Genomic DNA, 487,587 nt, shown 5'->3' on the forward strand with positions numbered 1-487,587 from the left:
GCGCAGGCAATGGAAGGAGCGTGCGGCAAACCAGCCCCACCCACCCTTTCCTTCAATGACTGTCTGTCCCACCTGTGACAGAGACTGTAATTCCCCCATTGGACTGTTCAGTCACCTGAGAACTCACTTTTAGACTGGAAGCAAGTCTTCCTCGAATTCGAAGGTCTGCCTATGATGATGATGGTAATTTTAAATTATTTATCCATCGATAAAAATGTCTATTTCATATCCGTATATATCCACATTTAAGAAATGTTTCTGTGGTAGTTTGAAATGTTTTTTTTGAGTTTCAAAGAGTTAATTCCCCATCCATTTACCCATTAAGTCTATCCAACTTATCTATAAAATAACCAGAAAATTCTGGAAGTAAATAGCAAGTCAGTCAGCATCTGTAAAGGGAAAAAAAGACAGATTATTGTCATTCTGTGTGTAACCCATTATCAATTCTAATGAGTAGTTACCACACATTTCTTGATCCTGCACTGATATATTTGGGGGCGAAATTGCCCCGCCGCTGAATTGCCCTGACCACCCCTCAAAGGAAGTAGAGCGCAATCTCCCATGCTCCACTTCCTTTAGGGGCGGTTCCCGGGGCGCTACTGGAGCGGGGACTGAAGCGCTACCCGGATGCGCTTCAACACCCCTCCCCTTCACTTAAAGGGGAGGGCCGCTGCGCACTCTGCAAGGCCTCTATTAGCCTCCACTAGGCCACCAGGGCATGATGGGCAGCCCGGAATCCAAAATGGAGTGTGAGCTGCACGATGGCAGCTCGGACCGTGCTAGGGCCACTATACTGGAGCAGACCCGAGAGTTGGCAAACCAGTAAAGCTGGTGGCGCGGCAGCCCGGCGCTCCCGAAGGTGCTAATGTGCCTCTAAAAAAGAGCAATTTCATCCCCTTAGAGTTCCCCAGAATCTATCCTTGGCCTGCTCCTGTTTCTCATCGACATGTTGCCCCTCAGCAACATCATCTGAAGACATGACGTCGGGTCTATATTGGCTCTCAGTCCACTAAAGCCTCAATTTTCAAATTCTATTCTTTGTGTTCAAATTCCTCCATGGCCTTGTTAAGCCTCTCTGAGTCCATCTCTCTCTCTTCCTTTAAAACCCTCCTTAAAAACTTACCTCTTTGACCTGGCATTCATCCTAATATCTCCTTCTTTGGCACGGTGTCAATTTTTGTCTGATTATGTTCCTGTGAAGTGACTTGGGATGTTATACTGCATTAAAGGTGCCATATAAATACAAGTTGTTGTTGCACATTCCTGAAACATCAACGTTTCTCCAGCCAGGTGCTGACTGACCTGCATATTTCCAAACATTTTCTTTCAGATTTATAGTGTAAACAGTTTTTCTGTTTATTTATAGCCCTGATCTGTCTGTTGGTAATATTATATTATATCCAGGGCCTTCATTTCTCCCTAGCCATTGTTGTCCTTCCTTGCTACCATTTCCCATCTAATCGTCCCACCTGGGCCAAGAGAAAACTCAGTTGAGGTATTACTGTAAACAATTAAGTAACAAACTCTTCTAAAATGTTTACCATAAACAAAGCTACCAGATTAGCATCGTTTTATGAAATATTTTAAACAATAAATATTTTAGGATTATGAACCCTGATCAGACATGCTGCAGAATCTATACTCTCATGACAAAGAATTCAGTTGCGCTTGCCATAGAATGTGATCTTAATCTGCGTCAGAAATGTAGGGGCCCTAATATCTGTGTCCATTCAGCTTCCTCACATAAGAAGAACTTGCATTTACACATGCCTATCATGACCTCAAGATGACCCAAAGTGCTTTACAGCCAATGAAGTCACTGTTTTAATGTAGGAAATGTCAAATTCTGCACAGTAAGCTCGCACAACAGCAAAACGATTATCAACAGATAATTTTTTTTTAATGATGTTAGTTGAAGGATAAATATTGAGCAGGAACCAGGGAGAACACTCTTGCTCTTCTTCAAAGTAGTGCTATGGGATCTTTTACATTCACCTGAGAGGGCAAATGGGCCCTTGGATTAACATATTTTACAAAAGACAGCACCTCCCACAGTATAGTGCTCCCTCGATATTGCACTGGAGTGTCAGCCTGGATTATGTGCTCAAATCCTGAGTGGGTCTATGAACCCACAACCTTCTGGCACAGAGGCAGCAGTGCTACCGGTGAGTCACGGCTGACACTGAGGGTTAAATACATTGTTAAAACTCCTTGACAGTAGACTTTAGAAGGAATGCACTCATTGAGCATAAACACCCTTCCCTCATTCTATATTTTCTCTGTTCCTATAATTCTTTAAAAAGAACATTTCAGTCGAGGATATTTCTTTTGCTAAAGGTTTTGCTTTTTTTCCCCTTCTTTCCTGAAAGTGTTAACTCAATTCGAGGATTTAATTGCATGGATACCAGCTACTCTCTTATACTTCACCTAAGTAGCCATTTTTCAAGTATGAATCTGGATAATGAGCATCGTCAGGCTATTTGATGGTGGAGGCTATTACAGATGAGTTTGATTCTGTCCTCACCTAAAGTCCACACATGGGAGGTAATTTTGACTTTGGAAGATATCGGATCAGCCATCCATTCTACATCTCTCCCAATTTTACTTTCAATTGAAGTCAATAGATTATAAAGGTCCGAAGAGTTGTCTAACGGGAGGCTGAATCAATATCGCCCATTTTACACGATCACCCAAAATCAAAATGAACCCCAAATACTTTTCAGCAGTAGTCAATGGATCGTAATTAAGAGCGGGAACCCTGACTGCTTTATCCCCTATCAATATTGTGTCTTTGTACATGAAAACCACACACATAATCCTGTATTCTAACAAAACACAACTGTTTTATATTTGGTAGCTTCACAATATTGTACTCGATAACTACCATTTTTGTCATTTATCATTTATCTTACATTTCACACCTGTCCCTGTTGCTTTCTTATACTTGCATTCCCCTCACCAGATAAACTGCACATGCTGACACAAATCATCATTATCTTCGTATCAGTGGGTATCTTAATAAAAAACAATTATGTTAATGTATCCAATAACTCCAAATATAATACAATCTAATGATCTCAAAGATTTAGACTGAGCACCAAAGATATTTGTAAGCATTAAAAAGGCCAAATTCCATTTATTGAAAAAAGCACTTTCAATACTGACACAGGATTGATTATTTTATGCACTCTGCTGACATCCAGATACTATTTTTAAACAGACAAAACAACCACACTGTACTTGGCATTTAGTAATAGAAATTTAAGGAACTACAATGCTAGAGTAGGAATTACCGCAAAATATGGTGTAATTTAATCTGACACCGCAACCTTCAGACCTGAAATTTCACATTTAGTAAAGGCACGGATGTCCTTTTAGCTCAGTGAGTAGCTCATCTGGAAGACCAGAGATTGGTATTTGTACAGCAGTCAGTGTTATATCTTTAGATGCTCTGATAATGACTCCACGAGGCAATGTGTTGTACTTGAACTGTACTGACCTTAGTCCTTTATTGATAACTCCAGAGTGAGGGTCACACATGGTGGCCTGCCTTTTATACTAGGCCAGGCACACCTGTACAGGTAACCTACAAGTCTCCCACTGCAGTGCCCTCTGGTGGTACATCATATGTCATGGTACCAGCAGTAAACATGTAGGAGACATGACATTTCTCTCCTCCAAGACCTTCGTGCAAATCGCCTTCCTGTATTGACTGTGCTCCGGGCTTAGCTCTATCTAGTTGACCCTTGGAGGATCGTTTCCATCTTGGGTGAGTGGGTGGTGTTTCGTTGGCAGTAGAGGTGCTGGTGGTTTCTGTTTATGCGTCCATGGCCACTCCATTCTCTCCCCACTGCACCTACAGATGTGTCGGTGGCTCATTACATTCATCTACATTCAAGTGCTAAGAGGAAAGAATTGCATTTGCAGCCTCACATTCGTGGTGCCATTGTGAGGCAAGTACCTTAGACTGATGAGGTACATATTTGATACATACTTGGAGTCAGAGCTGGGGTCAGCACTGGTGCATGAGGACAAACTAGTCCCAGAACTGCTGGATGGTGTCCAGGTAGTCTGGTGGTGGCGCGGTGCCCAGTGCTGGCAGTGGAAACCTGTTTGGCTCAAGTTGCCTGCTCTCGGGGCTTTTGCCGTTGCTCCTAGCATCGGGCAGGTTCACAGATGCCTGTGACCTACCTGTCTGCTCTTTGCGCCCCGGGTCGCTGCTGCTCCCTGAGGAGCAATCGTTTAGCAGTGCACAGGGAACTGCTGACTCACTTGCCTGGGCGTTATTTGGTTTGGGATTCTGGCTGGTCCCGGTCCCATTTGGGAGAACCTTTGAAGGTGACCCTTTGTTCCTGGGTATGACCTTGGTGGCGATAGGGTCTGGAGGCTGCATCATAGCACAGTTTGCTCTTTGAGACTCGTGGCGGCTGGTGCCATCGGATGCCTGAGAGGTGGAGCCGATCAGGGGCAGGGTATCGATACCGGTGCCATTGCCCTCCTGAGATCACTTGCTCTACGGCTTGTATGTATTGGTTGCTTGTGGCCACACTCCATGGTACATAACTCTGGTCCCAGGGACGAGGCATGTAGTGAAGTCAAGGTCACTCTGGACCTGCACCTTTATTTCACAACTCTGGAATGCTGCACTTGCCTGAGACCTGTGCTTATATACCTGTCTCTTGCAAGTGCACCCCTGGAGGTAAGGTATGCTGGTGGTTACAGGTCATATCTTATTACAATCATGTATAGCATGTTAGGATACAGTTATATATAACAATGTAAGATACATGACAGCTACTACATTGGGTAACTTGCTGGACCTGTGTGCTCCCGATGGGTGTCTGCCCGCTGCCTTGACTGAATGCATTTGAAATCCTTCATCGCACAATGTTTCATTATTCATAGTAAATAACATGATCGCGCGACTTTTCTTTGCTTATTGCATGTACACAATTATGATCACTAATTACACATTTTACATCTAACTCACAGTTGCTATTACATTGATTGAGAGTGTGGAACTGTCCTTTAAGTGTGGTGGGTTGCAGGCCTCCTTTAAGATAGCCTTGGTATCTTTACCCCAATCCTCTTCTCCGTTTGGTGCCACGTGTTGCTCCATCAGCGCTGCACCTCGTGGTCTGGCCGCCGCCATCTTTTTCTTCAGCGCCTCATCTCGTGGTTTGGGTGCCATCTTTCCTCCATCCACTATGTCGACTGCGGTGATCCTCTTCTCCCCAGTTCTGCTACCGAAGCTGGGAAGTCGCCTTTGGATCTGATTTTCCTCCTCCGGAGTCCTGCCATTAGAGCCTGGAAGGTGCATTCGGGTCGTCTCAGCTGGATCATCTCCATGCAGTCGTGCTGAGTGGTCTGTGCCTCGGGTTCTATGCTGGTCTGCTCTCTGGTGCCGGATCCACCCTCAGATGAGGGCCTGCTTTGCCTCTGAGCGCAAAGGGCGTCGATCGCTGGAGGGGTGAAGCCTTCCCACTTCCAATGGATCTTCTCCATCTACCTTCTTCCGAGTAGCATTGGTCCATCACCTGCAACAATCCACAGAGGTAACTTGTGCACCGCGCCATCATGGAGTACCTATACATCCGCACTACCAACGACTGGGATAAATTCATTGGTGTAGAAAGTGGCTTTGCCTGAACTGGAACCAACTTGGGCCATTCAGTTTGATTGTCCCATAGCCTCTCAAAGGCTTCTTGATTCATTACTGACTGGCTTGCCCCCATGTCCGCTTCCATGAAGACTGGAACGCCATTTATCTTGACTTCCATCCTCAATGGGGAACACATGGTGGGGCAGGTACACATGCCATACACCTCATCGTGGGGCTGAGCTGCCTCTCTGACTATCATTTCATAATCCGCGCTGGATTCATGGCCATCTGCAGATTCTTCATCAACACAGTGAGTCATATTTCATTTACACATTCGCTGGAGGTGGCTCTTTATGCTGCAGCCTTTACACACATATTCTTTAAAGCGGCACTGGTGAGCCCTGTGATTCCCTCTGCAACGCCAGCATGGAGCTACTCGGTTAGCCCCCCTTGGGGGATTCTGGGTTAAAGAACTCGGGGGCCTGTTCTCTATTCCCTGAGAAGATTCACGTTCAGCCTCTAAAAGGCGCCACTCTGTGCACAGTACGTGCTGGGTTTGAGTCCTGAGGATGAGTCATCTGCCTAGAGCTACAGGTCGAGGTCATGAATGCCTGGCTCACGGAGATGGCCTTCTGTATTGTGACTGTGGTATCTGCAGACAGTAGCTTATGGCCGATTCCAATAACAAAGATATCCGGCAGCGCTTCGGTGAGGTGGTCGCCGAAATCACATGGTGCCGCCACCCTCCTGAGGTTTGCAGCATATTTTGCGATTTAGAAACATAGAAATATAGAAAATAGGTGCAGTAGCAGGCCATTCAGCCCTTCGAGCCTGCACTGCCATTCAATATGATCATAGCTGATCATGCAACTTCAGTACCCCATTCCCGCCTTCTCTTCATACCCCCTGATCCACTTAGCTGTAAGGGCCACATCTAACTCCCTCTTGAATATATCCAACGAACTCGACTCAACAATTTTCTGTGGTAGAGAATCTCACAGGTTCACCACACTTTGGGTGCAAAAGTTTCTCCTCATCTCAGTCCTATATGGCTTACCCCTTATCCTTATACTGTGACCCCTGGTTCTGGACTTCCCCAACATCGGGAACATTCTTCCTGCATCTAACCTGTCCAGTCCCGTCTTAATTTTATATGTTTCTATGAGATCCCTTATCATTCTTCTAAATTCCAGTGAGTATAAGCCTAGCCGATCCAGTCTTTTTTCATATGTCAGTCCCGCCATCCCGGGAATTAGTCTGGTGAACCTTCGCTGCACTCCCTCAATAGCAAGCACGTCCTTCTTCAGATTAGGAGACCAAAACTGCACACAGTACTCAAGGTGCGGTCTCACCAAGGCCCTGTACAACTGCAGTAAGACCTCCCTGTTCCTATACTTAAATCCTCTCGCTATGAAGGCCAGCATGCCATTTGCTTTCTTTACTGCCTGCTGTACCGGCATGCCTACCTTCAGTGACTGATGTACCATGACACCCAGGTCTCATTGCACCTCCCCTTTTCTTAACCTGTCACCATTCAGATAAAATTCTGCCTTCCTGTTTTTGCAACGTGGATAACCTCACATTTAGTCACATTATACTGCATCTTCCATGCATTTTCCCATTCACCTAACCTGTCCAATTCACCCTGCAGCCTCTTAGCATCCTCCTCACAGCTCACACTGCCACCCAGCTTAGTGTCATCTGCAAACTTGGAAATATTACATTCAATTCCTTCGTCTAAATCATTAATGTATATTGTAAATAGCTGGGTCCCAGCACTGAAACCCACTAGTCACTGCCTGCCATTCTGAAAAGGACCCGTTTATTCCCACTCTTTGCTTCCTGTCTGCCAACCAGTTCTCAATCCACGTTAATACATTACCCCCAATATCATGTGCCTTAATTTTGCACACTAATCTCTTGTGTGGGACCTTGTCAAAAGCCTTTTGAAAGTCCAAATACACCACATCCACTGGTTCTCTCTTATCCAATCTACTAGTTACATCCTCAAAAAACTCTAGAAGGTTTGTCAAGCATGATTTCCCTTTCATAAATCTATGCTGACTTGGACCGATCCTGTCACTGCTTTCTAAATGTGCTGCTATTACATGTTTAATAATTGATTCCAGCATTTTCCCCACTACCGATGTCAGGCTAACCGGTCTATAATTCCCTGTTTTCTCTCTCCCTCCTATTTTAAAAAGTACATCAGCTATGCTCTAATCCATAGGAACTGATCCCGAGTCCATGGAATTTTGGGAAATGACCACCAATGCATCTACTATTTCTAGGGCCACTTCCTTAAATACCCTGGGATGCAGACTATCAGGCCCTGTTGATTTATTGGCCTTCAGTCCCATCAGTTTCCCTAACACCATTTCCTGACTATTAAGGATTTCCCTCAGTTCCTCCTTCTTGCTAGATCCTCGGTCCCCTAGTATTTTCGGGAGGTTATTTGTGTCTTCCTTTGTGAAGACAGAACCAAAGTATTTGTTCCTGGCCTTCGGGCCGTCAGTCTGTATAAAACTAGTGTCTGGCTGTGAGAATGCTCTCTTTGGACTTGAGTTGCTCGTGAATCAGCGTTACAAGCTCCTCATACATCTTGGTCGTTGTCTTCGCTGGTGCCAGCAAGTCCCTGACGAGGCCATAGGCAGTAGGCCCACAACTGGTTAGCAGGATAGCCCTGCGCTTATCAGCTAGTGTGGCCGGATTGTCGCCTGTAGGTCGCTTGCTGTGAAGAAATGGTCGAGCCCCTCCACAAAGGCGTCCCAATCATCACCATCAGCGAACTGCTGCAACGTACCAAGGGTAGCCATTTTCGCGTGAAAGTCCGTAATCTCGTCGCCAATTGTTATATCTTTAGATGCTCTGATAATGACTCCCCGAGGCAATGTGCTGTACTTGAACTGTAGTGACCTTAGTCCTTTATTGATAACTCCAGAGTGAGGATCACACATGGTGGCCTGTCTTTTATACTAAGCCAGGCACACCTGTACAGGTAACTTACAAGTCTCCCACTGCAGTGCCCTCTGATGGTACATCATATGTCATGGTACCAGCAGTAAACATGTGGGATAAAATGACAATCAGCATAGGGTTAGAGAATGCTCCGAATCGGCATCCAGCAACTACAGGAACAATCTCCCTTCTTTCAGAGGCCATGGACTCCACTCATTGTTGATATCAGTTGAACAGCTATCTGCGCTTCCACCTGATATGTTGTGTCTTTGTGGGAATTTCAGTGCTGGACTAAAGACATTTTCCTTAACAGTTCAGAGATTATTTAATCTATGTTGGTAGGATCACAGGGGAAATATCTTGTTTTCAGAATATTTTATCAGGAGCTCTAAAGATGGCTGAGTGCATAACTCATAATTTTACAGCATTGAATATTATTTCATTAAGGGATACATTCAAATATTTTAAGGTGCTTCTCATTGATAATTAAGATTGATTACTTTGATCATCCAGTTTTGAAAATCAACCGAATAGATGATCCATGCTTAATGAAATTACTCTGCACTACTCTGAAATACATTATATTAACCAAGTGCTAGCTCTCCCTTGTGGCAGGCGTAGTCTTAAATATTGATCTTTAAAATGTGGAAATAGAAATCATGATTTATATTTTCATACAAAGAAGTACAATTTCCTTTCTTTCAGAATGTAATTTATACCGAAGTGGAAAATGATGTCGTCTGGCCTTAAACTAAACTCCTGCTCCACTTGTGCAGGAAAGTGTTTGAATCCTGTACAGCCTGCACACCAGCCGTGACAAACCCGACTGCAGGTTTTAGCCTGCATTACAGGCCCTGTTCACACGGAATCTTTTTTTCCAGCCACTGCACAACTATCTCCTGGTGTTTTCCTTCAATTCCAAGCTTAGAATTTATCCTCTTCTCTTGTTCTTCACCTTCAAATCCTTTGACCATCCCATTAAGCTACAGAAACGAAGACTGGATCCTGTAGAAATGGAAACATCGCACTGTTGCAGTACAGTTAGGGGTGAGAAATGACATTAAATTGACTTGTCCCTTTTAGCCAATTATTACTCAGAGATTTTATGTAACATTTTTACTTCTATTTTTTAAACATTTTCACTGAATACTTTAGGCGCTAAAGAGGTCAAAAGGTGGCCAAGGTGGGGTCTTAAGCTGAGACGCCAGCATAGACGGAGTTGAAGCCAGTGCAAGGAATACTTGTTAAACAACTGATTGCCACTTAAAATGCCTGATAGTACTCATTAAAGAGACTGCACGGAGCTGTGAGAAGGACTTCTGAAACACATCAGGAGACTTTCTGGGACATTTTGTCAAGACTTCACCAACACCCGAGCAACAATTATTCTGGAAATTCTCTGAGGACTTCACCTAAAAAGAGTAAGTGCTGTGCTACTCCACCTTACAGGAGTCACCAGGAGAAATGGAGTGCTTGGTTATGGGCATATTGCTTGGGGCCACCCCGGTCTGGACAAGGGATGGGAGGCGGACATGAGGCCAGGCAGAGCAGCACCAGCTGTTGCAGGAGAGAGAGACAGGAGGGCGAGGAGGGCAAGGTGACATCCTTCCCCACTGCGGGTTCACGACATCCCTCCTCCTCTGGACCTCCTCCTTGAGGACCCACAGTGCTGCATCTGAGAACCTGTGCACCCTCTCTTTAAATCCCTGAGCAAACGTGAAACCTGCCACTGTGTGCCAGCCAGAACAATCCACACCTTCAGTGGACAAGGGTGCAAGGAGCACACATATACTGCCCAAGAAAATTGCATCTAATCAGCACTGGAGTGCTAAACCTGCAGGTTTCTGGTTAGCTCCTGCAGCCACAATCAAATCACGATAGTCATCTATTAGCCCTTGGTTTAAACATTTAAGTACACCATTATTTTGTGGCCAAAATTTATAACCATCCATAAAGCTTCTGTCTGGAGCATCATGCTTACTTGTGGGCCCTAACAATTACCAATATCTTATCCCCAATGTAGTCATTCTGGTTGGTGTGAGGCAAAACAAATCGGACATATGGTAGGTAGTATTTCTTATTTGTTGTAATGCAATACATTCCTCTCTCCGAATAAACAACGTCCTTTCCAAATTCAATAGCAGAGCTAGGGATTCTTTATCCAGCGTGAAACCATTAGCTAACGATGATCTACAGCACATAACCAGGCACTGCCTTTTCTGGAACTGTGCATGAAGTGTCTGGTGCAGTCCAGAACCTTTCTTTTTCTCTCACTAATATCTTCAGATAACTCACAAATTGCTTGTGTATATCATCCTCCAACAAGCATACTGATTCCATTTTAAATACTCCATCACTTCATCATCAGCAGGTAGCAATACTGAGAAACAATATCACTTTGCTCGCAAAGCTTCCTAGCATAACACACCAATCCGAATCTTCTCTCTTTATATCAAACCATATTCCCATTTGATTTAAAAATTCTCATTTGTTTGTGTAATATAAAATGTTGGTTCTAATTATGTATAATACCATTTAACCCCTTTTGGAATCTGATTTAAGTAAAAACCCTCCATACATAATCACCATTGAGATCAGTTGTCATGAATGATAACCTGTCCTAATCTTCCTGCCATTTCTTTTATTAAAACCAGGAACGCTCTTTGTTTTGATATAACACGCCTTGTCTACTTATTCATGAATCCCACTAATTGCTTGTGCATTGTTTTATCATGTTTCCATTGCCTCGGTGTGAGTTCACCTAAATATCTTCTAGAATTTTGTTTAATAAAAGTGTGCAACATCTCTAAGCATTGTGTGATAAAACTGTACATATCTTCAATTACTTAATTCAGACAACAAAAAATACAGAAACAAAAATCTTACAGCATAGGAATCATTTCTAATGCAAATCATTAGAAAAAGCTTCATGTCTTCGCGTCACTAGGTTCATTCACGGGTCCTTCATAAACACGGTTTGCATCCTTATCCAGCGCCTCCCAGTTCAAAGTATTAATTGCACTGGTGTCAATTTTTAGATCAACTTCACACCGTCTGCCCTCAGGCATGCATTCAGGGAAACATCCATCATGTCCTCATGTCTGTGCAGAAAAATTCAAAATTTCAATAGTTCTTACACCGCATTGTTCCTTAAGCGTATCCTCATACAGAATCCTCACTTTGCCAATGTTCTGCCCTCCAGGGTGTCAATAGTACAGGTTCCATTTTACAGCCTTTCTTACAGAATGCCATGTCCAGATCTGCATGGTGGTCTTGCCCAGAGATAACACAGACAGGGACCAATTGGTCTCCACCAGTTACAACATAAACAATGCTCAAGACCTCCTCATTCTTAATGTGTGTAGATGCCTGCCACTTCTGGCCCCAGCCTGCACCCACCACTCGGTTTAGAAGCATCACACCAGACACCTGTGAAAACAGAACAGGACTATCCATGGTTCTCGGAAGCCCTGGTGAGTTTCGTCAAGAGTACCTTTAAATGCAGTCAATCACATAGGGATGTTTATCAGTGCGCGACTTGTCATTGTCAAATAATATCATGGACTGTCTGAATTAGTTCACAACGCAGGACTGCAGGAACTGCAAAAATCAGAGGGCCATCATATTGTTATTAAGGGGCAATGGAACTGTTTGTACAGTGATGCTCTTTCCACTCAAAAACAGACTGAAGTGCTGGAAGCTCAAAGTGAGACCAAATTTTTAGAAAAACTAGTACGGCAAGTAATTAACTCCAGCAATGCAATTTTGGCAACCAGAAGTAATGGTTAATTAGTTCTGACAAAAGATCTGAAATGTTAACTCTGTGTCTCTCTCCACAGATGCTGCCTGACCTGCTGAGTGTTTGCAGCATTTTCTGTTTTTATTTCAGATTTACAGCAGTCACAGTATTTTGCTTTTGTTTTTAATTACTTCTTGCTTGTGAAAACAGTACTGCGCCGGGGTGGAGTCAATCACATAACAGCAATTTCCAGATTCTCTTGAAAAAGCTGTTTTTTTACTTTATTTTTTAAAATAACTCTGTGCAGGGCTGGAAATTCATCTCCTTACCGACACTCCGTAGCGCCATGAAATGGCAATAAAATGGCGGCCACTGCTCTTTCGCCAGCCAATGGCGGGTAGTGCGGCTGCCACCATATTGCTGTCCTCCTTTACACTGCTGGTAACTGGCAGCACCATGGAAATAAAATGGGGGTGTGATGACGTCAATGGGCGTGCAATGTGACTTAACGTCATCAATGTGAACTTAGACTCTAGTGCTGAATTCAAGCTGACAGTGGCGATGTCTGCAGCTCTTAAGGGACGCACACATCATTCAGATAAGTTTGAATTTAAGGGTTTGGACTGGGTTTTTATAATTTTATTGAAACAGTGGCTTGCTGCATTAGATGTGTATGTTTTTTAAGTGTGTAGGGAGTGCTGCTGTACTCTTGCAAGGGCTCGGATGGTAAATTAAGGCCTTTGAGAAGACAGAACATGCTGCGAATACTCAGCAGGTCAGGCAAAATCTGTGGAGAGGAAAACAGAGTTCACGTCTCAGGTCGAGATGGTTCCTGAGTAATTGAGTATTTACATAATTTTATGCTGTCATTTCACATTTACAGCATCCGCTTGCAGAGGGAAGTGAAAGATGCAGAAGAGGAAGTTGCAGACGAGGAGGAGCTGAAGAGAAGGATTCAGATGGAAGGATGCATCCCAGACAGCCTCTTTGTGGCCGGGATATTCAGGATGGAATCATCCACCTGTGTGTCCCACTGGCTGGGCAGACTGCCTTTTCTTCGTCACCCACTGGATGGGCAGGCTGCATTTCTTGGGTGTGTGAAATAAGGAAGGCACAAGGGTAGAGTTGTGGTGATGGGAGGATGGGAAAGCATGAGGCGCATGTGAGGAGGAGGATAATGTACAAGGATACCAACATCTTGTATCCTTTCAGCTCCACCACTGGCCCCTCAACCATGCTCCTGCCGAGAATGGCCAGCAGCATCTCCTCCAAAGGGGTGAGGCTAGGAATGAGAGATGTGCCTTGCCATTGGTGCAGATTGTTGGTAGGTGAGTGATTGGAGGTCGTGCATTGAGCAGTGTGTGAGGCTAGTGGTGCAATTGGTAGGAGACGGCTTTTGAAGATGCATTCACTGACCTTGACCAGTGGTCTGAGGTCTTGAAGCTTCTTTGAACACTGGAGCCTGGTGGTGGGGGCAAGACTGCTGACAGTGGCAGTCTTAATCATGTACTCGCACATTGTTCTTTCTGGAAGGTCCCCTGGCCCCTGCCTCATTGTCCTGAAGCATTGTATAGGCGCTCTAGGCTATATCTTTCATTACTGCAGTGTGTTCTAGGACTGGTGAACCTCTTTCCCTGAAGGTATTGACTCAATGCTGCTTTATGGTTATCCTGGAGGTGTTGACTCCTTATATGATTCCAGGGCTGATGACCTTCTTCTCCTTGCTGGTTTATGGGGCTAGATTTTACACTTTTGTGCAGATCACCCAAAAATGGGCATTATTTCCGGCGTGGGCGGTAAAAATGGGTTTTCAGATCGCCGGCTTGTCGTCCATTCTCAAAGCCCCTAGTCTCCATTTTTGAAATTGGGCGTTACCACAAGCGATATGAAATGGGCGGCAGCGTTAAATCTCTCTGACTTCTGCCGTAAAGTGTCGCCATCCTTAGCAACGACATGCCACGCTTGATTCCCGCGATTCAGAAGGTCAAGGGTCATCATGATATGCTGAGAAGAGGAGTCAGAGAGAGGGGGAGCTCAGAGGGACTGAAGGCGTGTGTGGGTGTGATGTGGCTGCTTTGGGAGGAAGGAGGGAGAATTTAGAGCTTCAGAGCAAATAGGGAAACAAAAATTAGCTGTTACCAGCCAGATATTTGCCTGAATTTGGCCTATAATGGAGGGAGAGCAGAAGGCGTCACAGCAGGCTGTGGAGACTGACGCTGGAGAGAGCAGTGAGCTGGGAGAGGAGCACATTGGAGGGCGCAAAAAAGCGAGGAGGTTCTCGGATGAGGCAAATGCCTCCCTCCTGCAGGAGGTCGAGTCACGCGAGGTGATTTGACCCAGGGAAGGCGTGGGAAGCCCACCCCAGAAGATATGGGCCGAGATAGCAAAGGTGATCTCGTCGGCGACCAACGAGGTGCGTGAGGGCAACCAATGCAGCAAACGATGGAGCGACCTTGTGGGATCCGCAAGAGTAAGTATTAGATTTATTTACATGTACTTATGTATTTATATAATTTGATTTGTAACGGTCATGAGTGACTATCATCAGATGTGAGTTCTCTGTGACAGTACCTAGCAATGATATCACGCAATGATCTCATGCTATGCCGTCCTGTCACCTTTTACAGAAGAAACTATCGACGATGAGGTCCGTGCAGAGGCGAACAGGTGGGGGGTCCCCAATCCCCAGCGAAATCACTGAGTCGGAGGAGCAGGTGCTCGCACTCGTGGGGAAGCACACCCGGACTGCCATGCAAGGAGCTGCAGACCCTGAAGTGATGCGACATTGCGTGATGTAAAGTCAATAGATGCCACACCCACTCATATTCGAACAATCATATATGATAGATGATTTCTAAAATTGTCCTAGAAATAATGCTGGCCTAACGAAAATCATTGCGATGCAGAATGTGTTGATGGTCATGAAATGTGATGTCTGTGATGATCTTGATAGTGGTGGTGCTTTTGTCGTGCATATGCTGTGTGTAGCGCAGGAATCATCTTGTGACGGTAGCAGCCCCCTTCTCCTCTAATAACCTCATTTGTGTTTTGCAGCTCAGCCAGCAGCGCGGCCCCAGGCAAGACCACAGAGGCCAGAAGGTGGGGGTCCGCGGCCAGATTCGGCGGACGATCCTACATCTGCTGAGGAGGTCCAATTCTCTGGGTCTGTTCTCTACAGATGAGAGCGCGGACTTCGAGGAACCTGTACCTCCACGCTCCAGAAGCTATTCCACCCCTAGTGCTCCTTCGGTCATTCCTGCCTCCACTCTGGAGGTACCGGCCCCAACCACCTTACCACAGGGCACCCCAGTTGTCCCCAGGACGGCGCCGACCCCGCGGAGGTTTCGTGGATGCGGCAGGTCTGGTCCACGAGCGCGACATGAGAACGGAGAGATGGTAGACTTGAATGGACGGTAGACATTGGTGACCAGCTCCTCGATGCATTGGGGGGCATATCCCGACAGCTGGCCACCATGACTGAGTATGTTCCGCGGATGGCGGAGGCCCTGGAAGCAATAGCCAGGAACACTGCTGGCACAGGCCTCCCGGTGGTTCCGGAGCGTGGCACTCCACCCCTAGGTTCCGCACCACCACTGCAAACAATAGGTGAGAGGCAGGACCAAGATCCTGCTTCTGGATCAGAGAATGTGCCCCCTCGCGCCGCCGCCCCCCCCCCAACCGCCCCGCTCCCGTATCTGTGTAACTACCACCTCTGCCTTCATCCCCCGCCAATGAGGCACCACCTGAGGAGCTCTTCGGCCAGGCGGCGTGGAGTGAGGAGGGGAAGGGGTAGAGGTGGGGAGAAGGGGGAATGAAAGTGAGGTGCATGTCCGTAGGTGATGGCTGTGTTATATCTCCACCTGGGTGTATGCAATTTGTTGTAAATGTATGGGGAGGAGGGGGCCACCCTTCTGCTTTGCCTTTGTATTCTGTGTTGCTGGACATGATTGATGTCAATGGTGGAAAAAGTGGGGTGTGGGCGGGGATAGGGTGTTTTTGCCCATGATACTTATGATTTCAGTCCAATGTTGGTATAAAAAATGTTTTATTGAACATAACCTTGTTGCGCATTGTCTCAGATAGCTGGACTGTTACATACTGGTGATTCCTCAACATGAAAGGGTTAAATAAAACTTAACTTCAATCAATGTAAACTTTAACTGGCACCAAGATGATGGCCACCATTGATGTCTGAGCTGCACGCAAACAGCAGTGTGTCAGCGTTGTCACTCACAGCAACGTTCTTTCAGACAAATCATTCAGATATCAGCTCCTCATGTAAGAGTCTTACAGCTATGTAGCCACCACGGGCCCTTTCCTGCCATCTGGAGGGGGGGTGTAAGCATGGTTGCATAGCCAGCCTGATTGTCTGGCTCTAGCTCAGCATGCAGCCCCTCGTCCTCCTCTTCCTCTCTCTCCTGAGGTGGAGCATCAGTCCCTTCTGGCAATTCTTGGCCCCTCCTGATAGCCAGGTTGTGCAGCATTGAGCACACTACCACAAATTTAGCTATTTGTTCAGGGTTATATTGTAGCATCCCTCCTGAGTGCTCCAGGCATCTGAAGCACTGCTTAAGCTCAGTTATTGTTTTCCGGACCACATTGCATGTGTCTCTATGGCTCTGGTTGTATCGCTTCTCGGCCTCGGTGTGTCATCAGCCAGGTGGCTAGGCCATATCGGTTATCACCGAGCATCTAGCTAACTCTTAAACATGTCTGAGACAGCACTCTCATGCAGGATGTGAGCCTCATCGAAGCTGCCCCGACATTTGGCATTCACTGCCATTAAGATCTGGTTCTGATCGACAACTAGTTGGACCTTCAGGGAGTGAAATCCTTTTCTGTTACGAAAAAGCTCTGGGTCCTGAGATGGTGCCCGGATGGCGATGTGAGTGCACTGTATTGCTCCCTGCACCCTGGGGAACTTAGCAATGTAGTAGAATGCTCCAGCCCTGTCAGTCTGAGCCGCCGTGGTCATGGGGAAGCTGATAAAATCCATCCTTCACGCGTACAGGGCCTCCATGACCTGTCTAATGCAACGATGGGTGGCATAGTGAGACAGAGGGAAAATCTCAACCTCGGAGGCCCGAGAGGAACTGGATGCTTAGAAAGATAGTGTCGCGGTGACCTTGACCTCACCCGACTCTGATGTCCTGATGGCAGGTTGCATATGTGGCCTGATGAGCTCACATATTTTATTGATCACCACCTTGTGGAAGCGCAGTCTCCGAGAGCAGATGTGCTCGGACACGTTGAGGTAAGACCTCCTTTCCCTGTAAGTGCTGGGTGTGTATGGTCTGGACCTCCTCCTCATTCTTGCATGTCTTAAATTGGGCACATAATGATGTGCATCACACATTGAGCCATTTGCACTCTGCAGCATCTGCGTATTAATTGATGCAGGCTGAGAAATGGCTAGCCCCATTGCAATGAAATTATAATAGCGATTGATCAGAAGTAATAACTTCCTCACTAAAATACATCTACAGTAAACCCCCCAATAGTCCAGAGTCTGAAAATATGTCTGTTGAGATGGTCACTTCACCTGAGAAGAACTCCAGAGTCAATCCAAACTCCCCCAAAGTTGAAGCAGCCTCTTGAATGAAGCGACCTGCAATTTAAAAAATGGCACCCACACCGCTGTGATTCATTCAGAACAGTTCCACTTTTTCTGAGCGGTGTTTTGGGCGAGCAATATTGTGTGCAATATACTTGCGAGATGGTGAAAGTGACACTGGGCGATCTGGGTGTTAGTTTCGGCAAATGTGATCTTTATGACAAAAAAAAGTGGGCGGGCGGCATTAATTACCTGCGGAAACTAACGCTGAGCGATATTATGGGCGTTGATTTCGCAATTCTGATGATGCCACCCAAAAAAGGTGGGCGGGCGGTATTATTTTTTTCCTGGCGTTACGCACATGGGGAAAGTAACACTTGGCGATAAGTGTCCGAAAAATGCCTGTCAGTTTCCATTTTGTGGCTAAGTGAGCGATATCTGGGCGTTATACGTCATTTCAGCGATAAAATGGGCGTTAAGTGGGCGTTATGCTTGCAAAAAAACAAGGAAACTCTAACCCAAGGATCCAGCTGTTAACTGAGTAGCACTGACATCCCTTACATTAATGAAACAAAACAAAATGTTTAACCTTCCTTGTAGTTTAAAACCTGGATGATTCTTTCACAACGTTTGTTCTTGTGAAGTATAATTTAGTTTGTGTCAGTGAGTTACATGAATGGGCCAATTGTCACTACAAGCTTGATATCTCTCATTTTAGCTGGAAAACTGAAAGTGACAGGAGGAATTGTACTGCACTTTGGGATACTTGCACCCATTGGTTTCATTTTTTCACATTAGAGTGGATAGCAGCAATGTTTTGGAAAGCTACAGTTTTGTTTTGAAGTAGCAGAAATCACAGGAACGATCAATAAGCTGTTGGAAGCATTATAATTCTCAGAAGAGGGGGAAATTACATTTGAACTCGTTGCTCATTCTGAAAGTGCCTTTCAAGTTGCAATGTTAATCTCCCCTGGAACTGAAACCTGCAATTAAGTATATGGCCACAGCCTTAGTTTTTTAATTGCCTTAATGTTTCACATCCAAGAACACATTTCTAAATGTCCTGCTAGATATAAGGTCCTCCATTGTCCTTCATATTTTAATATGCACTGATGACTCTGCTAGGTGGTGTATTGCTTGAATTTTAAATCCTAACATAATGGGAGCATGAATCAGAGACTCAGGGGAGCTGCTCCCATTCAGTGAGGAACAGAGCTGCACAAAATGTATCTTTAAAATGTTTTTAAAATGGAGAAACTTAAAAACTATTAAACTTAAAATGATAAACATTGTGGCCCTGAAATTGTACACGACTTCTCCCAGTCTTTTTCCATGACTCGGGAAATGGAGGAAACAAACACCCTAAAAAACTCCAACAACAAAACAAAGTTCAACTTGCTCGTCTCATTTGAAATTTGCTAAATTTCTGGCATGTCCTCTACTTCTGTGATTACAATAGTAACAACAATTTACATTTATATAACACCTATACCATAGTAAAACAACCAAAGGCGCTTCCCACGAGACTTATCAAACAACATTTGACACCGAGCCACATAAGGAGATATTCGGACAGGTGAGGGTCACAGAGGTAGGTTTTAAGGAGTGACTTAAAGAAGGGTAGAGAGGCGGAGAAGTTTAGGGAGGGAATTCCAGAGCTTAGGGCTTAGTCAGCTGAAGGTACTGACACCAATGGTGGAGCGATTAAAATCGGGGATGTGTAAGAGGCAAGAGGACCACAGATGTCTCTGAGGGATGTAGGGCTGGAGGAGGTTACAGAGGTAGGAAGGGGTGAGGACATGGAGAAATTTGAGAACCAAGATGAGAATTTTAAAATTGAGGCATTGCTCAACGTCAAGCCAATGTAGGTCAGAGAGCACAGGGGTGATGGGTGAACAGGACTTCGAGCGAGTTAGGATTTGGTTAGCAGAGTTTTAGATGAGCTCAAGTTTATGAAGGGTGGAAGATGGGAGACCAGCCAGGAATGTTTTGGTATAGTCAAGTCTAGGGGTAATAATGGCATGGTAAATTAAGTTTCATCTTATATTTTAGAAACATAGAAAATAGGTGCATTTGGCCCTTCGAGCCTGCACCGCCATTCAATGAGTTCATGGCTGAACATCTTGTTGATACTCTTATCATTTTGATGACACAGATAAATTCTTCTCTCAGTCTTCAGATGTCTCATAAGAATATAATAGAATTAGAGTTCCCCAGGTGCATGGAAGAGAAAAATGGAGGTCCAACCCATTACTTAAGTCTCCGTCTGCCTGCGTCATGATTCCCAGGGGCCTTTCCAGGATACCTAATTGGGCCTGAATCTCCAGTCAGCACAGGCCGAGCATTACAAGGTTATTGAGGCAGACAGGACCACTCACACATCTTGCTACGCTCATATGCATGGGGGTGGGGGTGGTACCTGAAGAATGCTGGTATTTCAGCTTGTGCCCAGACTGACTGGTCTGTTGGGATCTTCCATGGGGGTTCTGAGGGGTGCCCAAAGAGCAAAGATGAGTGCTAGCAAGGTACTGCTCCCCTATTAGGCTGTTTTCAGGCCCTGAAGTCAGCAGCCAAGAACACACCCGCTGGCCTGTCCTAGTTTGACTGCTTGCACAAATTCCTCAGTGGACAGACCTGCTCCTGCCATTCCTCTAGGCCATGCAAGAAACAAGGGCAGCTGTTCCTGTCAGGCACAGCCTACCTGAGGTATGTTACGCCTGTCAGATGCCCAACAGGTGTCCAGAGACAAAAATCTACTTTAGTGTACAGTTATCATCAGACTCCCAATGCATCAATTTCAAGTTAATTCTAGACTACCTAGCTGCACAAACAATAATCCAAACATGGTCTTACCGATGAGTTATGAATTAGATCAGATTATAATAAACAATTTTCTGTCCCCTAGTTACCACGAAGTTAGATAGTAGTTGCTAGCTATTGCTCTATTTCTCTTATTACTAATTTCAGATTCAAATCTTTCTGCCATCTCACCTTCTACTGATGGTTCCACCTTTTCAATAGCTGCCATGTCCTTTCTTACCATTAGAGCTACTCCCTGCATTGCCCACTAAACCTATTTTAATGAATTATTCCATACGTCCTTCCCTCTTTTGTCTACCAGCTATTTACAAACCAGGCATCTGTAATTTCAACAATATCAACTCAGTTTGTTTGTCTTATAAACTGTTTACCAATCTAGTGGCTACTGAGCCACCAACTTAGCTCAGTGTAGCTCCCCAAACAAAGTCTTGTTACATGCACAGCCATCCTTCCCATGCATGTTTCATCTGCCCCCAAATAGCCGAGTTATCTAAAATAAGCCAGTTCCTTTTTGTATACACCATTCATTCAGGGAAATGCTTTGTATGAGCATCGTGTGAAAATGTACTTTGATGTTCCAAATGTTTTACCCTGACCTTCCTGAGGTTGATAACCTGCACGTATTGCTCTTATAAGTGGAGATGCTGTTACCAATATAAAGTAAAAAAAACTATTCTAGAAAATTACCTGTTTCATCCTGTACAGCTACACTCTCTATGGCATCAATCTAAATGTAAAATAATATAAAGCCACTGTTGCTTGAACTAACTCCCACAGCCATTTCCCCACGAAAAGCCGATAGCATGAGGGAATACTACACCTTTTTCACCTCAGAGGATTTGCCAGAATGCAAATCATTATTGATGACATGTACATAGTTTTACTGGCCTCAAACTTACAGACTTCATAAACAGAAATGGCTTCCTTCATGAAGATGCCACTGGTCTGTTGCCATAGTGAGGGGCCTGGACATAGTGGATAATAAGGATCTATTTCCATTGGTGGAGGGGTCTATTATGAGGTGGCATAGTTTTAAGGTAGTTGGTGGAAGATTTAGAGGGGATTTGAGGAAGGGCTTCTTTACGCAGAGGGTTGTGGGGATCTGGAATTCGTTGCCTCGAAGAGTGATGGATGCAGAAACCTTTACCACTTTTAAGAAATGGTTGGATGGGTATTTAAAGTGCAGTAACCTGCAGGATTACGGACCGAGAGCTGGTAATTGGGATTAGACTGGATGACCTTTTGTTGGACGGAGCAGATATAATGGCAAGTACTGCAGGAAATAGAATACGGCCAGGGTGATCTCCTGAACTAGTTTTGATCGCCTGGATGGGCCGGAGAAGAATTTTCCCAGATTTTTTTCTCACTAAATTGGCCTGGGTTTTTATCTGGTTTTTGCCTCACCCAGGAGATCACATGACTCCGGTTGGGGTGGAGTGTAGAATGTTTTAGTATAAGGGATGCCGCAGTTATGTGAGGCGGACTGGTTGGGCTGGGTGCTCTTTGCCTTTCCGTCATTGTTCACAGGTTTATATGTAATCTTTAGGGCTGCCAACCAAGGGCCGTGTGGCTCTTTGTCAGCCGGCGCGGACACGATGGGTCGGTATGGCCTCCTTCTGAGCTGTATGTTTCTATGTTTCTATAGGCACAAAATGATGCACGTGATTGTCCACTATCCTGGTGGCGCTCATGACTCCTTTGTTATGGGGCAAGCTATCGTGCCACCATTATTTGAATGGGAAAGAAATCTAGAGTTATGTTCTCATATGACCCTCTCTCCGAGGCCACACCCCACACCACTACCGCACCCCACACCACTACAAACCACAGACTCCCATAAACAAGAGTTTTGGAGAGGTATAATGAGATCACCAAGATCCTGCTTGAACAGTCAATTGGAATGTTGAAAATGTAATCGGGCTCCCCCTAGTGGACTACTGATCCACCTAGTGGACTACTGATGTACTGCAACTACTGATGTAAATAATAAAGGATCATGTGGCAAGGTCACATGATGACAGTTTTCCTGTTAAGAGCCATCTTGTATGTGTGTGTATGCTTCTTGGTGATGTCATAAAGATATTACAGAAACAAAGGTTCAGATGGAAGGAGGTGTGGCAGTATAGCCCCACAAAGGTGTTAAATATGAATGTAATCTGTTTCTTATTCCACAACTTTGGCATACAAAGAGGCATTGCCATAGAACATGCAGAAGAAGAGGTCCAAGTGCAGCCTTTTGGCAGAGGAGGACATGTAGATTGCAAATAGCAAAAATCTTAAGCAGGTTCCAATCAATAGGACATTCACTTAACGGTCTGCTCTGCCAAATGCACAATTATCGATGTACACATGGATCCAATAAAGTGGACCAATACATTAATCCTACAATTTCTGTCTGCCTTACATCAATTACTATGGATACCAGTCCATTCCTCTTCTATCTTATTCAGCTCCATCCTGAGTGAACTCAGGACAGAGGACACATATCTTTCTGATATTGTGCAGTGTATTTATGCTTATTGTACCATACCTCAGTGTTTCCCCTTTGTGTCAGTGTCTGGTATATGCCTTCTGCTATCTTCCCTAATGCTCCTACTTAGTGATTACCCAGTGTGAAGAGGAAATGTGTTGGGTATTGATTGTCAGTACATACCTCTTGGGATGGAGGTGGTCCAGTGCTTCTTGTGCTGGCTCACAGTTGTTGCCTAGTCCTGCATTTTGTCTGGCACAAGGAGATTATTTGAGCAGGGCAGCTAAGTGAGACGGATGAGGTGTCACCTTGAAAAACTGTTCCATCATCCTATCATTTCCCTGCTGTTGGGCATTCCCTTAGCATGTCTAGCGATACGATGAGGGAACAAATTACTGGGCAGCAACAAAGTCATTGGAGACCAGCATAATGGCTCCATCAAACTGACCTTGCGCTACATTGAAAACTGCCATGTGTAGAACTTAAAGGTTCGTGGACAAGTCACTAATTAGGCAGCAGTCAGTATATTCAAGCAATAGATCAAGATTTATTAAGCTTATACCGTAATGTACTTAACAACAGCCGAGGTTTAATGAGTTGCTCTCACAGTCTTAGTTCTTGGAACTCCTCGGACACAAGGAAATGTTATCTTTGGTTTGTTTGTTGTTCTTTCCACAGTCCCTGTGTAAAGCTTTTCTTGAATATCGAGGTTTTGACCTATTTCTCATCAAAGGTTTGCTTGGCCAGTGTCCATATATGGATTTCAACAAAATCACCCTTTTTAATTGGTTCCAATGGTCAAAAAACCATTGTCACTCACACTAAAAGTATCACCCTGGCCACGCCCAACCCCAGCACATTGGAATTTGTCTTATCTCTCTTGTTCCTAGTTCCAAGCTGTACCAAGGGGCCTCTTTCAAGCTGTCTCATTTTACTGCTTCTTTATATTAACTATCACTCACAGCATTTGCCTGTTTGTCTGCCTGAGTTCAGTCAAAAGCAGTTTTGACTGCCTTTGAACAGTCTCCACCATTCCCATGTCTGCAGAGAATCATGGATAAGATTAGCTGGTCAATGACTACCATTGAATCTATACATATGTGATTCCTATCTACTACGAATCTCTAATTCTCAAATACTAGTCCTTGAGATTCACATATTCACATGAGAATCTGCTGTATATTGGAGCCTAAGGTGTCTATAGCCCCAGTCAGAGAATTCATTGGAAAAACTGTGCTGGGCTTAGGACCTCTGTTATTGGTGGTTTGCTGCAGATAGCCCTGATGTATCATTCTTTCCACAGTGCTAAGCAATTTGTATTGGTTGTCAAACTTAATTGCACGGATATATGTAATGGGCTCCTTCATACACACTTCCAGGATTTGCAGGATACTTGGTACACTCTCAAATGACTGCAAAAAATGTTGGTGCTCAGATATACTTGAAAAAGATCAATTTGTAGGGCTATGGGAGAAGAGCAGGTGAGCCGATCTACTTGGATAGTGTGGAGGTCGAGCCCAGCAAGGGGCTGAGATTCGGGCCCAGCAGGTGCAGCGTCCGAGCCCAGCGAGGGTTTGAGATCCGGGCCCAGTGGGAGAGGCGTTCGAGCCCAGCGAGGGGGGGGAGGCGAGAGAGGTGTTCGAGTGCAGTGAGGGGAGGCGTCCGAGTGCAGTGAGGGAGGGGAGGCGAGAGAGGTGTTCGAGCCCAGCGAGAGAGGCGTCCGAGTGCAGTGAGGGGAGGCGTCCGAGTGCAGTGAGGGGGGGGAGGCGAGAGAGGTGTTCGAGCCCAGCGAGAGGGGCGTCCGAGCCCAGCGAGAGAGGCGTCCGGGTGCAGTGAGGGGAGGCGTCCGAGCCCAGCGAGAGGGGCGTCCGAGCCCAGCGAGAGAGGCGTCCGAGCCCAGCGAGAGGGGCGTCCGAGCCAAGCGAGAGAGGCGTCCGAGCGCAGCGAGGGGAGGCGTCCGAGCCCAGCGAGAGAGGCGTCCGAGCGCAGCGAGAGAGGCGTCCGCGCGCAGCGAGGGGAGGCGTCCGGGCCCAGCGAGAGAGGCGTCCAAGCCCAGAGAGAGGGGCGTCCGAGCCCAGCGAGAGAGGCGTCCGAGCGCAGCGAGGGGAGGCGTCCGAGCCCAGCGAGAGAGGCGTCCGAGCGCAGCGAGGGGAGGCGTCCGAGCGCAGCGAGGGGAGGCGTCCGGGCCCAGCGAGAGGGGCGTCCAAGCCCAGCGAGAGGGGCGTCCGAGCCCAGCGAGAGGAGCGTCCGAGCCCAGCGAGAGAGGCGTCCGAGCCCAGCGAGAGGGGCGTCCGAGCCCAGCGAGAGGAGCATCCGAGCCCAGCGAGAGAGGCGTCCGAGCGCAGCGAGGGGAGGCGTCCGGGCCCAGCGAGAGGGGTGTCCGAGCCCAGCGAGAGAGGCGTCCGAGCGCAGCGAGGGGAGGCGTCCGGGCCCAGTGAGAGGAGCGTCCGAGCCCAGCGAGGTGAGGCGTCCGAGCCCAGCGAGAGGGGCATCCGAGCCCAGCGAGAGGAGCGTCCGAGCCCAGCGAGAGAGGCATCCGAGCGCAGCGAGAGGGGTGTCCGAGCCCAGCGAGAGAGGCGTCCGAGCGCAGCGAGAGAGGCGTCCGAGCGCAGCGAGGGGAGGCGTCCGGGCCCAGTGAGAGAGGCGTCCGAGCCCAGCGAGAGGGGCGTCCGAGCCCAGCGAGAGAGGCGTCCGAGCGCAGCGAGGGGAGGCGTCCGGGCCCAGCGAGAGGCATCCGGGCACAGCGGGGGCGGCGAGAGAGGTGTTCGAGCCCATCGAGAGAGGCGTCCGAGCCCATCGAGGGGCAGTGCCCAAACCCAGCGAGGGGAGGCGTGCGAGCCCAACGGGGGATGTGTTCGAGCCTAGCAAAAGAGGCATTCGAGGTCAGCGAGAGAGGCATTCGAGGTCAGCGAAGGACGGAGGTCGAGCCTAGCGAGGGATGGAGGTCAAGCCCATGAGGGGCAGCACAGCATATAACAGCAGCAGGGCCCAGGAGCAGCACAGCAGAGCTTGGTCTCCAGTCGTCTTTGTTAATCCTCACCACTGAACCAACACCTAGTTCTGTCAAGCCTGTGTGGTGGCTGGTGTGCAATGGTCACAACACGTTAAAAAAATCCATGCACAGGCATCTTCCACCCTTTAAGATGTAACTCATTGTAACACCTGTGAGCTCATCTTTTTTCGGTGTGAAGAGCGTCATCCTCGTCAGGAGGGACTGCCTAGTAGTAGTATTCAGAATGGGGGCTCTGGAATTGAATTTTACAACAAAATATTTGAGATGAGATGATGTCCGTGGTTGGAACCCGTGCACTGCAAAAGAAAACATAATTTATTACCAGGAGCAACAAAAATAGCTAGCTTCCATTAGTTTCTTACATTGTCAAGGGAGGTGACTGTTACAGGGATTTACCAGCAGTTTGAATGTGGCACAGAAAGCTACAGAATCAATAACTATTGCAGTCAACCGAATAAAGTTTCTGCCATCAGATTCTCTGCATCTATTGAAATTCATAACTGTTTACGATAATTCTGTAGTATAATTCATTGGCAAGTTATAATAGAAGATTGCCTGTAATGTTAATGTTCATAATGTGATCATTTAATTTATATTATGAGAGGCGTACAATTCATGCAGCACATGCATAATTAGTGAAGTTAGCCAGCGCTTGCAGAAGCAGGGATATTGGAGCAATCAGCTGTGCATCATGCACCTAGGATATGTTTTATGCTTTAATGTATGAAGGCTGTGACAGATGTGAACGTGGCAAGACTTTCAATTGTACATTGCACCATGATTGACTCCAGCTGCAGTACGGGTATGCAGGGGATGTAGTGACAGAGCACTCTGGTATGAAATTGCTCATGGTTGTGGTGTTTTGAGGGCATGAGAGCTTTGGTCCCAAAGTCTCCACACACATACAGCATTTAAATAAACTCTGCTGCAGTTTCTAAATGTCCAAGAGACTCGACAGACTCCCTGAGGTCCAACTTATATTAAGCATGACACCTGTTAAACCCAGGGAGTGTACAGCAGCCTGAACCTCACACCATTCTCCTTTGGTGTAGGGTAGAAATTTGATTCTTATGTTATACTGTTACTTCTGCATTCTCAGGAAGTAGTAGCAGCTCCACATGGATGCAACAGGGCTAGTAAAACTGCATGTCAAGTCCTTCTATGCTCCTAGCAACTATTAGCCTCAAATTGATGTGTACGTCGACCCTCCTCACAGTTGTTTCCACCTGCAACCTGTTTTGTGCTACCTGATGTACAAAAATAATGACTCTAATTTGGGCTGTTAATATTGCAAGCTGTGAAATCCACTCAGCCATCAACAGAAAGTTTGAGCTAATTCAACCAAGAAGACGTGGCAGAGTTGAAATGTAGCCCTGTGTGTTATTCATTACTAAAATAAGATTTTACACGGATATTTAGGCTCAAACATCCTGCTTTAATAACATTTAAACAGTAGAAATGTAAAATTAGCCACACAATAGTGGTAGACTGTGGTGGCCTCCTGCACCTGCAGCACAAAAAACCGTCAGTAAATATCTCACAATCACCGTCCATTGTGTCACATTTTTAGAACCTGTTGCTAACCATGAAATAACTTCAAACATCAAACAAGATAATTTGCCTACTGTATACGCAGATGTGGATGACTCTACCCTTTTCCTCACTGCAACTCTTCCAGTACTTTTTTCACTTAGATTTCCCCAGGTTGGCTGGAGGTGCCAATTTAAGTGTATCTAAGGGTTAAGTCATGGCAGGAGAGCTCGTTCGGGTGTTATGCTCCTCCTGTACCATGTGGGAACTCAGGGACACTTCCGGTGTCCCTGGCGACTACGTGTGCGGGAAGTGTATCCACCTCGAGCTCCTGACGGTCCGCGTTGCGGAATTGGAGCTGAGGGTGGATTCACTCTGGAGCATCCACGATGCTGAGAATGACGTGAGTAGCATGTGTAGTGAGTTGGTCTTACCGCAGGGAAAGGGTCCACAGCCAGATAGGGAATGGAAGACCAGCAGGAAGAGTAGTGCAAGGAAGGTAGTGCAGGGGTCCCCTGTGGTCATTCCCCTGCAAAACAGATACACCGCTTTGAGTACTGTTGGGGGGATGACTCATCAGGGGAGGGCAGCAGCAGCCAAGTTCATGGCACCGTGGCTGGCTCTGCTGCACAGGAGGGCAAGAAAAAGAGTGGGAGCGCGATAGTGATAGGGGATTCAATGGTGAGGGGAATAGATAGGCATTTCTGTGGCCGCGACCGAGATTCCAGGATGGTATGTTGCCTCCCTGGTGCAAGGGTCAAGGATGTCTTGGAGCGGGTGCAGGACATTCTGAAATTGGAGGGAGAACAGCCAGTTGTCGTGGTGCACATTGGTACCAATGACATAGGTAAAAAAAAGGGATGAGGTCCTACGAAACGAATTTAAGGAGCTAGGAGCTAAATTAAAAAGTAGGACCTCAAAAGTAGTAATCTCGGGATTGCTACCAATGCCACGTGATAGTCAGAGTAGGAATCGCAGGATAGCGCAGATGAATACGTGGCTTGAGCAGTGGTGCAGCAGGGAGGGATTCAAATTCCTGGGGCATTGGGACCGGTTCTGGGGGAGGTGGGACCAGTACAAACCGGACGGTCTGCACCTGGGCAGGACCGGAACCAATGTCCTAGGGGGAGTGTTTGCTAGTGCTGTTGGGGAGGATTTAAACTAATATGGCAGGGGGATGGGAACCAATGCAGGGAGACAGAGGGAAACAAAAAGGAGGCAAAAGCAAAAGACAGAAAGGAGATGAGGAAAAGTGGAGGGCAGAGAAACCCAAGGCAAAGAACAAAAAGGGCCACTGTACAGCAAAATTCTAAAAGGACAAAGGGTGTTAAAAAAACAAGCCTGAAGGCTTTGTGTCTTAATGCAAGGAGTATCCGCAATAAAGTGGATGAATTAACTGTGCAAATAGATGTTAACAAATATGATGTGATTGGGATTACGGAGACGTGGCTCCAGGATGATCAGAGCTGGGAACTCAACATCCAGGGGTATTCAACATTCAGGAAGGATAGAATAAAAGGAAAAGGAGGTGGGGTAGCATTGCTGGTTAAACAGGAGATTAATGCAATAGTTAGGAAAGACATTAGCTTGGATGATGTGGAATCTATATGGGTAGAGCTGCAGAACACCAAAGGGCAAAAAACATTAGTAGGAATTGTGTACAGACCTCCAAACAGTAGTAGGGATGTTGGGGAGGGCATCAAATAGGAAATTATGGGTGCATGCAATAAAGGTGTAGCAGTTATAATGGGTGACTTTAATATGCACATAGATTGGGCTAGCCAAACTGGAAGCAATACGGTGGAGGAGGATTTCCTGGAGTGCATAAGGGATGGTTTTCTAGACCAATATGTCGAGGAACCAACTAGGGGGGAGGCCATCTCAGACTGGGTGTTGTGTAATGAGAGAGGATTAATTAGCAATCTCATTGTGCGAGGCCCCTTGGGGAAGAGTGACCATAATATGGTGGAATTCTGCATTAGGATGAAGAATGAAACAGTTAATTCAGAGACCATGGTCCAGAACTTAAAAAAGGGTAACTTTGAAGGTATGAGGCGTGAATTGGCTAGGATAGATTGGCGAATGATACTTAAGGGGTTAACTGTGGATGGGCAATGGCAGACATTTAGAGATCGCATGGATGAATTACAACAATTGTACATTCCTGTCTGGCGTAAAAATAAAAAAGGGAAGGTGGCTCAACCGTGGCTATCTCGGGAAATCAGGGATAGTATTAAAGCCAAGGAAGTGGCATACAAATTGGCCAGAAATAGCAGCGAACCCGGGGACTGGGAGAAATTTAGAACTCAGCAGAGGAGGACAAAGGGTTTGATTAGGGCAGGGAAAATAGAGTGCGAGAAGAAGCTTGCAGGGAACATTAAGGCGGATTGCAAAAGTTTCTATAGGTATGTAAAGAGAAAAAAGTTAGTAAACACAAACGTAGGTCCCCTGCAGTCAGAATCAGGGGAAGTCATAACGGGGAACAAAGAAATGGCAGACCAATTGAACAAGTACTTTGGTTCGGTATTCACTAAGGAGGATACAAACAACCTTCCGGATATAAAAGGGGTCAGAGGGTCTAGTAAGGAGGGGGAACTGAGGGAAAACTTTATTAGTCGGGAAATTGTGTTGGGGAAATTGATGGGATTGAAGGCTGATAAATCCCCAGGGCCTGATGGACTGCATCCCAGAGTACTTAAGGAGGTGGCCTTGGAAATAGCGGATCCATTGACAGTCATTTTCCAACATTCCATTGACTCTGGATCAGTTCCTATCGAGTGGAGGGTAGCCAATGTAACCCCACTTTTTAAAAAAGGAGGGAGAGAGAAAACAGGGAATTATAGACCGGTCAGCCTGACCTCAGTAGTGGGTAAAATGATGGAATCAATTATTAAGGATGTCATAGCAGTGCATCTGGCAAATGGTGACATGATAGGTCCAAGTCAGCATGGATTTGTGAAAGGGAAATCATGCTTGACAAATCTTCTGGAATTTTTTGAGGATGTTTCCAGTAAAGTGGACAAAGGAGAATGAGTTGATGTGGTATATTTGGACTTTCAGAAGGCTTTCGACAAGGTCCCACACAGGAGATTAATGTGCAAATTTAAAGCACATGGGATTGGGGGTAGTGTGCTGACGTGGATTGAGAACTGGTTGTCAGACAGGAAGCAAAGAGTAGGAGTAAATGGGTACTTTTCAGAATGGCAGGCAGTGACTAGTGGGGGTGCCGCAAGGTTCTGTGCTGGGGCCCCAGCTGTTTACATTGTACATTAATGATTTAGATGAGGGGATTAAATGCAGTATCTCCAAATTTGCGGATGACACTAAGTTGGGTGGCAGTGTGAGCTGCGAGGAGGATGCTATGAGGCTGCAGAGTGACTTGGATAGGTTAGGTGAGTGGGCAAATGCATGGCAGATGAAGTATAATGCGGATAAATGTGAGGTTATCCACTTTGGTGGTAAAAACAGAGAGACAGACTATTATCTGAATGGTGACAGATTAGGAAAAGGGAAGGTGCAACGAGACCTGGGTGTCATGGTATATCAGTCATTGAAGGTTGGCATGCAGGTACAGCAGGCGGTTAAGAAAGCAAATGGCATGTTGGCCTTCATAGCGAGGGGATTTGAGTACAGGGGCAGGGAGGTGTTGCTACAGTTGTACAGGACCTTGGTGAGGCCACACCTGGAGTATTGTGTACAGTTTTGGTCTCCTAACTTGAGGAAGGACATTCTTGCTATTGAGGGAGTGCAGCGAAGATTCACCAGACTGATTCCCGGGATGGTGGGACTGACCTATCAAGAAAGACTGGATCAACTGGGCTTGTATTCACTGGAGTTCAGAAGAATGAGAGGGGACCTCATGGAAACGTTTAAAATTCTGACGGGTTTAGACAGGTTAGATGCAGGAAGAATGTTCCCAATGTTGGGGAAGTCCAGAACCAGGGGTCACAGTCTGAGGATAAGGGGTAAGCCATTTAGGACCGAGATGAGGAGAAACTTCTTCACCCAGAAAGTGGTGAACCTGTGGAATTCTCTACCACAGAAAGTTGTTGAGGCCAATTCACTAAATATATTCAAAAGGGAGTTAGATGAAGTCCTTACTACTCGGGGGATCAAGGGTTATGGCGAGAAAGCAGGAAGGGGATACTAAAGTTTCATGTTCAGCCATGAACTCATTGAATGGCGGTGCAGGCTAGAAGGGCTGAATGGCCTGCTCCTGCACCTATTTTCTATGTTTCTATGTTTCCATGTTTCTATGTTTCTATGTTTCTATCTGCTTTCTGCCATAATGGAAAATGACCACCCACAACTCCTTTATCTGCAAGCCGGAAATCAGGAAGGCTGCCCAGACCAGGGTACCAGTGGCTATCTAGTGGCCAACTTTAGTAATTGCATTATACTTAGAGAAAGACATCACTAGTTGGCCATCGAAGCAAACAAAAAATTATCCAGTTTCTTCAATTATTTTTCATTTCTAAAAACATTCAGACAGTGTTCACCAAAGATGGGGTTGCCTGGAGCAAAAACAGCCTGATGAATTAAATAAAAACTTGAGTACATTCAGCAATCAGTTCAAGAAGGCAGCTCACCACCACCTTCTCAAGAGAAATTAGGGATGAGCAATAAATGCTGGCTTTCCCAGCGACACTCCCGACCTGTGAATAACAATAAATCTTCTAATGCCTGACATGCATCAAAATCCAACACCATGTTTGAGTCAAGCTACACTGACCTATGGGTCAGGAATGTTAAGTTCCTGTTCCTGCCCTTGTTTGAGCCAGGTCTCTGTTATTGCCAATACAGCATAACCCCATGTGGCAAATTGTGCCTGCAGCTCACCAAGATCCTCATTAAACAACTTCGGGCACCGGTCAGAGAGAGATGTTATTCAGTCCCAGTGCTACTTCCCTCCACGTGGCTCTGGTGCGTATCATTGGTGTTATCCTTCCCTGCAAACACAGTGGGTGGTCTCTTCACTGGTGAATCTCATGCAGGAGAATCTGCAATATTCTGGGCGTGCCACCCACCTCCAGAGCTCATCCTTGTGTTCTATCAGTGTGTGATGTGGAAGCCACGAAGAAGTCTTCAGAAAGCCTAAAGGAATGCTCTGGTAAGAAATCACTACAGAACAATATTCTTGTCAAGTACATTCTGGAGGAGAAAACATACCACATATCTGCTATCGCCCATGAAGCTGCTGCAAGCTTACGTTGCTGCGGGTTTTAAAATGCTGCAGCAAAACGTTTCCTCTCTGTAATGTATTTGCTTCATGGGTTCTTTGCTTAAGAATTCATAGCAACACATTGTTATTAAGAACTAGTTGGTTTATTAGCAAAGGTTTAACAATCACACTACACACTAGCAGTTCATCCACCAGGCTCACAACCACCTGCGTCATCATGGATCCCCTGAGCCCAATTGGCTGGGGTTTTATTGAGTCTTGTAAACATCACGTGACTGGCAAAATCACTCACAATTCAACTGCTCTACAAACTTGTGAGCATACTCAGGTGCATACATTACACTCCCCATCTAGCCATTTACTCCACTGTTACATGGGACAGTTTTATTTTTAGTTAGAGTCCAGCTGCTGCATTGGTTTGAACTGCACGTTGGTCAACAATTCAGGCTTAGCCATTTCTAAAGGAATCTGCCAAAAGATTTGTACAAAAGGAATGAATCGCACTCATGGATGAATCAAATGTAATATCCCTTCAATCTGGTTTTCGCCCCTGCCACAGTACCGAAACGGCACTCATCAAAGTCACAAATAACATCCTTTGTGAATGTGACAAAGGTAAACTATCCCTCCTCGTCTTTCTGGACCTGTCTGCTGCCTTTGACACAGTTGACCACTCCATCCTCCTCCAATGCCTCTCCACCAATGTCCAGTTAGGTGGGACTGCACTCGCTTGGCTCCATTCTTATCTATCTAATCGTAGCCAGAAAATCTCCAATGGATTCTCTTCCCACTCCCGCATCATTACCTCTGGTGTCCCCCAAGAATCTATCCTTGGCTCCCTCTTTTTTCTCATCTCTATGCTGCCCCTTGGCGATATCATCCAAAAACACGGAGTCAGTTTCCACATGTACACTGACGACATACAGCTCTACCTCTCCACCACTTCTTGCGACCCCTGCTTGGTATCTAAATTGTCAGATTGCTTGTCCAGTACTGAGCAGAAATTACATATTGGAAAGACCAAAGCCATTATCTTTGGTCCCCGTCACAAACTGCGTTCCCTAACCACTGATTCCATCCCTCTTCCTGGCATCAATCGGAGGATGAACAAGACTGTTCGCAACCTAGACATCATATTTGACCCTGAAATGAGTTTCCAGCCACATATCCACAGCATAACTATAACCGCCTCTTTCCACCTCCATTACATCGCCCACCTCCGCCCCTACCTAAGCTCTTCTGCTGCAGAAACCCTCATTCATTCCTTTGTTACCTCTAGACTTGGCTACTCCAACTCACTCCTGGCCGGCCTCCCACAGTCTATACTACATAAACTTGAGGTCATCCAAAACTCAGCAGCCCGTGTCCTAACTCGTACCAATTCACAATCATCCCTGTGCTTTCTGACCGACATTGGCTCCCGGTTAAACAACGCCTCGATTTCAAAATTTTCATCCTTGTTTACAAATCACTCCATGGACTTACCGCTCACTATCTCTAATCTTTTTCAGCCTCACAATCCCACAAGATGTCTGCGCTCCTCAAATTCTGACCTCTTGAACATCCCTCAATATAACTGCTCAACCATTGGTGGCCGTGCCTTCATCTGTTGGGCCCTAAGCTCTGGAACTCCCTCCCAGCCTCTGTTTCCTCATTTAAGACACTCCTTAAAACCTACCTCTTTAAACAAGCTTTTGGTTATCTGCCTTAATTTCTTCTTTTGTGGCTTAGTGTCAAATTTATCTGTTTTGTCTTGTAACACCATTGTGAAGCACCTTGGGATGTTCTACTACGTTAAAGGTGCTATATAAATAAAAGTTATTATTATTATTTATCCATTCACCTGCCTCTGCAGTTTCCTTTCCTTCCTCTTTCCCGCCAGGCCAAGCCTCCCCCTGCCCTAGCCCTGAAGCTGTATAATCATTCTTGTTTCTCTCCTATCTCCCTTCATGCCCTCTCCAAGCTTATCTCATTCATGAGATCCACCTCCTGCTCTCTTGAGCCCATTCCCATTAAAAGGCTGTCTGTAAAGTCCTTACTCTACAGTATGAAACCACACGAGGCACTTTCTGGGGACAAGGTCACTCTGTGACCTGAACTCTTTATTCACAGGATTCCAAAGACAGTGACCCTGCGTGGGACCTTCCTTTTTATACCTGAGTGATCAGGTAAGGCGTGTCTCCCACAAGTTCACCCCTTGTGGTCAAGGTGTGCATCTAGGTTGAGTGTATACAGTAATACAGTGGTGTTACATTGTGGTTACATATATGACATCACCTCCCCCCACAAAGTCTTATTGGAATCATAGGTTTAGTCTTTCAGGTAGTCTACGCTCCCTCGTGGAGCGCCGCAGTTGGGGCTCTGGTTGTTGGACACTGAGGTGACTGTCTGTCACCTGTGGTGATTCCGGCCTGTCCAGGCTGACCGCAGGGACTGTGCATTCTTCTGATTGCTCTTGTTGCTCGTTCACTGGCGGTGTGGTGAGTTCCATCTCATGGTCTTCTTCAGGTACCTCTGTGTCGATACTGAAGCTTTTTTATTTACTTGGTCCAGATGCTTACGGCATATCTGACCACTGTTGAGTTTTACCACGATGACCCTATTCCCCTCTTTGTCAATTACAGTGCCCTCAAGCCATCTGGGCCTCATTGCGTGATTGAGGGCGATTACAGGATAATTTATTTCTATACATCTCCCCCTCACATTACGGTCATGGTACTCGTTTTGTGACTTGCGCTTGCCCTCAACTATGTCGGTCAGGACTGGGTGAATGAGGGAAACCGAGTTTAGAGTGTCCATTTCATTAATAGCTCTGCGGGCGGGACCCCCGTGAGCGAGTGCGGTCGGGATCTATAGGCCAGCAGGGGACGCGTTAGGCGGCACTGTAGAGAGGGCCCTTGAATCCTGAGCATATCTTGCTTGATGATTTGGACCGCACGTTCCGCCTGGCCATTGGAGGCCGGCTTGAATGGCGCAGTTCTGACGTCGTTGATGCCATTGACCGACATAAACTCTCGGAATTCATAGCTTGTGAAACATGGGCCATTATCACTAACCAGGATGTCCACCAAGCCATGGGTTGCAAAGATCGCATGCAGGCTTTCCACGGTGGTGGATGACGTGCATGAATTCAGAATGATGCACTCGATCCATTTCGAGTATTCATCTACCACAATAAGGAACATATTATCCATGCACAGGCCTGCGTAGTCAACATGAATGCGTGACCATGGCCTGGTGGGCCAGGGCCACGGGCTGAGCGGGGCCTCCCTGGGGGCATTACCCAGCTGAGCACACGTCGTGCACCTGCGAACACAGTGTTCCAGGTCTGAATCAATTCCAGGCCACTAAACGTGTGACCGGGCAATGGTCTTCATCAGCACAATGCCTGGGTGCTCGCTGTGGAGTTCCCTGATGAAGGCCTCCCTGCCCTTCTGGGGCATAACTACCCGGCTACCCCATAGTAGGCAGTCGGCTTGGATGGAGAGCTCATCCATCCATCTGTGGAACGGTCTGACCACCTCAGGGCATGCTCCGTGTGCGGGCGCCCAATCCTCAGTCAGGACACATTTCTTAATCAGGGATAGGAGAGGATCTCTGTTTGTCTAGATTTTGATCTGGTGGGCTGTGATGGGGGAGCCTGCGCTGTCAAAGGCATTGACAGCCATGACCATCTCGGCACTTTGCTCTGCTGCCCCCTCAGTAGTGGCCAGTGGAAGCCTGCTGAGCGCGTCAGCGCAATTTTCAGTGCCGGGCCGGTGCCGGATGGAGTAGTCATAAGCAGCCAGCGTGAGAGCCCATTGCTGTATGCGAGCTAATGCATTGGCATTGATAGCCTTGCTGTCTGACAACAGGGATGTTAATGGCTTGTGGTCCGTCTCTAATTCAAACTTCCTACCAAATAGGTACTGATGCATTTTTTTTACACCGTAGACACATGCAAGCGCTTCTTTCTCGACCATCCCATATCCCCGTTCTGCTTGAGAGAGTAACCTGGAGGCATAAGCCACAGGTTGTAATTGACCCTCAGCATTGCTCTGCTGCAACACGCACCCAACCCCATAGGACGATGCATCACATGTCAGAACCAAGTTTTTACAGGGATCGTACAGGGTCAACAACTTGTTTGAACAAAGTAGGTTTCGCGCCCGATCAAAAGCCCGTTCCTGACAGTACCCCAAAACCAATCACAACCCTTATGCAAGAGCACGTGTAGTGGCTCCAACAACGTGCTCAAGTTCGGCAGAAAGTTCCCGAAATAGTTCAACAGTCCCAGGAATGAACGCAACTCCGATGTGTTGCAGGGCCTGGGTGCTCGTTGAATCGCCTCTGTTTTGGATTCGCCGAATCCCATCTGCAGCAATCCTACTGCCCAGAAACTCAACCTCAGGAGCTAAGAACAAACATTTAGACTTTTTGAGTCGCAGGCCTACCCAGTCCAGTCGGCGTAGCACCTCCTCCAGGTTATGGAGGTGTTCCTCGGTGTCTCGACCCGTGATGAGGATGTCGTCCTGGAATACGATCGTTCCAGGAATGGATTTAAGCAGGCTTTCCATGTTTCGTTGAAAAATCGCAGCCACTGATCGAATGCTAAACGGGCACCTGTTATAAACGAACAGTCCCTTGTGCGTGGTGATGGTGGTCAGTAGTTTAGATTTGTCGACTAGTTCCTGGGTCATATAGGCTGAAGTGAGGTCCAACTTGGTGAACAGCTTGCCGCCTGCCAACGTGACGAAAAGGTCCTCCGCTCTCGGGAGCAGGTATTGATCTTGTAGGGACATCCGATTGATGGTGGCCTTGTCGTCGCCACAGATCCTGACAAAGCCATCCGCTTTTCGTACGGCAACAATGGGACTCGCCCAGTCGCTGAATTCGACAGGCGAGATGATGCCATCTCTCAACAGCCGGTCCAGCTCGCTCTCGATCTTTTCCCGCATCACATACGGCACCGCTCTGGCTTTGTGGTCACTGGTCTGGCATCCGGGGTGATGTGTATCATTACTTTAGTGCCTTTGAAAGTCCCGACGCCAGGTTGCAATAGTGAATCAAATTGTTGTAGGACTTGTGAGCATGAACTTCGCTCCACAGATGACATTGCGTGAATATCCCCCCATTTCCAGTTCATCTCGGCTAACCAGCTCCTCCCCAACAGTGCGGGACCATTGCCAGGAACAATCCAAAGCGGCAGCCGATTCACTAACCCATTGTGTGTGACAGCCAACATTGCACTGCCTAGCACTGGAATGATTTCTTTAGTGTAAGTCCGTAATTGTGTGTCAACACGTGCTAATTTGGGTCTACTGGCTTTAAGTGGCAATAACTTCTCAAATTGCTGAACGCCCATGAGTGACTGGCTGGCCCCAGTGTCCAGCTCCATGCATACAGGGATACCGTTTAATAAAACCCTCATCATTATTGGTGGCATTTTGGTGTATGATCTGTGAATATTCGCCACATGGACACGCTGCACCTTGGCAACCATCGACTTGCCCCAAAGGTTATCCTGCCTCAAAGAAACCTCTTCTGGTCCATCCACCTCATATATTAGTCTGGTTGCAGGCTTCCTGCACATTTGAGCTAATTGGCCACTGAGATTTCAGTTCCTGCAGACAAAATGTTGAAATCTGCAAGATCTAGCTGAGTGTTTTCCCTCACACCTCCAGCATGAGTTAAAGTTTCCATTGTTGGCCAGGCATTCCGTGCTGACTGTCCCTTTGACTGCTCTTAAGTACCCTATTAGTGGGTGTCAATGGCCCCATCCCGGGCCGCATTGTCCACTGTGATGGCGTGAATGTCCATTCAGCCTGCCATTGTCTCTGTTGAAGTCCTGCTCTGGGCTCTATTGCTTCGAACTGCCCCTGCCTGCCTGCGGGGCTCTGAGTCGCATTGATGATGTTGACTCCCTGATCCATCGCCGCGTTAGAGGCAGAATTGCTCACGTATGTTATTTTCGTCTCTTCCTCCCCCGCCATGAAAGTTTGAGCCATCAACGCCGCCGTTTCCAAGGTCAAATCCTTGGTCTCAATTAATTTGCGGAAAATTCCCGCATGACTGATGCCCTCGATAAAGAAGTCCCTTAGCATCTCCCCCCCTGCAGGCGTCTGTGAACTTACAGAGGTTGGCCAAACGCCGGAGGTCCGCTACGAAGTCCGGTATGCTCTGTCCTTCGGTGGGTGTAGAATCTGTGTCGGGCCATATGTATGCTACTCGCCGGTTTGAGGTGCTCCCCGATCAATTTGCTAAGTTCTTCAAAGGTTTTGTCAGCCAGATTTTCAGGTGCCAGTAAGTCCTTCATGAGCGGGTAAGTCTTTGGTCCGCAGCTGGTCAAGAGATGAGCCCTTCGCTTGTCAGCCGCTGTATCCCCCAGCCAATCTTTCGTAACGAAGCTTTGCTGAAGCCTCTCAACAAAATTGTCCCAGTCTTCCCCAACACAGCACCGTTCCTCTGTGCTACCGGTGGCCATTCTCGTGGGTTGTGAATTCCCGTTTCTCGTCGCCAATGTAAATTCCTTAATCTACAGTATGAAACCACACGAGGCACCTTCTGGGGACAAGGTCACTCTGTGACCTGAACTCTTTATTCACAGGACTCCAAAGACAATGACCCTGCGTGGGACCTCCCTTTTTATACATGAGTGATCAGGTAAGGAGTGTCTCCCACAAGTTCACCCCTTGTGGTCAAGGTGTGCATATAGGTTGAGTGTATACATTAATACAGTGGTGTTACATTGTGGTTACATACATGACACTGTCCACTCAACTTTCTTTCCTGACACTCATGCTAACTGACTGTAGATGGTTCCTTGTTCTTAGGTACTGTTCCCTCTCTTTCAAAACTCCATCATCAACCCCTCCTCAAACCACCAAACCCCTTCCCTCACCGACCCCTTTCTCCTTGCAAACTACTACCTATTTTCTATCTCCCTTTCCTCTATAAATTTTTAGAATGTGTTATTACCTCCCAAACCCACGTCCAAATTTCCCACAACTCAATGTTTGAATTTCTCTAATCAGGCTTCTGCTCAACCACAGCACCAAAATGACTCTAACCAAAATCACAAATGGCATCTTCTGAGACTGTTACTATGGTGCATTATCGTTCCTCGTCCTCCTCAACCTTTCTCCAGCCTTTAAACATACCATCCTTCTGCAACATCTGTCCTCCATTTTCCAGCTCAATGGGAGTGCCCTGACTTGGTTTGCTTCCGACCCTGCACCACCATCTCTGGAGTTCCCCAAGGACCTTTTCTTGGCCCCCTCCTCTTCCTCATCTTGGCAACATCAACCTCAGACAAAGGGACAGCTTCTAAACGTACACTGTCGACAATTTCATCACGAGAAGTATAGACTATAAAAGCAATGAAGCACTACTACAGACATACAGCTTGTATGTCAGACCTCATTTGGAGTATGGTGATCAGTTTTGAAAGAAAATACTGGAGATTGCATTCCACATTCTTACAAGCCTTGGTGTGCAGAAATTATTTATCAAGATTTGCTTCTAACTTACTGAATTCTAATTTAACATTATTTGGTCTTGTTCTAGATTTCTACTGGAGGGAAGAATCATTCCCCATCTATAGAAAGGATGTATTGATGTCGGAGAAAGTCAAGGAATAAGTCATGAAGAATTTGCTATGATGATTGATTGTGTAAAATTGGATTATATTCTCTGGGAATTATGAGGTTAAGTAGTGATCTGATTGAAATGTTTGAGCTATTGAAGGGCATTGACAGGGTAGATGTGGAATGGTTAGTTTCTCCAGTATGGGGATCCAGAACAAGGGAATCATAATAGAAAATTAGAACTGAACTAGCAAAAAGCAAATCTGGAAAAAAATTCTGCATGAGGTTGTGAGTTTGTGGAATGCTGTCCTCGGAGGTCAGGGGTTAGAAATTGGTATGCGTTGTGCTTGTTTTCTGGGCGTAAACCAGGTGCAAAGCATATCAATTTAACAGTGTGACGGCTGGCACCCAATGCGGGTAGGCGTTGGTCCCACTGCCAAATTCATTTGGCCCATTTTTTAGTCACTCTGGGTGGACACCTTAAACAGGTGGTAGGCCTTTTGAAAATGTTAATTTGGGGCCTAACGTCTATTGAAGGACCCCTTGCTGAAAATAGTCAACGAGGTGGGCCTGCTCTACTCAGGATTTGTTGGAGGCCCCTTCGGGCACCAAAAAAAGCTAAGTTTCAGAATTAGTATTTAAAAATTCTTCCTGTGGAGCCAGAAAAAGCAGGAATGTTCGCCTGACTCCACAGGCATCGCGATCGCCATCCCCTCCCTCCCCCTACCTAGCCTGCAACAGTCCCCCTTCTGGGACTTACCTGAGGACCTCTGCCAATGAGGCAGGCAGACCAAAATTGAGGTCTTCACTCGGGTAAACTGCTTGTGGAGATGCACCCAGTGCCGATAGCTCGTCCTGAGTATGTTGACGAGGCTCGAGGACCAGTTTCCATCGTTCCTCAGGCCTCTTGGTTCAAGCACGCACTGCTTGCGTGGCCAGGGTTTCCAAACCAACCAGATTGACCATAAGCCTCCCGGAATGGAAGTGAGTACTTGGGCACTGCAGCTAGCAGCCCATGGTAGAAAAGTACTTTGTATTCGTGGTTTGATTGTACTGTGCAATGAATATTTTCTTCAAGAATTTACGATTTCACATGATCAAATGCCACGTGAAGACATAGAATATATAGCAGCGAAACAGGCCATTCATCCAACCAGTCCATGTCGGCGTTTATGCTCCAATCAAGTCTCCTCCCATCCTTGCATATCTAACTCTTTCAGTATAACCCTCTATTCCTGTCTCCCTCTTATGCTTAATTAGCTTCCCCTTAAATGCAATTATACTATTCACCTCAATTACTCCCTGCGGTAGCAAATTCCACATTCTCACCACACTCTGGCTAAAGAAGTATCTTCTGAATTCCCTATCTGGTCAAAAGCCCCAGATCAAACCTGCAGGAATAACTCCAACCAGAGTTGGCAATCTGCACGCAGTGCGAAGTCTGGGGCTGAATACGGGATGAATGTTTACCACGTAGATGCTGAATCAACTTAAGTGTTTAAAAGGAAGACAGAAACCTATTTGAGCAATAAGGATATTAAGTGACAGGCTCAATGAGCCAAGTGGCCTACTCCTGTTCATTAGCAGATAATTGTGTCCCTGAGAGAATCGTTGATTTTGATAGATCAGCATATTACCCAAGGGAGAATTCAATGAAATCAGCACCTCCACAAGAATACACAGAGTAACTACCCGATGACCAGGATAACCTGAGACTGGCATGCTGCTCAATGTTTGTAATCATGAAAACTTCATACAGATTCAATGTGCCTTTCTGCCCTTTCTTGACTGCTCAATTATTATTTCTGCCAGAGGTGTGTTTGATCATAAACTTCCTAGGTAAAACTTTGTCGTGGGTGATCTGTAAAGCTAATTGAACAATTCAGTCTTTGATGTCAATTTTTTAAAATAGTATTGTATGTTTGCAGCCTTCAGTAGACAACTTCCCCTGTCTTTTTATAGTTACAGGAGGCTTTTTGACCATTTCCTTTTCCGACAACTGACTTTATAACATTAACTCTTCATTAAACATCTGTCTTGTCTTTGTGGTTCTGAATTTCTTTTGATAATGCTTCTGTGAAGCACCTTGCATTTCTACATTACAGGCGCTATATAAATGCAAGTTGTTGTTAATTATTATCGACAACAAACTGTTAAAAGGAAACATTTAAATTTCAGATGAACCGCCTGGTTTTGGACACTGGAGGACATTGGTGTATAGGAATCTACTAGAACAGATGGGACCATTGTGATCCATCAGACCAGTCACAAAATTCCAACATGCCTCACACCCTCTCTTATATTTCTTAATCCCTTTCTCTGCAAAATATATATTCTTGACTTTGCGAAAACAATCCATTCCCCCACTCCCACGGCAGTCTGTTCTATATTTTGACCAACGTCTAAGCTATCTGTTCATCTTCTCTTTCTCAGCTTCACTCTCTGCCTTAGTTGTAAAGTTCAGGTTTAAAAGGCAGACAGCTTATTAGGATGGAAGTCTGCTTGGCAGAAGATCAAATATGTTCAAACATAACACTTGTTTGTGTAAAAAGTCTTGAGTATTCACAATGATCAATTTTTATTCACATTGCCTTTTATACAGAATGAACAATTACACCCACTTCTCTGATTATATAGATATTACTTCCAAATACTAATGTTCAGTCCTTTCTGTGTGAAGACTAATGCTGTCATTGACAAGTAAGATTCCAATCTGTTTCAGCTCATTTTATTTTCCTTCTTGTTCTTTCCTCTCCCAAACACAATATTTTTAGTTGTCTTTGTTGGTCAAGAAAGCAGAATGGTCCAAACTGCAGGCAGCTTCATGAAAGCCACTGTAAAGTCCTTACTCTACAGTATGAAACCACACAAGGCACATTCTGGTCATTATTCACAGGACTCCAAAGACGATGACCCTGTGTGGGACCTCCCTTTTTATACCTGTGTGATCAGGTAAGAAGTGTCTCCCACAAGTTCACCCCTTGTGGTCAAGGTGTGCATCTAGGTTGAGTGTATACAGTAATACAGTGGCATTACATTGTGGTTACATATGTCACATCATCTCCACCCCCCAAAGTCTTATTGGGATCATAGGTTTAGTCTTTCAGATGGTCTACGCTCCCTCGTGGAGCGCCGCAGTTGGGGCTCTGGTTGTTGGACACTGACGTGAGTGTCTGTCACCTATGGTGATTCCGGCCTGTCCAGGCTGACCGCAGGGACTGTGCATTCTTCTGATTGCTCTTGTTGCTTGTTCACTGGCGGTGTTGTGAGCTCTATCAAATGCTCTTCTTCAGGTTCCTCCGTGTCGATGCTGAAGCTTTTTTATACTTGATCCAGATGCTTACGGCATATCTGACCATTGTGGAGTTTTACCACCATGACCCTATTCTCCCCTTTGTCAATTACAGTGCCCTCAAGCTATTTGGGCCCCATGGCGTGATTAAGGACGAATACAGGATCATTTATTTCTATACATCTCCCCCTCGAATTATGGTCATGGTGCTCGTTTTGTGACTTGTGCTTGCCCTCAACTATGTCGATCAGGACTGGGTGAATGAGGGACAACCGAGTTTTAAGTGTCCGTTTCATTCATAGCTCTGCGGGGGGGATCCCCGTGAGCGAGTGCGGTCGGGATCTATAAGCCAGCAGGAGACGCGATAGGCGGCATTGTAGAGAGGGTCCTTGAATCCTGAGCATACCTTGCTTAATGATTTGTACCGCACGTTCCGCCTGGCCATTGGAGGCCGGCTTAAACGGCGCAATCCTGACATGGTTGATGCCATTACCCGACATAAACTCTCGGAATTCGTAGCTTGTGAAACATGGGCCATTATCAGTAACCAGGATGTCCGGCAAGCCATGTGTTGCAAAGATCACACGTAGGCTTTCCACGGTGGTAGATGACGTGCATGAATTCAGAATGATGCATTCGATCCATTTCGAGTATTCATCTACCACAATAAGGAACATCTTACCCATGAATGGGCCCGCGTAGTCAACATGAATGCGTGACCATGGCCTGGTGGGCCAGGGCCACGGGCTGAGCGGGGCCTCCCTGGGGGCATTACCCAGCTGGGCACCTGCGAACACAGTGTTTCAGGTCTGAATCAATTCCAGGCCACCAAACATGTGACCGGGCAATGGCCTTCATCAGCACAATGCCTGGGTGCTCGCTGTGGAGTTCCCTGATGAATGCCTCCCTGCCCTTCTGAGGCATAACTACCCGGCTGCCCCATAGTAGGCAGTCAGCTTAGATGGAGAGCTCATCCATCCATCTGTGGAACGGTCTGACCGCCTCAGGGCATGCTCCGTGTGCGGGCGCCCAATCCCCAGTCAGGATACATTTCTTAATCAGGGATAGGAGGGGATCTCTGTTAGTCCAGATTTTGATCTAGCGGGCTGTGATGGGGGAGCCTGCGCTGTCAAAGGCATCAACAGCCATGACCACCTCGGCGCTTTGCTCCGCTGCCCCCTCAGTGGTGGCCAGTGGAAGCCTGCTGAGCGCGTCAGTGCAATTTTCAGTGCCGGGCCAGTGCGGGATGGAGTAGTCATAAGCAGCCAGCGTGAGAGCCCACCGCTGTATGCGAGCTGATGCGTTGGCATTGATAGCCTTACGGTCTGACAACAAGGATGTTAATGGCTTGTGGTTTGTCTCTAATTCAAATTTTCTACCAAACAGGTACTGATGCATTTTTTTTACACCATAGACACATGAAAACGCTTTCTTCTCGATCATCCCATTTCCTCGTTCTGCTTGAGAGAGCGACCTGGAGGCATAAGGCACAGGTTGTAGTTAACCCTCAGCATTGCCCTGCTGCAACACGCACCCAACCCCATAGGACGATGCATCACATGTCAGAACCAATTTTTTACAGGGGTCGTACAGGATCAACAACTTGTTTGAACAAAGGAGGTTACGCACCCGATCAAAAGCTCGTTCCTGCCAGTCCCCCCAAAACCAATCGCAACCCTTATGCAGGAGCGCATGCAGCGGCTCCAACGACGAGCACCCAGGAATGAACGCAACTCCGATGTGTTACAGGGCCTGGGTGCTCGTCGAATCGCATCTGTTTTGGATTCGGTGGGCCGAATCCCATCTGCAGCAACCCTCCTGCCCAGAAACTCAACCTCATGAGCTAAAAACACACATTTAGACTTCTTGAGTTGCAGTCCTACCCGTCCAGTCGGTGTAGCACCTCCTCCAGGTTGTGGAGGTGTTCCTCGGTGTCTCGACCCGTGATGGATGTCGTCCTGGAATACGATCGGTCCAGGAATGGATTTAAGCAGGCTTTCCATGCTTCGTTGAAAAATTGCGGCCACTGATCGAATGCCAAACGGGCACCTGTTATAAACGAACAGTCCCTTGTGCGTGGTGATGGTGGTCAGTAGTTTAGATTCGTCGGCCAGTTCCTGGATCACGTAGGCTGAAGTGAGGTCCAACTTGGTGAACAGCTTGCCACCTGCCAGCGTGGCGAAGAGGTCCTCCGCTCTTGGGAGCGGGTACTGATCTTGTAGGGACACCCGATTGATGGTGGCCTTGTAGTTGCCACAGATCCTGACAGAGCCATCCGCTTTTAGTACGGCAACAATGGGGCTCGCCCAGTCGCTGAATTCGACAGGCGAGATGATGCCATCTCTCAACAGCCGGTCCAGCTCGCTCTCGATCTTTTCCCGCATCACATACGGCACCACTCTGGCTTTGTGGTCACTGGCCTGGCGTCCGGGGTGATGTGTATCATTATTTTAGTGCCTTTGAAAGTCCCGACGCCAGGTTGGAATAGTGAATCAAATTGTTGTAGGACTTGTGAGCACGAACTTCGCTCCACAGATGACATCCCCCCATTTCCAGTTCATCTCGGCTAACCAGCTCCTCCCCAAAAGTGCGGGACCATTGTCCGGGACAATCCAGAGTGGCAGTCGATTCACTAACCCATTGTGTGTGACAGCCAACATTGCACTGCCTAGCACCGGAATGATTTCTTTAGTGTAAGTCCGTAACTGTGTCTCAATACGTGCTAATTTGGGTCTACTGGCTTTAAGTGGCCATAGCTTCTCAAATTGCTTATTGCCCATGAGTGACTGGCTGGCCCTAGTGTCCAGCTCCATGCGTACAGGGATACAGTTTAATAAAACCCTCATCATCATTGGTGGCGTTTTGGTGTATGAACTGTGAGTATTCGCCACATGGACCCGTTGAACCTCGGCGTCCATCAATTCGTCCTAAAAGTCATCCTGCCTCAAAGAACCTACTTCTGGTCCATCCGCCTCATATATTAGTCTGGTTGCAAACTTCCTGCACATTCCAGCTAGGTGGCCACTGAGATTTCAGTTCCTGCAGACAAACTGTTGAAATCTGCAAGATCCAGCTGAGTGTTTCCCCCCATACCTCCAGCATGTTAAAGTTTCCATTGTTGGGAACAAAGGGACTATGGCCAGGCATTCCGTGCTGACTGTCCCTTTCACTGCTCTTAAGTACCCTATTGGTGGGTGTCAATGGCCCCATCCCAGGCTGCATTGTCCCTTGTGATGGTGTGAATGTCCGTTCAGCCTGCCATTGTCTCTGTTGAAGTCCTACTCTGGGGTCTATTGCTGCCTGGGGAGTGTCGGACTGCCCCTGCCTGCCTGTGGGGCTCTGAGTCGCATTGATGGTGTTGACTCCCTGATCCTTCGCCGCGTTAGAGGCAGAATTGCGCGCGTATATTATTTTCATTTCTTCCTCCCCCGCCATGAAAGTTTGAGCCATCAACGCCGCCGCTTCCAAGGTCAAATCCTTGGTCTCAATTAATTTGCAGAAAATTCCCGCATGACCAATGCCCTCGATAAAGAAGTCCCTTAGCCTCTCCCCCCTGCAGGCGTCTGTGAACTTACAGAGGCTAGCCAAACGCCGGAGGTCCGCTACGAAGTCCGGTATGCTCTGTCCTTCATGGCGTTGGTGGGTGTAGAATCTGTGTCGGGCCATATGTATGCTACTCGCTGGTTTGAGGTGCTCCCCGATCAATTTGCTAAGTTCTTCAAAGGTTTTGTCTGCCGGCTTTTCGGGTGCTAGTAAGTCCTTCATGAGCGGGTAAGTCTTTGGCCCGCAGCTGGTCAAAAGATGAGCCCTTCACTTGTCGGCTGCTGCATCCCCCAGCCAATCTTTCGTAACGAAGCTTTGCTGAAGCCTCTCAACAAAATCGTCCCAGTCTTCCCAACACAGTACCATTCCTCTGTGCTACCGGTGGCCATTCTCGTGGTTCGTGAATTCCTGTTTCTCGTCGCCAATGTAAAGTCCTTACTCTACAGTATGAAACCACACGAGGCACATTCTGGGGACAAGGTCACTCTGTGACCTTAACTCTTTATTCACAGGACTCCAAAGACGATGACCCTGCGTGGGACCTCCCTTTTTATACCTGTGTGATCAGGTAAGGAGTATCTCCCACAAGTTCACCCCTTGTGGCCAAGGTGTGCATCTAAGTTGAGTGTATACAGTAATACAGTGGTGTTACATTGTAGTTACATACATGACAGTCACCAATCACACTTCTTGGTCAACTAGCTGAGAGGGTGGCCTGCTGGAATAAGAAACTCTATTAATGCAAATAAATCTGGGATTTAAACGTGCAACTACCGCTCAAAAATCAAAAGCTACTGTTTGTGGGTCTATTCTGACAGACCATTCAATGGGCTTGATTTTTCCTACTGAAGCAGGAGAGAGGCGGGCAACGTCCGAGGCAGGTTACGACCCTGCTCCTGGCTTCATGTCAGCTCTCCCCATGACTTTCCTTAGATTGGGCTTCTTAAGTCCGCCCTGCGAGGTTTCTGGCCAATTAAAAGGAAGCGGGTCTGTTGACATCATCTGATGATGCAGCATCAGCCGGTTTTCTTAAAGGGACCATGCCCACATATATTTTGACAGTTGTGCTGTCAGTGTTCTGCAGCATTGAGGTGCTGCAAACACTGACAAGCACTGCATAAAGGTGCACGGCTGCACCCAGGCACTCCCATGCTTATGGATGGAGTCACAATTCCCTAGGAGATTCTCTTCCCTTTCCATGAGTGGAAGAGACCTCCCCAGGACACCAACGCAGTCTGGTTGCACATTGTACAGGGGGGCACAAGCAGGGATGTCATCAAGAGGACCTGGCTGCAGTGGCGCAAACCTTTCAATGATCTCAATAGATCACGAAACATAACAGCAAAGCCACATCCAACCTCGTCGTGCTGTGAAACTCATTACATCTCCATCTCTCTGCCTTCCCTACCCTACTCCTGCATATCCTTACTCACACCATCTTACCTTACATCTCCACCCAGCCCTTTGTCTCTATCTACATTATCACATCCCCATCTCACTAGCTACCCCTTACACGCATCCTCATCCTGGTCCAATCATACCAACTAACAACACACAAGGGTAACACATTTGGTGTTATCACCAATGCTGATGTAAAGTTTCTGTTGTACTGTCAATTGAAATCTTTATTTTCAACACTTTGCCCTCTCAGACATATCCGTATGCACCTTTGGAAGTGGCTTAGTGAGTTGCAGTGATTGGTGAGACATAGCAGTAACCCCACCCCCCAACCCTCCAATGGTGATGAGTTTGAAAGGAATGGCTTGGGCATTGTAGGGATGCTTTATGGTGTTGTTGTGGGGTGATGCCAACCTGCTGCATCATGTGGCAGCCAGGGTTGACAGCATCAAGTGAAGTAAATGTGCCATGGTGAGGCCATCCCTGGCATCGTGGGCAGCACTATGGTCGGGAGCTGATGCCCTGCTTCCTGTTTAGCATCAGGTGATTGCGGAGAAGGTTGGTATTGTTGTTGGTGATGATGGTGTGCCTTGTGATGTTGGTGTTGGGGCTGATCGTGGTGGGATCCTGAGGACCAAGGTGAGATTTTTTCAAGGTCACCGATGCTGATGGAATAAATGACAACTGAAGTTGAGATGACAGAAGCGATCTGTCAATGGTGAGATAGGTTGCTCCAAGGAGGTGACACTGGATGGAGAGTTCACTGCAAGCACTTCAAACCTCCATATAGCTGAAAAGTGTATTCCAAATCCTACAGGCTCCAGCTTCTAAGATTGGAAATTGAACAGCTGTGAAATGGTAGCTTTTATACCACTTTTGTAGTGATTAACTAGTCAAACCAATCCAGAGTTGTTGAGTACCCCAAACACTTTCCTAACATGTTCCCCGAGGGAACCGCTTAAAAAACTTGGTCAAATGATTAGGACCTCGAAAAATGCTGCTTAAATAGCTTTAAGCAGTTTCTTAACTATCTCAGTTGCCTGACACGCCACTTAAAGCCTTGTCTGCAATTTGCAGGCAGAGCCGGCACTTGAGAAATTCACAAGGAGGCGGGTTCAGAGCGAACTTCCGTCCCACTATCAATCACGGCCATCACTTAACTTTACTTGGTCAATCACTGTGTCATCCAAATGTGGTGAGGATGAGTTAATAAGAAATCATCATGTAATTAATAATGCATTGGGTCCATTGAGCAAGCTCCTTCTGACTGATCATGTACAATTTTCACTAGTCTGGGCTCTGGACATAATGAAAAACTGAAGTTATCAAGTTAACATAATGTCAGTCTTAAATGATTGAATTCCATAGATGAAAATTCAATGGTCGAAAAAGAATTAGAACCAAATCATCCACAGCGTACTCAACCTTTAAAAAGTATTTAACATTGTCGCTTTGGGATTATTTTTCAAACAAAAAGGTATAAATTATTCACCTAGACCATTTTTCCTTTGAGCTCTCTCATGATTATGACTGTGGCCCCCCCAGCAAATGATGTACTGTGACATAAAATAACAACACTTATCCTATAATCTTTATTCCTTTTCAAATCTAGATATTCGCCCAGCTTCTTTCCAAATGAGTTAATCAACACAACAACAACTTATAGCACCTTTAATATAGTAAAATGTCTCAAGGTGCTTCAAGGACTACATTTAACACGAGGCACATAAGGAGATATTAGGGTAGGTGACCAAAAGCTTGGTTGAAGAGGTTGGTTTTAAGGAGCATCTTAACGTCTTAAAGGAGGAAAGAGAAGTAGAGAGGTGGAGAGGTTGAGGGAGGGAATTCCATAGCTTGGCGCCTCGGCAGCTGAAAGCACGGCCACCATTGGTGGAACGATTAAAATCATGAATGTTATGTATGTAAACATTGTAACTGTGTAAGCCCTGCCACCAGAGGGTGTAACTGTTGGAGGCCCAAGGGTCACCTGCACACCTCGTGGAAGGGAATATAAAAGGTTGTCTGCCATGCTGCTTAGGCATTCTGGAGTTGTATTAAAAGGACTAAGGTCACATCAGTTTTAGCTCACACTACTCAGTCTTGTGGAGTTCTTCCATACTTAACAATTGGCGATGAGTAACAGATTACAAACTTTCACACGGTCATGGCTGCCATTGGTATTTTAGAGATATTTGTAGAGGGTGATGATTGGGAAGCCTTTGTTGAGCGTCTCGACCAGTACTTCATGGCCAATGAGCTGGATGGGGATGATAAAGTGTTCAAGCGCAGGGTGATTCTCCTCACCGTGTGTGGGTCCACATTATACGGCCTCATCAAGAATCTGCTAGCACCGGAGAAACCAGCGGCGAAGACAGAGTTGTGTACGCTGGTTCGGAACCACCTCAAGCTGAAGGAGAGCATCTTAATGGCCAGGTATCGCTTCTACACGCACCAGCGCTCCGAGGGCCAGGTCTTGGTGAGTTATGTTGCCGACCTGAGACGCCTTGCGGGAACTTGCGAATTTGCTGGATTTTTGGGGGAAATGCTGCAGGACTTTTTTGTGCTTGACATCAGCCACAAGGTCATTCTTCGCAAGCTGCTGTCCGCCGAATCCCTAGACCTGAGCAAGGCCATCACGATAGCCCAGGCATTCATATCCATGAGCGATAATACCAGACAGATATCTTCCCAGCATCGAAGCTCACCGGCAAGTACTGTGCATAAAATGACATTGCTAGCAGACAGAACTGCCTATGCCAGGGCCTACATGTCTGCAGCTGCAAGACCTAGGATAACTCAGAGTCCGCCATCGGGCGTGAATGCAAATCCATTAGCACCATGTTGGCGCTGCGGGGATAATCATCGAGCCCACCAATGTTGATTCAAGCACTACGTGTGCAAAAGCTGCGAAACAATGGGGTACCTCCAGCAAATGTGCAAGAGTGCTGCGACTCACCACGTGGCAGAGTCGGCAGAGGATGATCGATCCGGCACGGATCATGCAGAACAAACAAGAGAGGCAACTCAACCCGAGGAAGAAGTGTATGGGTACACACCTTCACCACCAAGAGTCCTCCTATCATGCTAAAAGTCAAATTGAACGGTATTCCGATATCAATGAAGTTGGACACGGGGGCGAGTCAGTCAATTATGAGCCAGAAGGCATTTGAGAAACTGTGGGGCAACAAGGCACAAAGTCCCAAACTGAGCCCGATTCAGACAAAACTGCAAACCTACACCAAAGGGCTCATACCAGTCATTGGCAGTGCGGCAGTTAAGGTATCGTACGATGGAGCTGTGCATGATTTTATCACTGTGGATTGTACCAGGCGATGGCCCAACGCTATTTGGCAGAAGCTGGGACGACATCAAAGCACTATCTTCAGTGGATGATGCCTCGTGTGCGCAATTGCTGAGCAAGTTTCCGTCGCTATTTGAACCAGGCATCCTCAACTTCACAGGTGCCAAGATGCAGATCCATCTAGTCCCCGATGTAATGCCTGTTCATCATAAGGCCCGAGCGATTTCATATATAATGAGGAGGAAAGTCGAGATCGAACTGGACAAATTTCAACGAGAGGGAATCATATCACCAGTCGAGTTCAACGAGTGGGCCAGTCCGATTGTTCCGGTGTTTAAAAAGCGATGGCATGGTCAGAATCTGCGGAGACTACAAGGTAACGATCAACTGAGTCTCGTTACCAGTACCCGCTACCCAAGGCGGATGACCTGTTCGCAACGTTAGCGGGGGTGGGGGAAGTCGTTCACCAAGTTTGACCTAACTTCCTCCTACATGACACAGGAGCTGGCTGAATCTTCGAAAAGATTGACGTGCATTAACATGCACAAAGGACTGTTTATATACCACAGGTGCCCTTTTGGGATTCGCATGGCTGCTGCCATCTTCCTAAGGAACATGGAGAGTCTGCTGAAATCGGTTCCGCACACCGTTGTGTTTCAAGATAACATCCTCATCACCGGTCATGACACCACCGAACACCTGTTCTAAGTCGACTAGACAGAGTGGGATTCAGGCTGAAATCCTCCAAGTGTGTTTTCCTGGCGCCAGAGGTCAAATTTTTGGGGAGAAAGATTGCGGCAGATGACACCAGACCCATGGACTCAAAAACAGAGGCCATCAAGAATGCACCCAGACCACAGAATGTGATGGAGTTGCGTTCGTTCCTGGGACTCCTTAACTATTTTGGTAACTTTCTACCCGGGTTAAGCACTTTGCTGGAACCGTTGCACATGTTGCTATGCAAGGGTGACGACTGGGTTTGGGGTAAATCTCGAGACAGCCTTTGAGAAGGCCAGAAACCTATTTTGTTCTAATAAGTTTATTGTACTGTATGACCCCTGTAAACGATTAGTACTAGCTGGTGATGCATCTTCATATGGGGTCGGCTGTGTGTTACAGCAAACCAATGTATCGGGCAAACTTCAACCGGTTGCATACACATCTAGAAGTCTGTCTAAGTCTGAAAGAGCCTACAGTATGGTCGAGAAAGAGGCGTTAAGACATGTGTATATGGGGTTAAGAAATTGCTCCAATACCTATTTGAACTTCGGTTTGAGCTTGAAACCAACCACAAACCATTCATTTGGCTGTTTTTAGAAAGCAAAGGTAGAAACACCAATGCTTCGTCCCGTATCCAAAGATGGGCACTAACATTGTCCATCTATGACAATGTTATCCGCCACAGACTAGGCACGGAGAACTGTGCTAATGCCCTCAGTCGGCTACCATTGCCCACTACCAGGATGGAAATGGCACAGCCCGCAGAAAGATGCTTCTGGTCATGGTTGCTTTTGAGAGCGAGGGTCACCCGTGAACCAGCCAGGATCCTGTGCTATCACTTGTAAAAAGTTGCGTCCTCAATGGGAGCTGGTCGGCCATTCCAGGGGAAATGCAAGATGAAATTAAGCCGTTTCACCGACGCAAAGATGAAATGTCCATCCAGTCGGATCGTCTCTTATGGGGTAATCGCGTGATTTTGCCAAAAAAAGGTAGGGAAACCTTTATACACGACCTACACAATACTTACCCAGGCATTGGCATGATGAAGGCTATAGCCAGGTCGCATGTTTGGTGGCCCGGCATTGACTCGGACTTAGAATCATGCGTACACCAGTGCAACATGAGCAATGCACCAAGGGAGGCTCCGTTGAGTCTGTGGTCATGGCCCTCCAAACCGTGATCCAGGATCCATGTAGATTTTGCTGGCCCCTTTCTCGGAAAGATGTTTTATTTGTAGTGGACGCTTATTCTAAATGGATTGAATGCGTAATCATGTCATTCAGCACATCCACTGCCACCGTTGATAGCCTCCGGGCTATGTTCCTCACCCATGGCTTGCCCGACATCCTTGTCAGTGACAATGGACCATGTTTCACCAGCTCGGAATTCAATGAGTTTATGACCCGCAATGGCATCAAGCATGTCAGGTCTGCCCCGTTTAAGCCCACACCCAACGGTCGAGCAAAACTTTGGAACGCGTGACGGAAGGCTCCTTGCAGACCCGCTTATCTCGGGTTCTGCTCAGCTACCAGATGCGACCCCACTCGCTCACTGGGGTTCCCCCTGCAGAATTGTTAATGAAGCGAGCACTCAAAACCAGGTTCTCCCTAGTCCTCCCGGATCTAAATGATCATGTGGAAACCCGGTGTCACCAGCAAAACATGTACCACGATCGCGCGGCTGTATCGTGTGACATTGATGTTAACGACCCTGTGTTTGTCCTTTATTACGGTCACGGTCCTAAATGGGTCGCTGGCACTGTCTTGGCCAAGGAGGGGAATAGAGTGTTTATAGTCAAACTATTGAATAGACAAACGTGCAGAAAGCATTTGGATCAGACGAAACTGTGGTTCACTGACAACCAGGAACAACTTGAAGAGGACATCACCATCATCGATCCACCAACATACACTCAACCAGTAATTGACCTCGCTGTCAATCAAGAGGATGAACCCACCATTCCCAACAGTTCTGTCAGACCAGCCGCGCCGCAGTGCAGCAATGGTCCGTCCAACTCACCCATGCCAGAGTTTGAACTCAGACGATCAACCAGGAAGTGTAGGGCCCTAGATCGTCTCAACTTGTAAATAATTTGGATCAAAGACTTTGGGAGGGAGTGATGTTATGCATGTAAACATTGTAACTGTGTAAGACTTGCCACCAGAGGGCGCAACTGTTGGAGGCCCAAGGGTCACCTGTTCACCTCGTGCTAGGGAACAAAAAAGGTTGTCTGCCATTCTGCTTAGGCACCCTGAAGTTGTATTAAAGAGACTAAGGTCACATCAGTTTTAGCTCACAGTACTTAGTCTTGTGGAGTTCTTCCATACTTAACAGTGAATGCTCAAGATGCCAGAATTGGAGGAGCGCAGAAATCTTGGAGGGTTGTAGGGCTGGAGGAGATTACAGAGATAGGGAAGGGTGAGGCCTGAAGGGATTTGATAACAAGGATGAGAATGTTTAAATTGAGACATTAATTACTTTAGGTGGATGTCCATTAGACAAAGTCTTGTTTGAGGTTTAATTATTCTGCTGGTGAAATTGCATTTGGATGAAATTCCTCTATAAACAATTTTAATGGAGCCATTAATTCAGAGTTTAACACCTTAAAACAGCAAAGGAAGTTCCTACAAACATGTTACCATGTCGGTTATTATTATCGCACAGCTTAATGGCCCTCCCTCCCCTTATATTCCCAGCTTCTGTTTTTACATGCACAATTTAGTTAACTTATTTGGATCCACATTGAGTCCAGGAACCTTGCTCTACATTGAGCCCTCTCTGATGCATCAATGTCCTTTTCACAATAATTGTAGTGTTTGAGAGTATATTATGTAATCACATATGTATTCAACAGAGCTTTGGTGAGCCATTCCAAATTCTACCAAAAAAAAGGTTGTGGGCCATTTTTGAAGTGGCTTCCAGCGATCCCTTTATCCTCCACATATTTGTACTTGAAAATTACAAATGGTGTCCTAGATTTGCATTTGTAAGCATGTTTCAGGTAGTCATGCTGCGTACCCTCTTAAGTGCTCGCCTGAAAATTAGAACAGTCTGGCCTTGGGCCTGCAAGGGGTAGCCGTTCAATCCCTGCATTTTCATCTGTCAGACACCTCGTAAATGGAGTGGCTGGCAGATAAACATTGCCCCCAGTGTGTTCAGAAAAGGAGAGGCAATGAAATCTATAATGATCCAATATTTCACAGGTTAACAATGTCAAATAAAATCATCAGATACAATTTTTAAAACCACATGAGTTTGGTAGAACGTAATTTTTTCTAGTGCTGCCCTACTGCCTCTCTCTCTTTGAGAGCGCTGTTACTGAGATGTTTCTTCCCCTATAGATTCCATAGTTTCATTATTTTCTCCACCACCCATTCCCTCACCTCTATTTCAGAGAAACATAGGAACATAGGAACACAAGTAGGCCATTTAGCCCCTCGAGCCTGTTCCACCGTTCAATGAGATCATGGCTGATCTGCGACCTAACTCCATATTATTGGCCCATATCCCTTAATACCTTTGGTCAACAAAAATCTATCAATCTCAGAGTTTAAATTAACAATTGATCCAGCATCAATTGCTGTTTGCAGAAGCGAATTCCAAACTTCTACCACCCTTTGTGTGTAAAAGTGTTTCCTAATTTCACTCCTGAAAAGTCTGGTTTTAATTTATAGACTATGCCCCCTAGTACTAGACTCCCCGAGATACTATGCCCCCTAGTACTAGACTCCCTAGAGATATAGCTTCTCTATATCTACCCTATCTGTTCACCTTAATATCTTGAAAACTTCATTCAAATCACTCCTTAATCTTCTAAAGTCCAGGGAATCCAACCCTAGTTTGTGTAATCTCTCCTCGTAATTTAACACTTGACATCCAGGTATCATTCTGGTAAACCTACGCTGCACTCCCTCCAAGGCCAATATATCCTTCCTAAGGTGTGGTGCCCAGAACTGCTTATAGTACTCCAGATGTGGTCTAACCAGGGCTTTGTATAGCTGTAGCATAACTTCTACCCCCTTGTATTCTAGTCCTCTAGATATAAAAGCCAGCATTCCATTAGCCTTTTTAATTAGGTTATCTATGAGGATCCAATTATATCCTCCAAAATCAACCAGCCATGTCTCCAAGTTCCGCTTCCAATGGACTCTAATATTTTCCATGTTGTTAAAAATGTTTCTGTATACCCTGAGCAGGCATTTCCGCTCGGTTGTGCTGGTTTTTTCAGTGCAATTCTCCAAAATCGACCATACCAACACAAAAGATCATCGAAGTTTAAGCACAAATTACAACCAGCGCAAGTCGTGTTTGCGCGATCTTTTACGCTAGTTGAAACTGACCCACCAAACTGGCCCGCCCCCAGATTGAATAAATCAACATTGCAAGTTCCTGCTAATTGTGTCGATTTGCGGGCCTTCGAGGAGGCTCTTAAAATTAAGCTGTTTTATGGCCTCAGAATGTCCCAATATACTTTCATATTCATTGTTGTAATGTAGGAACTGTGTCTGTCAAATTGCACACATCAAGGTTCCACAAACAGAAATGAGATATGCATGAGACAATCTGTTTTAGAAACATAGAAACATAGAAAATAGGTGCAGGAGTAGGCCATTCGGTCCTTCGAGCCTGCACTGCCATTCAATAAGATCATGGCTGATCATTCCCTCAGTGCCTCTTTCCTGCTTTCTCTCCATACCCCTTGATCCCCTTAGCCGTAAGGGCCATATCTAACTCCCTCTTGAATATATCCAATGAACTGGCATCAATAACTCTCTGCGGCAGGGAATTCCATAGGTTAACAACTCTCTGAGTGAAGAAGTTTCTCCTCATCTCAGTCCTAAATGGCCTACCCCTTATCCTAAGACTATGTCCTCTGGTTCTGGACTTCCCCAACATCGGGAACATTCTAATAATGTTAGTTGAGGTATAAATATTGACCAGTGCACAGGGGAGGACTCCTCTGCTCTTCTTCAAAATAGTGCCATGGGATCATTTACGTCCAACTGTGAGGGCAGACAGGGCATCAGTTTATCGTCTCATCTGAAAGATGGCACCTCCGACAGTGCAGCACTTCCTCAGTACTGCACTGGAGTGTCAGCCTGGCTTATGTCTCTGAATAACCTATCACATAACATTCTGACAAGTCCTATTATTCTCTGAAAAATGTTGTACAGATTTCAAAGACCGACAGGATTGCTTCATCACAGCAGAGCCTCCTTCAGCAATAACTGTGGAGGTATAAAATGTTTTCTTGGTAATTGTGCCATCTATTGTCTTATTGATAAGTATATCCTGCAACAAATAAAGTGATGTGTGGTTAGAGAACTTGGCACAGCCTTCTGTCACTATTGCACAAAATATACATTATACAGAAAATGAATACCTCAGCAACACTTGGAAGTGTAATATCATTGAGGCATTCAGATGAAATAGTAATTTCAGCACAGGAAACACTATATTAAAGCTAACTGCTCTGATCTCATTCATGATATGAACCATCATAAGTTTACAAGTAATGTTACTGCTCCACACAAATTATGTACACTGTCTAGTCGCAGTTCATTTTTTTAGTGCCTGTACTGTTTTCTTAGAAGGTGATTATAATAGAAAAGGCTTCATCTGTTCGGTAGTGGCCAGTGGAGTTTTTGGTCCCTACTGTTCGCATTATTCTTGAATGACAGAGAAAAGTATCTGTTAGTAATATTAGAACATTTGCTGATTAGCCTAAACCATGTGACCAGTTGATGATTAAATGCTAAACTGAATGGCCATGTTAGTCTGATCTTGAAAGCTAAGCAGAGTCAGCCCTGGATAGTACATGGATGGGAAGACCACTTGGGAATACCAGGTGCAGTCGGCTTTATTAATCTACTTGTTCTCTTTGCACATTAACCTTATAAATAACATACAAATGCATTCACCCCAATTATATACTGATTCACAATTAATTTGGGTGAACTTATTTGTATGTTTCTTTTTCAATATGTAATTGATGCCCTGCTTGGCATTAAATCAAATTTTGTTCTTGCAAATAAAAAGGTAAATCGATAGCAATAAAAAAGATATGGACCAATTAAATAGATGGGTTAAGCATGGCATTTAATTTGGATACATATAAGGTGATGCATATTGGAGTATAAAACAACTACGTTATGAAGGGGTATTCATTAGCAAAGGTGAAAAAGGATTAGTAAATTACAAAAGTGTGATTAATTTTTCGGGAAATGGGATTGTAGCAGATAGCTCCATGAAGGATTAGCAAAAGCAACTGCATAATGAGCCAACTGACCTCCACTTGTGCTGTCACCTCTATGATTCATGATTTCCAAATAATGTGAATCCATTGCCAGCAATGTTAATCAGGCACTTGGATACAACTTGCATGAATTTGATTAAAAAAACACACAAGTTATTCCAGCTTTTATATACATGATTGATGAGGCAATCGTTTTACAATCTATATTAACGACTTGGAAGAAGGGACTGAGTGCCAAGTTTGCTGACGATACAAAGATGGAAGGAAAAGCAATGTGTGAGGAAGACACAAAAAATCTGCAAAAGGACATAGACAGGCTAAGTGAGTGGCCAAAAATTTGGCAGATGGAGTATAATGTTGGAAAGTGTGAAGTTATGCACTTTGGTAGAAAAAATCAAAGAGCAAGTTATTATTTCAATGGAGAAAGATTGCAAAGTGCTGCAGTACAGTGGGACCTGGGGGTACTTGTGCATGAAACACAAAAGGTTAGTATGCAGGTACAGCAAATGATCAGGAAGGCCAATGGAATATTGGCCTTTATTGCAAAGGGGATGGAGTATAAAAGCAGGGAAGTCTTGCTACAACTATACAGGGTATTGGTGAGGCCACACCTGGAATACCGCGTACAGTTTTGGTTTCCATATTTACGAAAGGATATACTTGCTTTGGAGGCAGTTCAGAGAAGGTTCACTCGGTTGATTCCGGAGATGAGGGGGTTGACTTATGAGGAAAGGTTGGGCCTCTACTCATTGGAATTCAGAAGAATGAGAGGTGATCTTATCGAAACATATAAGATTATGAGAGGGCTTGACAATGTGGATGCAGAGAGGATGTTTCCACTGATGGGAGAGACTAGAATTAGGGGGCATAATCTTAGAATAAGGGGCCACCTATTTAAAACTGAGATGAGAAGGAATTTCTTCTCTCAGTGGGTTGTAAATCTGTGGAATTCGCTGCCTCAGAGTGCTATGGAAGCTGGGTCATTGAATAAGTTTAAGTCAGAGATAGACAGTTTCTTAACCGATAAGGGGTTATGGGGAGCAAGCAGGGAAGTGGACCTGAGTCCATGATTGTAACAGCCATGATCGTATTAAATGGCGGAGCAGGCTTGAGGTTCTGTATGGCCTCCTCCTGCTCCTATTTCTTATGTTCTTTATAGTTGGAAGATTTTGTGTAATTTTAGTGATCTGACCTTCACAGGGCCAGTAATAGATTGTAGAGATGTGGATAAGAGCACGAAAGGTAATTCCAGAAGTTCGGACACTTTAATTGGAAAAAAAAATAAGGAGGTACATGATCTCGGTCAATAAAATTACAAGCTGATCTACTATGACATTGCTGAGAATTCAACTGGAGTATGTTTGTGATCTTTATCAGCTAAGGTAGGCCACTGTTTTCCTACTCCCTGCAGCAAATTGGTTTAAATAAGCAATCTTGAAGACAGTTAGAGACTGGTTGCTATTGGGCGGTTTCTACTGATTGGCAGCCATTTGTAAATTCCGAGCTGCTCACCTGAGGGAGAGAGGCTAGGTTATCAAGGTCAGAAGAAACCAACAACAAATTACTCGCATTCTTGGTTTAAAAAAAAATCCTAGTTGATCTGCCATAGCATTGCAAGCAGGCAGTCAGGACCAAAGGCCTCTCTCCTCCCTTTCTCCAAAAACTGATCGATCCCTCATCTTCCTCCGAACACATCAGCTCAGAGACATCCTGGTGCAAAAACCCTCTGCCACCAATAAAGGGAGCTCGGGGCACAAAATAAATAAATACCACAACTGGCACAAAGGCTTGTCTCACAAAGAAACAAATTACAGAAAAGTGCTTTAATAAATGCACTTACTTTTAAAGGGCTCAATTTTCCCCAAGCCCATTTTCGGGCATTTTGCCAGAGTTACGCCCGTTTTTCTAGGCCAGAAATGCGCCAGAAATAATTTGCCAAAGTTTCCCCAATGTATAATTCGATTTTGGCGCCACGCAGCATGTCAAGTCACCTCGGGGAGGGGGTGGAGCCTGCTGTCTGCACCGAAAAACGAAGCCGTATCTTCTGCGCATGCGCGGGGGAAAAAAGTTACGTTTTTGACGTCGTTCCAATGGACGTGCATGCGCAGTACAGCTTGGATTTGGCAATCGGCCATTTTTAAAGAGCCAGTTGTGTGTGTGAGAAGGAGTGCTATGTGAAAGCATTGTGAAAAGTGCAGTTGGAGCAATACAAGATGCAATGCAGTGCAAGGACCAAGAATTTCCTTTTCAAGCCCCCTCATAATCTTATATGTGGAGGCACTAATTACTGTGATTGAGAACAGATGGCAGGAGCTGGACCCCAGAAGAGGTCACATAAAAGTTCCACCCAAAGAAATGAAGAAATGCTGGAACCAAGTTGCAGAAAATTACTGCGCAATGGTGATCACCACGAGATCTGGAGGCCAGTGTAAAAAGTGGCAGGACCTTGGTCAAGTAGTTAGTGTAAATAATATTTTCATTTATTCATTGGATTTGCAATTGTAAATGTGACCATCAATATGTTCCAATCAGCAGAAAGACATCCTCTCTAAAAAGTTGCATTTTCATCTTTGCAGAAGAAGGCGGCACATAATAAAAGGGAAAGAACCCAAACAGGAGGAGGCCCGGCAAATTTGCACCCATTGACACCCTTGGAAGAGATGGTTGCTGCTTTGGTGGGTCCTGCCTGGAGAAAAGCAATCAGTACTGCACAAGCTGGGCCTACACTCGAGGGAGAGGGTAAGTCCTACAAATTCATCGTGGCCCTTCAAATCAACTTGCTGCCTGTGCTGTGTGAGCCTACTCATGCCACCCACCTGCCACCGCCCCCCCCCCCCCAACTTTGCTGCTAACTATTTGACTGTTCTGTTATCTTTTGCAGAACTTGAGGCTAACCCAGACAATACAGAAGAAGATTTAGACGAGGATGAGCCTGAAGAGGAGAATATCTTCCAATCCAACCTCCAGACCAAGAACATGGGGTGAGGGGCAGGGAGAGGGGATGGAGCTGGATGAAGCTCCCACTGTTGTACTGACTTTGGAGGAGCTGCCGCTCATGGAGGTGACAGCCCTTTCCATGACTAGTGGTTTGAGTGTTGGTGGGACATTCCATGGTTTCACACCTTCCAAGGTTGCGGGTCCCAGTGATGGGGTGCAGCGAGGCACACCCAGGACCCCACTGTCCGAGGCTGCGGTTCCTAGTGTTGGGGTGCAGCGAGCCACGCCCGTGAGAAGGAGGGGAGGGAGAGCTCGACTGCGCTCTCCTGAGGTGCAGGATCTAACAGATGTCATTGAGTGCGGGGAGCATTGACCTGACCTGATCACTCCTGGATGCCATCAGTGATGAGGTAGCAGGACTGTCGGGAGAAGTAACAGCAATGACACGAGAAATAGGAATGATATCCGGGACCATCAGTGAGGGAATAGTGGCCATGAGAGAGGGAATGTCAGATGTAGTGCAAACCATGTCACTGACCATGAGGGAGGGAATGTTGCAGGTCGTTCAGACAGTTTTGCTCAACATGAGGGAGGGAATGTTGCAGGTTATTGAGACTGTCAGGGCGCATGAGGGACGGCATGTTGGAGTTAGCTGCTGCAATAAAGGAACACGCCCAGACCCCGTGCTTATTGACAGAATCAACTGCCAGTCCCACTCCAATCCCCACACCAGCCTCTGAAGAGCCCAAAGCCGGGTCCTCCAACTTGCCACCTGGGCCCTCCAACTTGCTGCCTGCCGCCGATGCCCCCCACTCTCAAGAGATGCGCAGTACCCGAGATGTTAGAAAGAATAAGCTTGGTACCAAGCCCAGAAACACTGCGCCACCGCCTGTGGGCAGGGGTGGTGGTGTGTCCAAGACCAAGCGCAGCGGGCGGTCTTAGAATAAGGGGGATGAGAGATCGGTGCAGCCTTTCTTTGCTGCTGCTGTTGTTGTTGTTATCATTGTTGTTACTGTTGTAACTGTTCTCAAATTAAAAGTTTTTTGTTAGTTATGTAAATTTACAAGTTATGTGATCTTAAAGATTTTAAGTGATCTTAAAGAGTGATATTAAAGTAATGTTTGATACAAGAAAATTTTATTAAAGTTAAGTTAAGTACATTGTAAACTTTTGAATAAAATATATTTTATATTAAAACTGAATAATTTCCATTAACACAACACAACATTACGGAACAGCTCCAAACAGTAAACATGATCCATGTGGAATAGTTGTCGCTGAGCCCTCCGGCATCACGGAGTAAAGCGTTCACGGATGAGCTGCTGGCGCAAGGCTCGAGCAATCATTAAATGGGCACAATGGTCCTCCCTCCTCCGCCGTCGTGCTCCGGCCTCAGGCACTTGCATGGCTTCCCCACCCTCATCGTCCTACTCCTCCTGCTCCTTCTCCTACTCGTCACATCATTATCATCAGCCACTCTCACCGCAGGTGGGTCTTCCACTACCAGGTGCTACTGCCTCACGATGGCTAAATTATGCAGCATGCAGCACACAACAGTGAACTGACCGACAATCTCAGGGGAGTACAGTAAGTAGCCTCCGGAATGGTCCAGGCATCGGAAACGCAGTTTCAATATGCCAATGGTCCTCTCTATGATGCTGCGCATCGCAATGTGCAACATGTTATATTCACAGTCAGCTTCCGTCCGGGTTATGCGTAGGGGCGTCGTGAGCCAGGTGGCGCGGCCATACCCTATGTATCCCAGTAGCCAGCTCTGCCCTTCTGGCTGCTGCTGAAACATGGCAGATATAATTCTGTCACGTAGAATGAACGCATCATGGGTGCTGCCAGGGTATCTTGCATCGACTGACATGATACGGTACATGTCGTCACACATGAGCTGCACATTAATGGAGTGGAAGCCTTTTCTGTTCCTGTACATCTCAGAATACTGCAAGGTGCTTGCAAGGCGATGTGGGTACAATCAATGCAGTCCTGTACCTTTGGAAAGCCAGCAATGGTGGAGAAGCCCACAGCCCTGTCCTGGACTGCCTGGGCAGTCATGGGGAACTTGGTGAAGTCATTCCTATGTGCGTACAGTGCAGCCATGACCTGGCGAATGGAGACATGTGTTGCATGTTGAGAGATGGCGCACACATCCCCAGTTGTAGCTTGAAACGATCCGAAGGCATAGAATGAAAGTGCATCTGTAACCTTCACTTCAACTGACAAAGCAGTCCTCCTGATACTTCTAGGTTTCACTTACAGTTCTTTGCGGAAACGCAGCCTTCTGACACAGTCTGCATCACTCAGGTGGAGGTACGAACGCCTGTCTCTATATACTCGAGGTGGGTAAGGTCTCCTGCCCAGCAGCCTATGGACTCTGATGTTCCTGATGCGATGAAGACGAATCAATTGTTTCCTACATAGCACCACGATGCAGAAGGCTTGCACAAGGTCTGGCATTGTCAGTATTGCCCCCATATTTAAATTTAACCTTTGAAAGAAGCTCAAAACGGCAGGAAAACAGGCAGCACAGGTTCGCAGTTATCTCTCTCCAGGTCTGTATGGATGGACCACACACAAAGGTTTTGTGACTTCTTCTTCACTCCCCACTCACCCCCCTTTTAATTGGAGTCTTGTGACTTCTCTCTCTCCCTCCCCCTCCCCGGGCTCCAAGCCTTCCAATCGGCACCTCTCTCTCTCTCTCTGTCTCTCTCCTCTCCCACCACAACCACTTCCCCCCCAAACCCACCTTTACTAATTGGAGTCTTGTGACTTCTCCCTCTCCCTCTCTGGGCTCAAAGCCTTCCGATCGGTACCTCACTCTCGCTCTCTCCTCCGCCCCCACCCCCCCACGGCTTGTTTTGTAGCCGAGCCCCGAGCCCCTGTGTCCGGGCGCGGGGCCGATTCTGCCGGCCAAACCTACGACCCTCCAGCCCTGCTTCAAGACATTTGCTGGTGGCGTGTGAGTGAGTTAAACCAACAAATCCAACAGATTTACACTTCTACGTTGGCAGATTTTTTTAAAGTTGTACTTTATTATTGATTTTGACAGTGTTCTAGACTCCCTCCAAAATGTTCGATATAAAAACAATGGGGTCTTTCAGCGCAAATTTGTGAATGTACGCTGGTTTTCTTAACTCATCAGAAGGTTTTTCGGGAGTTGCCAGATACGCTAACCTAAGAGAAAAAAATGTTGGCCAAACTGCAAACAATTGAAAAAACCTGTGCAGACATGAGGGAATGCCTCCTATGACGTAAAAAAAAAAACTGGCCTATAAAAATCGTAACTAAGTCAGTTACGCCGGCGCAGATCGCAGGGGGAAACATTGAAAAAAATAAATACGGCAAAAAAAATGGCGCCGCCAAAAAACGGCGCAAATGACCGGGGAAAATTGAGCCCAAAATCTGTGGGTCTCTTAAAGGCCTTTGTGCTGGTTCCTCCCTCCAGGTTTTCATGAACGTGCAGGAAACCCAATATCCAGTTCAACGTGTGCCAGAAAATGAGATGACACCCTACCCTGCCCCTTTCACACACACAAATGAAACTTTCACTTCATTTGGGAGATTCAAAGGGGAGGAAATTCGGTCACATCTCGGGCAGAGCGGCATATTTTTCGTCGGCACATGGTTTGCGTCTGCCACTGCAAAATTAATCAGCTGAGCCCGGAGTTTGGAACGGAGCACTAAGGGAGACGTTGCACACCTCGTTTAAGGAGCTAGGCCGGCTGAGCAAGTGAAAATCCTGAACTAAAGAGCCGGCCTCGGAACGCTCTAAGAGAGGCCTCGGGGGTGGAGGGAGGGGGGGGGAAATCTGAAAAAAAAACACCAAAAACATACCCAATAAATAAAAGTCACGCCACCACAACATAAATCTCAATAACAAAAAAATTCAAAACAATCACACTTGCCTCAGGTCGACATTACTTGCCTCACTGCATGCGCTACAGCTTGGAACACCAGTTTCCACAGGCGTTCCCACCAGGGCGCTCTACGGCGTGCTAGTCGGGCATGATCCAAATATCGAGCCAGTGTTGCAACCAGGGACGTTGCTCACCACTTCCAGGCGGTAATGCTCCACGCCCCCTCGAAACCGGCACCAAATGTTACGGCAGACTGTTGGAAACTGGCCGCCCATCTGGAGGTGCTTACCGCCACCATTGCCGGCCCTCCGGGGTGCTAACAAGGGTGGTAGAAGACTGAAAATCCAGCCCCAAAGACTTTCCCTATAACAAAGGTCCTCCTCTACAATATGATATTCAGGATATATTCTTTTTCTCAGCACTATTTATTACAAAGATTATTGAAGTTTTCACAGCAGGAGCAAAATTTAGAAGCAGGTGGTCAGTGCAACCCCACTGTACCCCAGACTTACTGCCAGTCACATTACCGCAACCCATGAGCATACAGCAATGTTCAATGATAAGAATACATAAACTGCATCTTCCTCAGGTTGACTCTTGTGTTAACAAATGATGGCTGTTGGAAGAAAATGATCTATGAATCAGGGGAAGAAAAAAACTTTGTAGAATTACAATTGTAAGGTACTGCAACTTTTGGTTAAATAGTCTAGGGAAAGTTTAGTGAAATGTGATAGTATACAACTTGAACTTGGCAGCAGGTTGTCATGTTTGTCAAAAGGTAAAGTTAACCATTCACAGCCAAAATTAGAACATTACTAAATTGACCATAGTTACTTTGTGATGAAAGAATTTATGAAGTGTTTTATTTGGCAGAACAGATGAAGTGAATGTCCCTGGTGTAAATCCATTCTCCATTCTTTTAACTTGAATTAAAAATACAGCGAATGAGGCGACTCACATTCTTTCATCTCTGGTACCTGAATCCAGCTCAGATTAATGGAATGAATGTGTTTTTCTGCTGGCTCTGATGTGAAATGCATTTGGGTAGTCTCAACTCAGTTACTATTGGGCCGGTGCCCACAGCATAAAAGATTATCCTAATTTGGAAATTTCACTGAGTCCACATGATGGTACACAATGGAAAATCTTACACCAGTACAAAGGAGACTGCACATTTGAAGGCAGGACTAAAATGCAACGGTGAAGCAGAATGGAGAGAGTTTTACTCTGCATTTAATAGTGGTGTACTTGATGCTGACTGTCTACCTGAAATGGAAAAGGGTTCCATTCGCCTACAATATCACCCTTCACGAGATGGGCACAAAGTTCAGCAATGTGTTTAAAATTAGAAAATCAGAGGCACATGTAAATAAATCATGAGAATATTGACCTCCTTGACCAAGGTTTTGGTCACCCATCCTAATATCTCCTTTTTTGGCTTGGTGTTACTTTTTGTCTCACTGTGCCCTTCTGAAGCACATTGAGACGTTTTTCTACGTTAAAAGCGCAACGTAAATAGAAGTTGTTGTTGATGTTGTTGTTAAGGTGGAGTTGAGGTCAAAGATATTGAATTGTGGAGCAGGCTCGAAGGCCCAACTGGCCTCCTCCTGCTCCTATTTCTTATGTTCTTATGAATATTACACATCATTGTGAAAGCTGCATTAATATTCATTTTGATGTATTAGTAACATGTTATATGTATAGTACTCAAATACAGTATATGTTTAGCCAGATTGCAATGCACAATGGGCAGTTCCTTGTACTGATATACTACATACCAGTAAAATGAGAGTCACTTATGTACAGCACTGTAACTCCACTGTTTTACAAATCCAGCAGTTCTAACCGCACATCACATTCCTATTTTGCAACAGTATTTTATGTATCACATACAATGATGGGAACTGCTTAAAAGAAAGTGACTCAATTGTCCAAAGTTGGCACTGCAAACTGCTTTATTTCAAACGTTGCTAGTAATAGAAAATTGATATATATTTATAATGGGAACTATTCTGAAATGAACAAATATGAGTAAATTTGCATAAAACTGTGCCCTGGCAGGACTGAAAATCCCTACAAGCAACTTGAACTTTTGTGACTTAACTAAGAGTGTTATGCAGGGTGGAAGAGATTGAAGCTTAAAAAGAAAGCATAGGTTAAGATATACTTTAAATGATCTAAAGAAAGCAGAAAACAATAACTATGCAAGATAAATCAAAACACAACATTTATTGGAATAGCTTTGTACATTGGAACCAATTTTACACTTTAGTTGGATATTCTTATTCAATTCACCTGTTTCCATTTGAAGAAACAGATGTTTTAAATGGCTTAACCGATACTGCTGCGATTAGAAAAATATTTTTTTACCAACCGGCAAGTAAGGAAAATAATAATATTTTCCGAATTTGCCACAATCGGTCTTAGTCGTTTCTTACCCCTACCATTTTCAGGCTTTTGACCCACAAGCTTGGTGTTACCTAATCACTACTTCCTGATATATCTCCTCTCTACTTATTTCAGTTTTGGTGATGTCCTAGTCCATAGGTCTTGATCCTTCCTAATTAACAAAAGACAGACCGGTTCTCATAGAGATATGACATGTTTCTGTCTAAGAATAATGTATTAATTATGTTAAAGTCTTGGTGTGTTCTGCAATTTTCTTCCAGTATAAATTCAAAAAGGATTCAGTTCTGGAGTCAAACTTAGGAATATAGGGATGTACCACTTTAGTCCGTCTGATAAGCACCTGACCTCAAAAACAGAATACATGGTTCATCTCCTATATCTGTCAGTTGATTTTCAAATACATATTCAACCATGTCTTAAAATCATACGTTATCAGCTTTGATCATCATCCTGGGCAGACTTTTCCAAACATATATTAGTCTTTGTGAAAAATGCGAATAAATGAGATCCATCTATTCACCTTCCCTCTTCTGAGTTTATGTCATCATTCGATATAAACTCACTATGTCATCAATGAGCTTGTTGTTATTCTCAAGGTCATGGTAATTAGTTTCTCAAAGTTCAACTTATCAATAGCATTAAAGAAATTGAGCGCCTCAATGAATACCTCAATAAGGTCCCCTCTCTTCTCTTACGTAAATAAACTCTATAGTTTTTCCTTGCTTCTCGGTTGTTTAATGTCAAGGATCAGACAGGTATCTCTTAGCAATACCTATTCCAGTGCCATGATGTCCTTCCTGTAATATGGCAACCAGAACTGCAGACACTACTCCAGATGGAGATGAACCAGCACCCTGTGGGCAATGTTCCCTCTATTTATTTTTGGTTTTGCGGCCTCTTTAACAGGCTGCGTGGCCCATTCAAATTCTTGTGCATGCGCATTTTTTTCTATTTAAAAATCGGTCAGCAGCCTGCGCGGGACCTCCAGACCGCTGCACGACCGTGTGGCTGTACAGCTTAATGGGAACATTACCTGTGGGTATCACTTACATTGTTAACTCCGCTTGAGACTGCACAGTCACACCAACAGAGAAACTCTCCAGCTGCATTTGTTGTGATGGCAAAATTGCAGAGTTAGCCCCAAGATAAGTGTAGGCCAAGAGTACTGCTTACTTCCAGGCAACAGAAAATGTTCATGTGACGATGAAGTTATGCTGGTTTACTAAATTTGCGACTTGAAATAAAATCAAGGAGAAGAAAAAACAAGTCAAACATATTAGTTTTCCTTTACTACTCTAAATAGGGTAAAGGACAAGACTGGGGACTGTGGAGAAATTATTTCATTATTTCAATAGTCAGTAATGAGATAAAGAATATTGCCATCAAATTACATGTTGAAATCAATTCAACTTTACATATTTTTTTAATGGATTCCGTTCAAGTGTAAACTGTTCAACAATCTTTTTCTTATAAATATAGTTTTCCATTATTTTTAAGATTCCATTGTATTTAAGATGCTGGGTTTAGATAACAAATATCATGGCATAACATTAAAAGCAAACCATTAAAAATTAAGTAGGTTAGTTTGTGACCCAATCATGAATCTTTAGCAACATGCATAAAGCAATAATAATAGTCTCCACAAAATAGCTCTATATTCAAGGTTAAAGATGGAATCTACGTATATGATAATTACAATCAGTGACCACGCCTATAATTTCTTATAATGGTACTTCTCTCTGATCTATATTGTGCTCATTGAAATTCCTGACACCAGTGAAGAACAGCCCTGAGTAATTGCTCGATTCCCCATAGTAAAATGGAATACATGTAAGGTTTGTGTCTATGTAAAGTTTCCGTTAATATTAACCTTAGTCTCGGAAGTTACTTATGTAACTCATCTGTTTTAAGCATCAAGCATTAGGAGTTTAGCTTCACGTTTAAACTGGATGTTATGAAAGTCCAAACTTAGCTCAAATTTCAAGATTAGGCACAATTTCACAATGATAAATACTAAACAAAAGTAACAAACTAACTGGCACATGGATAATTAATGAATTATTATGCAAGTTGACTGAATAAGCAGCAGACATCAGTTTAGGCGACAATGAAGCCTTCACAAGCTTTTTGCCAATGTTGGATCAGTTGCATAAATTCATATGAAGCAGATAATTGATCGGTTTATTTACTCTGATTTCAGAGGACTCGATGTCAGGAAGTAAATAAAGTGATAAAAAAAATGATCTTAAAGATTATACATTAGAAGGAAATATGAAGCTGGTGAAATATGAAAACTGTACTTTCATTCAATGTGTTTCTAACTACTGATCACAGAGGTAATGCAGAAATTCCTGTAGAAAGTGAGTCTTGTGCAATTTGCACATCTTTATGAACAGAGCGTGTCGCTCTAGTGGTCGAACAGTAAATCAATCATAGTATGGTCTCAATCAAATCCTGATCTTCAATTACATGAGGAACAATTCTCAGTGGACATGTTCAAGGTCCTTTGGCTGAGCTAACTGTGTGCCTACTTCATAATGTGGAAGAAGCTAAGTGAACCAAGCTACCACATGGAAGTGTGTCTCCTATTACTTAAATCACAGAATATCAGTGATTACAGTTATGGAGAAATCTATGTCCCACTAAAGTCCTTGCTGAAAGGAGGTGAGACATAAAGGTGTGATAAGGGGATAGGGAACATATGCATAATCTAAACAGAAGTTTCCTGTCTCCTTAAAAGAGCTAACACTGATTTTGCTTTTGTTACATATTGAAACATCTTACACCATTAGACAATTAGAAGAAACAACACTGTTTCATTTTCAGTTGTGCATTTTTCAGAAAAAGGCATCAATAAGTTTGACATACCAGCGAGCGCACTCACTAAAGAATTAATCTGTAAAGAGCTAAAGCATGAATGTACTAATCAATAAATAAAATGTGTAAGTTCCAGTAAACATAATGCAGCAAAACATAATATAGTCCATGTACTGTTGTCTGAGGTACTTTGTGATTAAAATCCCTTTTCCAACATACACATTGAGAAAATGACCATAATTCACCATATAAAAGTTCCCTATATCTTGCAAGGTAATATCAGGCATGGTTCGAATGGTGTTATGCGATAGAACCCGATTGCAAATTTTCTTGATAAGATAGTTGTCCAGTGCATCATATTAAAATATGCAAGTTTTGTCCTCTGAACTATAATCAAACACTGCTGTTAAAATTATTTTCTGTTACTATTTGGCCATTAACGTTATACATAGTAAGACTATCATTTTTACATACAATATATTTATTCCAAATCTGGAGAAATGATACCCTGAATTTCTTTATCCTGAAAGCGTATACCACTGGATTCACAGCTGAATTTGCGTGGGACAGAAATATTCCAATATGGATGGCAGTTTCTGGGACATTGCACTTGGGGCAAAAGTACAAAATGGAGTTAATGGTGGACAAAGGAAGCCAGCAGACAGCAAACAGGAATAAAACTAAAGTCAGGGATTTTGCGACTTTGAGCTCCTTCCCAAAATATCTCCTGGAGTCAGTAGCATTGGTAACTTTCTTGTTTAATTGCTTCCTAATTATGAAATATATTTCAGCATAGAGGCCAAACATGATGGCCAGAGGCAAGAGCACCCACCCAAAGCAATTAAAATACACCATGTAGTCCATTCTGATCACCTTTGTAAAGTTGCATTTGATGTAGTTATAGCTGGAATTCTTCTCCTCCATTTGCACCTCTTTGCTGCTTCTGTTGTGCCAGCCAAACATTGGAGTTAGCCCAATCAAAATAGATCCAAGCCAGCAGATACCAACAGCAATCCAGGCTCTCTTTTGTGTAACAATAATCCTATACCTGTTGAACAACATAAACATTATTTTTTTGATACAGAAACCAGGGTGAGACTGTGATTAATATGACATTTTACGGGGTGAAAAACTATAAATGCTTGTATTTATTTAGCACCTTAAATGCTTTGTTGAAGCCATAATCAGAAAATGAATGCAGAGCCAAAGAAAGAGGTATTGGGATGGGTGACCAAGTGCTTTGCAAGCAAATGGATTTTAAGGAGGGTCTTAAGAGAATTTTAGAATCTGGAGACCAGGCAGCTGAAGACAGCCACCAATAATGAAGTGAAGAGAGGGGAGAGTTGCACAAGAGATCAGAGTCAGGGGAACGGAGTTGGGGAGGGGGGACGGGATTGCAGGGATGGAGAGAGTACAGATATAGGGAGGGGTGAGGCTGTGGATGCTCCTTTTTTGGTCCTACATTGCAATTTTTTTCAACAAACCAACAGGCAGTTTGCAGGTTATTCTATAGCCACTTAATGTAAGTGAGTGAATTGACTTATGAAATAAGTTAGCTCAGCTTTGTGGTTTAGTTCTGTTTACCAGTTCTGTTTCACTGTTACATAACAGTGAAAGTTATATCATTGCCAGGAATATTTCCTGTGCTACAAACATGAAATCACTTAACCCTTTTATCAGATGAGAAGTAAATTTAGATAACTTTAGATTGTATAATCATTTTTTAAAGTTTTCTTATGGGATTTACATTTTCAAACTGTCTAAGCTATGCACTATAATAATTGATGACCATATTTTTCTGCTTCAATTTTGATTTCTCCACGGGAATAAGAACAGAATCCCTGATGTTAGTCCATCCTTTGTTCTCTTTATGAGGTAAATCTGCTTATGATGAACTGAGATGTGATTTTATGATTTTATGTGATGAACACATTTTTTTTAAGTTGAAATTCTAATTGTAGGAACGGATACAGTTTGCATTCCATTTTAATTTACTTTTCAACATGAAAGGCATTGTATAACTTCTCAAACTATAAAATCAAACACTTCAATACCTGCCATGAGTCAGCTGATGTATTATTTCAGTCTGAACATCATATTACAGTTACAGCCAATCCATTTCTGTGCTACTACCGAAAGGATACTATAGTCTTCTATTCACACCAGTGAATTTCCACACTTCACAAATATATAGCTCAAATATATTTTGTTGAAAGTACTTCTGTCTCCCTCAATGGCTCGGTGGATAAATACACCACATGGTACAGAACTATACTGATAAAGAAGGTCACAGGCCAATTCCTGGTCTGTGCAGAATTAGCTCATCACAGTCGAGGGGCACTACAATTGGCCTCAATGGTCCTAGGCTTGAATGGAAGCGATATTCAACCAGAGTTCACATTCTAATCACGATCCATTGACCACTACCCAAAACTGCATCTGTGTGGAGATTGGGTGAAGACGGCATCAGGTTTGACTGTGGCATCCAATACCCTGCCAACACTCATGGGGCTCACACCTGAGGAATACTAGAGGGCTGCTGGTGCCAATGAAACCATGATCCAGCTTATGTCATGACCTTTGAGAAAGAAATGGGAGAACATTGGATGGAAAAAAAACTCTGGTATGCCTTGCCTGTATTATATATCTATAGACTAATACTTCAGAGCAGTACAGTTCAAATTTGTATACATTTTAGAATTCAGTTAACTGCTGTTAACTTACTCGTTTGATTGATGATATCCAAACAGTCTTGTATACTTTCCTAAATATCCACTTAATCTCTGTCAGTTTAATATTTTTATATTATTTTGTTCAAACTAGAAACTGTGCCAGAATGCATCCAATAACAATGTACTTTGATAACACTACAAAAATATAATTTGTTTTGCACATCACCAAACTTCATATTATATTGGAATTTTTATCCATTTGTTTCCTTTTGTTTATTTGTAGCTATTCATCTTTATATTATCCTTTAACAAGGAAAACAAATGACCAACCCAAACAACACCTCTACATTGTGAAAGCCAGAGGTGCTGGCAGATGATGTTCAGGTCCATGTTACTGGTACATGTGTGTGTGTGCATACATATTGGCCAGGATTTTGCACTTGAAATAGTGGTGAGGCCATCAGGGCTCACCTTTATTAAAGTGTAAATCGGAAAATAACTTCCGGTTATTTCCGCACATGCGCAGTTAAACGTGGAAATCAGGAAGTTGCTGTTCAATTGGTAATAACTGAGACCTGGCTCAAAAAAGGGCAGGATTAGGTATTAAATATTCCTGTTATAAAGTGTTCAGGAAAGATAGAGAATGAAAGATAGGAACTAGTGTGTCAGTATTGGTTAAGGAGACTGTTACAGTGCTGGAGAGGGAGGATGTCCTGGCGGGGTCAAGGACAGAATCTATATGGCGAGAGTGAAGAAATAATAGTGGTGCCATTACACTATAGAATGTATTCAGTAGACCACCAAATAGTGGGAAAAATATGGAGGACCAAATGTGCAGAGAAATTACTGAGAAGTACAAGAACTATAGAGTAGCAATAATGGGGGACTTCCACAGGTTAACAACTCTCTGAGTGAAGAAGTTTCTCCTCATCTCAGTCCTAAATGGCTTACCCCTTATCTTACCCTTGGTTCTGGACTTCCCCAACATCAGGAACATTCTACCTGCATCTAATCTTCCCGTCCCGTCAGAATCTTATATGTTTCTATGAGATCCCCTCTCATCCTTCTAAACTCCAAAGTATAAAAGCCCAGTTGATACAGTCTCTCCTCATATGTCACTCCTGCCATTCCGGGAATCAGTCTGGTGAACCTTCACTGCACTCCCTCAATAGCAAGAACATCCTTCCTCAGATTAGGAGACCAAAACTGAACACAATATTCCAGCTGAGACCTCACCGAGGCCCTGTACAACTGCAATAAGACCTCCCTGTTCCTATACTCAAATCCCCTAGTTTTGAAGGCCAACATACCATTTCCCTTCTTCACCGCCTGCTGTACCTGCATGCCAACTTTCAATGGCTGATGAACCATGACACCCAGGTCTCGTTGCACCTCCCCTTTTCCTAATCTGCCGCCATTCAGATAATATTCTGTCTTCGAGTTTTTGCCCCAAAAGTGGATAACCTCACATTTATCCACATTATACTGCATCTGCCATGCATTTGCCCACTCTCCTAATCTGTCCAAGTCACCCTGCAGCCTCTTAACGTCCTCCTCACAGCTCACACTGCCACCCAGTTTAGTGTCATCTGCAAACTTGGAGATATTACACTCAATTCCTTCATCCAAATCATTGATGTATATTGTAAATAGCTGGGGTCCCAGCACTGAGCCCTGCGGCACTCCACTAGTCACTGCCTGCCATTCTGAAAAGGACTCATTTATCCCGACTCTCTGCTTCCTGTCTGCCAACCAGTTCTCCATCCATGTCAGTATATTACCCCAAATACCGTGTGCTTTGATTTTGCCCACCAATCTCTTGTGTGGGACCTTGTCAAAAGCCTTTTGAAAGTCCAAAATCACCACATCCACTGGTTCTCCCTTGTCCACTCTACTAGTTACATCCTCAAAAAATTCCAGAAGATTTCCCCTTCATAAATCCATGCTGACTTGGACCGATCCTGTCACTGCTTTCCAAATGCATTGCTATTTCATCCTTAATAATTGATTCAAACATTTTTCCCACTACTGATGTCAGGCTAACTGGTCTATAATTACCCGCTTTCTCTGTCCCTCCTTTTTTAAAAGTGGTGTTACATTAGCTACCCTCCAGTCTATAGTAACTGATCCAGAGTCGATAGACTGTTGGAAAATGATCACCAATGCATCCACTATTTCTATGGCCACTTCCTTAAGTACTCTGGGATGCAGACTATCAGGCCCCGGGGATTTATCGGCCTTTAATCCCATCAATTTCCAAAACACAATTTCCCGCCTAATAAGGATATCATTCAGTTCCTCCTTCTCACTAGACCCTCGGTCCCCTAGTACTTCCGGAAGGGTTATTTGTGTCTTTCTTCGTGAAGACAGAACCAAAGTATTTGTTCAATTGGTCTGCCATTTCTTTGTTCCCCATTATAAATTCACCTGAATCTGGCTGCAAGGGACCTACATTTGTCTTCACTAATCTTTTTCTCTTCACATATCTATAGAAGCTTTTGCAGTCAGTTTTTATGTTCCTGGCAAGCTTCTTCTCGTACTCTATTTTCCTCCTCTTAATTAAACCCTTTGTCCTCCTCTGCTGAATTCTAAATTTCTCCCAGTCTCAGGTTTGCTGATTTTTCTGGCCAATTTATATGCTTCTTCCTTGGATTTAACACTATCCTTAATTTCCCTTGTTAGCCACGGTTGAGCCACCTTCCCCATTTTATTTTTATTCCAGACAGGGATGTACAATTGCTGAAGTTCATCCATGTGATCTTTAAATGTTTGCCATTGCCTATCCACCGGCAACCCTTTAAGTATCATTTGCCAGTCTATTCTAGCCAATTCATGCCTCAAACCATCGAAGTTACCTTTCCTTAAGTTCAGGACCCTAGTTTCTGAATTAACTGTCACTCTCCATCTTAATTAAGAATTCTACTATGTTATGGTCACTCTTCCCCAAGGGGCCTCGCACAACAAAATTTGCTAATTCGTTCCTTCTCATTCTACATCACCCAGTCTAGGATGGCCAGCTCCCTAGTTGGTTCCTCAACATATTGGTCTAGAAAACCATTCCTAATTCACTCCAGGAAATCCTCCTCCACCGCATTGCTACCAGTTTGGTTAGCCCAATTAACATGTAGATTAAAGTCACCCATGATAACTGCTGTACCTTTATTGCATGCATCCCTAATTTCTTGTTTAATGCTGTCCCCAACCTTACTACTACTGTTTGGTGGTCTGCACACAACTCCTACTAGCGTTTTCTGCCCCTTGGTATTCCGTAGCTCCACCCATACTGATTCCACATCATCCAAGCTAATGTCCTTTCTTACTATTGCATTTGTTTCCTCTTTAACCAGCAATGCCACCCCGCCTCCTTTTCCTTTCTGTCTATCCTTCCTTAATGTTGAATACCCCTGGTTGTTGAGTTCCCAGCCTTGGTTACTGTGGAGCCATGTCTCCATGATGCCAATTACATCATACCCTTTAACTGCTATCTGCGCAGTTAATTCGTTCACCTTATTCCGAATACTCCTCGCATTGAGGCACAGAGCCTTCAGGCTTGTTTTTCTAACACACTTTGCCCCTTTAGAATTTTGCTGTAATGTGGCCCTTTTTGCTTTGTGCCTTAGGTTTCTCTGCCCTCCACTTTTACTTTTCTTCTTTCTATCTTGGCTGTGTGGTTGATAATGAAGAGGAAAGTCATGGACTGCAGGAGGATGTCAATCTACTGGGCAGAGCAGTGGCAAATGGAATTTAATTCAGAGAAGTGTGAGGTGATGCACTTTGGGAGAGCTAATAAGGAAAGTGTATACACATTAACCCGTAGGCCACTTAACAGTGTAGATGAACAAAGGGACCTTGGAGTGCTTGTCCACAGATCCCCTGAAAGTAGTAGGCCAGGTGGATAAGGTGGTTAAGAAGACATACAGAATGCTTGCCTTTATTGGCCGAGACACAGAATATAAGAGCAGAGAGATTATGCTTAAATTGTATAATACTTAGTTAGGCCACAGCTGGAGTACTGCGTGCAGTTCTGGTTGCCGTATTATAGGAATAATGTGATTGCACTAGAGAGGGTGCAGAGGAGATTTACTAGGATGCTGCCTGGAATGAAGAATCTTAGTTATGAGATCAGATTAGATAGGCTGCGTTTGTTCTCATTGGAACAGAGGAAGTTGAGAGGAGACCTCATCGAAGTGTACAAAATATTGAGGGGCCTGGACATAGTGGATAGTAACGGTCTAGTTCCATTGGTGGAGGGGTCTATTATGAGGGGACATAGTTTTAAGATGGTTGGTGGAAGGTCGAGAGAGAATTTGAGAGCGGGCTTCTTTACGCAGAGGATTGTGGGGATCTGGAACTCACTGCCTGGAAGAGTGATGTATGCAGAAACCCTCACCACTTTTAAGAGATGGTTGGATGGGCACTTAAAGTGCAGTAATTGCTGCAGGGTTAGGGACCTAGAGCTGGTAATTAGGATTAGACTGGATAACCTTTTGTTGGACGGCGCAGATATAATGGTAAGTACTGCAGGGAATAGAATACGGCCAAGGTGATCTCCTGGACTAGTGTCGATCGCCTGGATGGGTCGGAGAGGAATTTTCCCAGATTTTTCTCCCTAAATTGGCCTGGGTTTTTATTTGTTTTTTGCCTCTCCCAGGAGATCACATGGTTTCGATTGGGGTGGAGTGTAGATGTTTTCAGTATAAGGGGTGTCGCAGTAGTGTGAGGCGGACGGGTTGGGCTGGGTGCTCTTTGCCTTTCCATCATTGTTCATAGGTTTATATGTAACCTTTCGGGCTGCTGACCAAGGGCCGTGCGGCTCTTTATCGGCCGGCGTGAACACGATGGGCCGAAATGGCCTCCTTCTGCGCTGTAAATTTCTATGTTTCTATGTTCTCCTTGGAGCAGAGAAAATTGAGAGGCGATTTGATAAAAGTGTTCAAAACCATGAGGGGTCTGGACAGAGTCGAAAGAGAGAAACTGTTCCCATTGGTGAAAGGGTTGAGAACCAGAAGGCACAGATTTAAGGTGATTGGCAAAAGAACCAAAAGCAACATAAAAAAAAAATTTTTTTAAACAGCCAGTGGTTAGGATCTGGAATGCACTGCCTGAAAGGATGGTGGAGGCAGACGCAATCAAACGCGAACTGGATAAGTATCTGAAGGGGAAAAAATTTCAGGGCTACAGGGAAATGGCAGGGGAGTGGGACTAGCTGAGAGTCAGCTTTGGTTTGATGGGCCAAATGGCCTTCTTTTGTGCTGCAACCATTCTATGATTTTCCTTGCTGCTCCAAAGCTTCGCTATACCGTGCAGAGACTCGGCATTGAAATATATCGAAGGGGTGAAGTTGCGGTACTTATGTCATACATACCCACTAAACTTACCAGAAAAGTTAGGGCTTGTCCATTCCAGTGTAAGTAATTTTTTAATGCTGCCATGAGTCAGAATTATTTCAGTAATTATTTGGGACCAAAATTAATTTTTACAATTAATTATAATTTAAATATTATACAGCGACTAAATGAATTACAAGTGGAAATAGCTGGTAAGAGTTGTCAGGGTGGATTGTAAGCCTGGATTAATATGTTGCTTGATTACTTTTGAGAATTAGGGGAAATGTCACATCTTCTTGAGGTGGTCGATTAGCTCCCTGGGGAGACTGAGTGAGTTGGTCGGCGTCTATGAAAAGCCAACTTGTATTTGCTCATGGATGGGAACATGGTGGTGGGCCAAATGTTCTTTGTTTTCCCCGGTCCTTTGCAGATTCAACTACTCCTAACTATAACAGGATGCTTGACCAAGTCACTGAGGGAAATATTTTAAACTGATGAGCGTTGAACTATGAAGTTGCGCAACAAGAGGATATGAAGATGTTCTTGTCTGGGATAGTTGGTTTAACCATATACCATTGTTATTTTATTGTCTGAGTATTTGGGCTTTTTTTCTAATTATGCATTGATCTACTGACTGAAAATATCACTTAGCAGGGCAAATGCTGAGGGTGGTAGGGGTGTGGAACCCTCACCACATTTAAAAGTACTTGGATATGCAATTGAAGTGCTGTAACCTACAGGGCTACCGACCAAGAGCTGGAAAATGGGATTAGGCTGGATAGCAATTTGTTGACCGGCGTGGACACGATGGGCTGAAATGGCCTCCTTCCGTGTTGTAACTTTCGATGATTCTATGAAAGATGCAGCGTTACACAGCACATTTTCACCCTGCATTTCACCATTTGTCACACTAAACATTAAACTCTAGTTATCACGGTCCCATTCAGATTGTACATGTTTAACTGGCTTTTGGTTCTCACCAGGATGTCTTTAACAAACTTTAAAAACAATCTCTAATTTTTATATATTGCTGCAAATGTGATTTGCTGACATCAGTGGGTAGAGTTTAGTTTATCCATTAGTATTATAGCAAAAGCCTTGGGGGAATCTGTAAGGATCGATTCTTTAAGATAATCTCCCCCCCCCCCCCCCCCCCCCCGTCCCCTGCAAATAAAAATTATCACTTTCATTGCATTACATTGATATTCACTACAGATTACCTCATCTTAACATTACCCAATTAAACATCCCTACAACCCTTTCATTACCAACAATACTTGCAAGTCCATAAAACGACGTACATTTTGCGCAGAGCATTGCCAAGATTTGCGTCCTTTAGATAAAGGCAAAGTTATGTTCTTTCAACAGGACGGGTTGTTTCAGCTCCAGTTAGAGCCGACTTGGCTGGATTGATATCTCAGCATGTGTCAGTCAGAAGAAAATGTTCGCATTGCTCAGAATGACAGACAGGGCAACTGGAAATATTTACCTGGTTGGGATCCTGACTCGAAGGTAACGATCCACAGCGATGGCCAAAAGTGACAGAATCGAGCTCTGAGTCAGCGTTATCAGGATGCAGGATATGAAGAGGCAGCTGTAGAATTGTGTCTTCAAGCCCAGACTGATGGTGATGGCCAAGGGGATGACCAGCGAGCCCACGGCGATGTCAGCCAGCGCCAGGGAGACGATGAAGCAGAAGGTGGTATCTCGGAGAGCCCGGTTGATCTTGACCGCCCAGCAGACCAGCACGTTGCCCAGGACAGAGGCCACGGCGATCAGCACCTCCACAACAATGTAGCCAACATCCACCTGGTCCCAAGAGTCACCCGAATCTGACATGCTGGCCCTGACTGAGACCGTTGCCTGTGTCACACTGCAATAACAAGGAACACTCGGGTCTACTCGGGCACAGCTCGCGTATTATCAGAAACTCGTGTGCACTTTAGGACCTCATGTCCCGTAATATTCAATCTCTCGTTGGTCAGAGCGCTCTGTTCATTGCGGTCGCCGGAGCTCGTCTCTTCGCTGTATGAATTCCGTCCTCTTTATATTTGGCATTGCAATCCTTCTCGATGAATGTTTCCAGTAATTCCCAGCAGGTCACGGACTCAAGTGAAGTTTCTCAGCTCCCCGATGTGACGCTTTGCTCTGTGTGTCTCACAGTGGCAAATCTATCCTTCATATCCAAGTGGCCCCTGAGCCTGCACACACAACTCGGATTCTTTCCTGTGATTTTATATATGTATATATTAAATGTCATCTGAATTATTTTCTATGGACCTTATTTTCCTCTTCAACCCGGCGATTCACTGCACTGTGCTGCATCTGAGTGAACCCATTACCCACATTACAAATCACTTGTCTTCAGAAGGTCTGCGATACATTCAGTTGAACGAGTTTCCCCTTCGCAGACGCTCTGCCGCACTCGGTGCCGCTGTTCTCATCTGTTCTTACTTTTGCGAGATGTTTGTAGTTAGTGAGCGGTCAGTGCAATGGGAGGGACTTGAGCGCTGTGTGTGTGTGTGTTTTAAAGTTCTAAATCGGTCAAGGTTCTGCGCCACCTCGAGATTTCATTCCTTCAGACGCACAAAGGCATCAGGAGAAACAGAGCGTCTTCAGGAAAACATTTAATGAATTAGCCCGGATGCCTATTCTGGACAATGCAGCACAGCATATAAATAAAGACTTGGATTTACATAGCGCCTTTCACGACCACCTGACGTCTCGAAGCGCTTTACAACCAATGAATTACTTTTTGAAGTGTAGTCACTGTTGTAATGTAGGAAACACGGCAGCCAATTTGCGCACAGCAAGCTCCCACAAACAGCAATGTGATAATGGCCAGATAATCTGTTTTTGTTATGTTGATTGAGGGATAAATATTGATCAGGACACTGGGGATAACTCGGCTGCACTTCTTCAAAATAGTGTCGTGGGATCTTTTACCTCTACCTGAGAGAGCTGACAGTTTAACATCTCATCTGAAAGCCAGCTCCTCCAACAGTGCAGGACTCCCTCAGCACTGCACTGGAGTGTCAGTCTAAATTTATGTGCACAAATCCCTAGAGTGGTACTTGAAATCAGAACCTTCTGACTCAGAGGCGAGTGTGCTATCCACTGAGCGAAAGCTGATACCTAAAGGAGGAGGGTAGGGTGTGTTGTAAGGAACACTGGGGGATCCCAAGGCTATTCCAAGAAATAACATTGAAGCCAAGCTAGTTTTTAATACAATTTTTTAAATTAATTTGCCTTCTGTTAATTTTATCACAACACAGCTCTTCAAATTTTAATTTGTGCTTGTATTACTTATTCAGTTCCAAGGGAATGAAAACATGGTATTAATTCGCAAAAAAAATTGGCTCTGTCATAACATCACTGATGCATGTTAAACTAATTAGAGTTTTGAAAATCTTTCTCACCAAAGTGCTTGCTCAAATTCCCATCAATAAAACCAAGTACATCTTTTTATGGGGTAAGAAATGAACACAATTTTTTTTGAGTTTCCCAATTCAGAGCTCTAATTCCTTGAACTATGCTTGTCACTCTTCTCAGAACCATGTTCAATGCATCTGAGAATGGTTATTTCAGAACCTGTGTTTTTTTAGTCAAAAAAGATGATGTCATGTTTCCCATAATAATGTAAGTGAGTTCTATTAAAAAGCAAGGGTTAGATGATGGTTTCTCGAATAAAGTCAATGGTTGAGGGAAATCATTAAACCCCTGCAATTTTTTAAATGATTCATTCTGGGATGTGGGCATCTCTGGCAAGGCCAGCATTTATTGCCCATCCCTAATTGCCCTTGAGAAGGTAGTTGTGAGCCACTGCCTTGAACCACTGCAGTCCGTGTGGTGAAGGTACTCCCACAGTGCTGTTAGCGAGGGAGTTCCAGGATTTTGACTCAGCGATGATGAAGCAACGGCGAAAAATTTCCAAGTCAGGATGGTGTGTGACTTGGAGGGGAACTTGCAGCTAATGCTGTTCCCATGCACTTGCTTCCCTTGTCCCTCTAGGTGTCGTTGGTTTGGGAGGTGCTGCCGAAGAAGCCTTGGTGAGTTGCTGCAGTGCATCTTGTAGATGGTATACACTGCAGTCAAGGTACGCCAGTGGTGGAGGGAGTGAATGTTTAAGGTGGTGGATGGGGTGCCCAACAAACAGGTTGCTTTGTCCTGGATGGTGTCGAGTGTTGTTGGAGTTGCACTCATCCAGGCAAGTGGAGAGTATTTCATCACACTCCTGACTTGTGCCTTGTAGATGGTGGAAAGGCTATGGGGAGTCAGGAGGTGAGACACATGCCACAGATTAACCAGCCTTTGACCTGCTCTTGTTGCCACAGTATTTATGTGGTTGGTCCAGTTAAGTTTCTGGTCAATGTTAACCCCTGGGATGTTGGTGGTGGGGGATTCGGCAATGGTAATGCCACTGAATGTCAAGGGGAGGAGGTTAGACTCTCGTTTGTTGGAGACAATCATTGCCTGACACTTGTATGGCGCGAATGTTACTTGCCACTTATCAACCATGCCTAAATGTCATCCAGGTCTTGCTGCAAGCAGGTAGGGACTGTTTCATTTTTTGAGAAGTTGTGAATGGAACTAAACACTGTGCAATCATCAGCGAATATCCCCACTTCTGACATGATGGAGGGATGGTCATTGATGAAGCAGCTGGAGATGGTTGGGCCTAGGACAATGACTTGAGAAACTCTCGCAGTGATGTCCTGGGGCTGAGATGATTGACTTCCAACAACCACAACCACCTTCCTTTTAATTTGCCTTTTCTTGTATATATTTTCTGCTAAGATCATGAACTCAAATAGTTATCTTATCAGAAAGAAAATATATTGAAATATGAATGTGTTGATTTGAAATGGGGATGAAATAGTATACACCTGACTAATCCCCAAATCTGGCTTAATACTGGAGGGAGGAAATTCTGGATACCTGTTGTGTTTCATCAACTAAGAGATGAGTGGGTGGGAATTCAAGTAAGTTCATTCAGGGGGTTCCAGGAGAGGTCATTGTGAAGCAACAGGAATCTGAAAGGAACTCCAGGTGAAGCTGCACCCAAAAAGAATATTATTCAGTCATGGGTGCATGGAAGGATGATCAGAGGGGGAACTAAGAGTTTGTTACTGTGGCTGAAAAAGATTGGTTTAATATGTTCATTACAATCTCAAACAACAGCTCAGAAAAAAAACCTTCAGTGGAAGTCGTGAGATCAGATAGCAACAAAATGGAAAGGAGATTGTTTGTCAATACTGTACCATCATATCAGCATAGTCCTGACATGCACTATGAGTCAACCTGCGGTTTTTATTACACTGGCACCAGCTAAACCCATGAGTTAGCATCATGTGTATGATATTTAAACCAGGTTTAAAACATAACTTTAATGTGCCCTTACAATGATACAGTTTTAGCAAAATATTTTTTGAAAAACGATTAAAATAATTATGGAATTGATTGCCTTTTGCATTTGACTCTGCCTTTTGCCACTCTATCATGGTAAAAACTTAGGGCTAGAATTTCCAAACAACCCGTCAGCGCCGCATTGCTGCCCAAGATACTGCTAAGATTCTCAAATTATCGCCGGCAAAAAATTCCATTAAAAAAGAATCCACTCAGCGAAACAAAATGGAGTTTACAACCCGATTCTCAGCAAACAATTGGGATCTTATATGTTACTATGAGATCCCCTCTCATCCTTCTAAACTCCAAAGTATAAAGGCCCAGTTGATACAGTCTCTCCTCATATGTCACTCCTGCCATTCCGGGAATCAGTCTGGTGAACCTTCGCTGCACTCCCTCAATAGCAAGAACGTCCTTCCTCAGATTAGGAGGTACCAAAACTGAACACAATATTCCAGCTGAGGCCTCACCGAGGCCCTGTACAACTGCAATAAGACCTCCCTGCTCCTATACTCAAATCCCCTAGCTATGAAGGCCAACATACCATTGGCCTTCTTCACCGCCTGCTGTACCTGCATGCCAACTTTCAATGACTGATGTACCATGACACCCAGGTCTCGTTGCACCTCCCCTTTTCCTAATCTGCCGCCATTCAGATAATATTCTGCCTTCGTGTTTTTGCCACCAAAGTGGATAACCTCACATTTATCCACATTATACTGTATCTGCCATGCGTTTGCCCACTCACGTAACCTGCCCAAGTCACCCTGAAGCCTCTTAGCGTCCGCCTCACAGCTCACACCGCCACCCAGCTTAGTGTCATCTGTAAACTTGGAGATATTACACTCAATTCCTTCATCTAAATCATTAATGTATATTGTAAAGAGCTGGGGTCCCAGCATTTAGCCCTGCGGCAGCCTACTAGTCACTGCCTGTCATTCTGAAAAGGACCCATTTATCCCGACTCTCTGCTTCCTGTCTGCCAACCAATTCTCTATCCACGTCAGTATATTACCACCAATACCATGTGCTTTGATTTTGCACACCAATCTCTTGTGTGGGACCTTGTCAAAAGCCTTTTGAAAGTCCAAATAAACCACATCCACTGGTTCTCCCTTGTCCACTCTACTAGTTACATCCTCAAAATTTGCCAAGCATGATTTCCCTTTCATAAATCCATGCTGACTTGGACCGATCCTGTCACTGCTTTCCAAATGCACTGCTATTTCATCCTTAATAATTGATTCCAACATTTTCCCCACCACTGATGTCAGGCTAACCAGTCTATAATTACCCTTTTTCTCTCTCCCTCCTTTTTTACAAAGTGCTGTTATATTAGCTACCCTCCAGTCCATAGGAACTGATCCAGAGTCGATAGATGTTAGAAAATGATCACCAATGCATCCACTATTTCTAGGGCCACATCCTTAAGTACGTGGGATGCAGACTATCAGGCCCGGGGGACTTATCGGCCTTCAATCCCATCAATTTCCCGAACACAATTTCCCGTCTAGTAAGGATTTCCTTCAGTTCCTCCTTCTCACTGGACCCTCGGTCCTCTAGTATGTCCGGAAGGTTATTTGTGTCTTCTTTCGTGAAGACAGAACCAAAGTATTTGTTTAACTGGTCCGCCATTTCTTTGTTCCCCATTATAAATTCACCTGAATCTGACTACAAGGGACCTATGTTTGTCTTCACCAATCTTTTTCTCTTCACATATCTATGTGAAGAGAAGCTTTTGCAGTCAGTTTTTATGTTTCCAGCAAACTTCCTCTCATACTCTATTTTCCCCCTCCTAATTCCCCCTCTTTGTCCTCCTCTGCTGAATTATAAAATTCTCGCAGTCTTCAGGTTTGCTGTTTTTTTTGGCCAATTTATATGCCTCTTCCTTAATTTCCCTTGTTAGCCACGTTTTAGCGACCTTCCCCGTTTTATTTTTACTCCAGACGGGGATGTACAATTTTTGAAGTTCACCCATGTGATCTATAAATGTTTGCCATTGCCTATCCACCGTCAACCCTTTAAGTATCACTCGCCAGTCTATTCTAGCCAATTTACATCTCATACGTAGGTCCACTGCAGTCAGAATCAGGGGAAGTCATAAAGGGGAACAAAGAAATGGCAGACCAATTGAATAAGTACTTTGGTTCGGTATTCACTAAGGAGGACACAAACAACCTTCCGGATATAAAAGGGGTCAGAGGGTCGAGTAAGAAGGAGGAACTGAAGGAAATCCTTATTAGTCGGGAAATTGTGTTGGGGAAATTGATGGGATTGAAGGCCGATAAATCCCCAGGGCCTGATGGACTGCATCCCAGAGTACTTAAGGAGGTGGCCTTGGAAATAGCGGATGCATTCACAGTCATTTTCCAACATTCCATAGACTCTCGATCAGTTCCTATGGAGTGGAGGGTAGCCAATGTAACCCCACTTTTTAAAAAAGGAACGAGAGAGAAAACAGGGAATAATAGACCGGTCAGCCTGACATCGGTAGTGGGTAAAATGATGGAATCAATTATTAAGGATGTCATAGCAGCGCATTTGGAAAGAGGTGACATGATAGGTCTAAGTCAGCATGGATTTGTGAAAGGGAAATCATGCTTGACAAATCTTTTGGAATTTTTTGAGGATGTTTCCAGTCGAGTAGACAAGGGGGAACCAGTTGATGTGGTGTATTTGGACTTTCAGAAGGCTTTCGACAAGGTCCCATACAAGAGATTAATGTGCAAAGTTAAAGCACATGTGATTGGGGGTAGTGTGCTGACATGGATTGAGAACTGGTTGGCAGACAGGAAGCAAAGAGTAGGAGTAAATGGGTACTTTTCAGAATGGCAGGCAGTGACTAATGGGGTACCGCAAGGTTCTGTGCTGGGGCCCCAGCTGTTTACATTGTACATTAATGATTTAGACGAGGGGATTAAATGTAGTATCTCCAAATTTGCGGATGACACTAAGTTGGATGGCAGTGTGAGCTGCGAGGAGGATGCTATGAGGCTGCAGAGTGACTTGGATAGGTTAGGTGAGTGGGCAAATGCATGGCAGATGAAGTATAATGTGGATAAATGTGAGGTTATCCACTTTGGTGGTTAAAAACAGAGAGACGGACTATTATCTGAATGGTGACAGATTAGGAAAAGGGGAGGTGCAACGAGACCTGGGTGTCATGGTACATCAGTCATTGAAGGTTGGCATGCAGGTACAGCAGGCGGTTAAGAAAGCAAATGGCATGTTGGCCTTCATAGCGAGGGGATTTGAGTACAGGGGCAGGGAGGTGTTGCTACAGTTGTACAGGGCCTTGGTGAGGCCACACCTGGAGTATTGTGTACAGTTTTGGTCTCCTAACTTGAGGAAGGACATTCTTGCTATTGAGGGAGTGCAGCGAAGGTTCACCAGACTGATTCCCGGGATGGCGGGACTGACATATCAAGAAAGACTGGATCAACTGGGCTTGTATTCACTGGAGTTCAGAAGAATAAGAGGGGATCTCATAGAAACGTTTAAAATTCTGACGGGTTTGGACAGGTTAGATGCAGGAAGAATGTTCCCAATGTTGGGGAAGTCCAGAACCAGGGGTCACAGTCTAAGGATTAGGGGTAAGCCATTTAGGACCGAGATGAGGAGAAACCTCTTCACCCAGTGGGTGGTGAACCTGTGGAATTCTCTACCACAGGAAGTTGTTGAGGCAAATTCACGAAATATATTCTAAAAGGATTTAGATGTACTACTCGGGGGATCAAGGGGTATGGCGAGAAAGCAGGAATGGGGGACTGAAGTTGCATGTTCAGCCATGAACTCATTGAATGGCGGTGCAGGCTCGAAGGGCCGAATGGCCTACTCCTGCACCTATTTTCTATGTTTCTATGTTTCTATACCATCGAAGTTACCTTTCCTTAAGTTCAGGACCCTAGTCTCTGAATCAACTTTGTCACTCTCCATCTTAATAAAGAATTCTACCATATTATGGGCACTCTTCCCCAAGGAACCTCGCACAACAAGATTGCTAATTAGTCCTTTCTCATTACACATCACCCAGTCTAGGATGGCCAGCCGTCTAGTTGGTTCCTCGACATATTGGTCTATAAAACCATCCCTAAAACACTCCAGGAAATTCTCCTCCACCGGATTGCTACTAGTTTGGAATAACTGAAGTTTCATGTTCAGCCATGAACTCATTGAATGGCGGTGCAGGCTCGAAGGGCTGAATGGCCTGCTCCTGCACCTATTTTCTATGTTTCTATGTTTCTATGTAATATGTAGATTAAAGTCGCCCATGATAACTGCTGTACCTTTATTGCACGCATCCCTAATTTCTTGTTTGATGTTGTCCCCAACCTCACTACTACTGTTTGGTGGTCTGTACACAACTCCCACTAGCATTTTCTGCCCTTTGGTATTCCGTAGCTCCACCCGTACTGATTCCACATCATCCAAGCTAATGTCCTTCCTTACTATTGAATTAATTTCCTCTTTAAGCAGCAATGCCACCCCACCTCCTTTTCCTTGCTGTCTTTCCTTCCTGAATGTTGAATACCCCTCGATGTTGAGTTCCCAGGAGCCATGGCACAACATGGGAGAGAGCGTGTACCAAGATTTTTTGACCCTGTACTGGAGGCGCTGGTGGAGAATGTGGAAAGGAGGACAGAAGTGCTGTATCCACAATGGGCCAGGAAAGCCCTCCAGACAAATGCTCAGAAGGCAGTAGGAGCAGATAGCCTTGGCGGTCAATGCCAGGACTCAAGCCCCGAGGACTTGGATGCAGTGCCGCATGAAGTTCAATGTGCTCACACTGGTGGTCACGGCCAGTGAATGCATCTTCAAATGCCATATCCCATCAATTGCACCACTCACCTCAACCACTGCTCAATGCACCTCACACCCATCACTCACCTACCAGCAAACTCTAGCAAGTAGGCGTTATACCTAACATTCATAGCTTCACCTCACCCTCACACACTTAGCACGGCTGCAAGCCTTACACCCTCATCTCACAGCTGGCACTCACTGCCAGCTATTCAACCATGACAGCCACAGCATCCAAACAGATTGCACAACACTCACTGACACTCTTCCCTCTCGCAGGACAAGATGGTACACAACCGGAGGTGGCAGGAGCTAACCAGCAGGGGACAGGCGTATCCTTATATTTTTGCACTGTGGCCAAGCAGATACTGTGATGGTCAGTGACAGAGAGAAGGAAAGGTGTGGGGCTGTTGGTGAATGGGGAATTTGGGTTGCGTTTAGTGGTATTGCACTCGGATGTGTTCTTCACAACTAGCCTTGCCAGAAAGGGGTTGGTTAGGTTGCCTCCTCTTCTACCTGCTCCTCAGCTGCTTGTCATATAGCTGGTGGCAAGAGCTGTGTCCTCCTGATGGCGTGGTTTTGCAGCAGGCCGTAGATCACCATGAATCTTGACACCCACTCTGCCGAATACTGCAGGCTCCTCCAGAGCCATGAGCCATGTTGTGTACCAGAGTCATGAGCCATGTTGTCAGCGGATAGCCTTTGTTACCCAGTAGCCACCCTTTATTTTGCCAAATGCAGATGGCACAGCAAACTGCCACAGAATGAATGTATCATGACTGCTGTCAGTTTTCCGGGCATTGACCTGCATGATTCGCTGCCTATGGTCGCACGCCAGTTGGACACTGAGGAAGTGCAATCCCTTTCGGTTCCGGTATATGGCAGAGTCGACATACGGCACCCGCAAATCGATGTTTATGCAGTTACTGGTACCCTGCACCATGGGGAAGGCTGCACTTCTAGTGAAGTCCTGTTCTTGCTCTGCCTGCTGCTCCCTGGCAAGTGAGAATGAAACGTAGCCAGCACTCTTTGAATAAAGTGCCTTAGTGACCTCCCTTTCACAACAGTGGATAGGAAACTGCGAGATGTTACAAATATCTCCAGCTCCAGCCTGGAAGGGGTCCAACGCGTAAAAGTTCATCACCACAGTCACCTTCACAGCCACGAGCAATACGCTCCTTGCCCTCCTCTAAGGTTGCAGTTGTGGATGAAGCAGGTGGCAGATTTGAGTGACGACGTCCACATCGCACACATTGTTGCTCGCTGAGGTTCAGGTAGGAGAATTGCTCCCTGAGCACCATGGACAGGTATAGCCTTCTGCTGAGGGCCCTTCTCCCCACCTCCTCCTCTCTCTTCCAGCAGTGCGTCCTGCTCTGCATGCCCTCTGTTCATTTTTCAAGCCATGCTGTGTCCCAAGCAAAATTCTTACTATTGCACCCATGTCCGGGAGCAACTGGTTTGTGCAGAAGCCTTAAAGTTAGGAAAAATTCCTTCAGAACCTGCCACATCACTCCCTGTCGACTTTTGCAACTTGAAACAACTATAGAAAGCACCAAATACTTGTGGAATCATACCAATAACCTGAAGAAATCAACCAGCAACTAACCCATAAGTAGTTGATGATCCCTTTAAATAGCACTGATGGGGGGGTCCTTCCTGCTGCTGAATACGTGTTCAGCTGTGCGAGTTTAATAGAGGGTGTTAGCTGGAGCATTGAGCTCCTAAATGGCAGTGCTGGCACATTGATTGACGTCATGATCTGCCAGCTCTGCACACTTCCGGTGGACACTCACTGCGTGTGTTAACTCACTCATCAATATGGCATCAGGTACAATTCGCCCCACAAGTGTATGCGTGCCGTGGATGCCATTTTGGGTCTCTAAGGGCACTCGTACCACCCAAAAATGGGCACTACTGATCCAAATTTGGAGTCCCCTTACTCTTATACTCTAATTCTCTTGCAATAAAGTCTAACATACCATTTGCCTTCATAATTAATTGCTGTTAACTTTCTGTGATTCATAGTGACAGGCATAAACTGTCGTGACAAGCATAATAGTGAGTCTGTCACAGCTGATATTGTACCATATACTCTTTGGAAAATTGCCTAAAGGTGAGTTAGGCAGGAATTCACAGCTATTTTCCCCACCCCTAGGTTACAAGAATTTTATTTGACAGATTTTTGGTCAATAAAATGCAATATTAATGATTTACCAATGCTAAAATACCACATAAAGCTATTTAAAATACTTCAATTACTTTAAAATCTCTTTACCCTCCTTCAGAATTTGTTTTGTGTGTTTGCCAAAAGAATATCAGTGACATAAAATAAAATTAGTTCATAAAACAACCACCATTGAATGTATTCAAATCACAGATAGATAGATTTTTAACCAATAAGGGAATTAAGGGTTACGGGGAGCGGGCGGGTAAGTGGAGCTGAGTCCACGGCCAGATCAGCCATGATCTTGTTGAATGGCGGAGCAGGCTCGAGGGGCTAGATGGCCTACTCCTGTTCCTAATTCTTATGTTCTTATGTTCTTATAACAAAATCATCAACTGTCGAAATAATCAATTTTTCTTTTGAAAAAAAGGATTAACAGTAAAAAAAATGATGGAACACATTTTCAGTTATGGTACCTGCGAATCCTAGATGGCTGATGATTGAGTCATTAACAAATTCTTGCAGAAAACTCCCTCTTAAACAGGACTAAGTGAGCATTTTCAATGGCAGAAGTAATAGTCAATAAACCAGTTAAGGTGGAAGGCATACATTGTACAAAATTCATAAACTAGCCAATGATGTTAGAGCTGTGAATAACTAATGGATCTGGCTCTCTGGCTTTCTGTCTTGATTAACAATTCAGGACAGCTATATGTGTTTTTTCATAGGTTCAAGTGCATCACTACCAGAGCAAGCCACTTAGACATGAAACTAAGCCAGAGAATTAAAGCTCATAGAGTATTGGAAGGATTTCTCACTAATCAAATTAGAGATCTTTTCTATGCAATTGTCAGCTGTAAGTAAGAATTCTGCACATCCATTAGTCATAGCCATTCTTCGAGCAACCCAATTCTTGAGTCATCATAAAGTAAACTATCTTAAAATGCCTACCTCGGTAATTAAGACTTAACACGCCGGTAAAAGTTCACTTACACTGGAATGGGCAAGCCCTAATGTTTTCTGGTGAATTTAGTGGGTATCTATTATGTAAATGAGACACCTTCCATGTGTTTAAATGCCGAGACTCTTGGCGAGATACCAGTATAGCGAAGCAGGACAACTCAGACAGCAACTTACTGATTTCCGATTTCCACGTTTAACTGCGCATGTGCAGCTGTCGGAAGTTGCTGTCCGATTTACACTTTAGTAACGCTTAGCACTGATAGCTTCACCGTTATTTTTACCACAAAATCCAGGCCATTGAGTACTAATGATATAATTAAAGGAAACTGCCTTGGAGGACTTTCTGATCTAAGTGGGTGGGAATAAACATGCGTGACTGAAGCTCAAATATTCCAGGCTGTCCATTGATATTTATGCAACTCCTTCTTACTATTGAGCTTGGTGACCCTTAAAGCCCATTCAGATGTTGTCATTGGATCTCACTGTTCAATCAAAAATGCAAAAAGTATCTACAGAAAGAGGAAAAAAATGCTTAAATTATAATTTTCATAACTTGGATTTTTAAAAGAAGCTTTGGCAAGAAGGCCGTTAAAAGTGGTTAAAACGGGCATTGTTGTTCCAAAGCTTTTAAGCACAGAAACAACTATAATATCCAGTGAAAGGATACAGCAGCATTGCCCTTCACTTTTCATCAGAAGAGTGATTCATAAATTACTCGTAAATCAATTTGTAACTTTTTATGCAAAATAATGCATCGAAAGAGTTGTCATCTGTGAAGCAAAAGGATGTGCTGCTACTCAGAACATCCTGACCACTGAAATACATCCTTTGCATCCAAAAGATACTTTGCAACAGAGTAGAAAAAGGTTTGAGTGTTGTGTTTTCCAGTGTAGAGCATATCTCCAGGAGTAAAAGCTTTGAATACCCCTGTTGAATAATTCATTGACTGGCAACTCTGTTTATGAAAAATATTCGCAATATGGTGCACATTTCACCAGAAAACAAAAACAAATGATGTTCCATGGGACAATTCTTAAAAGTCAATTCCTAATGTACTATGGGTCTTTCGATTCCACGTTGGTTTGTGTTTTTGCACCATTTGTATTCCCTACATTCAGACTTTAATAGATGTTTGCAAAAACACCCATTTCTACAAAGGGAATCAATTTTACAACTTACATCAAACGCAGAGGAAAGGAGCAAGAAAAAACACAAAATTCACCAAATGTTTGAAAGGAAACAAGACTTTTTACTACCTGAATTAAATATATTGGCCTGGATTTTGCGGTCAGCAGTGAAGGGACTGCGCTCACCGCTGATCTCAAAGAAAGCTGCCCACAAAGATCTAGCGTACTCTGTAGCATGGATTTCACCTTCCTGATGTTCATTTGAATCTAGGGACAGCAACAGTGATTTCATCAAGCTGGCTAAGCATCCAATCACATTGAAGAATTCTCATATACAGCAAACCAGGAAGTAAAAACACAGATTTTTTAACTTACTTTTTGGTAATTTTACAGAGAGTGAAATAAATATTGGAACATACACATGGGATTAAGGTATTAGCTGAAATATCATACACTAACGTTAAAAAAAACCTTTTTATTATCATATTAAAAACCATGTATTTTCAACATAATTGGAAAAATTTGATATTCCACAAATATAACATTTGTTTTTCAGGTCCAGAACGGTTGTTCAGCAGTAATATAGAAACATAGAAACGTAGAAAATAGGTGCAGGAGTAGACCATTCGGCTCTTCGAGCCTGCACCACCATTCGATAAGATCATGGCTGATCATTCCCTCAGTACCCCTTTCCTGCTTTCTCTCCATATCGCTTGATCCCCTTAGCCGTAAGGGCCATATCTAACTCCCTCTTGAATATATCCAATGAACTGGCATCAACAACTCTCTGCGGCCGGGAATCCCACAGGTTAACAACTCTCTGAGTGAAGAAGTTTCTCCTCATCTCAGTCCAAAATGGCTTACCCCTAATCCTAAGACTATGTCCCCTGGTTCTGGACTTCCCCAAAATCGGGAACAATCTACCCCATCTAATCAGAATCTTGAATGTTTCTATGAGATCCCCTCTTATCCTTCTAAACTCCAATGTATAAAGGCCCAGTTGATCCAGTCTCTCCTCATATGTCAGTCCAGCCATCCCGGGAATCAGTCTGGTGAACCTTCGCTGCACTCCCTCAATAGCAAGAACGTCCTTCCTCAGATTAGGAGACCAAAACTGAACACAATATTCCAGCTGAGGCCTCACCAAGGCCCTGTACAACTGCAGTAAGACCTCCCTGCTCCTATACTCAAATCCCCTAGCTATGAAGGCCAACATACCATTTTTCTTCTTTACCGCCTGCTGTACCTGTATGCCAACTTTCAATGACTGATGAACCATGACACCCAGGTCTCGTTGCACGTTCCCTTTTCCTAATCTGCCACCATTCAGATAATATTCTGTCTTCGAGTTTTTGCCCCCAAAGTGGATAACCTCACACTTATCCACATTATACTGCATATGCCATGCATTTGCCCACTCACCTAACCTGTCCAAGTCACCCTGCAGCCTCTTAGCATCCCCCTCACAGCTCACACCGCCACCCAGCTTAGTGTCATCTGCAAACTTGGAGATATTACACTCAATTCCTTCATCCAAATCATTGATGTATATTGTAAAGAGCTGGGGTCCCATCACTGAGCCCTGTGGCACCCCACTAGTCACTGCCTGCCATTCTGAAAAGGACCCGTTTATCCCGACTCTCTGCTTCCTGTCTGCCAACCAGTTCTCTATCCACGTCAGTATATTACCCCCAATAACGTGTGCTTTGATTTTGCACATCAATCTCTTGTGTGGGACCTTATCAAGAGCCTTTTGAAAGTCCAAATACACCACATCCACTGGTTCTCCATTGTCCACTCTACTAGTTACATCCTCAAAAAATTCCAGAAGGTTTATCAAGCATGACTTCTCCTTTATAAATCCATGCTTTCCAAATGTGCCGCTATTTCATCCTTAATAATTGATTCCAATATTTTCCCCACCATTGATGTCTATAATTACCCACTTTCTCTCTCCCTCCCTTTTTTAAAAGTGGTGTTACTTTAGCTACCCACCAGTCCATACGAACTGATCCCGAATCGATAGACTGTTGGAAAATGACCACCAATGTATCCACTATTTCTAGGGCCACTTCCTTAAGTACTCTGGGATGCAGACTATCAGACCCAGGGGATTTATCGGCCTTCAATCCCATCAATTTCCCAAACACAATGTCCCACCTAATATGGGTATGCTTCAATTCCTCCTTCTGACTAGACCCTCGTTCCCCTAGTACTTCCAGAAGGTTATTTGTGACTTCCTTCGTGAAGACAGAACCAAAGTATTTGTTCAGTTGGTCTGCCATTTCTTTGTTCCCCATTATAAATTCACCTGAATCCGACTGCAAGAGACCTACGTTTGTCTTCACTAATCTTTGTTTTCACTAATTATGGCTCAGTAAGCCACTAAAAATCCAGTTATATTCAACAAGGCTTAACTTTATCATTTTTTTATGAGCGATGCCAGGTAATAGGAAAAGTTTTCATCAGTTCAGTGATTTAAATTGATTGCTGGCTCTGGGGAGTTCAACAGCACACCCTGTGGAGGAGTAGGGAATAACAGCAACTTCTGTATTTCCACGTTTAACTGTTCATGTGCTTACTCCAGAAGTTGCTGTCAGGTTCCCAGTTGTAATGACGGCGAACGCTGACAGTTTTGTTGCCATTACAACTGCAGATTGAGAACAAATTTGATTTCAGGTGACTAACCTAACTTTTAGAAACTTGAAAAGCAATCCCTAAATACAAATATAGGTCTCAATTTTGCCCAAGCCTGTTTTCTGGTGTATTGCCAGAGTTATGCCTGTTTTTCTATGCCAGAAATGCGATGGAAAGAATTTGCCAAAGTTTCCCCAATCTATAATTTGAATTTGGCGCCACGTAGCGTGTCCAGGCGCCTTGGGGGGGGGGGGTGGAGCCTGCTGTCTGCGCCGAAAGACAAAGCTGCACCTTCTGCGCATGCGCGGAAAAAAAAAATTACATTTATAACATCGTTGCAATGGACGCGCATGCACAGTACAGCTCCGAGTTGGCCATCAGCCATTTTTAAAGAGGTAGTTGTGTGTGTGAGAAGAGTGCTGTGTGAAAGCATTGGAAAAATCAGAGCTGCAGCAATACAAGATACAATATGATGCAAGGAGCAAGAATGTCTTACAGGATGAAGTGGAGGCACTAGTTACTGTGATTGAGGCCAGATGGCAGGAGCTGGACACCAGCAGAGGTCACATAAAAGTTCCACCCAAAGAAATGAAGAAATGCTAGAACCAAGTTGCAGAAGATTACTGTGCAATGGTGACTACCACGAAATTTGGAGGCCAGTGTAAAAAGAAGTGGCAGAATCTTGGTCAAGTAGTTAGTGTAAATAATATTTTCATTTATTCACTGGAATTGCAATTGTAAATGCTTAAGTCTCTGGCATGGGACTGGAGCCCAGAACCTACTGACTCTTGAGCATTGATTTTTGTTCTCCGTGCATTCTATTTCCATACTCTTGAGGTCTGCCTCCTTTTGTGCTAATTGCTGTTTCAGATTCTTATATTTAGCTCCTCTTTGAGCTGTACCTTTTAAGCTACTTGTTGTTTAAATCCTTACATTCTGTCTCCCTTTTCTGAATTTCTGTTTTCTCCTTTGTAAGTTCTAAGCTTAACATTTGGGTAATGAAACACTTCAACTTGACAAGAGAGAATGTAATAGCTAATTTTGATTGCTTACTCTTTCCGCTTTCATTCTTTTGAAAGTATCATTTTTGTGTTTATAAGTTTTGGGATATCTGGAGGTAATTTTAACATTAAAGAGCATGTAGGTTTAGGTATGGGTGGGGGGGGCTTAAATTTTTGAAAAAATGTCAACGTGTCCATAATCCGACACCAACGCTCTAACTTTTGTGTTTAACTGGGGTGCATTCAAGTGCATTGCATTGGGAGAGGTGGGTTACAGATTTAAATATTTAAATCAGTATATGCCAATGCTATTTTAACTGGTAGTTAAATTACCAGCACATGCATGAGTTTACCGGGCTTCCTGAAACTCACTTTTGAAACCAAGGCGAGAAGATTGGCATATGACATTAATAAATAAATACTCAGTGCTCACAGCTGCTTTCTTACCTACCACTGGGAAAGGATTTGTTCAGAGCACTTGTGTTGAGAGGCTAATTTGTGCACTACAGAGGTATAGAGACTCAAGATTGATGGCACCATGGCTGACCTCGAACCAGGAACAAGATGACCATCAGCAGCAGCAACAGCCTGCTTGCTAGTTTGAGACCTTCAGCTAGTCAGCAGAGAGGGCAGTAGCAGAGAGGAAAGCAACAGAGAAGTCGAACTCGGAGGAGGCACTACCCACATACTCTGACCGCTTCCCTGACCGCTCGGAAGAACAATGCTTCCGGAGGCTCAGATTGTCGGGTGAGGTGGTGGCAGCCATCCGCAGCCTCCAAGAAGACTAGCTTCCTGCAGAACCTGGTGGCCACGCATCAACAGTGGCTGTGAACGTCACCAACCGCATCGACATATTTGCCTCCAGCTCCTTCCAGGGTGCCACCAGAGGCATATCCAGGATCTCCCAGTCTGCAGCACATAATTGCATAAGGCAGGTCACTGATGGACTGTTTGCCAGGGCAGACATATACATCAATGTCGCATGCGATGATGCGAGTCAGAATGAACAGACGCTCGAGTCTGTGTCTCTGGCTGGTATCTTGTTGCATATGTGGAAATCTGTGCATCCCAGATCAACCTCAAAAAACTCCATTAGGTTTGTCAAAACACGATTTCCCTTTCATAAATTGTGTTGACTGCCCAATCATATTATGATTTTCTAAGTGCCCTGTGTTATGGTTCAAAATACCACTCGAGAGTCGATCATCATGTTTAGTTCACTAATGGTGATCATCATGTTTATTTCAATCCTTTATTACAAGCTAGTAGGGGAGACTTATGGCTGTCTGCCACCACCTTCTCAAAGTACATAAATAGTACGTACACAGTGATTGCTGCACTCCTTACTGTGGGTTTGATCAGTGGGATCAGTGCATGGTCGGTCAAAAGGAAAGCAGGCGGGATGAGCGGTCAAGCGCAGGGGGAATATGTTGCGAACGTTAGTTCAGCAGTTAACATCAACCCTGTTACAATCGGTGAGATCTCAGCAGGGACCTAAGAAAATATTCTAAGAAAGCAAAAGGAGAGAGCTACAGAACCACTTGATGAAAACTCCACTTACATCTGCAAGATCAGTCAGTTTACAGTGATCTGATGAGACGTTAACGTTATTGGTGATTCATAGGGCAATGTTGGCTTGTGACTGGCTGCAACAGAAGCGCAACGAACTCAAGACAATGTTGCTGCAAGATACTTCTCTCAACTGTCTCTTAAAGTTAATGCTCTCTGCAACCCCAGCCCCATCCTGAGATTGTCAAGGAGATATCCTCTCTCAACCTCTACTGAGTCATTCCTCATATTTATGATTTCATTCTCCATCTTAAGCCATCTTGCCTTCTCTCCTCTGTTTTCAGTCCCCTTCTGACCTCAATAAACCTCTCGCTAGATGTAAACTCTCTTATTGATATTCATTGTCACCCACAGCGCTGGCCTTGGCAACAATGGTGCTTTGGGCGAACTTGTATTTTGGGGCGCTTTCTTTGAGTTGAAGTATGTATGCGGGTTGTCATTGACAGATTGCAAGTATTTTGCCATCCCGTCTGCATCTTTCTTCATTGCAGGCATTAACTGAGCTTTCTGTTTCCTGTTCTGAACCCCTGGCAGCATCTTTTTAGGTACTTGCGACATTTTGTTTCCTTGCAAGTTTCACGAAATAACAAAAAAATAGAGAACCGCCAAGTAAATTGACCTAAATCAATTTCAAAGGACTGTATCTCCTTACATGGAATTTTCTTTCATATTAGCACTCCTCTTAACCAGTCCTTTGATTTTATAGATAACCACGTTGTCCCAGATGAACATTAACCTTTACCCTTCCCCCAAATTCTAGCTTGCAGATACATTTGTGCCTGAACACTTTTCATCGAATTATTACTTGTTATTTTAATTTTTTTCATTACAAACCTCTTGACCCTGGCGCCTCCCTGACCTACGATCCCTGAGCAGGTGGCCACATCGCCAAACCCCTCAACCTTGCCATGTCCTCTCTATCTCCGTAGTCTCATTCACAGTCTGTGTACTTCCCTGTATCTCTTCCCAACAAAGTCACCTAACCACCTTCCAATTTCATTTCCCTCTGAGTTTTCCTCTGGAAAATATTGCCCCAATCGTTGTAAATGTCACTTTCAAACTGTCGCCTTCAGCCTTTCATTCGATATGGTACATCTACAGCTAACGATGAGGAGCGGTGAGTGATCGTGGCGGATGTGCGGCGAATCTTTGTGGTGGAGGAGCGGTGAGAGATCGTGGCAGAGGTGTGGCAAATGAGGGTACAGGGCCCAGAAGAGCCAAGGGCCCAGGGGCAGCACGAACCAGCCATACTGCGATATGTGTGCGCACGAGGTCCATGCAGCAGAGCAGATCTCCAGTCGTCCTAGTCAACCCTTGCCACCGGATAAAGTCCTAGCTCTGTCAAGCCCATGTGGTGGCTGATATGCAACGGTCACCAAATGTTAAAAAAATCCACACACAGCATCTTCCACCCCTTCAACTGGAATTCCGGACTGGAATATCGGGTCCTTCATTGAAACATCTTGTGGAAGCTCATGTGGAAGCAAGTCATCCTCGTTTGAGGGACCGACTATGATGGTGATGAAAGTACATACAGTTTAGGCATTATCTTGATCGTGTACGTAGATATCCCTCCCGAATCACCCCCTACACCACTACAAACATGGTCATCTTGGTCATCTTCCGAGAGGTGCCGTGAGCGGAATAGTGTTGTGTGCAAAAGCAGAGGGTCTATGTGAAAAACATTCATTGGTATAGCATAAGCAATGGGCGTCCTTGAGACCAGGGGAGCCCATCGGGCCCCAGTCAACTGTTTAGTAGCTGAGTCCGTTCACACAAGGATAGGTGTTATCTTGAGTTATGTCATCCGTTCTCTTATTCTGTGCTCATTATTTCTTAACTAGGTTGGCTTGAGTCTATAGTCAGGATGCAACAATCCCAAGCGGCCAGTCTCCTTATTGTTGAATAAAGATCTTTGAAATTAACTAAAATAATATTTATATAAGTGGATGAACTCTTTATACCCTGGGTTGCCCCTTAACAATCTCTCCTTTTGCCGCTTGTTAGGACCCTCCATCCATACACAAGCTAGCCACAGGATGCTTTACATGTCACCCTTATCCAGCGATCCTCCGGCGAGCTCAGTGCTCCACATCTTTACTAAATTTCGCTGGGCTCTGACAGAGGGGCTGGGTATTGGTTGATACCCGTATCCTCTTGGGCCTTTCCCATTTCTATGGGGCCTTTCAGATTGTCCCTTTTGGGGTGTAACTTAACCCTTGTTGTTACAATATTTGCGAGCAATCCGGCCTTCTATTGCCTGCCCACCGCACCTGTCTTACAATCAACAACTGTACCACCACCAGCACATGCGATATGATTCTAATCCACGGATAAATTTGAATGCTCAAACCCCAGTCCCATAAGTCATCCCACCAAGTCGTTATTTTAATGTCCTCAATTCTGTCTCTGATGTGCTTGTTCCGTTGCTGTAAAATATAATATACCATCTGGGATTGATGACATTTCTCCGAAGTTCCGCTAGTTTTTTTGGTAGTGTGGGTACCTTGCACCTATATTGGTTAACATAGTCCTCCAGATCCTCCTTGATGTCTTCTGACACCTGGATAGACGCCGACCCTCGCTGGTGAATGTCGACCATCTCTTCATGCCCGATCCTCACAGGGACTTCCGGGGTGAAACAAAAGGTGGGTCTAGATATATTGCCGACCTGATCTGCATACTCTAAAGTTTTCTGGTTAGTGGTTACACAATATTCTACTCTATAGACATAAGCGGCCTGCATGAGGTGAGCTGCTATGGCCTTCATAGTACAATTTACTTCATTTGACACTTAAATCCACAGGTTGCAAGTAGGTCAAAACTTATTTTATGGGGGCAAATGGTGACTCTCTGTCGTGTTTCACATCCTTCTAATCTAGCCTCACTATGCTGTCTTCATATGTTACAGCATAGTATAGAGTTCATGATACATAATGTGAACATCCTCTTTAATAATTCCTATGTTCTGGACACTGTACACGTCCCTCGGTTGCGCTTCTGGCGCGATTACAGGTATCACAAGTATCAACTCGAAGAGATGTCCGCCGCTCATTTTACATTCAATCTGGGTGGGGTATACCCACACCATTCCCCTGAGTTGGCACCCTGGCACAAGTCCCTCCGTGACGGGATAAATGAGTCAATTGTTCATTGTTTATCCACAGCAGCACTTCCCTTTCCTTTACCTGGGCCACATTTTCCAGGGTTTGTTCTACTACCCAATTTCCGAATGTACTACACACACTGTTTCTTGTGATTTCTCTAAAAACCCGGTGACCTTCTTTGATAATTTGGTTAACAGCCTGAGCGTGAGCTTCAGAGACCTTTGCTATATCATTGAGCTATCCTTGAGCGGGGAGGGCTTGATTCTCCAATAATTCTGAATCTTGATTCTGATTTTGTTTCATTAAGATTTCTTTTATCCTAGTGCCCAGATCCCGTATTTTATTATCTAGGGTGGCCAAGTCTATGGTTTTCATGACCGAGGTTCCAGTGTTGAATACCGTGGCAATATTATTCAGGACCTCCCTACGATTTCGTTTCTGGTGACGTTGCCCCGGGGTGCATCCGCTTCCCACAATCCCTTGTTCTAATACTTGTCTGGTTAGGCGTTGGTATAACTCCCTGGTATTATTGGGGCACCACTGGGGAAGCCCTATATCTGTCAGGTCTAGTCCCACTGGTTTCAACTCATGGTGTACATTGTCATACAAAGCTTTTCCTGTTGGAGCAAGGACCAACCCATTCTCCGTCCCTAGGGTCTGCTCAGGGCATTCCTGAGGTACCACTACCTCCCGACTCGCAGGAGTTGTGGTGAATTGGGTTGTTTGTTTCCCCTTAAATGTGACAATTAGAATAACTGGTTCAAAGTGACACATTGGTCCTTTCGGCAACATGCACAAAAACGTCGCTCCATCAGGTTCTTCCTTAATGCAGTGCTGCTTTCCCCATTGTTCTATAGGGATTACAAAAATCAATAACCTCTCCTCTTCCTTTCGGCAATCCCTTCCCTCAGGGGCAACGCAGTTATTGGGGAAAAACATCAGGGGCTAATATGTAGCGATTATTTATATCTTTCACTGTTGCTACGCGAAACCTGCCACTGCAGTTTGCTATTACTTTACCCACTGGACACTTGATGCATACCTTCTCTCTTGGTTCTAGGTACAATTGTGTGATATTCTCGTCCTCTATTAGGTGCAATTGTGTGATATTCTCGTCATCCAGCTGGTGAGGCCATTCACTTTCTTTCACACATGGCAACCCTTCTTCTATTATCTGGTAATTCCACATTATCATATGTCATCTTTCATCTGACAGCTCTTTTCCTGCCCCCTGTGTGTAAGTCCATTTCATGGTACTCCATGGTGTCATGGCTACTTGCAGGTCCCTAGTTATACAGGTATCAGCAGTGGTCTTCACAGAACTCTCCTTTTACATAAGAACATCAGAAATAGGAGCAGGAGTAGGCTATTCGGCCCATCGAGCCTGCTTCACCATTCAATAAGATCATGGCTGATCTGATCATGGACTTAGTTCCACTTCCCTGCCCACTCCCCATAACTCCTTATCCCCTTATCGTTTAAGAAACTGTCTATTTCTGTCTTAAATTTATTCAATGTCACAGCTTCCACAGCTCTCTGAGGCAACAAATTCCACAGATTTACAACCCTCTGAGAGAAGAAATTTCTCCTCATCTCAGTTTTAAATGGGCAGACTCTTGTTCTAAGATCATGACCTCTAGTTCTAGTCTCCCCCATCAGTGGAAACATTCTCTCTGCATCCACCTTGTCAAGCCCCCTCATAATCTCATACATTTCAATAAGATCACCTCTCATTCTTCTGAATTCCAATGAGTAGAGGCCCAACCTCCTCAACCTTTCCTCATAAGTCAACCTACTGATCCCCGGAATCAACCTAGTGAACCTTCTCTGAACTGTCTCCAAAGCTAGTATATTCTTTCGTAAATATGGAAACCAAAACTGCATGCAGTATTCCAGATTTGGGCCTCACCCATACCCTGTATAGCTGTAGCAAGACTTCCCTGCTTTTATACTCCATCCCCTTTGCAATAAAGACCAAGATTCCATTGGTCTTCCTGATCACTTGCTGTACCTGCATACTATTCTTTTATGTTTCATGCACAAGTACCCCCAGGTCCCGCTGCACTGCAGCACTTTGCAATCTTTCTCCATTTAAATAATAACTTGTTCTTTGATTTTTTTCTGCCAAAGTGCATAACCTCACACTTTCCAACATTCTACTCCATCTGCCAAATTTTGCCCGCTCACTTAGCCTGTCCATGTCCTTTTGCAGATTTTTTGTGTCCTCCTCACACATTGCTTTTCCTCCCATCTTTGTATCATCAGCAAACCTGGCTACGTTACACTCAGCCCCTTCTTCCAAGTCATTAATATAGATTGTAAATAGCACTGATCCCTGCGGCACCCCACTAGTTACTGATTGCCAACCCGAGAATGAACCATTTATCCCGACTCTCTGTTTTCTGTTAGTTAGCCAATCCTCTATCCATGCTAATATATTACCCCCAACCCTGTGAACTTTTATCTTGTGCAGTAACCTTTTATGTGGCACCTTGTCAAATGCCTTCTGGAAATCCAAATACACCACATCCACTGGTTCCCCTTTATCCATCCTGTTCATTACATCCTCAAAGAATTCCAGCAAATTTGTCAAACATGACTTTCCCTTCATAAATCCATGCTGACTCTGCCTGACCGAATTTTGCTGTTCCAAATATCCTGCTACTGCTTCTTTAATAATGGACTCCAACATTTTCCCAACCACAGATGTTAGGCTAACTGGTCTATAATTTCCTGCTTTTTGTCTGCCTCCTTTTTTAAATAGGGGCGCTACATTTGCAGTTTTCCAATCTGCTGGGACCTCCTCAGAATCCAGCAAATTTTGGTAAATTACAACCAAAGCATCCACAATCCCTGCCGCTACTTCTCTTAAGACCTAACGATTAACACTCGTCTCCCATAATCACAACTCCCTCTGTCCCTCTTACTATCCAGCACCTTTCCTATGCCTCTGTTCCTCTCGCTATCCAGCCCCCTTCCTACACATACTATCCACCACGACCTTCCTTCTTCCATCGTTACACATTCCCTCTGACTTTCTATATTCTGTTTCGTAAATCCTTTTTTAGAACCTCTACACCAGGGCATTCTAGGGCACCCTACACAGATTTGCCCTCCTTTTTTTTCCATAATTCTCTGTACTCTGGCCAGCGAGCCCTTGGGTACGTAGTAAGCTTGTGTTAAATTGGCCTACTCTTTTGATTCTTTGCTCGTTGGTTTGCTGAAGGTTATTCAGGTAACATTTCCATATATTCCAAAGTCCCCTTGGTATTTTCTTTCCCCATTTGCTATACTCCTTTTACCTCACCTATTTCCCCAGGCTATCCTAGCTTTCTTGTTCCAGCCGCTTGTTACCTTGACCCAAAGGGGACCTTCTCTTAGTCGTGGTCTTGTATTGAAGCATTTTGGATGCTTACCTACTTCTAATAATACAATGCACCAGAGTCTGTTCCCTGGTTAAAATCATTACAACAGCGTCTTTGATATACCCATCCCGTCATTATCCAAGGGTGTTTCCCATAATTCGGAGTGGTGAGATCTTGCTCGAGATGACAGCATATACTCTCCCGGTCTACTCCGAACGGGGTCTCATACGCTATAACCATACTGCACATCAGCCCTGATAGGACTATCCGGACGCTCACCTTGTTCCCCTGTAAACAATCAGACGGGTCTCATCAGAGGAAACTTTAACTTGACTCCAATGTTTCCATCTGGACCCTCCCTTTTTCCGCATATCCAGGCATACGCAAGTATCACTGGTCATGAAGACAACATATGGTCTGTGCCATTTAGGAGCTAAACCAGGTTTATCGGGAGCGTCTCTTACAATTACTTTATCCCCAATTGCTGGAATAAGGGGTTGTTTGTCTGAGTACTGAGGGGAGTCTGTGGTATGCTGTTGTGCATAGGTTCCTTTTTAAGAGAACGCAGCTGGTTGCACAGGTTAATAATGTACGTGCGAACTCTATCACGTAAGGGGCCAGTATCCAGACTTTGTCTTTGTCTATGGGGAGACGCATGGCCCTGCCAGTCATTAATTGATACGGGGAGAAGCCCGTGGGATTATTGGGAGTTGCCCTAAGATGCATAAGCATTGAAGGTAGTACATCCACCAGCCTTTTCCAGTCTGCTCAATGAAGTTAAACTTACTCTCTCGAGTTTATACATCAAATTCAATTTTAATTTAAAAAATAAGTGATAGTTTACAATATATTTTAACATACAAGTGCTCACAATTCAAGTGCTTGCAATTTAATTTACAAGGCTACTTCCGTCTCCCCGAAACGGCATTTCTGTCTCTCATAAGAGAAAACGGCCTTTTAAGATTGTTTCCAAACTTTTTCGGTTTTTTTTCTAAACTGTTTAGTATTCTTTTAAAAAGGTTTCGGGGCCCAAGATTTTCCAATACAACCAAAATGTTTATCAAGGAGAATCACCTAAACTATCTCAAAATTCCAATTCAAATATTGCAAATCAAGCAGACGCAACATGGATTCATGAAGGGGAAATCATGTTTAACTAATTGATTGGAATTCTTTGAGGATATAACGAGCATGGTGGATAGAGGTGTACCGATGGATGTAGTGTATTTAGATTTCCAAAAGGCATTCAATAAGGTGCCATACAAAAGGTTACTGCAGAAGATAAAGATACGCGGAGTCAGAGGAAATGTATGGATAGAGAAATGGCTGGCGAACAGAAAGCAGAGAGTCGGGATAAATGGGTCCTTTTCGGGTTGGAAATCGGTGGTTAGTGGTGTGCCACAGGGATCGGTGCTGGGACCACAACTGTTTACAATATACATAGATGACCTGCAAGTGGGGACGGAGTGTAGTGTAACAAAATTTGGAGATGACACAAAGATTAGTGGGAAAGCGGGTTGTGCAGAGGACATAGAGAGGCTGCAAAAAGATTTAGATAGGTTAAGCGAATGGGCTAAGGTTTGGCAGATGGAATTCAATGTCGGAAAATGTGAGGTCATCCACCTTGGAAAAAAAACACAGTAAAAGGGAATATTATTTGAATGGGGAGAAATTACAAAATGCTGCGGTGTAAAGGGACCTGGGGGTCCTTGTGCATGAAACTCTTTTGGAGTTTACCTGTAAAACATAAACATTAATCAGTGCCACCCGACCTGGATGACACACCAGATATTTACAAGGCCCATTTTTTTTCCTTTTTTGTGGTTTTTATTTTGTGTTTTTCTTTTTTTTTTTGGTTTTTTTTTGGGCACTAAAATCAAATTTTTCTTTTCCTCCAGTGCCCCCTATAAAAGGGGAGGGGGACACTAAAAGCACCGGCAATTAAAACAAATTAAACTTTAAAACATAAAATCAAATTAAAATTTGGTTGCCGGGCGTGATGATGCACTCCAGTCCCTCCGGTGCCCACCTCTCGCGGAAGGCCGTGAGCGTACCGGTGGACACCGCGTGCTTCATCTCCAAGGACACCCTGGACCGGATGTAAGAGCGGAAGAGAGGCAGGCAGTCAGGTTGAATGACCCCCCTCGACCGCCCGCTGCCTGGACCGGCTGATGGCACCCTTGGCCGTGCCCAGGAGCAGTCCTACGAGGAGGCCCTCGGACCTACCCGCTCCCCTCCGCCCAAAGATCAGGAGAGTGGGACTGAAGTGCAGCCAGAATTTCAGAAGCAGCCCCTTTAAATAATGAAACAGGGGCTGCAACCTCGTGCACTCAATAAAAACATGGAACACGGACTCCTCCAGACCGCAGAAATTGCAGGCGGCCTGAGAGTCCGTGAACCGGCTTAAAAATTTGTTGCACCACCCTCCAGGCCAAGTCCCCGATGAATAGTGGGAGGACTCCTGCATAGAGTGCCCTCCATCGGGGACCCCCGCCTCCTCCGGACGGCAAGATGGTACGCCATGGCGTGTCCTGACGGCCGGCGAGAATGGCAAAGTTGAGAGTGTGCAGGAGCAGCCCATACAGGAAACCCCTCCGCGCGGAACTGAAAGGCACGGAGGGGATTTCCCCGAGGCGGCTCAAGTTGTGAGGCGCCGGCCCCCGAGGGAGGTTCCGGGGTTTGGCGCCAATGAGGAATTCCGTCCGGACGGGGGTCAGTTCGGACGGGATCTCCCCACGTGCTTGAGCCTCCTCGATGCACCTAACAGAGTCAGGGCCCAAAGCTGTTTTTAGCGACTCGATGGCTTCGGCCGCGCGACAGACGTCTGCTGAATTTAGGCGCCGCGCCAGCGTGCCTGGCGCCATCCAGCCCGCTCCTCCGCCATCGAGCAGGTCCCTGACCCTGGTCACCTCACCAGCCACAGCCCTCTCTTCCGACCGCCACATAAAACCTCGGTCGTGGAGGTACGGATTCCCGAGCAGCGGCTCCTGCAGGACGGCCGCCACTCCAGCCGGCGGAGAGCTGCGCTTGGTGGAGACTTTGTTCCAGACCCTGATGAGTTCCTTGTAAAAGACAGGCAGCTCCTGGAGGGCGGTCGTGACACCCCCCAAGTTCACAAACAGGAGCTGCGTGTCGTAATTGAGGTCGCGCTGCTGGCGGAAGAAATACGTCGCCAGAGCGCACCACCTAGGAGGGGGCTCGACGTAAAGGTATCTCTGCAGGATCTGAAGACGGAAAGTTGCGAGCTGGGCGCTGACGCACACCAACGACTGACCGCACTCCTCAAGCGGGAGACTCAAGAACACGGCAGAAACCCAGTGCTTCCTGTTGTTCCAGAAGAAGTCCACCAGCTTCTTCTGTATCTTGGCGACAAACGCAGGGGGAGGGGTCAAAGTGACAAGCCGGTACCACAACATGGCGGCCACCAGCTGGTTTATGACTAGCGCTCGACCCCTGTAGGACAGCACTCGGAGCAGTCCTGTCCAGAGCCCTAGGCGAGCGGTGACCTTGGCCTCCAGCTCCTGCCAGTTCGCCGGCCAGGCTTCCTCGTCGGGGCTAAGGTAGACTCCCAGATAGAGGAGATGGGTCGTGCTCCAGGCAAAAGGCCTGAGCTCCTCCGGCAGGGAGTCCACCCGCCACTGACCCACCAGGAGTCCGGAACATTTCTCCCAGTTGATTCTGGCGGAGGATGCGGCCGAGTAAATCTCCTGGCACTCACGCATCCTCCGCAGGTCAGCGGGATCCTCTACCGTGAGGAGCACGTCATCGGCGTAAGCCGAGAGGACGACCTCCCCACGCCCGGTCCTTGCAGAGCCAGTCCCGTCAACCTCGTCCGCAGGAGGCGCAGGAAAGGCTCCACGCAGATGGCATATAACTGGCCGGACATGGGGCATCCCTGGCGCACCCCTCTCCTAAAGCGAAGGGGCGCCGTCAAGGACCCGTTAACCTTAATCAGACACTCCGCGGCGGCGTACAAAAGTCGGATTCGGGCGACGAAATGCGTCCCGAACCCGAAAGCGCGTAGAGTTCCGAGCAGATAGTCGTGATCCACCCTGTCGAACGCCTTCTCTTGGTCGAGAGATAGGAAGGCGACCGACAGACCAGCCTCCTGGGAATGATGGATGAGGTCCCGGACCAGATGGATGTTGTCGTTGATTGTCCGGCCCGGGACCATGTAGGACTGGTCGTGGTGGATCATGTGGTCCAGCACGGCACCAAGGCGAGCAGACATCGCCCTGGCGAAGATTTTGTAGTCCGTGCTGAGGAGGGAGACCGGGCGCCAGTTCTTAAGGAGGCGGAGATCGCCCTTCTTAGGCAGCAGGACGATGACTGCCCTGCGCCAAGAGAGGGGCATCTCCCCGGTCGCCAGACTTTCCCCCAGGACCCGCGTGTAGTCGCTCCCCAGGACGTCCCAGAACGCCCTGTGGAACTCCACGGTCAGCCCGTCCAGCCCCGGAGTTTTTCCCCTCGAGAGCCGGTCGAGGGCACCGGTCAGCTCCGCCAGGCTTAGCGGAGCTTCCAAATTTTCACCGCCCTCCGGGCTGACTTTCGGCAGGTCCTCCCACAAAACTCTACGCGCTTCCTCGCTGGACGGATCCGGAGAGAACAGAGCCCCATAATATTCACGGGCCCTGTTGTTGACGCCCTCCGGATCTGAGACGAGAGAGCCGTCGTCGGCCAGCAGCGTCAAGAGCTGCTTACGGACACTCTGTCTTTTTTCCAGCGAGTAGAAGAAGGGGGAGCCGCGGTCCAGATCCCGCAGGAACCGGATCCGCGACCTCGGGACCCGACGAGCTGCAGGTCCTTCAGCGCGGCCTTCTTAGCTTCGTACACCATCCGCAGGGCCGGGTCCCCAACGACTTGACCGAGACGGGACTCCAGGTCGAGCACCTCTTTTTCTACGCGCCCGATCCTGGCCGCCCGCCTCTTGGTTGACCCCCTCGCGTACTCTTGACAGAAGACGCGGACGTGAGCCTTGCCCACGTCCCACCATAGCCTCAAGGAGGGGAAGCCCCCCTGCTTCCTTCTCCAGTCGGCCCAGAATCGACGGAACGAGTCCTGGAACCGCACGTCCTCCAGCAGCCGGTTGTTAAAGTGCCAGTACGTGGACCCCGTCCTCGCGCGGAGCGAAGCGAGCTCCGCCCACACCAGGTGGTGGTCCGAACACGGCACCGGCCGCATGGAAGCCGCCGGGACGCAGGAAACGTACGCCCGAGACACGTAAAGGCGGTCGACTCTGGACCATCCTACTCCAGGCCTCACCCAAGTAAAGGCGCTGGAGTCGGGATGGAGATTTCGCCAGACGTCCACCAAGTCGAAGGACCCGACCAGGTCCCTCAACTTCTCCATTGCCGTCAAGCACTGCGGGGCACCGGAGCGGTCCCTCGCCTCGAGGGTGCAGTTAAAATCCCCCCCGAGGACAATGCAGTCGCCGACGTCGACGGAGCCAAGAAGAGCGGACACCTCTTCGAAGAAGCGCGTTTGCTGCGGGCCGGGCTGAGGGGCGTACACGTTCACGAGATGGAGCGGCACGTCCCCCAGGCGAACCGTTACGTGCAGCAAGCGGCCTGGCACGGGCTCCTCGACCCCCAAGATCTCCGGCTGAAAATGCGGGCCCAGCAAGATGGCCACCCCACTAGAAGTGGCGGTGAGGTGGCTCATGCGGACCTCTCCTTGCCATTCCAGGAGCCACGTGGCTTCGTCTCCCGGAACGGTGTGGGTTTCTTGCAGGAAGCACACCGCATATTTCCCCTCCCGCAGGAGCGAAAAATTGTCAAATCTATGGCGTGCCCCTCTGCCGCCGTTGATGTTGAGGCTGGCTATGGTTATCTTCATGACAAAAGCATAGTGCAACCTCTACCTTAACCTATTGTGGGGGAGGGAGCGGAGTCTTTTGTTGACCTCCACTCCCTCTGCAGCCCAGCGAGGAGTCCCTCGAGCACGCGCTGCTCAAGGTGTTGCGCCTTTGTCAAGGGCCCGCCCGCGGCCAAGGTTTTAGCGGCGGCGCGGATGGACCCCTTGCTCAGCTCTGGCTCGGACCATTTTCCCAGGGCCAGTCGGGCTTGGTTGCAGCGACCCCGGCTCTGGGCCAAAAAGTCCCGGAGTTCCTTTGCAGGAATGAGGAGGGTCTCAGCGGCGGACGCGAGCAGATCCACCGCCTCACTGGCGGTGGTCTCTAGATCTTCTCCCGCGTCCCCCACCGAGTCTCCGTCCTCCCCCGGGAGGTGGCCGCCAGCAGCCGGCCCATCGACCGCACAAGGTACGGCAAACGACCTGGCCACTCCAACCGGCCCTGGTTCTGCCCCGATCCCACCCCCAGGATCGTCGGCAGAGGATTCCCCACTGGGCTCTTTAAAAAGTGGTGCTGGGTCGGGAAACGACAGCAGAAGGGGTTCCCCATCCGCCCCAGGAACCGGGGAACAAGGAGAGACCCGGCCATAGGAAATCCCCAGGCCCTCCAAGTGCTCCAGCTCCAAAGTAGGGGGCGAGGGTGGGTGTACCTCCCCCTCCCCGCTGCCACCCTCCGGACCAGCGTGTACGGTTTCTTCAAAACTAAAATTTAAATTAAAGTTAACGTGTTCATTTTCTGCCGGGTCGGATATTGGCTGGGCGGGCTCAGGTACGGTCTTTCCGCCCCCACCCGCCTCAGTCCCCGGGACGCTCGACCCGGCGGTAACGCATTCCTCCGCCGACCCCACGTCCCCCGCGACAGGCAGTTCTTCCACTCCAACCCCGGGAGGCAGAGGCTGGGCAGCCTCGACTGTCTCACCCTCCCCGGGGACAGACTCCTCTCGCCTTCGGCACGATTTGGGGGCGCTGGTGGGGGACGCGGGACGCGCGGCGGGCACCGACTCCTCTACGGGGGGGTGTTGTTCCCCCTCCTCCTCCTTGGAGCGGCGCCTCCTTTTGTTACTGGGGAAGCGCGGAGGCAGGGAGACCTCCATGTCTGCCGAGGCCTCCCGCTCCACTCCCCCCTTTTCCTTTTCTTGCCCGCGCCCGGGCCCCTCCGCGGTGTTGTTCAAGGGCTCGGGCATGGGCTCAGGGCTCCCCGCGCTTGCCGATGACTGGGTTGGGCCGAGCGCGGTGATCAGGTTGTCTAGCGCACCGAGGGGGCCCGCCTTAAGTTGTTTCGCTTTTCCCCGCGCCTTCTTTCTGGTCGGACGCTCTCCCTCCCCCCCGCCGGAGGCCGTGAAATCAAAGGACTCCGACGATGCCCGCGCACCTACGGCTTCCGGTACGCGGTCGCGACTACGGAGAGGGGTGGCGGCGGCGCCAGCCTTGGCCGCCTTCGGTGGTTTGGCGGCCTTGGAGGTGGGGCAGTTCTTGCGGACGTGCCCCACCTCCCTACACACATGGCACCGCACGCCGTCCGACATCCAAAAGACGCGGTAGGCAGTCCCCTCGTGCGCCACATCAAAGTGGCCCTCTGTTGTCTCCTCCCACTCCAGCCAGACAAAAAACTGGCGGCGGAAGGAGAACACGTGGCGCAGGCGGCTCTCCCTAAGGCCGAGCGGTATGGGGTTGATCCCCGACCTTACCTTCCCCAGTTGTTGTATGTGAGGGAGGAGGAGCTCAGCGGGAACAAAGTTCGGGACGTTCGACAGAACGACCCTCTGCGCGGTGGCCTCGAGAGGATCGACCGGCAGGAACGTTCCGCTCACCTTGAGCCCCTTCTCGATGGCCAGGGACACCGCCCGCTCCGACCCCAGGAAGAACACCGCCTTCCCAGACATCTTGGAGGCCGCGACAATGGCCGAGGGGCCGACTACCCCAGCCATCGCCCGCACGCACTCCTCGATGCTCATTGTGGGGTGAGAGTAGCTCTTGACCCCATGCTTTTTCGTTATTAATCTGAAAGGTGGCAGGGCAGCAGGTAGCGCAGGAGGTGCCGTGGATGTGGATGCCGCCTGCGCATAAGTCCTAGCTGGCCCTGCCACCGGCGTAGATGGGGTCGCCATCACGGGGTCCCTTTAAGGGCTACACCCACCCCAAAGTCACAGGCCTTAATGTTCTTAATTGGCCTCGTTTAATAAGACTGAGCAGAGGAGCTCTTAATGAGGCACACCTCTCCCCTAGTTGGCAATTGGGGAGGGGACTTGCTCCCTCTGCTCAGTTGTTTCAATTGTTTTTAAAAAATTAGGAGGAAGGGCTCTCAGAGAGAGAGGGGAGAGACAGAGAGAGAGAGATAGAGTAAAGGGGGTGTGGGAAAGAGGGAGGCTGCGAGGGCAGGTCTCCTCTCACAGCAATGGGTGGGTGCACTCCCCAGATGGCAAACACAAAAGCACAGTCTTTGGAGTGGTCTTCGGGTGGGGGGAGAAGATGTCTTCACCTCGGGTAGCTGGAGCCACCCAGGCACACACTCCCAACGATGTTTAATTAGGGTACTTAAATATTCTTCAGCCAGGTAGCTCCAGCTATCCCAGGCTAGGCAATGGGGGAGGGGTGCTTCAATTGTGTGTGGGGCCTAGTTGTAAGCAAGGCCCCCACACACACTTCCACACACACACACCCCCCAGCGATGTTCCGGCCCGCGAGTGGTCTTCTTTCCTCCCCCCACCAATACAACAAAGTCTTTTAGGGGGAATGCACCAAAACACACCCACCTCTGGTTGTTGAAGTTTCTCCCTCCTTCCACACTGGATGGTGTTCTTTTTCCTCTCTCTCCAACTCTCTGTAGCAGTAATAAGATGTTGAATTTGCAGCTCTCCTCCTCTCTCTCTAGATGGATTAGAATTGTAGAAAGCCCCTTCCCTCCTTCTCTTCCTGGGCTATTCTCAGGGCTCTCAAGGCCTTCCTAGGCAGGAGCAAAAGTTGATAGCTCCTTCTCTCACTGCTCACTCAGCCAACTGAGCAGGACACGCCTCCACTGCTCCACCATTGGTGCATGAAACTCTTTTAGGGAGTTAACGGAAAAACATTAAACCGTGCCCCCCGATCTGGGGGAAACACCAACATTTACAATGCCTTTTTTTTTTTGGCACCGAATTGAATTTTTCTCCAAGTGCCCCCTATAAAAGGGGAGGGGGACACTAAAAGCACCGGCAATTAAAACAAATTAAACTTTAAAATGTAAAATCAAATTAAAATTTGGTTGCCGGGCGTGATGATGCACTCCAGTCCCTCCGGTGCCCACCTCTCGCGGAAGGCCACGAGCGTACCGGTGGACACCGCGTGCTCCATCTCCAAGGACACCCTGGACTGGATGTAAGAGCGGAAGAGAGGCAGGCAGTCAGGTTGAATGACCTCCTCGACCGCCCGCTGCCTGGACCGGCTGATGGCACCCTTGGCCGTGCCCAGGAGCAGTCCTACGAGGAGGCCCTCGGACCTACCCGCTCCCCTTCGCACAGGTGCCCAAAGATCAGGAGAGTGGGACTGAAGTGCAGCCAGAATTTCAGGAGCAGCCCCTTCAAATAATGGAACAGGGGCTGCAACCTCGTGCACTCAATAAAAACATGGAACACGGACTCCTCCAGACTGCAGAAATTGCAGGCGGCCTGGGAGTCCGTGAACCGGCTTAAAAATTTATTGCACGGCACTGCTCCGTGCACCATCCTCCAGGCCAAGTCCCCGACAAATAGTGGGAGGACCCCTGCGTAGAGTGCCCTCCATCGGGGACCCCCGCCTCCTCCGGACGACAAGATGGTACGCCATGGCGTGTCCGGACGGCAGGCGAGGATGGCAAAGTTGAGAGTGTGCAGGAGCAGCCCGTACAGGAAACCCCTCCGCGTGGAACTGAAAGGCACGGAGGGGATTTCCCCGAGGCGGCTCAAGTTGTGAGGCACCGGCCCCCGAGGGAGGTTCCGGGGTTTGGCGCCGATGAGGAATTCCGTCCGGACGGGGGTCAGTTCGGACAGGATCTCCCCACGTGCTTGAGCCTCCTCGATGCACCTAACGGAGTCGGGGCCCAGAGCTCTTTTTAGCGACTCGATGGCATCGGCCGCGTGGCGGACGTTGGCAGAATTTAGGCGCCACGCCAGCGTGTCTGGAGCCATCCAGCCCGCTCCTCCGCCATCGAGCAGGTTCCTGACCCTGGTCACCTCACCAGCCACAGCCCTCTCGTCCGACCGCCACAAAAAACCTCGGCCGTGGAGGTACGGATTACCGAGCAGCGGCTCCTGCAGGACGGCCGCCACTCCAGCTGGTGGAGAGCTGCGCTTGGTGGAGACTTTGTTCCAGACTCTGATGAGTTCCTTCTAAAAGACAGGCAGCTCCCGGAGGGCGGTCCTGACGCCCCCCACACTCACAAACAGGAGCTGCGTGTCGTAGTTGAGGCCGTGCTGCTGGCGGAAGAAATACGTCGCCAGAGCACGCCACCTAGGAGGGGGCTCGACGTAAAGGTATCTCTGCAGGATCTGAAGATGGAAAGTCGCGAGCTGGGTGCTGATGCACACCAACGACTGACCGCCCTCCCAAGCGGGAGGCTCAAGACCGCCGCAGAGACCCAGTGCTTCCTGTTGTTCCAGAAGAAGTCCACCAGCTCCTTCTGTATCTTGGCGACAAATGCAGGGGGAGGGGTCAAAGTGACCAGCCGGTACCACAACATGGCGGCCACCAGCTGGTTTATGACTAGCGCTCGACTCCTGTAGGACAGCACTCGGAGCAGTCCTGTCCAGCGCCCCAGGCGAGCGGCGACCTTGGCCTCCAGCTCCTGCCAGTTCGCCGGCCAGGCTTCCTCGTCAGGGCTAAGGTAGACTCCCAGACAGAGGAGATGGGTCGTGCTCCAGGCAAAAGGCCTGAGCTCCTCCGGCAGGGAGTCCACCCGCCACTGACCCACCAGGAGTCCGGAACATTTCTCCCAGTTGATCCTGGTGGAGGACGCGGCCGAGTAAATCTCCTGGCACTCACGCATCCTCCGCAGGTCAGCAGGATCCTCTACCGCGAGGAGCACGTCATCGGCGTAAGCCAAGAGGACGACCTCCACGCCCGGCCCTTGCAGAGCCAGTCCCGTCAACCTCGTCCGCAGGAGGCGCAGGAAAGGCTCCACGCAGACGGCGTATAACTGGCCGGACATGGGGCATCCCTGGCGCATCCCTCTCCTAAAGCGAAGGGGCGCCGTCAAGGACCCGTTAACCTTAATCAGACACTCCGCGGCGGCGTACAAAAGTCGGATCCGGGCGACGAAATGCGTCCCGAACCCGAAAGCGCGCAGAGTTCCGAGCAGATAGTCGTGATCCACCCTGTCGAACGCCTTCTCTTGGTCGAGAGATAGGAAGGCGACCGACAGACCAGCCTCCTGGGAATGATGGATGAGGTCCCGGACCAGATGGATGTTGTCGTGGATTGTCCGGCCCGGGACCGTGTAGGACTGGTCGGGGTGGATCATGTGGTCCAGCACGGCACCAAGGCGAGCAGGCATCGCCCTGGCGAAGATTTTGTAGTCCGTGCTGAGGAGGGAGACCGGGCGCCAGTTCTTAAGGAGGCGGAGATCGCCCTTCTTAGGCAGCAGGACGATGACTGCCCTGCGCCAAGAGAGGGGCATCTCCCCGGTCGCCAGACTTTCCCCCAGGACCCGCGCGTAGTCGACCCCCAGGACGTCCCAGAACGCCCTGTGGAACTCCACGGTCAGCCCGTCCAGCCCGGGGGATTTTCCCCTCGAGAGCCGGTCGAGGGCACCGGTCAGCTGCGCCAGGCTTAGCGGAGCTTCCAGATTTTCGGCGCCCCCCGGGCTGACCTTCGGCAGATCCTCCCACAAAACTCTACGCGCTTCCTCGCTGGATGGATCCGGAGAGAACAGAGCCCCATAATATTCACGGGCCCTGTTGTTGACGCCCTCCGGATCCGAGACGAGAGAGCCGTCGTCGGCCAGCAGCATCAAGAGCTGCTTACGGACACTCTGCCTTTTTTCCAGCGAGTAGAAGAAGGGGGATCCGCGGTCCAGATCCTGCAGGAACCGGATCCGCGACCTCACGAACGCGCCTCGGGACCCGACGAGCTGCAGGTCCTTCAGCGCGGCCTTCTTCGCTTCGTACACCGTCCGCAGGGTCGGGTCCCCAACGACTTGACCGAGACGGGACTCCAGGTCGAGCACCTCTTTTTCTATGCGCCCGACCCTGGCCGCCCGCCTCTTGGTCGACCCCCTCGCGTACTCTTGACAGAAGACGCGGACGTGAGCCTTGCCCACGTCCCACCATAGCCTCAAGGAGGGGAAGCCCCCCTGCTTCCTTCTCCAGTCGGCCCAGAAACGACGGAACGAGTCCTGGAACCGCACGTCCTCCAGCAGCCGGTTGTTAAAGTGCCAGTACGCGGACCCCGTCCTCGCGCGGAGCGAAGAGAGCTCTGCCCACACCAGGTGGTGGTCCGAACACGCATGGAGGCCGCCGGGACGCAGGAAACGTACGCCCGAGACACGTAAAGGCGGTCGACTCTGGACCATCCTACTCCAGGCCTCACCCAAGTAAAGGCGTTGGAGTCGGGATGGAGATTTCGCCAGACGTCCACCAAGTCGAAGGACCCGACCAGGTCCCTCAACTTCTCCATCGCCGTCATGCACTGCGGGGCACCGGAGCGGTCCCTCGCCTCGAGGGTGCAGTTAAAATCCCCCCCGAGCACAATGCAGTCGCCGATGTCGACGGAGCCAAGAAGAGCGGACACCTCTTCGAAGAAGCGCGTTTGCTGCGGGCCGGGCTGAGGGGCGTACACGTTCACGAGATGGAGCGGCACGTCCCCCAGGCGAACCGTTACGTGCAGCAAGCGGCCTGGCACGGGCTCCTCGACCCCCAAGATCTCCGGCTGAAAATGCGGGCCCAGCAAGATGGCCACCCCACTAGAAGTGGCGGTGAGGTGGCTCATGCGGACCTCTCCTTGCCATTCCAGGAGCCACGTGGCTTCGTCTCCCGGAACGGTGTGGGTTTCTTGCAGAAAGCACACCGCATATTTCCCCTCCCGCAGGAGCGGAAAATTGTTAAATCTACGGCGTGCCTCTCTGCTGCCGTTGATGTTGAGGCTGGCTATGGTTATATTCATGGCAAAAGCATAGTGCAACCTCTACCTTAACCTATTGTGGGGGAGGGAGTGGAGTCTTTTGTTGACCTCCACTCCTTCAGCAGCCCAGCGAGGAACTTTTTGAGCCAACGCAGCTCAAGGCCTTGCGCCCTTGATAAGGGCCCGCCCGCGGCCATGGTTTTAGCGGCGGCGCGGACGGAAGCGACGAGCAGCCCCGGCTCAGACCATCTTTCCAGGGCCAGATGGGCTTGGTCGCGGCGACCCCGGCACTGGACCAAAAAGTCCCGGAGTTCCTTTGCAGGAATGAGGAGGGTCTCAGCGGCGGACGCGAGCAGATCCACCGCCTCACTGGCGATGGACTCGAGATCTTCACCCGCGTCCTCCACCGAGTCCCTGACCCCCTCCGGGAGGTTGCCACTAGCAGCCGGCCTATCGACCGCACGAGGTACGGCAAACGGCCCGGCCACTCCATCTGGCCCTGGCTCTGCCCCGATCCCACCCCCAGGATCGTCGGCAGAGGAGTCCCCACTGGGCTTTTTTAAAATTGGTGCTGGGTCGGGAAGCGACAGCAGAAGGGGTTCCCCCTCCGCCCCAGGAGCCGGGGAACACAGAGAGACCTGGTTTAGGAAGTTCTCCAGGTCCACCAAGTCCCTCAGCTCCAAAGTAGGGGGCGAGGGTTGTTGTTCTTCCCCCTCCCCGCCGCCACCCCCCGGCCCAGCATGTACAGTGTCATTAAAATTCTGAATTTCAGTTTCTGCCGGGTCGAGCGACTCCCGGGGGACGTTGGGTATTGGCTGGGCGGACTCAGGTTCGGCCTTTTCGGCCCCGCCCGCCTCAGTCCCCGGGACGCTCGACCCGGCGGCTACGCATTCTTCCGTTGGCCCCACGCACCCCCCGACAGGCAGATCTTCCACGCCAGCCCCAGGAGGCAGCGGCTGGGCAGCCTCGACTGCCTCACCCTCCCCGGGGACAGATTCCTCGCGCCTGCAGCGCAATTTGGGGGCACTGGTGGGGGACGCGGGACACGCGGCGGGCACCGCCTCCTCCGCGGAGGGATGTTGTTCCCCCTCCGCCTCATTGGGGCAGTGCCTCCTTTTGTTCCTGGGGGAGCGCGGAGGCAGGGAGACCTCCATGTCTGCCGTGGCCTCCCGCTCCGCCCCCCCATTTTCCTTTTCTTGCCGCGCCCGGGCCCCTCTGCGGTGTTGTTCAAGGGCTCGGGCACGGGCTCAGGGCACCCCGCGCTCGCCGGTGATGGGGTTGGGCCGAGCGCGGTAAACAAGTTGTTTGGCGCACCGAGGGGACCCGCCTCTAGATGTTTCACCTTGTTCCGCGCCTTCTTTCCGGTCGGACGCTCTTCCTCCCCCCCGCCGGAGGCCGTGAAAACAAAGGCCCCTGACGATGCCCGCGCACCTACGTCTCCCGGCACGCGGAGGGGTGGCGGCGGCGCCAGCCTTGGCCGCCCTCGGTGGTTTGGCGGCCCTGGAGGCGGCGCAGTTCTTACGAACATGCCCCACCTCCCTACAGGCATGGCACCGCATGCCGTCCGACGTCCAGAAGACGCGGTAGGCAGTCCCCTCGTGCACCACATTAAACGATCCCTCCGTTGTCTCCTCCCGCGCCAGCCGGACAAGAGCTGGCGGCGGAAGGAGAACACGTGGCGCAGGCTGCTCTCCCTGAGGCCAAGCGGTATGGGGTTGATCCCCGACCTTACCTCCCCCAGTTGGTGTAGGTGAGGGAGGAGGAGCTCAGCGGGAACAAAGGGCGGGACGTTCGATATGATGACCCTCTGCGCGGTGGCCTCGAGAGGGTCCACCGGCAGGAACGTCCCGCCCACCGTGAGCCCCTTTTCGAGGGCCAGGGACACCGCCCGCTCCGACCCCAGGAAGAACACAGCCTTCCCTGACATCTTGGAGGCTGCGACAATGGCCGAGGGGCCGACTACCCCAGCCATCGCCCGCACGCACTCCTCAATGCTCATTGTGGGGTGAGTGTAGCTCTTGACCCCGTGTTTCCTAGTTATGAGTCTGAATGGTGGCAGGGCAGCAGGTGGCGCAGGAGGTGCCGTGGATGTGGACACCGCCTGCGCATATGACTTTGCTGGCCCTGCCACCGGCGTGGATGGGGTCGCCATCACGGGGTCCCTTTAAGGGCCACATCCACCTCAAAGTCACAAGCCTTAATGGTCTTTATTGGCCTCGTTTGTGTTTTGAGCAGAGGGAGCTCTGAAAGAGGCACACCTCTCCCCTAGTTAACGATTGGGGAGGGGCCTTGTTCCCTCTGCTCAGTGTCTTAATTGTTTTGTTTTTTTAAAATTAGGAGGAAGGGCTCTCAGAGAGAGAGGGGAGAGACAGAGAGAGAGAGATAGAGAAAAGGGGGTGTGGGAAAGAGGGAGGCTGCGAGGGCAGGTCTCCCCTCACAGCAATGGGTGGGTGCACTCCCCAGATGGAAAAAAAAAACAAAGCACAGTCTTTGGGATGGTCTTCGGGTGGGGGGGAGAAGATGTCTTCACCTGCGGCAGTTGGAGCCACACAGGCACACACTCCCAACGATGTTCAATAGGGTACTTAAGTATTCTTCAGCCTGGTAGCTCCAGCTATCCCAGGCTAGGCAATGGGGGGAGGGGTGTTTCACTTGTGTGTGGGGCCTAGTTGTAAGCAAGGCCCCCACACACACTTCCACACACACACACCCCCCGCGATGTTCCGGCCCTCAGTGGTCTTCTTTCCTCCCCCCACCGATACAACAAAGTCTATTGGGGAATGCACCAAAACACACCCATCTGTCGAAGATGTGGAAATGACTCTCCCTCCTTCCACACTGGATGGTGTTCCTCAGGTTGTTCTTTCCCCCTCTCACCAACTCTCTGTAGTTGTAATAAATGTTAAATTTTTTCTGTGCTCCTCCTCTCCCTCCGGATGTTGAATGGGTAGCAAGCTAGCCCTTTCCTCCTCTTCCTGGGCTGTTCCCAGGGCTCTCAAGGCCTTCCAAGGCAGGAGCAAAAGTTGATAGCTCCTTCTCTCACTGCTCACTCAGCCAACTGAGCAGGACATGCCTCCACTGCTCCACCATTGGTGCATGAAACTCTTTTAGGGAGTTAACGGAAAAACATTAAACCGTGCCCCCCGATCTGGGGGAAACACCAACATTTACAATGCCTTTTTTTTTGTTGTTGGCACAGAATTGAATTTTTCTCCAAGTGCCCCCTATAAAAGGGGAGGGGGACACTAAAAGCACCGGCAATTAAAACAAATTAAACTTTAAAACGTAAAATCAAATTAAAATTTGTTTGCCGGGCGTGATGATGCACTCCAGTCCCTCCGGTGCCCACCTCTCGCGGAAGGCCGCGAGCGTATCAGTGGACACCGCCATTGGTGCATGAATCCCAAAAAGTTAGTTTGCAGGTGCAGCAGGTAATCAGGAAGGCGAATGGAATGTTGGCCTTCATTGCGAGAGGGATGGAGTACAAAAGCAGGGAGGTCCTGCTGCAACTGTACAGGGTATTGGTGAGGCCGCACCTGGAGTACTGCGTGCAGTTTTGGTCACCTTACTTAAGGAAGGATATACTAGCTTTGGAGGGGGTACAGAGACGATTCACTAGGCTGATTCCGGAGATGAGGGGGTTACCTTATAATGATAGATTGAGTAGACTCGGTCTTTACTCGTTGGAGTTCAGAAGGATGAGGGGTGATCTTACAGAAACATTTAAAATAATGAAAGGGATAGACAAGATAGAGGCAGAGAGGTTGTTTCCACTGGTCGGGGAGACTAGAACTAGGGGGCACAGCCTCAAAATACGGGGGAGCCAATTTAAAACCGAGTTGAGAAGGAATTTCTTCTCCCAGAGGGTTGTGAATCTGTGGAATTCTCTGCCCAGGGAAGCAGTTGAGGCTAGCTCATTGAATGTATTCAAATTACAGATAGATAGATTTTTAACCAATAAGGGAATTAAGGGTTATGGGGATCGGGCGGGTAAGTGGAGCTGAGTCCACGGCCAGATCAGCCATGATCTTGTTGAATGGCGGTGCAGGCTCGAGGGGCTAGATGGCCTACTCCTGTTCCTAATTCTTATGTTCTTAAATCACTTTTACTGAACTAGAAGCTTTCATGTAATTTAAAATAAGATAAAATAATTCAAAATAACACAGTATGTTACGTTACCTTCCACATTCTTCTTTCTTCAGATCTCTTTGCAATTGACTAACAATACTGAATATAACTGGAGAAACATTAGTTTTCTGTATTTAACAAACGTCTTCTACGCAAAGGAAAACAAGGGTGGAGCTTCCCCCAGCCTGAAGCATAGAGAAACCCACACAGGCTTTATTTTTAAAAGGCATTACACTCTCCCTTCTCCTTTCTTTATCTCATTCATAAATTAAATTTATTGTCCCTCAACCCAATGATTAAGTTTTTTTTAACAAGTAATTGGGCATCTCAGCTTGCAATAACCAAATTGAAAAGATAGCATTTTGTTACGATTCTAATTGATTCAAAATGAGATCACGCATTTTTAATTAAATTATATAAGACAACGTCCAAATTCATTATTTTTTTTAAGCAAGCACTATCTCAACTGTAACTTCAAGGCTGAAGTTTACCTTTTGTAAAACAAACTGTCCTTTGTGCATTTCCTAGCTCAGTAACTCACAATCAAAATAAATCCACACCCGTGTTTATAACTTTAAATGTAATTCAATTCTAGGTACACAATGTACATTTTAACACTCAATTCATCCACACTTTCATAATACTTCACACATCCATGACAAAGGGGTTAAAAAAACATTCAGCTCTCTGTCTGAAAATGTGGGCGAAGCTAAAATAAACATACATACAAGTTTTTCTTTTAAAAGACAGGCTTTTAGACAAATTTTTTTTTAAATTTTAACTCCCAAACATTCAGCATCAGGAGAACTTCCACACAAATACACACACTTTCATACAAACTGAAAACTTTTAAACAACATACTTTAAGGTTCCTATCCTCTCAATAAAGCTCATCTTTCTCTTTCTCAGCACAAAAGCTGAAGCTTCTGCGTTGTTTTATTTTCTTTTTTTTTTAATTCATTTTTTATTGCAACTAATTTTCTGGTTCCCTGTTTTTTTTCTTCCTTTGCTGAGTTCTTAGATTTTTCCACTCTATCTCCTTCTCTCTCTCCTGCACTTTATGCTTATCCTGTTTCTCAAGTCTCCATACTTCGCATGGTGGGTTGTTGGTAGCCAGTTTCTAACTGGCTTCTTTAAGTTTTTTTTTCTCATTCACTTCCCAACCAGACACTTGCAATTTCCACCAGATTCATCACATTCCAGGCCGTAATTTAAGTAAGGGTCACCCATTAAGACTCCCCGTGAATCATCTAATCGTCTAGTGAGGCGGTTATTATCTTTTGTTAGGGTGCCGATCTGACACCTCGCTTCGTCAAGATTCTGTTCATACATTTTATCATCCTGGTCGAGGATGACAGCACTATCTCTCTCTGCACAATATATCGCTGCATATGTAATCACACTTATTAGACACTCCACTACTAGTGTCTCTACCAGTGTCTCATCACACTGCTTACCTAACTTTGCTTTATATTCATTTGCATTTCTCCTTTTCCTTTTTCCAAATGCTGTATTTTTAACTCGTTTTGATCATTCCTTGTTGTCAGATCTTTTTGGTTTTCTTTACGTTGTAAATGCACATGGCATAACATTACAATCGCTTTATCTTCCTTATATTGACTTTATTTATCCCACCAATCCCGTTGGCCCTTAGCACTCAGTCCCGAGTGCCACTCCACTTTTTCCATACTCTTTTCTTGCCATACTGCTTTATCAGGTAATCTACTAACGAACCTGTCTGGCTCCCACAGTTTATTTTATTTAGTTCCGAGGTAATTCGGGGAGCAATGCTGATTAAGCCTACCGCTTTCTGGCACAGGGAGCTTTCTGATTGTTGTGGTCATACTCTATTTGTTTGTTACAGGACACTAGACAGGCATTCGGCCCGGCCGAACCAATCACCATAATTGTCGGCACAACCTGGCAGTCGGCCGACAAAAAAAAACATGTCATCGACAGCAGTGCCACCTCCCCTTTAAGGACAGCCGCGCCGCCATTTCACACAGAGTATACCGACAGCAAAATCATGCTGGGGGCACCGACCTGTGGCAGCGCCACTCCGGCGGGGCAATTTCAGGTAGAGCAGCAATTTCGGTAGGGCAATTTCGCGAGGGGGTCCCCACCAGATGGTAAGGGGTCGGCGCGTGCATACCACAGCGGGAAAACGGGCGGAGCTCCTGAGGAAGGGCAATTTATAAAATGACGGCCCCTCCACGAGAGTCGATGGCCATTTTGCACCGCCCCGTGGCTGCCGCTTTCAGGCGGTCAGAGGTCTTATCGCAAGGGGCAATTTCAGGCCCACCCTCTCTATTTTACTACGACCCTCTGAACACTGCAGTAATGCATCTGCACTGTTAATTATTTTTCAAACTGTGCATCCATTATGCTGCCAAGTGAAACATCCACATGGCTTTTTAACTGTAAACGTTATATTTAGAATCCACACAACACAGCAGAAAATGAGTTAACATAAAATTGCACATTACTGGAGCTAAAATAGCTTGTTCCCTAGTTGGTTCCTCAACATTCTGATCAACTATCTCGTATACATTCCATGAATTCGTCCTTTACACTATTACTGCAAATTTGGTTTGCCCAATCTATATGTACTGTATTACCCTTGTTACATGCATTTGTAATTTCCTGATTTATACTCTGCCCTACATTACAACTATTGTTTTGGGGCTTATAAACAACTCCCAACAATGTTTTCTGCCACTTGCTGTTCCTTAGCACCATCCAAACTGATTCTACTTCCTGATTTTCGGAGCTCATACCTTTCTCTCCACTGAGTTTATCCCATCTTTTATTATCAGGGCTACCACTCCTCCTTTTCCATGTTGCCTATCTCTGCTAAAAGTTAAGTATCCTGGAATATTTAATTCCCAATCTTGGCCACTTTGCAACAACGTCTCTGTAATGGCTATTAGATCAATTCTATTCATTTCTATCGGCGCTATTAATTCATCTATTTTGTTTCGAATGCTTTGCACAGTCAGATATAGTGCCTTTAGCTTTGACCTGTTTCTATTTTTCCCTGATGTCATCCTAGTCATTGTTACTCTCTCTTTCCCTTCCTGGCTCAATCTGCTTATTGTTACTCAAAACTCTACTCTGTTCTAGAGCCTTGACATTTTGCTTGCTGCTTTTAACTTTACTCTTTCTTGAATCTTCCCACCCACCCACCCTCCCTTCATTAATTTAAAGGCTGCCTACTGCCCTAGTTATTTGGTTCGCCAGGCCACTGGTTCCAACCCGATTTAAGTGGAGCCCATCCCAACGGAACAGCTCCCTCTTTCCCCAGTACTGGTGCCAGAGTCCAATGAGCTGAAACCCCTTCCTCCCACTCCACTCTTTGAGCCACACATTTAAACCTCTATTCTGTTTGGCCCTATGCCAATTTGCGTGTGGCTCAGGTAACAATCCAGAGATTATTACCTTTGAGGTTTTGCGTTTTCATTTGTATCCTAGCTCCTCAAATTCCCTCAGCAGAACCTCATTCCTGGTTCTACCTATGTCATTGGTCCTATGTGGACCACGACAACTGGATCTTCCCCCTCCTACTTCAAGTTCTTCTCCAGCCACGAGGCGATATCCCTAACCCTGGCACCAGGTAGGCAACACAACCTCCTGGACTCCCTGTCACGGCTGCAGAGAACAGTATCTATCCCCCTGATTATACTGTGACCTAGCACTATCACATTCCTTTTTACTCCCCCTACTTGAATGGCCTCCTGCACCATGGTGCCGTGGTCAGTTTGCCCATCCTCCCTGCAGTCCTTGTTCTCATCCATGCAGGCAGTAAGTACCTCATACTTTTTGGACAATGTCAAGGGCTGGGGCTCCTGCATCACTATATCCTGGGTCCCCATACCTTCCTGACTCACAGTCACACCCGTCTATCCCGGACAATTGACGAACTCTAACGTAGTCTTGCTTAACCTAAGGGTGTGTGACTGCCTCCTGGGACAAAGTGTCCAGGTAACTCTCCCCCTCCCTGATGTATCGCTATGTCTGCAGCTCAGACTCTAGCTCAACAGCTCTGAGATGAAGTTTCTCGAGCTGCAGGCAGTGACTGCCGATGTAGTTGCTTGGGATTTCGTTTTTCTCCGCCAACTCCCACATGCTGCAGTTACGACACACTACCTGCCCTGCCAAACCTATCAACCTTATTTTATTTATGTAATTAGTTACAGTATTTATTCAAATGATTATTTTGACTTTTAATTTGTAGTTTTAATTAGTTAATTTAGTTTAAGTTAATAATTCAATAAAATTATAGTAGTTAATACTCTCCCAGTTCTGAATTTAATCCACTTACCTTACCTAACCAAGTGAACAAAGGAGCTGTAATACTCACCAGCCAATCACTTCTTGCTGTCGTGTGATGTCACTCCTCAAATTTCTTTTTTCTCTCTCTTCGGCTCTTTATTTCCCTGACTCCGCCCTGTCCCCGACCAGGCCCGCTTTCGCCGCTGCTCTTGGTGAATTTTTTTTATTTTCTAGGTAATTTGTAAACTTTCTAATCAAATGTCAAATGCAATCAGGAAATTAATCAGTTTAACAACAGGAAATGAACCATTCACTTCTGCCAATGAGCCAGCGATTATATCCATTTGTGATAACATGCAGAACATGATTAAGATGTAAACCATGATATTTCGAGAATGATTTTGATGATTTAGTAAAACACTTTATTATAAACAAGAGAATTACAAGACCGACAAGCCCTATACCTGCACCAATTGAGAGCTCAGACAAAAAGCACCATAACAATGCAAAGCAGACAGCCTTCTATAAAGAGCTGAGAGGTCAGGGTAAAGAGAGAGCTATGTCACTGAGATATTTTGCCTCCAACAAGGAAAGTGGATATTACTATTCCACCGAATGAGTGACGAGGAGTGCACATTCAGCCAGTCTTACGTCAGAGTTTTAAACATCATTTGTTGTTGTTACGTGGAATTTACAGTTTATAGATATTGGTGATGTTTGCCAGTGCTCATGCCCATATTGTCCAAATCTCTCCAGATATACCTGGACCCTCTTCTGTGTTACCAGTTTGGGATGAAGCACTAGATATGGTTTCTAAATCCTTCCATGGCCTCGCCCTTCCCTATCTCTGCAAACTCTGCCAGCCCTACAACCCTCCGAGATCTCTGCGCTCCTCCAATTCTGGTCTCTTGCGTATCTCCTATATTAATCGCTCCACCATTGGCAGCCGAGCTTTCAGCTGCCTGGGCCTTAAACTTCCTCTCTATCTCTCACTCCTCCTTTGACCAAGCCATCTGTCCTAAAATCTCTTTATGTGCCTCAGGATCAAATTTTGTTTGATAACGTTCCTGTGAAGTGCATTGAGATGTTTCACTACATTAAAGGCACTACATAAATGCAAATTGTTGTTGTAGATTAAAGTAGACTAAAGTAGATTACTAAGCAACAGCAGTCCCTATTTTAACCCTAAACACCCAGCGGGATGGGGCAAGAAAACGGTTAAAATCACAGTTATATATTACTGCCCCATTCCTGCTGGAAACCCCCAATTCAGGAACTGAGGTCATAAACGCATCCACCAGAAACAGGCGGGTGCCTGATGAATATATTTAAATCGGGGTTTGATGATATCATTGACACCCGTTGCTATTTTAATTGGGTGGAGGGGTTGGGGGGACAGGGAGGTCAGTAAGAGCTAATATGATTGGCCTAGGGTTGCCAAACCTCCATTATTGCCCTGAAGTCTCCAGGAATGAAAGATTGATCTCCCAGACACTGCTGCAAACAACCCAGGAGAAAAATCATAGAAGGATTAAAAAGAGTATGTTTTTCATTTTCTTTGAAAACTTTTGTTCATTAGCTATAAAAATATTGAAGATGGGAATAAATGCGGTTTAACTGGGTGGAGTGGTAAGAGACAGGAGATCATGGCCCAGAAATTCCGGCCTCCCGGGTCCGTACGGAGTATGTACAGACCCGGGAAGGCATCGCAAAAGTCGGTTTTCAGCACACAATCTGCACACGCTGAAAACCAGCTTTTCCGATATGTCAAGCTGGAGCTGGAGTTTGACACATCCTCCACATCTCCACATCCAGGTCATTCACATGGACAAGATAGCGGGATTTACCCATATCTTGCCCAGCGGATGTCCTGAAAACTCTTACGCCTGATAAAAGCATGCGCATAGCCTACTTTTACAGGTGTAACAGTTTTAAAATACACAAAAACATAAAAAAATAAAATTTAAAAAACACATTTTATTGTTAAAAATCCTCCCCACTACAGTAAGTTTATTTTAAACCATAATTTAAAAAAACTTTTTTAAAAATCGGAAAAATATATATTTTTTATAATACATAAATAACTTTAAATTAAATTAATAAAAATATTTGGTGTATTTTTTCTATTTTTTATTTGTGTTTTAGGTGTTTGGGGGGGGTTTCTTAATCATAATAATGGGAACTCCAACTTACGGAAAATACTTTACCTGGATTGGCTGCCCAGAGCCATGTGACTGCAGCTCCAGCCCTGCGGACGCCCTGATGTGCTCACGCTGCGACGCGCAGTATGTGGAGGCCTCAGGACCGGGATCCCTTGTGGGCGCAGCAGGTTCAGGTAAGTACGCATCCTTTTTAGCTTTTTTACCCGATCGCCCGCGGGAAGCAGCCGACTGGGATTTCTAGGCCCATGTGAAACTCCAGCAATAAGTTCACCCAGAGTTGGCTACCCTGGATTGGCCTCAGAAACTGACTGATATAAGAACATAAGAACATAAACATAAGAACATAAGAATTAGGAACAGGAGTAGGACATCTAGCCCCTCGAGCCTGCTCCGCCATTCAACAAGATCATGGCTGATCTGGCCGTGGACTCAGCTCCACTTACCCGCCCGCTCCCCGTAACCCTTAATTCCCTTATTGGTATGATTGCATGAATTATTTAAAGAAGCAGAAATGAGGAAGATCTGTGTGCTTTTGTGATTACTGGATTGTCAAGGCATTTCAGAGCTTGGAGATTTGATTTTCTTGCTTTACTCAATACGACTATTTCAGCTGATCATCAGTGCCATTTTTGCTTCTTTATTCTGGATGGACGAACAGTTAGAAAAAGTGCAGCAGCCTCAGCAACCAGGAGTCGCTTCAGCTGGGCCTGTGGAGCACAGAAGGTATGTGTGGTGGGGGAGGGATTGCTACTCATAGACGGCCTTACTCTGCCCATCAGATCTACAGACCAAGAGTCACTTTCCTGGACATCTCAGGAGGCTGCGCTTCACCAGGCCGGCTGTTATAGATTTGGGCAGCTTCCTGCAGCAGGACCTACTGCCAGCTGGACCAGGGAGTTATTCTTTGCCAATGGCTGTGAAAGCAACCACTGCCCTGAACTTTATCACCTCAGACGCCTTCCAGACTGCTACAAGAGACATAATACTCATCTCCCAGTCTGAAATGCACTGCTACATTAAGCAGCTCAATAATGTTCCCTTAACCAGAGCCAATCAGTACACTACTTTCTCAATAGTTGCCAACAGCCAGAATGAGAGAGCTCTGGGATTTATAGCAGTGGCTGGCTTGTTTTGTGTACAGGGCATCATTGACTGCGCACATGTGGCTATCAGGGCAACAGAAGATGACCCAGGAGCTTTTCTCAACAGGCAGGGCTAACATTCCATCATTGTCACCACTGAAGAATCATGCAAGTTTGTGTAAGTTCTGCTGGCAGCTGGCATCCTCATCTATCTCCCCACTATACTACCCATCCAGAAATGTCAGAAGATGACAAGAGATATCCCCTCTATACTGGGCTGATGACACTCCTATGCAACCCACCAAACCTTAGCAGCACAGGTACAATAGCCATGGGGCTACCAGGAACATCATTGAACACACCATTGACATCTTGAAGCACAGTGCCTTAATTGTTCTGGGGCTCTCTGCAATATGCCCCAGACAAAATGGGGCGTATGGAACAAGGATTGGAGTTTGAGGAGGCACAGCAATCCTTGCTACCAGTGACTACTCCTGCTAGGTGCATCACCACATGCAGTCCGCTCTACCTCACTCTAAACCCAGCTGCAGTGCTGGTGCTTGGGATTGATGGAGCGTGTGATGCCTCCGCAGAAGTGTTATATATGTAAACCTGTAAATACCTTGTTTAACCACTCATCCCCTGGAGTCCCAAAGGATCCCACAATCCCTTGGGAAGCCTCACAGGCTGGAGAGGCACTCTGGAACCTGTAATAAAGGACTACAGTCACACATTACTTTAAGCTTGCAGTATCTAGTCAGATTCTATATTCAAGACGTAACAACTGGCGATGAGATACAGATGATGAACCCCACTGCAACAATGCAGAGAACCGTGGGCATCCTGGAGAAATTTTCAGAGAGAGATGATTGGGAAACCTTCGTGGAGCAACTCGACCAATACTTCGTGGCCAACAAGCTGGAAGGAGAAGCAAACGCTGCCAAACGTTTGCAGGGCACCAACGTATGGCCTCATGAAAAATCTGCTCGCTCCAGCGAAACCCACAGAGAAGTCGTACGATGATTTGTGCACACTGGTCTGGGAGCATCTAAACCCGAAGGAAAGCGTTCTGATCATGAGGTATCGGTTCTACACGTACAAGAGGTCCGAAGGCCAGGAAATGGCAAGCTACATCGCCGAGCTAAGTCGCCTTGCAGGACATTGCAAATTTGAAGGACACTTGGAGCACATGCTCAGGGACTTCTTTGTACTTGGCATTGGCCATGAAGTAATACTTTGCAAACTTTTGACTGTAGAGACCCCAACCTTGAGTAAAGCCACAGCGATAGCCCAGACGTTCATCACCACAGTGACAATACCAAACAAATCTCTCAGCACATGAGTGCTGCTGCAAGTACTGTGAACAAAGTAATGTTGTTTTCGAATCGTAACGTACAGAGCAGGACTCACATGCTTGCAGCTGCACATCTGCAGATGTCTCAGAGTCCACCATCAAGGGTGGTGAATGCAAGGCCATCAACACCTTGTTGGCGCTGTGGAGGTGATCATCGTTTCCATTCATGCCACTTCAAAGGGTACGTTTGCAAGGGCTGTGGAACAATGGGACACCTCCAATGTATGTGCAGGCGAGCTGCAAATCCTGCTAATCCTGAAAACCACCATGTTGCAGAGGAGGACAGATCCACGGTGGATCAGGACGAACCAGAGCCTCAGACTGAGGATGCACAGGTATATGGGGTGCACACATTTACCACAAAGTGTCCCCCGATAATGCTGAAGGTTGAATTAAGTGGACTCCCGGTGTCAATGGAGCTGGATACGGGCGCGAGCCAGTCCTTAAGAGCAAAAAGACTTTCCATAAATTGTGGTGCAGCAAGGCGTCAAGGACAGTCCTGACTTCCATTCGTACTAAACTGCGAACGTACACAAAGGAACTGATTCCCGTAATCGGCAGTGCTACCATAAAGGTCTTCTACGATGGAGTGGTGCACAATTTACCACTCTGGGTGGTACTGGCCCCACATTGTTCGGCAGGAGCTGGCTGGGAAAGATACGTTGGAACTGTGACGAAATCCAAGTGTTCTCGTCCGTCGACATCACTTCATGTGCCCAGGTCTTAAACAAGTTTCCCTCGCTGTTCGAACCGGGCATTAGAAAGTTCCAAGGAGCAAAAGTGCAGATCCACTTGATTCCGGGGGCACAACCCATCCAACACAAGGCGAGAGTGGTACTGTACACGATGAGAGAGAGGGTGGAGATCGAGCTGGACCGGCTGCAACGAGAGGGCATCATTTCGCCAATCAAATTCACGAGTGGGCCAGTCCGATTGTTCTAGTCCTCAAGGAAGATGGCACCGTCAGAATCAGTGGTGATTACAAAGTAACTATCAATCGTTTCTCCCTGCAGGATCAATACCCGCTACCAAAGACAGACGACCTATTTGCGACGCTGGCAGGAGGAAAAACATTCATGAAGCTGGACTTGACCTTGGTCTACATGATGCAGGAGCTGGAGGAATCATCGAAGGGCCTCACCTGCATCAACACGCACAAAGGTCACTTCATTTACAACAGATGCCTGTTTGGGATTTGATCAGCCGTGGCGATATTCCAGAGGAACATGGAAAGCTTGCTGAAGTCAGTCCCGCGCACCGTGGTTTTCCAGGACGACATCTTGGTTATAGGTCGGGACACCATCGAGCACCTGCAGAACCTGGAGGAGGTTCTTAGTTGGCTTAATCTTGTGGGGCTCAGGTTAAAATGCTCAAAGTGCATTTTCCTGGTGCCTGAAGTGGAGTTCCTGGGGAGAAGAATCGCGGTGGACGGCATCAGGTCCACCGATTCAAAGACAGAGGCAATCAAGAACGCACCGAGACCACAGAATGTGACGGAGCTGCGGTTGTTTCTAGGACTCCTGAACTATTTTGATAACTTCTTACCGGGTCTTATCACACTGTTAAAACCACTGCACTCTTTACTGCATAAAGGAGATGAATGGGTATGGGGGTAAAAGCCAAGAAAACTCCTTTGCGAAAGCTAGGAAACTGTTATGCTCAAACAAATTGCTTGTGTTGTATGATCCATGTAAGCGTTTGGTACTAGCATGTGATGCATCGTCATATGGTGTCGGGTGTGTATTGCAACAAGCTAATGAATCTGGGAAATTGCAACCGGTTGCTTATGCATTCAGAAGTCTGTCTAAGGCTGAGAGGGCCTACAGCATGATCGAAAAAGAAAAGTTAGCTTTTGTTTATGGGGTAAAGAAAATGCATCAATATCTGTTTGGGCTCAAATTTGAATTGGAAACTGACCATAAGCCACTTATATCCCTCTTTTCTGAAAGTAAGGGGATAAATACGAATGCATCGGCCCGCATCCAGAGATGGGCGCTCATGTTGTCCGCATACAACTACGCCATCCGCCACAGGCCAGGCACAGAAAACTGTGCCGATGCTCTCAGTAGGCTGCCATTGCCCACCACAGGGGTGGAGATGGCACAGTCCACAGATTTAGTTATGGTAATTATGGTAGTTATGGTAGTTATGGACAAGTCAGGACCCTTTACTGTCCTTAGTAAAAAAAACTGTGTGCTCCACGGGAGTTGGTCTAGTGTCCCGTTAGAGATGCAGGAAGAAATAAAGCCGTACCAGCAGCGCAGAGATGAAATGTCCATACAGGCAGACTGCCTCCTATGGGGTAATCAGGTAGTGATGCCAAAAAGGGGCAGGACACTTTCATTAGTGACCTCCACAGTACCCACCCAGGCATTGTAATGATGAAAGCGATAGCCAGATCCCATGTGTGGTGGCCCAGTATCGATGCAGACTTAAGAGTCCTGCGTGCACAAATGTAACACATGTTCACAGTTAAGCAATCCACCAAGGGAGGCGCCACTAAGTTTATGGTCCTGGCCCTCCAAACCGTGGTCCAGGGTCCATGTCGACTATGCAGGCCCATTCTTGGGAAAATTGTTCCTTGTGGTTGTAGATGCATATGGATTGAATGTGAGATAATGTCGGCAAGCACGTCCGCTGCCACCATTGAAAGCCTAGGGCCATGTTTGCCACACACGGCCTGCCTGATGTCCTTGTAAGTGACAATGGGCCGTGCTTACCAGTGCCGAGTTCAAAGAGTTCATGACCCGCAATGGGATCAAACATGTCACATCTGCCCCGTTTAAACCAGCGTCCAATAGTCAGGCAGAGCGAGCAGTGCAAACAATCAAGCAGAGCTTGAAGAGGGTAACTGAAGGCTCACTGCAGACTCGCCTATCCCGAGTCCTGCTTAGTTACTGCACAAGACCCCACTCGCTCACTGGGGTTCCCCCCACTGAACTGCTCATGAAAAGGGCACTTAAGACAAGGTTCTCGTTAATCCACCCTGATCTACACAAACAGGTAGAGAGCAGGCTTCAACAGAATACATATCATGATCACACAAATGTGTCACGCAAAATCGAGATTAATGATCCTGTATTTGTGTTGAACTATGGACAAGGTCCCAAGTGGCTTCCCGGCACTGTCGTGGCAAAGAGAGGAGTAGGGTGTTTCTGTTCAAACTTTCAAATGGACTCACCTGCAGAAAACACTTGGACCAAACCAAACTCAGATTCACGGACTATCCAGAACAACCCACAATAGACTCTACCTTTTTTGACCCCCCAACGCACACACAAGTGGCAACCGACCCAGCAGTTGACCACGAAGCAGAACCCATCACCTGCAGCAGCCCAGCAGGACTCACCACACTCAGCAGCCCTGCAAGGCCAGCTGTGCAACAGCCCAGCGAGGACCCAACAAACGACTCACCAAAACCAGCATTTGCACCAAGATGATCAACCAGGGAAAGGAAGGCCCCAAATCGACTCACATTGTAAATGGTTACACTATTGACTTTGGGGGGGGTAGTGTTGTTATATATGTAAACCTGTAAATGCCATGTTTAACCACCAGAGGGCTCATCCCCTGGAGTCCCACAGAATCCCACAATCCCTTGAGAGCACCTGTACATAAGGAGGCCTCACAGGCTGGAGAGGCACTCTGGAGACCTGTAATAAAGGACTACAGTGACACATTTTATTAAGCTTACAGTATCTGGTCAGATTCTTTATTCAAGACAAAACAAAAAGGATTCTCAATCTCTGAGGTGTTTTCTTTGGGCCTCAGGCTGTTGGAAAGGACCTAGAGGATAGATAAAATGGCATTGGGAGGTTCCACAGTTGCAGAAGACATGCATCGCAATGCAATTTGAGGTCATCAAGTTGGCTGAACGTGCGGTCTTATAGTGCTTAATTGTCAGAGGCCCTGTTCAGTGAAGCCCCCAGGCTCGAAATGGCCGATATACATACCTCTGGCAGTCCTACATATTTCCATGGTGTAATGCATGCACCTGTGAGTATGCTCATAGGTTTGTAGAGCTGTTGGCCAGCGCCTCACAACTTGAGCCTCCTCGGGGAAATCCCCTCCATGCCTTTCAGTTCTGTGCGGAGGGGTTTCCTGTACGGGCTGCTCTTGCACACTCTCCACCTTGCCATCCTCGTCTGCCGTCTGGACACGCCATGGCACACTATCTTGCCATCCGGAGGAGGCGGGGGTCCCCAATTGAATGCACTCTACGTGGGAGCCCTTGCCCTATTTATTGGGGACTTGGCCTGGTGGGTGGTGCATGGAGCAGTCCCGTGCAATAAATTTTTAAGTCGATTCACGGGCTCCCAGGCCGCCTGCAATTTCTGCGGTCTGGGGGAATCTGTGTTCCATGTTTTTATGGAATGTGTGAGATTGCAGCCCCTATTCCAATATCTCAAGGGGCTGCTCCTCAAATTCTAGTTGCACTTCAGTCCCACACTCCTGATCTTTGGGCACCCTGTGTGGAGGGGAGCGGGCAGGTCCGAGGGCCTCCTCATAGGACTGCTCCTGGGCACGGCCAAGGTCCAGGCAGCGGGCGGTCGAGGCGGTCGTTCAGCCTGACTGCCTGCCTCTCTTCCGTGCTTACATCCGGGCCAGGGTGTCCCTAGAGATGGAGTACGCGGTGTCCACCGGTACACTCGCGGCCTTCCACGAGAGGTGGTCGCCGGAGGGACCGGAGAGCATTATCATCCTCGGCAACCAAATTTTAATTTGATCCATTTACTGGTAAAAGTTTAAATTGTTTAATCTGTCGGTTTTAGTGCCCATTTAGTCAAGGGGCACTTGATTATTGTTTCAACAACAAAATAATTGTAGAGCTGTTGAGTTGGAAATAGCTTAGCGAGTCATGAGATGTTCACAAGACTCAATAAAACCCCAGCCAGTTGGATTCAGGGGATGAATTGGTAATGTGTAGTGTGATTGTTAAACCTTTGTGAATAAACCAACTAGTTCTTAATAGTAATGTGTTGCTATGAATTCTTCAGCAAACAACCCATGAAGCAAATACATTACACATGGCTTGCTGCTCCAGCTCACACAGGATCGTGAGGTAAACTGGTCGTTCCTGGATCTTGCTCCTCTCACGATTATTGTGCGCCGTTTTGTGTCCTGCAGAAAGAGAGGGCAAGAGTTAATGAGTGGCTTTCTAATAAAAGGTTATTGACATGAAACGTTAACTCTGTTTCACTCTCCAAAGATGCTGTCTGAGCTGCTGAGTTTTTCCAGCATTTTCTATTTTTATTTATTAAAAAAACACGAGTTGTGGTAAGATGTGGAAATGAGAGTGAATGTGGCTTAACACTATAAGTTTGGGGAATAAAATCCTGTCAACCATAGCGAATATATGAGGAAATGGACAAGTTCCTGCTTTTAAAATAAAGCAATCCCATGATGGCTCAGATACTCAGTGAGTATCTGAGTCATATATATATTTTGTCTAATCAGTAACCTCCCAGGGTTCAAGCCCTAGTCACGCATTGATATGTACGGCTCAGCTACTAACCGGAATAAACTTGCTGTCCTATCGCTCTGCAACTCAGTCATATTTAGAATCATAGAATGGTTACAGCACAGAAGGAGGCCATTCGGCCCGTTGAGACGTGCCAGCTCTCTGTAAGAGCTTTTCAGCTAGTCCCATTCCCCGCCTTTTCCCCGAGCCCTGCAATTGTTTTTCCTTCAGGTACTTATCCGATTCCCTTTTGAAAGCCATGATTGAGTCTGCCTCCACCACCCTTTCAGGCAGTGCATTACAGATCTTAACCACTCGCTGCGTACAGAGATTTCCTCCTGTCACCTTTGGTTCTTTTGCCAATCACTGTAAAGCTGCGTGCTCTGGTTCTCTGGTTCTCGACTCTTCCGCCAATGGGAACAGTTTCTCTCTATCTATTCTGTCGAAACTATGATTTTGAAAACCTCTATCAAATCTTCTCTCAGCCTTCTCTGCTCTAAGGAGAACAACCCCAGCATCTACAATCTATCCATGTAACATAGAAACATAGAAAATAAGTGCAGAAGTAGGCCATTCGGCCCTTCGAGCCTGCAACACCATTCAATAAGATCATGGCTGATCATTCTCTCAGTACCCATTTCCTGCTTTCTCTCCATACCCCTTGATCCCCTTAGCCGTAAGGGCCATATCTAACTCCCTCTTGAATATATCCAATGACCTGGCATCAACAACTCTCTGCGGCAGGGAATTCCATAGGTTAACAACTCTCTGAGTGAAGAAGTTTCTCCTCATCTCAGTCTTAAATGGCCTATCCTTATCCTAAGACTATGTCCCCTGGTTCTGGACTTCCCCAACATCGGGAACATTCTTCCCGCGTCTAACCTGTCCCGTCCCGTCAGAATCTTATACGTTTCTATGAGATCCCCTTTCATCCTTCTAAATTCCAGTGAATAAAGGCCCAGTTGATCCAGTCTCTCCTCATATGACAGTCTAGCCATCCCTGGAATCAGTCTGGTGAACCTTCGCTGCACTCACTCAATAGCAAGAAAGTCCTTCCTCAGATTAGGAGACCAAAACTGAACACAATATTCCATGTGAGGCCTCACTAAGGCCTTGTACAACTGCAGTAAGACCTCCCTGCTCCTATATTCAAATCCCCTAGCTATGAAGGCCAACATACCATTTGCCTTCTTCACTGCCTGCTGTACCTGCATGCCCACTTTCAGTGACTGATGAACCATAACACCCAGGTCTCGTTGCACCTTCCCCTTTTCCTAATCTGCCGCCATTCAGATAATATTCTGCCTTTGTGTTTTTGCCCCCAAAATGAATAACCTCACATTTATCCACATTATACTGCATCTGTCATGCATTTGCCCACTCACCTAACCTGTCCAAGTCACCCTGCAGCCTCTTAGCATCCTCCTCACAGCTCACACCGCCACCCAGTTTAGTGTCATCTGCAAACTTGGAGATATTACACTCAATTCCTTTATCTAAATGTATATTGTAAAGAGCTGGGGTCCCAGCACTGAGCCCTGCGGCACTCCACTAGTCACTGCCTGCCATTCTGAAAAGGATCTGTTTATCCCAACTCTCTGCTTCCTGTCTATCCACGTCGGTACATTACCCCCAATACCATGCGCTTTGATTTTGCACACCAATCTCTTGTGTGGGACCTTGTCAAAAGCCTTTTGAAAGTCCAAATACACCACATCCACTAGTTCTCCCTTGTCCACTCTGCTAGTTACATCTTCAAAAAATTCCAGAAGATTCATCAAGCATGATTTCCCTTTCATAAATCCATGCTGACTTGGACCGATCCTGTCACTGCTTTCCAAATGCGCTGCTATTTCATCTTTAATAATTGATTCCAACATTTTCCCCACTACTGATGTCTGGCTAACCGGTCTATAATTACCCGTTTTCTTTCTCCCTCCTTTTTTAAAAAGTGGTGTTACATTAGCTACCCTCCAGTCCATAGGAACTGATCCAGAGTCGATAGACTGTTGGTAAATGATCACCAATGCATCCACTATTTCTAGGGCCACTTCCTTAAGTACTCTGGGATGCAGAATATCAGGGCCCAGGGATTTATCGGCCTTCAATCCCATCAATTTCCCTAACACAATTTCTCGCCGAATAAGGATATCCTTCAGTTCCTCCTTCTCACTAGACCCACTGTTCCCTAGTACATTCGGAAGATTATTTGTGTCTTCCTTGGTGAAGACAGAACTGAAGTATTTGTTCAATTGGTCTATCATTTCTTTGTTCCCCATTATGTAACAATAACTATTCTTGTAAATCTTTTCAGCACCCCCTCTAAGGCCTTCACATCCTTTCTAAAGTGCGGTGCCCAGAATTGGACACAATACTCCAGTTGAGGCCAAACCAATGTTTTATAAAGGTCCATAACTTCCTTGCTTTTGTACTCTATGCCTCTATTTATGAAGCCCAGTATCCCGTAGGCTTTTTTAACCGCTTTCTCAACCTGCCCTGCCACCTTCAATGATTTGTGCACATATACCCCCAGGTCTCTCTGTTCATGCACCCCCTTTAGGATTGTACCCTTTAGTTTATATTGTCTCTCCTCGTTCTTCCGACCAAAATATATAATTTCACACTTTTCAGTGTTAAATTTCATCTGCTATGTGTCCGCCCATTTCACCAGCCTGTCTATGTCTTCTTGAAGTCTTTCTTCCTCACTTTTCACTATACTTCCAAGTTTGGTGTCATCTGCAAATGTTGAAATTGTGCCGTGTACTCCCAAGTCCAAGTCATCAAGAAAAGCAGTGGTCCTAGTGCCGACCCCTGGGGAACACCACTATATACCTTCCTCCAGACTGAAAAACAACCATTCACCACTACTCTCTGTTTCCGATTACTTAGCCAATTTCGTATCCAGGCTGCCACTGTCCCTTTTATTTAAAAGGCTTCATCTTTGTTGACAAGCCTATTATGTAGCACTTTATCAAACGCCTTTTGGAAGTCCATGTCCACCACATCAACCAGCATTTCCCTCATCAACTCTCTCTGTTTCCTCTAACTTCCTGATTTATACAGTGCGACACTACAACTGCTGTAAGGGGAACTATAAACTACTCCCTCCAGTGTTTTCTGCCCCTTGTTGTTTCTTAGCTCCAACCAAAGTGATTCTGAGCTAAGATCCTTTCTCTCTATTAATCCTTTATTATCAGGGCTAACCCTTTCCATTCTGCCTATCTCTTCCAAAAGTCAAGTACCCAGGAATAATTAGTTCCCAACCTTGGTCACTCTGCAACCACATTTTTGTAATGGCTGTTAGATCAAACCTATTTATTTCTATTTGCGCTTTTAATTCATCTATTTCTTTGCAAACGTTTCACACATTTAGATATAGTGCTGTTAGCTTTAACTTTTTTCTATTTTTCCCTAATGGCACCATTATCACTGATGCCCTATTACCTTTTATAAGCTTTCCCATATTACATCAGTGACTACATCTCAAAAGTACTTCATTGGCTGTAAAACACTTTGAGATGTCCAGTGGTCGTGAAAGGCGCTATAGAAATCTAAGTCTTTATTTTTTTTTCTGTCCCTTCCTGACCCACTCTGCTTATTTTTACCCACATCATTACTCTGCTCTACAGCCTTGACATTTCTCTCATTGTTTTTGAATTGACCATTTCTGAAATTCCTCCCATTTCACCCAAAGTTAGCTCAGAGGCAGGAAACAAAGGATCATGGTCAGTGGGTGTTTTTGTGACTGGAAGACTGTTTCCAGTGAGGTTCTGCAGGGCTCAGTACTAGGTCCCTTGCTTTTTATGGTCTATATCAATGATTTAGACTTGAATATAAAGGGTATGATTAAGAAGTTTGCAGATGATACAAAAATTGGCCATGTGGTTAATAATGAAGAAGAAAGCTGTAGACTGCAGGAAGATATCAATGAACTGATGTGGTGGGCTGAATAGTGGCAAATGGAATTCAATCCAGAGAAGTGTGAAGTAATGCCTTTGGGGAGGACTAACAATGCAAGGGAATACACAATAAATGGCAGGACACTGAGAAGTGTAGAGGAACAGAGGGACCTTGGAGTGCATGTCCACAGATCCCTGAAAGTAGCAGGATAAGGTGGTTAAGAAGGCATACAAAATATTTGCCTTTATTAGCCGAGGCTTAGAATACAAGAGCAGGGAGGTTAAGTTTGAACTGTATAACACACAGCTAGAGTACTGCATGCAGTTCTGGTCACCACATTACAGGAAATGTGTGATTAAACTAGCAAGGTTACAGAGGAGATTTACAAGGATGTTGCCTGTACTGGAGAATTTTAGCTATGAGGAAAGATTGGATAGGCTGGGTTTGTTTTCTTTGGAACAGAGGAGGCTAAGGAGACCTTATTGAAGTGTTTAAAATTATGAGGAGTCTAGATAGAGTGGATTTCCGTTGGCAGAGGGGTCAACAACTAGGGGGCATAGATTTAAAGTAATTGGTAGGAGGTTTAGAGGGGATTTGAGAGGAAACTCTTTCACCTATAGGATAGTGGAGGTCTGGAACTTACTGCCTGAAAGGGTGGTAGAGGCAGAAACCCTCACCACATTTAAAAAGTACTTGGATGTGCACTTGAAGTGCCGTAACCTACAAAATTACGGAGCAAGATCTGGAAAGTGGGATTAGGCTGGATAGCTCTCTGTCGGCCAGCACTAACACGCTGGACCGAATGACCTCCTCCTGTGCTGTAAATGTCTATGATTCAATGATTAGTTTAAAGCCCTATCTACCGCCCTAGTTATTCAATTTACCAGGACACTGATCCCAGCATGGTTTAAGTGGAGCCCGTTCCAACGGAACAACTTCCTCTTTCCCCAGTACTGGTGCCAGTGCCCCATGAATCAAAACCCCTTTCTCCCACACCACTCTTTGAGCCGTGCACTTAACCTTCTAATCTGCTTGTCCCTATGCCAATTTGCACGTGGCTAAGGTAATAATCCAGAGATGTTTCCTGTGAGGTTCTGCCTTTTACAGTGAGTAATAAATTTAACATCAAGATGCTAATCATCTCACTTCTTTTCCATTTTTGCAGCCCTTCTATAACTGTTCTACTTAAACACATGCCATTAAAAGTAAAGTAGCTTACCCTGATTGTCAAAGCATGCCCTGTAAAGCACAAGAACGAATATCATTACTAATTCATCTTTACTGATTGGTTTGTACTTAATTGTAAATAGGTTCAAATTGACTGATTGAGCTCCTCAGGTTTGGATCTACTGTATGCAAATTGCCAAACCTTACAAAAAATCTCATGGATTATAATTGCTCATTAAAATCTTTGACCATCAGTCATTACAAAAGAATCAGTTTTATGCATTTAAGAGGAAGGTAAAAAGGAAAAATGTGACTGCTGGATATCTGAAATAAAAACAAACTGTTGGAACTGCATAGCAGGTCAATCAGTGCCTGAAGGAGAAAGGCAGGTTGCTGTTTTGGTTGTGACATTTCACCCAATGTTATATTTAGTTTGTTGCTTTTTCTAACATAATTACATATGTTAACATTAAGTAAAGGATTGGTTAAGTAAAGGATGCTGTGAGTCATATCCACAAAGCCGCACCTATTTTAAACTTTCCCTGTCAATCAGAATTTTGTATATTTTTTCTTCCAATTTTCTCCTCTGCCTTTCTCTTCTGAAGATGTTAAACACTTGCTTGGAGTGCTATTCCACAGGTACAAGTTGGCCTTCATTACCTCACCTTTATTAATGTGCGACCTTTGACAGTGATCATCGGCAAGTCATTGCTGATTCAATCCTGACCCAACATCCACATCCATTCACTTCCAGTTGAGGTTGCTGGATAGTGATCAGGAGAGGATAGATCAAACCTAAGCCACAGGTCACGGTCTATGGTATTGTAATTCTGCCCACTTCTGAAGACAAGGAAGGGCACATGCGAACGTATGATAAAAATCAGTCAGCCGAAACAAAATGAAGAGAGTTTATAATGCGTGCTCCAAACTTACATTGATACCCTGCCAAGCAAAAGCGCTTCCTAGGACATAGAGTGAAGGTTCATCTGATGGAGTCAAGGCTCATCTGAAGGAGTGTGTTAGAAATAACCAAGTTACAGCTATCTCTGGTCACTTTAAATAATCAGGTTCAAGTGCAAACCAATATGGTAAATATATTGGGGCCAAAATTTGCCCCCACCGGAAACGGGTCGCACCTACCGATCCTGAAGAGTTTTCTCTGCCGCGTCGGATGAGGTCACCCCTTTCGCGAAATTTAGCTCTTTGGCGTTTTTTTTAAAGTGGACCTGAAGTCGGTCATAATGGTGGCGGAAGTGGGACGATAAGCAGCAGATCGCCAACAAGAGGGGCGGAAGTGGAGGCGCGATGGAGTCACCACCGCTGTCAATCATCAACGGAGCGGTGATGACATTATGACGCGTGTGTTTCACCACATCTCTCCCATTAAAGGGGAGAGCCGCTATGAGCTCTGAAATTATTTTAGTTAGGTCCACTGGACCACCAGGGAGGGTTTTGGCCAGGCCAGAGGCCTGGCACCAAAGAGGGGTTGCCAGGCTGCCTGTTGGCGGCCCGGCTGAACCCGGGGGCATAATTGGCCAGCCGATCTGGAAGTTGGTCGGCAAAAAATATAACATGGCGGCCGCGGCAGTGGACCCCCATCTTTAATGGCCGCCGTGCAGCCAAGTCCCACACACAGACAACAAGGTGCACTGACAGAAAAAGCTGTAGTGGGCACCGCTCGGCGGATCGAGAATTTTTGAAGCTGAATTTGGCTGGAGGTGCAGGAGATCAGCAGTGCGCCCTTTGATGATGCACTTAGGATGGGTCGGCAGCAGCGGGGCGGAAGTGGGAACCGCCATAAAATCCACCAAGGTAAATTTTGCTGCCGGTGGCCACTGAACTCTGCCACTTGGCCACTGCTTTCTGATGGTAAGAGGCCTTTTTGGAAGGCTGAATTTAGGCCACATTGCGTTTAATCAGAGTATAAGATGGAATATAACACATTAGTTATATAGCAAAAACGTACGACCATGACAATTAGTTGATACCGATCCGATTGGACAGGCAGTTGACACACGTAAGCAATTCTCTGAGCAGTTTTTCTTTTGTCTAAAGCCTCCTTCTCTTAATCTTCCTCCACCTGTGAGGACAAGCTTTCAGGAGGTCAATTTTAATCTATTTTTATGGATGGGCCTGAAACGGGATATTTACAAAACCTTTGAACCTATAGTGATTCCCCCAAAATTCAATACCGAATGGGGATTTGAGTTCTTTGTCTTGATACTCAAAACAAAGCCAGCCCTAAAAATGTCTCATAATCTTGTTCACATGTTTTTTCTGTTTATAATTATTGAAAGTCCTTCCGTTGAAATTTGTCTTACCTTTCTCATCCGTATCCTCTCGGGTATAATCAGTACAAGGCCTCGTTCTCTACCCTTTCAACTATGAGGCCCAAAGCAGAGCTTTCTCATTTCAATCAGTCATTACCTCCTTATGACCTAGCAAACTGCTTTGTGTTTATGGTAAATTCCCTAACTTCCTTCCATTATCTTCGCAAGCAGTTCTGTTAAGCTTACTTCAAATCCTACTTAAGCATTATACATAAAATACATAAACAAGTTTCAAGTCTTAACTTAAAAACAACAGATAATCGCTTAGCAACAGGGAAATTGTATATAGTACATAAAACTATACCCTCTACAGGAAACCAAATCATTAGCGCAGCTAAGCATCTATCTAGTCTGAGAAGACTTTCTGTCTCTAGTTCAAACATAACCATTTAAATACAGCATTCTTCGCGTCACAGTTTTAGTCGCATAACCATATACATTTTTAGATATGGGCCAAAATCGCCCCTTCCGTTAAGGCCTGTTACCGTTGGAAATCGGCGGCCATGTTGTGGAGTGCAATGACCGCCAATTTATCGTGTAATGGCCACCATTTTGAAAATTCCGCCCCTGCGGTATTGCTATGGTGATCCACTCCCCCCCCATTGCTCTGCTGCTACTGATCCATCCTAAGTGCGTCATAAGAACGCGCACCGCTGATGCTCCCCCCTGATGGTGATATTCCACTAAATAAATCTTGCTGCCACCGCACGGTGTCAAAAGCTGCTTTTTCTGCCGGTGCAGTGAGGTTGTAGTCCTCTAAAATGGCGGTGCAGCTCCCATTAAAGGGGAGGACCTACTGCCGCTGCCATCATGTTTTTTTTGTTGGCCAACTGCCATGTCGGCGCAACAATTAAGCTCCCAGATTTGGCCGGGCCACCAACGAGCAGTCTGGCACCCTCTCTTGGGTGCTAGGCCCTGGTCCAGCCGAAACCCTCCCTGGTGGTCCAGTGGACCGAACTGAAACAATCGCACAGACTCTCCCCTTTAAGTGAAGGGGAGAGCCGTGATGACACAGTGCCGTGATGATATCATCAGCTCTACACTGATAACTGACAGCGGCAGCTACTCTGCACACCCCCAACTTCCACCCTTCTAGGGTGCTCATTACCGCACATGCAGCCCCATTATGACCAACTTCCGGTCCGCTGAGAAAAAAAAAGCCATAGAGCAGAATTTCGCTCAAGAGGTCACTGCATCAACCGCGCCAGTAAAAACAGCAGAAACAGGGTAGGTGCGCTCGTTTCCAGCGGTGGGCAATTTCGGCCCCCTTTAATTTCTAACAGAGTGAAGGCTCACCTGATGGAGCGGAGGTTCACCTGATGGAGCGAAGATTCACCTGATGGAGCGAAGATTCACCTGGTGGAGCGGAGATTCACCTGATGGAGAGAAGGTTCACCTGATGGAGAGAAGGTTCACCTGGTGGAGCAGAGGTTCACCTGATGGAGAGAAGGTTCACCTGATGGAGCGGAGGTTCACCTGGTGGAGAGAAGGTTCACCTGATGGAGCGAAGGTTTACCTGGTGGAGCGGAGGTTCACCTGGTGGAGCGAAGATTCACCTGATGGAGCGGAGGTTCACCAGGTGGAGCGGAGGTTCACCTGATGGAGAGAAGATTCACCTGATGGAGCGAAGGTTCACCTGATGGAGCGGAGGTTCACCTGATGGAGAGAAGGTTCACCTGGTAGAGCGAAGATTCACCTGGTGGAGCGGAGGTTCACCTGGGAGCGGAGGTTCACCTGGTGAAGCGAAGATTCACCTGGTGGAGCGGAGGTTCACCTGGGAGCGGAGGTTCACCTGGTGGAGCGGAGGTTCACCTGATAGAGCGGAGGTTCACCTACAGGAGGCTCACCTACAGGAGTTGATGCTGGAACAACAAAAATACTGAGTATGAAAATCACACAAACTGTAACATTAATGAGTATTTACTGTGTGAAATATTGTAAAATGTGATCTATGTTGCAGTGTTTAAATCCTTTTCTATTTACTTTTAAGATAATTTCAGAGCCTATCTTTGCACCATAAACATTAGTCTGATATAAGATATAAATTCAAAGCAAAAAGCTCTGGGCTCAGACTATATCTGTAGATAATTTAAATTTCATATATTATTAGGGATCAAATCCCCAACTGTACATACTTCACAATCAGTGCAGTGTCTGCTGAATGGACGCTGATTCTGCAGGTCTCTGGCAAGCTGCTGATGCAGCACTTCCCTCAGATTCCTAATGGAATTATGTTTATTATCCTATCAGATAGCATCTGAGATCTCGCTCACTCCTGGGGAAAGCAAGCCTACCTCGCTGTCGATATATTTAGAATTTGGCATTTCTACAAACTAAACAGCATCCAGAAAGTTGCCAATTCCAACTGAAACCCCATCAAAGCAAAGGAAATAGGTCTGATTTATTTTGTACGGGTGTGTCAGTTTTATCTTGTGCTGTTAGGTAGACCAGACATTATATCCTGTAAAAAAGTGCACAATGAAGACAGATCAATTCATTTTTACAATAATAAGCACAAGTTAAAAGCTGGATTTCCTTTTCTAGAATATACTAACATTGTCCTTATTTCCACACTTTTATACAGAGAATGGATAACCATTTCAGACATATTCATTAACATAACTATATTGTACAATTATTTAAGCATCCATCAGTATAAACTTACCTGAGAAATTAAGAAAGACTTGCATTTATATAGTGCCTTTCATGACCTCAGGATGTCCCAAAGCACTTTACAGTCAATGAAATACTTTTGAAGTCCAGTCACTATTAGTAATGTAGGTAAACACATTTTACACAGCCATATGATAATTCCCAAATAATTACTTAAATTTCTGGAGTGAAACTTGAACCTACAACCTTCTGACTCAGAGGTGGGAGTGCTGCCATGGAGCCACAGCTAATACCATGGCCAGAATTTTGCCAGTGCTCAGAGGATGGGATCGGAGGTGGGTCAGCTGTCAAATTTGAAATGATTGACAGCAGGTTGGGACCCCCTGTCAACCCACATACACTCTATTTTACCAGCTGTCGGGTCTGCCAACGTTGAACAGACCTGACACGCAGCAATGGGGGAGGCAATTCAGGTCATTTTGACCTTGTTCATCATCATAGACAGTCCCTCGGAATCGAGGAAGACTTGCTTCCACTCTAAAAGTGAGTTCTCAGGTGACTGTACAGTCCAATGCGTGAATTATAGTCTCTGTCACAGGTGGGACAGACAGTGGTTGAAGGAAGGGGTGGGTGGGGAGTTTGGTTTGCCGCACGCTCCTTCCGCTGTCTGCACTTGATTTCTGCATGCTCTCGGCAACGAGACTCGAGGTGCTCAACACCCTCCCAGATGCTCGTCCTCCACTTAGGGCGGTCTTGGGCCAGGGATTCCCAGGTGCCGGTGGGGATGTTGCACTTTATCAAGGAGGCTTTGAGGGTGTCCTTCAAATGCTGAGACCTTGTTAAGAGGCTAGTAAACACAATTTTGAGGCCAACTTACCATTTTTCCAGATTTTCTACAAGGTTGTCACTGCACAGGGATCATGTCAGGTTAGGACGTCGGAGGTTTTGTCAGCATGAATTAATTTCTTTACCTGACAGCTGCAATTGTGCGATAAGAGCTTACGTCTCACAGCTGTTCACTTTCCAAGATCAGAACCTCTCGCTTACTGCATTTGGAAGGCACATTGATCTTTATTCAGGTTGCAAGTCTTTGCAGCAAACTCTCTATCCAGTGTCACCTCATTAGAATAACCTCTCTCACCATTGACAGATTGCTTCTGTCATCTCTGCTTTACCTGCCATCTATTACATTAGCATCGATGCCCTTGAAACTATCTCACCTTGGTCCACAACGATCAGCCCCAATACCAACCTTCTCCGCAATCACCTGATGCTGCACAGGACACAGGGCATCAGCACCCGACCACATTGCTGTCCAGGACACCAGGGATGGCCTCACCGTGGCCACATTTACTTCATTTAATGCTGTACACATTGGCTGCTACATATCTCCCCAGATACAGCAAAGTAAAAAATTTTGATTGGTCCTTGGAAAATAAATAATTAGTACAGGTTGAACCTCCCTTATCCGGAACCCTCGGGACCTGGCCTGTTCTGGATAAGGGATTTTTCCGGCCAAGGGGTGGTCACGTTAAATTGGATGGTACAGGTACTGAGCAAGGGGATATCGGGACTGGCTGGCTTGGGGCTGGGAGTGCGGCAGAGAGATCATAGGGGTGGGGGGGCGGGTGGGGCAGGGGGCGGTGGATCGCGAAGCCAGGCCAGCGATTGCGGGAGTCGGCAGCGAGGAAGGACTTCAATTTGTTCATGTGCATGCGCCACCCAGTGGCCGAGAATGCTTCTGGACGAGGGGTGGTTCCGGATAAAGGAGTTCTGGATAAGGAAAGTTCAACCTGTATTTTCCTTACTAACTGTGAGTAGAGAAATAAATGTATTCCCTCATATACCACGCTTACATAAAGAGATCTGAATTATAATATGGGAGGACAGCTCTTTTTACTGTTCATGTTTGGGTTTTTAAAGTGGAGGGCAAGAAATATATACATTTTTAGTTTACTCTTTATTATTTGCATCTTTCCTTTTTGTAAACATGCATCTCTGCAATAGTACATAGTGTATTTAAGCAGAACCTTTTGGCAAAACATTCTAAACTCCAGTCTTTTATTCAGAACCTCCCTCCAAATTTCAATAATGGTACAATCCTTCCAGGACTTGCTATCTGTTTAAATGAACAATTGTTATTTTTTTCCGGTTCTTGCTATAACCAAATAAAGGAAAAAGAGCTGCTATAAGCATTAAGAGTATACATAGACCCCTCTTTAAAACTGGCATTGTTTCAAATTTAATATGTGGGATATGTAACATGATGTAAACAATTTCTTGAATATGATCAGCTACAGTATTGTCAGAAAAATTATCTCAAAGAGAGTTGGAGTTTATGGTTTACATTGGGGATGATGATGTAATGACAGGCTCTTAAGATGCTGATCCACATTGGGCACGGGCTCCACATATAATCGAGTATAGTAGGCCCATGCCAATGTTCTCCCTAAGCTGCGAGGAAAATGGGAAAGGTCCCACACAGGCCGCTCGCCAGCTTTTCCATTGTAAGTACCACACATGCACTGAAATTTAAAGGGACCACGTAGTAAAATTAAGAGGCCGCGCAGAACAAAGCGCAGCTTACAGGGAATGTTGCTACATGCCGAATGCATAAAGCACACCACAATGTGATGCTGAAGCAATCTGCGTGCCAGGGGTCTAGCACACAATTAGTGTGGAAGGCTCACTACAGTCCACAAGTTAATGAGGGTTCCTGCTCATAAGATCTTGGTGTTATAGTAAACAATTCCCCACCTCCTGCATTCACCGTCAGACTCTGGAGGAGGGGTGCGGGTGGTGGCGGTGGTGTCATACAGGAGCCCAGTTGCACTGATTTTATCGGCCAATTCTGACACGCCGACTGACAGTTGATACATTTGTGGGGCTGAATTTTCGCCACCATTCTGCGCCGTTTTTTTAGCCTACGCTGTTTTTTGGAGAGCAGACTAAAATCTGCAAGTTTCGCCAAAGTTTCTGCACCATCCTAAACTACTTACGGCCGATTTTTTTAGTTCCCGATTTGTTGACGTCATTGGGGATGCCAGCTACCGGCTGCACCATTTCTGGCGATTTAAGTGAGTTTGGCCAACTAGGATTTCTTCAAAGAAAACACAGTGCACCGTTCTGAAAAACCTTACCTGCAAGTAAGAAAATCGGCGCAGAGAAGACGCCATTGTTTTAGCGGAGCTGAACACACAGCACCAGGGGCAGGGGGCCTTTCGGCCCGGGATAGCAGCGGGACCGCGGGCTCTACAAAAAAGTGGTAAGCTAATGTGCGAGTGTGTGTAGAATGACTTTCATCTTATTAGGCCTGCTTCATCTAAAATTAAAGAAATAAATATTGCAGAGTATCATAGTTTCTCTACAATCTTCCAATAAACAGAAGTGAAGAGATCTTGGCAATGATAATATGTACCTGCATCTGTCTTGCTGCACCTTGTATGTTTTTCACTTTGCAGCTTCAGCCCTTCAGAGCGTCCCTCTTTACCCTGGCAACCTCAGTTTTTCGGCGCAGACCTTATGCCCCACCCACAGAGCTTAAGGACAATCCAAAATGAAAGGTTATGTCGGCGAAACTTGGAACATTTTTTTTGGCCGCAGTCGGCCACTAAAAAATCGGATGTACCTCTACAACTGCGCCAAATATTGGCCATGTGGAAAATTGGCCCCGTAGTCTAGTGCTTTGACATCTCAGTGTGGCTGTGTGTCCGCAGATTTTTCAGCACAAGCTCATTGATTCCTTTTAAATTACTAATCGGGAAACAATTTACAGTGCAACACGTTTAAACTAAATTTGCTGCAAAGCAGTAGGCGTTGAGATTCAGTATTAATATAATTCTTCGTGTTATGTGCAAGAGCAACTTTAATTGCTTCTGCCGCACTGTCGGCATTACTTCTTTGATGCACATAATATCGCTAAACTGACTGCAAATTCCATTGACATGTCACTTTTTTCTCAGCTGGCAGTGCATCAAGCAAACCAATAATCAATAAAAGCAGAAAATGGTGCAAATACTCAACAGAGCAGGCAGCATCTCTGGAGAGAGAAACAAAGGCCAGAATTTTCCGGAGTGGTTGCGGACGCAATTGGAGGCAGGTCGAGTGGGAAAGTTGATATTTTTGTGGAGTGGGTCGGGACCCCGCTGTAATCCCGCCCCCACGCACCTTTTCCTCCGACGCGTGTTTGCCGCTGCAGCAGTGACCCGCGTAGCAGAGGCGGGCGACCTAGTTGAAATCATTATCAACTTGTTGTCAGACAGTTTTGCGCCTTTTTCCCCGCTGCATTTTAAGTTTATCTGGATGGCCACGGGAACTACGCTGCTCGGGAACCACATCTGTCAACCTGAGGCAGGAGTTCAGTGGTCAATGCTCCAGCTGATTAGTTAACAGCATGAAATGTACAGTAAAAGCTCCCGCCCCACAGCGGATCACTTTCCTCAGGCAGAAGCTTCTGTTCATTGCATTCCCAGCACTGATTCTGCACGCTGCAGTATTTCCAGCAAAGTTTCCATCCACTGTCACCTCATTGGAAGAACCTCTCTCACCATTGACAGATTGCTTCTGTCAACTCAACTTCACCTGTCATCTATTCCATCAGCATGGGTGCCGTTTATACTTTCTCACCTTGGTCCTCAGAATCTGACCACAATGAGCCCCAACCCCCGGTAGCACCAACAACAACACCACCAACCTTCTCCACAATCACTGGATCACAAGACACAGGGCATCAGCAATCGACCACATTACTACCCGGGAGGCCAGGGATGAGGGATGGCCTCATCATGGCCAGATTTACTTAACTTGTTGCTGTACACCCTGGCTGCCACATGATGCACCAGGTTGGCACCACCCCACAACAACACTATAAAGCAACCCTTCAATGATGAACCCATTTCTTTCACACTTATCACCATTGCGGGGAGTACTGTTATGTCTCACCATTCACTGCAACTCACTAAGTCACTTCCAAAGATGCACACAAATGTGTCCAAGATGTGAAAGTGGTAAAAATAGAGATTTTTATGTTTGACAGCACATTAATGGAAACTTTACATAAACATTGGATAAAATATCCAAGTGGCTACCCTTATGAATCTACTTGTGTGTCAACTTTCTCTTACGCTTGCTTCTACGAGTGCTACCCCTGTGGCTTCAGCAGAGGTAGAGGCAACCTGCTCACTTCCCTGCTGCCAAGCACCTTGTTGCACAGCAGTGGGGTCATTAGAACCCACATCTACGCTGCCATCATCCCGAAAGAGGAGGTGTATGAGCCTCTACCATCTATTCTCTATACATAACCATTTATCCTCGATAGATAGCCATCTATTCTCCATAGATGTGCTCCTATGAGCTGCTCCATGTAGGTGGTTATCCTTTCCATGGAGGAGCCTGCAGTCATCATCGCCTGTGACACAGTGGCGCTCATGTTGGAGATGGACTCCTCCTTTCTCTGAACATTTGCAGACATCAAGGTTGCAAAACCTGCCAGAGCCTCCTTCACTTCTTCCTGCACCTCCAGGATCGCCTTCTTTCTGGATGGCCCTGAGGCTCAGCATCTGCATGAAGCTGAGCAGAGCTGGGAGCGTCTTGTGCCCTCCGGCGAGGAGTCTCCACTGCTATCCCTGTCTCCACCATCTGCTCTTGCTCACTTATGAGTTGTGAGACACCAGGTGAAAACACTACTCTATCTTGCGTGGCACCCACCGAGGTGTGACTAACTGCGCTGGTGCAGGGTGCGCTTGGGTCTGTGACAGTGCGCCCTCAGAAGCTGGAGGCTGCTCTGAGGAGTTGTCTTCCTCTTCCTCCTGGACAGTGAGTGGGGGGGGGAGGGCAGGGGGCGGCTCTTGATGACCCTGTGCGAGAGTAGAGATGAGTTAGATATGTCATATGAAGATTGGATACAGATACCATTATGCACATGATGACCTGCTGACATCAGTGCCCATATGAGTGCATGCTGTATGCCATGTAACTGTATGCCATGTAGCTGTATGAGATGTGATTCTGTCACCAGGTTGTTGACAGGTCACCCTCTCTCTGTCTCCCACATCCAGCTGCTCGGTGACTCCAGGTATTTCTAAAGCTGCCGCCTCTGCTGCTGTAAGGTTTGCAAATATTGGAGGGCCACCGCCGGTTCGCCCCCTCTCCTTCTTACCTGGGGCTCTCTTTTCCTGCAAAAAGGAAAGAAAAGGTTGAGTGAGAGTGATGGAATAAGTGAAAGGAATGGATGGGTTACATGGACTATGATAGAGTGGGGTGCCAAAGCCAAGTGGCCTCCTTGTGTGTTGTTAGTTGGTATGATTGCACTAGAATGAGGGTGGGTGTGAGGGATAGCGAGTGAGATGGGGAAGTGATAATGTAGATAGAGAGAACAGGATGGGTGGAGGTGCAAGGTAAGTTGGTGTGAGTAAGGGTGTGCAGGGATAGGGTTGGGAAGGCCGAGTGATGGAGATGTGATGAGAGGCACAGCAGGATGAAGGTGAGTTTGGCTTTCTACTCACGTTTCCTGATCTAATGAGATTATTGAAACATTTGCGGCACTGCAGCCAGGTCCTCTTGACCAAATGCTCGCTGGTGAAACTCCTCTGCAATCTCCTGAGGAGGTCTCTTCTACCTATTGGAAGGGAAGAGGATCTCCCTGTGTGCTCTGACTCGCTCCATAATCATTTGAAGGGAGTCATCAGAGAACCTGGGTGCAGCCCTCTGCCTCTGTGCAGTCATTGTCTGTGTTTGCAGTACTCCAATGCTGTAGTGCACTGACAGCACTATGTTACATTGATCCTCAAATGTAATGTGGCCATGGCCCCTTTAAAGATCCTGGCTGAAAACATGTGATGAATGATGCACCATTTCATTGGGTCGGGTAACGCATAGAGCGAGCTTAATAGGCCCTATTAACATAAAGTCACTCTATGGAGCGGGGTGAAGATAGCAACGGGGTCGTGACCTGCCATGGCCACTGCCCACTCCAGACCCACCCAGGTAGGGAAAATTTCAGCTAAAGTTAACTTTTCAGGTTGTTGACCTTCTATCAGCACTGGATAAATTTAGAGATGGAACAGATTTTAAACAAGTACAGAGGCAGGGAAATAGGGGACGAGGAGGTGAGGAAAGAACACAAGCGAAGTGATTGCGTGGAAAGCAGGAGAGATGAAATGACAAAAGGGATGATGGTGCAAGGCAGAAGGGGATAGATGGTAATGGGATGAGTAAAGAAACAGAAGCAAACCAATAATACAGCTGAGTCCAAAATCTTTGCTTAGAGCACCACCTTGTGGTGTAGGTTGGTGTATTGCAGGTAGTTGCAGTGGTAATTGTGCAACGTTTTAATAGAATTTACATTATAGGTCTCTGCTAAGAGATATCTGCAAAATTATGCTTTTGAGCAATTGCTGTTTTATGAAGATTGTGAGTCTGGCTTATTTACTGAATTGTATTCTGTCTCCGACTGCTTTACTTAGCTGTCCATGGTGAAATTTGAAGGGGAATTTCTTATAAGATCTGTGGCACAGATGAGGCAAAGCAGTGTGGACTTTGCACATACGAACCTCGGAAAATGATGGGACAGGAAAAGCGCATCTGGTCCGGTGAGCCTACAGTGGTAATGCCTTAAACCCACAAACCAGCAGCCACGTAATCTCCCGGGAGTGTCAAATAAACAGATTTAAAAAACAAAGCCAAGTTCATAAAAACAAAATCTGGACAATTCCTCTCCGACCTCCCTTGGGTGATCAAAACTAGTACAGGAGACCACATCAACCAGGATTTGTATTACTTAGTATTCCAACTATCCTTTGTATGCTATGATCAAAATCCGCTTGCAGTAGGTTTTCTCACCTCAGTCCTAACACTTTCGCAAATCTTTGTAACAACCAGTCCCCCAACACTGACATCTTGCAATAAAGGACCCTGAATCTTCCAGAGTCAGACCTGTTTGCCTATGTATAGCAAGCTCCTGATATGCATTACCCCTATCAAAAGGGAGCTTCCTGATTGAGGCGAGCAGGATATTCAACTCTGCTTCCAGGATTTATAGGCCTGCAGTGGCTCTTTAAAGGCAAATATGTTTTTGGAGGCAGAAATTTATTTATTATCAGGTGCATTGAGTAGAGGGCCGTGGGCCACCCCGACCTGTGTGAGAACACTACCGCAGGTCGAGGCTATAAATAGAACTGGAGAGCCGGGCCCTGGAACATCGTGGGCTGCCCCAACCTGTGTGAGAACCCCACCACAGGTTGGGGTGATAAATAGAGCTGGAGAGCCAGGCACTGGAACATCGTGGCAGAGGTGCGGCGAATGAGAGTACGGGGTCCAGAAGAGCTGAGAGGGGGCAGCACGGACCTGCCCACACTGCGATATGTGTGCGCACTAGGTCCGTGCAGCACAGCAGGTCTCCAGTCATCCTGGTTCAACCCTTGCCACTGGATAAAGGCCTAGCTCTGACAAGCCCATGTGGTGGCTGATGTGCAACGGTCACCACACGTTAAAAAAATCCACGCACAAGCATCTTTCACCCCGTCAACTGAAGTTCAGGACTGGAACATCAGGTTCTTCATTGAAACATCTGAGAACTCATGTGGAAGCAAGTCATCCTCGTTCGAAGGACCACCTAGACGATGATGAGAAGAACAAAATGGTTCCCTGCTGCTTCTGTAGAGGCTCTGCTAGATCATGAGGAGGGTGTTCACATAGGCAAGTGGATGGGAATCATGCCGTGAATGTGGTCTGAACCATCCAAAGTATGTGGCTGCAAAGTAGGAGGAGGTTCAGATATCTCAAAGGATCGGCAAGGATAAGAAGGCCTTATACTAAGTAGCTGGGGGAAGGCTGCATTCCATTCTGCAGATGGAAACACTTTGTCAGGGCAACTTATACTTGTGATGGTTCCCATTCCCATATTCACATCCTTAAAAGGCATCACCCCAAAATTCCTTATATCTGAATCTTGCTGTCTGATTCATGTGCATATAATCACACCCACAATGGCTGCTGGATATTCACTTGGATCCAACTATATGTGCACCTGAAATTTCTGACTTCTCAAATCTGCTTCTTTACTTATAAATCATACAATCATAGAATAGTTACAGCACAGAAGGGAGCCATTCAGCCCGTTGAGCCCATGCCAGCTCTCTGGAAGAGTTAGTCCCACTCCCCCGCCCTTTCCCCGTAGCTCTGGAAAAAACTTTCTTTCAGGCACTTATCCAACTCCCCTTTGAAAGCTGAAGTCTGCCTCCACCACCCTTTCAAGTCAAGGCAATGTACAATAAAGGAGAGTGGATGCGAATTGGATGAGGCCCACAAAATATCAAGTCAATAAATGCATTTGAAGATGCTGCCTTGTCCATTCAGAATAAGTGTCAAGCAGCTGGGCTATGATGAGGGAGACACTGATGAGGCAGCTGACAGTCAGGTGATGTCACATCCATCCAACCCAGTCAAAACTCCCCAAAGATTCAGGAAGTGCAAAGTAAGAACCAGGGCTAGTCAGCCAGTGTGGGTTTAGAGATGCCAACAGTAGTTGCCAGGCCATCTCAGGACCCAGCACAAGGAGGTACATGGCCACACAAATCCTACGAGGCTCCCATTGAAAAGCAGAAGGCTTCTAAATACTAATATGCAGATAAATATACTTTACAGCATCCTGCTCCCATTGAGGTAGCACCTAGAAAGGGCACTGGATTCGGAGGCAGAAGCACCATACTTTATCACCAAAGGGCAGCACGTGGGAAAGAAATAGTAATAGTATGTACTTTAAATACTAGTAGGGAAGTAAATTGGTTTTACTTAATTTCGACTCAGTTCAAATGCTCCTTTTGAGAAGGTGGATACAAAGATGGAGTCAGAAGGGTTGATGGGTATATATGGTAATTGACTGTAATAGTATAGTTGACTGTAATGTATGGTATTGTGTTCATAGGCCCACTGGACTGTGCTCAGTAGGATAGGGCTGTCCATGGATGGTTGAGTTACAATTCCATGAAAGTCCTGTCTATCAGTGATTGATTTCCATGTCTCCCTGGCTGCATGTCACTTTCAGCCATTTCTTCCTCCCCCTCCTTCAAGGGTTCATGCTGCACTAGCTGATCCTGTGGCTCCATAGCGACCTGCGAGAGACCATCAGCGGTAGGTCGGGGCCATAAAAGGAGCGGCGAGCGGCGGCCATGGGCAGCGTGGCGGCGTAGCATTGCAAGGTACAGCGCGAGCTGGTGCAGGAGGGTGACGGCAGCAAAGAGTGATGTCATCAAGATCCAGGTCAGTGATTGGAGCGTGGGCAGATGCAGCAGGAACGGCGTGGTTGGGGCGAAGGAGCTGTGAGAGACTGTAGAGGGATTTGATCGGGACCCAGGGGAGGCATGAGTTCGGGACCGGGGCCCAGGGGTACCAGCACAGGCCAGCCCACACTGTGACACGTGTGCGCACTAGGTCCGTGCAGCAGAGCTGGTCTCCAGTCGTTTTGGGCAATCCTTGCCACTGGACCAAGACTTATCTCTGTCAAGCCCGTGTGATGGCTGGTGTGCAACGGCCACCCCACGTTAAAAAAATTCACGCACAGGCATCTTCCGCCCTTCAGGATGTAGTTCGGGTCATTCATTGAAACACCTGTGAACTCATCCACTTTTTGGCGTGGAAGCAAGTTATCCTCGTTTCGAGGGACCGCCTATGATGATGATGATGAGATATTTCTCTTTAGATAGCAATACTATGCTATAAGCAGCAAAACAAATGATCTTTGGATGATAGAGCGTGACCAATCCTCCCAATCTATCTGAACAACAGAATCTCTTCTTCAGGATGTCAATGGTACGTTCCATCCCAATTTGGATGGAGGCATGTGCTGTTAATATCTGTGTTCCATGTCTATTCAAGTGTCAGTCAATGGCATCAATAGCCAGGCTTTCAAAGGATATTCATGTTCCCCCAGCAGCCACCATTTCAGTCTGCTTGTTTCTTCAAATTTTGGTGGTATAAAGAACTGTTGCAATATGAAGGAACGTGGCTACTCCCAGGGTATCGCTATTTACTTATCAGTTCTTCTGGCCACGCAGATTAATGGAATGGATTCATTTCCTATTCAAGGAATACATAGGGTTATTGTCAGGGATTGGGAAGGCAATATTTGTGTAACCAATGAAGCCTGCACTTTTGGGAAACCTGCCACCTGGTAAAATTGCTGTGCCCTCGCATGCCACTGTCATATTTCATGGAGAAAGAGATAAATGTGTTTACCCTGGTGTAATGTATGCACCTGTGGGCATGCTCACAGGTTTGTAGAGCTGTTGAGGCCACCTGCAATTTCTGCGATCTGGAAGAATCCGTGTTCCACGTTTTTATAGAATGTGCGAGGTTGCAGCCCCTCTCCCAATATTTAAAGGGGCTGCTCCTCAAATTCTGTTTGCACTTCAGTCCCACACTCCTGATCTTTGGGCACCCTGTGCAGAGGGGAGCGGGTAGGTCCGAGGGCCTCCTCGTAGGACTGCTCCTGGGCACGGCCAAGGGTGCCATCGGCTGGTCCAGGCAGCGGGTGGTCGAGGGGGTCGTTCAGCCCAACTGCTTGCCTCTCTTCCGCGGGTACATCCGAGCCAGGGTGTCCCTGGAGATGGAGCATGCGGCCTTCCACGAGAGGTTGGTGCCGGAGGGACTGGAGTGCATCTTCATCCCCGGCAACCAAATTTTAATTCGATTTTATACGGTTTAAAGTTTAATTTGTTTTTTATTGCCGGTTTTTAGTGTCCCCCGAGTCAGGAGGCACTTATATGGTTTGCCTTTCGGTGCCCTAAAAAAGCCCACAAAAAAAAAAGAAAAAAACAAAAAAAAGGGCACTTGAAAAATGGTTGGAATGTCCTCCCCCTTTAATCAGGGGGACACTTGACTTATTTGTTTAATTTGATTGCAACCAACCAAAAGAGTTGTAGAGCTGTTGAGGCCGCCTGCAATTTCTGCGATCTGGAAGAATCCGTGTTCCACGTTTTTATAGAAGGTGCGAGGTTGCAGCCCCTCTCCCAATATTTAACGGGACTGCTCCTCAAATTCTGGTTGCACTTCAGTCCCACACTCCTGATCTTTGGGCACCCTGTGCGGAGGGGAGCGGGTAGGTCCGAGGGCCTCCTCGTAGGACTGCTCCTGGGCACGGCCAAGGGTGCCATCAGCCAGTCCAGGCAACGGGCGGTCAAGGGGGTCATTCAGCCCCACTGCCTGCCTCTCTTCTGCGCGTACATCCGAACCAGGGTGTCCCTGGAGATGGAGCACGCGATGTCCACCGGTACGCTCGCGGCCTTCTGCGAGAGGTGGGCGCCGGAGGGACTGGCGAGCATCATCACCCCCAGCAACCAAATTTTAATTTGATTTTATATGTTTTAAAGTTTAATTTGTTTTTATTGTCGGGTTTTAGTGTCCCCCTCCCCTTTTATAGGGGGCACTTGTATAATTTGTGGTTTTAGTGCCCAAAAAACCCCACAAAACCCCCCCCCAAAAAAACAAAAAAAGGCATTTGAAAACTGTTTGCAGTGTTCCCCCCCCCCCCCCGCCCCTCCCTTTAATAAGGGGGAATTGATTTAATTGTTTTTCTTGTTTTGCAACAAAATAGTTGTAGAGCTGTTGAGGCCGCCTGCAATTTCTGCGGTCTGGAAGAATCCATGTTCCAATTTTTGTTGAATGTGCGAGGTTGCAGCCCTCTTCCAATATTCGAAGGGACTGCTCCTCAAATTCTGGTTGCAATTCAGTCCCACACTCCTGATCTTTGGGCACCCTGTGTGGAGAGGAATGGGCAAGTTGGAAGGCCTCCTCGTAGGACTGCTCCTAGTCATAGCCAAGGGGGCATCAGCCGGTCCAGGCAGTGGGCAGTCGAGGGGGTCATTCAGCCCGACTGCCTGATTCTCTTCCGTGGTTATATCCCAGCCAGGGTGTCCCTGAAGATGGAGCACGCGGTGTCCACTGGTACGCTCGCGGCCTTCCGCGAGAGGTGGGCGCCGGAGGGACTGGAGTGCATCATCACCCCGGCAACCAAATTTTAATATGGACCACGTCAAAAGTTTAATTTGTTTAAATTTGTCGGTTTTAGTGCCCCCCCTGCCCTCCCCCCTCACCTTTTAGCCAGGGGGCACTTCTATAATTTGTGTTTTTACTGCCCTCAAAAAAAAACAAGGTTGCACTTGTTTGAAAGTGTCTGGAGTGTGCCTCCCTTTAACCAGGGAGCACTTGATTAATGTTGTCTAAAAAAATAGTTACAGAGCTGTTGAGTTGGGCGTGGCTTAGTCAGTCATGTGATGTTCACAAGACTCAATAAACCCCCAACCAGTTGGGTTCAGGGGATCCATGATGAGACATGTGGTTGTGAGCCTCGTGGATGAACTGGTAATGTGTAGTGTGATTGTTAAACCTTTGCTAATAAACCAACTAGTTCTTAAAAGCAATGTGTTGCTATGAATTCTTAAGCAAAGGTCATCATCAGAGGCAGTCCCTCAAAATCAAGGAAGACTTGCTTCCACTCTAAAAGTGAGTTCTCAGGTGACTGAACAGTCCAATATGGGAATTACAGTCTCTGTCACAGATGGGACAGACGTCGTTGAAAGAAAGGGTGGGTAGGACTGGTTTGCCGTACGTTCTTTCCACTGCCTGCGCTTGCTTTCTGCATGCTCTCGGCGATGAGATTCGAGGTGCTCAGCACCTTCCCAGATGCACTTCCTCCACTTAGAGCAGTCTTTGGCCAGGGACTCCCAGGTGTCGATGGGGATGTTGCACTTTATCAAGGAGGCTTTGAGGTTGTCCTTGAAACATTTCCTCTGCTCACCTTGGGCTCGCTTGCCGTGTAGGAGTTCCAAGTAGAGCGCTTGGTTTGGGAGTCTTGTGTCAGGCATGCGAAAAATGTGGCCCGCCCAGCAGAGCTGTTCGAGTGTGGTCAGTGCTTCGATGCTGGGGATGTTGGCCTGATCGAGGACGATAACATTGGTGTGTCTGTCCTCCCAGGGGATTTGCAGGATCTTGTGGAGACATCGTTGGTGGTATTTCTCCAGCGATTTGAGGTGTCTACTGTATATGGTCCACGTCTCTGAGCCAATCAGGAGGGCGGGTGATATGAGGGGCCACATTGCAGCGGAGTTCTGGGGGGGCGGGGAAGTGTGTTGGAGGGGCGGGCCTGGGGGCTCTGTGCCTCGGTGCGGGAAGTGTTCAAACTGGGGTGGATGGGTTGACTGCGCAGATGGCGGTTGGTGGATGTGGTGTGGTTGGCATCGCGGGGGTGTGGCTCCGGGGTGGTCGGGGCTGGGGGCTCAACATCCGGGAGTGCTCGGCATTTAGGAATGATTCTGACGGGACGTGGGGGGGGTTGGGTGTGGGGGGAGTGTTCCCGGTGTTGGGTGGGCCCGGAGCCAGGGGGGGCATGCTGTTGGGATGGGGGGTGGGCTGTTTGGGGCTGGGATTGGGAGAGACTTCTTCACTCGGGGAGTTATTGGCCTGTGGGGATCCCTGCCGCGGGGGGTTGTTGATGCCAGTTCGTTGGATGTGTTCGGGAGGGAGTTGGATGTGGTCCTTGCGGCTGGAGGGGTCGGGGAGCGTGGGGGGGAGGTGCTGGGGTGGGTGATCAGCCATGATCTTGTTGAATGGCGGTGCAGGCTCGAAGGGCTGAATGGCCTACTCCTGCACCTATTTTCTATGTTTCTATGTTTCTATGTATCACTACAGCCCTGTAGACCATGAGTTTGGCGGCAGATTTGAGGGCCTGATCTTCGAACATTCTTTTCCTCAGGTCGCCGAAGGCTGCGCTGGCGCACTGGAGGCGGTGTTGAATTTCGTCGTCGATGTCTACCCTTGCTGATAAAAATCTCCCGAGGTATGGAAAGTGGTCCACGTTGTCCAGGGCCGCACCATGGTGACTAGGGGGCAGTGCTATGTGGCGGGGTCAGGTTGGTATAGGACCTTTGTCTTACAGATGTTTAGTGTAAGGCCCATGATTTCGTACGCCTCAGTGAAGATGTTGACTAAGACTTGGAGTTCAGTCTCTGAATGTGCGCAGACGCAAGCATCGTCCGCGTACTGTAATTCTTAAGCAAAGAACCCATGAAGCAAATACATTACACCTGGAAAACAAAACTTCTGTTACTTATTTGGTGCCTTGGTGCTCTGACGACTGAGTCGGGAGCAACGTCGGAGGTGTGTGGAGAGGCCTACAAAAGGCCGCGAGGTCGGGCGGTGCGTCGCTGAGTCGGGAACAGCGTCGGAGGTGCGTGGAGAGGCCTACAAAGGCCGCGAGGTCGGGCGGTGCGTCGCTGAGTCGGGAACAGCGTCGGAGGTGCGTGGAGAGGCCTACAAAGGCCACGAGGTCGGGCGGTGCGTCGCTGAGTCGGGAGCAGCGTCGGAGGTGCGTGGAGAGGTCTACAAAAGGCGAGCTTGTGCAGCTACAGGGAGAAGGCAAAAAAGAAGCAGAAAGAAATAGAAAGGTGACGTCACAGCCAAGGGGGTAAGTGATTGGCTGGTAATTGGTGAGTAGCTTTTCTTTTTTCTCTTCTATAACAGTGAGTAAACTTTAGCATTGTTGTTGCCAATTTAAGTCTATCTAAGGGTTAAGTCATGGCAGGAGAGCTTGGTCATGTGATATGCTCCTCCTGTACCATGTGGGAACTCAGGGACACTTCCGGTGTCCCTGACGACTACGTGTGCGGGAAGTGTATCCGCCTCCACCTCCTGACGGACCGCGTTGCAGAATTGGAGCTGAGGGTGGATTCACTCTGGAGCATCCACGATGCTGGGAATGACGTGAGTAGCACGTGTAGTGAGTTGGTCTTACCACAGGTGAAGGGTGCACAGCCAGCTAGGGAATGGAAGATCAGCAGGTAGAGCAGTACAAGGAAGGTAGTGCAGGGGTCCCCTGCGGTCATCCCCCTGCAAAACAGATACACCGTTTTGATTACTGTTGAGGGGGATGACTCATCAGGGGAGGGCAGCAGCAGCCAAGTTCATGGCACCGTGGCTGGCTCTGCTGCACAGGAGGGCAGGAAAAAGAGTGGGAGAGCAATAGTGATAGGGGATTCGATTGTGAGGGGAATAGATAGGCGTTTCTGCGGCCGCAACCGAGACTCCAGGATGGTATGTTGCCTCCCTGGTGCAAGGGTCAAGGATGTCTCGGAGCGGGTACAGGACATTCTGAAAAGGGAGGGTGAACAGCCAGTTGTCGTGGTGCACATTGGTACCAACGATATAGGTTCAAAAAAGGGATGAGGTCCTACGACACGAATTTAAGGAGCTAGGAGCTAAATTAAAACGTAGGACCTCAAAAGTAGTAATCTCGGGATTGCTACCAGTGCCACGTGCTAGTCAGAGTAGGAATCGCAGGATAGCTCAGATGAATACGTGGCTTGAGCAGTGGTGCAGCAGGGAAGGATTCAAATTCCTGGGGCATTGGAACCGGTTCTGGGGGAGGCGGGACCAGTACAAACCAGATGGTCTGCACCTAGGCAGGACCGGAACCAATGTCCTAGGCGGAGTGTTTGCTAGTGCTGTTGGGGAGGAGTTAAACTAATATGGCAGGGAGATGGGAACCAATGCACGGAGACAGAGGGAAACAAAAAGGAGACAAACGCAAAAGACAGAAAGGAGATGAGTAAAAGTGGAGGGCAGAGAAACCCAAGGCAAAAAACAAAAAGGGCCACTGAATATAAAGGGGTGAAAACTAAAAATCATGGTTTAAAAACTAGTATTAAAATACTCTACGTAAATGCACGCAGCATTCGAAATAAAGTAAATGAGTTGACGGCACAAATCATTACAAATGGGTATGATTTGGTGGCCATTACAGAAACGTGGTTGCAGGGTGGCCAAGACTGGGAATTAAACATACAGAGGTATCTGACGATTCGGAAAGATAGACAAGAAGGGAAAGGAGGTGGGGTAGCTCTGTTAATAAAGGATGATATCAGGGCAGTTGTGAGAGACGATATTGGCTCTAATGAACAAAATGTTGAATCATTGTGGGTGGAGATTAGAGATAGTAAGGGGGAAAAGTCACTGGTGGGCGTAGTTTATAGGCCCCCAAATAATAACCTCATGGTGGGGCGGGCAATAATCAAGGGAATAATGGAGGCATGTGAAAAAGGAACGGCAGTAATCATGGGGGATTTTAACCTACATATCGATTGGTCAAATCAAATCGCACGGGGTAGCCTGGAGGAGGAATTCATAGAATGCATACGGGATTGTTTCTTAGAACAGTATGTTACAGAACCTACAAGGGAGCAAGCTATCTTAGATCTGGTCCTGTGTAATGAGACAGGAATAATAAACGATCTCCTAGTAAAAGATCCTCTCGGAATGAGTGATCACAGTATGGTTGAATTTGTAATACAGATTGAAGGTGAGGAAGTAGTGTCTCAAACGAGCGTACTATGCTTAAACAAAGGGGACTACAGTGGGATGAGGGCAGAGTTGGCTAAAGTAGACTGGAAACACAGACTAAACGGTGGCACAATTGAGGAACAGTGGAGGCCTTTTAAGGAGCTCTTTCATAGTGCTCAACAAAAATATATTCCAGTGAAAAAGAAAGGCGGTAAGAGAAGGGATAACCAGCCGTGGATAACCAAGGAAATAAAGGAGAGTATCAAATTAAAAACCAATGCGTATAAGGTGGCCAAGGTTAGTGGGAAACAAGAAGATTGGGAAAATTTTAAACAACAGCAAAGAATGACTAAGAAAGCAATAAAGAAAGGAAAGATAGATTACCAAGGTAAACTTGCGCAAAACATAAAAACAGATAGTAAAAGCTTTTACAGATATATAAAACGGAAAAGAGTGACTAAAGTAAATGTTGGTCCCTTCGAAGATGAGAAGGGGGATTTAATAATGGGAAATATGGAAATGGCTGAGACCTTAAACAATTATTTTGCTTCGGTCTTCACAGTGGAAGACACAAAAACCATGCCAAAAATTGCTGGTCACAGGAATGTGGGAAGGGAGGACCTTGAGACAATCACTATCACTAGGGGGGGTAGTGCTGGACAGGCTAATGGGACTCAAGGTAGACAAGTCCCCTGGTCCTGATGAAATGCATCCCAGGGTATTAAAAGAGATGGCGGAAGTTATAGCAGATGCATTCGTTATAATCTACCAAAATTCTTTGGACTCTGGGGAGGTACCAGCGGATTGGAAAGCAGCTAATGTAACGTCTCTGTTTAAAAAAGGGGGCAGACAAAAGGCAGGTAACTATATACCAGTTAGTTTAACATCTGCAGTGGGGAAAATGCTTGAAACTATCATTAAGGAAGAAATAGCAGGACATCTAGATAGGAATAGTGCAATCAAGCAGACGCAGCATGGATTCATGAAGGGGAAATCATGTTGAACTAATTTACTGGAATTCTTTGAGCTTGCAGGGAACATTAAGACGAATTGCAAAAGTTTCTATAGATATGTAAAGAGAAAAAGGTTAGTAAAGACAAACGTAGGTCCCCTGCAGTCAGAATCAGGGGAAGTCATAACGGGGAACAAAGAAATGGCGGACCAATTGAACAAGTACTTTGGTTCGGTATTCACGAAGGAGGACACGAACAACCTTCCGGTTATAAAAGGGGTCGGGGGGTCTAATAAGGAGGAGGAACTGAGGTAAATCCTTATTAGCCGGGAAATTGTGTTGGGGAAATTGATGGGATTGAAGGCCGATAAATCCCCAGGGCCTGATGGACTGCATCCCAGAGTACTTAAGGAGGTGGCCTTGGAAATAGTGGATGCGTTGACAGTCATTTTCCAACATTCCATTGACTCTGGATCAGTTCCTATGGAGTGGAGGGTAGCCAATGTAACCCCACTTTTTAAAAAAGGAGGGAGAGAGAAAACAGGGAATTATAGACCGGTCAGCCTGACATCGGTAGTGGGTAAAATGATGGAATCAACTATTAAGGATGTCATAGCAGTGCATTTGGAAAGAGGTGACATGATAGGTCCAAGTCAGCATGGATTTGTGAAAGGGAAATCATGCTTGACAAATCTTCTGGAATTTTTTGAGGATGTTTCCAGTAGAGTGGATAAGGGAGAACCAGTTGATGTGGTATATTTGGACTTTCAGAAGGCGTTCGACAAGGTCCCACACAAGAGATTGATGTGCAAAGTTAGAGCACATGGGATTGGGGGTAGTGTACTGACATGGATTGAGAACTGGTTGTCAGACAGGAAGCAAAGAGTAGGAGTAAATGGGTACTTTTCAGAATGGCAAGCAGTGACTAGTGGGGTACCGCAAGGTTCTGTGCTGGGGCCCCAGCTGTTTACACTGTACATTAATGATTTAGATGAGGGGATTAAATGTAGTATCTCCAAATTTGCGGATGACACTAAGTTGGGTGGCAGTGTGAGCTGCGAGGAGGATGCTGTGAGGCTGCAGAGCGACTTGGATAGGTTAGGTGAGTGGGCAAATGCATGGCAGATGAAGTATAATGTGGATAAATGTGAGGTTATCCACTTTGGTGGTAAAAACAGAGAGACAGACTATTATCTGAATGGTGACAGATTAGGAAAAGGGGAGGTGCAAAGAGACCTGGGTGTCATGGTACATCAGTCATTGAAGGTTGGCATGCAGGTGCAGCAGGCGGTTAAGAAAGCAAATGGCATGTTGGCCTTCATAGCAAGGGGATTTGAGTACAGGGGCAGGGAGGTGTTGCTACAGTTGTACAGGGCATTGGTGAGGCCACACCTGGAGTATTGTGTACAGTTTTGGTCTCCTAACCTGAGGAAGGACATTCTTGCTATTGAGGGAGTGCAGCGAAGGTTCACCAGACTGATTCCCGGGATGGCGGGACTGACCTATCAAGAAAGACTGGATCAACTGGGCTTGTATTCACTGGTGTTCAGAAGAATGAGAGGGGACCTCATAGAAACATTTAAAATTCTGACGGGGTTAGACAGGTTAGATGCAGGAAGAATGTTCCCAATGTTGGGGAAGTCCAGAACCAGAGGTCACAGTCTAAGGATGAGGGGTAAGCCATTTAGGACCGAGATGCGGAGGAACTTCTTCACCCAGAGAGTGGTGAACCTGTGGAATTCTCTACCACAGAAAGTTGTTGAGGCCAATTCACTAAATATATTCAAAAAGGAGTTAGATGAGGTCCTTACTACTAGGGGGATCAAGGGGTATGGCGAGAAAGCAGGAATGGGGTACTGAAGTTGAATGTTCAGCCATGAACTCATTGAATGGCGGTGCAGGCTAGAAGGGCCGAATGGCCTACTCCTGCACCTATTTTCTATGTTTCTATATAACGAGCATGGTGGATAGAGGTGTACCGATGGATGTGGTGTATTTAGATTTCCAAAAGGCATTCGATAAGGTGCCACACAAAAGGTTACTGCAGAAGATAAAGGTAGTCAGAGGAAATGTATTAGCATGGATCGAGAATTGGCTGGCTAACAGAAAGCAGAGAGTCGGGATAAATGGGTCCTTTTCAGGTTGGAAATTGGTGGTTAGTGGTGTGCCACAGGGATCGGTGCTGGGTGCGCAACTGTTTACAATATACATAGATGACCTGGAAGAGGGGACAGAGTGTAGTGTAACAAAATTTGCAGATGACACAAAGATTAGTGGGAAAGCGGGTTGTGTAGAGGACACAGAGAGGCTGCAAAGAGATTTAGATAGGTTAAGCGAATGGGCTAAGGTTTGGCAGATGGAATACAATGTCGGAAAGTGTGAGGTCATCCACCTTGGGAAAAAAACCAGTAAAAGGGAATATTATTTGAATGGGGAGAAATTACAACATGCTGCGGTGCAGAGGGACCTGGGGGTCCTTGTGCATGAATCCCAAAAAGTTAGTTTGCAGGTGCAGCAGATAATCAGGAAGGCGAATGGATTGTTGGCCTTCATTGCAAGAGGGATGGAATACAAAAGCAGGGAGGTCCTGCTGCAACTGTATAGGGTATTGGTGAGGCTGCACCTGGAGTACTGCGTGCAGTTTTGGTCACCTTAATTAAGGAAGGATATACTAGCTTTGGAGAGGGTACAGAGACGATTCACTAGGTTGATTCCGGTGATGAGGGGGTTACTTTATGATGATAGATTCAGTAGACTGGGTCTTTACTCGTTGGAGTTCAGAAGGATGAGGGGTGATCTTATCGAAACATTTAAAATAATGAAAGGGATAGACAAGATCGAGGCAGTGAAGTTGTTTCCACTGGTCGGGGAGACTAGAACTAGGGGGTACAGCCTCAAAATACGGGGGAGCCAATTTAAAACCGAGTTGGGAAGGAATTTCTTCTCCCAGAGGGTTGTGAATCTGTGGAATTCTCTGCCCAAGGAAGCAGTTGAGGCTAGCTCATTGAATGTATTCAAGTCACAGATAGATAGATTTTTAACCAATAAGGGAATTAAGGGTTACGGGGAGCGGGCGGGTAAGTGGAGCTGAGTCCACGGCCAGATCAGCCATGGTCTTGTTGAATAGCGGAGCAGGTTCGAGGGGTTAGATGGACTACTCCTGCTCCTAATTCTTATGTTCTTATGTTATGTTCTTATGTTCTTATGACTCTCTTTCTCTAATGGTAGCTTGGCAAGATCTGATAGCATAGAAATATAATGCTATGGCTTCAGGCAGAGCTGTCCTATGGTGAAACTTGTGTGAACTTCAAGGAGACAACATAATTCAGCCATCACCTCCATTGTGACTCATAGATAATGAAAGCAGGTCTCTATAGACATACCCAGGTAGGTGTACTCAGGTTTAAAGCTGCAAATGATGCTGACAATGAACAGGCAGTAAATGCCTCAGGTGTAATTGCATCTCCCTTTCTTTCCCTGGCATAAAATGCTTCCTCTTTCAAATCTAGGATTGCCATTGGAATACATACTAAAGAATTATTTGCTGCTGGTGAAATAACAGCTGTCAGTAAAACAGGAGGGAAAACATGGTACAAAAATGGTATTGAAATGCAATAAAAAAGCACCAAATTAAAGCAACAAGAAAGCACCAAGGGCAAAAATGCAAAAAGATCTGAGTTTTTGATTCAATAATAATCAGTCAAACATTCCATTCAAAAGAAAAGTCCTAAAGGCCATGGCAGAACCTCCTAGAAGGATCTATTTAATATGGATGAGCAGTGCAAAAAGAGTGACCATATTAAAAAAAACAATTACTAACTTTGGCATGGAACCAATTGGCATGGACTGCAATAAATTAGGAGGTCCAATGAGGCTGTTGCATGCTCTTTGTAAGTATTCAAAATACTTTGAAAATGTTTCTCTAGTTGAATTCAATGTCATGCAATTCCAGTGCTTGAGCCTAATAGCCAGATTCAGCGAGGTGTGCTCTGGATGGAGCACAGCATTACTGAATCGACCCTTGTTTAATGCAAGTTGCTGTTGTCAAGTATGATGAGGTTTTGTCACTGTAGCCTGCTAGGGACAGAGCTCCGAAGCCTAGCTCGAGTATCTATTTTGAATTCTCAGACATCTGCTGTAAAGGACTTGGACTCTGGTACACTCATAATAAAAGGATGAAGCTGAGTACTGTGTACAATGAGCAAGTGTGACCATGGCTCCTTTAATAAGACTCCAGAGTGCAGGTACCTCGTGGGTGGCCTGCTTATATACTGTGCTCCCAAGGGATGCTGGGATCCCTTGGGACTCCAACAGGTGGGCCCTCTGGTGGTCAGGTGTCATGCAGGTTACAAAGGGTTAAATACATAACATCACTCCCCCGTGAAGTCAACAGTACACTTATTTACAAGGTGAGACGATCTGGGGCTTTAGACTCCCTTGTCGATTGTCTGGTATAAATGCGGGTGTGGATGGGTTGGTCAGTTCTTCACTGGGTTGTTGGGCAGCCGGCCTTGCCGGGCTGCTGGGGTTGATGAGTTTGGCTTCGTGGTCAACCATGATGTCAGTTGCCACGTGTGTGTGTTGGAGGGTCAAAGTTGGTGGTGTCCTCTTCGGGTTGTTCGTAGCTGTTGATGAACCACAATTTGATTTGGTCCAAATGTTTTCTGTGCATTTGTCCATTGGCCAATTTGACCTGAAAGACCCTACTCCCCTCTTTGGCTGTGATCGTGCCAGCGAGCCAGTTGGGTCCATGTCCATAATTGAGCACAAACACGGGATCATTGATCTCAATATCGTATGACAAATTTGCACGGTCATGGTACACACTTTGTTGATGTCGCTTGCTCTCCATGTGATCATGGAGATCAGGGTGGACAAGAGAGAGCCTTGTTTTAAGCGCCCTTCTCATGAGCAGCTCGGCTGGGGGAACCCCGGTGAGTGAGTGGGGTCTGGTGCGGTACCTGAGCAGCACTCGGGACAACCGGATCTGCAGGGAGCCTTCCGACACATGTTTCAAGCTTTGCTTGATGATCTGAACTGCCCGTTCTGCCTGGCTGTTGGATGCGGGCTTGAACGGGGCGGATGTGGCGTGTTTAATCCCATTGCGGTTCATGAATTCCATTAATTCAGCACTGGTGAAGCAAGGCCCATTGTCGCTGACTAGGACATCAGGCAAGCCGTGCGTGGCAAACATGACTCGTAGGCTTTCAATAGTGGCCATGGACGTGCTTGCAGACATTATTGCACATTCAATTCATTTTGAGTAAGCGTCCACGAAAACCAAAAATATTTTGCCTAGCAATGGGCCCGCATAGTCTACGTGGATACTCAACCACGGTTTGGAGGGCCACGACCACAAACTTAGCGGTGCCTCTCTGGGTGCATTGCTCAGCTGAGAGCAAGTGTTGCACCGGCACACGCATGACTCTAAATCTGAGTCGATGCCCGGCCATCACACATGGGATCTGGCTATGGCTTTCATCATTATGATGCCTGGGTGGGTGCTGTGCAGTTCACATATGAATGTATCTCTGCCTTTCTTGGGCAAGACTACGCAATTGCCCCACAATAGACAGTCCGCCTGCAGGGACAACTCGTATTTGCGTCTGTGGAATGGCTTAATTGCCTCCTGTATCTCCACTGGGACACTGGACCAGCTCCCATGGAGGACACAGTTTTTTTTACCAAGGACAGTAAAGGATCCTGGCTGGTCCAGGTCCTGATCTGGTGGGCTGTAACAGGGGATGTCCTGTTCTTGAATGCCTCCATGACCATGAGCAAGTCTGCTGGCTGTGCCATTTCCACCCTGGTGGTGGGCAATAGCAGCCGACTGAGAGCATCTGCGCAGTTCTCTGTGCCCGGTCTGTGGCGGATTACATAGTTGTATGCCGACAGCGTGAGCGCCCATCTTTGGATGCGGGCAGAGGCATTGGTATTAATCCCTTTGCTCTCAGAGAACAGCGATATGAGCAGCTTGTGTTCAGTTTCAAGCTCAAACTTGAGGCCAAATAAGTACTGGTGCATTTTTTTCACCCCGTAGACGCAAGCCAGAGCCTCTTTTCCAATCATGCTGTAGGCCCTTACGGCTTTGGACAAACTCCTGGACACATAAGCGACCGGTTGCAAAATCATCGATTCATTAGCCTGTTGTAACACATACGCGACCCCGTATGACGACGCATCGCAAGCTAACACTAATCGTTTACAAGGGTTATACAGGACAAGCAGTTTGTTTGAACACAACAGATTTCTGGCTTTCATAAAGGCGGCCTTTTGTGAATTCCCCCATACCCAGTCGTCTCCCGTGTGCAGTAGCGCATGTAGGGGTTCTAGCAGGGTGCTTTACCCAGGTAGGAAATTACCGAAATAGTTAAGGAGTCCCAGGAACGACCTCAGCTCCGTCACGTTCTGTGGTCGTGGAGCGTTCTTGATGGCCTCCGTCTTGGCATCGATGGGTCTGATGCCGTCTGCTGTGATTCTTCTTCCCAAGAACTCGACAGGAAAACATACTTCGAGTGTTTTAACCTGAGTCCCACGCGATCCAACCAACTAAGAACCTCTTCCAGATTCTTCAAGTGCTCCATGGTGTCCCGACCTGTAACCAGTATGTCGTCCTGGAAAACCACTGTGCAAGGAACCGACTTTAGCAGGCTCTCCATGTTCCACTGGAAGATAGCTGCAGTTGACCAAATCCCAAATGGGCACCGGTTATAGATAAACAGACCTTTGTGTGTGTTGATGCAGGTGAGGCCTTTCGAAGACTCCTCCAGCTCCTGCGTCATGTAGACCGACGTCAGGTCCAACTTGGTGAACGTCTTCCCTCCAGCCAGGGTCGCAAATAGGTCGTCTGCCTCGGGTAGCAGGTACTGGTCCTGCAGCGAAAAACGGTTAATCGTTACTTTATAATCCCTACAAATTCTAACCGTGCCGTCCTCCTTAAGTACCGGGACAATCGGACTGGCCCAGTCGTTGAATTCTACCGGCGCGATGATGCCTTCACGTTACAGCCTGTCCAGCTCAATTTCCCATTTTTCTCGCATCATGTACGGTACCGGCCGAACCTTGTGGTGGATGGGTCACGTACCAGGAACCAAATGGATCTGCACTTTCGCCCCCGAGAAGCTTCCAATGCCTGGCTCGAACAATGATGGGAACTTGCTCAGAACCTGGGTACATGAGGCGTCGTCAACAAACAAAAATGATCGGATGTCGTCCCAGTTCCAGCGGATTTTTCCCAGCCAGCTTCTGGCAAACAACTTGTGGCCATCTCCTGGCACAATCCACAGTGGGAGTTCATGTACTGCTCCATCATAGGAGACTTTGACTTCTGCACTGCCAATTACAGGGATTAGTTCCTTGGTGTAAGTCCTTAATTTGGTGTGAATGGGGCTGAGCTTGGGCCTGTGTGCCTTTTTGCCCCACAGCCTGTCGAAGGCCTTTTTACTCATTATGGACTGACTTGCCTCCATGGTCCAGTTCCATAGATACTGGAATACCATTGTTCAACTTTCAACATTATTGGTGGACATTTCATAGTGAATGTGTGTATTCCATACACTTCTGCCTCCTCAGTACGAGTCTCCAAATCGATCTTCCTCTGCAACGTGGTGGTTTTCAGGGTTTGCAGCTCGCCTGCACATTCGTTGGAGGTGTCCCATTGTTCTGCAACCATTGCACGCATAGTGCTTAAAACGGCATTGATGGAGCCGATGATCACCTCCACAGCGCCAACAAGGTGTTAACTGCCTTGCATTAATGATTGCTGGCGGACTCTCTGTTAACTGAGGTCGGGCCACAGCAGCCGGCATGTACGTTCTGCCATGTACATTTCTGCTCAAGGTCGACGTTACTTTATGCACAGTACTGGCCGAAACTTCTTTACTCTGCAAAATCTGTTTGGTGTTGTCGCTGGTGGACATAACTGCCTGGGCTATCGTTATGGCCTTACTTAGGTTCAGAGTTTCTACAGTTAGCAGTTTGCAAGGATTGTCTCATGTCCAATGCCCAGTACAAAAAAGTCTCTGAGCATTTGTTCTAGGAATCCCTCAAACTCACAATGTCCTGCGAGGCGCCTTAGTTCGGCGACATAACTCGCCACTTCCTGGCCTTCCGATCGTTGACACATGTAGAACCGATATCTCGCCATCAAAACGCTTTCCTTAGGATTTAGGTGCTCCCGGACCAGCGTACACAATTCTTCGCAGGATTTCTCTATTGGTTTTGCCGGGGCCAGGAGATTCTTCATGAGGCCATAGGTTGTTGCCCCACAGATGGTTAGGAGGATCGCCCTTCGTTTGGTAGCATTCTCGTCCCCTTCCAGCTCGTTGGCCACGAAGTATTGGTCGAGTCTCTCCACGAAGACCTCACAATCGTCCCCTTCTGAGAACTTCTCCAGGATACCGACTGTTCTTTGCATTTTTGCGCGGTTGTTCATTACCTTGTCGCCAATTGATACACTCATAATAAAAGGATAAAGCTGAGTACTGTGTACAATGAGCAAGTGAGACCTTAGCTCCTTTACTAAGACTCCAGAGTGTAGTTACCTCGTGGGTGATCTGCTTATATACTGTGCTCCCAGGGGATGCTGGGATCCCTTGGGACTCCAACAGGTGGGCCCTCTGGTGGTCAGGTGTCATGCAGGTTACAAAGGGTTCAATACATAACAGGCTCCAATGTTCAAGTGGTTGGCTCCAAGCATCTGCAGGTGTGTGATGCCAGCAGTTACATCGGAACGTGCCCACGCAGAACTCTGCTGCTGACTCTGTCAATGTTCATGGAGTCAAGGGAGGAGCCTCCAAGAAGGGCCTTTTGCATCTGTGCGAACACATCTGTGGCATTTGCCCCTGCCAAAGACCTTAGAAATGTAGGAGGCAGCTGGTGAGCTCAGGGCCCTTCTACAAAGGATCGTGGTCAATGTACACATTTTGGAAAAAATTCATTTTTACCCTGGGTTTCAGGCATCTCAGTTCTGACCTGGCCTGGATCCCACCAGTAGCTCTGCTCTTGACAAGAGTCCCGAGAAACAACTGCACAGTGCATCTAGGTCCCGGCCTATTTCCTGGGCCATCCGCTGAACTTGCACTGCTGGAGGTCTGCTTATTTTCTGGTTGGTTGGGTATGGGACATGGTTGGAGTGTGTATGGCTGAGGCGGCTGTAACTATAATATGTCTGACCTCTCCAGATCCTCCCCCTGAAATGACAGACAATATTCCAGAAAGTAGACAGTGCCAAGCATCCACCACAGCAGAAAACATGGCAGAGTTAGTTGCATGGACTTGTCATAATCCAGGATACAGAGGCGGAGGGCCACCTCATTCCCAAAGAGGCTCCATCTCACATTCAACAGCCAGTCATCTCATTAACTCTGGCCATTGAGTGAGCACAAGATTAGGAACTGCGGCGCCCCCAACCTGCATGAAAACACCATCGGAGGCAAGTGGGGTATAAGTATCAGAACTAGCCACTGCAGGGAGCGGCGCGAGCTGATGCAGGAGTGCAACCACTTCTACACGGGCGACTGGACTGATGTCACTGGAGTCCAGGCAGCCCATTGGAATGGAGTCGGAGCCCAGCAGGGGGCTGAGATCTGGGCCCAGCAGGAGCGGAGGTCAAGCCCACTGGGGGAAGCTGAGAACCGGGCCCAGCAGGGGTCTGAGAACTGGGCCCAACGGGGGGGCTGAGATCTGGGCCCAGCAGGAGCGGAGGTCGAGCCCAGCAAGCGGCGACATTTGAGAACAGCGGGGGATGGAGGTCAAGCCTAGTGAGGGGTTGCGCAGCATTTAACAGCAGTGGAGTCGGGATCCAGGGGAGGCGCAACAGAGCTTGGTCTCCAGTCATCTTGGTCAATCCTCGCCACTGGACGGAGACCTAGCTCTGTCAACCCCATATGGTGTCTGGTGTGCAATGGTCACCACACATTAAAAACATTCACGCACAGGCATCTTCCACCCTTTAAGATGTAACTCATTGTAACACCTGTGAGCCCATCTTTTTTTGGTGTGAAGAGCATCATCCTGGTCATGAGGGACTGCCTAGTAATAGTAGTAATAGGAACTGCAAGAAGCACACATTACCTTCAAGGAGAAGCACCGGGTAAAAACATCAAGCACAAACTACTGAAAACGTGGGAGGGAATAAATGTGATTGCATTTTAATTCAACTGATTACAGAATGTTTTTTTGGGATGGTGTATAAAATTTTAGCAAATGAAAAGAATGGGATCTGTGGTAGTTAAGTTAGTGCAGAAAGGGGAAGGTACCTTTGACGACTACATAGTCACATTTGGAGAGGACTGTTAATGCACTGGGGTTCATAGAATCATAGAAATTTACAGCACGCAAGGAGGCCATTTCGGCCCATCGTGTCCGTGCCGGCCGACCAACAACTATCCAGCCTAATCCCACTTTCCAGCTATTGGTCCATAGCCCTGTTGGTTATGGCACTTTAAGTGCACATCCAGGTATTTTTTTAAATGTGGTGAGGGTTTCTGCCTCTATCACCCTTTCGGGCAGTGAATTCCAGACTCCCTTCATATCTCCTCTAAACCTCTATTCAATTACTTTAAATCTAATCTCCCTGGTTGTTGACCCCTCTACCAACGGAACCAGGTCCTTCCTATCCACTCTATCCAGGCCCCTCATAACTTTATAACCTCAATAAGTCTCCCCTCAGTTCCAAAGAAAACAGACCCAGCATCTCCAATCTTTCCTCATAGCCACAATTCTCCAGTCCAGGCAACATTCTTGTAAATCTCCTCTGCACCTTTTCCAATGCAACCACATCTTTCCTGTAATGTGGTGATCAGAACTTCACACAATACGCCAGCTTAACCAATGTTTAATGCATTTCAAGCATAACCTCCTTGCTCTTGTATTCCATGCCTTGACTTATAAAGGCAAGTATTCTATATGCCTTCTTAACCACCTTATCTACCTGGCATGCTACTTTCAGGGATCTGTGGACCTGCACTCCAAGGTCCCTTTGTTCCTCTACACTTTTCAGTGTCGTACCATTTAATGGGTATTCCCTTGCCTTGTTAGACCTCCTCAAATGCATTACCACACACATATCCGGATTGAATTCCATTTGCCGCTGTTCCACCCACCTGACCAGTACATTGATATATTCCTCCAGTTCGCAGCTTTCTTCTTTGTTATCAACCACACAGCCTATTTTAGTGTCATCTGCAAACTTCTTAATCATACCCCCAACATTCAACTCCAAGTCATTGATATATACCACAAAAAGCAAGGGACCCAGGACTGAGCCCTGCGGAACACCACTGGATACAGCCTTCCAGTCACAAAACAGCTATCAACCATTACCCTTTGCTTCCTGCCTCTGAGCCAATATTGGATCCAACTTTCCACTTTGCCCTGGATTCCATGCGCTTTTACTTTTGTGACCAGTCTGCCATGTGGGACCTTATCAAAAGCTTTGCTAAAATCCATATACACCACATCATATGCATTGCCCTCATCAACCCTCCTGGTTACCTCCTCGAAAAATTCAATCAAGTTAGTCAGACATGACCTCCCCTTAACAAATCCATGCTGACTGTCCTTGGTTAATCCATGTCTTTCCAAATGAAGATTTATCCTGTCCCTCAGGAGTTTTTCCAATAATTTTCCCACCAATGAGGTTAGACTGGCCTGTAATTACTTGGTCTTCCTCTTTCTCCCTTTTTAAAAAAAGGTACAACATTAGCAGTCCTCCAGTCCTCTGGCACCACACCTGTAGCCAGAGAAGACTGGAAAATGATGGTCAGAGCCTCTGCTATTTCCTCTTTTGCTTCCCTTAACAGCCTGGGATACATTTCATCTAGGCCTGGGGATTTATCCACTTTCAAAGCTGCTAAACCCCTTAATACTTCTTCTCTCATTATGTTTATTTTGTCTAATATTTCACACTCCTCCCTCATTGCAAAGTCTGCATTGCCCATCTCTTTTGTGAAAACAGATGCAAAGTATTCATTAAGAATCGTACTCACATCTTCTGCCTCCACACACAGATTTCTTTTAGTGTGTGGTTAGGGGTTGGGGAGGTTAAGTGAAGGCACCATCCATGAGATCCTGCCACATGGTTGTAGCTACCTGCAAAAGTGCTTCTGCAGAAACTGTTTCAGTCTCCTCATCTTCATCTTGCTCATCTCTTGGCTGTGAGTGAGTGTCTTCCTCCTCCACCTACTCCATGGTCATGTCTCTTTGGATAGGAATGTTTTGTAGCAAGCAGGACCCAACAATGATCTTGAAGACATTGGCTATATTGTGGGTCTGTCCGTCCAGACATATAGGGCTGGATTTTCCGCTGATTTGCTCCCCATTTAGAGCCTTGCCGGGGCGCAGAATTGATTCTTTGGGCAAAAAATGAGGCACACAACATTTTGCGCCCGGGCGGAACTTTCGCCAATGGTTTTACGACGGCGGTATGATGATGTAAATCATCATGCATCGCTGCGCTAGTGCCCCGGGCAGAACTTTCGAGCATTTTGCCCAATTTAGTGTTCACCCGAGAACCCGCCCAGAAAAAGTAGTCGGACCCAGGGTGCACCAGACGCTAACGGCACCATGTTGAAATCATAGAAACATAGAAACATAGAAACATAGAAAATAAGTGCAGGAGCAGGCCATTCAGCCCTTCTAGCCTGCACCGCCATTCAATGAGTTCATGGCTGAACATGAAACTTCAGTACCCCCTTCCTGCTTTCACGCCATACCCCTTGATCCCCCGAGTAGTAAGGACTTCATCTAACTCCCTTTTGAATATATTTAGTGAATTGGCCTCAACTACTTTCTGTGGTAGAGAATTCCACAGGTTCACCACTCTCTGGGTGAAGAAGTTTCTCCTTATCTCGGTCCTAAATGGCTTACCCCTTATCCTTAGATGTGACCCCTGGTTCTGGACTTCCCCAACATTGGGAACATTCTTCCTGCATCCAACCTGTCCAAACCCGTCAGAATTTTAAACGTTTCTATGAGGTCCCCTCTCACTCTTCTGAACTCCAGTGAATACAAGCCCAGTTGATCCAGTCTTTCTTGATAGGTCAGTCCCACCATCCCGGGAATCAGTCTGGTGAATCTTCGCTGCACTCCCTCAATAGCAAGAATGTCCTTCCTCAAGTTAGGAGACCAAAACTGTACACAATACTCCAGGTATGGCCTCACCAAGGCCCTGTACAACTGTAGCAACACCTCCCTGCCCCTGTACTCAAATCCCCTCGCTATGAAGGCCAACATGCCATTTGCTTTCTTAACCACCTGCTGTACCTGCATGCCAACCTTCAATGACTGATGTACCATGACACCCAGGTCTTGTTGCACCTTCCCTTTTCCTAATCTGTCACCATTCAGATAATAGTCTGTCTCTCTGTTTTTACCACCAAAGTGGATAACCTCACATTTATCCACATTATACTTCATCTGCTACGCATTTGCCCACCTAACCTATCCAAGTCACTCTGCAGCCTCATAGCATCCTCCTCGCAGCTCACACTGCCACCCAACTTAGTGTCATCCGCAAATTTGGAGATACTACATTTAATCCCCTCGTCTAAATCATTAATGTACAATGTAAACAGCTGGGGCCCCAGCACAGAACCCTGCGGTACCCCACTAGTCACTGCCTGCCATTCCGAAAAGTACCCATTTACTCCTACTCTTTGCTTCCTGTCTGACAACCAGTTCTCAATCCACGTCAGCACACTACCCCCAATCCCATGTGCTTTAACTTTGCACATTAATCTCCTGTGTGGGACCTTGTCGAAAGCCTTCTGAAAGTTCAAATATACCACAGCAACTGGTACTCCTTTGTCCACTTTATTGGAAACATCCTCAAAAAATTCCAGAAGATTTGTCAAGCATGATCTCCCTTTCACAAATCCATGCTGACTTGGACCTATCATGTCACCATTTTCCAAATGCGCTGCTATGACATCCTTAATAATTGATTCCATCATTTTACCCACTACTGAGGTCAGGCTGACCGGTCTATAATTCCCTGCTTTCTCTCTCCCTCCTTTTTTAAAAAGTGGAGTTACATTGGCTACCCTCCACTCGATAGGAACTGATCCAGAGTCAATGGAATGTTGGAAAATGACTGTCAATGCATCCGCTATTTCCAAGGCCACCTCCTTAAGTACTCTGGGATGCAGTCCATCAGGCCCTGGGGATTTATCGGCCTTCAACCCCATCAATTTCCCCAACACAATTTCCCGACTAATAAAGATTTCCCTCAGTTCCTCCTCCTTACTAGACCCTCTGACCCCTTTTATATCCGCAAGGTTGTTTGAAACATAGAAACATAGAAAATAGGTGCAGGAGCAGGCCATTCAGCCCTTCTAGCCTGCACCGCCATTCAATGAGTTCATGGCTGAACATGAAACTTCAGTACCCCCTTCCTGCTTTCTCGCCATAACCCTTGATCCCCCGAGTAGTAAGGACTTCATCTAACTCCCTTTTGAATATATTTAGTGAATTGGCCTCAACTACTTTCTGTGGCAGAGAATTCCACAGGTTCACCACTCTCTGGGTGAAGAAGTTTCTCCTCATCTCGGTCCTAAATGGCTTACCCCTTATCCTCAGACTGTGACCCCTGGTTCTGGACTTCCCCAACATTGGGAACATTCTTTCTGCATCTAACCTGTCTAAACCCGTCAGAATTTTAAACGTTTCTATGAGGTCCCCTCTCATTCTTCTGAACTCCAGTGAATACAAGCCCAGTTGATCCAATCTTTCTTGATAGGTCAGTCCCGCCATCCCGGGAATCAGTCTGGTGAACCTTCGCTGCACTCCCTCAATAGCAAGAATGTCCTTCCTCAAGTTAGGAGACCAAAACTGTACACAATACTCCAGGTGTGGCCTCACCAAGGCCCTGTACAACTGTAGCAACACCTCCCTGCCCCTGTACTCAAATCCCCTCGCTATGAAGGCCAACATGCCATTTGCTTTCTTAACCGCCTGCTGTACCTGCATGCCAACCTTCAATGACTGATGTACCATGACACCCAGGTCTCGTTGCACCTTCCCTTTTCCTAATCTGTCACCATTCAGATAATAGTCTGTCTCTCTGTTTTTACCACCAAAGTGGATAACCTCACATTTATCCACATTATACTTCATCTGCCATGCATTTGCCCACTCACCTAACCTATCCAAGTCACTCTGCAGCCTAATAGCATCCTCCTCGCAGCTCACACTGCCACCCAACTTAGTATCATCCGCAAATTTGGAGATACTGCATTTAATCCCCTCGTCTAAATCATTAATGTACAATGTAAACAGCTGGGGCCCCAGCACAGAACCTTGCAGTACCCCACTAGTCACTGCCTGCCATTCTGAAAAGTACCCATTTACTCCTACTCTTTGCTTCCTGTCTGACAACCAGTTCTCAATCCACGTCAGCACACTACCCCCAATCCCATGTGCTTTAACTTTGCACATTAATCTCTTGTGTGGGACCTTGTCGAAAGCCTTCTGAAAGTCCAAATATACCACATCAACTGGTTCTCCTTTGTCCACTTTACTGGAAACATCCTCAAAAAAGTCCAGAAGATTTGTCAAGCATGATTTCCCTTTCACAAATCCATGCTGACTTGGACCTATCATGTCACCATTTTCCAGATGCACTGCTATGACATCCTTAATAATTGATTCCATCATTTTACCCACTACTGAGGTCAGGCTGACCGGTCTATAATTCCCTGTTTTCTCTCTCCCTCCTTTTTTAAAAAGTGGGGTTACATTGGCTACCCTCCACTCCATAGGAACTGATCCAGAGTCAATGTGTCCTCCTTAGTGAATACTGAACCAAAGTACTTGTTCAATTGGTCTGCCATTTCTTTCTTCCCTGTTATGACTTCCCCTGATTCTGACTGCAGGGGACCTACGTTTGTCTTTACTAACCTTTTTCTCTTTACATACCTATAGAAATTTTTGCAATCCGCCTTAATGTTCCCTGCAAGCTTCTTCTCGTACTCCATTTTCCCTGCCCTAATCAAACCCTTTGTCCTCCTCTGCTGAGTTCTAAATTTCTCCCAGGTTCTCCCAGGTTCGCTGCTATTTCTGGCCAATTTGTATGCCATTTCCTTGGCTTTAATACTATCCCTGATTTCCCTAGATAGCCACGGTTGAACCACCTTCCCTTTTTTATTTTTACGCCAGACAGGAATGTACAATTGTTGTAATTCATCCATGCGGTCTCTAAATCGGAGGAGAAAGTTGCAGTTGTGTGTGATTAAAAGGATTGTGAAGTTTATGTGAGTTTCTCGTTTGTTTTATAAAGAATATTTAAGGACATTTTAAAAGATGGGAGCCATGCTAGATCGGGAGCCAGTAATCCTGGCTGCTATATTCATATGGCTTCAAGCTGGAAGAAAGCTTATTGTTGATCATTTGCAACATAATTAAAGAATCACAGATGTATGGGAAGGAGGCCTTACCTCCCAGGAGTTTACAGGGAACATCGCTCATACCTCCAGCTCTCTGACACACAGTGCATTAGAAGGCTATGCTTCAGAAAACAAGTGCTGAGAGATATGCCAGCTCTTAAAGGCAGACCTATAGCCTACCAGCGGCAACAGGATTGCACTGCCCATTGAGGTGAAGGTGACTGTGGCACTTGCCTTCTATGCCTCCGGCTCTTTTCAGGCATCAGCGCGGGACATAGGCTCCATCTCACAGCAAGCTACACATAGCTGCATTCGCCAGGTGACTAATGTACTGTCGCATGCAGGATGGACTTCATAAACTTCCCAATGACCTGGGAGACCCAAAATGAGAGGGCTGTAAGTTTTGGACTATTTTCTGGCTTCCCCAATGTTCAGGGTGCCATTGACTGTACCCATGTCGCCCTGCGAGCACCTTTAGAGAATACAGAGATTTTCAAAATCGAAACGGATGCCACTGCCTGAACGTACAGATCGTCTGCGACCATACTCAGTGCATCATGGCAGTCAATGCCCAATATCCAGGGAGCATCCATGATGCTTTCATCTTGCGTGAGAGCAGTATCTTACACATTTTCCAGCGTCAATTAGAAAGCCAGAGCTGGATGTTGAGGGACAAAGGTCACGGCCTCGCCACCTGGCTCGTGACCCTCTCCGGAACCCTCAGACAGAAGCTGAGCATCGCTATAATGACAGTCATGCAGCCACATGCAACATCATCGAACAGACAATTGGAGTGCTCAAGCAGCGCTTCCGATGCCTGGACCAGTCTGAAGGCTGTCTGAAATACTCCCCTCAGCAGGTCTCTGAGTTCATTGTGGTGTACTGAATGCTACACAACTTAGCCATCATGAGGGGACAGAAATTTCCAATGGGGATTGCAAAACCACCTCAGGAGAAAGGCGGGAGGGGGAGAAGGAGGAGGCAGACAAGGAAGAGGATCCTGGTGAGGAACCCATGCCGCCACCACCACCACTACTACCACAACCACAGGGAAGGCATCGTGGAGATTTTGCCGCTGCTTGAAGAGTGAGTATTGAAGTTTGAGCATTGCCTGGTCACTCTATCCCACCATGTTGACCATTCCCCCTCTTATTCTGGAAATGAGACACTACACAGGAATGGTTATGGTGAACAAAAAAAATTATTAAACATTGTAACATTGTAAACTTTGTAACCTTTATTGTGAGACTTAAATATAATAAAATAAGCTGCATCCAGTAATGTGATCATTCAACAACATTATCAACAACATAATCCAGTGTGAAACTTTAACATAATCTGTAACATAATACTGTAACATAAAACATACGATGCATCTTGTCATGTCTATAACCTTCATGTAACTGTAACCTTCATGTAACAACACTGCATACTGTATACACCTAAGAAATGCACAGGGGGTGAACTTGTGGGAGACACTCCTCACCTGGTCATCTAGGTATATAAAGGGAGGTCCCACGCAGGGTCATCACTTCTTGGTCCTGTGAATAAAGGTTCAGGTCACAGAGTGACCTTGTCTGCAGAATGTGCCTCTTGTGAATTTATAATAGTGTGTAAGTACATTACATTTGGCGACGAGAAACGGGAATCAACGATTCACGAGAATGGCCACCGGTAGCACAGAGGAACTGTACTGTGTTGGTGAAGACTGGGAAGATTTAGTTGAGAGGCTCCAGCAGAGCTTTGTCACGAAGGACTGGCTGGGAGATGCAGCAGCCGACAAGCGAAGGGCGCACCTACGGACCTAAGATGTACGCGCTGATGAAAGACCTGCTCGCACCTGAAAAGCCGGTGGACAAAACCTTTGAAGAGCTCAGCAAACTGATCGGTAAGCACCACAAACCAGCGAGCAGTATACACATGGCCCGACACCGATTCTATACACACCGACGTCAGAAAGGACAGAGCATACCGGACTTCGTTGCGGACCTTCAGCGCTTGGCCAGCCTCTGTAAGATCACAGACGCCTCCAGGGGGGAGATGTTAAGGGATTTCTTTATTGAGGGCATTGGTCATGCCGGGATTTTCATAAAGCTTTTGAGACCAAGGACTTGATCTTGGAAGCGGCGGCATTGATGGCTCAGACCTTCATGGCGGGGGAGGAGGAAACCAAGACAATATACGTGCACAAACTCTGCTTCCAATGGATCAGGGAGTTAACATTGTAAACGCGACTCAGAATCCCGCAGGCAGGCAAGGGCAATTCGACACCACCCAGGCAGCAACAGACTCTAGAGTGGGTCCTCAACAGAGACAATGGCAGGTTGAACGGACATTTACGCCATCACGGTGGACAATGCCTCCCAGGATGGGGCCATTGACACCCACTAACAGAGTGCTCAAGAGTAATCAAAGAGACAATCAGAGAGGAATGCCTGGTAACAGCCCTTTTGTTCACAACAATCTCAGCTCATGGGGGCAGACATGCTGCAAAAACCTATAGGTTTCAACAATTTATCTGTAGAAAATGTAACTTCAGTGGACATTTCGCTAGAATGTGCAGGAAGCCCGCAGCGAGGCTAATTTACGTGGCAGATGAACCAGAAGAGGGGTCTGCAAGGCAGGTTGATGCTTGGGACAAAGCAATGGATGCTGAAGTTCAGCGGTTCATGTGGCAAACATCCACAGCTCATATACCAAAACACCACCTATGATGATGAAAGTCCTATTAAACGGCATCCCAGTACGCATGGAGCTGGACACAGGGGCCAACCAGTCACTTATGAGTGTCCAACAATTCAAGAAACTATGGCCACTAAGAGCTAGCAGACCCAAACTAGAACGCATTGACATGCAACTACGGACATACACCAAAGAGATCATCCCAGTGCTAGGCAGTGCAATATTGGTGGTCACACATAATGATCAGAGAACCGGCTGCCTCTCTGGATTGTCCCGGGAAATGGTCCCGAGCTTTTGGGGAGGAGCTGGCTAGCCGAGATTAACTGGAAATGGAGGGATGTGCATGCCATTTCATCTGTGGAGCGAAGTTCATGCTCATACATCCTACAGAAATTTGAGTCACTATTTCAACCTGGTGTCGGGACTTTCAAGGGTACCAAAGTAGTGATACGTATCACCCCGGATGCCAGACCAGTGCATCACAAAGCCAGAGCTGTGCTGTATGTGATGCGGGAGAAAATTGAGAATGAGTTGGACAGGTTGCTAAGAGAGGGCATAATTTCGCACATTGAATTCAGCGACTGGGCAAACCCCATCGTTCCTGTCCTAAAAACGGATGGCTTGGTCAGGATCTGTGGCAACTACAAGGCCATTATCAACCGAGTGTCACTACAAGACCAATACCCGCTTCCGAGAGCAGAGGATGTTTTTGGCACGCTGGCAGGCGGCAAGCTGTTCACCAAGTTGGACCTCACTTCAGCCTACATGACCCAGGCACTGGCCAAAGAATCCAAGCTACTGACCACCATCACCACGCACAAGGGGCTGTTTGTCTACAACAGGTGTCCGTTTGACATTCGATCAGCGGCCGCTATCTTACAAAAGAACATGGAAAGCCTGCTCAAATCCATCCCTGGAAGAATTGTATTTCAGGACAACATCCTTATCACAGGCCGAGACACCGAGGAATACCTCCATAAACTAGAGGAGGTGCTACACCAACTGGACCGGGTAGGCCTGCGACTAAAGAAGTCCAAGTGTGTGTTTTTGGCCCCAGAGGTCGAGTTTTTGGGCAGGAGGGTTGCTGCAGACGGGATCCGGTCTACCGAATCCAAAACGGAGGCGATTCGTCGTGCGCCCAGGCTCAGCAACACGTCGGAGTTGCGTTCATTTCTGGGACTCTTGAACTATTTCGGGAACTTTCTGCCGAACTTAAGCACATTGTTGGAGCCGCTACACGTGCTCCTGCGTAAGGGTTGCGATTGGTTTTGGGGGGACTGTCAGGAACGGGCTTTCAATCGGGCGCAGAACCTGCTTTGTTCTAATAAGCTGTTGACCCTGTACAACCCCTGTAAGAAATTGTTTTTGACATGTGATGCATCATCCTATGGGGTTGGGTGCATGTTGCAGCGGATTAATGATGAGGGCCAACTCCAATCTGTGGCTTATGCCTCCAGTTCGCTCTCCCAAGCAGAACGGGGATATGGGATGGTTGAAAAGGAAGCACTCGCATGTGTCTACGGGGTGAAAAAGATGCACCAGTACCTTTTTGGCAGAAGGTTCGAGTTAGAAATGGACCACAAGCCGTTAACATCCCTGTTGTCAGACAGCAAAGCTGTCAATGCCAATGCGTCAGCTCGCATACAGCGATGGGCTTTCACACTGGCTGTGTATGACTACACCATACGGCACCGGCCAGGCACCAAAAATTGCGCTGATGCGTTCAGCAGGCTTCCACTGGCCACCACTGAGGGGGCAGCGGAGCAAAGCGCTGAGTTGGTCATGGCTGTTGATGCCTTTGACAGCGCAGGCTCCCCCATCACAGCCCGCCAGATCAAAATCTGGACCAACAGAGATCCCCTCCTATCCTTGATTAAGAAATGTGTCCTGACTGGGGATTGGGCACCTGCACATGGAGCATGCCCCGAGGAGGTCAGACCGTTTCACAGATGGATGGATGAGCTCTCCATCCAAGCTGACTGCCTACTATGGGGCAGCCGGGTAGTCATGCCCCAGAGGGGCAGGGAAGCATTCATCAGGGAACTCCACAGCGAGCACTCAGGCATCGTGCTAATGAAGGTCATTGCCCAGTTACATGTATGGTGGCCGGGAATTGACTCAGACCTGGAACACTGTTCGCAGGTGCATGACGGGTGCCCAGCTGGGCAATGCCCCCAAGGAGGCCCCACTCAGCCCGTGGCCCTGGCCCACCAGGCCATGGTCACGTATTCACGTAGACTACGCGGGCCCGTTCATGGGAAAAATGTTCCTCATTGTTGTTGATACGTACTCGAAATGGATCGAGTGCATCATATTGATTTCGTGCACGACATCCACCACTGTGGAGAGTCTACGTGCGGTCTTTGCGACCCACGGCTTGCCGGATATCCTGGTTAGCGACAACGGCCCGTGTTTCACTAGCTATGAATTACGGGAGTTCATGTCGGGTAATGGCATCAAACATGTCAGGACAGCACCGTTCAAGCCGGCTTCCAATGGCCAGGCGGAACGTGCGGTCCAAGTCATAAAACAGGGCATGCTCCGGATTCAAGGACCCTCCCTTCAGTACCGCCTATCGCCCCTCCTGCTGGCCTATAGGTCCCGCTCGCGGAACTACTCATGAAATGTACACTTAAAACTCGGCTGTCCCTCATTCATCCAGTCCTGTCAGACATTGTTGAGGGCAAGCGCCAGTCCCAAAATGAGTGCCATGAATGTAACTCAAAGGGGAGATGTAAAGAAATCGATGACCCTGTCTTTGTTCTTAATCACGCTTTGGGGCCCAAGTGGCTTGAGGGTACTGTAATTGGCAAAGAGGGGAATAGGGTCATAGTGGTCAGACTTAACAATGGGCAGATATGCCGCAAGCATCTGGACCAAGTAAATAAAAGGTTCAGCATGGACACTGAGGAACTTGAGGAAGATCATGAGATGTTGCCCACACCACCGCCAGTGAACGAGCAACAAGAACATTCAGCAGCATGCACAGTCCCTGCGGCCAGCCCGGACAAGCTGGAATCACCACAGGTGACAGAGACGCATGCCAAGGCTCAACAACCAGAGCCCCAACTGCAGCGCTCCACGAGAGAGCATCGACCGCCTGAAAGACTTAATCTTTGACCCCATAAGGCGTTGGGGGGGGGGAGGTGATGTCATGTATGTAACCTTCATGTAACTGTAACCTTCATATAACAACACTGCATACTGTATACACCTAAGAAATGCTCACCTTGACCACAGGGGGTGAACTTGTGGGAGACACTCCTCACCTGGTCATCCAGGTTTATAAAGGGAGGTCCCACGCAGGGTCATCACTTCTTGGTCCTGGGAATAAAGGTTCAGATCACAGAGTGACCTTGTCTGCAGAATGTGCCTCGTGTGAATTTATAGTGTTGTGTAAGGACATTACACATCCAGCATCAACAGCATAATGCAGCAACATCATATCCTGTCCCACTATTTTTTCCCACCATCTTTTACCCTCTTCCCCTTATCACCCTCCCTTGCCTGATGCTCCTACTCGAAGTATCACCAAGATCACTGCCAGAGTGCTCTGTGTTGGGGGGAGAGACAATGGAGACACTGTCTCGGTAAGCACTGGAATAGCTCGTGGCGTGGAAGGCCAGTCTTCTGACTGGCAAGTCTCTTCATCAGCGTCACCAGTCACAGGTGGTTTGGGTGTGACAGTGGGGAACGCAGAGAGTATGGTGGCGGGTATGGCCTGCATCACCTGCCCAAGCTCAAACAGGGCTTGTGCCTGTGATGCGCCATATTCTGCAAGAGTCCGTGCCACACTCTCCGGGACTCCACTGTCACTGCTGGAGGCCAGCAGCCTCGTGTGGGTACTGATGATGTTGTAGGTATCGCGGCTCGCACTGACAATCTGCGATCCTACCTCTGTATTGGTCCCTTTTGTTATGTATGCAATAAAGGTGCAAACTGAGTACTGTTTAACTGAACAAGGTATAACCTTGGCTTTGCTTTATCCCTGCCCAAAATGCCTGACTCACAAAATGGCTGGCCTTTTATACCAGAGCAGCACTATGTGCGTGCTGCTCAGTGGCCTCCAACAATGACACCATCTGGTGGCTACAAACAGCGTGTACATACATGACAATACCCTCCTCTGAGATCTTATCAGTCTTTCACAGGTTGAAACAGTCCGGTGCTTTATGCACCCGGGTTGACCGTCTCAGTTCGATTCCGGCCTTGGGTGTATGTGCGGAGTCTGTTGTGGCTGGTGGCTGGATGGCTGACTTGTGGGGGTGGCAGTGGCCATGTCAGGAATTGCAAGTCCATTTTTATTGAACAAGTCCGTGATGGAAATTCCGGGTTCACTGATGACCCTTGAGTCCACTGAAGGCTGCTCGTAGGTTGGTTGGTCATCAACGGTTTCTTAGTCCAACTGCTCTGGCTCGTCTGTGTGTCTCAGCTTTGTTTGATTCATGTGTTTCCTGCAAGTTTTCCCATTCTTGAGCTTAATAACAATTACTCTGCTGCCCTCCTTGGCCATGACCGTACAAGCGATCCATTTGGATCCTGACCATAATTCAATACATTTACAGGATAATTAACAGAAATCTCGTGTGACACAGTTGCGTGATCGTGGTAGCCTTGTTGACGCTGTCTTCTGTATTCAACATGATTACTTAAATCAGGGTGTACAAGAGATAACTTGGTCTTTAGATCTCGTTTCATCATGAGTTCAGCAGGTGAGACCCCTGTGAATGTGTGGGGTCTTGTCCTGTAACTCAGCAGTATGCAAGACAAGCAGGTCTGCAGTGACCCTTGGGTTACTCTCCTCATGCTTTGCTTGATAATTTGTACTGCACATTCTGCTTGCCCGTTGGACGCAGGCTTGAACGGTGCTGACCTTACATGTTTTATGCCGTTAAGTTTTACAAACTCCTGAAACTCCTGACTGGTGAAGCACGATCCATTGTCGCTCACCACTATGCCAGGCAGACCATGTGTTGCGAACATGACATTGAGATTCTCTATGGTTGCCGTGGACGTACTGGATGACATGATTATCCACTTCGAATAAACATCCATCACCACTAAAAATATCTTGCCCAGGAAGGGACCTGCAAAATCTACATGGATCATGGACCAAGGTTTGGATGGCCATGACCACAGACTCAGCGGCGATTCTGCTGGTGCTTTGTTGAGCAGCTTGCAGGTTTTGCACTGATGCACCCATGCTTCCAGTTCAGAATCAATTCCTGGCCATCATACGTGGGACCTGGCGATGGCCTTCATCATCACTATACCAGATGTGTGCTGTGTAACTCACGCGCAAACTTCTCTCTCCCTTTTTTAGGCATTACAACTCGATTGTCCCACAGTATGCAAACTGCTTGAATAGACAGTTCGTCCTTGCGACGAATGTACGGTTTGGCCTCCTCGCACATTTGCTTAGGTATGTATGGCAGACCAATCCCCTTTGAGGATGCAACCCTTTACCACCGATAATATCGGGTTCTGGCTGGTCCAGGTCTTAACTTGTTGAGCCGTGACAGTGGTACATTCACTCTCAAAAGCATCCATAATTAACATTAAATCTGCCGGTTGTGGCGTTTCCACCTCCGGTGTGGGCAACGGCAACCGGCTCAAGGCATGGCACAATTCTCTGTGCCAGGTCTGTGGCGAATGACATAATCATAGGCAGATAATGTCAGCAACCACCTTTGGATGCGGGATGAAGCATTGGTATTGATACCTTTGCTCTTGGAAAACAACAAAATGAGCAGCTTGTGATCGGTCTCTAATTCGAACCTCAGACCGAACAGGTATTGATGCATCTTTTTAACACCGTACACATAATAAAGCTTCTTTTTCCACCATACTGTAGGCTCTTTCTGCTTTAGACAAACTTTTGGATGCATACGTGACAGGTTGAAGTTTCCCCGACTCATTGTCTTGTTGTAACACGCAACCAATTCCATATGACGATGCATCACAGGCCAAAACTAAATGTTTACATGGGGTATAATGTACCGGCAGCTTGTTCGAGCAAAGCAGATTGGTGGCTTTCTTGAAAGCTCTGTCTTGCAATGCACCCCACACCCAGTTGTTGCCTTTTCTCAATAGCATGTGCAGTGTTTCAAGTAACATGCTCAATTTAGGTAGGAAGTTACCAAAGTAGTTGAGTTGACCCAGGAACGAATGCAGCTCCGTCACATTCTGGGACTTGGGTGCATTCTTGATGGCTTTGGTTTTCACGTCAGTAGATCTGATGCCATCAGCGGCGATTTTCCTCCCGAGAAATTCGACCTCCGGTGCCATGAAGATGCATTTCGAGCATTTAAGTCTGAGTCCCACTCTGTCCAAATGCAGTAGAACCTCTTCCAGGTTATTCAGATGTTCCTTGGAGTCACGACCGGTGATCAGGATGTCATCTTGGAACCCGACGGTTCTGGGAACGGACTTCAGTAGACTTTCCATAGTCCTCTGGAATATTGCTGCAGCCGAGCGAATTCCAAATGGGGACCTGTGGTATATAAACAGTCCTTTGTGCGTGTTAATGCACGTAAGTCTCTTCGACGTCTCGACCAACTCCTGCGTCATATAGGCCGACGTCAAGTCCAGTTTTGTGAACGAATTCCCTCCGGCTAGCGTCGCAAACAAGTCATCAGCCTTCGGTAACGGATACTGATCTTGTTTCGAAACCCTGTTGATCGTAGCCTTGTAGTCTCCACAGATTCTGACTGTGCCATCATTTTTCAGCACAGGAACAATGGGGCTGGCCCATTCATTACATTCAACCGGTGATATGATCCCTTCACACTGGAGTCTGTCCAGTTCAACTTCGACCTTCTCCCTCATCATATACGGCACTGCCCAAGCTTTATGATGGACGGGTCTTGCATCTGAATCCACGTGAATCAGCAACTTGGCTCTCGTGAAGTTGCCGATACCCGGTTTGAACAGCGAAGGGAACTTGCTCAATACTTGGGCACATGTGTCTTCCTCCGACGACAATGCCTTTATGTCGTTCCAGTCGCATCTGATTTTCTCCAACCAGCTCCTGCCGAGCAGCGTTGGGCCATTGCCTGGAACAATCCACAGCGGTAGCTCGTGAACCGCACCATTATACGATACATTAATTTGTGCACTGCCAATCACCTTTATCAGTTCTTTGGTGTACGTGCGCAGCTTGGTGTTAACAGGGCTCAGCCTGGCCCTCACAGTCTTAGTATCTCACAGCTTATTAAACGCCCTCTCGTTCATGATCGATTGACTCGCCCCTGTGTCCAGTTCCACTGATACCGGTATCCCGTTAAACTTCACATTGATCAAAATTGGTTTACTCTTGCTTATGAAAGAGTACAGTCCATACACTTCCTCCTCTGGCATCTCAGATTGCGTATCCGGATCCGCGCTAGTCTGACTCTCATCCTCCATGTGGTGTGTCACAGCTCGCTTGCTCATCTGCGGACACTTGCGCTGGAGAAGCCCCACTCTCAGACAGCCTTTGTAATTATATTGCTTAAATCGGCACTGCTGGTGCCGATGATTTACCCCACAATGCCAATATGGAGAAGTCGGATATATTCCCTCTGGTGGACTTTGAGCAGCCACAGGTTTCGCGAACGCAGCCGGATAGGCCCTGCCTGTGCTGCTCTGCCGAACGCCGAATCATTCGCATTTATCGCACTTGCCGAGGTTCGGTTCTTCACCGATATTTGCTTTTAACTCCTGTCCATCGTCATACATGATTGAGCGATCTGGATGGCCCTTTTTAAATTCAACTCCTCCACCACCAGAAGTTTGTGCAGGATCACCTCGTGGTTGATACCGATAACGAAGAAGTCCCACAGCATGTCTGCCAACACCGTCCCGAACTTGCACGGTCCCACTAGACGTCTCAGGTCGGCAATGAATTCCGCCGCGCTCTGGCCCTCTGATCGAACGTGTGTATAAAACCTGTATCTCCAGATGATGATTCCATCGTCTGGCTTGAGGTGCTCCTGTACCAATGTACACAGCTCCTCGTACCTTTTCTCTGTTGGATCACTAGGTATGAGTATTTTCTTTGAACCACACAAATGAGGAACACGGCCCGACTCCAATCTGCATCGCCGACCCCCTTCATTTTGTTGGCCACGAAGTACTGGTTCAAACGGCTCACAAAGTCTGCCTAATCTTCTCCCTCCACGATTCGCTCTAAAAATCCAATCGTGCTCATTTTGCAAACAAAGGTTCTTATATTCTCGTCGCCAAATGCTTTTATGCAATAAAGGTCCAAACTGAGTACTGTTTAACTGAACAAAGTACAACCTTGGCTTTGCTTTATTATGGCCCAAAGTGCCTAACTCACAAAATGGCTGGCCTTTTATACCAGAGCAGCACCATGTGCGTGCTGCTCAGTAGCCTCCAACAATGACACCATCTGGTGGCTACAAACAGCATGTACTCACATGACACCTTTCAGACTGTCAATGGTCATGGAAATCCTACCCAAGACACCCAGGAGCTGACGGCTGATCTGGATGCTCTCCCTGGACATTCCTACCATGTCCAGTTCCACATCTGCCTGTCTGTCAGCAGACCGACTTTGCCGGAATTCAACACCAGCACTGTGTTGCTGCATGCCACTGGTCCCAGGAGCCTCACAATCCTCGAACCCCGAGAACGTCACATCGTCCTCAGAGGAGCTGAGTGCCACTGGAGGAAAGGGGTGGAATAATACTGCGTCGGATGCTGCACAGGAGTCAGCTCATCCGTATTCCACGCACAGGCATTTTCCAACCCTCAACTGGAGTTCAGGACTGGAACATCGGGTCCTTCATTGAAACATTTGTGAAGTCTCGTGGAAGCAAGTCATCCTTGTTCGAGGGACAGCCTATGATGAGCCTCCTCCTCCAGATGATTGCCTGATATGGAGTGGTCCCTTGAGGGATGCTGCGCCTGTGGCTGGTCATCTGGAAGTGGAAAGCAACAGACGAGTGATTAGCAGCAGGGGAGGAGGCAGGGTAACATGAAGAAGGTAACATAGCACAGGCTCATTTGAAGGACTGCCGTTACTCCATTATATCTAGTCCAGAGACACTGCAGGACATTGCCCCAATTTAGTGCAGAGATACTGCAGGACATTGCCTCAACCTATCCCAGTGTGTATGAGTTACCATCTGTATCTGAATGGGGGTCAGCGCCTCCAGTCGCAGCTGCCCGACCAGTGACACCGATGAGGCCTGCCACTCTGTCCTGCAAAGATGAAAATGGGAATGGTTACAAGAGGGTCCATCTGCTCTTATACCATACTGTGTGACTGTATGAATAGCCACCAAAGCACTTATACCATATTGTGTGAATGTAATAGAGTCTTCTGTTTAATGGCCTTGGAAATTCACGTGGTTCATCAGGAGAACATTGAAGTGGGGAGCAATCTTATGAGACCTCAGAAAGCAATCTTAATGTGTAAAGATCATTCATGGAAAATAGGGTGCCGAACTAAGCCTACCTATGTGCCATGCATTTTAGGAGCTAGCCCACAGAGTGCTGAGAGGCACCAACAGCATGAGAATAAATAGTGTGTCAGATTTATAATTGAAGTAATGAAGGAGTGCATGAATTAAAATTGTACTCAATCTGACCACCCTTGCCAAATCATTAAATTTCTTTCGGCACTGTGTGCGAGTCTTGACCACAGTGTCTGAGGCAGAGACCGCCTTAGCGATTTCCCACCAAATCCTTTTATGGATAGCAGTGGTCTAGATCCATCCCTGACATGCAGCTAATTCTTCTTTCCACAGCCCCCACTAGAGCTTCATTAGCCTCGTGGCTGAATCACTTGGCACGTTGTCTCAAATCGTCGTCCTCCATCATGATAATCCCAAAGTCAAATGGCTGATTCAGCCCCGGGTGTACTGCGCATGCACGTGGCCATGCCCAGCATTAGCGTTTGCGATTGGACAGCACACCAGAAGCGCGGGAAGAAAAAAACATTTGCGCATGCGCAAAACGGCCGAGGTTTTCAGCTCCGGTGCACAAAGTGTGTGGTGCAACGCCGGAGTTAACGCTAACGCTCCTCGTGCACTTTCATTTGGCAAAAGTTGCGAGCTCTGGCGCTAATGTTAACCCAGCGCTAAATTTTTGACTCCGCCGCGAACTGTGCCCGGAAACAGGCAAAAACGCAAGTAGCCGAAAATCCAGCCCATAAAGTGCTGCTTCAAAATGGCTGTGTTTAATGGTCTGGTAGCTCCACAGGCCTCAATATTTTGCACATTGCGGCTGGTCTTCATTGACTCAGAAGTGTCATGAGTTAAGAGAGTAGTCTTGATCTCTTGTAGGCAACCTGACATTTTTTATGGCTTGAATACATCTAGCACCGTGAACTGCTTTAAAATGAAGATGTAACTTATCTCTTATCTGGGAAATGGGCACTAACTTCCATAATCCTACTTTGGTTATAGTCAATCTGCACATTGATGGAGTAGAAACCTTTGCAGTTCAGAAAGGCAAAAAAATTGTGTTCAGGAACTTGTGGAGCTATGTTATTCTCAGGACTTTGGGGCATCTTGCCATGTGAAAAAAATGTGGTGCTCTTATATTTTAAGAACATAAGAAATAGGAACAGGAGTAGACCATTTGGTCCCTTGAGCCTGCTCCACCATTCAATAAGACCATGGCTGATCTGATCATGGGCTCAGCTCCACTTCCCTGCCCGTTCCTCATAACCCTTTACTCCCTTATCGTTCAAAAATCTGTCTATCTCCACCTTAAATATATTCAATGACCCAGCCTCCACAGTTCTCTGGGGCAGAGGATTCCACAGATTTACAACCCTCTGAGAGAAAAAATTCCTCCTCATCTCAGTTTTAAATGGGCGACCCCCTATTCAGGTATGACCACTTATCCCTCTAAGTGCATCGGGTCTAAGGTCTCCTCCTCCTCAGCAGTGTGCCACCTTTTTCCTTGGGCACATAATGCTCTTCAATATACCTTCTCCCATCTCTAGTCTGCAGCATGAGTAGTCATCAATGCTGGCTGAGAAATTACAGGCCTCATTACTATTACTAAATGCCCTGTTTATATGTATTCAGAATTATTAAATTGTCCTCTAAAACCTCAATAAAAACTGCAACTTCTCCACAATATGATTAGATGGTTGTCAAGAGATTTTAAAACCACCTTAAAAGCACTCACAAATTATTTCAAAGCTCCCATGAACTTTGTTATGTCTTTAGATGCTCTGATAATGACTCCATGAAGCAATGAAGAACTGTCATGACCTTAGTCCATTTAATATAACTCCGAAGTGAGGATCACACATGATGGCCTGCCTTTTATATAGGCCTGGCCTACCTGTACAGGTAACCTACAAGTCTCCCACTGCAGTGCCCTCTGGTGGCACACCTTAGTGACCATACAGCTGGTGTACAAGTTTCCCATTGTAGTGCCCTCTGTTGGCACATCATATGTAATAGTACAGGCAGTAACATGTCGAGATACATGACATCATTCTCCCCCAAGTCCTTAGTGCAAATCGCCTTCATGCATTGAGTGTGCTCTGGGCTTAGCTCTATCTGGTTGACCCTTGGAGGGTCGTTTCCATCTTGGGTGAGTAGGTGGTGTTTCGTTGGCAGTACAGGTGCTGGTGGTTTCTGTTTTTAAGTCCATGACCACTCCATTCTCTCCCCCCACCCACATATAGATTATGCCGGTGGCTAGTTACATTTATATACATTCAAGTCCAGAAAAAAAATATTGCATTTACATCATTACATTTGTGGTACAGTCGTGAGGCAAGTACATTTGACTGGTGAGGTACATTCTTGATACATACTTGGACTCAGTGCTGGTGTCATCACCGGTGCGTGAGGACAAGCTAGTCCCAGAACTGCTGGGTGTTGTCCCGGTAGTCTGGTGGCGGTGCGGTGCCCAGTGCTGGCAGTAGGAACCCAGTTGGCTCAAGTTACCTGCTCTCAGGGCCTTTGCCGTTGCTCCTATGTCAGGTAAGTTCACAGATGCGTGTGACCTCCCTGTCCTTTCCTTGTGCCCCGGGTCGCTGCTGCTACCTGAGGAGCAGTCATCTGGCAGTGCACAGGGAACTGCTGACTCGCTTGCCTGGGCGTTATTTGGGCTGGGATCCTGGCCGGTCCCGGTCCCATTTGGAAGGACCGTTGCGGGTGACCATTCGTTCCCGGGTGTAGTCTTGGTGGCGATAGGAGCTCCTTAGCGCAGTTTGCTCTTTCAGGCTCGTGGCGGTTGGTGCCATCAGGTGCCTGAGAGGTGGAGCCGATCAGGGGCAGGGTATCACTATTGATGCCATTGCCCTCCTGAGATCGCTTGCTCTGCAGCTTGTCTATATTGGCTGCTTGTGACCAACCTCCATGGTGCATCACTCTGGTGCCAGGGATACAGGCTACAGCGTTGGGTAGCCCGCTGGACCTGTGTGCTCCCGATGGGTATTTGCCCGCTACATAATCAGAATACAGTTGAAATCCTACATCGCACAACATTTCATTACTCATTGTAGATAAATTGAAGCTCCGATCACCATCACACTGACTTTTCTTTGCTTATTACATGTATAAAACTCTGATCATCAATTACAAGCTTTACATTTCAATCACAGATGATATTACATTGATTGAGAATGTGGAACTGTCACTTTAAGGGTGGTGGGTTGCAGGCCTCCTTTAAGAGAGCCTTGCCATCTTTACCCCAATCCTCTTCTTCGCTTGGTACCACGTGTTGCTCCATCAGCGCTGCACCTCGTGGTCTGGTAGCTGCCATCTTTTTCTTCAGCATTTCACCTCGTGGTTTGGGCACCATCTTTCTTCCCTCCATGATGTTGACTGCGGTGATCCTCTTCTCCCCGGGTTCTGCCACCGAAGCTGGGAAGTCGCCTCTGGATCCAATTTTCTTCCTCCGGAGTCCTGCCACTGGAGCCTGGAAGGTGCGTTCGGGTCGTATCAGCTGGATCATCTCCACGCAGTTGTGCCGAGCGGTCTGTGCCTCGGGTGCTGTGCTGGTCTGCTCTCTGGTGCCGGATCCAACCTCAGGTGGGGGCTTGCTTTGCCTCTGAGCGTGGGTGACGTCGATCGCTGGAGGGGTGAAATCTTCCCAGCTCCAATGGATCTTCTCCATCCACCTTCTTCCGAGTAATGTTGGTCCATCACCTGCAACAATCCACAGAGGTAACTTGTGCACTGCATCTGCACTACCAATGACTAGGATAAGTTCATTGGTGTAAGTGCGCAGCTTTGCCTGAACCGGGACCAACTTGGGTCGTTCAGCTTGATTGTCCCCTCTCAAAGGATTCTTGATTCATTACTGACTGGCTCGCCCCCGTGTCCACTTTCATGAAGACTGGAACGCTGTTAATCTTGACTTCCATCCTCAACGGGGAACATTCTGTGGTGCAGGTAAACATTCCGTACACCTCATCGTGGGGCTGAGCTGCCTCTCTGACTATCGCTTCATAATCCATGCTGGATTCATGGCCATCTGCAGACACTTCATCAACACAGTGAGTCATATTTCTTTTACACATTCGCTGGAGGTGGCCCCTTGTGCTGCAGCCTTTACACACATAGTCTTTAAAATGGCACTGGTGAGCCCTGTGATTCCCTTCGCAACGCCATTATGGTGCTACTCGGTTAGCCCCCCTCGGCGGACTCTGAGTTAAGAGACTCAGGGGCCTGTTCTCTCTTCCCTGAGGAGATTCACATTCTACAGTCCAGCCTCTAAAAGGCGCCAGTCTGTGTACAGTACTTGCCGGGTTTGAGTCCTGAGGATGACTCATCCACCTAGAGCCACAGGTCGAGGTCATGAATGCCTGGATCATGGTGATGGCCTTCTGCAGTGTGACTGTGGTATCCGCAGATAGTAGCTTGTGAAGAAGGCCCTCGTGGCCGATTCCAATGACAAAGATGTCCCGCAGCACTTCTGTGAGGTGGTCGCCGAAATCACATGGTGCCGCCAGCCTCCTGAGGTCTGCAGCATATTTCGCGATTTCCTGGCCTTCGGGCCGTCGGTGGGTATAGAACAGGTGTCTGGCTTTGCGGATGCTCTCTTTGGGCTTGAGTTGTTCTTGGATCAGCGTTACAAGCTCCTCGTACGTCTTGGTCATTGTCTTCGCTGGTGCCAGCAAGTCCCTGATGAGGCCATAGACGGTGGACCCACAATTGGTTGGCAGGATAGCTCTGCGCTTATCAGCCAGTGGGATCGGGTTGTCGCCTGTAGGTCGTTTGCTGTGAAGAAATGGTCGAGCCTCTCCACAACGGCGTCCCAATCATCACCATCGGCGAACTGCTGCAACGTACCAAGGTTAGCCATTTTCGCGTGAAAGTCCACAATCTCGTCGCCAATTGCTATGACTTTAGATACTCTGATAATGACTCCATGAGGCAATGTTTTCCACTTGACCATACTGCTGGTGTACAAGTTTCCCATTATAGTGCCCTCTGGTGGCACATCATATGTAATAGTACAGGCAGTAACATGTCTAGATACATGACAAACTTAAAGCAGCCTTTTATGAAAAGTCCTCTGAATTACAAAATGGCAGCCATACCGCTGGGTTAAGATCAGGTGAGTACAGCTTTTTTTGAGCGTTTTTTTGGGCGAGCAATTTTTTGGGTGGTATATGGGCAAGATGCCGAAAGTAACACTCGGTGATATTCTGTGCGGTTTCTGGATGTTAGTTTCCATTATAAACAATCTTCTGGGCGGTGCACGATTGCTGACGTCATAATTTTTTTTTAAATATGGGTGGGCGGTTCAGCTAATTCTCGATGTTAACTTTATACCGAAACTTACACCAGCGATAAATGGGTGATAATTGGACGTTAGTTTCCATTTTTATTGCAATATGGGCGTTAGACTAAATCTTAGCAGTTAAATGGACGGTAACTGGGCAGTAGCGGGGCGAACCCAATGGAAACTCTAGCCCTAAGCTGACCACTAGGTTTAGGTAGTACTTCCTTTATCGGAAATGATACAAGGATGGAAACCTTATTCCAGGAAAGATAAATCAATTACATCACTTGGTGAACGTAAAGGAATGCAGAGCTTTTGACTATTTGTTAGACAGGAAATCAATGGGAATGCAGTCATACTGTTAGTAAGTCAATAACATTAAATTGAAAGGTCTTGTAATTTGTTGCCCCATGAACTATTACTTTGCAGATCAGCATTTGCATACCTAAGTGTGGCCCCTTACCTCCATTTTAATGTTTAATTCACCACTGTTTGGCTCAGTCCACTTTAAATTGTGCTCAGGAGACAACTGCAAAATTTTACCCAAAGGTCTGCAATGACGCCTAACAAAGTAGCCCCTTATAGAGACCACAGGATACATTCTCCCACAAACAAATATTGGTGTTTTTTCAACAATGTCATAAATGTAGTACAGATAAAATAAAATGTAAGTTTGAAAAATGGATTTCTTGGTGCTAAAATATTGGGTAGCTTAATACAATATTTTTAATGCATTTACAGGATGATGGCATCTTTGATCCATCCTTTAGTGCTTCATTCTGTAAAAATCTCCCCAAAGAGGTTTTGAGATATTCGTCAAAGGTCTTTTTATCTTCTTTACAAATATAAATGAATAACCATTCATTTCAGAAATGTTCTTGTTTCAGTGTAGCTCGCTCCACACTTCCTCAACACAAGTGATAAGAACAATCTCCATTGGTTATTTTCATTTATATTACCTCAACATTTTTATTGCTAGAATTATTTTTTAAATGTGAAAAGTATATTATTGATAAGCATGATGGTTAGACAATGGTATTCAGCATAAATGATAAATTATATAACCCCCAATTTTATTTTATGGGGTCAAAATTCATCACCTCACCGCCCGCTGCCGCCGATTGTCGTCCATTGCCACGGATATTGTTCTTCTTGATCCGTCCAATGTCACTTTCGAGGTGGCCTGGAGTGGGTGGGAGGGATGAGCCGCCAGGAACCGTCCGCCGACGTCAGCAGACGGCCAAGTGGCACAACTGAGCTCCCGGCTGCTGAGCTCCCAGATTCCTGCAGGCAGGAGTCGGCGGCAGAACGGGGATGGACCGCTGCATTGAGGCTGGTCTGTCCCCAACGGTGAGTACGAAGGCCCTGAAAAAAAGATAAGTGAACATTTTTTTTTATAATTTCACAGCGACTTACCTGCATGGGGTCCCCTGGAGGTCTTCCAATAGTTTTTTTATTTTTTACTGCTGCATTTTTTTTCAGGTCCTCCGTGGGCCCGACTCCATCCTCGGCAGCACTTACGCGGCAGGCACCTCTGCCGCTGAGAATGAGACCTCCAGCCCGCTGCCGCCCAGATTGGCGGTGTATTTCATCCATTTGCCGCCCGCCGACCTTCAAGGGACCTCGGTGATGAATAGCCCGCCGATAGTACCGTCCGGTACCTCGGCGGCCATCGGCGGCACTTTGGGCGGCATTTGGGCGGGCGGAGGCCTTGATGAAAATCGGCCCCTATGGGCTAGACTTTCCACGTTTTTTGCATGCTTAACGCCCGCTTAACGTCCATTTTACTGCTGAAATGACGTATAACACCCATATATGGAAACTGACAGGCATTTTTCGGGAACTTATCGGCAAGCTTTCCCCATGTGTGTAACGCCAGAAAAAAATAATACCACCCGCCCGCCCACTTTTTGGGGGCAGAATCATCAGAATGGGCGAAATCAACGCCCATAATATCGCCCGGCGTTACTTTCTGCAAGAATTAACGCCGAGATTCAATAATATCGCCCGCCCATTTTTTTTTGTCGTAAAGACCACATTTGGCGAAACTAACGCCCAGGAGATTGCCCATCGTCACTTTCACCACCTCGCACACATATCGCCCACAATATCGCTCACCCAAAAAAACGCCCAGAAAAAGTGGAACTGCTCTGAACTAACGCCAGCGGTGTGGTTGCCATTTTTAAAATCGCAGGTCGCTTCATTCAAAAGGCTGCTTCAACTTCGGGGGAGTTTGCATTGACTCTGGAGTTCTTCTTGGGTGAAGTGACCATCTCAACAGATATATTTTCAGACTCTGGACTATTGAGGGTTTACTCTAGGTGTATTTTAGTGAGGAAATTATCGCTTCTGATCAATTGCATTGCAATGGGGCCAGCCATTTCTCAGCCTGCATCAATTTATATGCAGAAGCTGCAGAGTGCAGATGGCTCAATGAGTGATGCATATCATTATGTCCCCAATTTAAGACGTGCAAGAATGAGAAGGAGGGCCAGACCATACACACACCGCATGTACAGGGAAAAGAGGTCTTACCTCGATGTCTCCGAGCACACCTGCCTTCGGAGACTGCACTTGCACAAGGTGGTGAGCAATGAAATATGTGAGCTCATCAGGCCACATATGCAGCCTGCCATCAGGACATCAGTGTCGGTCGAGGTTAAGGTCACCGCGGCACTGTCTTTCTACGCGTTCAGTTCCTTTTGGGTCTCCGAAGTCAACTTTTGCCCTCTGTCTCACCATGCAACCCATCGCTGCATTAGACGGGTCACGGAAGCCCTGTACGCGAGAAGGATGGACATTATCAGCTTCCCCATGACCACGGAGGCTCAGACTGACAGGGCTGAAGCATTCTACCGCATTGCTAAGTTCCCCAGGGTGCAGGGAGCTAGACAGTGCACTCACATCGCCATGCGGTCACCTTCTCAGGACCCGGAGCATTTTCATAACACAAAAGGATTTCACTCCCTGAAGGTCCAACTAATTGTCGACCACAACCAGATCATCATGGCAGTGAATGCCAAATGTCCGGGCACCTTCGATGAGGCTCACATCCTGCGTGAGAGCGCTGTCTCTGACATCTTTAAGAGTCAGCCACAAGGACAATGCTGGATGCTCGGTGTTAACCGATATGGCCTAGCCACCTGGCTGATGACCCCCTGCGTGACACCCACACCGAGGCCGAGAAGCGATACAACCAGAGCCACAGAGACACAAGCAATGTGGTCCAGAAAATAATAACTGTGCTTAAGCAGCACTTGAGATGTCTGGACCACTCAGGAGGGGAGCTACAATACAACCCTGAGCAAGTAACTAAATTCGTGGTCGTGTGCTCCATGCTGCACAATCTGGCTATCAGGAGGGGCCAAGAATTGCCAGAAGGAACTGATGCTCCACCTCAGGAGAGAGAGGAAGAGGAGGACGAGGGGCTGGATGCTGACCTCGGGCCAAACAATCAGGCTGGCTATGCAACCATGCCCACGCCCCACTCCAGACCGCAGGAAAGGGCCCGTGGTGACTACATAGCTGCAAGGCTCTTACATGAGGAGCTGATATCTGAACAATTTGCCTGAAAGAACGTTGCTGTGAGTGACAATGCTGACACACTTCTGTGTGTGCAGCTCATCACCTTGGTGCCAGTTAAAGTTTATGTTGATTGAAGTTAAGTTGTATTTAACCCTTTCCTGTTAAGGAATCACCAGTGTGTAATGGTCCAGCTATCTGAGACAATGTGCAACAAGGTTATGTTCAATAAAACATTTTTTATACCAACATTGGTCTGAAATCATAACTATCACTCACAGGCAATAACACCCAACCCCCGCCCACACCCCATTTTTTCCACCATTGACATCAATCAAATGTTCAACATGTCCAGCAACACAGACTACAAATGCAAAGCAGGAGGGTGGTCCCTTCCCTCCATACATTAAACAAATTGCATACAGCAGATGGAGATATAACACAGCCATCACCTGTGGACATGCATCTCACTTTCCTCCCCCCCCCCCAACCCGTTCTTCTCCCCACCTCTACCATTTCCCCTCCTCGCTCCACGGCGCCTGGCCGAGGAGCTCCTCAGGTGGTGCCTCACTGGGGGGGGGGGATGAAGGCAGAGGCAGTGGTTACATGACTACGGGAGTGGGGGGGTGCCGAGGGGGCAACATTCTCTGATGCAGAAACAGGATCTTGGTCCTTGCTCTCATCTGTCGTTGGCAGTGGTGGTGCGGAATCTAGGGGTGGAGTGCCATCCTCTGGGACCACTGGGAGGCCTGTGCCAGCAGTGTTCCTGGCTATCGCATCCAGGGCCTCCGCCATCCGCAGAATGTACTCAGTCATGGTGGCCAGCTGTCGGGATATGCCCCCCAATGCTTCGATGAGCTGGTCACCAATGTCTACAGTCCTCCTGGACAACTGTACCATCTCTCCATTCTCATATGGCGCTCGTGGACTAGACCTGCCACGTCCACAAGGTTTCCGCGGGGTCAGCGCCGTCCTGGGGACAAATGGGATGCCCTGTGGCGAGGTCTTGGGGCCAGTACCTTCAGAGTGGAAGCGGGAATGACCGGAGGACCACTAGATGGCTTTGGGGTGGAATGGCTTCTGGAGTGTGGCGATGCACGTTCCTTGAAGTCGGCGCTCTCATCCATGGAGAACAGACCCAGCGGATTGACGGGTGAGAATCGGAGCTCCTCAGCACCAGATGTAGGATCGTCTGGAGAGTTGGGCCCCGTGCCTTCACCTTCTGGCCTCTGTGGCCTTGCCTGGGGCCGTGCTGCTGGCTGAGCTGCAAAACACAAATGAGGGTAGTAGAGGAGAAGGGAGTGCTAGGGTCACAAGGTGAGTCCAGCGCTACACACAGCATATGCATGACAAAAGCACCACCACTCTCAAAATCATCACAGACATCACATTTCATGACCATCAACACATTTTCATTGCAATGATTTTCATTAGGCCAGCATTATTTCTAGGACAATTTTAGAAATCATCTATCATTTATGATTGTTCGGATATGAGTGGTATGGCATCTATTGATTTTACATCATGCAATGGTGCAAGCTTTACTCACATGGCATCGCTTCAGGGTCTGCAGATGCTTCCGTGGCTGTCCGGGTGTGCTTCACCACAACTCTGAGCACCCGCTCCTCCATCTCACTGATGTCACTGGGGACTGGTGGCCCCCACCCGTTCGTCTCTGCACGGACCTCATTATCGATAGCTTCTTCTGTAAAAGGTGACAGGATGACATGGCATGAGATCATTGCGTGATATCTTTGCAGAGACTGATACAACACATAACCGACAGATGTAATCATGCTTATTATCATTCTTTACCGTCAAAAGTGGAAGACCTCACATCTGCTGATAGTCACTCATGTCTGTTACAAATCAAGTTATATAAATACATAAGTACATGTGAATAAATGTAATACTTACTCTTGCAGATCCTACAAGGTTGTTTGATCGTTTGCGGCATTGGTTGCCCTCACGCATCTTGTTGGTCGCCAACGAGACCACCTCTGCTATTTCGGTCCATATTGTTAAGTTCAGAGTAACTCCACAAGACTGTGTTGTAAGCTCAAACCATTGTGACCTTGGTCTCTTTAATATAACTCCAAAGTGAGGCAGCAGCATGGTGGACTGCCTTTTATACCTGCTTGCTTCAGGGTACACAGGTGACCCAAAGATCTCCCACAGATGTGCCCCCAAGTGGCAAGTCTTACACATAGGTGAGGTTCACATACATAACATCACTTCCCCCCAAAGTCTTGAGTACAAGTTATTTCAAGGGTGAGGCGATCTGGCGCTCTGTGTTCCCGGGTCGATCGCCTGAGTTGAAGTCTTGGCATGGATGAGTTGATCGGATCTTTGCTGCACGGCAGCATGGCTGATCTGATTGGACTGTCAGGCATGGTGGGTTCATCCTCATGGTTGACAGCGAGGTCAATTGTTGGTTGGGTGTGTGTTGGTGGATCATAGATGGTGAGGTCTTCTTCAAACTGTTCTTGGTTGTCCGTGAATCGCAGTTTGGTCTGATCCAAGTGTTTTCTGCATGTTTGCCCATTCAACAATTTCACAACAAACACTCTATTCCCCTCCTTGGCTAAGACAGTGCCAGCAATCCACTTGGGACCGTGACCGTAATTTAAACTAAACACCGGATCATTAACCTCAATGTCACGTGACACCGCTGCGTGATCGTGGTATACGTTATGCCGGTACCGCCGTGTTTCTACATGATCATTGAGATCCGGGTGGACTAAGGAGAGTTTGATTTCGAGTGCCCTCTTCATTAACAATTCTGCAGGGGGAACCTCGGTGAGTGAGTCGGGGCGGTCTGGTAGCTGAGCAGGACCTTGGATAACTGGGTCTGCAAGGAGCCGTCCGTTACGCATTTCAAGCTCTGCTTGATGGTGTGGACTGCCCGTTCCACTTGGCCATTGGATATGAGCTTAAATGGGGCAGACCTTACATGCTTAATGCTATTGCAGGTCATGAACTCGTTGAATTCCGAGCTGATGAAAGATGGTCCATTGTCACTGACAAGGACATCGGGCAAACCATGGGTGGCGAACATGGCCCTGAGGCTTTCAATGGTGGCAGTGGACGTACATGATGATATTATTATACATTCAATCCATTTAGAGTAAGCGTCCACTGCTACTAAAAACATCTTCCCTAGAAAGGGGCCAGCAAAATCTACGTGGACCCTGAACCACGGTTTGGAGGGCCATGACTACAGGCTCAGAAGGGTCTCCCTGGGTGTGTTGCTCAACTGTGAGCAAGTGTTGTATTGGTGTACGCATGACTCCAATTCAGAGTCAATGCCGGGCCACCAAACGTGCAACCTGGCGAGAGCCTTCATCATGACTATGCCTGGGTGGGTACTGAGTAGGTCGCGTATAAACATTTCCCTGCCTTTTTTGGGCAAAATTACGTGATTCTCCCATAGGAGACAATCCAATTGGATGGACAATTTGTCCTTGCGCCAGTGAAATGGCTTAATTTCATCTTGCACTTCCCTGGGAACCGCCGACCATCTCCCATTGAGGATGTAGCTTTTTACTAGTGATAGCACAGGGTCTTGGCTAGTCCAGGTCCCGATCTGGCGAGCTGTGACAGGTGACCCCTCACTCTCAAAAGCATCCATTACCAGAAACAAGTCTGCGGGTTGCGCCATTTCCACCCCGGTAATGGGCAATGGCAGCCGACTGAGGGCATCAGCACAGTTCTTTGTGCCTGGTCTGTGGCGGATTACATAGTCATGTGCAGACAATGTTAGTGCCTGTTGTAAACGGCTGTCTTGCTTCTTTCGCTTCGTTGTTTTTAAAGTCGAATTACCCGCACACACTCAGTTGTTGTAAAGGCCGGATCTTTATTTAGACATTCAGGCATTCACAAGCAAAGGCAGCTCTTCCAGAAGTTACACACCTTTCGAGATTCCAGTGTCTCTACAGTCTCTAAGAGTCTGTGTGACAAAAGCCAGTTCGATCTTTTATATATCTAAAAAGCCTTTGAATTCTTATTCTTTGCATTTAGCCAATCATGACTAACCGTTTTCTGAATCGTTTAACATACAGACTATTATTTCCACCGTAACAAGGTACTCAAATACTTAACATTGCTTGTTTAACCTACAGATGTCATCAGATAGTAACAAAGTTACGATCAAATACTTAACATACAGACATCATCAAATCGTTTAGTCCTGAATTTCCATTATTCCCACCGTAACAAGGTACTCAAATACTTAACATCCAGACAATGACCAGTCACTCATCTCACTGGCTGAAGGCACCACATTGTCTAACAGTCTCTTTTCGATCCAAACTTCCAATCTTCTTGTTTTTTAATCCAAACTTCAATTTGCCTGTTTTCTTAATCCAAAACTTCAGACCGCGTGCTGAAGCAAAGAGTTCAGAAATGCGGAACTGTGCTCCCACATTCCCCCACTTCTTCTCCTCGCCTCTCTGCAGGTTTTATCTGGGTAACATACATTTGCATGGTCGTTCGAGCTCGTCCAGTTGTAGTTCTTGTTTTCGAACACGACATCCGTAGTAAATCAAACTGACCAGCATGATCAGCTGAAACAGCACCAGCGTAAGGATAGGGTGTTCATCACTCCTGTTGCCATTGGGCTCCATCCGAACAATGACTCCCACCAGTTTACATGTCCAATCTGATCCAAAGTTGTGCAAACGTTCTCAATTTCCGCAGTGTGATGGTTAATGTCCACAACGATTGCTTGATTCAAACTCTGTAGCTGTTGAAGTTTTGTATTCCATTTCCACAGTTCCTTCTTCCAAATAGCAGCACAATTAGGGTCAAAGTAAGGTTGCTGCAGACTCAGATTCTCAAGATGGCATTTTCAAGTCCGTTGGTCTGTGATCACCATATCCATTTTCACTTAAAAGTCAACTTTCAATTTTTAATGTTTTCGACTGAATTCCATGCTGTTTACATTCAGCAATCGGTGTCTTCGACCAAGTCTGTTGCCCTCTGCACAGTTTTTAACAATTTCCTCTGCTTTGTGGGAGAAGTGTAATAACACAGAGTAAAGGATGACTGAAATGCTGACTAGTCAGTTGAGAGACTCAGTCCTTCTCTCAGTTCACCCTTCAGAACTGCTGTAATTTCCTCTCTCGACATTTGCAACGCTCCAACTTCTATTTCACATCCTTTAAGATCATGTTTGTAACTCCACATTTGAGTTTTTCACTGAACATCTCATCAGTTCTGAGACAGCCCGTTCCTACAGAAGCTTTAAATGCTTCTGAACAAGCTTCACCCACTGCTTTCATCTCAGTAACTGCTCCTCATGTATCTGGGGTGTTGGGGTACTGTCTCTGAAGAGGGGAAGCCCTCCCTCCAGGACCACCTCAACCTCCATTTGTCCAGCAGACCCTGTGTCAATTTCCCGCTGCCCTTCCACACATGCCTCAGTAAGGGTATGGCCACCCCTATCCTGAAGTAAGGGTCCTAAAGGAACGACATGTGTGGTTGAGGCGCGGCATCCCTATAGGAATCCTCTCTCACCTGCGGAATCTACCCCCGACCTCACCAACTGAATCGAGGTATCATTCCTGTCTGTGGCTCTAGCTTCTCTTTCCTGATTATTCAACTTTTCTTTTAACTTTTCCAACTCTTTAGCCAGTCTATCCCTGTCCTCTATCAACTGACGGGTCGGGATCCAGGCATCACCTGGTCCTGCTCCTTTTATCTGACTCATCCCAGGATTTATCCACTCAGGCCCTTCTGCCTTCCATCACTGTAACCCCTGTCTCACTTCCATGACTGAAATTCCTGCAGCTTTCTGATACAAGCTTTCTACCCTTGCCAACCATTTATCAAAACTATTGTCCCTGCCCCAGGCATCTACTTCCAGAACTACTGAAGGGGGTAGGAGAGTCAAAATGATCTCTCTATGTGTATCATCCCCGTAATGACTGATAGCAATCCAATTATTTCCCAAACGTTTACATAACTGGAATATACATTCCCCCGCTTCCCTGGGTCCTTCCCCTGGTAATAATGCAAGCCGCTTTATTAACTGTGGCCCTGAGTGATTGCAGTTATTATTCTACCAAGCAGGGACCTGGAAGTTGTATCAAAACCTACTCCCTTTCCCTGGTGATTCCCTAAAGCTTGCAGAATCATGTGAACCCTCAGTTTCTCTGATATGTTCCCTGACTGCCACCATCCCAGAATATTACACTACCATTGGGCAAACTTATTAAGGTCCTGAAGGGGTGCAGGTCCCACTTCACTAAGGATAGCTCTCATGTCCTGTAACTTTACCCCTTCTCGCTCATACCAGGAATCCCCAAAACCACTTAAGGTAGTGTTCCCTTTACGAGCTCCATAGGGAGTAGAGGAATCATCCTGCTTTTGCCTTGTCCGCCCGAACATGCTTCCCCCCTCTCCACATTACTGGAAGGTCATGTGTAATGTTGTGGAGTGTGAAGCGTCTGAGGAACCCGAAGAGGCATCTAACTACACCACCTCCGTACCTAATATTGCCACGCGAACCACACGGGTTCGAGGCTCCGAAGTTGGAGAAGACAAAGGAGCTGCGGAAGGGAATGGTGGGCATTCTCCCTGTCCCTTAATCCCTTTTTCAACTCTCAGGCCTGGGGAATCCTCTGAATACCACCCGGCTTTATCAATTGCTGTCTCCGCTGGGCAACCTAATACCACCATCTGCTGCAGCTTAGATATTCCTTTCTCTGGATCTTGATTATGATTCTGTTTATCAGCAAGATGCTGATCCAGTGTCAGAACAGTCCTGGCTGCCCCGAATGCCTGAAATCGCCAATTCTCTACTTCTTTACTCACTGCTCTGAGTTCTGAGACATCCCTATCTCCAGCCTCAGCCTCTTCTCCTAACCTTTGAATCCCCAGCATTAGACACTGCAACATTAGCGCTTTTCTCTTTTTATCACTTTTTAACCCAAACACTTTAATCTTTTTTAACTGGACACTCTCCACTAAGGACTGCCGTGTCTCTCTCCATCCTCCTGTCATTGTTTCCTGCCTTATCCCATAAGGTCCCCCTTTCGACTCAATCCACTCATTAAGAAATGACCGGACCTCAACTTGAATATTCCCTGAACCTCCCATTCCTAACTGGAGATCGCTTTAAGTCACGACAACTAAAAAAATGCTCACCCCTCGAACTGATGTGTAGGAAACACTTCTTCGAACAATTCAGCCAACAAACTTTTGAAAATCATGTCGGGATCTTCGAACAACTCAGCCAACTTTTTGCTTCACCTCGGCGTCTTCGAATAAGCCAACAAACTTCTGAAAATCACATCGGGGTCACCACAATGTTGTAAACGGCTGTCTTGCTCTTTTCGCTCCGTTGTTTGTAACGTCGAATTACTCGCACACACTCAGTTGTAGTAAATCTTTATTTAGACATTCAGACATTCACAAGCCAACAACACTGCTTGCAAAGGCAGCTCTTCCAGAAGTTACACACCTTTTGAGATTCCAGTGTCTCTACAGTCCATAAGAGTCTGTGTGACAAAAGCCAGTTCCATCTTTTATATCTAAAATGCCTTTGAACTCTTATTTTTTGCATTTAGCCTATCATGACTCATATGTCCTTACTATGCAGTACAAATGCACACGAGGCTCATACTAGAGAGAAGGTCACTCTGTGACCAGTAACCTTTATTTGCCAGCACTGAAGTGGAGAAGATGGGTGGAGCTTCCCCTTTTATACCTGAAAGTCCAGGTTAGGAGTGTCTCCCACAAGTTCACCACCTAGTGGTCAGTGTTCTCACGGTATACAACTTAGGTCAGTTTATACATGGATTACAATGACAGTAGAATACATGTCAATGACTAACTGTTTTCTGAATCGTTTAACATACAGACTATTATTCCCACCGTAACAAGGCACTCAAATACTTAACATTGCTTGTTTAATCTACAGATGTCATTAAATAGTAATAAAGTTACACTCAAATACTTAACATACAGACATCATCAAATCGTTTAGTCATGAATTTCCATTATTCCCACCGTAACAAGGTACTCAAATATTTAACATCCAGACAATGACCAGTCACTCATCTCACTGGCTGGAAGGCACCACATTGTCTAACAGTCTCGTTTCAATTCAAACTTCCAATCTTTTTGTTTTTTAATCCAAACTTCAATCTTCCTGTTTTCTTAATCCAAAACTTCAGACCGCGTGCTGAAGCAAAGAATTCAGAAATGCGGGACTGTGCTCCCACAGTGCCCATCTTTGGATGTGGGACGAAGCATTGGTGTTGACGCCTTTGCTTTCTGAGAGCAATGAAGTAAGCGGTTTATGGTCAGTTTCGAGCTCGAACTGGAGGTCAAATAGATATTGGTGCATTTTCTTAACCCCGTATACACATGCCAATGCTTCTTTTTCAACCAAACTGTAGGCTCTTTCAGTCTTGGATAAACTTCTGGACGCATATGCAACCGGTTGCAGTTTGCCTGACACATTTGCTTGCTGTAACACACAACCGACCCCGTACGACGACGCATCACATGCTAGTACTAAACGTTTACATGGGTCATACAATAAAAGTAACTTGTTAGAGCATAGCAGGTTTCTGACCTTGTTAAAGGCTGTCTCTTGAGATTTACCCCAAACCCAGTCATCACCCTTGCGTAGCAATAAATGCAAGGGTTCCAGCAAAGTGCTCAATCCCAGCAGAAAGTTACCAAAATAGTTGAGGAGTCCCAGGAACGAACGTAGCTCTGTCACATTCTGTGGTCTGGGTGCATTCTTGATGGCCTCCGTCTTGGAGTCCATGAGTCTGATGCTGCCGCAATCTTTCTCCCCAGAAATTCGATCTCTGGCACCAGAAAAATATACTTGGAGCATTTCAGCCTGAGTCCCACTCTGACCAGTCGCTTTTGAACCTCTTCCAGATTGTGCAAGTATTCGGTGATGTTTCGACCAGTGATCAAGATGTCATCTTGGAACACAATGGTGCATGGAACCGATTTCAGCAGACTTTCCATGTTCCTCTGGAAGATGGCTGCAGCCGAGCGAATCCAAAAGGGGCATCTGTGGTACAAGAACAGTCCTTTGTGCATATTGATGCATGTCAATTTATTTGACTGTTCAGCCAGCTCCTGTGTCATGTAAGCAGAGGTTGGGTCTAGCTTGGTGAACGAATTTCCCCCTGCTAGCATTGCGAATAAGGCCTCCGCTTTGGGTAGTGCAAACTGGTCCTGTAACGAGACCCAGTTGATCGTCACCTTGTAGTCCCCACAGATACTAACCGTCCCATCGCTCTTTAGCACCGGCACGATTGGACTGGCCCACTCGTTGAACTCGACCGGTGATATGATTCCCTCTCGTTGAAGTCTGTCCAGCTCGATCTCGACTTCCTCTCGCATCATATATGGGACTGCTCGGGCCTTGTGATGAACGGGCTGTGTCCCAGGAACAAGATGGATCTGCACCTTGGCGCCTGTGAAGTAGCCGATGCCTGGCTCGAATAACGCCGTGAATTTGTTGAGCACCTGGGCGCACGGGGCATCATCCACGGAAGACAGTGCTTTGATGTCATCCCAGTTCATAGAAACCTAGAAAATAGGTGCTGGAGTAGGCCATTCGTCCCTTCAAGCCTGCACCACCATTCGATGAGATCATCACTGATCATTCCCTCAGTACCCCTTTCCTGCTTTCGCTCCATACCCCTTGATCCCCTTAGCCATAAAGGCCATCTCTAACTCCCTTTTGAATATATCAATGAGCTGGCATCAACAACTCACTGCGGCAGGGAATTCCACAGGTTAACAACTCTCTGAGTGAAGAACTTTCTCCTCATCTCAGTCCTAAATGGCCTACCCCTTATCCTAAGATTGTGTCCCCTGGTTCTGGACTTCCCCAACATCGGGAACAATCTACCCGCATCTAACCTGTCCTGTCCCGTCAGAATTTTGTATGTTTTTATGAGATCCCCTCTCATCCTTCGAAACTCCAATGTATAAAGGCCCAGTTGATCCAGTCTCTCCTCATATGTCCGTCCAGCCATCCCAGGAATCAGTCTGATGAACCTTCGCTGCATTCCCTCAATAGCAAGAACGTTCCTCCTCAGATTAGGAGACCAAAACTGCACACAATATTCCAGGTGAGGCCTCACCAAGGCCCTGTACAACTGCAGTAAGACCTCCCTGCTCCTATACTCAAATCCCCTAGCTATGAAGGCCAACATACCAGTTGCCTTCTTTACCACCTGCTGTACCTGTATGCCAACTTTCAATGACTGATGAACCATGACACCCAGGTCTCATTGCACCTCCCTTTTCCTAATCTGCCACCATTCAGATAATATTCTGTCTTCGTGTTTTTGCCCCCAAAGTGGATAACCTCACATTTATCCACATTATACTGCATCTGTCATGCATTTGCCCACTCACCTAACCTGTTCAAGTCCCTGTGCAGCCTCTTAGCGTCCCCCTCACAGCTCACACCGCCACCCAGTTTAGTGTCATCTGCAAACTTGGAGATATTACACTCAATTCCTTCATCCAAATCATTGATGTATAAAGAGCTGGGGTCCCAGCACTGAGCCCTGCGGCACTCCACTAATCACTGCCTGCTATTCTGAAAAGGACCCATTTATCCCGACCTCTGCTTCCTGTCTGCCAACTAGTTCTCTATCCACGTCAGTATATTACCCCCAATACCATGTGCTTTGATTTTGCACACCAATCTCTTGTGTGGGACCTTGTCAAAAGCCTTTTGAAAGTCCAAATACATCACATCCACTGGTTCTCCCTTGACCACTCTACTAGTTATATCCTCAAAAAATTACAGAAGATTTCCCCTTCATAAATCCATGCTGGCTTGGATCGATCCTGTCACTGCTTTCCAAATGCACTTCTATTTTATCCTTAATAATTGATTCCAACATTTTCCCCACCACTGATGTCAGGCTAACCGGTCTATAATTACCTGCTTTCTCGCTCCCTCCATTTTTAAAAAGTGGTCTTACATTAGCGACCCTCCAGTTCATAGGAACTGGTCCCGAGTTGATAGACTGTTGGAACATGATCACCAATGCATCCACTATTTCTAGGGCCACTTCCTTAAGTACTCTGAGATGCATACTATCAGGTCCCGGGGATCAATCCAATCAATTTCCCCAACACAATTTCCTGCCGAATAAGGATATTCTTCAATTCCTCCTTCTCACTAGACCCTCGGTCCTCTAGTACTTCCGGAAGGTTATTTGTGTCTTCCTTCGTGAAGACAGAACCAAAGTATTTGTTCAATTGGTCTGCCATTTCTTTGTTCCCCATTATAAATTCACCTGAATCCGACTGCAAGGGACCTACATTTGTCTTCACTAATCTTTTTCTCTTCACATATCTATAGAAGCTTTTGCAGTCAGTTCTTATGTACCCGGCAAGCTTCTTCTGGTACTCTATTTTCCCCCTCTTAATTAAACCCTTTGTCCTCCTCTGCTGAATTCTAAATTTCTCCCAGTCCTCAGGTTTGCTGCTTTTTCTGGCCAATTTATATGCCTCTTCCTTGGATTTAACACTATCCGTAATTTCCCTTGTTAGCCAAGGTTGAGCCACCTTCCCCATTTTATTTTTACTCTAGACAAGGATGTACAATTGCTGAAGTTCATCCATGTGATCTTTAAATGTTTGCCATAGCCTATCCACCGTCAACCCTTTAAGTATCATTTGCCAGTCTATTCTAACCAATTCACGCCTCAAACCATCGAAGTTACCTTTCCTTAAGTTCAGGACCCTAGTTTCTGAATTAACTGTTTCACTCTCCATCCTAATAAAGAATTCTACCATGTTATGGTCACTCTTCCCTGTAAGGGGGAGATGGGAAGGCTTCCTCTCCCATGAGCGGGCCCACTGATATAGAGGGTCGACGCTCGCCCCAGCTCACGTAGCAATTCTCGAAGTTAGCAGACAGAGACGGATGGCAAAGTATAACGATCTTTATAACGAACGTCCGGGAACACCTCTTATCACAGTCGCCTGTGAGTGGAGATGCTCCCCGAACAGCACAATCATACAACTTTTATACATTTCAAAACCCCTCTGTTCCCGGACAAGACCTCCCTAGATTTCTAATTGAACTACCTTATCAGTGCTACTTCTCTAATTGGACTACCTTATTAGTGCTACTTTGGATTGACAGGCCAAGACCCTCGTGACCGCTTTAGGCCGTGACTAGAATGACTTCATTTGGTCGGAATTTGTTATACATTTCCTTGGTGCCTGTGAGTCGCCTCGAGCCTCTTCGCAAGGTCTTATCAATATCTGTTTAGGTTCTCACATCGTATCCTGTCGGAATATTATTGAATTGATAACTTCTGGAGCCTTGGTACAAGGCCAAAGAGAGGCCTTTTACCTCCTTATGGGCCATTGCAGGAACCAGCACTTTAACCTTTGTCCCGCTGGTACTCCTAATGCCAAATTTCTCTTACATTCCCAAAGGGGTCTCGCACAACAAGATTGCTAATTAGTCCCTTCTCATTACACATCACCCTGTCTAGGATGGCCAACTCCCTGGTTGGTTCCTCAACATATTGGTCTAGAAAACCATACCTAATACACTCCAGGAAATCCTCCTCCACCACATTGCTACCAGTTTGTTTAGCCCAATCAATATGTAGATTAAAGTCATCCATGATAACTGCTGTACCTTTATTGTATGCATCCCTAATTTCTTGTTTGATGCTGTCCCCAACCTTACTACTACTGTTTGGTGGTCTGTACACAACTCCCACAAGCGTTTTCTGCCCCTTGGTATTCCGCAGCTCCACCCATACCAATTCCACATCATCCAAGCTAATGTCCTTTCTTACTATTGCATTAATTTCCTCTTTAACCAGCAATGCCACCCCGCCTCCTTTTCCTTTCTGTCTATCCTTCCTAAATGTTGAATACCCCTGGATGTTGAGTTCCCAGCCTTGATCACCCTGGAGCCATGTCTCCGTGATGCCAATTACATCATATCCGTTAACTGCTATCTGCGCAGTTAATTCGTCCACCTTATTCCGAATACTCCTCATATTGAGGCACAGAGCCTTCAGGCTTGTCTTTCTAACTCACTTTGCCCCTTTAGAATTTTGCTGTAATGTGGCCCTTTTTGCTTTTTGCCTTAGGTTTCTCTGCCCTCCACTTTTACTTTTCTTCTTTCTATCTTTTGCTTCTGCCCCCATTCTACTCCCTCTGTCTCTCTGCATAGGTTCCCATTCCCCTGCCATATTAGTTTAACTCCTCCCCAACAGCACTAGCAAACACTCCCCCTAGGACATTGGTTCCGGTCCTGCCCAGGTGGAGACCGTCCGGTTTGTACTGATCCCACCTCCTCCAGAACCAGTTCCAATATCCCAGGAATTTGAATCCCTCCCTGCTGCACCACTCCTCAAGCCACGTATTCATCTGAGCTATCCTGCGATTCCTACTCTGACTAGCATGTGGCACTGGTAGCAATCCTGAGATTACTACCTTTGAGGTCCTACTTTTTAATTTAGCTCCGAGCTCCCTAAATTCATCTTGTAGGACCTCATCCCTTTTTTTACCTATACCGTTGGTATCTATATGCACCACGACAACTGGCTGTTCACCCTCCCTTTTCAGAATGCCCTGCACCCGCTCTGAGACATCCTTGACCCTTACACCAGGGAGGTAACATACCATCCTGGAGTCTCGGTTGTGGCCGCAGAAATGTCTATCTATTTCCCTTACAATTGAATCCCCTATCACTATAGCTCTCCCACTCTTTTTCCTGCCCTCCTGTGCAGCAGAGCCACCCACAGTGCCATGAACTTGGCTGTTGCTGCCCTCCCCTGGTGAGTCATTCCCCCAACAGTACCCAAAGCGGTGTATCTATTTTGCAGGGGGATGACCACAGGGGAACCTTCCTTGCACTGCTCTTCCTGTTGTTCATCCATTCCATATCTGGCTGTGTTCCCTTTTCCTGCGGTAAGACCAACTCACTAAACGTGCTATTCACGTCATTCTCAGCATCGTGCATGCTCCAAAGTGAATCCTCCCGTAGCTCCAGTGACACAATGTGGTCCGTCAGGAGCTGCAGCCGGATACACTTCCCTCACACGTAGTCGTCAGGGACACCAGAAGCGTCCCTGACTTCCCATATCAGATCTTGCCTAGCCAGCGCCTACCGAACAGCGTTGGGCCATCGCCTGGTACAGTCCATAGTGATAAATCATGCACCATTCCGTCATACGATATTTTCACTGCCGCACTGCCGATGACAGGTATGAGTTCTTTGGTGTAAGTGTGCAGCATTGTGTGAATCGGGCTCAGTTTTGGCCTCAGTGTCTTGTTGCCCCACAGTTTCTCAAAAGGCTTCTGGTTGACTCGCCCCTGTGTCTCATTCCATGGAGATTGGAATGACGTTAAGTTTAACTTTTAACATTATCGGAGGGCTTTTGGTGCTGAAGGTGTGTACCCCATACACTTCCTCTTCATCCTCAGGTTGAGTAACCTCTCCTGCTCATTCAGTGTGATCCGCGATGGTTCGGTCGTCCTCTGCTGACTCTGCCATGTGGTGAGTCACAGGTCGCTTGCACATTCGCTGGAGGTGCACCATTGTTCCACAGCCCTTGCACACATAGTGCTTGAATTGACATTCATGGGCTCTATGACTGCCCCCGCAGCGCCAGCATGGTGTCAATGGATTTGCATTAGCTCTCCACAGTGGCCTCTGAGTCACCCTAGGCCTGGCCTCTGCGGTCGTGTGGGCCCTACCATGTACAGTTCTGCCTGCTGAAGGCATTATTTTATGCACAGTACTTGCCGGTGAGCTACGATGCTGTGAAGATATCTGTTGTGTGTTGTCGCTCGTGGATATGAAGCCTGGGCTATCATGATGACCTTGCTCAGATCCAGGGATTTGGCAGACAGCAATTTCTGAAGAATGGCCTCGTGGATGATTCCAAGCACAAAGAAATCCCGCAACATTTCCCCCAAAGATCCTGCAAATTCACACTGTCCCGCGAGGTGTCTTAGATCGGCGACAAAGCTCGCCACGTTCTGGCCCTCGGAGCGATGGTGCGTGTAAAAGCGATACCTGGCCATTAAGATGCTCTCCTTCAGCTGGAGGTGTTCCCGAGCCAGTGCACACAGCTCTGTGTAAGTCTTATCCGTTGGTTTGTCCGGTGCCAGCAGATTTTTGAGGAGGCCATATATCGAAGACTCACATACGGTGAGGAGAATCGCCCCGCGCTTGATCGCCGTCTCAGCCTTGTCCAATTCGTTGGCCATGAAGTACTGGTCGAGGCACTCACGAAGGCTTCCCAATCATCACCCTCAACAAATCTCTCAAGAATACCAATGGCAGCCATTTCCGCGTGAAAGTTCGTGATCTGTAACTCGTCGCCAGTTGTTAAGTTCAGAGTAATTCCACGAGACTGTATTTTAAGCTCAAACCATTGTGACCTTGGTCTCTTTAATATAACTCCAAAGTAAGGCAGCAGCATGGTGGGCTGCCTTTTATATCTGCTTGCTCCAGGGTACACAGGTGACCCTTAGATCTCCCACAGGTGTGCCCCCTAGTGGCAAGTCTTACACATAGGTGAGGTTCACATACATAACATATATCTTCTGGTAGGCCTTTGGGGTGGGCTTCCCACGCTCTCCCTCTGTCAAATCACCCCAGCATAACTCGACATCCTGCAGGAGGGAGGCATTTGCCTTGTCTGAGAACCTCCTCGCTCTGTTGCGCCCTCCAATGGGCTCCTCTCCCACCTCACTGCTCTCTCTAATGTCAGTATCCACAGCATGCTTTGATGCCTCCTCCTTTCCCTCCATTATAGACCAAATTCAGGCTGGTAACAGCTAATTTTTGTTTCCCTATTTGCTGTGAAGCTCTAAAGTCTCCCTCATTCCTCCCAAAGCAGCCATACCACACCCACACATGCCTTCAGTCCCTCTCAGTGCCCTCCCCCTCTGTCTCCTGTTCTGCGCATGTCATGATGACCCTTGACCTTCTGAATCGCAGGAATCGAGCATTGCCATGCCGTTGCTCAGGACGGCCACACTTTACAGCAGAAGGTCAGCGAGATTTAACGCTACCACCCATTTCATATCGCTCGCGGTAACGCCCAATTTCAAAAATTGAGACTAGGTGCTTTGAGAATGGCCGAGAAGCTGGCGATCTGAAAACCTATTTTTATTGCCCACACCGGAAATAACACCCATTTTTGGGCGATAAGCACAAAAGTGTAAAATCTAGACCCATCTGTTTTCTTTAGCAGTAAATAAAATTCAGATTCCACTGCCTGTTAAATATGTAAAAGTAGTCATGATTATTCCAGTGATAATAGTATTATTGTGTTCCTAACACAGATGAGGCTGCACACAGTGAAGTTAAAGCAACAGTGATCTCAGTCTTTAATAAGACACTCCAGAGTGAGGAACAGGCCTTAGGGGCCAGCTTATATAAGGTGCTCCCAAGGGATGCTGGGATCCCTTGGGACTTCAGGAGATGAGTTCCCTGGTGGCAGAACATGGGACTGCATGCTTTACAGATACACAACATCACTTCCCCCCCAAAGTCAAAGTGAAAGCTATTTACAAGATGAGGCGGTCGGGAGCCTTTCTTTCCCTGGTGGACTGCCTCGGTACAAATGTCTGTTCTGGTGTGTTGGCTGTGCCCTCGCAGGGCTGGCGTGTTGTTGGCCCTGCAGGGCTGCTAGGTGAGCCTGGCCTTGCTGGGCTGTTGGGCGTGATGGGTTCGATTTCCTGGTCCGGCATGGTGTCGTTGAACCTTTGGGTGTGTGTTGTAGACTCGAAAAAGGTGGTGTCTGCTGTGGGTTGTTCAGGGCAGTCTTTGAACCACAGCTTTGTTTGGTCCAGGTGCTTTCTGCAAATTTGTCCATTGTCTAGTTTGACTACAAACACCCTATTCCCTTCTTTAGCTATCACCGTGCCCGTGATCCACTTGGGACCATGTCCATAGTTTAGCACATACACAGGGTCATTCAGATCAATTTCCCGTGACACAGTGGCGTGACCATCGTTTACATTTTGTTGCTGCCGCCTGCTCTCTACCTGATCATGCAGGTTGGGGTGAACCAGCGAGAGTCTGGTTTTAAGTGTCCTTTTCATGAGTAGCTCAGCCTGTGAGCGAGTGGGGTCTCGTGCAGTAGATGAGCAGTACTCGGGACAGACAGTTTGGAGTGAGCCTTCTGTGACTCGTTTAAGGCCCTGTTTGATGGTTTGTACCGCCCGCTTTGCCTGCCCATTGGAGGCTGGTTTAAACGGGGCCGAGGTGATATGTTTGATCCCATTGCGGGTCATGAATTCTTTAAGTTCAGCACTGGTGAAACATGGCCTGCTGTCACTGACCAGTATGTCAGGCAGGCCGTGGGTGGCAAACATGGCCCTCAGGCTTTCAATGGTGGCGGTGGCGGTGTTTTCCGACATTATTTCACATTCAATCCATTTTGTAAAAGCATCCACCACCACCAGGAACATTTTACCGAGAAACGGGCCCACATAGTCGACATGGATCCTCGACCATGGTCTGGAGGGCCAGGACCACAAACTTAGTAGTGCCTCTCTGGGCGCGTTGCTCAACTGAGCACACATGCTGTATTGCTGTTCATAGGACTCTAAGTCAGAGTCGATACCGGGCCACCACACATGGAATCTGGCTATCGCTTTCATCATTACTATACCCGGGTGTGTGCCATGGAGATCCGAGATGAACGTCTCCCTGCCCTTTTTGGGTAGCACTACGCGGTTACCCCACAACAGGCAGTCTGACTGAATGGACAGCTCATCCTTTCGCCGCTGGAACGGCTTGATTAGCTCTTGCATTTCAACAGGGATGCTGGCCCAGCTCCCATGCAGTACACAGTTTTTTACTCGGGACAGCAGAGGATCTTGGCTGGTCCAAGTCCCAATCTGGCAGGCCGTGACAAGCGATTTATCATTTTCAAACGCTTCCATGACCATCAACAAGTCTGTGGGCTGCGCCACCATCAACAAGTTTGCAGGCTGCGCCATTTCCAGCCCCGTGGTGGGCAATGGTAGCCGACTGAGAGCATCCGCACAGTTCTCGGTGCCTGGCCTGTGGCGGATGGTATAATTATATGCTGATAGCGCCAGTGCCCACCTTTGTATGCGGGCTGAGGCATTAATATTTATCCCCTTGTTTTCAGCGAACAGGGATGTGAGGGGCTTGTGATCGGTTTCCAGCTCAAATTTAAGGCCAAACAGGTACTGATGCATTTTCTTTACCCCGAACACACACGCTAATGCCTCTTTCTCAATCATGCTGTAGGCCCTCTCGGCCCTAGACAAGCTCCTGGAAGCATAGGCGACAGGTTGCAACTTCCCCGCAACGTTAGCTTGTTGTAATACACACCCGACTCTGTACAACGACGCGTCACATGCTAGCACAAGTCTTTTTTAGGGTTATACAATACAAGCAGCTTGTTGGAGCATAAAATGTTTCTGGCTTTCTCAAAAGCAATTACTTGTTTTTTTCCCCATACCCAGTTCTCATCTTTGCGCAATAACACACGTAGGGGCTCTAAAAGTGTGCTTAACCCCGGTAGGAAGTTACCAAAATAGTTGAGGAGTCCCAGGGACGACCGCAGCTCCGTGACGTTCTGTGGCCTGGGCGCGTTCCTGATAGCCTCTGTCTTCGCGTCTGTGGGCCAAATGCCGTCCGCCGCGATCTTTCTCCCCAAAAACTCCACTTCTGTTGTCATGAAGAAACATTTCGACCACTTCAGCCTCAGCCCTACGTGATCCGGTCGCTGCAGGACCTCCTCCAGGTTTTGTAGGTGCTCGGCAGTGTCCCAACCCGTGACCAATATGTCGTCCTGAAAGGCCACCGTTGGTGGTACCGACTTGAGTAGGCTCTCCATGTTTCTTTGGAAGATCGCTGCAGCCGACCGAATTCCAAACGAGCATCTGTTGTAGATGAACAGTCCCTTGTGCGTGTTGATGCAGGTGAGGCCCTTCGAAGACTCCTCCAGCTCCTGCATCATGTAGGCCGAAGTCAGGTCGAGCTTAGTGAATGTCTTGCCTCCTGCCAGCGTCGCAAATAGGTCATCTGCCTTCGGTAGTGGGTATTGGTCCTGTAGCGAGAAACGATTAATAGTTACTTTATAATCACCGCAAATCCTGACTGTGCCATCACTTTTGAGTACTGGAACAATCAGGCTGGCCCACTCGCTGGGGAGATGATGCCCTCGCGTTGCAGCCTGTCCAGCTCGATTTCCACTCTCTCCCTCATCATGTGAGGCTCGCGCCTTGTGGTGAATGGGTCATGCCTATGGGACCAAGTGGATCCGCACCTTCGCACTGGAAAAGTTTCCAATGCCTGGCTCAAAGGGGAAAGGAAGTTTGTTAAGAACCCGGGTACATGAGGCCTCATCGGCATGTGATAGCGCTCGAATGTCATCCCAGTTTCAGCGAATTTTGCCCAGCCAGCTCCTTCCAAGCTGTGTGGGACCATCGCCCGGGACAATCCAGAGTGGCAGTTCATGCACTGTGCCCTCGTAGGTGAACTTGACCATGGCACTGCCCAGGACAGTGATAAGCGCTTTGGTGCATGATCTCAGTTTCGTGTGGATGGGGCTCAGAGTTGGTCTGAATGCCTTTTTTGCACCACAGTAAATCTGTGGAATTCGCTGCCTCAGAGAGCTGTGGAAGCTGGGACATTGAATAAATTTAAGACAGAGATACACAATTTCTTAACCGATAAGGGAATAAGTGGTTATGGGGAACCGGCAGGCAAGTGGACCTGAGTCCATGATTGGATCAGCCATGATCATATTAAATGGCGGAGCAGGCTCGAGGGGCCGTATGGCCTACTCCTGCTCCTATTTCTTATGTTCTTATGTTCCTTACCTATAGCATCTTGTTCTGATGTCATCCGTGTTTCTCCTTAAAACCCTGTAGAATGACCTCCTTGATAAAGTGCAACATCCCCACTGGCACCTGGGAATCCCTGGTCCAAGACTGTCCTAAGTGGAGGAAGAGCATCCGGGAGGGCGTTGAGCACCTCGAGTCTCGTCGCCAAGAGCACGCAGAAACCAAACACAGACAGCAGAAGGAGCGTGCGGAAAACAAAATTTTAGAATGTCAACAAGAAACGACAATATTATCCCAACAGTTTCCCCTAATTCAGCACCACAAGCATGCTCAACATAATGGACCCCTTTTGACAACAGAATTGACCAGTCAAATCTTGACTGCAAATCTTGTCGAATATAGAAACGCAACCAGATGACGCTCTTACCGGTATATTACCGTGCACCACTGCACCGAAGCTTAACCTAAATAAACAGCAGCAAAAATGCCATGCTGAGGTTCCGGCATCAGCCACACACACGCTGCATGTAAATAAAATCTCTCATTGGATCAGTGTGGTTGTCAATTTATTGATAAAATACCATTGTATGTGTTCCTGTGGACAAATAACAGGATTGCAACGAATGTCCTAGATTTGCTGATTTCTCCCTATGCCATTGCGCATTTATATTGACTGCAAAAAAAAACACGAGCCGCCGTCAGCACTGGGGACAAGTCAGACTTTTTGTTTACATGGACTGTGAAAAAATCATGTTCTAAAAATAGGAGTTACAGCTCGTTGTGAAAATATTTTATTGCACTGGGTCCGATTTTGCCTTCAGTCTCAGAACACTGCATTTTCGATTCATCTGCAACATGCTCAACCTGACTGACTCCGCTGGGGTCAATAGCCAATATTATTTAGTTTAAAATGTTGTAACTGCTGTTTTTTACGAATATCATAGACTTTGCTCTGGGACAAACGCCGTCCAATCCTGCAACTTTTAAAACCTGTGAAGTATTTGATGCAGAAGTTGTGATTGATTACAGCGGACGAAACACTTGCTAATAATACCTTAAAAAAAACTTCATTCATTCCAAATGAATGTCCTCTGCCGCATTTCATCACATTTCCACAAGATGGCAGGCCAGGGTTCGCCCTGCGTTGTACGATTTACAATAATGGGTTCAGGCAGCATCCTTAACTTCGGCAGAGGTCATGTTCTGAAGCACGGCCCTTACCGTGGGGAAAACCCAGGATACCTGTATCAAATCTGGCGATTCTTCTGGACGAATGGCAACACTCACGCAGTATTCTTTAGGCATTTAAACGTCTATTTGATCTGTTCTGCGCCTGGCGACTGAAAAGTGACTGCTGAGGTTCATTGCGTCCTTGTACAACCAATGTAGCAGGGAGAACATTTACACTCTGGAGCTACAGAGCTCCTTGAGCTTGCTAGATATTGGTGCTTTTGTGTCCTATACTTCTCAACTCTCAAATATAACCCATGTTATGTGACAGTTTATTGTGCTCTATTTGCAGCACCTAACCTTTATACTTCTCAAATGCTACTCATTCCTGACGGAAATTGCACTTCGTCTCCTAGCTACACATAAGCAACTCCCCTATTGTTTATTTTTTTTCAACTCTTTTAACATTGGGGTTTCAGATAATGGTCTCAAAGTTGAATTCTTGATCAGTTTATTTATAATTTTAAAACACATGCTGATTATTATCTCATTCTTTCTGCTGTCAGTTGGTAACGAGCTCCAATATAAAAAGTTAGAAGCTTTATTTGACACATCCTAACTTCAAACTTGAGCATTCTGCTTCATGGTGCTGGGCTCCATACTGGACCTTGAAGAACTGAGCCGCTTGACATCACTTGATGATAAAAATGCATTTGACAACTAGACCTCTTGATATAAATGTTATATTTCATTATGAAAATCCAGATAACAAGTGTGGCTACCAAACTAGCTATCAGTGTGACATGGTCAATGTTAGAGCCATAAAACGATAAATCTGTTAATGAAGACAGCAATTACTCAAGGATCGAAAACTCTCTGAAGGACACTTTCTCTTTTGTAAGTTTGATTTTTTTTTTACACAATTTCAGTACAGCTACAGGCATTAAAGCAAAACAAAGTTCAAAGATAAAAGGGAAGAGTGATTAAAATTCAAAGTATCAAAGCAGCCAGGGTTAGACAGACAACTGCAATATAAACATTAAAAGGCAATTTGGTTTCTTTGTTTCTGCAGTGTTGAGATTATTATATGGATGTTGGAACATATCCTCTTCAATTGCACATATTTAAAAATTGATCAAATGTGTTTGTTTTAAGAATGTGAAGACTGGAGCAGACTGTTGCTTGTCCTGTCACAGTAATGGAACTTAGATCCCTACATGGTAATGAATGTGGTGCAATATGTCATGTGTTTACCATGTGAAGCTTGTTACCAACTTTAGAAATAATCAGGATCCACAAAGAGTTGAATGAGTTCACTTAGGATTATGATCTCCAACGTGAAAAAAAGTCTTCTTGGGAGGGGGCTAATATATTTGTAGAAAAGGCAGACTGATTGCTTATTAGTCCAAAAGGTTGAATGTTACTCCTTCAATTACTGTCTAGGTAGCTATTTGTTTCAATGTGTGTTTATAAATGAACCACCTAAAGGATTTTGTGGCTTTGTTGAAACGATGTTGTATTTCAATATTATAGTATCCCTCCATGGTCTCTGTAATATCCTCCAGCCCCACAACACCTCGAGATGTCTGCACTCCTCTAATTCTACCCTCTTGAGCATCCCTGATTGTAATCGCTTAACCATTGGTGACCATACCTTCTGTTGACTAGGCCCCAAGCTCTGGAACTCCCTACCTAAACCTTTCTGCCTCTCTACCTCTCTTTCCTCCTTCAAGACGCTCCTTAAAACATACCTCTTTCACTTGCGCTAATTTCTACTTATGCGGCTCGTGTCAAATTTTTATCGCATAATACTCCTGTGAAGTGCCTTGGAACGTTTCACTACGTTAAAGGCGCTATATAGATACAAGTTGTTGTTGTAGTATAATCATACTAAAATAATAATTATAACTTTTCCTAAAAAAATAACAAATTTCACAATCACAAGTAAATGATTAGGTCACAATTGAGAAATGTAATTCTGCTGCTACCATAGCTGTGAGTGCTCAATTCCATGATTATATTGCAACTCCTTACTTTCAGATTCCTACTACAGCGTTGAGACATTGGCTGTATAGGTGTAATGCTACATCTTCTGGATGTAATTTATTAAGATGACAGCTGCGGTAAAATAATTTCTTCAACAAAGATTTTGTTACCAGCTGAGAGACTTGAGGGATTATGAAACAAATGTTGGAAGGTCTAGGTTTACTTGAAATTTCTTGGGACGCAAGGTACATTTAGAATTGCATCATGGCCCTAATTCAGAGCTGTCATCCCGAGTAGATGGAAGTCCTTACTGTATGTATTTTTTCTGAAATGTTTTGAGTCACATCATCCTAATTTAGTTTGGGCAATGGTGGTAAATGGGTGAGTCCAAAATTAGTTTTTTTTTTAAAAGGACTATTTATGAAAAAATTTGCACTGTTTCAAAGATGCAGGCATTTTTGTTTACCAGGTCTGCTCCTATAATTTTTATCAAGTTAATGTAAATTGTTAGTGTCTGGGAATTGGAACTGAAAGAAAAAAAAATTGCAGGGCTACGGGGAAAGGGCTCGGGAGTGGGACTAGCTGAAGTACTCTTGCAGATGTGCCGATGGGCTGAAATCACTCCACTCTATGTTAGGTGACTTTTTCTCAACTTCCTCAGAAGGATAAAGGTCATTGGAAAATGATTATTGTTTTAGTCTGTAATTTTATCTCATTTTGGTGAGCAGCGGAAGTCTTGGGAGTTTATTTTAATATTTAAATCTGCTGATGATTACTTTGGTATGACTGATTATTGATAATGTTTAATTAATTTCTCAGTATTTTGCTATTCATCTGTTGTCTATAGTAAAAGCAAAAGAATGTGGAAATACTTCCTGCACTGTTTTGTACGAATATATTATATGCAGAAAATAATTACTAATCTTAAAATAATGATCAGGTGATCATTGCTATACTGTCTGGTAGACTTTGGAAACAGCTTGGTTGCAGAAAATATCAAAAATATTATTTTCTACCTCTACCTCTTTGAACACTATTATAAATAAAATTACATAAATAAACTTTAGCAGGATGAAAATCCCCTTGTGTTTGTACCTGGCTGAAATGGATTCAATGAATGTTTTGTCTGTGTGTACAGAAAATGATTGTGAAACACTGATAGAATTTGCGAAGCAACTAAACAGGCTGAACAGATGGGTTTGTTTGCAACAGCTGACCAGAGCCAGATGTTTGTGGACAGCCAGTCATACAACAGTGGATCTGCATCATGTATCATCTCATGGACAGATATTCACCATTGGAGAATTAACGAGGTTATCAGACGTCAATCCAGCTGCCATTTGTGCATCAATTTCCCATTCTGCCTTGTGGATTTAATTCCTTGGATATTAGCAATTTCCTTTCAAACTGTAAAATTAGTTGGTATGTTCAAATAAGATGAATGTAACTTGAGCAAGTAGAAAACCATGCACAGATGAACTCTTCTTGGAAAACAGCAGCAAATTTTTAAAAAGTGCTACCAGCTTCTGTAAGAGTCAGAGAAGATCATTAATCAGCTGGTTTGTTATATTCTAGAATATTTTGAATTACCTGATTTATTTTTTTCATTGGCAGTAAGCATGCTCACATCAAGGAAATGTATTTTCTGAAGAGGCTATGATTTTCTTCATTGATTCAAATGTTCACTTTTTCATGGATTTAATCTCAGTAATTGACTTTTCTACAATTAAATCTTAAACTAACTTTGCATTTGATTACATTTTTTTTTAAGTTCAAGTTTAAATTTACCTTAAAGTTTTTTTTTAATGCCTTATTGATTTCAATACAGGTCAGTTAGACCAAGTGCATAATCACATTAATTTTCTTAAATTTTGCAGAACCTATTCCCACTCCTTTGTACTTTATTTTCTATATACATGTAGGCAACATGATTGTAAGCTATTTACACTGGCGTAAACAGTTCTAGAATTATAAATTCAAAAATGCCTCTATTTTTCTTATTACATATTATAGAAGCAGGTACATATAACAATCATGGATGCCTGTTAAGGATTATAATTAAACTCAAGTAAAGACTACAGTAACATTGTGAAAAATCAATTCCATCACCAGAAGTTATAGACAGAAGTGCCAGTTCACAAGCGAAAACACTGTAAACTTGTGGTGCATTAGATTAGATTTTTAAGAATTAAAATAAACTGCAGGTGATGGACAAATAGGCAGGTTTGTTTACAGCTGTAGCTGCTGCACACGTGATGGATGAACCTTCCACTGCACACCTGCGCCTCGCCGCCTCGCTCGTCCTCTCACTAGGCGGCGCTGTGGCTGGCGCCGGAGCCTCTCGCGAGCTTTAACCGACGTAAACCGACTCAGCCTAACCTGCTGGCTTGGAAAGGTTTTGTTTTGATCGACGGGGGCGTAGGTCCAATGGGCGACGGGCGAGGGCGGCAGAGCCCGCGGCGGTTGGTTGGGCACGGGAGGCCGCCGTCCAATGAGCGCAGAGCAGGAGGGGGCGAGAGCGCGTGTGGTGTGGAGCTTGTGAGACCGGCGGGCAGGCGCCAGGGGGGAGGGGACTGTTTTCAGGGGGAGCGGGCGCTGAGCGCGAGTGCGGCGGGAAGATGGCGGACGATCGGAAGCGGGCGGACAACGCCAAGCACCGGCGGGGCGAGCAGCTCAAGCGCTGGCTGGGCTCCGAGACCGACCTCGAGCCGCCCGTCTTCAAGAAGAAGAAGACGCGGGTAAAGTTCGACGACGGCGCCGTCTTCCTGGCCGCCTGCTCGAGCGGCGACACCGACGAGGTGAGGCGGCTGCTGGACCGCGGCGCGGACATCAACTACGCCAATGTGGACGGGCTGACGGCGCTGCACCAGGTACTGCGGGGAGGGAGGGGAGAGGCCGGGTCCTGCACCGCACCATCCCCATCCCATCCCATCCCCACCCCACCCACATCGGCTTTCAGCACCTCCAGCGACCCGCTTCATCACCCACCTCCCGTGTCACAGCAGTGGGTGCAACAGGAGCTCCCATTGATCCATTAGTCACACTTCACTTTGTGTGTTCGTTCTGCCATTCCCGGTGCGGCGGGAGGGCGTTTGTTTGCATTGCCAGTGCAGCAGGTACCGCACTCCCTCCCGTGTGCTGTCCTGCCCTGCACTCTGAGTGCATTCTTTGCTGCAGGACTGGGAGGGGAGGTGTGGGGTTGTCATCCCCTTCTCCATCTGTCTTCACTTTAAAAGTACTGGAATTGATGTTTTGTTTCTCCAATGTTTTGGCGCACGAGTTAAATTGACCCACCTATATCTGATTTGCGCTCATTCCCGTCTCCTCCTCCTCTGAGCTGATTGGCAAAAGTAACGTAAGGATAACCCGGTCCTGCAGCAAAAACGCACTCGGGATATGAAGGACATCTGTGGACGGTGGCTACATAGCGCAGTCCCTGGTACACCAGGAAACATCTCTGCCTTATTAGGCTTTGCAATACTTCAAAGTGTTCGAACTGCAGTTAACAGGAGTCCTGTTTTACAGTGCCGTTGTCCATTTAAAAATGATAAATACATGTTGATTTGGATATGAATTCATTTGTGATGTGTTCAGAAAACACATTTTGTGATTGAAAAATGTTCTCCCACCCTCGAGAGAGTGAGCACTTTTGCATTTCTGTGCCAATACAGATACACAGTATAGTATATAGATCTAACAAATGTGATCAAGTTGATTTTCATCGAATTTCAGTTAAAAAGCTTGCACTGTGCAGCAGAAAGAGTTGTTTCCCAACAGAGACAGGGATGACCCACTGTTGCTTTAAAGTTTATTTTGCTTCTTGCTGTATAACTGCAGTTTCTACTGCAGTCAAGGTGCAATAGATTGTTTGATTCAACTGTATCATTTGTTTCACCTTGTTTTCTAGGAGATGCAACAATTTGTTACATATAACCTGTTCTGTGATTATGGGTAGCAGACCTGTAACTGCTGCGGACTACATTTTATCATGTTAGTTTCCCAGGTAGTGGACTTGGCTTAGTAGTACTCTAATGGCTACAGCAGTTTTATAGATCAGTACAGCAGGTCAGGGGAAAAAATGCCATGCTGTTAATTGATGGTATTTCAATCCTGCTGTGACATCACAGCTATCTCTTTGAAAACTTTATCGCATTGCTTGAAGCCAAGCGATAAACTTATCAGCTGTAACGACAGTTGGTGACCTTAAGGGAAAATAGCTTGTGCTAATGGAAGATCGGAGCTCCAACGCCAAAACTATGTAATGCAAAAATCACAGTCTAATTATGTATTGAGGGTGTGTGGGGAGATTCTGGTGATGCACTTCACTGATGACTTATCACCTGATTCTTTTAAATAATACGCAGGTTGGTGTCACTCTCAATTTGTTTTTGTATTTGTGGCATGCAAGTTCTATATTTTTGTTACAAAATTAGTACACATATCAAATCTAGCTTGGTTCTTATCAGCTGTGTATGTAGATGGTGGTATTCTGCTTTTCCTCTGCGTCAAGAGGAAGTTATCATCTGTTACAGTAACTAGCTGCTGTTACAGTTAGTGTGCTGTATACCAGCGCACTGTCTTGGCACTTGAACTTGCAACAATTTACACTGGAAGATTAGATTATGTTTTCAATGACTTTAGTATGGAAATTGACACAAGGTTTGCTCATCACAAAACCAAGTCAAGAAGTTAGGTTGTGGACCAATCAAAAATATTATGAATCCTTCAAGGAGTCAGCTTTTTACATCCAGTATTGCTTGTATTCATGAATGTTGTTAGATTGTCAGTGGATTTGTGCTGAATTCTGATGCAGAATGAGGAAGATGTTATGTGCAAGTCGGTCTTTTTAGGAGTATGCAGGTGAGTAGAGTAAGACCAGCTGATAACTTCGTCTTTGCTCGGGCACCGAGGCAAGGCAGTTGTGCACAAGGCTGATACAATGAGGTAACCTTGTATGTTTCATATTTAGTGTTTTGTGACATTAAATACATGAAAACTGTTTCATGCATTTTGTCTTGGCCCCTGATTATGTAAAATGTACCACACAAGAACATTTTCAGTATATTAACTTTACCATGCTTTGCAAGTCTACCGCTTAAACTCTTAATTGCATATGGAGTTTGTATGCGTATTTGTGTTTTTTAAAAAAAGCTTAATTTCCCAATTGAAATTTCTACTAACATCTAATTAAGTTGCAATAGGCTATGGGACAGCAGCAATCCAGTTAATTGAATTAGTAAAGTTATTCTTTTCCCTGGGTGTCCTTTTCCACGAATCACAAAGTTAACATGCAGGTACAGCAATCAATTTGGAAAACAAATGCTATGTTAACCTTTATTACAAAAGGATTGGAGTAAAAAAGTCTTACTGCACTTATATGGGACCTTGGTGAAACCACACCTGTAGTACTGTATACAGTTTTGGTTTTGGTCTCCTTGCCTTCGAGGGTAGGTCCTTATCTGTCAATGTCTCATCTATCTAATCATAGCCAGACAATCACCTGCAATGGTTTCTCTTCCCGCTCCCACATCGTTATCTCTGGTGTCCTCCAAGGATCTATGCTTGGCCACCTCCTATTTCTCATCTACATGCTGCCCCTTGGCGACATCATCCGAAAACACAGCATCAGTTTCCACATGTACACTGACAGCACTCAGCTCTACATCAGCACCACTCGACCCCTCTTTGGTTTCTAAATTGCCAAGACTGCTTGTCCGACATCCAGTTCTGGATGAGCAGAAATGTTCTCCAATTAACTATTGGGAAGACCAAAGCCATTGTTTTCGGTCCCATCACTGACTCCATCCCTCTCCCTAACATCTGACTAGGGTTGAACCACACTTTTCTCAACCTTGGTGTCATATTTGACCCTGAAATGAGCTTTCGACCACACATCCGAGGCATAACTAAGACTGCCTATTTCCACCTCCCTATCTCTGTTCTTGCCTCAGCTGCTGAAACCCTCATCCATGCCTTTGTTACCTCTAGACTTGACTATTCCAACACACTCCTGGCTGGCCTCCCATGTTCTACTCTATGTAAATTTGAGTTAATCCAAAACTTGGCTGTCTGTATCCTAACTCGCACCATGTCCCGTTCACCCAACATTCCTGTGCCCGCTGACCTACACTGGCTCCCAGTTAAGCAACGCCTCGATTTCAAAATTCTCATCCATGTTTTCAAATCCCTCTATGGCCTCGCCCCTCCCTATCTCTAATCTCCAACCCCACAACCTAGCTGCACTCTTCTAATTCTGCCCTCTTGAGCATCCCTGGTTATATTCACCCAACCATTGGTGGCTGTGCCTTCTGTTGCCTGGGCCCTAAGCTCTGGAATTCTCTGCCTAGGACGCTATTGGTCCTCTGCTCTAATATCATGTGTGGCTCGGTGTCATATTTGTTTCTTATAATATTTTTGTGAAGCGCCTTGGGATGTTTTACTACATTAAAGGCGCTATATAAATACAAGTTGTTGGAATGCAGTGATGGTTCACTCGACTGATTTCTGGGAGCGGGTGGGTGGTGGTGGTGGTGGTGGTGTGGGGGCGGGGTGGGGTATGTGGGATTGTCTTATGAGGAGAGGTTGAAGAGACTGCCTATATTCTCTAGAATTTAGAAGAATGAGAGGAGATCTTATTTAAACATATAACATTTTTAAGGAACTTGACAGGGTAGTAGATGCTGGGAGGATGTTTCCCCTGGTTAGGGAGACTAGAACTCCGGGTCATAGTCTCAGAATAAGGGGTTGGCTAATTAGGACCGAAATGAGGGTTGAGAATCTTTGGAATTCTCTACCCCAGAGGGCTGTGGATACTCTGTCGTTGAGTATATTCAAGACATAGATCGACAGAGTTTTGGTTATGAAGGGAGCCAAGGGATAGGACGGGAAACTGGAGTTGAAGTAGAAGATCAGCCGTGATCTTATTGAATGGCAGAGCTGGCTCGAAGGACCGAATGGCCTACTCCAGCTCCTAATTCTTATGTTATGTTATGAAAGATATCCAGGTACTTTATGTAAACATGACTGAACATTGACTGCAAGTATAATGTGCACTTACGGAATAATCTAAGTATCGGTGATGTGCTTTTGTTCGATATTAAACTACTAGCATTGCTGTATTGGAACCTATGGCCATCTGCTTATTTGTGTAGCTGATCTTACTATATGTTTCAGAAGTATGAAAATGGTTCTTAGATGCTTTTGGAGTGCATCTTTTTTGGAAATGCTTTATAGTTGGGCACTGGGCAGGATTAATTGTATTTCAGGATATATTGAAACTGTTTATAAACTGTTATTATCTTTTATTCTTATTCCATTGAGGATTTTTCTGAATCAACACAGGCTGATTTTATTTAGACTGAAGTGTAAGCAGTTATTTCCCTATTCATTGGCAGTTTTTGGAAAAGATAAGTAGACCATTGGGAGAGTGGTATAATTGTGAGACTACAGATGAAATTGTATTTTATCCAAATCAAGTTGTTATCCAAACAAAATAAGAGTAATTGTGTAGTGAATACACATCCTGCCCTTCCTTCTCTTCGTCCCCCGCCCCGTCCATTTTCTGCTGGTAAAAATGTATTGCATTATTGGGTAATGCTTTTAGTTTGTTTTATTGTAGAAGTGCATTGAATGATCAGTCATATTTATAGCCAAGTTGTTGTCGTAGGTTAAAGCTAGGTTGCTTGTGGTGCTTTAGCTGTAAGATGCAGTTTCGATGAGGAAATTAGGTTTTTATTTGAAAGCTTATACTGTGCTATATATTTAAATCAATTTGCACACACTCCTTCAGTTTCTAATATGGAGCCACTTCACATTTTAATATGATTCTGCCAAGCTATTTCAAGGTTTGGTTTAGTAAAGCAATTGTTTAATAGCTAAAATGAGAAGTAATCATTTGGGAAAGGTTGCCTTTCATTGAGGCAAAGAAATTATTTTCTGAGATTAATAAACTTCTTTGCATAATAATGTTCTAATCGGTAGGCTTGTGTTGTGTATATAGTGACAATACGCTATAGGAATAATCTTTCTTAAGCTTCATTGTGTTTTTATGATACTTCTGCAATGCTCTTAAGTAATCTCTTCAAGCTACCTCAACCGAGTATTCCGGGGCTCAGAATCCTCTCCAGATGTAAACCAAGTTAATAACAATATTGATAATGTAATTGTATTGAGGACTGGGAGAAATTTAGAATTCAGCAGAGGAGGACTAAGGGTTTAATTAGGAGGGGAAAAATAGAGTATGAGAATAAGCTTGCATGGAACATAAAAACTGACTGCAAAAGCTTCTATAGATATGTGAAGAGAAAAAAATTAGTGAAGACTAATATAGGTCCCTTGCAGTCAGAATCAGGTGAATTCATAATGGGGAACAAGGAAATGGCAGACCAATTGAACAAATACTTTGGTTCTGTCTTCACGAAGGAAGACACGAATAACCTCCCGAAAATACTAGGGGGTCGAGGGTCTAGCGAGAAGGAGGAACTGAGGGAAATCCTTATTAGTCAGGAAATGGTGTTGGGGAAACTGATGCGACTGAAGACTGATAAATCCCCAGGGCCTGATGCTCTGCATCCTGGAGTACTTAAGGAAGTGGCCCTAGAAATAGTAGATGCATTGGTGGTCATTTTCCAAAATTCCATGGACTCTGGATCAGTACCCATGGATTGGAGGGTTGCTAATGCAACCCCACTTTTTAAAAAAGGAGGGAGAGAGAAAACATAGAATTATAGACCGGTTAGCCTGACATCGGTGGTGGGGAAAATGCTGGAATCAATTATTAAAGATGAAATGGCAGCGCATTTGGAAAGCAGTGACAGGATTGGTCCAAGTCGGTATGGATTTATGAAAGGGAAATCGTGCTTGACAGATCTTGAGTTTTTTGAGGATGTAACGAGTAGAGTGGATAAGGGAGAACCAGTGGATGTGGTGTATTGGGACTTTCAAAAGGCTTTTGACAAGGTTCCACACAAGAGATTAGTGTCAAAATTAAGGCACATGGTATTGGGGGTAATGTATTGACGTGGATTGAGAACTGGTTGGCAGACAGGAAGCAAAGAGTGGGAATAAACGGGTCCTTTTTAGAATGGCAGGCAGTGACTAGTGGGGTGCCACAAGGTTCAGTGCTGGGACCCCAGCTATTTACAATATACATTAATGATTTAGATGAAGGAATTGAATGTAATATTTCCAAGTTTGCAGATGACACTAAGCTGGGTGGCAGTGTATGCTGTGAGGAGGATACTAAGAAGCTGCAGGGTAACTTAGACAGGTTAGGTGAATGTCCAAATGCATGGCAGATGCATTATAATGTGGGGTTATCCACTTTGGTGGCAAAAACAGGAAGGCAGATTATTATCTGAATGTTGACAGATTAGTAAAAGGGGAGGTGCAGCGAGACCTGGGTGTCATGGTACATCAGTCACTGAAGGTAGGCATGCAGGTACAGCAGGCAGTAAAGAAAGCAAATGGCACGCTGGCCTTCATAGCGAGAGGATTTGAGTATAGGAACAAGGGGGTCTTATGGCAGTTGTACAAGTCCTTGGTGAGACCACATCTTGAGTATTGTGTGCAGTTTTAGTCTCTTAATCTGAGGAAGGACATGCTTGCTATTGAGGGAGTGCAGCGGATGCATTGACAGTCATTTTCCAACATTCCAAAGACTCTGGATCAGTTCCGATGGAGTGGAGGGTAGCCAATGTAACCCCACTTTTTAAAAAAAGGAGGGAGAGAGAAAGCAGGGAATTATAGACCGGTCAGAGTGACATCGGTAGTGGGTAAAATGATGGAATCATTTATTAAGGATGTCACAGCAGCGCATTTGGAAAGAGGTGACATGATAGGTCCAAGTCAGCATGGATTTGTGAAAGGGAAATCATGCTTGACAAATCTTCTGGAATTTTTTGAGGATGCTTCCAGTAGAGTGGACAAGGGGGAACCAGTTGATGTGGTGTATTTGGACTTTCAGAAGGCTTTTGACAAGGTCCCACACGAGATTAATGTATAAAGTTAAAGCACATGGGATTGGGGGTAGTGTGCTGACGTGGATTGAGAACTGGTTGGCAGACAGGAAGCAAAGATTAGGAGTAAATGGGGACTTTTCAGAATGGCAGGCAGTGACTAGTGGGGTACCGCAAGGTTCTGTGCTGGGGCCCCAGCTGTTTACATTGTGCATTAATGATTTAGACGAGGGGATTAAATGTAGTATCTCCAAATTTGTGGATGACACTAAGTTGGGTGGCAGTGTGAGCTGCGAGGAGGATGCTATGAGGCTGCAGAGTGACTTGGATAGGTTAGGTGAGTGGGCAAATGCATGGCAGATGAAGTATAATGTGGATAAATGTGAGGTTATCCACTTTGGTGGTAAAAACAGAGAGACAGACTATTATCTGAATGGTGACAGATTAGGAAAAGGGGAGGTGCAAAGAGACCTGGGTGTCATGGTACATCAGTCATTAAAGGTTGGCATGCAGGTACAACAGGCGGTTAAGAAAGCAAATGGCATGTTGGCCTTCATAGCGAGGGGATTTGAGTACAGGGGCAGGGAGGTGTTACTACAGTTGTACAGGGCCTTGGTGAGGCCACACCTGGAGTATTGTGTACAGTTTTGGTCTCCTAACTTGAGGAAGGACATTCTTGCTGTTGAGGGAGTGCAGCGAAGGTTCACCAGACTGATTCCCTAGATGGTGGGGACTGACATATCAAGAAAGACTGGATCAACTGGGCTTGTATTCACTGGAGTTCAGAAGAATGAGAGGGGATCTCATAGAAAGGTTTAAAATTCTGATGGGTTTAGACAGGTTAGGTGCAGGAAGAATGTTCCCAATGTTGGGGAAGTCCAGAACCAGGGGTCACAGTCTAAGGATAAGGGGTAAGCCATTTAGGACCGAGATGAGGAGAAACTTCTTCACCCAGAGAGTGGTGAACCTGTGGAATTCTCTACCACAGAAAGTTGTTGAGGCCAATTCACTAAATATATTCAAAAAGGAGTTAGATGTAGTCCTTACTACTAGGGGGATCAAGGGGTACTGAAGTTTCATGTTCATCCATGAACTCATTGAATGGCGGTGCAGGCTCGAAGGGCCGAATGGCCTACTCCTGCACCTATTTTCTATGTTTCTATGTTCACCAGACTGATTCCTGGGATGGCAGGACTGATATATGAAGAAAGACTGGATCGGCTAGCCTTGTACTCACTCGAATTTAGAAGAATGAGAGTGGATTTCATAGAAACATATAAAATTATGACAGGACTGGACAGGTTAGATGCAGGAAGAATGTTCCTGATGGGGAAGTCCAGGACCAGGGCTCACAGTCTAAGGATAAAGGGGTATGCCATCTAGGACTGAGATGAGGAGAAACTTCTTCATCCAGAGAGTGGTGAACCTGTGGAATTCTCTACCACAGAAAGTTGTTGAGTCCATTTTGTTGGATATATTCAAGAGGGAGTTAGATATGGCCCTTATGGCTAAGGGAATCAGGGGGTATGGAGAGAAGGCGGGAGTGGAGTACTGAGGTTGAATGATCAGCCATGATCATAGACGGTGCAGGCTCGAAGGGCCGAATGGCCTGTTCCTGCATCTATTTTCTATGTTTCTATGCATTTCACATTTCAAATATACATACAAAAGTTTTTCGCTCTACATGTTGCTAAAATACCATTGACAATTTAGTAATGGGTAAAACTGTCGCCTCAGTCTTCAAGCAGCTTCTACTGCAAAATAGTTTTTGAGCTGATAAAATTTAGTATTTGTCTCATGGACATGTTCAGTAACAACTGGAATAGGTTAGAATATGTTAGCTGCTTCATGATGCACTCCCAGCTTTCAACTTAATCTCTTAATTACATAAAATTTATCTTTTGCATTTGCATGAAACTATTTCTTCAGCTGTATGATCACTTCAGCCAGGTTTATTAACATAATCTATTTTCCAATTTGGGAAGAGGGAGAAAAATAATTCTATGATATATGTCCCTTGAAGTGCTGCCGCCTTCTGATGACTGTCTCGCACCTGATGTCTGCTTTCAGTGTGCTTTTTCCTTTCAATTACATTTTTTTTCTTGCCTCCACTTAGAAATTGCAGCCATATTACATTGACATTTCAATCTGTGGCTCCACAGTGTCTCAGTTTGGTAACTTCTGAGCTCTGCTTTGTAATTTTACATCGGATTTCTCATTTATAGAAACATAAGGTGTAGGAGTAGGCCATTCGGACCTTCGAGCCGGCATCACCATTCAATATGATCATGGCTGACCATGCACTTCAGTACCCCTTTCCTGATTTCTCTCCATACCCCTTGATCCCTTTAGCCATAAGGGCTAAATCTAACTCCCTTTTGAATATCTCCAATGAACTGGCCTCAACAACTTTCTGTGGTAGAGAATTTCACAGGTTCACAATTCTCTGGGTGAAGAAGTGTCTCCTCATCTCAGTCCTAAATGGCTTACCCCTTATCCTTAGACTGTGACCCCTGCTTCTGGACTTCCCCAGCATCGGGAACATTCTTCACGCATCTAACCTGTCCAATCCCGTCAAAATTTTACATGTTTCTATGAGATCCCCTCTCATTCTTCTAAATTCCATTGAATATAAGCCTAGTCGATCCAGTCTTTCTTCATATGTCAGACCTGTCATCCCGGGAATCAGCCTGGTGAACCGTCGCTGCACTCCTTCAACAGCAAGAATGTCCTTCCTCAGATTAGGAGACCAAAACTACACAATATTCAAGGTGTGGTCTCACCAAGACCCTGTACAACTGTAGTAAGACCTCCCTGCTTCGATACTAAATCCCTCTTGCTATGAAGGCCAACATGCCATTTGCTTTCTTCACCACCTGCTGTACCTGTATGCCAACTTTCAATGACTGTACCATGACACCCAGGTCTTGTTGCACCTCCCCTTTTGCTCATCTGTCACCATTCAGATAATCTGCCTTCTTATTTTTACCACCAAAGTGCATAACCTCACATTTATCTACATTATACCGCATCTGCCATGTATTTGCCCACTCACCTAACCTGTCCAAGTCACCCTCCAGCCTCTTAGCATCCTCCTCACAGCTCACACTGCCACTCAGCTTAGTGTCATCTGCAAACTTGGCGATATTACACTGAATTCCTTAGTCTAAATCATTAATGTATATTGTAAATAGCACTGAACTTTGCGGTATCCCACTAGTCACTACCTGCCATTCTGAAAAGGACCCGTTTATTCCTACTCTTTGTTCCCTGTCTGCCAACCAGTTCTCTATCCACGTCAGTGCACTATCCCCAATACCATGTGCTTTAATTTTGCACACTAATCTCTTGTGTGGGACCTTGTCAAAAGCCTTTTAAAATTCTAAATGCACCACATCCACTGGCTCCGCTCCCCCTTGTCCACTCTACTAATTACATCCTCACAAAATTCTAGAAGATTTGTCAAGCATGATTTCCCTTTCATAAATCTGACTTGGACCGATCCTGTCACTGCTTTCCAAATGCGCTGCTTTATCTTTAATAATTGATTCCAACGTTTTCCCCATCACCGATGTCAGGCTGACCAGTCTCTAATTCTCTGTTTTTTCTCTCCTTTTTTAAAAATTGGGTTACGTTAGCTACCCTCCAGTCCATAGGAACTGATCCAGAGTCTATAGAATGTTGGAAAATGACCACCAACGCATCCACTATTTCTAGGGCCACTTCCTTACGTACTCTGGGATGCAGATTATCAGTCCCTGGGGATTTATCAGCCTTCAATCCCATCAATTTTCCTAACACAATTTGCTGACTAGTAAGGATTTCCTTTAGTTCCTCCTTCTCGCTAGACCCTCGGTCCCCCATTATTTGTGCCTTCCTTCGTGAAGACAGAACCAAAGTATTTGTTCAATTGGTCTGCCATTTCTTTATTCCCCATTATAAATTAACCTCATTCTGACTGTAAGGGACCCACATTTGTCTTCACTAATCTTTTTCTCTTTACGTATCTGTAGAAGCTTTTGCAGTCAGTTTTTATATTCCCTGCAAGCTTACTCTCATATTTTATTTTCCCCCTCCTAATTAAACCCTTTGTCGTCTGCTGAATTCTAAATTTCTCTCAGCCCTGTTTGTTGCTTTTTCTGGCCAATTTATATGCCTCTTCCTTGGATTTAACACTATCCCTAATTTCCCTTGTAAGCCACGGTTGAGCCACCTCCCCCGTTTTATTTTTACGCCAAACAGGGATGTACAATTGTTGAAGTTCATCCATGTGATCTTTAAATGTTTGCCATAGCCTATCCACCCTCAACCCTTTAAGTATCATTCGCCAGTCTATCCTAGCCAATTCATGTCTTGTACCGTCGAAGTTACCTTTCTTTAAGTTCAGCACTCTAGTCTCTGAATTAACTGTGCAACTCTTCATCATAATGAAGAATTCTACCATATTATGATCACTCTTCCCCAAGGGGCCTCGCACAACAAGATTACTAATTAATCCTCTCATTACACAACACCCAGTCTAGGATGGCCAGCTCTCTGGTTGGTTCCTCGACATATTGGTCTAGAAAACCATCCCTTATACACTCCAAGATATCCTCCTCCACCGTATTGCTACCAGTTTGTTTAGCCCAATCTGTATGTAGATTAAAGTCGCCCATGATAACTGCTGTACCTTTATTGCATGCATCCCTAATTTCCTGTTTGATGCCATCCCCAACCTCACTATGACTGTTTGTTTGGTGGTCTGTACACAACTCCCACTAGCGTTTTCTGCCCTTTGGAATTCCGCAGCTCTACCCATACAGATTCCACCTCATCCACGCTAATGTCCTTCCTTACTATTGCATTAATCTCCTCTTTAACCAGCAACGCTACCCCACCCCTTTTCCTTTCAGTCTATCTTTCCTGAATATTAACTACCCTTGGATGTTGAGTTCCCAGCCTTGGTCACCCTGGAGCCATGTCTCCGTAATCCCAATTACATCACATCCATTAACAGCTATCTGCGCAGTTAATTCATCCACCTTATTACGAATGCTCCTTGCATTGAGACACAGCCTTCTGACTTGTTTTTTTAACAGTCTTTGTCCTTTTAGAATTATGTTGTAATGTGGTCCTTTTTGATTTTTGCCTTTGATTTTTCTGCCCTCCACTTCCACTTTTCTCCTTTATACTTTTTGCTTCTGTCCCCATTTTACTTTCCTCTGTCTCCCTGCATAGGTTCCCATCCCCATGCCAAGTCTCTAGCTTTATAAGAGACATTTCCTGAAGTTTCCTACAATTTGACAAACCCAAAACACCACATTATTTGACTTGTATTAATAATTCCAAGAAAGGTCTAGGAAATAATCATGTAGTCCTGTTGAAAATTTGATAAAATGGAGAGTGAGTGAAACAGAATTCTCCTTCATGCCTTGAAGGCAGGAAGCATACATACCTGATCCCCAAATTGCAGTAGAAAGTAACTGAAGCATTGGTATTATTTTGGGATGACATTGGCCAGAATTCTTTGTACTAATTGAAATGGTAGATGGGGTATAGAGGTACCGCAACATCTTGATGGAACAACCTATCCATGTCTAGATAGAGCACTGGAAAAATGGCTTCGGTCTGCGTTTGCTTTTAATCTTCAATGTTCATTGGAGTTAAACTTTCTTCTAGTGATAAGTTGCTGTCTATATGACTCAACTGCATGATCAGTGTATTGGTGCCATACTGCAGCCTTTTTGTGTGTAAGGTGATTGATTTCTTGGGGTCACCATTGGTTGTGTGCTTGATACATTATCAGACCACAGCACAGACAGTTTTTTTGGGCCCAAGTTTCCACATGATTCGCGCCTGATTTTTAGGAGCAACTGGTGGAGAACGGACTATTTTAGAAATCGCAATTCTCCACTTTTTTTCTGCAGTTTTAATCAGGTAGAACAGTTCTAGTTTAGAACAGAATTTTTTCTTCAAAAGGAGGCGTGTCCGGCCACTGACACCTGATTTGAAAGTTTCCACAGTGAAAATGTACTCCAAACTAAAGTAGAATGGAGCCAGTGAAGATTTTTGTAGAACTGAAAAAACCTGTTCTACACATTAAAAAATCAGGCGCAGATTACAAATTAGGCGTCCAGAACGAGGTGGGGGGGGGAAGGGAACTCATTAAATTCGACAATAAATCCTTATTTCTACTTCTACAAATATTATACAAATAAATCCAACCTGAATAAACATTTATAAGCCAAGAAAAGATTAAATAAACCATCTTCCTACGTGTGTGAAAGTGCTTCAGCCAGGGAGAATTCTGCAGCCGTTCGTGCTGCTGAGCGGGAGAGAGAGAGAGAGGGGGAGAGAGAGAGAGGGGGAGAGAGAGAGAGGGGGAGAGAGAGAGAGGGGGAGAGAGAGAGAGGGGGAGAGAGGAGGGGGCGTCGGGTCGGGGAACAGGAGCGCGGGTCGAGTCAGTCGGGGGGCGGGGGGCGCGGGTCTCAGGTTGGGGGGGGGGGAGAGCGGGTCAGGGGGAGCGGGTCTCGGGTCGGAGCGGGGGGGTAGGGGGGGTGTGGGTGTCGGGTCTCAGGGTTGGGGGGGGAGGAGCGGGTATTGGGTCGGGTCTGGTCGGTGGGGGGGAGCAAGTGTCGGGTCTGGTCGGGCGGGGAGCAGGAGCTGGCCGTGGGAGGAGCCTCATTCACGCAGCCCCAGTGAGGCCATTGGGCCAGGGCTAGGGACTGCGTGCTTCGGGCCCCTCCCACACAGTTCGGCGCCTGGAGCTACTGCACTTGCGTGCCGACTGTAGCGCGCGTGTGCAGAGGTCCCGGCACTGTTTTCAGCGCCGGGACCTGGCTCCGCCCCCCCACAGCTCGTGCTGGCTGCGCCGAGGGCCAGAGGACCTGTAAGTAGGTGGAGAATACCGAGGATTTTTTTAGGCGCCGTTTTAGGCGTGAAAAACGGGCGCCCAGCTCGGAGGGGCGCCCGTTTTTTTTCTTGTGGGAAGATGGTTGTGCATAATGCTGCTGGGGGGGCAACAACATTGTGCCTATTCTGCGTCAATGCTACTACGTATACGCTTGCTTCAAGGATGTGTGCTATCAAGCAAGCAATAAATAGAGCCTCCAGGACATGTTATAGAGCCAACCCTGTCAAATGCACTACTTCATGCCAATAGACTGAGTTCTTCAGTTCTGTAGCTTCCACTGTGATTCAAAAATAAATCCAGCTGCTTCCCCCAACTACAAGGTTATTTCTAGTGAAGAGCAGGATTAAGTAGGGACAAAAGATCAGACAGCAGCTATATTGGCTCCAAGCACCCCAGCCCCTGAAGCATAAAACTTATAATACAATGAACAGTAAACCTAAACTTGAGCTTCTCGTGTGGAATCTTTGTGGGAATAATTGATGAATAGTATTTTTTTTTGGTGCGTAATTACGGTTTTAATTGTAACCAAACTCTTTTTTAATTGTTTAATTTTTTGAGCCACTACAAATTCAGTTTTGACGAGCCAGTTTTGTTTTATGAAGTCCAATTATATAAGATGGAACAAGCTACTATGAATCCATTCGCCTCAAGACACTGGCAGCAGATTTTTAACTTGGCCATATGCCATCCAAATATCAGGTGATTGGTACAGGTACACCTGTTAGAGATGGCAAATCTACCCATCTGCGGATGGTTGAGAGCTGTTCCCAGGAAAGAGCTGGTTGTTCAGCATCTGTAAAGATTAAAAAGCACATTTGGTTTGTAACCCTTCGATAGAACCTGAAAGATAAAGAGCCATTTAGTAAGATTGGGGAAAATAGAAAAGGGGGAGGGAAGAAACACATGCGATAATTGTAAAGAGGGAGGAAATGAGTTCAGTGACCTGCACATTGCTTAATACAATACTGCTAGATACTATAAAATATCATTAGTGAGGTGATGCAGAGACAAAAGAAGATGTCAATTACAGGGTGCTGAAACACATGAAAGGCCCACACAAACAAAGTATTCAGAACAAGGTGCCCAAGAGTGTTCAGGAATAATATATTTCTGCTAAAGTGTATGATGAGCTTTGTTGGGATAGAGTTGAAGACCAAAGACTGAGAGTGAGAAGGGGTGTTTAAGTGGTGAACCAAAAGGACCTCACAGGAATTCAAAGTAAATTTGGAAAATCCCTCATGGGGCTTTCTTCGGCTTGCCTTCATAGATGATTCAATAGGGTTGTTTCAGAAGATTTTTACCATGTCGCAGATTCACTACAGTATCTTGGAATCATGGATCTTTTTTTATTTTCTGGAGTTTATGTAACATCTCAATAAAACAATGGTCAACCAAATCTTGCATCTCACCTGTTCATGTAGATATTTTAATTTGTGTGGTTGAGGGAGCTGTCAGTATTCTGCCATCTGTCTAATTGTAATAAATATCACCTGCCTTGACATTAATTTCAGTGAAATATTTTGTCTTGTAGAGATACTGTGGGCTATACAAAGATTGGCTGAATTTCGATTCCTTCTGCCCTCTGTAGGGTCAACAAGTTCCTTTGTGGGAAGATAGATTAACTTCAGGCCAGTTAATCCAGCAAAATGCCCTGATCCTTTATAAAGTACTTTAGAAATTGATTATTAATACAGAAGGTTCTTGGTTTCTGCAATAGTCCAATACCAAATTGGGGATAAAAACAGAAAATGTTGGAAATCTCAGCGGGTCAGGCAGCATCTGTAGAGAGAAAAACAGAGTTAACGTTTCAGGTCGATAACCCTTCTTCAGAACTGGCAGTAGTTTGAAATGTAGCCAGATTTTTAAGGACGTGCTGGGGCCCTGAAAAGAGTGGGGGTGGGGGTGGAAAGAACAAAAGGGAAGGTCTGTGATCGGGTAGAAGGGAGAAGAGATTTGAGACAAAGTAGATGATGGGCCAAATTGAGATGGTAATAGCACAAATGAAACAAAAGAGGAGTCTCTATAGAGTGTGAATGGCAGAATAATTACCAGCTGCTATGGGACACAGCTGCAACCTGGTAACATTTGCAACTAGGCCTCATCATTTGGAGATACTTTGAGCAGAGTATGGACTTTGGCAGGTTGGGCAAAATTATCCATGGTGTCTGGAAGGTAATGAAAGGATGCTGGATTGCAATTATTTGAAGGTGTACTCTTTCAGTGAAGGTATTGTTTGCATATTACAAATTGAGCCCATGGGGATGGGTGCAGTTCCTCGCCACCAAGATGATAAGGTACCAAACATGAAGTTCTGTGATGGACTGCAAAGAAATGTTGAATCTTTACTAAGATTGCTTGTTAGCAGGAGGAGAGGAATACCATAGAATTGTAAGCTTATGCTGTTTGAATGTGATCATCTACTTCACATAATTTTCTTTCTTGCTTATAGGGACTGTACAAAGATAACAGCACCTTCAAATCCCCTATTTTTCTCGTACAAGAATTAGAAGCTGCAAGTTCTACTATGCATGCATTAGTACACGAATCAAGCAAGTACTATAGCACAAATAACATTTGTAATAGAGCTAAAAGGAAAATGCTGTAAATACACAGCTTTTAAAAGCAGTTGTGTAGATAATATTTGACATTGTTGGGAGTTAATGCCTAGAATTGCATATATTGATAAAAATTGGTATTGAATTTAGTTGTTTTTTTCAGCTATTGAGGTGTAATTATGTTTTATGCTGGTATCCCATACATTTGTATAAATTTAAAACTGCACGAGGGGCTAATTTGTAGAAAACTTAGGACTGTAATACAATATAGTAAGGAATAAAGTTGTTTCTTGCCCCCAAAATGTTACTCACCAAAGTGGTAATTTACTAATAATTGACTCTTGGGGTTTGGTACCCATGCACAACAGTGTTATAAAAAAAATCAATCTGGTCTCCACTTGTAACTGAACATTTTCTAATAATGTGGAACACAATTTGACGCACCGCACCCACATTAATCACAGTTTTGATTTGCATATATATCAATGAATCACTGGTGTACAGTGAAACCCTGTGCATTCAGACAGCCCTAAAGAAGAGACCTGCAAAAAAAACCTCTCGCTTACTGACAATCCCAAATAAAGCTGTATCTTGAAACTCTGGGCACTTACAAATTGCGAACTACGGATAGCCTTTAATGCACCAAGTCCGTTTACAATTTAAAACACAGGATACACAGGTAAGTGAGCGGGGTGAAAGAAAGTGGCTTTTGTGGAGCCTCTGTAGTGGCATAGAAATTGCTATATCTCTGGGATCGAACGCTTGCATTGCTCTATCCCAGGAATAGAGAAGCTTTTCTGCTGCAGTGATGCTAGGTAAAGAACTCCCATTCCACAAAAGCTGGGAATTGCACTATGCAACATCATATCTCGCTCCACAACTTCCCACAATTGGGGGTTCCTATCCCGAGCACCGTCTCCAGCAGCCCGTGAGGTGAACGATTTAAATTTCTCATTGCTGTGCGCCCATATTCTATGTACAAAGAGAGATCTGAGTGCAGGTTAATGAATTTTGAGTGGATACTTGGCTGTAGTGAGATGTAGAGATGGAAAGAAAGAGGGTCAGGAGGAGCTAGCAGCATGGTTCTGAGATGAAGGAAAGGTGAGCAGGTTGGATCTATACTCATTGGAGTTTAAACGAATGAGGTGTGATCCTATTGAAACGTATAAGATTCTGAAAGGGCTTGACAGGGTAGATGCAGAGAGGATGTTTCCCTTAGTGGAGAAATCTAGAACTAGGGGGCATAGTTTCAGAATAAGGGGTTGCCCATTTAAAATGGAAAACGGGAGGAATTTCTTCTGAGGGTCGTGAATCTTTGGAATTCTCTACCTCGGAGAGCTTGTGGAGACTGGGTCATTGAATGTATTTATGGTGGAGATACATAGAGTTTTGAGCGGAGAGTCAAGGGTTATGGGGAGTGGGCAGTGAAGTGACCAACCTGACCCCACCACACAGCACTGCCCCCCCCCCCCCCCCCCCCCCCCCCGGTCATCAAAATCCACGCGCGGCCTTGGACAACGTGGATCATTTTCCATGCCATATGGGAGCCTCCTATCAGCAATGGCAGACATCGATGACGATGTCCAACACCGCCTCCAGTGTGCCAGCGCAGCCTTCGGTCGACTGAGGAAGAGAGTGTTTGAAGACCAGGACCTCAAATCTGGCACCAAGCTTATGGTCTACAGGGCAGTAGTAATACCCGCTCTCCTATATGGCTGAGATGTGGACAATATACAACAGACATTTCAAAGTGCTGGAGAAGTACCACCAGCACTGCCTCTGCAAAATCCTGCAAATCCGCTGGGAGGATAGATGCACCAATGTCAGTGTTCTTGCTCAGGCCAATATCCCCAGCATCGAAACACTGACCACGCTCGACCAGCTCCATTGGGGCGGGCCACATTGTCTGCATGCTCGACAGGAGACTCCGTAAACAAGTGCTCTACTTGGAGCTCCAACACGGCAAGTGAGCCCCCAGGTGGGCAGAGGAAATGTTTTAAGTAGACCCTCAAAGCCGCCTTGATAAAGTGCAACATCCCCACCGGCATCTGGGAATCTCTGGCCTAAGACCGTCCAAATTGGAGGAAGAGCATCCGGGAGGGCGCTGAGCACCTCTAGTCTCGTCGTCGAGAGCATGCAGAAATCAAGCGGAAGGAGCGTGCGGCAAACCAAGCTTCCCACCCACCCTTTCCTTCAACCACTGTCTGCCCCACCTGTGACAGAGACTGTGATTCCCGCATTGGACTTTACAGCCACCTGAGAACTCACTTTTAGAGTGGAAGCAAGTCTTCCTCAATTTCGAGGGACTGCCTATGATGATGATGGTGGTGCAGTTGAGGCCAGGATCAGATCGGCCATGATCTTATTTCTTATGTTCTTATGGTTCAAGACGAGGTGGCAGTGTAGAGATTCTGAAGGAGGGAGTGCCAGAGGGCTGTGCCATAAATACTTGAAATGTTCTGATAAATGAAGGCAAGAAATACTATGTGCTACATTAGTCAATACTTCCATCTATCTGCTGCTGAAACCCTCATCCATGCCTTTGTTGCCTCCAGAGCAATATCCCTTGTAAGCCGTGCTTCATTCTGCGCAGGCTGTTTCTTTTAATGTGCGGTCCCTAAATTTCTGTGCATGTGTGGTATTTACAATCGAGAAGCTGGTGAGCAGCCTGTGCTGGACCTTGCAGTTTGCTATGCAGCCGTGCAGCTCAGAGGGAACATTTCTCCAGAGCCATCTATTCTAAAGGTCTTGTGGACAGCCTCCCAACATCCACCTTCTGTAAGCATCAGCTCATCCAAAATTCTACTGCCCTTATCCTGTCCCATTCATCCACCACATCTGTCCTCACTCCCAGTCATCCCACTACCTCCAATTTAAAATTCTGGTCATTATGTTCAAACCCCTTCATAGCCTTGTTCCTTCCTATCTCTCTAACCTCCACCTGCCCTATACCTCCCCTCACAAAAAATCTATTCCTTTCACTCTGACTTCTTGTACATACCTCCTTCACTTCAGTCTTGACGACCATGACTTCAGATACCTTGGGCTCACTCTGGCATTTCCTCCCAAACTTCTCTGGCTCTCAACCTCCCTCTCTTTTAAAACCTTCCTTAAAAACCACCTCTTTGATCAGTCTTTTTGTCACCCCCATCTATTAGCTCATTTGGCTTGATGTCTCTTTTTTTGTTAACACCCCTGAAATGCCTTGAGATGTTTTTCTACATTTAGATGTGCTGTATAAATAAAAATTGTTTAGTCTTTTAAAGTATAGGAGGTTTAGGATAAATGAAGTTGTTGAGCCATTCAGTATCTTAATAAATGATCACTTGGAAAATGTGTTTCTGTAATCTACAAGCCGAAGTCGATGAATCCAGACTATCATTTCCGAATGATACTCCCGATTTTTTGAAAAGCAGTCATAATACTTCAACATTTTACATTTTTTTGGCATATTCCGTGTAAAAATTGTCTGTTGTTCAATTGACAATGCTAGTCAATAGTAATGGATTGCATTTTTCTTCTGCTGTCATTTAGTCTTGTAATTTGCATTTTTGTACAAATATTAGCGGGGCTCTCGTAGCATTGGATCACATTCATTTGGATGACACATAGTTTTATCGCAGGAATGTTTTTCAATTAATAATAAACACTGTTCCAATAAGCTCGAGGAACAGCACCTCATCTTTCATTTGGGCATTTTACAGTCTTCTGGACTCGACATCAAGTTCAATAATTTCGGACCATAACCTCTGCCCAATTTTGCTCTTTCTACCTTTTTTTTTAACCCCCCCCCCCCCCCCCCATACACTGATCTTATGTATTTTTTTTCTCTGTTTCGCATGGCAGCTGGCAATTATTCTGCCTATCTAGATTAATGTCTTTCTAACTTCTGCCATTACCATCTCAAGTCAGCTCATCATCCCTTTTGTCTCTCATCTCTCTTTCCCTTCCCTTTTGTTCTTCCCTACCCTCCCCTCCCCCTTTAATGTTCCTTTAAAAATCTGTTCATTTCGAACTATTGCCAGTTCTGACAAAGGCTCATCGACCTGAAACGTTAACTCTGACTCTCTCTCTCCGCAGATGCTGCCTGACCCGCTGAGATTTACTGCATTTTCTGTTTTTATTTCAGATTCCAGCATCTGCAGTATTTTGCTTTTGTATTTGTTTCTATTTAGATCTTTAAGCTGGCCTCTCTTCCTTGAAGGCTGCAATTAAGTACTGTCCAAAGTCATTTGATGATTTCTGTTTCTGGGTCAGAAGTAGACAGCAATTAATGACTGCATTTCTTCCACTATTTTATACTCTTAATATGCACTTGTGACTTTTTATATTGATGTAAATCTGGAAGAACTTGATATAGTAATAAATAGGAGCAGCTTAGTACAAGATACAGCTTCTTTGATCAACAATCTTCTTTGATCTGGCCTGTGAAGCTGCTGCCGCCATCAGCAGCTTTGTCCTAGATCTCTTTAAAATTGGGCTTAGAAGATTGGAAAATGGGAGGGAGGGGTTTGGGGGGGAGAAAGCAAAAGTCAGACCTTATGGTGGTTTGTGATTGGTGCTTTTTATTATACAAGTAGAATCAAAGCACCTCCATTTGAAAATAGCCATGAAAGAAGTAGCACTCTGGTAATATGGTTATGACTTTTAGCAATCAAGTTAAGCGTGCAAGATTGGATAAATGATGGCCTATGGTTAAAAAGGAATTCATAAGCAAGAGCATGCATTTATGTGGCCTAATATTTCTTGATGTCCCAAAGCATTTCAGATGTCATTAGTTACTCTTGAATTGCATCCATCATCATCATAGGCAGTCCCTTGGAATCGAGGAGGACTTGCTTCCACTCCCAAAGTGAGTTCTTTGATGGCTGAACAGTTCGATACGAGAATCACAGACCCTGTTACAGGTGGGACAGACATTCGTCAGGGGAAGGGTTCGGTAGGGCTGGTTTGCTGCGCGCTCCTTTCACTGCCTGCGCCTGGCCTCTTCATGTTCTTTGCGTTGAGACTCGGAAGAGCTCAACGTCCTCCCGGATGGACTTTCTCCACCTCGGGCGGTCTGCGACCAGGATCTCCCAGATGTCAGTGGTGATGTCGCACTTTACCAGTGAGGCTTTGAGGGTGTGCTTATAATGTTTCCGCTGTCCTCCTTTGGCTCATTTACCATGAAGGAGCTCCGCGTAAAGCATTTGCTTAGGGAGTCTCGTATCCACTGTTGCTTTGTAAGTGAACACAGCAACCATATTGCACATAATGTGGTCCCACAAACCCCAATTAAAAAACTGACCAATTTAATCTATTTTTGATGGTGCTTGAGGAAGGAACATTGGCCATGGTAGGTGGCCGCAATTCCTCACACCTTTTTCTTTGAATAATGCCATGGGACCGTTTAACATCCAGCTCTGTTACGTCTCTGTTTATTGTTTCAATTCAAGGGTGTCACATTCAAAAGTGCAACACTGCTTCAGTTCTCTGTTGAATTGCCAGCCTAGTTTCATGGGCACAGGTCCTGGAGTGGGATTTGAACCCTCAATCTTCTGAGAAACAAGGATGCTACCAATTGTGTTCAAAACAGGGGTTTTCAGTGTTGCGGAATTAGTGGGCATTATTTGCAAATAATGAGTGTGTGAAAGGCTTTCTGCATTTGAAATTGAAGAAGTACATGGGGAAACACGAATATCCAGTTCCGATCACAAGGAGATAAAATGTTTACACTCCTGGGACATGCTGTTCTTTTGTTAGAATGGTGAACACTCAAACTGCTCATGGTCGTGTCTTAACACTGTTGTACCTGAGAAAATCTAAAGTAAGGACCCTAAACTTGTAACAAGCTGGGGCAATTGTTATTTTCCTCTTGTCCCTGTCTGTCCCGTATTCCGCCCCCCCACCCACCTCTGTTCTACCTCGGGGACACTGATGATCCAACTGAGATAAATTAATCCAGCACTATCTAGATATTAAATCTAGGACCTTTCTAATTTATATTACTCAGCCACACTGTGCAGTTACCGATATGCCTATCTAACTAAGCCAGTTTTGTGGCGATGTACTCCTTTATTTACCAATCATAGTTTAGTAATACATCAACAGTGCAATTGAGAAGTACACAGTGGCATTTTTGCAAATGCAAAAAGTGACCGATTACAATATTTAATTATTTTGACTATCAAGAAAATATGATTAAACGTATTTTTTGTCTGATTTGCAATGTGATTATCAGTTGTAATCTATATCTAAATTTGAAATCTGTCACAGACCAGCAGAGACAGGTTATTCTTGGTTCCTTGATCATGTGCAGTAATTAGGTCTGTGTAAATGAGCTATTCCGCCATGTAACCTGTTATGAATCTGTAATTGTAAGCTATCCCAATTGAAGTGTATAACCAAAATACTGATGAGAATCCCACAGCATCAAAATGCTTTTTCCGAGTTGTAGTTTTCTGCCTTTTCAGTCATATTCTGACTGCTCTGTTGTGTGTCATCTTCAGTTATCACGAGACATTTATAGCAGTGGGAGTTATAAAAGATTGAGGAGTTACTGAGAAATAATTGGTCTTGTTTGAGCTGTGACTTCTAATAGTTAAAAGTAATATTAACACTAACTTCAACACAGAAAGCATTGTAACTGCCTTTAAATCTTTGCACACACTTCCCATTGTACAGAGGGCAAATGGTGAGCTCTACCATAAAACATGAATATTTTTCTATTGGCCTGTTTAATAAAGGTCTTTTCAAAATATGTTTATAGAAATGAAATTGTATCTACAAAATGATAAATCTAGTTAGTCGGAAGAATATTATGGCATTGTTCATACTGTGAACCAAAGTATATTGGAGGAAATAGTATCACAATTGAGAAGTTGGTATTACGGTACATTCCGGAATCTGTTGGATACAATCTGTAAAGTATAAGACTTGCATCCAAATATATTGGCAGTGTACAGTGTGATGCATTTCACTGGAGAATACAGATGCCAAATTTGGAACTAGTAGAGTTCAGTGTGATTTTATTTATTTTTGTTCATTTAAGGTGAAGAATACAGTCTGAACTAGGTGACATTTCTTGCTACTTGCAGTACAAAATATTCATGTCAAGTACTACCAGGTCAGGTACAGCAGAGTAAGGCTATGCTTTGCTCCAGTAATCCGCCTGAATCTAGGTTAGAAATGCACCTTCTGCTCTATTTTTGCTGAATATAGTCACGCCAACTATCTTCGTGGCCTCTTTGAAATGAGACTGGAAAACTATTGTGGACTTGTGCTCAGTAAAAACCTGCTTAAGAGTGGTTTAATCTATATTACTTTATACCCTTCAAGTATTTCAGAGAAGACACTTAAATTCAAATACACATCTCTTGAGTTGAAAGTGTTCTGACACTACACACCACCTGAAGATGCACCATTTTTGTATATTGCTGTGGAGCCTCGCTAGCTGGTCATTTCTCCTTGCATACAATGGTGAGACAATTATATTTATTGCGCTAGAGCTGGGCATGTGAAGTTTCCATTTGCTAAATTTCTTGAGACTAACTTACGACGGTGTTTATTTTTGGCTGGACTGCATTATTAGTAATCCCTGTAACGTTGAGCTCTAACCTAAGGCTCTTTCAAAGTTTTGAGTTGCATTTCATTTTTAAGAATTTCTTTTTATTTAATTTTAGTCTTACACCGATTGAAGGTTGTTTTGCTTGCTGGATTGTAATTTTTCTAGTATTTGATCATAAGGTATGCCATAAAACTTTATGGTGTGTGCTAAAAGTGCTTTTTGAATCCTTGTAAATCTAATGCTAACCATCATATTTTTAAATCTTAATGTTTAACATAACTTAACAACTTTTAAATGAAAGTTGCATTGAATAAAAGCTGCTTACCATGGTCAGAAGTTTCATTGTATGCCCTGTAGAATCTCCAGTTGCTTTAAAATTTACTGCTTTATTTTTTAAATGGTAAAATGTCCTTTTCAGTTCATGTATCTTTTTTATTTAACATTAACTTTGTTTCTAAAATTGAAAATATCATCAATTTTACATAGCTTTTCTATAATACTTGCGTGAATTATTAACATTTGGATTCCGCTAGTACTGTAGTTGGCAGGTTATGGAAGGAGAGAATAAAAGGAAAAGGAGGTGGGGTAGCATTGCTGGTTAAAGAGGAGATTAATGCAATAGTTCGGAAGGACATTAGCTTGGATGATGTGGAATCTATATGGGTAGAGCTGCAGAACACCAAAGGGCAAAAAACGTTAGTGGGAATTGTGTACAGACCTCCAAACAGTAGTAGTGATGTTGGGGAGGGCATCAAACAGGAAATTAAAGGTGCAGCAGTTATCATGGGTGACTTTAATATGTATATAGATTGGGCTAACCAAACTGGAAGCAATACGATGGAGGAGGATTTCCTGGAGTGCATAAGGGATGGTTTTCTAGACCAATATGTCGAGGAACCAACTAGGGGGGAGGCCATCTTAGACTGGGTGTTGTGTAATGAGAGAGGATTAATTAGCAATCTCGTTGTGCGAGGCCCCTTGGGAAAGAGTGACCATAATATGGTAGAATTCTACATTAGGATGGAGAATGAAACAGTTAATTCAGAGACCATGGTCCAGAACTTAAAGAAGGCTAACTTTGAAGGTATGAGGCGTGAATTGGCTAGGATAGATTGGCAAATGACACTTAAGGGGTTGACTGTGGATGGGCAATGGCAGACATTTAGAGACCGCATGGATGAAAGACAACAATTGTACATCCCTGTCTGGTGTAAAAATAAAAAAGGGAAGGTGGCTCAACCGTGGCTATCTAGGGAAATCAGAGATAGCATTAAAGCCAAGGAAGTGGCATACAAATTGGCCAGAAATAGCAGTGAACCCGGGGACTGGGAGACATTTAGAACTCAGCAGAGGAGGACAAAGGGTTTGATTAGGGCAGGGAAAATAGAGTACGAGAAGAAGCTTGCAGGGAACATTAAGACGGATTGCAAAAGTTTCTATAGATATGTAAAGAGAAAAAGGTTAGTAAAGACAAACGTAGGTCCCCTGCAGTCAGAATCAGGGGAAGTCATAACGGCGAACAAAGAAATGGCAGACCAATTGAACAAGTACTTTGGTTCGGTATTCACTAAGGAGGAGACAAACAACCTTCCGGATATAAAAGGGGTCAGAGGGTCTAGGAAGAAGGAGGAACTGAGGGAAATCCTTATTAGTCGGGAAATTGTGTTGGGGAAATTGATGGGATTGAAGGCCGATAAATCCCCAGGGCCTGATGGACTGCATCCCAGAGTACTTAAGGAGGTGGCCTTGGAAATAGCGGATGCATTGACAGTCATTTTCCAACATTCCATAGATTCTGGATCAGTTCCTATGGAGTGGAGGGTAGCCAATGTAACCCCACTTTTTAAAAAAAGGAGGGAGAGAGAAAACAGGGAATTATCGACCGGTCAGCCTGACATCGGTAGTGGGTAAAATGATGGAATCAATTATTAAGGATGTCATAGCAGCGCATTTGGAAAGAGGTGACATGATAGGTCCAAGTCAGCATGGATTTGTGAAAGGGAAATCATGCTTGACAAATCTTCTGGAATTTTTTGAGGATGTTTCCAGTAGAGTGGACAAGGGAGAACCAGTTGATGTGGTGTATTTGGACTTTCAGAAGGCTTTCGACAAGGTCCCACACGAGATTAAAGCACATGGGATTGGGGGTAGTGTGCTGACGTGGATTGAGAACTAGTTGGCAGGCAGGAAGCAAAGAGTAGAAGTAAATGGGGACTTTTCAGAATGGCAGGCAGTGACTAGTGGGGTACCGCAAGGTTCTGTGCTGGGGCCCCAGCTGTTCACATTGTACATTAATGATTTAGACGAGGGGATTAAATGTAGTATCTCCAAATTTGTGGATGACAAAGTTGGGTGGCAGTGTGAGCTGCGAGGAGGATGCTATGAGGCTGCAGAGTGACTTGGATAGGTTAGGTGAGTGGGCAAATGCATGGCAGATGAAGTATAATGTGGATAAATATGAGGTTATCCACTTTGGTGGTAAAAACAGAGAGACAGACTATTATCTGAATGGTGACAGATTAGGAAAAGGGGAGGTGCAACAAGACCTGGGTGTCATGGTACATCAGTCATTGAAGGTTGGCATGCAGGTACAGCAGGCGGTTAAGAAAGCCTGTTGGCCTTCATAGCGAGGGGATTTGAGTACAGGGGCAGGGAGGTGTTACTACAGTTATACAGGGCCTTGGTGAGGCCACACCTGGAGTATTGTGTACAGTTTTGGTCTCCTAACTTGAGGAAGGACATTCTTGCTATTGAGGGAGTGCAGTGAAGGTTCACCAGACTGATTCCCGGGATGGTGGGACTGACCTATCAAGAAAGACTGGATCAACTGGGCTTGTATTCACTGGAGTTCAGAGGAATGAGAGGGGATCTCATAGAAATGTTTAAAATTCTGATGGGTTTAAGACAGGTTTGATGCAGGAAGAATGTTCCCAATGTTGGGGAAGTCCAGAACCAGGGGTTACAGTCTAAGGATAAGGGGTAAGCCATTTAGGACCGAGATGAGGAGAAACTTCTTCACCCAGAGAGTGGTGAACTTGTGGAATTCTCTACCACAGAAAGTTGTTGAGGCCAATTCACTAAATATATTCAAAAAGGAGTTAGATGTAGTCCTTACTACTAGAGGGATCAAGGGGTATGGCGAGAAAGCAGGAATGGGGTACTGAAGTTGCATGTTCAGCCATGAACTCACTGAATGGCGGTGCAGGCTCGTAGGGCCGAATAATGGCCTACTCCTGCACTTATTTTCTATGTTTCTATATCTATGCTGCTCTACTGCGGCGTCGCACTAATGCGATGCTGAGATTTTTATGCAAAGGTGAAATATAATGAGCCAGAATTTGTTGAAGGAGGACATCGTACTCGGTTAGTTATTCTTTTTCCTGACCCCTTGTGCTCAAAATGTTTTCCCTGCAAGATGATGGAAGTACAAGCTGATAGCAGAGCAGCGAGGGCAATAGGACATCTGGGTCCTTGGTGAATGGTGGGACCAATAGTCTATCTTCTTAACCAATGTGATTTAAGGATTGAGAAATAAACAGAGGAAGGATTGAGAAGGAAGATAAATTAGAGTGGATGAATTTGATGTCAAATCACATACAGAAGAGAAATAAAGCAAAGGAAAGAAAGATTGAATTGAGAGAGAGAAAAAGAAACAAATGAAATGTAAGGGGAAAAAATAAAAAAAACTGATGTGCTTGACTGCTTCAGATGCAAGATTATTGTCGCTAGTTCTGAGCCCAACTTGTATTTTAATCTTATGCAAGACTGACTCTGCAGTATTATTCTAATCTCTGATTGCAAATAAATAATGGGGAAGTTTGTAGAAGTTGTAATTCAGGAGATTGGTAAAGTGTGCATTTGAGTTGTTCTGCCATCTTTCACTATGAGCAAGCAGCATAAGATACAAATTTTTATGCTGTTTGCCATGCAAAGGATGCATGTACTTGACATGGTGATGGTGTATGGCTGTTCATAATTGCCCTTTTCACAAAAACAGAGTACTTGCAAGGAATTGTTGAATAAGAAAAGGTCTTCTGTCAAAATAGCTGTTCCCTGTACAGCTTATGTACAATTTGCCCCATCGTGAATTCGATCTTTTTCTGATAACTAATTTGAAATAAAAGATTCAAGCTCTCAAATCCTTCCCCAAATCCAAGAAGGTAATGGAGTAAACTCGTACTGACGATCTATCCATAGCAATTGCATTCCACAAATGCATTCTACCCAGTAGCACAGGAAACCATGTTTAATGATAACCGTTTGTTAATCTTTATCATTTAGTACTGTTGTTAAATTTTTGTAATTTTTTGAAGGATTTAATTGATCCAACAATACTTTGTGCTGTGAGTCTGCTTCACTTTTCTGTTACTCTGTAGTGAAACTCTTTTCATTTCTGATGTATTATTGGCATTTGCCCTCAAATGCAAGTTTCCCAATTTTTAAAATCCATAAAATCCCAAAGATTGTTTTTCTCTACTGATGTTATATTTGCCAAAGTTGTCTTTAGAGTTGCATTTTTTTCCAATTTATTTGAAGCATTAACCCTTCAGTACTCTTATCAGGAAAATTATTGCAGACGGTCTCAAACTGAAATCAGCATTTTAACTTCACAGTCGACTATATATAAGTTTTTATATTTTGTCTACTGTATGTAAAATACTTAAAATCTGACCTTATCAACCTTGGAACAAGGCCATTCCTTGGTGATAAAATCTCCTTTCTGCGGAGATGCCAAATAAAGGAAAAATTTTTGCTCAAGGGTTGTATTTTTAAATGAAACCCATACTCTTACAAACATGATGTACAGAAGCAATAAGTTGCTGATGGTACAAATACTTCAAGCCATGACATTAAAATACCCTCTTTGGAATAGATTTCTTGCATTACCTGTTGCATTACAATGCGTTTGTTGCTTATAGATAGTGCAAAATAAGACTGAACTGAAGGTATGAGGAAACATTGCTAGTATGTATCTTACTGCAAAGATTTCCATATAAAGAGCCATCGGTCTTGTTCAAAGACTACCTTTTACATTTTTGAGCCCATCCTTTGCTTGTTGAGTGAGCTACTGAATATATCTCATTGTGATGTCACAGTTAGACAAGATGCTGTTGCCTCTAGACTTGACTATTCCAACGCTCTCCAGGCCAGCCTCTCACATTCTACCCTCTGTAAACTTGAGATCATCTAAAACTCTGCTGCCCATGTCCAAACTTACACCAAGTCCCATTCATCCATCACCACTGTGCTTGCCGACCTACTTTGACTCCGTTAAGCAACACCTCTATTTTAAAATTCTCATTCTTGTTTTCAAATCCCTCCATAGCCTCACACCTTCCCTATCTTTGTAATCTCCTCCAGCCTTACAGTCCTCTGTATATCTGAGGTCCTCCAATTCTGGCCTCTTGAGCATCCTTGATTTTAATCGCTCTACCATTGGCAGCTGTGCCTTCAGCTGTCAAGGCCCTAAGCTCTGGAATTCCCTCCCTAAACTTCTCCACCTCTCTCTCTCTTTTCCTCCTTTAAGACGCTTCTTAAAACCTAACTCTTTGACAAAGCTTTTCTGCCCTAATGTCTCCTTGTGTGGCTCGGTGCCAAATTTTGTTTTCTAATGCTCCTGTGAAGCGCCTTGGGACTTTTACTATGTTAAAGGGGATATATAAATACAAGTCCTTTTGTGCTTTATGTAAGATACTATTGGCTGTATATTTAAGATAACCTTGAACTGATATTTATCACAATTGCAGTACACCTATGCTTGCATATTGGGTGGGGGTGTTGGAAGAGAAGTTCACAGATATTCACAAATCCATTTAACTCCATATTCACGTAAAGATCATGCTTTGGTATAAATGATTTCTAAATATTACAAGAAACAGAAATTAATTATAAAATGCACTAATTTAACTTTAAATACTAAAACATGAATCGTGTAAAATTCCAGTTTATGGTTTCATGCCTGTGTAATCATTAGCTGTGCTAATGACATGAGCTTGCCATATTCTCTAGCTTTGTAATATGTTGTATGCTTAACCATACACATTCTTTCTGCCCTCATTTCCAAAGTCATGTTTGGTATGTAATTTTTCTGGACTTGATAATCCTCTTCCATCTAACACTTCTAATGGTTTTATTTGAAGTCTATTAAATTTAATTTCTAAAGTCTTGACAAAGCCAGCTAAGTTTCGGTTATTGACTTGTGTTAAGAATCTGTGTGATGCAATGGTGGCCTTTGAGGTGTTCTAAAATGTCACCGAATGTGTGTTTGTAGTATGTGATTCACCACGTGGTCATTTGTACTGTACATATTTCATTATTCATGCCACTAGTCATGAGTGGGCAAGTTGGCTCTACTGGTTTTTATGTCAGTGGTCCATTTCAGGGGTATGACCCAGCATGGAAGCATATTTCTTCACTCTCGGCTGCAAAATGGTGCAGGAAGAGGGGGAAATAATTCAAACCCTGCAGAGAAATGTGTGTACGATATCATAAGTTCTTAATTATGTTGGTCTTGTATTGTCAAAATCAGTGATGAACAAAAACCAAACTTTTTTTTCTCGATTCAAAGCTGAACCATTTTGTGCTAATTTTAAAAGTATAATTGAGTGCCAATCTCGGAACTGACAGCAAATTGAGGATATCTTGCTCAGATTGGTTCTGTTGTCTGGGTAGGTCCTGATGCTGGATTTGAGCTGCATTTGAATGGTAATTGCAATGTCTGCAAAGACAAACTGATTCTCACTGATGTTGCGGTTGTAGCGTGAATGAACTATTAGATCAGATTATGTTTGCAATTTGGCATCCTCAGATTGTGAGCCTCTTAAAGAAGTATTTTTGGTCTTTTCTAAACTTTAGCTTCTGTGGTTCCTGTGCACTAGTGTTTTGTAGTGTTTGGTTAGTTTCAAATTCTGAACTACTTTCAGCTTATCAATAACTGCTGGAACTGGGAGAGCGAGAAAAAATATCTTGCCATGGGCAGGATCGGCTTCATGTACTTGTTTAGAGTAGTACAACAAATATTGATGCTTACAACATGCTTTGTGGTCTTTTTTAAAGTGAAATTATATTTCATAAGAATGTGTTTATTTAAAAACTACATAATGTTTTGTGTCTTGGAGTAGTTTCAAAAATACTGTGGTACACTTTTACATTGTTAAACATAACTGGAGTAGGTGGCAGAGCCCAAGTCATATCTTGCATCTATTGGAGCAGGATGTGTGTTAGTTTTTAGATTGATTGCAGACTTTTAGATGAGGCATCAAATCTTGGTATGGAATGTGATTGACATGAATTTTAACTCTTTGCATATTTATTCTATGATCATCATTGGAAGTAATATTGAAGAGATCTGTTGCAGTGTGAGCTAATGCTCATGATTATATAATTTCAGTGGTGGTTCTTCCTATAAAATGGCAGCTTTTGAACACATTATTTGAGGAATGAATTTGGAACATGAGCACCAGTAACTGGTTGTATTTTAACTAGCATGTTAGAATTTGAAGTTATATTTTTGCCTCCCCTATCATATTTTACAAAATGATAACATCTTACTTTTTTCGGTGGCTTGCTACTTAAATCACAGTTGGGCTGCAGCCTGTTTCATGGTTACTCTCTGCCTCTGACAATTATATATCTGGATGGCCTAATGTATTTTCTTTGCTTCAAAATTATTTCACTGTTTTTCTTAAACCCTAGCCTTTTACGAAATGAACAGCTCTACTGTTGTGCAGTACTGGTCCACGTTTTTCAATCTGACTCAGAACCACACTATGTGCAGAGGTTGTGGTTAGGGATTCATATTTGAACACTTAACAAACATTAAAGGCTTGCTTAAAATAATGCAAATTTTTCTTTTTTGAAAGATTATTAAGCTGTGGAGGGGAAAAGCTGAAAGTCAACATAGAAGTTAAAAATGAAGTATGTAATACATTGGGTAAACATACAACACTGCAAAAAAAAAAAATGACGTTTGCCAGTTTGAATTTTATAGTGTTCACCAACATAATTGATACTTCTCTGTAGATGAACAGTAACCTAGACATTCTTTAAAGCATCTTGCATTTCAATCCATTGCAACATGAAAAGTGATTGATCTGGCAGTCACATCTCTCTGCAATGTACTGTCACCGTACTAACACGCCAGCATTTTCTCAAAAATAAAAACTGAACACACAGTGCAGGAACATCAGCATCTGACAAGATGGGTAGTATTTCAGATAGAGATTTCCTGCATTTGCAGGTCCTTTTTAATTTAAAAAAAAAATCAGGTCTAAATTTATACATGTGCTAAGCAACTGTTGCAGGTTACAATTAACTCTCTATTCTTGTGGCACAAGTCACAGGGTGAAATGAGACTTGCATTAAACTTGTTTGACACTTGTTACTACAAAATGTTTTCAGTGTGCTATTACAGATTGCATATTCTACTGCACTGGATTATGTGCTGAATCCCCTGCTCTGCTCCACTGAGTACTGAGAGTGCTGCATTGATGGAGGTACAATCTTTTGGATGAAATCTCCCTGTTTAGATGTATAGGTTGTACACCTCCAGTCCGGCACCCTTGGGACCTGACCAATGCTGGACCAGAGAATTTTCTGGGCCATGGGAGATCACGCCTACCCTAGACCTACTAGGTCCTGATGACAGCGCTCGGGCTTCTGAATGCCACCGCCACGCTCTGGCTGCAAAACTCGAGCCTCGCTCCCGCTCCGCACCAACCTGACCCAAGAGGGAACAGCGGGGAGAAGAGGAGCAGATAGCCCAAGGACACAGCACGCTGACCCGACCTAGTAGGGAACACCGGAAGCAGCGGGGAGAAGAGGAGCAGCCTTGCCTCCATTAACAGTGCGGGGCGCCACCCCTGCCGGGAATGATGCCGGACCAGGGATGTTTCTGGACTGAAAAGTCCCGGACTGGAGAGGTACAATCTGTACTATTCTCAGAGGAGCAGGGAGTTCTCTTGGTGTCCTGGTGAACATTCTTCCCTCGCCCAACACTTCCAAAAACAGATTAACTGGTCATTCATCTCATTAACTGTTTGTGGGAAGATCTTGTAGTTTGTCAACATAACATCAATGGCTACACTTCAGAAGTAAGTCATTGTGTTGGTTGTGAAGTGATTTGGGGTGTCATGAGGACATAAGGTGTCATATAAATGAATTCTTTGTACAAGTTCAAAGCCGATCCATTTTATTTTAAGAAACAGTTTTGTTTAACTGCACACTCAGTCACTTGCTCAAAAGTTAATTCCACACAACCATCCTTGAAAGATGCATGCATGATGCCTTCTAAACTACTAGCATAGGCATGTGGAGTGGCTAGATTCTGAAGGTCCCTGAACACGTGGGAAGCTGGTTATCTGTGTCTGCTGCACCACATGCAATACTGGGGAGGAAGAAGCCTAAACAGTTCAAAGTCATGGGGTGAAATATTTTGCTTTGTCTTTATTGCCGAATGATAACATTGAATTTTTGACAATTTATTATCGTATTCCATGCGTGTTTCATCTGTGCTTCAGCTATTTAAAAAAAAATCTTCTCGAGCAATGTAAATGTCAATTACATTTTTCATTTAAATAACTAATTATTGCTTTTGAAGTAACCAATCGGATGGTATTTGAATATCAGCACTATGTGCTGCATCACTACAGTAGAAAGCAAGTTCTTCCCCTCGAACCCTCCATGTCTTAGCAGGAATTGGAAGCTGACCAGGGAAAGTTTGATTTGCAACATGCTGAATTTTTAATGCAAGTTTAAGCATCAGAAGTTGAAGAGCTTGAGTAGTTTATCTGTCAGTCCAGCACTGACCGACATGCAACTGAAGTGATGATATACTCTTCCTTTAAGGGAGTCTGTATCTTGTATTCTAGACTGGGGTGCAGAAAGTAGACCAGTGTTGTAAGTACAGGTACAACGTCCCGAATCCGGAATTGTCCAAAAATCTGACATTTTTGAGGCAGCCAAGATGACGATATTGAGCGGCGAGGGACGAGGAATCCGGTTTAAAAAATCGTGGCGGGGGGGTGGGGTGGTAGCGGTGGTGGGCAGGCGGCGAGGAATGCCAACAGCAAGGTCCGAAATCCGGCACAGATTCGGTCCCGAAATTGCCGCATTTCAGACGTCGTGTCCGTACCATGTTGCGAAAATAGAGGCGTAGCATATGAATTGGAAACTTTTACAATCAGCTACAATGATCAAAATTGTACTGCAAATGCTGTTTTCCCTGTTGAACATTTGTAATTCCACTTCTACCTGTCCCAATAAAGCCAGCACATCTTTAGTGGCTTCCTATCAGCTGCAGTGAAAAGGGACGTCATCAAGGTCCAGGTCGGTGATTAGAGCGTTGGCAGGTACAGCAGGAGCGGCGAGGTCGGGGCGAAGGAGAAGCGAGAGATTGTAGAGGGATGTGGTGGGGGCCCAGGAGAGGCGTGATTTCAGGGCCCAGAAGAGGCGAGGGCCCGGGGGCAGCACAGGCAAGCCCACATTGCGATATGTGTGCGCACTAGGTCCGTGCAGCAGAGCTGGTCTCCAGTCATCTTGGTTAATCCTTGCCACTGGACCAAGACCGAGCTCTGTCAAGATGGTGGCTGGTGTGCAACGGTCGCTACACTTTTAAAAAAAAAAAAAAAAAAAAAAATCCACGCACAGGCATCTTCCACCCTTCAAGATTTAGTTCGAACCTAGAATTTTAGGTCCTTCATTGAAACACCTGTGAACTTTTTGACGTGGAAGTAAGTCGTCATCGATTCGAGGGACTGCCTATGATGATCTTGCTCCATATGACTCATTGGGTGTCTCAAAGTTCTATCTTTGGGTCCTTCTTTTCCTTGTCTACATGCTGCCCTTTTGGCAATATCATTTATGGTTAGCTTTCAGATGTATGCTGACAAAAAAAAAAAGTGTCATCTCTCTGCCCCTATTTTTTGTAGAGTGGAGAGCGGGAAAAGAGAAATTCATTGAAGTTATTAGAAGTGGAGTACGTGTTTGGGTGTGTCTTAAGTGTAGATGGATGATTTTAACTTTGTGTTCGCTGTTGATGTATGATTGCTTTAGGATGTTTTTGATAGGTGGCTTTTAACTAGACTGTTGCAAATTTTGAAATGGTTGGTTGGAAAGAAACATTTTAGTTATTATGGGCCCAAGTTTCCAAACGGTAAAAAACGGGCGCCCCTCCGAGCTGGGTGCCCGTTTTTCGCGCCAAAAACGCGCGATTCTGGAGCGCCCTGCAGCTCCATGTCTGCTTGGCGCGGCGCCCAGGGGGGGCGGAGCCACCACTCGCGCCGATTTTGTAAGTGGGAGGGGGCGGGTACCATTTAAATTAGTTTTTTTCCTGCCGGCAACCCTGCGCGTGCATGTTGGAGCGCACGCGCAGTGTGAAGGAAACATTGGCACTCGGCCATTTTTGTAGTTCTTTGTAGCTGTTTAATTTTTGAACATTTTTTTAATAAAAGCACATTGCCATCAGCACTGAGGCTTCTTGCAGCAGTGAGAAGGCTGCAGGAAGCCTCAAAGTTGAGGCAGCCGTCCCCGTCCCCCCCCCCCCCCCCCCCCCGTGGGAACGAACGGCTGCCTCCTCCCCCCCCCCCCCCGGCGGCAACGAACGGCTGCCTCAACTTGAGGCTTCCTGCAGCATTCTCCCTGACTGAAGGATTTTCACACAGGTAGGAAGATGGTTTATTTAATCTTTGCTTATAAATTTTTATTCAGGTTGGATTTATTTGTATAAGTATAAATAAGGATTTATTATCGAATTTAATGACTTCCCTCTCTTTTCCCCCCCCCCCTCCCCACCTCGTTCTGGACGCCTAATTTGTAACCTGCGCCTGATTTTTTAATGTGCAGATAAGGTTTTTTCAGTTCTACAAAAATCTTCACTTGCTCCATTCTAAGTTAGTTTGGAGTACGTTTTCACTGTGGAAACTTTGAAATCAGGCGTCAGTGGCCGGACACGCCCCCTTTTGAAGAAAAAATTCTGTTCCAAAGTGAAACTGTTCTAACTGACTAGAACTGCAGAAAAAAAAATGTGGAGAATTGCGATTTCTAAGATAGTCCGTTCTCCACCAGTTGCTCCTAAAAATCAGGCGCAGATCATGTGGAAACTTGGGCCCTATGTGTTGAGTAATGATTCGTTTGAAATAGTTCATTTGTTTTCTGATTGCTTTCACAGGTATTTGATGATCCGATTCCAGCTTTTCAATCAAACTTTTCCTCCGCTCTGAATAATCTGTTTTATATTAAATAGTGATTATTCTCTAACCTGATGGTTTTTTCCCCAGTTTTGGTAAAGCTGATTAACGACTAAGAAAATAAGTGAAGCAATTTGAAGATGAGAAAAGTTCAAAGAAGCTCCCATTACTTGGGGCAGGTACAAAAAAGTTTCAGAATACAGCTAATTTATTTGTGGAAAATAGAGTTGAGATGAAATTGCTGATGTACAACATTAAGACTGTTTCTGAATGTTTGATGTTGGGTGGATGGGTACGTGCTGTATTGCCCTGTGCTTTTATAAACATTCCTGTTTTGACCCTGGGTGAAAATGGCTGTTTGGCAGAGTCTTTTGTCAGCTGTTGACACCAGGGAAGAGTGCTTCACTTACACTATGAGCCATTCTGAGAGTTGAATATGAGCATGCTGTTCTAAGATTACTTAACCTTACCATCCCATTGTCTTAGTCTGCATTGCAATTTTCTTTAAAAAAAAAACTATGGCAGTGGTAAGTTGCTGAATGGAAATGATGATTAAAGTTTAAACGCATGTTCATCCACCTCAAGTGGATGGTTATAAATACAAAGCCAGTCATGGGATATTCATGGGGTGGTAGCAACAATAGCCCCTGACCCTTTTGAGAAATTAATAAGTTGAGATTTAAGTTTTGTCTTTCAAAATATCCTGATTTTGAATTCAATCTGACCCCATTGCTTTAATGGTATGAATGGGATCCTGTAATTGGAATCATATAGTCTGCCTTCTAGAATACAAATTTTTAACTGTTCCATAACTCGTCCTACAAACACTTTGCGCACTGCACATGGCTACAATGGGGAAAACTTTCTGGTGTGTGCATCCAATTGTAAATCCTTTTATAAAGTACAGGATTGCGATCTTGTACATAGTGCATAGAGCAAATCTCTTAATTGGAATGATTTATATAAATCTCTCTTTTTCAATGTCTTTGCAGCATCTTTCCATCATTTCAAAGTTGAAACCCAAGTATTTTCTCCTATCCAAGAAAATTATGATCCATAGCTTTCACTGGTAAAAGTTAAAAAGGAACTTTGTAGCTAAGGTTGTTTGAGAATGCTATGGCATGTTATCTGTTTTCTGACAGCCTGCCACCTCCATGGTCAGGCAAATAAATTATGAATCTGAAATCTTGCCTCATTCTGACTTTTGACTCAATCTGTAGATCTGTTGGCAATGTTGCCTTTTTATGCAAGCTTTGCCCAATCCCTAATAGTTCTGTCCAAATTCAAATTTAAGTAATTTTTAATGATGACAAATATGCTGGTCAAAGGAATACAGCAGCTGTAACTAAGGGGACGAGGGTGCAATGTCCTTGTCAGCGGTGCTATTTTTAGTTTATGTATTCCTGATCTAATACAGGCTCAGTTCCGATGCCTGGGAAGATGATGGCAGTTTAACACATTCCAACAGTCACTAAGCCAACTTTGCAGTTCTTGCATTTCAGAGTAGGTAGGTATGCTATCTTAGCTTTTTTTCCCCAATTTAAAATAAAAATGTAGAAAGAAGAGGGTGCGATCCACTCATGACAAATATTGGAAGTTTTGCTTTATTGACTTCTAAGGCAGCTTCTATTGCGTTAAATAAAAGCCTCAACTTTAAGTCACCAGTGAACAAAATAATTTGCATTTGGCATGTTCATAGCACAGTATCTTGACAAATTCATTATGACTGTCAGCTGATAATTACACTGGCTCACATCTCGGCACCTAATTAAAACCACTTCAAGAAATGGTAACAATACAAATGTTAGTCTCACTAATGTAGTTCTGAACTGATTCTTATCATTTGCCTTTTGAAGTTCAACTTAAAAGTAAATGGTGCATGTTTACATTTTTGTAGATTGGTCTAAAACGAGCCAAATTATCTCGCCGGTGAAGCAGTACTTTCTGGATAATCAAGTTTTACTGCTTGTGGCATTTAACAATTTATAAATTATGGGTTGTGCTGACTGTTTGAAATCCACAAACACAAATTCAGCTATTCAAACCTGCAGGAGGTCTGAGCTTTTAGATCTTTTGAAGTTTGTAACTGACTTGCATTACATCCATTTTTTTCCCATATAATTGCTACAGTATCAGCCAGCATTTGGTCGTTTGGGAGGTTTGTGGCCGGTAGGGATCAAAATTATGGTGAACAGGATTAAGATTACAGTTGTTGGGATTAGAATCTTCACTTGACTGGCGGGAGGTGGGGGTGGGAGAGATGAATCCTCAAATAGTACATTGTTAAAACCATATATTAAAATTTGAAAGCTCAAAGTTTTGTTCCAGTATTTCTTCGAATCTACTGTTAATTCAGGGCAAGTTTCCAAAGATTAGAATGCTAAAGTAAATTTATATGCTGGAGTTAATATTGCTGCAAGATGCTTCTGATAAATGGTGCTTTGCTATATAACCTTTAACTTCATAGCTTCCAGTTCCTTTTAATTAGATATTTAACATTTTGTCCTGTTTTATATCTGCAATGATTGGTTAACTCTGCAGCGAGATTCAGACATGTTGTTAGATATACTAAGGCCTGAGTGATGTCTATATTGTTAATTGCTCAAAATTTGCTCTTGAGGGGTCCACCAATAATATGTAGTTTGACCACGTGATAGCGAACACGATGTATATTACATTCGCTGTGTGTTGTGGGCTGCTTCATTACTCTTTGCCTACATTGTATTAGTTCTGTTGCTTTTTTTGTGTAACCTAAAAAGAAAATTTATTTTAAAACTATCTAGTGTTCATATATAGTACGCAGTAACAAAGTTGCCGGTGGAATGGTAAGGCGGCGTTTAATCTATGCTGCAGTTTATCACCGCAAAGCTTTGAATTCATGAATTCTGTAGCTCACAGCCAGCTATTTTTTTCCTTCGAGAACCGTCAGTGGAGTGAGTAGAAAAGACCCAGACTGGCAGCAGCCACTTTCTTGCCCTTTCTATGTGGGAAACTGTCTTTTTTCCAAAGGTAAATTAAGAGAGCTGTTCTATTATCTGTAATTAGAGTTGGTAGCTTTTTCCTTGCACAACAGAATTACTTTGTTTCTTCCATGCAAGTGTGAACATAGTGCCTCAGTAAGACGCAAATCTCTTTAAATGATGCCATTTCATGGAGACGAATCAAATTAAAATTCCAATCTAGAGCAAAACTTGAAAGAAACTTCACAGCAGTCAGAAATGGCTGTGACACGAGTGTCTGTGAGGAGCTACAGTAAGTAGACATTTTCAAATGACATATTTACATTGAAATGTGCTGTGGGAGCAAAAACAAGTTTAATTGCACCGATTGGCTCTAGACACGATAGGTTTCACCCCCACCCACCCTCTTCCCCCCTCCGCCCCCAAAAGGCATTTATTTTCTTGTGACAGCATAGTATTAAATATTTGGATTGGTTTATTGCTAAGCTCTTGAATGACTTTCAAAGTTAAATTGTAGGATTTTTTTTTTACAGCATATGTATTGCTTCGAATTCATGTACTTGAGGAGAGAGCTGAACTTTCATAGTAAAGCTTAAAGATGGAATTGAAGGGAACAACTGCAGAGCCACGAATTTTATGAGCTTGTATGGCAGTGCTTTTTATAAAGTCTGAAAATAGCCTAATTTTAGAGGGGAAAAAGTTAGCTAATGTGCTTATGTAGGATTTACTCTGTCATGACTACTGGCAGTTGCTGTTCTTTTTTGGGGGGGTGGGTGGGGCGGGGGATCTGCAAGGAATGGAGTGACCTGGGAGATGGCTCCTTTTTAATTCTGTCTGTCCTCGTCTTCCAAAGTCACATTGTGCTTATTTAGTTTTAAATGATCTTTATAAAAGGAAAGGTGGTTATTTTCATTAATTTATTAGATTAGATTTGTGTTTTGAATCTCTTGCATATGAAAATAGCTTTTTGATAATTTTATGGTTTTAATAGAGAACCTTCTCTTCCCTACTGAAGGTGAAACCTGAAGTTCTATTCTGGATGCAAATTTAAGAATGTTAATTGCAAAAACCAGGTTCTTCCTTACAAAGTTTTCTTACCCTTTTAAGCTCTTAAGTGTCAGTGATAATTGAGTCTTAGGGTTCAGAAAGATTTCCAGATATCATCCTATTAAAATTAAATTCCAGTCCATCTTCAGGAGGAGGACTGCTTTAATGCTGTGTACTGGTTAACTTTGCCCTTTATTTGAACAATGCAAGCAAAGAACAAGTGGAGAAGTGTGCCAAAAGCTGTACATTTGATGATTTATTAAATCATTCTAGTTGTATTGTCAATGTGATTAAGTATACTGAGTTTGCATTTGACTTTTTTTCTGTTGCAGTTAGTGAATTGTAGATCACAAGAAACTCAGCATTTGTTGTGCATGACAATTTGAGTTTCTGATATTCTGTGTATGATTGAAAGCAGTTCAAGCATATTTCTTAGCAACAGCTCTAAAGATTTAACAAGACTCCACTGTTTTCTCTTCCTGATACGTTGGGTTGTTCACACCACCCTAGACAAGATAATTAACCCTAGTACCCCTTAATATGAGAGCTACTGGTCATGTTCAGCTCAACATTGACAATGCAGTAATGCAAATGAGGCAGCAGTATTGACTGCTGTTAAAAGGTAGTTTTCCACATGCTGTCAGAGGCTTGATGATGCTTAGAAGCTTCTACAGGCCATATTTATTTTGGGTAAGTGTGTTGAACTTTGAAATTAGCTGGCCTTTTTGCACCTTAAAGGTGATATATAAATAAGTTATATTAATACAATTACTAATTGAAGTTACTACGTTGTTTCTCTGTCCCGTTAAGTGCACTGGAATCTACCCTGCCGTGAGAATAAAAGGAGACATTAGACTGCCAATAGTTTGGATTTTGTGGTCAGCTTGCTGTTCATTACACTTGCACTTGCCCACAGACTTTCTGTGGACTTTTGCACTGGAAGTTACAGTTGTTAGAAATCCTCTACAGGGGATCTGGGACCTGTGTGGACAGGGAGCATGCTACGGTGTGCCTCCTTAACCAATCAAATTGAAGAATCCTTACTGAGACATGCATAGTCTAAACCAGGAAGAATAAGTTAGAATAGTTAATTCAATGGCAAATCATGTACAGAAAATGAAATGGAGAGGGAAAGAAAGATGGGATTAAGAGAGAGAGAGAGAGAGAGATCTAAGAGCCAAAAATTATAAAAGAAAATAATTAAAAAAATCTCTAATAATTCAAATATGAGGAATGAGACTCCACACTTATAAAAGTTAATTTTCAGTGTCAGAGGTTATTTGGCAGTAATATTAAGACTTATCACACTGTTTAAAAAATATTCACATGCACTTGACTGGATAACTTTTTCTGGCACGTTTAGTGGGTATCTATCACGCAAATACCCCAATTTCACGCCCTTGCATGTATTTGAATGCTGAGTCTCTTGGCGAGATACTGGTATAGCACAGCTTCCGGAGGAGCAGGGCAACTCTAACAGCAACTTCCTGATTTCCGCATTTAACTGCGCATGTACAGGCACTGGAAGTTTTTGTCTGATTTACTCCATAATAATATTGAGCGCTGATAGCCTCTCCATTATTCCTACTGCAAAATCTGGCCAATATGTCCAGTACCCATCTGTGCTGACTCTCTTCAAATGTAATACATAACTAATCGCATTATCGTGCTGTCTCTTCATAGCCCTTATCATCTATTTCAATTATTTATCCACTTTTCTCTTGAGGGATGCAATGGTTTCGGCTTCAACCATTTCCTGTGTAAAACATTCCATATTCAACAGCCCACTATGTAAATAAATTTCTCCTAATCTTCTGACTCAATGGCAATTTTAAATTGATGATCCCTCATTATTAACTGCCCCATGAGAGTGAGTGGTCTTTCTCTGTTCACTATTAAAATCCTTCATAGTTTGAAGCACCTTTATTAAATCTCTTCTCTGCTATTGTGAAAATAGTCCTAATATCTCCAGTGCCTCCTCAGAACTATCGTTTCCCATCCCCGGCATTGTCCTGATGAATCTAAGCTGTACACTCTCTATTGGCTTTAATGCCTTTTCTATAATGGGCAGTGCACAACTGCTGCAATACTCTGTTGCTTAACCAATGTTTTGTGCAATTTATCATTACTTCTTTACTCTTGCTCTCTCTGTACTTATTTGTAAAACCCAGAATGCTTTTTTTTATGGCTTTATCTACTTGCCCTTGCACTTCATAAATTATGTATTTGAATCCCTCCGCCTTTCTCTTCGTCCACATCCTTAGTATCTTTCCATTTAAGTGCATATTTCTTTTCCTTGTTTTACCTCCCAAATTGTTAACTACACAAGCACATTAAATTGTACCTTCCAACTGTTTGCAATACTCCTTACTATTGGTCCACATGTATATTAGAGAAGGGTGGGAAATGGTGTACCTCAAGATCAGTATATACAAAATACCTAGTCTAGCTTCCTGATTTTTGTCACAATTAGTGTTTTCTATTCTTGCATTGAACCTAACTATGTTGTGGTCCCTATCTTACAATTGTTCTCCTACTGTCACATCAGCTGTCCTTTTTATTCATTCCGGGATGTGGGCATCGCTGGCGAGGCCAGCATTTATTACCCAATCCTAATTGCCCTTAAGAAGGTGGTGGTGAACCGCCTTCTTGAACCACTGCAGTCCTTCTGGTGAAGGTGCTCCCAAAATGCTGTTAGGGAGGGAGTTTTGACCCAGCAACAATGAAGGGACGGCAATATTTCCAAGTCAGGATTGTGTGTAAATTGGAGGGGAACTTGCAGGTGATGGTGCTCCCTTCAAAACTGCATCCATGAGGCGATATGGGCTATCAGCAGCAGTGGAATTGTATTCCACCACAATCTGTAATATCATGGCCTGACATATCCCTCACTCTACCATTACCATAAAGCTAGGGGCCCAATAAGGAGTGTAGAAGTGCATGCTAGGAGCATCACCAGGCATACTTAAAAATGATGCGCCAACCTGGTGAAGCTGCAACACAGGACTACATCCATGCTAAACAGCAGTAGCAGCATGCTATAGACAGGGCTAAGCAATCCCACAATCAACGGATGAAATCAAACCTCTGCAGTCCTGCCACATCCAGTTGTGAATGGTGTGGACCATTAAGCAACTAATGGGAGGATGAGGCTCCATGAATATTCCTGTTCTCAATGATGGCAGAGCCCAGCATGCAAGTACAAAAGACAATGCTGAAGCGTTTTCAACCATCTTCAGCCAGAAATGCCGAGTGGATGATCCATATCGGCCTCCTCCTGAGTTTCCCACCATCACAGAAGCCAGTCTTCAGCCAATTCACTTGATGTCACTTCACTCCACGTGATATCAAGAACTGGCTGAGTGCACTGGATACAGCAAAGGCTATGGACCCCGACAACATCCCAGCTGTCGTGCTGAAGACTTGAACTCCATAACTAGCCACGCCTCTAGCCAAGCTGTTCCAGTACAGCTACAACACTGGCATCAACCCGACAATGTGGAAAACTGCCAAGGTATGTCCTGGCTGCAAAAAGCAGGACAAATCCAATCTGTCCAATTACCGCCCCATCAGGCTACTCTCAATCATCAGCAAAGTGATGGAAGGTGTAGTCGACAGTGCTATCAAGCGGTGCTTGCTCACCATTAACCTACTCACTGATGCTCAGTTTGGGTTCCGCCAGGATCCTTCGGCTCCAAACCTCATTACAGTCTTGGTCCAAACATGGACAATTCCAGAAGTGAGGTGAGAGTGACTGCCCTCGACATCAAAGCAGCATTTGACCAAGTGTGGCACCAAGGAGTCAATGGGAATTGGTGAAAACTCTCCACTGGCTGGAGTCATACCTAGTGCAAAGGAAGGTGGTTGTTGGTCAAGGAGTTCCTCAGGGCAGTATCCTAGGCCCAGCCATCTTCAGTTGCTTCATCAATGACCTTCCCATCATCATAAGGTCTGCACAGTGTTCAATTCCATTCGTATCTCCTCACAATGGAGCAGTCCATGCCTGTGTGCAGCAAGACCTAGATGACATTCAGGCTTGGGCTGATAAGTAACAAGTAACATTCATGCCACACAAGTGCCAGGCAATAACTATCTCCAACAAGCGGGAGTCTATCCATCTCCCACAAGCGGGAGTCTATCCATCTCCCCATGACATTCAACGGCATTACCATCGCCGAATCCCCCATCATTACCATCCTGGGGGTCACCATTGACCAGAAATTAACAGGACCAGCCACATAATTAATGTGGCTGGAAGAATGGGTCAGTGGCTGGGTATTCTGCAGTGAGTGTCTCACCACCTCACTCCCCAAAGCCTTTCCATCACCTGAAAGGCATAAGTCAGAAGTGTGATGCAATACTCCCTCACTTGCCTGGATGAATGCAGTTCCAACAAGACTCAAGAAGCTCGACACCATCCAGGACCAAGCAGCTCGCTGTTTTGGCACCCCATCCACCATTTTAAACAATAGTTGATGGGGAGATAAACTAAATAGGTGCACAATTCTAAACAAACAAATCAAATGCATCAAGGCAAGCATTACCATTGAATAGAATTCTTGGCAAATCGTTTTTAAAAAATTTAAGCAATAGTTTCATTTTTTAAAAATTCGTTCGAGATGTGGACGTTGCTGGCAAGTCTAGCACTTATTGCCCATTCCTAATTGCCCTTGAGAAGGTGGTAGTGAGCCGCGTTCTTGAAGGTGTGGTGAAGGTACTCTTAGTGCTGTTATAGAAACATAGAAACATAGAAAATAAGTGCAGGAGTAGGCCATTCGGCCCTTCGAGCCTGCACTGCCATTCAGTGAGTTCATGGCTGAACATGCAACTTCAGTACCCCATTCCTGCTTTCTCGCCATACCCCTTGATCCCTCTAGTAGTAAGGACTACATCTAGCTCCTTTTTGAATATATTTAGTGAATTGGCCTCAACAACTTTGTGGTAGAGAATTCCACAGGTTCACCACTCTCTGGGTGAAGAAGTTTCTCCTCATCTCGGTCCTAAATGGCTTACCCCTTATCCTTAGACTGTGACCCCTGGTTCTGGACTTTCCCAACATTGGGAACATTCTTCCTGCATCAAACCTGTCTTAAACCCATCAGAATTTTAAACATTTCTATGAGATCCCCTCTCATTCCTCTGAACTCCAGTGAATACAAGCCCAGTTGATCCAGCCTTTCTTGATATGTCAGTCCCGCCATCCCGGGAATCAGTCTGGTGAACCTTCACTGCACTCCCTCAATAGCAAGAATGTCCTTCCTCAAGTTAGGAGACCAAAACTGTACACAATACTCCAGGTGTGGCCTCACCAAGGCCCTGTATAACTGTAGTAACACCTCCCTGCCCCTGTACTCAAATCCCCTCGCTATGAAGGCCAACAGGCTTTCTTAACCGCCTGCTGTACCTGCATGCCAACCTTCAATGACTGATGTACCATGACACCCAGGTCTTGTTGCACCTCCCCTTTTCCTAATCTGTCACCATTCAGATAATAGTCTGTCTCTCTGTTTTTACCACCAAAGTGGATAACCTCATATTTATCCACATTATACTTCATCTGCCATGCATTTGCCCACTCACCTAACCTATCCAAGTCACTCTGCAGCCTCATAGCATCCTCCTCGCAGCTCACACTGCCACCCAACTTTGTCATCCACAAATTTGGAGATACTACATTTAATCCCCTCGTCTAAATCATTAATGTACAATGTGAACAGCTGGGGCCCCAGCACAGAACCTTGCGGTACCCCACTAGTCACTGCCTGCCATTCTGAAAAGTCCCCATTTACTTCTACTCTTTGCTTCCTGCCTGCCAACTAGTTCTCAATCCACGTCAGCACACTACCCCCAATCCCATGTGCTTTAATCTCTTGTGTGGGACCTTGTCGAAAGCCTTCTGAAAGTCCAAATACACCACATCAACTGGTTCTCCCTTGTCCACTCTACTGGAAACATCCTCAAAAAATTCCAGAAGATTTGTCAAGCATGATTTCCCTTTCACAAATCCATGCTGACTTGGACCTATCATGTCACCTCTTTCCAAATGCGCTGCTATGACATCCTTAATAATTGATTCCATCATTTTACCCACTACCGATGTCAGGCTGACTGGTCGATAATTCCCTGTTTTCTCTCTCCCTCCTTTTTTAAAAAGTGGGGTTACATTGGCTACCCTCCACTCCATAGGAACTGATCCAGAATCTATGGAATGTTGGAAAATGACTGTCAATGCATCCGCTATTTCCAAGGCCACCTCCTTAAGTACTCTGGGATGCAGTCCATCAGGCCCTGGGGATTTATCGGCCTTCAATCCCATCAATTATGAAGGAAGTTCCACGATTTTGACCCAGTGACAATGATGGAATGGCACTATACTTCTAAGTCAGGATGATGTGCAACTTGGAGGGGAACTTACAGGTGATGGTGTTCCCATGCACCTGCTGCCCTTGTCCTCCTAGGCAAACGAGCTAAAGGTGGGCAGTGGCACCGTTACAAGGACACCCTCAAAGCATTCCTGGTGAATTGCAACATTACCACTGACACCTGGGGAGTCCCTGGCTGAAGACCGCCTTAGTGGAGAGAGTGCATCCGGGAGGGCGTTGAGCTCTTCGAATCTCAACGCCGCGAGCATGAAGAGGTCAGGCAGCGGAAGGGGCGTGTGGTAAATCAGTCCCACCCCCACCCCTCCCCCGACGAATGTCTGGCACACCTGTGACAGGGTCTATGGCTTCCGTATTTGACTGTTCACCCACCAAAGAGCTCACTTTAGGAGTGGAAGCAAGTCTTCCTTGATTTCAAGTGACTGCCTATGATGATGATGATGAGATGGTAGAGATCATGGGTTTAGGAGGTGCAGTTGAAGAAGCCTTGGCAAGTTGTTGCAGTGCATCTTGTAGATGGTAGACACCAAGCGGTTTGGGCTTAAGGCTTTGTATAAAGTCTAAAGCTTCGTGTGTATATATAAACAACTTGCTCTTCAGATTTCATGTCTGAATTTTTTTGCAACATACAGCAGCTGCGAGGGAGCTCCAAAGTGGCTGATGAGCATGACATTTAAATCCAAGTCACCTCAATGAAGTTAAAGTTCTATTTCACATAGTGATGTTCCTCTTAAATTGATCACAATACAAAATATAAAAGAGTAGCATTCCTGTTTGCAGGAAAAAGAATTGCACTGTTTGAGAATGTCCTCCTTTAAAGCGAAGGAACTTGTGGTTTATAACAGAGCAGAGAATTCTTTTAAATACAATTGATCAGAATTCACATTCTGCATCATTTGGGATCATAAGGAATTGTTTACAATACTTAAAATATAAATATGTCCACTTTTTACGCAAAGTTTTGTTCACTCAGAGATAATGCACTAAATACTTTTTTTTCCTCAAAGTTTTGATACAGCTGAAGTACTGATCAGGTTCTGGCTTGGAGTAGTTACGGACACCTGTATTGTTTGGGAGCCCTATAAACATTGCTGGCCAACTCTATCTCCTGAGCCATATGTGGTTCTTCAGTTGCTGAAGTGCACCTCTTATACACCATTCTTAAAAATAGACCAGCGAGTGAATTCCATTGCAGTTGATATTGCCTTGGTGGCATTCGTACATTTGGCTGGTTTCATGGCAGCTGATGGAGACCAGCTCCGCTCTGTGAACATGCATTCCATTGCCCGAGAGGTGAGCACAAATTGGTTGCAACCGAGCTCAGTGAACAAATTATATCTCATACTACACTGTGGTAGCCAACCAGGCTCACCTAACTTCCGAGTGAATGAATGAACTTTCATACTGTAATGCCTGTAGCTCCACACTGTGGAAGTATTATGTTACTGCAGCAAGAGTGTTTAATAAACAATTCAGGTCACCTGACAAGCAGCTTCCACAGAGTGTTCCAGAAGATCTGCCATCTGTTCGCTCTGTGGATCTATCACAATGGCGACGAATATGGGATATTTCGGATAATATAAAGCTGAAAATTTTGTTGAGGGATTCAGCCAGCTGACAGAGACTTTGAGAGCTTCACTGTTTTGATTACAGCTACAAATTTGAGGTAAATTACGAGCACACTGTTGAACTGCCAGAGTCAAATTGGCTGCACCTGTGGGAATGATGGGGCATTTAGGGGAATATAAACGCGACCGGGAAAGGTTCAAAGCGTATGTGAATCGGCTAGAAATGTATTTCACTGCAAATAACATAATCGAAGTCGCAGAGAATGCAGACCAGAACCGGGTGGTGTTGGAACGAAAGAGCGATTTTCTTAATTGAAGCTGGTCTTGAGTTGCATGAAACACTGATAAATTTACCGGTGCCTGCCGAGCCAAAGGACACAACGCTTAAGGAGATTTTAACGAAGCTGGAACATTACTACAACCCCGTACCCTTGGAAATTGCTGAAAGCTATCATTTCAATATATGAAATCAGGAGGCCGATGAAAATATCTGAGTACATTGTAGCATTAAAAAAGCTATTTGTTCACTAATTTTGGAAACTTTCAAAATCGAGCATTGTGGGACTGTTTTGTTTGTGGGATGAAATATGATGCGATCAGAAGAAAGTTATTGACAACGCCTGACTTTTGATATAGCTTGTCAGACAGCTAGGTCGATGAGCATGGCTAACCAATGTTCATGAGAATTTCATACTATTTTCAGTCGTCAGACAACAGAGGTGAATGGCCTGCAGGTTCAAAGTAAAAGGCAGTAGGGGACAAAAGTCTCAGAAACTGGAAATTGTAACAGCATTGAAGTCCTCCTCTCTGTCTGGGACAACACATTGCTCAAAGTTGTCAATATGTGAAGGCAGAGTGTTTCTTCTGCAGGAAAACTGGACATCTTACAAAGGCATGCCGACTGAAGGGTAAACCAGCTTTCAAAGCTATGAGTCCAGCTTTCAAAGCTATGAGTAGAAATCCCCAGAGACGACATAGAATGGAAGAACAACAACAGGGCGAGGAGATGTTAGTTAAATGTCATCAGGAGCACGAAGTTAACGGACAGCGATTCGAAAAGAGGCAACTCTGGAGAGAACATTCCTGTGGTAGGTCGTATCACCGTACCGGTGAAATACAAGGATCAAGTTCAGAGCTTGCCTCTAATAGTAGTGGCAGGAGACAAGCCTGCCTTACCAGGAAGAAATTGGTTGGGATCACTGAAGCTGGATTGGAGTGAGATTTTTCATGTTGAAACGAGATTTGCTTCAATGGATGATGTCATCAAGAATCATCCGATGGTGTTCTGCGAAATGGACAGTCCGATCCAAGGCTTCAACGCGAGTGTCAGTGTACAGAAGGATACTAGATCGGTTTATTGCAAGCCACGTTCCGTACCATATGCACTTCAGGAGAAAGTTGAGCAAGAACTCAAAAGACTAGAGACTGAACATTATTTCTAAGCTAGATCGATGTAATTGGGCTACACCCATTGTTGTTGTACCTAAGTCTGATAAGGTAAGATTGTGTGGTGATTATAAAGTAACCGTAAACCAGGTTCTAGAGGGCAATATCCCCAATACATTGACAAATGTTGAAGATTTGTTCTCAACACTGAAAGGTGGTTGGATCTGACGAATGCCTACTTACAGCTTGAACGAGATGAGGAGTCCAAGTCATACTTGACTATAAATGCTCATTGAGGCCTATATCAATTTAATAGGCTACCGTTTGGAGTGTCTTCCGTCCCGGCTATATTCCAAGGGGTGATGAACCAGATTTTGCAAGGTATTGAAGAGGTAGTATGTTATTTAGATAACATACTGATTTCAGCACTAAATAGGCAAATTCATCATAACATATTGAATACAGTCCTCAAACGGCAAGAGAAGCACAGAGTATGAATGTCTGCTCGTAAGTGTGAGGTATTTCAAAACTCAGTGGAGTACTTGGGGTACAGAGTAGACAAAGATGGTTTACATCCAACCATGGGAAAGCTGGATGCAATGAGAAATGCACCCACTCCCAAGAATGTCACTGAACTTAGATCATTTTTGTGTCTTTTGAACTATTATGGGAAGTTCCTACCAAATTTGGCTACAGTATTATATCCACTGAATGAACTATTGAAAAAACAGGTCCATTGGAGTTGGTCAAAAGAATGCGATACAGCATTCAAGGAGTGTAAAAGCGAATTGGTAGAGGGCACCATGTTAGTTCACTATGACTTATCTAAGGAGATCAAGCTAGCATGTGATGCCTCTCCATATGGAGTTGGGGCAGTAATCTCTCATGTATCACGGAGGGACCAATTGCTTTTGCTTCACGCACTCAGTACCAGTGAGCGTAATTTGAAAGGGAAGCTTTGGCATTAATTTTTGGGGTCAAGAAGTCCCACAAATGCTTGTGTGGTCATAAGTTTACCATTGTTATGGACCATAAGCCCCTGACAGCAATCCTCCATCCAAAGTCCCCAGTTCCAACATTAGCTGCAGCCCGAATGCAGAGATGGGCATTGATTTTGTCAGTATATACATATGATATTGAATACAGCCGATCAGCTGATCACAGTAATGCTGATGCTATGTCTAGATTGCCTTCTCCATCACAAGTTACACCCAATAGGGAAGAAGTGTTCTATTTTTCATACATTGATGAACTGCCAGTCACAACTGAAGAACTTGGTAGAGCAACCAAACGTGACCCAGTGATGTCACAGGTGTATGATTATATTGCAAATGGATGGCCAAACCAGGTAACAGACAAAGATATTCATCCATTCTTCATTCGTAGGAATGAATTATCAGTCGATAAAGAATGTATCGTGGGGTGCAAGAGTGGTTATACCAAATAAATTCAGGTCCAAATTATTAGGAGACCTTCATGACCAGCACCTGGGAATGTGCTTGACCAAGAGTTTTGTACGTAGTTATTTATGGTGGCCAGGTCTTGATATAAAGATAGAGTACATCGTGAGTCAGTGTACGACATGTCAATCGGTAAGCAAGCAACCACCATCAGTACTATTATAGAAGAAAACATAGAAAAATAGGTGCAGGCATAGGCCATTCGGCCCTTCGAGCCTGCATCACCATTCAATAAGATCATGGCTGATCATTCCTTCAATACCCCTTTCCTGCTTTCTCTCCATACCCCTTGATCCCCTTAGCCGTAAGGGCCATATCTAACTCCCTCTTCAATATATCCAATGAACTGGCATCAACAACTCTCTGCGGCAGGGAATTCCACAGGTTAACAACTCTGAGTGAAGTTTCTCCTCATCTCAGTCCTAATTGGCCTACCCCTTATCCTAAGACTCTGTCCCCTGGTTCTGGACTTCCCCAACATCAGGAACATTCTTCCCACATCTAATCTGTCCAGTCCCGTCAGAATCATATGTTTCTATGAGATCCCCTCTCATCCTTCTAAACTCCAGTGTATAAAGGCCCAGTTGATCCAGTCTCTCCTCATATGTCAGTCCAGCCATCCCGGGAATCAGTCTGGTGAACCTTCGCTGCACTCCCTCAATAGCAGGAACATCCTTCCTCAGATTAGGAGACCAAAACTAAACAAAATGGGCCCAAGTTTCCACACGATAAAAAACGGGCGCCCCTCTGAGCTGGGTGCCCGTTTTTCGAGCCGAAAACAGCGCCGGAAAAAAAAACGCGCGATTCTGGAGCGCCCTGCAACTCCATGTCTGCTTGGCGCGGCGCCCAGGGGGGCGGAGCCACCACTCGCGCCGATTTTGTAAGTGGGAGGGGGCGGGTACCATTTAAATTAGTTTTTTTCCTGCCGGCAACCCTGCGCGTTGGAGCGTTCGCGCACGCGCACTGTGAAGGAAACATTGGCACTCGGCCATTTTTGTAGTTTTTTGTAGCTGTTTAATTTTTGAACATTTTTTAATAAAAGCACATTGCCATCAGCACTGAGGCCTCTTGCAGCAGTGAGAAGGCTGCAGGAAGCCTCAAAGTTGAGGCAGCCGTCCCCCCGCCCGCCGTCGGGAACGGCTTCCTCCTCTCTTTTCCCCCCCCCCCCCCCCCCGGCGGGAACGAACGGTTGCCTCAATTCTCCCTGGCTGAAGCACTTTCACACAGGTAGGAAGATGGTTTATTTAATCTTTTCTTTGCTTATAAATTTTTATTCAGGTTGGATTTATTTGTATAAGTATAAATAAGGATTTATTATAGAATTTAATGACTTCCCTTCCCCCTTTCCCCCCCCCCCCCCACCTCGTTCTGGACGCCTAATTTGTAACCTGTGCCTGATTTTTTTAATGTGCAGATAAGGTTTTTTCAGTTCTACAAAAATCTTCACTTGCTCCATTCTAAGTTAGTTTGGAGTACGTTTTCACTGTGGAAACTTTGAAATCAGGCGTCAGTGGCCGGACACGCCCCCTTTTGAAGAAATAATTCTGTTCCAAAGTGAAACTGTTCTAACTGACTAGAACTGCAGAAAAAAAAATGTGGAGAATTGTGATTTCTAAGATAGTCCATTCTCCACCAGTTGCTCCTAAAAATCAGGCGCAAATCATGTGGAAACTTGGGCCCAATATTCCAGCTGAGGCCTCACCAAGGCCTGTACATCTGCAGTAAGACCTCCCTGCTCCTATACTCAAATCCCCTAGCTATGAAGGCCAATATACCATTTGCCGCCTTAACCTGCTGTATCTGCTTGCCAGCTTTCAATGACTGATGAACCATGACACCCAGGTCTCGTTGCACCTCCCCTTTTCCTAATCTGCCGCCATTCAGATAATCTGCCTTCGTGTTTTTGCCCCCAAAGTGGGTAAGCTCACATTTATTCACATTATACTACATCTGCCATGCATTTGCCCACTCACCTAACCTGTCCAAGTTACTCTGCAGCCTCTTAGCGTTCTCCTCACAGCTCACACCGCCATCCAGTTTACTGTCATCTGCAAACTTGGAGATATTACACTCCATTCCTTCATCTAAATCATTAATGTATATTGTAAAGAGCTGGGGTCCCAGCACTGAGCCCTGCGGTACTCCACTAGTCACTGTCTGCCATTCTTAAAAGAAGAAACTGTTCTAACTGACTAGAACTGCAGGAAAAACTCTCTGCTTCCTGTCTGCCAACCAGTTCTCTATCCACGTCGGTACATTACCCCAAATACCATGTGCTTTGATTTTGCACACCAATCTCTTGTATGGGACCTTGTCAAAAGCCTTTTGAAAGTCCAAATACACCACCATTATAGCCATGGAAATAGGCTCCCAGGGTGTGGCAAAGGCTACATATCGATTTTGCTGAGCTAGAAGGACAACAATGGTTCATTGTGATAGCCATTTGAAGTGGGTCGAGGTGTTTCCAATGTGGAAAATAACAAGTAAAACATTTTGCGAAGTTTATTTTCTTCATTTGGCCTCCCAGAAGAAATTGATTCTGACAATGGACCACAATTCTGTTCAGAAGAATTTGCACAGTTCATAAGCAAAAATGCTGTGAAACATACCAAGGTTCCACTATACCACCCTGCTTCAAATGGTGCAGCAGAGCGCACTGTACAAATTGTAAAATGTGCCCTCATCAAACAGATGTTGGATCCAAATCCAAAGAAATGACAGTTGTCATTGGATCACAATTTGGCTAATTTTCTAATTACGTACCGTAATATTCCTCATATAACTACTGGTAGAATACCAACACCGTTGTTTCTCAAACGACAGCCACGGACCAAGTTCTCATTGTTAAAACCAAACTTGGCACAGTCCGTAGAAGAGACACAATTAAGACAGAAAGAGAATCATGGTAGAGGTAGAGTAAAAGAGAGACGGGTGAAATTTAATCAAGGTGAGAGTGAAGAACCATCACCATAAATGGTTAAAGTGGTTACTAGGAAGAGTGGTGATGATATGTGGTCCTCGTACATATTTGGTCAAGATGTTTGATCGTGGACAGGTTAGGTTTGTTCACATTGATCATATTTCACCTACAGACATGGAAGGAGTTGAAGGTGGGAATGATTCAATTATTTCTGACTCATCAGATAGTTTTGATACACCAGTAGCATATCCTACATCTAATGTACTGGAAACAAATCCAAGAGAAAATCAGAATTTAAGTTTTGAGTCCAAGTCGGGAAAACAAACAGTCTTAAGTTATAGTGAGTTCAAATGGAAATCAAGGGCATCCCTTGGAGGAAAACTTTCCTCAGGATTAGCCTTGATTGAGTTTAAATTTGACACCATGCTTGGAAGTTTCTCTTCGAGAGCGAAGGTATCCTCTTTGAAATAGAAAACAAGTGGTGAAGCTTAATTTGTAAACATGGAAAATAAGTCCATATCCTTTGTTATTTATAACCATGCAAGTTAGGTATGATTGTTATAATAACTTCTTCATTAAGGAGGGAGAAGTGTAATGTCTGTAGCTCTACGCTGTGGACATATTGTGTTACTGCAGCAAGAGTGTTTAATAAACAAGTCGGGTCACTTGACAAGAAGCAGCTTCCAGAGTGTTCCGGAAGATCTGCCATCTTAAGGCTGTGTGTGCTGTGTGCCTCTGGATCTATCACACATACACTGTGTACTGCCTCCATTAGTTGCCAGGAGTTCAGTGGTAGATAATTTCCAGAATATTGCCAGACATAATGGGCTTAATGGCCTCCTGTGTCGCAATTTTCTATGATTCTGTGTTGTGCCTCGCTCCTGAATTCATAATTTGCTTAAAAGTAACATTTGTTTATTTTAATTTCAGTGTTATAATGTGGTATTGATATTAGTCTGTTAGGCTATGGATAAGTTAATAACAGGACTAAAAGTTGTCTAAGTTGTATGCTTAAATGCTTGAGTGCTTAAATGTTGTGTATGGGTTCTCAAGCCTTTGAATAATGAGTTTTAATGGTTTCAAATAGTGTATTGTGACTCACTTTTGTGGCTTTTGTCCTGTATGTGTGTATTAAATTCATTTAATTGATCTCTTTGAACTCTCATGTCATGCTTTGCTCAGGACATCGAAATCCTGCATCTACAATATTTATCTATCAACATACGAGTTGCAGACTACAGTAAACTGGAAGGATACCCATGCATTTGAGGAAATTAGACCATCTTTGCCATGAACAGAAACTTATGGCTTTTTATCAGTACATTATACAATTGTTTTTTCTGGCTCTTAGGATGACAAATTTTGCAAAGCTTGTCATATATGTTTGCTAAAGCATCCCAGGTTAATTACTACATTTTGATGAACCTTAATTCAGCTTGCTCGCACTGCCACAAGCTTTATCTTGACAATATAATCAGCACTCGCTATCCAGTAGTGCTGAAAAAATGGCAGGAACAAATGAAATGAAACCATGTTTTTTTTTCAGTTGATTTTGTAAGTGAATGATGAGAGGAGCTCTTCAATGTATATTTGCCAATGACCTGCAGGTTTTATATAGTAATTTCTGCTGATTAGTTCCTAAATAAAGCTGTTCCTCAGTAGCTCTGTAAAATATTGACATTATTGATTAAAGAGAAAGATGAGTAGCAATGGATAACAATTTGTCATGTCCTTTGTACATTACATATGCTCCACCTGGATGATCTTTGTTCAATGAAAATTGATAATTTTTAATTCCTTGGAAAGTGGTTTTGGAATTATTGGAGTTACTGTTGAAACTTGCACAAATTGTTTTAATTAAATGTTTCTACTTTAATCTTGAAATAAGATAAATTGCATCGTACTAATTTAAAGTAAACATGAAGTTGATTTGTTGTCTTTGGACAGGTTTTCAATAGCGCTTCATTTTTTAGTGTTTGAGAAGTTAGTCCATTTAGGCACAAAGCTTGGGGTTTAATACATATTGCAAAATGATAGCTAAAATTATATTTTAAACTTGATAATTGCTGAAGATCCTAAATTGACACCTGAATTGCTGTTTGTTCATAATTGGCAACTGAAAAATGGGTTGATGCAGTTGCATGCTCCATATTATTTCTCCATTTCTAATAGCACTTGTAACATAATCCAATGATTCTCTCCAATTCTGTTTTAATCAGCAGCTCTGACTGTTGTGTAGCAGGGAACTGCAAGTTCTATTTGGAAGCTTCTGAGACTTCTGGAGCCTTGTGAAGTTTAATGCAGGGCGACCCTCCACTGTAGATCACCAAAATAACTCCATTCTCCCTCACCCATTCAAAAAGAACCTATAGTCACCTATCACAATCACAACATCTAACCGTTCTTTTAATGACTTCAGGTTTTTGTCACCATGACCCTACCATTCCATGTGTTGCTAACTCTTTATACAAAATAAAATCATCTTCACATCAGCCTTTTGTGAGTTTAAATTTCTGCCTCATTGTTCTACAGTTTGGGGTTTACCTTGTAATCGGTACGTACCTTTCTTCTATACCGTTAGGGTCCTATAACCACAAAGGATTTCTCCGTTTCCTTTTTAAGGCTGAAATGCCCCATTTTCTTCATTTTTTTTCAAGTATCAGTGTCATTTGCATTGCCAAGCTGTGTTGTCATTATTTTTGGATCAAGACCATTCTGGAAATAAATATCTTTTCTCATCCTTAGCTAGACAAATCCAAAGCCAGCATAGCTGTAATCATTTGGGGCTGTTCAAAGTGTTGTTCCAGTCACGCCCTTCCTGCGTTTGCTGGCTAATGCCAAGGACTGAATGTGAGGTCCTTTCTGTAATGACGATCATGTCATAAGAATCAAGCCCATTAGCATCATAACCATTCAGTAATCGCAACGTGGTCACGTAGTGATATTTATAAAATTTTCTTCACAAATAATGACTTCAGTCCCTTCTGCACCTCACTAGATTCGTCTGACAGAACACAGTAAATCTAGAACATGTGATCTGTAATTTTAATAAGTTCTGATTTCCCCCCTGATGTTTAGGGGAATAATGTATTATGGGCAGCACAGAAATAGAGATTGTATTCAGTTCAAACCTTAGGAGAATATTAGGCAGAAATCTGAACACTTCAGCATTTTAACCCAATACATATTCAGGAATCCTCAGTTATGTTCTTGTTTCAATAAAAACATGTAATTGTCATGCAGGTTTTAACATTCTTTAGCAAAAATGGCATTCACATTTTTCATTGATGCTGTGTTGCAGATTATTTTAAATAGTGTTTTCAAGCAAATAATTTGTTAGAAGTTACCAAATGATTTTCTAGTCCTTGTAAGGTCACAATATGTTGGTTCAGGGAGGCTGTAATGGAGTGCAATTACCCATGAAGTTAAATCATGTCCTTTCCTTGCTCTTATAATGAGCCATTGGCTCAGCTAATGGAGGTCAGGATTCCTGCAGCTTTTGCGTGGGTGGAATCATATCTTTGTGGCACTGCCACACGCATAGACTTTTTATTGGTTTTATCTATTATCAATAGCCCTTCCTTCGTTACATGTAGGCAGCAGGGTATTTCTCCATTTTCCTCTCTCCCCTCTGCCCATTGTCTTTCTGTCTGTCTCTCTCTCGGTCTCTCTCTCTCGGTCTCTCTCTCTCGGTCTCTCTCGGTCTCTCTCGGTCTCTCTCGGTCTCTCTCGGTCTCTCTCGGTCTCTCTCGGTCTCTCTCGGTCTCTCTCGGTCTCTCTCGGTCTCTCTCGGTCTCTCTCGGTCTCTCTCGGTCTCTCTCTCTCTCTCTCTCTCTCTCTCTCAGTCTCTGTCTGTCCTCGTATGTCTGTCTCTGTCTATCTATACCCTTTTTCTCTCGTATATGTAGAGAATTATGGTTTCCGTTGATTTTAAGCTGATGGAAAAGGTATAGCTTTCTTAGGCTTTAGTTATGCTGCACGATTGGTCTGAGTCTGGTAGTTAATGGTACAAAGAGTAGCCAGGCTTGCCTATGAATCTGTGTGCAAAGTGTCCCTCTTTTGCCAGTCCAGATATATTATGTATGAGTTAAGAGAATGGGCAGGAGCATCTGTTTTCTTGAAATATTGTTTGAAAAACTGCAGTAACTTTATAAAGAACTCGGGTACAGCAGACCCATAGCACTTGTTAAAGCTGACTTCGCAAGCTTGGAGCTGTATTCTACAAGCTGTATAGTAGAGATTTTTGAAGTGGGACTTGTTTTATTGCACTTCATAGTCTGATCAGAAAGTGACTCTTATGCTGTGGTTTTGAACAAATGCAAAGCTAAAACCACTTTGTGTAGATGTAAAAGTGGTAGTATAACTTCGCCCACAGAAACGGTTCAGTGGTTTTGTTTTTATATTAATGCTGTAATAAAATGATTAAGGTTCAGTTTCACATCTCAAAACATATGTGACTTAATTTTTTTCACAGTTTAAATAATTAAAGAAAAAATTCCAGTCATTGCAGAATCAGGGTGATTGAAATCTTTGAGGAGATTTCATCAATCAGAAAATTAAATTTAGTGCAACAGTTCAGTGAAACTTTTGACTGAATAATAATGTTAACTATAAAATACAGGAATTTGTAATTGAAGTGGCATTTAAGTCAAGTGACATTCTTTAGTAATCATAGTGTTGGTGTGCATTATAATGGGTGCTTAGATGTGCTGTAATGGGTACTTGCATACATTATTTTCAGTATATAGAATAAGTGGTTGCCTATTGACACACAGACTTCTATCATAAGGATAACTTATGATTGCAAAATGTATTTGGGATTGTAATTATAGTCCTAGTTTAAGCTGTTTTTAAACAAAAATAATAATTTCACCCTCCTCCTCCTCCTCCTCCAAGGTGCTGAATCTGCTTCTGTAGGTGCCAACAGCTCTCTGACACATGGCTGAAGTGGCCATTTGTCTTGTATAAGCCTAGACAATGATTCAACCATGAACGGTAACGCAACTGACTTCTGTCCTGTTCAGCAACAGAAACAACAACTTTTGTTTATATAGCGCCTTTAATGTATGAAAATATCCAAGGCCACTTCAAGTGTAATCAAACAAAAATTGACTCCAGGGGGACATCATAGCCGAGTCTGATCCTTCCCTTAGTATACATACGTTTTTGGTTCCAGAAATGTCCTTGGATTGCCAGGGATGGGAACATTAACTTACTGTTTTTGTTTCTCTCTTTAACCCTTTGCTAAGTGCAGTTGGAAAATCTCTACTGAAACCTGGCTGAGACAGTTAGCTCGGCACAAACTGTGGATCGAACCTGAATCTTCTAGTCTGAGTGGCTCAACTACTTGGTGAATAAACTGGATTAGCTAACTGCAACTGTTTAAAAAAATATATATCTTGATGCCATTGAAGGGGCTATATGCAATTATGATTAAAACATCCAGTCCAGCTCAACCTGAATGTTTTTATACATTTAAAACATTCCTTTCAAAGTATGTATTTTAATGACACAATGTGACACAAACATCCCCAGAACTGCCATCTTGCAATTGGGACTCCAGGTAACCAGATTATTTTAAAATCTATTTTTAACTTATAAAGTTCCTTGGAACGAAGGATGCATCTTGTTACTTGAAAATGTTGAAACAAGTGTACCAATAGGATTGTTTTAGTTGGAGACTTGCATGATGTTTTTGATGTGATTTTAAATCATTGGGTACAGTTTTGGGTACCACTGTCCAGGATAGGGTTACAAAATAATTGAGCATTGTTGAAAAAAGAAGTTACTGCTGAAACCAGAGAATAAGTGGCTGGCCAGGAGTGCATTTCAATAGTCCCCATCTAGAGGTGCCAGAGGCACACATGAGGGTTTCAGCATCATATGAACTGAAGTATTGGTAGAGGCGAGCGATGTTACAGTGGTGAAAGTAGTCATTCTTTGTGATGGAGAGAATAATGGATCAGAACCTCAGCCCAGATCGAGTAGGTTGCAGAAGTTGTGAAGTGTTGGTTCAGCTTGAGAAAATATTTGAGGTGAGGGGAATGGAATTGGTTTGTGGTGGGAGCTGCAGACTACGGCTTTTGTCTTCCCAAAGGCAGTGGAGAGGGGTTGATAGAGGTGGTGGAGAGATATAACTGAGCATTGTTAGTGTACATGTGGAAGCCTGGCCCCATGCTTCTTAATCTTGCCAAATGGTAGCTTGTAGATGAGGGATGATGGTGAAAATGACATTGTTGGAGGACTCCAGAGCCAACTGCACAAGGGTGGAAACAAGCCATTGCTGGAGGTGCTTTGACTATGAATGAATACGCAAGAATGGAGCCAAGTGAGGACAGTCCCACTGAAATGAATAGCAGAGGATGGTAGTTGACTGCGTCAAAGGCTGAACAAAAGCAAGGACGACAAGGAGGGATAATGAGTCACTGTTACCTCGGATGCCATTTGTGATTTTGGTTAAGGCTGTTTTGATGCTGTAGTGAGATGTGAACGTTGAGGGGTACAAGGAAGTGGTCGGAGATGGCTTTGTCTGTACAAGATACCATGGGAGTAAAGTGGCCACATGAGATGGTAAGGCCAAGGGGTGACTGTGAATATGGGTAGAAGGTTGATATGGAGGGGGAGGTTTAGGGAGGCCAGTGAATTAAGGGGAGCTGAGATGAAAAATGAAATCGCCTGAGGATATGGAGTTGCTCAGTGCAGAGGATTTGGGAGGAAAGGAGGGAGAATATCTTGGTGAGAAACTCTGGGTGGCATTTGGGGATTGCGGTAAACAACGAGGATTTTAAAGGAGGCACTCAAAGATGGAGAAAGTACCGAAGAGGAGAGGCCAAGGTGTGATTTGATGACTACAGGTCTGGGTAAGTGGAAAGTAGAGCTCGTCAGAGAGACTTCAGTAAGAAGCAAGAGGTCAGCACCCATCAGCCAAGTTTCAGTTGAACTAGATGTCAATACAATTTACCACTATTAAGTTCGTGGATGGCAAAGACTTTGTTTGCGAGTGAATGTACGTTCTGGAGGGAAGTGCAGAGAGTGGTGGTGATTGTTGGTCCGCAGAATCCAAGGTGACAGTGGTAGGTGGGGTGAACGGGAAAGGAAAGAGGTTGGTGAATTTAATCCCCAGCAGGTGTGCTAGGTGTGGAGACAATGAGAAAAGGATGGAGTAATTTATGTTGCTTGTATGGAGGGAGTGATGGGTGCCTCAATATGTCCTTTATGAATATCCAGAGAGGCACAGAGAGTAGCTGGACTTATCCAAGATAAATTCAAGCCTGGAATGGCAATAGGAGAGTAGAATGGTAGAAAAGTGTTAATTTGTTGGGGTAAGGATTAGGTAAGACAAAGTACCCAAGAGGGAAGAAATTAAAGAAGGCATGTCTGAGTGACAGGGAAGGGGTGTAGACAGGAGCGAGGATCTGAGGAGGCAAGGGGTGGGGGGAAACAAGAGTTTGAAGAAATGATCAGCAGCTCAAATATGCATGCAAACCCAGGAGCAATGAAGTTGTATGCTGGCTCCAAAGACTTATTTTGTTTCAGTTACGATCCTGTTGCTACAGATGTGTATTGGTGCCAAAAGGAAAAGTTACACCTGAGCCAGTAAACTTTTTGTGTCATGTTACTGTGTTCTACAACTGCTATTTCATATTTCTTGTAGGTATTTGAGAAGTTGTGCAGTAAGAGCTCATTTTTAAATCGGTGAACAAAAATATCACTTCAGAATACAAAATGTTCGATTGTCATTTTGCCAGTGTTCATCAAATACTTGAGTAAACTTCATTGTTTTGTACTTTGGCAATAGTTTTGCTTAACAAGTGCAAATTTTAATTGTTATTGTATATTGATCTATTATTACTGCCTTCTCCAAAGCCGAAAAGTTGAATAGAATGGAGTATTTTTCCCTTTAAAGCCACACACATGCATACTGTTGTACAGTGTTGCTGCTGAAAATCAGTTAAGTGCAATGAGGGTATGTGAACTTAAACCAAAGATGTCCAACCGATGGTCCTGGGGCCACATTTGGTTCCCAAGGCGTTATTGTGTTAGGATTGTGGACCTGTTGGTTTGGGAAGGGTTATTTTAGTGCTGTTGTTTCAGTGATGGACAAATCCTCCTTCCGAGAACCAATATGCAAATTTATGGGAACATGGAAATAAACAGTGTACCTCCCCCCACCCGTGAAGCTTGTCAGGAGAGAGAATTTTGATGCTTATAATACTGGGGTGTGAAGTAGGTCATAGATCTTGTTACTGGTGGTGGTTGTGGTGGAAGATGTTTGAGGTGATGGATTATTGTGTATAGCACTGTCTTAAAGCTTATTGGCTTGTACGATTCCTCTTCTCTCGTTCCACTCTGCCCACTAGGTTTAATTCATAGCAGCATGGTAAATAAACATGTGCTGTTATAAATACTGAGGATTTGGAAAGTAACCATTTCCGCAGCAAAACTTGGGATATTTGTAATTATTCAGTTTTCATTCTTACTAAAATGTTCCATCTTTTTCAATCATTGCCAATTGTGATACTTGTCATCCAGAAAGTTATTTATCCTAGGTTTGCGTGTTTACAGTAGGAACTACAGTGCAAGCAATGACACTTTGCAAGAAGATATTGATCAGTTGATTTTAATTTAAATATTTTTCAAATACAGTGAAACCTGTATAAACTGACACCCACAAATAAGTGGCATTTACCCACAGTCCCAAATAACATTGTAGTAGATACAAACTGCACCATGAAACAACAGACACCTGTAAATTACAAACTACGGAGAGCCTTCAAGTCAGCTAACAATGGAAAAACACCAGACATGCAGGCAAGTGTGAGGCGGCAGCGGGTGAAAAGTCATTTTTTGTATAATGGAGATCTCTTTACCCAACATGCATAGCAGCAGAGAAACTGCTCTATATCTGGGATTGAATGCTTGCACAGCACTATCAAAGGGATAGAAGAGCTTCTCTGCCACTGTGGATGCTGGTTAAAGAGATCTCCATTACACAAAAGCCGGGAATTGTCGATGGGTGTGTGCAGTCGGGAATCGGATGCCCTGAAATCATTGGGGGTAGAGGGAGACTAGGGAATGGGGGCTGGGGGGAGAGGGAGATTGAAGAATGGGGAACTTGGGTACAGAGGTGGAGCCTGGGGGCTCGAGGGAAAGAGAGATGGAGAGAATGGTTGTCCCTTTTCACCACCCATGGTTTCCTCTCTCCGCCTGCTCCTGGGTGTCCTCCTGATTCTTGGAACTTCTCTTACAACAATGGTTGGTGCGAAACCAAAAAAAGGTTTTTCATTTACAGGCAATCCAACCATTCTAAGTTTGAAATTCACTAACATTTGTAGAAGTCATGTGGTCCAATGTAATGTGATCTTGAATCACATGATCAGATGTCATGTGGTCAGAACATCACATGATGAAACCTCCAAGAATGCCTCCAATCAGAGTTGGCGACCCTACTCGATCAGTAAGTCAGAAACTGATGAGCTTCTAACAGCCTCCTACACACCTACCAGCACTTCAAACATTAGCAGCTGCAGCACATGGAGGGAGGGTCCCTGGATAGGGGTCTGCAGGACATTAATCTCTTCTCCACCCCCACAATTTGGCTAGGATCTGCCAGGCACTCTGCCACCTCAGGCTGCCAACGTAGCAGATCCCAGGATCAGGACATCTCTCCCTGAATGGAAAAGGACCCTGGGAAGGCAAAGAACTGGGAAGCCCAACAAACAGAAAATAGAAAGAAATCACCAGAATTAAGCATGATCCCAGGTGAGGGGAAAATAAAGGAATGCTGCAGGGGATGCAGCCAATCCTGGAATATTTGGCTACATATAATTACCATTTTGAAAATGAAGACACCTGCAAATAAAGGAGACACATGCAAGTCACTTGGGTGTCCCTAATTTACAGGTTTCACTATTTGCGATTGTCTAATGTAGATCCTAGTCTTTATCTAGTGCCTTTGTGTCAGTCAATTAGTTTAGATTTTTGTAGTCACTGTTGTGTAGTTCCTGGGTCAAGACAACAAGCTATATTAGGAGGAAAAATTTGGGTACTTGGGAGTGTTGTATATTTGAAAACTAATGTGTGGTCTACATGTTTTTCAATGTTGGGATGGAATGTCCAGAACAGTTGGGCACACATCTGCTCCTTTTAATATGCTCAAACTACATGGCCCTTTTACTTATTTTTCACCCCTTCCTCCCCTGAAGATGTGACTGCAATCCTGTTTCGGCCAATGCGCCAACTGGTTATGGAGGCTTCCATTATCACAGTTGGATTTAATTCTGTCTTTCTTGCTTGATATCTCCACTTATACTTTCAATGCGGCATACACTGAAGAGGGAATGCCAAGTTATTTTTGGCAGAGGAAGAATTCTGAATTTCAGTTGTGTTGCTATGGACATGTACTGAGCAGTAGCCAGAATTTGTAACATGCTGATAGTGGATTGTTGATCTGTCATCAAAAACCTGATTTGAGGATTATTGTCTGCACATTCCCAGATGGCTGTTAAATAATCTCCCTTTCATCTTGAGTCAATGGTTTGCTATTTTCAGTTATTTTTCCTGTATAGCTGTAAAGCTTTGCTTGCGACTCCTGTTGACTAACTCTTCTGTTTAGGTTCTCATTTTCTACTAAAAACTTATTTTGATGCTGCTATTTTTCTCATTAGGATTTAAATATATATTTACATTGCGACATCAAAGACTGGGCAAGATAGTGGGTTTGAAAGTAGACGAGATGTCTGAAGAAAAGGAATGCAAAATATTTTACTTGTCTGTTTCTAAAATAAGTTGTAGTCTTGTGCATGGTACTGCCCTGAAAGTATTCCAATAAATTGGAAGAGATCATTATTATAGTAAGGATTTGGACACACTTTTAAGAAGAGAATCAATAGAAAATGTCTACCATATATTAAGGTTATGGATATTTGAGATAGTTTCAACTTGCAGTTGAAATAAATAATTTGGAGAATACTGCTAAAATATGTATACTGTGCTTCTCTCTTGAAATACAGTAATCATGTCTGGATATTAAGTGGAATCATGGACAAATTGATATGATCAAAATTTGTGATCATGTTGGCCATTGCTTCGCTGCATCAGTGGATGTGGGAATTTGGTCTGAGTGGAAGCGAAAAATGTTCACGCATTTCAGATGATTTGTATTTGACAGCTCCTCTCTCGCAGTGAAACGAATACCCTAAACTACAGACCGTTTTGAGTTTTGTTGTGTGGAAGTAAGAACGTGGTTTGCCTTGCACGTCAATGTGAAAACATCGCAAAATTGAAATGGGCGACTTCAGGGTTGTCTTCATTAAGCACAAAATCATTCAAAAACACAAAAGCAGACATCTGGAACCTGCAAAACTAGTTATCCTCCTTGTCCTCGTAGAAACATATTCACCTTCCTGGTCGTGATGTACCTGTTCCTTTCAAAGCACAGAACAGTTCCTTTGAGGGTGGAGGGGGGGGGGGGTGGGTGTGCAGGTACACTTTAGGCACAGGAATGAGAATTTATCAAGTCACAACTGAAAGGTGTCGATAAACTCTTAACCAGTAACATTTTGCAGCAAATGAAATGATGCAGTGTGTCACATTATTGTAACTTCCATTTATATAACCCCTTTGAATGTAGCAAAACATCTTCACAGTTGAAGTGAAACTTAAGCAGAATTGGGGAAGGTGTTGGCAAACATGATCAGTGTTGGGTTATCATTCTCTCCATGTATTTAATTTCCTGTTATGTGCCTTAGCTTAATTCCTCTTGGCATGTAATTTCTGCTAGCAACAATACATTTCAAATTTAGAGAAAGTTTTGTTTTCATTCTTAGCCAATTACATTTTGCATCAATGGGATATAAAATTCATTCTGAATTACATCATCTGCAGCAAATTTGTACTAGGTTTTGGTATTTGGTTTAACAAACTGAAACCAGTAACTGCAACATCACAAAGCAACCTTCATTTTTTATCTTTTGTATTAACAAAGATAATATCTGAATACAGGGCTTTACTCTGAGTAGAGAGCAATACGGAATTGGTAGTGCAGCATTGTTTGATGGTACCCCTGTATTCTAAGTAGTTTCTTGTCCATCTGTGCAGTATAATTGTGCTGTATTTCATTTCGACCTAATTTTTTGTTTTTATAGTTCTGTTGATCTGTCCTAGACACACTCAATAAATCTGACTGAAAATATCACATTTTCACCTTGTTTAAAATCTTTGTTCATTTTTTTTATTATTCTTGTGATGGGTCATGAAGTCACGCATTACATTTACCATTTTGATTCTAAATCACTTGGGTTATTCCAGTTTGTATTAGGTTGATTGAAACCACCCACTAAAATAGCTTTCCTGATCACGCGTACCTTTTCTATCACATTTATGAAGGGAAATGTCGTTCTCCTTATGCTGACCTGGTGGCTTTTGTAACGTTTCAAAAACACATTCTGTTGAAAAATGGTCAGAAATCCTGAAATATGACGACAGGATTCTCCTGATTGTGGATGAAGTATTCAAAATAGTACAGCAAAATTATCTGTATAGAAATTGAACATTCTGAAGCACATGGAATCTCTGAATTGCAAGGTCTGAGTTTGGTAAAAATTTGTACAATAATATACTAGAAATGCTGTTAAAGTAAATTATGATATGGTATGCTTAAGATACAAGGTTAAAACCCAAACGTGTTTTGTGTGTGTGTAAAGGTACTTTGTGGTTAATGACTGACTGACTGCGTGCTACTAATATCCTATAGTAATGATATTGAAGCTATTTGTTTAACATGCTTGGAATTTAAAACCTGATCTGAGATGTTGAGTTTCATATTTCTACTCTCAACCACCTTGTCATCCTGACTTTTTTGGGAACCTACTTTGATTCTTTGTCTCTTTCCTACTTGGACTTTCTCCAGTGTAATTCTGACTTTCTGTTGGCGCTCAGCTTTCGAGTCGAAATCAAAAACTGCACGCTTGTTTACAACTACAATAGTGGTTTCGACTTAAGTGAAAGAAAAGTGATGATATCATGAAGTACAAAGTTTAGATGCTTGAAATCTGTACTGAAAGTTTACACTGCTGTAATGGAATTGCTGTTAGTCGTATGTTAGTGAGAGTATGGGCATTCTGGAATGTGGACAGTACGAAGATGTTTTCATGTACAATAGCTGTTAACTATGTGTGGCAATAAATCTTTCCAATTAGTAGGTTCTAATGAAAGCCAGAAGCACAATATAAAATGTCAATTATCATGTTAGCTCAGTTTTTAAGACCGAGAGGCTAGATTTTAATGCTAATAACAAGATGGAGAAGCAATGCAACTCAGCGTTCTGAAGGGACCGCTCCCTCCGCGACACCCTGGTCCATTCCGCAGTCACCCCCAGCACCCCCTCCCTTTCCCACAGCACCTTCCTGTGCAAGTGTAGGAGATGCAACACCTGCCCTTTTACTGCCTTCCTTTCCACCATCCAGGGCCCCAAATACACCTTCCGGATGAAACAGCGATTTATTTATACTTCTTTCAATTTAGTATACTGTGTTCGCTGCTCCCGATATGGGTAGTCTCTACGTTGGGGAGATCAAGCGTAGATTGGGTGACCGCTTTGCTGAACATCTCCGTTCAATATGTAAGTGTGACCCTGAGCTTCCAGTCGCCTGTCATTTTAATTCTCCACTCCACTCCCACTCTGATAACTCCAGCCTCGGACTCCTCCACTGTTCCAATGAAACTCAATGCAAGCTTGAGGAACAGCACCTCATCGTTTGTTTACGCACTTAATAGGCTTCTGGACTCAACATCAAGTTCAATAATTTCAGAACCCCCCCCCCCCCCCCCCCCATAACCTCTGGCCATCTTTGGCTTCTTTCTCTTCTCCCTCAATCTTATGTTTCTTCTTTTTTTCTGTTTAACGGCAGCTGGTCATTACTCTGCCATTCACACCCTATCCAGCTTAACTTTTTTCTAACTTGTGTCATTACCATTTCAGTTCGGCCCACATCCCTTTTGTCTCTCTAATCTCTCCTGCCTTCCACCCTATCACAGACCTTGCCTTTTGTTCTTTCATCCCCTCCCCCTTTCAGTGCTTAAGAATGTGCTCTTTTCGAACATTTGGCAGTTCTGACGAAGGGTCGTCGATCTGAAACATTAACTTTGTATTTCTCCACAGATGCTGCCTGACCCACTGAGATTTCCAGAATTCTATGCAGTATTAGTTAATTGGCAAGTCTTCTATATTACATAAGATTACACAGGATATATGGCACAGAAACAGGCCATTCGGCCCAACCAGTCCATGCCGGTATTTATGCTCCAGCCGAGCCTCCTCCTGTCCTTCCTAATCTAAATCTTTCAGCATAACCCTTTTTTCCCTTCTCCTCATATGCTTGTATAGACCCTCCTTAAATGCATCTATACTATTCGCTTCAACCACTCCCTGTGGTAGTGAGTTCCACATTCTCACCACTCTTGGGGAATTCAGAAGAAACTTCGTTACCCAATTGGATTTCTTTATGACTATCTTATATTGATGGCCTCCAGCTATGCTCTTCCTCACAAGTGGATAGTGTCCACTCTATCAAAACCTGTCAATTTTAAAGTGCTCTATTAGGTCACCCCTCAGCCTTTTTTCAAGAGAAGAGAGACCCAGCCTGTTGATCCTTTCCTGATGAGTATAGCCTCGCATTTCTGATAAAGTCTTCTCTGCACCCTCTCCAGTACCTCTAAATCCTTTTTATAATATGGCGACCAGAACTGTACGCAGTACCCTTAAGTATGGTCCAACCAAGGTTCGATACAGGTTTAGTATAACTTCCCTACTTTTCAATTCTATGGGCCCAAGTTTCCACATGATTTGCGCCTGATTTTTAGGAGCAACTGGTGGAGAACGGACTATCTTAGAAATCGCAATTCTCCACATTTTGTTTTTCTGCAGTTCTAGTCAGCTAGAACAGTTTCACTTTGGAACAGAATTTTTTCTTCAAAAGGGGGCGTGTCCGGCCACTGACGCCTGATTTCAAAGTTTCCACAGTGAAAACGTACTCCAAACTAACTTAGAATGGAGCAAGTGAAGATTTTTGTATAACTGAAAAAACCTTGTCTGCACATTAAAAAATCAGGCGCAGGTTACAAATTAGGCGTCCAGAACGAGGGGGGGGGGGGAAGGGAAGTCATTAAATTCTAGAATAAATCTTTATTTATACTTATACAAATATTATACAAATAAATCCAACCTGAATAAACATAAGCAAAGAAAAGATTAAATAAACCATCTTCCTACCTGTGTGAAAGTGCTTCAGCCAGGGAGAATTGAGGCAGCCGGGGTGGGGGGTGGAGGGAGGGAAACGGCTGCCTCAACTTTCTGAGGCTTCCTGCAGCCTTCTCACTGCTGCAAGAGGCCTCAGTGCTGATGTGCTGATGGCAATGTGCTTTTATTAAAAAATGTTCAAAAATTAAACAGCTACAAAGAACTACAAAAATGGCCGAGTGCCAATGTTTCCTTCACGCTGTGCGTGCGCGAACGCTCCAACGCGCACGCGCAGGGTTGCCGGCAGGAAAAAAACTAATTTAAATGGTACCCGCCCCCTCCCACTTACAAAATCGGCGCGAGTGGTAGGCTCCGCCCCCTGGGCGCCGCGCCAAGCAGACATGGAGCTGCAGGGCGCTCCAGAATTGCGCGGTTTTTTTTCGGCGCGAAAAACCGGTGCCCAGCTCGGAGGGGCGCCCGTTTTTTATCGTGTGGAAACTTGGGCCCTATACCTCTAGAAATAAACCTTCGTGCCTGGTTTGCTTTTTTTATGGCCTTGCTAATCTGTGTTGCAACTTTTAGTGAATTGTGTATTTGGACTCCGAGATCCCTTTTTGTTTCTCTACCCCACCCTTCAAGTAATGTGACCTCCCTATTCTTCCTACTAAAATGTAATACCTCACATTTATCTGTGATGAATTCTGGAAATTTATTACATAAGAACATAAGAAATAAGAGCAGGAGTAGGCCATTTGACCCCTCGAGCATGCTCCACCATTTAATAAGATGATGGCTGATCTGATCATGAACTCAGTTCCACTTCCCTGCCCGCTCCCCATAACCCTTTATTCCCTTATCGCTCAAAAATTGTCTATCTCCACATTAAATATATTCATTGACCCAATCTCTACAGCTTTCTGGGACAAAGAATTCCACAGATTTACAACCTTCTGAGAAGAAATTCCTCCTCATCTCAGTTTTAAATGGGCGGCCCCTTATTCTGAGACTATGCCCCTTAGTTTTAGTCTCCCCTATGAGTGGAAATATCCTCTCTGCATCCATGTTGTCGAGCCCCTCATTATCTAACAAGTTTCGATAAGATCACCTCTCATTCTTCTGGACTCCAATGAGTATAGGCTCAACCTACTCAACCTATCTTCATAAATCAACCACCTCATCTCCGGAATCAACCTAATGAATCTTCTCTGAACAGCCTCAAATGCAAGTATATCCTTTCTTAAATACGGAAACCCAAACTGTACGCAGTACTCCAGATGTGGCTTCACAAATACCCTGTACAGTTGTAGTAGGATTTCTCTGCTTTTACACTCTATCCCCCTTGTAATAAAAGCCAACATTCCATTTGCCTTCCTGATTATTTGCTGTACCTGCATACTAACTTTGTGTTTCATGCACAAGGACCTCCAGGTCTCTCTGTACTGCAGCACTTTGCAATTGTTCTCCATTTAAATTATAATTAGCTTTACTATTTTTCTGCCAAAGCGGATAACCTCCCATTTTCCCACATTGTACTCCATCTGCCAAATTTTTGCCCACTCAGCCTGTCTATAACCCTTTTGTAGATTTCTGTGTCCTCCTCAATCTTCTTCCTCACCCATCTCTGTATCATCAGCAAACTTGGCTACATTGCACTCTGTCCCTTCATCCAAGTCATTAATATAAATTGTTAATAGTTGAGACCCCAGCACTGGTCCCTGCGGCATCCCACTAGTTCCTGTTTGCCAACTGAAAAATGACCCGTTTATCCCAACACTCTGTTTTCTTTTAGTTAGCCAATCCTCTATCCATGCTAATATATTACCCCAACCCCATGAACTTTTATCTTGTGCAGTAACCTTTTATGTAACACCTTATCGGAGGCGTTCTGGAAATTAATGTCCTCCTGTAATTTGTTGCAGTCCTCCTCCGTATTAGCTGAATAATTATTTAATATTTCTGCTATCTCTCTATTGTTACCTGTGGTATTAGCATATATATCCCTTAATGGCCCTATTCCTGTTCCAACCACCTTTTTTTATTGATGTGCCTGTAAATTATTTTACTATTTTGTTTTATGTTCCTTGATAATTTAATTTCATAGTTCCTGTTTGCCTTACTAATTTTTTTGACTGCTTCTAATCTTTTCATATTCTCCCTTATCATGCACTCCCTTTCTGTCTTATGTACTTATCGTATGCCTCTTTTCTTGCCCTCCAATTGTTCCCTTATGATTTTATTCGTTCATGGAGTCTCATTAGTGTTTGGTTCTGTTCTTTCCTTTTAGCGGAATATATTCCTGCACTGTGATGAACACTGTTTTAAATGTTTCCCATTGCTGTTCTACATTGTTTTTTGCCAACGTTCTTGCCCATTTTATTTTCCCAAGTTCTATTCTCGGCCCCTCAAAATCAGCTACATTAAACAATCTAAGTAATATAAAGACCAATAGTATTTGGGGCTTATAAATAGGGATGGATGTATGGTTAAAAAGCAAAGAGCTAATAAATTTGTACAAGACAATGGTTCGGACCGATAGTACTGATTTGGGCTTCCCACTTGGAGAGGACATTAAAGCCATGGACACCATGCAGCGTTTATTCACCAGAATAATGCCAGTAATGAAAATTTGTCGTAATGAAAATTTGTAGTTATGAAAAGCATTTTGAGATTCTGAGATTATTTCTAGTGCAGCAAAGATGGCTAATGATTTAATAAGCACTTTTTAAAATTTGAAGGATGAATTGAGAAAGATAATTTCGTATGGTTGGTGAGTGAATGATGGAGGATAATCAATTTATGGAGAGAGAAGAGAGGCTTAGAGAGCATTTTTAAACTATTTTTGGAGCATGAAATGCATTGCCATAGGGAGTAGTTGGTATTGACCATTGCACCTTGAAGATAAAATTGGATAAATGTTTGAAGCAGAGGAACATTGTTGGGATATGTGATGAGAGTGAGGTAGTGGGATTAGTTTTGGATTGCTCTAGAAAAGTGCTGATACTGAAATTAGGGGCTGACAGCTCTATACTATAAACTTGTGATGTTCTATTGTTCATGTTAACCAAATCTATTTCAGTACCTCAACTATGCTTCAGGGTTTTTGATTCTGGTCACTTGCAACCAGCTTAGTATTACTATTTAAAAAATCTGTTCAAAATCTTAGGAATCCATGGTTTACAGCTACAATAAATAGTATGCGTACAATCACGGTTAGGATTAGTAGCCAATTGGCTAGAATTTTGACGACTTTGCGACCGAGCTTTCGCCGCGATTTGACCCTCCACAGTGAAAACCTGGTCGGTGGGATCTTTGAAGCACCTTTTTGCGGTGGCGCTTCCATGTACCGCTGGGTAGAGGAGTGCCATCTTGCAACATCGCAAATTGCGTTTGCGATCGATTTTTGGCTCTCTTGGGACCCGTATTCTGCACCCAGAATACCGACCGACAGGGTCAAACCTGCGGTGCAGCTCTGCCAGCAGCGGTAAGTATGAAGATCTGCAAAAAAGGTAAGTTTAAAGTTTTTATTTTTTTCATTCTTTTTTAGCGATTTTAGTAGGTAAGGGTTTTGTGAATGTTTGTTTTTTTAGTTTTTTGTTTTGTTTTTCCCTCTCTTGCAGCACTATCAGCCCCGGACTAAAGTTGCCGAAATTCACGATTTGCGCCGTGAATCCTTTGACCACTTTACGCCTTTTGCCTTTATCATAAGTTCCAACCAGAAGTGTCGATGAGAGAAAAACCCTTCCTTCATTCTATTCCAGAGCTTTAACCATTTTGAATACCATTTGTAAAAAGGTGTTCTCCTCTCGTGTTTTGAGGTTGTTTACTTTCTGTAGATCCAAGGCACTTGGCTTTCTCATCTCTAAGCAGATGTTATCTGCGCTTTTTTTTGGCGTGTGTAGCTTTTTTGGGCGTAAATTAAAATCTCCCAAGTTTCCCCAAAGTTTCTGCACCAGCATAACTCATGGAGTTATGATTTTTTTTAGGTTAGCATTTTTTTGCGTAACCTGATGTCTGCGCCAGTTTTTCAGATTTAAGCAAGTTTGGCCAACTTAAATTTTTCCTAGGCCGGCGTACATGACAACTCCCAAAAAACCTTCTGGGCACTTAAGAAAAACCAGCGCACATTAAAAAATTGGCACAGAAAGACACCATTGTTTTTATGCGAAATTTTGGAGAGTCGAGAAGGCCAAGAATATCCATCATGAAGCTTAATTTTTTCAGTGAAAAGTGAGAAAATGGAAGTCTAATGCAGTTCTTTAATTTATGATTTTTTTTTTTCCAAAGTGCCACTTCACCGTACGTCTTCTCACCGGCCCCGAGGGTCGAAGCGTCGGCTGGCAGAATCGCTCCCTTGCCCGGACACAGGCTCGGGGCTCGGCTTCCAAAAAAAGCCCGGGTTGGGGTGGGGTGGAAGCCGAACTGAAGGAATGAGAAACCTTAGACATACAGCAGCTTCAAAAGAAGCCCGGTGGGGTGGAAGCCTTGCTGTACCCCACTTGGAATCCCCAGCCTCTGACTGAGAAACCATGGAATGTCCCAACACGCAAACCGCTCAGGAAAGGGGCTGGCCTCTCAGTGGGTGGCACCTGCACCTCCTCCAGAGTGAGTACAAGAATGGGGGCTTCATCCTCATCCTCACCCTCACCCCCATGCTCTTGGTCTGGAAGATGGGATTGGAAGATGGTCTCCTCTTCAGACTCGTCCGCATCTGAATCATCATCTGCATCGGCTTCAGCCTCGTCAGGGTTGACCTCAAGTTCTGCAAAATATAACAGAACAGACAAATGGTTAGCAGCATTGGAGGGGGCAAGGTGGCATGAGTAGGCTCTCACAGCGCAGGTAGCAGGCTCATTTGAAAGACCACGATGAATGATAGCACATGGCATCAGCCAAAACGTAGCTGACGGCGACATCCCCATGAACCGAAGCATGGCTCGCCCGCGCAGTATTTAATATTTAGCAAAACCAGACTCTAGAATTTGCAGGACGTGCCCTCTCCCTGGAGTGTGTGCCCAGCCAGTGATTGCTTTTCTCCAGGCAGGACCCATCAAAGCAGCGACCCTGTCTTCCAAGTGTGTCAGTGGGTGCAGATTTTCCAGGCCGCCTCCTGTTCAAGTTCTTTCCCTTTTTGTTGTGTGCTATCTTCCTTTGCAAAGATGAAAATATAACTTTTTAGAGAGGGTGTCTTTCTGCTGGGTGGGTCATATGCAGATGGTCACATTTACAATTGCAATTCCAGTGAATAAATGAAAATATTACTTACACTAACTACTTGACCAAGGTCCTGCCACTTTTTGCACTGGCCTCCAGATCTCTGGGTATTCACCATTGCACAGTAATTTTCTGCAAGGTGATTCCGGCGTTTCTTCATTTCTTTTTGCGAAACTTTTGTGTCCTCTCTGCTGGTGTCCAGCTTGTACCATCTGGCCTCAATTACAGTAACTAGTGCCTCCACTTTGTCCTGTGAGAGATTCTTGGTCCTTAAGCCACATTGCATATTGCAGCTCCGATTTTTTTCACTGAGACTTAAAGTTCTCATACACAACTGGCTCTTTAAAAATGGCTGAATGCAGACCATGTACTGGGCATGTATTTTTTTTGTGCATGCGCAGAAGGGGGGGGGGCGGGGGGTGGGTGGCGGCATCACTTTTTCGGTGCAGACATTAGGCTCCACCCCTGAAGCTGAAAGACAGGCTGCGCGGCGCCAATTTCAAAAATTAGAACGGAAACTTGCAAGTTATATATTTTGAGTAGTTGGGGCCAAAGAAAATGGCGTAACTCTTGTAATATGTCAAACGGCATTGGGGAAAATTGAGCCCTAGGAGAGCTGCATGCCTCTACTGTGCAGGACCTGGACTTTTATGGGTCCTGAGAGCTGCTGCTTGAAAGAGTGCCAAATGTAGTAGATCCCAATCTTATTAGTCCTCTTACATGCCCACCAAGGGACGAGTGGCATACTATGCAAGAAAAACTGGAGGAGATGATAATTGTTGGTTATGGGTGAATAAGGAAAGACCATATATTCTGATTGGGAGGCAGGACCATTGCATTGTTTAAGGAAAATATGGATGAAGCAGGAGATGATGCAGGGCTGTGCGGAGAACCCAGGTCAGTGGGACTAGTTTTGAATTGCTTTAAATGGACACACAGTGCCAAATAGCCAAAGCATGCTGCTTTTAGCATGGGCTCAGGGCAACAAACTGGCTTTTCCTCCTTAATGTGGGTTTCTACCAAGAGTTACCCTTGGTATGTGGGTACAATGCAAGTAGAGAGGAATACTCCACTTTTTGAACTTGTCAAGATTTCACCTTTTCTCAAGGAAGCAGTTTGAATGTGAATATTCTATTTGCATAATTATGTATCTTGAAATATTTGTATTAGTTCCTTCTCTTCCCTCCCCATATCGAGAAAAGCTGAGTCATTTCAAAAAAGTAGGGCACACAAGTTCTAGACAGGAAAACTGATGCTCCTTCCAATTCAAGCAATACAACTGAGGCTTGATCACATGTTTACTCCCATCAAATACAGTACAAATGGGCCCAAATTTCCCCAGGAGTTGCTCCTTTTTTTTTGGGACAACTTGAGTTTTCTGGACTATCTTTTTAGTTGCAATTCTGGCCATTTAATTTGCACCAATGTAAGTGAGTTAGTTTTTTTTTCAAAAGGGGACGTTCCCAGCCACTTACCCCTGTTTTAGGCATTTGGCCAGCAAATAGTTGCTCCAAACTAACTTAGGCCAGCATATGTTGCCACTTCTGCCTGCACAGAAAAACCTTACCTAGAGCTAAGGAATCAGCACCAGTAACTACATTTAAAGCACCATCAAGCACCAAACAAAGCACAAAGAGTGAGCAATTAATTAACAAATAAAATAGAAGGAACCCTGCACTAAAAGCACCAAGACCAAAGTAATAAGCAATCAATAAATAACAAATAAAAAAAATAGAAGTCCTACCTTAGGGAATGCAGCGGGCTGCCAATGAGGGAGCCCATTCAGCCAGGGCTAGGGACGGCGTGCTTTGGGTCCCTCCCACACAGCCTGCAGCGCGCGTTTGCAGAAATGGCCTGCCAGGAGCTATTGCACATGCGCGCAGACGCATAGGTCCCGGCACTGTTTTCAGCACTGGGACCTGGCTCCACCCCAATCCATTGGGCCACGCTGCGCCACGACCGAGGAGAGGCTGGGGAGGGGCCAGAATATGGACGTCTTTTTTCAGTGTGCTTTGAGGCAGACAAAAGCGGTGCATCTTGGGTGAGGACGCCAGAAAAACAGGTTAGGGAAACTCTAGCCCATAGTGCATAATTGCAATTCTAGTTTTAATACAATCATTTCTATAGCCCAGTGTTCTTCCTCTGTACTTCCAATTGTGTAAAGTTCATTTTATTGCAATTTCATTTTTTGTAATTCCTGTATCTACGCAAGTAAGGTGTGCAAAAATACCGCCTTTTAGTTTGACTTTTGAATCTGAGGCTTTCATATCAATCTGGTTTTGTTGGTCAGAAATGAGAGGTGAACATTTTTCTTTCATTTTTAAGATGTCAGACTGCACTCACCCTCGTAAGATGTTGCAAGAAATTTAGGCAATTAAAGTTTGCTAGAAATTTAGGCAATTAAAGTTTGCTATGCACCAGATCAGTGTTTGTTTATGTTGCCCCATGCTTTATAGAAATGACAGTTTTATTGGGACTACCTCGCAGATTGCAATCAGTTGCAATTAAGTGGGTTCGTCTGTACATTTAAACCTGCTGCTCAATTATTGTGGCATTTTTATATGCTGACCATATTTGTAATGTAAAAAAGGCTTTGCAATGTTGGATTGTAGTTTTTCTGATGGGTAGCAGCATCTGTTGAACAGCTGCGGTAAAATAATTTCTTCAACAAAGATTTTGTTACCAGCCGAGAGACTTGAGGGATTATGAAACAAATGTTGGAAGGTCTAGGTTTACTTGAAATTTCTTGGGACGCAAGGTACATTTAGAATTGCATCATGGCCGTAATTCAGAGCTGTCATCCTGAGTACATGGAAGTCCTGTATGTATCTTTTCTGAAATGTTTTGAGCCACATCATCTTGATTTAGTTTGGGTATTGGTGGTAAATGGGTGAGTCCAAAATGAGTGTTTTTTTAAAAAAGTACTATTTGTGAAAAAGTTTGCACTGTTTCAAAGATGGAGGTATTTTTGTTTATCGTCTGCTCCCAGAATTTCTATTAAGTTAAAGTAAATCATTAGTGTCTGGGAATTGGATAAGCACCTGAAGAGGAAAAAATTGCAGGGCTACGGGGAAAGGGCTCGGGAGTGGGACTAGCTAAAATGCTCTTGCAGAGAGCTGGCACGGGGTCGACGGGTCGAATGGCCTCTTTCTGTGCTGTCACCACTCTGATTCTATGAAATCTGGTCATGGAATCAACATCTTTTCAAAGTTTCACCAGTAGCATAGTAGTTTCTGTCATTTTAAACTGTGCTAATGAGGAATGTCATAAGACAATGATTAGTTTTGAATACTTTATTTAGTATCTTGATTAATCTGTTAGCTGGATGCACCAATGTGATGATGTGCAAATGTAGGATCATCAATCTATACAAGATTATATGAAACTTGTGTTGATTTAGCCAGTGCCCACAATTTGCATAGATCTATCAATTTTGAGCATATTGGAACAACAAATAACAAACATATATGTAATTAAGAGATTCTATCAAAGTCTCTATCACATACATGTTTGCTCCAATATTCATGACCTTGCATTTAAAAGCCATCTACCATTCTTCAGTTATGTTTTAATTGTTTCCAATATCCCTGAATATTGTTTACTTCCCTCACATTTGTCATCTGGCCAGTAAATATTACAAGATAATACAAGTTGAGACTATGGTTTTTAAATAAAAGTACCAATTCATGAATTATAGTCACTTTTGTGCTTTAGATTGTCAGTCCACATTGATTTCACCTGTAACGAGTATTGGTGTCATAGAATATTGCCTCAGCTGTAATGATTTGAATTGATTTGAACCCATGCTTTGAGGTGAAAAGACTGCCAATTATTACACCAACTAGTTGCTTGACGGTTCCTATTTTACCACAGAAATAAATCCCATTATATTCTTTCAATCTCCTGTAGAATACATTAACAGTAAAGCTAAGTTTATTTTTTGTTTTACAGGCCTGCATAGATGAGAACCTTGAAATGGTGAAGTTTCTGGTGGAGCACTCTGCAAACACTAATCAGCCAGATAATGAGGGCTGGACCCCGCTGCATGCTGTGGCATCCTGTGGATACATAAATATAGCCGAGTAAGTGCACGTTTGCAGCTCTAGTCATGTGTATGTGCAATAGGGGGAAATGCTACAAGTTTCAATTAAGGATGTGAAATAACAATTTAAAAAAAAATTCAACTGGTGATGTGCAATATAGAATGTTTGATCATGAATGTGAAAGTATTGCTCTTTTAATTCTGTACATTGCAACCCCACATTAACGCTGCATTTACTGATTGCTATGAAATGTTTCCTGGATAGAATACACCCATTTAAATATATATATATTCAAAATAACCTCTGATTCTAAAGTTAATTTTTAATCCATCTTCCTACAGCTTGGAAAACCTGTGTGTTTGGTACTAGTGACTGTCTACCAAAGTGACTTGGATATTGCTTCCTGCAGGTTGCTGGCTGGCACGGAGATGTTCCCTTGGGGGAAGGTGTTGGGACATGCTTGATTATCCTCCGCATCTTTGTCTTGTGTGTTAAAGGGCTAGGAACTTGAAAAACTCCGGATATTTTGGTTTTCCCTCCATTGTTTGCTTCTGACACACTATAACAACGGAACAGGAGTAGGCCATTCAGCCCCTCGAACCTGTTCAGCCATTCAATTAGATCATGACTGATCTTTGTCAACTGCATTTACCTGCCTTAGTTTTGTAATCCTTAATACCCTTGCCTAACTATTAGTTTTGAAACTTTCAACTGCTTTTTGGGGAGATTGATTGGTTCATTCAAACTGAGAATTTGTTAAGATTCCTCAGCTGCTTGCCTCCAGAGCACATGCGTGCACACAAATATATAAAAAAATCTTGTGTCTGCATGTACTTTGTCAACTTTTTCTATTGCAAATGCTTATGTCTACATTTATAATGGCAACTGCCTATGTGAACTTGTCACACTGTAATTACATCCACCCACCAGTGGTGGCGCTGTAGCACCCCAATTTTGCATCTCGGCTCCTCAACCTATACTGTAAGAAAATCCTATGCTCTAACCAACTCTACTTTCCCATTGCCACAAGTTTTGCAATTTATATAAAAAATAAAAATATTATCTAAAAATAAGGACAGATTATACAACTTTGGAAAAAATGACTGAATTACATCTGTGCACCCTGGTCCCATTATCCCTCGCCCTCCAATCCCACTCATCTAAAGAATACATTTGATTTTGACTTTGTGCAATGCCTCAAAAAATTGACTAGTGTGCGTAAATACTTTTCTCATTCAGTCCCTCTCCTAGATGACAGGAATTTATACGTGTTGTATTCCTCTAGGAACATGATCTTGCCTTATCCATCATAAGTGAATACTGTTTAATTTCCTTGGATGGCAAATCAAAAGGTCCCTTCCAGGACCAGAGTAGATCAGTCTGAGGGAAAAGATGAGGTCCTCAGCTCTGGCTTGACTTCTTCATCAGCCTTTTGATGCATTCAACTCACCAAACTTTAGTGTTGCATACCTGAAAATATTTGGTCTAGATGTGGAACCCTTCCTTACCATGTCCTTTCTAGTAGGTTTTAACTTCCATCCATCTGGACAACAACCAAGATGGTATGAAACAACGTTTACAAGCACGGTGCTTTGTGATTGCCAAATTATGCTATCTATATAGAATATAATAAATTGCTTCTGCATCTCTATGAATATCCAAAAGCTCACCCAGCTGTTATTTATCTGGTATCATTGACATGCAGCAAATCTGCCATCTAGGACAGGTCATAGGAGAAGTATGTTTACCTACTGTATCTGCGCTCCTCTAATTCTGCCCTCTTGAGCATCCCTGATTATAATCGCTCAACCATTGGTGGCCGTGCCGCTGTTGGCCTAGTCCCTAAGCTCTGGAATTCCCTGCCTAAACCTCTCCGGCACTCTACCTCTCTTTCGTCCTTCTTCAAGACGCTCATTAAAACACATCTCTTTGACCAAGCTTTTGGTCTTAAGCGGCTTGGTGTCAAATTTTTAATCTCATAATACTCCTGTGAAGCGAGGGACATTTCACTACGATAAAGGTGCTGTATAAATACAAGTTGTTGTAGCATCAACTGGGCAAGATTCTGTTGATGGGTGACTGCTTGTACATGTCAGACTTCAAATTTTTGATAGGCAACCTCTAAGACTGCATGCCCCAAACTATGGAATGAGTTCTTTTGTGCTCAATTTATTTGTTCTTGATATGCATGGCTGAGAATTCTTGGCTTCTATTTGGAGTTGCAGAGTAAACTTCAATAGAAAAGCTTTGATCGCAAAGTACACCTTGATGAATATTTTGGGAATTACAAGCGACAGAGATTTAGTTATTTAGCAAATATTGCAAAGGGCAAAGCCAATCCAATCTGGATGAGATGCACTGTTTACAGGACAAGATTTGACACACACCATAATCTAGGAGAAAATTAACAGCCACTTGGACAAGCATGGGCTAATAAAGGAGAGCCAACTAAACCTATATAAAGCACTCTTTCAGACCCAGCTGGTGTATTGTGTCCAATTCTAGGAAGGACATGAAGGCTTTGGAGAGGGTACAGAAGAGATTAACTGGAATAGCTCCAGGGATAACTGATTACATTTATGTGGATAGAGCAGAGGAGGCTAAGAGGTGATTTTAATAGAGGTGTTTAAAATCACGACGGGCTTAGATAGACTAAGTAAAGGGAAACTGTTTCCAATGGCTGAAGGGTCGATAACACAAGGTCACAAATTTAAGGTGATTGGCAAAAGAACCAGAGGTGACAAAGGAAAAGCATTTTTTTGTGCAGCAAGTGGTTAGGATTTGGAATGAACTGACTGATGGGGTGTTGGATACAGATTCAATAATAGCTTTAAGAGGGTTTTGGATAAATGCTGAAAGGAGAAAGAAATTGCAGGAATATGGGCAAAAAGTAGGGGAATGAGACTAACTGGATTGTGCTTTTGAAAGAGTCGTACAGTCAATGGGCCAAATGGCCTACTTCTGTGCTGTACTATTCTATGAACCGTCATCACTTCAACTGGGCTATAGTTAATGGCTCATCCATTAATTGTTTTCATTAACTTGGGGATTCACTCGGAATATCTCCCATCCCCTCACCCTCCTTTCATATTGCTGACCCTTCTGCCCATTGTCCAACTCTATCCACTCTTTTTCCAAAGATTCCATTCTACATTCAGGGTGCAGCCGATCCCCTCCATTTACATCTCCGTGCTTGTAGCCTCCTCACCTTGCCTAGTGTTTTGGCTGAATCACATCCTGATCTTCAGCTCCATGTCCTTCAGTAGAGCGATGAAAAGCTAATTTCTTTGAGTTCTTCAAAGATAGTTTCTTTCAGCCTTTCAAAGTTGGTTGTTTCTTCTTGCGTCTAAACAGCATTTGTCAGCGATCATCTTTATAGCTACCTCCTCACAATCCTCCTTCATCTATTAATGGTCTTGGCATCACTAGCTCATCTAACCTCAAGTGAAATTCTTGCATCTCCTCCATTATTCAAATTGTCTTCCAGAAGCTCCGTTTCCTGTTTGTCCCTGATATTTCCCCTCAACTTCTCTTTGAAGCCCCAAGTCCATCTAAAACTTAAATAAATGGTGCAATATCTGCATTTTTCCAACACAACTTTCTACTACTAGGTAAGATGCAATAAAAAGCTCATTGTCTGATGGGCAATCTCTCATTTCTATTCACTGACCCCTTTCTTTGTTTCAACCTTCTTGCCATTCCTAATTTTAGTGCTCCACTGTACTTCCTGTCTTGTCCTGTTTAAGCTCAATATCTGTCCCACATTAGTTAACAAGAATTTGTAAACTTTGTTAAAACTGTTTTCAAACAGCTAATATATTTGGCACGGGGCCCATTGAAACGGGGATTTGGTTTAGCTTAGAAACATTACAGTGACTGTTGCAAGATCAAAATGAGTGTAAAACCCTCCGTGGTACTGAACCTGCCTTCTCTTTTCATCATACACAGCTGCACATCACCAAACAATGATTCCCTATTTTTTCATTGTCAATTATTCTGCGAGGGGAAAACAAATTACACAGCTCTATTAATTTCTTCAAGTAATTCAGTTAGTAGCAGACTTGCTCATTACTTGGCACATTATATTCTCCATTTCTGTAGCTATATAATATTTTTGGAATCGTCTAAACAAGGATATAGTTTTCATTAGAAGAAGCTACATTATGTACTGAATTTTATATTGATTCAAAACCATTTATAGTTGGGAGACTCGAGTTTGTATAGTAAGACCTGTACTAAGATGGGAAGAAATCTTTCACACAACACAGGAGAATCTCTCTTATCTGCTGTAATGGAAGAAACTCTGGATCTTGTACATGGAAAGATAGAATTTATGACGCAGAAGGTCATTCAGGCCTTTGTGCCTGTGATAGCTCTCAGAAAGCGCTAGCTAATTAGTCCCATTCCCCAATCCTTTCCCCATTCATTTTTAGTGTTCTTTTTCAAATATTTATCCAGTTTTGTTTTAAAAGCTATTATGGATTTTGCTTCCACACCACTGTTTCTAGTAGCGTATCCCATATCCTCACAACCCTCGACACAATAGGCCAGAGTTGGACAAACCTTGTATTCCTTGTGTTTGGTATGGTATAGGGTGATATAATCTTGCTACTTAAATTAGCTAAGGGATTTGATGCGATAGATAAAGAGAAACTATTTCCTTTGGTGGTTGAATCTCGAATAAGAGAAATTAGGAAGCACGATGGGCAGTGGAACTCTGGAATTTGGTACAAAAGGCTGTGGATGCTGGGTCAATTTAAATTTTCCATACTGAGAACGATAGATTTTTGTTGGATATGGATATCAAGGGATATAAAACAAAAGCAGGTAAATGGAGTTGAGGTATAGATCAGCCATGATCTAATTGAATGGTATAGCAGGCTCGAGGAGTTGAATGACCTACTGTGAGTCCTATGTTCCTGTTTTGCTCATTTTACACTAATTAATGGTTTGCAACAGAAATAGATCTTTCTTTGTTGCTTTTATTAAATATATTGGGACAGTGGACTAGTGTCTTACTAGCCTTGGATCAAGCAGAAAGCCCCAGGTCAAATCACTTGTCTGGGCTGCATTAGTAAATTTCAGTGGGGCAGCTGTTTGTTTTAGGGATGTTCCTTGCTCCAGGTTATAAATCAGTGACTGCTAGGAAGTGTGGATGTTGGGTGAAGACCAGATTTTAAAAATCTAATTTTCTAACATCATGGAGAAATTTGACATTCCACAAATATAAAATTAGTTTTTCAGGGCCAGAACAGTTCAGTAGTCAATACGTTGTTAAAACTCCAGTTACACCTATTCCAGCAGGGCTTAACTTTTAATGGGGTGCTTAACATCGTAATTAGATCGGAAAAGCTTAAGTTTTCGTCAGTTTAATTGATTTCACTGATAGGCTACACTGTGGAATTCCCTATTGCCGGCAATGTCGGAACAGTGAATAACTAACCGCAATTTAAGGATTTCCGCGTTTATCTGCACCTGCATTAAATCCTGAAGTTAGTCAGTTTTAGAGGGGTAATGACATCAAACTCTTGACAGTTTACCACCATTATCACCGCAAAGTCTGGGCCTATGTCCTACATAGTATAGTCTGCTATTTTAAGCTCAGCCGTAAGAAATGATCTCGTGGGTGAGTTTCCAGAGAATCATGGTGCCTTTGGAAACATCGCCCAGCCAAATTCAACGCTTTAAGAGCAGAAGAAAAGGAAGATAAAATTCGCAATTGAAGTTATTTTTATGATTACTAAAATATTGTAAAGAATATATGAAATCATACAATTACTTCCCTTAAGTGCTTTACTGATGCATCTATAGACAAAATGTTTTTGGTTTAATTTATTAGTACAAGCTGCTCAAGTAAACCATGAATAAAATGGTTAGTGGAGGCTTAAAACTCTGATCTCCATTTAATTAAATGATAAGAAAAGAGAGAGCGAAATGTTGGGTCGCACCATTGCAGTGATATCCTTGGGAGACATCTCAGTGGAGATGATGGAATTCTGATATTTCGCTCCACCAGTCACCCTAAATTGATGTGTCCAGATTGTGACATTTCTGGATTTGCAGCTCCATTTCTAACTCCATGACGAAGTGCGGTATGGTGCTGGTCTGTATTGGGTGAATTACTTTAGTTAGGGGAAATTCTCCACTTTTGGTTTATTTGTGGAAGCACCACCTTTTTGTAGTCAGTTGTGTCTCTGGGTATTTTGCTCTTGCAGGTGATGGATTTTTGGTGGATTAAGAAGCAACTTGTTATCTATACTTCATACTGCAATAGACATCCATTCTTAGTTTAAGTATATGTGGTGACATTGAGCAGCTACTTTGGAAAAGCTGCTCTCACCCATATAGGAGCTGAACTAAAAGGAGAATCATGGCCATATTACTGGTGGGGTGAGAACAGCAGTGTGTAAATGCTGTCCAGTACCGTTAGCCTAGCTCAATTTCAGCACTCAAACTCCTTCAAGCCAACTTCCTTCCATGTTTTAACGAAAATAATCTGAGTCTGCCTCCAACAAAAACATCATTGATTTTAATTTCCAATTGTTGCTTACTTTGTTACATGCTCATGCGAGATGTTGCATTTATTTGGGACATTATACCTAGATTCTATGAATTCTGTTACACAGTATATTTTTTTTTGATGACTACTATTTGTAATCCTTACAATCTCCTAGAAATCCCCTCCCCCCCCCCCAAACCCCCCTCCTCACAAACTGGTGCCTCATCTCTAACTTCCCCTTCCTCTCCAAAGTTCTTAAGCATGCTGTTGCCTTTGAAATCTGTGCCTATGCTTCCTGTAACTCCATGTTTGAATCTCTCATCAGGCTTCTGCCTGTGCCACAGCACTGAAATTCCCTAACTAAAGTCACAAATAACCTGCTCTGTGACTGTGACCATAGCGCACTATCCCTTTGCAACCTTTAACATGGTCAACCATGTTGTCCTTCTCCAACACCTCTCCTACATTGTCTAACTCAGTGGGATTGCCCACGTTAGATTCTACTCTCCATTGTAGCCAGAGCATGTCCAGCAGTGGCTTCTCTTGCCCTGCACCATCGCCTCTCTAGTCCCCCAAGGATCTATCTTTGTCCCTCACCTCTTAATCAACTACATACTACACAATAGTGACTTTATAGAAACATAGAAATTTACAGCGCGGAAGGAGGCCATTTCGGCTCATCGTATCCGCGCCAGCCGACAGAGACACATGGCACTCGGTCAGCATCCCTGAAGGTTACATATAAACCTATGAACAATGACGGAAAGGTAAAGAGCATCTGGCCCAACTAGTCCGCCCCACAACTACGACACCCCTTACACTAAAACATTCTACATTCCACCTCAACTGGAGGCATGTGATCTCCTGGGAGAGGTAAAAACCCAGGCCAATTAGGGAAAGAAAATCTGGGAAAATTCCTCTGACCTATCCAGGTGATCAAAACTAGTCCAGGAGATCACCCTGGCCGTATTAGATTCCCTGCAGTACTTACCATTGTATCTGCTCCAGCCAACAAAAGGTTAGCCAGTCTTAACCCAATTACCAGCTCTAAGTCCATAACCCTGCAGGTAACGGCACTTTAAGTGCCCATCCACGCTACTTTTAAATGTGGTGAGGGTTTCTGCATCCACCACCCTTCCAGGCAGGGAGTTCCAGACCCCCACAACCCTCTGCGTGAAGAAGCATCCCCCCCCCCCCCCCCAAATCCCCTTTGAATCTTCCACCAACCACCTTAAAATTATGCCCCCTTGTAATTCTCTCTCCACCAATGGAAATAGGCCCTTGCTATCCACTATATCCAGGCCCCTCAAAATTTTGTACATCTCAATGAGGTCTCCTCTCAACCACCTCAGTTCCAATGAGAACAAACCCAGCCTATCCAATCTGTCCTCATAGCTAAGATTCTCCATTCCAGGCAGCATCCTAGTAAATCTCCTCTGCACCCTCTAGTGCAATCACGTCCTTCCTATAATACGGCGACCAGAACTGCACGCAGTACTCCAGCTGTGGCCTAACCAGATTATTATACAATTTAAGCATAACCTCCCTGCTCTTGCCTTTATTGGCCGAGGCATAAAATACAAGCATTCCATATGCCTTCTTAGCCACCTTCTCCACCTGGCCTGCTGCTTTCAGAGATCTGTGGACAAGCACTCCAAGGTCCCTTTGTTCATCTACACTATTTAGTAGCCTACCGCTTAATGTGTATACCCTTTCCTTATTCGCCCTCCCAAAGTGCATTATCTCACACTTCTCCGAATTAAATTCCATTTGCCACTGCTCTGCCCACCTGACCATGACTTTCCTCTTGTCACATTATCTGGAGATGTGGGACAAGTTTTCACATGTATACCATGACGCCCTGCTCCACCTCCAGCACTTGACTTGACTCCCCATCGCTGCCTATGTGTTGCCAGACTGCTCGTCTGAAAACCAGTCTTGGTGAGCCGCCATTTCCTTTGGTAAACATCGGGAAAAGTTTGCCGGCACAGGCAAGATGGGTGGAATGGCCTCCTACTGTGATCTATGATTCTATTATTCTCTGAGCACAAACTCTGCTCCTGCCAGAAATTCCATACCCTTACCAGAAATTCCATACACTTGTCACCAATTCCTTCTCCATCTTCCTCCCCAACCGCTGTCTCCGGTTGAATGACTTTGCAACTTCAACATCCTATTCAAACTGAGATGAAGTTCCAACCCCCATTTCCTCTGTCCCAAAGACCACCTATTTCCATGTGTAAGATCGCTTGTTCCACCTTGCCTTAGTCAATCTGTCGGTAAAAGCATCAACCACGTCTTTGCAACCTCCAGACTCGACTATTCACTGCTTTCCTGTCAGGCCTGCCATCCTCCACTGTCCATAAACTTCAGCACATGCAAAACTCTGCTGCACATATTTCAGCCTGCACTATGTCCCACTTGACCATCACTTCTGTCTTTGCTGACCTACATTAGCTCCAGCCCCTAACGTCTCCTATTTAAAATTCTTATCCTTCTGTTTAAATCTCTTCATGGCCTTGGTGCTACCCATCTCTGTAACCTCCTCCAGCCCCTATAACCCTTGAATTGTTCCTTTGTTTATGGCCTCTTGTGCATTCTCCTCTCTCTGCCCCTACCATTTACTGCTATGCCTATGCTCCGGAATTTCCACTTTGGACCTCTCCCCTTCTTTCCCTACATTAATGGCACTACATAAATGTCAGTTGCCTTCATCTGTGACTTGAATGGATGTTGCAGTATGTTTATAGCTGGTAACTGTATTTTCTGGTACTAAGTAGTTACGTAGCCAAATTTCTGTGGATAGATGTAAACCAGTTGGATAATTAGTGGAGAACTGGTATGTTTGGTGCAGAATAAAATTTTAAAAAAACAGTGGGGAGAAAGATTGACCATGCTTATCCTATTGAACTCTGTTGCTGTGCAATTGTGTGCGAGATCTAGGCTGGGGCAAACATATTGCAAAAAATGGCTGGTGGTATCCTCCAGAACCTCAACCATATTAGCTCTTCTTGCAGTTTGTGTTGTACAAAACACAACATTGCTGTGATTGACTGAGCTTTTTTAAGGCTGTGGATACAACCAATTTCTTGTTCCTGAACTAAATATAATCCAAGACCAGGCATATGAGCAGAATTGAAGCTGGAGTAGAGTTTCTGCAAAAGTCTACGCTGTACATCACTAAAGTCCTTTGGCCATGCTATTAGTCCTGTAAGAGACTGACCAGAAAGTTAACGCGAGAGCTGCTAGCTTTGGTCATGGGAAACAGATGACTGGTTTATTAGTACCCCGATGTAATTTTTTTTAAGACCAATTGCCTTAATGATAAAATGGATAGAACTGTGGAATGCTATCCTCCTTAAAGGTGAAAATCCTTTATTCCAAGGTAATACAAATAGGCACCGTGTGCTTTATTTTCCTTTGTGAATGTATTGTCCTTTAGCATGAGATTTAATGAAAAAAGCTGGAACTTGAAATCAACAAAAATGAAATGAACTGGCAGTGCAAAAGGGTCTTCAACTTTTTCCAGATTAAACTTCAAACATGGTTGTGTATATAGAACAGAATACGTTTACTAGAAACTGGTAACAATTATGTAAGTTAGCAACTGCAATAGTGCTTTTCCCCCCAACTCCTCAGGGTTTTTCATTGTATTCCCAACTTCCCTTTACCAGGGGTATGCAGAGCCCCAATTCCATCTTTCTATGCCTTCCTAGTTCCTGGGGATCATTATAGTCACACATCCCAAGTGTGTTTGTAAATATTTTAAGATAATGAGAGATCCAGTGGATAAAAAAGACTTGTATTTACATATCGTCTTTCACAACCTCAAGACGTCCCAAAGTGCTTTACAATGAAGTACGTTTGAAATGTTGTAATGTAGGAAACACACCAGCCAATTTCTGCATAGCAAGTTCCCACAAACAGCAATATAATAATGACCAGATAATCTGTTTTTGTTATGTTGATTGAGGGATACATATTGGCCAGGACACCAGGGATAACTCCCCTGCTCTTCGAAATAGTGCCATGGGATATTTTCAGTCCGGCTGCGAGCAGACTTGGTTTAATGTCTCATCCGAAAGAAGGCACCTCCGACAGTGCAGTATTCCTTCAGTACTGCACTAGCGTGTCAGCCAAGATTTTTGTACTCTAATCTCGAGTTCGACTTGAACCTTCTGACTCTGGTGACTGTGCTACCATCTGAGCCACGGCGGACACAATGATAGTTCATTGAGCATAATTGGAAGAGAATAAGCACAAACTCGTGCAGTTTGTTTCCGTTTCCTTTGTTAACAAGATGCGCCTTAACAGTGCAGCTTACAATGTTGTGAATGATGCAAACTTTAGTCAACATGTATTCAGAAGTATTTTGTTAGCTATTCAGTGATCGCTTTTTGACATGTGCTCTTGCAGCCCTGCTGTTGGCCCAGGATGATGCTTTAAACAGAAAGTCCTAGCACTGAGGAACCTTTCCACCCCCAACGGGTATTAAAAAAAAATTGCAGGTACACTACATATCATTTTCGGATGTGTATTGGTGAAAGGCAAGGTTCCATACTGCATTCATGCACATTAAACATTTAGGCTTAAGTATCATTGTACTTGCATTTGAAGTTTGAGTGAAAACCGAGAAGTGTTTATGAATTCTGGCACCCTTTATAATTTAATTAATTTTTATTACTGACCAACCAGAGATGGCAAAAAGGCAGCAATTTTTATTTATATTTTCAACTGCTACCATGTAAACATCCCCGAGTGATTGTGTCTGGTCAAGACTTCGGCTGGAAAATGTTAGTTTAAAAACAAATTGCTCTTCCTGGAAATAGTGTGTAACAAGACAACTTGCCAAAGCCATCATCATAGACAGTCCCTCGAGTTGAGGATGACTTGCTTCCACGTCAAAAAGTTCACAGGTGTTTCAATGAAGGACCTAATATTCCAGGTCCCGAACTAAATCTTGAAAGGTGGAAGATGTCTGTGCGTGAATGTTTTTAATTTGTGATGGCCGTTGCACACCAGCCACCACACGGGCTTGGTCCAGTGGCAAGGATTAACCAAGATGACTGGAGACCAGCTCTGCTGCACGGACCTAGCGCGCACACGTATCGCAGTGTGGGCTGGCCCGTGCTGCCCCTGGGCCCTCGCCTCTTCTGGGCCCCAAACTCGTGCCTTTCCTGGGCCCCGATCACATCCCTCTACAAACTCTCGTCGCTCCTGCTGTACCTGCTCACGCTCCAATCACCGACTTGGATCTTGGTGACGTCCCTCCTCACTACCGTTGCTCTCCTGCTCCAGCATGTGCTGCTCCCTGGAGTAGTATGCCGCCACACTGCTCCTTCTGCTCCCCAGCCTGCTCCGATGGTGCTCGCAGGCCAAATACAAATAGAAGTTGCCAAAGCAGCACTTGTATGTATAGGTAGCCAGGCTTTTAAATTCTACTGCGCCTACAACTCAAACAATATTCAAAATTAGTTGTTTAAAATTGTTAAAAGTCTGAAATAAACAAAAAGTACTTTAAGTACGCTGTAACCTCATCAGCATCTTATTTTTTTTATATGTTGGTGTCGAAGACTAAGTCAAAATTGGCAAGTCTTTTGTTACATTTGTAGTTTATGTGGGTGAAGGAAAGTGTTTTATATGCTATAACAGCTTAGATTTTGCATAGATGGTCAACATTTCATGCAGATCAATCATTGTTTATTTAATTGGGATGTGTTGCTGGGAACACTTCTCAGGCATGATTGGATTAGGTATAGCACTTCTAGACGCAGTGTAAAACTCTTTGCTTTGCCCCGATGCTCTGCCTCAGCCCCAATGCACCAGCATGATACTTTTAACATTGCCTATATCAGCTTGAAGCCAAGTTGTCGGAGAGTTAATTGGTGCCAAATTAGAGATTTCTTTGTGGTGTATATCCATGGATTAAAACTGGTTTGAGCTACCCATACGTAGGTTATTTACAGCTAACAAAGACTTTGATCTTGGCTGGATTTCAACCTCGGTCCCAGAGGTGAAAGGCTAGTGAATAGCCCACTGTACCACCAAGTTCCTCATTCTTCTGTAAAACCTTAATGTTAGTCACTTCACAAATTGAAGACCAGAACCCAAAACTAGAACTCTGCTTTTATTTAGTTCGTAATGGTTTTATGCTTTTAATGTTTTGCTTGTGTAGTTGATTTTATCTTCAATTTGTAAATATATGGTGGCCCTACTGCATGTTGTGATGTGTACCGTGTGTCATATATCACATGCATTTGGGTTACCTCGATTGAGTGTGTTTTTATTGTAAATTTGTCCACGAGCCTACTGCATTATGTTTGCAGTAATCATATGACTGATGAGGTGAAGTAACAATGACTGATGTGTAATTGCACTTTGCACTCTTCCCACCCCCACATCGTTACCTCTGGTGTCCCCCAAGGATCTATCCTTGCTTGGTCCCCTCCTATTTCTCATCTACATGGTGCCCCTTGGTGACACCATCTGAAAACACCGTGTCAGTTTCCACATGTATGCTGATGGTACCCAGCTCTATCTCAATACCACTTCTCTCAATCCATCCACGGTCTCTTGTCAGGCTGCTTGTCTGACATCCAGTTCTGGATGGGCAGAAATTTTTTCCAATTGAATATTGGGAAGACTGAAGCCAACAGCCTAGAAATCCCGGTCGGCTGCTTCCTGTGGGTGATCGACTGAAATAGGGAAAAAAGACGCGCTTTTACCTCAACCTGCTGCGCCCACGAGATATCCCGCTCCTGCACGTTGGAGTGTGTGCTCGTCTGGGCATCCGTAAGCTGGAGCTGGAGTCACATGGCTCTGGGATGCCAATCAAGGCAAAGTATTTTCTCATTCATAATAATGGGAACTCTAAGTTAGAGTTCCCATTAATATGATTGAGAAACATCCAAAACACTTAAATAGAAATAATACAATACATATTTAACATTAATTTAAATTAAAGTTAGTTATGTTTTATAAGAAAAAAAATATTTTTCCGGATTTAAAAAAAAACATTTTTTTAATTATGGTTTAAAGTAAACTTACCGTTGTGGGGAGGGTTTTTAAACAATAAAATGTGTTAAATTTTATTTTTTTGTGTGTTTTGAAACTCTTGCGCCTGTAAAAGTAGGCTATCAGGTGCAAGTTTTCAGGTCATTTTCTGGGCAAGATATGGATAAATCCCGCAATCTTGCCCTTGCAATTGTCCTCGCTCCCGAGATCCGGAGGATCTGTCGAGCTCCAGCTTGACAGATCGGAAAAGCTGGTTTTCAGTGCATGCGCATTGTGTGCTGAAAACCGGCTTTTGCAATGCCTTCCCGGGTTCGTAAACACTCAGTACGGACCCGGGGAGGCCGGGATTTCTGGGACGTTTTTGATCCCCGCCACAAACTCCGTTCCCTGGCCACAGACTTCATCCCTCTTTCCAACTTCTGTCTGAGGCTGAATCAGGCTGTTCGCAACCTTGGTATCACATTTGACCCTAAACTGAGCTTCGACCGCACATCCGCAGCATAACTAAGACCGCCTATTTCCACCTCCGTAACATCGCTCGTCTCCGCCCTTGCCTCAGCTCATCTGTTGCAGAAACCCTCATCCATGCCTTTATTACCTCTAGACTTGACTACTGCAGTGCACTCCTGTCTGGCTTCCCACATTCTACCTTACGTAAACTAGAGGTCATCCAAAATTCGGCTGCCCATGTCCTAACTCGCTTCAAGTCCCGCCCACCCATCACCCCTGTGTTCGCTGACCTACATTGGCTTCCAGTTAAGCAACGCCTCGATTTAAAAAAAAAAAAAAAAAAAAATTCTCATCCTTACTTTCAAATCCCTCCATGGCCTCGTCCCTCTCTACCTCTGTAATCTTCTTCAGCTCCACAACCCACCAAGATGTCTACGCTCCTCTAATTCTGCCCTCTTGACCATCCCTGATTATAATTACTCAAACATTGGTGGCCGTGCCTTCTGTTGCCGAGGCCCCAAGCTCTGGAACTCCCTGCCTAAATGCTTCCCCTCTCTACCCCTCTTTCCTCCTTCAAGGCGCTCCTTAAATCCTACCTCCTTGACCTGCGCTAATTTCTACTTGGGCAGCTCGGTGTCAAATTGTTTTATCGCATAATACTCCTGTGTAGCGCCTTGGGATGTTTCACTACGTTAAAGGTGCAATTTAGATATAAGTTGTTGTAGAATGTAAAATCCATTGTAATGGGTGAATTGCTTCCTTCTGTACTTAAAAGTACCATGGTCTATGGCTGGAGCAAACTTTTTTATTGTAAACTTTTTAGTCAAGACGTAACAAAATGTAAACTGCCAGCAGTAGATCTGCATTTCAGATGGGCCTTAACAGTGCAATTTGAAATGCTGTGAACAGTACAAAAACTCAGTTAATGTTTTAACTTTGGTACATGTATAAAATAACTTTTTTGTTAGCTATTCAGTGATAGCTTTGTAGTACTTGCCTTTTAAGTTAAGCTCTGTTAACATTATCGATGAGCGCTTGACCATAGATCATTCCTTGGAGGTAGGGGAGCAGAAAGCAAATTTCGGAATCTTGCCAGAATCCTGCATGCTGTCGTAGTAAAACTGAAATAGGTTTGCTTCGCTCGCATTTGTGGAGCGCTGTCATTGTTATGTGAGCCCATGATCGTTATTGTGTTTAGACTGTTTAGAAAAGCAGAAACTCAGCATTTATAAACTCAGTTTTGACGTTGGAAAACACTAATGTTTGATAATCGATTGCAGTTTTGATGCAGTAAGCTTGATATAACTCAGTAAGTGTGCAAATGACTTCAAATCCCCAGTTGATAACTGCCCCTCCCCCCACCCAACCATAGAACCTTACAGCACAGAAGGAGGTCATTCAGCTTGTTGTGCCTGTACCGGCTCCTTGAAAGAGCTGTCCAATTTCCTCATAACCCTGCAAATACATGTCCAGTTGCCTTTTGAAAGTTCCTTTGGATTCTGATTCCACCACCCTTTCAGGTAGTGCGTTCCAGATCTTAACAACCCTCTGGGGAGGGGAGGGGGTGGGGGGGGGAAATCTTCTCATTTCCCATCTAGTTCTTTTGCCAATTATTTTAAATCTATGATCCCTCTGGTTACAAACCCATTGCCAGAGGAAATGATACTCCCTACTTGCTCCATCAAAACCCCACATAATTTTTAATATCTTTTATTACGTCTCCCCTTAACCTTCTCCGCTCTAAGAAGAGCTATCCCAGCTTCTCCAATCTCTCCACATAACTCAACTCCTTCACCTCTGGTATAATCCTGGTAAACCTCCTCTCCTAGGCCTTGATATCCTTCCTAAAGTCTGGTGCCCAGAACTGCACATACTATTCCAGTGGAGGCCGAAGCAGAGATTTGTAAAAGTTAAGCATTACGTCCTTGTGTTTGTGTGCTCAATGCCCATATTTACAAAGCCAAGTATTCCATATGTTTTCTTAACTGCCTTATCAACTTGCCCTGCCACCACCAAGGATTTTGTATTTGCACCCCAGGTTCCTTTGCTCTTGTGCCCCACTCAGAATGGTGATATTTAGATTATACTGCGCCTCCATGTTCTTTCTCCCTAAGTGCATCACTTCACACTGACCTGCACTAACTTGTATCTGCCATGTGTCTGCTCATTTCACCGGTCTGTCTCTGTCCTCCTGAAGTCTGCTACTATCCTGCTCACTATTTACCATGTTGCCAAGCTTTGTATTATCCGCAGACTTCTAAATTTTACGCCCTATACCTAAGTCCAGGTCATTTATATTAGTGGTCTTAATACCAACCCCAGGGGAACCCCACTGCGTACTTCTCTCCGGTCAGACAAAAATCAGTTCATCACTATTCCATACCTTGTATGTCTTAGCCAATTACGTACCCAAGCTACCACAGTCCCTTTTAATATGTGCTTATATTTTCAGAATAAGTCTGATGTGTTACTTTACTAAATGCCCTTTGATACTCCATGTATACAACATCTACTGCACTACTTTCATCAATCCTGTTACTTCATCAAATAACTCAATCAGGTTAGTCAGACAGGATTTACCTTCAACAAATTCATGCTGTCTGTCCCCTTATTTAACCCATGCTTCTCCAAGTGAGAATTAATGTTGTCCTTGACAATGGTCTCTAGTTGTTTTTCCACCACTGACATTAGAGTGACCTGTAGTTACCAGGTATATCCTCCCTTTCCCACCCCTTTTTTTGAACAGGAGTTTAACAGTTGATAACTCCACCCCCACCCCTCCCAATAATCGTAAAACTGTTCTCCACGAATAGTATACGATATCCTGCGGTTGAACCTATGCTATGCAATTGAATACAGTGGCTCAGATTTTGTGGTCGGCAGCGACGTAATGGCATTTGCCGCTGACCTCGAAGAAAGCTGCCCGTAAAGATCTCGCGATCTCTGATGTGAATTTCACACTTCCTGACATTAATTTAATCATGGCGCCAATTCCATCGTTCAGCAATAGTGATGTCATCAAGCTGGCTAAGCAGCCAATCACATTGAAGAATTCTCACAGGCAGCAAACCAGGAAGTAAAAATCACTGATTATCCTTCACTTTTTAAATCATTTTACAGCAAGCAAAATAAAGATTGGGATATACACATGGCATTAAGGTAGAAGCTGAAGTATAAACAAACTTTAAAAAAAATGTATTAAAAACCATGACATTTTTAACATATTGGAAAAATTTGACATTCCACAAATAAAATTAGTTTTGTAGGGCCAGACAGATTGTTCAGCAGTAGTTATGACTCAGTACACCGTTTAAAAACCCAGTTACACCAAGGCTTAACTTTTTCGGGTTTTAACAACAATATTAGTGTAAAAGCTGAAGTTCTCATTAGTTCAGTGGTTTCAATTGATTGCCGGCTGCGGGGAGTTCAGCAGCGCAGCCTGTGAAAGAGTAGAGAATGACTGACAGCAACTTCTGAATTTTCGCTTTAACTGTGCATGTTCGGACACCAGAAATTGCTGTCAGTTTCACAGTTGTAATGGCGAATGCTGACCGTTTCGCCATCATTACAACTGCAAATTCTGGGCCAATCAGGTACTTGGATGATGGCAAAGCTGGTCCAGTTTATGTAGAAGTTAACTTTTGATATGTTGCATTGAGATTAAAAATAGCTGTTATGCTGATCTAATAAATAAAGATATGTTCCTCTTTGTTGTGATGGTGGTGTGGTTCCAAGATCATATAGAAATAGGGACCAAAAGGAGAATGGTGATGCTTATGAACTTAATTTTGAATTCCATCTTCTAATTCCATATAATGTCAATTCTGTCTCAATCTTTTGTGTGTGTTTAATTCCTTTGGTTTTCACAATTTCTAAAGTCTAATGGAATGTAGTAGCCCTTTTAAAAATAAACTTGTTAAAACCCCTTCAAAAATAGCATCAAGGAGCTTGGGTTGCTGGAACTGACATTGTTGTTCCAAATCTATAATTGTACATTGGAAGATTTCACAGTCCAAGTGGGTATATAGGAAGAAAAAATTCTCACACACCTGCCAGTATACGTTCCTGAATTCCCAAAGAGAAAACACTGCAGACATGGTGGTTCTTTACGTGGTATGTGAGGCATGTTGTAAAATGCAGATTTTATTTTCAAACGGTCTCTGGTATTCATAGGGGATCCGCATATATTGGTGAGGATGATTTATGCCTCACCTTTTTGAATTTTTAATTAAAATCTATTGACACAGGAGGTACAGATCCAAAAAAAATCAAGCTCCATATATGGATAGTGAATTGGGGGTAATTGATTAAGCTAAGTCGTATTGTACATTGTGAGGCTGTAATACAGAACTCTTGGTTTTTTTTTCTTGACATGAATTTTTTAATGTCAATGTAAGGTTTCTAAGACGGCCTTTGTCCTGTAAAGTGCAGTCTTAATCCTGAGATCCAAGGGTCTTACACATGTGAAAAATGCACTTCTGTGTCAGCAATATGAGATGCAGCTGTATGAAAACAGCTTGTGCCCTTGGGTGGAACATGTTCAGGCTTTCCCATGAACACTAATATTTTAAATGTCATGACCTGATTTGATTTAGAGTGGCATTTCTTGCACACTTCATATTGCAGACAAAATAGTTCTAAATGTTATATACCTTGGGCTATACCTAAATCATAATTGCAGCATTTGCATAGAGATAAGAGTTGCTGCTGTGCTTCATGTCGCTTGCAGGGCTGGAAAGCCTTCATTTTTGAGATTGAAGGAAATTGACAACCTGGAGTTCTCTTAACACGAATGCTGTGTGTATGTGATTATCATAAAGGCTTGGTATATTACATACACACAAAACATCATTGTTGAATTTTCTAATCTGGGCACTCTTGAGAGCAATGTTTATAAACCGACACTTCTGTTTTAGTACTGGAGGTAAATTTCAGCACCAAAATAAAACAACTCTCGTTTACCCGGGTTATTTGAGGATTCGGCAACTCCGGGTAAACAAATTTTCCGATAGGGCGAGTTTACATTTTAAAGCTAATATTTAAAGGTGATAGAACCACTCACAAAATATTTTAGATAGTCATTGCCTGGCACTTGTGTGGTGTTAGAGGGAGTTAGATATGGCCCTTATGGCTAAAGGGATCAAGGAGTATGGAGAGAAAGCAGGAAAGGGGTACTGAGGTGAATGATCAGCCATGATCTTATTGAATGGTGGTGCAGGCTCGAAGGGCCGAATGGTCTATTCCTGCACCTATTTTCTATGTTTCTATATTGTATCGTATAGATCTTGATCCGCTCTTTCCAATGAGCTATTCAGATTGAAAATCGATGCATAACTTTTCAAAATATAAAACAAATAATTGACGTGCTAAATTTATACGGTCGAATAAATAAAACGAAGATTTAGTTCATGTTATTTGAATGTAATAAAATAAATGAAAATTGATTCATAATGTTGACATTTGAGATTGATTTTTAAAATAGCAATCTTATATCTGCTTGTTTAAATGAATTCATTTTCTTAATTAAAATGTTGTGGATGATACGAGTTTGCAGAGCCTCGTGAGAAGTAAAATGAGAATTCTCCTTTTTTTAAAAAAAACAACATATTTCATTGCTTCAGCACGTATCCAAGTTTTTTTTTGTTTTTCTTCAATTTCCTTGTCTCATCTCTTTCAGATTTGTCTTTATTGGTGACTATGCCGATAAGTTCCTCATCAGTATAAGTTTGTATTACATCTGTTTCGATGTCAACATCTATCCACTTAGCAATGTTGTCATCTGCTAAGGATTTAAGTACGTTTGTTTCGTGTGCACTGCTGACAATCTCCACGATTTCTTTTACAGCCTGTTTTTTTTATTAGCCCGTACATGAAAACATTCAAATTCTTTGTCAGGAGCACTGTCTTCAAATATGACATTGGGCCACAACTTGCACAAACATCTCTTCAATGTAATGTTTTTTTTACTTCTCTCTAAGCCAGCGAACATGCATAGATGGCATCTTTAATATTGTATGCTCTCTGGAAATCAGAGATTGATTGATCACAATTAATTTGCGCATGAAGTTATTCCTATAGTGGCACTTGAAGTTTTGCATGACGCCCTGATCCATAGGTTGAAGGAGCGAGGTCACATTGGGTGGCAAATAGCATGCAAAGATGTTGCCACAACTAGATACTAATTTTGACTCCTACAGGTGTGCTCTGCAATTGTCCAAAAGCAGTGCACACTTTCCATTAGGTTTGCCTATTTTCTTCGTGTTTTCTCGAACTTGGGAGACGAATTCTGTTTAAAAACCATTCCATGAATATGTCCTTGTCCATCCACACACTTTTCTGAGCTTTATAGCTAACTGGTAAATGAGCAATTCCTTTTAAAGCACATGGTTTCCTTGATTTGCCAATCACTAAAAGTCGAAGTCTATCTTCTCCAGAGGCATTGGCACAATTCAAGATTGTTAACCTCTCCTTATTCATTTTAAAGCCGACAGCTTCCTTCTCCCCTGCTGCAGTCAACGTAACAGTTGGCAAACACTTCCATAGTAAGTCAGTCTCATCGGCATTGTTTATTTGATCCGCAGTCAATTTCTGTTCCTGCACCATTTCAGCAAATGTTCTTGAATAATTCTGTGCGGCCTCATTGTCGCTGATTTTTTTTTTTCGCCCGTTACATCCAGCTGGCGAATGCCGTGGCGATGCTTAAAACGTGTGAGCCAGCCTTCTGAAAAATGCACTCTTCAGTTAAATTCATTTTCATCCTGAAGTTCTTGGCCTTTGCTGTAATCATTGGCCCTGAAATTGCCACACCTTCAGACCGTTTCAAAGAAAACCATTCGTAAAGCACTGGGTCTAGTTTGTCAAGCTTCAGCTTTCGCAAATCCTTGCGGGACATTGCCTTCACAGAAGATTCAGAAGCAGCGGTGAAACTTTCTAAATCTTTCTTTTGTTTCTTGATATCATAAATTGTTGATGATCCAACTTTATATTCGTCCATCAAAGCACGCATCCTTCTGCCAGCTTCAGACTTCTTTCTAATTTCTGCTGAATGTTCAATACTTTTCGTTTCCTAATGCTGCATTTGCTTTTAGTGCTGTCAGAAGGCATTTTAAATTGTTTGATTTCAGGGTGTTTTGAACAAGTACACTCGACAGACTGATGCATTGCAATGAACTGCTTTCAATGTGTGTGACAGTTGAAAAGTGAGCAAGAAGTCCATGCCTGCGTCAATTTATGTGTAATTGAGCAACCTGTCCACATTTGCAATAGTTGAAGTGAGCGAGATATTCATGCATGTGACAGTTAAATTGCCGAATCTCGCAATATTTTAAATTCCGTTACGACGGCTTTTCCGTTAGATTTGTATCCGGGTAAACGAGAGTTTACTGTATATTTCTAATTGTTCCAAGCTAACTTAATTCCAAGATTTAATTTCCAAGATTCAATATTTGATGTTTGTAGAAAACTACATTTGCAGTTCATAACCAGAAATGTTCTTATTTTGAAAGTTACAGCTTGTATTCATTCTATATACCATTATATGACAACTATCTGCATGGATTTTGTTCTGGTCTTTGTCACAGTGGGTCCCTTAAAGGACTGTTTACAGAAATTGTACATTAGGAAGTTATAACTATCTTTTTTTTGTTTTTGTGCAGGTATTTAATAAATAATGGAGCCAGTGTTGCTGCTGTTAACAGTGAAGGAGAAATCCCGTCTGATATTGCAGAGGAATCCGCGATGAAAGATCTTTTGCAGGATGAAATTAATAGACAAGGTACAGTATGGGATTCTGGAATATTGCATTTTTTGTGTTGGTGCTTGTCTCATTAGTGAAAGTGACTCATTGCTCTTGAGTGAATGACTGGGATGAGTGAGATGCGATGATCCAGCTTGCAAGTTAAAATCCCTAAAATGTGCAGTTGTCACTGAAGTTTTGTTTTGTACATTACACTTAATTGTTGTATAATGATGGTTATTGTGTTTTCGTTGTGAAATACTGTTTCCTGCTTTAATGATCCAGTTATGGATTTAGTTTTTCCACCTGAATGGAGTATTACTTAAATCTAGACTGTGAAATATGGTTATGTAATTACATAACTTTGATCATGAGCATAAAAGTTCACTCCGAAATGTTCCACCTGATTTATTGCTGAAATATCGCCACCGTATCCATTTCAATTTGTCAGATACGTTTCCACTCGATAAAACCTACTCCATTCTCCAAATTATACCTGTGAAGCATAGATTTTGAAGGGGATCATCAGGTCATAATATTTGTGCGTTTCCCACCCATCCACCCCCACCCCCGGTGGTTGGGCTACAACTAGTGTGCCTTAAAAACTCTACTGATTTTCGAATACCTGTATGTTATTTCTGTTTCTATACACGAATAAAGGTGTTCTGAATAATAGCACTGTTTTCCTTTGGGCAGCTGATGCTCTCTTTTGCAAGTTAGTGTGTGGTAGGGGACAGGCAGGGGGAGGGGTGGTATAGTCCCAGGTGTGTGTCAATATTTGCAAAGGGGTTCTGGACGCGTGTCACTATTTACATCGAGTTCCTCGAAGTGCATCATTAATTTGCATGGAGACCTCGCACACAGGGAGGGATTCAAATTCCTGGGGCATTGGAACCGGTTCTGGGGGAGGTGGGACCAGTACAAACCGCAACTGGGCAGGACCGGAACCAATGTCCTAGGGGGAGTGTTTGCTAGTGCTGTTGGGGAGGAGTTAAACTAATATGGCAGGGGGATGGGAACCAATGCAGGGAGACAGAGGGAAACAAAAAGGAGACAAAAGCAAAAGATAGAAAGGAGATGAGTAAAAGTGGAGGACAGAGAAACCCAAGGCAAAAAACAAAAGGGGCCACTGAATATAAAGGGGCTGCAGGAGGGGTCAAAAATTAAAATCATGGTTTAAAAACTAGTATTAAAACACTCTACCTAAACGCACGCAGCATTCGAAATAAAGTAAATGAGTTGACGGCACAAATCATTACAAATGGGTATGATTTGGTGGCCATTACAGAAACGTGGTTGCAGGGTGGCCAAGACTGGGAATTAAACATACAGGGGTATCTGACGATTCGGAAAGATAGACAAGAAGGGAAAGGAGGTGGGGTAGCTCTTTTAATAAAGGATGGTATCAGGGCAGTTGTGAGAGACGATATTGGCTCTAATGAACAAAATGTTGAATCATTGTGCGTGGAGATTAGAGATAGTAAGGGGAAAAAGTCACTAGTGGGCGTAGTTTATAGGCCCCCAAATAATAACTTCACGGTGGGGCGGGCAATAATCAAGGGAATAATGGAGGCATGTGAAAAAGGAACGGCAGTAATCATGGGAGATTTTAACCTACATATCGATTGGTCAAATCAAATCGCACGGGGTAGCCTGGAGGAGGAATTCATAGAATGCATACGGGATTGTTTCTTAGAACAGTATGTTACAGAACCTACAAGGGAGCAAGCTATCTTAGATCTGGTCCTGTGTAATGAGACAGGAATAATAAACGATCTCCTAGTAAAAGATCCTCTCGGAATGAGTGATCACAGTATGGTTGAATTTGTAATACAGATTGAGGGTGAGGAAGTTGTGTGTCAAACGAGCGTACTATGCTTAAACAAAGGGGACTACAGTGGGATAAGGGCAGAGTTGGCTAAAGTATACTGGAAACACAGACTAAACGGTGGCACAATTGAGGAACAGTGGAGGACTTTTAAGGAGCTCTTTCATAGTACTCAACAAAAATCTATTCCAGTGAAAAAGAAAGGCGGTAAGAGTAGGGATAACCAGCCGTGGATAACCAAGGAAATAAAGGAGAGTATCAAATTAAAAACCAATGCGTATAAGGTGGCCAAAATTAGTGGGAAAATAGAAGATTGGGAAAATTTTAAACGACAGCAAAGAATGACTAAGAAAGCAATAAAGAAAGGAAAGATAGATTACCAAGGTAAACTTGCGCAAAACATAAAAACGGATAGTAAAAGCTTTTACAGATATATAAAACGGAAAAGAGTGACTAAAGTAAATGTTGGTCCCTTAGAAGATGAGAAGGGGCATTTAATAATGGGAAATGTGGAAATGGCGGAGACCGTAAACAATTATTTTGCTTCGGTCTTCACAGTGGAAGACACAAAAACCATACCAAAAATTGCTGGTCACAGGAATGTGGGAAGGGAAGACCTTGAGACAATCACTATCACTAGGGGGGTAGTGCTGGACAGGCTAATGGGACTCGAGGTAGACAAGTCCCCTGGTCCCGATGAAATGCATCCCAGAGTATTAAAAGATATGGCGGAAGTTATAGCAGATGCATTTGTTATAATCTACCAAAGTTCTCTGGACTCTGGGGAGGTACCAGCGGATTGGAAAACAGCTAATGTAACGCCTCTGTTTAAAAAAGGGGGCAGACAAAAGGCCGGTTAGTTTAACATCTATAGTGGGGAAAATGCTTGAAGCTTTCATTTAAGGAAGAAATAGCGGGACATCTAGATAGGAATAGTGCAATCAAGCAGACGCAGCATGGATTCATGAAGGGGAAATCATGTTTAACTAATTTACTGGAATTCTTTGAGGATATAACGAGCATGGTGGATAGAGGTGTACCGATGGATGTGGTGTATTTGGATTTTCACAAGACATTCGATAAGGTGCCACACAAAAGGTTACTGCAGAAGATAAAGGTACGCGGAGTCGGAGGAAATGTATTAGCATGGATAGAAAATTGGCTGGCGAACAGAAAGCAGCGAGTCTGGATAAATGGGTACTTTTCGGGTTGGAAATCGGTGGTTGGTGGTGTGCCACAGGGATCGGTGCTGGGACCACAACTGTTTACAATATACATAGATGACCTGGAAGAGGGGACAGAGTGTAGTGTAACAAAATTTGCAGATGACACAAAGATTAATGGGAAAGTGGGTTGTGTAGAGGACACAAAGGCTGCAAAGAGATTTGGATAAGTTAAGCGAATGGGCAAAGGTTTGGCAGATGGAATACAATGTCGGAAAGTGTGAGGTCATCCACCTTGGGGGAAAAAAAAAACAGTAAAAGGGAATATTATTTGAATGGGGAGAAATTACAACATACTGTGGTGCAGGGGTACCTGGGGGTCCTTGTGCATGAATCCCAAAAAGTTAGTTTGCAGGTGCAGCAGGTAATCAGGAAGGCGAATGGAATGTTGGCCTTCATTGCGAGAGGGATGGAGTACAAAAGCAGGGAGGTCCTTCTGCAACTGTGTAGGGCATTGGTGAGGCCGCACCTGGAGTACTGCGTGCAGTTTTGGTCACCTTACTTAAGGAAGGATATACTATCTTTGGAGGGGGTACATAGACGATTCACTAGGCTGATTCTGGAGATGAGGGGGTTACCTTATGATGATAGATTGAGTAGACTGGGTCTTTACTCGTTGGAGTTCAGAAGGATGAGGGGTGATCTTATAGAAACATTTAAAATAATGAAAGGGATAGACAAGATAGAGGCAGAATGGTTGTTTCCACTGGTCAGGGAGACTAGAACTAGGGGGCACAGCCTCAAAATACGGGGGAGCCAATTTAAAACCAAGTTGAGAAGGAATTTCTTCTCCCAGAGGGTTGTGAATCTGTGCAATTCTCTGCCCAAGGAAGCAGTTGAGGCTAGCTCATTGAATGTATTCAAGTCACAGATAGATAGATTTTTAACCAATAAGGGAATTAAGGGTTACGGGGAGCGGGCGGGTAAGTGGAGCTGAGTCCACGGCCAGATCAGCCATGATCTTGTTGAATGGCGGAGCAGGCTCGAGGGGCTAGATGGCCTACTCCTGTTCCTAATTCTTATGTTCTTATGTTCTTGCACGTTTTTGACAGCTATTAATATAAATAGACTGGTGTGAAACCTATCTAAGCAAACTGCTGTGAGGTTATTTGTATTTTCTGACTGACAAAAAGCTGTTTTGTTTACTTACAGCGGTTGTTTTTAATTTCATTGTCGCCTTCTCCCTCTTGCCCCCAGAAAGTCACGGGTCAAAACTTGTCGAGGAATAATTCATCCATTCTCTAGTCAGATGGTCAGATAATCCTGTCTTGTATGAGTAATGTCAACATGTCTTAAATTGTGTGTTTAATGAACTTAGTTGACACCAAGTTCCGTTCATAAATGCGCACAATTGTCTACCATCCAGCAACTTAAATGTTTTATGAAACTTTAAGTCAAATGTTAAGGAGTGTTTTCCTTCCTTGGATTGAGGTCCATCTTGAAAATAACTACCCCGGATTGATTTGACCATTGAAACATTCCCATGATGCCTAACGGTGCTGTATGCTTGAATTTTGGTTCAATTAAATTGTTATTTCTAAGAATCATTTTAATGTTTACTTGAGCATTTTGCAATAGCAGAATCCAATTGATCAGTAACGTAACATTTTGGATTTTTTTAATATCCTTTTTATAGGAATAATGGGACTGCATTGCTCGTCAGTCTAGATTTTAAAATTATCAAGTTTTAGCAGCAGGTCGGTACAAGAGACAATAGGTCAGCCATTTTTCATTTATATAAATCTCACTTACCTGCCTTCACACCATATCCTCAATCCATTCTTTCTCCATATACCCAATTGTTATTGAAACCCATTTGTAGAAATCACTTTGAACTTCCCCGATAATTAATTTGTTCAGTCGAAAAGAATGTTCTATCTGATTTCTTTCATACTCCTAACTTTTTCATTTTTAACTTTCAAGTTCTGAGTTGAAACCCTTTCTCGAAATCACCCCAGCAGTGTTAAAGATCATAGTTAAAAACATTTAAAGAATTCTTTTAATTATTTTTAAGTTCAGTCTGCATATTATGTTTGTTTGAATAACACAAGGAGCTAGTACTAGGAGAATTAATTCCCTAATTCTTTTCATTCATTTGAAACATTTTAAGAAAATGAGTTTGCAACAGTTTCTGATTTTTAATAACCTGTGCTGTGAGTAAAGCCCCTTACAAAGTTGTTGACTTTTAGTTCCATAGGGTACCAACTTTCAAAACCTTTTAAGAGTTGAGGTGTTATTGGTGTTGAAAATCATTTGACCCTCCTTGCCTAGCAATGTCGATCTGGAATCTCCAATCAGAGGTGTGCTGGATACCAGCTTGCTAGCTGTTCTTTCTTTCCCCCTCTCACTTCCCCCAACCCCCTTCTTTCCATGCTATTGCTTGTCTGCCTGCTCTCAACAGCAGGCAGCCTTTTCAACATGGAGTTATCCTGGCATCATGAGTGCAAGTGACAATAATAGAATAGCATAATTTTCCCTACCCTGCTGCAGGGAAAATGGGCCAGCAGCAGCAATAAGGGATAGAATCACATCAAAATGGAAACTTAGAAAAATCGGTAAAGCAGCAAAAACTGTAATTTTCACATATCGCTTATGTTTTCGCCCAATCCAGCCCTGTAGCTCTTAACTTTATTAGTCACTAAAATTGAGACCACCTGTTCAGCTGACCCTGCTGCATCCGCACCAAATCAAATATCTCCTGACGCACTAGCCCTGAACCTGCATCTTTAGTTTCTCCTAAGGCTTGCCCATCATGCCTTCTCCAAGCTCATCTCTTCCACGAGACCAATCCCTTGCTCGCTTGAACCCAACCCTAAATGCTGACCATCCAACTTCCTTTCCTGGGCCTCATGCTAGCTGGCTTTGTAACTAGTTCTTTCCCAGTTCCTGTTACCCTTCCTTTCAAAACCAATGTCGTCAACCCCTCCTCAAAAAAAAAGCCCACACTCGAGACCTCATTCCCTGCCCTACCTCCAACTTCCCCTTCCTCCCCAACATCGTTGAATGTGTTGCCTCCCAAATCCATGCCCATATTCCCCACAACTCCATGTTTCCTCTAAGAGTGTTAAATGATTGGGGTGGCGTAGCAGCGTGCTTTAGAGCTTTAATGCTTTGACAGTGTAGTGCTGGATTGCAGGTTCGTACCTGTTACTCAATGTGGTGAGTATTCTGGTCCCGACTGTTGAGAATGTGTTCAGACAAGCACCAGGTGCTTTCTCACAGGAAGACTAAATTGTCGGGCCAGTCACCATTAGCCTTAATTTTGTATGTTGAACTAAGAAACGTAAACTTTCTAATTGTTGCTTTGATGTCAGTGCCCAGTATCCAAATGCCAAAAAGTATTTTTGGTGTTAGATGACCATTCTCCGTATTTCCTTTATCTGCTATCAAACAGAATATGGTTACTGGCAACAATGGACTATTTTAAAGATTCATGCTTTACAATGAGACAGTTCTAAGGAGCCTCGAGATGCTGAGCCACCAGACTAATTCAAGGATATTCGGTGCTAAAAAGATCAAGCAAACTCCTGGACAGGACACCATACCCAGCTCCATAAAATCTACATTTTCTACCATCCCTTGACTTCTGATTAATCTGGGAATCAGAGTTCAAAGTAGTAGGCACTGACCATGTCAATTGTTCAGACTCTTTGCCTTTGCTACAAGGTATTGGTCACTGTATTGGAGCCACTTCATCTGTGCTAATGACTTGACATACTTTCCACAACCTGCCAGTTGCAAGTCAATTTGAGGAAAGAGGCCTTGAGTAGAAGGGAATCATTTTTCAGGTAATACTGTATATTTGACATCCTTTTAAAATGGCTTTCACAGCAGGAAACAGCTTTCAGTAAATATTTTTCTGATCCTCAAACTTATTTGACGATCTAAGTGGAGAAAATCCCCACTATTTCACTAGTGTCATTGAAAGAAATGAAACTCGAGGGCACTGAAACTGCAGAATGCATTTTATACTCATGGGTCAAAAGATACGGATTTATTTTCATTATAAAGCATCTGCATTTAACAACTGAGGCTAGTGAATGTGGTCTCATTACTTGTACCCTATGGGAGATGTACAGTTTGTACAGGAGAGGTACAGCGTATATATTGGCTGTGAAATTGCGGTCGGAGGCTTCCCGTGGACGGAAGCTTCCGACCACATACATTTACGAATGTACCTGATGGTCCCGGAGAAATGAACACTTGTGCTACAAGGCCTCCATGCGCAGCCCAGCGCAGAGGCCCACGCATTCCAGGAGCGTATGTGCAGCCTGGGATCATGTGGGCTGGACCAACCAATGAAAATGGCGTTTCCCCATTCACAGTAATGGTGAGTTCTGTTTGTACGGAGATCTCCATTTCTATGAATCAGGATACCCCCAAAAACACACACATTTTAAATAAATAAGAAAATCACAACATATTTAAAAGGAATTGAAATTGAATTTAATTAAATGTTTTTAACAATTTATTTTTTTAAATCTTTTTGTTTTAATAGGGGTGAAAATAAACTTGCCTTAATGGACAAAGTTTTTAATACAAAAATTATTAATTTTATTTTTCTATCTTTTAAAACTCTTACACTGGTTACGTCTGCTTTTTTCAGGCATAAGAGTTTGAAGGATATTCACTGGGCGGGAGTTGAGCAAATAGTCCAAATCTCCGCCTGCGAAGGCCCTTCTCACAGGGATGCATTGGAACTGTCAAAACAAATTTTGACAGTTTGCATGTGCCGGATTTCAGCGCATGCGTATTGCACGGCGAGAACCTAGCACTTGGGCCTCTACGGGTGCATATGTGCACATCATACGCACCCATAGAGACTGCAATTTTTGCCCCACTTGGCATTCTATCTAGCTAAACTACAAAAAAAAATCACCAGCTCCACAAGACCTTGTCCTGCTCTGTAGGTGGGCATTCAAAGCCATTTTATTGTACATATACATGACATTTGATTGCTGCACGAATGTGAATTTTCCATCTCTCAAATCAACCGCTTTTGAGGCCTCCACATTTAGATTTCTTTCTTTCTCGCCGATTGCTCCACCTCTTCCTTGTCCCTTGACTCGATTTGAGGTTTGGTTGCATAATCATTGACATCCCTCCAGTACCTTGCTGTTCATAACAACAATTTATTTATATATTGCCTTTAACTTAGTAAAACATCCCAAGATGCTTCATAGGAATGTTATCAAACAAAATTTGACAGGGCCACATAATAGGATATTAGGGCAGATGACCAAAAGTTCGGTCAAAGAAGCAGGTTTTAAGGAACATCTTGAGAGCAGAGAGAATTGCAGAATGGGGAATTTAAGGCGAGAGGAGGTTAGAGATGGGGAGTGGCAAGGCAATGAAGGGATTTGGACATCAGCAGAAGAATTTTTAATTTGAGGAGTTGGGGAACTTTGGAGCCAATGTAAGTTAGCAAGGATGCAAGGTGCACTAAATGCAAGAACAAACATCACTAAATAATACCTTGTTAAGGTGCACTGAATGTAATAAAAGAGCCTTATTGAGGCAGACTTCATTATTATATTTTCAGATGAGAATCGTTCACCAAAACCTGCATGACTGTGCAGGATATTTTCCCTATTGAGGACTGGCCAAAGCAAAGAGAGAACTCTTGCCTTTCCAGTGAATTTGTGCCTAGCTGTAATAAATGGCCCAGATTTGAAAGCTTTCTGCTAAATATAGACCTCTGGTAACACTGAGCTATTTCTGTTACATATCTCTCTTGTTTTTATTGATGTTTCAGCTATCTTTAGCACATGCTGCAGCACGAATTTTAACTGTCCTCTGACGGTCTTTAAAACTGCAAAATACAAATTGCTCTCAGCAGCTACTCAAGGCCAACTAACTGGAACTGAAATTATTTTTAATTTTAATAACGATGCCGGACATTGGGTATAGTGGGCAAATTGTATCCACATGAACGCGCTCACTATAAGTGGCGGGTGTTCTATTTTCATCTTTAGGGTTCCGTGCTTGCTTGAGTGTGCTATCATATTCGCAAGATAACCCAAGTCTGGTTTATAAGATTATAGTCTTATATACTATGCAGTATCTGAAGGTGAGGTTAGCAGAACAGAGGCACATCCCTCGCATTGATTTGTCTGTTGTAAGTTGGTTTACATTTATGCAAGGCATTTTTACATTAGTATCAACATTGCTGAAAGTGCTAACACAGCACTGGGGTTTATATGTAGAGAAAATTAATTGATTAGCAGAGAAGTCTACTTATTACAAAAAGAATATAGAGGCATTGAAGGTGCAAAAAAGATTTACAGTGATACCAGAACTGAGAATTATAACTGAACAGGCTGGGGCTCTTTAGAAAAGAGAAGACTGAGGGGTCTTTAAAATTATGAAGTAGTTTGATAGGGTAGACATAAAGATGTTTCCACTTGGGGAATCCAAAACTTGGTGTCATAAGTTTAAGATAGTCACTAATAAATCCAATAGGAATTCAGGAGGAACTTCTTTACCCAGAGAGTGCTTAGAATGTAAAACTTCCTACCATATGGAGTAATCAAGGTGAATAGCATAGATGCCTTTAAGGGAAAGCTAGATAAGTACACGAGGGAGCAATGAATAGAATGATATACTGATAGGATTAGATGAAATAGGGTGGGAGGAGGCTCGTGTGGAGCATAAACGGCCACTCAGACCAGTTGGGCCAAATGGCCTGTTTCCGTGCTGTAAATTCTATGTAATTCAACCAGGATGACTGCTGTCGATCCAGTACTAATTTTCTTTTTCTGTGTTTCCTCATCGCTGTTTTCTTGCCCAAAAAACAGTAAAGAGAAATGCATTTCATGTCCAATGTCAATATCCAGCACTCTGGACAGGCAAGGTGCTACAACAATGCATCTCAATCCCATCTTTATAAAAGCACCATTTTTATTTCCCTGTCAGCCAGATATAGTTGTTTAAGTGCTGAATGAAACCCAATTGTTTTACCAACTAGTGACCACTGGCAACTGTATTGAAACTGCTGAAGGTTAAATTGCTTAGAATTCTTAGAGCTGACGAATATAGGAAAACTCATCCCTTCAGTATAGGCTAAATTCTGAAGTGGATTCAGAAGTGAGAATATCTTTTTGATTCTGTCACTTCCATATCCAAGCCTGTGGTCAGCAATAACTAACAACAGTTTAAAACTATTGGAAGATTTGTTGATTAAATGTGTGTTGGAGGTTTTCCTCTGGTTACCGTCTCAACAAAGGGCCGTTAGTCGGGTGATGATATCTCCTCATGATTCACACGAGTGATTTTTATAACAACAAGCTTTAATACATTGACTTATAACAGTATTAGATTTGATATCACTGATCTACAGTGTTAATATTAAATGACAACTCGACATGCAACTAATACAACCTGGCTCCCGGGCCCAGAGCGATCATGTTTGACTCTAGGCTGCCTATGTGTCTGTGGGCTTCCGATGGCCCTGGGAGTGCACCGACCCCCAAGAGAACAACGCAACCAGTGTTTCCAAGGCTTGGAGCAACCAGTTCCAGCCCTCTGGGCCTGACCATCCTGAGAACGCTCTCACAGGGGGGCATAGCCTTTGCCGATGTAAGACTTAGTTGCAGCTTCTCTTTTCCAATGCATTAAATAGTATTTCAGTCCATGTTGCTGCTGTATCATCCAGCGCAGTGATCACATGGAAGTTATTCGATGCACATTACATGAAGTCGAAGAGCAGATTGAAAATTTCTATTCTAAATTGAATAGGCTATACCAAATCATTGATTTTTACAAGAGAAGATAATAGTGGTGAAAATATTTAGAATTCATTTTTAGAAATGCAAGATCTATGCTAAAGTTGTCCACAATATATCTTTTGTCAAATTATTGTGGCATGTTGAGACACATTAAAGAAGCCATAAACTTGTATTCATATCGCTCCTTTCACAATCTCAAGGCATTCCAAAACACTTCCCAGCGAATGAAGTACTCTTGAAGTACTGTTGTAATGCAAAAAATGCAGCAGCCAATTTGCTCACAGCAATGTCCTGCAAACAGTAGTGAAATAAATGATCAGATCATCTGCTTTAGGTGTTTGTTGAGGGATAAGTGCTGGCCAGGACATGGGGGAACATCCCTGCTCCTAATCAAATGATGTTGTGGGATCTTTCCTGTCCACCTGAGAGGGTTGCCAGGGCCTCAGTTTAACGTCTCATCTGCATGACAGCATTTCCTACAGTACAGATCTCCAATACTATGCTGAAGTGCCAGAATAAATCTAGAGTGGGGCCTGAACCCACTACCTTATTAATAAGAACATAAGAATTAGGAACAGGAGTAGGCCATCTAGCCCCTCGAGCCTGCTCCACCATTCAACAAGATCATGGCTGATCTGGCCGTGGACTCAGCTCCACTTACCCGCTCGCTCCCCGTAACCCTTAATTCCCTTATTGGTTAAAAATCTATCTATCCGTGACTTGAATACATTCAATGAGCTAGTCTCAACTGCTTCCTTGGGCAGAGAATTCCACAGTTTCACAACCCTCTGGGAGAAGAAATTCCTTCTCAACTCGGTTTTAAATTGGCTCCCCCGTATTTTGAGGCTGTGCCCCCTAGTTCTAGTCTCCCCGACCAGTGGAAACAACCTCTCTGCCTCTATCCTGTCTGTCCCTTTCATTATTTTAAATGTTTCTATAAAATCACCCCTCATCCTTCTGAACCCTAACGAGTAAAGACCCAGTCTACTCAATCTTCTTTAAAATCATTGTTTAGTTTTTAAAAAAACTATTCAAAATATATTCAACCAGCAGTTATGTCACATTTAATGCTTTTTAAAGGTATCTGCTGGATTTAAAAATGGATTGTAACCAATACATAACTGTCTTGATCTATTGATGCTAAAAGAAAAATCAGACACAGGATCACTCATCAAGAAACTTCTTTAAATTTGTACATTTTTTGTAAAATTAATTAGAGATTTGCCCTCAAAATTATCATGTGATCCAGGTTTATAAAAAAAAGACCTTAAAAGGCCAGTGCTAGATGTAAATGTGTGTATTTTTTAGCAAAACTGAAGTTCAGTTCTAGAGTTCAGCAAATCGCTTGCTTTTCGGTAAATAAGACAATGAAAAAGAAAGTATGATCTGATTACCCTTTAAGGAGATTAGTTCTACTGATAGGAATGTAGTTACAGGAATTTCCAGGATTGGGGGAAAATGTGCAAAATCTGAATTGCAAAGCAACTGTCTTTGTCATTTTCAAATAAAACTGATGTCAAATTAAAGTTAGTAAGAAGAATCTGGAGCTTTTTGCCTCCAGGGAGAGGATCACACTGTCAAATTCCAACTTTCAGCTAAAATTTCTATTTTTTTTAACTGAGATGCTATTCTTATATAAAGCATGACAGTGTACTGAAATTTGCATCTTTTTGTAGCACTAAAACTTGTGCGCAGTTTGTAATTATATATATCTTATAACCGTTACTCCTGATGCGCACACAGTGCTGAATCTGAAGTTCTGTAATCTTGCACATTCCAGGCTGTTTCATCGAGCCTTTTATGGATAATTGGAGAATAAATTAATCATCTGTGATTCAAAACATTTACAAAATTCAATTAGCTGACAGAAGTCAGTTCATTTTGATTCAAGGTTTAAGTAGCGCAAGCCTGCCCTCTTGAGGATCTTGTGCGGAGTTGAGACTTTGGATTTATTACAAACCAATGGAACTCGATGATGAATATTAATCAATATTGCATAAAAACAGTCATATTGGACATGCTTTTCTTTTAATTTGTGATATTGACAAGGATCCTAATTTTTAATTGTTGAATTTCACGGTCTATTTCCCCTTTTACAGAAAGCTGCAGTTGGGTTAACCTTGTTGAATAGTACCATAAAGTTGAAGGCTAAATAGATATATGGGCATAACCTTTCTATGAATTATCAGCACTACAATTTGAGAAGAAGGGAAAGATGAAGAACTATAAATCTATGTGCAGGATGTACAAGGAATTCCAGGCTTCCTGCCTCAGCTATTTTTTAAAGATTTCAGGTTGCCCATTGCACTGAAACACACACTTGGATGTCAGTAGCTTTATTACTGTAATTTTAACCTCTCAAGTCAAGTGCATTGCAAAAATATCTAGCAACTAAAAACCACATTGCAGGCCTTTCCTCAATCCTCTGTTCTGTATTATTTTAGCCTTGTAGTTATCTTTTATTTCTCCCCAAGCAGTGAAAACATGATATTTCCTCAGCAGGACCGGTCTCATGGACAGTTGTGTAAAAATGGTGGTTGACCACGCCAGCTGCAGATGGTTGGCCCCGGACTTGCCTGTAGACTTGTGCCTGTACCTTGGTTTGTTTTACCTTCATTTTTGACAGTCAGATCATAATCCCTTACTCCTCTTGGCAATTGGTTGAAGTGTTTCCTGAGCTTTTCCTAAGACTAAGGATTTTGAGCACTGACCTTCAGTTGTCTACAATTCTTCAAATTTCCCTTGTGTGCTACCTGCACATGTACAAATTTGCACATGGAGCAATGCATAACTGAGTTGTTAACCACTGAAAAGATAACCCTTTTTAAAAACAAATTGTTCAAAGTTACACGGCTGATGCTGCCATGGCCAATCTTCAGTTACTCTGAGGTGGTAGTGCTTAAGCTAGTTCAGCAGATATTAAGAATCAACAACCTTGTGTGGTTGAGAATTGTGCAAGGCCGGCTAGATGGGGTGGCAGGTTCTATTTCCTGAAGATTGAGTAAACCAGTTGGATCTTGTGATGGTGGGAAATTTCATGGGCATTTATTTTGTTTATCACCAGCCCACAGATTTCTAGAGTTAAATTCGTAACCTCTGAGTTGCCTGTCCAGTTCCATGACCATATACCAGTATCCCCATTCATCTTGAAACTGTACCTATATCAGACAATCTAGGTTAGATGGTTTATTTTCTGCTAGTTTGCTTTTGTGAACTGTGTACTAGGAGATAATAACATTGTTTATTTAGAATCATAGGGCCCAAGTTTCCACATGATTTGCGCCTGATTTTTAGGAGCAACTGGTGGAGAACGGACTATCTTAGAAATCGCAATTCTCCACACTTTTTTTTTTCTGCAGTTCTAGTCAGGTAGAACAGTTCTACTTTGGAACAGAATTTTTTCTTCAAAAGGGGGCGTGTCCGGCCACTGATGCCTGATTTCAAAGTTTCCACAGTGAAAACGTACTCCAAACTAACTTAGAATGAAGCAAGTGAAGATTTTTGTAGAACTGAAAAAACTTGTTCTACACATTAAAAAATCAGGCGCAGGTTACAAATTAGGCGTCCAGAACGAGGAGGAGGGGGGGGAAGGGAAGTAATTAAATTCTATAATAAATCCTTATTTATACTTATACAAATATTATACAAATAAATCCAACCTGAATAAACATTTATAAGCAAAGAAAAGATTAAATAAACCATCTTCCTACCTGTGTGAAAGTACTTCAGGCAGGCCTTTCGGGACCGAAGGCTGAACGGGCCGGCCCGAGACGTCGGGCAGGGCCCGTCCCCAGCACCAGATTTACAGGTAGGTGACGTCGGGTCGGGAGGGAGGGAGGGGAAAGAGGTGGGGGGGGAAGGAAAGAAAGAGGGGGAGAGAGAAGGGGGGGGGTCAGGTCGGGTCCAGTGCGGGGATCGGGTCCAGTGGCGGGGGGGGTGGGGGGGGAGCGCGGGTCGGGTCCAGTCCGGGGGGAGCGGGGATCCGGTCCGGGGGGGAGGGGAGCGGGTGTCGGGTCCGATCCGGAGGTGGGGGGGGGGAGGGCGGGAGGAGCAGGAGCTTGGCTGTGAGAGGAGCCTTATTCACGCAGCCCCAGTGAGGCCATTCGGCCAGGGCTAGGGGCTGCGTGCTTCGGGCCCCTCCCACACAGTTTCGGGCGCCTGGAGCTACTGCACTTGCGTGCCCACTGTAGCGCGCATGTGCAGAGGTCCAGGCACTGTTTTCAGCGCAGGGACCTGGCTCCCCCCCCACAGCTCGTGCTGCGCTGCGCCGAGGGCCAGAGGACCTGCAGGGAGGTGGAGAATACCGAGGATTTTTTTTCGCCGCACTTTGTGGCGCGAAAAACGGGCGTCCAGGTCGGGACTGCGCCGTTCTAGGCGCGTGTGGAAACTTGGGCCCATTGAATGGTTACATCATGGAAGAAGGATATTCAGCCCGTCGAGCCCGTGCCGGCTCTCTGCAAGAGCACCTCACTTAGTCTCAGTCCCCTGCCCTTTCCCCTTAGCACTGCAAATTGTTTTCTTTCAGGTACTTATCCAATTTCCTTTTGAAAGCCGTGATTTGAGTCTGCCTCCATACCCTTTCAGGCAGTGCATTCTAGATCCTAACCACTCGCTGCATAAGCATTTTTTTCCTTATTTTCGCCTATGGTTCTTCTGCCAATCACCTTAAATCTGTGTCTTCTGGTTTTTGACCCTTCTGCCAATGGGAACAGTTTCTCTCTACTCTGTCCAGACCCCTCATGATTTTGTACACCTCTTTCAGATTTCTTCTCAATCCTCTCTGCTCTAAGGAGGACAAGCTCAGTTTCTCCAGTCTAGCCACATAACTGAGTCCCTCATCCCTGGAATCATTCTCGTAAATCTTTTCTGTCTCTTTCCCCCCCCCCCCCCCCCCCCCCAAACCAAGGCCTTCACATCCTTCCTAAAGTGTGGTGCCCAGTTGAGGTCGAACCAGTGTTTTATAAAATTCGTCATAATATCCACGCTTTTGTACTCTGCCTCTATTCATGAAGCCCAGGATCCCGTAAGCTTTTTTAACTGCTTTCTCAACCTGCCCTGCCACCTTCAATGATTTGTGCACATATACCCCCAGGTCTCTGCTCATGCATCATCTTTAGGATTGTACACTTTAGTTTATATTTCATCTCCTCATACATTTTGGTAGAAAGAATCATTTTGCACTTCTGCATTAAATTTAATCTGCCATGTGTCCGCCCATTCCACCAGCCTGTATGTCCTCTTGAAATCTATCACTATCCTCCTCACTGGTCACTATACTTCCAAGTTTTGTGTCATCTGCAAATATTTTAATTGTGTCCTGTACACCCACATCCAAATCATTAATATATTTCAAGGAAAATAGTAACACCACTATACCTTCCTCCAGTCCGAAAAACAACCATTCACCACTACTCTGTTTCCTGTCACTTAGCCAATTTCGTATCCATGCTGCCATGGGTTTCTGGCAAGCCGATTATTTGGCACTTTATCAAATGCCTTTTGGAAATCCATGTACACCATGTCAACCGCATTGCCCATCAATCCTCTCTGTTACCTCATCAAAAAACTCGATCAGCTTGGTTAAACACGATTTGCTTTTAACAAATCCATGCTGGCTTTCCTTAATTAATCTACACTTGTCCAAGTGAATGTTAATTTTGTCCCTGATTATTGTTTCTAAATGTTTGCCCACTATCGAGGTTAAACTGACTGGCCTGTAGTTGCTGGATTTATCTTTACACCTTTTTTGAACAATGTTGTAGCACTTACAATTCTCCAGTCCTCTGGCACCAGCCGCAATTCTAAGGAGGATTGGAATATTATGGCCAGTACCTCATCAGTTTCTTCCTTCACTTCCCTCAGTGTCCTAGATGCATCCCATCTGGTCCTGGTGACAATTCTACTTTCTGTTCAGCCAGCCTTTCTAGTACCTCGTCTTTATCAATTTTTATCCCATCCATTATCTCCTCCTAACTCCTCCTTCACTATGCCTATGGCAGTCTGTTCCTTGGTGAAGACAGGTGCAAAGTACTAATTTAGTTCCCTCTGCCTCCATGCGAGGTCTCCTTTTTTGTCCCTAATCGGTCCACCCTCCTCTTATTACCTGTTCACTATTTCTCTGTCTATAGAAGTCTTTTGGATTACCTTTTATGTTAGCTGTTATTCTATTTTCATACTCTCTTTGCCCCTCATATTTTATTTTTTACTTCTCCTTTGACCTTTCTATATATAACCTGATTCTCAGATGTATTTCCAACCTGACTTTAGTTGCCCTGCCTTTCCTCCTCGTGTGAATGTACCTCAACTGTACCTGGGGTTGGAGGAGAATAGAGATGGGGAGGGGTAAGGCCATGGAGGGAGTTGAAAACAAGGATGAGAATTTTGAAATTAAGGCATTGCTTAACTGGGAACCAATGTAGTTCAATGAGCACAAGGATAATGGGTAAATGGTACTTGATACTAGTTGGGACATGAGTTTTGGATGACATCAAGTTTACGTAGGGTAGATCGTGGGAGGCCAGCCAGGAGTGCATTGGAATAGTCAAGTCTAGATGTATCAAAGGCATGGATGAGGGTTTCAGCAGTGGATGAACTGAGGCAAGGTGGGAGATGGGCATGTTATAGAGGTGGAAATAGGCAGTCCTGGTTATGTCGCGGATATGTGGTCGGAAGCGAATTTCAGGGTCAAATATGGCACTAAGGTTGCGAGCAGTATGGTTCAGCCTCAGACAGATGTTGGGGAAAGGGATGGAGTCGGAACGGAGTTTGTGGCGGGGACAAATGAGGATGGTTGCATAATGGTTATGTTACTGGACTAGTAATCCAGAGGTCTGGACTGATGATCCAGGGACGCTAGTTCAAATCCCTGGGGAATTTGAATTCAGTTAATTAAATTAAATAAATCTGGAATAAAAAGCTAGTGTCCGTAATGGTGACCATGAGCCCAAGTTTCCCAGGAGTTGCTCTTTTTTTTTGGAGCAACTTGATTTTGTTGGAGTAACTTAAAAATTGCAATTCTCCCCATTTAATTTGCTCCAGTGTAACTGAGTTAGTTAGGTTTTTTAGTTTTTTTTTCAAAAGGGGGCGTTACCAGCCATTCCAGTTTTGGCCATTTAAGCAAGTTTAGCCAGCTAAAACTTACTCCAAACTAACTTAGGCCAGAGTAAGTGGCAACTTTTGTACATTCTGAAAAACCCTGTGGCGAATTAAGAGATCAGCGCAGGTAGCCAGAGAGAGGGGAGGGAAAGGAAGTTGGAGGAAGTTTGCAGTAGCAATCTTAGCCAAAATGGATTCTAGAAACTGCTACTTTTTCCATATGAAAGCATGTGATTGAACAAGTGTTCCTTGGGTGGAGGAGAGGGGTGGGTGGGGAGGAAGAGACACTGGGCGGGAAGGCAGCGGCCGGCCTGTGCGGTAGGCCACTCAGCCCGGGATGGGGCGGCGAGCATCGGACGCGCTGGGAGGGCGAGGAACTACTGCTATGAGTGTAAACCATCAACCTCTGTTTAGCACATTCTAAGCAGTTCACAGTTTCTATTTTAAAGTTTTTAATAATTTCTATCATCACTTTAGTTTGAGTAACACTTGGTTCTTTAAAATGCAGCAACATCATCAGGTATTATATAAAACAAAATTGAGCATAGGCACCTGTGCAGCAGGCTACTTGGCCCGGGATAGGGGCAGCGAGCATCGGGGCGCGCTGGGAGGACGAGGAGCTACTGCGCATGTGCACAGCTGCTGGCACTGTTTTCGGCGCTGGGCTGTAGCTCCGCCCCCCTCCCCCCCACTCAAACAGAAACGCCGCGCCAGGACCAGGGAGACACAGGAGAGCTGCCAGAATATGCAGTAAGTTTTTTGGTGCCGTTTTGAGCTCATGTTAATGCGCTGGAAAAGGGGGTTGGGGAAACTTGGGCCCCATGAAACTACTGGACAGTCGTAAAAACCCATTTGTTAAGAAATATGTCGTCCTTACCTGATCTGGCCTATACATGACTCCAGACCACAGCATGTGGTTGACTCTTACCTGCCCTCTGAAATGTCCCAGCAAGCCACTCAGTTGTAACAAACCGCTATGAAAAGTAATAAAACCGCACTGACAAAACTGCATCGGCACCAGCTTTAACTGGCACACCTCGTCCAGTTGACCCTGCAAAGTCCTTGTCACTGACATCTGGGGACTTGTGCCAAAATTGAGAGAGCTGTCCCATAGTCATACTCACGGAATCGTACCTTTCAGCTAATGTCTCAGATTCCTCCATCAACATCCCTGGGTATGTCCTGTCTCACCAGAGGTGGCGGCACAGTGGTATACAGTTGGGAGAGAGTGGTCGTGGGAGTCCTCAACATAGACTCATGGTCAAGGAAATCTCCTGTGCTTGCCACCTACCGTCCTCCCTCAGCTGATTAATCAGTACTCCTCCATGTTGAACATAGAAGTCCGGAGGGTAGCAAGGGCACAGACTGCTGGCCGAGTCCTGAAGGACATAGCTGCTGGACTGGGCCTGTGGCAGGTGGTGAGAGAACCAAAATGAGGGAAAAACCTATTTGACCTTGTCCTCACCAATCTAGCTGTTGCAGATGTATCTGTCCATGACCGTATTGGTAGGAGTGACCACCACACAGTCCATGTGGCACTACCACAGTGCTAAATGGGATAGATTCAGAACAGATTTAGCAGCTCAAAACTTGTCATGCAGGAGGTGCTGTGTGCCATCAGCAGCAGCAGAATTGTATTTCACTGCAATCTGTAACCTCATGGCCCAGCATATTCCCCTCTGTACTATTACCATCAAGCCAGGTGACCAACCCTGGTTCAATGAGCAGTGCAGAAGAGCATGTCAGGAGAAGCACCAGGCGTTCCTAAAAATGAGGTGCCAACCTGAGGCTGCTGCAACACAGGACTATATGCATGCTAAACAGCATATGCATGCTAGACAGAGCTATGCGATCCCAACCAATGGATCAGCTCTAGGCCTGCTACATCAAGTCGTGAATGGCGGTGGACAATTAAACAACAAACTGAAGGAGGAGGCTCCATGAATATCTCCATCCTCAATGATGGCGGAGCCCAGCACATGAGTGCAAAAGGCTAAAGTGTTCGCAACCATCCTCAGCCAGAAGTGCCGAGTAGATCATGCGTATCGGCCTGCTTCTGAGGTCGTCACCATCACAGAAGCCAGTCTTCAACCAATTTGATTCACTCCTCGTGATATCAAGAAACGGCTGAACGCATTGAATACAGCAAAGGCTATGGGCCCCGACAATATCCCAGCTGCTGTGCTGAAGTCCTGTGCTCCAGCCGTTCCAGTCAAGACGTTCCAGTACATATACAACCCCGGCATTTACCTGGCAATGTGGAAAACTGCCCAGGTATGTCCTGGACAAATCCAATCTTGCCAACTACTGTCTTATCGGTACTCTCAATCATCAGCAAAGTGATGGAAGGCGTCATTGACAGTGCTTTCAAGCAGCACTTACACACCATTAGCCTGCTCACCAATGCTTAGTTTGGGTTCCACCAGGATCATTCAGCTCCAGATCTCATTATAGTCTTGGTCATAACATGGACAAAAGAGCTGAATTCCAGAGGTGAGGTGAGAGTGATGGCTCTGGACATCAAGGCAGCATTTGATCCAGTGTGGCATCAAGGAGCTCTAGTAAAATTGAAGTCAATGTGAATTGGGGGAAGAATCTCCACTGGCTGGAGTCATAACTAGCACAAAGGACGATGGTTTGTGTTTGTTGGCGGTCATTCATCTCAGCCCCAGGACATCGCTGCAGATATTCCTCAGGGGAGTGTCCTAGGCCCAACCATCTTCAGCTGTTTCATCAATGATCTTCCCTCCATCAGAAGTGAGGATGTTCGCTGATGACTGCATAGTGTTCAGTTCTATTTGCCGCCACTCAGATAATGAAGCAGTCCATGCCAGTGTGCAGCAAGACCTGGATGACATTCAGGCTCAGTAAATAACATTTGTGCCCCACAAGTGCCAGGCAATGACGATGTCCAACAAGCGAGAGTCTAACCACCACCCTTGACAGTCAACGGCATTATGATCTCTGAATCCCCCACCATCAACATCCTGGGGGGGGGTGGTCACCATTCACCAGAAACTTGACTGGATCAGCCACATAAATACTATGGCAACAAGAGCAGGGTATTCTGTGGCATGTGTCTCACCTCCTGACTCCTCAAAGCCTTTCCACTATCTACAAGGCACAAGTCAGGAGTGTGATGGAATACTCCCCACTTGCCTGGATGAATGCAGCGCCAACATCACTCAAAGCTCTTCATCCAGGACACAGCAGCCTGCTTGATTGGCACCCCATCTACCACCTTAAACATTCATTTCCCTCCACCACCAGCGCACGGTGGTTGCAGTGTGTACCAGCTACAAGATGCACTCAATCAACTCACCAAGGCTTCTTCAACAGCACCTCCCAAACCCGCGACCTCTACCACCTAGAAGGAAAGGGCAGCAGGCGCATGGGAACACCATCACCTGCAAGTTTCCTTCCAAGTTACACACTATCCTGACTTGGAAATATATAGTCGGTCTTTCATCGTTGCTTGATCAAAATCCTGGAACTCCTTCCCTAATAGCACTGTGGGATTGCCATCACCACAAGGTCTGCTGTGGTTTAAGGCGGTGATTCTCGAGGGAAATTAGGGATGGGCAATAAATGCTTGCCTTGCCAGTGACGCCTGCAACGCAGGAATGAATTCTTTAAAAAAGGGTTACAGTCAATCTTTCAAGTGCTGGTGTAAAATGCTATTCATTACTGCTAATTACTGGATTAGATGTCATTACAGTATCTCAGCATTTTGTATTTTCAGGTGCTGCACCCATCTGTGCATATTAAGCATCCACTTCCAATCCACTGGTTAGTTTAGTTATACTGTGTAATGTAATAAGTTGCTACATGAGCTAGGAAGCCAAATATAGACCATAATTATATACCACAATGCGCAATGTTTAGTTAAGAGATTAGACCATACACTGGTAATGTAATTTCTTAAGTCAACTCAGTCATAAGTATTCCATGCCAAGCATTTTTAATATTAATAAAAATGCTATTTTAAATGATAAACAGTATAGTTCTCAAGCATACCAAGTTTTCACAATGCAGTGATATGTTATTTCAGATGTTACCAATTTTATTTTCAACATAATTAAGGAACATTGGGCTTTACTTTGCACTTTTGCGCCGTCACCACCTGTATCTCGGTGGTAATCAGGCGGTTTGAAGAAATGGATTCATCCATACCTCCCAATTACCGGCGAGATGTAATGCCTTAATTTTTAATCGATCCCGGCGCTGGCAGTGTGCAGCAGCGGGCGTTCGTAGTCCTCGTGTAAGACCGGCTTGATCCAGACCGGCCTTACTGTGCATGCGCATATTTTAAATTTATTTTTCTCTTTGTGCGCATGCGCTGCTTCAGCACTCCGATTTGTCTTTTCAATGATATTGCGTGTGGCTATGTGGCTGTTATTGTAGCGATGCTCGGCTCCTATCTGGGGCTTACGGAGGGGGATCAAGAGCCAGGTGGCGAGGCTGTATCCTTTATCACCAAGCATCCAGCATTGGCCTTCTGGCTGACTTTTAAAGAGGTTGGAGACAGTGCTCTGACGCAAGATGTGCGCATCATGAATGCTCCCTGGAAAATTGGCATTGACTGCCATGATTATTTGCTTGTGGTTGACAACGAACTGCACGTTCAGGGAGTGGAATCCCTTTCGGTTATGGAACAGCTCTGCATCCTCTAAGGGTGTTCGCAGGGTGATGTGCATACAGTCTATTGCACCCTGAACCTTGGGGAAGTTTGCTATTCTTGAGAATCCCACAGCCTTTTCACTCTGTTCCTCTCTGGTCATTGGGAAGTTTATAAAGTCAAACCTTTGTGCGCAAAGCACTTGTGTCACCTGCCAAATGCAGCAATGTGTGGCATGCTGAGAGATGCAGCAAATGTCGCCAGCTGATGCCTGAAAGGACCCTGATGTATAGAATGAAAGTGCCGCAGTTACCTTAACCTCAATGGGCCGAGTGGTCCTGATGGTGCTGGTAGGTCTCCCTTAATGAGCTGGCATATCTCATTGACGACCTCCTTTTGGAACCGCAACCTTCTAACACGTCAGAAAAGTCAGGTATGATCGCTTATCCCTGTGAATGCATTATGGTAAAGTCTCCTCCTCCTCAGCAGTTTGCCACCTCTTTGGGCACATAATGCTCTTCAATAAACTTTCTTCCAGCTGCACTCGGCAGCATGTAATTAGTAGCCAGCATTGGTTGAGAAATTACAGGCCTCATTTTTTTTTTAAAAAGGTAAATTTGCTGTAAATTGTTAAAAAATTAATCAAATTTCATTAATCTCTGAAATTAAAGCAGATATTTTTATAAACCCCTGAAATTAAACATATTCCTGTAAAACAACAATAAAATGCACTAAAAAACGATTTAAGTTTAACCTGCAATTTAATCCAGCTTTAACTCATATTACAAAATGGCGTCCACATCGCTGGGTCAGGGACACGAGTGCACCCTTTTCATAGCTATATTGACAGCAGGCGGTATTCTGGGCGATTCTTTAAAAAAAATCCAAAAATAGCGCTGGGCGGTTTTGAAGGCGGTAAACGGACGGTGCACGACATCCAGGAGGGAAAATTGATGGCATCTACTGGGCGGGCGGCTGAATTTACTGCTGGCGATCATTTGACCCGAAAATACTGCCGTCGGTAATCGGGCGATGTATGGGCGCAAGCTTGTTTGTTGATCTAAAATAGGGTGGGAAGGCAGTGAAAATGTTAAAACGCACACTAAATTGGGCAGTAATTGGACGATAAGAACGCAAAAGTCTAGCCCATTGACCTGAAGGTCTAATTAACATTGGTATTATGGAAAAAAATCTAGTTTTAATTATTGAAAAAAATGTTAGAATGCTACACATTGAATTATAGGATACATATACAGGGTATGACTATAATTTTATTAAAACAAACTAAACTCAACACACCGATGCACATTACTTGTGGCTTCCTGACTGAATCCATAACGGTACCCGCTTGGTTTTTGTGTGGCTCTCAAAGGCAATATTGCAAAGCGATCTGTTCTTGTATTACAGCAGAAACTTCTTTGTGCTCCTACCCTGCCACAGCAAGTGAATGTCTGCAAACCAAATAAGGTGAGACAGCACCTTGTTTGGTGCTACTGTAATTTTAGTTAAGCACATAATTGTAGATGTCTATATCTCCTACTTGTTTGTTTTTATTGATCACAAATTAATTAATTAATTGCAATGATAACGTGTAAAATGGATGTCACATATTTATTTCTCCATTGAATCCACAACCATGAGCTAGAAGGGATCCTTGAGACACTAACTGATGAGTATGAATCATTGCATGATAGTATGCATAAATTAATCATTTAAAAATAACAGTGGTACTGTCGTCATCTTCAGCGAGAAAAAACAGATTAATGTTTGGTGTATAACTTTCTTCGGAAATTATTAAGATACCACATTATTTACTAGACTGCACATTCATTATAGAAAAATGGATGTTAAGCTAGTGCATCTGAAAATAAGAATTAAAACTGACTTTGGTCTAGCTTTTTGAGTCTCCAATGTTCTATCTGTTTGGATATAACTAAGAAACAGTTTGTTATTTGGTACATGTACAACTTTTTGTGAAAAATGGGTAATTTTGTTGCATTGAACTGTTGGCAAGGAATAAGTGCATGTGACGAAACGATGCAACTAGACAGCGGATATTGCATTAAAGGTGCAAACTTAAGACATGTTAAGTTTTGTGTGTCCAGATTAGGATATTATGAGAAAATATAGGGAGATCTGGATTTTGAACAAAAACCGCTACCCACCAGTTTACCGCCCAATAAAAGCTATGATTATTCAATTAAGAACGGTGGAAAATTAATCAAAAATTGGGGGGAAAAACTCCGCCCGGCGGGAAAAATCGCCATTGCTCGTGGATTCTCGGCGGAAAACATAATCCTCGTCCAATTTAATCCGAGGCTATGAGTTGGGCCAAGGGAGGGGGGAAAACACACACACTATTTTTCAAAAAAACAAAAATAAAAAAACCCCAAAACATTCACAGGACCCTTTTCCAGTAAATCGCTGCAAACGAATTTTTAAAAAAACTTTAATTTGCCTTTTTTCGCAGGGTTTCATACCTACTGCCGATCAAAGGGCTGCTCTGTCTGGTTTCTCCACGGCTTTTTTTCACCAACTACAGATTACCGCTACCACCAAACTCTGGCGGAAGTGTTTTTTTTTCAGTGTTGCATGCCGGTGGTCCGTTCCCCAGCGGTATTTCGAAACCGCCAGCGGAACACTGAAATTTCTACCGGGTGGTTTTCCACCGAAATCTTGAATACTGCCGAAAAATGTGGTGGAAAGACTGATGAAATTCCAGTGCCAAATGTTCATATTGTGCCATTTCTCCACCATAGGAATTGATGTTGAGGCTGCAAGGAAAGAGGAGGAACACAGAATGCTCCAGGATGCCAGGCAGTGGTTAAATAGTGGCAAAATAGAAGATGTAAGGAATACCAAATCGGGTGGTACAGCTCTGCATGTGGCTGCTGCAAAAGGCTACTTGGAGGTTTTAAAGTAAGTGCTTGAGAGATGATAAAATACCATGAAATGTGCTGGCCATAGCATCATTGCGAATATATTTTGTGGTCATCTTTAGTTTATTAAAATAATGTAGGTAGCTTTGAATGTGTTTTGCTTTGCTGATTAAGTCTACATGCCTATTTTATAGCACGGTGATGAAACACAATAATATGGTCTATTTTTGTGCTGTTCTGTTTATATCTGCATTTTTTTCTGTCCTGAAGACATCACTCCTTTGTTGGATGTGGCTGCACGGCACTGGTCACATCCTCTGGTATTTCACCAAAGTGGCTATTATTCACTTATTCACCCATGAGCCTTGACTTGAGTATTGGCAGGAAGTTCAACCATAGAGTGTCACAGCTGAGTCCATTCCTCTCCTTGTTTCATGCCCAAATATGCACACTTTCTTCAAGGGTTGGTGGTTAGTGATCAGAAGTCCTGCCCGTTTTTCTTTATCTTTCACTGGTACAGATACCGATGCCAGTTTGTTCCCTGACCACTGCCGTCCCCCCGCTTCAGAGCGGCGCTCTCAACACAGACCAGCGATTGAATATATGACTTGCCTGGTCTATGGGTCATTTACTCAGAGATTGGCGTATTTTGCTTATTCTTGCAGAACAAAATGCTGAATGAATTATCTGCTTTCTCTACATACATTATCCGCTTTCAAAAACTTGTTTACCATATTTCCTATTTAAAAGTTTTTCAGTAAAATTCCTTGCAGTATTTGTGTGGTATAGCTAGTGCTAAAATATATGTAACCAAACCCAAGTCTCATGTTTCATCCCCCGTCTTTGCTGCGTAAGGCATTCTCCGCTCGGGTAGTAGTCCTGGTGTTGCAATTTACCTCTGCACCACGGGGCTAGGGAGGGGGAAATCCATGCTTTAACTTGAGTAAGGATATGGCTGGGTTCAGCTGTGAGTGCCCCATGTAGCTCAAGCTCATTGGCATGCTTCATACGCAGAGTATTGTCTTATCAGGAATGAAAGGTATGTCAAAAGCAAAATACTGCGGATGCTGGAAATCTGAAATAAAAACAGAAAATGATGGAAATGCTTAGCAGGTCAGGCAGCATCTGTGGAAAGAGGAACAGAGTTAATGTTTTGTCAATAACCTGATTTCTTTCCAGCATTTTCTGTTTTTATTGTAACTGGTATGTCGCTGTCTGTAGCCACACCCAGTATGAGGTTTCGCCTTCAGGAGAAGGCCAAAGGAATAATATAGGGACAATTTGGCAAAATGGGAGGAAGGGCAGAGAAACTGCAGCACATTTTGATACTGGTGCTTCTTTTCAAGGCTCCTAATACAGGCTGGATATGATGTAAATATCAAGGACAATGATGGCTGGACTCCACTGCATGCTGCTGCTCACTGGTACAAAGAAGAAGCCTGTAGAATCCTTGTTGAGAGTTTTTCTGACATGGAGGCTGTTAACAAAGTGGTCAGTTGCTTTTAATAAACTGATTTTCACTGTGCAAACACTTTTTTAAAACCTAAATTTTTGCATTTTAGTACTGGTTGTGAATTAATGTTTACTTAGAATTGGATTGAGACTGTTGAAGTGCATTTCACACACAATACTGAACCTCCTCCTTGTACAGCACCCCCCAATTTAAAAAAAAATGTATCCAATTGGATTGTTTGGAGGGAGGTTCTGTATTTTTCCCTGCCAGAACAAATTGAATCTGGCTGGTCTGCTTGCAGAAGTTTATCCTTTACTATTGAGGGCACTTTAATAGGACATTTATAGAAAGGAGGCCACAGTCGTCCTGGTTGAAAAATATTTTCAAGGAATAAGTGCTGCTTAAATTTGAAAAGAATGAAATGAGAAATATACCTTCATTCAAATGACTACTAGACCTATAACTGTTCATTGTAACTTACATAATATGTTCTTTTCACTTACTTTGTTTAACACTATCACACCAGTAAATGATTGCTAATGGTTAATTTGTTTGAGGGTCTGTTGCCTTCCAGCGACGGGCACACAACCTTTTATATTCTTCACTTGAAGTTCAATCCTGTATATGCCTTTGTGGCCATTAGGTAATGATGAGCAGACGGCAACCAGTCCAATGACACGCTTCCTTAGCTGACAGGAGACACCTGATAATGGCCTAGGGTTATCACTTCTGATTATCTCTTGTGGGGAAGTGCCAGCATCTGCTTGCAGCCTCTCCCACAGTGAAATTAAAAGTATGTTAGATTCAGCACCCCATACACAGTACCATGTGGTGAATCATTAGTAAAACTAGGGACTAGTGGAAATTGCAATGGTTTAGAAAATGTCGTTCACTTTAAAATTGCCATATAATATACTATAATCTAGTTTTAGTTTGGTTTGAGATTTAATTTTTCAAAAATATTTTCCTCTAGTTTCCCAACCAGTTGTTGTATGGCACAAGGAGGGTCTTGAGCATCCAGTGCTGGCTTGCCCACCAGTTATCCATCCTTTTCTATGGGGCAATGTCTACTCTTTTTCAACACTTCTCTTCTCCCTTCTTTTACCTGCACCCCCACCCCTGAACGTCCAGCTGAGAACTGCAGATGTAAATCTAAGTCTAACCACTCCATTTCTTGGATCAAAACTAATTACAATGGGTTAAGTTATCCATATTATGTTTGCAGGGTCAGACTCCTTTTGATTTAGCAGATGAGAGCATTGTTGAACATTTAGAGGAACTCCAGAAGAAACAGAATATTGTAAGTGAGTTTTTTTGACTTTTATTCCACCTTGGTTGACTGCATTTAGCGTAAAAATGAGTGACAGTAACACTTCGATAATAGTCAAATATTGCTTAAAACAGCTATGAAATGTTCAAGTTATACTGTACAATATAAAGACAATGTCCTTTTGAAGAAAAACATTAGCAGTTTTGCAGTTCTGCATACATACCTGCAGTAATAACAGAACCAATCTCTGCTTTATATAAGCATGCAAAGACAGACCCAAACTAAATCATTCCAGCAAGTAGAATTTAAAAAACCATGAGCAAACTACTATTTTAAGTGTTCATTCAGCGTATTGCACAATGCGTGTGTCGCATCTTCCATTGAAAACTCCTGCATAATTACCTCCTTCCCACAGGATTTCCTATTTTAAATGTTTCTGCAACTACGTGTTGCATTTGTATGTAACCTTGTTCCTGACACTTGTCATACATTTAATAGGATATTCCAGTTAATGTGACCGTTGATGACACTGGAATACTTTATTGCATTTCGAATCTTTAAAATATGTTAACATTCTTGGGGCTTCCATGATGTTAATTACAGTTCACTTTCCCAAAACGACAGCTTCACTTTTTGTGTGTTCTGGCCACAGAATGGCTGCATTTCTCAGCTTGCTGGGGCCTCTCGTCCGCATTCCCCTTTCAGCCTCCGGCAAATGCTGTGAATTTCACCTCTAGTTCTTGGCTGCCCTGATATGGCCTGTCTTGCTGACCCTCCATCCCTTCTGTCACATAGCTTACTATCGCCAATGTGGCAAGCTTCGTGGCGCTGTAACTGCACAATCTGACCACAGCGACTTTTTAGTTGCAGTTTCCTTCTCTGTAATTATTGTATCCAAAATAAATTTTCCAACAAATTAAAATCACTTATTTTGCAATAATGTAATTACATTTTCCTTGAATTGTCTGCTTTTTAAATGCCTTCATTAAAGTTTTTACTTCTTGGATGGTATGGCTTGTGATCACGTCTCCTAAGACAGGATAAATCTTCATTTGGAAAGACCTGGATTAATCAAGGATAGTCGGCATGGATTTGTCAAGGGAAGGTCGTGTCTGACTAACTTGATAGAATTTTTTGAGGAAGTAACCAGGAGGGTCGATGAGGGCAGTGCGTATGATGTGTATATGGATTTTAGCAAAGCTTTTGATGAGGTTCCATATGGCAAACTGGTCACGAAAGTAATAGCCCATGAGATACAGGGCAAAGTGGCGAGTTGGATTCAAAATCGGCTCGGAGGCCGGAAGCAAAGGGTAATGGTTGATGGGTGTTTTTGTGACTGGAAGGCTGTAACCAGTGGGGTTCCGCAGGGCTCAGTGCTGGGTCCCTTGCTTTTTGTGGTATATATCAATGACTTGGACTTAAATGTTGGGGGTATGATTAAGAAGTTTGTAGATGACACTAAAGTAAGCTGTGAGGTTGATGATGAAGGCGGCTGCGGATTGCAGGAAGATATCAGGTGGGCAGAACAGTGGCAAATGGAATTCAATCCGGATACGTGTGAGGTAATGCATTTGGGCAGGTCTAACAAGGCAAGGGAATACACATTAAATGGTATGACACTGAAAAGTGTAGAGGAACAAAGGGACCTTGGAGTGCAGGTCCACAGATTCCTGAAGGTAGCAGGCCAGGTAGATAAGATGGTTAAGGAGGCATATGGAATACTTGCCTTTATAAGTCGAGGCATGGAATACAAGAGCAAAGAGGTTATACTTGAACTGTATAAGACACTGGTTAGGCCGCAGCTGGAGTACTGCGTGCAGTTCTGGTCACCACATTACAGGAAAGATGTGATTGCATTGGAAAGCGTGCAGAGGAGATTTACAAGAATGTTGCCTGGACTGGAGAATTTTGGCTATGAGAAAAGATTGGAGATGCTGGGTCTCTTTCCACTGGAACAGAGGAGGCTAAGAGGGGACCTGATTGAGGTGTATAAAATTGAAAGGCCTGGATAGAGTGGATAGGAAGGACCTGTTTCTCTTGGCAGAAGGGTCAACAACCAGGGACCATAGATTTAAAGTAATTGAGGGGAGGTGTAGAAGAGATACGAGGGGAAATGTTTTCACCCAGAGGGTGGTGGGGGTCTGGAACTCATTGCCTGAAAGGGTGGTAGAGGCAGAAACCCTCATCACATTTAAAAGATACTTAAAGTGCTGTAACCTACAGGGCTACGGACCAAGAGCTGGAAAGTGGGATTAGGCTAGATAGCTCTTAGTCGGCCGGCGTGGACACGATGGGCTGAAATGTTGTAAATTTCCATGATTCTGTGAACTCGTTTTGGTCAGAGAAATTTTCCAAGATTATTTTTGCCCTGAATTGGCCTAGGCTTTGATTAATTTTTTGGGCATCTCCCAGGAGGTGCTGCTGGTGGGTGGGAGCATTGAGGGTCATGATGCTTAATTGCAGCATGGCTATGGGATAGGCTCGACAGACCAACTGGTCTTTTCCTCTCCATCATTTTCATATGTTTTTGGGGGTTTCAACTTCTCGCAAAAGACTGAAATTTGTCCAGAGCTGTGACCCTGCTTCCCGAATTTGGCTTGTGTAGTCTGAGCAGGTAACTACTTTTCCAGGATGCATCATTATCATTTAATAATTGAACTGGTAGAATATTTTTCTTTAGCTTCTAGCAGTTTGTACTCACTTTTCATAATTATTTGATGAGGACAAATGCAAAAATGTATTTATTTGAGTTTTTTAAAGTTATAAAGTTTGGGTTTTTTCCTTCCTACCCTCTTCCTCCTTCTTCATCCTTCTCCCGTCTTGTCCAGCCTGCCCCTGTCTCATCCGGTCTTCTCGCCCCCGCCCCTGTCCCTCTTGTCCCTCCGCCCCCGTCCCCCTCGTCTCTCTTTTCCCCCCCCCCACCCCGCCCTCGTCCCCCCGTCTCGTCTCGTCTCTTCCCTCTTTCCCCCCAGCTCCACCTCCCCCCCCCCCCCCCCCCCCACCTTTCCTGCAGCGAAAACAGATAATACTGAAAACACACAGCTGCCCAGTCAGTGTCTATACAGAGTACCTTACAGGCATGCCACATCTCATTGGAATGTAAACTTGAATTATTAACTCTTGTGTTGTTTCTATTTATGTTGGCTGACCTGTAGTGTTTCCAGCAGTTTCTCTTTTTTGCCATGATGTACACTATTGTGTTTCAATTAGTAAAATCTTTCTCACTAAACCCGGTTTATCAAATTTATATTAACGTGGGTTTTGCAGACGTGTCGTATAGTGTTACTTTCACCAAATCGGTAGCATTCTTGCCCCGGAATCTGTGCACAATCTAATTGAATGCAACATTAAAGCATTTCTGCATTGAGAGTGCTATCTTGGGTCTGCCTGCTCAGGTGAGTGTAAAAGGGCCACTGTGACAATTTGAAGAAGAGCAGAGAGTTCTGATGTCCTGGATCCTGGACAGCATTCCTCCCTCAAACAATACCACCCAAAACTGATTATATGTTCGTTCATTCATTTGCTGTTTATTGGACCCAGTCGTGTGCAAATTGGCTATTGCGTGTGCCTACAAAACCAAAATGATTATACAGAGTACTACAGAAAATTATTCATTGGTTGTCTAGCACTTTGGAATGTCCTCCAGGATATAACAGTGCTTAACTGAGTTTCAATGCTTGTGTACAGAATTTGAAATTGCTTTGGATTTGGGACCCATTAAAAAAAAATCTGACAAGGTTTGTTCCTTTTTTTGATAGCTTCGCACTGAGAAACGAGCTGTAAGATCAACACTCATTGAATCAACTGTAAATTGCAAATTGCCGACCAAGCACTTGAGGTATTTAGAATGATGACAAACACACCATTTTCTGTGAACTGCTATTATGTAATTACTTATTTTTGGCTTTGAGATTTAGAAACAGTCGACACCAATCCACCATTGGATTTTAATCACCAATAGTTTTTGGGCAGTCTTTCGGTAGAGTTTCTATTTAACTTCTCTGTAAACCGTTGTCTCCATGGATGTAAGTAAATTTTACTAGCTAAATGTTGCTTGTATTTGTAATCCGATTTTTAAACTTTTACGTTGACAGAATGGTGTAAACTTACTGACTTTCAGAGTCTTTTGCTCCAACTTGGTGTTTTGTGGCACTTGCAGCAATTTTAATTTATATTGAAAAGTACGTAGTGCACGTCACACAATGATCACAATCATAAAAATTTATAGCACGGAATGAGGCCATTTTGGCCCATCATGTCCGCGCCGGAAAGTGAACATAGATCTTGTCTGTATTCTAACCTTGTTGTTAGCACTCTATACACTTATCATCAGTTTTGATTATACCATGAAGTTTGGGGAACAGCTTAACATTTTAGTTTATTGTCATCAGCTAGAATAGACCAAATAAGAGTAGAGCATGGGGTGATTTTCAACTGCCGGCTGCCCGTTTCTCACCTGAAAAACGAGTGGACGGCAGTTTAAAAATGGTGGAGGCACCCTGGCTGCCAGAATGAGGCCCAATACCTGCCTGATGCAATTTTCAGATGAGCCTTTAAATGGGCTTATCCCCTCTCACACGCCTGACTTGCCAGTCAATTCAACGTGGGAGCTGGCCGATTGTCTGCCCTCCCACAACCGACGAGCTGCTGTGAGGCACCCGTTTGGTATCCATAAATTGCCAGTCGTGTTCAAATGAGGCCTGATTCCAGAAATGGTTCGGGCCTCCTGAAGTATGCTTCAGCTTCGCCACACCACCAACTTTTTTGTAGTATTTATATTTTAATGTTGCAACAATTGCGCATTTAAAATATAATCCGTAACATATGGCCCAACTAATTGCTCAGGCTTGTACAGGAGTTTTGGAAAATCACATGCTAAGCTTGATTCACACTATTTTAGTGCATTGGAATCTGTTCCAACAATGCTTAGGTCTCTGTGCTAATTCCCTTTTGCTTTTATATCCATAATGACACATGCCAATTCCTGAACTTTCAGACCAGCTGCTCTCTGATGCATCTCAATATTGACATCAATTCTGACTGGAAATCCTTGGCAGTTGAACTTGTGCATGGCGCTTTATTGAATTTGAACATGTCCACATATAGATGATTTAATATATGGTTTGAGTTTAACTCTTCCTATACTACTTTATAATGTAAAATGAATAGGTTTATGGAGGGAACCAGTCGAGAATAACTACATATGGGAATGAGTTCTCTTGTCCTAATACAGGTTGAAATAACTTCAATATTAATATTTGGCACTAATGTTAACCGGGTATTAGAAAGACTTGCTGTACTTAAAGTAGATAAATCACCAGGAGCAGAAATCGCAGAGGTACTGGCCATAATATTCCAATCCTCCATAGATACAGGGATGGTGCCAAAGGACTGGAGAATTGCAAATGTTTACAGCATTGATCAAAAAAGGGTGTAAAGATAAACCCAGCAACTACAGGTCAGTCAGTTTAACCTCGGTAGTGGGGAAGCTTTTAGAAACAGTAATCGGGTGCAAAATTAACAGTCACTTGGATAGGGGTGGATTAATTAAGGAAAACCAGCACGGATTTGTTAAAGGCAAATAGTGTTTAATCAACTTGATTGACTTTTTTTGATGAGGGAACAGTGAGGGTTGATGAGAGTAATGCAGTTGACGTAGTGTTCATGGATTTTCAAAAGGCGTTCGACAAAGTGCCACATAATAAGCTTGCAAGCAAAATTGAAGCCCATGGAATAAAAGGGACAGTGGCAGCCTGGATACGAAATTGGCAGGAGTAGTGGTGAACGATTGTTTTTTGGGTTGGAGGATGGTATACATGGGTCGGTTCCATATATATGTTTTTTTTAAATTTTGGACATGGGTGTACAAGGCACAATTTCAAAATTTGCAGATTACACAAAACTTGTAAGTATAGTGAACAATCAGGAGGAGAGTGATAGACTTCAGGAAGACATAGACAGGCTGATGAAATGGGCGGACACGTGGCAGATGAATGCAGAAAAATGTGAAGTGATGCATTTTGGTAGAAAGAATGAGGAGAAGACATATAAAATAAATGGTACAATCCTAAAGGGGGTGCACAAACAGAGACCTGGGGGTATATGTGCATAAATTGTTGAAGGTGGCAGGGCAGGTTGAAAAAGCAGTTTAAAAAAAGCCAGGGCTTCATAAATAGAGGTACAGAGTACAAAAGTGTGGAAATTATGATGAACCTGTATAAAACACTGGTTTGGTCCCAACAGGAGTATTGTGTCCATTTCTGGGCACCACACTTTAGGAAGGATGTGAAGGCCTTAGAGAAGGTGCAGAAAAGATTTACGAGAATGATTCCAGGAATGAGGGACTTCAGTTACATTGATAGCCTTGAGAAGCTGGGGTTGTTCTCCTTGGAGCAGAGAAGATTGAGAGGAAATTTGATAGAGGTGGTCAAAATCATGAATCTGGACAAAGAAACTGTACCCATTGGCAGAAGGGCTGACAGGGGCTCGACAGGGTAGATGCAGAGAGGATGTTTCCCCTCGTGGGGGAATCTAGAACTAGGGGGCATAGATTTAGAATAAAGGGCCGCCCATTTAAAACTGGGATGAGGAGGTATTCCTTCTGTGAGGGTCGTGAATCTTTGGAATTATCTATCCCAGAGAGCTGTAGAATATAATGTAGAGCTGTGAGGGTCATTGAATATATTTAAGGTGGAGAAAGACATATTTTTGAACGATAAGGGAATCAAGGGTTATGGGGAAATGGCAGGGAAGTGGTGATGAGGCCAAGATCAGATCAGCCATGATATTGAATGGCGGAGCAGGCTCGAGGGGCCAAATGGCCGACTCTTGCTCCTATTTCTTATGCAATCAGAGGACACAGATTTAAGGTGATTGCCTTTGGTTCTTTGACCAATGTGAGAAAAAATTTTTTGTAGCTTGTGGTTAAGATCTGGAATGCACTGCTGGAAAGGGTGGTGGAAGCAGGCTCAATCTTATCTTTCAAAGGGGAGTTGGTTAAGTATCTGAAGGAAAAAAAATTGCAGGACAACGGGGAAAGAGCAGGGGAGTGGGACTAGCTGAGAATCGGCACAGGTTCGACGGGACAAATAGCCACCTTCTGTGCTGTAACCATTCTATGATTCAGTCATAACTGAATAGAAGTTTCTCAACACTAGTTGTTTTTAAAACTGGTTTTCTCCTGACATTAAAAAAAATAGTCCTGACATTCCTTTTCTGGAATGCTACTGATGCCTATGGATCGGTAAAGTCGGTTTCTCCTGATTTGTTGATATGAATGCCTGACTCGCTCAGGGGCCGAGTGGGGAGATTGGTCACTCAATCTATATTTTTTTAGAAAAAGGCCCAAATTCTGCTCCAATGTGCAATTATAATCAAAACACAGGCTGTTGTATGAGGTACAAAAGCTACTGGAATTCACTTTCCTCTGCTGGTACAAAGTTTGTAAATATTGATGTCATGTTTTGGAATTTTTGATTGTTTTTCTCTGAAGAGTTTTGGAATTTTTTATATATAAGGATTTATTTTAAAACAAAGTGAATTTGCAAAGGTTTAAAAAGAAATTTCACATTCTGCAAGCATTGAAGAATGTATATTAAACCAGACAGGCTGGTTTACAGGATGCCTTAACTCTCCATGTATTTCAGACTGTTGCAATGAGGATCCATTGTCTCATCCCAAGCCCATTATGACCCAAGATGATCCTGGAAATAAAGTAATTAGTTATCTCTTTGCATATTCATGCCAGTTGTGGTGAGGATGCTTCTATTCACATGGGCATGCCATAACGTGCCTGCAAGAGTATGCTTCTAGGAGAGGGAGTAGGCAGTTTGGCCTGCTGCGAATCCCTGCCTGGGACAGTATCGCCGATAACGCCCCTCCATTTCTTTGGACCAGCATTAGCAGTAAAAGAAAGGAGAAAACCTGCGGTGGGGGGTATTCAGATTGGAACAAACACCTTTGAAGTACACTGAAATGCAGGAGGTCAGGTCTTGTAGTTAGAAGTTACCTATAGAAAAGGTACCTCAAAAACAAGCAAGTCAGAACATGAAAGGGAGAGCGTGCAAGCTTTATTATTTTTGCCATTTTTTGAGGGAATTCAAATTGAGGTAACTAAGTGCCAATTGCTTTCACTGTTACTCTTTGTTTACTTGCTGTCTGAAATAAAACAGCTTAACGATTCCTAACTGACACGTTTCACCAAGTAGTTCAGTTCACCTTCAAGATTGAAACAAGGGCATGTGCCAAATACACACTATCCAGTCGAGAGCACAACTCAGTCTTGCTGTTAAACCCCTGTATAATTATGCTCTTGTATAATTAGATATTGGGCAATATGGCCGCATTCCTGAACATAAGATGCTGGGACCACTAATGGATGTGGCCACAAAAAGAATACCAAAAACAGACCTGAAATTTATAACCGATATTGATTGCATTCTGGTGATCAAAATCGCAGCAGAACTTGGGCACTAGAGCAGATCTCCACAATTTCGAAAAGAAACTGCTTTTCTTGTCCAGATTTACATCTGCACAGGTGAGATTGAAGAGGAAGCTGTTAGAGCAATGGAATAGCACTATGGTTTGTACATCACTTAATTCAACAATAAATATTCATTTTGGAAAGCGTTGTTTGATTCTCATTGAGAAGGTTTTGCCTGCTTTGCAAAATTCATTGAGTATTTCCATGGCTCATGGAGAAGACGAAGTAAATTCGGAAAGAGAATTTCAACCTACCTAGCCATGCCTGCTCAAGACAATGAGAAAATACCTACTGACTTTTGAAAAATGTACTGCTTGCATCCTGACTCAGCTATTGCCGAGATAATATTTTCCAACATGGCTACCTACCGGTGAATAAGCAGCCAATAAGAGGTATTCAGGTGCACTTGGACACTGGCTATGAACACGGTAATGGCTGGAAGCATCTTGCTTCTCTCTGACAACACATTTGAACTTAGGAACTTGTGTGGGACATTGGTGTGAACTGTTGGCTGCCTATCCCAGACACAGCACCGCATTGCCCAAACTTAAAAAACAAGTTATCTTCTATATTATAGTGGTTACAAAATTAATTGCTGAAGGATTCTTGTTCATCTCATTGTAATATATTGCAGTAATTAATAAAATCAACCATTTGAAGTAATTTGTATGGTTAATGATGATTGAATTGTTTCATCATTGTTACAGTAAAGACAGCCTGCTTTCTGAAGAAAAAGAAACGAAACGCAAATCACCTGAGCGAGAAAAGGTTGATGAAGAGAGTAAAAAAGATGAATCTAGCAGCTCCAGTTCAGAGGAGGAGGATGATGCCTCTGATTCTGAATCTGAGGTAGACACAGGTAAGCTGAACAGATTTTAACTAGAAAATGCTAAGGAGCAAATCAGAAGAAAACATTTTACAAAAATAAGTAGTTTGGAACAGGCATTAAAATTTAAACTTCCAAAATCTGTATTTTATCCCTCTTTCCGTTCTAATTTTTTCACAGCTCTGAAAAATTTCAGATCATAGGTCATATTTAATGGCAACTGATGCAACTCTATTGTGCCATGTGCATTTAATTGTAATAATGCCTTTTTAGTGCAAACTATACATTATAGGTGGAAACAATAAAACCTATACCCCAAATAACTGCTCATTGTGGAAAACGTGTTTCTAAAATACCACAGTAAAAGCCTAGAGTTATAGGGCTAGAGCCTCCACTTTTTTTGCATGCTTAACACCCACTTCATGCCCATTTTATCGCTGAAATAACACCCATATATTGCCCATTTTGGCACAAAATGGAAACTGACGGGCATTTTTAGGAAACTGATCGGCTGGAGTTACTTTCCCCATGTGCTTAACACTGGGGAAAAAATATTACCGCTCGTCCACTTTTTTGGGGCGGAATCAGCAGAATAGACAAAATCAATTTACGCACTGATTTAACGCCGAGGTTCAATAATACCGCCGCCCACTTTTTTTTGTCGTAACTAGCATATTACCGAAACTAGCAGCCATGAGATCGCCCGGCGTCAATTTCACCACCTCGCACACACATCGCCCACATATCGCTCGCCCAAAAAAACGCCCAGAAGAAGTGGAACTAACCGGACGAATCACAGCGTTATGGATGCCATGTTCCAGATCACATGTCGCATCCTTTCAAAGGCTGTTGTGCTTCAACCTCAGCGGAGTTTGGATGTACTCTGCAGGTCGTTGGAGTTGATGTGAACATCTCTACAAACATCTTGACCATACTGTAACCGATTTGAAATTGAATAGGTGTCTTCGTCGGGACATTTCTTGTTTGTGTCCAATCGGTGGAAAACAGAGAGCTACTGCAATGGGGCCTGTCCTTTCTCACCCTCTCTTGGTGACCAATTACATGCAGCAGACTTGAGATCGCTGAAGGTACACTCCACTACATTATGTGCCCAATGTAAGACGTGACAGACTGATGAGGAGGACCAGACGTTACACCCCCCGCAAGTACAAGGAGAAGCATTCTTGCCTTGACTTGCCCGACACCACCTGCCTTTGGAGACTGCACTTCCACAAAGAGGTTATCACTGAGGTATGCCAGCTGATGAGGGCAGATCTGCAGCCTGCCAGCACCATCAGTACTGCGCTGTCCGTCGAGGTCAAAGTCACTGTCATTCCAAGCCTCGGGTTCTTTTCAGGCCACAGCTGGCGACATTTGCGGACTTTCTCAGCATGCCACATATCGCTGCATTAGACAGGTCACTGAAGCCCTGTACGCACGCAGGAGGGACTTGATCAGCTTCCCTATGACCAGGGAGGCACAGAGTGAGAGGGCTCTAGGATTCTCCAGAATTGCAAACTTCCCCAAGGTGCAGGGAGCAATAGACTATACGCACATAGCGATGCAGGCACCGTTTCAGGATGCAGAGGTTTTCAGGAACCGCAAGGGATTGCACTCTCAATGTCCAACTGGTTGTCGACCACCAGCAAATTATACTGGCAGTGAATTTACGGGCAGCATCCATGCTCACATCCTGCGTGAGAGCACTGTATCTGACTTGTTTAACAATCAGCCACAATATCAATGCTGGATGCTTGGTGAAAGGATATTGTCTCGCCACCTGGCTGTTGACCCCCCTGCGTGACACCCACACCGAAGCCGAGAGGCGATACAACTTGAGCCACAGAGCAACTTGTAAAATCGTGGAGAAAACCATTGGAGTACTGAAGCAGTGCTTTAGATGCCTGGACCACTCAGGAGGCAAGCTCCAATACCACCCTGAGCAGGTAGCTCAATTTGTGGTGGTGTGCTCCGTGCTGCACAACTTGGCTATCAGGAGGGGACAAGAATTGCCTAATGAGTCTGACAGTCCATCTCACCAGAGAGAGGAAGAGGAGGTCGAGGAGGCAGATGCTGACATCGGCCCAGACAATCAGGCTGCGCTGAAGCCATGCCCCCATCCCCTGTAGACCGCATGAAAGGGCCCGTGGTGGCTTGAAAGCTGCAAGAGCCTTACGTCACGAGCTCATCAGTGATCGCCTTGCCTGAAAGAACGTTGGTATTATTTACAAGGCTGACACACTGCTGTGTGTGCAGGTGATACATCAATGGTGGGCATCACCTTGGTGACAGTTAAAGTTTAAGTTGATTGAAGTTAAGTGTAATTATACCCTTTGATAAGGAATCACCAGCATGTAACGGTGCAGCTATTTGAGCCAATGCGCTACAAGGTTTTGTTAAATAAAAAACATTCAAACCGAACGTTGGTCTGAAATCATCAGTATTTCTGTACAAACCAACCCCCCCCCCCCCCCCCCCCCGGCTTCTCCTCCCCACCTCTACCCCTTCCCCTCCTGACTCCAAGCCGCCTGACCAAGAAGCTCCTCAGGCGGTGCTTCATGGGGGGCGGGGCTGTGACAGCCAAAACGCTACTTGGACGGATACGGGAGAGGACGGTCCCGAGGTGGGGACAGCATGATGTTGCTGCTGGCTTTCACGTGGTTGGCAATGGGGGTGCAGTGCCGTGCTCTGGGAGCCCTCTGCCACCAGTGTTCCTGGCTACCAGCTCCAGAGCCTCCTCCATCCCTTCCATATTATATCTTATTTGTTGGACAAAACCTCGGTGCCAACTATGTTCTTGGTGCTTAATAGGCTTTTTGCTACTGGTGAATCTCCTTCGTGCCTCCCACAACAGCCAAACAAGCACACACCACAGTCACACGCACTTGGTGCCTCTGAGCTCCCTCTCTCTCTGTCCCCTCTTCTGTGCATGTCATAATGACCCTTGACCACCTGAATCGTGGGAATCGAGCGTTGTCATGCCGTTGCTAAGGATGGCGACAATTTACGGCAGAAGGTCCAAAAATTTTACGCAAACGCCCATTTCGGATCACTCGAGGTAACGGCCATTTTCAAAAATGGAGACTAGGTGTTTGGGCGAGAAGCTGGCAATCTGGAAATATTGCCCATTAAGCACAAAAGTGGAGGTTTTAGCCCATAGAATCTTACAGCACAGCAAGATGCCATTCATTGTGCCTTTGCCTGCTCTTTGGTAGAGCTCTCCAATTATTCCAACTCCCTGCTCTTTCTCCATAGCCCTGCAAATGTGTCCTTTTTGAAGTATATATGGAATTCCCTTTTCAAAGTTACTACTTTTTTATTTTTAAATCCCTCATCTCTGGTATCATTCTGGTAAATCACATCTGCACTCTCTCCAAGGCCTTGACATCCTTCCTAATATGTGGTACCTAGAAATGGACACACTATTCCAACTGAGGCCGAGTCAGTGATTTATTAGGGTTCAGCTTGTTTTTTTATACTCTCTGCCTCTACGTACCAAGGATCCCATATGCTTTTTATAACATTTCAGTTTTAGCAAAGAGCTTGACTGTCTTTCTCAGTTGGAAGAAATTGACCAGATTTGGAGGATGGTAAGAACCAGCGCACTTTGCAATGATGTGATTCATGTAACTATGGCTTCTTGCTTGCATCAGCATGCTCGTGATCAGGGCAATATTTATTGCTGCAGCATTCCTGCAACTGACTTTTAAACTAAGCAGATTGTTTTTATAATTTCATATTTACATTCTTTTTGAAATCATGATTACAGATTAAAACATTATTTGCTCCTTGGGTTGAATGGCATGAAATTATCTGCAGATAAAACTTTTCATTGTACATATAATTCCAACTTGAAATATGAAGTCTATGCCTTTTAAAACAGTTTTTCTAATATAACACATTCCTGTGAATTGTACAGGAGTACACAAAGTGTCAAGCTGTGTCAAACATCCATTTATTCTTGAAGTTATGCTCATATTTACATTGTGAGGACACTTGATTCTTTAATTTCCAGATAGCCAGAATAAAGTATACGGGAGTCAAATTATAAGTTTGAAATGTTTAACTTCTCAAAACTTGCTCAGGATTTATAACTGATTGAAGTAGGGTATAGTGGGCAAATGAAAATCTAGTTAATAAAACTCTCTTTCATTTGCCACTAAGGGTACCTTGCATTTGGTGGCAATAAATTGATTCATTTAATTGGAAATAGTTAAAACTCAGTGAAAGTTAAAAGCAATGTTTGTTTTGGGATAAAAGTTTTTGGAAACTGAGCTGAAGAACCCAGATTGTTTCTAACTTTTAGGGTTTTTAACGTCACAATCTTTGTTTTTCCACATTTCCCAATCTGAATCTTGACGCATAGGCGGACCAATGTAACTATCCAGTGTTTGCTTAGTCATGATTCCAAGTACCTAATAATAGATATTGTCTCATATGTCAATGCTGCAGAAAAATCTCGATGTAGTATTGATCCAGTAACAGCTGTCACTTGCAAATTCACTAAATATTTTGATCTTGACACATTGTTGTCATCTGCAGATGGAACATCTTTTCAACTTTTCCTATACTTTTCTTCAGCCCAGTACTGAGATAAGGAAAGTAAGATATGGAAGCCTGAATGGGCACCTGGTTTCAGAATCCTAGTTTCAATAATGATCTCTTTATGATGTGACCATGCGTCAGTCGGACGGATTGCTGTTGTCAAACCTCAGCTGTGCATTTTGTTTCATAATTTCTGGGCAGGAAAATGTCTGAATCTTTGGGATAAATTCTCCTAGACTTGGGGGCCCCTTCCTCATAATTCTGTGAGCAGCTCTATCAGTCATCCCACAAGCCCTCGAGGGACAGTTGGATTGAGGAGGTGATAGATTTTTGCGCTGGGGGAAATTGTCTTTTTCTCAACTTTCTCCTCTTCACTCATCTGCAAAATGTTTAGTAAAACCTTCTGTACTTCATTATGATGTGTCCTGCTATGGCTTGGGAAAGCTTGTTGTCAGGTGTTGGAAGTGATTTATCACTCTGAGCACACTGCCTTGGACACCTGGTTAAGTTCAGTTCTTGTAGTTACTTTAGCTGCTTCAGCGCTTTATATAATGGATTACTCTCCGGTCAGGGTGACTTTTCATTCCGTGCAGATATTTTTGATCCCATCCATGTGTTTCTAACCACCTTGCTGTTAGCGTATAAGTACTAATTTCATTAAGCCTTGAAATTTTCATAATTTCTTGATAAGCCTGTAGTAAATTGAGGTTGTGTGTTCTGATGAGCCTGGATCATAATCTACCGTTCACATTTGTAATATTTGAAATTATAGGAGCGATCATTTCTAGGAGTTCTAATAGTTGGTTGAATATTTTTAAGCATGCCTGTTCAAAATAAAGTTTCAAGATTTGATTTTTTTTTTCTTCTACAGAAAAATCAAAGCCATCTATCAAAAATAGTATAAACAGCAAACTGAACAACAGTAACTCGCAGCTGGCTCCCACTGCAGGGCTGTCCACGCGATACACAGCTACAACTGCAAGAAAGGTAAAATGCAACTCTGATATCTGATCCTGGGTGTTTCTATTACTGTATTTTATATAACAAGGAGCAGGAACAGGTGAGTTGTTATATTTCTTTATGTAGGTGACTGCCATGGGTATTGGTAAAGATTCATTTATATACTCAATTTAAAAAATACATATTTTTATCAGTGAGCAATGCCATTGGAAATCTACTAATGGAACTATTATTTTTTTAATTGTTTGAATTAAATTTTTAAATCGGATTTTTTATTTTTAAAAAGTTCCAAAGAATTATAATTAACTTGTGTTATATAATGAAATCTGTTTCCAGTAATGACTAGAACCCCAAGTATGTATCCATTTCTAAATTGCTTTTCATTACTGTGAACTGCTAAATATTAAACCTATTATAGCATCAACCCTAGTACCATGCTTCCCTATCACGTTAAGAAATCACTGTTATCTTGACAGAATATTTGTGGTTCCAATCCTTCTTCACAATTTGTCCCTTTTCTGTCAAATGTATTTCTGCACTATTTAATTCGCATTATTTCCTGTAGGTGTTGGTTTTTATTCTGCATAAAACACTAGTGAGAGTACAGTTGCAGTATTTAATTTGAGCCCTTTCTGATGGGACATTGGTTCAGAGAAAAGAGATGATGCCCTGTGCTATCGGTGGATAATGACACACATTTTGATGAGAAACATACTTTAAGAAAAACAAAGACATCATCAGCTATGTGAGAGTTTAGAAAGAATTGTCATGACAACATAACTAGTAATCTAAATGGAGAGATTTTTGTTAAATACATATCAATCTTTGAGATAGAAGGAATTGTAGTTGGGTTGTGTAGGAATTTGAAAGGGCCACTACTGAGAGCCAACTGCAGAGTTGAAAACCCTATTCTGTTCACTTAGACTTTGATGTTCTTACCTATTGCCTGAGCTCGGTAGGGAAAACCTGATATGATCAGTGAAAGCTTGCCTTGCGTGCCTGATCCAGCAATGGGCTATGCTTGCTGGAAGAGAGAAAAGTGAGGAATGAGGTAATCTTGATGTATTTATTCAATGGTTAATTTGAAGTTGTGTTTTTGTCTTTACTTTATGGGATCTTGCTATGTGTAAATTGGCTGTCACATTTGCCTATAATAACGATGACTACAGCTGAAAATTTTAATTAATTTTTTTGTGAAGAGTTTTAAGGCATCCGGGGGACTTTGTAAGGCACTATGAACACAAGTTCTTCCTTTTATAATTTAATGTATGTTGTGCTTTTCAATTGAAGCTTTATTCCAGTAATTTCCTTTTGTGAAACCTGAAGCTGGTTGCTTGTGACATTTTCTTTCCATTATTAAATCTGGTTTAAAATATCCTGCACAGTGTGGTAGGATTATGAAAAGTAAAGTTAAAAGATCGAAATTAACCATGAACTGAAACTGTTTACAAGTTGTGTGAAACAAGATTTGTAGAAATTGTGGGCCCAAGTTTCGAGCCGCGCCTGGAACAGCGCAGTCCCGACCTGGATGCCCGTTTTTCGCGCCACAAAGTGCGCCTAAAAAAACCCTCCGTATTCTCCACCTCCCTGCAGGTCCTCTGGCCCTCGGCGCAGCGCAGCAGGAGCTGTAGGGGGCGGAGCCAGGTCCCTGCGCTGAAAATAGTGCCGGGACCTCGGCACATGCGCGCTACAGTGGGCACGCAAGTGCAGTAGCTCCAGGCGCCCAAAACTGTGTGGGAGGGGCCCGAAGCACGCAGTCCCTAGCCCTGGCCGAATGGCCTCACTGGGGCTGCGTGAATAAGGCTCCTCCCACGGCCAGCTCCTGCTTCCTCCTGGCCCGACTCGACCTCCGGACCGGACTCGACACCCGCTCTCCCCCCGCCCCGCCCCCAGACCGGACCTGACACCCGCTCCCCCCCCTGCCTCTGGACTGGATCCGACCTTACCTCCCTCTCCCTCCCTCTCTCCGTCCCCCCAACCTGAACCGAACCGACCTCCCTCCCACCACCCCCCCGACCCGACCCACCGCCACCTACCTGTAAATCTGGTGCTGGGGACGGGCCCTGCCCGAAGTCACAGGCCCGATCCGTTCAGCCTCCCTTCCCCCTTCTCCTTCCCCCTCCCCCCCCACCCCCCCCCCCCCAATCTCCTACCCCCCCTCCCCAATCTCCTTCTCCTCTCTCTTTCCCCCCCCCACCACCCCCAATCTCCTTCTTCTCTCTTCCCCCCCCCCCCCCCCACCCCCAATCTCCTTCTCCTCTCTTCCCCCCTCCCCACCCCAATCTCCTTCTCTTTCCCCCCCCACCCCAATCTCCTTCTCTTTCCCCCCCCCCCACCCCAATCTCCTTCTCTTCCCCCCCTCCCCCACCCCAATCTCCTTTTCTTCCCCCCTCCCCCACCCCAATCGCCTTGACTTCCCCCTCCCCCCCAATCGCCTTCTCTTCTCCCCCCCCCCCCCCCTAATCTCCTTCTCCTCTCTTTCTCCCCCTCCCCCACACCCAATCTCCTTCTCCTCTCTTCCCCCCCCCACCCCCAATCTCAATCTCTTTCTCCCCCCCACCCCAATCTCTTTCTCCCCCCCACCCCAATCTCTTTCTCTTTCTCCCCCCCACCCCAATCTCCTTCTCTTTCTCCCCCCCACCCCAATCTCCTTCTCTTTCTCCCCCCCACCCCAATCTCCTTCTCTTTCTCCCCCCCCACCCCAATCTCCTTCTCTTTCTCCCCCCCACCCCAATCTCCTTCTCTTTCTCCCCCCCACCCCAATCTCCTTCTCTTTTTCTCCCCCCACCCCAATCTCCTTCTCTTTCTCCCCCCCACCCCAATCTCCTTCTCTTTCTCCCCCCCACCCCAATCTCCTTCTCTTTCTCCCCCCCACCCCAATCTCCTTCTCTTTCTCCCCCCCACCCCAATCTCCTTCTCTTTCTCCCCCCCACCCCAATCTCCTTCTCTTTCTCCCCCCCACCCCAATCTCCTTCTCTTTCTCCCCCCACCCCAATCTCCTTCTCTTTCTCCCCCCCACCCCATTCTCCTTCTCTTTCTCCCCCCACCCCAATCTCCTTCTCTTTCTCCTCCCCCCCCACCCCAATCTCCTCCTCCCCCCCACCCCAATCTCCTCCTCCCCCCCACCCCAATCTCCTCCTCCCCCCCACCCCAATCTCCTCCTCCCCCCCACCCCAATCTCCTCCTCCCCCCCACCCCAATCTCCTCCTCCCCCCCACCCCAATCTCCTCCTCCCCCCCACCCCAATCTCCTCCTCCCCCCCACCCCAATCTCCTCCTCCCCCCCACCCCAATCTCCTCCTCCCCCCCACCCCAATCTCCTCCTCCCCCCCACCCCAATCTCCTCCTCCCCCCCACCCCAATCTCCTCCTCCCCCCCACCCCAATCTCCTCCTCCCCCCCACCCCAATCTCCTCCTCCCCCCCACCCCAATCTCCTCCTCCCCCCCACCCCAATCTCCTCCTCCCCCCCACCCCAATCTCCTCCTCCCCCCCACCCCAATCTCCTCCTCCCCCCCACCCCAATCTCCTCCTCCCCCCCACCCCAATCTCCTCCTCCCCCCCACCCCAATCTCCTCCTCCCCCCCACCCCAATCTCCTCCTCCCCCCCACCCCAATCTCCTCCTCCCCCCCACCCCAATCTCCTCCTCCCCCCCACCCCAATCTCCTCCTCCCCCCCACCCCAATCTCCTCCTCCCCCCCACCCCAATCTCCTCCTCCCCCCCACCCCAATCTCCTCCTCCCCCCCACCCCAATCTCCTCCTCCCCCCCACCCCAATCTCCTCCTCCCCCCCCCACCCCAATCTCCTCCTCCTCCCCCCCCCACCCCAATCTCCTCCTCCTCCCCCCCCCACCCCAATCTCCTCCTCCCCCCCACCCCAATCTCCTCCTCCTCCCCCCCCACCCCAATCTCCTCCTCCCCCCCACCCCAATCTCCTCCTCCTCCCCCCCCCACCCCAATCTCCTCCTCCTCCCCCCCCACCCCAATCTCCTCCTCCTCCTCCCCCCCACCCCAATCTCCTCCTCCTCCTCCCCCCCACCCCAATCTCCTCCTCCTCCCCCCCCCCACCCCAATCTCCTCCTCCTCCCCCCCCCACCCCAATCTCCTCCTCCTCCCCCCCCCCCACCCCAATCTCCTCCTCCTCCCCCCCCCCACCCCAATCTCCTCCTCCTCCCCCCCCCCACCCCAATCTCCTCCTCCTCCCCCCCCCACCCCAATCTCCTCCTCCTCCCCCCCCCCACCCCAATCTCCTCCTCCTCCCCCCCCCCCCACCCCAATCTCCTCCTCCCCCCCCCCCAATCTCCTCCTCCCCCCCACCCCAATCTCCTCCTCCCCCCCACCTCAATCTCCTCCTCCCCCCCACCCCAATCTCCTCCTCCCCCCCACCCCAATCTCCTCCTCCCCCCCACCCCACTCTCCTCCTCCCCCCCACCCCACTCTCCTCCTCCCCCCCCACCCCCATCTCCTCCTCCCCCCCCACCCCCATCCCTCCCCCTTCTCCCCATCCCTCCCCCTTCTCCCCCATCCCTCCCCCTTCTCCCCCATCCCTCCCCCTTCTCCCCCATCCCTCCCCCTTCTCCCCCATCCCTCCCCCTTCTCCCCCATCCCTCCCCCTTCTCCCCCATCCCTCCCCCTTCTCCCCCATCCCTCCCCATTTCTCCCCCCCCTCACTCCCTCTACCCCCCTCCTCGCTGTCAGAAACACAGACACTGCCAGACAGAGAATGAGAGAGACACTGCCAGACAGAGAATGAGAGACACACTGACAGACAGAGATATCGAGACACTGACAGAGACACACTGAGGGGGGCATCCCAGCACGCTGTTGGAGGGCTCCTGGTGCTGCAGTCGGTAAGTAGAAAATGTTTTATTTATTGATTTAAAAAAAAAATTATTTCTTATTAATTTTTTTTGATTGATTTATTGGTTGATTTATTGATGTATTTATCATTTATTATTGATGATGGCTCTTTATTTGTAAAACTGAAGTGTTTAATGTTTGTAAACTTCCCTTTAAACACCCCCCCCCCCCCCCACCATTCCCTATGCCTGATTTGTAACCTACGCCTGATTTTCTAAAGTGTAGACAAGGTTTTTTCGAGCGTACAGAAATCTTCACTTACTCCATTCTAAGTTAGTTTGGAGTAAGTTTTCACTCACGAAACTTTGAAATCGGGTGTAAGTGGCCGGTCACGCCTCCTTTTGAAAAAGAAATTCTGTTCCAAAGTGAAACTGTTCTAACTGACTAGAACTGGAGCAAACTAAATGACGAGAATTCCGATTTCTAAGATACTCCGTTCTACACCAGTTGCTCCTAAAAATCAGGAGCAAATCATGTGGAAACTTGGGCCTGTATAACTCTTTATCTTGTTACAGATGATTAGCCCATTTATTAAATCTACTGCCAAAGATGAAGACGGGAAAGATGAATCTCCAGCTTCTTGGAGACTGGGGTTGAGGAAAACTGGGAGCCATGATGCACTGAGTGAAATTAGCAGTTCCCAAACATTGAAAGAGAAGGACTCCTTTGGGATTAGCCGATCTGCTTCAAGTCCTCGGCTTTCAACCATATTTGATAACCGTGAAAAGGTACATTTTTGATCAATTACTCTAATTCTGTGAAGGATATTTAAGGAATCCCTTTCTGTACATTACCATTTGTTGCATTTTCAGGTAGAAATTATTTCCCACAGTTCTGTTATAAAATATTGATCTGAAAACAGATTTTGGTCTCAGTAGATGGACATGTAATTTGCTGAGGAATTAGAAGTAACCCCGACCACAATTTAATCCATGCATGATTTTGACTAGATAGCCTACAGTACAGAACTCCCTCCCTTAACAGCACTGTGGGAGTACCTTCACCACAAGGACTGCAGCGGATCAAGAAGGCGGCTCACCGCCAACTTCTCAAGAGCAATTAGGAATGGGCAATAAATGCTGGCCTTGCCAGCAATGCCCACATCCCGGAACGAATAAAAGAAAACTGTTCGCAAACTGAAAGGATGACTACTTTGAATTTTTTCTTGGGATGTGACATTGGAGAAGGAGCATTGTTACATGTGCTTTGAAATTACTCGTGTTTTGTCTTTTGAAGAAGAAAGTTTGAAAAATCACAGGATATCTAATTCATCATCTGATCCCAAGGATCCTGGGGCGGATTTTCCTGTATCCTTGTGGCGTGCACGGCACATGCAGTGACTTAAATCCAGTTGAACTTCCCAGTGGGTTCAGGTGTGTTCTCCTATCTCCAGTGTGTCTAGCACAGGCCTGCCCCTGACAGGAAGTTGAAGATGGAAATAGAGCCATCGTTACAGTGTGAGTGACCTAAAACTGTAGGAATGCCTGAAGACATTGGGATCTTCTGGTTGTTGTTTTAAAAATAACAGCCTGAATGCCACTAGCGCCAAACCCTATGCCTGATAGGAAAAGGAACTTGAGTTGGGACCTCTGCTCTTTCTGTCCACCCCTCTTTGATTGGAGACGGGCTCCCATCAAAATGAATGCCCTTCTCGGGTGAGGAAAATGGGAGTAGGAGGACGAGGGTGGTTACTCTTTGCCTGCGCCTGCTGTAAGCTCAGGCATTCCACCCCCTCCCCACAAAGTCTTGCAAATCACAAGACAACTTAAAGGGTACAAAGACCCGGCAGTATGGGTCTTCGCCCCTTTCTGCTCTACTTTGCACATGGAAACTGAACCTTCTCCCAGGCGTGTTAACGGTGAAGAGGAGCCCTTCACACACTAAAAGCTGGTGTGCCATTCATGGGATGATAACTAAACCCCTGATCTTTTTGTTTTTATCATTCAGGATAAAGATAATAAAACTAGGCTCGTGTATGTTGCACCAACAATCCCTAGCAGAAGACTGCACAGCGCATCTGATATTGAAGAGAAGGAAAATAGGTCAGTTCTACTTCAACTAAAGTAGCTTAGCATTTCAATTGCTACTCTTTTTAGCAACTGAAGAACTGTTCATTGTTAATAAAGTAGGGCAGGCCCTTCCTTGGCTTGTTTCTCTGTGTATATAGTAGCCAATCTCCCAAAACTAGAATGTTTATTTAAGCAATGCTTTCATTTTGCCCAAGGTAACGCACTTTGCTTGTGGCTGAGAGTATAATTTAAACTATTTACAACTTTTTGTGATAGTTGGTAATGGATTATATTGGTTGAACATTCTTAAGTCACATTTTATGTCGCCTTAACTAATAATTTACAGCTTTGTCAGAATGGAAAAGAAAAAGATGAAAAATCAAATTTAAGAGAAACTAGCATTTTCTGTCTTGCTCAGGACTTCTTACATAATACAAGATGCAGGATACTATTAACTTGACCAGGTTTATGCACCTGACAGTAATGTATAACATACTATCTGTCTTAAGACCAATCATTTTCTTGTGTTCAAAGGGAATCAGCAGCTAGTTTGGTACGAAGTGGTTCTTATACAAGGCGACAGTGGAAGGATGACTCAAAGGATACAAATCACGTAGGAAATGAAGGAGGCATGTCTGTAAATGCATCAACTACTAACACGATGCCTTCGTATCAGCGAAGGTGAGCAAGAACAGGATTCTTTTATGCAGATTAAATAGAGCATAATACAAAACTGCCACTTTTATTCAACTATTTCGTCAAAATTATGGATAAAAGATTCGCTGTTGAACAATTTTGTAGCAAGGCTGTTATATTTTTAGTTTCGTCATTTGTATTTTACATGGTTGTTAAGAATCATTCTCAAATGTATTGTATGAAAATGGCTGAGATTCCCTAAACCACCACAGGTTATTTGTCTGGGCTGCTCTGTAAATTAATAACATTTTATGGTCTAACAGTCGACAAAGACAGTCAAAAAAGGTTTGTTTTAACTAGGATTTAGTCTCAAGTTACATATTGGACAATACCAATTTTAAAGAAAAAAACCCCAGTAAATTTCTTGTAGAGATGCAGTTACCTAATGTGTATTTTTCAAGAGTACTATGAGGTAATGCTGAATTTGGCTTCAGACAGTGACACTGCTTTGTTACGTTGTGCTCCTTGACATTCTTGAAGAGCCTATGAATTGTCGTGGTGACTTTGGGTCGCTTGTCCTTTCGGTGAGCGATGGTGCCAATATAGAACAAACTCCAAAGTTGATAGAAAACAGTGTAAGAATTGATTTCAAAATTAACTGGTTGAATTATACATAATGCTGCTATCTTTACACAGGCCAGTTAAAACAATCCAGGTTTAAAGACTGATATACAAGAAATTCCATATTAAATATGTGGTTACCAAATGCTGCTGTCATTACTTAACATATTCAGCTATTGCTGTCTTGTAATTCTGTTCTTTCAGCTACGATTGCTTAGTTGTCATAAAAATTTAAGTAAGGTTGGATAGAGTCCGTGATGGGATGTGTTGTGCATGATTTGTGGAAGAAACTTTTGGAAGGAGGGGGGATAAAAGAGATGCCCCTCTTGGAAGTAGATGCTTTTTAACCAGATGTATGCTTAGGAAGTCCTGGTCTTATTCCATGCTGATTTATTTTTATTACCTTTTTTCTAAACAATTATCTCCTCTACCCTCTTGAAGACATTGACTTTTTGCTGTAGAGCTAGACACATCCATTCCCATGCCTGAACCTAAATAGGAAGTGTTACTGGACTGTTGAATCCTATGCACTTTCACCAGAGGTGCCTGAATAGCAATTAGGAGTGGGAAGCTTGAGGAATTTTCTTACTACTGCTATCCCAGCTCAGATCAACTAACTCAACACAGCTCTGGGGTTGAACCTGGGATCTTCTGGTCTGAACAACTCAAATATTTACGAAATACAATTGCTGAGCAGTGGGGAAGTGTTATGTACTAATTACATAACAAACCTACTTAAGCTATTGGTTTTGTACTGACGTGAACTCTGTGCTTTAAGCTCAGAAATAATGCATACTAGGGTGAAACCGGTCTGAAGTTTCACTTACAGTTCAGTGTCACTTGAGAGGCATTGTTTTGTAATGTTTCCTGGTTACATTCTAGATTCTCTGACCCTATTTTCTGACTGCCGTTAAATTTTGGGGAAAATAAATCCCATCTGGTGGTAACTTTTTTGTTTTTAACCAAATTATCTTAAGAAAGTCATTTTCTTTCTTCAGTGTAAAATAATATGTTGGAAAAATAATTATACTGACAAAATTGAAGGTGCTTTATTGCCTGGCAGTTACAACTGAAGAATGTTTGACTCTTGACAAGGAGGCCCAAGTTCTTGTCGAATCACCTCAGCTCTGTCTTTCTCCAGGGGACAGCTTTTACCAGTCTCGACTTGGTCAACTATGGAGGAATGGGAAAAACTAGTGAGCTTACTCTTTAGCGTTCCCCATTACTCTATATAGATGACCCAAAGATGTCTTCTAGTTTGTTAGATGGAGAACGAGGATGACTCCTGTGGAGATACTGTGTACTCGACTGTCTTATTCTCCTTGCCAAAGAGAACATAGGTGTCGGGAGAAAACGTTGTGGGGTGGGGGAGGAGGAAAGAAAGAGAAGAGTCACGTTGCAAACCTATAATTAATTGAATGGTGGTGTACAGTTGTCTACCGTTACCCATTCTCATAATAAGTATCAATTGTTACCAGTGCCTCATTTGGTAGAAGAAAAGATGACTTGAACAGTTCCTCCATTTCAGTCATTCCCATCACCTCCTCAGTCACCTCAGCTGCTACTATAGCAACAGTTACCTCAGCTGCTGGCCAGCAACCCAGCCGAAATACCATCATCTCTCCCTCCTCCTCTTCCTCTTCCATCTTAAATAGTGTTGCTTCCACAGCAGCCACCCACCAGGGCAGGTAAGACTAATGTGAAAGGTACGCTTTCTCATGTTTTCTGGTATCTTCATACCCCGATTTTAATATTTAAAGACACATACTAGAAAATGCCCAATATTTTGCTTTTTGCTGTATAGCATCTTAAAATCCTGTTAGTGTATTTTCCTTGTTTAAATAATGATCTTGGTATTTCCATGCAGTGCATATATTCTATGAAATCTGCATGCTTTGTTATTGCTCAGATTTTATCATTAACAACAGAGCTTGAAAGGGATTTGAAGTCTGATCAGACCCAGGTGCATGTGAGATTTTTACAACTAATTTTTAACCTTATCCTTGACCTTGAGGGCAACAGAAGTCTTCCTGTGCCATGTTTTAAAAATCACTTCCATACTTTAAATTTTTTTCTGGTGGAAACTGGTTGCTGCTAAAATTGGTGTTACAGATTTTTTTCCTTGTAATATACACAGATTTTTGCATTTGTTCAGGCCATGATGATTTCCGAGTTGCAGAAAAATATTCTTTATGCATTTGCTTGAAATGCTGATCTCTCCTACACCACTTAGTGGCTGTTGGAAGGATTGTCTTTGAGCTCCAGTACCAGGAGCTCGGCCAATAGATAGATGAGTGATGCTCATATGCCATAAAATCTGGTGTGTGTATATATTAATTAGGTTAATCTTTTTTCTTTACATATCGACATAAAAGCAAGAATTTAGATATAACCAGGAGGATTGTTACATATTTACATGTTTAATACTGAAAATTGTGGGTAACTGCTTGAAATTTTGCTTTACAAAATTTAGAAAGTCTCACATTTGCCTGTAGACCTTATTCCCAATTCCTTTCTGTATTCAATTTTTAGTTCTTCACTATTTGACTTGAAACCATCTTTATTTCCAGCCTTCTTTGCTACTTTATCTCATCACCAGTGAGGACCCACATTTGTTGCTACACACGATCTTCCTATACTTTATCCACTTGGTGTCTCATTCCATGTCTGCCACAGAGCTCTGTGTTCATGTGGGATTATTGAGGGATTAATGAGGTGCACAGTTAAATTGGACTGTTTGCCTGCCTTGCTGTAAAAGTCACTCCTTACTAATGAAAGATATCTGATTGTAGGCAGCATAATGTAGTGTACTTGGAGCTCAGTGAGCTCCGCAATGTAGTTCCATAATCATTATCCTTTACATAGATCGTTCTTGATTTGTCATTCTGTTATGAAGAGGTGTGGAACAATGACCACATACTTCATGGGGGGGGAAAAAAAGAAAAGTGAGAGAGACAACCATCATTTTAAGAAAAAAGCACTCCCCCAAAAAAATCTTGGGCTATGCTCAAGAAATTTATTTGTGCATGCTTTGCTTTACTCTCAAACCTAGATATGTTGCGACTACATGATTGATATGAGGAACTCGATCTCCATCAGCCTCATTGGTTGGAACGTTTTTGTTTGATCATATTTGCTTGTTGGGGAGGGTTTAAACTAATATGGCAGGGGGTTGGGAATCCATGCAGAGAGACAGAGGGAAGTAAAATGGGGGCAAAAGCAAAAGGAGATAAGGAAAAGTGGAGGGCAGAGAAATCAAAGACAAAAATCAAAAAGTGCCACATTACAACATAATTCTAAAAGGACAAAGTGTCAAGAAAACAAGCCTGAAGGCTCTGTGTCTCAATGCGAGGAGCATTTGTAATAAGGTGGATGAATTAACTGCAGATAGCTGTTAACGGAGAAGATCTAATTGGGATTATGGAGACATGGCTCCAGGGTGACCAAGGCTGGTAACTAACATCCAGGGGTATTCAATATTCAGGAAGGATAGACCGAAAGGAAAAGGAGGTGGGGTAGCGTTGCTGGTTAAAGAGGAGATTAATGCAATAATAGGGAAGGGCATTAGCTTGGATGATGTGGAATCTGTATGGGTAGAACTGCGGAACACCAAAGGGCAGAAAACGCTAGTGGGAGTTGTGTACAGACCACCAAACAGTAGTAATGAGATTGGGGATGGCATCAAACAGGAAATTAGGGATGCGTGCAATAAGGGTACAGCAGTTATCTTTGGTGACTTTAATCTACATATAGAATGGGCTAACCAAACTGGTAGCAATGTGGTGGAGGAGTGTATTAGGGATGGTTTTCCAGACCAATATGTTGAGGAACCAACTAGAGAGCAGGCCATCCTAGACTGGGTGTTGTGTAATGAGAGAGGATTAATTAGCAATCTTGTTGTGCGAGGCCCCTTGGGGAAGAGTGACCATAATATGGTAGAATTCTTCATTAAGATGGAGAGTGATGCAGTTAATTCAGAGGCTAGGGTTCTGAACTTAAAGAAAGGTAACTTCGATGGTATGATACGTGAATTGGCTAGGATAGACTGGCGAATGATACTTAAAGGGTTGAAGGTGGATAGGCAATGGCAGACATTTAAAGATCACATGGATGAACTTCAGCAATTGTACATCCCTGTTTGGCATAAAAATAAAATGGAGAAGGTGGCTCAACCGTGGCTAACTAGGGAAATTATGGATAGTGTTAAATCCAAGGAAGAGGCATATAAATTGGCCAGAAAAAGCAGCAAACCTGAGGACTGGGAGAAATTTAGAATTCAGCAGAGGAGGACAAAGGGCTTAATTAGGAGGGGGAAAATAGAGTTTGAGAGGAAGCTTGCAGGGAATATAAAAACTGACTGCAAAAGCTTCTATAGAAATGTGAAGAGAAAAAGATTAGTGAAGACAAATGTAGGTCCCTTACAGTCAGAATCAGATGAATTTATAATGGGGAACAAAGAAATGGCAATTGAACAAATACTTTGTTTCTGTCTTCATGAAGGAAGACACAAATAACCTTCCGGAAATACTAGGGGACCGGGGGTCTAGCGAGAAGGAGGAACAGAAGGAAATTCTTATTCAGGAAATTGTGTTAGGGAAATTGATGGGACTGAAGGCCGATAAATCCCCAAGGCCTGATGGTCTGCATCCCAGAGTACTTAAGAAAGTGGCCCTAGAAATAATGGATGCACTGGTGGTCATTTTCCAACATTCTATATACTCTGGATCAGTTCCTATGTAGCTAATGTAACGCCACTTTTTTGAAAAAGGAGGGGAGAGAGAAAACAAAATTATAGACCGGTTAGCCTGACATCGGTAGTGGGGAAAATGTTGGAATCAATTATTAAAGGTGTAATAGCAGCGCATTTGGAAAGCAGTGACCGGATCGGTCCATGTCAGCATGGATTTATGAAAGGGAAATCATGCTTGACACACCTAGAAATTTTTGAGGATGTAACTAGTAGAGTGGACAAGGGGAAACCAGTGGATGTGGTGTATTTTGACTTTCAAAAGGCTTTTGAAAAGGTCCCACACAAGAGATTAGTGTGCAAAATGAAAGCACATGGTATTGGGGGTACTGTACTGACGTGGATAGAGAACTGGATGGCAGACAGGAAGCAAAGAGTAGGAATAAACGGGTCCTTTTCAGAATGGCAGGCAGTGACTAGTGAGGTACCGCAAGGTTCAGTGCTGGGACCCCAGCTATTTACAATGTACATTAATGATTTAGACAAAGGAATTGAATGTAATATCTCCAAATTTGCAGATTACACAAAGCTGGGTGGCAGTGTGAGCTGTGAGGAGGATGTTAAGAGGCTGCAGGGTGACTTGGACAGGTTAGGTGAGTGGGCAAATGCATGGCAGATGCAGTATAATGTAGATAAATGTAAGGTTATCCACTTTAGTGGCATAAACAGTGTTATGTCTCGAATGAAGCAATGTAACTGAATATGTAGACGTGAGTAAGTGTGACCTTAGTCTCTTTATTCTAACTCCAGAAAGTTGGTACAGCATGGGAGGCCTGCTTATATACTGTGCTCCCAAGGGATGCTGGGATCCCTTGGGACTCCAACAGATAAGCCCTCTGGTGGCAATAGAATGTTGGTTACATAAGGTTGCATACATAACATCACTCCCTCTCAAAGTTAATAGTACACTTATTTACAGGGTGAAACGATCTGGGGCTTTCCACTCCTTAGTCGATTTGTCTCGGTACAAGTGCAGGTGAGTTGGTTGGTTCTTCGCTGGGCTACTGCGCAGCTGGCCTTGCTGGGCTGCTGGGGATGATGAATTCAGCTTCGTGGTCAGCCGTGATGTCAGTTGCCACGTGTGTGTGTGTGTGTGTGTGTGTGTGTGTGTGTGTGTGTGTGTGTGTGTGTGTGTCGGAGGGTCGAATTTGGTGCTGTCCTCTTAGAAACATAGAAAATAGGTGCAGGAGTAGGCCATTCGGCCCTTCGTGCCTGCATCACCATTCAATAAGATCATGGCTGATCATTTCCTCAGTACCCCTTTCCTGCTTTCTCTCCATACCCCTTGATCCCCTTAGCCATAAGGGCCATATCTAACTCCCTCTTGAATATATCCAATGAACTGGCATCAACAACTCTCTGCGGCAGGGAATTCCACAGGTTAACAACTGAGTGAAGAAATTTCTCCTCATCTCAGTCCTAAATGGCCTACCCCTGATCCTAAGACTGTGTCTCCTGGTTCTGGACGACTTCTTCAGGTTGCTCGTGGCTGTGTGTGAATCGCAGTTTCGATGGTCTAAATGCTTTCTGCAAGTTAGTCCATTTGCGAGTTTGAACTGAAACACCCTACTCCCTTCTTTGGCTATGGCAGTGCCAGCAAGTTATTTGGGACCATATCCATAGTTGAGTACAAATACAGGGTCATTGATGCCGCTGGAACGGCTTGATCTCTTCATGCATCTCCGCTGGGCTGCTGGACCAGCTCCCATGGAGGACACAGTTCTTTTTACAAGGGACAGTAAAGGATCCTGGCTGGTCCAGGTCCTGATCTGGCGGGCCATAACGGGTGACTTTGTTTTCAAATGCATCCATCACTAAGAGCAAGTCTGCAGGCTGTGCCATTTCCACACCGGTGGTGGGCAATGGTAACCGACTGAGGGCGTCAGCGCAGTTCTCTGTGCCTGGTCTGTGGCGAATTACATAGTTATATGCAGACAGCGTGAGCGCCCATCTTTGGATGCGAGCAGAGGCATTGGTATTGATACCTTTGCTCTCTGAGAATAACGATATGAACGGCTTATGGTCAGTTTCTAACTCGAACTTAAGCCCAAACAGATACTGATGCATTTTTTTTTACCCCATATAAACATGCCAGAGCTGCTTTTTCAATCATGCTTGTAGGCCCTTTCGGCCTTGGACAAGCTCCTGGGCGCATAAGCGACTGGTTGCAATGTTCCCAATTTGTTAGCTTGTTGTAACACACACGCGACCCCATACGAAGATGCATCGCAAGCTAGCATTAAACGTTTACATGGATCATACAAGACAAGCAGTTTGTTGGAACGTAACAGATTTCGGGCTTTGTCAAAAGCTGTCTCTTGTGATTTCCCCCATACCCAGTCATCTCCCTTGCGTAGCAACATGTGTAGCGGTTCTAGCAAGGTGCTTAACCCGGGTAGGAAATTACCAAAATAATTGAGTCCCGACCTGTGATCAATATGTCGTCCTGGAAAACCACGGTGCGTGGAATCGACTTTAGCAGACTCTCTATGTTCCTTTGAAAAAATAGCCGCGGCCGATCAAATCCCAAATGTGCATCTATTGTAGATGAACAGACCTTTGTGCGTGTTGATGCGGATGAGGCCTTTCAAAGATTCCGCCAGCTCCTGCGTCATGTAGGCCGAGATCAGGTCCAACTTGGTGAACGTCTTTCCTCCTGCCAGCGTCGCAAATAGGTTGTCTGCCTTGGGTAGCGGGTACTGGTCCTGTAGCGAAAAACGGTTAATAGTTAATTTATAGTTCCCACAAATTCTGACCGTGCCACCGCCCTTGAGAACTGGAACAATCGGACTGGCCCACTCGTTGAACTCCCGGCGCGATGATGCCCTCTCGTTGCAGCCTTTCTAGCTCGATCTCCACTTTCACTCGCATCATATATGGCACCGCCTGTCCTTCTGATAGATGGGTCGTGTACCGGGAATCAAGTGGATCTGTACCTTCGCCCCCGAGAAACTTCCGATGCCTGGCTCGAACAATGACGGAAACTTGCTCAGAACCTGGGCACATGAGGCGTCGTCGACGGACGAAAGCGCTTGGATGCCGTCCCAGTTCCTGCGGCTTTTTCCCAGCCAGCTTCTGCCGAACAGTGTGGGGCCATCTCCTGGCACAATCCATAGTGGTAGTTTGTGCATTGCTCCATCATAGGAGACTTTTACTGCTGCACTGCCAATTACAGGGATCAGCTCTTTAGTATAAGTTCTCAGCTTGGTATGAATAGGGCTCAGCTTGGGCCTGTGTGCCTTGTTGGACCACAGCCTGTCGAAGGCCTTTTTGCTCATGATGGACTGATTCACACCCGTGTCCAATTCCATGGATACTGGAATTCCGTTCAGTTCAACTTTTAACCTGATTGGTGGACATTTCGTGGTGAAGGTGTGTACCCCGTACACTTCTGCCTCCTCGGTTCGAGCCTCTAGTTCAGTTTGATCCACCATGGATCAGTCTTCCTCTGCATTGTGGTGGTTTGCAGGATTTGCAGCTCGTCTGCACATTCGCTGGAGGTGTCCTATTGTTCCACAACCTTTGCACGCATAGCGTTTGAAGCGGCATTGATGGGCTCGATGATCACCTCCGCAGCGCCAACAAGGTGTTAATTGCCTCGCATTAACGCTTGATGGCGGTCTCCGAGTCATCTGAGGTCGTGCAACTGCAGGCGTGTACGTTCTGCCATATACATTCCTGCCTGAAAATGACGTTACTTTGTGTACAGTACTTGCCGAAACATCTTTATGCTGCGAAATTTGTTTGGTGTTATCGCTGGTGGACATAAATGCCTGTGCTATCGTTATGGCTTTGCTTGGGTTCGGTGTTTCAACGGTCAATAATTTGCGAAGGATAACCTCATAGCCAATGCCAAGCACAACGAAGTCTCTTTGCGAATTTGCAAGGCTGCCTTAGTTCGGCGATGTAGCTCACCACTTCCAGGCCTTCAGACAATTGACATGTGTAAAATCGATACCTTATCATTAGAACACTCTCCTTTGGATTTAGGTGCTCCCGGACCAGCGTACACAGTTCTTCATACGATTTGGTTGTTGGTTTCACCGGACCAAGATGATTCTTCATGAGGCCATAGGTTGTTGCCCCGCAGATGGTGAGGAGGATCGCCCTTCACTTGGCAGCGTTCACACTCCCTTCCAGCTCGTTGGCCACGAAGTATTGGTCGAGTTGCTCCACGAAGGCCTCCGAATCGTCCCTTTCTGAGAATTTCTCCAGGGTGCCAACAGTTCTCTGCATTTTCGCGTGATGGTTTGTTATCTCGTCGCCAGATATTATATCTCGAATGAATAAAGCAATGTAACTGAGTACTGTAGATGTGAGTAAGTGTGACCTTATTCTCTTTATTCTAACTCGAGTGTTGGTACAGCATGGAAGGTCTGCTTATATACAGTGCTTCCAAGGGCTGCTGGGATCCCTTGGGACTCCAACATATATGCCCTCTGGTGATGGTAGAATGCTGGTTACATAGGGTTGCATACATAACAAAGAGGAAGGTAGAATATTATTTAAATGATGACAGATTAGGAAAAGGGGAGATGCAACGAGACCTGAGTGTCATGGTACATCAGTCATTGAAGGTAGGCATCCTATTTTCTATGTTTCTATGGGGTACTGAAGTTTCATGTTCAGCCATGAACTCATTGAATGGCGGTGCAGGCTAGAAGGGCTGAATGGCCTGCTCCTGCACCTATTTTCTATGTTTCCATGTTTCTAGGTACAGCAAGCAGTAAAGAAGGCAAATGGCATGTTGGCCTTCATAGCGAGAGGATTTGAGTATAGGAGCAGGGAGGTCTTACTACAGTTGTACAGGGCCTTGGTGAGGCCACACCTTGAATATTGTGTGCAGTTTTGATCTCCTAATCTGAGGAAGGTCATTCTTGCTATCGAGGGAGTGCAGCGAAGGTTCACCAGACTGATTCCTGGGATGGCAGGACTGACATATGAAGAAAGACTGGATCGACTAGGCTTATATTCACTGGAATTTAGAAGAATGAGAGGGGATCTCATAGAAATGTTTAAAATCCTGACGGGATTAGAAAGTTAGATGCAGGAAAAATGTTCCCGATGTTGGGGAAGTCCAGAACCAGGAGTCACAATCTAAGGATAAGGGGCAAGCCATTTAGAACCGAGATGAGGAGAAACTTCTTCACCCAGAGAATTGTGAACCTGTGGAATTCTCCACCACAGAAAGTTGTTGAGGCCAGTTCATTAGATATATTCAAGAGGGAGTTAGATGTGGCTCTTACGACTAAAGGGATCAAGGGGTATGGAGAGAAAGCAGGAATAGGGTACTGAAGTTGCATGATCAGCCATGATCATATTGAATGGCGGTGCAGGCTCGAAGGGCCGAATGGCCTACTCCTGCACCTATTTTCTATGTTTCTATGAATCCTGTCGTAGAGAGTCTGCCATTCACTGGCATCCAGCTTTGAACATCAGAAGCTGTTGATCAGTTCAGGAGCAGGACTACTCTAGAATGGTAGTTCTCATCAATTTTCCCTGCACAGCGCACAATTATTTCATTTGCATTACTCCTATCTGATCCAGTCCATCTCAGTTAACCAAGTGATATTCCAGCTTGATCCGTATAAGTTGCTTCAGTCTTGGTGCTTTATGTAATTATGAATATTCCAGATTGCCATTCTGGTTAGCAATTTGGTCACAGTAAAGGACATATTAGAGTGCTGTTTTCCACAAATGGGCTATTGCTAGTGCTCTTCATAAAACACAGGATAACGTTCCCAGACTTCCCACAAAGCAAAAGTCAGTCTTCAGCCCATAAGAAGAAATGTACAATTTCATTTTTCTATGGCGAGCAAGTAACTGCAAACACAGAAGTCCACAAGGAAGTATCTGCAACAATTAGCAAGGGTGTTGGTACTTTTTGGCTGCAGCCTAAGATCTGGAATCTAAAAACATCATACAAACACTTATGTTCAAGGTTAATATGTTCAGTATTATCTGCCCTTCTCTATGGCAATGGGACCTTGCAGCTCAAGAAGCATGATGCAAGGAGTTATGTAGTTTTTGCATTCATTGTAAGAAACAAAGATTATAAGTTGGCAGGATCAGTAAAGTAATGTCACAGTACTGCACCAGATGGGAGTTGGTCAGTAATATCAGAGAAAAAAGGCTTTGAGATCTGGGATACATTATGCACCAGTGTCCCACATCAGGCACTGGATTGGATACTAACAGGTGGGTGCAATGTCTTGCATGAACTTGGAAGCTTGAGAAAGATGCAGAGCTGGTGGATGCCACCAAGAATTAGTTTAGTGGCGATTGCACATGTCTGCTTTGAGTGGCTTGTCTTTTATCTTGTATATTGAGGTGGACATAAAAGATCCCATGGCACTATTTGAAGAGGAGCAGAGGAGTTCTCCTGGTGTCTTGGGCAATATTTATCCCTCAACCAATACCTAAACAGATGATCTGGTTGCTATCACGTTGCTGTTTGTGGTAGCATGCTATGTGCAAATTGACTGCCGCATTTTAAAGCTTACATGGTTTGATGCTGAATACTTATTAATTGATTCAAATTTGTTCATCTAAGTTAACTTTAAATATCTACTTACACAATTAAAACTCTTACATATAGTTCATTGTACATTAAACCTGAATGGTACCACAATGAATAATAAATCTGTCACATTGCCTCCAAAAAACAACTTAACCATACTTTTGTGAAAATTAAGGTTGGTTAAGATCCCATGTCAAAGCAACCACTTGAAAGGCTGCAATTTCAACCAATTACATGACTGCACTGTTTTCCCCAAAGTGGTTCCAGTTGCCATTTTTATTTCTAACTCAGCTGAATATATAGCTGGATAAATAATATTTAAAACAAACTCTCAAAATGTAATAATTCCTTTAAAATCTCCATCATATGATATTCCACATTCCTAAAGTACCATTTGTTTTCAGAGGCTGATCAGTGTCTCAGGATCCTGGGGCTTAACTTTTTTCTTCTATGCAGTTAATGCCTTCACTCGGAATTATAAATCATACAACTAACCCAATTGCTACGGCCCTATTCTTCAAAAATACATAATTTTTCACATTGAATTCGTATTTTTGTGCTTTTTGAGATCATTTTTCCCATTATGGTTTGTACTTTTTTCCCTTTTCCCATTTCAAATTGGGAATGGTGTTCCTGTTCTTTTCAAAAATGATGTGCAGAGAGAGACAGATAAAGAGAAATGGGAGAATTTGAGACTTAAGAGGAACAAGAAGTAATGGGTGCAGAGAACTCAATCCAACAATGTGTGCAGCACAACGCACACATTTCCAGACTAGTAAAGACCTCCTGTGAGTACTGCCGGTGCTATCTACTAGTATATACTAACCTTTTAGTTTCACCTCAGACATGTTTTTTAAAGCACCCTTCAAGTATTTTTAACCACAGTACAATTTGGGTGTTTTGTCAGTCCATGGTTTGAGCACAGTTCCCATGAACAGGATTTGTAGTTTCACATCCAAAAGCATTGATTTTTTGCTATCTGTACTTGCAAAGTTTTAGAGTCCCCTCTTGCACATATCTTGGTATCGTCCGCAAACTCGTGGATCATCGCCCCCCAACAATTGCATCTAGAACATCATGAAAATAAGTAGCAAAGGTTCTCGCATCGATCCCTGCGGGACACCTCTGGTACCTGGTTTCCAAGCAGAATCAAATCTATTAACGACTACTTTCTGCCTACGAGGATTCAGCCAGTTCTCATTCTACCACAGTAGATTATATCTCCATGAGATTCTATCTTGTAGAGAAGACCGTTAAACAGTACCTTATCAAAAGTTTGGAGAGTCCAGGTAAACTATGTCGACCAGGTTATCCTCGTCCACTAACCTAGTAACTTCCTCAAAAAGATTCTATCAAATTGGTACGATATGACCTCTTCCAGATGACATCTTGAGTGTCCCTAATATGACCTTTTCTGTCTCAGCAGACATGTATTGCATCCCTAATGATTCCTTCGAGCAGCTTCCCTATTACTGACTTCGAGCTAATGGGCCTATAGTTACCCAGTTCTGCCTTCTCCCCTATTTCTTTTAATTGAAACTACATTAACCACCTTCCAGTCTAAGGGAAGAGTCCCAAACTCCAGCAAGCTATTAAAAGTACTTGCACAGCACTTGCTCCATCTCCCTAAGGAGCCTCTGGTGTATATTATCCGCACCAGCAGCTGCTCTGAAATGTCCAGTGTCAGATTTTCTTGCGGCTAATGGTTAATTCTAGGAAAATACAAGAAAATGATTTGAATGTAATATCTTTCAGTGAATGAGAATGCCATCCTTGTATATTCTAAACAAAATCACTATAGCAAAATATAATTTAATTTGTGTAATGGGGTACTGTAAGTCTAAACATTACCATAATTCAATTTTTTCAGACTAACTGTTCAGTAAATTAATTAACGTGTGACACAGAATCCTGTTTTACATTTCGTAATAGAGTTTTCAATAGTGTCAGCCATAGCACAGTTGGTAGCATCCTCGCCTCTGAGTCAGAAGGTTGTGGGTTCAAGTCCCACTCCAGAGACTTGAGCACATAAATCTAGGCTGACACTCCAGTGCAGTATTGAAGGAGTACTGCGTTGTCAGAGGTGCCATGCCATCTTTCAGATGCGACGTTAAACCGAGGCCCTGTTTGTTATCAGGCGGATGTAAAAAATCCCATAGCACTTTATCAAAGATTATCCGGTCATTATCACAATGCTGTTTGTGGAAGCTTGCTGTGTGCAAATTGGCTGCCGCGTTTCCTACATTACAACATTGACTACACTTCAAAAGTATTTAATTGGAAGTCAAGCGCTTTGGGACATCCTGAGGTTGAGAAAGGTGCTATATAAATGCTGACACTATTCAAGACTCTGATGGCTACTCTCCTTCCTCACTCAACCCCATTGGTACAAGATGAGATCTTGAGCCAATTGTAAACAATAGGTCTGTTAAAGAAACTTGACTACAAACATTTCAGAAGAGCAAACTTGCATTCTTGCGGCAACTTAATCACATCTACCCTCCCAAACCGCATAACAGCCAATAGATTACTTCTGAAGCATGGTCACTGTTGCTGTATAGGGATCTATGGTAACCAATTTCTGCACAAAGTCCAAAAAAAACAGCAAATAAATGAACGGCCAGATAATCTGTGATTGGTGGTTGAGGGAAGAATGTTGGCCAGGGCACAGGGACTCATTCTTGGGATATTTTATGCTGATGTTTACAGCTTTAGCTACATCAGTTAGCTGGGGACTCAAAGAATTTTACCTTGAATATGTTTTCAATAGTTTTCAAATCCCTTGCAATTTATTTCTTCATGAACTAATAATTGAAATTGCAATAGTGGAAAACCTTCAATTAAAACTGCAGCACGATGAAATAATGGGCCAAAGATTGTGGTCGGAGGCTTCCCGCGGGCGGATGCCTTCGGCCACACAAATATTTACGAATGTACCTGGTGGTTCCGGAGGAACGAACACTTGCGCTACGAGGCCTCCAGTCGCAGTCCAGTGTAGGAGCCCACGTCTTCCAGAAGCGTATGTGCAGCCTGGAATCACATGGACCGGACCAACTGATGAAAATGGCGTATCCCCATTCACAGTAATGGTGATCCGGAGATCATCATTTCTGTGAATGGGAATATCCACAAAAACACACATTTTAAATAAATAAGAAAATCACTTCACATATTTAAAATTAATTGAAATAGAATTTAATTAAATGGTTTCTATAAAAATTAATTTTTTTGAAATGTGTTAAATATGTTTTAATAGGGGCAAAAATAAGCACTCAATGCACAGGGTTTTTAATATAAAAATTATCAGGCTTTTACCAGGCGTAAGAGGTTGAAGGACATTCATTGGGCAAATAGCCCAAATCTCCGCCCCCGAAGGCCCTTCTCCCAGGAATGCGTTGAAACTGTCAAAAGAAATGTTGACAGTTCGCAAGTGCCGGATTTCGGCGCATGCGCATCACGCGGCCAGGACTGGCTCTTGCGGGGCTTCTTGCGGGGCTTCTACCGGTACGTACGCACATCACGTGGAACCTCTACCGGTGCGTACGCACATCGCGTGGAACCTCTACCGGTGCGCACCCATAGAGACCGCGATTTTTGCCCCAATGTTTTTTGGAGTTAATCATCAATTTGCAAAGGTCCTTACTACTAGGGGAATCAAGGGGTATGGTGAGAAAGCAGGAATGGGGTATTGAAGTTGCATGTTCAGCCATGAACTCATTGAATGGCGGTGCAGGCTAGAAGGGCCGAATGGCCTACTCCTGCACCTATTTTCTATGTTTCTATGTTTCTTACAAATCACATGAAGAAACTAGTTATTGAATTAATTTATGTCTCGGATGTCAATGCAGATCAGATCTTTCACTTGTACTTCTAAATTCAAATAATTGCTTACATCTTCCAAGATTTTAAAGGGGCTATAGTCTCAGTAAATATGCACAGAGGATTTAGTAATCCATTAAGGATGGTTCTTTACTAAGATTGGGAACAAACAAGTAATGTAAGTCTTGTTTTAAATAATGTTTTTCTTGAAATGGCGTGCTTGCAAAAATTAGCTTTTGAAATCTTTGATGTATGATGAACTTCACACGTTAAGTTGACTGTTGGACTCTGCATGAGATCATTGTGCTAAGAGCTTTACCTCTTTTTTAAAAAAAACATACACTGCAGTGGTCTGCAGTAATTGCTGCTGTCTTTAGATACTGCATAATTGTTGTGCAAAACATGAACAGGAAGGCCTCAGAACTTAAGTGATTAAAGAGCAGAGCATTTATAGGAATCGGGTCAAAAGTGGGAGATTTTCAATGTTAAAAGCTTGTATATTAGGAAGATACTTTGTGCTAAGATACTGTCAGGGCTCCTTAGTGTTAACATTTTAAAGAGAACAGTTTGTGACTTCAGTGGGACTAGGGACTACATTAAGGAAAGCATTTTCAGGATTTTGTCTTTGCTTTCAAAGTCAATTATCTTTAGCTACAGTTGCTTTGTTTTACATGCAGCAGAAAGATTCAAGTGGACATTTATTGTTGATGTGATGTCATACTTGGTCTTTGAAGTTGTCACTAGAATCATGCACACTACACCGATAAAGGCTTGTTGTAAATTGCCACTCATGAAGTCATTCTTGCATTGGATACTAACCTTTCCTCATATAGACGTGCAGATGGAAGCTGGATACTAGCAAGACGAGAATGTCATTCAGTTCTGTTACTGACACAAGTGTGCAGTCCGAGTGTCACCTTACTATAAAAGGCTTTGTTAATGGTCCTAAACTAATCTTATTCAGATAAGGTTAGTGTCAACTTGATCAACTGAGAAAGCTTTCTGCAGCATCAGCCAATAACACTGCAGAAAGCAGAACTGCAGGAATGTGCTTGATATAATTATCCTGGCATGCTGATGTGGTGGGCACTTGAATGCCAAAATATGTTTTGTCACAAATCTCAGTCTAAATCAATGCTTTGCCTTAATGAGAATTTCAGGGTTAATAAATATGTGCACTTGCTTGACCTTTGCAAGAACAAGTGGATTTGGGTTTGCCTTCCATTGAAAGTATGTTAGGAATATTTAAGTTTGTTATCTTCTGCAATTTACCTTTTGGGGTGTTAAGTTCTGTGTCCACAATAGTTTGGGCTCTTTGGCTCACAGATTCCATCATGTCAGATTCTGGAAGACCAGTCCTGTTTGCTCAAATTATTATTTCATTTTTTTTTAAGTCCTGGAGGACTCTCTTAAATGAAGACAAAGGAAAAGACTTTGCTCTGTTCAAGTTAAGTTTTTCACCATGTTTGTGTTTGGCTTCTTAATTGTGAAAATTATTCATGGTATGTATTTGAAAAGTCTAAATTAGAAAATGTGTCCAACATAATACCACTACAGCAGTGTGCAAAGCTGCTTGAATCAGTTAATGGAAAAGGAAATGATATGCTGGCTTTTACAGCGAAGGTACTTTTAGGTTAAATAAGTGTGACAGAAGTTGTCAGTGATCTCACTTCCTGCAGAGCTGCAGTGTTCATACACTTGCTTCTTGCTCGCAAGTTCCGAGGTATCTAGCATAATGCAAGGGTTTGTCTGTCTTCCATTGAGACTATACTTAATTACTGCAGTCTGCTGTGAAGCAGCCTCTTTCCATAATTCCAAGTTTTTATCCTGACCTTGAAAGCAAGATGCAGGCTTACGTAAAGAGGTATCTTTTACTTTATGTTATGAACAGTAACTGCTGCGTGCTTTATAGCCGAAAGGGGACAATTGAATAATGAAGTCTATTTCCATGCTCAATTACATTTTATTTTTTTAAGACTTTAAACTTCATAAAGTTGTAAACTTATCCTTAAAATGTGTACTTTCTAGATATAGAAATGTTTAGTGTACAAATGAAACTGTCCTAAAAACAGGGAATATTAACTGGTTCCTGATAATGCTGGGAAAGGTGTCTTTAGGGAGGAAAAATAAATTGACTTTCTTTAGTGGTAAATGTGATGTATTCTGTAGCCACTGTTTATATGCCTTGTTTTTGCAATATATTAAGTTATTAGAATACGATATACTAGTACTGGAACTAAAATAAGTTGTTCTGAAGATATATGATTTCTACTATTCAAATGTAAAGCTATGTCCATTCACCTGCTAAAATTCTTCAGCATCAGAAGTTATTGCAGTTTGAGTGATAGTGGTGATTTCATGACTTGCACTGAAGAAATAGACGTAGTCATTGATGCTGACCTCACAGAATCACTTGCCTGTTGCAATCCACTTCCAAAAAGCAACTTATCTCTGTGCTGACATATTTCAGGTCCTATCTCACCCCTGTCCGAGATGAGGAAGCAGAATCACAGAGAAAAGCTCGATCCAGGCAGGCCAGGCAGACGAGGAGATCAACACAGGTCAGTGGTGTTACAGAACTTTAATGTTTAGTCATTAAAAGTTAGAAATTGATTCTGCTCAAGTGTTCAGTGTCACAATTCCAGGATTATTTTGGTGCTTACTCCTGATCCATTACCGCTTGAAACAGTTCACAAACATAATCACTCATACCATGTGGTTCAGATGCAGTTACTTTACAACTTTAATTGGATTGTTAATAAAGTTCTGTTCATTGCTGACAGAAATGAAGAATTGAACTTCCTTTTGGTTTTGGAGAAAATAATCATTATAATTGACTTTTCTCTCCAACCATTGTACTGTTCTAACTGCTTGAAGCCAAATCTGTTGATGTGGTTACTGATTAGAAAAAAATAAATAAATACGATTATTTATTTGAAAATATTTTTATGGCCCATCTACAAATGCAAAAGTAGAAATTTTCATATAATGGGAATTTAAGCATGTATGGACTAACTAATTCTCCTGCACCCATTCCTCCCCAAGTATATATCTTTTGCATTTAAAAAAAAATTAGCACTCTCCACATAATTAGTCAGATTTAGTTGAGGCTCATTTTCATCCATGTACTTCTTGCTGTTAACTCATACCACTCGTGAATAAATAACCATTTAATTTACCTGACACATGCAAAAACTGGCTTTGAACACTGAGGTTAGATTTGACCTTGGGGCACTTGTCTGTCTGCATAAAGTGTGGCTGCCGACAATCGCACTGATCACTATTGTCAGGAACTCTAAATTGAGTTGTAGATTTCAACCTCATTAACTATGATGACAAAAATGGTCAACATTTAGATCGTTAGGCATGTCTGTTGACCGAGTAAAGCAGTTGGTGCATTTTCAAGTTAGACTTTTGAACATAAAAATGAATATGCACAAGTATTTTATGCTTGTGTAATTGAGACCTTGAGCTGCAATAATGTAAACTTTTAAAGTTTCATCAAGAGATTACAGTTAATTACTTTGCTGACATTCAATATTGGCAGGAAAATGTAACTGTTTTGCAGCTTTTAAAGAATAAACACCCATGAAATTAATTTGCATCGTAATTAAAAGTATAAATTTGTTAGTTGTCGCAAACTAATTGCCATTTGAAAAGTCAACTTATTCCTGCATGATGCTTTCTGAATTGGCCAAATAGGAATAAATTTGTTACTAAAAAGGAATATTTGTAAGTAAAAGATGAATTATACTGTCAGTTTTTGTATTGGAGATGCCATTTTATATCAATTGTCCTGTGAGGTTAATACTTTCAGATATGATTAGTTTTATGTCAAAATGCATTTCAGTCGTTAGATGTGATTACCTGGGAGCTATCCTTGGTGAAATGTAATGTGGAATAAAGGTATTTGAGGTGGTTTCTCATTAAGGCATTTGCAGCTGGTGCAAGTCTTGATGCTGACATAGAAACATGCATTGTATTGGGGAAGAGATGGAGCTATATAGGTGTATACAATGTTATACAAACACTTAACTGTTAAGTTGAGAGTGTTTGTAAAGGAAAAAGGTGAATAGAACAACCAAATAGGCAAGTGAGGAAAACAAAGTGGGTAGAAATTAGAATTGGAAATTAGCAACGAACTAATTGCCAACTGTTATTACCCTCCCAAGACACAATAAAGCTGTTAGAAACGTAGAAAATAGGTGCAGGAGTAGGCCATTCGGCTCTTCGAGCCTGCACCACCATTCAATATGATCATGACTGATCATGCAACTTCAGTACCCCATTCCTGCTTTCTCTCCATACCCCTTGATCCCTTTAGCCGTAAGGGCCACATCTAACTCCCTTTTGAATATATCCAACGAACTGGACTCAACAACTTTCTGTGGTAGAGAATTCCACAGGTTCACAATTCTTTGAGTGAAAAAGTTTCTCCTCATCTCGGTCCTAGATGGCTTACCCCTTATCCTCAGACTGTGACCCCTGGTTCTGGACTTCCCCAACATCGGGAACATTCTTCCTGCACCTAACCTGTCCAATCCCGTCAGAATTTTATATGTTTCTATGAGATCCCCTCTCATTCTTCTAAATTCCATTGAATATAAGCCTAGTCGACACAATCTTTTTTCATATGTCAGTCCTGCCATCCCGGGAATCTTCGCTGCACTCCCTCAACAGCAAGAATGTCCTCCTCCAGATTAGGAGACTAAAACTGCACACAGCTCTCACCAAGGCCCTGCACAACTGGAGTAAGACCTCCCTGCTCCTATACTCAAATCCTCTCGCTATGAAGGCCAACATGCCAATTGCTTTCTTAACTGCCTGCTGAACCTGCATGCCCTTGTACCTCATTGACCTTGAACAACTAACAATTGGAGCTTGTTGGGACATTTCACAGGGTAGTCAAGAATCACATTGCTGTGGGTCTGGAGTCACATAGACCAGACCAAGGACAGCAGATTTCTTTCCTTAAAGGACATTAATGAATCAGATGGGTTTTTAAACAACCACCCAGCAGTTTTATGGTCAACATTACGGACACTAGCTTTTTTTTTAATTGCAGTTTTACTTAAGATGCCGTGGAGAAATTTGAACCCATGTCACTGGATCATTAGTCCAGGCCACTGGATTACTAGACCAATAACATAACCGCTGTGCTACTGTTCCCTGGTAAAAACAGCGAAGAAGCAATGAAGACATCCAAAGTGCAGGTCTGCGGTCCTGCGTTAGTTGTAGTTGCAGTTGTGCGTTAAACTCCAGTAATTTGTAATGTGATAACCTGGGATTTAAATGTCCGAGAGGTTAAGTTGACCAATGACAACAGAAAGGGGAGAATGAAAGTACAAACAACTTTATACAGGTAATCACCAGAATAATACCAGGGCTTAAAAGGATAAATTATAAGGACAGGTTGCAGATAAACTTGGTTTGTAGTCCCTTTAGTTTATACGGTTGAGGAGTGATCTAATTGAGGAGTTTAAAGTGATCAGATTTGATTGGGTAGAGCGAGAGAAACTATTTCCTCTGGGTGGGGAAATCCAGAACAAGGGAGTGCGATCTTAAATTAAAGCCAGAGTATTTGAGTGAAATCAGGATGCACTTTTTCCACACAAGATATTGGACATCTGACATTCTCCAAAAAGTTGTAGTTGTCAGTTGAAGTTTTCAAGACTGAGTTACAGATTTATATTGGGTAAGGGTATCAAGAGATATTGATCGAAAGTGGTAAATGCAGTTGAAGTCCAGATTAGACATGAACTAATTGAATGGCACAATGAGCTTGAGGGATGAATGGCCTACTCTTGTTCCTATCTTCCCAAACTGTGATTGATGGCATAGTGTGAATTAAAGAACAAGGGCAAATGCTATATTGGACTTTGTATTTCATAATCCAACAGAACATTCAATATATTCTAATTCTGGCCAATTCTAATAGCAGTATAGTTGTGTAAAATCTTAGACAACGAGGTGGAAATTACACTAAAAAACAAGATGATTTCACAGAACTGCATAAAGAAAATACAGTGGTCGAATATGAAGATTAAAACAGCCTCGATCGAGCAGAAATATCAAATACATAGATGCCAACCTAGAAAGCTAGTTTTTTTTAAAAAAAGCAAAATACTGTGGATGCTGGAATCTGAAATAAAAACTGAGAATGCTGGAAATCTCAGCAGGTCAGGCAGCATCTGTGGAGAGAAAATCAGAGTTAATGTTTCCGGTTGTCAGAACTGCCGAATGTTCGAAAAGAGCACATTCTTAAGCACTGAAAGGGGGAGGGGAAGAAAGAACAAAAGGGAAAGTCTGTGATAGGGTGGAAGGCAGGAAAGATTAGAGAGACAAAAGGGATGATTGGTTGAATTGAAATGCTAGTAAAACAGTTTTAAAAAAAAAAATCAGACACATAGCCCTGAACATCAATCTCTGACCCATTGATTTAAAATGACTGAATAAATTCAATTCTGCTATGGAATGCTAGGATTTTTACCTGTATGTTGGGTATCACATCCTGGAATTTGGTCTTTTTTTCCCTGTCAAAATTGAAGCCAAGTATCCTTGCCTATAATACGTTGAACAAGAAGTTATTTTGAGAGTGCAGTGGGACATCATTTGTCTTTAATTGAGACCCAATTCCATCAGTTGTACTGCACGCAAAATCTGAAGTACAGAAATCTGTTGGTCTGCAGTGGTGCATTTAGAAATGTTCCTTTCTGGGGCATACACCCCCAGGAAATGTAAGACTGCTAAAAATGCAGTGCATGATTTCCATAATGGTCAACTTTTGTACAAGAGTGGAAAAAGTGCTCTTCACATCTATTCGCATCTTCAGTTTAATTTAAAAAAAACCTAATGACTCTCCCGAGATCTTGCGCATTTTAACTAGGATGATGCATTACTTGACACAACACGGCACAGTGGTCCTGTTAACAAACAAAACATCAAATGTTTAACCAGGTCTTCATTTGACGGGCTTTGACAACAAAATATGCCTGCAATGAAGCTGGCTTTCCTCTGCAGCCTACCCAATTCACAAATTGACCCAGATTACAAACAAACTAGAATATGTTCTTCCATTACGTGTCTAGGAATTCTGAAGCATGAATGAGCACAATTTCAATGTGACTTGTAGGCTACAATATTAATCTGCATTGGGACTTCACTTCTCTCGCGCGTACTCTCTCTCCCTCACTCGCTGGCCCTCACTCGCTCGCTCCCTCGCTGGCCCTCACTCGCTCGCTCCCTCGCTGCGCTCGCCCTCCCCCGCCCCCCCCACCCCTCCTTCTGTATGACACTCTCACTGTAGCAGAGGAAGCGAGTGGAGTTTCTAGAGAGGCACAGATTTAATTGGCTTTGCAAGGATGTCAGTGCTGGATGGAAAATTGTGGCTTGGAGTAGGAACTCTGTGTGGTCGTAGTGGGTAGATATAATCTTTGTGCAAGTAACCATATAGAAACCTGAGTTGTGTATGTGAGGTGACAGATGGAGGGGTGGTTAGAGACAGCAAAGGGAGTGCTGTAGGTCAGGCCTATCTATCTTGGAGTGAGTGTAAACTCTTGTATCTAAATTCACAGGTATGTGAAGAAGGTTTAAATTTTGGGTAGGTGTACATACTCACCTGGAATGTAAAGGGCTACTTTTACTTAAATCTTTACAAATATTTTTCACTTCCACACAATGCTTAACCTTTCATATACAAATTGTAATCATCATCATAGGCAGTCCCTCGGGATCAAGGAAGACTTGCTTCCGCTCTTAGCATGAGTTCTTAGGTGGCTATACAGTCCAATACGAGAACCGCAGTTTCTGTCACAGGTGGGACAGATAGTCGTTGAGGGAAAGGGTGGGCAGGGAGCCTGATTTGCCGCACGCTCCTTCCGCTGCCTGCGCTTGATTTCTGCATGCTCTCGGCGGCGATACTCAAGGAGCTCAGCGCCCTCCCGAATGCACTTCCTCCACTTAGGGTGGTCTATGGCCAAGGACTCCCAGGTGGCACTTTATCAGGGAGGCTTTGAGGGTGTCCTTGTAACGTTTCCTCTGCCCGCCTTTGGCTCGTTTGCCGTGGATGAGTTCCGAGTAGAACGCTTGCTTTGGGAGTCTCGTGTCTGGCATGCGAACTACGTGGCTTGCCCAGCAGAGCTGATCAAGTGTGGTCAGTGCTTCAATGCTGGGGTTGTTAGCCTGGATGAGGATGCTAATGTTTATGCGTCTGTCCTCCCAGGAGATTTGCAGGATCTTGCAGAGACATCACTGGTGGTATTTCTCCAGCGACTTGAGGTGTCTACTGTACATGGTCCATGTCTCTGAGCCATACAGGAGGGTGGGTATTACTACAGCCCTGTAGACCATGAAGGCCCTGTAGACCTTGGTGACAGTTTGGAGGGACTGATCTTCAAACACACTTCCTCAGACAGTCGAAGGCTGCACTGGCGCACTGGAAGTGGTGTTGGATCTCATCATCAATGCCTGCTCTTGTTGATAGGAGGTTCCCGAGATAAGGGAAATTGTCCACATTGTCCAGGGCCACGCCTGGATCTTGATGTTTGGGGGGCAGTGCTGTGCGGCGAGGACAGGCTGGTGTAGGACCTTTGTCTTACTAATGTTTAGCATAAGGCCCATGCTTTCATACATCTCGGTAAATATGTCGACTATGTGCTGGCGTTTAGCCTCTGTGTGCACAGACGCAGGCGTCGTCCGCGTACTGTAGCTCGAGGACAGAGGTTGGAGTGGTCTTAGACCTGGCCTGGAGACGGCGAATATGTTCTCACTGCTTGTCTGACATCCAGTACTGAATTAGCAGAAGTTTCCTCCAACTAAATATTGGGACGACCATAGCCATTTTCTTCGGTCCCCGCCACAAACTCCATTCTATAGCCACTGACTCAACGCACTGTCTGTGGCTGAACCAGAGTGATCGCAACCTTGGTGTTATATTCACTTCGAGATGAGCTTCCGTCCACATCCACACCTTCACTAAGACCACCTATTTCCACCTCCGTAACATCGCCTGTCTCTGCTCCTGCCTCAGCTCATCTGCTGAAACCCTCATCCAAGCCTTTGTTGCCTCTAGACTTGATTATTCCAACTCACTTGTGGCTGACCTCGCACCTTCTGCCCTCTCTAAACTTGAGGTCATCCAAAACTCTGCTGCCCGTGTCCTAACTCTCACCAAGTCCCATTCATCCATCACCTCTGTACTCGCTGACCCACATTGGCTTCCAGTCCAGCAACGCCTCGATTTTAAAATTCTCACTCTTGTTTTCAAATTCCCCCATGGCCTTGCCCCTACCTATATCCTCCAATGTTACAACCCTGAGATATATCTACACTCCTCCAATTCTGGCCTTTTGAGCATTCCTGATTTTAATCATGCCTTCAGCTGCCAAGGCCCTAACTCTGGAATTCCCTCCCTAAATCTCGCTGCCTCTCTTTCCTCCTTTAAGACTCTCGTTAAAACCTACCTCTTCGACCAAGCTTTTGGTCATCTTCGGTGTCATTTTTTTTGTTAACACCTGTGAAGTGCCTTTGGGCGTTTTATTTTGTTAAAGGTGCTATATAAATACAAGTTGTTATGCTGTGAGAACTGCATCTTACTGCACTGCCATCCAGTGTCTTAAACCGAGAACTACATGCTCGACTCTCCAGGCAAGACTGTCATTGATCCTAATGTTAGTGACAGACTGTAAATGTCAATCACAATCTCACCGAAAGGCATAACAGGTACTCAGTGTAAATGCTGGTATTTTTACAATGGGTTTCCTAATGGCAAATCATGTTGTCACCCACTCAAACTTTTTAAAATATAGAATATTTTTAATAAATAGGTGGATAGATGTAAATAGTAGAAGGAAGGTCTAAGTTTATTTTTTTTTAAACCTTGCATTTATTTAGCACCTTTCATAACCTCAGGATATCCCATAGCACGTAACAGCCTTTTTCTCATCTAGATGCTGTCCCTCGGCGACATCATACAAAAACTCGCAGGTTCCACATGTATGCCGTCAACACCCAGCTTCACCTCACTACCACTCCTCTCGACCCCTCCACTGTGTCTAATTTATCAGACTGCTTGTCTGACTTCCAGTACTGAATAAGCATCAATTTTCTCCAAATAACCATTAGGAAAACAAAGCGATTGTCTTTAGTCCCGCCACAAACATCGTTCCCGAGCCACCATGCCATCCCTCTCCCTGGTCACACCTGAGGCGGAACCAGAGCGTTCACAACCTTGGCATCCAGTTTGATTCTGAATGAACTTTCGACCCATTATCCACTCTATCACCAAGACTGTCTACTTATACCGCCATAACATCGCCGGTCTACGCCCTCAGCTTGGCTTATCTGCTGATGAAACTCTCTTCGAATAGTGCCGTGGAATCTTTCATATCCAATTAAACTGAGGTTCCGCCTGTCCTCTTAACGTCTCATCCGAAAGATGACGCCCCCTCAGTACTGCACTCAAGTGTCGGCCTAGATTATGTACTCAAGTCATCAACAACAACAACTTGTATTTATATAGCGCCTTTAACGTAGCAAAACTTCCCAGGATTATTTTAAGACAAAAAATTTGACACTGAGCCACATAAGGAGAAATTAGGACAGATAACCAAAAGCTGGGTCCAAGAGGTAGGTTTTAAGGAGGAAGTAGAGAGGCGGAGAGGTTTAGACACGGAATTCCAGAGCCTCAACCTCGGCAACAGAAGGCATGGCCACCATTGGTTGAGCAATATAAAATCTGGGATGCTCAAGAGGGTAGATTTAGAAGAGCGCAGATATCTCTGGGAGTGGGGGTGGGGGTTATGGGGGCTGAAGAAGATTACAGAGATAGGGAGGAGTGAGGCCCTGGAGGGATTTGAAAACAAGGATGAGAATTTTGACCATGAAACTATTGGACTGTTGTAAAAAACCATCTCGTTAAGAAATCTATCCTTGCCTGTTCTGGACTATGTGACTCCAGATCCACAGCATGTGGTTGACTCTTACCTGTCCTGAAATTGCCTAGCAAGCCTTTCAGTTGTACCAAACTGCTACGAAAAATAAAAAAGAATAAATCCGCACAGATCACCTGGCAATGGCACCAGCATCGGACACAATAATGACACACCTATCCCAGTCGACCCTGCAAAATTCTCCTCACTAACATCTGGGACAGTACCAAATTTGGGAGAGCTGTCCCATAGTCATAAACAGAATCGTACCTTTCAGGTAATGTCCCAGACTTTTCTGTCATCATTCCTGGGTATGTCCTGTGCCACCAGAGGTGGCAGCACAGTGGTATATAGTCGGGAGACAGTCACTCTGGGAGTCTTCAACATTGACTCATAGTCAAGGAAATCTGTGTTTACCACATACCGTCCTCCCTCTGCTGATGAATCAGTACTCCTCCATGTTGAACGTAGAAGAAGCCCTGAGTGTAACAGAATGTTCTGAGTGGGGGACTTCAATGACTTCAATAGGCAATCTTAGTTATGCCGCGGATATGTGGTCGGAAGCTCATTTCCGGGTCAAATATGACACCAAGGTTGCAAACAGTATAGTTTAGCCTCAGACAGCTGCTAAGGAAAGGGATGGAATCGGTGGCTAGGGAACAGAGTTTGTGGTGGGGACCGAAAACAATAGCTTCTATCTTTCCCAATATTTAATTGGAGAAAATTTCTGCACATAAAGAACTGGATGTCGGACAAGCAGTCTGACAATTTAGAGACCATGGAGGGGTGGGGAGAAGTGGTGAAGCAGAGTTGGGTGTTGTTATCGTAGATGTAGAAACTGACGGTGTGTTTTCGGATGATGTTGCAAAGGGGCAACATGTAGATGAGAATGAGGAGGGGGCCAAGGATAGATCCTTGGGGGATACCAGAGGTAACGGTGTGGGAGCGGGAAGAGAAGCCATTGCAGGTGATTCTCTGGCTACAATTAGATAGGTAAGAATGGAACCAGGCGAGTGCAGTCCCACCCAGCTGGATGAAGGTGGAGAGGCATTGGAGAAGGATAGCGTGGTCAACTGTGTCAAAGGCTGCAGACAAGTCCAGAGGAATGAGGAGGAATAGTTTGCCTTTGTCACAGTGACAAAGGATGTCATTTGTGACCTTGATGTTTTGGTACTGTGGCAGAGGCAGAAACCTGATTGGAAGTCTTTGAAGTGGGGCTTGAACCCAGAGCTTTGTGACTTGGAGGCGAAAGTGCTTCAACTGAATCAAGGATTACATCGTTAAGTCCTTTAATGTATGTTAGAAATATAATCATCAGGAAATGGCATAAATGGTTGAGTTCTGCATATTGGTCTTCACAAACAAAGACTCAAATGTATCCAATCTTTGTTATCTAAGATTAGGAATCTAAAACATGTATGTAGATGTCAGCAAAGCATGTGAAAAATGTATTTTTTTCTATTATACACAGCACATTATTCATAGTTCAGAAATGTAAGATTGTTGGTTGGCTAACCTTCATTCTTTTTAGTATAACTAAGTTTTTAAATTAGTTTAAATAGATACTATAAATGGTAATACTGTAATTCACTAAATGTTACCTATTGGCAAAACTAATCGTAGATATATGATTGGCTTCTCCATGAAGTGACCTAGACACTGCCTTAAAATCTGTACCTCCCAACAACTAAGTAATCTGCAGCATGACTAAGACCGCCTATTTCCACCTCCGTAACATCGCCCGTCTCCGCCTTTGCCTCAGCTCATCTGCTGCTGAAGCCCTCATCCATGTCTTTATTACCTCTAGACTTGACTATTCTATAGAATGTGGCTGGCCTCCCACATTCTATCCTACGTAAACTTGAGGTCATCCAAAACTCGGCTGCCCGTGTCCTAACTCGCATCGTCCCGCCCACCCATCACCCCTGTGCTCGCTGATCTACATTGGCTTCCAGTTAAGCAACGCCTCTCTTTCAAAATTCTCGTCCTTATTTTCAATTCCCCCCATGGCCTCGCCCCTACAGCCACGCAACCACCCCCCCCCCCCTCCCCTGAGATGTCTGTGCTCCTCTAATTCTGCCCTCCTGAGCATCCCTGATTATAATCGCTCAACCATTGGTGGCTGTACCTTCTGTTGCCTAGGCGCCAAGCTCTTGAACTCCCTGCCTAAACCTCTCCACCTCTCTTTCCTCCTTCAAGACTGCTCCTGAAAACTTAGTTCTTTTACCAAGCTTTTGTTCAACTGCGCTAATTTCTACTTATGTGGCTTGGTGTCAAATTTTTATCGCATAATAACAACGCCATGGGACATTTCACTATGTTAAAGGCGCTATATAAATAAGAGTTGTTGTGTTTGATCTATAGCAAGTTGTTGGGAGGTATAGAATTTCAGGAAGTGTTTACGCCACATCATGGAGCAGCCAATCGCCTATCTGTGATTAGTTTTGCCAATAGGTAACATTTAGTGAATTGTTGTATTACCATATGGGCCCAATTTTCCCCAACCCCTTTATTTGGCGCCGCAAAAAAGTGGCCCCATCCTGCCCGCTTTGCCGAGTCTCCGGTATCCCAGCGTGGCGTAGATAGTGAAGTGGGGGGTGGAGCAACAGGCCAGCGCAGGAAATACTGCTGGCAGCTGCGCGCATGCACAGTGAAGTCTGGTGGCATGCTCCTCACCCTCCCAGCGTGTCCTGCGGGCTGTGAGCAAGACCCGATGCTCGCAGCCCCTATCCTCGGCCGAAGGGAGGCCCTGATGTTCGCCGCACCCTATCTTCGGCCGAGCGGCCTCCCGCACCGGCCCGCTGATTTCCCAGGCTGTGGTGGGACTTCAGTTTTATTTTTTATTTATTGATGGTTGTGCTTTGTTTAGTGAGGAGAGTTTTGATTTGGAGGGGGGGGGGGAAGAAAGAGTGTTTTGATGGGGGTGGGGTGGGACTTAAACAAAAACTTGATTCTGGCATAAAGGTAGGACTTCTATTTTTTATTTGTTATTGATTGATTGTTTATTACTTTCTGGCCTTTGTTTTAGTGCTTTGTAAGTCTTGGTGCTAACCTGCGCCGAATTCTTAACTGTCCGCAATGTTTTTCAGAGTCGATTTGGAGTAAGTTTTAGCTGCTCAAAGTAGCATAAATGGCCAAAACTGGCGTAAGTGTCTGGGAACGCCTCCTTTTGGGGAAAAAAAATTGAACTAAAAAAAAATCGTACCTAACTGACTTACTCTGGAGCAAAGTTTGGGGGGAAAATGGCATTTTTTAACTTAGGCCAGAAAAAACAACTTACTCCAAAAAAATGGATGGTCAGGATTGGGCCCGTAGTATCTATTTAAACAAAGTAGTGAGAGTGGCAAGGATTTTATAATTACTTAGCACCAATAGGTTTTTGGAAATAAAGATCATGCTGACCCCTTGATAGCCCATTGAAATTTGTATATAAGGTTGCAGGTTGGCTGCAGTGTTTACCCTGGGACACTGGCTGCTAACCATGACAGAAGCTACAACACCAGCCATCCTTTTGCCCCTCTGATTGAGATTAACCAATTAATGCCCAATTGGGGACAATTTTGCAGTGTACACCCAGCCCCACTAGAAAATGCATTTGGCCTCCCCAGCTTCTTTCACAAGAGTCCTACAGCAAGTAGAAGGGAGAATTTCACTCCCATCAGTCTGGACTTGATTTGAACCTGAATCCCAGAGTGCCTTACCTGCTACATCATCCTGTCCCCCATTACACATTTTTCAGCCAAAATTGAATTATTTGTAATTTCATGTGCACAATGCTCATACTATTATGTGCTTCGTTAAACTAGGGTGTAACACTAACAGACCTGCAGGAAGCTGAGAAGACATTCAGCCGATCTCGTGCTGAGCGACGAGCTCGGGAACAACAAGAGAAGGACGAAAAGGAAAAGCAAGATGAAAAAGAAAAGCCATTAATAACACGAGATACAGAAGAGTACAGGCAAAGATGGAGTAGAAACCAAGAGGAAGAGGTATGTTGAACCGATTGTGATATTTCCAGCAGTACAGAGTATTTGAAAAATTGGGAGCAGTTGAAAAGCAGTGTAGCATAAAAGTGTTTGAAGTTGCTATTAAAGCTAAATTATTCCCTACTCCCTGATGAAGGGCATTGCGGCCAGATGAAGTACCTTGACAGCCACACTGACTTCAAACAGTTAACTCATCATACACTGGGGATTAAACCTGGGACTTTCCTGGTCTGTGCTTCAGCTTGCTGAAACATTGGCAAAGCAACTTTCAAAGTTTTCATCATGAATTTGATTAATGCAGATTGTTATAGGGAAAAGAATGATGAGAACTGTACTGGTCCAATAGGCTTCAGTATTTTTAGAATATTTATTTTTTTTAGTTTTGGCATTAAAACTGAATTATCAGTTTGCTCTAAAACAGGAAAAACGTTTTGAGAGTTGAATTGATTTGGTTAGCACAGCAGTGGTCTGCATGTATGACTGCTAGACTGTTTTGGGAATCATCTTTTCCTGTTGCAGGTAAAGTGCAATGTAATTCCTGGCCAATATTTGACTGGCCTGTTACTTTCCAAGTCTTCCTTTCAATTGTTTCACAGGTAATCTAGAGAGGAGTCTTGTGTCTTCAAACAAATTGGAGACCTATAAACTAGATCACACATTAAAGGTAGTTGCAGAAATAGCTATCTGTGGATAATGATTTAGAGAGTATATCAGGATTCATGACCAGTTCTGAAAAGGAAATTCAATATATACTTAAAGGGAAAAATTTGCAGCATTATGGAAAAAGAGCAGGGGAGTGAGACATATTGAATAATTCTTTCAAAGGGCAGGCATGCTGAGCAAAAAAGCCTGCTTATGCTGTTTGATTCTATAATTCATCACTAGTTAAAATTTGGTGTATTTTTCACTCAGTTCCCAGCCAATTTTACACGGTGACTTTGTTGTAATTATCCAGAGAAGTTTCACAACGATGGTGTTTATTGAAGGAAACTATGAGCTATCTATTATTTGGTGCTTTCAGATAGGATCAAACTTTGTGTTTACTTGTTTCTGGTTCTGCAGATTGATGCCTCTTGCACACGAGCACAATGGTGGTTTCAGTATCCCTCTCTGATTACAACAGCTACGAGAACTTGGACTTCAATACTTTTTCCCCTCCCTTTCATTTTTTTCTATGCCTCAGTGAATCATAGAATGATGCAACACAGAAGGAGGCCACTTGATCCATTGTGCCAACTCCTAGAAGGAGCTATCCAATTAGTCCCACTCCCATGCCCTTTCCCCATAGCACTTGTAATTTTTTCCCCTTTCAGGTATTTATCCAATTCCCTTTTGAATCTGCTTTCACTGCCCTTTCAGGCAGTGCAGTCCAGATCATCATAACTCGCAAGAAAACAAAAAAGTTCTCTTCTGTCTAGTTCTTTTGCCAATTACCTTAAATCTGTGCCCTCTTCTGCCATTGGAAACCATTTCTCTTTATTAAAACTCTTCATGATTTTGAACACCTCTATTAAATCTCCCATTAACAACCACTGCTCTGAGAACAACCCCAACTTCTCTTGTCTCCACATGTCTTTCTTTTGTTTGGTAACTGCAGAAACAGTCTTAGCTGAGATCAGGAGTGTAGGTATTGTGGTGAGATTAACATTCAACCTGGTTCCGTGCATCAAAGCAATAGCATTCTAATCCACTGAGTGGCGCTGTTACTCTCTATTCCAGGTCCCTCACTGAAACAAACTTCACAAACTGTCAATATCCCTCATTGGATGTTAATGTTGAGGCCTTTTAGCAGGATGTATTCTCATTCTGGTATCTGGATTCTGCACAGGTTGATGGGCATTAGTTTGTTTATAGTCACTGTCTTCCATGTTACTGCAGCTTCAAATCCAGACAGAAAATTGATTCCATAATCATAAAATTCAAACTTAGGATGAACTGAAAATGCAGACATGTCCTTGAGGACTAAAATGTCACAACGGGCAAGGACAAGCTATAAATTCCCATATTGCAGGAGCTGAAACTAATTTCACTGAGAGCAAGAAGAATTGCTCAGTGCAAATTGCTAAATCAGTTAAAAGTTGTAATAAAAAGGGCAGACTGGAACTGTTTTTTAAATGTTATATATTTTCATAATGTAAACATCCCAAAACAAAACTAAAGAATAAATCGTCAAATTTGTACGTTGCAATTTAATTTATACAATAATTTTTCAGCTAAAATGTAATGATAGAGTTTCCGCTCGGTTGTGCTGGTTTTTTAGGTGCAGTTCACCCGAAAACACTAACCCGTGCAAAGGCTCGTGGCATTTTAAGCGCGAATTATGTCCAGTGCAGATCAAGTGCCCACGATCTTTTGCACTCGTTTAAAAAAAACATTGCGCTGGAATCTGGCCCCATCCATAAAACCGACCACACCCCGGGATGAATTAATCACCATTGGGAGTTTCCTCGAATTGCGCTCATTTGTTGGCCTTCGAGGTGGCTCTAAACATTAAGCTTTTTTTTTTGGCTGCAGAGACATTAATGGGCATGTTTTAAGAGCTTTTGAATATATATGCTTTAAATTTAGTAAAAATGATTCTGCATATTTTTTTAATCGTTTTCTGTAATTTAAAGTTGAGTTATTTACAGGTGTAAATTAACGCTTATTTAAAAACGCTTATTTTTTCTAAAGTCTATTTTCAGCTGTATTAAACAAACTGCACCAAGTTAACACTCTTAAATATAATCTCGGAATATTTTTTAAAAGCAAAAATTTTATTTTTGACTTGCATTTTAAAACGCTGACTGACTGCGCTGGTTCATGGCAGATTTTGCATTTGGTGATGTTCAAATGAGTTTGAGCGGAAACACGAGAAATGAAAACACCACTCAAAACTAGAGCAGTTCTGAGTGCAATTCGCAGCCTGATCGTTTGCACCCAAAGGAGAAACTCTATCCCAATATATTAGTTTGATCCAAATACATCTGTTTACATTGAAAGTGGAGGGGTAGAGAAGACTGCTCTTGGGTGAATTTGCAACTATATATATATACATATATATAAAACATGTGTATTTTTTCCTAACAAGTGTTCAGAATTTTAAGACTTTTTTTTTCCTTGTAACCAGTCTGGGTATCGCCAATCACGATATACATCGCAAACTGATAGTCCTGCTGCCCCTCTCGCATCGCCTTCTACATCAGGCAGCTTCCTGTATTCAAGCACCCAACAAAGCCGACTGAATGGAGTCATAGATCAAACGCCTTCTTACCTTTCGCACTCGAGGATTTTATCCAAGGATATGGAGAGCAATGGTAATGGTTAACTTTGTTCAATAATCAAGAATGTCTGCTGACCCTCTCAACATGGTCTTGAGGAATCATGAAAGCATATTTGCAAGTGTTTTATGTGGTTTCCATCTTAAACTAGCAAAAGAGTGCTCAAAGAGTTTGTAGTATGCACTAAAAATATTCTAGCAAAAGTTTACTGTGGTTTACAATTGGAATATTTTTTAATCTATCTCGTGAAGAAACACAGGAAAAGGATTTATATTATGCTCTTTGCCTATTTGTGAACATTTTCCTTTCGATTAGTTTAAGAACATAAGAAATAGGAGCAGGAGTAGACCATACGGCCCTTCAAGCTTGTTCCGCCATTCAATAAGATCATGGCTGATCTAATCATGGACTCACCTCCACTTCCCTGCCTGCTCCCCATAACCCCTTATCGTTTAAGAAACTGTCTATTTCTGTCTTAAATTTATTCAGTGTCCCAGCTTCCACAGCTCTCTGAGGCAGCGAATTCCACAGATTTACAACATTCAGAGAAGAAATTTCTCCTCATCTGTTTTAAATGGGTGGCCCCTTATTCTAAGATCATGCCCTCTAGTTCTAGTCTCCCCCATCAGTGGAAACATCCTCTCTGCATCCACCTTGTCAAGCCCCCTCATAATCTTATACGTTTCGATAAGATCACCTCTCATTCATCTGAATTCCAATGAGCAGAGGCCAACCTACTCAACCTTTCCTCATAAGTTAACCCCCTCATCCACGGAATCAACCGAGTGAACCTTCTCTGAACTGCCTCCAAAGCAAGTATATCTCTTGTAAATATGGAAACCAAAACTGCACGCAGTATTCCAGGTGTGGCCTCACCAATACCTTATATAGCTGTAACAAGACTGCCCTGCTTTTATATTCCATCCCCTTTGCAATAAAGGCCAAGATACCATTGGCCTTCCTCATCACTTGTTATACCTGCATACTATCCTTTTGCGTTTCATGCGCAAGTACTTCCAGGTCCCGCTCTACTGCGGCACTTTGCAATCTTTCTCCATTTAAATAATAACTTGCTCTTTGATTTTTTTCTGCCAAAGTGCATGACCTCACACTTTCTCACATTATACTCCATCTGCCAAATTTTTGCCCACTCTTTTAGCCTGTCTATGTCCTTTTGCAGATTTTGTGTGTCCTCCTCACACATTGCTTTTCCTCCCATCTTTGTATCATGGGCAAACTTGGCTATGTTACACTCAGTCCCTTCGTCCAAGTCGTTAATATAGATTGTAAATAATTGGGGTCCCAGCACTAATCCCTCCGGCACCCCACTAGTTACTGGTTGCCAACCAGAGAATTAACCACTTATCCCGACTCTTTGTTTTCTGTTAGTTAGTCAATCCTCTATACATGCTAATATATTACCCCCAACCCCATAAACCAGGAAATAGTGGGGCTTGTAAAAAGGGAACAGCAATAATCATGGGTGATTTTAACCTCCAAATTGATTGGACAAATCAAATTGGTCAGGGTAGCCTTGAGGAAGAGTTAATAGAGTGCATAAGGGACGGGTTCCTTGAGCAGTATGTAACGGAACCAACCAGGGGCAGGCTATCCTAGATCTGGTCCTGTGTAATGAGACAGGATTAATAAACAATTTCCTCGTAAAGAATCCCCTTGGAATGAGTGATCGTAGCATGATTGAGTTTCAAATTCAGATGGAGCGTGAGAAAGTTGGATCGCTAACCAGCGTACTAAGCTTAAATAAAGGAGACTATGAAGGTATGAGGGCAGAGTTGGCTAAAGTGGACTAGGAAAACAGATTGAAGTGTGGGACGGTTGATGAACAGTGGTGTACATTTAAAGAGATATTTCACAACTCTCAAGAAAAATATATTCCAGTAAGGAGGAAAGGGTGCAAGAGAAAAGAAAGCCATCCATGGATAACTAAAGAAATAAAGGACGGTATCCGATTTAATAACGAGCATACAAAGTGGCCAAAACTAGTGGGAGGACAGAAGATTGGGAAGCTTTTAAAAGCCAGCAAAGAATAACAAAAAATTATTAAGGGAAGGTAGACTATGAAAGTAAACTAGCACAAAACATAAAAACAGATAGTAAGAGTTTCTATAGGTATATAAAAAGAAAAAGAATGGCTAAAGTAAATGTTGGTCCCTTAGAAGGCGAGACCAGGGAATTAGCAATGGGAACATGGAGATGGCAGAAACTCTAAACAAGTATTTTGTATCAGTTTTTACGGTTGAGGACACTAACAATATTCCAACAGTGGATAGATAAGGGGGGAGGAACTTAACACAATCACAATCACTAAGGAGGTGGTGCTCAGTAAGATAATGGGACTAAAGGTGGATAAATCCCCTGGACCTGATGGCTTGCATCCTAGGGTCTTAAAAGAAGTAGTGGCAGGGATTGTAAATGCATTGGTTGTAATTTACCAAAATTCCCTGGATTCTGGAGAGGTCCCAGCAGATTGGAAAACTGCAAATGTAACGCTCCATTCAAAAAGAGGAGGCACACAAAAAGCAAGAAACAATAGACCAGTTAGCCTAACATCTGTGGTTGGGAAAATGTTGGAATATTATTAAAGAAGCAATATCAGGACATTTGGAAAAGCAAAATTTGGTCAGGCAAAGTCAGCATGGATTTATGAAGGGGAAGTCATGTTTGATAAATTTGCTGGAATTCTTTGAGGATGTAACGAACAGGGTGGATAAAGGAAAACCAGTGGGTGTGGTGTATTTGGACGTCCAGAAGGCATTTGACAAGGTGCCACACAAAAGGTAACTGCACAAGATAAAAGTTCACGGGTTGCGCGTAATATAATAGCATGGATAGAAGATTGGCTGACAAACAGAAAACAGAGAGTCGGGATAAATGGTTCATTCTCTGGTTGGCAATCAGTAACGAGTGGGGTGCTGCAAGGATCAGTGCTGGGACCCCAACTATTTACAATCTATATTAACGACTTGGAAAAGGGGACTGAGTGTAACGTAACCAAGTTTGCTGATTATACAAAGATGGGAGGAAGGGCAATGTGTGAGGAGGATATAAAGAGGCTGCAGGAGGACATAGACCGGCTAAGTGAGTGGGCAAGAATTTGGCAGATGGAGTATAATGTTGGAAAGTGTGAGGTCATGCACTTTGGCAGAAAAAATCAAAGAGCAAGTTATTATTTAAATGGAGAAAGATTGCAAAGTGCTGCAGTATAGCGGGACCTGGGGGTACTAGTGCATGAAACACAAAAGGCTAGTATGCAGGTACAGCAAGTGATCAGGAAGGCCAATGGAATCTTGGTCTTTATTGCAACGGGGCTGGAGTATAAAAGCAGAGAAGTCTTGTTACAGCCAAATAAGGTATTGGTGAGGTCACACCTACAGTACTGCATGCAGTTTTGGTTTCCATATTTACGAAGGGATATACTTGCTATGGAGGCAGGTCAGAGAAGATTCACTAGATTGATCCCGGGGATGTGTGGGTTAACTTACGAGGATAGGTTGGGCCTCTACTCCATTGGAATTCAGAAGAATGAGAGGTGATCATATAAAAACGTATAAGATTATGAGGGGGCTTGACAAGGTGGATGCAGAGATGATGTTTCCACTGGTGGGGGAGACTAGAACTAGAGGGTTTGATCTTAGGATAAAGGGCCGCCCATTTAGAACTGAGATGGGGAGAAATTTCTTCTCTCAGGTTTGTGAATCTGTGGAATTTGCTGCCTCAGAGCTGTGGAAGCTTGGACATTAAATAAATTTAAGACAGAAATAGACAGTTTCTTAAACGATGAGGGGTTCTGGGGAGTGGGCAGGGAAATGGAGCTGAGTCCATGATCTTATTGAAGGGCGGAGCAGGTTCAAGGGGCCGTATGGTCTACTCCTGCTCCTATTTCTTATATTCTTATGAACTTTTATCTTGTGCAGTAACCTTTTATGTGGCACCTTGTCAAAATGCCTTCTGGAAGTCCAAATACACCGCATCCACTGATTCCCCTTTATCCACCCTACTCGTTACATCAAAGAATTCCAGCAAATTTGTCAAACATGACTTCCCATTCATAAATCCATGCCTACTCTGCCTGACTGAATTTTGCTTTTCCAAATGTCCTGCTACTGCTTCTTTAATAATGGACTCCAACATTTTCCCAACCATAGATGTTGGGCTAACTGGTCTATAGTTTTGCTTTTTGTCTGCCTGCTCTTTTAAATAGTTGAATGTTTGCTCTAATTTTAACTAAACTTGGTAAGTTGGTTGAATCTTTAAACAATGTTGTTTTGCAATGTAAGCATTTACCACATAGTGTCTGCATGTAAACACAGATCGCACATCTGTTGTACATTAAAAGTGCAGAGTGGTCTCAGCCATCCAAAGGAAGTGCTGCTATAGGCGACACTTTGACAATAATGTTACATGACAGGGTCACCTAAAGAAAATTAGTAACACACCTTTGGCACCACGCAACGGAGGATTTTTTATTAAAGTTATTAAAAAGTGCAGAGCAAGCCTCAAACAAATTGAAAAATCAAAAAGAATCAGTTAAAAGAGACACCGCTGGCTTCAGCCATATGCAGCTGTCACAACGACAGCCCCATAAACTCCACAACTCAAAATAGAATATGCAAGGACATTGATGGGCAAGATAACTGAAGCCTCAGCAAAATCCCATTTAAAAAAAAAAGTAAGACAGCAAGCAACAGGTAAGCCAAAAACTCCTCCAATGTAAAAAGCAAGGTGACTTTTTTAATGCTCAAGTTAGCTGAAGACATGAAACTTCTTCACTCAGAGAATTGTGAACCTATGTAATTCCCTACCACAGAAAGTTGTTGAGGCCAGTTCGTTAGGTATATTCAAAAGGGAGTGGCCCTTATGGCTAAAAGGATCAAGGGATATGGAGAGAAAGCAGGCAAGGAGTACTGAAGTTGCATGATCAGCCATGATCATATTGAATGGTGGTGCAGGCTCAAAGGGTCGAATGGCCTACTCCTGCACTTATTTTCTATGTCTATGTTTCTATGAAATTAAAGATTGGAAGCCAAAACCAAAATGTTTGAGCTAAATGAGAAATCCAGTGAAAACAACCAACTCTTTTCGCCCATCCTCCCCCCACGGAGACTAAACTTGCCCTCTCCTTGTACCATCCTCCTCCTCACTCCTGTGCCCTCTCTCCCCACTTCTCCTCCTCTTCACTTCTCACTTCTCATTCTTCTCACTCCCCTCCTCTCCCTCTTCTCACTCCCTTTTCCTGTTTCTCTGCTTTCTTCTCGCACCCCATACACCCCTCCCCTGCCACCGGTGCTGAATGTGTAAAGTGACCATGTTATTTCAATTAAGTAAAACTCATAAAAATGGGCCGTATTTACATGAAGCTTTTTTCTCATTGGATACTGGACTTATTTCAAAAATGTCAGTAGAGGTAACTGTCCACTTGGATTTAAGGAATCATTACCATATCTTTTCATTGTTTGTAAATAAAATGCCAGAAGCTCAGTGCTGACAGGATGTATTTAAATATTTTGAGTCTTACCCCAAGGATACACATGATCTCGCTCTAGGTTTTCTTTCAGACTCTGCTTTCCAACAAGCTGTGTGTGTCTGTAAGTACTTTATTCAGTCACATTTTCAGTGGCTTTGGGCAACACTGGGATTAAATGCCTTTGTTTCTAGTTTTTTAAAATCCGGGCATCAACACTGGTGTAAACTCCATAAGGGTAGTTATACCAACATGAGCATTGGTAGTTTGGCAGCTTTGGGTAATAGGTAATCCATCTCAATTGGCATAATTTCAAGCCAAACTGAGTACCTTTCATGTTCCAATATGAAGGTACCAGTGAAGTATGAATAATCGGTTGAGTTCGTATAGTTTTCATACGTATTGCAGTGTCTGTATTAGGAGTTAAAAATGAAAGGTCGTTTTTTGAATAATTCTGTTTTGTGATTATTTGTTTTAAAAAGATAACTCTGAAAAAGTAAATGAAGATGACAAGGATGCAAATGACAGACAGCTGTCAATAAGAGAAAGACGACGACCCAGGGAGAAGCGACGATCCACTGGAGTGTCGTACTGGACTCAAGATGTTAGTATTTGTTGGGAAATAAATTTTGTTTGGCTTTGAAGAAATGGCATCTTCAGTTGGTTACAATGAGATGCCTAGAAAAGCAAGACTAGCATATTCTGTGTTAACATTTTTCTTCAAACATTTCTCATCCAAGAATTCTGATCAAACAGTAATAGAGAAATTACATTCAGAATTTTTCTGAAGCATCAAAAAATACTTTCAAAGAAATATCGATACTTCTGAAAACTGCTTATGTAGGCCATTTGATGGTTGCTGATTCTATCATGATGGTTTATATTTTAATTGCAGTTTAATTAAGTTTTGGTACATTTGGAAGAGTTGCTAATTTTACTGATCATGCTCTTTTCATTTAAAAAAAAAAGTTATAAGATTGGCAGAATTGCTTCATCTCTCCTTGATTTGTTTGATTGAAGTACAAGGTGAACTTTGGAACATGAATTGAAAACATAAAGGAGGGCAAAGTGAAAATAGTTTTATTTTAAAAGAATATATAAAAATGGGGATGGTGAAAATGAAGGAGAATGGATATGGCTTTGGTTGCTCTATTGTCCTTCACCTCGGTTTATATCTGCTGATGTGATAAACGGTATCTGTCAGTTGTAATGGTCCTAAATGTGAAAGGTTTGGGAAATCTGTTCCTAAGGAGTTCGAGTCTGCAGTGCAAGGTTAGCTGATCTACATCAAATTGAGAGCTCAGTTCAAGAAATACAAATAGATGGAAAATGGAAAAAAGTTTTGCTATTACATTAAATGATAAATATTCTCATCTTGAGGAGCTCAAACAATCACTTCCCCCCCCCCCCCAAAAAAAAAACTCAACAAAATATACATAAACTCTTGGGAATAAATTGCTGGACAATAATTTCAAGAGGTTCAGGAATTTAAAAAAATTGCAGGTGTGAAACTTGCATGGTCCAGAACCCTCCTCTGAACCTCGAGCTGAACTTAATACCTTGAAAATTGCCTCTATGTACAGAAATACATTTATGATACGGAACAGGCAATTAGGTCTGCCAGTCTTTGCCCTCCACTCGAGAAAATAGTCCTGAACCCGTTTCCCTTCAGCCTCTTTTCCTTCATCCACCTAGCCAATCTACTCTTGAACATTTACAGGTTTCTGCTCCAACCTCTAATGCTGGAAGTGAATTCCACAGCATCAGAACTCACTGTATGAAGCAGTTTCTTCTACCCTCAATTCTAAATCTCTTACATTTAATTTTGCATCTATGGCCCTTCATTCTTGACCTTTTAAACTACTGGAAATTGTCTGCTTCGATCTCCTGTTTCCCATCCTTCCATCAATTAAATATCTCTAATATCTAGCCATTCTGAAAATATACTGTGGAATCGGGGACAGTTTTATTATTATTCTTTATTTGCTGGTAGAAAGTGTCACATCAGACATTGGTTGGATGCGTCATGGTGAGTGATGACAGCCGCACAGAAGAACCAATGGTTGTGGTGTTTCTGCCAACTCACCATGTGATCTTCAGTTGATTAATCCAAAGAATAAGTAAACATTTTATTTAAACTTGATGTTTTATGGAGTAAAACATTGAAAAAAATCATAGATCTGGATATACCTTATTCACTATAACTATACTTGAGTTTTGAGCCTGAAGTCTTGTTTATACAGGTGCAACGTACCGAATCCGGAGCTCTGAAAACCGGAATTGTCCGAAAACCGGACATTTTGCGCATAGTTGATGGTGTCATCAGGAATTATTGTCCGAAAACTGGGCATTTTTGAGACAAAACCCAAAATCCGGCACGCATTCGGTCAAGGATTCTGGATTGCAGACAAGAAAATCAAGTCTGAAATCTGGAATCCTCAACTGAATCCGTGTCGGATTTCAGACCTCGCCGCTCAAAACCCTTGATTTTCTTGTCTGAAATCCGGAAAAACCCCAAAAACCGGAACAGATTCAGTCCCGAGGATTCCAGATTTCAGATGTTGATTAATACAAATCTCAGTAGTTTATAAATTAAAATTCCTTTTTTGATAACATTGTGGAAACACCTCATGTTTGAATTTGAATATTATTGTACAGATGTAAATATATTTGCAATATGGTCGAAGAAATTCTCCAGGTTTTATTATTTATCAGGAAAATTGCAATCTGGCTGTAATTGTTTTAACTTTTTGATGTATTATAAAAATAGAGCCATATCCAAGAGTGTTACTTTAGATTTATGTCTGTGACTTGAATTGCAGTTCCTTAGTGGAGTTTTGCTTTTCTTTAGGGTGATGAAAATGACGGAAAAGAGGAAGAGAAAGACATCCGGGTAAGCTCGAGTTCAGAAATGATAATGCTGTAAGCAGGTATGAAACAGAAACTCGGGCACTTCATTTTTTGTTGAAGTGTGGATACTTTAATCATTTGGTATTTTTTCTCAATGTTTACACAGAAAACAGTACTGTAGAAGCATTACAGCTGACCAAGTGAAATCGAAGGTGGCTGGTGCTAGTTTGTCAGGACAAAGCTGTGGATTTGTGTAATATTGCAGTAGGGCAGTGCAACTGGAAAGAAACCCAGAATCCTCAACTGAATCTTGTGAATTTTGTGCTGAAAGACTTCAATGAGCAATATTATAAACTCTGCTTCCCTGAAAACATGCTTGTTCTCCAATGTTTGACGACTGCTGCAGAGGAGTACTTATATACTCAGATGGTTTCCGTAAAAGGGAACATCATGACTGAGCAGAGAGATCCCCAGTGACCGTTTTGTTTATCCAGATAAATATATTTCTGGGTATTCAGTTATTCAGGCCTGTACTCATTGCTGTGTTGTTGAAAAATAAGCTGAAAATACAGATCTAAGCAACTTTATTGAGTTGCTTAAAAAGTAACATGGTACTACCAGGTTAATTTGTCACCCAACACCCAGTTGCTTTGCGACAGCAGTATTTCAGGTTAATGATGCCATGTTGATCAAAAATTTGTTAAAAATGTCACATTCCATGGCTTACTTTATAACGCACATTCTCTGTTCACCTGCTCTGGGAAAATTGGAGAAGTAGGCGATGAAGGAATACATTTTCCAATGTTGGATCAAAAATACAAAAGGTTAATGAAATGCATTTGATTAGCTGAAGAGTAACACAATCAAGAACCACACAGGTCAAATTCATTCTTCTCTCACTATGGCCACATTATATGCAAAGGGGATGCTGTGACACAACATGCAGGACAGTTACATAATTTAACAGCAAAACACTGCAGATATTGGAAATCTAAACTAAAAAGGGAATGCTGGATACATGCAGCAGGTCAGGCAGCATCTGTCGAGAGAGAAACAGAGTTAACGATTGAAAGTTCTGTTGAAAGGCATCCACCTGAAACATTAACTATTTTTACCCCTGCAGATGTTGCCTGACCTACCTGCCAGCATTTTCTGTTTGTATTACATAATGATTCATATGTTTTACAAAACATTACTGTTCCCACCACATGCTATCCATGCTCACAGCAACAAAGTAATCCCTCTAGACAGAGCCACATCCCCTATGAACTGAAATTAAAAACCTTGTGCATGGAATAAATGGGTTAGTATGCTGCAGTGTTAACGATAGCTGTTTTACCATGGTATTTAGCGGCAGAATAACTCGCTTGATGCTCATGTTGGACTCCTGACCTTGGTGGCATTAAGCAAACCATTAATTAAAGTGGGGCTTGACTGACATGACATGACTGCCCCTTCTGATCTTGAACTCCCCCTGCTCTCACTCCGTATTATATGTGCTCACTTCAAAAAGATTTCAGTGAAAATCTCAAATCTTTAATTTTGTTGCTCTTTTGACCAATTGAAGAAACCGAAATTGCAGAAAACCCACCCAAGCGTTTAAAGTAGTCTAAGTGGATAAATGTGAGGTTATCCACTTTGGTGGTAAAAACAGAGAGACAGATTATTATCTGAATGGTGACAGATTAGGAAGGGGGAAGGTGCAGCGAGACCTGGGTGTCATGGTACATCAGTCATTGAAGGTTGGCATGCAGGTACAGCAGGCGGTTAAGTAAGCAAATGGCATGTTGGCCTTCATAGCGAAGGGATTTGAGTACAGGGGCAGGGAGGTGTTGCTACAGTTGTATAGGGCCTTGGTGAGGCCACACCTGGAGTATTGTGTACAGTTTTGGTCTCCTAACTTGAGGAAGGACATTCTTGCTATTGAGGGAGTGCAGCGAAGATTCACCAGACTGATTCCCGGGATGGTGGGACTGACCTATCAAGAAAGACTGGATCAACTGGGCTTGTATTCACTGGAGTTCAGAAGAGTGAGAGGGGACCTCATAGAAATGTTTAAAATTCTGACGGGTTTGGACAGGTTGGATGCAGGAAGAATGTTCCCAATGTTGGGGAAGTCCAGAACCAGGGGTCACAGTCTAAAGATAAGGGGTAAGCCATTTAGGACCGAGATGAGGAGAAACTTCTTCACCCAGAGAGTGGTGAACCTGTGGAATTCTCTACCACAGAAAGTAGTTGAGGCCAATTCATTAAATATATTCAAAAGGGAGTTAGATGAAGTCCTTACTACTCGGGGGATCAAGGGGTATGGCGAGAAAGCAGGAATGGGGTACTGAAGTTTCATGTTCAGCCATGAACTCATTGAATGGCGGTGCAGGCTAGAAGGGCTGAATGGCCTGCTCCTGCACCTATTTTCTATGTTTCTATTGCCGAGTATAAGTGCAGACCAGCCTGATGCTATCTGATCAATCCTCCGTGATCCCTCTGGTTGCTGGTGCTGAATCCTAACTCAACCTTCAGGAGGAGCATGCATCACAACAAGCTTTCCCCTTGTGCCTTAGCAACAAAGTCAAGCACTTTCAAATTTTTGTTTTGCACATTGCAACTGATGACCCATCATTGGAAAGTGAGTACCACAGCTGCGTATTGGCTTCTGACTGATATGTGTGAGAAACTGGGATCTCGATTCTTAAATCCCACTTCACACACTGAACATAGATTTGATATCTCTTCCCCGCTCACTTTCTCATTCTCTTCCCCGCTCACCTCCCCTCGCCAACGACTTTCTTTCACTGTCCCCAACTAACCCCCTCCACTAAACACCATCTTGACCCAAACACCACTACTAACATTTTGAATTCTGGACACTGGCTTTCTAATTAGTTCCTTTGGTCTTGACTTCCCACATGCAACACCACAGAAAATCAACTATTGTATTAAAAAATCTGATAACTATGTGTACTTCCTGTCAAGCTTTTCCATTATAAACTCATGTCTACATTTATGATGGAAACTGCTTGTGTAAGTTTGTCACATTTTAAATGCATCCTCCTGCCAGTATTTTTACAAGCACACCTGCTGTGTTTTTGTTTAAGTAGCAATTCATTTGTTCATGGAGGTTGAACTGAATTTAGTTAAAGGAAAGACATACCCATGCTGATTTCTGACCCCATGTCTTCTCCATTACAAAGACCATATAATTTTGTTTTTCTAACATCATTTAGCTCTTCCCGAGCCCAACCCATCTGCTGTTGAATCTCTTATTGCCGTAAAGCATCTTGTATGTATTAAAGAATTTGATGAGCGATTTTCTTTTTCCTCTTGGAGTCCCTTCTCCTTCCCCAGTACCCCCCACAAGCATCAGCATAGTTGCTGTTATTTTCTCTCTCCCATTCTGCACTATAATAGATAACATGGTAATGCCACTTCTCCATTTCCTCGCCATTACTCTTGAGGTATCGACTTTTTTAAAAAAAAACAATATACAAAGAGACAATGACAGTCATAGCAGTGTCAGAATGTCTGTAGCATCTTAATTGACTCTACCAATCTGACTTAAAAATGAAGAGGATCAGAAAGGCAGGTTTAATCTATAGCCTGAACAGCAGTTAAACTTTGAGCTCAAACACTGTTTAATTCTCATCAATTGGACTTTGTGTCCTATAAAGAAGAAAACTTTGTCTTCGTAATGGAATAATATATATAAGGTTATATTGAGGACTGGGAGAAATGTAGAATTCAGCAGAGGAGGACTAAGGATTTAATTAGGAGGCGGGGGGAATAGAGTATGAGAGTAAACTTGCAGGGAACATAAAAACTGACTGCAAAAGCTTCTATAGATATGTGAAGAGAAAAAGATTAGTGAAGACTAATGTAGGCCCCTTGCAGTCAGAATCAGGTGAATTCATAATGGGGAACAAGGAAATGGCAGACTAATTGAACACATACTTTGGTTCTGTCTTCACTAAGGAAGACACGAATAACCTCCCGAAACTACTAGGGGACCGAGGGTCTAACGAGAAGGAGGAACTGAGGGAAATCCTTATTAGTCAGGAAATGTGTTAGGGATATTGATGGGATTAAAGGCCGATAAATCCCCAGGGCCTGATAATCTGCATCCCAGAGTACTTAAAGAAGTACTAGAAATAATTAGTCATTGGTGTTCATTTTCCAACATTCCATGGACTCTGGATCAGTTCCTATGGATTGAAGGGTAGCTAATTTTTTAAAAAGAAGGGAGAGAGAAAACAAGGGAATTATAGCCTGACATCGGTAGTGGGGAAAATGCTGGAATCAATCAGAATGGCAGCGCATTTGGAAAGCAGTGACAGGATCGTTCCAAGTCAGCATGGATTTATGAAAGGGAAATCATGCTTGACAAATCTTCTGGAATTTTTTGAGGATGTAACTAGTAGAGTGGATAAGGGAGAACCAGTGGATGTGGTGTATTTGAACTTTCAAAAGGCTTTTGACAAGGTCCCACACAAGAGATTAGTGTACAAAATTAAAGCACATGGTATTGGGGGTAATGTATTGTCGTGGATAGAGAACTGGTTGGCAGGAAGGAAGCAAAGAGTGGGAATAAACGGGTCCTTTTCAGAATGGCAGGCAGTGACTAGTGGGGTACCACAAGGTTCAGTGCTGGGGCCCCAGCTCTTTACAATATATATTAATGATTTAGATGAAGGAATTGAATGTAATATCTCCAAGTTTGCAGATGACACTAAGCTGGGTGGCAGTGTGAGCTGTGAGGAGGAATCTAAGAGGCTGCAGGGTGACTTGGACAGGTTAGGTGAGTGGACAAATGCATGGCAGATGCAGTATAATGTGGATAAGCGTAAGGTTATCCACTTTGGTGGCAAAAACAGGAAGGCAGATTATTATCTGAATGGTGACAGATTAGTAAAAGGGGAGGTGCAACGAGACCTGGGTGCCATGAAAGTAGGCATGCGGGTACAGCAGGCAGTAAAGAAAGCAAATGGCATGTTGGCCTTCATAGCGAGAGGATTTGAGTATCGGAACAGGGAGCTCTTGCTGCAGTTGTACAGGGCCTTGGTGAGACCACACCTTGAGTTTTGTGTGCAGTTTTGGTCTCCTAATCTGAGGAAGGACATTCTTGCTATTGAGGGAGTGTAGCGAAGGTTCACCAGACTGATTCCTGGGATGACAGGACTGACATATGAAGAAAGACTGGATCGACTAGGCTTCATATTCACTGGAATTTAGAAGAATGAGAGGGGATCTCATAGAAACATGTAAAATTCTGACCGGATTGGACAGGTTAGAGGCAGGAAGAATGTTCCCGATGTTGGGGAAGTCCAGAACCAGGGGTCACAGTCTAAGGATAAGGGGTAAGCCATCTAGGACCGAGATGAAGAGAAACCTTTTTCACCCAGAGAGTGGTGAACCTGTGGAATTCTCTACCACAGAAAGTTGTTGAGTCCAGTTAGTTGGATATATTCAAAAGGGAGTTAGATGTGGCCCTTTATGGCTAAAGGGATCAGGGGATATGGAGAGAAGGCAGGAGTGGGGGGTACAGAAGTTGCATGATCAGCCATGATCATATTGAATGGTGGTGCAGGCTCGAAGGGCCGAATGGCCTGCTCCTGCACCTATTTTCTATGTTTCTATGTTTGCCTGTGTCTGTCACACTTAAGATATCATGTTTAACGTGCAAGGTTGGTGTACTTGAAGTACTGTGCACAGTTCTGGTCTCCATATTCTAAAAAGGATATAGAGACGTTGGATAAGGTGCAAAGAAGATTCACAAGGATCATGCCAGAATTGAGGATATGCTTATCAGGAAAGGCCAAACAGTCTGGGGCTGTTTTCTCCAGAAAAGAGAAAGATGAGGGGTGACTGGATAGTGGTCTATGATAGGTTAGACAGTGAGAAAATATTTCCATTTGGGGAGTCATAAACTAAAGATAGTCACTAATAAATACAGTAGGGAATTCAGGAGAATCTTCTCAACCAAAGAGTGGTAAAAATGTTGAACGTTCTACCACAAGTAGTAGTTGAGGTGAATAGCATCGATACATTTAAGCGGAAAGCTAGATAAGCACAGGAGAAGAAGAGAATAGGCGGATATGCTGATAGTTAGTTGAAGTGGGAGGAGGCTCGTGTGGTGCATAAACGTCAGCATAGACCAATTCAGCTGAAAGGCCTGTTACTGTGCTGTACACTCGATATGTTACACTTGCAACCATGGCTCAAGTTTAATGTTCATAAAAGTGCAGCAAAGAAAACAGAAGAGTTAGGAAATGTACTGAACCAAACCAAGTAGCACAAATTCATAAACTTCCAGTGAAAACCTGCTAAGAATTTACAAAGTGAATCAATTAAGTATAAGCAATTAATAAAACCAGAATATTTTTATGATTGTCAATGATACTGGCCATTCACAGAGCATCCCAAACTTGCTGGCTGTTAGCCGCCTTCACTCCTAGGCATCAAAATGGGGGAAACCCCACAGAAACCATTTTATAGGAACATTGGAAATAACCAGAAACTTTTTTTTAATAAGTTGTCAAAGCAGCTTGGAGCATGATCTTTGCAGCCTTTTTGAAGTAACTATGCTGGGAAAAGATAGAAATGCAATTGCTGTTCAAAGGCTTTTGTTTAATTTTTATTTAAATGCTGTAATATCACCAAGAGCAGTTGCACTTCCTTAAATATGATTGAAACAAGTGACACATTATTACATTTTGGTAGGAGGTTCTGAATAAAATTCCTGAATTTGAATGTTTATTTAAGCAGAACCTTTTAGTAACATCTTTGCAACAGTACTTATATTTGGTAAAGAAGGAAAGGTATAAATTAGCATAATGTTAAATATATTTATTTGCCTTTTATAAAACCTGTGCCCTAAGGAGATGGGACATTTGATACCTCAGTTGATGAGTTGCTTACCTCCTGTGAGATATGCACACAACTCTTTAAAATATAACTCGGGTATGTGAGTAGAACTAATTATATATTTACCTGCAATAGATAAGGAAACTACAATTCACTTTCTTGGAACAAATGAAAAAATAACTTAGTTCAATATCTCTGAGCAGATGCATTACAAACTTATTTTCAAATCCTTCCATTGGAGATGCGCACCTCTCAACTGCAACAGTATTACCTCTTAATTCAGCAAGAAAAATACCACAGGAGATCTGCTAGTCTAATATGATTATTTTCAGTACGTTCCTAATGTTTGAGTAGAATAGGCCTATATTCTCTGGAGTTTAGAAGAATAAGAGATAATCTCAATGAAGCATATAAAATTCTTAGAGAGTTGACAGGGTAGATGCCGAGAGGCTGTTTTCTCTTACTGGAGAGTCTAGAACTAGGGATCAAAGTCTCAGGATAAAGAGTTGTGACTCTTTGGAGTTCGCTACCCCAGAAGGATGTGGATGCCCCATCATTTAGTACATTCAAGATTGAGAGAGAGATTCTTGGGCACTAAGGGAATCGAGGGATATGGGGATAGGGCGGGAAAATGTAGTTAATGCAGAAGTTCAGCCATGATATTGAATGGCAAAGTAGGCGTGAGGGGTTGTAAGGCCTACTCCTATTATGTTTTTATGTTTCATGCTATAAATTAGTTTGTAGAGGACCACATGGGGTCAAAGAATCCTGGGTATTTACTGAAGTGCACATCAAGCAAATGAAAAGATGTAATTCCCTGCAAAAAAAAGACTACTGTAGCCACCCACTAGTTTTACAGCAATGGCCCAGAATTTGCAGCCAGTGCCGAAGCAAAGGCTTTAACCACTGTCCCTGAAGAAAGCTGCCCACTGAGATTGCTCAATCTCTGGCGAGAAGTTTGCCTTTTTCGACGTTCAAGCGATTTCAGCGCCGTGGGAATTCTGCAATGTGATTGGCTGCTCACAGACAGCTCATTGACATCACAGCAGCATCCCTAGTGTGAGCTGCTGTGATGTTAACGAGCTGTCTGAGCCGCCAATCACATTGCAGAATTCTCTCAAACCAGGAAATGAAAACCTGCTTTTATCAGGACTTTTAAATAATGTTAGATAATAATAAAGATTGAGACTCTCACGAGGGGATAAGGTAGAACCTGAAATGTCATGAACAAACTTTAAAAACAAATATATATATTAAGTTGTAATTTTTATCATTGCGAAATTTGACACTCCACAAAATTAAAATTAGCTTTTCAAGGGCCAGAACATTTGTTTACCAGTCAATATGCTATTAGAACCCTAGTTACACCTAATGCAAATAGACTAGACATTTAAAGGGGTATTTAACAGTGATGATATCGTCAAAGAGCCCAAGTTTTGATCAATTTCACTGCTGGTTATGGGGGAGGATCCACAGTGCAGCCAGTGTCTGAGCAGTGATTGACTGACCGCAACTTCAGGATTTCTGCATTTAGATGTGCATGTGCTATATCCTGAAGTTGAGGTCAATTTCAAAGGAGTAATAACAGTGAACGCTGTTAGTTCGCCGTTATTACCCACTGCAAATGCTGCCGATTGTTTGAAACCATCAATACATGAAGTGAAACACCCAGTGACCGTTATTTCAGGGAGAATCATTTTGTAACTTTATTAGGGAAAAAAAATGCCAGAGTTTGAATTTGTAAATGTGCCAGCAAATCTGCCTTGAGATTCTTTCCTGTTTCATAACAGGAAATGAGAATGTCACACTGGTACAGTAGATGGTGCTGTTCTGAGGTTGAGTGTTAAAACCCATTTTTGATGCATCTTTTTTTTCAAAAAAACTCATTGATATGAATCTGGCATTAAACTTTCTTTTGGTTTCAATGCCATGTTTTATTTCCCAATATGGTTTAAATCAACATTTGCTGCTAGTGCCAATTATTATGAAGGAGTAGATCAATCAATTTAAAGTGCCCTTTCTGGTATTGCTCTGCCTTTATCTGATCTGTTATACTTGGACTGGGCATTAATACTGATCTTACTGGCAACTTTCATTCAATATAACTTCCATTTTTGTATGCTGGATAATACTAAATGTTAGCAACATCATTGGTTTGTGTATGTATTGCATTGTTATAACATCCTTAGCTGATACCAAGGGAAAGTTTGTATTTGCAACTTTTGGAATGGAAAACATTGTGGGATGGCCAAAGCTACCTTCACCATATGTATGAAAGCAGTAGCCAGAGAACCCACAAGTTAAAAGGGAGCCAAGCCAAGATAGAATAGAATACTCCAAAAGTTCAGTCTTGCAAGTTTAAATTTTCATGTTTATAAAACAATGTTTATGAGGTAATAGTTGCAGCACAGTTACAATTCTTTGAATTTGATTTTGTATTTGGTGTAAAGGCTAACGGCAAACCTGCTAAAATTGACCGTAACATTGAGTTTTTGTTAACCCATGAATCATCAAAGTCATTAAAAAATTTAGCAATGAACACATTTTTTAAAATAAGCTTTCCTATGGGAAAATTAACATTAAACCAACAGTAATATTATGGTGAAGCAATGCTTTTATGCATTTAGATTTTGAGATCCCCCTCACAGTTCTTAATTGTATAAAAGTAAAAGTAATTGTATAATTAACAGGAATGTCCAGAGTGGAATTCTCTTTCTCTATTGAGAAGAGGTATATTAAAGATATGATGCATTGGTGCCTTACAATAAAGAAGTATTTGTTCCAATATTTTGGCATGATTTAGTTCACACTGATGGGATGTTTTGTACACTTAATTTATTTTGATATTCTAAAACTTTTGTTGCCAGAGCTACAATAACATTACTATTTTCATTGGACAGGATAGCAGTCATTACTTTACTGTTGCACAATATATTAATAATTTTGAGCCACATTCTTGACTCTGAGTGCCATTTCCGTGGCAATTTGAAACATCTATTTTGCACAGATTCATTTTACTAGTAAGTAATTACAAAAATTAGTTTTGATAATGCTGAACCTTGCCTTAACAGATAATTAAGTGGGCTTCCCTAATTCCCACACTATAGAGAGCCCCATCCTGGAGCTAGAATTTTTCACTAAGTACTTAGTACAAGCTCCTGTCTGCCTTCTCCCCTTTGCTTTCTCACTTGTAGCACAACTTTGACAACACAGTTATCTATGTTCAATTACTAAAGGAGCATGCTGTGATCTACCGATATACCATTTACAATACAAACAGAACAAATATGTGCTGATATCCTTGAAAAGCATTGTGAGGATACGGCAAGTCATCACTCAGGTTTTCTTTCAAAGATATGTGCACATGTATTATACGGTATTACCTATTGTGTGTGTGTGTGTATATATATTTTAATAAGTTGAATAGCTGCAACAGTCCGAAAATGTATGTCTGAGGGTCATATTATAGAACTCATTCAGCATAGTGGGCTCAACTAATGTCCTGACCCTGAGTTCCCTCCTGAGGGCTGACCAGCAGTTACCTCTGTGCTTGTTTAAGCAAATTCTATCACAACTTTCACTTTCTTTTAATTCCCCTGCTTACCTCCTTTTGTAGTAGAGGAGTCATAAACAAAGAAACCATTTGTTCCATACTGTCAGTTAGAGCAACTTGTCAAAGATTGAATGGGCAGCATTCTGATCAAAATGTTCTCTTCCGCAGTGGAAGTCTTGACCCATATCCTTGCTGAAGATTTTGACAATCAGCCTATACATTAAGTCACTAAAATATCCACCATTAGCAGAACTTGAAGGCCATTTGTGTACACGAATTGGGTGATTAACCATTTCCTCCCAACTGATCATGTTTTATTTTGGCGGCGGCAGCAACATCTCCGTACCTCCAACCGTACACCAACTGAGCAACATTCTGGGATCCTCAACTTCCAGTTTCTGTTTTCTCCCATGAAACCTTGTTCTGTACTGAGAAATACTTGGGACTTTGACAGTGCCACCATAAGCAGCATTCTGACTTCTGGCTGACCACCTCCCCCATCCCTCAAAAGTACCAAATCGCTCTCGGTCAACATTCAACCAACATGAGATAAAGTGGTCAGTCCATAGAACTATTTCTCTCTTCCTCCACCACCTCCATGAGAAACTTCCTGGTTCTCTGTCCTCTTTCCTCTTCTCCCCTTTGCTCTATTCTCCTCTTGTCTGCCCCTTCCCACTCTCTCACCTGGTTTCAATTATCCCCATGCCTTGTAACCATGTCCTTGGTCTTGTCCATGTGCAACACCATGAGAGATTGACTGGTAGATATATAAATGTAAAATGTGCAGCAGGTCAATTAGCATCTGAAAGATGAGTTCATATTTCAGGTGTAATCCTTCTCTTTAAGATCTTGACAAACCTCTCATGCATCCAGTATTTATTTTGTACTTGGTTGGTGTCTGCTTGTTCATGGTTTACCTTTGTCTACTTAGTTTTATAATGAGTAATATACAATGAGTTTGTATCATGACCCAAAACCAAACTAAGTACTTCCTGGTTTATATTGGGAGATTCAAAATTGTAATTGTCAAAAGAACAAAACATTGTTCAACTACTGAGTTTAAAAAGAGCACACCAGCAGACCCTTGATCGATTTTGACACCAGTGTTGCCAATTTCTTTAATACAGACATGGTTGAAAGAGTTTCTAAAAGTATGTTGGGTTTATATCCATGACTTTAGTAGGCATCTGCTTCATCTAATGTGTTCAAACAGCATTATACGTACCTATTCATTGCAGTGACATTCTCCAAAAATATACATCAATAGTCTTCTTTGAAGTCTTATGGTAAATTAAGTAATACTGGTTTTTCTTCTCACGTGAGCAAAGTAATCTGGACTCCAGCATCAGTCTGCAGCATCGGTATCATTGCTACCCAGGTACACCGCATTCGCTACTGTTACAGATACCAGCACGGGTTTTGAAGTGTCTCTACAAATATCTAAGTTATGCACCACCTCATGAATGTGCACCTGATACTAAAGTGACAAAATGTCCACTGATAGAAGGCAAATTATACAGGCCAATGCATGAGTGAAAGTGTCCTAGCATAGAAGTGGGCCTGAAGAGTGTTGGAGCATAATCAGGATTTGTAGATGCCTGTGTCGCAGTATGACTGATGAGAGGCAGCAGTGTAGTCAGTCCTGCTTGATTAAATACACACATCTGACATGACTGTCTTTAAACAGCCATTATTTCAAGGACTAAAATAGACGGGGCCATCACTGCAAAATGCTTTTACTGTGGCTGTGTCTGACACGAGGACTAGGTTTCAGCAGCTCTGCTGTCAGAATTGGTCCAGGATTAATGAAGAATTTGTTGGATTGGGATGTCCAGCGGTTTCTCTCTCTCATTGCTAGAATCCATGAGCAGCTACACAGATCAAACTTGAGCCATTCACATACAGGATGTTGGGTATGAACTTGCCCTTCTAAGGCTGTGAAATAGGATTCTGTTTGAAGCACAAATAACCCTCCGTATTCAGAACCTACAAGGAGAAGCACTCTCGTGAAACCAAAAACTGCCAAGGAACCTTGAAGTATTAATGGTTCTTCAGGTTGTTGCAGTGTGTATATTGGATGCTGTAGAAGGCCACAGAGTAATTCGAAAGGAAGAAGCAGGATTGTGCACATTAGAAATGTGTAGGAGAAGTTGTGGCTTTAATCAGGTTGGCTGAGGGGAAACCCAATTTCATTGATTTCATAAGAGTTTCATAAGACTTTCAACCAAGTGCCTCATGGAGTTCTTATGAAGGTGCTGGAAGTACATTGCCAAAATGTTGGATTTTATCCAGCATATCTTCCAGCTTCAACATCCATGAAAGTGAATCAGGACTCACTGAACCTACCTCTCTCTAAAGAGGAAAGAGGGAGGCCCACCGTCGCCCAGCCTTTTCATTCTCTTCAACAGCGATGTGTTGGGTATCATTGTAAGGGTCATAATTGATGTGTCTGTTGCGGATATTTTTGAAAGTATTACTGGAAGATTAGTGATCTCGCTGAATGGTGGAACAAGTTCAAGGGGCTAAATGGCCTACTCCTGTTCCTATGTTCCTAGTGCACTCTAATTTTTAAAATTATTCATTCTAAGCATGTGGCATCGCTGTCAAGGTCGCAGTTATTGCCCATCCTTAGTTGCCCAATACCAGTTTGTTAGCGCACTTCAGAGGGCAGTTAAGAATCAACCACGTTGGTGTGAAACTGGAGTCACACATAGGCCAGACCGGGTGAGAACAGCAGGTTTCCATCCCATTAGTGTAGCAATTGAGTTTTTAATGACAATCTGATAGTTTTATGATCACTTTTAATTCATAATCATCAACTTGAACAGTGGGCTATTCAGTGTGACCTGGTGGTGAATGCCCCTAAATGCAATGATATGGCTCTGCACTACCCAAGAAAGGATGTTGAACTTATTAATTTGCAGGTGCAGGCACGTGTCGCAGTTGTTTATGTCTCAGCTGTTTATTCATACTGATATGAGGTTCTGGTGAATGCCATTTTCAGCCTGGTCTTTAATAATAACAAAGTCCTAATGCAGGAAGTTTCTCATGTATAAGACGTACACATGCTCAAACAGTTCTCCATTATGGTTCAGAACTCCAACAGTTGGCTTCCTACATAAGGGTTGCATAAAAGTTTATGAAGAGGAAAAGAAGCAAACATTATTTTGTAATTCAGTGCTATTGGGTAACTGCAATCCAGATTTTAATTTGCAGTTCTTGAATACCTACTTGAATATGTGTGCATCTCTACAATAAATTGATTCTGCAATAGTTAAATTGCTGCCTTAAGATTATTCTGAGTGGATAAAACAATTGAAGTGTTGAGATGTATTGGAATGCTGCAAAAATTATACGTCAATTTCAAAAGAATATACATAGAATAAAGAAACATTTATTATCTCTCGCATAGTGTAATGCCAGACAACACATGTTTCTGAGGCTGATTTAGAGTGGTTCCCTCCATGGCCTACTAGTTTACCAGTGATGTGTTTTACTAGATTTTCAGTTGTGCTGTTTTCCAAAAAGTTGTAGGTTTTATTCATCAATGTATCTCGTTATGAAAAATGACTGAAGGTGATAGTTTTATCAGAGAAGGCTTACCACATTATGGTTCCTAATCCCTTCTAATACTTAGTCCTTGTATATTGAAATAGAGACTATAAACACACAGAATGTAACTTTCATGTACTCTCCAGATTCTTTCACGATAGATATTCCTCACGTGCTTGAAACCATTGTTCATCTGAGAAATGTTAAATACACAGAAATATTGCACAGCCTCTGTTTCTGTTATGGTTTTTTTTCCCCATTTTTTTGATTGCGACAGTGATTTGAACTACTGAATACAAGGTTTCTGAGAGGGTACAGCTTTCACTCCTTGCGCATAGATTTAACACTGGAATTGTAAAAACTTCTTCCTGATAATTTAATGCCCTCTACAAATAAAGATCTGTCATGCTCTTTATCATTTGTGAATAGGCATCTGGTTTTGATTGTAGCTAAAGGAATACGATTTGTTTTGATATTTTGTATCAAAGCAAGTTTATTATTTAGATTAACTACCTTTACGGAAATTTCATAGAATCATAGAAGGAGGCCATTTGGCCCGTCGGGCCCATGCAGGCTCTCGGCAAGAGCCATCTCAGCTAGTCTCTCTCCCGCCCTTTCCCCGTAGCCCTACAATTTTTTTTTCCTTCAGGTACTTACAATTCCCTTTTGAAAGCCAGGATTGAATCTGCCTCCACCACCCTCTCAGGCAGTGCATTCCAGATCCTAACCACTCACTGCGTTTTAAAAAAAAGTTTTTCCTCATGTCACCTTTGGTTCTTCTGCCAATCACCTTAAATCTGTGCCCTCTGATTCTCAACCTTTCTGCCAATAGAAACTGTTTCTCTCTCTCTCTCTTTTTCTCTCTCTCTCTCTCTCTCTCTCTCCCTACTCTGTCTAGACCCCTCATGATTTTGAACAGCTCTATCAAATCTCCTCTCAATCTTCTCTACTCCTAAGGAGAACAACCCCAGCTTCTCCAGTCTATCCATGTAACTGAAGTCCCTTAAACCTGGACCCATTCTTGTAAATCTTTTCTGCCCCCTCTCTAAGGCCTTCACATCCTTCCTAAAGTTTAGTGCCCAGAATTGGATACAATACTCCAGTTGAGGTGAGCAGTGTTTTGTAAAGGTTCGTCATAACTTCCTTGATTTTGTACTCTCTGCCTCTATTTATGAAGCCCAGGGTCATGTAAGCTTTTTTAACCATTTTCTTAACCTGCCCTGCCACTTTCATTGATTTATACACATATACCCCCAGGTCTCTGTTCATGCACCCCCTTTAGAATTGTACTTTTTTGCTTATGTTGCCTCTCCTTATTCTTCCTACCAAACTGTCACTTCGCACTTTCCTGCGTTAAATTTCACGTGCCACGTGTCCGCCCATTCCACCAGCCTGTCTATGTCTTCTTGAGATCTATCACTATCCTCCTCACTGTTCACTCTACTTCCAAGTTTTGTGTCATCTACAAATTTTGAAATTGTGCCCTGTACACCCAAGTCCATATATATATATTTATTTATTTATACAAGAAAAGCAGTGGTCCTAGTATCGACCCCTGGGGAGCACCACTTTATACCTTCCTTCAGTCCAAACAACTACCGTTCACCACTACTCTACTTCCTGTCACTTTGCCAATTTCGTATCCATGCTACCACTGTCCCTTTTATTCCATGGGCTTCAACTCAATTAAAATGTCAATAACCATTTTAATTCCTACTATTCATAAGCACTGAAAGTATACAATTTAAAGTAAATCTTAAAATGTTTTTGATTGATCTTTGTGTTCGGTTTTTACTGACCATTGTTTGACTCTTTGTTGAATGAACCATTTCACTGCAACAAAACATTATTTTCCTGAGGACAAGTTTTTTTTAATCATTCACGGGATGTGAGCATCGCTAGCAAGGCCAGCATTTATCATCCATCCCTAATTGCCCTCGAGAGGCTTTCAGAGGGCAGGTAAGAGTCAACCACATTGCTTTGGGTCTGGAAGACCAGGTAAGGACAGCAGATTTCCTTCCCTAAAGGGCATTAGTGAACCAGATAAGTTTTTACATGGTCACCATTTCTGATACTAGCTTTTTATTCCAGATTTATTCAACTGAATTTAAATTCCCCAGCTGCTGTGGAGGGATTTGAACTCTTGTTTCCAGATTATTAGTCCAGGCCATTATACAGATGTTGTCTGACTAAGGTGCAGGCAGGAGTGTTGCTGAATACATTTTGTTTTGTCTCGCTATTATTTGATCAGATAACACAGGAGCAGGTTATGGTGGTTTGTGAAAGGAGCTGACAGAAGCAGAAAGCCACAAAGTTACAAAATGATCAACTGACACCATGATATTTTACTCTATCCAAACAAGATCAGTTCTCATAACTTTAAACTGCCTGGGCAAAATCATCTCAACCAAGTTCATTGGAGGCCAACAATAACTTAATGGAAACGGTAGCATAGTGGTAATGTTACAGGACTATTCAAAAACCCAGTTTGTACCACCATTCCTCTCTCGCTTCACCTGCCTGGAAAAATTATGGTTATTTGTAAATGGAAGTTAATAATTATACTACATAATTATTTTAACATGCAATTAAAACTGGTACCTTGTAAATCTGTATTCTATCTTCAGCTTGGTTTTGGTGGCTTCTGTCACACCAAGTCCTGTTCACCCATCACCCCTGTGTTTGCTGAGTTACATTGGCTTCTGGTCCACAATGCTTCAACAACAACGTAGTAAACATCCCAAGGTGCTTCACAGGAGTATTATAAGACAAAAAAAATTATCATTCCAGTGTTCAAATCCCTCCATTCCCTGTCTCTCTAACATCCTCCAGCCCTACAACAACCCTCTGAGAACTTTGCATTCCTCCATTTCTCATCTCGTGCAATCCCAGTTTCCTTCACCCCTCCATATATGGGTGGCTGTGCCTTCAGCTGTCTAGGCCATAAGGTCTGGAATTTCTTCACTAAATCTCACCATCTCTCTCTACCTCTCTCGTCCTTTAAAACCTACCTCTCTGACCAAGCCCTGTCCTAATAGCTGCTTATGTGGCTTGGTGTCAAATTGTGTCTTGTTAAAGCTCCTGTGAAGTGGCTAGGGAAGTTTTATTATGTTAAAGGCGCTATATAAATGTAAGTTGGCACAGGGAGAGCTGAAAGTGATGGCCATCACCAAAGGTAGGCCTAGTTATTGGCATTATGCGGCTGTACCATGAAGATTTATCCATTTGAGCTTTCTTTGCACAGCTTGAGATGCCGACTCAGTAGTTAGTGTCCATTTTTCCCAATAGCTTTTCAGCCTAGCATCTGGAGGCTCTTCATTTGTGCTGCATTCCTTTCACTGTTCCATGGATAGCTGCATAGGGTGGGTGAGAATCCAGAATTCTTAAGACATGCCCCAGCGAATGCTTTTGTCTAAATCTGTCTGACTGTGTCACCTTTCAGTCCAACCTCTGCTTTTACTGTTTCATTTCTGGCAATATCTTGCTATATTGGAATCTTGTAGATTCCTTAAAGCAAAGTGGAGCTCCTGCCTTGTAGCTATACATAGTCATGGAAAGGTCCAATCGTATGAGTTCCGTCTTCTGTGAGATTGGTATTTTTCAAGTTTTTCAATGCTAGCATACCATTGCTATTCTGTCCCTGATATCCAGTTTGTACTGTTGCCATTTATCAATTCTTACTAAAAAAATTATTTGAACTGGTTTACTTCTCGGCCTACTATTTGTCTAGATGCCTTTTTTACGCATTGCTGATTATCAGAATGAAAGGGTTTTTTCGTTTGGCTAGCTGATCTGTAGGACGTATGTTCAGAGAGAGTTTCAGCATTGTTGCAGTTTAAATTTAACTGACCCTCCTCCCACTAATTGTTTTAACCCAACTTATCTCAGAAAAGCTGTTGGATTCTGATCTCTACAATTTTTGTGCTACAGGCATTAGAGTATCCAGTTAGAATTGAATTGACTTTCAAACTTAGTTGTATTTTACCCTAATAATAAAACTTACTACGGTTTATATATGCTATAAATAATCAAATGTTTATTTAAATGTCCACATCAACTAAATATGTCTCCTGTGCTCTGAAAAGTCTAGTTCTCCAGAGAGAATAGCTCAAATTTACAATATTTATTTGAATCTAACTTTATGATGGCTTTTTTAATGTAACCGAACCAAACTTACTGCAGAAAATATGCAACCATTTCAATAAATTCTACAAATATTCATTATCATATTTAAGTGTACTTGCATCAGCCCTCATTAACACACAGATTCTATTTTCTTTGCTAATCTGTTTCTAGAAGTGCCCATAAAAATGTTAATGTGCTGTATTGTACACAATGTACGTTTTGATTTGTTTCCATTTACAACATCATGTAGCTATTTCTCTGACAACTTACAAAGCCTGTGACCTTTGTTTCAGAAAGGCTCACTTTGTATTCTGAAATTCTCAAATGCTGCTTCATTGAAATGTGAAGGGTTAGGATATAGTTCAGTTGTGCCCTTTCTAGGTATAGAGCTGCTTCGTCTTGGATACACTGGTTACTCAGCTGAATTCCAAATATGGTAAGGTATGTCTGGGCAGAGTGTGGAGCTTACTGCTTCGATGCAGGTCAAGGAATAGGTGAACAGTAAGTAAAATTAAGTACAGTATCAAACTATTAGTTAATTGTGAACTTTTATAAAGAATGGGGAGGAACAGAAGTTACCAGATTTATTATTAAAAATAGTAATTAATTTAGGACCGTTTCTTAAAAGCAGTGCACGTTCCAGTGTGCAACTTAGAGTATTACTTTTACACTGTTTTCCTCCGAATGCAAAATGTAGCCAATAATGAAAGAATGTATAAAATGTAAATTTTCATTGAGAAATTGTAGTCAAGATTTAGTATGAGTGAATAATTAACAAGATATGTTTATAAAATTCGTAATAACTTGCACGAGGACCTTATTTTTAAACATTTAGCAAAAAAAGAATTAAAATCTTGCTGTACTTTATTGGAGCAAAGGGTAATCAAACTGGAGTTTTTGACAGCTGAGCATCCACTGCTTCAACTGGAAATTTCCCCTGATCTCTCCACAAAATGCACTTCAACCCTGGCTTCTGAAGGAGTGGTTAACGTAGTTTTATTGCAAAACGGTACCTTTTCTTTCCCCATCTATTGATGATCACACCACCAATGGCTCCTGTTATCTCCAAAAATGAGTTAATAAACTGATTTACAAAATTTCTTTCATATTTTCAGGACAGTACAAGTTTATGATTGGGTTTACGTGCCACATCTGTGTGTTATTTCATAACCAAACCACAATTAGGCATAGCCATCTGAAGTCAGAAATCTCACCAATCATTGGGAGCCCCATTGATGTGTAATCTTTGCTATGCCAAATGATTTACTTCAGCCATCAGCTGACCTTTTTGTCATGCAGGGCAGAAAAATCAAAATGAATAAGGGAGAGGAAGCTGCTGAAGTCAGCTGCTTGGAAGAAACCTCGTAAGAAGACAACCTGTTTAATTCAAACCAAATTTTTGTAATGATTATAAGTATAGGTCCAGTGAGCTAAGCTCTGCTAAATATTTGACGCTGGCAGTTTTCACGGTAGTGTCACAGTGCTGGACTTTAATGCACGTCGTAGCCAGAATGGGACCTGGATCTGAATTGCTACTTTTGCACCCAAAACCATTTTGTATTGAGACAAATGTGGCAGTATAACTACGGTCCTAAGTACCAGTAAATTTTAGAGACCTTCTGTTTGAATTGCATCAAGGCAAATTTTAAGATTTTAAGATCAAAGCTAAGATGTCATTAGGTTTTAAAAACCACTTTAAAAAAAATCATTTTAGAAAGTACATACTGTACTTTGAGAGAGGAAATTGTGTGACTGAGCACCAAGTGTATGACTCCTACCAAGAGACAGAAGATTTTGTGCCACGTATTTTGTTTTTACTCTTTTACTGTTGTATATGCCATTCATTTCTCACCAAGCGGCACAATAACTGGGATGAACTGGTCATTGAGACTTCAGTAGTAAATAACAGGCTAAAGTATAACAACTGATTAGAATTTTACAGTGGTCACAAGTAACTATCGATAGGATCCTGTACAGATAATGATTTACATGTATCCACTGACTTACTTTCTTCCCCCCCCCCCCACACATGCCTATGCAATTAATAATGGGGTGTACAAAATAAGGCTCCAAGCTCAAATTGCTCTCCCATGTTTGACCTGGCATTAAGATTGCTTTCTGTCACCTCTAACATCATTTGCTTCTGCCGCACTTTCATCACCTCATGGTTTAACTTCCCCAATGCTGCTCTTGTTGTCTCCCAACTTTCACCCTTCGCAATACACAGCCGTGTTCTTGCCCATGCTGAGGCCTGCCATCACCACCATCCATGCCACCTCTTGTTCCCGACTTCAAATCACTCCATGGCCTTGCATATCCCAATTTCCGTAACCTCCACTGATGATATCCATATACTGTGTCTCTCTTTTCCCCTCCCTCCCACATTGTCATTTTTCCCTGCTTCCATTGTTTTTCAATTGTGCTTTTATCTGCTCCTAGAACCCCTCTTCTTTCTCCCTATTTATGTCCACTGCCTGTAAAATGTTCTCCTTTATATCTCTGTGCACGAGGAACACAATATAGATACCAGTTGTCTTTTAATTACAGTGGAATTTGATATCACCCTCAAATCCTCTTTACCAAAACCCATTTGTAGCAAATCCATTGGGTATACTGGTGTGTTTGTGCTGGACTGCTATGATACCATGTGGGACTGCTCAGTCCTGACTGGCATTTTAAACAGCTAATTAATAAGCGTCTCTTCCTCCTCCGTCTCCTGTTTAGTCCCAGACTGTGGTACTCTAAGCAGAATACTTCTCAGTGCTAACCGGCAATTTAAATGATCAAAAGGTACTGAGCAGTGGTATACATGAGGAATTGCCTGTAATAATCAATTAGTTATAGTAATTGTTTGAGCTACTGATTATATTGTACTGTACAGCCAAAATGATCATGGAATACTTGATACTGGTCATTTAATATGAAGTGAGTATTGTATATGTATCTTTTCTTCTACAATGCATTCTCTAATATAAAATCTTATGCCATCCATTGTCCTTGACATTTGTCAAATTGTTTGAATGTAAATTTTGATGCACTTAATGATTTTTTTGTTTTCTAATTGCAGTAGAGCAGCTTGTAATTTGAGATTTATATGTTACATTTATACTGAAGCTGCTAGTTTGAGACTGGTTGCTATAGTATAGGTTTTCTTTTTATTATTCCTTCCTGGGATGTGGGCACCACTGGCAAGGCCAGCATTTATAGCCCATCCCTAATTGCCCTATGAGAAGGTGGTGGCGAAAGTACTCCCACAGTGCTGTTGGGGAGGGAATTTCAGGATTTTGATCCAGCGACGATGAAGGAATGGCGATATATTTCCAAGTCAGGATGGTGTGTAACTTGGAGGGCTATTTGCACGTCCTGATTGGTAGTGCAGTTCTGAGCTCCCCTCTCAGCAGTTAAAGTTTAAATATTTAGTGCATGCTTGCAGCAGAGTCCAAATTGTCCAAGCAAGTAGGTTTAAAAGTGTTAGGAGTTGCAGTGATCCCCATATCACTTTTTAAACCCAGTTTGTCACTGCATTGGAGTTGCGCTGCATGTGATTGTGAAAGAGTATCTTATCATTTTTATCCAGGGTTAGATCATTATCTTACTCCATATTTCTCCATCATTTTAGTATCACGGAATGGAACCTTTAATCCAGATTATACAGTACCTAGTTAAGTACAAGAAAAAAGTAATAGATTCATTAAGGTTAAGGCTGCTAAAAGGCTTTCTGGAGTGTGCATTGTAATTAAACATCATAAATCCAGAAGTTCCAAGAGAAACAGCAACACTTGGGAAAGAGTTGTGCAATATTCAGATTCCTACAGATGCACTGTAAAAGATAAATATTCAAACAAGTTTTCTCAAATTTTCCAACAATTTTACTATCTGTATTCAATCTTTAATCAAGAAGCTGCCTTTACTCTCACTGCACACGCATCCAAAGTGAATATTTCATCCCTAAAACATGCAAGACCACCCAACAGGACATCCACTCAAGTGAATTGGTATAGTTCCCAATCACTGTATAGGCTCACATGTTGTTCAGTGAATTATTTTCTTCAAAAGAATTTGAAGACTATATAGGCCAACCACTTTCAGTCTAAAATCATCTGTTATGTTTATCCATTGTTCTTCATTGGGGGAAAGTGGGACATGGAGATTTGTTGGCTTTCTATTCTAGAATAATAAGCTAGTTGGCTATTGATGAGCAGGTCAATAGTCCTATTGGCTTCAAATTTCCAAAATATGCAATTCTGGACAAAAAGGTCTCTCAAAAGTCCAGATGATAATTGTCCTATGTGATCTCCTGGGTGTATGATATATTGTGTAAAGCTGGATCATCTGGCATACTTTAATTGCGCACTTCACGTAAAATTTGAAAGCACACTGGCCAACTTTGTCTCTAGCCCTTGTTTCAAATAAAATTAAATCTTATCACATCTAGAGCTTTGAAAGATGTGTATATTTGAAACAAAGTGGGGTTCAACAGAACTTGCTACCTGCCACTCTGCACTAAACCTAAAATTGCAAAAAGTTGCAGTTTTGATTGGGTGCCATAGATATCACTGGGAGGTGTACAACATATCTACCTAATAAAACTTCCCTACGGTGAAACCAAGTCATGCACAACGAAGGACAATTATTTTTTTGAATTGATGGTGATAACAGTAAATTATTGAACCATACAGTACAGAAGGAGGCCATTTGGCCCATAGTCCTGCAAATTTCTCCTTTTCAAGTATATGTTCAATTCTTTTTTAAAAGTTACTATTGAATCTGCTTCCACCACCCTTTCAGATAGTGCATTCCAGATCATCATAACTTACTGCATAAAAACATTTCTCCTCATTTCCACTAGTATTTTTGTCAGTTATCTTAAATCTGTGTCCTCTGGTTACCAACCTTCCTGCCAGTGGAAATAGTTTCTCGCTATCAAAATCCCTCAAAATTTTGAACACCTCTATTAAATCTCCAAGGAGAACAATCCCAGCTTCTTTAGTGTCTCCACATAACTGAAGTCCTTCATCCCTGGTACCATTCTGGTAAATCTCCTCTGCGCTGTCTTCAAGGGCTGGATAACCTTCCAGAATTGGAGGCCTAACCAGTAATTTATAACAGTTTACTATATCTTCCTCGCTTTTGTACTCTAATGTCTCTATTTGTCAACCCATGGATCCTGAATGCTTTTTTAACAGCCGTACCAATTTGTCCAGCCACCTTTAAAGATTTGTCTATTTGAAACTCTAGGCCACTCTCTCCCTGCACCCCCTTTAAAATTGTACCTTAATTAGCCAGTTACCTCAAGGCAGCTACATTGATTAATATTAAGATCATTTGATTAGATTTAGAAGAATTTCAATTTTCCCTGCAAGTTCTTTATTTCTTTAAATACCCTCAGATTCAACATTGTTTACTGAAAGAAGCAGGGTAACGTGTTGGTATTCAGCGAGAAAGGTAGTCAAAAAAGAAATCGTCTTTTAAGATCTTTTACTTGATGTGTTCAGTGATGTGGATTGTGGATCCCACCAGTTTTGGAAATTTGTCTATTTGCCAGTAGAAAACCATTATTCATTACTCTTTTGAAATCATTGTCTAGATTGGGGATTCATCCTTTTTTTGAAGTTATACAGCAAATATGTGCAATACCTTTTCAGAATGTCAGTGTACAAGTACTTAACCTGCAATCTGTTTTTTTTAAAGAAAGTTATGTGTACAGGAGGCTCTTGCTATAGGGACCAGTCAAATAAAGTGGGGTATCCAATCTGAACTGAAAACGCATCATTTTTGGAGCCATGAAACGTCAGAGTTTCCTGAATGGAACTAGTGTAGATAATTTAAATAGTGCAAATGTTTGAAAATGCCCATCTTTTGATGAAGCAATGGTTTTGCTTGCTTTTTTTGAAAAACTAGATTTGTTTGGCTTTTTAAAATAAACTTGTTTTTTATTTGAATCAAATTCCAGCCTTCAGCTCTCTTTTTCTGTTCTAAAATGATTCAGTACATTCAGTGTAAACTTTGTTAATCAGTAGTATCTGATTTCCTTCTAATTCTTCAGTCCAGTTGCAGTGAGCACTTATAATTGAGCAAACCTGTTCAAAATTATCTGTTTGGAATTAGCTGTTGAGGACAATCTCAACTTCATAGCCATTTGTTTTTATGATTGTACAGTAACTTCAAGATTGAGGATGTCCATAATTATATACACTTTGAAAATATATTACAGGTTGAACCTCCCTTATCCAGAACTCCCTTATCTGGAACCACCCCTTGTCTAGAACCATTCCTGGCCGCTCTGACATGAACAAATTGAAGTCCTTCCTCGCTGCCGACTCCCACAATCGCTGGCCTGATCCACCTCCACTCCCCCCCCCCCCCCCCCCCCGTTATATCTCTGCCACACTCCCAGCCCCAAGCCAGCCATCCACGATCATGATGGGCAGTCCCTCGGAATCGAGGAAGACTCTCCTCCACTATCCCCGATATCCCCTTGCTCAGTACCAATTTAATGTGGCTACCCTTCGTCTGGAAAAAATCCCTTATCCAGAACAGGCCAGGTCCCGAGGGAGATTTAACCTCTACCACTAAAAGTAGAGAGCAGGTAATTATTTTAATAATTTAAGATCAGAATCAATTTCTTTGCAACTTAGCACAATTAAATTTTAGTATTTCAATCCTAGTATGCTGCATTATTTTCTATAAAATGTATTTTATTGAGATTTCTGTAGATGGTGTTAACTATGGTGGAAATTTCTGTTTGGGAGCAAATTAAGGGTTCTTAATATTTTGCTTGCAGTTCCAGTTTCTAGGAACTATACAGCATTCAAACTGCAAATAATCCTAATAGTTGATAATTTATCCTAGCTATAAATCAAATATGATAGCCTGCTAAAAGTATTAGTCTGAATTACAGGTTCATGTGTAGAATTCCACGCTACTTTTTAACATGGTTGTTCCTAAACCCAGTAGTCTCCTTGAGATGAGAAGGCGGCATAGATTACGTTGAAAAAGGCAGTTGCAGCAATAGTGTTGAGCTCTATACAGTTTACAAATTAAGTAGTAACCAGCTGCAATTAATAGTCGAAAGTCTATGCCATGCAACTATAAAATGCTTGCAGTCCATCACTTAGTCATAGCAAAGAGTTAATTGTTGACCAAGGCAGTTTACTTCATTGAGAGATTTGAATGAACAAAACTGAGGCAATCTGTTCCAAAAGTGATTGTGATATTGTTCTATCTTATTTTAAATCTGGGAACTTCTACCTCCTGAATTAGTGACTTCCTTGTTAAAACTATTGAACCCATATGTATGTCAGGGAACTTTTAAGGAGTTTCTTCCTCCGAGAAAAAACTTAATTCCCAGCTGAAAGCGAATGGTGCCTTTGGCTTAACTCCAGCATTCCTATTCAAGTCAGAAAAAAAATTGGAATGTCAAAAGAAAGCAGCGCATGAAGCAGCCCAGCTAAGGCAATAAGAACAAAACAAAACTTACTGTATTCATACATCATCGAGAGGTGCTCCACCCCCTTGATGTGAACAAAGTCTCAAAATGAAAGATCGTGTTTTGATGTTTATCTCAATTTAGTCGTCTTGTGGTACAGTTCAGGTAAATTGAAAACCATTTTCTTGCAGCAGTAGTGCTTTGGAAGACAGTCCTTTGGGATTTTATTTGATGCTTTCATCTGCTTTTTGAATGTGCTGAACTCTTGGTGCAACTAAAGAACAAAAAAACTCAGCTTCAAGACCATCAATTCATCTAACAGCCTTACTTTCATTTTACCTGTCAGCCTACATTGTTGTAAAGCAAATCTCCACAATTTCAGCTTTGGACACAGGACAAACCAATTCTGAAGGCATTGTGTTTGAGCATAGAACAAACTCACTCAGAAAAGTGAACCTGATACTGTTGATCAGAAGTGAATACCTTGGATTTGGGTAACTATGTCAGCGCTATATTCTAGGAATAAGGATCTGACGAGGAGCAGGAAAACACAGCCAGAGACGACACCTTGCTCACCTTCACCCACCACCAAGACATTCCGAGTAAGAAAACCACTGGCTTTTATTGCAGCACGCTGGTATAGTAAAATTAACCTAGCAACTGTACAACAAATCATATATAAGAACTGTGGGTTATAAATATTTTTTTAAATCCTGATGCATCTAACACAAGTAGAAGCTTTTAAACAGTCAATTTTCTGATTGTGTACATTTTTAGAGTTAAATCAAACATATACAGTGTGTAGTGTTTGAGTTTTGGAAAAATTTGAACGATAGATAGAGAACTCATTCTGAAGTAAAGTATACATTTAAGAAAAATGTTGCTGACTTTTTTCTTTATCTTAAGAATGACTGCTTTTTCTCTCCTTACAACTGTTGATTTTGATGATTGAACTGAATGATTTATAAGTGTATAGGGAGCAGTGAACGTAATAATCAAATGTACTTTTTTTGTATACTGGCCAGTGTTTTTTAAGTCCGACTTTTATGGTTCTGTTTACTGTTACATTCGGACAAGTCTGAGCTCATGTTTTCCTTCCCATGAATTGGCACTGATATATATATATATATATTATATATGCCTGATGGATTAACCTCAGTAATGGTTTTAACTCAGTATATTAAAAGTATGGCAGGGTAGCTAATAGGTGAACAATCCAAAGGAAAATAATAGAATTTTTTTTTTAAATAGCCAATCGTAACCGGCTTCATTTAATGCCAATTCTAATTGTGTGGTCTCTAAGCGTATACAGGAACAGTTTGTGGGAGGTTATTGTGGAAGACTGATGTAATTAGCAGCAGCTGTTGTTGAGCAGATATACTGCTGGTTAATGTGCGGGGGGAAAGTAGAGTTTGGGGCCCAGGAAAAGCTTGCTAGAGGAATCCAGCTTGAAATATATACTACAAGTTAAAGAATTGTTGATCAAACAAAAGGAAAATCATTGCAGCAACAGTACATTCATGCTTGAAGAATATTTTTTGCATGCTTTGAATCTCTGAAAAATGTAATTTGTAAAATCAAGAAATATTTTACAAGTGATTTCACTGCATTTTGCCTGATTTAGAATTCTTAATTGTCTTTGATTTTAATAGCATAATTTCAGTGATACGTCATCATCATCATAGGCAGTCCCTCAGAATCGAGGAAGACTTGCTTCCACTCCTGAAGTGAGTTCTTTGGTGGCTAAACAGTCCAATACGAGAGCCACAGACTCTGTCACAGGTGGGACAGATATTCGCTGAGGGAAGGGGTGCGTCGGACTGGTTTGCCGCACGCTCCTTCCGCTGCCTGCGCTTGACCTCTTCACGCTCTCGGTGTTGAGATTCAAAAAGCTCAACGCCCTCCCAGATGCACTTTCTCCACCTAGGGCGGTCTTCGGCCAAGGACTCCCAGGTGTCAGTGGTGATGTCGCACTTTATCAGGGAGGCTTTGAGGGTGTCTTTGTAACGTTTCCGCTGCCCACCTTTGGCTCGTTTGCCGTGAAGGAGCTCCGCATAGAGCATTTGTTTAGGGAGTCTTGTGTCTGGCATGCGAACTATGTGGCCTGCCCAGTGAAGCTGATTGAGTAGTTCTGTTTTTTTACCCCTATACAGATTTAAGTAAAGTTCATTTTGAATTATGGCATTGTTTATGAATTAAAGAACAACATTTTTTGGGTATTCAATAGATGTGTACATTAAACAGATACTAAAAATTTGGATGTATTTAAAACACCCATCTGGAAAAGAATTGAATTTCCGACACAACTAGATTGTGTCGGATACTGTTGGTTAGCCAATAAAACACATGATAAAAGTTAAGTATGCCTAGAGATAGAAACCTGAGAGAATATACCATTTATATATGTTATACCATATTTCTAAAATTCTGCTGTTAAATGTAACAAACTTTTTGGCTGTGCAAAAATCTTTGCTTGTTCCTTTTTCCTCTTCCAGCTTTCCCACTAGTTGCCCCCCCTTAACTCTTCCACCTCCTTCCCCCATCCCCCCCGGCCCCAGTGCCCTGACCTCAAAGTGCTCTTGCATTGGCTTCGCAGTCACCAGCTGTTTTGTGGTGCGTCACCTGAGTGGCAGTTCCTTATGTATGAATCTCGACTGAGGGTGTCGGAGGGCTACTTAGCCAAATGATGATTGTAGTCAGGCCCAGTACTGTTTTCACCCACTATTCAAATGTACTCTTGTCCTTCTGAGCATAAGAGCAGTTAACTCAGCACAAAACAAGAATCAAACCTGGTGCGCCCACCACCTCTCTTCCTCCCCCCCCCCCCCCGTCTCCCCTCTCCCTCCACGCCGTCCCCTCTCTCTTCCCCCAATCCCCCCGCCCGTCCCCTCCCTCTCTCTCTCTCTCTCTCTCTCTCTCTCTCTCTCTCTTTCCCCCCCCCCCCGTCTCCCTCTCTCTCTCCCTGCGCCCCCCCTCCACCTCTCTCTTCCCGCATCCCCCCTCCCTCTCTCTCTCTCCCCGCGTCCCCTGCTCCTCCTCTCTCTCCCTGCGTCCCTCCTCCCCCTCCCCTCTCTCTCCCCTCCCCCCCTCTCCCTGCGTTCCCCCCCCTCTCTCTCTCTCTCTCCCCGCGTTCCCCCTCCCTCTCTCCCAGCGTTCCCTCTCTCTCCTCCCCCCTCCCGCCGACCCCTCTCTTCCCCTTCCCTTTCCTCCCCCCCCCCCGCCCCCCTCCGTGTCCCCTCTCTCCCCCCCCCCCCCCGGTCCCCTCTCTTGGTGTGTGTGTCCCCCCCCCGGTCCCCTCTCTTGGTGTGTGTGTCCCCCCCCGGTCCCCTCTCTTGGTGTGTGTGCCCCCCCCCCCCCAGTCCCCTCCCTCTCTTCGTCGTCGTCGTCCCCCCCTGACCCCGTCCCTTCTCTTTCTTTTCTCCCCCACCCCGTCCTCCCGCCCCCTCTCTTTCTCCCCCCGGTCCCCTCTCTTTCTCACCTCCCCCGTCTCCACCCTCTCTCTCGCGCCCCCCTCGCTCTCGGGCACCTCCCCCTCGCTCTCGGGCACCGCCCCCTCTCCCCCTCGCTCTCGGGCGCCGACCCCCGCCCTCCTCGCTCCCTTTACATTTTTGCAGTCTATTTGTATAATTCTTTGTTTTAATTTCAGTAAGTTTCATCATTTAAAAACAGAATTATGGATATATGGGAGTAATTAAAGTCAGTTTACTTGAGGGGTTTAAATTTTGTCATAAACCACAAAAACCAATGCTCAACAATCCTCTCAACCTCAACATTACAGCCTTTAAATGAAACTCTGGTGTATGTGGTTTAAATTTTATGTAGAATTACCGACATTGGTGCTGCAGGTCATTGTGGTAAATGTCATAACCAGTACTTCGAATCATAAGGTTCCATTTCTTTGGCAACAATAAAATGCAAGTAGTCAGATAAAAAAACAAGTTAAACATTAAGATCAATTTAACGTGCAGAAGTTTTTATTTAAGTAAATATCCAACTTTGACCTAGGGGTGTTCACTTTTGTTTAATTGTTGTATGCTGCAATCATAAGTTGCTCCTTTACATGACTCACAAATGCTGTGCTTCTACAGGATAAACCATAAAGAATATTTTACCTTATAATGGATAAATGAAGGTCTGTTCATTCAACATATCGATGTGCTAATATCCAACATGAATGAAAGTGGACGAGAGTCGCAAAAAATGTTTTGTACTGCTTCTGTTTTGAAACCTGGAACTTAGTTCCTTGTGTGCAGAAGTACAAATGCAGAGCTAACCGTCAGCTGAACCAGGATTGTTGAAGCATACTTTTGGAGGTTGAAAAGTATCCAGTAAAACAGTAATTTCCTATGACACATAGAAAAGATTTTTTTTAAATAATTGCTGGAATTACAGTTCCTTAAGTGATCATTTACAGTAATCAAATAAATTTATGAAAACAAAGGAGAGAATGGAAAATAGTGTCGACGAAATACCTAATTTCTCCCTCTTCCACTCCAAGACTTAGCAGAAATCTGTCATCCAAGGATGCTATCTGTGGATGCTGGCTATATCTTTTTCACTCAATTATTTAAGTTTAATTCCCTTCTTCCCAGCACAAAGAAAGGGCAGGGAAAAGCCCGTAAGTTGAGTGCTGAGAATTGTTTTTAAGGGTGTATGGAAACAGTTTGGATTGCTTTGGCTGCCCAGATCACCTGGTCGATATTCCCCATTTTTGGCACTGAAATACTATCATGTTTTAGGGGAAAACCAGCAACAGATATTTGAAAGCCATTTTCCATTGGCTATTTGACTATTAGAATTTTTATTTCATACAGATCAGTTATTGTGCTCAAGTAGGCGACTAGCATCAATGAAAGCTGCAGTATCAGTTGGAGCAAGTGAGATGCTTGACCAATGGGTCCACTTGCTATTTTGAGTACTGCAGCATTTTTAGCAGATTTTTAGGTGTTGACAACTGTGATTGCAATTGAACATGAAATTGTCCTGTGTAATTGTGTATTGTATTCTTTTTAAATGCCACCATTAACCCATTTAAAATAAATGGCTTTTGCCTCTGCTAAAATAGCTTCATACAAATGTATTAAGCATTTATACACAAATATTGTAAAGTGTAATTTTAAGGCCTTTCCGTCAAAGAATGTGCTTTCTGTTTCTTACTTTAATTTCTTCTTCCACCAAAATTAGAAAATACTTGGTCAGCCAGCTGTACCACACTTGAGAATTGTGCATTATCAATCCAGTATATTTGTACAGAAGTTGAGGGTATTATGTTGATTTCCAAACTAGAGTAAAGGGCTCTGAATCATTGTTTTGATGGGTCTTTGCACCGGAACTACCATGGAGGACAAGTTGTATCTGTTTTCAGCTGGGTCATCTGTGGGTGAAAAGGAAGATTGTCCAAACAGAGGGATGTGCCTTCCTGTATCACTTGAAGCTTGTCTTAAAATAGTACAGCCAAGTAGCAATATTGATTATTTATAGAGGCATTTGGCTAGGTTGTTCAGTCAAGAACGATAGTGAGTGGAAGGAGCTAACTTGTTGGGGGAGAAGACACGGAAGGGAGGTGATGAAGGAAAAACTGGAAGATTTTTGTTTCGTTTAAAATTATGAAATTCTGCTTTTCCTACTAAGGAAATTTTCCACTAGTCATAAAGAAAATTAGGTGCTGACTTTAAATTAACTCCGTGGTATTTTAAAGAAAAAAGGTTTCTTGCAGATCTAACTTTATGAAGAAAGGGATAATGTTTGCATTTATAGTTCGTCCAAAAACAATTTCTGAAATATAGAACCCTCTCAGGTTAGATTCTCAATGAGTAAAATGCCATAAATGAGGACATTTTGTGCAAATATTTTCTCTATTTAAAAATACTCTCAAAATATCCTAGAGTGCCATCTGAATTTTAACTCCTATTGGAAGAAATTAGTTGAAAGCGAGCACTTTTTTATTTAAAAAAAACCTCCTCATATCCTCAGGTCATCACAAAATACTTCACAATCAAAATATTACTTTTACAGTATGTCAGTGTTATTTTATGTAGGTAAACACTAGAGCCAGTTTGCACAAAGCGGATTCCCTCAAACAGCAGTATTTGTTGTTCGTTTGTTAAGGAAGTAATATTGGTCAGGGCACCGGGAGCCAACCCCTGCTCCTTAGCGCCATGAGATCTTTAGGTTCCGCTGAACAAGTGGACAGGGCCTTGGTTCAACATTTCATGTGAAATACAGGACCTCCGACAATGCAGGAGTTCCTCAATAGTATACTCAAGTGTCAGCCCAGATTATATCCCCAAATTCTGGAGTGGGGCTTCAACTTGACAATTTATGACTCACAGGCAAGCTTGTTACAAGCTGACACCTAAGGATAAGTTAGTGTTGACCTTCAAATGACACCATCTATTGTAAGGATAATTTTTACTCACCCCCACAAGGTCAAATAGACAAATGTGCTGTGAGGGTATGGTTTTCAGATTGCCGTTACTCAACTTACAGCATGGAAAACAATCAATATAAACTAAGAATCCATTGATCCCAAAAACGTGTTTCGTATTCAGCTTCAAGGCTGAGGTTGTCCATTACAACTATTTGGCAATACATTTTCTTAAATCAAAAATTGCCGAGGATGTTTTCAAATGTTTCAAGCTCAAATTTCAAATTCTGTACATTTGGCAATATGTTTCTGAACTTTCCTGCCTGCTCTGGGTGCTTCTCTTGAGCACTGAAGACCTACCCACATTTCAGTACAGGCAACTCTCGATTATCCGGGTCCCTCGGGGATTGGGCTATGCCGGGTAAATGATTTCTCTGTTAGAGCGAGTTGACAAAGTTAAAACTTCAATGAATAAATACTGTGCAAACAGTAACAAGGCAGTTAAGTATGGACATTACCAGCATGCATGCAGGTGGCCGCGAGGAGGAGATTGTCTAGCTCCTGGGTTCTGGAGCACGCTGCGTTCCCAGGCCGAAAGGACTCTGACGTCAGTGGCGGCCGCGAGAGACAGCGGTTGCAGCAGCGCGCACACGAAATTTTAAATGCCGTTGCAACGGTTTCCCATGTGCGGATAATCGAGAGTTGCCTGTATTGGAAATGTTGGACAAAGAAATCCAGTAAAGACAAAAGGTGTGAGTACTACTTTAATCAGTAGCATTGTGCATCTATATAAGCAAGTTCATAAGGCGAAAGGGGAAAAAAGTCCATCTCTTTAAAGTTTGAGATCCCAGGAGGTTCTGAAGATGGTTCGCATGTCAGTATATTGCAAGAGTTGATAGTGGTTCAGGCTCTTCTATATGACCGTTGGGATATTTGGAAAGATTGTTTTTACAATTTATTAGATATGAATCAGTAAATCTTATTAGTAATTGTCATCTTTTTCACAAAGAAATGCACTTTAGTTTCTATTTGTCGTCTCAAAGATGTAAAGTTGACCTAGCCTATGAAGGTCTCATAGAATATGTGCCTAGGTTTTCTTTGTATTAAAAATTTGTGAGCTATAAATAACTTCTTGGTATGTTATTCAAAACGTTCGTTGCCTTTTTCTACGTTAAACAAATGAGCTTTGAATGGTTCCGTTGAATTGAAAATCAATTTTGCTAGAAGCTAGATTTGTACATCATCATGTATACATTATGCAAGTTGCTTGTTCACATCCATTGATCTTCCAACTATGAATTAATTTACCCCAGTTTTAAAAAAAAAGCTTTAGAGTGTACAAATGAATTGACATTTGCATTTGAAAACTTTGGTCTGCTATTATTATGAACATTTGTTTGTCTCAAACCTCCAAATGGCATATAAGCTGTCACTAAAACAATAGGACAGCAAAATACCGCGGTCGATGATCTTTCGTCAGTTCCGTTTCTCTCTCCACACATGCTGCCTGACCTGCTGAGTATTTCCAGCATTTTCTGTTTTTATATCAAAACAATAGGAATCTTCTTGCACTGTGGAACCTCCACTCTTGCCTGATGTAACTATACATAATAAACCTCCCCTCCCCCAAGCCATTCTAGTCTTTCTAATTGATTAAACAGCCATGTCTGATTGAGCTGGCTGAATTTTCTTTGATGCATGTTCGCATGGCCTATTTTTTTCATTTTCTGCTTAAATGCATTGATCTTTTTATTTAAGAAGAACAGTGTACTGAAGCCAGCTAAGTATGTATTTGTCCATAGAGACATGAAGTTACATGTTTACAAATTCTGCTTGTCTTCCTTTCATCTACAGTTCAGTAAAACATACATTTTAAAAGAAAACTATTTTTGATGCAACAAGATTGCAGTCGATTCTTCAAATGTGGAGTTTAATATCAGTTAGTGTTTTAAATGAAATTAGAGCACTTTTGGTGTGTTATAGTTTAGTATTGCAGTAATGTCAATGTTTAGTTGTATTTTCCATGAGAAAAATTGAAGTACAAGAGCAGCAATGAGACTGTTTTTAATACTTGTATTTGAAATGTCCCAGAAACGTTGAAAAATTAGCAACCGATTTTTTTTTAAAAAACATTGTGTTTGGCCTTTCCTCTCCATGAAGCTTGACTGGCTTTATAAAGCTCAGTATCGTCGTTTTATTTTAGAGTTTTCCTCCATTTTCTGTATTTTTCTGATTTGGACCTAATTTTTCCACCCTTTTTGCCAAAAGCACTTATTTTTCCCACTTTTTTTTTTTCGCGCCTAAAACGGCGCCTAAAAAAATCCTCGGTATTCTCCACCTACTTGCAGGTCCTGTGGCCCTCGGCGCAGCCAGCACGAGCTGTGGGGGGGGCGGAGCCAGGTCCCAGCGCTGAAAACAGTGCCGGGACCTCTGCACATGCACGCTACAGTCGGCACGCAAGTGCAGTAGCTCCAGGCGCCGAACTGTGTGGGAGGGGCCTGAAGCACGCAGCCCCTAGCCCTGGCCCAATGGCCTCACTGGGGCTGCGTGAATGAGGCTCCTCCCACGGCCAGCTCCTGCTCCCCCCCCGACCAGACCCGACACTCGCTCCCCGCCCCCGCCCTGCCTCCGGACCAGACCCGACACCCGCTCCCCCCCGCCCCGACACCCGCTCCCCCGCCCCTCCGACCAGACACCCGCTCCCCCCCCCCCCGCACCGACCAGACACCCGCTCCCCCCGACCCGAGACCAGCTCCCCCCCCCCCCCCCCCCCAGGACCCAAGACCCGACACCCGCTCCCTCCCCCCCCCCCCCCCCCCGACTGACCCGACCCGTGCTCCTGTTCCTCGACCCGACCCGACGCGCCTCTCTCTCTCTCTCTCTCTCTCTCTCTCCCGCTCAGCGGCACGAACGGCTGCAGAATTCTCCCTGGCTGAAGCACTTTCACACAGGTAGGAAGATGGTTTATTTAATCTTTTCTTGGCTTATAAATGTTTATTCAGGTTGGATTTATTTGTATAATATTTGTAGAAGTATAAATAAGGATTTATTGTCAAATTTAATGAGTTCCCTTTCCCCCCCCTCCCCACCTCGTCCTGGGCGCCTAATTTGTAACCTGTGCCTGATTTTTTAATGTGTAGAACAGGTTTTTTCAGTTCTACAAAAATCTTCACTGGCTCCATTCTACTTTAGTTTGGAGTACATTTTCACTGTGGAAACTTTCAAATCAGGCGTCAGTGGCCGGACACGCCCCCTTTTGAAGAAAAAATTCTGTTCTAAACTAGAACTGTTCTACCTGACTAGAACTGCAGAAAAAAAAATGTGGAGAATTGCGATTTCTAAAATAGTCCGTTCTCCACCAGTTGCTCCTAAAAAATCAGGCGCGAATCATGTGGAAACTTGGGCCCAAACTTTCCAAAAACCCACGCTTTCTCTTCCTGGACTCAAATTGATGCATTTAAGGGGAAGTGAGATCCGTACATGAGGGAGAAAGAAATTGAAGGATATATTGATGGGGTTAGATGAAGAGGGGTGGGAGTTTCTGTGCTGTAAATACTTTGTAATACTTTGTAAATTGCTTTTCAAAGAATAGTCGCTTCCCTTAATTCCAGAGCACTAAAGGAAGTAGTACAAAGAGAATGCACTGACAATGAATACTGAAGAGACTCACAGATTTTTTTAAATTCTGTATTAAAACTATTGGGGACACTGCACACCACAATAATCTCACTTCATTTTAGCTTAATGCCATTATATTTTGGAATAAATGTGTATTGAAGTTACCTTCCTCTTCTCTTCCTCTTAACCCCCTGCCCCCACCTTGAACCTCAACCATACTTTCTTGGATGCAACAAGCATTCAGACTGAGCCAGCACATTCATTTACAGTTGGTTTCAACATGGAGTCGGTGAAGCTGGAACTTTCTGACTCCCTATAATCTGATGCTGATTTGAATTGTATTATAAATGGCGACATATTGCTACTTCTATCGTGCATTGGAGGTGCATTCTTTAGAAGTAAATTTCAGTGAATCGTATGTTAAAATCATATGAAGGCAAGTATATCTAACATCTAAATGACAATTTTTATGATTATCTTAGAATTATTTCCATTTAAATGGCACTGATGAAAGAACAAAAATGATATACATTGCAAAATGTTTTTGTCCTTTAACTGCAAATGGAACATGACGTTCCCAGTACAAACACGTCCCCGTTGAAGAAACATTGCAGGATTGCTGAAGCAAATCCTTTAAATCTTGTTTATTGGGCTGTGTCTGCATTTACCGATGTGAATAAGCTTTTGTTCAAAACAGGAAACAGATTTTAAGGAGAGCATACTGTGATTAGTGTGACATTCTGCAAGAAACTGTAGACTGTCCTTGGTGCTTTCCTTTGCTCGTGGCTGTTTTGTAAAACTCGTTACAAAAATACTTTCTCCAAATTGGGATTGAAACAGACTCCAAAGGTTATTCAACAGAGTTATATATCAGGAAATACCAGTCCACGGAATTAATTCCAGCCTGAAGTGTAAGGTTTTCCATATGTCTAATAGAAAAGAGTAGCACGTATCAATAGTAAACATCCTCAGAGCAAATAACTTGCATTTAAAATTTAAATTATGTTAAGGTGAAATATCTTCAAGCAGAACATTTATATTAGGGATAAAACGGTTTAGAACAATTAATAATTAACCACCATTTTCATTCATTAACCTTGATCTATCTCTTGTAAACTGATTATCAGGGGGAGGGCTGCATTTTTGGCCCTTTTAAAATGTTTTTGAAGTCATTGCAGACTTCGATGATGCTCTATCCTGCATTTATGTCATTTTATCATGTCTTTTGAATATCTCAAACCACTTCGCATATGATGAATTTCTTTGAAACGCAGTAACTTTGTTGCAGAACATGACACGTTCCTTTTAGTGCTAGACATTTTAGTCTTAATCATCTACTTAATGTTCTGAAATTGTCAGTTGTGTGTGAATACATTTCTTTCTAATGGTGTAAGATTTTTTACATTCAGTAATTGTAAAGATTGCTGTAGTACCTTACTTTTCTTAAATTATATTTTAGTGAACTGGGTCTTGGAATTTACCACAAAAGGTCATCAAACTTTGCACTAGTGATCAGTCGTGTTGAAACTTAAAACGCTTTCTGCCATTTGACTTCAGTAGCTACACATGTCATGGCTCCAATCATTTTTTTGCCGGGTCATTTCGTAGAAGTCCCCATGATGGTGTACAGCATTGTAACAATACATGCCTGATTCTGGTACATTTTGACTTTCTGCTAGCCAGCAAGCAATGTTTTGTAGCTGGCGGTTGGTTATGCGGAGGGGAGTGATCCTTGTCTTAAAATATTACCAGATAGTTGAGTTTTCATGCCAAATTTTGTCTTTACACTCTGAGGTCCTATTCAATATGCCCATTATTCATGAGAGCTTTGACTGCAGGGAGCACCATAGCTGAGCCTGATCTCTATGCACATGTATATTTTCAGTAGGGTTTCTAGAATTGTGATTGGGCATCTCACTGATTTCCCTCTCTTGCCTAAGAACCAAGACTATTGTACTGGCCCAATCAAAATTCCAGCTAGGCTAATTTGGCTCTGACATGGTCTGTGTAGCTTAGCTATTTGATGAGCTAATGAAGGAGTTTGGAATTTTTATTCAAATAAAACAGAAACTAACAAATTAAACTAAATCATGATCAGAATTTGACAAGGAACCAAAATTGACCTGAGTGTTGCATCCATTGAGGAATGCGGAAAGAATTTTTGCTTAGTTACCTCCAGCTTCATATTTCTATGTCCCAGCTGAGAGGATGTATTTTGCGTTTGTGATACAGAAGTAGCTCCATGGAGAGCTGCTATGTCCTGGCCTGAAAAGATCAGCGCTGATAAGCCAGCTCCTTTGCTGGCTGGCTGCAAATGGACAGCTGACATTGCCATGCCTCCTCTTCCAGTTTAAAAACATGTAAAATTTGGTGCTGGTTGAGACTCTAGTCCCAGGTAGAACTGAACTTCAGAAAACTTTTCCAGGAGGGCAAGATGTGTTTCCAGTTCAGCTCACTGGCGACCTTCTAAACAAAGATCCATCAGGCATATTATCTAGGCAACTCCTTTTGGGCCAAAAGATCCAACATGCTGGTCTCAATCGAGCTGTATCTATAGTAGGTAATGGAAGATGCCTATTCTCAAGGGGTAGATATTCACTTTTATTTTTTACCCACACGATTTGTGGGCATAGATTGAAACTGTTCTCTCTCACAGTAATGTTTATGTAATTGTACCCAAATATTACTCATCCCGATTCTTCAGTAGATTGTTTGGAAATGCTCATCAATATGCTAAGTGTTTGTTTTTTTAATTTTCAGCATGATCGACTCAGCAGGTAAGAACATTGTCACTTCGTGCAAGTACTGTATCTGTTGCTGTCCGTAAATAAAATCGCGTAGTTTATATTTTTTTTGTCATCAACTTCTTATACATGCTTTGTGAACAATAATATTTGTTTTGTTACCTACGTAATTAAAGGCAGATTTGTTGACCGTAATAATTTTTGGCATCTGTAAAACTTTTGTGCGTCATTTTGTTTAATTAGAGAAATGACCAAGAGTAATTGCTACAGTTGGTCACAGCATCTTTATAGCTCATTAAAAAATTACCACTAGGATCTGTTGATAAAATATTTGATAAGATTCAGACCTTTTGTCTACAAACAAGAACCAACTGGATTTTCATGTATTGGTTTTGGTATGATTATTTTAAATTAAATGGGCAGCACTGCAAAATGCATCTTAGCTCAATGTTTTGGGACTAGCTATAAATTGTGCGATTGGGTCAATAATTCTGTCTGTTTGTTTGCTTGTATAAACTTCTGTACAAATCTGAAATATTTGGCTTATCACAAGAAGAGTTCCGAAAATAGTGGATTCAGTCATTGTATGTACAATAATGAAACTTCATAATGTACTTTCCGATCAATTATCTGTTCTGAAAGGCTATAGTTTTAACATTACTTAATGTGGGCATTTGATTTATACCTATATTAAAATATAGCAGCTAGCCAGCTTCATTGTGCACTTTGGTCTGTAACATGAGTGTAATTGTGGCTTTTACTTTTAGGTTGGATTCAGGATCATCAAATCCCTCATCGACTGACAGTTATAGTGACCGGTTGTTGAGTCGAACCAGTTCCTACACACGCAGGGAGAATCGATTGTCATCCCTTAGTAAACCAGAACAGGACGACAGTATAAAGGATTACAAGAAGGTAGATAATGATGGGAGATTTTTGAAGTCAGATTCTTAATTTGGGAACTTTTGGGTATGAATCTGACATTTTATATCTGGAAAAATAAGCTCTTTCTCCTGGTCTTGGCCTTGCTCTTCGTCCTCTGTCTCACGTGCAGGCTCTATCTCACTCTTTCCAGCTATGTTTTTTTTTCAAAGTTGAGATTTACAGTGGGAATACTACAGGCTGGATAAAGGGGAACCAGTGGATGTAGTGTATTTGGACTTCCAGAAGGCATTTGACAAGGTGGCACATAAAAGGTTACTGCACAAGATAAAAGTTCACGGGGTTGGGGGTAATATATTAGCATGGATAGAGGATTGGCTAATGAACAGAAAACAGAGTAGGGGATAAATGGTTCATTCTCGGGTTGGCAGTCAGTAATCAGTGGGGTGCCGCAGGGATCAGTGCTGGGATCCCAATTATTAACAATCTATATTAACGACTTGGAGGAAGGGACTGAGTGTAACATAGCCAAGTTTGCCCACGATACATAGATGGGAGGAAAAGCAATGTGAGGAGGACACACAAAATCTGCAAAAAGACATAGACAGGCTAAAAGAGTGGGCAAAAATTTGGCAGATGGAGTACAATGTTGGAAAATGTGAGGTCATGCACTTTGGCAGAAAAAAAAAATCAAAGAGCAAGTTATTATTTAAATGGAGAAAGATTGCAAAGTGCTGCAGTACAGTGGGACCTGGGAGGTACTTGAAATACAAAAGGTTAGTATGCAGGTACAGCAAATGATTAGGAAGGCCAATGGAATCTTGGCGTTTATTGCAAAGGGGATGGCGTATAGAAACATAGAAAATAGGTGCAGGAGTAGGCCATTCGGCCCTTCGAGCCTGCAACACCATTCAATAAGATCATGGCTGATCATTCATCTCAGTACCCCTTTCCTGCTTTCTCTCCATACCCCTTGATCGCTTTAGCCGTAAGGGCCATATCTAACTCCCTCTTGAATATATCCAATCAACTGGCAACAACTCCTCTCTGCGGTAGGAAATTCCACAGGTTAACAACTCTGAGTGAAGAAGTTTCTCCTCATCTCAGTCCTAAATGGCTTACCCCTTATCCTTAGATATGTCCCCTGGTTCTGGACTTCCCCAACATCGGGAACATTCTTCCTGCATCTAACCTGTCCAGTCCCATCAGAATTTTATATGTTTCTATGAGATCCCCTCTCATCCTTCTAAACTCCAGTGAATACAGGCCCAGTCGATCTAGTCTCCTCATATGTCAGTCCCGCCATCCCGGGAATCAGTCTGGTGAACCTTCGCTGCACTCCCTCAATAGCAAGAATGTCCTTCTTCAGATTAGGAGACCAAAACTGAACATAATATTTCAGGTGAGGCCTCACTAGGGCCCTGTACAACTGCAGTAAGACTTCCCTGCTCCTATACTCAAAACCCCTAGCTATGAAGGCCAACATACCGTTTGCCTTCTTCACCGCCTGCTGAACCTGCATGCCAACTTTCAATGACTGATGTACCATGACACCCAGGTCTCGCTGCACCTCCCCTTTTCCGAATCTGCCGCCATTCAGATAATATTCTGCCTTCGTGTTTTTGCCACTAAAGTGGATAACCTCACATTTATCCACATTATACTGCATCTACCACGCGTTTGCCCAATCACCTAACCTGTCAAAGTCACCCTGCAGCCTTTTAGCATCCTCCTTACAGCTCACACTGCTACCCAGCTTAGTGTAATCTGCAAATTTGGAGATATTACACTCAATTCCCTCATCCAAATCATTAATGTATATTGTAAATATCTGGGGTCCCAGCACTGAGCCCTGTGGTACCCCACTCGTCACTGCCTGCCATTCTGAAAAGGGCCCGTTTATCCCGACTCTGCTTCCTGTCTGCCAACCAGTTCTCTATCCACGTCAGTACATTACCCCCAAATCATGTGCTTTAAATTTGCACACCAAGCTCTTGTGTGGGACCTTGTCAAAAGCCTTTTGAAAGTCCACATACACCACATCCACTGGTTCTCCCTTGTCCACTCTACCAGTTACATCCTCAAAAAATTCCAGAAGATTTGTCAAGCAGGATTTTCCTTTCATAAATCTATACTGACTTGGACCGATCCCATCATTTCTTTCCAAATGTGCCGCTATTTCCCACTACTGATATCAGGCTAACCGGTCTATAATTACCCGTTTGTTTTCTCTCTCTTCTTAAAAAGTGGTGTTACATTAGCTACCCTCCAGTCCATAGGAATCGATCGATAGACTGTTGGAAAATGATCACCAATGCATCCACTATTTTTTGGGCTACTTAAGTACTCTGGGATGCAGACGATCAGGCCCCAGGGATTTATCAGCCTTCAATCCCATCAATTTCCCCAACACAACCTCCCGCCCAACAAGGATTCCCTCAGTTCGTCCTTCTCACTCGACCCTCGGTCCCCTAGTATTTCCGGAAGGTTATTTGTGTCTTCCTTCGTGAAGACAGAACCAAAGTATTTGTTTAACTGGTCCGCTATTTCTTTGTTCCCCATTATAAATTCACCTGATTCTGACTGCAAGGGACCTATGTTTGTTTTTACTAATCTTTTTTTCTTCACATATCTATAGAAGCTTTTGCAGTCAGTTTTTATGTTCCCAGCAAGCTTCCTCTCATACTCTATTTTCCCAACTCCTAATTAGACCCCTTGTCCTACTCTGCTGTATTAAAAAGTTCTCCCAGTCCTCAGATTTGCTGCTTTTTCTGGCCAATTTATATGCCTCTTCCTTGGATTTAACACGATCCTTAATTTCCCTTGTTAGCCACGGTTGAGCCACCTTCCCCGTTTCATTTTTACTCCAGACAGGGATGTACAATTGTTGAAGTTCATCCATGTGATCTTTAAATGTTTGCCATTGCCTATCCATGTCAACCTTTTAAGTATCACTCGCCAATCTATTCGAGCCAATTCACATCTCGTACCATTGAAGTTACCTTTCCTTAAGTTCAGGACCCGAGTCTCTGAATTAACTGTATCACTCTCCATCTTAATAAAGAATTCTACCATATTATGATCTCACTTCCCCAAGGGGCCTCGCACAAGAAGATTGCTAATTAGCCCTTTCTCATTACACATCACCCAGTCTAGGATGGCCAGCCCTCTAGTTGGTTCCTCGACATATTGGTCTAGAAAACCATCTGAAAGCAGGGAAGTCTTGCTACAGTTGTACAGGGTATTGGTGAGGCCACACCTGGAATACTGCATACAGTTTTGGTTTCCATATTTACGAAAGAATATATTTGCTTTGGAGGCAGTTCAGAGACGATTCACAAGGTTGATTCTAGAGATGAGGGGGGTTGACTTATGAGGAAAGGTTGAGTAGGTTGGGCCTCTACTCATTGGAATTCCAAAGAATGAGAGGTGATCTTATCAAAACGTATAAAATTATGAGGGGGCTTGACGAGATGGATGCAGAGAGGATGTTTCTGCTGATGGGGAAGTCTAGAACTAGAGGGCACAATCTTAGAATGAGGGGCCGCCTATCTAAAACTGAGATGCGGAGAAATTTCTTCTGCGGGTTGTGGATCTATGGAATTCGCTGCTTCAGAAAGCTGTGGAAGCTGGGACATTGAATAAATTTAAGACAGAAATAGACAGTTTCTTAAATGATAAGGGAATAAGGGGTTATGGAGAGCGGGCAGGGAAGTGGACCTGAGTCTATGATCGGATCAACCATGATCGTATTAAATGGCGGAGCAGGCTCGAGGGGCCGTATGGCCTTCTCCTGCTCCTATTTTTTCTGTTCTTAATTCAATAAACCTAAATTTTCCCTAGTTTCATGCATCATTAAAAGATTATTAAATTGCATCCTGCTGAACATTCTTCTTGTATAATCCTTTGGCTGTGGGGTTTTTTCTGTACAATGGTGTGTGCATTTCCACCAATGTTGCAGACCAGAAAACAGAGCTTATTTCAGTGACTATAGCGTGCTGCCCCTGTGTATGATAGAGTAAATGTTTTGCAGAGTTCTCTTATGTCAGAACACTGCTCTAATTTTCGAACCATTGTATGATTTTCATAGCTTGATTCTATCTTCCATTTACAAGGCAGCACATTTTGATTACCCCACCTCCAACAAATTTGTGAACTTTGAGGAATTTGCAACAAAATTAATCAAAAATACGACAAACCATTTATAAGTTTTGCAAAAATACCATAGATGATCAATTTAGTCATGCTGACAAATGACATGGAATGGAACACAAGGAAATTCTGCTCACTGGAAGACCAAATTATCAGCAAGAAACTGGTCCTCTCGTGCTTTCTAGAATGTCCTAAGTGACTACCTGTGTAAGGTATCTCTGCATACCTTTTGTTAACACCAGATGTTAATTTATTATTGTCACAGAGTATTTTTGTTGCAGGTTTGGAAGATGTCTAATTTTGTACTAAAACTTTGCTGGACAGCATTTTCTACATCGCGACATTTATTAAAAAAAAGACCAAATATGATTTTTCTTGTACCTGAAAAAAGCACCCTCTATTGCACCAAAGTGACATGTATTAATAACTTGGATGCAGGGACCGAGTGTACTGTAGCCAAATTTGCTGATGATACAAAGATAGATGGGAAAGCAAATTGTGAGGAGGATGCAAATAATCTGCAAAGGGATATAGATAGGCTAAGTGATTTGGCAGATGGAGTATAATGTGGGAAACTGAGAGGTTATCCACTTTGGTAGGAAAAATAAAAAAGCAAATGATTTAAATGAAGAGAGATTACAAAATGTTGCGGTACAGAGCAATCCTTGTGCATGAAACACAAAAAGTAAGCGTGAAGGTACAAGTAATTAGGAAGGCAAATGAAATATTGGCCTTTATTGCAAGGGGGATGGAGTATAAAAGTCGGAAAGTCCTGCTACAACTGTAGCGTTGGTGAGACCACACCTGGCGTACTGCGTACAGTTTTGATCTCCTTATTTAAGGAGGGATATACTTGCTTTGGAGGCAGTTCAGAGAAGGTTCACTACGTTGATTCTTGATATGAAGGGGTTGTCTTATGAAGATAGGTTGAGCAGGTTCTGCCTATACTCATTGGAGTTTAGAAGAATGAGAGGTGATCTTATTGAAACATAAAGATTCTGAGGGGGCTTGACAGAGAGGATTTTTCCCCTCATTGGGGAATCTCGAACTAGGGGGCATAGTTTCAGAATAAGAGGTCGCCCATTTAAAACGGAGATGAGGAGAAATTTCTTCTCTCTGAGGGTCGTGAATCTGTGGAATTCTCTACCCTGGAGAGCTGTGGAGGCGGGGCATTGAATATATTTAAGGTGGAGATGGACAGATTTTTGAACGATAAGGGAGTCAAGGGTTATGGGGAGCGGACAGAGAAGTGGAGTTGAGGGCAAGATCAGATCAGCCATGATATTGAATGGCAGAGCAGGCTCGAGGGACCAAATGGCCTACTGCTGCTCCTATTTCTTATGTTCTTATTAACCGGTCAAGAACAATTCTGGGAATATCTTAAATATTTAGAAGCCAATTCATGAAAAATCAAATTCTCACCAGTGGAAACATGGGCATATTCTGTTCTCTGAACAGGATTTAAGAATGGACATTTAGATCTGTTGGTCACTAGGAAGGCGGAACTTTAATCCTGCATAGGTTGGCATTGAAACCAAGTCCCAGAGATGAAAGGGCAACATAACCCACTTTATTTGTGGTTAATAGTATTAACTAAGTGCATTTGAGAATATACTGCAAAAATTAAGTGAAGGAATAAAATCACTGACCATCTTTTGCAAGACTGTTCCATAATAATTTATGGGTGACTAAATTGTTAGAACATGAGTTCAGAAAGTTGGGAATCTTTATAGAAGCCTGAAAGTAATTTAAACCATTTATTTTACTGCACAAGTATACATATATAATTTCAATGGCTTTGTGGTTTGTGATAGCTTCATCTTAAATGTAATTGCTCCTTTAACTCCATTTATAGTAACGAGTCGAATTTGCTGAGCATTCCACTGTCTGTAGACAAATATAAATCGCCCCAAATGGCTTAAGGTTTAAAAAACAGACCAGTGGAAGAAGTGCTTGGAATGGTTAAGAGAACTTTAAATGGGCATGGCCCATATAGTGATCCATTCATGTAATGGTCGTCATTGCTCTCTTATAGCATTGCTCGGAAACACTTGTTCGGCTGTATATCCTCCAGACATTTAAAAAAAACTTACAATAAGTGAATATTTTTGCTCAACATTTGCATTCAAAATGTGCAGCCATTCTCTTTTTTTTTTCCTTCTCTCTTTCTATATCCCCCTCCCCCTCCCACATGAAGGCCATGAAATCCGCATGCAGTATGAATGAAGAGTTTCTTCACAAACCAGTGGTTGAGTGTGATCTCGGCACAAATCACGTATTCCAGGCTGGATGCCATTTTTAATTATCTCTACAACACAGATCCAACTCTACTGCTTTCTTGTCAATAAAGGGCGATTGTCAGTTTTCATGTGTGCAAGCTGATTAGGAGCCATAATTCTTTTTCTAAATCTTTACTGGACAAAGCTGGTTGTGTTCTCATTACTTACCAGTGAATGTTTTCTGCATGTAACAAGGTTTAAACCTAAGCCTGCATTAATCATAGGCTGGGTGGGAAGAAAGTACTTCATATTAAAAATAGCCCTTCCACCTTATTATTATCTTTGAAACAATTAAAATTTCAAGCTATACGTTTTATAAGAAAAGGCAATTAAAAAAACTTAGTGTTAAAATAGAGTATATGAAAATAACATTTGCTCCTTATATTGAGATTCAGAATATATAGCTGATTTGATCATTAATTTTGTTTTAAAGTTATATGAAGAGGCCTTGACTGAAAATGAGAAACTTAAAGCCAAACTGCAAGAAGCACAGCTTGAACTCGCTGAAGTAAAAGCGCAACTGGAGAAAGCTACACAGGTTCAAAGATTACAAGATCATAAAAAGCTTGTTTAAAATCTTGTGATGTAGCAAACCCCTGTTGGTAATTCAGCATAAACTAATGTAGGTGTTTGTCCATTTCAGAAACAAGAACGGATTTCTGATAAGTCTTCAATGCTGGAGATGGAGAAACGGGTACGTTCAGAATTTTTTCTCCCAAATTTCTAACCATGTATAAATTACCGGGGCAAAAACCTCCTCGTTATTTTTGGTTGGCTTATCTGCAATTTAAATTCCCAATTTAAAAACTGTTTACCAAATACTTAGCATTACTATTAAAACGGTAATGTAAACAGCTGGTCAACCTGTACTGGTGAACTGTAAGAAAAGCTTTATTGCAAGTGGAGGAAAATATCAGATCACTGCTTGATTTCTGCAGATCCTCAATGTTCTGAGCTTTATATTGAGCATGACTGAGGCAATAATGTAAATTATTAGAAATTTTTCCCCTTTATATAATTTGATACAAAAACATTTTTGAAAAAGCAAGCAATAGGGAAGTTTTAATTTGTGCACAAGTGATTCCACAGATTTAGGACCCAGAATTGTGGGGGCAGCGGAAGGTGGAAGTGCATTATGATCCCAGCAGAAGGGCTGCAATTAAGTGCAGAACCCAGATGTGCTGGGTCATCACACTACTTGCTTATTGTCAGAGGTCCCCGTTGGGTGATTGCTCGGCGGGATGGGATGGGGATAGAGGGGCACATTTTTCGGCTACCCTGCGACTTCCGCCAGCTTGCACACCTGCTGAGGGCCTTGCTGAAGGGCACAAAGAAATAAATGACCAAGTATAATCAATCCCAGAGGGATCGATTACCTTCTGAATGCTGTCTGACTGTTCCCCGTCAGTCAACTGTGATGACTGTCACGGCCAATTAACTTGCTAACAACTGCGTATTGCCCTCGAGCACAAGAGCGAAAATTGGAACAAAACATGCATTTAAAAAGTTACGGCTGGAAATACTTATCTATCTTGTTGGTCTAATATAAAGTGTAATTGGTCTGTTACAGGAAAAACGTGCTTTGGAAAGAAAAGTTTCTGAAATGGAGGAAGAGCTAAAGGTATGATGTGGTTTCTGGCCTTTATTATACAAACATGAATTACATGAGAGCACATAATGTGATCCCCTGAGAGTATAAGGGTTACATGAAGAGCATAATGCATCAATATTGATGGTGTGTGCTGTTATGCACTCTGACCTTCTATTAAGGTGTATTGACAATTTTTCTCAACCTAGATTCCTGAAAATTGTGCTTTTCCCATTAAGCTAATCGAATTTCTCAATGCAATGTCATTACATGGATGTAGCAGTCTGGGGAAATAACAGGAATGGTTTCCCCTTTAAGAATTTTCAACTTTTAGCGGAGACTCCAGCAGACTAGCAAGAGTCCTTTCTTCTGTTGCGCAACGATACCAAGTAAATACTGTTCCCAACTCAAAACCCTGAAAAAAAAATCCATTTCATGAGTGAGGAATCAGCCGAATGGCCATTACTCATTCCTTACTTTTCTTGATGCTCTTGCGACTGAGCACTTTGACCAATACTGCAGTGTAGAGAGGGGTTAAGGTGAGCCAATTGAACATATCGAAGCCCTGCATATTGTCGAACTTGTATTTTTTTAAAAACGTGTAGTTTGGCAATAAAATTAGCCTATAATTGAAAACTTGTGTCTCAAGGCTAGAGTTGCTGTCCATTTGATGTTATCCTTCCTATGAGGTGGTATGAGACAATCCCCCAGTTCTCATGTCCAGGTAATAATAACAGCGTATGTAATCTAGTATGAAAGTTCAGACCTCATTCCAAGCTCTTGCCTGAAATAGCTATGTCAGCATCAAACATTTCCAGGTCAGATATACAGGTAGCATGCATTTAACCTCAATGCTCGAGCACCTCCAACTCTTCCAGTGACTAATTTGTTTGCAATATTTTTCCAATCCTTGAGATTGACAAATTATGATCAGTTTTGTGTGGAGCATAACCTTTCACAACCTCCCGTGTGGCTGATTTCCTTTCCTGCATCAGTATAATGCTCCATCTTGAAACCCCTACCCACTCGTGTGGCCATCTTCTTGAGCTTGCCTAGCCTGATGGTGGATTATCGTGCCACTGACAGTTCTGCGAGCCTTGTGCTTGGTACTTCAGTCAGTGAAGAAAAAAAGAACATCGATTCAAATCTTACTGAATAGTGATAATAGAATAATTATGTCAATCTAAAATCATTGGAAAAATGAGCAAAATCCATACCACTGTATTTTAAATAATTGTATTAAAATAGTAGATGGTATATGTAATTACTGTTAGTCCAGCTTGTTTTTTTTCTATTTGTCTGTTTCCATAGCAGGGGAGTATTTCCCTTTTTGAATCTGATCATTATCTCCCTTGGTTTACAAACTGTCTGGTGCCATCTGTCTATTTTAAATTTGTATGTTAATCATTAATTATCTAGAAATACAAGCATCAGTCCATTTGGGGAAATGCATGACAACATTCTAAAACTAGAAGTCAAATTACTGTATCTGGATGTTAAGTTTGCAATGCTGTTGGAATAGTTTGCATAATTGTGCAGTTCAACATTTTGTGGGTGACTGCTTTTTGGTAGGGTAGTAAAATATGGCTCCAGGTCCTTGGGTTTGGGTTATAAAACTTTGTGGGAAAAGCTGAGTTTAAAAGGATTCATTTTTGCATCATTTCCCTCACACTTTTTCTTTTTACACTGACCACTTTTCATCTTGTATGCTTTGTCTCCTTTGTCATTCCTATATTCTGTTAGCTATAGAAACTTCACCAAATAAAGCCAATTCATACTCTGAGGCAATTAAATTAGCATCTGTTGGCTGAAAATAGGGGATTGACAAACCCTCTGGGTCCTCTGAGCAGCCTGAGACTGTGAACTTGTAACCTTCCCCCCCCCCGCCCCCATTTTATGCCACCTCCTTCCTTCCATATCCAAGCAGGTGTTTCCGTTTGTCTGCCCCCTCTGTTCTTTTTCACTTTGCATGTGCTATTTGAAACAAGGCAATGTCTGGTTTACATCATTTTTCAAGTTCAGTATTGATAGTTCGCTTACCAGAAACCTCTGCCATGAAGTATGTTGCAGTGCAGCCTTTGCATTGAAATCCTTGCCTTAAATCACAGTGTAACCTATTGAGAATCGTGCAATTAGAACTTTATTTTTCCAACCACATTTTTCAAAAAAGATATTGCTTTCCCCATCCCCTTTCCCTGGCCATCCTGAGGTCTAAACTATTAGTAACTGGAGGAACTGAGACTTGTTTTTTTCCTCCCCAGTTATTTCAACTTTCTTCTTTGTGAGAAGCAAGTACCTTCTGCTTCCCACTGAAGACCTAGATACAGTTATGAACTTGCCAGGTTGGGAATTGAGACCACAGGAGTCTCTACCCTATCTGGTCAGCACAGTGCAGTAATCTGCAGTGCCACTAAGTTTCTTGCCGTTTAAAACCTGGTCATAAATGGTTGGTATTGATGAATCTTCCACATAATTGAAAGAATGATCACCTTTATAAACATCTGGTAATAACGCTCTTGTCATCTCTGCTTTCCTTTGTGTAATACAACTTGCGATCTTATTCCCAAACCTTTTTTTTCCAGAGGTACAAAAATACCTGTATAGTAGTGTTTTTGACACACAATTCAACCATGAAAATGTTTGTTTGTCCACAATTTGCAACTCTCTGCAAAACTTCCTGAATAAAAGTAGTTCATCTTTAGTTGACAGTACACATAATGGTGTCAAGAACTAATTTTAATGAAAAGAACTGTCAGAGCATTTAACCACAATAACATTCTTTGGAAAAGTAGGAAGTGTTTTAACATTCTCTCAAACTAGGTTTTGAAATGCAATCTTCAGAAACTAACTCACAGATGAACTGGATGGTATGAAAAGACTTTTAAACCCAGCTTCAGTAGCAGTCCGCATTCTAAAAAAGCAAAGGAAACTGAGACATAAATTGCTTTGGTGGGATTTGGAGTTTAACAGTTGTTACTATGTGAAGATTTTTTTCTAACCTGTTTGACGTTCGTTGCTAATCCTGGTTAAAAATAATAGAGGCCATTCCAAATTTAATCAGTCACCTTATCATTGCCCAAGTGCATAACTTATTTTATAAATTAACTCATCACCAAATGCACTTTCACTTTTCCTTTGATCTTGTAAAGACCTTGTCTGGAAGGAACTTTCTTTCCACAGATTAGTATTTAATTACACCAGAAAATTTCACCAGTTAATTGGTTTCTAAAGGAAAAACAGATAACTTGTGAATTATTTACTGTCTTTCACTCCTTGGACCCCGATTTTAAAATGTAGCTTAGACTATTCTACATTTTAGCCTGCAAGTCCTTGATGCCAACAGTGAAAGTGTTCGGCTCCGCAACATTGAGAGATCTCACTGCGATAACGGAAAAATAAAATTAAGTAGGGAACAAAGCCTTAATGGGTGCTTGTACGGCTTTGCTATCACATTGGTGTGGATGGAGCCATACATGTGAGCTGATGTTTTCTTTCTCATGCTTGTGTTTCAGATGCTTTATATCAGATCTCTGTTTATAATATACTGATTTTTATGGCCTTTTTCTTTACTGAAATCTGATTTGTTTACATCTCGAGCTTGTGTCACTTTTTAGTATACTTTTGAATTTCCTCCAAGTGATCTCAGCTGTTCTGAGCAGAACACAAGGTCATTAATTTATGTAGAAGCCACATCCTGCAATATTTTGCCATGAATTTATTAAAATGTAACCTATAAAACTTTTTGTGTGGGGCTCATTTTTCTATCTTGGTGTTTACAGTTTCTTTATTTTACTGATTTAAAAACATTTATAGAATTAAATGGTGTTAAAAGTAACCCAATGAGACCCATCAGAAACTTCAATTATTATCTTCCAAAATCTTCATTGCTTAAGCCAGAATCTGAGAATCTTCAAGATATTAAGAATTGAATCCAGAAATGTAGTGCAGATTGAGAACATCTGCATTCATTGTGTGGGTTTGACATTTTTAACTGCTGTGAAGCATATAATACTGTGGTGCCTTTTTGAAGTCTTTTTAAGTCCCTGTGAAAACTCTAAACCTGCAGTGCTTGAAGTTGTTGTCTTCATATTTTCACAAACTTGAAAGTTTTTACCCTGAAGTTTGTTAGATTTAAAAGTCCCTTGTTTAAAAGAAAGAGGATCAGTTTTTGTGCTCCCCAACTAAGGAATGCTAGTACTGGGAAATGAAACACTTTTCCATATTGAATGGCAGCATCAACACTCCCAGGTCAGATGTAGCACAGTTGCATGCAAACTAATACTGCACCAAACAACATAATCTAACCTCAGCCTCAACAATAATCCCTGATGCACAAATGTGCCATTACCATTTCCCATGTTAACAGAATCCTGAGTGAAATTGTCCTGAGAGTGAAATTCTTTCTAATTCATCAAAGAATGACTAAAAAAGCAATAAAGAAAGGGAAGATAGATTACGAAGGTAAACTTGCGCAAAACATAAAAACAGATAGTAAAAGCTTTTACAGATATATAAAACGGAAAAGAGTGACTAAAGTAAATGTTGGTCCCTTAGAAGATGAAAAGGGGGATTTAATAATGGGAAATGTGGAAATGGCTGAGACCTTAAACAATTATTTTGCTTCCGTCTTCACAGTGGAAGACACAAAAACCATGCCAAAAATTGCTGGTCATAGGAATGTGGGAAGGGAGGACCTTGAGATGATCACTATCACGAGGGAGGTAGTGCTGGACAGACTAATGGGATTGAAGGTAGACAAGTCCCCTGGTCCTGATGAAATGCATCCCAGGGTATTAAAAGAGATGGCGGAAGTTATAGCAGATGCATTTGTTATAATCTACCAAAATTCTCTGGACTCTGGGGAGGTGCCAGCAAATTGGAGAGCAGCTAATGTAACGCATCTGTTTAAAAAAAGGGGGCAGGCAAAAGGCAGGTAACTATAGGCCGGTTAGTTTAACATCTGTAGTGGGGAAAATGCTTGAAACTATCATTAAGGAAGAAATAGCGGGACATCTGGATAGGAATAGTGCAATCAAGCAGACGCAGCATGGATTCATGAAAGGGAAATCATGTTTAACTAACTTACTGGAATTCTTTGAGGATATAACGAGCATGGTGGATAGAGGTGTACCGATGGATGTGGTGTATTTAGATTTCCAAAAGGCATTCGATAAGGTGCCACACAAAAGGTTCCTGCAGAAGATAATGTAGGAAATGTATTAGCATGGATAGAGAATTGGCTGGCGAACAGAAAGCAGAGAGTCGGGATAAATGGGTCCTTTTCCGGTTGGAAATCAGTGGTTAGTGGTGTGCTACAGGGATCAGTGCTGGGACCACAACTGTTTACAATATACATAGATGACCTAGAGGAGGGGACAGAGTGTAGTGCAACAAAATTTGCAGATGACACTAAGATTAGTGGGAAAGCAGGTTGTGTAGAGGACTCAGAGAGGCTACAAGGAGATTTGGATAGGTTAAGCGAATGGGCTAAGGTTTGGCAGATGGAATACAATGTCGGAAAGTGTGAGGTCATCCACCTTGGGAAAAAAAACAGTAAAAGGGAATATTATTTGAATGGGGAGAAATTACAACATGCTGTGGTGCAGAGGGACCTGGGGGTCCTTGTGCATGAATCCCAAAAGGTTAGTTTGCAGGTGCAGCAGGTAATCAGGAAGGCAAATGGAATGTTGGCCTTCATTGCGAAAGGGATGGAGTACAAAAGCAGGGAGGTGTTGCTGCAAGTGTATAAGGTATTGGTAAGGCCGCACCTGGAGTACTGCGTGCAGTTTTGGTCACCTTACTTAAGGAAGGATATACTAGCTTTGGAAGGGGTACAGAGACGATTCACTAGGCTGATTCGAGAAATGAGGGGGTTAACTTATGATAGATTGAGTAGACTGGGTCTTTACTCCTTGGAGTTCAGAAGGATGAGGGGTGATCTTATAGAAACATTTAAAATCATGGAAGGGATAGACAAGATAGAGGCAGAGAGGTTGTTTCCATTGGTGGGATAGACTAGAACTAGGGGGCACAGCCTCAAAATACGGAGGAGCCAATTTAAAACCGAGTTGAGAAATAATTTCTTCTCCCAGAGGGTTGTGAATCTGTGGAATTCTCTGCCCAAGGAAGCAGTTGAGGCTGGCTCATTGAATGTTTTCAAGTCAAAGATAGATAGATTTTTAAGCAATAAGGGAATTAAGGGTTACGGGGAGAGGGCGGGTAAGTGGAGCTGAGTCCACGACCAGATCAGCCATGATCTTATTGAATGGCAGAGCAGGCTCGAGGGGCTAGATGGCCTACTCCTGTTCCTAATTCTTATGTTCTTAAATTGGGAGGTTTTTATTTGCTGTCTACTACCATGAGGAACTAAGTTGAAATGTACACCCCTGAATCTTTTTGTCTGTCTACATCATGCCAGGTCTTATTTGTGTGTTGCTGAGAACATGTGGGCAGAACATAAGAAATAGGAGCAGGAGTAGGCCATACGGTCCCTCGAGCCTGCTCCGCCATTCAGTAAGATCATGGCTGTACATTGACCTCAACTCCACTTTCCCACTAGATCTCCATATCCCTTGATTCTCCAAGAGTCCAACAATCTATCTGTCTCAGCCTTGAATATATTCAGAGACTCAGCATCCACAACCCTCTGAGGCAGAGAATTCCAAAGATACAAAGAAAAGCTACAGTCTTTGCTCAGTGTATCAATGCACAATATTATTCATAATTGGAGCAGAATGGTGAACCAAGTTGACGTGATATTCTGACCTTGTGTATTGATCCTCCAATGTGTAGCATTGTGCTTTGTAATGTGCTTTTTTACATTGTTCACAAGACAGCATTATTTTGTTGGTCTGCCATATCAAGCCCTGAGGATCCTATCAGCAACATTGCTTGTTTCGGAGGTGTCTACTTCCATAAACAAACAGGCAGTTATTTGGAATGTTCGCAAACTCTCAGTAATGTCTCCAGCCTCTTAATCGACCTGTGCATGAATTCTCATTCAGTCTTTACATCAATTAGATTTTAGCCTTAAAACGATACTCACCTATGCTTAGCAGAAGCATTTAGCCTTGTATGTTACATGGCATAAGGCATAATATCCTGTTCTTATAAACAGTACATGCTCTGACTTAGTGAGCAACAACATGGGAGATTTCCTAGTGTATGTAAAAGTGTAGCATGTGTTGATCAAACAGCAGATCACAAACTTAATTACCGATGGGGAAAAAATAATTTTTTTAAGGCTCTAGCAAAACCAGTCAAAGCCTGAAATTTACAAAGGATTTGCCTATTTAGAGGAGTAGACTTGGTAATAGGTTTGGCTAGTAGTAAGCCAAATGTAGTAGAGTTAGCCAATCTGGGAGACCTGCTTATCATTTCAATATTTTTAGTTAGATTGTAGTAGTATGGGGTTAATTTTTTTTTTTTAATTCGTAGCCAATCTTTCCAATTCTTTGTCAAATCACAAACGCCAGAGGTCACCTTGCACACATCAAGGATCACTCTGCGCCAATGCTCTTAGCCAAAAGGCCTAGAGCCACTGCACCATTCCTGGAAGTACTGCAATACCAGGTTCGTGCCATGGAGGTGGATGGGTCAGGCCCCCCACACACCTCCGTGGAGGTGGATGGGTCAAGCCACCCCACCCATTGGGGTTAATGCAGTAAAGCCACCCCAGCCATTGTGAATATTGGTGCTGTGATGGAGTTTGTTTCAGCATTGTGATGTGTGTACAGAAAACTACTTTTTGGTGATGGGTAAATATCCCAGAAATTACTGCATTTGTGTAGCTTTATTAATCTGCCACTTTGCAGAGCAAATAAGGATTATTACTTCATTATATGTAGATAATTGTTTATCGCATCTATAATTTCAATAATAATTGGGTGCTCTGAGTGGCATGATGGATTTAGAACAATATAGTTTCACCTCTGATCTGAGACTAAATCTGGCATGGACTGTTGGGATCAAGCTGTCTCTGGTGGCTGTGAAACTCCTCCAAATAAAATGAGTTATCTGAAGGTCAAGCCACTTCTTGCTGGATACAACTCTCAACATCCATCATGTATTTATATTATATATACATTTTTCCCCTTTTCTGTGTCTCTGCTCTAATGTGGAAATAAAAATACCACATCTGTACATAGGAGTTACACTTGAGGTTGGGGATTAAACACTTTGGAGTAGAAGAAATTGAGCTTTATTGTACTTTTAATTGGTGTTGCACCTGATCTGGGATCACATTCTTGCTAGGATATATATCTCCATTTAAAAATGGTATATTGAGAATCATAAGGCTGGTCACCAGTGACCCAAAAATACTGTTGGAATTTTTAACTTCCTGGATTAGCCTGTCGTCATCATCAACTTTCATTTTTATACATCTTTAATATAAATTAAATGTCTCGCAGCGCTTCACAGATGAATGTAGAGAAAATGGGTGCCAAACCAGGAAGGAAGAGATAGAGAAGGGTGGCCAGAAGGTCAAAGAGACAATTTGCGAGGAGATTTAAGGAGAGAGTTGTTGAGGTGGTTTAGAAGGATGTGGATGTGAAGGAGAAAATGACAAACAAAGGAGCTTTTTAATATAATAGTCATTAGAACGTAAGAACAAAAAACATAGGAGCAGGAGTAGGCCATTTGGCCCTTCGAGCCTGCTCCGCCATTCAATAAGATCATGGTTGATCTGATCATGGACTCAACTCCACTTCCCTGTCCGCTCCCCATAACCCTTTACTCCCTTATCGCTCAAAAATCTGTCTATCTCCACCTTAAATATATTCAATGACCCAGCCTCCACAGCTCTCTGGGATAGAGAATTCCATTGATTTACAACCCTCGGAGAAGAAATGTCTCCTCATCTCAGGTTTAAATGGGTGGCCCCTTATTCTAAGACTATGTCCCCTAGTTTTAGTTTCTTCTATGAGTGGAAATATCTTCTCTGCATCCATCTTATCTATAACTTGCACAGTTGTAGCAGGACTTCTCTGCTTTTATATTCTATTGCCCTTGCAATAAAGGCCAACATTCCATTTGCCTTCCTGATTACTTGCTGTACCTGCATACTAACTTTTTGTGTTTCATGCACAAGGACCCCCAGGTCCCTCTGTACTGCAGCACTTTGCAATTTTTCTCCATTTAAATTATAATTTGCTTTTCTATTATTTCTGCCAAAGTGGATAACCTCCCATTTTCCCACATTGTCCACCATCTGCCAAATTTTTACCCACTCCCTTAGCCTGTCTATATCCCATTGCAGATTTTTTATGTCCTCCTCACAATTTGCTTTCCCACCCATCTTTGTATCATCAGCAAACGTGCCTACATTACACTCGGTCCCTTCATCCAAGTCATTAATATAGATTGTAAATAGTTGAGGACCCAGCACCGATCCCTGCGGCACCCCACTAGTCACTGTTTGCCAACCGGAAAATTACCCATTTATCCCGACTCTGTTTTCTGTTAGTTAGCCAATCCTCAGTCCATGCTAATATATTGCCCCCAATCCCGTGAGCTTTTATCTTGTGCAGTAACCTCTTATGTGGCACCTTATCGAATGCCTTCTGGAAATTCAAATACGTCACATCCACTGGTTCCCCCTTATCCACCCTGCTCATTACCTCCTCAAAGAACTGCAGCAAATTTGTCAAACATGATTTCCCTTTCATAGAACCATGCTGACTCTGCCTGATTGACTCTGCATTGTATTTCTCTTGAATAGAATGCTTGTTTTAAACAAAAAAGTAATAAACTCAATTCATGGATTGTCATCAGTAATTTGGGTTTCAGACGACCCTGGGGTTATGGCTGAAAGTTGGTGTACGAATGTAAGATGTTTTTGTTTATTCAGAACACAGGAGTAAGTTGATTATTTGTTTGAGGAGTAGAGAGGATGTTTTGGAAGGACCAGAAAGTGGAGGTGATAAATAAAAGGAAGGAGCCTTTTATTGTTAGATGTCATATTTCTCTCCAAAGGAAGTATTTTTTAAAAATTCATGCTAGTGACTTCAGTTCATGCTAGTAAAGTATAAAGGATTCGGATGCTGAATCCCTCTTTTAACATACCCTTTTGAATTCAATAATGCCATTTTAAGTAAAGCCAGTTTTTTTCAATATTGGTGCTTCTTGATAAATTTTTTCTGCATTGCTTTGCATCCATGTTAAATTACTGACCCATATTTTGTTCCCAGCCATTGTACCGTACACTTAGCTGAGGTTTTTTCTGTATCTAAAACAAGGTTTAATTACAGCATTTCAAATCCTAAGTAATTTTAAGCAGTAAACTCATTTCTAGTTATTAGAATCAAATGCTGTAGTTACCTACATTTTGCAAACAAAGTACATGCCATCTTAGTGCCTCCACGCCTTCCTGGTGTTGCCACATCCCAGTATTGCCGTCCTGCACTTTTTAAAAAAAAAGAAAAGTCCTCTTTGGACTGACTTTATTTAAACAGTGCTTGTGAATTAGATTTTCTACTCCTGAAGGCAAGAAAAAGTCCATATATAGTTATGACTCTAGAAAGTAACATGTTAGCGGTTCAAGTATATTGTACAGTCTTGTTTCTTGCCATGTACATGCGTTCCTACTTAGCAATTCTTGCTTGCTGGGGGAGGGAAGCGATTTGGTTAGCTTTAGCAACAAACAGTACTTGGCATTGTGTTTTTAGCTCATTGAGATAAAATACCATTCCTAATAAGAGCTTAAGATGCCTCTCAAAGGACCCACCCCCCAGCAGTTCTGTCTCAACATGGCAGTGCTCCAAAATGACTTATTAGGATAGCCACTTAAAATTGTTAGGTCTACAATCTACACCCAAACAAAATGCATTAAAAAAATATTAGTGTTAATCCATTTCTTTGAAATTCAGTAGAATTAACAAATGTAATACTACATATTGATTTATTCTGAGTATGGAACATCAAACAAAGTAGTTTGAATTTACCTAGAATGCAAGATTTCCTCATAATTGCTTAGGAAGGAAATGGATAGAATTAATCTTGTAGAATATTATAGCCACTGTCTACAAGCTATATTTTCAATCTTGGTGCTTCAATTTGCTTCATAACATCACTTGAGTGTTGTGCCAGAATTATTGAGCACATAGTTGAAAGCCAACTTTTGTGGATAATGTTCCTGCAACACATGCACAACTACACAGGACATTATCACCAAATTTATGAGGTACAAGGGATTTAGAAGTGCTATCCTCCATCTCACTCATTTTGCAATTTTTTTTTAATGTTGAAACTTCCTTAAATAATCTTCACCTTTGATTTTTCTCTTAAATACATTTTTTTTAAATCTCCCAGAATACCATTTTTATCTATAGTTGAAAGCCAACTTTTGTGGATAATGTTCCTGCAACACATGCACAACTACACAGGACATTATCACCAAATTTATGAGGTACAAGGGATTTAGAAGTGCTATCCTCCATCTCACTCATTTTGCAATTTTTTTTTTAATGTTGAAACTTCCTTAAATCTTCACCTTTTGATTTTTCTCTTAAATACATTTTTTTTTTTTAAATCTCCCAGAATACCATTTTTATCTTAGTGGGAAAGACCAGTCTGAAGCGTTATCAATTATCCTTTTTAAAATTCATGGGTTCTACTTGTCCAAATCTTTGCGTAGAGTATAAAATATGATAAAGAAGATGAAATAAAAATCTCCACAACTTAAGATAGCAAAGTTACAAGTAACTTATTGATCCACTTCACACCTTGAGACATTTATCATATTTCCCTGCTGCCTCGGACTTTCATCCTGTTTAGAACACTTGTGGCATTGCTGCCGAAATAGATGAGTTTAGTGAACTTTAATTACCACAAAAATTGTCACTTTGTTGCTGTGAATTGCATTTACCTCTCCTGGTATGTTTCCACAATATAAATGTGCTAAAGCGTTTAGCAAATGGGCATGGTTGTCTCCAACAAAGTGTAATGTCAAAGATTTTGATGATGTATAGTTCACAACAGCATTCTGTAAACTTATGTTAAACTTGTAATGCCACACAAATGAATTGTTAATTGTTCTTCGATTGAAATAGGGAATTCTCTATCATTAGGAATATTCTATTCTGATACTCTAAAGGTTTCACTTTTTTGTGCATCTCCCAGCTTGTGCTTTTTACTCACTACTGCCACCAGTAGGATTTTCTACAGACTAAAGTTCTCCATTGCTGTGCTTTGATTTTGCTGCCAATTATAATGAGAGCTGCATGTTCATTTGATAACTTTAAAAACTTGGGCTTAGTGTAGCTGGATATTTTGCAACAGTTTTGTCATCAATATTTTCATTTGCAAATAATTAAATCAATATGGAACGATTTTCAGATTCTGCTTTTGGTTATTCCACCAAACCAACCTGTATTTGATTTTTTTTAAAACTGCCCATGTCTTCAACTGCAAGTAATTTACTTAGGATATTGAACCGAGAGCAGCAGTTTGCTGATTTACTTCAGGTTTATGACTAGAAAGTTTCTGTCATCAGCGAGCAAAAGCTGTATTTTGAAAAACATTTAGTTTTGCATTTAATGAGTATAAAGAGTTCATTATTAAAATAATGTGGGGAAACTGCCAGTAAAATATTTCAATTTGAACACGCACACTTGCGTCTGAAAAACAAAATCTAAAATTGGCTATTTTCTGTGCTAATTTAAGGACCACCCATCTACTTATGAAGCTTTGTTTTACTGCATGATTGGTGCTGCTGAAGTTGCAATTTTCAGTCCCAGTTGGTGATGCCATCTGCTTTACTCTGCAGTTGGCACAATTACTGATGGAGTCCCCAAACAGCAACAGAATTGCTTATAATGTGCCAGCTGCTTTGAGATGGTTGAAAGATGTGTCAGTGTTTGTAAAGGATGGAGGGTTAATAGCCGAAATGTAATTGGAAAAACTGCACACTTTAAACACAAGCTTTGAGAACATTCTGTAAAACGACAACTTTCTCCTTGCAGGTTTTAACAGAGCTGAAATCGGACAACCAAAGGCTGAAAGATGAGAATGGAGCACTAATCCGAGTAATAAGTAAACTTTCAAAATGAAGGAGGTCGTTCTGAGCAAGAGGCAAAGAGAATAAAACCAACTGAAAGAGCCTGCTTGCTCTGTAAAAGAGCCATCACAATAAAAAAGTAGTTTCCTCAGCAATGGGGGGGGGAACTTGTACTTGGATCTTGTCTGTTCATGGCTTTCTCCCTGCATTTGATGTCTGTCAAGTTTCTTCAGGTTATGATCCTACTCAGCAACTACAAGGTCTTCAGTGGTGCATTCGAAACAGCTTTGTTTACGAGAAATGTTGGGGAGAAAGTACTGAATTTTTAAAAAAATTCACAGGCGTGTGTATTTGTTGAGGGAACGCTTGCAGCTTATCACAATTGAGCCATGTTCTATAGTGTTTCAGAAATGGCTTTAAGAAATGCCTTTCACTACCACACCTGCTCAAAGTCATGTTAACGTTGCACCTCGGTTTGTCGGCTGTGCGTTGGGAAGAATCTTTCTGTTATGCAGCATTCTCTTCTTTGCACAGTAATTAAAATCACTGCAGAACATGGCTCTTCCTTTTTAAATAAAAACCATCAGCTAGACTGTATGGTACAGAAAGTATTAATTATACGTGCAATATGCTGTTTTATTATTTTAATGTGATGCTCGTATTCAATTCAACTGCCTTCCTTTCACTTTATTTCTGTTGCCTTCATTGTCAGCAGTGGATTTTAATTGCTTTTTCTCTTAATTGTTTTGATTTGGTTTGAAGTGAACAGTTTAAAATGGTCAGAAACCTTTAGTTGTGTCTCTGTGACTGTGTGAAGTTAAATATTTGTGCTGTTGACGTTTACCATCCTCCGCCTTGTTTTTCTCATTCAAACAGCAGTTGGTCAAAGAAAAAACTGATTCAGATTAAGGCTGTTCATTGGGGCTGGTTCAAAGATGCATCTTAATGTACCGTTGCTGGTTTTTGCAATTTGTTCTTGAGACACTCCACTTTTTTGAGCTTCACCGTATTTCACATGAAGCTAGTTTTAGGTCAGACTTTACTTTGCTCTTGACTTTCTACACTGATAAGGGACATTACAACTTTAATGTAGGTTCAAAGACATCTTTTTAATGAGATTTTCACTGATGCATGATGAATAATATACTGTATCCCTATGTACTACTGCTACAGGAATTTAAAACAAAATGGTACTTTTCTGTAGAGAGCACCTCCTTATATATACAATAGAGTTCAGGGAAGGGATCCATCCAAAGACCCATAGTTTAGTCCTTAGCAAACTGATGGAATTCACAGACAAACGTAGTGATTTGTATCGTGCATTCCATGGCTAAAATGTCTAGTATAGGCAATGGCAATATGGTACTGAAATCAAAGTTTGTGTGTATGTATATATGTACATGTATATATGTGTATTTTTATTTATATATATATATATATATATATATATATACACACACTCACTGGTACAGAAAAGGCCATCAGTTTTGTGTGTTTTTTGTTTACCTTAGTCAAGCCTACAGGTTACTGAAAATGCATTGGCTGGTTTTTATTTTTAAAATCCTGTGCAAAACAGGGCTTGCAGTAGTATTGCTACTGAATAGAATACAAATGGACTGAACTGTTAAAATTCCTTTATACAGTATAAAGATTGTGTACATATGAAATCTCCATAGGAGGGTTCAGACTGATCAGACTACTGGGAATTTACATTATGCAACTGTTGGTGGCCTTTTTTTAAAAACTATGAATATGCTATTAGATATTATTTAGTGTTATAATTTGAACATTTCTGTCACATGTTGGGGAATGTACATGTGGGAAATGTACACATTATTTAAAGCTTGTAAACACATCTGTATTTTAATGGTTTAATAGACCACTCAGTTCAGGTTTGAAATGATGTACAGCTATTATATGTAATAAGGACTAAACACATTGTCACCTTTGCAAATGCTTCTATTAAATGTGAGTCTTTATTGCTCTGATAATACAGTAAGTGTATTAAATTCTTGTGACGCTATTGGTTCTAAGGTTGGAAGTACTGTACTTTACATAAGTTGCGACTTGTGTGCTATGAAGGGGTTTTGTGCAGATACAAGGTCATTCTTCTGATGTGCTTGTGACTCATTGGAATCGCCATCAGATTTACTACTAAAGAAAAATAAACTTTGGACTTCAAGAATGTACTGAAACTTGCCTTGTCCCAGTTCAGTGTACTTTAAAAGAATTGACTATACCACCTAGTGGATGAGCAGCAGATTCACCCCCAATAATATATTTTCTGGTCAAGGTTGATGCTGTTTGTAAAATGGCAATATCTGACATTTTAACAATAAACCACAAGAAATCAAACTTGTATTTAAGAAAAAAATTATTTTTGTGCTTTACAAGAGACAATGTGCAATTCAAAATTTGACTTTCCATTACAAGTATCATGACTGAGTGATGCAATTTGAATTAAAATGAAGACAAAGTGCACATATTCAGATGTGTGAAATGAGTGTGTTGCACTCCAACATTGTAGCTTGCAAACCAGTTTTCCAGGGGAGGGGGGTGGGGATGGTTGGAATGTGGCTGGCTGATTGAAAGGTTTAGATTCTGTTAATCAGATTGAGAGGGACAAAATGAAATCAAATGATTTAAAGAGCTTTTCAGTTGCCAGGTTAAAATGAAATAATTAGTTTGTGGAGAAAATGCACAAAGTTCAAAATGTTTCCTTCAAGAGGCCCCCTTTTGTTTTCTTCTTCTTTTTCCACATGCTATTAAAAGTGCGCAACAACCTGTTCCAAGATCAGTGCAAGTTACTTGCAGCTAGCCTGTGTGAGTGCTAAAGCATCTCTGGGATGACTCCCAGTAATTTCTCTCCCTCTGAAGTGGTCAACCTTTGTACAGTGTCTCCCCATAGCAGCACTGCAGCAAACTGTAAAGCCAATCTTAAATAAATGTTTTATTGAAAGTTATGATTGAGGCAGTGTTTTTATTAAGAATGTACATCAGCTTTAGCTCTTAGGCAGACAATTTATACAGAAAATCAAATGCACCTGTTTTGTGCGCAGTTTCTTTTAAAGTGTTTTCAATTGGACCTATGCATATAAAAGTCACCTGTCCCAAATGGTTAAAGTAGGCAACAGTTAAAGTTCTGTTGACTCCTGGCAACTCAATTATAAGTTGACAGCACAAAGGATGTATAGCTAAATGTCTGGAGTGGAGATGTTGCGGATGGCCAGTTTATTTCCCTGGAGTATATGCAAGAATAGAAACATCGAGAATGTACCACTGCTTTTAAGTGGTTTCAAATTGTATTTTCCACACTTCTAGGATATGGATTCCATGACTTTGGGGGTTTGGAGCTGATGAAGTCTAAATAACATTACTGTTGATCCAACCTGCTATTACCAGTTTTGGGTCTGATTGAAGCTGCGAGCAAATAGGGCTATGAGTGCATTTGTGATATGAAACATCCAATTTGAAATCAGCCCCCAAGAATTTAGCTGTTTAGTCCCTTGTGGGGGAGGGGTGGGGGATGGTAGAGTTTTAACTCCACAGAGTGCATGTGACATCATAGGCAGGTACCCCATCTGGAAGTCAGCCTTATTGATAGGCTGGTTTCAACAATCCAGCAGGGAATGCTGGACAAGAGGTCCTAGGCCCGATCCTTAGGGGGGGGGGAAAGTGCGATCGAATCCGAGGTGGGGTTGCTGATGGTGGGAAAGCTTGGGGGCTACAGAGATTGATCCTCCATTCTGTCCTCAAGTTTCTGCAGCTGTCGGAAGTCCCGAGGTCCGGGAAACCTGGCTTGGCTACAGTTAAACATGCTCAGCAGGTTAAATCCGAGGCTTCAAGCCTCATTATAACCCTCCTGGAAGCGGGCTAGCTGCCTGCCCCATCCCGCCTTCATTAAAACCGGAAGTGGGCGGGTTGGGGTCAGGATTCACATTTTTAACACGTTAACTTCCCACCTGACCCTAACTAAAGTGTTGCTGTTGCTACCTTGGGTAGTGCTGTAGTTCAGATTATATTTGTACAAGAGTCCCAGGGCTGTTGTTCCATGTCTGATGTGTACTGACATAAAACTAATATAGAGTTTGCTGTGGAATAGACATGACAGTTTAAATACAATTCAATTGTCCACTCCAGACACTTACCCACTCCATTATTTCTGGACTCATTACAATATAAACAAGTGAGTAATCTGAACTTCGTACTTACGCTCTGCCACATATTAGATGCTCTGGCAACTGCCAGCATTAGTGTGGACTTTTAATCCACAACGATTATATTTTCAGTTTGTGGTTAATACCAGGACTCCCTGCTGTGCAAAGATGTTAAACTGATGTGTTGGTTTCCTGAACTATATTTTGCTAATCTACCTATTGCTAGAAACCGAATGAATAACCTGTCATTCTGTTGTTTCTTTCTTGGCTGTATTATAGCTGTAAGAAGTCCAGTTGGTGTTTAAAGAATTTATGAATAATGAAGGATTTTGTTATAAGGAGTATCCAAATTTTACCTTGACTGTGAATGATGGTGACACTGGGGTGGCTCTTGTCAAAATATATTTTTCTAGTTCAATTCTTACTGGTCTGGGCCTCACCCTAAACAGCATCAAATGATTAGGATGCTAGGAAAACTACAGGAAGACATTTGATTTGTGCTGGTACTACATTAGTACAGTTGATTCAAAGTAAACCTGTACCTACATCCAGCATTGGTAAGATGCGCAAATTGCCAGATCTTTGCTTCAGGAGAAGGGATGCGCTATTTATATTTTATTTTACAAACCTATTTTTAATGGTCTACAAGGAATTTTTATCCATGGGACATCATTTTTTCCATCATCTTGAATAACATATACCGAACTAAATCTTGCACTATAAATGATTAATTTTGGATCGGTTAAAATTGTGATTTGGTCATTATTGAGTTCCTAAGAGGAGGTTTAAAAATAATCCCTGCAAATGCTGGAAATCTAAAATAAAAACTGAATGCTGGAAATACATAGGTGGTTGGTCAGCAATTAAGAGGAAAGCCAGGCTTAATGTTTCAGGTGTGAACCCTCCATCAGAAGCCTGGTAAATGTACAGTTTTGACTTGGATCAGAAAGTGGCTGGAGGTTCACATTGGACCACTTGCACAACTTAGTACAAATCCCTCATCATGCAGCCATCCCCGGCATTGTGAGGTGGGAGATTTTACTCCGCTCTGAAAGAACTTTCTGCTGTTTATGTCAGCGTTTCTATAAGATGCAGCAAATTCATAATAAATGTTAATTGCAAGTTATATAAAATAGTGCAAAATAGATGTCTAGTTTCATCAATACTTGCAAATCTAGAATGTTCTAATAAACTATTGGCCAATACACTTCCATCAGTTTTTTGTCCATTTGCAAAGTAACTGTCCAAAGTTAATTTTTATTGGCATTTTAACATTCTTTTAATATATGTGGTAAAATAGCTTGGAGCTGATAGTTGGATATTGGTGCACTGCAGACTGTTAAGTGTGGTTGATGTGTGTCTGTTTTAAAGAAATAATTCTGTGTAATTTACATCAGCTGTTCAGATTTTATGAAGTTTATTTATTGATCTGTGCATTGAGATCTACTTCCAGAGCTGTCCATGTCTTGTATCTGCATGAAACTGGCTTCAATAAACTGTCAGAAAAATGTATTTTGTCAAATATAAATAAATGCATTTTAAATATTTGTGTGCATCTTGAATTTTATACCATTTGTATGTGTTATGATACTTGGCACGAGGTGCTTTATCTTAACGAGGTCAACATTTTAATCTGATGTACAAATAAACTTAATAGGTCTTCAAAAGCATACCATTGTGGGGCTTTTTCCTTCAAATTAAGGATTTCTTACACAGGAAGGAAAATGGTTCATCTTATTTTCAGAGTGTTTGAATGCATCATGCCAACTTGCTTAACAATCCGCTTTATGCCCTACCTCTGGAGATAATTTTTTTCCTCTTCCAATTTTCTGTTCTCGGTTGAAAATGATGGCACATGTTGGAAAACAGTCCACAGGTGACCACAGCCTTCTGGTACCTCACTGAAGTAGCAGTTCTTCATGTGTGAGCTTCTGTATTGAGCATCAATAAGTAGTTTGATCATTGAGAAGAGAATAATCAGAAGTAGAAACCCTGGGAAACTCTCCCTGCCCCCACCACCTCTCTTCAGTCCAAAAATGCTGATGGCCTTATAGTGCCTCTGCTGCCCTAGCCACCATCAGCTGACTCAGCATGGACTAGAGATCAAGTCTGCCAGTTTATAAAAGCAAAATACTGCGGATAAATGGAATCTGAAATAATTCTCTGTTTTTAAGTCTGTCAGTTGTCTGGTCTGTGGCTCAATTACATGACAGCTTTACCAACTGAACCATTGCAGACTATTAACTTAAATGTAGATATCCTGACATGGTTGCCACCACAATAACTTTTGGTGAACTTACAGGTTCCTTTACATGGGCAGTTTAAACTCGCAAAATAGTACTGATCCAATAAAATAGAAGCTTACTATTGTAATCAATGGAAGAGATATTTTTATTTAAATTTAAATATATCACTTTCCTTGTGGTGCCAGTTCAATATTCTGAAAAAAATCAATGGCATTTCATTAAATTCAATATCTCCAATTTTGTGAATGACCCTATGAAAAATTTCTGGACTTGCTTTTAGTGCACCTTTAGAAATCTAACCCTTAATTCAGCTAT

At 43.8% G+C, this 487,587-nt stretch overlaps 2 protein-coding genes across 6 annotated transcripts; one reads left to right on the plus strand and one right to left on the minus strand.

The window, feature by feature from the left end:
- Positions 1 to 71,365: 71,365 nt before the first annotated feature.
- LOC139228222 (adenosine receptor A1-like) lies at positions 71,366 to 80,870 on the minus strand. Its single transcript, XM_070859397.1, has 2 exons — positions 80,461 to 80,870; positions 71,366 to 72,020 (listed from the first exon to the last, which is right to left on the minus strand). The coding sequence occupies exons 1-2, from the start codon at positions 80,808 to 80,810 to the stop codon at positions 71,366 to 71,368; spliced, it is 1,005 nt and encodes a 334-aa protein (XP_070715498.1). The 5' UTR covers positions 80,811 to 80,870.
- Positions 80,871 to 227,620: 146,750 nt separating this feature from the next.
- On the plus strand, positions 227,621 to 486,571 carry LOC139227840 (protein phosphatase 1 regulatory subunit 12A-like). Of its 5 annotated transcripts, XM_070858913.1 has the most exons (24): positions 227,626 to 227,925; positions 306,314 to 306,444; positions 328,024 to 328,142; positions 353,354 to 353,513; positions 354,820 to 354,964; positions 356,152 to 356,226; positions 359,955 to 360,034; positions 365,386 to 365,537; positions 370,921 to 371,036; positions 376,383 to 376,595; positions 377,815 to 377,909; positions 378,411 to 378,557; positions 380,612 to 380,821; positions 396,690 to 396,780; positions 408,954 to 409,136; positions 412,243 to 412,429; positions 418,358 to 418,479; positions 420,727 to 420,768; positions 458,988 to 459,004; positions 459,739 to 459,886; positions 466,718 to 466,822; positions 466,928 to 466,978; positions 467,855 to 467,905; positions 480,835 to 486,571. In XM_070858913.1, the coding sequence occupies exons 1-24, from the start codon at positions 227,674 to 227,676 to the stop codon at positions 480,919 to 480,921; spliced, it is 2,979 nt and encodes a 992-aa protein (XP_070715014.1). In that variant the 5' UTR covers positions 227,626 to 227,673; the 3' UTR covers positions 480,922 to 486,571. The 5 variants fall into 5 exon arrangements, with proteins under 5 accessions (XP_070715018.1, XP_070715017.1, XP_070715016.1 ...); XM_070858914.1 differs by lacking the exon at positions 380,612 to 380,821; XM_070858916.1 differs by lacking the exons at positions 458,988 to 459,004; positions 459,739 to 459,886; positions 466,718 to 466,822; ... (1 more) ...; positions 467,855 to 467,905; positions 480,835 to 486,571 and adding an exon at positions 446,434 to 446,744 and having other exon boundaries at positions 227,625 to 227,925.
- Positions 486,572 to 487,587: the final 1,016 nt, after the last annotated feature.

The sequence above is a fragment of the Pristiophorus japonicus genome, chromosome 17 (genome assembly GCF_044704955.1).
Source record: "Pristiophorus japonicus isolate sPriJap1 chromosome 17, sPriJap1.hap1, whole genome shotgun sequence".
NCBI classification, from domain to species: domain Eukaryota; kingdom Metazoa; phylum Chordata; class Chondrichthyes; family Pristiophoridae; genus Pristiophorus; species Pristiophorus japonicus.

What these genes read in the sequence shown, in the direction of transcription:
- LOC139227840 (XM_070858913.1), top strand. Translation starts at nt 227,674, where the DNA reads ATGGCGGACGATCGGAAGCGGGCGGACAACGCCAAGCACCGGCGGGGC. An exon ending in TGAATCTGAGGTAGACACAG is followed by an intron (nt 365,538 to 370,920) that starts GTAAGCTGAACA and finishes TTTCTTCTACAG; the next exon opens with AAAAATCAAAGCCATCTATC. An exon ending in CAGCTACAACTGCAAGAAAG is followed by an intron (nt 371,037 to 376,382) that starts GTAAAATGCAAC and finishes ATCTTGTTACAG; the next exon opens with ATGATTAGCCCATTTATTAA.
- LOC139228222 (XM_070859397.1), bottom strand. Translation starts at nt 80,810, where the DNA reads ATGTCAGATTCGGGTGACTCTTGGGACCAGGTGGATGTTGGCTACATT. An exon ending in CGAGTCAGGATCCCAACCAG is followed by an intron (nt 72,021 to 80,460) that starts GTAAATATTTCC and finishes GTTGTTCAACAG; the next exon opens with GTATAGGATTATTGTTACAC.